The sequence below is a fragment of the Aythya ferina genome (genome assembly GCF_964211825.1).
Source record: "Aythya ferina genome assembly, chromosome: 3".
NCBI classification, from domain to species: domain Eukaryota; kingdom Metazoa; phylum Chordata; class Aves; order Anseriformes; family Anatidae; genus Aythya; species Aythya ferina.
The window spans coordinates 46,986,816-47,563,531 of NC_140298.1; the positions used below are offsets into that span (position 1 = coordinate 46,986,816).

Genomic DNA, 576,716 nt, shown 5'->3' on the forward strand with positions numbered 1-576,716 from the left:
AATTCCCATTGAAACTGTCTCACTAAAATCATTCATTCACGTGGATAGTTTGTGCTTGGCCTTTGGTTATGTCAATATAATGCAGTTTCCAGAAATCTTTACCCATTCTCAGTAGTTAATTACGACTATCTAAGCCAGTCAGGCTCAATGGGGCTGAATGAATAAATGTGTGAATGTTTGAGTGCTCCCGGTTCTGGGCTTTTAGACCTTTTCCCTATCTGAGGCAGCTTCTGTCAAGCAGTTCGGCCCTGTGCTTTCTCTGCCTCCCCCAGTCAGTAAATGGTATCTCTTGTAAAAGGAGAGTGAGGTGTGTGGTGGTGTTTTAACTCCAGAGCTCAGAGAGCAGCCCAGGCTGAACACAATGCTCTGGATACCCTGAAGGAATGGGCCCTGCTCCAGCCCCAGAGCTGTGTGAGGGTCCTCATGGGTATGGGCCCCCGGGGCCTGGTTGCTCACAGTTCATGACCGGGCCTCGCAGGCAGGACGAGCGCCGGCACTCTGCAGCAGTTATGCAGCTAGTTACGGACCGGCAGGCAGGTTTCAGCATTTATTGGTGCCCTGTGACACCTAAATTATCATAAGGTCAGAGAATTCATTGAACCCGAGCAGCACTTAAGCAATTTCAGACTCATTTTTGGCCATTCAGACCCAACAAGTTTTTCAGAGGAAGACTATTGGCTCCCAGTAAAACATTAATGCAAAGAGCACCAGAAGAAAGCAAGGCTGTTTTAATAAGCTGTCTTGCTGCTGTGGCAGGGACGGGCAGGAGATTATTCCCAGCAAGCGGCCTGCTGTGCCAGCTAAAGGAGTCCCTGGGACGCCAACAGAGGATAATCAACAAGGAGACACCCACGCCACATCTTTTTCTGCTGGCTTTCCTGTCTTTCCACCTACTGTGGATATCTTACTGATCTCAGAGCACCAAGATTCAGCAGGCACCTTCTTAATGTTTAGTACCTTGAGCGAAACATGAGGCCGTCTTGTTAATAGCCTCACTTGCCTGCTCTAACACGTCCATTGCTGCTTTTGCTATCCCGGTAGCAGTGGGATGTCAGCAGGGGAAGAAAAAAAAAAAAAGAAAAAAAAAAAAAAAAAAAAGGCAACAGCCTGATGTAGATGAGACCCAAGGAACAAAAATCAGAACCTTCTGGAAGGCAATGCTGAAACCCAGGCTGCTACAGAGATCCTCCCAGGGTGGCAGGAGAGCCTTGACCTGCTCCCTGGGAGAAGGCCAGATTCCCCCTTCTGCTTTGCCATGGGGCAGAGGGGACATGAAGGGACAGGGACGTGGGGAGGAGGGAAGAGGATGCCAGGGGGACAGGCAATGGAGGCTGCATCCCTTTCCTCTGAGTCAAGGGACAGCAGCTGTCAGTGTGAAGGTGGAGACATGTAAATGGCAGGCATGGGTTCGCTGCCTTCCCAGAGCAACAGCAGCTGAGTCAAAACAAGCACAGCCAGAAACATGGAGCCCTTAAACAACCCCCCCGCCACACTCACTCACATATATACACACATCATAATTCATGCTACTTCAAAGCAGTGATTACCACAGCTTCCTGGCTGTCTATTTCTGTTTATTTATGGTGCATTACACATTTTAATGCTATTCTCAAGCAGCAGCTCAGCTGCCACTGTTCTGTATTTGGGTGGGGAAAAAAAAAAAAAAAAAAAAAAAAAGAACAAATGGCTGTAATGTACAGCATGTTGTTCCCTGAGAAAAAAAGGACAAATGAATGCTCAGCACCTTCCAGGGAGCAGCAACTCAGAGTTATTCATAGCATGATGACCCATCCCCATTTCATTCTAGTACATCGCCAATTCACTTGAGTAGGGGGAGGGTGACATGGGATAGGGAGAGAAGGGCCAAAGCTGCTCCCCAAATGACCTTTAAGCCCGGCTGGCTTCAAATTAATCTTACATCATCGTTCGTCTTCATGATCATGTCAAGCTCTGAGCTGCTTCAAGGCAGGGGCAAGGGTTTGGTGTCAGGCTGACCAGAACCACCAAACTCATGGCTTGTCTGAAGCTGGATTCAAGCTAATGGCAAGACAGCAGCTACTAGAAACAACACCCACTTTGGGGTTGCAGTCTACTCCCTCTTCTGCCTCTCCCCATAAGGTTAGAGCATGTGGACTTGACTTTAGTAATTTATTTAAGGAAACTACACTCAGCTCAGACCAAGCTGAGCATACAAGATTTATTTCTCCTTGCCGTCAACCTTAACACCATTCCCTCTTGAAGCCTGACTTCTCATTACCATTACTCTCCTTGCAAAATGCAAGTCATTTTGTTTATGCCATGGGAAAAATACATCATCTCTTTAAGTGCATCAACAATATCAACATACAACAAATAATACTGAACAGGCAGGAAAAGCAGAACTCATTGTGCTGGCAATCCCTACTGTGAGTGACACACAGACTGCCGCTGTGTACCTCCTGCTGTACCCTGGTGTGTAGGAGTGGCACTTCTGAAAGGCTCTTTTTAGACCCCTTAATATTGCAGCCATCCTTGGGAATGCACTCCAGGCAACATGCTATCAGCTTCTGCTGTAATAAACTGCTCTTAAAATGCCTAGCTATGGTGCCCATGAAACACACTACATGTATATCCAGGGTCCTGAAGCACTCCTTTCAAAAGGCGGTTGTATAGGAGTGGGGGACGTGTGGCTATGTCCTTGGTGCTATACCAATCTACCTTGGCTCTGAACTAAGAGGGAGAGAGGGAGGGAGGGAGGAAGGGAGGAAAGAAGGGAGGATGGATGGATGGATGGATGGATGGATGGAAGGAAGGAAGGAAGGAAGGAAGGAAGGAAGGAAGGAAGGAAGGAAGGAAGGAAGGAAGGAAGGGAGGGAGGGAGGGAGGGAGGGAGGGAGGGAGGGAGGGAGGGAGGGAGGGAGGGAGGGAGGGAGGGAGGGAGGGAGGGAGGGAGGGAGGGAGGGAGGGAGGGATTTTTCAATCTTTCACCTACTATATTAACAGCCATTTTTTCCAAGAGCAACCTCGGCTGATGCCAGAGGGGCCAGCAGCTTCTTAGAGATGTCTCTGTCCACTGGAGGTAAAAACACCAATATAAAACTGCTCTTGATGGCAGCAGCCTTCAGGCACTATTGCATGAAGTTACATCTGAACCAGCAAGCCATCACTGAAGAGCTCCATACCTTATCACAAATTTTCAAGTCACCCAGTCCCTCCTGACAGCCTGTTTACAGAAGCTGTTGCAACATGAAAGGATAGTGCAAAAGAGCTAAGCCCCGTAGTCCTTATTTTTTCAAGCTATTACAGTGACATTTGTGTTCTTCATTTCACAGACTAGCTGAACTTCATTAATATGTATTTATATGGATATTTTTATGTGGATATACAGATGCAAACACAATGGCAAGGACAGACTCTAAGCCAAATGTTGATCTTATGAACAGATAAAAAAGGAAACTCTACTCATGCTGGTGAGAATGCACTGGATTTACAGTGCAAGGAGTGACAGCCAAAGTGTCTGGACAGTATAGTCTACATGGAGTTATGTTTCCTACACACAGCCCCTGCTCAATCCACATACTGCTGGAAGGGGCCAAATCCCATCCCATCACCAAACCCCATCCCATCCCCTCAAGGATTTGAAAGGCTTTCCAAAGGAAAGAAGGAGGAAAATTCTCACATGAAGGATGGGTCTGGGTGACAGCAATGAGCAGGAGAATTAAAAGAGAGATCAAATGCCAGAGAGCATGAGGGCAAAGTCACTGCGGGGATCTGGGGCAAGTGGGGTGGCACCAAACCCCGCATTTGGACTGTGGCTGGGAAGCAAAGCAGATGCCAGCCCCTCTGAGGGAGCAGTCCCCAGAGAAGGCATCTAAGAAGAGCCCTGCTGAGCCTCCCACCCACCCTCCAGGGGGCTGTAGTCAGAGGCTGTGGTTGGGGAGCTCACTCTGCTCCCAGCAGGTCTTGGTTTCACAGACTGCTTAATCCCAGACGGCATGTGCTAGCCCAAGCAGGGACCGTAACTGAACCCCCGGGAAGGGATTTGGTACTCAGAAAGAAATGCTTCTGCTCTCTGGTGGCATGTGTGACAGGGGTATTTTTAACCTCCTCTCTCAGTGCCCACAGGCAGTGGCCACAGCACCGAGGGCAATGTGGGAAGAGCTGCAAGCAAGCTGTGTGCAAGGGGCAGCCAGGTCAGTGACATGGGGCTTCAGCAACAAAATTAAAGGTCTTGGGACTGCATTTAGGTGAGAGATGATAACTCTTCAAAAGAGCTGGTAGCTCCTCTCGGCTCAGTAATATAGCCACAGCTGGCCAGTTTCAGGGCTGAGCATCAGCTGATTTTTTCTTCACTAAGAGCTTTGTGATCTGGGGCTGTAGTTCTCTTATCACCAAAAAGAATGGGGCCGACAAATCAGGGAAATATTGTTTTGATTACAGCAAATTATTTTGTGAATTTATTATTTTCCTCAACCTCAAAGGGTAATTCAGACTAAACTGTTCAACCCAAGGTCTTCATTCTCCAGGTTTTTAGTTCTCTTGTTGAACTTTGTTTCCTTTTCGTTTGTTTGGGACACTTTTAAAATAAAGTGGAAAAAAAAAAATCCACTTTGAAACAAAAGGTGAAAAAGTTTCATTTGGAAAATGTCAAAATAAATCATTTTAGCTTTTTTTTTTTTTTTTCTTTTGAAACTACGTCAGTAATTCTTTAAAGATTGTTGAAACAAGAAGTTTCAAACTTTTTAAGATTTCCCCTTGTCCCTCATTTTTTGACAGAAACATTATTTTTGGACAATTTCGTCTAAAAAAAAAAAAAAGAAAAAAAAAAAAAAAAAGGTTTCTAATCCTAAATAGATCATAAAACAAAGGAAAACAGAAAACAGAAATCACAAGATCAGCCTACTTTAGCTCAGCTAAACTGTGGTCTTTCTTGCCACATCAATGAACCCCTCAGAGCAAGGAATAGGGATTAGGTGTCCTTGAGAGACAATGTTGTTGGTTTTCTGTTTGTTTGTTTGTTTTTTGGAGAAAGAGGAAAGTTCTCAAGAAGAAACAGGGAAAATGCAGGAGGAAAATACGTGAGAATGGTCATACTGCTTTGCAGGGTGATACTGAAATGGGCAAAAAAGTGCTGGACCTAGAAATATTTCTGCCCTTTATCCCCATGACCAATTATGTGGGCTTTGCAAGCTGCCAATAGCTGTATAGGCAGTTGCACTCCTGTCATAAGAAAGATGTTTCCATTTTAGCAGATTTGTTTGCTTTTTGAGACCCTGCAGCACCTCTCAATACCAGACTTGCAGTGCTTTACTATAAACACCAAAGTAATCTTACAGTCCTGATTTGACCATCCATGTTCCCCACTCTGTTCACAAAATATTTTGCTGTTTACAGCAGAAAAAAAATTAAAAAAATAGAAAATGGTATATGAACATTATCTGTCTTGTAGCCAAGTCCTTTCAGTGACTCCCAGTGAGAAAAATTCGGGATTAGAGATAATATTTAGTTTTCTGCTATTGGGTCCTTTCTCCTCTCCCTGCTCTGTCCCCACGTAACACACACACCAACAGCGATTAAATCAATGGGAATTAATCATATCCTGTGAAAGAAAAGTGGACCTGCAGTTTGCCTTTTCTATGTGATGGAATAATACAATCAACTTCAGGAATCATTTGTGATTGCTCTTGTCACAGCCTTTTGGCCAAATTAATCACTGTTACAGGCAGGCAAATCCGGAACCGTTCCCTCAACTCCATCTTCCAGCTCAGAAAGCATATGCAATACATCCTTTGTATGTGGTGCATTTCACAAACAACACCAAGGAAAAGTCACAGCAAATTCAAATTTAAAAAAAAAAAAAACAAAAAAAACAAAAACAAAAACAAAAAAAAAAAAAAAAAAAAAAAAAAAAAAAAGTCACTATTGCAAATTCCTTGCTGACCTCAAAATCTGAGTAAGAACCTGTAAGGACTCAGGAAATTTCACAGCTTGCAGGGGGAGGGGAAAAATTCAAGAACTGCAGGAAATCATTTCCAAATTCTTCTGCACTGCAAAAATTGTACTAATCCAAAAATTCTCCCCCCTGCTGTTCCACCCAGAGGTGCTTTCTCTCATTTCAACAAGGTCTCTGGGAGAAAAGGGAAGTCAGACTTTCTTCCATCAGCCTCAGTACAGTTAGCACCCCCAGGCCCCCACCATTTCTCCTTGGTGCAGCAGCGCCTGGACAGTCCTTCCTCCCTCTCCAGTCACAGCCTGGGTATTCCTACACCCAAGTAAACACATATCAAGAACTGGCCAGGAAGAGAATCCATTTTGTCATTAAATTAACCAAAAGCCATTTTGTACGCCTTGCACACACAGTAAATTAACACACTCCTTGGCTAATTACTGCTTGCTGAGGGCTGGAGGTATGGGATGCCTGGCACCTGCAGCAGCTCCCTCTCCCCAACCACACGCCAGTAAGAATCCCATCACAACTGGGCTGGGAGTCACCACAGCGCTACCTCTGGGTCACCCCTTGGATAAGTGAACAGACTGACCTTGCTTCAGGGGTGGGTGGCCTCTTCATGAGGCTGTGCCAGCACCCCCAGCAAGGCCTTGGTAAGAACCGCTGTAGCAGTCACCTTAGCCCTGAACCTCATCTCAGCATGATTAATTAATTAACAAATTACAGTGCAGTGAAGCCAGCTACGTTTCTGCATCGAGTGGGATGTATGATCAGCTTGGAGGACTCCAGGGTTCTCAGCATCTTGGCAGATAGCCTGCTCTGGACTGCAAGAAGAACAGGTCCACGTCCGTTTGCAATTCAACCAGCATGTGGTTCTCACTCTTACAGCCATCCTGACTGTTGTGACATCTTGGCCCTGCAGTTTGGCTAACTTTGTTGGGATTCATTGTCAAAAAGAAGAGGAAGAGCAGGAACTATAAATAAATAAATAAATAAAGATCTGAAGAGCAAATGCAAAAGCTGATAACACAGAAGATGAGTTCCACTGGGATCCAAGAAATAGGTACAAGTCAGAAATTAAACCCTTTATTTAAGAAAATTAATAAAATTCATATTAAATATTAATGAACAAGGCTGGAGTCCATTGTTTCCCTGGTGAGTACTAAGCAAAATTAAATATGTCATTCTTCTCCCTTTAATCTGATTGATAGGGGTTAATTTTAAGGTTAATTTTTTTTTTTTTGCCATTTGACGTGTGTATTTCAGAAGGTTTACATAGTATAATCACAACTGGCATTTCACCATGGTGACAAGTTCCTCGCAGAGACTGCCCACAGAATTATTCTTTTCCTTTCCTCAGAGAAACTGGGGAAAAGTGTGTCCTCTGGCTACAAGGCATTAGTGCTCAGACTGCCAGGGTGCAGTTGTGCTTTGTTACCAATATACAGTGTGATCTTCAACAAGTCCTTTCGTTTTGCAAAATTTGCATTAAATTGCCTCCAGGATGTGAGCTTCTCCTCAAAAATATGTGTGTATGTGGTGTCGTCAGTTAACTCCAAACCGTGTCTTCCCAGCAGAAGAGCAGACAATGCCAAGCAAAAGGTGCATATTCGAAGAGAAGGACAAAAGGTAGACCTCATCCATAACCTCGCTAGGCACGTGTGTCAGTGCTGAACCACTCTGACAGTGATTTTTTTTCTCTATATCTAGTTAGAACTTCTCTTGCTGTGACTCTATGCAAATGGTGCAACTATCCTCTTCCTCTCAAGCTGCAACAATTCTCAGAAAGGCAGTGAAGCCCCAGGCTGTTACTCTTGTTCCTGAATAACTTCCCTAGATGAGGAGAGCACTGAACTGAAGCATCCTGTCTCTGCACGACTGGATGACCCACTGTGAGGAGGAAGCCTGGTCCTTCAGAAAGAAAGAAGCAGTCCCATCTTCTTAGATCAGTCCCATGAGTGCAGCCGAAGACCCCCCTTCCAACAAGGAGACAGGGACAGCCAGACTCTGCCCTGGTATACAACCAGCTTCCCCAGTCCCTGTGATAATCCATTGGGCTCCTTGCCTGAAAGGCTCTTGGGGAAGACAAAGCATTATTTCATTTTCAAGGAGCTTAAATATTCTGCCTGCCTATGGCCTTTATCAGCCTCAACTTTTTTGTAGCCCTGCCATCTAAAGTTATTGCTCATTCACTGTAGCTAATTCCTTTTGATGAGTTTCACAGCAAACACAGCTTCTTGAAAACTTGTTATGGATGCTGGCTTTGCACATAAGTGGAAAAAAAAATAATACATGGATGGATAGTACATCCATCTTACAATAAATTAAAAATGAGAGCTGCTTGGTGGCTGCTTTGGACATGCATAGGCATTTCTGGGTTGTGTTTGTTTTGGCTGGCAAAGCAGGAAACTGTGAGCATCCTTAAGGTTAAGAGAATGCACATGGACAACGCATGATATTTTGAAAAGTGTCTTGACCTGAACCTGTGATTAAACAAAAAGGAAATAGCATTTGGAAAACAAGTAAAGAATTACTAAAATATTCAGGGCCTTGGAAGGAGAAATCAGCTTTCACTTTCCCTGGCATTTTGCCTGTCAAATTATGAGCTTATTTGTGGTGCTAAATGCTTTGCTTGTGTCTCAGAAAGCTGCAGGAACTGCTGGCTTTTTTTTTTTTTTTTTTCTTCCATTGGAAGGGAGAAGTCGTTAATGATCCCAAAGGTTAAGAAATTGGCACTGCCAGAAGCCAGCACTCATTATTTATTTATCAGCTGAATTCATCGAGGGCCCCAGTGTGCAGGATTTCCCACCTGCCTGCCTGCCATCCCCAAAGAATGCTCTGCATTTGCCCATGTGTGCACACAGGTATCAACCTATATATAAAGAAGATCAGGTTTTCTCTCAGAGATGTGCAAGAGATATACATAGACCAAATCTATTGTATGGTTCAGCTATGGGAAGGGATCCCAAACTGAGTATCTTTGTTGGGCCTTTTCTTTGTTTGAGCTAAACCAAACTCTGAGCTGCAATATACACCCCAAAGCTTCAGAGACAGTTTATATGTCTATACATCCTAGATATGTATAGAGGTGGTGTGTCCTGGGCCACTGAGCCCCACCAAATATCCCCCTAGACTTAAGTAACTAATCCCTACATGATTGGCATGGGGGTGGAAGATTACCAGCCCAGTCCTATCTACAGAGAACTTTAGGCCTCAGAGTCTTTAATGAATGTAGTAGCCTACATTCATTACACAGTGTCATGCTGGCACAGTTTCAGAAAGAGCTGTATGAAACCCAAATTTAGGCACATCATTGTTAAGCATTTTGCTGTCTGCAGAGCCCAGGGAGGCCCTAGGGTACATGGAGCGTCTCTTTCCAGCATATCATGGCCAGACCTGATGTTCCTCTAAAAAAGAAGTTCTCTTCCATTGAGCCTATGTCACCTCTGCATTGACATGCCTAGGGCCTGGGGGAGATGGGAAGGAAGAGAAGAAACACAGAACTGTCTCCCTTTCTGCCCTGCCTTTAACATGCTGCTTCCAATGACCACTGAAGGGGTCTCACTTTAAGTGTTGATATGTGCCAGTGAGCCTGTGGAGGTGCATAGCCTCTGCCCTTCCACCCAAAATGAGGAGACCCTCTGGACCAGATCAACCTCTTATCTTTGGCCTTCAGAGACTTTATCAGAGAGCAGGTGAGTGCATCAGCTTAGAAAATCTTATCCACGGAGATCAGAAAGCATTGCTTGCTTAGGCAATTGCTTAAGCAATTAAGTGTAGTAAATTTTCCTCTACAGTGGTATCCAGAGAAATCAAGAATCAACTCTGCTCAACTTTCCATTCAAACTTCTCTTAAAGGAAGCACAGGAGAGCAAAAGAAAAAGGAAGAAATTACAAGAAACCTTGGACTAAACATTGTAACCCTTGCCCCTATCCTTCAGATTGCCCCTTGCCTTTTCTCTCTGTTTAATTTAAAATATTCATCTTTCAAGGCAAAAAGGGAACTTTAAAGGGAGGTATGGAATAAACTTGTTAAAAATACAGGTGAAATTTCACTGCTTGTTTGTGGAACTGAGTACAGAAAATCAAAAAGTGTACTGGCAGAGGAAGAAATGCATTTATTGAGGTATCACGCTGTAGCAGTGCACTGAGGCCTCTAATGAGAGCATGTTCCAGTATGCTAAGTAGTCCTTATCTACATGGGAAGATGTGTTTCCTGACACCTTCTGAAATCTAAAGACACAGCGACAAAGCACAGTGGCTTCTTTTTTACCAGCAGGAAAAGTTATGCACTGAGAAATCAAGCCTTATACTTCAAAGCTCAAAGCAGAGCAACTTTGAAGAGTGTGCGTAGTCTGACTTACCCTGGTGCCACAGAGCTGGAACCCCAATGCCCTCCTCCTTGGTGGCAGGCCAACACCTAATTAGATGCCAGCTCATGCGTCCTTTTACATGTATCACCCATACTCCATACACTGGGACTCGGAGCTTGCTACCTGAAAAGTCCCTAGCACTCAGGTCTAGCTAGATAAATAAAAATGGTATTAAGAGACTAAAATATTAACATAAAAGACTAACTGTTGTAATTTCTTCTTTGTATGATTCAAGCTAACGGTGTCTTCTGTACTCGAAGGGAGACTGCTTTGAAAGGATCAAGAACAGCTCTGTGAAAGTGGGAGGAAGGGACATTTATATAACAATAAGCTTTTCCCCCCTTAATTTTCTCAGTTGGCTGCACAGTCTTCTCCTGTCTTTTGATGAGATCTCTTAATAAAAACATTAAAAGGATGAGCTTAGGCAGCTCCATTTCCAGTAATAGGATGGGTATGAGACCAATGAGAAACTTCATTTCATAAAACCTCCCTGCTGAAATCTACCCTACCTCAGCGTTTATCAGCTTCTCTGCTTTATTGTCTAGTTAAAATGGAAATAGCTCAGCTTCAGCTCTTACTCATCAAGGCATGTGGATGACAATGTCAACTGACACCAGTTTTCATAAGCTAAAAAAGCTGCTCTGGGATAAGCAGCAGTGAGACCAATCAGATTTAGTGATTAATATTTCCTGCTTCAGAAAATATAAAGACACACATGCAGTTAAAATTAGACTTCACTGGAAAAGATGACTTGAGAGAATAGTTGGGCAAAGATCAGGCTTCTCAATGAAGGACCAATGCCTTGATTCTTAAGTGGTATTTCCCAATGCAGAAATGAAGTTTTCTGGTTGTGTTACACAGGTAGATGACAGTTAAAAAAATAAAAGAGGAGTTGCCTCCCGTTGCCCTATGTCCAAATTTATTTCCTGGGACATTAAAAAAAAAGTCTGCTCTTGGTATGTACACAGTAATCGCTGTCACCATCCTCAGCCAAAAAAACATTCCTCTCTCCTTTTGCCTTAGACATATTCTTTAGGATGCCTGCTGTGTTCCCAGTGTGGCTCTGAGAAATATCACATTCTCTTATCCTGCTTTTTTTTTTTTTAATTCACTTCACCCACCAGCAGCCTTCATTTTGCTTTGCTTGCCTGGCCACCTGGAGGAAACACTTATAGTCTTTCAAAGTGGGCTCACAGAGTTTGACTGAGGTGTTACATCAGTTCTAGACCGGTAGTGCACCACCAAAATGGAATGATCCAGCTGATGAACAGGCAAACTCCAACCACTGGGTTTGTGCCAGTGAGTTTGGTATGCTAATGTGGGGTATAATAGAGCATTGCATCAGATTCACTGTCTCGTCTGGAGTTTCATTTTATAATATTTAGTCTTCAAAGATGTAGAAAGAGAAAAGGCTTTTTCTCCTCTTTCACCATTACTTTTGTAAAAGGAAGCTGTGCTGAGAAATGCCACATGTTGAAACATCCCTTTATGGACACATACAGCTTTCTTACAGCTTTCACAACACTTGCCTTTCCTTGGCTCTTGCATGAAGAATAGAGTGAAAAGTAATGCTTGTAGCCCTTAGGATCAGATACGGTTGGTAAAGATACCCTGCAGTTTCTGGCTCATCAGAGATCTCTCAAGTCAGATGCAGAAACCCGCGGATAATCTTTACTGTCCAGTAGATAAAATGGGCCAGAGACCTTACAGTCTGATCTTACAGCTCATATTCTCTGGTTTAATGTTGTCCCCAAGTCACAAATGGGATGGAAAGCCGTCAGATCTCCTCATGCAGGAGCTTCATGGCCTGTATGATACACTTGGAGCAAATCAAGCCTGTGCTATTAATATGGAGTATCTCTCAGCTCCCTGTACCTGACAGAGGCTGCTAGGAGAAGAGCAGAACACTGAGCAGGCTATATACTGCTATGTGTTTGTTCTTCATAGTGTTTTGGATCACAAGTTAACTCTGAGGAGCTCTGGGGCTGTAGCATGCAGTTCTCAGGAGCTAACATGGTCCTTGACAGGATGATGAGGCTTTCTGAGTAAGAACCTTCTAATAAAAAAGAAACATGAGTCCAACAGGGGAGGTTTGGAAACAGAAAAAGAAACCTTTGAAGGGGGAGAGACCAAGAATAAGAGAGAGACAACCCAGGTAGCAGAAGAGGAGAAAGAATCTCCCCAAATAATGAAAACTTGAGGAGTGAGACACAGGTCTCTTCTGCCAGAACAGAAGGAAAGAGAGAGACCATGCTTTGAAATAAGAGGGGAAGAAGAAAAAAAAAAAAAAAAAAAAAAGAAAGGAAGTCACTAAAAGCAGAGGACAAAGAGCCAAAAGGGGTGGAGTAGGGCACTAAGATCAAAGGGACTGCTGTATGGAAGTTGAAAGCACAAGTAGAATATAAAAACCATGGAGATATTCCATTTCAGGTAACTCCAAAGATGAAGTTTTGGGATTTCACCACACAGGGTGAAAAATGTTTGACCTGGTTATCTAAAAATGAAAAACATCTCAATTGCTGTCTTTTTCTAGAAGAAATCCTGCCAATCAGTTTGAAACACAGGAGTGCTACTGTATTCTTTAAATCCTTTCTAATTTTAATTTATTTCATTTGCATCCTATTATGCCTTAATTAGATGGTGATTTCTCACTATCACACATTTAGGTCAGCAGATAGCCCAATGGAGTGAGAGAATGAAATCAGATGTAGTTGAGGCATACAGTTTCTTGGAGTATTTGCTGTATCCTAAGAGGGAGGAGATGACTAGAGAGAGACTGGATCATACAGACAGTTGTGGCAAAAGTATATATTAAGACACAGATTTTAAGTCCATATCACAGGTCATGCCTTTCAAAAGAGCTTAGTCTGTATTTGTGCATGTAAAAAAGGTGGTCAGATTTTTTTACATGCACCAAAACATATTTCCAGAATGAAATGAAATGTTCATTTGGGGGTGGTAAAAGTTTATGGTCAAGCCTGAAGGTCAGTGTAAATTAGAAAGCTGGATTCCTCTTCTCTCCATCACGTGCTCTTAGTCCCTCTAATTCCCCCTTAGTCCCTCCCTTCCCCCTGAAGGATTAGCAAATAAATTCATTTTATTTAAATGGGTTGTCAAAATATAATGCAGTCAGCTTCAACTCATGTGTTTCAGCTCAAGAGCAGAAACAGTCCATGCAGAGAGTTCTCTGAAAGTCACACTAGTAGCAGACCAGAGTTTTCAGTCAGCACCACTGGGGTGGTGCCTGCTACCTGTGGGTTGTGCTGTTCTGATGTCTGATTCTGCTCTCAGCTGGTTCATCTTGATTAGAGGAAAAGAGAGTATGCAGGGGGATGTATGCTTGCGCGTGTGTACAACAACACATAGCTTGTGAGCTTCCATCCTCTGAAAGCAGCTTTTCATTCTTGTCAAGACAAACCCACAGCGAAGTTCAGAAGTCACTGCTGTTAGACAGGAAAAGGGCCAGTTCAAATCTGTCACTCCATCAGAGCGTGGTATTCCCCCCTGGTAAAGGTCACTTTGAGAGAAGATATGAAAGTGATTCAATACTTGAACTTATACACAAAGCCAAGCAACTTATTTACTATGCAGTGACCCTGTGGTGACCTCATCCACAACATATGCAGCTCCCACTGGCATCGGTTGGTGTCGTGAGTACAGATCAAGAAAACAGTATTGCTGTTCTAGGGGAATACACTGAGTGCATCTGCGCTTTAGTTTTACAAATCCCATATGCACCTTTCAATCACTTTTTATAAACATTAATAAAAGTATTGAGTGGAACTTTGAAAGATGAGCTTTTATTTTCATCCAGGCATTTCTAATGCCGTTTCTCAAGGCACAGTGAGTAAGACATACACCAAAGGCATGCAAGAGTTTTTCAAGCTGTGCCGTCTTTTACCTTGAACAAGAATGTTCACAGCGATGCTCTGAAATAAATTCCAGTCCAAGTGATCATTTGCTTAAAAGTGAGGAATAAGCAATTTTTTTTTCTTTTGAAAAACATCGGAGGCCAAAGGGATCATGTAGAACTTTTCTTGCACTGAACTTGATTTTATTAGTTCTTAGGAAAGCACCTAGTTGAGAAGGTAAAGAAGAAAACTGATGATCCCCATCTTTCAAAGGCATACCATGGTTACCAGCTTTGCAGGACTACCATATGAATCACTGTTTTGTGTCACTGCTTATACACAGCTGTGCTGTCACCATGCAGAATTTTTCTGAGCACCAACATCCAAATTCAAATTAAAAGAGAAACCCAAACAAATTCATCTACTTCTCTCATGATTCACACGCTTCCTTGCCACCATCATGGATGCAATGCAGGGACAGAGAAGGAGAGCAAAAAATAAAAGCAGCAACCTCTAAATTTGAAAAGCTGAGGCTGTTTGTTTAACAGATAGAAAACATTTATAAGATCTTACTTTATTCTGAGGTTTCTAATGCAGGTTTGTTGTTGTTTTAAATTATGTTCCCCGGTTTCCCCCAAACCAAGTTTACAATTCTAGTATAAAACAGCAAATCTGTCTGCGTGATATAAAAAGCTATTTTCTCCCCCCTCTTTCCTTTTTTATTTCCCCTCCTCAATCAACAGCATTTGCCTCCGGTGCCTCAACAGTAGCTATGACTGTGTCTTAATGAAAAAAGATGTATAAAATATTACCATAACCTCAGAGGCATGAGTAAAGCCCTTATTAGGATTCGGGACCTACAGCTGGAACTGGGGCTCAGGCTGGGAGATAAAGTTAACTATTGTTAGCTCACAAGTGGCTCAGACTTCCTGGCAACTGAAGTGAATTACTCAGCCCTTTATGCAGGGTTTCAGAAACAGTTCACTGTTTCACAACAAAAAAGGCATTCAGGCAGGCATTCAGGCCGGGAGAGATGGTCTCCCTGGGCTCTAGAAAGCTAGCTTTAAGACAGTGAATGGACACTGGAGCCTCATAAGTGAATGACCACTGTGGGAAAGGGTGATGATGTCAGCCTGAATGCATTTCCAATGGTTTTGTCCCACTTTTCATTGCTTTTGCACTCTCCCTCACTCCCTTTCTCTGTCTCAGTCTGTCCCCTTCCTGTTCTTTTCAGGCCATTATTTTAAAAGTTGAGACCTCGCATCAACACCAAGGGCCCACTGCGACGTGGTTGCCATGGCGATGTTTCTCTGCACATTTGTTTGCATATAAAAAAATATTTGGGGATTGAAGGGGGGTGGGGGGGCTGAAAAGAAAATGAAAAAGTGAGAGGTGGAAGGAGAGGAGGAGTGTCAGCATCCTGCGGCTGGGAGCTGGGGCTCAGAGGCTAGTAGGGCTGGGGGGAGGAAAACGGGGGGCACCAGGAGGGGAACTGATGAAAGCAGCAGGGATTTGGGGTCCTTTGAAAAACAAATTTGTAATCCTTCACACTGCACATGTTTGAAAGGATCGGCACTTTTGAAGGCCTAGGGAAGAATCGGAATAATGTTCTTAGCTAAGCCCTCGGAAAGAACAGAGCCATGCTTTGGAAAACATACCCAATTACATAAGTTTATCAAAAGCTTTCAAAGGCTCCTCTGTCCTCAACCAAGAAGAAAAAAAAAAAAAAATAGCAGAGGGGTGAAAGAAGAAGGTTCCTCGGTGCATTGCCTGTGGTTGCAGGCATACTGCAGCTAGGCCGATGTCCCCTGGCCAGCATGGCCTGCCATCCCCGGCCTGCCTCCCCGTGCTACCAGCACAGCCTGCCATTCCTGGCCTCCCCGTGCTACCAGCACCTCCTGGAAAGTATCTTTGCAAAAACTGTCTGAACATGCACACCGCAAGGGAACGTGGAGCAAAGCACTTAACACACAATCCTTGCAAGTAAAACCAAGCCGCTTCAACACTCCTGGCCTGCAAGCCCACCTGGATCGCTTCCTACCCTCCATGAAATACTTGCTATTCATAGGGATAAATGTATGCAGGTTTGGCTAAGCTTGTCCTGAGGCAAAATTACAAGATGGCAGCGTTGTGCAGGCAGCAAGCATTACGTTATGGATTAGCCTCACCATGCTCCTGGTGTGCTGGGGTTTGGAGCTAGTGTGAACAGGATTACAGCTGCACTGGGATATTTTAGCAGCAGTCCCCCTTGGGGAGTGCCCTCCCTGTGCCTTACTGCAACCCTGTCCTGCTGAGACTATCTTTGCATCTTTGCAGGCAAAAAGGGTAGCTTCTGACAATGGATAATTAACACAAGTTTCCCATCTTGCTGTTATTAAAAAAAAAAAAAAAAGGCAATCACACAGCACATACTGGGGTAGCTTTGTTGTGCTGTAAAAGGGGCTGCTGGCTTCACCTTAACTATCTTTCTGTTGGTGCTTTCCTTCACCCCCCCAGAAAGCCAATATGCTTTTGTAGCCAGAGGCAAAAGCTATGCACAGGCAATGTGCTTTAGCGTTGCCATAAGGTAAATTCACAAAGATCAGCCCTATACCCATGTGAGGCTGACTTCAGTGAATTTTCCTCTGGTAAAACTTAAGAGCTTTGTCTTCACTGTGTTTTTATTGTGAAATAATTCTTGCATATGATAAGAGACACAGCTTTTTCTGCTTAAAAAGGAAAAGCCTGTGCCTACCTACTAAACAGGGGCTCTCTGTCTCCGGACAGGATTTAGTAGTGAGGTACCTTTCTCGTGATAGGTGTCATCTGAATAAAACCAAAGCAAATCAAAGCAAACCAAACCAAACCTTTATGCTAGAGCAAATACAAATCCTGCCTTCTCCAGAAATATTGGCACCCACTGATGAACCATCTGCAGCCAAGCCCACAGTAGGAAGTTTACTTTTTGGCCTGGTGATGAGACCAGCACAGCTACTGAACTCCAGAAGAACTTCTGAAAGTTCCTGTCATAAAGATGCTCCATTAAGGGTATTTCTAACCAGTCTTACAAGATAAAGCAAGAAGATAGTTATTTCCCCAAGGTAGTTTTTCCTTCTTTTCCTTAAAAAGACTGTCAATACAGTATCTTGTTCTGTTTGGCTTTAACTGGGCACCTACTGCCTCAGATCTTGTCCATTCAGGTAGAAATAAAGACCAAGGAAAACATACAAGGCTGTGTTTTCAGACAGCTTTAGCCTGGTCTGAGATTAAGGTGCCACCCAAGGGACACTGCCTTCTGCCTTCAGCCCTGGACACACATTGTACCCACACTATGCTTGTTGATGGTGGGACAATCTCTGATGAACTCATGCTGCTGTGAAAACCCCTCTTAGCCATTTTTTCCTTCCCTGACTAGTGCAGGCTTGTGTGAATAACGTTAATATGAACTATGCTTCAGTTCATTATAAATCAATTCACTGGCTTCAATAAACTCACCTAGTGCCAATAGGAAAGTTCCTTTACACAGACTTCAGCCAAAATAAAAACAGCAGGTCTTATAATTGATATAGGTGTTTCAGTATCATTAATCACATAAACATGTCTACTTGGAATGTATGCAATCCCTGTGTCTCTACAACTGCAGGGACTGAGGTGCTAACTCCTTGATACTGGTGCCATTTACCTAAATTGTTAATCCACTGAAGATAAATAGGTGTTAAGAAAAATACCAGAGTGCCTGCCTGAGGTGTTTTTTCTTCCCAGTTTCCCTCCGCTTAGGTCTTCTGACTTCACCATTTCATTAGTCCTCTTTATGTCCACAATAGACTTAAATGACCAATATATATTAAAAAAAAAAAAAAAAAGCAATGTTAAGAGATGAAAAAATGAAAATACTTTTCAGGCCTTCTTTATATATTGCCAAAAAAAAAAAGGGAAAAGGGCACAGTTCTCTATACCCAGTCACCCCATTCAGGCCTTAAGCAAGTCTGGTCAGTCAGACATGTACAAGCACTGCAGAGCCCCAGAGGCCCTCATGGCAGGCTCTCCTATACCAACAAGCACTGGGTGAAGCAAACACAGTCCTTGTGGAAGGACTACCATGTCTTGTCTAGAAATGGCTCTGAGGCCAAGCTGACCGGGAAAGACCCCCCCCCCCAAAAAAAAGAAATATAATAGTAATAAATAAATAAATATACATACATATATATATATATACATATACATATATAGTATATATTTCCACAAACCCCTGCAGAAAAAATATTTTGCAGTTTACACTTAGAAAACTGCATCTAAAATGCAACCCTCATGAGACTTAGAGGGGATTCAAATCATTGTGATGATAAATGCGTGACTAAATGGAAGTTAATATTTTAAAAATTTAAATTAAATTAAATTTATTTTTTTTTTGTCCTGATTCCAGATGAAAATCCACGTGTAACCATTGCAAAGACTTGCAGGACAGAAAGTCCAGATTTCTGTTAGCTCTGTTTGAAGGTTATCTGAAGGTTGGACTGTCTCGTCTGGCACCAGGCTCTTAGTAAGCATCCAGCATCACCATTTTCTTTCACTTATCACAGAAAAGCTCACACCATTAGGAAGTTCCAGTCATTTAAGATATTGCTCTAAGAAAGAAGGGATGTATCAGCTAAATTTGAAGCAGCTCAGTGGAACAGCCCCCAAAGTTTGAGTTGGATAAAAATCATAGGAAATAAACAGCTATGAAGGCAGAAGGCCAAAACAAGATTTAAAAGGCTTTTGAACTCTATCCAGACAAGATCAGGGGAAATTAAAATGATTTTCTAAGAGCTGGCTGCTGGCAGGTATATTTTAAAGTAGTCTCTCCTGAAGCCTCCCTTTCTGTGCTTCAAACTCTCACAGCTTCTCTGTGAATATGGTTAATTAGATTTTGGAAAGAAAATCTTTAGGAATATAATGTGTTCTTTCCTTACATAACATTTCTATCATCTTATATCTAATTTCCTCATGGACACTGGTAAGTTTGTTATGTCTCCCTCCCTTTCTTTGCCCTTCAAGACCTGAGGAGGTAAGCTTTCCCAGTTTTCTAGTGGGACCTGTGAAAATCTCACTCTTGCAAAAACTAGGTCTCTGTCTGCTATCCGCAGCCACCTTCATTTACAGAGGGCTTTCCTTCGGTCTCATTTGCTTCCTGGCATTGATTGTGGTGGAAAATTTGGGCTTGCTCTCTAAGCCTTTTCTCATTCCCTTTCCCTCTCTTTATTCTCTGCACAGCGCTGTAGTTGATGCTTTTTTCCTCCTCTACCCATGTTGCCATCTCTTATCCCTCCAACACTACCCCACTAGCCTTCCCCTCTAATTTTGTCTCTTTTCAACACAATTTTTCATCTGAGACTTCAGCTTCAATATTGGTGACCTTCTTGATTTGCAGCTGCATGTGTTGTTCCCTTTTGTTTTCATTGCACTCAGAGATCCTTCATAACTTCTCCCACTCCCTTTACTTCCTCTTAACCAAAGGCTAAGGACCACTTGCTTCCTCTTAGCTTGACACAGCACACAGCCAAACACTCTAATGCTTCCCCTTCCCTTAAAGCCTATCTACATTAATGGTTCACCTGCTCCTCCTGCTCTCCCCCTTGCCTTCTATTCCCTTCCTTCCACTGACAACCTTTACTCAACAAGAGCAGAAACGGTGCGTATTACCAAATGAGAGACCAAGATCCACCAGTAGCTATCATTTCCACATTAACTAGCGTGGTATTCCTCAGATATTTAATGCTGCCACAGTGACTGCTACAGTTGGGAGAGATTTTATGAGTAGTATGAGAAGATGATTCAATGTGGGAACTCACTGTGGTTAAGCAGCATATAGGGGCAATAGGGAAGGAGGAGAGGAAGGGCTATTTTCCTACCTTTGGTTTCCCAGTTTTCATTTCTACCTCCATACCTGATCTCGTCAATTCCTCTATAGAGAAAATTATCAATGTGTAGTTGGAATTTCATCTTCCTCTTTATTGATCTTCTCTTCCATCTTCCTCCCCCACAACTCTTTTCTTCCTTTTCAGCTGCTAACATTTATTGTCTGATCTCCTCTGACCATTCCACATGCCCTAAGTCTTATCTTAGAGAAAAGAAAAAAAAATCATTAATCTTCTTCTCCAACCCCCCACTGTTGCATTTACCACAGGGGAAAAAAAAATGAAAAAAAAAAAAAAAAAAAAAAGGAATTCAGTGATCTCATCATTGTCAAAGATTTCAGCCCTCTTGATCTCAAGTGACTTAAACACAGCTGAAATGATATTGTACTTTGGCTTAGGTCTCTCTTCTCTTCTTTCCCCTTTTCTTTAGAAACCACTCGCTTTTGAGACTTCGAATCTCTGAAAGTCTGCCCCAGACCACTTTCTTTCCTCCCTCTTCAAAGTATACCTGGATAATCCCATCCATATCCATTTTTATGTCATTTTTAAAAACAGACTGACATGCAGATTTTTCCTAGGATTATGACTATTGTGTTGGTGCTTAATGGTGAGTTGAACTCATTTGATAATCCACATTCAGACTGCTTGCCTGTGGTCATGCAAGAAGGATATAACATATCCATATGATCTTGTTCTCTTCCTTTTTCCCTTCAAACCATTGTTCACAGAGACACTACTGTGGATGCACAGAATTCCTTCACTAACTCCAAAATACAGTTTATGGTTCTTCGCTTTCTCCGTGCCTATTTTTTTTCCCTTTCGTATGTCTCAGCCTCTGGAAATACCTTATTCCTTGTACAAATATCTCACTACCAGGTTAAGGTCTTGCTCCTCTTTGATCTTCCCATGGCACTAGAAGTACTCTTGAAATGCTTGGCAGTTAATAGCTGATCATTGATTTAAGTGGGAAGTGAGGAACCTGAATATTTTATTGGATCTGGGCCATGGTCCCCCCTTTAGGGAGCTTTTATCCACCTAAACTCAGAGCATCTGCCTAGCATGCAAAAGGCTCTGCTTGAGAGACCTACAATACAAGTACTGACAGACAATATCAAGTCTCATATTATATGAATAGACAGGGAGAAGCCAGGTCAATTCCGCTCCCTCAAGAGTTTTTCTTCATCTTTAGAGCACAGCAAACACCAGACTTCCTCCCTTGCCCCAAGTTAAGCATCTGTAGGGCACCAGAGAGTCACAGAGTGATGCAGGCCCTCTGGCTCTGGAAATACATTAATGAGTCAGTGCCATCACCCCTCCTACGGCCCCTGCTTTGGAGGTTCTGCTTGTGCCCAGAGCAAGGTGTACAGCCTATTTCTCAGGTGTGCTGGAACTGAGTGCTAAGCTATTTGCCCTGTGTGTGTTAGAAACCATGACAACACTAAATTCTTCTGGAAACAAAGCATCTCCAGCAGTAAAAACTGCAGTTTGCAATATGGATGAGAGGTTGGAATATAAAGCTTCACTCTGCACTTTGCTGGAGAGTTCCCTGACTGCACGGCTGTACCCTAGGTTCAATCATGTTGGTAGAAAAGGAAACAACAGTTCCTCCTACCCATCCTTTCCCAATCTCAAGTTGTATCACTCTGCAGAAAGTAACTTCAATTACTTAAAACTTAAAGCTTTGCTTATAAGTATAGATCCATGGAAAGAACAAGCAAGAAGGAACATGGTTTGGTAGTCCACTGGAAGTGTGGGGAGTAAGGGGAAGAAAATTCTTGTTTCCTATGTAACATCCTAAGAAAAACATTCCAAACGGAAACACAGCTGTTCCTTTCAGTCCTTCATGAGGGCTTAGTCCTCTAAGAATGGGTCTATCGTACACTTCTAGTTGGAATAGTCAGGTTTTAAGAGCTTTACTCTCTGAGGAAGCTAGGCAATTTGCAGCACACTGGGGACCCAATGATCACCTCTCCTGTGAACACACACCATAAGCTGAGAAAAATTGCGGGAAGTGCAACTTTCTCTAATTTGCAGTTGAAGAACTAAGAACATGGAGCAGTCTCTGTGCAGGTCAAAGAGAGTACCAGTGGCCAATTTGCATTTGAAGTCCCTGCAAAATAAATGTTCCTGTGGACAAACTGTAATGGTCAAAGCTGTGCAGACAAAACCTCGTGAAGAACTAGTTAATGTATGCAAGCAACAATCTTCAGCTACTGGCTGTTTTGGTTGTTTCCCTGTTTTTGTTTTTATTTTACAGCTGGAGCCATATTCCATAAAATCACTTCTCACAACATACACCAGATTTCTAGCATCATAGGACGCTAGAAACATATGGTTAATTCTGGCAAAATATCAACAGGATTCTAGGGGTAATAATTCTGCATAAAAACAGAGAGAGTCATCCAATATCTTAATGTAATATTTATGATATTCATTATTCTGAGATTACTTTAACATTTCACCAGGTACAGTTTTCTATGTTATGCTTTCTCTTTCTTTTTCTTTCTTTAATTTCTGATTGTTATTTTGTACATTATATCACTCCTTTATTGTGTAATAGAAGCATTTTATATTTCAATTTGTACCAACATTCACCATTACTTATTTTTTATTTTTATTTATTTATTTATTTATTTTTTGCAGAAGTAATAAAAAGTTTAAACATTAAAGAATATCAGGCAAAGCCTTTCTTCTTGTTTCAGGGCTGAGAGTAGATTTTGGTAGTGGTCAATGTATTAGCAGCATCTAGAGACAGCTTTCAGTGTCATTTTCTAGTATTTGAATTGCTGTAATTCTAGGCCATGTGGAAAAGCCTCACTAAGAACCTGGGATCACCAGGAGCCAAGGTTTCAAATGTGCATGTTTCCAGTTACACACTTCAGGCCTTCCTCAGGTGCCTATCTCGCTTAGTTCAGTCCCCAGAGCATCAGAACTGCAAATGAATGCACTAAGAGCTTTTGATGATCAGCACCAATAAAATTCTGGCATCTTTTAGACTTCAAGTGTCAGCTTTGACTCTAATAGAAAATGAAGCACAGAAACAAAACCTGCTCACTCCTATGACAGCACCATATTCTTCCTCAAGGCGTCTTCCCAGACAAAGATTCAGAGGTCATAAAATGCTGTTCCATGGGGGATGGATGAGGTCTCAAAATCCCTTTACATATGCAGGGGAGAAACCACTTTACTCCGTTACCGCACTATTCCAAAAATGGAAATTCCCTCTTCATCTGAGAAAGTACAGTCATCCTTCTGTTTCTCTCCATGTCCTTTGTACTCTAGCAAAAATCATTGAGAAGTAGTGGGAGAAGTAGAGAGTAGAAAGAATTTCTCCTAGGAGGGGGACAGAAGGGTGGGAGGGAAGATAAGGTAGGTAGGAGTGACTTGTTTACCCTCTGGCATAGTAAACAGCTGCAAATTCAAGAAAAAACAAACAAAGGAATACAAAGGAATATCTCGGGGGGGGGGGGGGGGGGGGGGCGGAGAGGGGGGATTACTGATATATTACCTCAGAAAGTAAATTTTGAACTGTTTTCAATAAGCAGTACCATGAAATATGAAGTGCCTGGGACTCTCTTAGGTGTGGCAAAGGAGGTTAACCTCTATGCTGTACACTACAGCAGAAAGGAGCACTGCTTATACAGATGACTGTGAAGAATCTTGAATTTATACTCTCCAAGTCAATGTGGCCAATGGAGAAAACATTTTCAGCGTTTGGCTTACTTAAACAAAAAAATAGAAATTAAAAAAAGTGCCACCTTTTATTTATTCCTTCAGGAACACATAAAACCAGCTTCTGTTTAGAGGCAAGCCAAATACACTTAAGTAATGTATATAATCTTAAGCAAATAAATATAGCTCACCTCTCTGTTAATATAATTAACATTGCCTATTAACTAAGACAGTAATGTAATCAGGGAAAATATGAGGCAGAGTCTACTGTAAAACAGACAATAAATTGTGGAAAATAACCGCAGGTGAGAAAGAAGAAAACAAAATGCAAAAAGTGAATATAATGTTATATGTCCAAATCCACATTCTAGAGAATCAGAAAGCCTCACAGCTATTAGCGTGCAAAGCTGAAAGAAGGCAATGGCAGCAAGGTGGCAGGTGACTCTTCCATGTTGGGGTTTGTATGTTGATGCCTCAGAGCATATGCTTGCCCAAGACCTGAGGAATACATGCACTGGGAAGGGAGTGTTATATGATGAAAGACAGGTAGACCAGTGATGGTTTATTAAGGAGTGTTGGGAGAAGAAAAAATATTTAGTGGAGATGTGGAAAAGACCTCCACTTTTAATCCTTCATACTCAATGGAGCAGAGAAACACTCCCTTGGCTGGTGACAGCAAAGCACTGGCAATGTTGAGAAAGTCAAGTAGCCATTCATCATTGTGGCATGGGAGAAGTTGCATAAAGGATCTGAAAAGCCCTCCGAAGCACCCTGAACCCGGTCAGTAATTATGTCAAGCGTTTGACCCACTGAAACTACTATTAACCTCGAACAGAAACACAGTTGTACAGCCAAACATTCACAATGTTAGTCATGTTTTAAAAGCTTCCAGTAAAGATGGCACAGGCCTATGAGAGGAATTTGCACATTCCCCCTCTAATCGACAGGATTCCTTCAACTCTTTGCAATCTTGTCCCTTATTTTTTCCTGGGAACTTAATAAATGAAGTACTGTCCTCACAGATTTATTCTTTCTTATTATAGGAAATCTTGTTTGGTAAGGGTGGGATGGCCTATGCTACATATTTCCTAAATGGTTGATTTAAATTTGTATAATTACAATCATCTTGACCATAAGTCGTAGTTTGGAGTAGAAAGGAAACACTCTGTTCTCCTCTTTTTCCTTTCAGACACATCAAGGACAAAGTAGCAACTGTCATAGAAAATGCATCAGCAGTCCCAAAGGGTTTTCCAATACCCTGAAATTCCCATGTCCCCATGTTTATGCTTACCCGTCTTTAATGCTGACACACCACCACCTCCAGCATTTCTTTGTGTGTCTCCATGTTTACACTCAAGGATGCTGGCAGAATAAAGTTGTCCTTGCCCACACAGGATGTGATCCTAGCAGGCCAGGCTCCTCTCTGACTCTGAAACTGCCTAATGTCACTGAAATCGATAGAGTTATCCTCATTTGCAGCAGTGGGAGGCAGTGTCAGATCCTTTCCTTACTTGGCAGTCTGCAGCTCTGGCTCAAAGCCAGGAAGGAGAAGTCTTATCCTACAGGCAGTGAACTAGCACCCTGCTGTGGGACTAGTGAGCAGAGGGACCAGCTGGAACCCAGACAGGATGAAAAGAAATAATGAAACAGGAGGGATCCCCTCAAACACACACAAGAAAAGGTGACAACTCATTGTTGTCAATCTACTGATTTGGCCATTCTAATTCTTAAGGCCCATAATCATTGATATGCACCATTAATAAATCAAAAAGGGGCCATAAGGTTTATTACAAGATAAATTTTTGAAACCAATGCTCTATCATTCAAGAATAACTTCACTGTTTAACTGAAATCAGTAGAATTACCCTAACATAAAACAGAAGTATTCTGGTGGTGAATTTAAACTTTCAGGTACAAAACACAAAAACAGGGGTGTAACAGATGCCTCATGCACAGCTTAACAAGAGTAGACCCAGGACAGAAATAAACACAGTCCTTCTAGTTTTCTAATAAATTAACACAGGTGACTGTTTCTACTGTTTCACTTCATGTTTTGGTGTTCTCTAGCAAGATTAAACTCACTAACTCACTAAATGATTAATTAACTATGTTCCTAGAACTTTTGGAAGTAAATTCTGTTTATAACCTTTATCTGACATCAGAAACCTTTCACGTATTTCAAATGACCTTAAATAAGTTAACTGCTTTTGCTCCTTCCCCTTTGCAGACCTCAGCACTGTGCTTTTTTAGCAGCATCTTTTCATTTTCTTTATGATTCAAGCAATACTACTCACAAAAGCGTATTAGAAATTAGCCCCCTACACATATTTCAAAGAAACCAAGCTTTCTGTGTAACATCTGCCTCTCAGCTAGCCTCTCTTGGTCACCTGAATTGTGCCCTGGGTACAGACTAGTAATCAGAGACATATTTCTCCTCCAATTGTGCATTGTGATCAGAATAATCTTATCTCCAGTTCCCCACTTACCTCTTTATGACGTTTTAATTCAATCCTGACACTGCAGCCATGATGCCTTTCGGAGGAGTTGTATAGTGCAGTCGAAAGAAGACTTATGAACATGGCACTGTGGGATCAGCAGCGCAAGCACATGAGCTGTACCTTGGAAGTCAAATATAGGCTGCAGGGAAAAAATATATGTGGAAAGGGTATCACATAAGAAATCCACTTTACTATTGCCATTCCTGTAGTGCAGCCACGGTAAGTGGCCTTCTCCTAAATCTTCTTCTGATTGTGAGGTTTTGATTTAACCATCACCAACCCAGACTCTGCCTCTATCAGGGTCAGCTTCTGGATTCTTTATTGAGAGATTTCTTCTAGCATCTTTCATATAAGCTAGGCAGTACCACTAAATATCCTAAATATCTCAGGAAAAAAAAAAAAAAAAGCTCTTGGCCCACCTGACTCCTTAACTCAGTGCTTACAAAAGGCTGAATACTTTCTTCTCCTTCTCTACCACCCGCTTCCATCCTACCTTTGCAGCCATTGAGTGTGTTGCTGCGACAGGTTGGCAGCAGTGAAGGCAGATACCATGCAGGCAGAGCTAAACTAGCTTTAAACTAAATAGATCATACACCCCTAACAGGTAAAGTTGATGTAGTTCTGAGTGTGGGCTTCTGCAGCACCTCCAGCCTAAGGTAAATTTCATGAGTTGCTGCATCTTACTGTAATTGCACCTAAGCTTGGTAGTATAAATCTAGTTTATCTATGCTACCTACAGTAGGAAGGTAAATGATTGCTATATTGCACAGTAGCCACTGAAGCCCAGGCCAGTCTTCACATTTCTCTACGTGCCCTCTCTCATCACACACAACAAACCTATTGCTCAATATGTCTTCTGATCCTGAAGCATCCTCAGCACCCTACCTGCCCTGGGAGGTATGGCATTCAGATGCAATGGCAGGCAGACCCCAGCTAGAAGCTGATGAAAGATCTGGGTTCAACAACAGGATCTTCAGAATGGGGAAAGCAAGTCCTGAAATCATGGGCTGGGAATTTGGAGGAGGCCCCATACAACTTATGAAGGTTAAATTTGATTGTATCCTGTGAGAAAAGCACCAGCAGGGGAAGGACTTGGCAAAATGTCAAGCATAAGTAGAAACTTGATAAGGCTTCTTCTAGAAAATTAATCTGAAATAAGTTTGGGTTTCATTTCAGTGCTGAGAGAAGGTTAGGGTCAGTTTTTTCTTTCCTTCTGAAGTAGTGCCCTGATTCCTTCTTACATTTCTATAATAAGCTTCTATGAATTCCAATAAAATAATCACCTGCAGGATTCAGTTTTATTGCCCTAGACAAATGCATCATCTTTACTCCAATTTAGAAAAAGCATCACAGCCATGTAGTCCAGATCCTCTAAAAAGTGGAACAGACATTTAATTTAACAGCAAGGCTTTTCTCCATCAAAAGGCTAGAGATACAGGTTTTTCTTAATTACAGCATATGGCAGGGAAAAAAATAATAAACATACTTACTTCTGTAGTTTGAAAGTAGCCATCTCCTTCTGGTTATATGTACCTCAATGAAAGAATGCAATATAAATTCTGGAATTAAAAGAAATTAAAACATTGTCACCCCTCAGAGAGCTAATTTAAAGGCATACTTCCTACCCAACCCAAGAAATGGGACACAGGCTGAGATCCTCTTCACCTAAAAGGGCTCAACCTCATAGCTTCTCATTCTGAGGAATGTCACAGCCATTTTATCTTATATTAAGTTTGTGGGTAGGCCTATATTATGGATGCCACCAGATTGTTGCTCAGACATAAGGTGCCTTTTGGTCTGAAGCTGTAGTTGTGGACTCCACCATTAACACTGACATAAGCATCATATATATCATCCTCATTAACTGAGTAGAAAAAAATACCAGGGAGAAAAATAAATGGCATTTAACTTTTACCTCTGCTGAACAGCTTTTCCTTTGATTTTGAATCACACACATCAAGATAATTTTCAAGGAAGAAACACAAAGTAATCAAGGTAATGTTTGTCCTCTCATAAGGTGATCTGTGTGAAGGTCCTGACTACCTCTAGGCCTGAATGATAAGACCAGTGCCTGTGGTGCCTTTTCGCATCAGAAAAGCATAGCGTTATACCAGTGCACTAATCCAGAGGCTTCTCCACTCTGAACACAGAAATAATTCCCTAAGAGTGTCAGCACAGGCCCTACATGTTTGACAGCACCTAATAGGTCAGATCAAACACCTGATTCCCTTTAGCTCTATTATTATCTGAAGTTGGGTGGCACAGCCAACAGGTGATTGTGGAATCTCCTTCTCTGGGGATATTCAAGGCCCAACATGTGAAAGCCTATTTGTCTTGTTTAAGCCCCCAAATACAATGAAGTGTGTTTAGCCAGTGGTCATTCAGTCAAAGCACACACCTCATATACTAACAGCCTAATGCACAGGAAATGGAAGAAGACTGAACCTACAACCTCCCTTCCACTATGTGGAAACAGAACCTTACACTTCCCTACATTGATAATCTGAAGTGGTCCCAGAGCCCTGAGGACAAACCTTCAGATTTCTTCTGGAAGAAGATGAGCTGCCATCCCTTATACAGTTCCCTGATATTGCTAAATCTTCAAGTAATGCTGGCAGTGCTACTGTAGAAATTCCTGTGGAGACAGAAAAGCCCACATTGTATTGGCCACAAATAGCTAGCCTTCACTGGTAACTTTCAAGCTCTATCCATGTTTTCAGAACTGAATACAGAGGCATAACAAACATATATATCATTCACTTTAAACCTTCATGAGGATGTTCTTTTCGTAGCTCTCCTGTTCAGTATGAATTTAGTGCTTTTAATGTTGGGCATTAATTGTTTCTCAATAAGATATCATCATAAAACATGCAATTTAGTGCTTCGTTTCTTCCAATTTCCATATAGGAATCAGACTGTTCTAAATTCAAGCTTTAATCCCCTTGGCCCTTCTTGTAGCTGGTGCTATAGACTATGAAGGGTTACCGACCCATAACAAATAAATTAATAAGCTTGTGTAATTATATTTGGGTCATTTTATTTCAATCCATGAAATCAAAGGCTCTGTTCATATTAGTACAGGAATTGCTCTAACTGGCCATTGGGGCTCCCTTGATACACCATCTGCGAATGCAACAAACTGGCACATGTTGGATAGAAAGAATCTGTGTACATAGCTAGTTTACGCGATTTTTTCCATTACCTTTGCTGGGCATAGGCTTCAATATCCTATTTCTATCCAGTATTTCTGTTTATCCTATTCCTCCTGGCATCCAATACATTTTCTGGTAGAAGGACATGCTCTTTCTAACAGGTTGTCAGGTTCTTACTTGGCTCTCTTCCCAATGTAACACAACTCCCCATCTTCCCTCCCTACATCCACTGCCCTCATTTCCTTCCTTTTTTCTCTCTCTGGGCTCCATTAGACCTCATGATCAGCTTAAATTGGAGGTCTAGGGAAAGTCTGCATCTTGCATTGCTTCTGTCCCCTGAAATCTAACTGAGCTTGTAAAACATATCACTTTCAGACCTTGTAATGAGGTCACAAAAGAGAAGGCTTGTAGGACTGACTTCTAAGTTCCTTATGGTCAATACCTTGAAGTCTGTAACCCTACAACATGGAGCTACAGAGAGGGTTCTTTCTGTTCCTGCTACATGCTTGAAAGTACAAAACAGGACAGTCACTCCAGTTATTTCCCCACCTCATAGGCTCATGGAAGATTATTTTGAAAGCTAGAGACTGTTTGGACAATCTGTCAATTGTCTGACTATCTGGTATCTCTAGAGAAGACAGCTGCATACAGCTACCTTGTGAGGTAGGTCAGATGGCACTTTTGGGATGTGGATTACTCACATACCGTGACAAGGAGGAAGAGGAGCAGGTGAGGATCCTAGCTCTGCAAGTAGAACTGGGAATGTCTCCAGAATGGAAGATTAGTTCACCATACTGCTTATGAAGTATTAGCCAAAACATGGTAGAGACAAGCATCTACAGCTTCATGGACTTTGTAAGGTTAGCAGGACTACATGTGAATATGCATCAGCAACATAGCAACTTTTAGAGGGTGAATTTTTCCGTCAGTGACTATAAATGTGACATCCCTTATGCAATCTCTATGTAACAACTCTTAAAAATGGTGGCCCTTGGGTGATGGATGCACCAAAAGAAAGATCACGCTGAATGTGTCTTCTGCTTATATATTTCTCCTAGCATCTGCTGGGTGCCCTGCCAGCCTGAGGATATTGAGCTAGATGGCCCTCTAGTCTAGGAGAAGAGTTCCTATGTCCTTCTGAAGAAGGATCTATGGGGAGATAAGTTACTGTGGCAGAATAATGTCATATCTTTTCCAACTACTTTCCAGCAGAAACGCCTCAATTCTGCCCTCAGTTAGCTAGCTGGAGTTCTTACGTGCTGCAGTGCAACTTATACTTGAGTAGCAGAGGGAAGAGCTTCTGGCATTCACAATTCCATATACTTTACCTAAACTGAGGGTGTTTACTTATCTGGAATTTTGGATTTAGTTGTTTCATGCAAAGGTGATTTTTACAAGGTGTAGCCATCTTGTCTTTATAAAGTTAGCAACAATTTTGGCACTGGATGTTTTGTGTGTGAGAAAACCACTGAAATAAAATACGAACCAGAAATGAAAGTAGCTGCCAGCTTCCAGCACAGCATCCCAAAAGTTAATTGCGTGTTCATAACCATTTAAGACTTAAACCATACAGAAGGTATTGGAAGAGGAAGAATTAAAAAAAAAAAAAAATCTAGCCACTTTATTTCAAACTTTTTTCCTTAAACTTCTTTTCCCTTTGTGCCCAGCCCTTGCAAACACTGCAAGGCACGGAGGACTCCAGGTCCACTGCAGACTGGGCAGATCAGCCAACAGGGGGCAGCCAGAGGACAGGGATTAGCATCAGTGCCCTGACACCCCTTCATTTCAGAGCCCAGAAAAGCAACAGTCAGCCAGCCTACCAGGAGCCTGTTAGTTGGTCTCTGGATTGATTCATTAGACAGACACCTCCCTCTCTGGCTCATCCTTTCGTTATGACACAGGAAGATGTCAGCCTTTCATGGGACAAAAGGACATTCTTAGGAATGCAAAGGACTGAAATATCATCTCATACCCTGGAATGCTTCCAGGACACCAAGGATGTGCAGTCTCCTTAATCACAAGTCCTTTTTTGGTCCTGCTGCATTTTAAGAGACTAGTCTGACTCAAAGACGATATCAGGTTCGCTGAAAGTAGTCTGAAGGATTTGCATTTGAAAGCCATCCAGCCCAAGCTTAACCAAATGAGCCTTCCTTAAATTAAAAACAAAAAGAAGAGTTTTGCTCAACAGTTCTCTCTTTTGCTTCTCAGCTTTGCCCTTGAGAGAGTACACTGCTGTCTGCCTCCAAGATAATATTTTTGGAAGGTACATTCCTTATATTTGGGCCAGCACAACTAGCAGACAACCAAAAGGACATGTGCAAGCTATTTCAAAAGGCTGTGTTTTTGCTCTGTGGTTGTAGTCACACAAGCGCATCTCTGCTTCGCAGCACCAATCCTGTGCTTAAAGCTGGTGCAGGGAAGACCAAATGAAACCAGGCAGCTTGGCCTTGTAACTGGGCCAGTCTCTGGGTCCCAGGGAAGATTAGAATGTCATGGCATAGAGTTGTCACAGTATAATATTAGAGGCCTGACAAGTAGAGGGTTTCTCATAGGACTACTTGTGGCAGACTCTGGATCCAAACAGCTCTCACTTCCATCTCACACGTGGGATAGTTACATTTTAAATATAAATAAATGACAGATTACCCTCCTCCTCTTCCCTGTGAAACAAGAGAAGGGGTGAGGAAAGGAGTATTACCCTATGAAATCACTAGGACCTAATCTTTTCAAAACACTGCTACCAAAGTCACCGTACTCTCATTTTTCCTTTGTTGCCACAACTTTCTGCAGCCCCTTTTCACTGATTTCTTATGCTTTAATTTTAAATTCATATTTTCTGCCCCTGTTTATGAGATGCAACAATATTTTTCACACACACATAGCACCTTTTTTCCTCAGCTTTTGCTTCTAATCCCACTGTTTCTTCCTAGGCACCTTGTCTACTCACCTATTCTCTTCTAATTCTCTGTTACCAGTCACAATCTTCATATTCTTTGGTATTTTTAAGTAAAAAGACCTTTCCACATCTCTCCTGCCTTTAATTTTCTCAGACTCAATATAAAAATCTCATTCCTACCCCATAGCACTCTCCACTACTGAACTTCACGTTTCCTGACTTCTAGCTCAGTTATTTGCCAACACAAAGAGAGAGTAGGAGCCACAGGCATGTTCAGAAATATAGTAAGTAGGAAAGAAACTTTTAAGATCGTGGTATTTCAGCATGGATGAAACTTCAGTTCTGTCCCCATCATTAATTGTAAAGAAGATCTTTTCTGAATTACTATGATTATCAATTCTATAAACAAACCTTATCAAAAAGATTAAGAGATTCAGGATACATGTCCTAGTCAAAAAGCAATCAAGCCTCTTAAAAATCTATTGATGACCTAAGCACATTTGGAGGATGGTTTACTTATTCACTTCTCAAACTGCTACATGGTAGCTGAGCCATGAAGAGGCATCAGCTTCTTAGAAACACACTCTGTAAGCAAGTCCTATTACCTGCCTTAAAACTGTTCAGTCAGCCACGGAAGTCATTCCAGTTCCTTTCTATTTTCTGAGACACGGTTTGGTTTTTCATATGCTCCCTTAAATACCTGAGATTTATGTATACCTAAAGAGACAAGCTCACTAGATTCTAAAGGCATTTGTTAACAACATTAAAAAATAGAAGTGAGATAACCAATGTCCATCAACATATATGAAAGACGGAGATGCTTCTAGCCCCAGAAGAGTGAAATGCATCTTTCTTTACACATTGTTGCTCCAAGACAGAACATTTATTGTCCATCAAAGTCAATGGCTGTCCAACCACCTCAGTGGGTACTGCATTGGGCCTCAAATCAATAGCATGTTTCAGAAATTCTCATGAGAAAGAGCAGGAGCATTTGCAAAGCAGCACATGAATTAAAGCAGGCTTGATCTGCTTTAATGTGCATTCTGAGCCTGGGGCCCAGTAAGAACTTTCTGATCACATAATCTGCCTATCTAGAGGATCTGTAGATATACAATAAGATAATCTTGGTAATCAAGAGTGTAGATAATAGCATTATTATTTTATTTCCATAAATATTTGAAAAGATAGATTTTCTTTGCCAGTGCAATCTGATAGGTAAAACTCCCACACTTGTTGGAAAAGACCTGCCAGAAAGCTGTGGAAATGTAATAGCAATAAAAACAAGTATAAAACATCTCAGAAAGCAAAACATATAAAGTAGAAACATTTTGCCCACATGCATGTTTTCAAATCCTCATGTGTAATCAAAAATCACTGACAAACAACATACAGATAATAATGTTTAGTGATAAGTATCGGAAAAGCATAATTATATTCACCAAGACCTTGACCACATACTGTAGATGTGTACCAGGAACCCTTGGACTGTGGTGGGTAGGGGCAGAGGCAAAAGGAGACTAGGGCATAGCAGAGGCAGAAGAGGACAACTCCTTTTGTCCAAGAGAAGGAGTGTTGAGAATATTAGGGCATCAGGGGACAGGACAGAAAGTGTGTAGCCAGAGAAGGGCAGTCCAGGTCTGGCATGCTGGTGAGTGATCACAGCAGTTGCAGTCCTATTCTGGTATCCCTGTAGAAATGCAGTATCTGTTTAAGCCCTACTTAGCCCATTATGTCACTACTAAAGCCAAAGAAAAATGTTGACATCTCAAAGATAGGACTGAAGGATGGAGTGTTACCGATATAGTTCAACTGGTAAGAGCAGAAAGCCTGTCATCTCACGTGGTATATCAGAGCAAGAACAACTTCTGTCAATTGGGCAACCAGTTTCTCCCAGCTGTTGCTTCCCTAAAGAAATAGACCCTTCATCTTCCCTAAAGAGAAGGGAATTGCATTCAGATCCTAAGGCAACTTCAGCAAGGACAAGAGGTTATTGCTATCACAAAGGCATTGAGCTTTGGGAATAACATGTATTGACAAACATTTATCCAGTGAGTGCCAGAATAATCCTCTAAGACATCAAGGGAAATTCAGGTCACCTTCCATTCTGCAAATTTCTGGTTTATTAATGGTCTGAATATGCTTACTATTTCCATGTAAGTATAGTCTAGTGTAGCAAATTTGTTTTGCTCTTGCTTTATAGTAAAATGAAATGATACAAGGAAGGAAGGGAGAAAACTTCTGTGGCGTAACCATTTTCACAAGCTTCAGCAACCTTGGCCCACATGGCGTAGTTGCAGGTTGGGAGAGAAGAAGGGAAGAACTTCTGCATATTCAGGCACTCCAGTTTCTCTACAGTTTTAAATTGTAGATTAGTAATGAAGAATTTACCGAAAAGCAATGGGATTTATTTCAAAATTAACACTGGAAATTGGCTTCTGAAAGTTCCTGCCATCAGACTACAGCAAAACACTGTGACAAACCACAGAGCTACAGCTTGAAATTGGACTTAAAGAATCATCTACATCATATACCATCTGCAGAGCAAGAATTACTCACCAGGAGGTTTTGAGCAACAACAACAAAATAAATGTATAAGTTTCTGCCAGATGGATTGTGCCAAAAAGAGCAGGCTAACCAAGGAATATTTTTTGCTATGTGATATTTACACAATTCTTATAATTGCTGTAGTCCCCCAAGTGACTCAGTTTTGAATATCTTCTGGAAAAGCATTCAGAACACACAATATGAATCCTTACCCTTATTTCATTCACAGTGAACTCTTGTTTGTTTGTTTAGGTTATGGTTTTGGTTTGATCCACAATAAAGACAAGGAACCATTTGTAAAATTTGGATCAACTTCACTTTCCAAATTCTCACGACATTCAGTGAAAGCTTAATCCAGCACTATTGAAGTCAGTAGAATTTTTGCCAATGACTTCAGAGGGGAGTAAGAATTTAATTATGCACTACTGAGTGCTGTCAGTATTTGATTCCGGTACTTGTAAATCCAAGATATGGGCCTAAACAGATTACAGTCGGTCCCTGAGTGGCAGTACTGTGGATTAAGCCCAGTTTGAGTGTCTCTTTCTCAAAGAAGAATTTGTTTCTAGAATCTAAACCCCATGATACTTGCCTTGTGTTTCTGAATCATTCCCTTGATCTATATGAGATTAATGCCATTGCTCCTTCTTCTATAGGAGTACTTTTCAGGAATATTTTCTTTTTCCTATGGGTCTAGATCGCTGACATGACAGGAAGGAATAAAAAGTTGTTATTGTCCTTCTAGGTGCCTCCTCCAGTTCAGCTTTCAAAGCCTGGAATGCCCCCCTCATGCACCATGGGGAGGATTGCTTTTATGCTGCTTTCAGAGTTGTCTTCCTTCCCCAGGGGGTCCCTGCGAGAATTATTCAGATATGCTAGTTTTTTTTTCAGTCTTTAATTTCATTAGGAGATCAAGCCTTTCATAAATGTCAAGAGATTGTTTGTTTTCCTGTGTGTTTTTTGTTGCTCTTGATTTTTTTTTTTAATTTTTATATATATTTTCCCAAGACAGGATGTTTACATTCCCAGCTTTCACCTAGTTTTCCAGGTTATCAAGATTTCTGTCAGGCAGGATATTACCTTTTTCTGCTCCCTGCTCTCCACACAATTATCTGAAGTGCTTTGTATTTTCCCACATGGGGCCTGCTTCTGATCTCCTTCACACAGTTTTTAATCTGCTTGCTCTAATGGAGTTACTTCTGATTTAGTTCACTTTGGTAAGGATTCATGCCTTACCAAGCCTCTGCAGATCTATAGCAGGCTTTGACTCCCTAATTGTGCTGCATAATGTTTCTATCTTTCTTAAGGGCACTCCTGGCCCCAAATCCCCACTCTCAGTGGAAGTCCCAGAATCAGTCAGCCCTCACATCATGGCCTGGAACAGGGAGAAGAGCAAGAGCACTGGCTTCACAGGAACAGCATTACTTCGACACCTGAAAGGGAAATCAGCTCCCCTATGCTGGCATCAAAGGCAACAAGACACAGGGCAGAGTACCTTCCCACCAGATTTAAAGCCACCTGAGGGGAGATGAACAGCTACACATGACCATCTTTGGGTGCTAGACCTACCACTACTTTTGGCCATAGAGGATACAGCACAGGCTGTTCTCATCTGCTCCATTTTCCTGCTGATGGTGGGTTTTCCCTGCTGAAAGAATAAGAAGCCATCACACAAGTTTGGAGCTAAATCCTTTCCTACCGTTGCTTTCATCAAGTTAAGAGATTTTAATCTGTCCTTTCCACTTTGCTCATCCCATCTTGATCTTTCACTGAAAGAAAATCTCACCTGTGCAGTAGGTATGCATTGGATTACTAGGGAAAAATCAAAGCTGGTAAAGAGATTGAAGAGGTGGTACCAGAGATGGATGAGATACATGGAACAGTTTCTTCTGTATGCATCAATCTTACATCTAATTACAGTGAATCAGCACTACAGTGAGCTTAATCCATTTCATGAACATGTGGACTGAGAGTTCATTTTTTGAGCCAAGAGCATTTTATTCCCAAAAGCTAACACCCTGCAAAAGAAAATAAAGCAGATGGAAGATGCTGTGCAGGGAGTTAAATATATGTCTGCTGTATTAAAGTTCTTGGAGAAGTTTTCTGTGTTTGCGTTTTGTAGGCCTTAAATTAGAATAAACCTTGTAGTTAAATAAATTAAAAATTAAACAGGAACACACTATTATTAAAATCTGTATGCTTAATATCTCAGACAACCACTAAGGCTTCTTCTCTCTGTTGATTTACAAGATATATGGTTAGTTTTACAATCTAGGAACAGTCTCTAAAACAATATACAGATTTTACTAGTAGCATAAAATGTTCCTGATATTAGTATAATAAAATATTTTACTTGCAAATAAGCTTATAAATGTTTTTCTAAAGCAAGCAATATAATGTGGCTGTAAGTTGTAGTGCAACTTCAGCTGGAATTTCTCCACATAACCATTTCTTGTTCAATCCACCACCCAAACAATGATAATATCTTATAGATGTATTTGGCAAAATAACAGCAAATGTTTTCAAAGGACAAATAACAGGATAATCTGTTTGAATATCCATTCAGATAACATATCAGAAGAAATATAGAAGAGTTATCTTTAAAAACACCTCAGCTAAGAAACGTTGCTGAAACTTCTTAATAAGAATTTAATAATGAAGAAGTCTAGAAGGCATTTGAGATAGAGTCCAGGAACAGAAATGTCCAGAACCCTCCTGAGTAGTGTAATAGTCTTTGTAGACTTCTGCTGTCTAGGAGACAGGGGTGGAGCACTATGCATGTTTTGATTCATAGGTCCTCAACAATGGACCCCAGAGTCACCCAGGTGACCCTGGTGAACACCTTCACACAGAATAGCCAGGAGAAAGTCCAGCTTAACTGTCCCACTGTACCAAGCAAAGTAAGAACATTTTAGTGTAGCGCAAGCTTGGAATCACTATCATCCATTATTGACTTTGTAGCTAACTAATGGCTTTGCACATTATTAGCATTACTAGTATGAGTATAGCTAATGGATATTAATATGATATGAAAAAGTGCTCATTAAAACACCATAAAATGTGTTTGGTTAATAATTAGCACTTTTGAAAGCATAACTTCTTAACTAATGCATTTATTTCACATATTTATAATTGCAAAATTATATGTACTCATTTTTATAAATTAGACTTTCAAAAGAAATGTGCTCAGTATGATTCCAATATACTTTTTCATCCTTCTTTTCTTTCCATTTTGCACATTTACAGAAAGTGCAAAGGAGGAAATTTTCAGCAGCAATACAGCAAAGGAAAGCCAGCAGACGGAGTTCCTGCAAAAAGCTTCCCTGAGACAGGAAGGGGAGGATGAAACAGGGCAAAATGCCACATGAGAATGTAAAATTCCCAAGTGGATTCCAAGGTCAAGGTGCCTGATCTTGTCTGTCCCGAGTGCTCTCACTTGGAGCAACATTTGTTTCATGGGTATATTCAGGGTCTGCTGGATGAGTATTAAACAGCTATAATGAGCTTCATTGTAAGTATAGAGAGCTTCAACACAAAAGCTTTCACTTCAAAGAAAAAGTGACTCCCAGTTGCAAAACACAGTCATGGTCAAGACACAGTCTCCTGATATAGACTGTCTGCTAAAAAGTGTATCAGTTTATCATATCCTGGAGGAAAAAAAAAGAAACAAACAAACAAACAAACAAAAACATCTAACAGACAAAACCAGGAAAAATAGAGCTGAAGGAGTGCTGGAGAACTAGGAGTTGACATCACTTTAGCAAGGCCTTGACTGGGGAAAAAGGAAGAAAATGACAACAAAAAGTTCATACACTTTTACATTTAGCTTTGATTTTGACCAAACTACAAATATATTTGCATTTTTTGTTTTGTGAGTGGGACATGTAAAACTGCTGTTGCCTGCAGGAATAGTCCTGCAGGCCACAAGAAGCAGAGGTCCTGCAACACCATTTCAGTTCTCTAAGCTACATGAGCTTTTAGTGAGGGGCAGTCTGTCCAGACAGCATAAGGCCTTGCAGTCATAGCCCTTGAATTCAACTTCTTCATAAGCATGGGATTCAGCAGGACTACTTGACTTTTCTAATCCTCCATCTCTGAAACACTGTGGTTTTAGAAACCACCTCCACCCTCTACAGAGAGGGGCTGCTGCTGCACCGGCTGGGGAAGAGCACGCTCCCAGGCTGCTTCACGGCCAGCTGAGGCAGCTTATATTTGTATATCATTAGCATAGAGACCCTTAAGCAGGAGGCTTTCCCTGGTTTTTCACAGCATCCTTTAAGCAACTTTGCAGGTTCCTATGGAAAAAAATCTCCTCAGTGCCTTACTGAGTTCATCTGAAATTCCAAAACTAATGAGGCTTTTGTCTCCCTCTTAACCCAGGAACTATTGTTACCTCTAAAAATAAAAGAGATAATCTGCTAAAGAGCTAAAAATACTGAACTCTGACAGCCTTTTCACACTGATGATTGACACACTTGCACCTTTAATCTTCACAAAGAAAATGCTGAGGCAGGAGCTCCTATGCTCACCTCCCAGCAGCTCTTTCACCAGCTGCCTGCTGGTTGTTCTCCCACTGATTCAAGGGGACCAGCACCGTCTGGTTGGGTCATTAATGCTCAGAATGGGATATTCATCCGGAAGCTATAATGATCACCCAAGGGTGCTTGTGCAACACTGTTTTCAAGAAAAAAGCTCTGTATTTCTTTCAGGAAGAAAATTAGGGAGTGCTTTTGGATAGGACTGCCAAAAAGCCCAGCTATGTGCCCTCTGCCGCAGTCCCCAGGGCTCTAGAACAAACAAAAGCTCTCATATACCATGGTTGGATCTGGGGTGCAAGCTGCATGAATGGGTGAGTGCTTTGAACTGAACAGGAATATAAATTAAATGGACTTAGTTAAGAGGTCCAAAAGGTTTTCCAATTTATCATAAAGAATCCTTGCAATCTCTGTGCAGTGAGCCAAAATACCTGTTTTTCCAAAGCTTGCAGGTCAAAGCACACCGTCAAATATTTGCCTCACTTTATTGTTAGAAAAGCTGTGTTGGGCATACATGGCAAGGTTTTGACAGTGGGGAGTGTTGCTGGGGTGGCTTCTGTGAAAAGGGACCAGGTGCTGCCCCATGCTGGACACAGCCATCTCCAGTGGAACTGCTAGAGAACACAGCTGAGCCCACCATCAGTGCTGGTGGCATGTCTGTGAAAACGCATCTAAGAAATAGTAAAAACACCAGAGAAAGATGAGGAGGAGGGAATAAAAAAGAGTGAGAAATGGTGTAAGGAATGCCAAGGTCAGAGGAGGAGGTAGTGCTCCATGATGGAACAGATGTTCCTGAAAAAACTGGAGCACGTGAGAAGAGCCCACATTGGAGCAAGGGAAAAGTACAAGAGGAACAGACCAGGAGAGAAAAAAATCTAAATTTCTATTCTCTGACTGTAGCTGCTCCCCCCAACCCCCGTGCCACTCAGAGTAGGGTTAGTGGAACATTCTGGAGTGAAGGAGTGAAGCTGGGCCTGGCAGAAGTGGAGGAAAGATGTTATAATTATCTTTGCGTTTCACTACCAGAATCTATTGGCAATAAATTATTTTTTCCCAAGTCAAATCTGTTTCACTTGCAACAGTAACTTGTAAGCAATCTCCTTGTCTTTATCTCAACCTATGAGCTTTGCTATCCTATTAGCTCACCTGCACTGCTGAGGAGGGCTTGTGAATGAGCAGCTGAGTGGGAGTTCAGCTGTTTGCTGAGACAAACCCACCACAAAAGTGAAACAATCCCAATGTGTCAAGCATGCAAAGAACAAGGACTTTCTCAACCTGGAGCCTCTCAACCCAAGGAAATACTGCAAAAGGTAAGGGCTATTTCATAGAGTTCTACAGTCGAAAAAAAAAAAAAAAAAAAAAAGTGATGATTCCCCTGGGGAAATACCACTTCCAGCCTTCACTGATTACTTGTAGGAAGAGGAGGCATCTGCATGTTCACTGAAACTGCTGTCTTTCTGCTGCTCTTTTACAAATCACTGGTGATGGAAGGAGAATTAAAGATTCTCTGACAACAACACCTTATAGAAGCTCTTTTTTGGTTACTTGAGCATGGATTTGCTCAAGTATAAGTTGTGTTCTTTCTACAGAAGCAGTAAATCTGCTTCCTGATTTCATTTCAAGTATAGCACATATAGCATGCTTTCCTAGCTCTAATTATAATGGGATATATTGTTCACTTTTCATAGCTGAAGAGGCTTTTTTTTTTTTTTTTTTTTTTTTTTTTTTTTTTTATGATATGTTCTCCAAGGCTTGTGGTAGACAGAGGGATATCCTTCACCTTCTCCAACCTCTTTGACAATAAAAAGGCTGAAACAGGGTGGACAGTGAATCAAGGCAGATTTCCACCCATAAACACTCATTCCGGGGAATGACAAGAAGTGAAGAGAGAATGTTTCTCTCGTCCAAGAGATTGTTCCTGCTGTAATGCCATTTCTAACATAAAGAATTCCCCAAGCCTTTACAAGCTACTATGAATTAATCTCTAACTCATTTGTACTCTAGAATGTTTCTGTCCATTTAGGCTATCAAGGGATTTGCTACGGTTCTAATGTGTCGTTATAAAGCATTTTAAAATATTTCTATCTTGCCTTAAATTTTAACTCCATAAAGAACTTTAACTGTATGGTGTAAATTTATGAGAACCATATGAAAGATGTCAAGCTAGAGAAAAAATTCACAGACAATCCAGCAAAAAAATAATAATAAAAAAATAATAAATCATTAGAGTACAACTCACTCTTCAGTGTTCCTGTCTTTTCTCAGTATACCTCCAGGACAAATCACAGGTCGCCTCACTTCCGTCAATCTTATGCATCTGTGCACATTCTGAAGATGGTGGTCACCTCCACAAAATTCTGTGGAGGATTCATTGCTGAGGAGCCTTTCTGCTCCTCAGCACGACCTTGTGAAGTTTTGCAAGATGCAGTGGATTGGAGTTTGTGTTTAAACATCAGACCACCTTTGGAAAAGCAAGGTTGTTTCCACTGATGTAGTTCCAGCTGATGAAGTTCCGTCTTTTCAACTCACATTGAGTCAATGGCAACTCTTCTCTTAGGCTGAGCACCAGCTCTGTGACCTTTTGAAATAGAAATTAAAGTCAAGTTTTAGTTGCCCACAGTTGACAAGAGACTGTGTGGCACTAATGCATGAATTGTATCATACCAGTTATGGCCTCCCATTTAAATCATTCTGTGTGGCTGTACTCTTGCCATTCACATTTATTAACATCTCAAATGAACAAAATAAACCTGTAGATGTTCCAGTGGATAGTCAAAAGAATTTTCAGGCCACTCCCAGCATGACTATGTGACATACGTAAGGTGGAATATTTGTGACTGCTTCAGAGGTGCAGAACAGTGGTCAATAAATAATTATTTCTAAATTTTAATTTCAACATTATTCCTATTTTTATTACACTAGCAGAATTGTAATAAAGATTAAATCAGTTGTTAAAGTTTGACTTTATTAGCGTTGTATCCTGGGCTTTGTAATTAAGACAAAAATTAATTCTGGCTTGATTCTTACACCCTTTTTAACAAACCTTTGATGATTTTGGAAAACTACTTCCATTCCATAGAATGGGAGTGCATTTCCCCAAAAGTGTTATATCTCCTCTAAATAAAATGTGTGTTCTCATTCTTATGGATGAATTGTGCAAAATCCTTTGTTTCCTGAGTTGTTTCTGTAGAATTCTCTCCATTATGGGAGATTAGAGACAGGCAGAAGATCTAGAGTACCTCTACAACATGGTTGTCTAAGCAAGATTTTTCTCGATGCCCTGTTAAAGAGCTTGCAGTCTTACAGGCAAAAGTCTGTTCTCTAGTTGTGTGGTTACTAACATTTCCATAGGCCAGTCCTTTATCTCAGGGCTATTGGACGTGGATTGATGTGTGTCCTGTAGTGTCACTCTTTACAGCTCTCCTGAGGCTTCTAGGACTTTCTCTGTTGGCCTTCAGTTCTTCTTTAGAGCAATTTGCAGGCTGACATCAGAGGAATGCTCTTCTTTCTCCCTCTCTCTCCAACTAATGATTTTTAAAGCCATCCATTTCACTTTGCATTTGACATGAAGGCAAGGAAGTACATTTTAAAAATCACCTATTGGGTAAGTAATAAAAGCTTTGAGCCATTAAATTCATACACGTTTTTCCTTAGCCTTTGCCAAGTTATGTGCAATAAAACAATTTGACTGTCCTTGACCACACTTGATTGTTGACTATCAGAGTAGCATAAGATATCCCTCAGACAGTCTGATTACATTATACTGCAAGATCATATTAAATGTGTCCTACATTTTTGGCTGGGACAGCAGCTAACCATGAAGATAGCGGAACCTTTGATTGTGAGGTATTTCCTTTCTCTGTCCTATATAAGAGGGAGATCTTGTGCAAATTCTTCATAAGATCTCCTGACAGTTCACATTTATTGTTTTCCTTAGCCTGTATTTGTGTGCTGCGTAAGCTGGCAAGCCTGCCCCACTGTGACCCACACTACCAACAAAATTCACTTTAAACATCATGCTGCTGGCTGTATGAAATAGAGTGATTTTAATAGGCTTGCTCAGTGACAGAAATCCATTTCAGATCTTCTCTGGCCCAGCCCTTTTTCATTTAATCAGTCAATAGAGTGCAAAGGGCTTATATGATGCATCCTCAGAAAAGAAATGCATGCTTATACCCTGTTAGATTTTTATTTTTTTAAGATGCTTTTATAAAACTAAGCCAATCCAGATATAATGAAAAGATCTTTCATTTGACATTCATCATTCACATTCATTTGTCATTAACTCACTGATATTGAGAGCAATCACGAGCTCAAAAATTAGAGTAAAACTCACCTTACAAATATTTTCAGCAGAACTGTAACCCTGCTGTAATATCTACATTTCTGTTTAACATAATGTGACCCAAGCTACAGAACACACACACACACTCTTTCAATTTTTAAAGACAGAAAAAACAAAATCATTCTCTCCTGCTGATGAAATACCCAGCTATTCCTTGTTTTTGAGCTATGACCTTCAGGGAATCTTCATTCATAACCAGCAAAAGACACATAGTGGTATTTTCTGTGCTGACATTTGTAAAGGCTGAGCCAAGTTCACCATGGAGTTTTCTGAAGGTGTCCTCTGACAAAGGCCAACACAGTGGGAATTATGATGAAGAGGAGTTTATGAGAGCAAAAAGTAGCTCACCCCCATGTCACACACACCTCTCTCAAGTCCCATTTATAAACACACAAAAGGGACAGGGAAGTCTGAAAAGTGGGCGATATCTGCTGAAAATAGAGTGCCAAGACAGGAACAACACATACAGTTGAGACATTAGCCTGGCACATTCCTCCTCTAGCTTCTTCCCATGAAGCGTGGAGAGACTGCGGTCTCTGGCAGTCTTTCTGTTGATCTCAGTGTGGTTCACAGGGCCTCCTATCTTCATTGAAACTTCCCCATTAATAAGTCTTGCAAGCCCAGTGTTATTTTCATTTTACCAAGGAATAAATGAAAGTTGAAGTTGAAGGATTTGTTGAAGGTCATGGAGGCTTTCCTTACCAGAACTGAATTTGGGGAGTTTGTGACTCTTCATCCTCAGATAGAAGGTGAAACTGTTTCTTCATCAACATTTCTAAAATTGCTGCAACATTAAAAACAAAAAGATATCAGGAGGCATCTGTATTTTTATAGTACTTATGGTAACATCACCCACTTTAGCAATGGGTGTATTGCTAACTGCATTATATTAAAAAAATAAAAAAAAAAAAAAAATCCTTCTATGCAAAGTCTCTAAAGTCTCTTCCTTGCTTTCTTGCCTGTTGTTCAACCACCATCATGAGAATTAGTACAAATTAAAATAAATATGTTCAACAAATCCAGCAATAACAGTTGCCTGGGTATACATATTATTTCCCTGGATGTGGTCATTCGCTCATACCATAAAGTCTAATTCTGAGAATCAGCTGCAAATATAGGGAGGATTTTCTGCCCACTGACATCTGACCTTGAAGTTTTGAATTGCTGAGTAGGAGCTGAAACCTGACTGTTCATACATTACCAATGCCCAAATTATATAGAGAAGAATGGAGTTCGCAATAAGAGTGGGGTTGAGACAGGCAAATGTTAAGTGTCAAGCACTACATTGAAAGGGCATGCATCTCATAAAATAACAGTCTGTTGATGAAGCAGCAGACAACATTTTGTGTATCTGCTCTATTTTTAACGTGCACATTTTAAATAAGACTGTACCAGTTTGAACACTTTTTTTTTTTTTCCTATCAAAGACTCATTATTACCATAATTTGTTCCACAGTAAAATCAAATATTCACTAATGTTTTTCATGTCAGAATGACAGGGGGGAATACTATTTTAGCACCACAGCAAATTCCATTAAATACAAGAAGAGTTTAAAGTCTTGTTGTGCATCTCAAGCTCTCATTTTTAATTAGATCTCTTGTATCCTTATTTTCCACCGGGTGTGGGAATCCTTCCGAGCCAAACCCGTCTGGCAAAAGCACAAAACTTACTCACAGACCATGGCTTTATTAGATTAATATGGAAGTGTTACATATCATTGTGGACATAATGCAGCATCTGGAATGCTTTTCTCTCTCTTGCTCACTGTTCTTTCTCCCATTAGCATTAGTAAACAGTACTTTCTCTTTTACCTCTTCATCTAAAGAGTTGTGTATGTCCACAAACCAACTTCTCACCCTCCCCACAAAAGAGGCTGCTTTCGAACTGCAAACCCAGCACCACAGAAGTCTGCAGAAATTATTTTTAATTTTATTTTTGTTCCACTAATGACAGGGGATGAATTTATTAAAGCAGCAACACACAAGAACACCTTGATAGGATGATAGGATATCTCTTCTGATTGCAAAATAAAAAGAGGGTATTATTTTTGCCTTGTGGAAGAAGAGCAATAAGGCCAGGTATAGTAGCTATTGGAAGACTGCAGTGTTGCAGAAGCAGTGAAGGTCCTTGCTTTTAAGTAATGACTTGAATCAGCAAAGTCTTTTGTTGCAAAGGCCAAGGTACTTAGCATGGATTTACATTTGGCTATTCTACTATCAAGCACATCTTATTTTGAAATTGTGTTTTAAAGAGATATTTGAGTTTAATTAACTCTGTTGAGTAATTTCAAAACCAAACAACAAAACCAAACCAAAACAACAACAACCAAAAATATCACCCACTTTCATCACACCTTTAATTCAAGCCATCATATAAAATCCGATAAATCAGCTTGGCCTAGTGGAGAATATGGTGCTATTGATGGAGTGACTAGGTCTTGCACAACACAGTGCTAACACTTCACTGACCTCAGGATGCAAGCTAAGACAACAGCACCATGCTAACTGGAGAGTACCTGGCATGACTGCATCATCCTCACAGCATGCAGCAAGCATGCTCCTGGATGTGGAGGCTATGGACAAGCACAAGCCAAGCAAGCAGTTGTCTAGATTAGCAGGTGGCCAGAAACAGTCCTGCTTTGCCTTCACCAGAGCCCTGAAAATTCATGGTGTTGGTTCAAATAGAAAGGAAGGACAGAATACGTGCGATGACAATGACTATTGTGTTGGCTGGGCAAGAAGAATCAACATTTTTCTTCTGCTTCCTTCAGCCACTGCAGCAGCAGCACCAAACTTGCTTCAGAAAGGCTCCCTGGGTCGCTGTCCTTCCCCATTTCTCACCTTCAACCTCTCTCCTTACAACAGAAGCAGCTGGCCCAGGCCACACTCCTTATTCAGCTCCTCTCTAGGAAACCTCAAACAGCACACCACAACTATCTAGCTCAGGTCACCACCTTTCAAGCAGTAACACTTCTGTTGGGGTCAATAGTCCCTGCTTGATGAAAGCATCACATTAATTTCTCCTTTAGAGTGATCTCCCCAGGCCTGATCTGGCTGACAAAGCCACTGTCTTTCTGCATATTTTGCATAGTGGTTGGCTACTTGTTCTTATAGTTAAATAACAAAATTGCATCCAGTTTATTATTTGTTTTTTTTTGGTTTTTTTTTTTTTTTTTTTTTTTTGGCTTAAATCTTCTTGTCTTAGCTGTTGAAAATGAACCCATTCCCAAAAGTTGCTTAACTACAGCTTTCACAGTCTAAGAGGCAGTGATTTTTTTCAGATGTCTTGGCTACACATTTATCCCTTCATTTCAGCATACCATAGACACTTCTCCTCCGATTCACCTCACATTCCTGCACACAGGTTTTTAAGGCTCTGACCTAAGGAGGTTTTTTTTTTTCTGAAACTGTATCAGACACTTTAGAGTCTAGATGAATACAATCTAGACTTGTGTGTAACATGTGTGGACAGTCTTTCCAAACAAACTGGTCTTGGGTCAGCTAAAGGTTTGGGCTCACCATAAAAAGTCTTACGTGCCAAGGAAAGCAGCTCCCAGAGCAGTGTCCTGGATGGATCTCAGGATGTACAGAACTGAGACATGAGACTGCTTTAGCCAATTAGAGTTCACTGCCCTTCACAGAAAGGACACTGTCCTGTTCCTACTAGTGGACAGAGATATTCCTGCATCTAGTGGGTAGACCCACTTCGTATAGTAGTAAAAGTAGCAGAATCACAAGTCAAAGACTCATGAAGAGCCAGTATTCAGACCTCCTCTCTTGCAACCAGAGATGTGTAAAGGAGACTCATGCAGTCCTGCAGCCACTTAAGCCTCTCTGTGCTGTATATAGTTAAAAGCATATTTTATTTTTTTTCTCAATTTTATTTCATAGACTGGCTAAATGCTGTTTTGTGTAATGATAGGAGCCAGGGGTCTAGCTAAGTGTGTACAGCTATTTCAATTACATTAAAAACCTAATGCCCTCAGTCTGCTGTATGTGAACATTTAAAAATAAAAAATAAAATAAAATAAAAATAAAAAAAAGCCTTCAGCTCAACTGCTCCAAATTACAATTTATTTTGCATTATCAAGAAACATGCTGAGGATCACCTGGAAAGAATAATAATTACCTCATGGTAAGCAGTGCTCTTGGAGCTCTCTACCATGTGCTTATTTTGTCTTATTCAGTATGTATCATTTTGATTTAAAATCATTTCTAATAATTCAGTCATTGCCCTTGGCTTTCATTCTACTTAGGATATCACATAATGCTGCACATGGACTGCTTTCTTTCATTATCCCAGGCCACCCCGAGTTAGACAGCACGCATTAACACTGCACCTCCTATAGGGTAACACATCTAAGCCACAGACTGGAACACAGGGCTCAGTATGCCAGTAAGGGAGCCACATTTGCATTTATATGCTGGTGCACAGTGACGCTGGGGGAAGAGGTAAGCTGAAGCAGTCACTTGACTCAACCTCTCTAAATAAATGAAGGGGGGAAAAGACTTGATAAATGCATGATAATCAACACAACTGTACACTGAAAGAATTATGGCAGAGAGGGTAAAGAGGAAACAGACATGTCTATTTGTAAAATGCCATCCTAACAAGGAGAGAGCAAGAGTTATAAGATCACTCACCTAAATACCTCCCAGGATGTCTTCTCTGATTAAGGATTTGTGAGAGTTATTGAGTTTTGAATTAGATGCACTTTAATAAAACAGTAGAATGTTCTTATCTGATTGCACCTGTATTGATTGTGTTAAAGAGGTCTATCCTCAGATCAAGGTCAATGATTTTACATAAACTGACTAGCTAGATGGAATCGCTAGCGGTATTTAGAACTCCCATAGTTTGTCCACCCTTTCAGCATATGATACTTCACCATAAAACTTGGAGAGAGAAATCCAATATTCATTCCATATTCTCTGTCTTCTAGCAACATATTACTTTAGTTAAAATATAAAGTTATTTCCAAAAATACCATTCATGTTACTAAACTCTCTAGTAGTGGTTCTTACCAGCTAGAAAAGAAATCACATTTTTATGCATCACATTTTTAAACAGCAATGTTTCACAGACTTAAAGAAACATTGCACACTTTGAAACACTGGACTTTATATAACCATCCTTCTTAACTTGATTAAATTGGGACGTTAATCTGATTCATTGTTCCATTAGCTTCAGTAGAGCTGATCCAGCTTTCTACTGTGGTATTAAAATCTGGATGGTTTCTGAGTGATATATTCAAAGATTTCTTCAGTAGCTATACACATATATATTTAAAGCTTTGTACATACATGTGTATATATAGACATATACATGTGTTTGCATAAAGCTTTATAGTCTTTTGGCTCTTTCTGCTTGGGCCCTTGTTACCAGATCTCAGGAGCCCAGGAAGCAAAAGCTGCCAAATGATCCCCAGCTTTGTTAAGGGGTAGATAACAAGCCCTTCAGAGCTTAATGAGAGAGGGAGCTACCACAACACGTTAAAGTCCTAGCAGGCTGCTGAGGCTGGCACCAGCCTGTGTGTGTAGATGTAGGTTGGGGGATAGATCCAGCCTCATCATCAGCTGTGTGGAGAGATCAGCCTCTCGCTTTCAGAGCTGTCTGGGAATGGACCTGGCAGGATGGCCTCCTCCTTATCACTTGCTCCTGACCCCACAGAGGATAAAGCAGAGGAAGAGGTTCAACAGGCTGCTTACTGCTGATGGAGATACAGAGCACAGCAGAGCAGATACTGAAGCTGAGGGTAAAAGCCTTTGGCATGGGCCCAGTGAGCCTGCACTGTGGCTGAGAATGGAAGGAAGCAGCTATAAGCAGTCCCCTCAAAGCTCAGGCTGGAGAAATTCTTGGCTTGTGAGTTTTGCAGATGAGAAGCGATGATTTGTTACCAATAAGCAGGCTGGTGAGATGTACAGGTAAATCTATGCCTCCGCAAACGCTGCAGGAGCGTTCCTCACTTCATAGCAAGGGATGGAAACCAAGCATTAACTGCAAGTAGAGAAAGCTGCCATCACATTTGTAGGTTTGGAAAAAGGACTGGCCAGGATCCACTAACCTGGCTGCTGTCAGAGAAGCTGCTGACAGGCTGAGGTAGAGAACCTGGAGGGGACAGCTGCAGGGGAGCAATGGCTCACTGCTGGGAGAGGCCAGGGGACGCCAGTTGTGCAGGTGCTGAGCCTGCTGGAGGCCCAGATGGTGAGCGACTTCCCAAGTAATACTTCCAAATGTCACAACTGAAATGCTCGCAGGGGAGAGGGATCCCAATACCCATCAAAAGCAAGTTTTGTGCATCACAACATGAAATCTATCAGCAAGGCGAGGAAAATCTGCCACTGCAGCTCTGGATGGAAATGCATTTGGTCCATGTAAAATACAAGTCAAGAGGCTGGTAAGGAACTCCTAGTCTTCCTGGTCAAAATTCAACCCTGCCCATAGGACACAACAGGAAGCAAGTTTACACCATTTGGAGCTTTCCCTGGAAAGTCTCAATTTTTCACATCCCAGATTTCAGAGATCACCTGGCCAAGATAACACACACCCAAAGTGGGGGAAAAAAAGCAAAGCATTCACTAGTTAACTTTAAGCCAAGAAAAGTCACATTTGTCATCCACAGCAAAGAACACCAATAAGAACCCTGTCTCTTCTTCAGCTGGCATGTTTTCACAAAGGGTGGGATTTCATGTGGATGATGCATTGGCTTCCATCTGTTTGTCTTGTTGTCCTGGTGCTGCTAAGTGCTGGGGAGGAGTGAGTGTGTTCATTTGTGGGTTTTCTCCTCCCTATATTCTCACAGTGGAATAAGTGCAGGAGGGAATTAGAGGATGGTGCTTCTCAGCCAGAAGTACACCCAAATGGTTCAGATGAGATGGTGTCCACGCAATACCTGGTGACACAAGTTTCTCTGGTTTAGTTGTTATCGAATCTGCCTCAGCAACCAAATATTCTGTGTCTGCGAACAAGGAAAAGTCATGATGAATTTTGCTAAAAAACAAAGGCAGAATAAAATACTTATTTCTTATCAGTGATGAGTAGGATCCCTTTTCCTTGCAATTCCACTGAGCTACTAAGATATGAGATACCTAATCCTTTTCTTTCACACATTTGCTGATTTTTTCAGTTCTCACTAATTAACTTAATGCAAGAAGGAATCCGTAGGCTTTTGAACAGGCTCAGTGAGTTGTTTCTCTGCGGTAACAGTTACAGGGCCTAATAAGCACAGAGCTACTGACGCAATTCCAGGCAGCAACATTGCTCTTTTGCTGCTGCTCAGCAAGGATTTTTATTTTTCCTCATTTTGCAGGAATGAGCAGAGGTCTCCTTCCAGCATAGGGCTTAGCTTGCTTAGACAGGTCCATATTCTGGGGGCTGGGAGGGAGGGACAGGAACTAGGAGCAAGCGAGGCAGTGGCTTCATAGGAATGTAAGCCACCAGATCAATTCGCTAAATGAAACATAGTAAGCACGTTACTTCAAAGAGATTTGTACCTTGGCAACCACAGATTTTTCAGGCTTGAAGCGTGATGTTTGCCATTTCTCCTAGCCTCGTTTTTACTTCTACGAGCTGCAGATATGAGGTACAAAATATAAAGAGTTTCTTCACATCCCAGGAAGGAAAGGCATGCATTTGTAGGAATCCTCTATGACTTTGAGAATTCAGCCATGCTTTCTTTAAGTGAGGATACAAGGGTATTGCTAGCAGAAATCCCACAGAGGCTCAGGCAAGGTGAAACAGAGAGGCTGGAGGTAAATTCCTGGGCTACTAGCCTGTGCCACATGTCCTGTTGGAAGCCTTGCACTGCCGCTGTTACCTACTCTAGAGAGTTTTAGTTTTGCCCATTTTTACCTGTACAAGCCATGGTCATTTTCAGGGCAGTCAAACCCAGAAGTGCCAGAGCAGGGAAGCCAGAGCAGTCCCAGTGCTTCAGTCAAGAGAGTCAATGCCGAAGGATGGGAACTGAGTCTTTGCTTCGGTTCCTGTAGTGACAAAGGCAAGTTCTTCGGTGCCAACAGATACCCATGTTCATCCTTTCTCCATCCTCTACTTGGACAATTAGACACAATCAGGGCTTTTCTCTGCTAGGAACAATGTAAGAAATAGCAGAGAAACTTTCAGGATGCTGGAGCTCTAGAGATGCAAACATAAACCTGCCATTTGGGCTATGGTCCAAGGAAACTCTCCCAAAGGTATTGAACCCAGGAATCAGAGTTTGCCCGGTTGGACACAAATAAGGGGAAGGTCAGGTGCCTTTTTGCTTTGGAACTGGCAAAGCTTTGAATTTGGATCAGTTATCCTTCAGTTTCTCTTCAACCCTTCCTCACTAGTTTAACCTAAGCAGTGCCAAGCACTTGTTTTTCCACAGCCTTCCCAGTACACCTCTGGACACTAGGGCTGTGGGTGGCAAGGACACCTCAGAGAAGGGCAGAGAAGACAGGCTGAACAAATGACCACTTTTTAGAACTCAGTGAAACTCCTTCAATCTTACCAAACAGTTTGCATTACATATTTGTTTCTGTCTTCACAAGTAGCAGAGCTGGAGACAAGCTTTTTTTTTCCCTTTTTAAATGAAAGGGAAGACAAAGTTATCCCTCAGGATGTCTGTCTTCAATCAATAGAGATACAGCAGTAGGCACTGTGGCTGCAATAAGCCAGATCTAGAAATAACAAGCCAACTCAAATCAAGTATCTGTCAAGTCCCCATCATCTCCTATACTATGAATGCAAATGTCTCCAGTTTCTATAAGCACGCACTGGAAGCAATCAGCATATGTGTTAAAAAAATCTAAAGCCAAGCAAAGAAAGTTCAATGTATGCGCATAAAAGGAAACATCTCAGATCTCTCCTTGAAAAGCTTTCAGGTGTGAAAACATATGGAATATGTTCAGCTCCGAAGCATTTGGTCCCCACTCCAAAAATAAGCATCATCCGTGACATGCTCTTGATAGCCCAGCCAAGGGGGCAAATGAACACGGAGGCTGAGGAGAGGAGGTACTCCATGCACCAACAGTGTCTCGGCTGGCATCCGACACTGCCACCCATGCTGCACCTGCTGTCTGTATCCTCCAAGTGCTCATCTCCAGGCAGCTGTTAAATAGGCTGGCACCTCTTGTCAGCAGCAACTTCAATATGGGGAGGGGAAAGGGGAAGTGGGAGTTAAAAAAAAAAAAAAAAAAAAAAAAAGTCAAAACATACTAAAAGAAAGTAGAAGAAATGGGAAAGCACATCAAGCCTAAACTAGAACAACAAACGAGATAAGCCTGGGGCGGGAGAGGAGGAAATGGAAGATGAGGAAACATACAGCAGCTGTTACTGGAGCTACTCACTGCAAAAAACAAATGCTTCCAGGACTGTCAGTCTTACCTTGTGAGGTGCCCAGCCCTGCCATGACAGGATCACTTAAGCTTAGTTAACAAACCCAGACAGTGCTCTAATTTATAATGCTCATAAACAAGCATTATACATAGAGTTGTGCAGCTCACTATGCTTCTTCTTTGCTAGTACCTTTAAAATCTCCCTTTCCATCTTTAGGAGTTTGCATATATTTCCAAATAAAAAATAATAAATAATAAGAAAAAAAAACTCAAGTCATCAGATGCAGACAAGGCAGAAACCTGTTGACCCTGCAGACTGGGGCCCAGTTTCCCAGCTGTTCTCCACCTCTGCAACCCTTGGGCATAACCTTACTCAGCGAGACACCTCTTCTTCCTCTCTCCTAATTCACCCCAGGAGTGGAGAGGGAAGAGGAGGATGTGGAGGGTACTTCCAAAGGTTGACCTAAGTCTGGTAAGGTTAATTTCTTTAGTTATAAGACAGTGAGACAGGCATTATCTAAAGTACAATTTGGAACAGGATCCTAATTTGGCTAATTAAAATCCCTTCTCTGTGATTCAACCCTTATTCTTTTTCCTGTCATATTGCCTTTGGGGGGAAGACTGCAACAAGAACGCGACCCCATGCTGGAGGGAAAGCTACAGAACCACCAGCACCAGGAGCTGTTTCTGGAGCTTCTTTCAAGTTTTAACTGAGTTGTCAAGTTGTGCTGGTGGGCTCCATCCTTCAGGCTCCTGCACTGCTTTTTGCTGAGTTTTCGTCTTCCCCTGCTCCTGTTTCTCACTTCTTTTTCCCTCCTTTTCCACTTCAGCTTTGCTTCTCCTCAGGAAGCCTCCCACATCCAGCCCTCCTCAAGCCTCAGCACTGTCACGCTGGTTGCTGCTACCTCACTGTTGTCTTCAGCTGTGTGCTTGACATCTGCCCACTGCTGTGCATGGCCAGGCACAACACAAGGGCTGCAGTGCTGAAGGCAGGACCTGTCTGCTGGTTTGTTTGCTTGCACAGAGCCTGGGAAGATGGAGCCTTTTCTTGGTAGATTTTTAGGCACAACCATAGCAAATGGGATCCCCTGAGAAACCCACACAATCATCCCCTCAAAAACAAAATTGTTCCAGGCATCAGGGTCATACAGAAATGCCTGGGGAGTGCTGGGAATGAGACACAAGCATTAAACAGAACACCTTTGTGTGGCTTTGCTTTATAAATGTCCCGCACACATACATAGACACTGATTGTATTTCTGTGTGACTCTGATAAATACAAGGCAATGCTGCTTTATGTCAGCAAGAGTAAGCAAAAGTGATAACAAAAGCAACATGATAAGGAAGCTCACATCAGCAAGACGAAAACATTGTTTTTCTACTTTCTGGAGCTTGTTCACTTTAAAAGCTTGGTTTTCATTTTTCACGTGTGTTAATAATTACGAGCCAAGAAACCCAAGCCTAACACACAGTCTTTCTGCCAAGTGAGCTCCTTAAGGGTGCAAATTTAAAGTCAAGATTATGGTACTGATACAACTAGGGAGGCACTGTGAGCTCCTCTACATTTGTGGAAACAGGCTACATTGGCATAAACATCCTGGTGATAATACAACTGCATTGTACATAGTCTACATAGTGCTTTCAGTATACTATTTTCAAGCCTATATTTAAAGCAGTACAGAAACTGCATGTAGGCAAACCCTTGGGAATATGTTTTTGCTCTTCAAACAATTGTAATCAGAGGAACAATACTGACCCCATTGCAGTCGGTGGGAGTTTCACTTCACATTGTTTTCAGAGTTTCTTTCAGCTTCTGGAGAAATTTCTGTTAAGTCAACAGGCTCTCATGGTGCAAACAGATTTTCGAGGTTAAAAAAAAAAAAAAGAGAGAGAGAGAGAGAGAAATAAAGAACACCGACTGATCAAAGGCAAATCTATGACTGCATCGCCTACATACACATTAACACCTCATTAACACTACTTGTACCTACAGAAGAAATCAAGCTTGGGAACAGCTCAGGCACAAAGTAAACAAGTCCTAGGTAGAAATCCTGCTTTTTTCTTCCAAGAGTACCAGAAGTAGCAGGTCCTTGATTGCAGAAGCTTTGTTCTTTCAATTTATGAGAACAGAAATGGAAAATTTCACCATTCTGTGACAAAGAGATCCCACATGAGACCTCATAATGATCATGATAAAAACAACAGCAGCAGATCGAAGATAACAGGATTTTTTGTTGTTGTTGTTGCTGTTTTTAACATAGTACCAATTTTACAGTATGGCTAAAATATCAAAATAATTTTTTGAGAAGAACAAAGATCAAAAGCTGGAATTAAAGACACATGAAAGAATAACATAACTTTGCAAATGTTCAGTAGCCCTGAAGGTGAGATAGCATTAAAGATGGGTGATATCTAAAAACCCTTTATTAATAACACTCAGTTCCCAGGGCATTCCTATTTTAACATGATAGCACCTCACCAAAAAGCAGAGCTCCTGATTCCCTCCACCTCCCACCAGCTCAGCCTTCTTTGGAGACCTCTTTAAAACACTGGCCCAGTGGGAAACAAGGTCATTAAAAACACATGGAGGGAGACCATGCCTTGGTGGCTGGGGGAGCTGCAGCCTGGCAGGGCAGTCAGCCAGCCCCATGCTTGCACCTTGCTTGCTGTTTTACTGAGTTCTTCTCTACCTCATCATTAGCAGGCAAAGGGAGAAAATCTTTCTTAGGCCCATGCTGAATTTACACCCATTTCAATTCTCTAAAACCAATTTTGTTAAACCAGATCAGATGTTCTTATGCCGACTTAGCTAAAATCAATTCCTAATTGATTAAAGCCAACTTGAAATAAAATTGTCTAGGCTGTAATAAAGGGTGTCCGTGGCAATTTAACTGACTGGATTTAAAATAACCCCATCAATTAAGCAGCTGCAACTGCTGAGCTTTTCATGGCTGGGTTTGCTTCCTCCTCTGTGCTCAGGAAGCATTAGGTGCAGTGGGGACCTAATCCCTACCCATGTATCCAATTGATGTGCTACTGCAGTAAGGAAATAAGCAACCATAGTGAAGCTCACCATGCAGGGTATCAGGATGGAGATCCCAGGTCTACTCTCAGTTTCCTGGTCAGCCCTGTGCATTCTACAGGCATAATACACTCCTTTCATGCAGGTTAAGAGTGGAGACGGCAAATTCCTGGGGGCAGAAGCCGTCTCGTACCTTGTGCTTGGAGGCTGCTTTCATCAGGGGGATGCACTCTTGTCTGGGCCTCTGAAGTGCTGGCATTAACCAAATATCTGCCTTTTTAAAAGGATAAACACTGTACCTTTCCACCGTGGTCAATTATTTTTTATATAAGCTTGCATGTGTCCATGAGTGTGAGAGAAAATGAATCTGAAGGTTGTTTGTCTCCATTTCAGGCTTCTGTCATGTTCTAAAATCACATGCAGATGGAAGAAAAATAAATAAATCATGGCCATAAACCTGCTGATGGAAGTCAGATGCACTAGCTGGTGTGATTTTGGTTGCTAACTATACATTTGGGGACTTCTGTAGCGAGAGTCTGCAGTGCAGCAGAGCATTAGCACCCACTCGCAGAGTATAGCAGAGGGTCTGGGGAGGTTTGAAATGCTTGGATGTCACCCCAGTCCCTCCTGTATCAGCTGCAGGCCCCCTCAAGCTGGAACCCACACAAGGTTCAGAGTGCTCTCAGTTTTCAGGTGACAGCTCTAATCTGTTTCTAATCTACTCAAAACTTCTGCAGATATTTTGAAGGGTAAGGAAGGCAGCAGAAGGGTTGGGTGCTTGAAGAACTGAACATTTTCTCCCCATGAAAGGAGTACTCCAAAGGTTTTCTGCCTGGCACACTGGTCAGCAATGGGAATGAAGCTGGGTTCACTTTACCACATTTAGGGAGGTGCATCCATATAGGCTAACAGAAGTTAAACAGATCATGTCGCTCAGTCCTCTCTCTGTGTTGCTTATCATTCCTCTGCCAGCCCACAGGGAACTGAAAAATACCCAAACTGCTTAAGTGCTTATTCAGAACAGAAGTGAGCCAAAGCTGGAACTGGTTATGCAAACAATCTTGAACACTGGATTTGCTGGTAAGACAGGATACGCATCCAGGCCACCCAGTCTTTGTTTCTGCAAAACCAAAAATCAGACAGTGATTTTCTCCAAAAGAACCAGAATGTTTCTATGTCTACTTCATTTCCACATTTTGATTCCCTGCTTTACCATACAGCCCACTCAACTTCCCCTCTTCCTGCCAATCACAGCTTCACGCTTCCAACATTTAAATGATTTACATTGCATTAGCCACATAAGAAGGGTTCTCCTTTTTATTACATCCATTTGCAAATCAAAATCTTGTCCTGAAATCCATACAGAACAATGGTAAGGGACTAATGGACAATTAAAAATCTTCTAGTAAATGAAATTTCCTCCCAAAAACAAACAGTTGATTACTTTGATTTTTTTCCATCAGTAACTTCTTTAGCTACTCAATAAATTATTTTTAAATTTCTTTCCTTGAATTCCTTTTTTATGAGAAGTACTCAACTCTGATGAAATTCTGGTGAAAGTGGAATAAGTCACTACTTTCAATACGATCTTGAAGTGAGAAAAATACACTCATATATGTTGATACAAATGTATATGTGTGTGCATGCACTCTTTACACACTGAATTATCCTTATATTAGACATAGATTTGAGTCACACCTTTTGGTTTAGATACAAATTTGAATCTTCTAAAGTTTTAGAGGTGTTTGAATCTAAACTTGTTGCTCAATGCAAAATAAAATATAAATAAATAAATAAAAAGGATCCTATTCAAAATTAAGAATCCATTTAAAGTTCAAACATTTCTCACCAGTAACCTTTCCCTAAGCGGCAATGACATTTGAGCTTTGCAGATGAGACACAGTTGCATGAAAAACATAGAAACATTATGTCTCTACTAAGGTACCATCACAGAATGGCATTCAAATAAGCAACTAGAACTTCTGCCAGCATAAATCACTATATTCCCCCTGAGATTCCTACCCCATGAAAACCAATATACCATGTAAAGGGACACAACAATTTCAAACTCACATTTTTATCCTTCATTGTGAAAGGGAACAATACTAAGTCAATAAAGAAAAATGACAATACATTTGATTCACTTTCTTTAAGCATTTGATGGGATTTTTACTTCTTCCTCTGTGTAATCAATGAACCTCATTTGTGTGGGTTTTTCACACAGTAACAAAGGACTGTGTAACAAGATTGTGTCTAAATTATCAGAAATAGTGGAAAAGAAGTCAGGAATAGGAAGAAAGGAGCTTAGAAACAAGTGCTATATAAGAGATGCTTTTTATTTTGCAGTTGACCACATTCCAAGCTGAATTTTCCCTTTTCTTAACAACCTTAGTATAGATTTCTCCTAGTTGTAGTTCTGACAATTTAACATAATAAATTATGATACTAACGTGCTAGGATACAGGTGTACTTAATAGCCTATTGAAGGCAATTAAATCCTTGTGAAGGCATGCAGAACAAATTCATGAGAAAATTATGAAAACACCACCCTAATAAATAACTTTAATCCACACAAAACTTGAAGTTTAAATTTTGAGTGTGTGGAAGAGTTAGCTGTAAAGCCACAGGCAGGCTGGACAGCCCTACCAACAAAATGTCGTGTAACTGTGTTGCAGTTAAGCTGGACCAGATGATACCTGTCTCCAAACCTTTGAAGGTGGAGCAGTATCTTGTGATTTTGGAGAAAGAGCATGAATACAGTCACTGGAGGCAACATCCTTCATGTGTCCAGCCTGAGGAACAGACATCTCCCCACACACCATTACCCACAGGACAGAAACCCACCTCACAAACCTTCCTCGGGTTGTCCTCTTTAGTTGTAAGGGGTCACCATCAAGGGCTGCACCAAAATTCCTGGTTGCACCATCACCCCAGGGCAAGGATGCCATGGAAAAATGGCACAAAGGCCCTGCCCTTGCACACTGCACCTTGACTTTAATTTTAGTAAATCTGAAGCCCAAATTCTGAGTGCGTGAAGGAGTTAGGCATAAATATATACCCATTTCTTGCAAACGATACATTACTAGCACTCAAGAATGAAGATGACACCTATGCAGTCAACAGCAGAAGTTGTTGCTTTGCCAAAATTAAGCACTTATAGCATAGAGCTTGCTTAATTTAAGCATGGTGACTACCTGTGTCTAGCAACTCTAGCCAGGGCCTGGGCCTGGGTCTCAGGCAGGATGAATTCACAGAATCACAGAATTGTAGGGGTTGGAAGGGGCTTTGAAAGATCATTGGATCCAACCCCCTAATTGCTCCTCACAATCCCGCGCCACAGCACAATGGCAGCCACAATGCCTGCCTTTGCCTCTATAGCACTTGCTTTAAAGGCCAGCCTTCTGCCTTCATCAGTTTGATTTGCAGATTACCACAAAGAACTTTGTAAGTTTGCACTTGAATAATAAATACATAAATAAACTGGCATGAATAACACTCCTGGGAAATCAGCAATGAATTGCCAGGTGTATTTCTTACTCGGGGGGGGAAAAAAAAAAAAAAAAGAGAAAGAGAGAAGATGAATAACTGGGAGAGAATTATGCTCCAAACCTTCCCTGGTCATGGAGTATTGACAGAATAAGAACTGCTGAACTGTGGGCTATTTGGAAATGCATTTGTCAGTCAGTGCACAACCTCCCCTAAGTCTGAGCCTTATATTTGGTTAATGCTATTAGTGCTCAGAAAGACTATTAGGAAACTGACAGATGAAAATGATATCTGAAATTAGTATTTCTGGCTGTTCTTCCCTCCTCTGGGTTATTTCTACAAATCAGATGCTGTGAATTCTTATCTTGTTCCCAAATCGAATAACTCCAGTGAGCAGCACAGGCAGGTTTTGAAAGAGGAATCTCCAGTGGTCTGTGCCTCAGAGCTGTGGTTTATTCTCTCCCTCCTTGACTTTGAGGCAGCTTCATTAACTTGGACTTAGACTCTAGACTCAACTCCTGTTGTGGAGAGAAAAAAAAAAAACGCATGAAAGAAAACCTCAACGTGATCCAGACAGACCTTGAAAAATTAGATCCACAGAAAAAAAGAATACAGTCGGAACTTGCAAAGACATTTTATTTTATTGGCCTTGTAATTTCCTCACTAAACACGCTTTTAGCAGCCTACCCCTCTCAGAATCTTAATCATCTAACGGTCCCTCATAATGGCCCCATTCATGGCTCTGCAGAGCAAAAGCTCTGTGATATCGCAAATACAGGAACTCAGAAGATACAGCATGTTCCCGAGGAAGGGCTGCACACCCACAGATAGTTGGCAGAGGGAACTTGCTACTTGGAGAACATAAAATAATACAAATATGTGGATTTTCTTTCTTTCCTTTTCTCCTTCTTTCTTTCTTACTTCCTTTCTTTTTATTTTTTCTGAAGCAAGGAAGAAGAGATGCTGTGGCTGATCTGTGTGTAAAGAAAAAAAAGCACTCTGATATACAGTTCTGAATAAAGCTGAATATTATAGGCTCTCCATCTCTCTCCTCCACCATTTCCGACTGTTCATTGACTACTATAAATTAATATGACGTGATATATTGTATGGGCTGGAGACATTTTATGAGCTTTTGAAATCTTTTCCAACAGGAAATGTGAGGCATCACTTACTGTTCAGGCTTTTTTGGTTTTGTTTGTTTGGAAATGAACCGTAGGCTGAAAATCTTTCAGCTGGATCAGAACAAAGAATAATGAGTTGGTCAGCATCCTTGAGAACTGCACATTTTCAGTGATCCAAGTACATACTTCTGCAGATCTTTTCTATGATAACAGAAAAAAAAAGAAAATACCATTGCATCAAGAGGTAAGTAACTGCAAAGTTTTCACAAGCTACTAGCCCTGAGATTCTGTTCCCCCTGAAGCCCCCAGTGATTTATGCTTTCTAGGTACTCTTTGCAACCATTTATTTTTTTCTTAAATTCACACTCCGACTTTATCTAAACAAAAATGGAGGGGGGGGGGGGGGGAGAGAAAGAGGATATTTTTCCAAACAGAAGCTATAACATATGCAAAATACAGCCCAGAAAATTAGGTTTCTTCACTTATATTAAAAAACCCTTTCAGAAAAACCTGTAACTACTGCAATAAACAATATTAGAGTTTAATTTAAAAAATAAATAAATCACAGTTCAGAGGAAATATCAACTCCTTGGTAGGACAGTTTAATTAATACATTTGATATTCTAATAGTCCCAGTGATTTCAGGATCTGTTGTCCCCAGTCTACTTGTTTAATATTGACCCAGAGCATCTGCATAATTTTATGAAGCTCTACTGGTTTTTATTCCAGCAGGAAGCAGTGTGCTCCCTCCAGACCTATTGGGTAGCCAAACACCATAATCTGTATTCCTAGCTACAGTGGAAAAACTAGAGTAGTCCCCAGAAAATTGTAAGAATTATGTGGAAAAAATGGCAAAAGCAAACAAACAAACAAACAAAACACTTTTATCTAGGACCCCCACAAGATAAAGTTTACCTTCGGTTCACATCCAACCAGCCTAGAACTTGCTGTTGAATAAGAACCCTATTGTATCTAGCATGTGCAGGTGTGGTCCAGATCAATTTCCGTATTAGAAATATCCAAATTAAAAGGGGGGATGGGGATGGGGCAACAAGAACTATTGCAACTATTGTATAAGATACAGAGAGTACTACATACCTAAAGATTTATGGATGCATCCACACTTGAAACTATAATGTAAGGCAAGAACTTAACCAAAATGGTTTTGTGGACAGGGCTTCTTTCCAGAGTCCTGCTTTTAACTACCAGAGAGGCCACCACTGTGGCTATCTGGCAGCCTGTGCATGAGCCTCATTAGGAATCACCTTTGTGTTGGTTGTGCTCCAGGAAACTCATCATACAGGCATGTAAAGACCCACCACAACACTGGTACCTTGTAAGAAGAACAAAGGAGCCTAGGAGAAAGAAAGAGTTTATTTCTGCCCTGTGAAAAATGTCTCCTCCAGAAGAGAGCAAGCAGAGAGCTGTATGCATGCCAGACTACCCAACCACACCTGTCCTAGACTGATACGGCAGCATCACTCTCCACATTTCATGAATAATAAATGCTCATGTTAAAGGAGGGGATGGCAAGAGAGGATAGGTTGAAGGAAAGCATAAGTTAAACAGCAAGAAATGCATCTAATACTTGCATTTACCAACTGAAGCCCAGAGTTTTGCATCACTAGGCAGAAGGAACAAATTGACCTCTTCACAGAAGTGGAGCACTGAAGATGTTTAATGAATTGCTTCAGAAACAGAATCAGTTCTACACCGAACACAGGTATCGCAGGGAGGAAAGAAAAAAAAAAGAAAAAAAAAAAAAAAGGACACATAAAAGCACTGTGCAAACTGCTGACAGCACTCGCTATGTGAGAGACAATCAAGGTACTTAACGTTTTAAAACACATGCTTGGCATAATAACCAGCGCTGCAGAATCCTCATCCAGACACTGAATGAAGAGGAGCATCGCTACACTAGGATTATAAAAGATATCCTTTAAGCCTCTTGCATAAATGCATGTGTTCTGAGCTGGAGAAATGTTAACTTATATCCTTCATGCACCTAGGGGCTGTTTTCTACCTCAGAAGCTGAGGGGAGCAGAAGGGGGCATCATGCTATTGATTTTCTACCAACATGTTTAACCTTCCACTGCTGCTGTCAGCACTTCCAGTGTTAATGCCAACAGCAAGTGAACTACCTGCTGGTGTGCAGAGGGATTTTTTCAGCTGTAAGATTTGGGAAATCAGAGGTCCCTCTCTCAGACCTGGGTTAATTAATGACCATACCTGAAAGGGTGTGGATGAAGGAGAAAAAGGGGAAGGGTGTCTGCAAGTTCAGACAGAGTTTCCTACGCAACTCACAAGCAGCCACTCTGTAATTTCACTGTGCCTTTGGTTCTGAGTCACACAGTAACACTCAGCAACTGGAATATACACAGTTCTTCTAATGAATATTTCCTTTAACAAGTGCTGTGCTGTAACACAGCAGCAGTGCTCAGGCTGTGGGTGGTGGGGAAGCAGCCACTGTCCAGCTTCCAGGCCCTACAGGGGCTGCTGGAGCTGAGACAGGCATTTTGCAAGAGTCAGTAGCTGGAAAGGCTGGTAACAGCTTGTGTAGCCCTGCATTTCTAGGTCACTAGGGCAGGTTCAGAAGCACAGAGAAGTCAGCTTCATCTCTCCAGCAGTCACCTGGTGCCCACACAAAGTGAGGCAGTTGCTTCAGTCCCATTCCTCCCGAGCAGTTGCTTGTGCTCGCTGCGAACCCACACTGGCTCCTTGATCCCAGGCTCCTCAGAAAAGCCCAGCAGCAAACCGACGTATAACTTGAACTGCTCCCTGACGCCTGTGAAACCTGATTTATATCAGACAGCTGATGTGTCATCCTCACAGTAAATTACAATTGTCTTGAACTTTTGACCAACTTACCTCCACTCTGTCTACTAATGTAGCTCCGCCGAGTATAATTCACACGCTTCCCACTGTTGCAGCTGCTGTCTATAAAGGGAACCTCAGCAAGCAGGAAAACAAAGTCTCTCCTTGTCCCATACATACACAAGACCCGCACACGCACGATTCCCAGCAAAGGAGAGCAATATTCAGTCCCAAAGCAACTGCAGGGCTGCCCTGCAGTACCATGCAGACAGGCAAGGGCTGAGCACTTCCAGTAGCACCGGAGGTGCCCCAGCACCCTGCCCCAACATCCTGCTACAGTAATTGCTCCCCTCTAACGAGGCAGCAGGTACCAAGCCTTAGTACAACAGAGCTATGACGGAGTTTCCTAAAATGCACTCGATACGATTTTTGTTGTTGTTATTACCTCCTCCAACACAGTTTGGGCTTGCAATATTAAGACAGCTTGGGTTTACATACAGAGGGAATACAAATAGCTTTCCTGCAAAATAAGTGGTGAAAACACACCATTCGCCGGTGCTGTGTGGCTTGCTGGATTTATAGTCTCCCATTTGGGATGAACTGCACAATTCTCTTGCGGCATTGCCATTATGAATAATGTGGCCACTCTAAACTCACACTAATAAAACCTGAATGTATCACCACATTGTTCGGCGCTATGTATAGGAGAGACCCATCCATTAGCGAGGCGGGCACTGAAAACTCTTTGTGACAGGAGCAGCGCAGGGACAGCTTCACAGCAGCTATTCAGAGCCACTTTACAACTTCCTGAGCACAGCCGAAGCTGGGCTGTGTGCCAGCACTTTGGGAAATGGTTGGCAGAGAAGGCTCAGGCCACTGATTTGTAGATCACATGAATCCCCAGGCAAAGGAAAAGGGGTAGTGAGAGTACCTGTTAGAGGGTACTTCTAGCATGCTCACAGCCCACCTTTACCATTGGTTTCAGCCCACTCATGCCTTTTACAAGTCCCCTGGCAAAACCGGGTTACTAAGATTTGCAATCTGGACAACCATGCCATTTCTTTAGCTACGGTTTTGCTATTAGTGACCACCGTAGCCTTCATGGACCATCAGAAATGTTCAAACCTGAGTGTGGTAGGCAGCCACGCCAATAACAGCAGGACAACCCAGGGGTTCCTAAAGCACCATGCTCTGAAGAAAGTTCCTCCAGCTCCTGCAGCTGCTAACGTGGTGGGGCAGGAGTAGAAGCACAGCAGATTTTCTGCTGCCACTAGCCTAGTTACTGCAGCCAAGCATATGACTACAGAAAGCACATCTGTCTACTCAGAGCAGAGGCAAAACCAAAAGCAATGAATATCTATCAGCAATACTATCTTCTTCCAAGCCAAAAGCCTCCAGACTTCACTAATGGCTCGCACGTGCTGCTTCCTGCGTGCCCCATGACCAGGCTGGCTGGTCTCCATTTGTCCTGCTTCAAGAAACTTTAATTTTATGAATGCTTTAACCCTGGAGAGCTACCCAGGAATGTACTCACACCATGTGTTACATTTCTTCTGCATGAAGATCCTAACAAATATCTTGCAGAGTTCAACTGCCTTCCTTTACAGAAAGGCACATTTTTGCTTCTGGATTGCCCTTTCCTCCAAGCAGCAGTATTTAGCCATGCAAAACAGTCCTGAAAATTCACCCGACTGCTGTGGCACAAAGACAGCCCTGACAAGAAAGTTTAAATTGAACATTTTTCAGTGGATGACAAATCTTGGCCTGCCTGAAGCCTCTGAAAGCCCAAAATGCAATGCAAATTAAAGTTCAAGGAGCCTAGAAGGAAACTATTTTAGCTTTAGGCTTTCAACCAAGAAAAAAAAAGTTTAAAATTTTATTTAAAATAGCAGTTCAATCATTTACTTTCCCAATATTAATGAACGCCTTCTGTATGTTTCCCCAGATAAGGCTGTGATTCACGTCGCAGGCATACCCCAGAAACTCAAAAGGTCAGAAAGATGGCAACAAAGAGTTTTGTTAATATTACCTAGAATCCACTCTGTTCCTTCAGCTATTTTAGTATCAGTAAATAATTCTTTACGTTTTCTGACCTAAGCAGTTCCGTTTGAGAAGTTTCCCAGCCTGGATGTTTCTAAAATGTTACCAAATGATTAAACACAAATCCTCAAATGAAGAGAGCAGGTTTTATTAAATATCCCAGAGCAGTGCTGTCTGCCCACACTTATGCCCATGTCTGGCTGCTGGCTGATAAACGCCTTGGCTTTAAGATATTACTTATTAGCATGCCTGTATATTTCCACCTCACACAGCCACCCAAGGGTGATTGCTATCTGTTAATTGAATTCCGTGCCAGCAACTGTGTCTTTGTGTGCCTGCCATTATAATTTCGAGGATTGTGACTTCATTTCCTATTTACAAGTTGCAGTGATAAAAAAGTATTTATTTATATATAAGTAAATACAACATTTTTGTAGCTATTTGGGGGGTGGAAATCACATGTGAAATGCACAGGTGTCTCTGTTCTTTTGCATTCCTTTTTCTTTTGCGTTTTAAAGGCATTCTGATTCTCACCTGAAACAGACCGTGTGTGGGGAAGTGAAGGGAGAAGGGGGTAGAGAAACAAAGAGAGATGCTTACATTCAGAGCAGAGCAAGCTGAGGCTGTAGAAGTACTTAGGTCCTCACTTTCCCAGCACTGGACTCCATGTTGCAGGCTTATTGGAGTAACGATTTACACATAAACTGCACTTTATTCAAGCATTTCAGAGCCGTTTACCGTCACTGCCTTCATAACAATGTTTTATGGAATACTTCTGCCATTATTCTAGATGAGAAAATGCGATGTGGACATTGATTGAGTCTCCCAAGACCACACTGTGAGACTGGGGTAGGACTAGGTGAGAGAACCAGCCAACGACACTGGACCCCACCGGTGCTTGAATGAAGCCTGACATGTCTGACCCTCAGGCCTGCATCTTGGCGGCAAGAACCCATGCCTCAGCTAACTTGTGATGGCTGCCAGAAGAAAGCTGAAGCTTTTGAAAAGACATTAGACCTTCTGAATGGCAAGCACAGGAAACTCCTGAACCACCAACCACAGTTGGCTGCTGTTGCGGGGAAAGCTTGTCTATAATCCCTTTCATAAATGCACGGGGATTCACTTTATAATACCTCCTGGCTTTCTTGCCCCCGTTATGTCTGCAGGAAAGTTGTTCAAGAAGCTCAGTCCTTGAAGATCAAAAGCTGATTTCTCTATTAAGACCCACAACAAGCAGTCTGTAAGGAAGTAGATGTTAAAGAGCTTGGAGGGGGTTGTGGCCACCACAGACTAAGGGTCTATGGAAATGCAGGGTGATCTCTTTTATCCAGCCAATTAATATTTCACAAAAAAAAAAAAAAAAAAAAAAAAAAAAAAAAAAAAAAAAAAAAAAAAGCAGTCAAGCCTACAGTCAAGCAAGCCCTTGTTACAGTGTCCTGTATGGAAATGGATTTCTTCCTACCCAGGTTATGCTTCTGAGCATGCATGCTGTGAGTGCTCATGATGCCAAATGGCTGCAGTGGCAGCATCCAAGTACTGAAATGAATCAGAGCCTCCCTACCTGGATGTCAGGCACTCACAAAACAGTATTACCTGGAGCCTGTCTACATGAGAATCTCCTTCATCACTGATTTGATTTACCTTTTTCCATAGCCAGAATGTGCTGATCTACAAGTGAATTAACATAAGCACCCCAGGAAGTTATAAAGTGTTTTGTGAACTGGAAATAAAAGGTTCAGGATCAGATTCATTTTAACAGCCTGGGAAACCTTTATTCAAATGATATTACTGTAGTCCAACCAGTCCCCAGTTTAAGAACACTTCTTGTCTTTAGTCTGGCTTTTATTAAAAAGCTGGATGCATATTGCTATAAATTAGCTCAAGAAAAAAATCTTTGCTTGAATTCTTTATATTCATCACTGATTCAGCTAACACTAAAAAATTGGCTTCAGCTACCCTCCCTTTGTCTTACAAATCCTCTATAAATTGTATTATTTAGAAAATGAGATACAGTTACTGTTTTCAGGGAAAAAAAATACTTCCAAGGACAAATTGTTTGCAATATAATAGATGGACGCAAGAATGTCATTTATTATTGAGATCACTCGACCTAATCTGTAAATTTATTTTGGCTGTTTAGAATTTAGGCAAACTTTATCCACTCGAACTATTTTATTTATTTTTTTCAGATTGTGTGTCACCCTCACAATAATATTGTCCTGAATTTAAGTTCCTGGATTTTGCTTTCTTAAAATATAGGAAAGCATTGTCTGTGCAAAAGGACCCTTAAAAAACATTCTTCTAATAAACCTTCCCATAATCCAGTTGGACGATGTCAGAATTAACAGGGTTGAAACATTTCAGGATGATTCTGCAGGTGATTTGATAATATTTAAAACCTGAATATTAAAAATAAATATGTTCTGAAACCAAAGGAAAACCGCGGGTCCACAGTGAAACAACCAGCAGTGAGAATTACCTTCTTCAGAGTCTGAATTGCTTACATTTTTTTCTGTCAAAAATATCATCACAAACACAATGTTCCTATAAAACATTTCAATTCTGACAAAGCAGCATTTCCTGGTGGAAGATATTCTGGTCAAAAACCTTTCAACAAAATGTACTTCAGACTCAGGCTTTGATTATATGAGAACACAGTGCTCTTTCAAATGTCTCAAATGCAAAATTAGTCCTGCTCTGTGCATAGCTCAGGACTGAGAGGTAAATTAATGCAGGGTGTTCTCTTGCTGCAAGCTCTTGCTATTGGGATGGGAAAATCAGACACATGCTCGCTAAGCCAGGTCAGTTGCTTAGGTGACCAAATCCAGGGAAGAGTTCTCATCTGAGAAACATTGTGAATTTGGCCTTGGTCTCATCCCAAGGGTTGGCCGGAGACTGGGGCCTTGGCCAGAGGCACAGTCATGCACCCATCGCGGCTGAGGGCTCTTGGGAGACAAACGAAATCTGCTTAATTAAGGCCATGTTATAAGGCACACGTATATAACTGAGGACTGATTGTACCTTTAGATTGTACCTTAACTTGGATGTTCCGTAAATCTTAGTCCTTGGCTCTGCAATGTTAATATTTTTTGAATCTGTAATTTTTGTTGTGTAATTGTATATAGTACATAATTACTCATAATTCATTACTGCACATGCAGTACTGCAGACAATGTTTAGACATTAAATCTCAGCTCAGTGATTGAATGGAGGGTACAGTAAAAATAAATATCCATGTATTTCATAAATATTTGCATAATGAGCTATTTAAATGCAAGAGATTCTAACATATGTAAACAATTGGAAATACTGTATGTGTGTAATTCTAAAGTGGATGCAAAAAATATACACAACTCCTTCTAAAATCATATGATTTAGGAGAGAAACATAGCAATTTTTTTTTAAGGTTTTATGTATTCCAGCACTACAGACTGTAAATACCCATTGTATTAAAAACATGTTGCTCAGTACAATTAGTGAGTAAATTGTATGACTCAGACCCTTGGGTGACAAAGACAGGGGGATAAATGGGCATTAGTTACTGTCCAGTTACGGTGAAATCTTTTTGCAGTCTGCAGACTGAAGACATCCAAATGGCTACTGAACAAAGTCAGCACAATCAATCCTCATTCAAAAAATACCAGAGGAAATAAGTTTTCTGTAGTTACAATGCTCCCACAGAACCACATTGCAGAACTTCTGCAAAACTTCCTCCCAACTCAACGTGCAGCAGTGCATGCAATGGGAACTGAGAGGCAAGCTCTGCCAGAAAACACCCCTTGCTTCTTGTGGTCTTAATGCAATCTGAGGTTTGTGGACCTGTGCATCAAATGCCACCTTAGACTCTACAACTCAGTCCACAGATTAAATGGTTCAGTTTGGTTTCTGCAGAGGAAATGTAATGGTAGAGGATGAAGGGACCAATGAGACTTTCAAAGTGAAAGCTTTTCTTTGTGTTAATAACCAGCCTGAGCTAGCTGTCAAGGAGAGAAACAATGAGTATTGTACTTAGCTAGGCTGCCTACTGACTAATTACTGCCTTTGCAGAAAGCAGCTTCTGTGCTAAGGACCAAAGCAGTCAGACCATATCCACTGTCCCACCTCTGAGCTCACAACAGATTAGAGAAAATGAGCAGTGGACTGCTGCTCCCATCTCCCTCCAACTCCATGACTCAGGCGTATCAGACGGACACTGCTAACAGGATGCATCCCACCTCCCTTGGAGCACTCCACATTTCCATGCTGGAGGGTTAGGGTTGGGAACAGGGTTCTGCAATGACCAAAGGGTGTTTAACTCCCCCCAGGGCCTTTATCTGTTCTCCCAGTAGGGTCCTAGCTGACAGGGCACAAGTGGTGAAAACCAAGGTGGCCCAGGAGGAGGAGCACCCCAGCAGCACCCAGCACCCCCAGGAGGTGAACAGGAGGCTGGCATGGCCAGGAGGAGATGGACAAGGGTCTTCTGTCTTTGGTGGGACTTGATCACTTTAGAGCATGTGTTGTTGCCTCATCCTCCCCAAATCATCTATGTGACAGGCCTATATCAGAACAGTTGCCAGCAGCTTCCTGGCCAAATCATCCCGAGACCTCAGGGTGACAGGGACATCTCAGCAGCATCCCATTTCCCAGGTGACAACCTGCTGCCTCTGTCACGCTTCAGCCCACAGAAAGACTGCCTGTATCCTAAACAATGCCTCTTGTATCAACCCAGGCCCTGGATCTTTGTGCATGTCAAACTTCTGGCACCTGAGCAGTTAATAAATGTTTGAGTCACTGGGGAGCTAATTTAAGATAGCCCACAATAACTGGGTGTAGCAAATAATTGGCAGACTGAAGAAATGGAAGATAATATGAGATGCCTTTGGCTGGGTGTGGGTGTTTATGTGAAGCATAGGGAGCAGTGTTTGACTCACAGGCTAAGTTAGTTAGGCCAGATTTAAGGCAATGGAAACTTCAGTATGAATTTTGGGGAGGGAAGAAATTAATGTCATTCTCTTCTATGGGCATTTAGTTTCAATATTAAACTCAAACAGATTTTCATTAGTAACGCTCCCAGTCATCAGACAGCTCTGAATTTTTAAAGCCTCCCTTCCGAACTCCTACACTACATTTTAGACGTGTTGTGTCCAATTCATGACAAGCCCTGCATCAATTTTTTTTTTTTCTGCCCAGGCATTTCACATGGTTGGAGGCAAAAAAGGAGTCCTCTGAAATGCCACACAGGAGAAAGCCATTTGGGTTGTGGGGGAGAGTCACTCAGTGTGCAAACCACAATCACAGTCATATTTCATGTACCTTCCAACAATCAACCCACAAAGCTAACACCACTCAGAAATGCTTTTAAGAGGTTTCCTACTCACCTGTAATAAAGATAACATTTACACTGCTGCTCCTTGTTGAGCAGCTGTTCTTAAAACCAAGTGTTCTTGACTAACCTGTTTCCAAAAGAAGCTTGAGAAGTAAAAAAAAATATGCCTTCTGAAGATAGAGGAAAAAGGTCAGTCAATTAGTATTCCACCCATTTCTCAAAGTCTCATAACATAAAATACTGTTATTTAAAAATAATATTATTAAAATAATGTTTAATTAATACAGGGTAGTTTTGCACAGAAAGAAATCTCTCTTTCATTTTCTCCACCCAAAAGTGATGGTTCTGAAATTAATTTGTTCGGGTAGTGGAAAGCATCTCCAGATCTTCAGCACAGACAAATGTGTGGGGAGACAAATGTGCACTTTTGACAAAACCTATGTAACAAAAACCTCTCTCTATATTAGACACTTTTCCAGCCTTCTCTCTCACTGTCCTTACTTGTATGTCTAGTATCTGCTTCAGCCCAATGTTCTTCTAAGAATAAGAGGTTAAAGTGGACCTAGCTCATGTCTAAACATCTGGATGTGCTATGGGATGCAAATGTCCTGAGAAAGGGCAGTTGGAGCTGGACACCTAAATCCATCATACATTGCATAGGCTATCTTAAAATTCTGGATAAACAGTCTGCATTATCCCATAGCCTTCTTCCAAAGTGCTACTCCCCAGAAATACATTTGAGAAATTAAGCATGAGACCATTACTTCCCAGTGCTCTCTCCAGAAGTGAAGGGCAGAGGAGGAAGTGAGGACTTCAGCACAGGACCCATGGTGTAGGGATGGCGTACATCCACAGCCAGCATGGGCATAGGCAGACCTCCCTTGTAGCTGCATTCATGCAAGCACCATGCAGCCACTCAGACGTGCTCATGTCTCCCTCCCAGCAGACTTTCTGCTTTCATTACTAGACAATTACACTGGACAATTTCTTCTGAACAGAGGCACCTCCTGCTCCCAGACCTGCCTCTGCCTGCTGCCTCTCCCAGCCTGCCAGGGACCTAAGCCATAGCCCCTTCCTGGTGCCAAGTGCCAGGCATTGCCTTTCAGGCTCTGGCTGGGCAGAGGCAAGTAGCAAGTGGTGCAGGAAGCAGGGAGCAGCAGCTGCACCACCACAAACTAACAGAAATAAGCAGGGCTTCTGTCAAAGGTCCTCTGTGCAGCTGCATGCTTTACATACCTTGGGACAGCTGTGCTTAAGACCAATGCTAGTCTTTAATTGCAAATTGCTTTAAGCAGCTGTTTAAAAAGCAATCCACCTATCTTGACCTCCTCTTGCCATCTCAAGCAGGACTTTGGAAATTGTTAAACAAAGGCCATCTCCAAATGGAGCAATGTTCATCTCCACAGGATGAACGTGGCAAAAGGTCCGAGTTTTGGGGGGTGGGCTTCAAACATGCATGCACCCTGATATTTCTGAGAGCAAGGATAAAATAGACTAAAAGGAATCAGAAATAGAGATTTCTTGTTCAGCATGGACAGACAATCCATTTGTGGAAACTGAAGAAGGAAAGGTTGTGCATTTTGAAAAGCAGACAGTCTGGATCTGCACCAACAGCTCTTTATAATCCAGTGGTGGAAGGTCTAATTGAGGCTGTACAATTACCTCCTCTCTATATAAAATGAAATGTGCACTCCGTCAGTGGTTATAATTGGTGGAAAAAAACAAACAAACAAAAAAAAAATGGGGAGAAGGGTTGAAATACACTGCAGGATCAATTTTAGTTCTAATGGTTTTAACATTTCATCTATACGTTTAACTGGCTGAAGCGGATGGAAATAAAAATTATGTTAGCAACTGTGTCATGGGATGAGGCTTTGCTTTTGATTAAAAAAATAAAGGGAAACAACCATCACCGTTTTATAGATATCGTAATTTGTTCCACATACATTTTTTCAATAGTGAGATGTACTAAAATATTTAACTGGTAAATAAAAATGCCTATAAACTTCTAAAGACATCTTCAGAGCACCTGGACCAAGACTGAAGAATGTCCTTGCATTCTATGTCGTCTTGTAATATTTAACATAAGACTATATAAAAAGATATGCACATGCATAGAGTATCACATGCAACTATCACTTTACGCATCACTTCCACATAACAAAATATACTGAGTACTGATTTTTCAAACCTTATTATGCATTGGCCTCTTTCTGTTTCTTTTTCTTTTCTTTTTTTTTTTTTTTTTTTTTTTTTTAAACGATATCAACAATTATTTGCCTCTACATCTCTACACCAAGTTTACTTTGCTGATGTTACTAGCACACAGTGCAAACTGAAATCACAAACTGAGACACAAGTTCAAGCTCAGATACCAGTCCCAGATTTCCCCACTTTGGAGCAGTTTGGAGTTCATGTTTAAAGTACCAGAAACATAAAGCCTAATTAACACATTTTTTCATTATAAAATATGGAATATATGCACTAAGCTGGAGGCAAAAGACCATCAGCTATTACATGATATCACATAATTTGATCTCTTAAACCTCAGACATCAGTAATATTACTGATGCAAGTAACTAAATGAAACAAAAAATCTGACATGCAACATGTCTAGGGGCCTTGGTTCAATTTTAAATGTCTGAACCTTGGGTAAGAATCCAGACTTTTCCAATGAAGTTTTTACCCAGTGGATGTTTATTTTTCTCTAGTGTAATTTGATGCTGCTGTTGGTTTTGGCATTAATACATTAAAAGTTAAATTTATGTCAGCACCAACAGATCAACTATCAGCTGTTGCTATTAACTTTGACATCAAAATCATTAAGAAATTGCCATCATGTAAATTAATTATCAGAATTGTATTGGCATGAATGCATAATGATATTACTCATGCAAATAATTAAAGAAAATGCACAGTGAAAAACACATTAGAATAATGGCACAAAATGTCATTATTCTGGCTTCTTGACAACAAGGCACTATTAGTTTTCAGCACAGTGAACTTTAAGGTTAACAGAAAGAGACAGGGAAGTCCAGTGCAGAGCTAAAACTGCTCTTATTTGTGCCTGTATTTATTCAGCATACGACACCGTAGGAATGAAAACCAACATTTTTAAACTCATCGGAGAAAGCTTTTAACATCACTCTGGGAAAAATTAAAAAAAGGAACAAGAGAGCAGCAAAATGACTTATAGTGCTGTTGTCCAAAGATATATGTTCTTTTGTTGTTGCCAATTTCAAGTCTCAAAGGACCTCCAGCACAGAAAGGTTGCTGTTATTAAAATGCTGGGATCTTTCTGAGCACAGGAGAGTAATAATTAACCTGAAAGTATTTAGGTTATCTCCTTCCACCCCCTACCCAAAAGGTAATTATTACTGATCAGTGCGCAGGGAGAGAGAGCCGTGATTATGGTGCATGTGTGCGGTCTCTTAATTTAATGTGCAATGGGCTGAGGCAGCTTTTTCGTCAACAGCGAAAGACTGTCCACTCCAATAGAACAAACATTACTAACGAGTCCGTAGTGCATGCCAGCTTACTCACCAGCTGGACACATTTCTCTTAAATGTCTCTCCCCATTCCCTCCCAGGCCAACAGAAGAGGTGTTTCTCAGTCATGGTTTTCTACTTGAACCAGAAATTATACTATAGAAGTAATGCAAAAAGGCAGTCATTTAGAGGGGTCTTGCCTTCCAGCTCCCATCTCTACTAGGCTAAGGAAACCCCATGCTTCCTCCAAATCAGGAGTTTACATCCTACAAACAAAATTTGACGTTTTAAAAGTTAAAGCATGGAGGAAAGAGCCTTATGTGTCTTCCTGTAGAAAGCAACTCCTAAGGCCACTCAAAAGAAATGGAATATCTCCATGGTAAAGCAGAGGGCTGGGAAACAGAACATCTATTTCCTTGGCCCCATCCTTGTTATTCTGCATAATTTCAGGCAAGTCACTTAAATGGCTTGCTTTAAATTCTCTGCTGTTGCCAAAGTGAGAACAACAGTGCCCACCACAGAGAAGTGGCAAATACACTGCAATAAAAAAAAATAAATAATAATAATAATTATAAAAAAAATCCATAAATTACAACTAGCAAAACTACCTAGGCACACACAAATATCCTACATGCTTCTGAAAAAAAAAAATAAATAAATCTGTAAAAGATCCATTTCTGATCTAACGCCCAAATTCTGCCGCTGAGCCGCCAGCACAGGCTCCTGCATGTCTGAGGAGTCACTTCTAAACCTCAGTTCGGACCCTCCTTGTCACGGCACTTTCTAGTCTTGACAGAATGAACCTCGGCACAGAAACGGGATGTACAGGCAGGCAAGCTAAGCCTCAGTGGTGTCCAAAGGTCCGGTTACTGTTTAGATCTCCTGGCAGTTCAGAGCTTATTTTCTACAGTTTGCCAGGGGGGGTGGGGAAATGCACAGAGCAAACTGTTTTAGGGCAGTCAAGGTCTCTGGCAACAATTTAGATCGTAATTATTATCAGGGCAGTGGTAACTGTAATTTAAAAAAAAAAAAAAAAAAAAAAAGGCTTGAAAGCTATTTCTGGCTTTCTTTAAACTTTGTAACATGCCTCAGGGATGGCTAACTTTTCAGGTTTGCTGTGACTTTTTATGGTAAAATGCAGACATTTTACTTGGAACAGTTTATTTAATGATGCCCTGAGCCTCTTACTTCTGTTTAACAATCCACGCTTTGCTTCTAATCCATCAACAGATAGGTCAAACTTGTACCCATAATTTAAAGTTATGTTAATAAGATCTATGACATGTCTTGCAACATTTTATTGATAATATGTAATATATTATAAGTATCATGAGCGTCCCGAGCTGCTGTCACTCAGGGATTGTGCACATAAGGTATTACATCTCAAAAGCATGCCGCTGCAGTGAAAAAAGGACTTTAAATAAATAGGCTGGCACAATTCTGCCTTCAAAGGGACAGTCTATAAATTCACAAACAAGATTTACAGTGTAATTCAAGCCTGAATCAACACAGGACATACACTGTGTAACTGAGAAGGGGCACACCACGTGGTAGGGTGTTTATCGTGTGGGCAATATTGTAATGCAGAGGTTGTTTTGCAGGTACATCTTTTCCTTTTCTAATTACACTGATTGCCACCTCCCATTTACAATCACATACCTTCACTGAGTTTAACTGCAGTAATTGCTGCATGATAAATTTATATAAGGAAAATATTGAACGTCTGTTTAGTGCCTTATAATGTAATTTAGCGGCTGGGAAAAAAAAATAAAATGGAAACTACAGCATCATGTGACTTGATCAGCTCTGCATGGAACATGGCAAAGAAGCCTATACACTACATTCACAAGATCTCTGAGGTACAGTAGCTGCATCTGGGCTAGAAGAACATCTGTAAATACACATGCTAACGTGTAGTTTACGGCCACATCTACTTATGTTAGTTTACTAAATTCTGCAGATAATATTTTTGGCTTCTCAGCTGATTGTCAATGGTATAAAACTAATTCCTAGGAAAGGGCAGATAGTGTGTTACTTTGGGAGCAATAAAGCCCTGAAGTGATAGTCCCTGTGACATCACCCAAAGATGTAATTTGCTCCAGGAGCTGCTGCTTCTCCACCCAAAAATTCAGCAACACAATCTACTAGGAATAAAATTGTGTTTTGTTTTGTTTTTTTCCTATTAAAGAAAAAAATAGTTAAAATTACAACTAATACAGGATATCATTACCCACTTAATTCCAAACATCACTGTAGCTTTATAGGGGGTTAGGACCCAGAGCAATGTAGTGCCAGCTGGGAAAACAAGCACAGAATGAGCCCCCTCCACTGAGTTAAGCTGTGTCTGTGTTTCAGCACCCGCATGTGTTGTTGTTACATGACGGGCAGAAGTCCTGGCTCAAGTTACCCACCCTCAGAGCTGTCCCTGACTTTCAGAGGTCAAGATCATGTTACCTGTCATCTTCTACACGAGCAAAGGAAACGTGTTCTCTCCGGCTGCTTTCATCTCTGCCTACAGAGTGGTTGCTTGACAAGTAAGGCTGTATTAAGGATATGATCTGCTAACCAAAGACATGGCAAAATCAAATGTTACACTCCACAAGCTGAACTGGAGTTGCAGCTAATCAATCCTGTTCAAAACCAGAACAGAACCACACGACCAAGTGTTCAGGCAGGTGGAAGAAAAAGGAGCACAGTTACATCTGTCCCTCGGAAATATTTTCTGCAGTTTTAGCTGGTACTGGGAGATTTCTGACCGGGGTTGTTTTGGAGAGCAATCCTCCTCTCACTTCTCTAAGAGGCAATGTTATAAATTATCATCGGCTGCTAACTGAAAAGGAGGGATTATGGACAAGTGCTTGAAGAGGTGTACTACTGAGAACTGCAGCTCCTCGGCTCCATTCCCTGCTCAGCTCTGCATCTTAACACTTTGGGCAAATAACTTTAACCCTTCCACACCTTGGATGACAAACCTGTGAAGAAGTTGCTCCAGTCTGAGTGCTGGGTTTAAATATGTTATTTTTAAAGAGCTTTGAGATTCCCAGGCATGCCTGACTCTAGATGGACAGATATTTTCTGGGCCGATTCACAGACTGTGAAGTATCCAGGAAAAGAGCAATTGCTGAAGAGCCAGTGAAGCCTGGCCGTGCTGGGAGCTCCTGCCATACAGTTTGTTCTTTCAGTTCACCTCCCCAAATACACAGAAGGTGTCACACATCCTCATAGCTGTTCCTGTGCTCTTGCTCTCCCAAAACAAAACTGATCTCAGCGAGCGCATGGCTGCCTCAGGGTGACCCAGACAGGCCTGTGGCAAGGGCCAAAGCTGTTACGATTTCTCCCAAAATGTTCATTCCTGCCCCTCCTGTAAATGAGGGTAGGAGCAGTCTATAGGCCATGCAATGTAGCTCCTCGGGACTCTCAGTTTCTCTCTGTGAACAACTTTTGTGTCCAAAATTACTCTTCCTTGTCAATTCAGCTTGCAGAAGTGCTACCCTGTACTGCCTTCAACCTGTTTTTAAGAAGGCAGTCACTCCCCGTCCTGAAATGGGGGAGTGTGGCTGTGCTGCTGGGCAGAACCCCCAGCCCCATGGGCCTCCCAGCAGGCTGGGAGGGCTGGGCACAGGGCAGTGCAGTTCTCTCCATCTCAGACAGAAGGATCCTGATTTACACAATCACAGACAAAAGCACAATCAACCCTGCTCTGATTAATTGCACCGGAAATGGTAAGGAGCTATCAGTGCAGCAGCCAAGAGAGCTTAAAACTAAATATAACTCACAGAGAGGGGGAGAGAGGCTGAGTCTTTGGAAGCACTTTTGTAAGACAAAAGAGGAATCTAGCAAAAGTTTTACTCTCCTCTCCTCACTCCCCCAGCCTGCGCAGTGAAACTGGAGTTCCTGCCTTCTCTCTCTGCATAAAAAGTGCCGCTCGCCTCCCTAGGCTGAACAGCTGGGACCATCCTGCTATCACATCCCTCCTTCTCCTTGCCACGTTAAAATTAGCACCACCACAACCAGGCAGCAGTGGAGGAAATACTCACCCACCGCTTGCTGGAGTGGCGCTTGGAGCTGCTGGTGCCACAGCACCTGCCTCCGAGCCGGGCAGCTCACGATACCCGCACCTTCCACAGGGCTGCTGCTCGCCCACCTGGCCAGGCAGAAGGGGCTCTGCAGAAATAGCAGAGCCCATCTGAGCAGAGGGAGATGATTCAACGAGGTATTTCAGTCGCGTTTTTACCAAGGCAGACAGACTCTCTTGAGAAGGTATTTTTAGTGGGCTGAGCCCCACGGTGCTGATCCACAGGCACAGAAACTGCCGGTGGAGGAAATCTGTGGAGTAAAACCACCCTGAGGGTGCAACCAGATGAGATGGCAAGTGCACGTCAGAGTACACTTTCTGTGAATTTGGGGCTCCAGCAACTTTCCAGACCACTTTTTCTCCAGCAAATTTCACAAGGAGTAATCAGTGGCACAAAATGTCCGTTCAGCCCTTCCTGGATCATCCTGACAAATGCCTCACTTCTGATTTAACAGCAAGTAGAAATAGACTAAGCCAGTACTGACACTGTCCTGCACGGTATAGAATCCTAGACCGGTTTGGGTTGAAAGGGATCTTTAAGATCATCTAGTCCCAACCCCCCTGCCACAGACAGGGAAAGGTACCCAGAAATTAAATTCATTTGGGATAAATCCCAAGAAAGAGCAACACACACACACACACGCGCGCGTTATTTAACACAGGTTCATCAGGGATGCGTAAAACCTGAAATACTTTCATTAGGACTGGAAAAGAAAACACTATTAATCAGCTTCAGGCTTCTTATTACACAGCGGAAGAAAACTTCAGTAAGAAAAATTTTTAAACACACATAAACCCCCAGAATTATCCTTGGAAGAGTTAGCCATAAATATGAGGAAGTGGGAAAAAAGGCAAATGAAAGGGGTTGGGGGGTGGATTATTATTATTTTTTAATTTGCATTCAACAGGAGAAAGATTTATGCATGAGATGCAAATTGCTATGTGTTATTTACACATCTGAAGAAAAACAAATCTTGAATGTAAATGCTTAAAGGGCATATTTTTAAATATGAAAGTGGTAAAATTATTATAATGTTTATAACTCCCACACTGCTAAAAAGACATTAAATTGGGGAAAAATGAGCCCTTTTATTTAAATTACAGAGTCCTCACCAAATATTAGGGCAGAAATCAAGTATAAACATCTGTGTGTTTCCATTCTTGAGAATCTTTTAGAGCCATTTGTTCACCTTGAAGTAGGGCCTACCCAGAACCTCCCAGTGGGTTACCAACCACAGAGGGCAACCACCAGTGACAACATTTCTATTTCCACTGTGGAATACATATGTCTTTAGCATATGAAGAGACAGAAATGCCCTGACAAAAACAAATCCATTCCATAAGCAGTCTAGCTTGGGTGGTGAGATATATACAGCTTGCAGTTAATTATGGCTAAGAAAGAGCCATGCAACAAGAGAACAAACCAAACTGAAAGACTGGGAAGAAAGGATTAAGAATGAGAACAAAATGAGATGAGAGCAAGAGATGTCTCCTAGAAGATTCAGCATTGCTTAGCTGATCTGTATCCACTCAACTGTGAATTTTCCAGTTCTCTCTGAAAAATTTAACAGATCACTGTTATCCTAACGCTGCTCAGTCTTTCATGTATTCACTTCTGGAGGGTAAAAGCTATTGTTCCTGGTTTTACCAGGAGAAAAACAAGGTAAAAAGACCTGGGTTATCTAACCCCATTTGCATGCTTGACTCCTGCCAGCTTCTAAAATCTTTGATTATCTGCACCTCAAACTCATTAGAAAGCAAAGGTTCTTAGGTGTCTTAATGTCCTTACCACTTTTGGAAAAAACAACCTGCATCACTGCAGACCTGCAGGGCCCAATAGCGATGAGACTAGACTCTATAAAATAAAAAATAATAATAGAATTAACACTTCAGCTTGTTTTTGACATTGTCAGAATTGGATGTGGGGCTACTATTTTCCTTCAAATGTCCTGTGTGGGAGGACCTTAGAGTCATTTTTCTTTCCTCACAATTCTTCTCCCCAGTGACAATGCTACAACAAGACCTGAGCCACCAAAACCACAATTCTCATAACTGAGAGACGAGACTGCCTGCGGCAATTGCCTCTAGGTTCCTCAGCTCATGGCCCTGCATTCACACAGTACAAATTCAGTGAGAGTCCAGGCTGTGTCCAGGAGGAAAAGGAGCCTTATGAGCATACATTTCAGAACCAAAATCAAATATTCCACCTATAACACCGAAAAAATGGTGGAGTGCCTAGAGAGGCAGTGACAGACATTCCCTACCAATTTAATCAGACCAGGGAATTTCTAGTCTATGAGCTGTCAAAATGAAAGAAAAAACAGCCATTAGTCAAGACCACTTGTTTTTTTAAATGTTAGTTCATAAGTACATTAAAAACAAGGGAGGAGGCATCCACTTTTCCAGCCAAAGACTCAGGACAGGTTTTTGTGGTTGTGGTTTTTATGGTTATCCACATGGTTAATTCACATCAGGTTTTTGTTGATATTTTAATATTTATGTCCAGATGCCACTGTAAGCATCCAGATGTTTTTACACAGACATCAAAAATGTTTGCATAGCAATTACCAAAAGAAAGTTTGAGGCACTTTCAAATAGCTGAGAATGACAAAAGATGAAGTGGTTTCTGTTACTGGAAGATTTCATTCCCTCTCTCCCTCCCCCCTTTTTATTTTGCTTTTTGCATTACCTTATAGATCATTGGTTAGCCTATTAAGAGTGAAACCCAGTCCACCTGCTTTGACTGCCCTGTTTAGGGAGTGCACTACCTTGGAAAATTTTAGATTTTGGGTGCTAGATGATGACTATATTTAAAATAAATAAATAAATAAAGGAAATAAGGAGATATATTTGCAAGTCTCCAGAGGATTATCTATTCACATAACCTACAGATCCTTTCTGTCACCACTGACCATATGAAAGTCTAGGTAGTCCTGAGGTTTAAGCCACAAATATTCATCTGTTACTGAGAGCACAGTGAAGGAATAGGAGCTGTTATGTGACTGGTGCTCTTGGGATCATTCCTGAAGCAGTGGGGCTCTGCCTTCTCACCTGGTGTCACAGCGCAATCCCTCAGGAGATTCTGCAGACACCCTTGGGGAACAAGGCAGGCGGAGGGCAAGCTGTCTGTCCATCCTGACTTCAACTGCACAAGAACGCTGCCACAGAGATAAGAGCCTATTTCATCCCAGCAGCAGCTTCTAAGCATGGGTACACAACTAAAATGGAGCACTAGGGAATGAGCTCATTAGGGAATGAGCTAGCACATGCAAGTGTCTGCAGGGAAAAGGCTCATGGGCAGTCAGTGGGCTGGAGTGCAGATAGAGCTTCCAGGTGAGATGGAGCCAGTCTGAGAGGGAGTTAAGTGGACTTGAACTCATCACAAGTTATCAGTGCTCTGGCAATTAAGAGACTGCCTCATGCTTTCCTGTTTTTTTTGTGTGTTCTTTTGGGAAAAAATAAATAAACAAAAACAAACAAACAAACAAAAAAAAACACAACACAACTGAAAACAAACATAACTTGCCAAGAATAGAAAAAAAAAAAAAAAAGAAACAAAGCCTTTCTTAATTTTGATAATTATATGGTCAGAACAACCCAGTGAAGAAAAAAAAAAAAAAAAAAAAAAAAAGAGAGAGATTGGATAAGATTGAGAAGGTGACAGAGAGGTCATTTGCTTAGCACCAACGTTCAAAGTGACAGTCTAGCTGAGAACTCCAGTTCTTTCTGGGAAAGAAAATAGGCACTCTCGTTCTTTGCACACCCAGATTGTTTGCTACAATAAATATTTTGGCCCCATAAATAATTAGTGAGAGTTTCATCAGTGAGTTCAGTGGGGCCAAGATTTCCCTTTGGCTGAGAGAGGAGCAGCCATCCAACATGCTCCTGTGAACGCAGTTTGCCTGTAGAGCTCTGCAGAAAGAGAGCTGGACAGTAAACACAACTGCACAAGCCATATTTGTATTTAGTCAGCTACAAGTGAAATTACACTGTAATGTACTTAAGAAAGGATTTTCTACGGGGAAACAAATATTAAAGTGCGAGAGAGTTTGTCAATATTTTCTGTTAATTGACTAAGGGTTGGAAGTGTGTATCTCCACTCCGGGCAGCAGTGTCAAGTAGAGATAGCCAACTGCTTTAAGCTGGCTTGGGTGCCAGAAGAAAGATATCTGCAGCAGTGCTATTTCAAACTACCACTCAGTTAAAACTGGTTCAGTCATCTCCCTCAGTTACTCTGTAACGTGCAGTATATTCTGAAGCTATGATCTGAAGAGAAATCACAGAGAGGCAACAGCTGGGAGAACATAAAATAAATTTAAAATAACTTATCAGAAAAATAAATCAGAACTTGCCAGAGAAGTTATTTCCTAGGCACATCTCAACTCAACTTTTTAGCACAACAAATGTGTAAAAGAAGAAAAGAAGAAAAAAAAAACCATCTGATTAGCAACATGAAATTCACGTAGCCATTACTCAGCACTGTTACTGTCAAACATCTTCAAGAGTCCATAAAATCAAACACAAAGATCCTCCAAATGCAATCTGCAACCAGCAACCCCATTGAAAAGAAAACCAAAACAGACTAACATCTGAAAACTGTAGGTGAGATCTTCTGGTGCTGCAAATCATTATGGTTTCCTTTTCTCGAGTGAAACACCACTCACATATATCAGCTCAGAAAAAGCTATAGAGATTTGCACCAGACATATCCACTGTAGAAAAGGAAGCTCCTCAGCCCAGACCACGAACCCTTCTGAAAGTGGTGATTCTCAGGCAAGCCAGGTATCTTACCCAAATCTATGGCCTGCATCTTGCAAACACACCCATTCCCCTGGAAGCTGTGCTTACCGTAGCCACTGCCAATGCTGTCCATGAAACGCCATTTTATGATTCTCGGCAACAGAGCCCCATAATTATGCCCTTCACCTTTTGTTGCTTGGCATTTGCTGATGATTAGTCCAGAGTCAACAGGACAATTTTTTCCCATTGCACCAGATCATATCTAGGCACATTTTTGTCTCTGTTTATTACAATTATTTTTTTATTATTCCTTGAAACACCAGGCTTTGATCACTGTCAGGGACCGATTAATGAGAAAGATGGAATTTCCATATCCTCTGAGAATGCAATCTTTATAACTCCTTTTCAATGGTGTCATCTGCTTGTATCCTACTTTAAGGGCCTTTTTCAGTAGTGGTCAAGGGATACAGTCCTTGAAATCTGTAGTTGTCATATGGGAACGAAGACAAATATTTATGTGGTCATATATGGCTCACCTAACCACTTTTTCTCAACCTACCATGGCAAGCAGTGTTTGACAAAGGCCCAAAATGATGAACATGTGCACATGCAGAAAGCTTACAAAATCATGGGAAGGATTCATTTAGAAAAGCTCTCTTCCTTTAGTTTATCATGTTCCTGATAACAAACATTTTTTAGCAACAGAAAATAAGTATTGCTGGAGCACAACTTCACAACTGAAATGACTGGAGATGCCTTAAATAAAGGACACCGAAGACACACAGGCTCATCTGCCTTTATGAATAAGGATTACCCTGACTCTTCTTCCCCTTTGACTTTTCCACTCCTGATAGGGTGGGTGATAATAAGAGGCAGAGGTACATATGGCCTATAGTGATAAAGCTGCCTGTAGAGTCACATGAAGGGGGGGGGGGGCTGTCACATCTCTAGGTTACAGCTGAGGTCTTTTTTGATCACAAAGTCCAATGGGAAGAATCAATCCTGCCTGTTTCACAGCACTGGAGTCTCTCTTCTGTGCTGTGACCCTCAGGACGAATTCAGCTGTGTCTAGCACTTGGGGCCATGGTGCAGGAGAGGGACCACAGCACAGTCCTGTGCAAACTCCTGAGGTACAGACTGGGCCACAGCACATCAAAAGGAAAAGAACTGGAAAGGGGCTGCACAGCCTTCTGTTCCAGTTCCACATGCTTATTTTCTTATAGGTACCAAAAGACATTTAAAAACTTTAAAACAGAAAAAAAAAAAAAAAAAAAAAAAAGAAAAGGATAAAAAATATCTCTAATTGCAGACAGTGGCATAAAACCTGGGGCATGCCATCAGCCTTTTTCTACCAGGTAGTAACTTAACTGGCTGTTTTAAAAACCTGCTGCCTTGCCCTGTTAGACTCAATACATGTCACATGATTAATGTGCCCATGTCTTATTAACTGCTGTGTTACAGGAGCTGCTGTATTCTCAAACACACACGCACACACACACTTCTCATTCTGAAAACCCAGCTGAAATCACGCTTCTTTGACTGGAGGGTACTGCACCTTCTGACAAAACATCATAAAGAGTGAAGAATTACTGTTTTTCAGTGATCTAGCCCATAAATCAATCCTCTCATTTTGCTGCAAGGATGGTATGGGATTCCACAAGTGCTCCCTGAATTCATATTCAAAAGACAGGTTGTGTCCTCACAAAAAAAAAAGGGAGAGGGAGAGGGAAAGGGAGAGGGACAGGGAGAGGGAAAGACTAGGAATGGCTGAATCATTCTAGAGCCTGATTGATCTTATCTGGACCTCCCTTGCTGCAACAACAATTTGAGCCTGTAGAAAATTGCCACCTTATCTGATGGGTGGTCCTACCAACTGCTATGTTATCAGAGCCCAGCTGCACGAGGAAAACAGCATGTGGCATGACCTTGGTATGCCAGCGCCTGACCTCAGTATCTAATCAGTCAGATGTCTCACCAAGGCTGTCTCAGGATGCTGTACATGCCCCCTCTGGCACCAAGTCATTCAAAAGATGTTTGCTTCATGCTCATGTTAGCCCACCAGCACACACACAGTACATCCTAGTGCATCACCACCCTGACTGCTAGTGCTGTGACACTTGAGGCTTAAGGTGCTTTTCTGCAAAGATTTGATCAGCCTTTCTCCTAAAAGCTTGCTTTGCAAGACTGTAACCCAGACAGAAACAGTTCAGCTTCCAAATTTGGCCTCCAAATTCATTTCATTGGTTTCACATGTTTTATGCAGGCTATACAGCATGTCTGTCAGTGTAGTTAATGTACCTATAGAGCACCATAACATAGATATTGCCTCATATCCAGTAAAAGGAAGAACATGGGTGTTGCTCATACAAACAGGGTGAGGGTTTAATCCCAACTCTTATGCCTATTAGCTGTGTGACTGGGGGAAAACCACTCCACCTCTCTGCTCTGGCTGGAGGAGAGCCTGGGACTCTGCCATCCCCATCTCTCTTGCCTGCTTGATCCTTTTCAGAGGTTGAGGATGCCCAAGAAAATTCCTTTTGGAAGAGCACAGTCATTTCTGTAGCTTTGTGCTGCCTAGTTCAACAAGTGTGGTACAAATATCATGCTGAAAGAGAAGCCTAGGTTCAAACCACCTGATATCATTAGGCAAGCAAGAAAAAAGGTTGCAAGATGCAAAACCCAAAGCACAGAGAAATTAACAATCCAGGGAAGATCAGAGTGCTCTTTCGTGTCATCTCTGAAAGGAAGATGTAGATTTTCTGTTTCAATATTATGGCTTTTCATTCCTTTATATGGGTACATTTATTATACAGAATTTTTAGAGGGCTGAATTTAGAATTAGAATCAAAGGTTTTGATTCTGCTACGCAAAAAGCCTTTGATATGATTCCAATTTCCTTTTCTCTTTTTTTTTTTTTTCTTCTCTTTTTTTCCTTCTGGAAATAACTACATCTTTGTTTGTTTATTCTGTTTAACAGAAAATCTTCTGTAATTTCAGAATTTCTCAGAAAACATCAACTTAATTTCCCAGCCAGCTCTGTCCATCACTTCTGCTGCATGCAGTGACTGTTAAAAGGGGTCTTTGACATGCTCTTCACACACTGTAACCATGCACAAATTCTAGCATATCCATCCACAGGAAGTGTCAGAAAAGGATGGAAGTTCATTGCAGAAGATGACTGTCACAAGGTCTCATCTGGGAGTGAATTTATCTATGCAGTGAGTAGGGGCTATGGCAGGAGAGCCCATGCAATGGCAATTATGAGGCAAATCAATGAAGCAGTGCATTTCTTGGGCAAGTCTTTTTTTGTTGTTACTGTTCCAAAATGCCAAAACATTGAATTTCATGGTGCCTGTGACAACCCTCTTGCATTAAGAACTTGGAGACCTACATAAGCCTAGAATTTTAGTCCTTGAAGGAGTTGCAAAGTCTATTTTTAATGCTGGTTTTATTTCCCTGCCCCACACCCCTTAAGTAACAATAATCATAATAGGAAGAAGAAGAAGACAAAGAAGAGTTTGTGTATTTTTGTTCAATTTTCATTCACAAGATGCTCTGCTTCCTCCTATTGAACTGTGGCTGCTCAGAGTCAGCGGACTTGCTCTCTCCTAAAGCCAGTTCTAAACACTGTTAAAGGAAGGCAGATGCAAGGGAATCATTACTGTATTTATTTAATTTCCCAAATAAATAATATTTAACATGTGTATGTTTGGGCTCTGGCTGTCCACAGAAAGGAACCGGGTGTGACAATACTTGTAGCTTGGAATAGCAAACCTGTTGAGGAGGATTGCCTGCTGCCGACTGACCGCCTGCACACAGAGCTCACCCCTGGGCAGCATTCCTGCACTTGTGGGGACGTCGCAGCAAATTCCAATCCAAATAAAGCTGCGGAAGAGCAGATAAACAATTGCAACTCCACACACACAGATGCATATACACAAAAATGTCCCCTTATCAAGGCCAAGATAATAAACATGAGAATGCAGCCAAGTACATCTTAGTTGTGTGACAATACATAACAGATTGCCTAGCTTATTATTTGGGAGAAGAAGAACATACAATTAAATAAAACTTGTTATTAAAAGCACCCCCCTGAAAATAGATGTCAAACCCTGACTAGACAAATGTGGTATTTCAGGTGGAAAATTGAATGGACTTAATAGGAGTAATACAAACGGTTGGTCTTGGAAGAGCTTATAAACTGCAAATATTGCTCACTGCAGATGCTAACACAATGATGAATATATCAAAATATTAGTATCAAAAGATTGCTGGAATATATTTGCAATGTTGCGTAAAGCGTGAAGGGAGGTAGCTGTCCTTCCCCTGCCTTTACATTAATCTCTGGGTACTGGCTGATAGCAGGGGCCACAAGCACTATAATTAGATTTTGGAAATGTATATAGAGAGTAGGAAATGGAATAATTAAGGTAAGCTATCAGATGCCTGTCCTCATCCTTTTTAAACAAGCCAGAAATATACCCTGCACTCGTTCAGCATGCAACCTTCAAGGGGAAAGGTGTCAGACACTGTAATTGGTAGAACTTGAATGCTGCTATACTGGTGTCCCTTTTTTAAGGAAACCTATTTTCCACACCAAAATTGATCTGGCAAGGTTGTTATCTCATAATGCACACCTAGAGAGGCACTGCAAGGCCTCAGGGTAGAGAATAGCAAGGCACTTAACAGCCTTGGCTGTGCAGCCTGCAGTGCTGCGCCCTGTCTTGGGGAACTTACCGCCAAGGCACACGCTACATGGTAAAATATATGCATATGTATGTGGAGAGTTTGGCTTTTGCCTTAAAATATAGGGGTGAGGCAGTGAAAAGGTGCTAATGATACAGCATCCAGCCGAGTCTGACAGCCAAACGGGATGTGCATTTGCTTCTCCCTCTGGGGGTGTTCACAGGCAGGACAGCCTCTGCCCTCCCACCAGCCTGGCACCTCTGAAGGGCATAATGGCTTTTATTTAATTACCCTTTCCTCCTTAAGCAACTGAGAAGAGCCAGAGAACTTAAACAAATATACAAAAAAAAATATATATATATTGGTGTGGAAAATTATTTGACATCATTCTTAAATATTTAAAGGACACTGTCTGCTGGTTTGGAAATCCAGTGAATAATTTAGTACTGTTTGACAGAATATCTTTGGGTCAATTATTCAGTAAGTGGATTAATACATTCTGACTAAAACAAAGCACATTGGGTTTTGGCGGGCATATCTCGTTACATCACATATTCCATGTCACATTACATTGCAGAGAATGCCAGCACAATCAAATGGTGCAACTTGACTTAAACAATGCAATCAGAATAATTTCCAAATATTTTTCAAAAGCTTCCTGTTCTTGACTGTTTCTCTACCTGGTCTGTCTATATTTATCTGTCTAAAAAGGAAAATAACACAGCCAGAGATCTGATCAACTTCTAAAAAAAAAAATCCAGATAGAAACTGCCAGCAACTCTCGACCTCATTATAACCCTAAGTATCTTATCTATACCAAACACTTTAATTTTAGAATAGCATCTTTAAAGCCCCAGGGGAAGAGAGAGAGCATCTCTTGATGCTTGACAGCAATTCTCTAACACTGACATGGTCCAAAAGAGATATTCTTATCAAATCCTTCTGAAGAAAGCAGCTGTAATATAGGATCTCAAGGGCAATGGGGATACAATACAGGTTAAAAAAGGAAGGATCCTTGGGATTTCAAGAGATATGTAGAAGCCTTCAGAGGCAGCAGCTGTCTCACACCAGAAGGAGTTTTACAGATAAAACTCGAATGGAGGTTCCTGCTAATGTTTCAGATCACCGACAGTCACACCTCCCTCTCCTGTCCTCCTACTTTCCATTCTTCCCCAACATGCTGTTAAGAAACAGGTGGGACTTCTTTCCAAAGCCCTGGACTGTAAGAGGGTGGTAGGATGTAGGGGAGAGAAGGAAAAGGGGAGGGGGGAGCTGTTATAATTTTAGTAAAACTAATTAAAAGTAGAAAATTCTATTTAGTTGAGAATTTTCAGATTGTACTTCTACTGGAACAGGATAAAAAAAAAAGTCAATAATCTCATAACTTTACTGTGAAAGAAAATATTCCGAAACCAATTCTATGTTTATGCATTTTTTATAATTATAGCATGAATATTGCAAGACAGTGTAAAACCCAAAATCATGCTGTGGAGGACAAATACTCAATTTTATGGGAGTGATCTGAGTATAACATGATATTTACATCATTAAAGTGAAATATTTCAGCAAAAAGTTTTCCTTCACTGCAGTCAGCATTTTCTGATCAAAATCTTTTACCAGCTCAAAATTATGAAGACAGATATGCAAATTGCATCTGAAGGCCTGAGCAAAATCAGAATAAAAAGCACAAGAAAAATGAAAGACGCCTCTTCCTCTACTCTCATAACAGAGATGCTAAGGCCTTTCTTATACTGTATGAAATTACAGATCCTCTGAAATGAAGAGAGTTGCACCCTTGTACCCTTGCTGCAAGCCAGAAGAAAATTTCATTCTCCAGCCGGGTTAAACAAAATTCTCCATGCAGCACTTCTAGGATGTCTTTGTCATCCTAGGATATGCTTTGTCCAGGAGCTGCTTTAGCACAGCAAACAGCACATCTGGGAAGAAAAGGTGAGTTTTCTGAACACTTATTAAGGATGACTCAAAAGGAAATTTTGTTACTATATGTGTGAATGGGAGCAGGGATGAGGTCAGGATAAAGCCCCAGAGAACCTTGTAAGATTAATCGTGAGGAGTCCCAGGAGGCTTAGTTCAGACCAGCACAGAAAACTTCCCAAACTCACACACGGTTTTTCTAGGCTACCCAAACAGTTCCATTTCCCTTCCAGAGCTGCAGGAGGGTAAGTCATCATCATGTCTCCAACACAAGGCCTACAGTCCTGCCTGCAGTCCCGTGACTCAGAACCACCAAGGCCACAAGTACATTGGCCTGTTCCTGCTCTTCAGGACCAGAAGGAGGGTCAAATGCTACCAAATAGGGGAAAACAAACAAACAAAAAATGACTGAAAAGACTAGAAAAGACAGGATATGAAAATGGGCAGACTCTTACTTGTATCAAATTTTCTTACCTTTTTTTGTGCTTTGTGATAGGGATCACAGTACAGCCCATGGCGATACTTCACACTTGTCTTTTCAGGTATTCAAAGGTATTTTTCCCATTGTGTTGACTGGAAAGTGGAGGCAGAAGGAAAGGGATTGATGTAAGAGCTTAGTGGTTAGCAGCACCAACCTGCACAGTTGTGCACGCCAGCACTGCTGGGTTGCAGTGCCTCCACCAAACAAACTTCCACCTGCCAGAACCCCCCGAGAGCTCCTTTGCAGTAAGGTAAGAAGCAGCAAGCACTGACGAAAAGGTACAGCCCAAGTTCCCCTTTAAACTGTTCAGTAATAAATATTAATATTAAAACCCCCGTAACCACCTAAAAATGCATCACATCAAGGCCCCTATCCTTGACTTTTATGCACATAACTTTGCTCTGAGTCAGCCTCATTAAGCCTAGCTGAATAATTCGAATTCTCAAGTGTTTGGAGGGGTGAGGAATGAATAAACAAAGCAGGAAGCTCACAGATCCTCCTCACATTTTTAAAACATGTACTTTGAAAGAGATATTACAAAAAAAAAAAAAAAATATTTTAAAGACAATAATGCAATAGACTGAGATGAGAAAATCTACTCTACAAGAGCCTCCGACTTGTGTTGCCAGCCACCTCGCTTGATATGGGGCTGCTGCAGTATAGGGAAATGTAGCTGAACAAATTAGTTTGAAATTTCCTAAATTCCGTCACGTCACACTGAAAGGAGATAGCAAGCCATTTTTCACAGAGGGTTAAATATATATACACATATAAATGTATACATGTATATACATATATATATTTGGAGCCTTCTACAGGCATAGCGAGGACACAGCCAAGCACCTTGAGTTGTGCCGGTCCCAGGGCAATGCCACCAGCAGGTGTCATTGCGAGGTAGCACTGAGGGCACAGGAGTGTGTTTTGTTCCCCTTAGCCCTGATGGAAGGAAACAGGCTGGAGGTGGGAGATGAAGGGGAGAAGAGGGGACAGAGCCCAGGGGTTTTGTGCGAGGTCTGTTGTATTGTCCAGGGGTGTTTTCAGCAGGGCAAGAAGTAAACTGCATCATTAAGTGCACCAAAAGAAAACCTAAAGAATTAATCTTGATATTGCCCCAAAGTGAATGCTTGTTGATGTTTGGCCATGGGGAAAAAAAGGAGGGGGGGGGGGGAGAGGAGGGAGGCGGAGATGGAGCATTACCAAAAGAAAACAAGAGCGTGCATGTAAACATTATTCCAGGGTTTTTGAAAGCCTTGCAGGTAATGATTTGTTTGCCAGAAGCACAGGCAGCCTCCTGCCATTTCATACACAGAGCACTATCCCTTTGCAAGGACAGAAGAATCAAGGGATGAAAGACTGGAGTCAAAAATAAAAGTGGCCGGTTAGATGACTAATTCAAGATATGAAAAATGCCTGCCTTGACTAATAGCATTAGTTTAAAAACTATGGGTTTTAGACTTTATTACTTTAAAAGTGTCTGAATATCTAAGCTGGAAAGCACAGTGATGAGCCCAACTATTTCCTTTCACTGATGCAGGGAGAACTAGCAGAGACTATGCCTAACCTCTTGAACAGCAGTAGGAAATGGCCTCTCAATGCTATGAGCTTCGTGCTCTTCTGTTCCTAACCTACAGGACATCAGTTAGAAAGATATCTAGTCCTGACAAAAGGCATTTCGATTCCACAGAAAATAAATAAGGGTTTTGTTTTCCCCCTCAATGTACCTGATTTTTTATCAAGACATTGTCCTGTTAGTAAGTGTATGTTTTCTGCCTTCCTGATTCAGGAAAGTACTTGAGTGCTTTTTCAAATAAGGGGAGGATATGAAGCACACATTGAGGTTTTTTTTCACAAACAGGAATCTCATTTCTCAACAAGCCCAACACCCTTTGTGTAGATGAGGTTCAACCTAGCAGGATCTGCTGAGATCAGGGGAATCAATTCCATCTTTCACTGGTACACAGGCAGAATTGGGGCTCCATGCTTAATGAAAGCAAAACAAATGCCGCTCTCTTTGGAAGCAAAGCTACACAGGAAAAACACTTAGGAAGAAACATTCCAATAAAAAATAACTGGGAAAGATCAAAGAAGCAGTCATGGCTTAACTGACACCTGTAACTTTATCTCTTTCTCTAGTTACAGAGGAAGGAGGATTACATGAATGGGGGCATACTCCCAGCGGGAGGAAATGTGGCATTTGACAGGTGCAAGAAGCCAGTGAGTTATGGGATATGTAGAACAGAAGAACCATCTATTTTCTTACAAACTGTTCAAGGCTCAGTCTGTAGAAAATCAGAAAGAGATTATTAAGATTGAAGTGAAAGACATGGATTTTTATTTTTTTTTTTCAGGATGAGGGTAGAGAGGGAGAATATCAGTAAGGAAAAGAGCTGAGTTGGATCTGTAAATCCAAATTTGCATTCCAGTGCTATAAAAGCATGGTGGGACATTATGGCATCTCTTTAATCATGTAAATGAGCTCGAGGTTGAGTTCTACTCTTACAACCAGAAATGCCTGTAACATAACATCACGCATGTTCAGGACACCGCAGGCTGTCTAGTCTACTGGAGTCTGACTAAATAGACCAGTTTTCTTACTTGTCCTTAAATTTTATCATCTCTTCCATGGAGGAGGAAGAAACGGCCACTAATAAAAACACAGAATAGAAACAACTATACCGACAGCAACGTGAGGCTCTAACACAATACATAAATGTACAACAATACCTCATGTCTCCAAGAGCTGTGTTGAGGAGCCTTGGCCAGGCTGGGGGCTGCACTGAGTTTGCCCCTGCTCTTGGTTTCAATCTGGCTGGTCTGTACTTGTGCTTCTGTTGTTCAAGTGAGAGCTTGTGATGGTATAAGCAGAAATATTTCATTATCTCTTCTGCCGTAGGCAACTGCAGCTGAGTGCAAGTATATTCCCATTAAGTCATGTGCATTAACTGTGTGCTACTAGTAGTGAAGTAGGAAACTACTACACTATCTCCAAATCATTTTATTTCTTTCTTCCCATCCTCCCCTTACTAGGAATGGATTGAAAGGGCAGCCTTTTTGCTTTTTTCTGCTTTGAAAGGGGAAGGAAATGGCAGCTTGAAGCTGAGAGCAAGATTTCCCCACAATATATAACCATACACTGCCTCTGATGTGAAAGGAACTACGCTGATTTATACCCACAAAGACTGCGTCTCTCTAACGTACTACATATCCTATGCTAGTGCTGCACCAGGTACTCAGCTGAGGTATACAACAGCCTCATTTTCCAGTGCTCACAGTACTGTAGGGAAATGTTTTTTTAAAAAACAATAGAAGCAGACATTGTAATTCCATTGTCTTTCATTACGTGGCTCTCACAGTGAAGACAAAAGTAACACTCTCATCAATGTCAACAAGATCAGAATATGGCCCTCAGAGAATATTTCATATTGTTACATCTTTTCATGATTTCAACAAAATTTCATTCCTGGATAACAACCCCTGGTTTATGATAGGAAATAAGTGCTCTGTCACACCCCAATAATTAGAACATCACAGGCAGAATGTAAAACCAGGCAGTAAAATGACACTAAGTTTCTGGCAGAACTTGGAGCCACATATAAACCATAAACAAGATGATACGGACAAGACATAGTTGTACTCCTTCTTTTCAGGGAGTCTGATAATAGAAAGGTCAATGCCTCAGGATAAAACAAAATACTAAAGATAAGCTCATGTTGGAAAGCAGTTACATTTCCCTGCTTTATATTCAGACAGTAAAAATTTCAGCACAAGGAGCTTTGGCCATATGCCTCTCTAAGTATATCAGGAACTACTTAAAACACACTGGGAGCTGAATAAATCTCAGTGAGGTGACTATCGCTGACCATATGTGATGAAGAAGGAAGAGTCTGCTGTGAAATGTGTTTTCTTTCCATTTTTTTTTTTTTTTTTTTTTTTTTTTTTTTTTTTTTTTAGAAACAGAGATGAGCTTCTTGCTTTCAGCTTCTTGCTAAGCTAGAGACAATTTCTTAAGCAGAAAGGGGAAGGAGGAAAGGCAGGAAATATACCATGAACCACCCAGAGCAGATAAATATTCAGACCCTGAGCTGCAATGGAAACTGAGGTTTCCACCCATTGCAGCAGAAAATATGTTTCTCACATTGCACATCCATAAATCATTGTCTAGAAATAAAACTTTTAAAAAGTAAATTCAAAAACAATTTATGGCCTCCAGACAGGTTAAGTCAAAGTGATACTCATATACTCAAGCAGAGAAGTGTGTAGGTTTTATAAAAGATTAAAAATATATATTTTGCCGTGAAAATGAATTACTTGGTAATAAGATATGAAACCCATTGCAAACTGCTGATTTCAGTGTAGGTCTGAAGTGCTCAGAAGGCCAGGCAAAGTCCAGCTCTGGATTAAATGCATGTGTGGTCTCTGCCACTTTCTGGTGAGCAGGGGTCCACATCCTGAAATCACCAGTGGGTAAGCTCAGAGAGTCAAACCAAGGACCAAAGAGCCTCTGACTCACCCCTGCTCAGCACACTGCTATGACCATTCACCCATAGAGCAGCCAGGGTAAGGTTTGCTTGCTAACAGGACCCAGGAGAAAGTTTACAGCAAACGCATAATAGGAGCAACACATCAGATTGTGCTTTGGCACACGCAGCTTGCAGTGCCACCCTGCATTCCCCCATGGCAGCTCCAGTTCAGGAGTTATTACTAATATTAACTTTTTAACCTAGTTTCTTAAGGAAATGAGGCTTAGGCAATCATTTTGGCTGGCTGGTTTCCCTAATAATTTTGAACCTACTAACCAATTTCAGCCAAGTGGAATAGAGGGACAGAGCTCTCAAAGACAATAATGTTCCTACAAGTTTTGTAAAAACAGTTGTCGAGAGGGAAAAGGCAGAACAATGAAAAATTATTCCCTGCTAAGGGAAAGGTTGCAGTGTGAGGTCATCATTTATACAATCCACATGGAAAAAGTCTGCTACAAATGCTGTTGATACCAAAAGTTCAGTAGGCACTTACACTTCCAGAGACTCCAAAGTAAACTGGCCTGAAGATGCAAGCAACTGGCTTCAGGCAACCTGGCTTCATTAGTTTCAGAGCCTGCAGAAACTCTCATGTCCCATCTAAGCACAAGTGTCATGCTGACTCACACTGGAAATTCCCCATATGATACCATTCCTTGTGACATTTCCTATTGTCAGAAACTGAACTGGGTCCTGAAACTCTTCTCACAAGAAGCCAGCCACAAAGGATTTCTTTCAAACTACTGAGGCTGTGATTATTTTCCTTAATTACCGAAAGCTGGTTGTTAATTCTTCTGTTTTTCAGCCTACCTTCGGCTGTCTCTTTTTTATATCAGTCAATAGTTGCAACACATTCTAACACTGATACTATCAGCAACACCTTTGTAACATTCCCCTTGAATTCATTATCTACTTAGTGCAAGAATGATAATGACCCATATCTGCTATATCAAATGGATGGTGTGGGCCTCTGTGTATTCCTAGTGTGTGTAACCCATTGCTATGCATCCACCAGCACCTAAAACTCAGAAGAAAAATAAAAGAGCAGATCTGAAGACCTGAAGACCTGTATCTGGGTGATGCCATGATTTATCTGGTGGATTCCACTGAGCTTGCTTACATTTTTCTCTTCTGAAGAGTTAAAATCCAACACGTGAGGGCAGACTTACAACACCAGTTTAGCAGCCCCTTTTCCAGAAAAAAAGTTTCATTTAAACAACAACAACAACAAAAGAGAAACAAAACCTCATCAACATCTTGACTAGCTCCTGTTGAAAAATACTTCCCTTTGAGAAATCCAGGACATTCCTCTTTGCATTAATTGCCAGCTTATTAGTGGAATGAATGTTGCCAGTCTTTTCTCAAGCTGCTTAGAGGTGAAGAGCCTCTTTCTTTCCCTTTACCAAAAACAACAACAAAACATCCCAAGAGAGAAGAAAAGAGAAAAAGGAAAGGGAGCTGCTGAGAGCCAAGCTACTTATTCATCTTCAAACATTGGTTTCCATGGGAATAAGTTCAGTTCTTTGTGGAGGCTGAACAGCCCCATGCATACTAGGTCTAATGCCTCCAACATTACATTTGTGTGGTCAACTTTCCTTTGGCCTCCTCTCATCCCCTTCTTCCTCATCCCTGCTCAGCAACAAGACTAGTATCACAAAAATAAAGAAATCATTCAATAAATTGGCTGAATTTCATCAAAGCCCATTGAAGCCTTTCTACTGCCACCAGTGAAACTTGGATGAAGCCCTCACAGAATAAAGCACAGTGACTTCCAGTGAGCTTGTCAAAATGGTTATCCAGCCCTCGTCTGACTCAACTTTTCTATTTGGATGGTTTCTGTCTCACATTTGTCATTTACCTCTGGATTTATTTATTTTTTTATTATTATTTTTATGTCCCTTTTACAGCTCTCTAGTGTTTCTCAGTTTTGCCTGATTGTGTAGAACTTCCAAATCTGGTTATATTCCTGCTTAAAATTGAATCCTTACCTGTACACCAGGAAGGGCAGAGGCTCACCAACAATTGTGAAAATGATAACACATAGTACATCAGTATCAGATACCGAAAAATAGTATCAGTATCAGATACCGAAAAATAGATTTTGGATGAAGCTTATCTTAAATCAAGAAACATCTTCCCTACATTGAACTGCTTAGAGATTCACCTGGTTTAGTCTTTGCTTTAAATCAGGCAGGTGAACAAATCAACGTGATAGAGTTAGAGTGGTAGCTAGATGAAGACTAGATGACCTCAGGGTTTAGCAGAGAAAAACTCATGGTCTGTGTACTCTGACCTGACTATGATAATTTCCTAGTCCTCTTTTAATCCATTTTGACATATTTTTATTTTTTTTAAAAAAGGAACTGTTTATAAATCCATTACTCAGAAGCTGCCATGCAATCCATTTTCATACATTAATCCTCATCATTTTGCTGTCATGATTTTTTTCCTATTAAAGGGATAAGGTAAAAGCATGTTTTCAGAAATCACTAATAAAATATTTAGCACTTTCTATTGCTCAAGTTTCAAAACTCCTCCTTCTTAAAAGCTTCTAGGGTCCAAAGTTTTTTGAAAAAATGAACAAAAGAAAAATATATTAGAAAATCATGAAAGCCATTCACAGGCTGTCAGGACTATCCTTCTTTTATAAGGATGTTTTCTCCTTTCAGATTTGGAAATGTATTTTCTTTGCAAGACAGAGATGCTGATGGATTTTCAATTTTTAAATCTAAGATTAGGTCTAATTGCCTAATTTGCTTTACCCATCCCTTAGAAAACTTATCTGGAACTGTAGCATTTTATACAGTAACTCAGGATGTGTGGCTTGAAAGAAGCTATTGAAGTGCAGAAAAATTGATCAATCATTTGATTGTCAATTCACACATCAGTGAATGACAGCCAGAGCCATTTTAGTCTTATCGTTCCTATAAGAATGTTAGCAATTCAGGCCAATGAAGATCCATTGTGATAATGGAAGTAATAATAGGAGCTGCTGCTTAGACCAGGTGCTAGCATTCATGGTGGTACATCATCTCCCCTTATTCACAATAGGATGAAATGAGAAGGTTATTAGAGACATACGAACAATAAAGTTACCATAAAAACTACTTTCTAAGGATACAGATTTCAATGGTGCAAGCACATTTCTTTCTTTCTCTTTAATTTCAACTCCTCTGAGGCCTTTTGCCATCTTCTCACTACATTTCAGTCTAGGTCACAACAACACAACCAGCAACATGTTTTCTTAAGAGTTTATAGTTATGTGTTGCAGGAAATCAGATACACTGGATTATTTCTCCAAACAAAGAGGGAAACACAAAGCCAATGTTTGGAATTTGCCAGATCTAACCAAAACAGTTTCAGATACCTAGTGAGAAAGTAAGAGCTTTACTCAGAAGTGCTGTGGATGCCTGAGGGCCATGCACATTGAGCTAACTACAAAATTCCAGGAGATTCTCAAATTTTGAAATCTCCTTGCCCAAACTGAGCAAGCTGAAGCAATACTTTATAGGGTAGTTCAAATCCCTGCTACAAAGCCCTCCTGGCATGGAATCATATGTAGCTATGTATTCTGTAAAACAGTGAGAAAACTTAGTTTTCATAAAAACATAGTACTAAGTGATTTGACATATTTGACACGTTTAATCATAAATAAATAAAAGTACAGAGGGCAAGTAGAAAATTGAAAGGCAGGTCTCAGTTCTGTTATTCTTTGGCCTTCAGCACATAATAATCCAAAACTGAGAAGCACAAACATTTTGTAAAGAGAACTGCCATGAATCCATCAGCTTCAATTCAGCATGGACTCACTGGGAGGTAATAAGAGGGGTTAATATGGTGCACTATGATAAAGCTACCATAGGAAAAGCAATCCAGGACCCTCAGAGCACAATGTCTGATGACAAGTTGTCACTGAAGGCTGAAAGAAAGCTAGGAGACCACAGAGGACATTTATTGATAATTCGCTGCTTTGGTTATAAGGTGACATGGGAATATAGCATATATGGTTTCGCATTGTATTTGTTGTGAAAATATCCAACCCAAATTGTTGAGGTTAGAGTTTCACTTACTTTTTAGACACTTTAAATGAAAACATGAGGTGCTCAGCACAGCTGGAGTCAGAGGATGATGTGTGCATGTGGCCTGCTTCAAAGGCTGAGTTCCTCATCTCATCCTCATCAAAGGATGAGTTCCTCATCCTCAGTTCCCCCTCATTGCCACCAGTCTCACTCCCACCTGCCACCCATTCCCTCACCAGTCTTCTCCAAACTGAGGAAGGTTAGCCTTCTCAGTTAAAATAATACCTCTGTGTTAACCTGGCTGTGCTTGATGTAAATGGGCCTGAGCACGATCAGGGGAGCAGTTCATTAGAATATCTGGAAGGGATGGTAACATCCACTGAGGTTTATGAGGAGGTGGTTTGGTAACCTCCCAAAACACCACAGATGGAACAAGGAGCAGAGAAGCGTCCCTGACTTTAGACATAGGTAGCCTTTCCAAAAACAGCAAGGAGGAGTAGGATGAGGTGCTACTTGTTCCTCGACTGTCGACTTAGCAGTGCAAGGGGTGCTTCCCTGAAAGGGGAGATCTCCATGCAGCTTCTTTACCTATAGTAGTGGATGTCAACCAGCAGAAATAAGGGAGAGAAAAAAAGTATATGATCATACCTATACTTCTAAAACCTTGTGGTCAGGGTATTCCTCCAAAAGGTTGCATGCCTGGGGTCTAGTCTATGGCTGGACCAAAATTCAGGTTAAATCCTGACATTTCACCATGGCAAGTAGTCATTTTTGCAACAAATAAATAAAACTATCCACCACCACGTTTTTTCAGCCTTAATTTTTCCAGTTTCTATAAATCATTCCAGTTCCTAATATATTGTGTCAGTATATTCCAGACATAAATTGGTGAGGACAGAATCTTACACTTATTTCACAAAAGAACAAACATTATCTCAAAAGATGTAAAATACAGAAGAAACTCTGTAATTGGAAACTTCTTCTGCCTGTGCAAATTTATGTCACAGAGGAAAAGATCTGGACTCTTTCTACAATTTAGAGTTAAAATTTTAATACCTTGGGTTTTTACTTTGATGATTGTGTCTTGATTCATCATATTTTCTCTCTGTAAATAGCTTGTAAGCCAGAAATTTCTGCAAGGCTGTCAACTTTCTCAAATAAATCTTTTGCCTTTTTTTTTTTTTTTTTTAATCTTATTGATTTGTTTTCCGGAAGTATTTTCCTTTTTTTCTAATGTTTTATTTATCTACCAGTGTTCACATTTTTATCCCTAGAAACCTTTTCATTTGTTTTCTGTGTTTGTTTTTTTTCCTTGTGTGTTTGTCTGCAGAAAAAAACAACTTGCATTTCAATAGCAATACTTTATACAGCTGAACATCCCAAAGTGCTTTACATTTAATTACACACTCATAGCAAAGTGACTATATGACAAATGTGGCCTTTGGGATCTCCAGGAAGGGGAAGGCTTGCAAGTCTTTCACAATCAGACCATTGTGCACACATATGCGGCACTTTTCTTGCAAATGAGTAGCACTGCAGACTCTGTATGTGATGCACAGGAGAGAGCTGTAAGGAAATGAAAACAAGAATGGAAAAAAAAAAAAAAAAAAAGACTTTTTTTTTTTTCTGAATTAAGAAAAGGCACCAGGCAGCTTCTGGAATTTGCTGTCTTATCTGAATTCTAATGAAAAAATATAGATTACTCTTTTTTTTTTTTTTTTTTTAAACACAGCACTACAGAAGGCAACATGTAATAAAAGACATGAAAAGTTACCTTGCATTTGTTTTGTCTAGTTTACGTGCTGTTTTATTTCTAAATAAATATATAATTATGTGATATAATATATATGTTATATTGTATATATACAGTATGTTACATTAGGATAATAACATCACATAAAACATAATATAAAATTGTATATTTACAAATAAATATATGACATAAGTGTTTTTTTCTTTTGTGACAGTTTGCAGAATGGTTTGCTGCTCGTTGAATGATGAACAAGGAAGCAATCCATAAAATGTTTGCTGCAGAACAAATCAAAAGGGTATTTGGAAATCAAATCATAGTTTTAATAATAAAATTGTCTCATTTTAGCCTCATATATCTCATTTAATGAACAAAATTAATGAGGAATGTATCTAAGATGCATCATTTTTATGACTGCTGCAGAAATTTTCAATGATTGTGAAGTCAGTAGGAGGTGCCTTCGGTCATATGATAACTTCAGCAGTTATTTAAGAATTTAAACAAATTATTTTAATTTCTCATCCTGAGACATTCAACTGTCTGGCAAGTGGCAGCCAATTCATTTTAGATGTCTGCTATAGCATCTTTCATTTGCTTTAGTCAGGTTTTCTTCATAGCTGTTTTTTGAAATAACCGGACAAGAGAAAGATTTAATCTGAAGCTCTTTTGTAAATATGAGTAATAGTCATGTATTTGTTACAGACTGGTATTGTGGGATTATCTTTCTCATTTTACAGATTAGAAAATCCTGGAAAAATGGTCTGTTTAATTTTCTTAACCAAATTAATGTAGAATGTCTATGTCTATGCCTAGAATAAAATCCCAGTCCAGTGCTTTATCCATGACATTACTGTTTCTCAATGTTCTTGCAATGCTTAACGTCAAAAATGTTGCATCAGGCTAAATGAAATAAAATCTACTTTCCCCATTCCATTATGTTTAAAGGTCACATATATACTAATAACTATTCAAAACACACATACACCAAAATGCTGTAGTTACTACAGGCATCCTTAGCAGTGCTTTTTGGTTTGGTTTTCATTCTTACTTTTATACAAAGCTAAGGCAGCAGGAACACAAAATTGCTTTGAATTATAGTGAAAGTTGTTAGTTTGAAAGTAACACCAAAAGACTGTACTAGGACCTAGCATTTCTCCCCAAATATTTTGTTGAAGAAGGCTGAAAAACACAGAGTCCTTTTGCAGATGCTCCAGACTAAAAACAAACCCACATCCTCTAGCTACAGTACAATTGCAGTGGCATACAATAATGCAGTCACCATGCACAGTGAGGTGGTTGCGCCAGCAAGTCGGTTCTGCTCAGCACTCCCCAGGGCCAGTTCTGCACGTGTGCTGTGGACACTGCAACACACAAAGCCCAGAGGCTGGCTCCATGCCACAGGTGGCATCACTACACATGATGCTGTGGTGCCTGTCCCTGCAAGCCCATGGCATCCTCCACACACAACAGTACATTTGCCTGGTTCCTTGTACCAGCCGTATTATACTGGATGCTGACCATGCACAGCTCCTATATATTGTCAGACTCAAGTTTAGCTCTATTTCTCAAGAATTCTCACAAACATTTCTCCAGCCTCTGAAAGCTGAGCAAACAAAACACAAGAGGCAAAGTGTTACAAAAACAGTAAAGGCTATTTTCAAACCACAGCAAAATGCTTTTTTTAATTCACAGCTGATCTCAAGTCTGTTCTCCAATTTTAATATCATACTCTGTAGTTTTATTTTTTATTTTTTTTTAACATAACAGGCTTTTCTTCCCACAGTCAATCCTCAAGCCTCGTATGTGATACTGTATGCAACAGTTTTGCAGATGTGCTTCACTTTGGTTGATATTTCCCACCCTTGCACCAACCTGCCAAAGTTGTTTTAAGAAAGTGAAAAAGGAAGAGTTTACAAAAAATAAAAGAGGAGGGGGCTAGTCTGTATCTTACCTAACTTTAACAAGTTATATTTTCATCACAAAGTATTGTATGAAAAATCAAATATCACTTTCATTGGATAATACAGTTCTAAATAAAGCTGACATTGTAACATCCAGGCAGATGTAAGCCAAGATGCTCACAGGTGATGGGTGCTTTGGAAGTCTCTGGTTCCATTCACTGAATGACTGTTAATGCAAACACTGATGTGATTATGGGGCCCAGATTATTATTTGCCTTCAATTTTAAAGCTGAATTTAGGCTTATACTTGCATTTAATGTGAATGGTAACCCAACACTGAAGAACATTATCAAGAACATTTTGTATCTTGGGGCTCTTCTAAAACAAAACTAAGCTCCACTTTCATTCATGCCTTGTAACTACCAGCTTCCAGGGCACTAAGAGCCCAAATCCAATGCCCTAAATTTGGGAGCAAGGAATTTAGGGCAGCAGCTGGGAGCCACCTCCAAGCAGTAAAGGCCAATTGCAAACCTTTAACTCATGATTAGTAGTTAATCAGTGACTAACTGGAGATTTCCAAGCACTTTGGTCTCACCATCCAAATGAAAACACGTTCTCACTTTTTCCCTGCCACCCTTTCTTGTTGCACTTCTCCGTCTGTTTCCTCTCATAAAAGCAGATCTTCTCCTCTCCCCTATAGCTCATATACATGGATTCAACATTTCCAGCTTTTGACTAATTTGACCCCACCGTTTGCTCCTCAGATGACTGTAATTCCTTCCTTTCTTTTCAAACTCTGATTTCTGCTTCATTTCATGTCCAGTTTATAGCTCTTTTCTTCTTGCTATTTTCATCTACTGTCCAGTAATGAGCCTTATCTGTCTATTTACATCCTTGTACAAAGACACTTCAGAAGAAGTTATCCAATTTTCTTTACCCTTATACGTTTTCTGATCAAGGCACAAAACCAAAATATTGCATCTAACTGAGCAATATCTCACCAAGCTTTTACTTTTATACTGGAAGTCAATGCAGCACAAAAATTGTTCTGCTAAATGAATGCAACACACACTTTTCCTGGCATATTCTAGTATAACGAAGCTGCAACGAAGAGAAGAAAGATTATATATTCCAAATCATCTCAGCTACCCTCTTTATCATTATTATTGCCTCCATTTTCTGCTGCATTTTAGAGTATATTCTAAATGGAATATTAATATTAATTTCTTTCTTCTTCATGAGAGTTCAGATAATTTGGGATAATTAAGGGAGAGAGGATAGGAGAATCCATCGTGGGGTTATAAATCTCCAAGGAATGTGTTAGTTTTGCATTTTAGTTCTGCTGAAAAATGTAAATGCTTCAATTAGTGTAAAAATCAGAGTCTGCCTCTCTCATTAACAACGAGGCCTCTAACCTCTCACCTTGCCCGTATCAGAATCAGAGGATTCTGAAATGAGAAAGTTGGCCCATTTTTCTAAACACAGAAATTGGCCTTTAAAAAAATAATAATAAAAAAAATCAGAATTTATTTTTTTTTCTTTTCTTTAAAGATCTAATTAGCTACCAGAAAAGGCTTATCCAGAGAAGATTGTGCCTGTTACACGTGATGGGAAAGCTGGTGTGCTCATAGACAGTATTACAATAGGTTTGAAGTGAACATAATAGGGCTGGGTGTCAACAGTAGTGGAACCAATCTCCTCAATCTAAATATTCCAAGTTTCATAAAAATCTGTCAATAAGGGAGCTGAGGAAAGTTTCAGTGCTTCCCTAAACTATCCCACAGCTAACGCAGCCTGAAACCTCCTAAAGGCTGATTGAAATCGATTCATACACAGGTGGAATGCTACAGATCTCTCTTCTCAGCCTTTATAAAGGGAGATTTAGTAGGAAATTTTTTATTTATTGAGAGATTCGTATTATACCAAGTTCAATACTCCTCCAGCCCACGGTTACCCAGAAAGGCACGCTTAAACAAATGCCTGATGTATTTAGCGCATATGGGACCAAATAAATCAGGGGAAAAGAATATAGCTCCTACCATACACATCCATTCTGCACACATTCATTTCTAACCTAGGGGCTTGGGGGGCAAGGAGAAAATCACTGCCTAGGCTGATGATTACTTCTCCTCAGTGAATAAAACCCACGTGTGCAAAACAGCAATGCAAACTCACCTGCTCCCTTTGCATAAAGATGGTTCATCTGCAATGATTGAATTAATTGAAGGATTAGCCTTCTGTTACCATTTTTGACCTAAGGTTATTCTGCTAATTTTCCTCTTACCGGACGATCTTCTAAGCACTATGGCATACATAATCTCATAGTATTTCCTCAATGTAGCATATTTTCAAGGCCATCAGTCCTAGTCATAACTTCTAATCTTTAATTTCTATCATGTATTATTCAGGCTAACATTTTATAAAGTTTGAATCAGATTTTAATACATTAACTGTTTCAGACAGGGGCCCAGTTGTTCAAATGCATTCAGGATATTGGCCCATTTTGCACAGAGGAAAATTTATTTGCATAAAGGAATTAATATGGGGAAAGGCCATGTTATCACCTCATGCAACACCCTGAAACCAATCATATTTCTTGATTATTTTTCAAATCCATTCTAAGCACCGTTAACAGATCTATCTTCCCAATCCATCTGTTCTGCTTGCTTTTGATACCACCTGTACTCACTTCATGGCACCATGTCCAGCTGACACCAAGTCTGCTCCTTCAGTGAAACTAGCCTCAGTCAATCCATCTCCACATTGCCCTCTTTCCTGGTCTGTGATAAATTCCAAAACAGTTTACTTCTTCAAAGTAACTTCTTAAACCTACCTCTACCATATTGCCTTCAAAACAGCCTTCTTAATACTGGTCCAAGTACCTGAGCTGCCTCTCTTTTTTATTTTTATTTTTAAACCCTAAATTACATTCACCTCAGGCTCTCAAAATATTTTGCATCATGGTACTAAAGACCATGTAGGTTCTGGTTCAAAATTCCACAGGAAAAACACCACTAGGGCAGTGACCATAATGTACTTAGATCCAACTTCCCCTCTGAAGCAGCAAAGAGTAAAAAATCACCACAGTAGTGCTGAACTTTGAACAGTGGAAGTATGCAAAAATGAGGAAACTTCATAATAAAGAAGCTAAAAGAGAAAGCTAAGAGAATGAAATCCTTCTGAGCAGCACTACCAAAACACATCCTACTGAAAGCAGGGCTTCGATGCATCCTGTCTGTTAGGAAAAGCTTGAAAAACAATAAAAAGAAGCAGGTGTGGTGGAGCAGTGAGCTAAAGATTTGGGAAGTAAAAGAGGTTATTAGAATTGAGAAGACATCATTCAAAAAGCAGAAGCTGTATCCAAATGAAGAAAATAAAAAGGATCATAAACTCTGGCAGATTAAATGTAAAAATATAATTAGGCAGGCCAAAAAAGAGTTTGAGGAACAGTTGGCTGAAGCAATCAAAAGTAGTACTAAATTCCTGTTGCAGCACATCAGAGCAAAAAGCCTGCCAGGCAGTCTGTAGGGCGCACTGACAGCCAGGCTGAGTACTCAGAGAGGGGAAGGCTGTCGCAGAAGAGCAGAATGAATATTTGTATCATGGTGCGCTGTGGAAGAAACAGGAGATTTCTTCACTAGAAGCCTTTTCGGAAGTCATTGCTGCCAAGGGTCCATCTGAGATGTCAGTAACTGTGGAAAGGCTACTGTAAAGTTCCCGTAAGTGCTAACAAAACCTCTGGACTGGGCAGTATTTAGCCAAGAGCTCTGAGAAAACCCAAGGAGATCAGAGATGAACCACTAATGTGACCTCCCAGTTTCACTTTTTGGGTACCATTAACACTAAATGCTAGCAAATATAGTGCCAGGAAGGATTCAGAGAGCTACAGGCTTGCAAGCTGTTATCTCTAGTGCACAAATTTGTAAAAGCTACAACAAAGGACAGACTTTTTATCTAAGATGCCTGTCTAAATGCAGTCTACTTGGAAAAGCCAATGTTGGTTCTGTAAAGTGAATTTCTCCCTTGTAAAATACATTAAAGTTTTTTGAAGTTGACAAGCATGTGGGTTGGGTGAGCCAGTCAAGCAAAGTACAGCTGGATTTTCAAAGTGCTTTTGACAAAGTCTCTCATTAATGGTTTCTAAAGAAATGTAGCAGCCATGGGATAAGAGGGAAGAACCTGGCAGGGACAGGTAACTGGCTGATAGACGTGAAATAGGTCTGTCCTTGCAACAGAACAAATATCCTTCACTGTGAAATTGTGCTAGGGTCTGCTCTGAGACATGTGATGTTTAACATATTCCTGAATGACCCGGAAAGGTGGCTGACTAGGGCAGTATCAAAGTTTGCTGAGAATATGAAATTATTCAAGGCAGTACTGTGAAGGACCACAGAAGACCTTACAAGTCTAAATGACTAGAAGAGGAAGTGGCAGATGAAATTCAGTTTCAGGAAGTATAAAGTAACGTATGTGTCCAAGAACATTGTCAGCTTTACATATAACATGATGGACTCTGAGCTGACAATTGCTATTTAGGAATGAGAGCTTGAGGTTACAGCAGACAGCTCCATGGAAGCATCAGCTCAGAGCTCAGTAGCAGTCAAAAACAAACAATCAAAACCAACACACACAAAAATACAACTCAAAGGCAAACCAAAAATATAATGAGTCCGTTGATCTGCAGACCGATTTTTTTTTTTTTTTTTCTCCAGTTTGGGTTCCCTTATCTCAAAAAAGGATACATTTGAGGTGGAAAAAGCTCAGAGAAAGATCAACTATGATAAACTATGGAATAGTTTATAGAGTTCTGAAATGTTACGAATGCTGTGGAGCAAATGGATAGAGACTGTTTGCTGTCTATCCACTGCAAGAACTAAAGACTGTCAAATGAAGCTTATAGGAGCTAGATTTAAAGCAAATAAAAAGAGACAGCCCTCACACAAAGGTGGTTTGCCTGTGCAGCTCCTTGTCAAAGGAAGTTGTGCATACAAGAAAATGATGTGGGCTCAACAGGAAGTCAGACAAATTCTTGTAAGACACATCCACTTGTCTAAATGCAGTTTACAAGACACGTTACTAAATAGAGCTCAAAAAGCTTAGGAAGTTCTTTGAGCTGAAAGTAGGTAAAGGCCAGGAGAGCATTAAGGGGAAGTATTAGTCTTGTTCTGTTCTTACAGGACTCGTACTCACAGATACTGCACAAGAGAGGATCCCAGGGGTTCTTGTTCTAACTCAATTTAGCCATTTTTTCTGATGAGCAATCCTCTTCTCTATCCATGCTCACATTCAACATCTAAACTGTCTGCTTTCAGGAGCAAGAACTTCATGTTGTCCTGCATCCACTGATGCAGGTCCAGAGTCACACCATGGATATCACATCAAGGTTTACACTGACCAAGAATTCAGTCCTGGGAGCCAGTTCCGACTTTATGCACCTTCACTGCAAATTGGATGATATCTGTGACTGTCAGGCAATTTTCAATACATTTACATAGAAGCAGTTGAGATCAAGACTAAGTGACAATTCCAGGCAGAAACTAAGTGAGGTACATCAGCAGAGGCTGATTTTATCTGCAAAACAATACACATCAGGTTTATTAGAGAAAAATGGATTTTTCTTTTGTAGTTCTTCTGGCGTGATGATGCAAAGTAACACAACTAGACCTCGTATATCTGAAAAAGCACAAAGATGATTTCTCAGCAATAGTGCTTTCCCAATGAGAGAGAAACACTTCAGTGCCTACTGGTTCATATACATGCATTCATCAACACACAAAAATTGTATGTATATGGATTCCTCTTTTCCTTCTCTAACAATTCAGGTATACAAGCAAGATCAAAAGCTGCAGTCTGACTGAAATGACCACACCATTTTTTTTACGATGAATTTCCTACATAGTAGTAGTGAAGACAATTTATTTTTCATTGTTTGAATAGAAAACGGTTTCACACCTTCAAATTTCCTTGGTGTCTGAGCTCCATATGAGCACAGGATTTGATTAAGATATTTCAGCTCACCACAGCCACTCCACTAAACAGAGTTGCACCATAAGAGTTTCCAGTTTACAAAGAAAAAGAAAATAGCAGGTGTTAACACCGAAGAAGAAAATTGGGACAGAAAATTAAGGTTATTAGGGAAGCTGAGAATTATAAAAGGGCCAACAGGGAGTGATTTAAGAAATCACAGTTTAGCAGCAGAGCAAATAAACAAAGAAGCCTGTGATTGAAGTCATCAAACTAGAAAATATTCTAGCAAACTAAGAAAATGAAAGGCTTTGAGTGGAGCCTGGATACATAACCCCATGTTCTTTCCCTTTTTGCTTATGATACACAGTCAACAGCAGCACCTCACAAGGCAGAGCCATGGACGTATACACAGAAAGACAGCAATTACTTCAGATTTTTCAATTCTCAGAACTGGATCGAGGCTTTGACACAAAATACATTTCTCTGGCAACACAATGATGTGCAAGCTCTGAAGTGATATTGCAGCCTACTCATGGGCTTTTCCTTTACCTGAGGATGTAGTGACTGACAAAGTAACACAAACCAGATCCTGCACCTAGCCGCAGTCCAGCATGAAGGTTGCCATGCCCATCTGCAGAACTGGGAAAGGAAATAACTTTGCTTACACATTACAGACAGCTTACACTGCTGTCTGACACATTTGCAGACAAGGAATGTAATGACCCCCAAAAGACTGCTTTTCTCACTGCACATTTACTGCTGCAGAAGTAAGCAGTGCAGAGACACCAGGATAGGGCAGAGACACTCTCAGGATCCACTTCTTGGAAGGGAAGCTCTCCCACAGACGTGGTGTGCAAAGAACCATATCAGGTGTTCTCTGCCCATGGAGTCTGTGGCCACAGTAAAAGTGCCTGGCATTAAAAATGCTTCAAACAAAATGATAGCTAGAGTAGTTTGTATAAATGCAGTGCACAAGATGAACTCTTCCGAGTAGCATATATTACCGTCATAGGGAGTGGACAGCAGGAAGAGTCAACATCAATATTTCACAAAAAAAGCCAACCTTATATTACAACCTCTAGGATGTAAGTCAGCCCTGCTGAAGCAGAAAATAACAAAGATTTTAAGGTCAGCAAGAACCATTACAATAATCATGTAGCCAGATCTCCTGCGTAACACAGGCCATGGGATTTTATCCTGCAGTTCCTCCAGCGGTAACAATTTATTCTTCCATGCTGCAGGGAGGCTCCTTACAACTCCATTTCATATGAACACTCAAAAGGACTGAGGGGAATGGAGAGATGATAGGCAGAAAATTGTTTGTTTGCTGGTTCAAAAGGAGCAGCCAGGAATGCTGCTAATTGTTAGTGCAGGACTGCATCGCAGTGGGTATCAGGCAGTCAGGCGGAGCAGTAGAGCCAGGGAAGCAGCCACACCAGGCTGCAGCAGGACCACAGCTTTCATTCTTCACTGACATTCACGTTGCCTTGCTCTCACCCACTGAGTATTATCATCACAGAGGCTGGAGTCTGAATTTGTTTAATACTTTCTTAGCCACAGATCATTAGTAACCAATTCCACTTTCCACTAAGTCCCAATTGTTTTTATACAACGCAGGACTCCTTTCTTTCTCTCCCCTCCTCTCTTCTTTCTTCCTCCCCTTTCCAATTTTCTTGTGGTAAAACAGTCCTGCCTGAAAGCAATAAGCTCCTTTCAGAATGTAAAACTTTAATATCAGGCATTTGGAAAAAAGCTCTAAAGGCACCATTATTCCTCACTTTGGCTTCACTGGTGGCTCACTGTCCACATGCATAATGCGGAGCTTATTTCCTACAAAAGTAGCAGTCCTCAGATAGACACAACTTCAAGCTTACCAGTTGATTTTATTTATTCCTGGAGGAAGCTAGCAAACTGACAACTCTCAGGACATTTAGGAGGCCACCATTAAGTCAGTGAGCACTCAGCTAGGTATGGGAGGAATATAAATGAAGCAAGGACTTAAGTAATTGTACCCACTAGGAACAGCTATTCACGCCTTTTTTGGATATTCCTACTCCACTCTAATATCCTCCTTGCTTTCCCTACCAAAGCTTTTCTGGTTTACAAGACCACTTTCCCACCTCTGCATCTCAGTGTTCCCATGAGGCCTAGAAACAAGATTGCAGCTGTGTCACTGCTTTTCACCTTTTTACGGGACTATTTTATACAATATATAAAAAGTCAGGGATCCACTCCTGTTGCTATTATTTGCTTTCTGTGCAAGCTCCAGCAGACCATCAGCTATGGGTTGGCAGCTGGGAAAAACTGGTCTGCACCTCTGGCAGTAAGCTGCTGGCTGGGTTAGACAGCATTCCTCTCAGCCAACTGCTGGAGAATGGAAGGATGTCACCCCTGAGGTGAAAGCTGATCCTGCCCTGGGCCTGCCCCGACCAGCAGGCCATCAGCTGTTGCCTGCAGGACACACACGGGAAAATCCCCAGACAGAAACAAAGACTGGACTTGGGTCTCACAACAGGCAGCAAGGGATCAGGTTACCCAGACGGGCAGCCCCACTTCCACGATGTCCTGGAAAGAGTAAAAGGCAACAGCAGGGATCACCTGTCACTGGAGGGATAGGGCCCAGTAAGCAGATGGAGATCGGTGAGTCCTCAGGCTGTCCTTCCTGGGTGGAGGCAGGGTTCCACTATGGCCTTGTTGCTCAGACCAGCAGGTGCTTCAGGAGCAACCTCCTTCCTGAAGAAAGCCCCTGGGGTTGCCTGGGCAGGATAAGGAGACACTGCCTTCTTAGTACCAATGAGTGTCACCCAGCCCCCTGCCCTGCCAAGCCATCCCTGAGGCCACCATTGAGAGTGTTCATCATAAATTGCAGTCTCTGGGCACACCACAGCCTTTCAACAGCTGCCCCTGCATGGGGACCAGGGCTGGGGGTGCTTGGTGCTTGGTGGTAGGGCTGCCCCACTGGCTGTCAGCAAGACGGAGCCAGGGGAGGACATAAGCCCAGGGGTTTGACAGGGGAAGGGAGCACACATCCTGCCCACGTGGAGCACAAATTCTGCCCACCTGCCAGGCCACAAAGCCCCCTGCCACCCACTGTGGACCGCATCAATCCCAGCCTCCCAGCAGGTGTCTTTGTATCTCTACATCCGAGCAAGGAGGTCTCACTGAGATATTTTCTTCAGTGTTTTGCTGAGTGTTTCTCCCAAAAGAGTAACGATTTAATTGCTGTTATTATCTTCATAAAACTGTCCAGAGTGTTTTTCCAGTAGTTATTTAAAGCTTATCTAAAAGATACTGATAGCAGTGCGACGCCTGCTCAAAACTGCAGTCCTGGTATGCCTGTAGCAGAATGTGATAGAAATAATAGGTCTCTTAAATCAATCATCATCTTTCTCTAATTTATTGTATTGTTGAATTTTCAGACCCATGCATGGCATACGCAGCACATCATTACAGAAGAAATGCAGTCAGAAGATATATACACAGACAACGGCAAAACAAGTTACTGCCAGCCTTCTGTGGAGAAAAAGATACCTTGGCAAACAATAAAAATCATGCATTATGTTTTTTTAAAAAATATCCACTGATGAGAAACCTTGGTGTAAAGAGCAATCTCTCCAAAACACATCCGTAAAAAGCAGTACACACTGATGATGAAAAATAGTTTAAAAATCTCTCACTCAGTAACAGCTTCAAAAATAACAGCATGGATAAAGTGAATGTTTGGTGGAAAGAAACAACTGTATAGGATATCATTAGGTGTATAGTCTATATATATTTTTCCCATCTTAATTCAGTGTGTAGAGAAAAGCTAGAAGTACAGAAGAAGTGATGAAATGGCTGTTTAAAAAAGATGGGAGATTTTTTTCATGCAAATCCCTTGTTTCATCATATTGCCTGTGACTCACGCATCAAGGCTTAGAAATCCATAGAATATCCTGAGTTGGAAGGTTGGAAGGGACCCATAAGGATCATCAAGTCCAACTCCTGGCACCGCACAGGTCTACCCAAAAATTCAGACCATGTGACTAAGTGCACAGTCCAAACGCTTCTTAAATTCAGACAGGCTTGGTGCAGTGGGGAGCCTGTTCCAATGTGCAACCACCCTCTCCGTGAAGAACCCCTTCCTGATGTCCAGCCTAAACTTCCCCTGCCTCAGCTTTCTTCACGGTGAGGGTGACGGAGCACTGGAACAGGCTGCCTAGGGAGGTTGTGGAGTCTCCTCTGGAGATATTCAAGGCCTGTCTGGATGCCTACTTGGGCAGCCTGCTCTGAGGAACCTGCTTTGGCAGGGGGGTTGGACCCGATGATCTTTTGAGGTCCCTTCCAACCCCTACAGTTCTGTGATTAACACCATTCCAGCGGGTCCTATCACTGGTGTTTACAGAGAATAGGCCACCTGCCTCTCCACTCCCCCTTGTGAGGAAGCTGTAGACCACGATGAGGTTCCCCCCTCAGCCTCCTCTTCTCCAGGCTGAACAGGCCCGGTGACCTCAGCCACTCCTCATACGTCTTCCCCTCTAGGCCCTTCACCATCTTCTTCACCCTCCTCTGGACACTCTCCAGCAGTTTTACATCCTTTTTGTACTGGGGTGCCCAGAACTGCACACAGTACTTGAGGTGATGCCACACCAGCACGGAGTAGAGCGGGAGCAGCCAGCAGGGCAGGCAGCAGTTAAGGGCGGCAGCCATGTGCTGCAGGACGGGGTCGGGACATGGTGCGGGCAACTGAGGCTGAGCAGGATGAGTGCAGGAGACAACACCAGGAGTACCTGGCAGCCACAGGAAAGGTGAAACACCTGAGCACCAACCCCTATTTAAATGACTGGATTAATCACCTGGATCTACTAATAAAACCAATTTCTAAAACAGAACATGCTGACAGGCACAAGAGGGATGCTCTCCCAGATGTGGCAAAGGACGCTCAGAGGGACGGCAAGCTTGCCTCCAAACCCACGTGGCTGGGTGGCCACACTGCCCCACAGAAACCTTCAAGTGCATCCTGGGGAGTAGCCGTGGTATATCCAGAGCAGCCGGGGAAGAGCACAAAGCTTTCCCCAGGGCTTATCCCGGGCATGAACCCTTCTACACAGCCCAGAGGGAGGCTCCCAGCTTCTGCCTCTGGTTCCCTAAACCCAGGGAGGGACTGAGGAAACCGCAAGTGGCCGCCCCGTTCCCAGGGCACCTTCATCACTGAGTGAGGGCCTGCAGGAACATCTGGACTGCAACAAAGATAACTTCTCAGCACAAGCACCTATAAACCTTGAGCAGAGCAGAGCTTTTCAGTCTGATGGAAGCAGTCTCAGGAACAAGAGAGCTTTGGCTCATAGGCAAACCTCAGACACTGTGTCAAGCACTATCCAGGGCCCAAAGGACAGAATTAATAGCTGCCAGGCTAAGGAAACACTGATTCAGGACAAATTCAGGAAGTCCCTGCCAAACTCAGAGTGCATCTCAAAAACCAAGTGGCAAAACCCAACCACTGCAACCCCCTCAGTTGCTTGCTGTTTCTACTAATTTGCTACACTAAAAAACAGCAGTAAAACATTAAAAAATGAGTACAGCAGGGCAACCCGTAGGAAAGCCACATGGCACGCTTCTGGAGGGAAGTCTTCAGCACCACAGTAGGGCTCCCCAAGCAAAAAGATCTCCCCCAAAGCCTCCAGCAGGCCCCAGGGGACTGCAAACCTGGGGTCCATGAGGAGCTCCAGCGTGAAGCTGGGCACTGCGGTGCTGGGGCAAAGACCTTCAGTTAAAGGGGGGGCAGAGAGGAAGAACATGAAGGCAGTGCTGCCCAGACACACAGCAACGTCCCGAGCCAGAGCCACCATGGGCTGGTCTCACAGCCCCAAAGCTCAAGGGGCTGAGAGCAGGAGAGAGAGCCTGAACCTGGAGCTGCTGCAGGTATGCAGGGTGCACGCAGGATGCATCCCCAAGACCCAGATGGCTGAGGATCAGAAGAGACAACTGGAGCAGGGGCTGGCATCCAAAGGCAAGTCCTACAAATGGCCATCTATGATGCTGTCCAATAAAAAGCCAGTGAGAGAGAAGCTGCCCATCTGGAGCACTGTCAAGGAGGAAGAGAAAGCAGAGAAGCCTGAGCAGCTCCACTTGGATAAAATCAACAACCTGCTAACTGAGTGCCTGAAGCTCATCAAAGAGGGTGTCCGGTCAGAGGAGCTCTCTGCAATTCTGTCCTGTGAGCCCCAAGGAGAAAAATGCACCAAGTTCTGGACCTGCAAAGTGAAACTGCTCACCTGGAGCAGCCCCTTTGACGTGATGGAGCTGTATGAAGCCTCAGTCTGTGCCAGTGCTGCCCCACTCCAGGAGCTTGGAGAAATTGTCTGTGATATTCTGAAGACTGCAGACCAACCACCAGGAGGGGAGAAGACTGAGCAGCCTGTGCCCTGGGAGCCCATGGAAGAAGATGAAACATCTCAGAAACAGAGATGAGCAAATAATTCAGTACAGGATGGTTGTTTTCTCTTTCAAACAACTTTACTGTTCCATTTAAAGATATTATCAGCAAACAGGTCATTATCACTTTGAATTTATTGTTGTGTTCCTAGGGATTGTTTGTGAAAACAAATTTTAAATAATTAATTTACAAATAGTTCATTCAAAATGTTCAGTGAATTTAAGTTGTCAATCACTTGGCATTAAAAATAATATATATTTCTATTTTGTAATTCATTGTCCTGTTTGCACTTCATGTCTTCTCCTGCCTCCCTTCCACATGATTATTACACAGCCCCTTGTCATTTAGCTAGTTACCAGATTCCTAAGTAGCTGCATTCATTCATAACTCATAGAGGAATAAGAGGGAGGTCAGATTTATGGACTAGTAAGATTTATCTCTTTTCCTCTCACATTCTTCCCAGGCCATTTGTGTTGATGAGCACCTGCTTGCCAAGGATGCAACTTAATTTTGGTCTGACTTACTTAATTAGCCAAGTTCCCATGCTCGAGCACCAGCAGAATGTTGGGAGATGTCCTTTTGAATCTGCAACACCGTGCAGCACCACAGACCATGTAACAGTCATTTGTGAACAGCATGAACTGACCTCAGCGGTCTCCCTCCTCCACCATCTACTAGCAGTTTCCTTTAATAATCAGTTTTGTGATTGAGTTCTCTTTAACTCTGAAATCTGCTTGAGAAAAGAAGCAGTTGAACATAAGAAACTAGGCTACACAGAGCTTCTCCAAAAAAGGATGACTCTAGGCTGCAAGACTGCTATGGCTCCTTTTCCCCTTTTCTTTCTTTTTCTAAGCCAAGGAAAATCAGTTTTTCTCTTACTGCTACTACCAAGAAGGTGATGGTGTGTAGAGTGGCAATCACAGTTGACAGTAGTATTAAGGGTCACCATTTCACCCCTGCAGAAGCATCTGGAGCTGAAATGCACACTTTCCAAAGCTCTTCTTGTTGCCTGAGCCAAACCTATCCAGTTTAGCTCTAGCTTTTTTCATTAACCCCTAGCTTTTGCTGACTTGTCTCCATACCCCCCATTTAGCAATTCAATGTTTCCTATGCATCATTGAACTCTGCGAAAGAACTGATGAAGGGTGACTCAAATTCCTGAGGTGAAGTAAGTTGGATATGGTTACTCTAGTGAGAGACATTGCTGTAATATCTGGTACAGGGAAGCAAAGCAATATCACAAACATTTTTTCCTCTGTAGCCAGGAAAATGCCTGGACAACAAAACAATGAGGAACCTAGGAAAGCCTCAGATTTGTGCCAGTTAAAAGTTTTTTTTCCCCCTTGCCACTTTACCCCAGAATCACTCTTCACTCAGGGTCCCCACACTCTGTCCTTGCAAAGCAGTATCTGGTGGAAGTGAACTGGGAAGCAAATGAAGAGATTAGATTAATTGAGAGCCCACGCACCACACTCCTTTGCAAAGGAAGGCAAATGTGTGCCACAGTAACATCAGAGAAAGGGTAGAAACACCATTGGTCCCAGGCAGACACATGGCATCCCACCTTCTTGAAGAGAGACTGGGGATTTAACAGCACCTTTAGATCAAGAAAAGAGTTCTACCTACTAAGAATTACATTCATTTCCTAGTCCTAGTGCGCTGAAACAATTAGGTAATTTCCTCCTCCTCCACTACAAATTGAATCTCTCAATAGCTCAATTTTGGCAATTTCCATTGTTTTCTCAGACTTGTCTAAATTCATTTTGCTGAACCACCATGCTCTCTAAATACCAAAGCATCTCCAGCACCTGAACATTCAACTCTACTGTTACTTCTTGTGCACCAGGACATGTTTTAAGTTGACATTTTGGATTGCACAACTCCTGGCTCAGCAATTTGAAGATGTCTTCTCCCATTGCATCAGAGGGTGACCTGTTGTGGCAAAGGCTATTACTTCCTTTGAGACTATTGGGTCTGTGGTGCCTCATCAAGTTATAAAGATACCAAGGAGAGAAAAAATATCCGCTGCATGCTCTGGGCTTTGCATTTTCAGTACAATACATCTGGGGAGTCTTCATCTACATATGCAGCTCTAATGCCACATCTCCTTGGCGAACACTGCATGCATTGAATTCTACTAACATAGGATGACAGACAAGCAACAATAGGAGCTACGTTGCCTCAGTGCTTGTCTTATCCTAAAATAAAATACCGTGTGATGGACTAGCCACAGCTGCACTCTTACAAAGAGTGGTTTGTGACTTCTAAGCAAAGCAGCTGAGAAGTTTAAAAAAAAAAAAAAAAAAAAAAAACACTCAGCTTCCCCTCCCGACTCATTTCCACATACACGTTAGATCTGATGCCAAACTCTGATGACTAAAGTAGGCATATAACTAAGAGCGATCTGATTTTCAGGAGGTACAGAGCACTTGTGTTGCCCATGGATTCTGCTTTTTCAGAACTGTGTTTCTTGGCAAACACAGAAGCTCAGTTCCTCTGAAAATTGGGCACATTTGAGTAGGTGCCTTAACATTATGATTTTTAATGGCTCAATCCTTCAATTTGCTCTTCTGGAAACAGTTTAAGTGTAGACAACTAAGCACTGGGGGGAAAAATAAATAAAAAAAATCAAGCACTATATGTCCAGTTTCTGTAGCATTAACCACGTTAAGTACTACTGTGGGGCTGAGTATTGCATGAAGCAGTATGGACTGGGGTAGTGGAAGGCTCTGCAGTGACAGAACCACTCTCCTGCCAATGTCACACAGAGAATGTGCTACAACAGGCAGTAATAGCAGGGAGCACAAGGGATGACCGATCCCATTCAACTTCAATTATCCAGAAGCCCAGGAATGCTAATGAACAAACCCCCAATGGGTTTTGGATCAGCCTAAGGCAGAATGAGGGTGACACTGAACCCAAAGGGTGAATTGCAGTCATCTCCTGCCTTTTTTTCCCCATCTTGATCTGCATCTTGTCTGTGGTTAAGGTGGTTGGAACAGACGAATGCTTTCCTTCAAGGGATTTGAAGAGAGGTCTTAACTGTTTAAAGAAAGCCTAAAAAATTGTAATTCTTAAGTGGTTTTCCAAGGCTGATTGCCAAAGGTTACACAGGGCTAGGTGCAAAAGTTGTATAATCCTGTTTTTCAGATGTCGGCAGGAAAAAATATATATATATAAAATTCTCCTTTTGGCTGTCTCCAACCCTTGAGTAATCTGATGCAGCACAAATCAATAGATTCTTGAGACAGTGTTCCGTAGAAAATGTAAATCGTGACGTTATCTGATACTTGGGTTGTACAAACTCAAGCAAATTGCTGAAACTATAATCCCAGGCTGTGAATCACTGCTGTGGATCTAATCAGTACCACTCTCTTCTGTCCATCAACTCTGCTGTTTGTGAAGCAGTGGAAACGTGGATTACAAGACTTGTACTTTTCTCCAGTAACATGCCCTGATGGTAAGAAACCGTAGTGTGACCAAAGAGCTAATCAGAAACAAATCCTGTTAGCTAGCTTCTGCTTCGTGTGTGCAGGTATCCTCACCTCTCCAGTGAGAACAGGTTCAGAAGTTCGCCATCAGCACACATCCACCTCTACTTTGTAAAAAACTGTCACAAAGGAGCAGACTGCTTAGGGACTGTGATTAGAAGTAAGCTCACTAATGCAACAAATGTTTGAACAGACAACACAAATCAACAGATGCCAAATTATTTGAAGCCTGATACAGAACAAAAGGCCTGCCTCCTCAAATGAGGGCCAGGGCTGCAGAGCCCAGACAGAAACACATACCAGCTTGCCAGCCATGCAGAATGAAATCCCCCAAAGACTGGTTTCATCATAAGCAGCAGCTGACCGATAGTGATTGACTGGACGGCTGATGGGACAGCTCATTCCTCAGGTTCCTCCATTCCTCTGCCTCCCAGAGACAGCAGCAGCGGCCTCAGCCGACACAAACCACGGCTTTTGTCATGAGGGCCCATGGCATGTGCTTGTGTGATGCGAACTCACATTCATGGTGAATCAGGCTTGTTTTTTTTTTTTTTAGTGTAGTCTACCATGAGGCAGGAAGAAATTTTTGTATCAAGCTGAGAGAAACCAGTGAAGTCAAAAGCCTCGCACCCCATAATGCGCTCTGAGCAAGTCTTCAGTTCTTTAAAGAATGTGGATGGGTGTGTCCCCTTTTCAGAAGCATCCAGAAAAGTCCCAGAGAAGCGGGTGAGAGGATAAATCAATTTACGAAAAGATGCATAGAAAAGATAGGTATTTCTGAGAAAGGCACATGAGGAAAGGAGGGACTGTCAGCTGGAAAGCTCAATTCTGCATAATAGTTCTAATAAAATGAAGAGTAACCCAGAGACATCCCAGAAAACTTAAATTGTCAGTGTGCACCTGTTTTTTTAGTTTGCCTATGCACTGACTACAGCTTCATACAACCCATCCACTCCTTTCCTCAGAAGACCCACACATTTTAAATAGGTCTGTAATTATATTTCTTGGTAGCAGCAGACAGTTTTAAAAAGAATATCAGACAAGCCAAGAGAACAAACTCTTCCTGGATTATTTCCCATCCCTGTTATTTTCATTAAAAAACAAGGAGACTATTGGTGCACCGAGACTACGGCTGTTTGCACTATGTGCCTGACTCAGGAAACAAGTAGTTTGTTATTATGGTTATTTCTGGCAATTCAGGCCATTACTGCTCAGAAACATAAAGCAATTCCTATTTCACCTCAAGTACTAGTCTACAGATTCAAAATGTGTGTGCTAAGTCTTAATCTACAGGGTGTCCCACCTGACTGACTGCAAAATAAATCCGAACAGAGCACAGCAAAAAAATTACAATAAGTTGCCTGCATCACTTCAGGCCATATTCATCAAGCAATAGCTTGTGAGTGCTGCATACTGAAAACACACGGAAGCTGGATATTGTGTATTCTCCGCCACTGCCCATCACACTAAGTTCCTTAAAAAAAAAAAAAAAAAAAAAAAAAAAAAAAAAAAAAGGCCAGATCCTTGGCTGCTGTCAATTAGCAGAGTCTCAATCAAGCTGATGCTGAATTAAACAGGCTAAAGATGTGCACCCTGACTCAGGCAGAACAGTCTCTCCTCCACAGTTATAGCTGAGAAGCTCATCTTTGTTTAAACATCCAGTTTATAAATGTTTTTAAATCCACATGTTCACAAAAACTGCTTCGAAAAGTTGTGTGGGTCATTGCAGGGTATGTACATCGGTTTTGGAGAACTTTACATAAGCAGCTCCTAAAATGAGTATAATAAATGGTGTAGGAGTGGCAGGGGCCACAAGTTGTAGCCTTGCTTCTCCTCTCTCCCTCCATATGTGATCACTTAATACACCCACAAGCTGATATATACCACCCATGACTTTTTGTAGAAATAAAATGGGAAGTAGTTTCCTTAAAATCAGCATTTTTAGAATATGGGATTATCCCGTCCTACTGCCTCAGCACCACTCCTTTGTGCAGCTCTCCATTTATCATTCATGCACCCATCTTTCCCTGTTTGACACCTTACAACCTTCTTTGCTTTCAGGCCAAAGTAGCAGCTTTAAGACAACAAAGGAAGCTGTGAAGAAAAATGTAAGGTGGGACTATGTTTCTGTATTTCAGCCTAGAACTCCACATGATTTTTTGGAAACATAACAGTGAAGTTACTAACCCTATCCTTTACCACAGGATGCATGATTTCAGGTTGAAATATGGAAAGCTCCATATTAAATGAGAATTTTGCTAACCCTAGGAGCTCACCCATAAAATGGATTAACCTGTGCAGTCGAAGAGGTTTTCCAGACTACTCATTTTCACATAAGCTGGTAGCTCAGGGGGATGTTCAGGTAGTGCTCAGTGTCTTTGAACCTGACCTACAACCAGACAATGTCAGTTCAAACCCGATCATTGGCAGAAAAGAGAATAAATAAAAAAATAAATAAATAAAAATAAATACAACAAAGGAGGCAGGCATGTTGTCATGGTTTGCCTTTGTCAAAGGAGTTTGTGGTTTGACAGAAATAAAACCAGCAAAAACAGAAAGCTCAAATGGCACTGCAGCTAAATAAACTGCACGTGTGCAGGGGAAGGGAGAAAAGCTCAGAGCTGGGGAGGGACAGAGGAGGGCTGGAGAAGGGAGAAGAACTTGGACAAGACTTGGAGCTGCACAGCCATGCTCACAGATGTTCCAAATCAAGGGAATGAGTGCGTCACTCTCCTTTCTGCCCCCCTCCCATCCACAACAGGACCTGGGAAATCCTTGCCCCAAGTGCCATCTAGGGCAAGCAGTGACTTTCTTAATTCCTCATGAGAGCCAGCACTAGGGAATCCTTCCCAGCTTTCTGGGAACTTCTGCAGAACAGAGTGTGAGACTGAAAACAGACCTGGTCAGTGCTTATCATTGTCCCTAGTACTTGCATAGGCTAGGAAGGGAGGTACCATTGGCTGAGATGAATGCAGGAGTACACACCCCTTAATTCTCCTGTCCCTATGTCTTTGCAGAGGGCATTTTCATTCAGCAGAGTACATCTCACGGAGATAAACAGGCTGCTTCACACTTCTCCAAAAAATAAATAAATAATTAAAAAATACGCATTCTGCTTAAAGGTCGACAGTCCAAAATCTATGCACACAATTGCATTTCCTTGAAACCAATAGAGCAACATAAATTTGCCATCCAAATACATAAACTTGCCATCACCTGAGTGATTTACAAAATGCATCCTAAAAAAAAATATATATATAAATTAAATAGTCTCCCTGGACATTGAAAGATTGTTGCTGGGGGCATTTCTTTGGAATCGAAATATGGCTTCAGCCAAAACACAAAGGAGCTCAGTCCCACAGCGTCCATCATAGCTGCTACGCGGTGCCTGTCATCTCCTGCACAGGCAGCTTGGCAAAGACTTGAACCCCACAAAGAAAAATGAATCCCACCTAGCCTGCTCTGCCTGCCTCCCCACACAAGTTGGATGCTGGGGCCTTGTTCACCTAAGCAGACTTGGCTAATTATCAGGATTTGAGGGAGCTGGCATGTAGGAGTCATTCTTCACTCTACCTTCTGCACATGACAGGGCCTGAGAAGGACCAGTCCTGCTCCCTGCTGTGCTCAGAGTTGGTTTGAGAGCCAGCAGGAGAAACAAAGCTGAAAACCACTGGAAGTCAGGCAGCACACATTACAGACACACACCCCCCACACACTTGGTGTGGCAGGGAGTAGACAGGAGTGGGTAGCTGGGCTGGCAAGCTTGGCTGAAACTGGGACAGGGGACTTCACAGGGGCAAGCAATGCAAGGTCTACTTACAAGTACAGTTAAATAACCGTGGAAACATGCTGAACTCTAACAACTGCCTGCCTTCAATACATATATATCAGTAGGTGCCAGATGACAAGGAGTTACTGGCTCCAAAAAAACAGAGTAAGAAGACAGGAAAGGAGGTGCGCTGGAAGTCATAGCCAATTGTTGTACATGACAGGAGGTTGGAGAAGGAGGAAGATTCACTTGCCCTTGCTCACATTTAATGTGTTTTGTTGTTCTTATTTGAGGGGGGGAGGGGGATTGTTTGTTTGGTTTTTGTTATATGGCTGTTGCATTAAGATTTATAGAACCAGACCTGCTTCATGATTCCCCTTTCTCCACACCAGAAAGGACAAGACCACAGCACTTACGTCACTGTGACTAAGTACCCAACAGTGAGGAGGAAGCACAGAGTTCCCTCCCCCATCCCCTCCCCATAGCGATATTTCAGCTGCACTTGTGGCTAAAGTAGCACAGAAGAACTCACTTCCAATTAAAATATTTCTCTTTCATTAAAGGCAAAGAATCTAGATGAAGACTGCTCACACATTGTATAGTTGTTTATAGCTAAGATGACCTTCCTATCATGTTTAACTTGGGTCAATTTGAAATAGCGATCTAAAAGAGAAACTTTCCATAACCTATTGCCAGTTACTTGAATCAGTGATTTCCAAAATGTGGGCCACAGACAGCTGGTTGGTCACATGTGGCTGGCACTCCTCCCTTCTCATTGCTACTTCAGCCTGAACACCGCTAAAAATATACCAAATGATTTCTTAATATTGCTTTCTCATGTGATCACTAGCTAGTGTTGAAATGAGGATGTAAGAAAACTGACGACATGAGAGGTGGCAGAGCGGTGCTCCATGCACTGGGAGATGGTAAAGGGAGGCATGAATCACCCTGGGGAAATGCAAGGGGCAAAGCCAAACTCCTATTTCAGAAAGAAAACAGATCTGAAAACCAATGAGATATACTGGAAAACATATATAATTTCAGTTAAGGCTGTTGAGAAACTTTTTTAATATTATTTTTTTTTTTCAACATTTTCTTCTGCCTGTATATGTAGCCTCTTCTTATCCTGGGACTACATGAACTCTTTATAGCAGGGACTTTCTTTTGCTTCAAGGTTTCTCTTCTGTTCACCTGACACAGGGAGGCCTGGGCCCCAGGGTGTGCTTTCAGATAGATAGAAGTGAAGAAGTAACTTCAGGGTATGCAGCTCCACACAGGCCAATTAAGAAATGTGTGCTATCTGATTAACACACTATTTTCCCATTTGGGCACCTGAGGTTGTGCTCAGCAGCTGCAAAACAACGCTGCATTTCGCTCATATGCGAAACTGTCCAACTGCCTGCCAATGCCCCAGAAATGGTTGCATGCCCCAAACATCTGACTCCTCCTGCCCACAGGCTATGCCGAGCATGCTGTGGGTGTGATGCAATGTGGTGCAGCCGCCTGGAGAAGCATTTGGATTGACTGATCTCTAGGTCCTTCATATCATCAAAAAAATGAGAAAACAGTCCTGAAGAGTTTCCCTGACAGCAGGATTCACAGAGAGATGAGAGAGATTCAAAGGGGCGAGGTGGGAGGAGGATGTGGATCTGTTAAAATAAATTAAAAAAAAAAAAAAAAAAAAAAAAAAAGGACAAACCAGGCAGAGTTCAGCTTATGTCCCCCACGTGTCACTTACATTTGTTTCCCTTGACAAAATGTGGTGGTGGTGCTGCTTTGAAGCCCTGGAGAGCCCATTGCCTTACTGGGGCAGCTTATGTGGAGCCGAGGGCTGAAATACGTGCTGTAATACCCGGCAGATCCCTGACCGCAGATTCCAGACAGGCCAGGATCCTTGGGAAGCCTGGGCGGTGATATCACCAACTTCCACGCCAGGAGGGATCTGAGGGCCGGTTCCAAGAAGATCTCAGGCTGCAGGCAGGACAAATAAAGCCCTCACATGCTTTTCAGCCAGGCAGCTGCATGTAGTTCAGCAGGAAGCTCTTTGTACTACGTGACCAGGTCACAGGCATAAACAGAAGGGCACTGAGAGACTGCGTCGGCAGCCTGGTTCTCATGTCCATCTGTGTCATATTCATGTCACTAAAAATCAAATGCTCACAAGAGGAATTTCACATCAAATGTGCATGCTGCAACATTTGCTGTAAAGGGAACAGTAAAACATTCAGAAAAGTCATGCAGTTGCAAAAGTTTCACTGCTACTAAAACAATAGCTGAGGGGTAAGTTTTCAGCAAGAAGCAGACAGGAATTTAACCATGATGCTTACACTTATTCCCCTGAAATTTCTTTTCAAAGTCATCCAGGAGTAGAAGGCTGAACTGGTCTGTTCCTTTTAAGAGAAATAAACCAGGGTAAAAGAGCAGCAACACTTGAACAGTCAGCTGAGAAAAGTGAGGGGAAGCACACTGAGATCCTCCTGGGCCACTTCTGGACTAAACCTCCCACCATGCTGGATTTAGACATGCAATCAAATTCAACTTCTGTTGAGAAATGTGGGTTACTAAATCCCCATAAGGGGTCTGATGAAGTTGGAAAGCAAATAAAGTCACTGTAAAATGACAGCATGACAGCTATGTGTTGCAGGGAGAAAGGGGAGTAGGCTTATGGAGACCAGTGCCCGGTGTTACTATTCACTCACCTTCACAGCACAACAATGAAGGGAAGGAAACAGACTGGAAGCACACAGCTTGGAAGAATTTGTTAAATGCATTATAAAATGCTCTGGTTTAAGGCTTTTTTTTTTTTTTTTTTTTTTTTTTTTTTTTAACTCATTCAGTTTACTTCATTCAGTGTATTTCATTCTTTCAGGAATCCTCTTTCCTCTATTAATGGATGCATTGGTACAAAAAGAAAAAAGTTGACTCCAGTAACAGCGTCTTTTAAATAAATGATGGGACTCCTCTAACTTAAAACAGGACAGGAAATTGTGTTGGGTCATGTCTTTGTTCCTCTCCTGATTTTGATGACATCCCTAACAGTAGGCAGCAGCTTCCCTAGTACAGGTCAATTTTTGCAGCTGCAGGAAGAAGAGCACTAAGTCTTCCTCCCCCTCCTCATCCACCTCCAGTTGCTGTTGGAGGTTTGTACACCTTATTGAAGCTTCCCCACAAAAATGAGGGAAAAAACACGATGGCAAATTGGGCTGACTCAGTCAGTGGTGTTCTGTCTTTGAGCAAGCCCACACAGTGATTTGGCACAAAGATAGGAGAGTTTTTTTGTGGAGCATCCCTCTGGGGAGTGATCTGCAGAGAGCATTCCTACAACTCCACTTTCTTACAGGTGGAATTACAACTAATCCTTGGAATTGAATCACAGGGCTAAATGCTCACAGAAACTCTTCTTCCATGGAAAAGGGCCTAAGCAAATCAGATAGGGTAAACATCTGGTTCTAGTCTGGCTGTTGTGCTCAGGCTATGAAAACAGACCCAGCCTCACAGATAGAAAATAATGAGCTGTTGCTTGTGACTGAGGAAAGGAAGTAGTCCAGGAATCAGGAGGAGCCAAAGCATCATTGCCGGGACCTTGTGGTGGGGAAAAAGAAGGGGACAGGCTGTTTCAACAACTGACCTCCATATCCCGCTGTGGTCAGGTAACAACCAGGTTGGTTGCTTCCACAGGGAAGATAACTGCAGTGCTTTTCCTGCTTCTGTGGGAAACTGTCCTCAGAGCACAACACCCAGCTCCCTGTAAGCTATCTTGTGCTTTTCCTGGGGGTCCACAGTTTTTTGGCACATCTGTGATCTTCCTTTGTATGAAATGGCTGGTTAGATCACGGTATGAGAGCTGTCTGTTGCAGGACAGCTACAGAACCTGCCCATCATCAAGAAAGGATCTGAAATTTAGGAAGAACTTCAAGTGACCTGCAGAAGTTTACTGACTGCCTTCGTGTCAGCACCAAGATTGCAATACCAGACTAGCTGGCCTCTAGTCAAAGGTTTGGCCCCACCTATTCTATATATAGATTATTGTATCATATGCTCCCCCTTATTGCTATGCAACTGGGTGTCAGAGTGAAAACACAATTCAACATTAGACTTTGGCCCTACTGAACCAGATGTTGGGAATGTTTTTCTCCATTGCGCTTCTCTAGAAGGTGGCCGAGTTCACTAACTGATGCTCAAGCTGATTTTTCTAAAAAGGGTTTTGACCCTGATTTCTTAGGAAGAGAACTTGTTGCAACTTCTTTGAAAAAGCTTAAATAATTCGATTACAGTAGGAGCTGACTAAACCTTCCTGTATCAAAGCCAAGCATTGCCTCAAGCTGAGGAAGAGGCCCATAAACACTGCTTTTCTCATAGCCAGCTCTTTCCCTGCTTGAGAATGAGCACCAGTTCTTGCCAATGAAGCCTCAGCTCTGTGGCTTGTGCTGCGATTACCTTGAAGCCAGCAATCCGTAAGGAATTCCCAAAGGCTTTTCAAGGCTTGGAATGAGGATGCCATTTCTATACCCAGTCTAATTGTCCCTACAGTTCCTCAAATAGGTGGTTAAGATCCCACTTCCAGAAGTGTTACCTTTATTGATATTTCTGAAATTGCTGTCTACGACAGCACCTTGAAGGCACTGAAAACTGTCTTTTTTTTTTGTTGTTTTGTTTTGTTTTTTTGATGTGCCCTAAGGCAACATACTGACTGTAGTAAATTAACAGAAATATACCAGGCCACTTTTTCAGTCTTAGGGCTTTCGATCGTCCTGATGACAAATCAGGGGAAAATTTGCTCCAGGTCGGAGACTTGTTTTCCAGCCTGTCTCTCTTGCCTTATTATCTCCAGCAAGTAAAATAGAGATATAAATTCGCTCACTGAAGGGTTCTTCTTTCTCATGTTTTATGCTTTTGATCCATACAAGTACCCAGAGAAATACATTTCCAGCTATTGGTTTAGCTCAGTTTCTTGAGAAGCACAAGGGGAAATGCCACCACAACCACCTGTGAGGAAACAGGACCTGATGGTGCCATGCTACTTCCCTGCTGACATATTTTCCCCTCTCTAATTTTTATATATACACACCTATTTTAACTGTATGTACACAAATACGGAATTTGTCTGCTCGGGACTTTACATTACTTTCATTACAAAACTGTGTAAAAAAGACAGCAAATCAATTTCATAGTCAGTGCTCACGCAGCAGGAGACAATTCATACTGACATCTGATACCTGCTGGCTGCTGCTTCCAATTATGCTAGATGCCATAGAGCGGGGCTGTCGAAATAACAGTGTCGATGGTGCAATCAAACTAGTTAAGATTCTGGAAGTGTGTTGTGCTTGGTTCAGTGCATCGTCAAATTCCCACCATAAGCAAAATAGTGACACCTACTCCTTTTTTGTTAACTTCTTAACTGGCAAAGAGACACACATTAATTCAATGTAAAGTTGCATCTTTGGATATATAGCTGAATCTGCCCTGAGGCTAAATATCAAAAGATTGGAAGGAATGAGAATGAAAAGTGAAATAAACATGATAAGGATTTATAATAATACATCCTTCCTAGATCCTACTACAAGGCTGCATTACAGCCCTCAAGGCAAGACCATGCACACTGCCTGCCCAGTGTCTTGCTGTGTGTTAGAGAATGCTGCAATCATCAGATCTGATTTGGTGCCTTTCTGAAATTGTCTTGGAGCTTGTTGAGCAGGAGAAGTAGAATAATAGAGCAGGTTGCTACTGGGGCTTTAACTGGTCAGCAGAGGACCACTCTTTACACCAGGCAGAAAGCAGAGGACAAGTTTGGCTGGAGTCACAGAGTAGTACAGTCACCTAGTCTGCTCTGTTCTTATCTACCTAAAAGCTAAAAGAAGAAAAGCAGAAGACTATTGCACTGACAGAGCATGTCAGTGACTTCTTACTGACTGCCATCTTCCTAAAAAGACGGCCAACTAAAAAAATTCCACATGCTCTCACAGGGAGAAAGGACACACATTGTCCCCGCCCTTTCCACAACTGATCTTCCATGAAGAGTTCTCCTCTCTCCTGGAAGAGATGCAGCCTTTCCCTTTCTTCATTCCTTCCAGCTGACTTCAAGCTAAGGTATCCCTCAGTGACAGCCACTCCTGTGCAAGGTGGATCATCAACTACACTGACCAAGAAGTGAGAACAAGAACACAAGATAATTTAGCACCGTGCACAAAAAGATTCCACCAACGGCTCCAGTTGGCCTTAGCTTGTCAATTAGCATAGCCAGAGGCTTTCCCCAGCAGATACTTCACAGAAAATTATGAGCTACACATCACTGACAGCTACCCCTAGGATTAATTATATTCCTTGCTGTGCATAGAGGATGCTGCTTGGGCAGGGCAATGGAGCACCCCAGGCTGACCCGCACCGCACTACAATGAAGCTATACCAACTTTCTGCATATGACCGCTGCAGTCAAGTGATAAAATCACTATGCATGTGCAAATATCCAAAAACTTCATAACTGGGGTGGCAGTAAGCCTAGTTTCCAGCCTCCAGAAAAGACTGAAATATCTGTTTTGAAATGTCTTTATTTTGTAAGAAGGCATCTCACAATATGCATGATCTTCACAGTCAGTGCACAGTTACCATTTGTTCACAGACCAAGGAAGTGATTGCACATCTCGAGTGGCAGCACCTACAAACAGTATTGAAAAGGCCACTGCTCAAACGACATACAAAATGCTCAATTGAGGTGGACAGAGAAAGAAAAAAAACATAACACCAGAAGCATTATTTTCCAAAATGCATAAAATCCACTAGATTTTTAAAAGATGGTCACATTAATGCTGCTAATGTATTTACAGTAATTGTAAATGCCAATTGATGCTTTCAAATGCTTTCATCTAAGATTTCTAAATCTACTATATCTGTGCTAATCCTCAATTAATATGTTTTTAATATGCAATGGGGCATTTATTAGCAGAACAAATAACTGTCGTATTAAATCTAAATTAAATGCATAGTTGGGACTCTCATTTAAAATGTTACTCTTAAATCTTTCAGACAACAAGACCCATGGCTAAATTAATCTCAAATACTACATGTCATTGGCAATAATTTTATAATGCACCAATGCCTCAGCCTCAATTGCACTCCAGGGTACTTTAACTCAAAAATGGGAGGAGTTCAACAAAACTGCAGCCTCCTCACCCAAGCATCTCCACCTCCTTTAGAGAAAAATTCAAACACACAGATGAATGCATTGAATCTTCAAATTATATCCGGTTCTGCTCATCAACTTAGATTGGATACTGTGCCAAAACTATTTAATTAATCGTGGATGTTAACCACTGTATTAACGACATGAGACTGAGTAAATATATCTGTAGCAGAAGGTAATACATACATTCTGCAAACAATTCATTAAGATGAGATAAAGAACCATGTATTTAGTTTAAATACCTTGACTGAAAAATAAACTCACATATAGTTCAATTAATTACCCAGCTAACTACTATGGCTCCCATAACACACAATAACTTGCTCCACATTACTACATACTTGATTTTTAGACTTACTGCTAATAAAATCAGTATATATCTTAGATATAAGGAGAATTAATGAGTATCCACTAATGCACAGGAGATATTCAGCATTTACCAATATCTTATTTTAAAAACTTTTATAGGTTCTCTGTTGCTTTCCTTTCCAAATGATCTATCATACTGTCTACACAACCCCAGACTATTTCATCAGGATATTTGTAATCCAAGTGTGAATTCATCAAAAACAGTTGAGAATGTGTAGAAAATGAGATCTTTTCTTGCATGAAAACTCTGCATTAAAAACTTTTGCAAGAAACTCTAAAATGCAGACAGACCATGGTGTATTTTCTTTAACTCAAACACTTATTTACACTAAAAGAAAAAATTTATTTCTAAAACACACAGGCAACAGAGGAAATTAAACAAATTTTTATCTCGTTCAGAAGCTCCATGTAGAAGAAAACCATTTTTTTTGTGAAAAACTGTTTCCTAACCATATCCCAGTTCTGTCAACCACTTTCATTTTCCAGTCAAAATTCTTGACCATTTTTAACAGACATAAAAAAGTGTTAAGTGATTTTATAACATGTTTACATCTGGTCCTTACACTACACCAACGTTCTCCTCTAGTATCTAGACACCACCATTCATGCATTATGAAAAGAAAAAAAAAAAAAAAAAAAAAGAAGCATTTACTCCAACATGATTATGTTATGTCTAAAATTAAATTATAAAGAATAAGAGTAACTAACAATATTTGTATGTGCAGAAAAAAGCACAAGGGCTGCAGTAATAAGATCACGCAGCTAATTTCAGGCTCCAGTGCCTTACAGCTTCTGGAAGGCAGGACTTTGTCTGCAGAGGGAGTGACCAGGGAAGAAAGATCTATGATTGGGCTGACATTTTTTAAGAACAGTTTCTCTCAGCGTAGCTTGTTATTTATGTTCAGCCTTTCCTACAACTATATGTACAGGGAAGTGAAGATGAGGGAGAGGAAGCAAAGATTTTCAAAAAGTTGATCACCTGTTTTAAAACCTTGAAAGAAACACAATTGCATTTTGTTCTTCAGACAGAGTGCACTACATGATTCCTTCAGCAAGCTCAGGCATCCCTGGCTTTTATGTACATATTTTGAGGCCTCTAAAGCACCACTCTGATTAATTCTGATTAATTGTCCAAAGACTGAATCAATAATAAATGAGCTAATTGTGACCAGTTGTCCCTAAGGGACTGTCACAAGGCTGATAAAGATCAGCCAGTTGCAGGAACAGGCTATCACAGATTCTTACTCTTCCCTAAAGAACAATTTATGTTTACACTAAACCTCAAATTGCCACTGATGGATAACATGCTAAATGCACGTACCTTAATCTCTACAAGAATCATAAAATATTTAGCTGCATACTATCAGCCAAAGGACAGGCAGAGAGCCATAGAGGAGTGGTGCTTCTGCCTTTTGTTCTATACCATGTGCAAAATAGAGTATGTGAACTAGGATAAGTAGGGGGTGCTGGACCAACTTGGAAAGTTCAGCCTGCTTCAATCCAAAGAAGACAGTGTCTCCTTTTAGGAAAGAAAAAAAAAAAAAAAAAAAGTATGATAAATGTATAGGGAAAAAATAATTTTGAAATGTCATGTCCTGGTGTTCAGATCAGGGTATGATAGATGTATAGATTTTCATGTCTTGCACATTGTATTGCTAGTATAAATCATGACAACAGTGAATTAAGACATGAAAGGGAAAGAAAGAGAGAGAGAATAGGAAAAAGGAAGGTGGGCTCCTGAGGAAGGGACAGTGGCACAAATTCACTGCTGCAGGAACAAAATCACTGAAGAGAGCAAGTGCTTCTTTCAAAGGAGCTCTATGCACCTACAGCACAATTCAGTTTGGTCCATTGGCTCTTCCCATCTTAAAGCATTTCCTAAAAGCCAAACTGTCAGTATGTTCTGTGCCTCCAGGAAATATGAGAAGCATTAGTGGGAACGGCTTTTTGAAGCTTCTGATACATGTCAAGGTCACACATGCCTATATGACTGTTTGCAGTAAGGTACTGTTACTAGCCAGCATCTTATCCTTTGCGGAAATGTTACAAGTGCTCCAGAGTTTTTAATGATCTGCTTTGACTGTGCTTCTCCTTAGATGAGAAAGGGGAGAAGTAACATGAAAGAACTCTTTCAGCACTGAGAGCTGGAGGTTCAGCTCCATGGTGGAGCAGGAGCATTGCCTGCAGAATACCTGCAGAGCCCCTAGTGCATTGCCAGCCCTGGATATGCACAGAAAGATTTGGAAACCTTTCCTTGCACATTTTCCATATGCATCTGTTCTGCTTCCAGCTAAGAAACAATCATCCAGCGATAAAAGTTCAAGACTGAAGACCATTCCAACTTTACTCACAAAACTGCTGTATGACATTAAAAAGAAACAGGGGAAAGAAAAAAAAAAAAAAAAAAAGTCATGCTTTGGCCATAGGTTTTTCAACAGAAGCTTTATAACAATTGCTATACAAATATAACCAAAATTTCAGAGATCTGCACATTGTGTTCACTTTTTATGATATTTCCTAAAGTTTCGGAATGCCCATGAGAGTAAATTTTAGGCAAATATTATTTATTAGTAGTTTATAATGATTATTAGTTTATAATCAACCCTAACCGAAAGAAAAAAATACAATGTGAAAGTTTATGAGCAATGACTTCTGAGGTCAGGCACCTAGTCATATTGATGAGTTACTTACGTATCTGATCAGCCATCTTCAGTATAAATATCAAGAACTACTCAGCGATAATTCTTTATAAGAACCACCTAGGAAGTGGAGGAAGCACTGGCCAGAACACCTCACAAAGAAAAAAAAGCTCAAATCTGTAAAAGGAATTATTCATGGCCGTCTTATACAAGTTGGAAAAAACAGATACTTCACAATATACAGTCAGAGAAAACCTAGTAAATTCATAAACGCTTCAAGATCCTCAGTTGCCAGGTGCAACCACAATGCCAAATATTACTGTGATTCATTTGTTCTAATGGCACACATGCACTAAGAAGTTAAACAAGTGTTTTGTAATAAAAGTTTCCAAATGGCTATACATTCTGTATTTAACTGGCCCCTAACCAAGCATATATTCAGACTTCATGGTAATAGATTTGGTGTAAAAGGTCAGAAAGATCATAAAAGGCAAAAATATGAAGATTTACCAATGTTGTGCCAAATACTAACAGTTACACTTGTTCTTGGAGAGCAAACAGAAGCTAACATCTGACGTTGCTGTGCAAAGATCAGACATCCACTACACAGATCCCTCAATTTTTCCCTTGGAAAAGGGAGAAACTGGGATCTGTAAGACTCATTCTTTTTTTCACAATGGGCATTCTTCCAGGCTTTTCTGGAAATATACATTTTCTTTTCCTCAAGCCAATAATGTGTCATCAAGGAGACGAAATCCCCTCCTCCCAGCCTGTAGGGTCACTGGGTCCTTTTCCACAGCAAGTGCCGTTCCTACAGGTGGAAGAGCCACTGATGTCCCATATGTGGCTCTTCCAACTGACAAGCATGGAGCAAGCAGCAAGGAGTTTCCACACTGCAGATCAGAGGGAGTGATTTCCTTCAGCTTGTTTAAGGATTTGAAGACTTTTCCCCAGAGCCTAGTTATCGCAAAAAATAGCAAGAAACAAGAGATGCCACAAACACTTTGTCAACTTCAGATCTTTCTGGCTTAGAGATGTTAGAGAGAGCTGTTTCCAGCTACGTCAGGCCAGCACAGTGGATTTACTGGTAGACTAAGGAGGAACGATCTGTTCCAATTCAAATGAATCGTGTTCCACAGAAAGCTGAGTTCTGTCCCCCAGAAAATCCTACACAGAAAAGTTCTAACAGCATTAAATAATGCCTCCTAAGTCAGAGTTACCAGAACATGTCATATTTCCACAGAAGTAGAGACATGTAACAGTTTGGATTGTTGATGTGACTGGTTATTAAGAACAACCCAAAACCTCTTCAAGATGTGTTTAGAAAGCACAGAAAGATCCATCTCCAACCACAGCTTTCCGAGACACACAGCTACGGCAGCGCAGATGGAGGCTAAGTTATCTCTGTGCCCTGGTTCAAGGAATGGAGGTACAGTTTGTAATTCTGTTTTAGATCACCAACTTTCTGTACACTGAAACCCTCACAAATATCTGTTATATGTGTACTTTTTTGAGCAGTGGCTTGCATCTCTGTCTCATAATAGATTGCTCAGACAGGACTATCAGCATCAGAATCAATCTTGACTAGGAGCAACAAAACTATAAAACAAAAATAAAAATAAATCCCCAAGGCTTTAAAAAACAGAGCAGGGCAAGGGAAAACAGGAGATGAGAAGGCAATTGCTTGTACTGCAGGGCACCTATTTTTTCTAACAGAGCTGGTTCTGGGAAACCGCAGATGCCAGAGAAAGAACAACTCCCTACTTCTAGGATCTCAGCTGAGAGAGCAATCCTAGAAAGACTCCATGCCACAAAAATGTTCCTAGAAACCCAGATTGGAGACAATCCCTGGACTCTGCCCAGATTAAGAAAGCTTGAAGACATGTGGCTCCAATTTGGGGGATACACCCACAGTGGGCTGGTGCAAATCCAAAAGGCAGAGGCTGAGCAGGCTCTGAGAGTACATTATTAATAGCTGTTGCCTTGCAGCACCTGGTAATAACTGCTTTGAAGACACCAAAGACTGAACGGTGCAGAGAGCTCCTGCAGTGGAGATCTAGACCTTTTCCTTTGTATTTTACTCATAAAATAATCTAACCTCTCCTAGGAAAACATCCCCCTATCTTTGTGGTACATGTGAGAAACCACTCTAGTAAGAAAAAGCAATACTGCTGGAAAAATCCTCTCATAACAAAATATTGAAGCCTCTTTTTACTTCCTTATGCTTTCACAATTTGAATGAGTGCTAGCCGTGCTCCATGCACTGCATAGATGTTTTTCCTCCTCATGTATTTTTTGCCTGTCAAATACAAAGAACTCATCTCAACATTTCCATCAGATAGGGTGGTTTGTGATATCTTACTTGCAGTGGGTCAACAAACTTTTCATTTAAAAGGAAACAAAAACAAAATCCAGCAAACCTTATCAAATGGGAATGCATATGGATGACTTCATGCCAAAAACCTCAGATTTTCTGTTTTCTTGCCATTTTTTGGCAAATAATTTGGAAAAGAGCAGCTAATGATTTGAAACTGGCTAGGAAGAAAGAAAGAAACAAACAAACAAAAAACTGTTTCTGATGTAGTATCCAAAGAGACAAAGCAGCTAAAAACGGAAACAGGGACAGTTAGCGGATTATGGATACATCTTTTCTCACGGGCTTCCCTGGAGTGGGAACTGCACAGAATCCAGCTGTCCCAGCTTCAGCACAGCATAAAGCCGGTCAGAAATACCCTCCTCACATCCAAAATCTCTCACTTGCTGCTGAGTTGCTTACAAGGCTCATTTTAAGATCCTGTTGATTTTTAAAGCAGTGCTCAATTTAGGCTTCCGTATAACTAAATGGGGTTTTGTTTCCCTGTTGCCCTGGTCATGTTCTGTACTTGGTAGATACTGGGCTCCAGCTAATACAGAAACACGGTAGTGCTATAAATCATTAAGTGTCAGTCTTTTCAAATTATGTCCAGCAGGCCTGGAACACATTGCTCACAGAGATTCAGGAAACATCAATCCAGTAAATACCATCAAATCAAGGTTAAAAGCATATTTCAACAACATTTTTTTTTTCTAATCCTCATAATATTAACTACATTGGACTTCAATCATAATGAATCCTTTTTATTTTCAACCCAGTTTGCATCGTTATGAACATGTATGTACTGCGGTCAAAGTGAAGTTGTGCGAAGTAAAGGTAAAATTTTCCAAATAGCCTCTCACATGGAGTCATAGGAGACTACTTCTGAACTGAAAAGATTTCCAGGCATTCTCCTGGTCTGTATTGCATAAAACTCACAAGCAGTAACGTTCATGGTGCTACAAGTGAAGAATCTGATATTCACACAGGCAAAAGCTCCCTTTGTCACCACTCATTGTGAATTCACATGCACTTCTTGAGACATCATATGAGCTCATAAAAACCCACATCTATTAACTTATAGACAATAATTACTGAATCTGACCTGAACGTAGCATACAAAGTCATAGGACTGCAGATAATCAAATTAGACTTCTCTGTGAATGCAGAAGACAGATATTTCCAAAAACAAATCAAGGGTCAGGCCAATAGCACGTGGGAATGATGGAAAATGAAATTGATGGGAACCAAAGAAAAAGGCATGCCACTCCCACTCTCCCCCTTGCATGCAGATGGCTTTTCCAGACATGGGAGCTCTGCCTCTGAGAGCTACAAAAACAAAACAAAAACCAAGCAAAGCAAAACAAAAGGGGGTGGGGGTGATGAGCAAATGAGGGCACAGCTGAGTCAAAGTGATAACAGGACCAGTGAAACATGCTGTGTATGATTTCATTCCATTCTTTAAGCTAGATGAGTATTTCTTTCCGTAGGTTTTGGGTACAGAAAGCAATCATAATTGCACTTAGGGCATGGCTGCGTGGCACTAAGGCACATGGTTAGTGATGGGACTCATTAGGTCAGGCTGATCGTTGGTCTTGGTGACCTTGAAGGTCTTTTCCAACCTGGATGATGCTGTGATTCTCAAGCTGTGAGCCCTGTCTATAGGCCTGGTCCTCTGGGCAGTTTGTGGTGGCCAGTTCAGACTTTATTCTCCTCCTGGGTACCCTGAAACACAGCGTTGTTGTGACATTTCTTGTGGGGGCTTTTGAAAGAAAGCCAGACCCCAAATTCAGTGTAAACACTTCAAAATGTTGCTAGAACTATTTTTTTCCCCATTAATTGAGGAAAATTATAGTATGTTATCTATTGGTCTCAGTCCAGTAACAACATATTGAGAGCTTCTCTCTGCTGGCCCTGGAGAAAACATATCAATGATGTAAACATATTTCCCACTGAAAGTGCTAGAGATTCTGCCATGGCAATGTTAAAAATAAAATCGTTTTGAAAAAAATAAAAGGAAAAAGAGTAGCACAAAGAAAACTAAGGAAGAAGATTTATCGCCTCTGCCACACATAGGGTTTTCCAACTGAAACAGGGAAAAAGGGGAAAAAAAAAAACAACTTTCTATTTCTCAGCCACTTCTGAGAAATCATTTCCCTCCAACTGAAGCCAATCTTCTGAATCGTACCTTATCCCCTCAAGGACCCTGTGGAAATAATACACCATGGGTGCCATGCACAAGTGACTCGCCTTCGCCTGGCCCGTCCCACTCAGCTTTGCCTTTGTTATTGACAAAAAGTCATTGCAAAAAGGTCAAAATAACAAATGGCTGGAATATTAGATGAAGATACTTTCTAGTCAGGAGATCCATTTTCACTGCAACATAAACACTAACATATGCTACAACATACCCACAACAAGAAAGCTAAATGTTAGCTTCTACATAATAAAAATACAAATTTGCCAAAGGTCTGCGCGCACTTACATAAACCAACAGCACGTGAGCTGGGAGTCTCACACAAGTGCTAGAGCATATGGTGAACTGCAGTGGGAAGCAAGGCAGGCCATTAGCCCTTTAGATTAATTGTGATTATTTACATGCTTGCCTTCTATTCTTCCTCTCCCTTTTCATTCTCTGTAACACGCTCCCAGGCTGCTGAAATTAAAGCAAGTTGGTATCACTGTGCAGCACTGCCCTGTGCTGAGCTGGAAGGGGCCCTGAAGACCCAGCTCTGTGAATTCACACACCAATACATTCCCAAAGGGGCGATGAATTGGCTGCAGTGCGTTTTATGGGCCTCCTTGGTCTCCCTGCTTATCCCCAGGAGGGAAGACAAGCTCTGGTAGGTCTGGCAGGCCACCTCCACTGGATGTTGATCTCCAGCCCCCAAGCAGAAGCAGCAGCACCACTGGGGGACACGAACAAGCAGCAGCAGATGGGAGCAGCCCAAGTGCAGGTGCTGGAGCACCTGAGTGAGCCCCAGCTGTCACTGCGGGGCCCCCAGCTCTCTGCACCTTGCAGCAGGGATGTCACTGGCATCACCATGGCCAGGCTAGGGAAGGCAGACAGATTGCAGCCGAGCTGACCAAAGGGAATTTTGCTTTTCAAAGCACACCGAGAGGATATCTGCAATGCAGCTCCAGCATGCCAATGTATTTAATGAACCAGCAGCACAGTGGTTTCTGTGTCACTTGTGCTAGCAAATTCTTTCCCTTGAATTTTTTTTGTTGTTGTTGTTTTAATCGCTCCAGAGGTCTGTGTGCAGGAGAGGTGCTCCTGGTGCGTGTGGCTGAGCTGGGGTGTGTGAGCTGGCTTCGGGCTGCCACTGCAGCTTTCAAAATAAAGGAAAGGCACAACTGCGAGCAGTCCAGCAGCAGCAACCGGATCGGAGCAGCCCCAACTTGCCAGATATGGCTCAGCCTCCACCAGCTGCCCCAGGCACAAAAGGGGGCATCCAGAGCCTACCCAGCGCTGCACCGGGTGTCTCGGTGGGTAAACAAACCAACCTGGCCGAGCAGGCCCAGCTGTGCTAATGCAGGCAGCTGCTTTTCTACATCCTGCCAGGCTTTTGGAGCTTGCTTCACAACACGGGCTGGCCGCAGCACCTGTCATCACACATTAAAGCCGGGAACATTTGGAGGACGGAGTGAAACCGAAGCTGCAACCTGAGCAGTGCCGTGCTGTCCCCCTGGGGTACTGCTGAGCCGAGCCTGCTCCATGTGGGGCCAGCCAGGCTGATGCAAAACGGGCACTGGTCTTCCAGGTGTGCCCATGTGCCACCTCCATGCGATAGAGAAATGGTGCTGGGACCTCACTGCTACCACCAGCTGATCTCAGCTCCTGCTCCTTCCACCCACGCAGCCCCAAGGAGGGCATCACCTCCAGCTCAACATTAGCCTGCTCATTCAACTCCAGCTTCCTGAGTTCTTTCTTCCCCTCTTCCTCCATGCATACACTCAGAGAGATACCTATGCAGATATAGGTTTCAAAAGCCTACTGATTTAGATGGATACAGGCTTAAAATCAATTCCTGAGCCTGTGGTATAACCACACCTTTGTTTGGCTTCTAATGGAAAAGTCAGCAGTAAAATTAAAAGTGTTGTTAACTTCCAAATGGCATTTTCTGTTGTTTTATGTTTGGCATAACTGACCAAATGGGACATGTTCACTTTTAATGGTGGTTTTATTTATTTTTCCTACAGTATTTCTTTAGTACTTTTTCCTTTTATATGACATATTAATACATAATTCAGTGGTTTTATGCCTCCCTGCACAGTCTGCATGATTTCTTGTGCTATTGAACAGTACTATTTATGACCAAATGGCCAAAATGTCTTTTTTTATTAATCTTTTTTTTGGTCATGGGTTTGCTTGTTTGTTCTTTTGTTTCCTTGCTATTTTCTAAACCTGCCACAGTGCTTAACTCCCCAGCTTCCTCGCCCAGAACAGCGCACCCCAAAGGGTCAGAATTTGCAAGCGTACCGAGAAAAGTCAGGCAACTGACAGAGGTTGAAAATATAGCAGAGACGTCGACGTGCACAGAGCTGTTTTCAGTAAAAGTTCTCCTGCATTGCTGTGACACATAAGGTGACACACAAGCACAGAAGCCGTACACCCCCTTTAATTCTGGATAAAAGTTTTAGCTCTGCGTTCAATGAAAGCACCACCCCAGTATATTTGGAAGGAGCTGGGACAAGTACTTAGCACCTCCCATGTGTCCTGCTCCTTTCAGGATGTGCCTCTCCCACTGGCCTTCCTTAACACCCTGGGCACCCAAACCCTTTGCTGCTGGTCCACAGCTGCTCACTCACTGCCTAAGACCAAAGGCTCCCCAAACCCATCACCCCAGGCGCCAGTCCCCTCGACCTTGCTAGGTCACTGAAACCACAGTAATACCATGGGCTACAAGCCCAGCCTGGAGGGCAGGTAGCTGGACTCCATACAGTAGCTTCAGTGCAAAGAAAACAAGCAGTATTTGCTTTGTAAACATTTGTTTCAAGCACGTCCCACTTAGTTCTAAGTACCTAGGGTGCACTTTTTAATTGAGTAATTACTTTATCCATAGGTTAAGCACTCACTGGATCCAATCATTATCGTCACCACACAGTCAGTAAGTACATGGTGTATACCCTTAAATGCCATTTCTGGGATATTTTCCATTTGTACATCCTCCTCAGGCAGTAACAGAGGACATGGAGACCTTCATTAGCTCTTTGATGGGCTACAGACATCCTGCTTGTTAGTCTATTATCTAACTGCTTATCAGTCACATTCTCAGGCTCTCATTATTTTACTTTCACACTGCTGTAATTAGCCTCTGTATTTTTGGGGCATTTGTAGCCCTGCTTCAGCCTACACACACACTGACAGTACAGGAAGGAAGTTCGAATACTGATGCCATAAATGTAAACCTTTTAAAGGTGACCTGTACAGGACTGCTTATAAAAGAAGCTGGGAAGTTTCTTTTGGTTTGTTTTCATTTCCTTAGGGTATAGGCTGCTGCTTCTCCTCCAAGCTCTCTGAACATTGCCAGGGAACAAATCCTGCTCACCTACCTGGTGCAAATCATTTCACTGATATATGGTAGCTGCTCACAAAAGGTGAGCAGGTTTCAGAAACATTCACATAAGGAAGACACTTCCTTGTTCCATTCCTTACAGGCATCCTCTCTCTCTCTCTCTCTCTCTCTCTCATATTAAGGCATGGTCTCAAATGTTGCTCTTTGCTCCCTCAGAACATACCCTCCAACCTAGACGCAACCAGAAGAATCAAGTGGAAAAAAAAAAAATAGGATAAAATCTAGTCCACTGCCTCTTCTGAGGTCCAGGGTTTCCCTGTTGTAACCAAGCTGTTATGATAAGACATGCAATGGTGACAGCAGGAATGAACATCCGAGGAGGACTTCTTTTATTGTCAATGCACAAGGAGCTGTGGCTTTCTGATTTGAATCTGGCCACCAGAAATCCCCCTCAGTTTCTTGTGGAACAACGGCAGAACTAACAAGCAAAATATACTGCTGCTAAGGAACAGGTTCATCAGCAGCACTGGAAAGTCACAGTAAACAAGACACCCAGCAAATTAGGAGCAGCCATTTTTTCCCACAGATATTGCTCTTCTAAGGAGGCTGGATCCTTACAAGTTCTTAGCAGTCACATTTCCAGCATCTTGCATCTTCCTTTTGGCTCTACTAACTTATTTTGAAGTAATTTCTGAGTTTTCCCCATATCTCACCAGATCACAGGAATCTGTTCTCAAAGTAGCTTTCCTCCCTCAGTCCCAACCACCTGCATCTTTCCATGCAACACACCTTCCCACACTTCAGCTCACCCCACTTCATACAATTTTATGAATTGGTATTTCTCTTATTTCTCTCCTTGTGAAATTGAAGCAATCTCCAGCTCATTTCACCAGCTATGTTCCACCTTACTCAGCAATAAGCATCTGCCAGCACAGACAATAAGGTGTGGAATATAGATAAAACCATGAGATTAATTCAGTTTTACTTCTCTGTATTTCAAGAAAACAAATCATATATAGTATTTCATTTATATATTGCATCCTCCCTACCACGCTCACAGCTATCTTGCTATTGTTAATACTATCAAAGCTAGTGACTTATATCTGGGCATTCCAGCTCTACTTTACTCACATTTTAAATGCTTTTTATGAAAGCTTCATGCATATCTATAATTATGGTCTGCCTGGGAGGTCTCCATTAAAAATATTACTTCCAGGGGATTCATAACTCTGCCATAAAAATTTGCCCCAGGCTGAACACAGCTGAAAGGTATTCCTTTTCTCACACCAGTACTATGCAGGAACAGAGTATTAGCCTCAGTTTATCACCACTTCACCTTCAGTATATTGCTAGAGCATATTAGCAGCAGTGCAGGCAGCAACCCTGCAGCGGGGCACCCACTGCCTTCCCTTCTGTGACCGTGCTCTCAGACTCGCATACCTTTGCCCCAGTTTTGCTGCTGAGGCTTAAGACTTTGGAGGTGAGTCTCCACGCCTTAGAGATTGAAATGCAATGTAAAGTTTTAGCAAAGGTGATGTCAGCTCTTTTCAAGACTGACAGAAAAGAAAATGGCTTTGTTTTGCTAGTGATGGCCTCTCCCTCTTGTATCCCTTCTCCCCTAGGTGCGGAACTGCTCTGCTGAGAGCCCCAAGCAGCGCTCCCTGTTTCACCGCTGGGACCAGTTGGCTTGCCTGAAAGAAAAGAAAAGAATTACCCAGGAATAAAAGAGGTGCCTTTTGCTATTACCATGAAAATCCACACACATTTGGCCAAGTTATAAACCACAGGTGGTCACTAACTGTGTATTCCTCATTTTCTGGATGCCTGACTTGAAACCCTGGGGGCTGATTTGCAAAGTGCTGAGTGCTGGAAGCTGTAATTGAAGTCTCTAGGAGCTGTGCTTTGAACATATATTGAGCCATAAAAACACTAAGTACTCAGAAACATCAAACTGGGACCCCAAAATCAGTGGGTCCTTTGACCTTAATCTCCCTGTGACTCAGCTCCCCGTCTGTAAAATGGGAATACTGTCACCCTCTCTTCTCACAAGGGTGCTGTGAATTCAGATCTGTGAGTGTCTATAAAGCACTCAAACGCTCTGGTAAGAACATAGCTGAAACACCCAAGAACAAACCAAAAATTTTGTATTCCATACACTGTTTGGATGGTGTGAGGTAAATAAGGCCTGGGCCACACTTTGAATGATATAGCCAGATGTCTCTGAGCATCATGCAGCAGGGAAAAAAAAAAAAAAAAAAAAAACGTAACTCGTGTAATTAAAGACTGCCTTGTAATATGTTTACACGAGGGACCAGAGTTGCGGTTATGTGGGCAACTTTAGCTTTGGCATTTCCAGAGCAAGAAAAATAACATTGCTACTGAGGGATGGCGTACAGTGAATTGCTGACACTCAACACTGTGCAGGAGGTAGGTGAAAAGTGCAATGATAAATATATCTCACAAAACATGCGAGTTAAAGAACATTATTCAGGCGGCAAAGCAGAGTTAAGACATGCTGGAATGAAGGATGCCTGCAGAGCCTTTACTCACCGCCTCTGCATTAGGACACTGCTCTTAATTACATAATCATATATTTTGCCTGGGAAACCCTTGCCTCAGCACAGACCACATTTCTTCAATATTTTGTTTGTATTCTTCTGCGTACTTGCCTTGCTCTCACCCTGCTGCACATTATTCAGGCCCTGCTATGAAGACAGAACTATTAACTTCTGTGTGAGTTCCTTATGGCTCCAGCACTAATTCACAGTTAATTTACTTCCACGGTACATAGAGGCAAGTCACGGGGATATTAAATCAAAAGGAGCCACTAATTTGGGTCTCAATTTGATTTTTCAGAGGGGGTGGAAGGCTTTGCCAATCGATGTCTTGGCTATTTACTGATAGCAGACAGATCCTGAAATTCAAAGACCCGAGATGCTATTCCAGGTACTCGGGAGCAGGGAGCGAGGCACTTGCTGTGATGAACACAGAGAGCTCCATATTTACTGACACAGCACGTGACCCTCCTGCTCATTTCTGCTCTAATCCGTCCACTCACTCCATCACAGGCACCCTCTCTTCACTGAGGTACTTCCTTCCTCTGTTCCTCAGGCACATAAGCACAAGCAATTAATTTCTGCTTGGCAAGCCCAGTCCCCAGCTCTATTCCCTCTGGATTCCCCCAGACCTGCCTGATCCTGCACGTGCTGGCTCAGCCTCCTTCCCAGCAGCTCCTTCTGAGCTCCTTCCCCTCCAGCTGTATTCCTTCTCTCCTTAGGACATCTTTCTGTCACCTGAGAAATATTTACTGAGCTTATACATGCTGCCAATTTTCAAAGGCATATGATTTTGGCTATTCTTTCAAATCAGAAAAATTTAAAAGATACCCCTCTAAAATCAGAACAATTCCCCTGCCTGAAATACTGTCTTTCAGTCCTGCTTGGTGATGGTAGGACTTTGCAAGGAAAAGTCACCAGAATCTAACATGTACTCTTAACTGTAATCCCACTAAGATTTGTCTTTCTTGAGAGTGATGAACTTCACTCTACAGCAGACATCCAGCAGAGAAATTTTCAGCCCAAATCTATGTTTGGGGGATAAGCTAACAAACAAACTTCTAATAAGGAGAGCCAGACAGATCTTGCAGCCTTGCCAGTTATTTACGTGATGAAACTTTCCAAGTTCAAACTGTGCTGTAAAAAGCAGATTTTGGAACATGCTTTATTTTGGAACAAATCATAAGTATAAGAAGTATCAGAAATAGTGTATTTCACCTTGTGAACAGATCTAGATTCTTTATTGAGCTTTAATACTTTACTACTGCACAGTGTGCCTGGAGCATCCTATATATAACATGTTAAAAGGTGAAGAGAGTTGTTGCCTCTCTCACTAAGTGGCTGCAAAGAAAATAAAATTAAATAAAGAAGTTTGAAAGTAGAGTTTCATTGGTAGCTTTGGCGTAGCCAGACAACACAATCCAATCACTCTGGAAGGCAGTGCCAATGTTTTACCCCATGCCAAACTGAACATACCTGAGCATTTCTGAATGGATCTGTATGCTACAGATGCTGTAAGCTATACTGTGACTTTCCAGTTAACTAAGAAAGAAAAGAAAGCCTCATGTATTAACTCAACAATTTGTTCTCCAGATGTCATTGTGGTCAATATCCAGCTATTCTGACAGAGCACAAGTGCAATACTGGCAAAGTACTTCGGATGAGTTTGAGGGGGGGAAAAAGCATCTAGGTCATTTTATTTTTGAGATGATGGGTAATTAGAACAATACCAAATTACAGGCTTAAACTTTTCACAAGTGCCAGTAAAACTTCCTGTTCTGTTTGGGTCCATGAGGAGAAGTCAGACATCATCTCATCCCTGTCTAAGTTTCTCTCTCTTAATTTCTTCATGTTTTCTGTGGGAAAGATGACCTTCAGGTCCCAAAAGGAAATTCCATCAAAACTGAGCCTGGAGGCAGCCCTTCATGGCTTTCACACGTGGGTGGAGAGAGGCTCAGACCCAACCAGTCTCCATCTACAGCCACAAACTGGCCATAGAGACATTTGTTTGGCAGATCAAAGGAGTAAGAAATGCCTCAAACTGGGTCAGTTCCTGATACTTCCAGCCACATTACAAATATTTTATATGATTCTGGTCTTCCCTACACCAAGACTAGAAGCAGTGGCCAGGCAGCAGGGTGTCTAGCAACCCCACCCCTGGCTTTGCCTTATCTTATTTGGTGTTCAAATGGGAAGTGCAGGTGAGACCCAGCAGGCACATGGGAACCACTTGGTGCATCTGCACAATCTGAAGTGAGCTGATGTCTGATGGCAGAGAAATAAATACTTAATGGCTCGTCTGATCAGGAAGTCCAGCTTTCTGGCCTTCTTCGATTTCCTTAGTTTCTGCTCTCAATAAATTGGCTACTTATCCCCATTATTGCTGCTTACATGTTCTTATGGTTCAATTCAAACCATGTCTTATCAGTCACCTACTACTTATTCAAGTTACACAAGTCCTACTGCTCTGGGGCTTGTTAGATAAGGACAGAAAGGAAAGCAGCCTCAAGACAACTGCAATGCAAAACAAGCAAATGCTTTGATCAACCATTTCCTCGCTTTGTAGAAAATCGTTGCCCCTCTACCCTCCACCCCACGTCAGAATTTAACTTTGGAAATAAAGATTTCACAAAAGGAAAACATTTAAATAGTCAACTGTTTTGATGTTTCACATCTCCGGGAATGAGCTGTTGTTTTTGTTATACTTATTATACATGTCCGTCTTCTAATTACAGGGCAATATTATGGCTTTTACCATAAATTATAAGCAGCTATAAGTAATTTTCCTGAATTTTACAAGTGAAAATGTCACCATCCCTTCATCTCAGTCTCTGGCATGTATACACACAGAAGAAAAAAAAAAAAAGAAAAAAAAAAAGAGCATTGTTCCATCGGTCATTGGAACAAAGATGAGCTGCTATTAACATTACTTTCAGACTAAGCAGAAGTTTGTGGTATCAGATGCCTTTCCCTTTACTCCATCCCCCGCTCATACCGTGTAGAGGTGGCATCAGTCTTGCAACAAAAAAAAAAAAAAAAAAGGGCGGGGGGGGAGAGGGCAGAAAACACCACATCCTTGAGACAAATTTTACAGCACTCTGAATGATATGTGTGCTTTTTATGTTTATGAAACCACCATCTAGCGAAAAATAGCAGCCTAATATTTTGACACGAAGGTCATTTGAAAGTTTTACTGCCTGCAAGCCTGATCCATTTTGTTGACAAAAGGCTCTCTCAGGGCTCTTTAAGGTGCCCCAGCCTGCTCGACTTTGTCTAGCATTTCTATTTCCCCTCCTCACCCCCTCCCACCAGACTAATTACCAGCTCATTAAGGCTGTCCTAATGAATTATGTTACAGCATTAAGAAAGAGCTCGGAATAAATGCCCATTTAGGTCTGGGAGGAGGGACAGAGAGATTACTACTTTTGTCAACCTTGCCAGTTGAAGCTAACTTGATCTGACCACATAACACCCAGACCTCTAGCCTCCCCCCCAAAAATCATAAATATTTCAGCTGAAATGAATTTTAGATTGATATAAACATGCTCTTGGGAGGAATTGGCTTCCTAATGCCACGGAAAGAGAAATGCTCAGGAAGGTTATACCATGTGTGCCGGAGTTTATGCTCCCTGAACTGCACTGTGAAGGGCTGAGGAGTGTCAGGGAGGTGGAGGCTATTTCTGCCCTTGTTCAGCATGGTCAGACAGCAAGGCAAATGGACTTGGTGCCAGCCATTTATTAATTAAAAGCGCCTATGTCATATTTTGGATGACTTCTGACGCCAGGCAGGACAGCCTCTATTTAATGGCCCTCCTCAGCACACAGAAATCGTTGCTGTTCCTCGCCGGGAGGAGCAGCGCGGGCTCACCAAGAGCCCCCAGCTCAGCACAGGGGGCAAGGGTGCTCAGCACCCAGGCCAGGGCTGAACTCATCACACTGGTTGCTCAGACCTGAAGCTCTATGTATTGTCCCTTTTTGGAAAAGCAGTTCTTGTATTTTATTGATGTCTCATTATTCTCCTGTTAAACAGGTATATAGGGATACCTTGGTCTTTGGCTCTGGCTCTCTGGAGGGATTTTACTCTCTGGAATATGTTTGCTCTCCTCCTCAGGGGGCCTTTTGATGGAAATAGATGTACCTCACTGCAGAGCAAAAGCAAACACGATGGTGCAAAAAGTCTTTCCCTGAGACACAGAGATCCAAAAAAATATACGGCGCTATAAATTGGCCCAAATTTCCTCCAAATACACTACCCAGATTCATTTTCACTACTTGCATGTGATGTTTTCAATTACAATTGAGGCAGCAGTTTGCACACTTTTTGAAGCTGGGTCTGTAACTGGTAAGTGTATGCTAAATATACAAATTAGCTGAACTTGACACAAGGAAGAATTTATTCTATTCTCCTGGAATCATCTATTTTTTGAGAACTCTAATTACTTTCAGGTTTTGGTGAAGAATCATTAAAAGCAGATTAGTTAATACACAGTGGCCTCTGTATTATTGTTGTGGTTTTTTTCCAAGTGCTTCTTCAGAAGAAGTCTAAGATTGTATTTTCCCCACAGACAGCAGAAAATGCTCATTTTTAGGGAAATCTTTGAACTGTGCCATATTGCATTTTTAATGGATTCATTAGCACCAAGCAAGAGTAAATATACATGCAAGCCTGTGAGCTGACATTTCCATGCAGACCTCAAAACCTTTTTAGCAGCAAAGGTAATAATTTAAGCTGTCTCTTGAAATAAGAGGCCACACCAATCTAGAATTTTTGTACTTTAAAACCTGTCAATAACTGACTACTCTTTAGCAAGTGCTAAGCTGCCTCTAGGCAGCCTGCACACCTAAACGCAGCTACTTTCTGGCCAGAAACAGCCTGCAGTGCCTTTTTTTTTTTTTTTTTTAAATAAACAAACATGCACACACACATAAGATTTTAAATGTTAAAAGCTAACCCTTGCTTTATGCCTATTCATCGTCTTCTGCTCATAAGACTTAATAATTGCACTCATACATGTGTGTACAACTCTACGCGTCACACAGACATGTGCATATCTGTTGTATATATAAACAGAAAATATTAGAGACATTTTCCACATGATGAGGGAACCTAGCAGCCAAGCAGTAGATTATTCTTATCACTCTTCTACAGTAAAGCAGGAGAGAGAAGGCGAGAGCACAGAAGGCAATTTCTGCCAGAGCAGCAGATGACAGAGTTGTTGCAGGACAAACAAAAAATGAAATAAAATTCCTTTCCTCAACACGTTCCTCCCCCATCCCACATTTCTTAATTTTTATTTAACTCTGGCCTTTGTCTTTTTTTTTTTTTCCTTCCTCCTCCTTTAAAAAAAAACAAAGAAGCAGCGATTGGGAAGGGGAGGAGTGGGAGCAATCTTCCTATCCTCTCTGCCCCCTCCACGGGGTAGGTGCAGGCATGCCAGCGGTGGAGCGACAGAGGCTGCCCAGCCCCTGACAGCGAGGTGTGCGGGTGAATTGGGCGGCAGCGGTATCAGCTGGGGCCATCGGCACGTCCCGCTGCCTATCAGTGCTGTGCCTGGCAGCTGGGGAGATACATTTAGATAAAGCAGCCAGCAATCGTTGATAACAAGTCCCTCAAATGTCAGGCAGCACAAAGGGCAGCATTGATTGCTGCTGTACAGCCCGCCTTTCCTTTTCTTTGGTGCTCTATTTTTCCCCCTCTTTTTAATATAGCAAAGACTCTGGCTGGGATAATCTGCCTGCAGAAAAGGCCATTGTGCTGCTACATGCATTGTGTTATTCACTAAATAGAATTTATCAATGTTTCTCGGATTCCTTTTCCTTTCTCTTCTCTTCCCCTCCATCCCCGAGCTGCTCCCCAGCCTCCTCTCATAGGTGGGCCCTATCCAGCAAAGGACAGACAGCGAGTCCTGGATCATACATATGGACTCTTTGAAACCTATGGTATAGATTTCCTCTTCTCTCCCCCGCAGCTTTGGATGGGTGCCTGAAACCAACACGTATCTCAGCTTTCATTTACTTCTGACATGGAACAGATAGAGCTGACATTTTGGAACCATTTCATCCCCACAGTTGAGTCTGTCTGAAAATGCCAAGTATTTTGAATCTCAGGGGTTCAACACGTTCTCACATTTGAGGCACCCAGGTCTAGTCCTGGCAACATGCAAAGCTCAAAAAGCCAGTTAACCCCAAGATGCATAACCACCTTTGGCAGAGGCTGATGCCTGGCCAGGGGCAGCCCAGGTCCTGCCTGAGACAGAGCCCAGACTTCGTGATGGGAACCAGCTCCAGAAGATACGCAATGTAAAGGGAGAAACTAAGGAGGCACACAAGAGCAAGGGTCTCCTGTGCTCCAGTTGTTGATGTGTCTAGTGGTTTTCTTCAATTTTTTATCCACATTTTATTACAGAAAGTGTGGATGACGTATTGTCCATTCACACAACCCAGCAGCCCCCCCGAGCAGCAGCAATCACCAGCAGGCCCCTGGAAATTCAAGCAGTGGCACGCTGCCCAGGGCTGCCCCCTCACTAACCACAGGTCCCTTCTTCTTCACACCCAGCGGAGAAGGGGGAACCAGTCTGCAGCACAAGAAGGGGCCTCAGCACTCAGGCGCTCTCTCTGCATTCACATCAATGCTCCCCCTCTGGCTGTCTTTTAAACTGATGTGAATTTAAAGCCAAATCTTTGCTCCAGTAATGAACAGACTGTTCTCAGCTATATAAAAAAAAAAAAAAAAAAAAAAAATTACAATCCCTGACACTTTATAATCATCATTTTAATTATTGTAATTTTAGAACTCATACTTCACCAATAATAGGGCTCAAACAAAAAGTGTGGTGTCCCCAGAGAGATAAATGACAATGGGTTTTGTCTCATATGCTTGCTATAATTATGACTGTTTGATCTGATGCAGTTTTATGCTTTTATGGTTGTGGCAGTGGCGTTTTGAATGCAAACCTCCAGGCCTGGAGGACCAGGCCTGGCTCCTTACACAGAGCCATTTCTACTGCTGGAGCTCTTGCCCTGAGACACGGAGCTGGCCACAGCTGCAACTGGCCTCCCTGGGCAGCAGCTGCTCTGCAGGGAGAGCAGGATGCTCCTAGGGAGGACACTCAGTGCTGACAGCCTTATCAGCTCCCAAAAGCTATGTGTGCAGGATGAGTCCTCCGGGGAACAGATCACATGGGCCAGGAGCAATGCCTTGCTCTGTGTTTACCAGGACAAGCCAACATGACACCTGTCCTCTGTCAAACCAAAAGTCTGCCTCTCCTGATAGCTGGCCCTACGCTGACAACAGCGGCAGCAGCTGCCTCGGGATGAGCGAAGGAATTACGGCGTGGGTGGGAGTACAGGGGCAGGGATGGTGTCGTACCTCTGTGCTGCACTGTCCCACTGCCCAGCCAGAGATTGTCCTTGCAGCTCTGTTTAGGGCTGCTTAGCAGCAGTGCCTGATGGATTTTTTTTTTCCCTACCCTGGGTTTGCCCTAGCATTTTTGAAGGCAGCTTTGCAGTACAAGTATAGTAAAGTGTTTCCCTTTTTAAAAATAAACACTAGTATTTTTGATATAAAAAGGGATTGTTGACAGAAGAGGAAAAAAAAAAAAAAAAAAAAGGATTTTCTCCATGGAAATGGGGGTTGGCAGTTCCTGTGGCACAGCAATCTTTCATACTTTTTCCTTCAAGCCTGCAAGTGAAGGGGACAGGAGAGAGTTTGTCTTTTCAGAAGCAGCTCCTTTGATCAGAGTCATTCACTCTGGAGAATGGAATATTGAATTCCTTTTGCAGTCAGGCTGTGTTTAAGCGCTTTTGAGTCTGGCTGCAGTTTGTGGACTTTGTGAAACATGAGTATCCCTCCTGCGTCCCCTCTGCCTTTCTTCCCTGACATAGGGATTTTCAAAGGGCATAGCACTGCCTGACCTGAGAAACAGGGTGTTCTAAAACATCCCTGGCCATTTATATCTCACACTTCATTATGTGGGGAAAGCTGGTGGAAATACTGCAGTTCTCAGTTTGGGGGACTGTATTGTCACCCCAAGCTTGTGGGCAGAAGGTGCAGGAGGGGGAAAGTAGATGTGTGGCTCACGTTTAAACTCAGGAGTAACCTGTCACTAAAGTGAAAGGAACAGAAAAAAGTCTGTAAAACTCTTATGATTCAATTTTTGGCAACAGACAGTATTTTCAATTATCCTGAGTGTCTGTTAATGCTGATATAAGTCTGCTGTTTTTTTCCATTGCAAACCACAAATTTCAAGAGGGCATAAAACTCCACTTTGCAAATGCTTGGACTGAAGTGAAACTTGGCAGTTAAAGGTCTTATAATAATCTTTGTTTAAAACAAAGTTAATTAAATCTGGGTTTAAGAAGAGTTGACCATTTTCAAGTTACAGAATAATGCCAGCACTTAATTGCACCTCTTATCCAAAAATCCTCAAGTACCAAGGCATCACTTGAGCTGCAGAGCACATCTTCAAGGTTCATCTCCCACCCCCTTCCACATCTCTCAGAGCAGGAAAGAGCTGGTCTGGGTCTCCCTCACAAAAGCTGCTCACAGCCCTTCGTGCTCCAGCAGAGACAGCAGACCCACAGCACAGCCTGGGCACCACTAACCCCTCTGCTGCCCAGCCCAGAGCTTCCCTACAGCACCAAGAGCCACCACGTAGTCACTGTGTGCTGAACCTCTGCTCTGCACAGCTCCATTTTTGCCCAGGTGAAACCAAGCGCACAGGGTCGATGATAAATCGAGGGCAGGGAGCTTAAATGCTTCAGTTAAATTGCACAGTAAATTAGAGACAGAAAAAATCAGGAATGTAGTTCTGTTGTGAGATCCAGTCAACTTCCATATGAGGGAGGGAGATACCACTCCAGAGGCTCTCATTTTAAAATATATCTGTTCCCAAAGCTGAAAAATCTAATCAATTCATCCATACTGCGGACTAATTACTTTTGCTATTTTGTATTGCAGCGAGGACAGGGAGGGAACAAAATATACTTGGTCTGCTCAAGAGTAGCTACTCTACTACATGCAACACAGAAAAATGACTGTATTTTATCAAGGCATGAAATTGCTTTAAGAAACAGAAATAAGAAAGAACAGTTAGTGCCAAGAGTGGAAAAAATACTGCTGTGACAAGATGCTTTTTAACTGCACTTAGAACCAAGTTTTATAAGGACAGATCCATCTTCTCCCTGTTTTATAGCTGAGAAAATTTGAGGAAGCATTTTTGGCTTGTTTGAAGTCAGGGGCTTAAGAAGCATAAATTTTAGTTCAAGCTGGCCCCCACCCCATTCCCCTGTGCACACCCAGCCTTCACAGGTTAACTGCCAGTGAGGCAAACAGCCTGTTGGACTTTTTGCTCTGTAGACAAGACTACAGCCATGAGAACAGCCACAAGGATACAGCAGAGTTTTGCACATTGATGTTTACTTATCAAAGAGAAGATAAACACAAAAATTCAGGCAAGATACCAGCAGCCTCCCCCGATAGCGCAGGAATACTCAGAAGCCTCGCTCTGGGTTGCGAGCCTTTCACAAGCACACTGCCCAACAAAAGCCTTGCAAGCACCACTCAGCAAACACTGGGCTATCTAGATTTTGTGTGCCTCCTTGTTTGTGTGCTTTACTCATGATTCAGCTTCCCTCACTGACAAGGCCTCATGCACAGGCCCCTGTGCCCGAGCTCCTTTCACGACACAGGCCTAAGCAAATTTGGGTAGGGCAGCCCTTTGGGAGCAGTTGATTTCTCTTTCCAGGAATGGCATCTGCGGACATTCAAGAGGCACAAACAATAGTGCCTTGACCAGGAGCTACCTGTGAGGAACAACTACTTCAGTCAGAGCTGTATAAATAATTTCAGTTAACACTATGTAATTACATCAGTGGAAATTCTTAGGGAAAAAAAAAAAAAAAAATCAATCCTCATGTGAGCTAAAGCAGGGCAGGGCCTATTTCTTCATGTGAGTGGGGATCTGGGAGTGCCAACGATGGCTTGCACAGTGAGGAACTGGTTCCTGAGTTAGACCTCTGGGCACTACCATAATACAAGCAGAACAAGTAATCCCTGGCCTACCTCCGCACCTCAGCAGCCTATGGTGGGCACACAAAGGCGCTGGTGGGATTCAGGGACCTGGACTCATTCCTCTCTGCTACTTTTTGCAGCATCTCAAAGTTCCTGTTGTGTTTACAATTAGTAGTTTTTTTAACTTGTTCCCTTTTCAACTGTCTCCAGACATTATTGCACGGCATGGAGGAGGGCCTGCTGAAGAATGTGACTCCATTATATGAACAGGACTCTACAGGGCTACTGGCAGAAGGATGGGAGGTTCTAGAAGACACCAACCCCAAAGGCCCTTCTGATAACATGTGGCAACAGTTAGAGGGCTAAGAAGTTTGTCATGAGTTTTGGGGTGTTGTTTTTTTTTTGTTTGTTTGTTTTTGGTGGTTTTTTTTTTTTTTTTTTGTGTGTTTTTTTTTGAGTCCCTGTAGAGTCCTGCTGTCAGATCCTACCAAAAAGCACCAGCTAAAGGGATTATACAGTGAGTTACCTTCCACAAATCCACTTCCTACTTACTGATGCTGTAGGGTGCTCCCATCCAAGATCCACAACGTGAGGCCCAGCGACCTCTTCTCCCATTGCTCTCACTCTGGGAAAAACTAGGGGCATTTGGTGCATTTCTTCCCCAAAGGGGCATGGGCTTTCACGTTTTGTTTTGGCCTTGTGCCATATACAGCTAGGCAGGGGAAGCACGAGGGACACCGAGTGGAAATGAAGCTGTACATGGTTTAGTTGAAGCCCAGCAAAAGCAGTCTTTAGACAGTTACTAGAGGCAGAGCTCACCTTTCCCGTCATAGATCACTCTATGTAAAACAAGCCCTGAATGAATCCAGAACAACTCGTATAGCCCAAAGACATGGGGGAAAGTACCTGCTCTGTGTAGATATCCAAGATACTCATGTGCTGTGAGGCCACTTGCAGACTCAAAGTGTACACTCATGCTCAAAATGCCAATACAAAAGGAGAGGTGGGTATTTGGAAACATTCCATTTTGCCTTTGAGCACATAGCCATATCAGGATATAGATAACTGTGAGAAGTAGTCAAGAGCACCATTGCTTATTAGCACTTTCTGCAGAGGTATATCAAAGTATTATTTATGGTCTAAAATTATGTAGGATCTAACAAGGGACAGAGAGGAAAACGATACCTCTGCAGGTTATCACAGTTAGCAATTAGGTGAGTGGAAACGGGATTATCAAAGTTATGAAAGGCTTTATTTGTCAGCTGGAGTGGAGTGCAGAAAACGTGATAGATTGATGGGGGCAAACCATTTTTCTTCAGCTAGGAGAGCAAGGAAGTGGGGGGAAGTAGCAAAGGGAGGAAAAAAGGCAGCAAACTTGCCCACTAGGGAGACCTGGAGTCACTAGGAGGCTGAGATCTGTTTTCATTTTGATCCACATGCTTATGCAGGATTTTTTCCAGGGTGGAGAGAATGCAAATATAATTTTACTTATTTTCTAGTACTTTACACTGCTCTGGTACGTAAGGTTCCTACCACCACAGTGACTTTGCAATAACAGCTGGCTTGGGTTTTCCCCTCACAGGCTTGCTCACTCCCTCTCTACCCCTCCACCATTTGAGGAGCTGTCACCCCCTTCCTCACTGCAAGGGGAAAAATTCCTTTCCAAATGAGCAAGGGTATGACGTTCTGTTTCTGTCTCTCCTCTGCAATACAAGGGCTAGGCATTGGAAACAAGGTGCCAAGATCAATTGCATCAAGAAGAGAATGGAAAAAAAAAATAGAAAATAAATATTCAGAAATCCAAAAAAAACATAGGCAGCTTTAACAATGCCCCTCCCAAATGCAAAGAATGATACTGATACATTTTGCCTCAGTAATTATAAGTTGGTAAAAAAGGTAATGTGCTTTCATAAATGTGTATTATAAACAAAATATTTTTTTCATGTCTAATCAGGGTTGATTTAGAAAGCAGTCAGCACGCTTCTGTGTCTCCCAGCCTCTTCTTGAATCTGATACCTAATCCAAGTCTCAAATGCAGAGAGGTAGAATGCCAATGATTCAGGTAAAAATGCAAAAAGCAGTGGTAGCTCTTGCCTCTGGCATTGTAGAAGTCAAAGCACTGTAGCAGATCCTACCACCTAATGAGTAGGAAAAAGGGGAGCTCTCAACTCCGAGATACAGGCTTCCTTAAAAGATTTGGCATCAAGGCTGCAGCTCCCAGGCAAGAATCCGCTCTCAACCCCCCTCAAGCAACTGGATGAAGCCAAGCTTTGAATGTCAGGCCCTGTCATCGTAGACACAGCACAAATGCCCTGCAGTAATGCCACCACCAAGGCAGCACTCAGTTGTCAGAACACCAGCCGCACATTTCATAAGAAAACCAGTAAATATGACAGCACTTGAATATGAATCTGGAGACAAAGCAGAAACTGCAATCGATTGAGAACACACAAGTCAAGACTGAGAAAAATAACAGTTTTCAGAGGGCTTTTTAGTACAGATGCAGTAACTTGTTAAGTGTCACGAAGATGAAGGACTCAGCACAAGCTGCAGCAGGCCTTGCAAGGCTGGACTTTGAAGCAGTAGCTCAAGGACCTGCAATACAGCCAGCACAGGTTTGTGAGTGGTCCTGCCCAGACACCCTGCTCAGAGGCTTTTTGGTCACTACAGGCAAGACTCCCCTCAGTTAATTAACTATACAAAGGTAATTATGTAAATATAAGCAAGTCAACTATGGTTTTCTCTGCAGCTAGAGCAAGCTAAATTTGAGTGACAAACCATTCTGCCTATTTTACACATCCTTCTACAGAGTGCTGAGCTGCCCTCAGAACGCACCTCTTCTGGCTATAGAGGGTGCTTAGACAGCTGGCTGAGACCCGATGACTACATTTTAGATGGTAAAAAGCTATTTTAGAGGAAACTAAGACTAATTGTTGACCCTGCGTTCTGAGTGATTTCATTGAAATCCGACTCATGTACCAGTTTCTCTTATACAAACATCCAGCAGAATACAAGGAAAGCCTATAACCTTACTATAAAGTTAAATAGAGGTTCACCTTTCTGCTTTTTAGTGCTCTTCTGCATTGTTAAAGTTGGAGATTGGGCTATTATATTCTATGCAATTTTACTGCTCTGTGTGGAGCTAACCAGCTCTGCACATCAGACATCTAACATATGTTGTTTATGTAACACTTTCAGCTGTGTTGCTAGTCTCTCTGAACTGAATAGTTCCCAAAAATTTAGGATCTTGCAAATTGTTCTATCAGGAGAAAGAAATTGGCAGTGGATCCTGGTATCTCTTATAGAAATCCTGCTCCCTGTCAAGGAACACCAAGTCCCATTCACTGGGTGTCACACGACAGATCATTTCATTTGCATCTTCCTACCATCACACAACCTTAAAAAACCTCTATCCCCCTTAGCTGCAGGATTACAGCTAACTTGTGTAACACAAACTTTTCCTCCACGTATTTCTCCCCTGTCATTTTTGAGTCCAAGTGGTTCTTCTGCGCTATGGATATCTGTAGCATGGAGGACGTCCCCCATAGCCCAGGCACTAACACACATCTAGACCTCTGCCAGAAAAGCTTCATGATGCCCGAAAGGGTTCAGCCATTTCTACTGTTTCAGGGGAGGACTGCAAATGTCCCTAAACTCAAAATAGTTATCACTGTCTCATGTTGTAATCCGAGGCTGTAGTGATGGGAACTTTTTTTAGTGTGTGCACGCACGTGGTCATAGATGGGTCAAGATATACTGGGAACTCTGGATCACCGCAATGAACAAACCAGTAACTAATAATATTAGCAGGACCTTTCCACTTTGATGTCTGTTCATTCTAATACATACATCCAAAAGAGATGCCAGAGTGATGTAGAATAGTTTGGGTTTTATTCAAACCGTATACATTTGGATTCATGTTTCATTGCCCTGCTGCATGTAGAATACGTAATGAGAAAACCATGTACACCGCTATCTCCAGCTTCTTGTCAACGCTACAAAGCACTCACAGGGTTACTCATGTCATTGTTATGAAGTTATTAAAACCCTAGGGTACACAGAGGCAGCCTGCAGACTGCTTCTATTTCTGGTACTGGCTTGACATCTTGGGGAAAACACCATCCTCTAAGTGGTATGAGGCTCCCACAGAAACTATGCTGTTATCTTAAACTCACCCTCTCCTAGTAGCGAGTCCCCAGTGGCCACTTGTGGAGGTCTCACAGGTACATTTTATGTCTTGTAAGAGCCTGCCTCAGTAAAACAGGCCTTTATTCTCAGGACCGTAGCTCTGAAAGCAAAATAAAGGATGATGTCCTGGATGGAGTGAGTCCAGAAAGGCACAGGAGAGTTCTGCTGCCCCTGTCTGAATCTCTCACATTCAGCACATGCTCCTCTGGAAAGAACATCCAGAAAAGTCTCTCACACCAGCCAGAATAAGAGTGCTTCTTATCTACAAAACTGACTTGAACTTCTAAAGCAAAATTATAAATAACAAGAGAAAGTGAACTGAAGGATAAAGCAGCAAGATCCTTTCTACATTTCAAAACAGAACAGGAATCTTATTAACATTTAAATTAATTGACCATCTAGATTGTGGAATCCTTATGAACTGCTGTACTCTGGGCAGAAATGAATCTTGACCCTCATTACTGAAAGGTGCCCTGCTTATGACAGGGTACTTGGGAAGCCAGAGAAGCAGATGCTCTCTGAACCAACATCTCTTCTCTGGTTGCCTGCAGTCAGGAGGAACTAGGTGAGCCAGGTAATTTTTGCTACTTCTATTCTCCTTAATAACAATGTTAATATATTGGCAACAGCAGGAAAAAAAAAAAAAAAAAACAAAAAAAAAAACCACACCAGCACAGCAGTTAGCTGTGTCGGTCAGCACCCTGCAGCGAGCAGTTATCTGCCTATTTTGTATCTAAGGAGATAAATACTCATCCCAACCTGAACAGCCACCAAACACCTGCAGAAATGCCTCCACCAGAAGTGGGGTCACATGCATGGGGACCACCCTGCCAACAGCAGCACTTCTGCAGTCTCTGCTTGAGATCTGCAGCCTGGCTCTGCTCCTCCTTACCATGGCACAGCAGGACCAGGCTCTGCACCCCAGCATCTCTCCACCCCAGCAGAGAGAAAAAGACATGTCTCTTCCTGACTTAGGAAGAAACGACAACAGGCAAGAGACACAGTAGGGATGAGTATCTTCAGGAAGATGAAGATAGTGAGGCAGTCATGGGAAAGGTGAAGCATGGAAGAAAAACAGCAACCATGGCTTCTCAAAGCACTCAAAACTGCAAAGACCTTCAAATTTCCTGATATTTCACTCTACCTTCTCTCAAGAAGCCCCATTATCCATTCCCAACCCTTCATTCCTCTAGAAACCAAACTGTAAATGGAAATTACTTCCAGCCCATTCTCTTGGGCTGCATTATGTGGCAAATGAGCACAAAGATCCCACAATGGCTTCCAAATCCTTGTACAGAGACCCCCAAGTCTTGAACTTTATCTTCATAGAATGAGCTGTTGACCAGCAGAGACTCTTCAGAGTAATCCTCCATTAATACAGTAAAGTGGGACACTTCCAGGTACCAGCCCCACACTCTTCTAGTCTCCTGATGAGGCCTGTTGAATGGATATGGCTGTACTTCCGTGGCATGACCAACCATTTTAGCAGTCAAGTAATCTTGTATTCTAATCACATCTACAACTGAGGACTCACACAAGCACCTTTCATGTGATTACTTCCTTTCTAGTAGGTAGCTTTTAGGAAGAAGAACTGAAAACATGAAATGAATACACATCAAACCAGGAAGCAGAGGAAAAAAGCTGACAGAAGTCATGACTCCTCAGCTCAGCATGCATTCTGGCAGTGCAGGCTTTACTTACAGTGATACTTACATGCCCAAAAATTAAGAAAAATTCATTTGCCAGTGATTGTAAGGGAACGGTAATTAGTCACAGGCAATGACAACAAAACTTCTAATGGAGCAACACTAGCATTCATGTCTTAATAAAGTTTAAAAAAAAAGCCATTATCAGCAAGAATGTGCTTGCTGATCCAGACACAAAGGCTGAGTCAAGCTGAACCTAGTTATTGAAGATGACTTTCAGGTACCTCTGCTGATGCTCCTGCTGAGCATGAAGGCAGCCTCAATCTGCATTGTTCTGAGCAAGCTCTGATGAGCAGCTTGTCCATGAGAACTTGGCTGCTATTGAAAACAAAACAAAAAAAAATAAAACAAAAACAGCTTGTGTGTTACAGCATATTTAACTTACACAGGCCAGCTCAAACAGTACAAATGACTCATTTGCATAATCACACTTCAGAGTGGAATAGGCACATCGCTGCAAGGCCACTAGCTCCAATTCCTCCCCTAGTCCTCCAGTGGGACCATAGAGAACAGCTCAGCTCATTAACAACGGTGGTGGTAAGAGCCCCAGAAGTCTCAGCCTCATACATACTTGAGCAAGCACAGCACTGACATGGACATAACCACCTGAGCGTAATTTCAGTGCATCCTCAATCTCTTAAACTGTATTGACTTAATGTAAAGATATATTACCTCAGCTTTGCAGTAAAGGCACACCCTCAGCATTTATCCTCTGCTTCTTTTCCACAACATTTACTGATTTCACAGAGTATAAATCCAGGGACAAGAATGTAATCTTAACTCAAAGTAATTCATGGAAATATTGAATGCCAGCAGACAGCACCTCTCCCCCTGTCCCCCCCAAACTCCCAAAGTTCCAAAAATTCAAGTAATTCTGCGGACAATTAGTGATGAAGAACTCCAAGTTCACGTTAATTGTTTTTCATTAAAAATAGTTTTTTCTCCCTAGCATTATCTACAAAGGCTTATTGTACCAGCAAACTCATATCTGAATTCCTGTCATCATACGCTCCAGCTTTGCAGCTGAATAATACTGTAAATCTTAGATCACCACTGAATGGTCTTTTATAAGAAGAGAGTACAAAATATAAAGTAATAAAAAGTGATAGAAATTTTATTTTAAGGACTCACTATCCAATGGACAATAACCCTCTGTATTCATTCTGCTATATGACAATAACCAGAGGATTTTACCTAACCAGAATCTAAAGAAGTCAGCTCTGCCTGCCTCTCCCATGGGATGCTCTCATGCAAGCCCTGAAGTTGCAAAGTCATCCGGTAGGTGATCACAGCAATCAAAAAGTTGGATGACTATAAATGGTGTGACTTTCTTAGCCAACCAAAAACCTGAACTTCTTGTTCTAGAGGAAAGAAACAGAAATAAGAGTCAGAAAGCAAGCAGGGGGAATATAAAATAATACAGACAACACATTGGAGTCTCAATAAGGACAAAAAAGGAGCAATAAAGGATAAGAAACAACCCAGAATTGGATTACCAAGTACAGTCTTTTACTAGATTCCTGCTGTATATCCTGCTTTATATTGCATTTCACCAGAGGACAGAGTTTAGTATGAGCATGGGAAGGAGGGTTACACGTGTATGTGCGCTGGTGAGAAATATTAATGAAAGAAGTGAGAATTTAACATTTATTGAACATTAATCATTATTGAATGATTGTTTCTTCTTTCAGTCTCAGAAATTACCTGAGAAATGTTACCATTACCTGTAACATTTTTCTTTTAAAAGTGTAGAGAGTGCTTTTCCTTTCTGATGCTTTTCAGGGAGCAGGAAATAGCATAAACTCACCATTATCTAGTAGTGCTTTGAAGATGCTGAGACAGAATTGGGCAAATCCATTAGGACCTGTTTTGGTGAGAAAGGTGGGACAAGAAGTCTCCTTACTCCAAAGGCTGCCTAACTTAAAAAAAAAAAAAACAAACAGTGCAAGGGTACATGATGCCAAGGCTTAGAAGTTTCACCTCATTCTACTACAAGGAGTAGCTGTAAATTCGCTGATTCCATGTCCAGTGACATCAAGCAATTCGGGTCATTTAAATGAAATGTTAAAGGACTGGACCAAGATCCCGCTTCTTCTGCTATATGTATATCCAAGGATAGATATACATGCCATCATGCCACTTCTTCCACAACCCTGATGTCCATTGCCCTTCCTCCACCCCAAAAAAATCTGCCTGCAGCTTGAGGCCTTGGTAAGAATCATCAGCTACTCTTTTAATGAGGAATTAAGTGATTAATGGAATTAATCTATTATGCAGACTGAGCACACACCATCTCCATTTGTACATGAGGAGAGAAGTGGGAAAGCAAGCAACTTGCCTTCCAAAAGGAGAGACTTTCTGACCCTGCATTATCTATTTTCCTTTCTAGAACAGGCAGAGTAAATTAAAGCTGAACTTTGAGTTTTGTTTTTTCTCCATTTTTTTTTTTTTTAATAAAACTATTTGACTTCTACCACAAGTCCTATCAAGTTTGAGCCATAGCCCTCTCCCCTCAAAGGCTTAAGCATGAAATCACATACTGTATACAGGTTTGTTCACATTATTTAAGGGATTTTTTTCCTGAGAAATACGTTCATTGAGCTAAGCCTCTGCAGTACAACTAGTTTTCCCTTGTGTGCTCTAATAATGATTTTTACCTAGCAGCAGCTGGGAACCAATAGATCTGATGTCTTTCTGGAGATGTTCCTGTTCGTAGAAAGGTCAATCATTGAATGGGATTCATTTTTCACCTGAGACAAGAGAGATGTTGAGGTCTTATAGATCTGTATGGTGTTAAAGTTTTTGCAAGTATGAGAGAACTGGCTTTCAGTAATTACCTCTCCTTTCAGGAGGAACTGCAAGACATCTTTGAGTACACTGTATTTATTACAGTGGTAAAAAGAAAAGAGAGTGGAAAACAACAAGGCAATTAGTAGAAGCTCCTTTTTTTTTTTTTTAAAAAAAAAAAAAAAAAGCTGAATACAACAGTAGTTAAGATGTGTCTGCCATTTTTGTGGTTTGGGACATCATAATTATGAAAGAAAACATATCAACAAAGTATTTTATTGTTGCTGAAAAACAGCTGTTTCCAGTGAATCAAAACATCCATAGGAATGCAGCAGTCTCAGCCATTTACCAATGGAAGAGTAGGAGCTTGCCAGATTCAGTGCCAAATTGCCCATGCAGAACCTGGAACAGAAGATTTGGGCAAATGCTCCTGAAGCAAAACAAGATGTCTCCCATGCTCCCTGATACAGAGCCATGAGGTCCCAGCTGAGCCAGTAGTCCTTAAAGGGGAGATAGAAGTCCCAGAAGCTTTGGAATCCCATCCTGCCTATAGACCTTGTCTTGGATCTCCAAGTTTTGGAGTTGTATGCTACGCTGAAATTCTGTTTCCATTTTTTTCAGATCCAGTTTTTCCATTTTTTTTCCACAGATATTTCAAGAAGTCTGCTTCAATCCAGAACAAATCCCCTCCCCCCCCCCCCGCTTCAAATGTCCCCAAAGATGGGGAAAATGCAGGTTTCATTTTATCTGTGAAAATAATGCAGTCTTTGGATTTACTAATCTGCTATTTTGAAAGCCATCCTTAATCAGCTTGCCCTACAGGACAGTTGTTAGAGCAGAATCCTGCATCAGATTAGTCATACCCTTAGGATCCTAAAGATAGTGCTGGACAATACAAATCTAATGACAGTGGGATGTAACATGAAGGCAACAATTCTTTGTTTATTAGTGACTTCTGAAGAGTAGGATGCCAGTACCCAGGCAAGAGAGAAATCCAGCATAATGAAGGCAGCTGTTTGGTAGTTTTTCCTGAGGGAATGGTGTAAAGAGAAGAAAGTCAGAGGCATAACAAATTTCATCACAACGTTTAGGCCTTGAGCTGTAGAGCATGACTGGAAAGAGAAAGCAAACCTGATGTACTCCTTCCCACCACATACTGATGCCAAGAGAAGGAAGTGGGAAAAGAAACCACGCCAGGACTTCTCTGGCTTGCTCACTGCAAGGGAAAGATCAAATAGTTACATGGAGGGCCAGAAAAGCTATTAATCTTCTTTGCACTTTAGATTTGTCTGGCAGGAAAAAGAAAGAAAAAAAAAAAAAAAGATAAAAAAAAAAAAAAGATATGACTATAGCATGAAACTGCCAAACTAAAAATCCCAAAGCAGGAGAAAAACAGCTATTTCAAGTTATGGACAACATTTGTAAGGCTTTCCAAGAACCTAGGCCAAATAGCATGTAATCTATTATTTAGATAAAATTCAACTATTTCTGACAAATCTGAGGGCTAAAATATGATCGTTGGTCAAACCCATGTGGTATTCACTTGTGAATGGGAAGTCATGGCCAAACACCAACAAGACAAAGGTTAGCATATTAAGTAAGGATTTCCTTAAAAACAAGTATACTTCAAACACAACTCTGAGGTGTGAACTGAATGAAAGGAGGAAGCTAGCTGTAGTCCCCACCTACCCGTTCACCAGATGCTACTTAGTCCCACCCTGTACGTGATCCTGTTCTGGGCACATAGTCAAGCAGTCCCCTCTCCCAGGCATTGGGTTTGTATGCTCACCATCTGAAATGATGCAACCAGGCTAACAGAATTGCATAAATACATGTATCTGTGGTACTACAAAAATAAAAAATTGTTTGTGCTTTCCAGATTTATGGTAGATACACAAACAGCTGTGCTGCCTGTGTGATCTCTAAGGTAATAGCAGGGGAGAAAGTGGAAAACTTAAATACATAGGGTATGTATGCATATCCTGCCACAAAGTAATTAAAGCTTTAAAAGTTCATAAGCCCTTGTTAAGTTATTAGAAACTGCATTAGCAAGACAGTGACTCATTTCTTCCCATTATCCCAGCTCTTTTTTTTTTTTTTTTTTCTTTTTAGGAAAGGGCAGGGGGGAGAAATGTGGGGGAATAAAGGTGCAGATTTATGAAAAAAAATATTTTTACAAATAACTATTAGGACTATTATTACCCAGAATAACTGAAAAGCACAGTAGGTTCTCATTATTCAACCAACTGAAGAGTCACAAGATGAAGGAATTAACAATGCTAAGAGACTTCCCTCTCATTAACAGGAGAATCAAACTGTACAAGAGATAGGGAAAAAAGAGAGTGGAACGTGCTGAAGAAAGTGCTATTGAATTCAGAACTTTAAGAATCTAAGCACAGCATGTGGAAGAGCAATGGAGTATTTCCAGAGGTCAACTGAAGCACAGGTGAATTGTTTATTTTAGTAGAGTTTTTTCAATTGAATGAATATTGCTATTTTACACCTGTAAAGAAATCCCTTCTTAGCCCATGACTCAATAACACCTTGATTCACCTAGGAAGCAGCCATCACATTACAACTCCGTAGGCATCACAAAAACAGACGGCTAAAGACCACCGGGTAAATAACCAAAGAGCAACCATTACAATTAGCTCCTTGTAGGCAACACTTACAGGATTGACAAAGATTTGGGTTTCCTTATCCCATCCACCTACCCCAACATTGTTTCAAGAGCAAGATGGAGACCGTAATTGGTAGATGAATCTCTGAAAGCCACACTAACCAACAGACAAATTCTTGTTCTGACTTCCACCATATAACCATTCCTTGCTGGAACCAATTATGTTCCAATAATGTTCGTGATTACAATGGGAGGAAAGAAAAACAACTTCCAGTGAGATCTAACACAGCTTAAATTTCTTGTCAATGAGGAGAGTTAACCCTTCAACTCAGAGGTAAGATCCAGTGCTGGCAACCACTCATGCTTCAATAAAGCATCAGTATAAAAACAGGGAAGCAGTTCCTCAAAGTTTGAGGAAAGGAAAACCCCACTTTACACTTCGTTAAGAGTAAAGATAACAAAAAGAGATTAGACAGGCATTTGTCTATTCAGTCCTATATGTTATTAAATCTAGTGCAATACCTTCAAGATATTGTGGATGCAGCCTCATATTCCAATCCTACCATGTTTATCTGCATGTAAAAGAACAAAATTATTCCTGCCAAGATAACTATGTTGATGATACAGAAAGAAACTGTGCAAGAGACCTGCCTGTACTGGACCTTACATAAAACAATTTCTTGTCTTCTCAGGCAATCAGTAGGCATTTACAGGTATACAGAGAAAGCAAGGAGCATAGCAACTACACAGAACATTTATTTGGTGCCTGATAACAGCACATATAAAGGGGATTTGATAGACAGTTTTATAGTAAAGGAAGCAGCAATTCAGAAAGCATCTTCAAATGCCCTGTATAACACAAAATCGAAGTTCTCCGAAGTTTTTGTTTCTGTCCCCAGCTCAGTGATAGTGTTCTTGGAATCCAGCTTCATAAGCCAATCACAGTGATTTTAATTAGAAGTGAATGCAGCTTACAACATGCAAACATACTGTAGCAAGTACACCTAGAAGCTGATTATCATCTTTTTCAAGACTGTGCAAAAGAAAAGTCAATCTTATTTTCATTAAAAAAAAAAAAAGAGACATCAAATGAAACAATTCACACAGAATTTTTTTTCAATAAACATTCTTTTTCAACTCTGCAAGTTTCTTATATACACACACAGCATGTTAAGATGTTATTATTCCAGCTGACCACTCTTTCTGCCAGAAGTTGCCCTCTCTGTAGGGGCCTATTGACAAGTCCATGTGTCTTTGCCTTAGCCACACTTCAGACTGGCATTTTTGCTTTTGTTCCAAGTGGTTTGCACATGAACAGCTTTGGCAATGGTAAATTTTCCCCCCTTCACAGCCATGAGAAGGACAGCAAGAGCATGTAGACAGCAAAATCCATCATGCTGGTTCAGCCTAGAGGTCTAGCTAGCCCTACATACTACCTCTGATAGGCCAAGAGCAGAACAGAGAAATGAAAATAAGTGTGTAAATTTTCCTAAAGATATCTAACTCTACAACCTTTTTCATCTCAACTACTTGCCTAAACTGCTATATCAAGATCCACCCACACCTGTCAAAACCCTAAGCTCTGTGTCATATTCTGTCCTAACTTGCCCTTGGTGCCAATCCACAGACAAATTCATTGTTATTTTTCATTGTTACCCTTCACTGATAATTTTTCTTGCAATCCTAGGGTCTTACCCTGGAAAAGAACAAAGTCTACCCAGGCAGAAGGGATCACAGTAAGTCAAATGGGTATCCAGCTTCACAGCACAAGTGGAGGGAAAAGGCCAGGACAGAAGTCTGTAGGACTGTCTTCTCAAATGTAACTCATATGTACTGTGGTACACTAAGGAAATCATGTTCAGTGCCTCAGTTTTCATTCCTGTGACTCAAAGTAATTGCTACTGCTCAACGCCATGAGGGTATGTGAGGTTTAGTGCAGCAGGCATATGAAACTACAGCTTTAAAAATGGAAAGCCGTATATAAGTGCAACCTATTAGAGTATTACCAAAACTGAACTCAAACATCAAGGGAATGTTTTAGTGGGAAAGAAATGAAAATCATTTCTCTTTGTTCTCTAGATTCCAAGATATGAGCAACACTGTCAAATACCTCTAGAAAATAACATTCAGTGAAGAATCAAAGGCTCCCTTTTGTGAAGGCTGTTTCATTATAAATTCATTTTATTCTGAGTCAGAAGACTCACAAGTCTTTCCTGGATTTTGTTTGCATGCTCTTAGAATTGTTTCCCTTGTTGTCATATTCTCTCGCGCCAACACAGTAAGAATAGAAATCCTAATGCTTTGGATTAAAAACTACACAGCTTTATTAGGTCGCATAGACATTACCAGAGATTTAACCTATTAAAACCATTAGGTATTTACAATGTATGGAGCAATTATCATTTTCTAGAGCTAAAGAACAAAACAGAAAACAGTGCTAAGATGTATAAATAAGACAAAGTATAAATTGGAATTCTTCAGGGTGTTTCAGGGGAATTTTATAGTAACCAAGCTTTTTGTATCTCTCCTCCATCCTTTTGCACTTCCTGTCTCATTTTCTAGTCTTCATGTTGTGTTTCTTTCCTTACTTCTGTCTCAGACAAGATTCAATTACAGAGAATAAAGAGAATTCTTGATTGAAGCCATCAGACTAACAGGTCTCCCTGGCTCTCAGGACTGAGGTCACTCTCTGCCACAAATGCACAGGGTGGGATGAGGATGTTTGGTTTTTATTGAAAGTTAGATAAGCAATGTGGTTTTCTAGACATTAAATACACAGAGCTGCAGGTCCTTGCAGGTTTCACTAACAGTTAGACATGGTCAGCACTATTCTAGACCTTTGTGATTTGACCTGGACTAATTTACCTTCCAGTAAAACCAAAGTTCCTTAGTGCTTCCACTGTGTAACACTGTGGTACGTAAGTTGTCCTATGTTAATAACTGTTTTCTTGTCAGTGAAAAGGAAGTCAAGAGTTCTGCCTAGTAATCTCTCTAAATAGCTCCTATCTAGCTAAGCTTTGTTAAGTGTAGGGCTTGTCTACAGGATGCCAAGTAGCCAAGGTGGATTGTCATTCAAGCTTTCCTAAAAGTGCACATCTAATCAGGGCAAGGCTCAAAAGCCATAGAGAGAATTTTTCAACATGTAAAAATACGTACAGTTCCACCAAAAAGCAGAATTAATAAGCATTGTATTAAGTGAAAGAAAAACTTCACCAGAATCAGATACACACGTTCAGATAAGCACATAGACTACCTGCCATCTGTAAGGAAGGAGCTCCTTAGGTAATGGACCCCCTCAGAAATATTGGCCCCATTGCAATAAATGTCAGAACTCACATTGACTTGAACAGAGTGGCAATTTTACCTTCCCTAAATTACCAAAAATTACAAAATTGCAGTGAATATCCAAGAGAATAGACAGTCCAGAGATTCCAGCTATTTTTGTTTAGTCAAGCTATCAGTACCTCATAAAGAGACTTGTCTATGGCTTATAAATACTTCTGCTTGAGGTAAAAAGGAACACACAGTCACAGAGAGAAATGCTGTAGGTCTCTTACTAAAACATTCATGTTCCTGCAGTAATTTAAACAGTGATCAAGTGTCTTACTGTATCTGGTCATGGACATTCTACCTTTAGGTGCCTCTTGTACTGACAAATACACTGTCTTCCTCTGCTTTCTTCTTTTTTCCTTTTTTTTTTTCCCCCCTCCTTCTGGACAAATTTTAAGTTTGACTTGGCTTACGCCACTTTTCAGAAAGCTAAACTTAAAAATTTGCTACCATACAAGATCATTCTAAAAACAATATTAAAAAGATGTGCTTTTACAGCTACCTCACTTTTCAAGACAAAGAGTTATCTCACCTTACTGTATGAACCAGAGAGGTTTCTGAGGGGTGAAACCATAGGAAGAAATACAGTTCTTACATGAAACACTTAATAATGGTAGCCTCAAATGTATTATCTTTAAAAGCAGAGCTGGTAGACTGCACTAGAAAACAGGTTTGTTCTAGCCCAGAAATTCCTCTCCCCCTCGGCATAGCCCTCCGGAGCATAGATTAAACTTTCTATGAGCTGATTTAACGTAGTCTAAAATTTTTTCATTTCAGTTTAAGGAAAAAAAAGGGTGGGGGGTGTCAGATGAGGAAAAAATATCCATGTCCTAGAATTTACAGTTCACTAAAGTTTCCTTGAGCAAGGAAAACTTAGCTACCATTGATCTTACTAGCAGCTGTTGGCAGTTACAAATGGATGACAACTGTTTTTAGTTGTTGTTTTGTTTTTTTGTTTGTTTGTTTGTTTTTTTAAATGGGCATTTATCATAAGGGGAACTTTTCATTTTAAATGTGATGCCTTTTGGAATTACAAGTTACTTGGCTGGGTTTAAGGATTAATGAACACTCAGCTGTCAGGTTCAGTATGTCTATATATCATGCAGTTTACGGAGACGATGCAATCATAGCTTCCCCCCTTGAGTCTGGAGTGACCCTTTAAGGACTTAAAAGAAGTTTTAGACAGAGAATTAAATTCACAGGTGTGCCTATAAAATTAAACTGCTGCTTTTTGATAGACCCATAACTTTTCTGAGACATTGGGTTTCTAAAGAAAGATTACAGCCTGACCCAAACAAAGCAGTGGCTGTAAAAAGTGTTGAAGCTACTGCAAAACAGAAAAGACTTATTTAAAAAATAATATTTCAAGAAGATTATATCTAATTGTACACAGGAAAAGAGGTTTATGGGATGTAGCATTCTGAACCATCCACGCATGAGAAGATAAAAGCTTCCTCCTCTTGGGCATTTAAGTATTTGGTAGACTTGTTGTGATCTGACTAGTTACTTTTCATGGGTTAGTATTATCTTCTGAAATATTTAAAGCAAGGCAGCAGTAGCTGCTCAGCTGTTGGGAGTTAGCTGCTTACCTACAGCAGCATACCCAGCAGCTGAGGGACCATCAAACCTTGATGTCCTCCTGCCCTGGGGCTCACCAAGCAAGTTTGTGAGCTCCTGCACCTCAAGGTTACCCATGCTCTCAAACAGCACAAGCTGAGGCCTCAGATGCCCAGTTTAACTAGAATCAGGTAGGGAGCTTCCACCAAGTGAGTTGGGAGGATGATTACTCTGACCAAGGGGCAGTTGAGAACTGGCATAGATGGGCTCAGGATGAGGGACTTCCTCACAGCACTTTCTCTCCTACAGCAATAAATCCAGCTGCCAGCTCTGGGGACAGAAAGCAAGCCTGGTAGCAGTCTACTCCCTCCTTCAGGGAATGCTAACAATGCAACAGCCGAATAGGACACATAATCTTTACCAAGCTGTCCAAGTTCACAGACTAATTTGCCAGAGTCAACTGAAATTGGTACCAGCATTTGCTATCTCTGTCCTGGGTTGAAAATCATAGTGATGCACAAAGAACGTGCTCTGTCTGCTTCTGAATAGAAAACAACATGCTTGAATTTTAAAAGACCCCAGGAACCAGAAAATCCTAAAGAAGATTAAGTTACAACATGGTTGTATTCAGAGAAAACTGAAATAACATATGGATCAAATTCCTTCCTTCTTATCTCACTAATCACAGAAACAGCCATACAAGGTTAAAACATTGTTTGCACACTCATGACCAGCTATTGTGCCTCTATTGAAGTCCACAATGACACAGCAAAGCAGGCAAGATAGATGACAGAAGTTACTCTCCATCTCATCTTAGATGGGTTAGCTTCACTCACCAAGAGGAAACCATCCAAAGCGCTCCAGTCAATCCAAGGCAGGGGCACCAAGAGGCTCTCCAGGGCTCCTCTGTCAGCTCAGCTGCAAGTTTGACCAAAATCCGCCAAGGAACGGCAACAAATAGAAAGATCACAAGCAGGCCCAGCTGTTTCCATAGTTGATACCTTAAGTACTGCAGGTGAGAGACCTGTTGCCACCTGCTGCTGCCTATACAGAAGGTGATGGGCTATCACTTACGTTTAAGAGGGCACAGCATGGCCAGGTGGGGCTGTCCCACCATGGAGGAGGGGAGGCTAAGTAGTACGTCTATGTGAGGCATCTGTATTTCGGTATGAACAATTCTGTAGAATGCATTTTACTGGTTCACAAGCACTGGTTAAAAAATAAAAATAAAAATAAAAATGCTGCTGGCTGAAACTGCTCAACTGTTAAGAGATGCAGTGTGTGTGACAGGTCTTGGGCTGTGCATGGATAAGGCTTCATGTTCCTTGTGTGCTAATGGGAGGTTTTCTATATTATGGATTTTAGAGAGGAAAGACTGGGTGAATCCTACAGACAGGGGCAGATGTTCTTTCTTAGGACAAAAGAAAAAATAAATAAATAAAAAATAAAAAATAAAAAATAAATAATAAAAAAAACACACACACACACTTTTTGAGCTGTTAAAATCCCGCAGAAAGTCAAACAACAAACCATGAGGGCAGCTGTGGCACTTTGACACAACAGGGGTGTGGGTGGCTGTCGGCTGTTTAGGGCAGGCCCACCTCGGCCTGTCCTGCTGCCCAGTGAGCACCTCCTCTCCTCCTCCAGCAGAGCCAGTGGCCCCATATGAGCCTGCTTCTGATTACCATCACCAACAGCCCAGCCCAACTCCTGACAGCACTCCTCTTACAGGAAGGGGCCTTCCAACAGTTTCTTTATGCCATGGGATTAATATACATGGTGGGGCAGGTGTGGTGGTTTTTGGATGGTTGGGATGTTGACCTTTCACTGCTGTGTTTGCTTATCTCAGCTGCCTTTCCCCCACACACTTTGGAGGTGCCAGTGTTGTCTGAGCTTTCCTGGACAAGGTTTGTGCCAGCTTAAAATAGCTTTGTACTACCTTACAAGAATAGAGAGCTGTCATTTTAGACAGCAGATGTGTGCTAGCCATACAGCCAGACACCCACACACTGGTCTCTAAGCTGGCAAAGCTGGGATCTGGACCCCAAAGTTTGCCTCAAGGTCTTCATCTTGGGCAGAAGGCGACAGGGCAGTGCAGGCCACGATTAGGAGACATGAAGTCTTAACACACAATCACCACCCCCAAGCTACTCTCCCATTCCAGCCAGACCTCTTTACTTACAGCAACACTTTTCCAGGCCTGTGGAGGTATTTCCCCTAAAGCATGGGCTTGGGCTTGCCATGTCTTTCTCACACAGCCTTCTCATTATGTTTGGAAGGGTCTCTTTTGGCATTAGCATCAGCGCCACAGCAAGCTTCCCGTCATGGTCACAGCTCTCACCAGTACTGCTGTACAGCAAAGCAGGCACTGCTGCATCATCTGCAGCCTTATTATTTTTTTTTTTTTAAGCAACAAGGAATGGTTAGGCTTTTGTGTGTGCTGATCTAATTAAACACTGAAAATCTGGAAAAGCCATATGATGTAGGAGCTCGGATCTGGGACTGAATCCAGTGCTAGCTTTAGAGGACACAAGTCGTGAGGGATGTGTCATATTAGTAGCTTGCAGCTAATGGGCTGGCACAGCCTGGAAGCTGTGCTGGCTCATTGCCCAGGGCCAGGGAACTGCTCAGGTAACAGCCTCCAATGTCTTGGCCAGCAGACCTTGACGGTTTCTTCATCCAGAGGTAATTAGCTAAGGTTTCCACAGTGCACAGGCTTCATGCATAGGTACGGCCACCCCCCTCCCACCTCAGCTGTTTAACGTCTACCTTGGATCACAAAAATACCTGTGTCAGTGCCTTAGGTTAATGCCAATTGCAAATTTCTAAAGGATAGTGACTGTCTCTCTGCATCTAAGCACTGGAAGAAACCAGAGCAGGTGTGAGAAGAGTGTCTGACTGTCCTTTGGGCAAAAGGATGCCGAAGAATCCACTCACAAGGAAAACATCATAAGAGTGGTGAATGACAGCTTGTCTCACCAGCTTATGTCAAAACCAAATCCATCAGAAAGGCTACAACACAGTGTCAAACAGGCGTTCATTACAGTCTGACATTAGCAAGCAGGAAGCTCTGATTCCCTAACCAACTCAGGCCAGCAGGAGATAGTGAAAATGTTAAAACAGAAGGGAAAACTTGAGCAATTGCAGGAGATTCTGCCTGTTTTGCCCTTAAAAAAAAAAAAAAAAAAAAAAAAAAAAAATGTAGCTCAGGAAACTAAGAACAGCAGAGTCCCAGAGTCCTGAGAGTCTTCTGCAGCTGGCAAGAAAACAATGCTATTTCACGAAGCTGAGGTCAAAGATGTGGCCACACCAGGCTGCATTGTGCAATGGCTGACAGGCAAGGCAGCAGCAGGGCAGGCAAGGTGATAGCATGGTCTCTGGCCTTCTGGATCCCTAACTCACATGGCCAAGTACCATTTATAGTTGACCTGGCAGCTCTGCAGCCACTGCATCGAACACTGACATCAAACATCTGGATCCCACAAGAAACCATAACACCTCTATCATCACAACCCTAGAAAAACAAAATACTTTAAGTATGAAAAAGAGGCAGCTGTAAGCATAAACCTCCTTATTCTGAAACATGTTCTTGATATTTAGGTAGTTCCTATCACTTAAAGGAGACCCATTTGAATGAGACTATTCAAATGAGAAAAACAGGGAAAATTTACAAATCATAGAAGAGAGGTGGCTTATAGGAGAGAAATGCATAGCCTCTCTTGCCCTGCACAGCTTGACTACTCCGGAAGTAACACTATCTTTATTTCATTAGTTTACCTTTTATCACCTCCAGCTCAAATATTTTGTACAGGTAAGTTGGTTACAATTCTCTTGAAGATACGGTGCTAAAATTTATTGTTAATTTGTTCATTAATGTTTTTGACAGTGTGACAGCTATTCTTGATGCAGCCAGAAACATTAATGTCTTAATTTTCCCATGTCTCTGTTCTCAAAACAGTTTGCAGAACTTGCCTGCATTTTCCATTTCAGCTTCAATGAAAACAAACTGTTGCCTTGTACAGAAAATGTTTGTTGGTTCTTCCAGGAGGGAGAACCTGTAATTCACCTATAACAGGAGGTGATTTGCTGCATTTATCTTCTTAGCTGCAAGAAGCATTTGACAATAATGTGGGAAGCTTTTAAAGTTTAACTAGGGTGAAGAAGGCAAGAAAAAGCAACATGGGTCACAAGCTGCCTCACGAATTATTATGCCCACACTTTTAATGGCTCTACTCAAACAAACATAATATTCCAGGAGTAGAAAAAAAAATGCTTTTTCCAAGGTGCTCAGAACTGATAAAATCATCCAAAAATTTAACAAGAATTTCCTACATATTCTCCTTGAGACTTTCTGTCCCTACTTCTCCTCTGTTTCTATTTCTTCCACAGCTTCTGACTTGCCTACAAAGGGAAACTGCAAAAACCTCTGCATCAAAACCATAATCAACTTGCACTATCTCTTCTTAAGCTGCAGAAGCTGGCTAGGCATGTGAAAGAAGTGAAAACAAACCAAGAATCCACTGTTTTGATTTGGCTGAGGAAAATATCCCCAAAGTCCATAACAAAGTGTGGACAACTTGAAACATCCAAAGGACAATGAGATCGTCAGACTGAATATTATGGGGGAATCATTTCTAAGAGGTAGAAAACTGCACAGTACAAATAACAGAAGTTTGCTTATATATATATATATATATATCAGTTTACTGTCATAGTATTTTTTCTACTTTTTATTAATATTTTTACTTTTTATTATTATTATTTCTTACCAGGCATGAAACTGACAGATCCTACTTTGCAATTATTATTTAGGAGCTAAAGTTTTTGCTGTCAATTGATTTACTGACATTGCTTTCATATATGTTACTGGGGTAAATAAACCAAAACAAATGACTCTTTACTGCAGGAACTGAATTTCTTCCAAGCATCTACAGATTTTCTGTTCCTTGAGATTTTGGAGATGACTTCTCATTGCAAACCTAATACTGACTTTGTGGCTGATATGGATTGGATCAAACGTCATACAGTCAATCAACAGTGCTGTTATCTTTTAGAATTTCTTGCTTGTTTAAGCAGATAAATGAGAACAGACACAATTAAGTCAATACATCAGTGCTTTAGTTAAACAAACAATTAAAAGATAATCTCAGATATCTAGGATGCCCAAATAATAGGCTTGGAAAAAGATGTCGGTCTGTGGGGCCAAAATGTCTTAGGAGTTGCAAAGAACATGTCAAATCAATGGGACTTATAGATCAAATTGCTTGGTACTTTGGACAATAAATAAAGGAATGCATGAATAGCTTAAAAAAAAAGGTGGAGCCAGTAGTGCTGGACCCAAGATTATGGAAAATGTGAATCATGAAAATGAAGTCTGTTTATTTGTCTGCTTTTAAAGAACACACTCTAAATGAGGGGAAACAAAAAAGCAAGGAAGGTAAAGCTGGAAACTCTCAGCGCGCTGGGAGATGTTGCTGTGGGTGGTGTGCTTTCAAGTGCATTGAATGTTGTGCATAAACTGATTGAGACCAGATGTAGTCTGTGCTTTTGATATGGTGTTACTGATTTGTTTTGTATACCGGGTTTAAATTAAATTGTGTTATTTTCCTTGATTTAAAAATATAAGATAGCAGGCCTTCTACATGAGCCACTTCTAGCAGATTCAAAAAATAAAGGTTTTGTGTTAAACAAGAAAGACGTTGACATACCTTGTTATTCGTGCTTAATTTTTAAGGGTGATTCTATGATTCTAGGCACTTCCAACATTACTTTTATAAACTCTCACCCTTTTTTAAAAAAAAAAAAAACATATTTTGGAGACTTGTTTCTTTTAATAAGATTATGAATCTCCCTTAAGCACTGTTTAAGGTACAAGTCTCATAACAACTCAGACAGAGATGGGATTCTTGCTAATGAGTTGATATTGAGCTGACTTTATGAGCTGGCAATGTATCAACTGCTCATCATTAAATCATTCCCAAAATGAACATTAATGAACTTCACCTACTCCAACAATGCAAGGTAGCTTATACTCCTCCTGATTTCCAATTCACTGCAAAGTAACTTGAATTCAGACTACTTTGCTGACTTCATTGAATTGCTGCATAACGAGCTGCCATAAAAACAAGGAGGTTTTGCATGCACATATTGGACGTTCTCATACATATTAATTCGGTCACACAATGTATTACAGCTACTCCAGTGAACTTCTGCGTGTAAATGAACAGTCCTAATAAGCTGCTTCGAACTGCCAGTTCCTTGCAGAAATAAAATACTTCTCTTTGCAAATCAAATAAAAATGTGTTTTTGATGCTGAATTTTTGTATTTTGTTAACTTTATCCACTACAGAAGTGAAAACCAAAGTAAAACAAGTAGTTCAAATAGCCATAGCTTTGCCATTTACTTTTTGCTTCTCTGAGGTATTTAGCCAGGGTTTAAAATATCAAGGCTTCATTACCCCCAATTTCTGGAGGAGTCTGGTATCAGGTCATATTTGCAGGATTGGGAATTTTATTTGGAAAAAAAAGTAGCCATGTGGAGGGTTCATCCTTTTTTCACTGAAGAGAGGTCTGTGTAGATTAGCACAGCTTGCAGAATCATTATCCTAGAATGGTTATCCATGTCTCCAAAACTGATTTGAGGTCTCAAATGCACATTTTACTGTGAAAGATTCAGAGGTCAGTCTATTCAAAGAGAAGGTTAGGAAGAGATTTGATCATAACTATGTGCATAGAGAGAAGTACCTCAGTCTGTAACATTAAAATATTGATATACAAGCTTCAGCAGATCAAACTGTATGGCAGCAGCAAGAAACAGCTCAGTCTTTGATTCCTGCAAGCTACTGCCCAGGATCAGTTTATGATTGTAAACTGCAACAGTTCAGAAGCCATTCAGCCATCCCAGCTCTGGAGGGTAACTACATCTGGGCAGTGGGTGGGTAAGCAGGAAAGGCAATGGTTGCTCCAAGTGGCTCATCTAAGCCCAATGCTAAATGCGTATTAAAATATTTGGATAATGCAACATGAAACACAAGGGACCTGAAATTAGAAATATTCAAATGCAACATAAAATTTATGCTTTTGAGAGAGAAGAATTAACTATTTGAACAGTTTCCTGTGGGATACAGTAGATTTCTCATTATTTGATGTTTTAAAACAAAACTGGATGTCCACTGAAGTCTACACTCAAAGTGAAGCTAGGGACTTTATGCGGACATCACTGGATTGAATTCCATGACTTGTTTTATTTAGGAGGTCACCAGAGGCCTTTCTGGCCTCTAAATACAAGAACCTGAGAAGGCCTTGATAGAAGAGCTAGGTGAAATTGATACATAAACTATACATTCACTACATTTGGACAAGGGAGAGCCTCAAACCATTTCCTTGCTACGGCAGCATTTGGCCAGAAGAAGCATTGGGCTGAAAAGTCCTCTATTTGCTGGGGAGAAGCAAATAAGTATTTCAGATTTCATAAATCACTGCCTGCTTCTCCTGTCATAGAGAAGACTAAAAATGAGACTTTAGACTAAAACTAACTTGAACCATCTTTTCTCTCTGCCATGTTGAAAGCACCTTTCTTTCTTTGTGTTTCCAATGGGAAAGGAGAAGAACAGGGGTGGGAATATGATGTAGCTGAGATGTGTGCCTGCAGTGCAAGGATTTTTCTCCGTGTTACAATTCTGAGAAAATTTCTCAGTCTGCTTTTGTTGTTGTAGTTGTTTTGAATATTTAAAACATGTCAAAGGTACCTTGAGTATTATGTAAAGAAACTTTTAAAATGTGTGCGTGTGTCTGTGTTTAAAAAAAGACTGTTTCCTTAAAAAACTAATAATGTGGCATAACAGATTTAAAAGACACTGTATACTCTTAGAAGAAGCAACAGTCAACCAGATGGATTATGGAAAGAGCTAAACGTACATGCATGCCCACAGTTGCATTCACACCTGAATTTGCTTAATAACTGCAGATGACTAGGCACGCTGTAATGGTCAAATGCAGAAGCTGGTGTGCTATTCATATACCTCCATTTCCATTTAATGTGTTTCCTAATTTTAGGATACATAATTCACTTTAGATAGTTTTGCATACAACTGCATAATTAATTATAAACAGCAACAGTGCTGCTGTCCAGGACCCACATACCTAAAAAAGTTCTCAGATGTGTTTGCACTGCCCATCCACTTAACACATACATTTGTGGGTAGCTGACTGTTCTCTCCATGCTCTTTTTGTCATTACTCTGCACTGGTTTTTGGAATAGTCAGAGTCTCCAGTTCCAAAAGAATCCCGGGAACACTGTCAGGTTAAATTGACCAGCTAACATGGATAATGTAAACAAAGGAAGTGCAGATAACTCTCCTCAAAAGCCTACAATATAGTTTTTCATGAAAGAGAGGCAGGTTCACAAAGCATCTTCTGAGATGCCTTCAACTGTCTGTTTTCCAAAATATGCTCTGTAACTCTTCTGAGAATTAAACCTCTATTTTTTTTTTAAATTTGAGCACCAAAAATTTCCAGTCACCTTTGACAACCTTAGATTAAAACCACCACAAGAGAAGCAGCCTTGCCAGTTTGAAACAGGAGACATTCTTTTATTTAGCCCTGAGACTAAAAATACACCTAAATGGAAATCAGTACTCCATTTATAAAACACTCATCTACAGCCAAATTTTATTTAAATTTGCTTTTCATAGAATCTCTTAGCACCAGGGGACAGCTAATGACATTCCTCGATACATGAAGCAGTGAGGCACTGCAACAGTCTTTCTGCATCTCCATTCAGACCCTGTCTCACGTTGCTTTCGCGCTGGGTAAAACAGAGGTGGAAAACACTGAGGCCTCTGGAGGAACCCAAACATACTTAACTGGGTTTTCCATGCACTTTTAAATTTGCCCAGCTGCTAACACATACAGTTATGGCTGTCTGAATGCTGATTTGGGCATGGGCTGTAGCTGAGGAAGTGGGCAAGTAGCAGCACATTGATCCTTGGAGGCCAACACGTCCAGGCAGTATCAGTGTGACAGAAGCAGAAGACAAAGATCTAAATTGGGACACACACAGCTGCACTCACAGCTGCATTGCAGGATACAGTGGCCTTTGTGGCACTCCAGGGCACTAGCAGCAAAGGGAAGAAGGGCTACAGGACTATCAGCTCCCATCTTCTCTCCTCACACATTCTTCACATATAGAAAAACACCATAACTCTTCTAGACTTTGTGGCCAAAGCAGCTGTGTTCCTGCATCAACAAAGAGAGGGTTTTGGCTGTGTGGCAGCAATTTCTTCCTAAAGAGGATTGTTTTTCATTATCCACCCAACTGGTCTGTCTTCCTTCCAAAGATGAAATATATGAAAAAAATCCTCTCATGAAGAACATTTGCAAAATATCTTGCTTGAAAATAGCTTTGGCTATTTTCCCCTAATTTTCCACCTATGCCAGCAGGTTTAAAAACTAGGCCCTCTTTGTTGGTAGCCAGCTTTACACATCTGAAGCTGCCCTACTTATATTTCAGAATGAAATCAGCAGACATCATTGTTGTTCAGAGCTTTGAGCTGAAAGTCTCAAACAATGTACTTTTCCTTCAGACTTGGAGCATTCTCAGTTAAGAAGGAGGTGAGTGATCAGCTACATGTGACGTGGTCAGGTCCTTGCAAAGATGGTCTTCCCCTAGCAGCAGCCTGGGCAGTTAGAAGCAAGCTGAAGTACTGCCTTTAAAGGTCACTAATCACAGAATAACCTAAAAATTGGAAGGTTTAGAAGTAAATGATTCACACAAGAGGCACCTTCTCTGAGAGAAAACCATTACTTGTTTCTCACTTTGTTGGGACGTAGCCTTGGATCAATTTTTATATTTATAGACTAAAGTATTAAGTATATCTTTCTTGTCAGCCTGCAGTGGGTCGTTTAAAATAAATTTAACATTTATGGCACCTCAAATTTTGTCTTTACTGCAGTACTTCTTGTTCTCACTATAGAAGATACTACGAATACCACAGTAAAGCTCAAATATCAGAGGGCACTAAAGCGCTACTTTTTAATGGCAGTCACTAAACACAGAGCTCATAAAACTGCAGTTATCTTAGTACTAGTGGTACTCAGAAGTGAAAGACAATAAGACATTCATGTTCCAGTGATAAATCTACTGAAGTCAGTGGGATAAGAGCTGGAATTAATTCACCCCTTGGACAAAAAAAAATAAGCATGGGGGTCCTGGGTGGGAGTTCAGGACAGGGTTTTCTAATTAATCAAGGAAACCCAGAGAAGAAGTGGAGGGGCACTGTTCCTGAAGGAATCCCTGAAGGTATTGTTTGGAGTGCTGCAAAAGCTGTTCTCGGCAAACGGTTCATTAACGTTGCCTGTGGAGCCAGAGTAAGGGGTAGGAGATCAGTGAGCAGTTGCTAAGAGAACTGGTAGTCATCAGCCAACTGGCAGAAGTGGAATGGAAGAAGAGAAAAACTCGAGAAGGGGATCTGAATGTCCTTTTAACTGGCATTGAAGAGCAAAAAGCAGGCAAGAAGTTCCTTCAGAAAGCTGTAAGACTTCAAAGAAAAATGTCCCAAGACAATAACTGTAATACAGCAGTGTTTTCCAGCATAAACCCCGGCTGACCTGGTTTGTCCTCACTTTTACTAACATGTAAAACCATGAAATTGCTTACAACTGATTAGTCTCTCCAGTGCTGCTCTAGAGAGGCAAAGAAATGAAGAGGAACGGAGCTGAACTACCAGCCTCCTTCCTAGGCCTTGGCCAAGCTGACCAAATAACTACATTAAAAATATGTATAAATCACATTTCAGACAGTGCCAGAGGGAGTTCAGCTCCCATCTTGATGATTTATAAACATGTCTTCCTGAACATCAATCTTGTGTCGGCAGTGACAGTGTCCTAGCTGCCCTTCTGTGTTATAAATGATACCCAGTTTGGGAAGGGACTCCATCTTCATCAACACTCCCCATAACAATTTTTCAAATTAGGCTGTACAAACTAGCAACTAATAATCATAAGATCCTAGGATCGTACAGGTTGGAAGGATCATCAGAAGGTTTCTGGTCCAAACACCTTTTCAAAGCAAGGTCAGCTCTGCGATCAGATGAGGTTGCTCAGGGCTTTCCTCAGCCGGGTTTTGAAAACTTTCAAGGATGGAGGCTGCACAGCTTCTCTAGGCAAACTGCTCCATTGCTTGACTATATGTCATCTAAACCTTTTATTTCAATTAATGCCTGTTTTCTTTTATCTACCCTGAATGCAACACTGTGAGGAACCTAGCTCTGACTTGTTGATAACCTCCCTGTAGTTACTGGAAAATTAAAAGTAAAGAGAATGTTTATGCATACAAAGATTTATATGTCGATGTTTAATGTTTAGACAGATCAAAGAGTATGAAGTCTAAAAGATCATCAAATTTTAGGAATCATAGACTGACTACAATTTTCACAAATGCCTTGTTCTTCAACACGTGTCATTAAGAACCAGGTACAAAATGCACTCCCATCTGGCTTGTGATGCGTAATTAAGAACCTGATATAAAACTATTGTTTGCAGCAGAAAAGCCTTTGATTTCACATGTAACACATCTCATTCATATTGGAGTAAACCAAGAGTAGCCTCATTTAAAACTTGCCAAGTCATATGATTTCAGACTAGACTACCACTAAACCCAAAAGAGCATTAAATCCACCTTTCCATTAAATAATAATAATAAATAATAATAATAATAATAATAAAAAAACTTGCTTCTTCCTGAAGTTTTTTGTTTTGTTTTGTTTTCCTGGCATGCTCTACCCCTCCCTTATCCATGTTCCTCTAATCAGTCTATATGGTACCACTTTTCTGCTGGCAAAGCAGTAAGGCAGCTGTGGTGCCAATATGCCTGAAGCTTGCCTCAGGCATATCTCTGCCAATTTGAAATTTTTACCATCTTCCCAAGTTAGACTATCTTTGCAGAAGTAGGGATCCAAAAATCATAACTTATGGACTAGCACCCTTGACAGAGAGAACTGTTAAAAAGCCTGAAATCCCCAAGTGTTCCCTGCAAGAGGAATATATATATATTTGTATAATACATATATAAAAAGGCTTAAATGAAAATTGCTATATGCTTTAGTCATGAATTCACAGTCTCCCAGACAGAAATGGTTTCCATTTGTTATTCTTTTCAAACTAGCTCCCCAAGAAATATTTCAAGCAATTTTGTTCTCTAAAATCCACTTTTCATCACTTAGGGAGTCATTTAATGTCACCAGGAGGTTTGCCCAACAAAGGCATGCTAAATCAAACCATAGAGTAGCATTTAATAATCAGACCCAATTGAACATTTGCAGGACAGACCTGAGTCCAAGAACCATGAAAGGCTTTCAGCCATATAATTTGTGCTATTACAGCAGAGAAATTGATGAAAACCAAATGGGTGCTGGTGGCACACTGACATCTTGTCAGGGGCACCTTAGGCATGGTTAGATTAATCGGAGGGTTGGTTTTTGTTTGGTTTGGTTTGGTTGTTTTTGTTTTTTGTAGTCACCTTGGTTGGTTCTGGTTCTTTGTAAAAGAAACTATGGGGCACCCTCATGATTGACATCCTCATGATTGAGGGGGTAGTTTCTGATTGTTCTTATGCCTGTGAGGAAGAAGGGGACAAGGTGATTCCTGACTTGACAGGACCAGGAAAAAATAAATTGAAATCTCCATGTTGAAAGAAGGTCACAAATAGCTCCTTTCTCAGTTTCTGTGTGAGACACCACCTACCCCCAGGAGAGCAAGTGGACCACATCTACCCTCCCTAGATATGTTAGCAGCATAGAGGATGTACCATACTGGATGAGCTTCCTTCGTCTGCAAAGAAACCACAAGCATATCTCTTGCCCTACAACAATGCCCTGCACCTCTCACAGGGTGCATCCACCCCTCTTTCTTTATGGTTCCTGCAGTTACCTCTCCACTGGTTTGAGCCTGAGCCTGGAGGCAGCAGGAGGAAGGCTTTCAATCTCTACCCCACTGCCTTACATATTTCAAGTTTTCCAGCCTTGAAGTTACAGGGGAGATCCCACATGACTGTACACATAGCTAAATGCAGTTGTCTCCAGCACTTTCTCAAAGAATACATGAGGTAGAGGAACTATGGGCCGGTACTTTTCAATATTTTTATAAACGATCTGGATGTAGGAATAGAAGGTATTTTGAGCAAGTTTGCTGATGACACCAAACTTGGAGGAGTTGTGGACTCAAATGAGGGCGTAAAGGCCTTGCAGAGGGATCTGGACAGGTTGGAGAGCTGGGCGATCACCAACCGCATGAAGTTCAATAAGAGCAAGTGCCGGGTCCTGCACCTGGGACGGGGAAACCCTGGCTGCATGTACAGACTGGGCGATGAGACGCTGGAGAGCAGCCTAGAAGAGAGGGAGCTGGGGGTCGTGGTAGACAGCAAGTTGAATATGAGCCAGCAGTGTGCCCTGGCAGCCAGGAGGGCCAATCGTGTCCTGGGGTGCATCAAGCACGGCATCGCTAGTAGGTCAAGGGAGGTGATTGTCCCGCTCTACTCTGCGCTGGTGCGGCCTCACCTCGAGTACTGTGTGCAGTTCTGGGCACCACAGTATAAAAAGGACATGAAACTGTTGGAGAGTGTCCAGAGGAGGGCTACGAAGATGGTGAAAGGCCTGGAGGGGAAGACGTACGAAGAACGGCTGAAGTCACTGGGCCTGTTCAGCCTGGAGAAGAGGAGGCTGAGGGGAGACCTCATCACAGTCTACAACTTCCTCGTAAGGGGGTGTCGAGAGGCAGGAGACCTTTTCTCCATTAACACCAGTGACAGGACCCGCGGGAACGGGGTTAAGCTGAGGCAGGGGAAATTTAGGCTTGACATCAGGAGGGGGTTCTTCACAGAGAGGGTGGTTGCACACTGGAACAGGCTCCCCAGGGAAGTGGTCACTGCACCGAGCCTGTCTGAATTTAAGAAGAGATTGGACTGTGCACTTAGTCACATGGTCTGAACTTTTGGGTAGACCTGTGCGGTGTCAAGAGTTGGACTTGATGATCCTTAAGGGTCCCTTCCAACTCAGGATGGGACTTCTATGATTCTACGAACTAAGTCAAAACTGTCAGATAATGCCTGATTTACAGGGTGCTGGGGTGGGAGCATCTGCACAGAATGGCTGCAAAGAGTCTCTTGGAACCAGGGAGAATTTACTGCACTTTTTACATGAAACTTAATCACCCTGATAGACATTTTTGTAGAAGAAGCACATTTACGTCCAATCAATATGGAAAAGTCTTGAGGAATAAATAAGACATCTCACTAGCTCAAACCACTAATAACATTGAGACTTTTAGGTGTTGATAGACAAGACCTTCCTCTAGAAGTTTACTGTATAGTCACTACCCAATCTTTTACTCTCCTAAAAGTTTTCACACTGACACTAGAGGCAAGAGGATAAAACACATGCCCATACCTAAAATGCATCAAAGCACACTTCTTGCCTAAAGTAATTTAAGTCAATGGTTTAAATCAAAACTCTTGTCTACAAACAGCAGGGTTATCATTTCCATTCCAATGAGCTAAATACTACTGCAGTTACAGGCACCGTTCTTGGCAGCCTCAAAAACACTGGCCTTGCCTGCCTGGTCTCCCTTTGAACTTACCCTTTTAAAATCCTTCCTCACAGAAAACATGGTCTGGGGCAAGGAAGCTTGTGCTGCTCTTCACCTGTCCTGAGAGTCAGTTTCAGTTCAGTCAGAGCATGGGTAGCTGCCACTGAGGTGGTTTTAGCTTGGCCAGGTTGAAAAAAGCTGAAGTTTGTACACTGCAACTCCGATGCTGTTGACAGTGACCCACTGTGATGAAAGCCAGCTCAGGTAGACTGCTCGGATCGCAGTCATCCTCATGACTGCCATCACACAGGCATCTGCAAAGGCTCCTGAGGCCTTCCACATGCATTAAATTTCCTTTATACTCATTTTGGCAGGAAAATACCTTGTGTCTAGAGGGTTGCAGTTGAGAAATGTGCCCACTATCAAGATACCTCAGGTGTCTTCCAAAGGCCCATACAGTAATTTCATTTTCTGTCTTCCTGCAGTAAGAGCATCCCTGCAATGCTGGAAAACAGAATTAGGAGAACTAGAGAATTTTTCCCACAAAAATCACGAGCACAGCATTATATTGGATCCTTTGTGTGAGACTTTTCCCTGGATGGCTATGTCCTACTTTCTCCACAGGACAGCAGTGAGCACACCACGTAAATATACGACACTGAAAGAAAAAAGTCATGTTTGGTTCATCAGCCACCCGTCCGCACTGCACTAGCCCTTTCTAGTCCTTTTGTATCACTTCCTGATCTGCAATATTTATCTTATTCCTTTTTCCTCCTTCAATAAAATTGTTTTATTTGCACTTTTCATCATCTATAAGCAATTCAAGAACTATTCAGTGTTTCTGGCACCCAGAATAACAGAAAAGTCAGTAGCCTTGGCATACAAGAGTAGATATATAGTGTCTGAAGGGAATAAAACACAGATCCACATACAAAACCAGGAAATAAATTTCCTATCAGGGAGAATTTATTCCCACTTTTAATCGGGGTATACTAAATTATACAAGCTCACAGTGCCCAGCAAGTGATAAAGTGATTAGTCCATCCTCTGCTACACCTCCGCATTTAGTCCCTGTGGAACATAATTAATGGGCAGTTTACACTTCTCTCACAAAACATTAATAAACACCATAAACAAAATCTAACATAACGCTGCCCAGCACCACCTCACTTGGGCACCTCCCAGGATTCAATATTTTGCTGCAAACCACCACAATTTATTCATACTCTCTCCATGCATAAGACAACGCTTATACCCAAGCTACTAGGAAATAATTGTTCAGAATTAGAGGCATTGTATCAAATTCTTTAATAACAGACTGTACTTCAGTCATGCCATCGTTACCGTTGGCTACAAATATGGTAATTTAAAAAATAATTTTAAAAAATCAATCCAGTATGTCAGAGATTATTTGATATATATTTATAAAGTTGTTATTGTTCATCAGCTGCCAGGTAACTGCAGATATTTTTCCCTTAACGTTTGCTTCATTACTTTATTAATGAAAACTGGGCTTAACAAGTGCAGTTCATATTACAGCTCCCCAGGCTTTCTTATTTTTACTTTTCATAATTTTCAAAAATTACAAAACATCACATCTACTTTCCAGTCTCTGCCTCAGATTTCTAGAATCACAGCAGTTATTTTCAGCTATTTGAAAGTAGTTTACAAATTCATTGGCTAATTTAAAGTACATTGTAGAAAATGTATTAGGGCATCTTACCATGTAGTGCAGTTTCAAACAGTAATGATTCAGCATTGAACTTTAATAGCCAAAACCCTAAGAATCAAGTGGAGGAAGCATTACATATAATATAGCATATACTTAGATTAAATGTGAAACCTAATTTGTATTAAAGGAAGTATTAGTTACAAAAAAATTAACAATATAACTAACATTATGGAAAAAAATAATGATGTCTTAAAATATAGTACTGAAACAGTAAACATACGGTTATTCTTCCAGGTTTAGCCTTCCATTTAATTACTTTCTCACGTCGATTTCTTGGTCCCAGATTTGTATTACAAATTAAAAGTCAGGTATGCAGGCAGTCTCTTTGGGTTTACTTTGTGTTTTTTTTTTTTGTTTGTTTTGTTTTGTTTTGTTTTTGTTGTTGTGTTTTTTTTTGTTTGTTTGTTTTTTGTTTTCTTTTTAGTATGACATTAGGGATAACTATGGAGTAAAGTTAACTTTTATTTCAGCACAGAAAAATATGAATGCTGGAATTATTTGGGTTTGTATCTACCCATGAGAATCTTGTTTACCCAAGAAAATATATATCTTCAAATATAATTGGCAACTTTTGTATATATATAAAAAATGCTTATTTATTATTCTATCTACTTGGCTACTATACTCTTTGAATCTTTTTGGATCTTCCATATTTGTCAGAATTTAGGTGACTCACATTCCTATTAACCTTTAATAATCGCCATTTTTTCCTCATAGAGTAAATCATTTTCTGACTAGGTATGATTGTTAAATATCTTTCATCTCTCAGTGAGCTTTTCCTTCCTGTTTAGCAATCTGCTTACATCATGCCTTCTGTCTTGAAAAGTACTTACAAAACGGTACTGTGAGGTCCCAGGTTTACAGTCTTTTAATCTCAAATGCTCTGTGTTCACAAGGAAAAATCTTCTAATTCATGGTCCTACCTGGCCTCTGACAATGAAACTATGTCCTTTCCATTTCAATTATTGTGAGAAACGAACTGCATCCCATCAAATAAATGAAGCTTTTGTCTATGCCTGTCCACAAGTCCTGTTTTCATTGGGCTAGCATATGTGCAATTGATTTGAAATTACCAACCCCTCTTTGTAAGGAGTATTCAATACCTTACTGAAGTCTCAGCTGCTGAGGCTGTAATGCTCAACAGTGAAAAATCTAGCTTGTTAGCTCTTAGCTATACCCGATGCTTAGCTATGTAGCCTCTTCAGGGCTAACAAGAGTAAAAAGCAGTCAAGACTTATTTCTGCCATAAAGTCGAAGATCTGACTGAATGTAGACAAGTAGCAGTCACGCTGAGGAAGAAGTTACCATTATTACAAAGCCACTCTTCTGCGTAAAGCTACGCTATAAAATACGTCTATCCATCTGTCAGCCTTTAAGAGTTTGTTGAAATGGATGAGCTTGGGTTTGGCTTACATTTTGTTAAGGAAACGAACAGCAAATGTTTAAATAATACCTTTGCATGTGAAACAGAAAAGATTTACCAAAAATAACTTAAAACCAACACTCATTACGGTTCTCCCAAACACAAAACCACGTGATTTGTTATGAAATTCAGCCTATGTATTAAGCAGCTTGAAACAGGACTGTTTTTTTTTGTCTACTTTAAGTATTGTGCTGCAACTATTCATAGCAACTGAAAAGGCCACTTAGAGGAACCAGATCTAAAAATAAACAGCGATCACTTTTTAATCAGAGCCATACTTGATCTGCCATGATTCTGCAAACGGCTTCGTGACCCATTGCTCACGGCAAGGAGGAGGCAGCTCCTCCGGCAGAGCGCGCGTTTCCCTTGCAGAGGCTGGCGGGCACACAGGAACTGCCTCTCATTGTTCTGCACTGATGCCTCTTCCAGTCTTGCCTTCCGCAGAGGAAAAGCCACGGAGCGAAGTCCGTACGAGACAATTTTCAATATGAACTGGTTGAAAGCTCCAGCAGTTTAGCACAGTAAATATTTTTTTCTCCCGCTTTCCTTAGTGGCAGAAATCAATACAGTTGACTAATAGCAAGTCTCTCCTTCTCCCAAATGTTCCGCCATAGGAATTTCAGGGAACTAAAGCAACCGTCAGATCGCCGCTTCTTTGCATTTCTTCTATTTTATTTATCTTTACAAGAACTGAAGGCAGTTCATGTCACTGTTCTTTTTTTTATAAGGGATTGGCAACCTCCCTTCTTCAGCCTGCATGCCTTGGAAAAAAATGTAATCTGAAGTCATTGTAAGACCATTAGCAAATGTTTGTGTATTAGAAGAGCAACTCTCAAAAGAAATGCAGATGTGCACGTACAAAAGTAAGAGCCTTGAAAGGCCACAAGCTCCCACAAAGCTGTTCAAAGTAACTGAAAAAGGGCAAGTCTCAAAACTTACAGGTATTGACTTCTGAATCCTTCTCCTCATAAAAGTTGTAAACTAAATATAAAGTTCTGTTTTTCTTAGAAAAGAGCTTTATATATATATATTTTTTTTTCTAAACAGGCAGAGAGCCCGGCTTTAGCTGCTTGCTTTCTGAAATCCCTGTCGGAGTATGAAATGTAGGTGGTATACATTATCCTTTTTGCTAAAATGAAAATAAAAACTTCCCTGATTGGTGGCTGAAGCTAATGGGAATTGATAAATTACTTTCCATCCCAGTGGACATGAAATCTCCGAAGTTTTAGATTTCAATTGAATGAGAAATTACTTCTGCAACTCAGTCAGCAGGATCGAATATAACTGTGTTTTTTTAATCTTATCAGAGTGTGACAAAAATCAGAAAATTCATAGCTTTGCGACTGCAATATGTGAAGGCACAAGTTAGAGGCACCCTGTTTAGAGAAGCGTAATTTATGAATGCCACCTCCGCATTGTCAACGCTCGCTTAAAATTTAGGGATTCTTGGGATGCTGAGAGGCAGCTCCTCCACTCCCATTGACGGCACTGCCTCAAGGGCTGGGAGGGAACATGCAGAAAGGGTTACTCCTGGCAAGTAAGACCTGCTTTCACACCTCCCCAGCACGCCTTACTCTCAAGGGCAATGTGAGCACTCAGACTCAGCAGTTGGTTAAAATACCCTTCCGAGCACGAAGCCGTTGGCTGGAGCTGGGACTTCTCTCCTTCCTTTTTCTGTGTCTTTATTTGGCAACTTCAGCAATAAACACTTCCAAATAGCATTTTAGAGAAATGTGTTGCTGATGTACTCGCTTTACGCCAGGAGGCGGGGGGAGCATGGCTAAAGCTGGTGCACCAGTGTGCTCCCGCTTGGGCCCCAGCTTTAGCAGACAAATGAGGTCTTTCTATCAAAGGGAGAGTCCAGATCTGCACCCAGCAGAGCTGAGACAAACTGCCCTCTCCACATAGGCATGCGCCCTTCAAACAGCTCGAGCTGGCTGCTCGCAGGCTCTGCGTGGTTACACTCCATCTCCCCCAGCTATAAATAGTAGCGCCAGCCAGACGTGCCTTCGGCCAGCCAAGAGCTTGCACCCATTCCTCCCAAGCTGCAACCATCTGCACTTTCGTCACCTCTAGGCCACACGCCACAACCCTTTGCTTGGGGAAGACACCACAATACTTGCGGGCAACGTGACAGACGGCAAATCCCGGCCAGTATGGTCAGCAGCAGGCTTCAGATCTGTGCTGTGCGCTGCCTCCTCTCACCTTTGCCCTCTCCCAGCTGCGAGGTGGCGATGCTCAGCCAGGGACCTCACCATGGACCCTGTGCCCGCAGACCCCGAGGAAGCCTTTGTCCCCAGTGGCATGGCCTGGCGAGGTTTCTCCTGGAGCAAGGCTTGTGCCGGGAATGAGCTAATTTAGGACCATGGCAGAGAGTTCAGATGCTTATCCAGAGTTTAAAGAGCAGATGAACTTTTTATCCTGCAAAATTTGGCTATGTTTCACAGTCCTTATTCAGGCAAAACTACAGCTGGCTTTAATGGAAGCTTTGGCGGAGGGGAAAAACTTAACTGAAAGCTGCAAGATTTAGCTTCTCCCTGGAATTCTCATGAGATATCTGCTTGGTTTTGTTCAGACTACAGGAGCAATTTCAACACACATTCACCCTTCAGCTTCCAGTCACAACCTGGAGCCTCAAACGTTGAGCTAAGTGTCAGTGAAAAATAACTGAGAGAAACCTGAAGTGATAAAGAAAACAGAAAAAGATCTCCCGCACTGGACAAACATGACAAAAACTGATTTTATTCCTGGACTTGCAGTGGAAAACTAAAGCATGCTGTCTTATTCTTCACTAAGATAGCGTCCATATTTAAAATGTGTATGTAAGCATGACATGTGCACCACCATACGCATAGAAAGTTCTCTTCGGTTGTGGCCTATAAATGCATTTGGCCTGAAATATGTATGACCAGCAATGGCTCCTGGTGCTGTACATCCACCCAGACATGACAGAGAGGGAGTGCTGCCGCAGTGCACATGTGCTTTGTTATTTGTGAAGGCTCCGTATGAGAAAGCCAGTCATTTCCTCTCCTACAATAACAAGCTCGATAGCTATCTAATCGTGTATGGTAGGAGTGTAACTGCCTACTTCCCACTATAGCCACAAGATACCATTTTATTTCTGGCTCATCTAGCTGTTCGGTCTGTTGTGTCCCTGAGGATAATTAGTCCTGAACTCAGGGAAACTATTTATCTTACACCGGGGATATTCTATCAAATACCTCTTCACACAAAAACTCATTTAAAAGGATAAAAACCATTCCCTGAGGAACTGAATGCATTTGTAGGCTTCTAGTCATTTCCAGCAGGTGACATATCTGAAATCACAGAGCCTCCCTTTCGGTGACTAGGTGGGAGCCAATTAGCATCATTTTGAACTGTGAAAGCTGCATCACCACAGCCTCCAAGGAGCAAATCCTATTTGTTGTAAACAAATCTGATTTGCTCAGTTTCGCCTCCCCACAAACATTGCACAACAGTCGCAGAGAAAGTTGTTTTACAGGGCAAGCCCCCATTGTCACTGAAAACAGGCAGTGTTTTTTTTCTCCCCAGGAGAAGAAAAATAGATGTGACAGTTCACAGCTACCACAGGTAATGGCTGCAAACTAGACTCTCTCACCAGAATTTCTCCCCAAGGCTCCTTTAAATATTCCATGACCAGCTATGTCCAAATGTATTTCCCAAAGGATCAAAGTACATTTTTCTTCCACTTGACAGAAGTCACCGAGTTGTTGCTATCAGTTTGCCCTTGCAGTCCTTTTGCATCACCCACTTGCAGAAATAAACATTCCTCGAGATTTTTCCTGATGCAGTAACTGTCCATGCCACCAGGGCTTTATTTTGGCCAGAGATGCCTGCGGTGTTTTTGCCGGAGCACAAGCATCTTGTTTAGATCCCATGTCTTTCTTACAGAAGCTTGGTAAGTCTCTGACTGCAGCTAGAGGTCCAGTAGAAAGAAAAATCCAAATTATTAGGACTTGGTATATGAAGCAGATGAACCAATCTAGAGGTAAGTCCTGGTATGTCCTAAGGCTTAAATAGCAATGCACACATGCCCTGATTTCCCCATTCAGAGAACCAAAGTACCTCTAAAATGTTTTTAAAGTAAAGGAGTTAAAGAACCAGCACAACTACATCTGCCTGGGCCCTCTCCTGCATGCAGACGCAGCCCTCATGTACTGATGCATGTGAAATTTGAGCAAAGCCCCTTAGGGGTCCTAACTGAAGACTACCCCCCCTGAAGCGTGCACAGGAGGCACGTGCTCTTTATGAGCAACAAAAGGTGAGTCTGAAAACCTTGCAGTGTCACAGTTCAGTCTTTAGTAAGGAAAAATTCCCTGTTTAAGGACTGAATAATGGTGTGGAGCCAGGCCATGTTTTCACTAATCCATCAGGCTAACTGGCCATGATACACTGTCTGGATAATAAATGCCATTCAGTCCTCATTGCCGTGTCTTTTATTAAAAGCTATATGGGGAAGGCAGAAATAAAAATTACAAGAAACTGTGCATCAAGCTAACTCCACACACTGACACCATGGTGTACAGGGTGTGACATGCTTGCTCCTTGGGACATTGCCTTTGCTTTGCTGGGGCAATCAGGATTTCCAAACTTATGCAGCAAGTCAAGCGCAGGACCCCACATCACAGCCTGCTGAGCTGCTAAGCAGAAAATTGTAACCAGCTAGAGAACAAAATGATTTTAGTATTCGTGTTGACCTAATATGGACAGATCTGCATTCATGCTGCCTAGGTTGAGAGCCTTCTGTTTTCTTCTATCCTGAACTCCCATTAATCTCCACTGAAATTATTCTGAAATATGATTTCTTCACTGGCAAAACTGGTTAATAAGGTTCTTGCCCTCTCTTTGATCTCAGGCAATAATTCCTATTCCTCTCTGTCGCCTGTTTCTGAAGTCATGGTTTAAGGAGGTCACGCAAGAAATACAGATTTAAAAAAATAAATAAATCAAAGAAATTTGGAAAGGGATGCTTGTTTTGTTTAACCCTTACCAAACATTTATTCACCTTAGGGCAAAAGGTTGTCTCCTCCTCTAAACGCACAGCAAGGAGCACATGCTTTGTTTGAAAGGACTATCACCCTGTCACTGTGCACAAAGTCCTGCTTTTGCTTCCATCTTTAACAAGAAAAAAAAAGTCCCATTTGTATCAAGTCTTTAAGATGGGGCTAGGACATATTCTCAGCAACACATTGCTTCTGACCTACTTTCAAGAAGGCCCCACAAACAACACAATTTATGTGACTGAGGGGAGGGACAAACTGCAGGCAGAGCTGTGGAAAGGGACAAACTTTTTCAAATGGGTTTGCCCCTGGGGAAATCATAACACAAAACCGGGCTGCTAGGTACTTGAGCACCTGAGAAGATCTAGGCTTACTATTTCTGTACCTCAATTTCACCCTTTTCCAGTGTTGTAATGGGCCCTGCCTGCCTAAAAACAAATTCACAGAACTTCATTAACTGAGGCCCATGAAATGCTTTATGGATGACAAATATCACATAAAGTTGCCAAGTATACTTACACATGTGCAAAGCTATAAGCGACCAAGACACAGAGACTGAAAGATATGGCAGAAGTGTCCTGAACTTACGTTGTTGTAGGCCAAAGCGATGTAGACACCACACTCTGCAAGCCATGTCTCCATAGCAGCAAGAATAGGATTGCATTAAATGTCATATTTATCTAGACTTCATTGTGAACTTAATCACAGTGAAGGAGAAAGAGATCCACAAAGAAACAACAAAGTCTTGAACAATTATGATATATTAAATCCCTCAGCAATATTGAAACCTCTCATACTAAATTTTTTCTACATTTTATTTAATTCTCTTTATCCTCCTGGGGATCTGAGTTCAGGAAAACAAAAGGTAAAAGCATCTACCTTCTGCAGCATGCATGTGAATATAAGGAAAAATATTGTCAGATGCACTTGACAGCTGTAAAAATAACAGATTATCTTTAATCATTTCCCAGATAAGAAAAAGGTGTCAGCTATCCATGGGTCACAGGCAAGGAAGAAAGGATGTTTTCAGAAATTCCTCTGAAATGAATTTTGGCAGATACCGCTTTCATAAGTGAGGTGAATTTTTCTGTTTTCCACTGGAAATTGAGGACATGACAACGCAAAAGAATAGACCTTCTTAAAACAAAACATGTATATATAGGTATTAGCAACCTGCTGGTGAAACACACTGAAGGAAGAATAGGACTGGAGGAGCCTGGGATTGATTCTGCAGAAATGGCATATGTGTTTGGAGATTGTCAGAAGTAGGAGACACAGTCTCAGGAGTTTATTAGTGGAGACTGCCATATTTTATTTATTTTGTTTAAAAATACTCCAGAATAGTTGTCCGGGGTCCCACATCAACTAAAGCTATCCCTTTCTGGGAGACAAGTCATATATAGTTACATATGACTAGATATATATGTATACACACACACACATATATAAACACATTTTTATATAAAGCACTTAAGTACCTTATAGTACTTTAAGTACCTTAAAGACTTGTTTTTAAACTTGTCTAGTCTAGCCATAGCACTACTAAAATTTTTATACCAGTCTGTCCTAACCCAAGTACATGCTTTTTTGAAGTGCATGCAACTCTCATAAGATCACAGTAATTTAAAGTATCTTATCACATTTTCTTCTGGCTCCTTATCATTACCAGCAATGAGAACTTAGCAAAGATGAACAAGGTGAAAGCTCTGCTGATTACACACAGATAAAGATTTTGTAGCATATTTAATAATAGTTTTAAAAGAGCAAATAAATGCACTGCTATATCTTTGAGTGTGTGTGCCTAAAGCAAAGTACATTCAAGGAAAAGCTGTTGAATAGGAAAATGATGCTTTTCATATTTTGTTCTGACTTAATTAAAGCTTAAATTTCCCCTTCAATTTTCATGAGGAGAATATATTTTTAATTACTGTATGTGACCTTTTTATATTTCAGCTTGAGTATGAAACATCCAGATCAATGAAAAGTAATTTAAAGCAACCTGAACAAATACATGCTTGTCTGAAAGAGGAGGAATGTGAAACTTGCACTCAAATTTCAGCAGCTCTTGATCCTAGCATCTCACGTGGATGGTTCAGCGAGCTTAGGAGGCCTCAGGGGAGGATCTGAACTTGCACAACGAACAGGATTGTACCCTGCTCTAACCAATAGCACCGCATGTCATATACACGCTTTCTTCTGAAGGTTTTTTCCCCTGCTGTACTTCCCCTTCCCCTTTCTTAAATTAAATTAATGCTTTTCACGGGCAGCTGAAGCCTGAGGCACATGGGAAATGAGAGATTTGTGTACCACAGGACCCTATACAGGAATTTCCACCAACTTTCACGAGAATTTTCTTTCTCCCTGTCCCAATCTGTACCCACTGCAATTTAAAAATAAAAATAAAAAAAAAATAAAATATCCTATTTTTCCCCTAGTAATCAATGGTGTGGACCCAGAAGTGTTGCTGAGATAAACAGGATCACATTTACAAATAATACTAAATTAGAAGGATCTGTTGACTTCATAGAGGATAGAGAGGTCTTGCATAGAGTTCCCGATAGATTACAGTGCTGGGCAGTCACCAGTTGTGTGAAGTTCAACAAGACCAAGTGCCAAATTCCATACCTGAGACTGGACAACCCTGGATATACATACAGACTAGGGGAAGAGAGGCTGGAGCCCCATGGGAAGGGATCTGGGGCTTGGGTTGACAGTGAATTGAATGTGAGCCAGCAGCATGCCCTAGCAGCCAGAATGGCCGACCATACCCTGGGGTGCACCAGGCACGGCACTGCTAGCCAGTCCAGGGAAGGGACTGGCTCCGCTGTAGTGCAGCCTCACTTCGCATACTGTGAGCAGTTTGGGCAGCACAGTATAAGGACATAAAACTATTAGTGAATGTCCAAAGAAGGGCTACCAAGACAGTGAAGGGTCTAGAGGAGAAGTCATCTGAGCAGTGGCTGAGGTCCCCTGGTTTCTTCAGCCCAGAGCAGGGGAGGCTGAGGGGAGGCCTCATGGCGGCCTGCAGCTCCCACACGAGGGGAGCGGAGGGGCAGGCGCTGAGCTCTGTTCTCTGGGGACAGCGACAGGACCCAAGGGAACGGCATGGAGCTGGGGCAGGCTGGGTGTTAGGAAAAGGTTCTTCACCCGGAGTGTGGTTGGGCACTGGGACAGGCTTCCCAGGGCAGTGGTCACAGCACTGAGCCTGCTGCAGTGCAAGAAGTGTTTGGACAATGCTCTTACAGGGTCTGTTTTTGGGGTGGTCCTGTGTGGAGACGGGAGTTGGAATCAATGATCCTTGTGGGTCCCTCCCTACTCAGGATATTCTATGATTGTCAAGCATCTGTTCTCTTGCTTCTGTTAATCTCCAAAAGTCAATTAATAGAATCAAGAAAATACAAGAAGGTAAAACAGCTTATCAGAAGCATATCTCACCCTCCAGTCACAGCACAAACTCTTCCCTCCTTTCATTCTGCACTGAAGGAGGAATGTAACCACCTGGTTACGATTACATGACCTTAGGTAATAAAAGTCTATCATCATAAAAGTGAAAAGCAAATCTTAGATTAGTATCGTTGAAACAGATTAATTTACTGGAGAATTGTTTATTAAAAAAAAACAGTAAACCAGAAGTAGGTAAACGTTTTCCACCAAGAGTAGAAAATAAATTTTAGAATAGCAACTGCAGAAACAGCATAGAAATGTTCAAGGTAATACACAGTCAAAGCCTTGTGTTTTAAAGAATGAGCCCCTAAAAATTTCATTGAGTATCATTATCAAGAATAATGTAGTTCTCATAGCATGATGGAGCACAGGGTGGGGAAGAACATGATTACACCATGCCATACAACCTCTATTTTTCAGGCATCACAGAATTTTTCAGGGTTGACTCATTAGACATATTAACTCTTTGTAATCAATATTACATTGTAAATTTACACCTTCTCTAGAGATTTAAAATTTAGTTAGAATTTCATTTTTTTTTTAATTGCTTCTGTCTGGCATTTTCATCTCATTAGTCTTATCTAGGACTTTAATTGTGACTTTGTAATCTATAAATGATAAAGCCTGAGTCATGGAAGCCATATGGAAGCATAAAGGTTACTTAAAATAGAAAAAGAAAAGAAAAAACACTATTTCCCAAATCTTGCTAGAGGAATCTCATTAAATAGAGGGAAAAATAGGTAATCCTATATTAGAAAGTATTTCATTAGATGTTAACATGTCCGCAGATTTCTGTTGAATGATGAAATTTTGTTGAAGGAAGACATACTGCTTTTATATATGTGTCTATATATATACACATATGCACTTATATGTGCATATACATGTGACAGTATTAAGATACTTTTAATAGGTATATAAAGGAAAACAAATGTTGACATGCTGTGTTAGTTTAGACGGCTCAGGTGCCCAGCCAGTCTCTCAGCGTGCACTGCCTACCAGTGACTAATGCTGCTCATAGTCTTCAGCATCTGTATCACTTAACTATTGAAACAAAACAGGAGACAACTTCTCTAATACATGTTTTCACAAAGACACAGAATAAGGAATCTTTAATTGCTCTTTGAGTATGGAAGACCTTTCTTCAGTGACTGTTCCTCTCTGCCCCCCATCATGCTTCTTCCTGGTCCTTACAAGGCACTGACAGAACTGAACTTGGTCAGGAATGCAAAGAATAACAAGAAGGGGTTCTGGAGGTACATTGGCCACAAAAGAAAGACTAAGGAGAACAAACTGCTTCTGACAAATGAAGATGGAGAGTTCATACAACAGACATAGAGAAGGCAGTGTTACTTAACTTCTTTGTCTCAGTCTTCACTGGTGAATAGGCTCATCACGTTGCCAAACCTCTAGGCAGGGCCTGGGGAGGCAGAGTCCTTCCCACTGTGAGTAAAGAGCAAGTTCGGGACCTCCTGATACAACTTAACTACAAGTCTATGGGGCCTGATGACATGCGTCCCAGGGTCCTGAGTGAATTGGCTGATGGAGTCACCAGGCCACTCTCCATCCTATTTGAAAAATCATGGCAGTCAGGTGAAGTCCCAAGTGACTGGAAAAAGGGAAGAGTCACTCCCATTTTTGAAAAGGGTAGAAAGGAGACCCAGGGAATTACAGACCGCTGAGCCTCACCTCTGTGCCTGGCAAAACCATGGAACGGATCCAGACAAGGGTGCTGCACCTGGGTTGGGGCAATCCTGGACATGAGTACAGACTGAGAGAAGAACTCATTGAGAACAGCCCTGTGGAAAGAGACTTGAGTGTTGTTCTAGTGAATAAAAGGCATGACATGAGCCAGCAGTGTGCTCTTACAGCCCAGAAAGCCAATTGCATCCTGGGCTGCATCACAAGAAGCATGGCCAGCAGGTGGAGGGAGGTGATTGACTTCCCCCCCTCTACTCTGCTCTCATGAGGCCCCACCTGGAGTGCTGCATTCAGGTTTGGGGCTCCCAGCACAAGAAAGATATGGACCTGTTAGAGCAAGTCCAGAGGAGGGCCACAAAGGTAATCAGAGGGCTGGAGCACCTCTCCTATGAAGAAAGGCCGAGAGAGGTGTGACATTCAGCCTGGAGAAGAGAAGGCTCCAGATCTCATTGCAGCACTTCAGTACTTAAAGGGGTCTTATGAAAAAGGGTGGAGGGGAACCTTTTACTCAGGTAGATAAAGACAGGACAACGGAAAATGTACTTCAACTAAAATAGATGTCTAATTAGATTAGACATTAGGAAGAAGCGTATCTTCACTGTAAGGGTAGTGAGTGACTGGAACAGGTTGCCCAGAGAAGTTGTGGATGCCCCATTTGTGGAGGTGTTCGAGACCAGGCTGGATAGGGCCTTGGCCAGCTTCATCTGGCTTCATTGCTGCCTATGGCAGGGGGGTTGGAACTAAATGATCTTTAACATCCCTTCCAACCCAAGCCATTCTTTGATTTCTCTCCCACAAAACCCAGCTCAGTGTTGCTTGCACAGGTGGTTTTGTCAGGCCAGTTGCCAATCCAACATAAATAGCCAGATTAACAGCAACAAACAAGCAAGGTGATCTTTAGCTGGAGTAGTCCCTTGGTTTCCCTGGCTGGTACCCACAAAAAAAGTGGGGAAATTAGAAGTGCTTAACTTCGTACTGTTCTTAAAAAAAAATGTTTGTGAAATTATGTCATGACACACAGCAGAAGGGGTGTCATAACCCATGGCCGCACATAAAAGTGTGAGCAACTTTGATATCATGGCAAGTAGATGCATGAGGTCAGTGTTCACTGAAACTTTCCACTATTATCAGTTTAAAAACTTAGAATCACTAGGTTGCTATCACACATTCCCAAACCACTTGTAGTACGCAAACACCTTAACTATCTATAACAAGATCTACTGGACTGACATGAATCTAGCATGTAAAACCCATCTCACAGAGAATCTGAACCTAGTCGGATAGCATATTACCTAAAATATCCTTAATCCCCAAATAATATACCCACAGGTAAAGGCTTCACTTGCATCCTGCACCAAGGACAGAAAGATCTTTTGACTCCAAAGGAAAGACCCATGGCTGATAGGATACCACTTGTATTTTCCACACCTAGGGACAAGCTGCAATTCAGCTGAATTAAAGCCTTCTTGACAAATAACTCATGGTCCAGGCATGTGGAAATATGGTAATTGAGGTGTGCTGGAGGAGAGGAATAAATAGGGTGAAATATTTAGAATGATATGTCAATAATCCAAATTAGAATGAACCTGAAAATCCAATGTGATGGATTTAGAGAAGCTAGGATTTTTTTATTATTATTATTTTTAGCGTATAAATCTTGGTATTGGGATTCAGGTGATTGATCCTAATCCCATCACTGCTTCAGAATGAGAACATGGGCAAGTCACTTTACTAATTTTATTTTGCATTAGAGATGATAAATACTGCTCCCTTCAGCAGAAGGCTTAATGATGTTGAGAGGAAAGATACTAATATTTTTATTTACCTGTCTTATTCATTCACATAGACTGTGTTGCAATGGAAGACCAAAGGGATTTACTAAAGTTGACCTTTTGGGTCAGAGATAGCCTAGCGTGAAGGGGACAAATTATTTTAGAGGAAGTCTATTCTAGGTAGTCTCACAAGGGTGTTAGTCACACCGATGACTCAGAAAAGGTAACTCTGATTAAAGCTGTTGGCAACAAAACAATGTATGAGTAAGGCCAGTTTCTGAGCACTTTAGAACATAGCATTGCTAATAGCTTTTATTTTAAATTAAAAGCTACTACTCAGTGAAATTGGAGGCACTTGAAACAGTATCAGAAAGTCTTTTTAGCAATTACCAACCTAACAGTAATATTATGTTGCACGCATAATATCTAACATGGATTTAGCTACCTCTCCTAATAGCTGAGATAACTCTCCCAATATCAAGCTAATACAAATGACATGGTGTAACTTGACAGGCCTGAACAATTGACAGGCCCACAGATTATAACTGTCGATGAGATATTTTTAGTTCAAGGTAATACAGCTGCTGTCTCAGCCTGTTCAGTCACAAGCTGCAGAAAATCATGAAACTTGTTACCTGTATTCTCCAGGCAGCCTTGTCTAAGACCAAGTATTTCCTCCACTCTCTATTTTGGCCTGTTACCCACATGCTAGAGCACCACTGCTCCTGACTTTAAACCAAAAGTAAAGGGCAGCACACCTGTTATTGGTGTGTCTCATTAATACTCATTTCAAGAAAGACAGGTTTATCTGCTTAGCTGAAGAAAGTGTTATCAGGTGCCTTGCAAAAACCCATTTCAATCACTTTGTCCTATCTTCCTCATCTATGTCTTGCTCTCTTTAGAGAAGGAATGGGATGGGGCTGAGGAAAGAGGGCTGGAATGAACAACAAGATGGAGATCGCAAGGCAGTACTAGTACAGACTTTTTCCAGAATTACCTTTAATCCTTGACATTAGGTTGCAGGCTTTGTTCTTGTGTAGAAATGAGATCATGTCAGCTTGGTGATGTCCTGGCAATGGGAGAGTAATAACAAGGCTACACATATTCTCTCAAATTTGTCAGAAATGCCAAATGTCATTCTACTAGAAAGGTCTGCTGACATCCAGGGGCTGTGGCAGAGCAGAGAAGCACTTCCAAAGTGGCTTACTGACTTTCTGGAGAGATGCAAACTGGAGCACAACAAGGAGTACTGAGCATGGCGTACCCTCCACCGTGTGAGAGCAGTATGGAGCTGTTAGTATCGAGGCAGTGGCCAGACAGAGGTAAAAAACACTGACTGCCAGAACCAGCTCATCTCTTTTTCCTGATTTTTTTTTTTGAAAATGGAAACCAATGGCAAAGTTGTCTCATTCCTTGCAAGATTTAACTTTTGTTGCTTGCTCATTTAAAGGTGTAGTCTTTTGGGATAAATCCTTTTGATGCCTTAGTTTTATAAGCTGCAAAGTGTCAGACATCAATGGGCAGGGCAGATCCAACCAGTGCAGAAAAGAAGGAAATACAGGTTCTTGGTATTGCCAACAGCATCATTAAGATCATTTAAATGCTGTTTCAATGCATTTTTAAAGCCACTGTGCATGAAGTGAAAAATTGACAAGCATATTGAAGTTATGTTGAAGATTTAAATATGTCAGTACCCACCAATGAACTCCATTTCACAAGATATATTGGACACATGTCCAGGATGCGTGAGAACTGTGATTTTAGTGCACTTCAGACAGGCAGGCCCAGAAAAAGTGCCTGAGAACTGACTGGAGGATAATCCCTAAAAGATGTCAGCACGGCAGTCTAGAGGCATCAAACATGGTGGTCTTAACCACTGGATGAGTCTGAAAGTGGTGGAACTATTTAACTTCCTGACGCAATGAGGGGTAGAACAAGCCTGGCTCAAATGTAAGCTATAAGCTCACAGGTGAGCACATGACAAAAGAAACAAGCAATTGTAAGAAAAGCAAGTCACTGGGCATTACTTGGAAGCATGGCTTGTGGAAGAGAAGAAAGAAATCTTAGCCCAGAACACTGCCCAGCTGCAATAAAAATAAGATAGGGAGAGGTCAGGGCCTCCAATATCATTCAAGTGTTTTTAGTAATGAAGTGAATGCAGTCAGACAGATCTCTGCTATGCCTGCGTTGTCCCCAAGCTGTCAAGCTAAAGCCCAAAGGTCTCTGAGTCCAGGTGTAAGCATTGTACCTGGGTTTTAGCCCCTATCCACGCAAAGGCATAATTAATTTGTTGGTGTCGGTGTGAAATACTGCCCTTAGGTAGGAGTCGGTGGCTGGGGGTGGCTGGCTGGGCCGCTTCGCTGCATGAAGGGCCAGGCACAGAGGTGAAATAGCTCTGGTGTGTGGCTTGGGCCCACAGTGCAGTGCTGCTATGGATAAAAGCCAAATGTTGTGGGATGAACGGGCAGGCCGTGCCAGTAAGAAGTGAGAAACGGTCTGTCTCCTCCCTGCAGTTGTCCTCTCCAAAGAAACCCCGGGTCCACTTCTAGGCACTGAGCCTCAGTAAGGCTGTGTACTTAGTAAAGAAAGCTGTGAGGAGGATAGGGTGTACTGTCAGACATCTAGACATGATGGCACAGGAGAAGAAAGAGTGGCTGTTTAGTCCAGGGAACAGACAACCAAGGGAGGACAGGATAACACTTTTCTAAAAGGTAAGTGCAAAGAACAAGCAACTAAACGTTCTTCATCTCCACTGAGGGCAGGATAAGAAGTAATGAGCTCAGGCTGCAACAAGAGAGACGTAGTTTAGACATTAGAAAAACTTTCTAGTGATAAAGGGAGCTAAGCACTGGAACAGGTTATCTAGACAGGCTGCATGCTCTGTCATGGGAGGATTTTTAAGGCCGGTTTCGACAAACAAATGACACTGGAATCCTGTCTCAGAAAGGGGGGTGAGACAGCTGATATTAACAGGCCTTTTCCAGACCTGCTTTTTGCTGATTCTCTATCTTAAACATAAAACCCAGCTGTGACTCTTTGGAGCAGCTCATGTGAAGTACAGAATGGTTTAGATGTTTCCTAAATGAGTTTTCTAAAAACAAAACAAACCAAAATCTTTGTGCTGCAAGCTCTTACGGCTTTTTCTTCAGTCTCACCGTACTTGACCCATTTCTTAAAACTCTGGCTCCTGGAGTCAAGCAGATTCATGAAAGCTAAGCTTAAATAAGCAAAAAATGGTCTAAATTTATGGAGCAGGATAAAATGAAATAAAACAGATTACAAGCATGACAGAGAAGTACTTCCAGCAGTTATAAATCCACAAGAGAAGCAAAATATGTTATTTAACTTCAAAATCAAAAAGCAGTTGATTAAAAAAAAAAAAAAAGTCTTATGATTGGGACTGGCTCCATTTTTCAGGGTTCATATTTAGTGTTTAATGTTTTTAATGGTCATCTTCTACGTTAAGTTTAGGCCTGAAGTCAGCAAGAAAAGGGAATTGTGTTGCTGAATGACCGATTCAGAAACCAAAGGTCCTTCACAGTGAGAGGCATAGAGGTAGGGAGCTCCGTGTCCCCTTTCCAGCCCAAGAGAGGGGACACCCAATGAAACCAGCAGGGAATTAAAAAGAAAAAAAAAAGTGGAGTGGGTGGGGTAGGAAGAGCAAATGTGTTCCATTGTAAAAAACACAGCTAAGAAAGTGGAACTCTTGGCCTAGGATGCTTTGGCTCCTACATGTGTTCCTGGGGGTGCTCTCAGCATGCCTACATATGTTGGCCTCCAGATCAAGAACTGAGCTCAAATGGTTGATGTCTGGGAGAATATCTGGGGAAGCACTGTCCTGTGTTTCCTCATCTTTCATGGTCTACTCTCAGGCAGCTGTTATGGGTCACTGTTGGAGACAGGATACCATGGAAACCTTTCAGTCTGACCTCAGAAAGCTGCTCTCACGTTCTCCTTCTCATGTTGTGGTCCTGAAGAGCTTGAGGCACACAGGCAGGGCCTCATGAGGAAATTTTGTATCTATTCTCTGAATATCAGGCTTTTATTTCCAAGGCTGTCAATCACACCAATAAATTTGCTAAATAAAAACTTCTAAAATAAATAAAACCTACAAATAAAACTGATAGTGCAGAATTAGTTGAGTGCATGAATATAATGATACTTATCATAAAAATCTGTGCAGTGTGAGTTTTCATCTGACCCCATCATCACTCTGCAATCTTTTTCATTATCATAAATCAAAAAGCATTGTTTGCTTTAAATCGCTTGCTGCTAAAAGATGAATCACCTTTGATTTCCTGAGTTTTGCTTACGGCAAAAAGAAAAAAAAATAATAAAAGCTTTCTAAACTGCAACAGTAAAAATTCCTGGTCTTACTTTGCATATAAAAAAAAAAATAAATCAGAGAGCTCTAAAATTTAATCTAGCAAGCAATATAAAAATGGAACAGAACTGTGATTTAGGAAAAAAAATATTTCTCCATCTGTGGAGCTATTAATCTACGGTTTGGTCCAGAGAGTGCATATACAGCACTCTGTGAAGAGGGACCCCAAGCTCTAATGGCTTGAAGAAGATAGGTCCTCAAATGTTTAATCTAACTACAGGTGCATATCTAAGCTTCTCTGTAACATCTGTCCCTGTGGATAAGAAACCACTAAGCATCCTACACCGGATTGTGCAGCTACCAGCTATGTCACTTAAAGCGTATCCTGTGTGCTGATGACTGATGTGCAAATCACCCAAGGCTCCTCAAGAGGCTTGTCCACCCAGCTCTTCCTATCCGGAGAAGCAGAGCCCTCCCATCCCACAGACCTGACGTTGCACCCCGTGCCCACAAGTGCAATTAGATTCTTGCCACTTTTTCTGAAGTCAGGAAAAATCAGCCCATTTAAGAAGTCAGTTGAACAAACTGATGAGCCCAACGGGCTGGAACAGCAAAACAGATCACAACTTGGTGTAAGTCATCCCCAGGGGGGAAACACAGAAGAAATATGTTGCATGCAGTTGTATCTAGGTTTGTTCTGTGACAAAAACGCTCACAAGGAAAGAAACAAGCAAAAATAAAACAGGCTTCATTCTTTATGTCTCCCATTAGCTAGAACCCTCATGGCAATTCCCATCAATTTAACTTTTGGATGTCTGGATACTAGCCAGGGAGCACTCAGCTTCCATATGCTCGGCAAAGAGAGCAACAGCAACGATGCAATGCTGTTGTCAGGCGAGGCAGGTAAATCACTGCATATTTCTCCACAAGCCCAATTTTTCTGAAACTTGCCACCCAACTTTAGGAATTAGCAGGGTTTGGTAAGGAGCCTTGGATGTCCCACGAGCGACTCTAAATCTCTTAACCCGCCTGATGAAGCTGGTTGTGTTTGTTCATTTAGCCGTATTTGTTGACCCTCTTTTATGCCTATGAAGGGAAATGGCTTCCTGCATGGAGACTAATTGTTCTTTGTCCCTGAGAGGCAGTATAATTTGAGGGGGGCTGGAGCTGGGTGCATGTATGTTGTAATCTCAGTTCTGTTGATAACTGTCCGCAGGGAACTCAGTTCATCTCAGCCTCACCTTCCCTTCTCCATGGAAAACAGAGACCTTACACACAACTGTGGGGAAAGTGTGCAATTTATTAAATGTATGAAGCAGTAAAAGAGCAATTCATCTTGCTAACTTTAGCTGTCTGTAAGTTAGTATCTGGTCTAACTAGGCTCCCTCTACAGCCCAGGGACAGAGAGAGGTTGGATAAATCACCTCCTTTTCCTCCACCGATTGTAGAAGGAAGCCAGACATCTGGCTTTTAAATGTCTGTGTTTAGGCAAAATTAATTCCATCTTAAATGTCCAGAGTCATAGTAAAGCCCAGGAATCTTCTGCTCTTGGCATGTCCCAGCCTCCTCTATTAGAAAGCTGAAGGATGCGCTCATGGTGAGCAGGCTCCTGCATTTTTCTTTCCAGAAACTGCACACATTCAGCAGCATTCTTTTCCTTTACTTAGTCCTTGATTATTTATTTGAGACATTAGGAGAACATCATTCCCTGGCTTTGATCTACCACTGCTGCTAGGCTGCCAGCTTGCTCCCTTCTGGCAGCACACCAACACCTATGAAGTACACAGGTAGGCTTTTGTATATGAGCATCTCATCTCAGACACGAAATAAGATTATAGTGGTAACATGCCCACACATGCACACTATTAACAAATATTCCTGTCACTGTACAGGCAACCAATACAGACCCCACTCCTCACCATTTTTAACCAAAAGTTACATTTGCCTTTTGGAAGAACAGTGAGGGAGAGGGAAAGAGCATGCTGGGCTGTAGAAGCCCACTGAGTCTCTACAGGACAGAAGACCCCCAAATCCTGCACATCTACAGCTATATTGCAGAACTCCCTCAAATCTTATATATGCTGAGCAGACATCAAAGAAGAAGGGCTTGTGGTCACTACTGCCTGATATTGAATTCACATGCAAGTCACAAGGGGCTTGTACTAGGTTTTGAAGTCTGACCCATGCAGTCACAGGATTGTATGCTTTGCTTCTCTCTTGGGTGATATCTTTCCCTTACAGCTGAAAGTCCTCTGTCTATGCATCTCTTCATTGTATGGATTAACAGCCGGTACTTCAAAAACAGCTGCTGGTGAATCTGGGGTGCCTTTTGCCCTCCAAATCCCTTGGCCGAGCTAAAATTTTCTAATGTAATATGTTACTTCCATTAATGGTAATAAGCGAGCATTTCTAAAGCAATTTCCATAATCAAAGTTCTCCACTCAAGAGCTCCTCTGGAACTATCAGCTGACTTTGCAGAGAGGAAACCAAGGCAAAAGAATTATGCAAAATGCTCAAAGCCACAAAGTGAGTCAGACTCCAAGGCACAAAAAAAAAAAAAAAAAAAAAAAAAAACTCACCCTTTAGCCCTTTAGTTCTCCTATCTGTGGTTACGCCCAAAGGCAATCCCTGTCTTTCACAGCCAGGGACTAATTCGGATACCAGTTACACAAGGACAATTCCACTGACACTTTCAGAGTTAGCCCTGATTTACTGCACCATCTGTAAGATCAGCATGCGGCACAAGATACTCTTATGACTGGGAAATACTTTAGTGACAAGGAAAATATATATACATATGCCTTCCTGCTCTCTATTGCTAATCTTTAATGGCCACCTTTCTACAAACACTTTCAATCAAATTCTGACTGAATCAGGAATTTTTCAAATTTAAATAGCCTGGATAATTGGGTTGGGTGTGTTGCATCATCCTGGACAGGCAGCTCTTCAGCATGCAGCTTGATCTTGTCAAAGAACTTGTCCTTGTCTTCTGCACTTGATTGTATTCCCTGCTTTTTGGTAATACAACCATCATCCAGATTTTGCCACTCGCATTATATTTCCCCTCTTCTCAGCAGTAATAGCTGCCTACCTATTGAAAAAAAGACAAAAACAACCTGCAAACAAAACCCTGTATCCTCTGTCTACTCGTTGATTACAGGAAAGTCCCAAATTTTACCTGGAGAATTTTAATGAAGCACTGATGCCTCACTGAACCGTTGAGGCTCCTATGTTTATGCAGACATAAGGCTGAATGCATTGAGCCTGAAATAAAATGTTTACTAACACAAATAAACAGAATCGGTCTGCAACTATCACATATTTCAAATTCTTCTCCATCTTCATCCTGTCTTTTTTAAGGCATACGTGCAAAGTCATTAAGAGAAGGGCTACCTGATCCATGTTAAAAAATGTGAAACAAAACACTAAGGTGAAATTACTACAAGGGCTTGGTGAAAGATTCAGTTGCACAGGGAAGTCTGCTCACTAAGTTTCAGTTTAGACAAATTCCCTGTATCTCTGGCTGTCAAAATTTCAGAGCTATTTCTGTTTCTTCCCTACTCTGGGTGGGTACCTGACTGGGAAGATGTCCCCATCTCTGATCTTTACCATGTTACAGATTCTAATGTACATGGACAAAAAGTCCAAAGGAGAAAAAAAAAAAGAAACAAAAAAAAACTACCACCTGCTTTGTTGTAACAGGCTGTGTCCTTCCTCCCTCCTCCTCCCCCCCTGCTTTTCAGAGAACAAAGGTAGTAAAATATGAGCGATTTCACTCGTGCTTTCCCTTGAGTTTCTGAGGTAGCTTTGCAATGGAGAACAGTCTCTGTGTCCCGTTCAGGTTGCTGCCTGGGCCCCCAGCACAGGAAGACCAGATTTGATTGCTCCTCTGAGGGCTGAGCAATGACAGCTGTTGTGTTGGGGCTGCCAGTGCTGCCAATGGAGGCGGCACAGGTGCTGTCACCACAACCGAAACATCTGGGTCTGAGACCCAAAGCATCTGTGTTGTCTTCCTGGCTACCAACATCAGTATCTGAAATGTAAATTAAAAATACATACCTATGGGTATTTGTAGGTGTAACACGTGTCATTTGTTCTCATGAGCATGTATCATGTGGAACACATGAAAAAATACTAATTCTCATTTTAGATCTTATCACTAAAAGGGTGGTGCTCAAGAATATTAATTTGGATAATAATTCCAGGGCAGTTGCTCAGACTTCTCTGCTGAGAACTGGTAGTGAAAACTGGTTTCTAAAGAGTGCGATGCATTATGCTATACTAAGGATGTCTTTTTCCAGAGAAATTTCAGTTATGTTTTGCTCTGCATCTCCTGTCTCAAACATGGCTTCAGTGGAACCAGGTTGGTAAACAATGTTCTTCTCTCAGTTTATTTGGGCAGTTGATCAATTCTTGATGGCACCTGGATTTTTTTTTATTATTATTATTTTTTACTGAGTATGGAATTATCAGCTGGTGTATAACAAAAGATTATACAGTGTAGGGCTCCTTACCTTGAAAAAGGAGGTACATGATTGAAGAAAATCATGAAGGATGTCAAGAATGATTATCAAAAGTGCTTTTTAAAAACTCAGCAGGGAGTATCACTCACTATTCTTTGCAATGCAAAAGGTGGGGGTTGTCATAGAAATCATCAGGCTAGAGGGTAAAAACAAACAAAAAAAAACGTGAAAGTAAAGAAAAGTAAAAGAAAATATACTTAGGTACATTTTTTACAGAACACAAAGTTAAACCATGGAACTCATTGCCAATGGATCTTGTAAAGCACAAGGAGATTCAGGTGCTAATCATAAAAAAAAAATCATGGGAAAGAGTCAGAAATTGAGGCTAAACATGAAGGTGTGGTCTAACCTTATGTTCAAGAAATTTGTAAGTTTTCAGGTTGCTGGGAGTATATCCAGGGAGAAGGACAGGCATGGCCACCAAGTAGACATCCACTTACATCTGCTAACGATGTCTATGTCCTTGTAGAATCATCAAAACATTCAGGTTGGAAAAGACTTACAAGATAATCTAGTCCAACTTCCTCATGGCATATGGCTGGTGTGAACTGGTCAGGGCCAGAGACAGGCAGCAAAAGAGAAGAGCCGTGACTGGGTCTCATTTTAGCTCTGGGTGCATTTAATGCTCATTCAGGTAAGCAACTAGAAACCTGAACAAATGATTAATTGGCAAAAATTCCCAATTCTAAATCTACAGTCTGCTTTGGCAGCCTTGGCTAATCTCCCCACTGGGAAAACAAGAACTATAAAACTTTAATCTCAGACGTGTTTTGAGGACTAACCACATCAGGCCCCGGAAGTGTTTCTAATTCTAGCAGCGGTATCACCAACCCACTTAACACTACTCTGCCACCTCTGGCCTCTGTCTTTGGAGCAGCAACTAATAACAGTAGCTTCATAAACCACACGTGGCCACTCTTGGCCAGGATCACCATACACCCTTCTGCTTTATCACCTCACAGATATAAGAGGTGGCAAGAGAGCTATTTCCATCAGCAATGTCCTATTTTGCATGAATGGAGAAAGTCAAATGTTGTCTTGGAATTAGGAAGGGGGGGGCAGGAGGGAGACAGATGACAACCACAAATGAAATGCCCACCACACATATGAGAGGTTACTGTAGGTAGAAGAAGTATAAACTCTCTGGGGCTAATTATAAAGGAAATCTGAACCCATACCAAAGCATTATCTCTAATTGCTGCCATTAGTTGAATCAAACTCTGTCTTTGTGGGGGAGAACACTAGAAAGAATGCTAGAAAGTTCATCTCCTGCTTCCACCTCCTCTCTCTGCTGCCCACCACCCTGTCCTGGTCACATACGCAGACCGCAGGAAGTAACTGAGCTCATCTCCCAGCTTACGCAGCCCTGACAACCTACTGCATCACAGCTGCATACCTAGCAGTATCCTGTGTATATCTATGTGCTCCTCTGTGTAGACATAGTCCCTAGGCTGGTATCACAGTTTCTGCAGAGGTCTGCAGCAGAAAGCTCATTCAGTGTTTAGGGAGAGGCCAGGAACCCCCAAGTGCAAACATTTTTCCAGGAATACCAACCCCCATACACGATCCCTACTCACCAGGTCTGGTGTGAGCATCCCAGTCTTGGTTCCCCCCTTTGTTGGAGCACAGGAGAGGAAGGCAGCACCAGCTCCTTCAGGTAAATCCCTTGCAGCTGGGACACTCACTTAACAGCTACTCCACACCCACAAACACTAACTCCCATTGCCCATTCCACTCTGCCAGCCCCACCACGGGGAAAGAAAGGGAAGCCCCACGGTCCAAGAGCTTTGAAATCCCTCGTGCAGCCCTGGCACCTCTCTGGTGTGGGTACTGGGCAGAAAGGGGGGCACCAATGCATCCATCCACCAGCAGTACACACAGCACGTCCTTTTCCTTGCTGTTTTGCTTTGCGTTTTGAGATAAGACTAATTCTTACTAGAGGCCTACATATAATGCTTAGTGACAGGACATAACTGTTGTACCTGAAGGTTACTCTATATCAGTGGCTGTAAAACCAGGTCTTCTGTGTGCAACTCCACAAAAGAGAACATACAGCTGTGCAAGGCATAATAGTAAAATTTAGATTGAGACTATTTTATGGACAATGTCTTTTTTATGCTAGATGCTGTATGAAAGGAGGTGAATGTCACCTGGACAAGGACAGTCACATCAGTTAAAAAGGGAATTTTTTGATCCAAGTTTACCACATCTCCATCAGGCTTACTGCTGTCCAGGTCAATATTGTTTCTCCACTTATGAACAAGTTTCCCCTTTTACAGACATGTAATTAAAAGACTGCATTGACCTAACCAGGGCAGATAAATCAAGAAGTACGTTGTTACAATGCTCTGCCTGTCTCAAAACACTCTGGTATATCACACATGAGCTGACATTCACTTTCAACTTTAAAGTTGCTGGGACTTGATGGTAGTCACAAATATTTTTTAGCAGGATCCAGCATCCTTCAATATGCCCACCCAGAGACCTGATCTGTTAGGAAGTGAGATCTGAGCACCCTTATGCTTTTCATTCAGCACAAGACAAAGCTCTTGTCTTGTCCCTTAGGACAGTCTCAATGTGTAAAGCCAGCAAAGAGGCAAGTACATCTGACTGCATTTTCCAATTTTCATTCTTCCCTTGTCATCCCATCAGGTTTACATCAGAGCTGGCACACAGCTGAGCTCCCCACTGTCCCAGACTGTGTCATTATGCCCTTCAATGCACAAAAGTTTGGTGCATTTTCCACTCTTCAGTAAGAGGTGCAAGGGCTGGAAAAACTGGCAGCAGAACATATATGCTCCCCCTACCCCAGCAATTCCCTGTGTGACTGCATTTACTGTCTCACACGGACGCAGGATGTTAACTAAACTGACAAGGACTAGACAGCAGAGAGAGGAAGGAAGGAAAACATCTGCCTTTCCAATCCAGTGACTGCAAATAAAGTTCGTCTACTTTTAGGAGTCTCTCAAGCACAGCATACAGAGGGCTTGGAGAAGCTGGGGACTCCTGATGAAAGTGCTGTGCTGTTATTTTCAGTGCCACAGCCAGGCTGGGATTGTGTTTGGTCTTCTGAGAACAGGGAGCTGGTTACCATGTCTACTTGTGCTCTTCCTTAAGACTCTCAGAGCAACTTTACCGTAGAGAATCACTGAGCATTCACAAAGAGGGCTTTACAAAGGAGGACTGCTGCTGCCTAAAACAGTTTCCATCGCGTCCTGCACAATTCATCCAGACATAAAATCCCAAGCAGCACACATCCTATCCTTTCCAGTGCCAACCAACAGATAAAGATATTTTATTTAAACTGTAAAACCAGGTTCTTTGTTTAAAACTGTGAAAAGAAGCATGTAGCAGGGGCCTGCTGTTAGCATGACATACAGTAATGAATCAGTTAGCAAGGAGTCTGGTGGAAGGGCTGATTCACGACATGAAAAACAAGAACTGGTTCCTTTGCTGTACCTCCCTGATGTACCAGCACACCTGCCCTCTCCCAGCACCTTTTGAAGCCATTCCCGCAGAACTATTCATCCACCTCAGGCTTCAGCAGCAGGTTGAGCACATCCTCCCTTTACAGATTGCAGGGGAGCTGCACACACAAGTGACTTCAGTTGCTGGTCGGAAGTCCCCTGAAATTGAAGGACTTGTGCTCAGGAAGAATTTGTTCCATATTTCTTCCTTCTCGCTGAAGGCTGGATGTGCAAATTCATCATGTCTCCACTTGACTCCACGCTGCAGAGACACACGCTGTGACACAGGGGTATTTTGGCAGTAGAAAAGAAAAAGCTTCAAGAACACTTCACTGAGCCCTGAAACATGCCAAAACACACCAGGCGCCAAGCACAAGAACCTGCCGAGGAGAAGTGTTTCTCCGTCAGAGGAGGCTGATCTCCCTGGAGAGGGCAAGGCAGGCTGCGCTCCGAGCACTCACTCCCACCCCACTCAGCAGAGTAGGCCACAAGCATGCAGCAGAGGTCAGCCGGGGAAGAACAGCAGGATCTGCCATCCCCTGGTCCCACCACCCAGCTCTCCTCCTGCCTGGTGGCCCAGTACCAGCGCCAGGGCAGCATGCGGCCCTCGAGGCTGAGGCCCTGCAGAGCGCTGCTGGTGCCATGCGGAGCTGAGGGGCAGCCAGCAGACTCTGTGTAGGGTGGAAGAGAGAAGATCTTTGCTCCTTCTGTGTTAATGTATAGTTGTGGCAGGTTTGCTATCACACTGCCTGATCTTTATGTATGGTTTTCATTATTCCTCTGTGTCGTGTCCCATACCTGCCCTCTTCTATTCACCTAGAGGAAACACTAAAGATTTTCACTGCATGCTTTGCCTTGTCTATATGACTGGTCAGACAGCCTCCCAGACCTTGTCTTCATTTCCTTCATTGCCCTTTGCTCATTCCCCTTGTCCTGGACACAGCTTTCTTTTTTCCCAGTCTGTACACTAATGCTGGGGGTATTTTTTGCACTATTACAAGCCTTTATGTCCTGGCTTCCCAAAAACACCAATCTGGTATTAAGACCATCTTCTGCTCTTTCAAATGCAAACTCATCCTTTAGAAAAAGTGACAGACACTCTACAACATGCCAAAGCTGGGCAGTGCTTTGGGGCTTGTGGATGGGCATGGAGCATATTGGAGCTGGGCACAGCTGTGCATTGCCTGGTGCAATCCCTCCTCCCCCGAGGCTGTGGTGCAAATGGCCCCTCAGCACATTTTGTAACCAAGCTCCAGTGAGGGCGTGAAGCCACCGGGTTGGACTTCGGAGGAGGTGGCAGGAAGGAGGACAGCAGCTACAGCTCCTATGGGGAAGGCCGGGGAATAATGGAGGCCCTGATCTGGATGTGGCCCTGGGCAACCTGCTGTAGGTGGGCCTGCCTGAGCAGAGGGGTTGGACCAGGGTCCCTTCAACCTGAACCAGTTTGTGGTTCTGTGACCTGGATCGATGGGTCCAGGAGTAGCCCCCCATGCCCAGAGCCACCACCCCGCACACATGGCCTCAGGTAACTTCTGTAGGCCTGGGCACTTAAAGCAACTCTTTTACTGATGGTACTTCAAGCACTGCACCTCAAATAGTCTTTGGGCTAGAAGGGCAATTAAGATTAAGTAGGAAAGCCTTTATAGGTTAATTAAATACCAATTGCTAAAGCATAGCCTACCAGTCATTATCTGTGTTTTGATATGGACTTACTACATAATTGTTAAACTTGGTATTTAGCAGATAACTTCCTTATTAGAAAGATTAAACATCTACTTGTGAGACTTCATTTTTTAAATGTCACCATTTCAGTTTACTAGACTTCTTGCTGTGCTTAACACAAACACTGGGTATTTAAAGTAATAACAAATAAGCTGTCAGCTGGGAGCACTCAGCAGCAGGCAGGACCTGCCCCGTGACAGCCATTGCAGCTGCTGCTGGGGGGGATGTCCCAGGGAGGGTCATGGCCCCCCCAGGTCTCCCCCACCTCACTGCAAATCTGGGGGCTGATGGGGAGAAATGTCAGCATGCCTTTAAAGAAGCCGCTTCCCAGCTCCAGCAGCATCAGCTTAATTCTTCGCAACCATCTTTTTCTGCTCCCTGGCAGCATTTTGTGGAGGGTGCAATGGAGCAGGATCCACCAAATAGTGGGGCTGTATCCTTGCCACCAGCCCCATGGCTCCTGCATGCCATGAACATCAGCTGCCGTGGGATGAAATATGCACATGCACAAGAACAGAAACCATGCCCAACTGCTTTTCAACCAAGCATCTGCAAAAATTATCCAGGCAGAGGTGGTTTTTTTTCTGCCCAATTTCTGCTTTTGTAATTCTCTTGTTAACAGATCAGAAACAATTAAATGACAACCTGTGCAATGAGTGGTTTGGGTGAGGAGTGAGGAAGGGGAAAACCATGGGCAGCAGCCCACCCTGGGGTCAGAGGAGAGGATCTTGGTGGGAACATGCAATGGGATGCTTGCCAGTGCACAGGATGGGAAGCACCTGTGGTGTAGCTGACCCACCTGCAGCAGGGACAGTAAAGCAACGACACGATGGAGGACAGCTGCAGGGGTGATGCAGCAGCTGGCTTTGAGCCACAAATCCACTTTTCCCCTAGGTCTTGGCTCCAATGCTAGTATCTCTGGAAAGCAAGATTTCAAATCCACGCTGGGTCTCGTGCTGGTACACACACAGGGTGCAGTGCTGGTATCAGGGTACCACAGTCCTGGAGACTTATGGCCAAACTACATCCCCCTTCATTCAAATTTTGGTAGAACTGCTGTTATCACTTTCAGAAAAAGGGATCTCCAGTTCCTCCAGCAAGCCCTCAGGAGGAGCAGCAGGGCCCATGCTGGCCATCACGTTGGCACGTGTTGGCTTGCGCCTTCAGCCAGAACCGGCAGTGAAGAGGTTAAGCACCAGTGAGCCTAAAAGGCTGCATTTTGAGGGGTGGGTTTGGGGTAACCTGAGCTAAGGAAGCGATGTTAACAATATAAGAAGAGGAAGTGCTGGCCGTTCGTTTGTTTGTTTATTGTTTCAGCAGTTTGTACTGTGTGTCTCGTGTGCTATCTTCATCCCTCAGTCTCCCAGCCGGTTCATTATACACGGGAAGCAGCGCTTCCTGCCAGCGACCTCCTGGGTCCCCTCCCATTGTTAGCAGAGCTGACACAGAGCGCTGGAGGCAGCAGAAAGGGCTGCTCGCTTGTGCGCCTGTGAGAAACGCTCCAGAGACCTCCGTTAGTTAATAAAACAGATGGTTTTATTGGCATAGGCAAATTTCAGCACTAGTGATGCGTTTAATAGGGTTCATCCAAAGAAAATCCCAATAAAAATAAAGCGAGGAGTTTAGATCACTGGGGCCAGGGGGATAAATATAGGAGAGACAAGAGGATGATCCGTACCTCTGGCATCACCAGCAGCTCTTCTGTGTCTCCATAGCCTTTAGCAAGGAGGGTTACTCAACCTCTCCTTCTCTACTAAGACTGGTTAGTCAGAAGGAGAGAAGGTCCTTGTCTCCAACAGCCAGGCTCAGCTGGCCTAAATCTCACCACAATCCCTGTGCCAAGCAAGATCTTTAAGTTCCCTGACTTAGGGCACCTGGATGGTCTTCAAAGCCTTGGTATTCTCCCTTCACCTGGTACAGGGACTTATGTGGAAATGAGTCTGACTCTGAGAACCCTAAAACCATCAAAACCTTATTTTCTGAAGACCCAGTGCCCTCTGCACCCCCAAATTTTTCCATTCTGTGCTTCTGCAGTGATCACTCTCTAACACCTTGCAAAAGGAGTGTGCTTCCCTCAGATGCTGTAAGAACACTTCAGTATTTATTTATTTTTTAAAGAACACTTTGTACAATCCCTAAGCGAGGCCTGAAGCAACGCAAACAATAACAAAAAACAATGGCTCAAGCTGCAGAGCTGGGATCCAGATGTGCGCCTGAACTTCCCTAAAGTTTGAGGGTGTTTTGAGCCTGGTGTGGGTCAATCACTGGAAAACTGAAGATGAAGTGGGAGAAAAGGGGGGGGGGGGGAAGTAGAACATAGTTAACAAAACATATGGGGGGTACGTCGGCATCTGTGTGCTTGGTAACTCCAGTCTCTTGAAGGTGTGTCCCCAGCCTCTGAAGAGCCAGGAGCTGTCATTAGCTGGGAACAAAAGGATTTTTGTTCACTGGCATCAGTAAAGGTAAAGCAATCTGTTTTGAAGCACAGCTTTAAAGCATGTATTGCCACTTTGTTTATAAAGATCCTAGGGGAAAGTGAGCTTTGCTTTAAGTCACGTACTTTTTTTCACTTTGTCACTATATTTTTACTTCCACATGTCCTATGTAACTCCACTGAAAACACCTTAAAAATCTCCTTGGAAGTTGTGTACCATTCATGCCACTACCATGGCATCTAGAGGCCAAAATTCACTCATCTGGGGTTTTAGAGAAAAATTAAATTGCAGTTCCTGGGCTTTCTCTTCGGAGGGAGACGCCGTTTCCAGGGTAGGGCTGATGCCTTGCCTGTGGGACAGGAAGCGGCCAGAGGAGTGCTGTCATCGCTGAAAGTTTTCTTTCATGAGGAAATATTATTTACACATGCCACGTCCAAATGACAACAGCGGCGAGGAGGACTGGCAATCGATCCTGCTTTAAATAACTGTTTTCTAAGGCAGGGAGGAGCATTTTTGCGGCCATTTCCGTAACAAAATGTTCCACTCACTTCTGGCCTAGCTATGCAGCATCTTGCTTGTGCATTCCTAACAGCAGCCTTCCCTTCCCTTCCCTGCCCGCCTTTTGTCAACAAATCTGTAAGAAAAGAATTTCACCATGTCAGGAATTTTATGCTTTTGAAATAGAGCTCACACACTTGACACGACCCAGCCCCAGGACAGCGCTGAGCTGTTGCCCAGATGGGAGGTCAGTCATGATTTTTTACAGATGTTTTGGAACAAATCGTAGTGCTTAAAAGAAAATATATATTTATATCTCCAGACAGTTCAGAGCCATGATAAATAATTTAGAGAGTGATTAGACAAATCATGCGAAAGAGCTTTAAGACTGGATCTTTTGGCTCCCTGATGAGGATACATTTAAATTAAACAGCCAGTAAATAACAAGCCAAAGACTATCATGCCACTGGATAGCAAAAGTAGTTAAGGAGCTGGATTGAAATGATGAGTGGATATTGAGTGCCTGCTGTCATTTCCCTTTCCGTCTTTTGGTGATGAGGAAGAAAAAACAGTAAAGAATGAGCAGGCTCCCAGCGTTGTTCATCTCCTCTTTCCTTGTAAAGAAGCTATCAGAGATGAAGAAAAAGAAGGAAAGCAGAAATTATTCACTTCCCTCTCCTCCTTCCCCAGGAGAAAGAGGGAGTAAGACACACAGACAGGATGCAAGTCTTTGCTTTGGGGAATACAGAGCTGGTCCTGGACTGTTGGAGTAAAAACCTGCAAGAGCAGAGAAACAGCAGAGGGATACCCCCCTATAAATGATGTCTTTTGCCTTGTTTCTGTTAGCTTTCATTTTTAAATATTTTAAATAATTACAAAAAGCTGTGATACCAACTCTTCCAAATGTATTGTGGCAAATGAATTACTTAATGAGCTGATTCTTCTCCAGAGTTCCTTTGGAAATTAATTGGAAATTAATTTCTGCCGCAATTTTCAAATACTCCCCTTCCAAGTCAAGCCCGGAGGGAGAAGAGGCCACCCATCTGCCAAAAGACTAAGGGAAGTCGTGCACTAGTTTAGGTAGAGCAAACTAAAAGCTCAAAGTAACCTGGACCTAACGGATGGGAAGGCTAACCAGCAAACAGTCTGGATTCAATATCAGCTGGCAGAATTCCTACATTTCTACTCTGCACCATGAAGCAAGCCCACTGCTTAAATCAGTGCATCATTAAGGATGTTGGATTAGGCTCAACATATTAGAAGTTTCCAGCTGCCACTGCAAAGGTGAACGCACAACTGAGGCAATGCTCAATATCCTGGAAAAACTCTCTGCAACTATATAAAAGCTACCAAGTGACGTCTGACTTACAAGGGCTTATGCTTAGGACACCAGCTGCGTCCTGGTGACTACAGCTAATTTCAGGCAATGGGACAGGGGAGCAGAGTGTCTATGGAATTTGAGGCAGGATATAGATTGTAAACATTGTTTCCCCGAGATCTTGCTGTGCATTGCTCAAAATTGTTTTCAAAGGCAGCTCAAATTAACCCTCCACCCACCTCCTCCAAGGCTGGATCCAGCAATGTTTAACATAAAAATAACAAAGTCTTCTCTGACCGGAGACCAGAGCCCATGCTCCTTCTCTCCCTTTCTCTAAGATATTTCCTTAACAGTACAACTATGTTGGTGCCTTTCCCGAGCCAAAGTGTAATAACCATCCCTTTATAATGCCCATTGGCTGTGTACGCATGCCACACAGGACAGAGCCTGGTTAATTAAGAAATTCTCTCGGACTGCCTGCTATACCAGGTGAGCAGCCAGCCAATAAAGAAAAGCAATGTCCATTCAGCCCCTGCCAGCTTACATGCTCCCAACTTCGATTGCCTGTGATTGCTTTGGGGGCTAGGAAGGGAACATGTCAGATCTCTGCCAATAGCGAGCCTGAGTTATCTGTGGACAGAAAGCTGTGATTTCTCGCCTTTGGTAACAAGTGGTAACACCAGCAAGAACAGAAGCAGTCAAACTTTGTTTCCTACAACCAGTGTTTCTGGCTGAGCTCCCATGGGGGGTCTCCAGCAAAGAGCGATCTTGAAGCCTCCTTCTCACTGGAAGCAGGAGGAAGAGCTCACGCCAGAGACTCCCTCAGAGCTTGTAGGATTTGCTGTCCTCATGGGGACAGCTTGGAAGGGCCTGGCACACCTACCCACACACACAGCAATGGGATGAGCCTTGTTTCACGGGAAATCTGGTCCACATTCAGATGACCTTCTTCTTGCTGAGGTTAATTTCAAGACTGGGGGATTCAAACCATGGATTCTGGCAAGAACTACAGAGGCCAGGAAACCTCAGCACCTTTTCCTGTCTCATTAGCATATGTCCCCCCAGTGGCATTTCACTTCAGGAAATTACACCTGTTTTAGGGACAGGGAAACTGAGGCACAGCTTTTCCAAGAGACTCGTCAGAGGTTGGTCACGGCCCCAAATGAAACCACTGCAGCTGTGCTCCTGTCCCGGGACATCGGGGCAGGCTGGCTGGGCAAAGGTCTCCCTTGCAGCCATTGCAGGGACCCAGTGCATGGGGCCAGCAGCAAGAAGCCTTCTGCTTGGGTGGGCTCCCTCCCCTGCCTCCCTCCCCTGCCTCCCTCCCCTGCCCGTGTGAGCCACGCAGCACACATGATGCTGAAACAATTGCTTCTGTGGTGCTGGAGTTAGCTCTGTCTGAAAGGGTACCGCCGCGCGGAGCGAGGAGTGTCATTACGCTGCCGGCTGGGCACTGGAAGATGGATGTGTTGTTCATTTTTGTGCAGGCAGTTAACAGCACAGCTATTTGGTTACATGAATTTACAAGCTTAGCTGCTGAATAAGGGAGACCACAGGTTAACAGCAAGGGGTGAAGGTGCTTGTACAGGTGCAAGCTGAGCCCTGAACCAAGGCGATTACAGCTCACTGGGAGCTCCTGAAGCCCATTAGTGCCAGAGCAAGGAGCTGTCAAGATCCACAGATGAGCAGTTAAGTTTGCAAGCTCGGAGGTGACCGTGTGCAGGGAAGGGAATTTGCTTTGCTCTCACATAGTCTCTCCTTTTCTCTCTCCCTCACCAAACAGCCTCCTGCACATCAGCCCCAAGCCTCACCCAGCAGGGACAAGCCTCCCAGCCTGTCCTCCCCTCAAACACTGTGCTCCTACCTCCACCCCTGCAGCTCCCCAGCTCTGCAAGCAACATCCCCATAAGTGCCAGCACCACCAAGAAGCACTCTCACCAGAAAGTGATGCTGCCCCCCCAATCTGGACTGAGCCCCACAGCTGTGCAGAATCACTGCACGCTTTGGAAAGTCACAGAAAATAGTTTTCCCCAACAGGCATCTTATTTCCTCACTCTGTCCTCTCCCCCAAAATAAATAAAGGTACTTCAAGGTGTCAGACAAACAGTTGCACTTTAATTTCTCCCTTTGGCAAGCCCAGCCACTAATTCAGTCTTGTTATGGTTTTCCCACTAGGGACAAAATATATACTGAGCTTTGAAAACCTATTGTGTAGCAGCAATTGTTGCTGTAAGCCAGTGGCTGTTTTGCTTTGTTCAGCACTGTGTGCTTGTGTCTCCTGTGAGATATTGTTTTGTTAAGACCTGTTATTGATTAACAGGGAGAGGAATTGAATTCCAGATGGGAGCAGCTGAAACACTCTAAAATGCTGCATAAAAAATGCGAACATTTAAAATCATCTTAAAGACAGCTACCTCTCCTAAACCAGATCCGTATTTCCCTCGAGCTGTACCAACTGCAGCATCTCACCTAAGGGCAGTCTTGCAATTCAGCTTCAGGATAAGGGTCTTATCTTCACGCAGAGCTTTGGGGCTGATGACCTGTCATTGTGCAGTTCCAGGGGCTGATTCACCCCTGATGCATAAGTGCTGCAGCCAGGGGTGAGCATTAAGCTCCAGGGAACTCCATATGGAACAGCTCTGGGCATTTCTCCTGTCTCCTACTGCTGCCTCAGGGCCACCACAGTCCTCAGTATGGATGCAGTAATAGATGAATAGGCATAAAGTTGTCCTAGACCCCTATGGCTTCCACTTCTACCCCATACAAAGGGACTGATTTCCCTGGTTGAGCATCAAATCGTTTATCTTCATCTACAGCAGAGGATTTTTGTTGCTGTAACTGCAGAGCTCCATCAGAGTAGCAAAACAGGGGCTGCTCCATCTGAGCTGCCAGCACTGAGCTGGTTCCCAAGCCATGGGTAACCGCCCCAAAGTGTCCTGACCCCTCTTGGTGGCACCAGCTGAACTCTGAGCTGCAGCACTGGGCTTAGGGTGTTTTTGCAGTCTCCTGCTCCAGGCATTTGTCCTTGCGTTATTTAAGCCATGTTGTGTAAAAACCCACAGGAATGAGGAGATGCTGTGACACTGCTTTTCATCTGTCTGAACTAAACTTATTTCACCAACCTTTAAAGTAATTTGTGGAAGGGAACTGAGGAGAGATAGGGTTTCTAAATCCTCTTCAACCAGTTTTAGCATTTGCACTAGAATAATTGTAGGGTTGCAACATCCTTTGCGCAACCTGCTAGGGGCAGTGGATCTACCACCTGGGAAAGCTTGGTGTCATTTAATAAAAGGGTAATGCAAGACTGTGCTGTAGGAGTTAGCCAGAGAGATTTAGATAGGGAATGGTATAATTCCTCTTCTGACCATCCCATGGAAATAATAAAGATCAGAACCCATATCAGGTTCACTATAGGATTTAATAGAAAAAAGAAGCTATTATTACAGCTGACATGCAGTCTGCTGCTGACAGTCTTCAATCACAAAAAGCCCGCTTATGCCACTGTGCTGGAGGCTACTTATCAGAAGGCACAACTGCAGAGGCAGCTAGGAGGAACCAGCTCCTTCTTCCAGCCTGCTGCTGGAAGAATGGCCACAACCAACTGCACCTGAGAAGCGCAAGTAACCACAGCTTGCGCCTCCACCACTGACTACGTTACCAATTAGCATTTGCCATCAAGCATTTCAGCTCATTTTGTACATTTCCATGTCAACATGAGTGACAGTAGTAGTACATGTGAAAGGACTCAGACTTCTTGATATTCACTAAGCCCAGCAATAAAACTCCTATAGAAGAATAAGGAGCTAAAGAATTGCCCCAAAGCAGGTGGTATAGAGGATGTGCTCCTACAGGTGAGATCCTGGCACTGCTCTTGCCATGAGCAGCACCTTCCCAAGCAAGCTGTGCTCAGCCATGGAGCTCTCCCAGAGCCACCACTACTGAGAGACACAAGCTCTGTGCCCTGAGCAGCACTATTGCATGCACGGTCTTACATTCCTGTGTGAAATAGAAATGCACCTGGCAAAAATAGAACAGTGGTTACAAAATACAGGCCCACTAGTTTTAAATTGTAATTGGAGCTGTTTCTGGTAAAAGGAGTTATGTCTGCAGGGGACGCTTCTGCATTTCAGCTGGAGGAGCACCAGCAGTGATGCCCCCCGCAGTGATGCTCAGCAGTGTTTGTGGAAATGAGGGTACAGGGTGGATCAAGAGCTCCCACCGATGACAACAGCCTCCGCCCAGCATACATCCCTGGCCTGGGCCCAGGCTGCCACGTCACCATGCCCTGGACAGGGATCAAAGGGTTCAGCATGAGCACAGGAGGTCGCATGGGGAGGAGGGAGTGGCGATCTCCAGCCTCCAGCCTGCTCTTTGTTCAGTTCATCCTGAGTCTCCTGGTAATGTTTGAGATCCCATCTCACTCCAGCCAGTGCAGCCACTGCCAGCGGTTTCAGGGAGAAGAGCATTCAACCTTGACTCACATTAACTTCATCTGAATTACATTCGTGTTCTTTCCAGAAGAGCATTTGAAAGCTTTTTGTTCAAGAGAGGGTGTAGACAGGAGGAAAAAAAAAAGCGAATAAGAGACTGCATACATGGGGGAGGGAATTAGATTTAAAAGAGCCTTTTGGAGTTATTTCAATTAATCTGGGTACCAGGGACCTCTGGAGAAAGGCTCCTCTTAGAGCTACTGAAGTAGAACAGAGCATTTCAGGGTCTCACTTTCACATTAAAATAGCAGCAGCACAGCAAAAGCGCTTTTCCTCCCAGTCCATTTATCTTCACAAATGCACAGCGCTGCACTCGATGCCGTGCAGCTCTCCACATGCAGCAGCTCACCCCCGGATAGTTTAGCTGAGGCGCTGCCATGCCCTGGTGGAGGGGACGCCACTTTGAGCCCTCAGGCGCGGGAAGCAGCACGTGGGTGACAGGGTCAGTGTGTGCGGGCAGAGCTTTCCTAAGGTGGTTTCTGGATGAAGGAAGCCCATTTACCATGCTGCAGAAGCAGGTCTTGCTGTATCAGTGGCAGGAATAAGCGAATCCAAAGTAGGCAGGCTCAGCTATAAATTTCCCAGGCTTTCATCCATCTTTTATAATGCCAAGAAGATCCCTAAAAGTCATCAGACCCAGAGAAACTCACTTAAGAAGACTCTTGTCATCTCTGTCTCAGGCAGTTCAATCATTTTTGCAGGAGAAACTGATTGTGTACATTAGCCTAAGTATGTGCAGCAATATTTATTCACAAGAGAAACATGAAGCAGAGCAGTAAGAGGAGCAAGACTGGAGGGGCTGCCCAGAATTTCACAGAAGAGGTCATAGAGGTAATTCTTCAAACGTGCCTGGGCCTATCTATTTTTTTGCAAGCTAACAGAACAGGTTTCTCAAGCAGAAGCCCCTAATTGACAAGAGTATGTCCTGGAGGCTGGAGACAGATTGATGGCTGACACTGAATAAAAGCCTATTTCCTTTTGGCTCACAGGGTTTTGGCACTGTTGCTGATACCACAAATGTCTGAGCCCAGTATCAGTGAGTATGTAGCAGAGCGAATATTTGCTGGAAACAGAGCCTAAATTATTCATGGAAGGCTTTACAATCTTGAATCTGTTAATTCCTTCATGTCTCTAGTACCAAAGAAAACATCAGTGTTCCCTACTTACAGATTTTGTAAAGCAAAATTGGCCAGAAAACAGGTGAAACAAAAAATAAAATTTAAGTATCAGTTACTGTATCTCCCCTGCTAAAATTAATAGAGCTGCTGCTTGAAACAAAAGCTGAGATAGAGCTCTCAAGAAAGCATTGGACATGTTTATTAGTAGGTCATTTATAATCCTCCATTCCAGCAATATTTGCAACTTCCTCCAAATACTCAGTGCTACTATAGACACAATTCAAGGCCAGATGGGCCACAGGTTGGATCTAGTTACTTGGCAATTCCCATCAATGCATGTTTGTTTTCCAGCTGTTCCTTCCAGAAAAGGAAATCTGAGAAAAATACTTGTTGCCACTAGAAAAAAATAAAGGAAGATTTGACTCCAAATTAAAATTAAAATGCTTTACAATTACCAAATGAGCACAGATCCTGCAGCCCATGAGTTTTCAACAGGAGCTCTCAGAAATCATTAGCTGTTAGAATGAGCTTTCTCGTGGGCAGGATAAATCACCAATGGGCTCCTGGAGTTATCCTTTACCTTCTCAAAGGGTACTGTGGGAGCTTTCAGCAGGACAGTATTGGCAAATGTAAGAGAGAAATCTTAATTAGGACAGAAATACCTTCCACCTGGAAACCCTTATCTCATCTTTCTTTAGAAGGCAACGGGCTATGGGAGGAAAATATGTCCTTTGTCAAGAGCAACATCCATGGCCGAATCTTACTGCTGATTTTTACATGTTATTTCTCATTCCTCTGTTTAGAAGAGCGTCTCTAAGACCCCAAGGGGGAACTGACTGCCTGGTACAGTTAGGCCATGAAAATGCACTATATGAGATGTTACCCAGTACACAAAGTAAAACAAGGGAAGATGGAAAAATTTCTCCACTGACAAGAAATCTTGTGTGTTACTTGTGACAATGGGGAACAAACAATACTCAGCAGAAAGGTGATTTTTTTTTCAAGGTGACAGAACTGTTTTCAAGCTTGATGCCTGGTCGAAGCACATTGTGAGTGCTTGTGAGGCCTTTTTACGTGTAGCAGAACAGACCAGACCAGACAGTCTGGCAGTCTCACAAAGGTATAACGAGCAGGAATACTCTCTCTCTCTGTATACACACACACACTCTACAATCTTTCACAGCAACACGCCAAAGCAAACACCAAATTGCCTGCAATATTTCAGAGAGATGGCCAAAGCTCTCAGATACTTTCCATTCTGCCCCGTGGAACAATCCTGTGTTTTCATTAGCACAAAGGTGGAAATATGCATAGTGGAGAGAAAAGAGATTAGTTTCAGAAGGGAATATAAACAGAAACAGGTTCTGGTTTGGTCAGGATCCACTGATCCCAGCAGAATCAATGCCAAGGCTGAGCACTAGGGTGCAGGATCAGGCCCACTTCATGCAAGGCACGTTTTGTTTCCAGAAGTTAGGTGCCAGTTGCAACTCCTCAAAACCCCATACTCTTTGGTACAGACAGATTTTCTTCAAAGTGGCCAACACATTCCCACCTTTCTGCTCAGGTGCAATCTCTGGTTATAAAATAGCAGCAAGATTACAACAATCAGACAGAGGACATCAGCTGGGCTAGTCTGTCTAAGTGCAGCTGATGTAAATCAGCAGCAGTACCTGAAGAACCGCAAGGTCCCGTCCAGAATGGCTCATGAAACACCAATCATCTTGTAGGCTTAAAATGAATCTCTGTGCCCAGGAACATTGTGAGATGGGGCCATTTAACAAATGGTTAGACTGCAACCCCAAAAAGGTCAAAAGAGCACAAGTGAAGTAGAGTGCATCAGAGTTCAGTTCAGTTTCCTTGCTATTCGCATGGGGATCACGAAAACTGACTCCAAAGCTCCAGCCTGAGAAGCATGTCTTTGAAGCCTGGCACCAGCTGAAGCACTCCCTGCCATTTTTTCCAAGTACTGCACTACACTGCAGTTGCACCACAAGAGGAATCAAATTAAAACACGTAAAAACAAACAAAAATAAGATTGTTAGGAGAACCAGTTCAGGTCGAAAGCAATTTGCTGTGTAGCCACACCAGGCTTTGCTGTCACCATTGAGGAAACAATGCAGGAGTGCAAGGCTATCACTGCTGCAAGAGAAACGCTCTTCAAATTGCATCCTAAGGGAAGCAAGGCTCTTGTCAGTGGGCTGCTGTGGTGCACTTTCCACATGGGATGGGAAAACATCAGTCAGCTCATTCTGTGGTTTCGTCCATCTGATCCATTCAGCTCACTGAAACTAGTGATATTCAATCTAAGTCAAGGACTTGAGCATCTGGCTGCTGCTAGGCTCCCCCCCAGGCATGTCTTCTCCAAGATGAACAAGCCCAGGTCCCTAAGCCTCCCCTCACAGGCCAAGTGCTCCAGCTCCAACCATCTGTGAAGGACCTCAAGATATCCCAATTAAAATTTTATTTACTGGTCTAAACTCTCACTTAAGAACCTGCATTCACAAGACTCTCATACCATTATAAAGTGAAAGTCAGGATAAGTTTCCCAGAAGACTTATGACTCTCACATGAAACCACTACAAAGAAAATTTAATGGTTGTTGCAATAGGAATCTTATGCAACAAAGATAACTGCACTAGGCTCAGCCTCCAGCTCAGCCTCCTAGGGTCATGGATGGGGTTTCACATGAAGGTCATGAGAAGCTTCAAACATTTTAAAGTTTAAAAAGAGATGCTGAAATAGACAAACAAAATTTGCCTGCTAACGTAAAGGAATCTGACTTATATGTATGGGATTCATTCAGCAAAAGCAAAGCTTGCACAGCTTATCTTTGGAGGTCCCTCCACACAGCATGCACCACACTTTCACAGGGGTGAAAGCAAGGAAAACTGGGAAACAGAAGAGGGTTGGATAGCCTTCTACTCTTGCTTTCCCAAAGTTAGTTCAAGTAATTAACTCAAAATCATTTATCTCCACCAACAGCTGACAATCTGGGCTGACTAGCAAGCCCCAGGCAGCCAGAGAGATTCAGTGCAAGTCACCTTCTCCCAAAAGGAAATAAAATACAGGATAGTGATTTCAATTTAAAATTAATATAGGTAGAGAAGTGCATACTATACCCTGTTAGCATCACTCAACTTTATCTGTGCCTAATTTATTTATCACTGTGTAGTCTCCATTTACTTTTGGTATTTCTCCCTACGTGAATATTAAAGATCAGACGTGTCATTTAAGTTTCTCTTTTTATTTCCTGATTTTGAGAGATAAATCAAATATGGCACACAGAAATTTGTACTTCTCTATATTCAGTGGAGAAAGACTGCAGAAACTACTGAAAGTACTGACAATAGCCACCCATAGCAAAAGTAAAACTTTACAAATGCTATCTTCTCCAGGCTTAAGTGCTGTAACTTCTTTGTTGCATATATGGCAGGGAGAAGATTTCTTTGCTTAATAAATTTGTCTATTAATTTATTTTCATATTACTTTTTTTTTTTTGAGGGGGATGAGAAGGAGTCATATTCAGTCCATAGACTTTCCATTTTTATATCTAAAATGAAATGTAAGATAAATTTTAGACCTAACATTCCTGCAGCTCCTTAGTTTTCAGAAATCCTTCTTATATCCATGTCTTCAGAATTACATGACACACATTGCTTATAAGCTATGTCATAAGTACAGATCACTGAACACCTGAAAAAAGGAAGAAATAATCGACTCAGAAAAGCCTACTGTATGGAATTCTGGTCACTCTAGAAAGCATGCAATAACACGAGAAAGGGAACAGATACCAAGGTGACAAGGCTGGCCAGAGGAATGGGTCAGCTTCAGGAAAGGACAAACTAAATAAGCCTTGGAAAAGGAGGAGACAGCAGAGCAGGATGAGGCAGAGATTTCTACATCTATGAAGCAGAAAAGGTGAACAGCTAACAATTATTCATTGCTTTTCTTAACACAAGAGCAAAAAAAAAAAAAAAAAAAAAAAAGGTGCTAAAAGAAATCACCAGGCAGAAAGTTTAAAAACAAGAACAAAAAAGTACTATTCTACAAGGCCACATGACAGTCTTGTACAACACACCACCACAGGATGCTTTGAAGCCCAAGCCTGCCCAAAGGTTCAAGAAGTGATCAAACAAAATAATGGAAGAAAGGTTCCTTCAGGGCTGTTAGGTATAGAAAATCACACACATACCCCACTTCTGAGAACATCCTGAAAGCAAAGATTGCAAGAAGCAGAGAGGGTTATAATTTGGGCAGCACTGTTGTACGTTTACCCTGTTTCCTGTTCTCCTTCACTAAGTGCTTGCTGAAGGCCACAGTTAGACACAGGAAAGAGAAGGTACAGGGGAGCTGAAAGGCCCTGCTCTTGTGTTTTCCCTTTAGGATTAGTCCGCTTGAGCTGGCACGCTCTGTCACTTAGCCAGGCTTCAGAGGTGACAGCATCAAGCAGGCTGAGAAGAAGCACCACAACATCACAAAATGTTTCCAAGAAAAATGATCCCTCTTTCTTTCTTATGCTTGTCATATAATAGCAATAATCATGATTGCTTTGTAATATGCTTAGAGCGGCTTTGGAGATTGATTAAATGCTTCAGCTTTCCTTTAGCCTTAATCAAACCCAGCAGCTGTTTATCACTCAGAATAGTTTAGATCAATAGAGCTTATGCCTTACATATACCTTTAAAATCGTGTGCTCTATACCAGCTCCCTTGAAACTGCAAGCAGCAATTACAATAAGTGATCATCCTCTGTAGTGTTAAAAGCAAGTAGCTGTTATAAAAATGATAAAATCACCACAGCCAGTAGCATAAGGCACTTTTGAAAGGCAGCCTTCCTAGTTGCAAATTTGTCCCAAGTTCTTTGATAAAGAATGGACTGAAAAGGTTGTAGGCAAAATGTGCTCAGCCATGTGCTCATCAGCTTGAACATACAGACCACTAGACAAAGCAGGACACCTGCCCCACCATCAGTTGGCCTCTCCTCCAAGAGCCCAGCAGCAGAGGAAAATCCAAGGACAAGGTTGCAACAAATCCCAGACACAAATTAGAATACCTCAGCTTGGGTCAGTGTGGGTAATGACTTCAAATATCTATTTTATTCATTCTGTGAGATACACTTATGTCTTGTAGCTGAGTTCAGACAGCAGTTTCAGGTGTTACATCAATAAAGTTGAGACTGTATTTTGATTACATGAAAATAAGCAAAATCCCCCAGAAGACAGTATGAAAGGTTCTACTGACTTACATGAATCCAGGACTTCACTCACCGTGTTAATCATGGCGAGTTAAGTGAATGAAAGTTGAACTCCAGGCTTAAAATCATCAAATGCAATCAAATGAAACATACTGGAACAGTCCATTTCATCATTCTGCCAGACAAGACAAGACAAACTTTTGGCTGGTGCCTTGAAAAGACAAATATTTGGATAGGAAAAGAAAGAGCGGGTAAAGTCATAGCTTCTAAAATGATATGTTATGGAAAATCATTGCATCACTTTACTAGCAGTTCACAGCTACTCATTAATTTTGCAAAATTGCAGCAGCTCCTACTCTCTGAGGTCTTCTGGAGCAGCAGTTTCTTGTCTGCTCACAAGGGACAAAAAGCTATGCCCAAGAGCACCGCCACATGAAAAATAGTGTTTATGTGGAAGGTGACAAGATTTGGTTCATTCTATACACAGCTGGGACATGAGTTTGAAAGATCTGACATTAAGACTGCTTTTTCCAGCTACACACCCACAAAAATGCAGGTCATCTTCCCCAGCAAGAAAGACTGTGAAGTAGTATTAACGTCATGTTGTGTCAACAAAGATAGAGCAGACAGCAGCCAACAGGATTTAGGAGCAATTTATGTGGGCCAACCTTCAAAACCTCACCTGATCCTGGCACTCAAAGGGAGAGTGAGGAAACTGGCAAATCGCTTAAAGAAGTACTGCAGAAATGCCACATACCACATTTGCTCTGTTAGAGATTGAGGCACATTAAGGTAAAGATCATTAAAATCCAATTAAGAAGGGGGGAAGTGTGGGAGAACATTTTGGAGTGCTCAGAAGACCCCAACCTTTCAGTAGACCAGGAGGAGAAAATGGATAATATGAGATCAAAGCAGACTGCTGCTGTCATTGCCATCCAGAAGAGGAGGAACGCTGGATAATGTAGAGCTTTTCACTTTATTTTGTTTTGCTGCTTTTCTCAGACCTGTCTAGGACTTCAGCTGTTAAAAAAAAGGAGGGAGGTGAGGGAAGACAGGCTCTTCAAGTTGTTTTATGAGCCCAGCTAACGCTTCGCACGTTTCAATTTCTGCCACTGTGTGTTCCTTTACACACTGCTAACCACTTCAAAGCATCTTGCAGGGGAAAAGCTACCAGACAAAATAGTTTTGGATGCTCCTTGTTTATTATATGCAGATCAAGCAGTTCTTATTAGCTCAGTTTCAGTTCTTCCTTCATAGGTAGCAGTGCTGTGATATTATTTGCAAGCAGCCAAGGTAATTACCATCCAGCAGGGTCCAATTGTTTTCAATTAAAAGCTTGACTGAAGTCTTTAGTTTTTAATACCATTGTGACCATCTGCTTTCGCTGAAGTTCATCAGCAAAGGCACAGGCCTCGTTCTAATGCTGCTTAATTATATAGAGGAAGGTGTTTTTTTTGTGTTTTTTTTTTTTTTTTTTTTTTCTGGTCAGAGATTCATTTTTCCCTGCTAAAGAAATGGGCAGCAAAGGGGCCACGTGGCTTCACTAATAGCCTGCAGCAAGACAGAGCATCCGGGAAGATCATTACCTTCCTGGGAGATCCAGCTGTTACCGCACTGACAAGAAGATCCAGGGGACCAACAGGAGAAAGCAGTTAACCTTCGCTGCCCTGCTCTCTATTCAGTCACTTGCCTCCTTTTTCTTCCAGAGAACCTGAAGAGACCAGAAGGAAGAGCTCATCCAAAGCCACTCAGTCCAACCCTCCCCTGCTGATCGCACTTTCGGACCGTGTCGCGGGCTGGGAATGCACACAGGCTGCTCTCCTGTGCGGGCATGCGTGCACTCCCTCCTCCTTGCGCGTGTGGCTAATGTTTTGCAGTCCTGTATCATCTCAGATCTGAGGATCTCCAAATCCCTTACAGGCATTCATTAAGCCCTGCACAATCCCCAGGAGAAGTAAGTAAATATAATTTTCCAGATGGGGAAATCAGGATGGCAAGAGGTTAAGTGACTAGCCTGAGGCCAAACAATAAATAAGTGGCAGAATCAGCATGAGGATCTGCCAAGTCCCGAGTTTAACACAAGTCTCCTGAGTGTTCATCTCCAGAAAAGGAAAAACAACACCCTCACCCTCAAACCCTCAAAACACTTAACTGCAGTCCTGTGTCATACATGCCAGTGCTAATAAGAGTGGCTCTTCACATCACAGACTGTGCTGTGTAGAGGAAGGCATTTTGTAGATTCAGCGCAGGAGCCGCTGTCTCCAGGCAGGGAGGGAAGCACGCAGGTCTTGCTCCACGCCATCAAACCAGGCAGGCACACAGCTTCCTGAGGGGAGCCTGCTGCCACTTATGCTACACACAGCTCTTTCCAGGGATCAGCCCCCTGAGATGCGGGTACTTTGCCAAGTGTCAGTTAGAGAGGAAGAATACGTGGCACTACACTGTAAGGCAGCAGTCAGGGCTGGGGAGATGAACAACGCTGCTTCAGTGGCAGTCTGAAGTGCTGAAAAAAGAAGCTCCTTCCCATCTTCTTGGCCAGCCATACAGGCACACCCTTCTCGCCGGTAAATCCCACAGCGGTTCATCCCAAACTTAAATCCCTGCTCCTCACTAATTCTTGGGAAGATGAATGTTGGGTTTTACCCTCACTACCTGGGGAGTCTGTCACCTTGGTACACGTCTTCATCTGTGTGTTTGACACACGTAATGCTCCCTCCCAAAGGCCAGCCATCCTGCTCTGAGCTGCTACATCAGGCAGGAGCACTAAATCTATGTCAAGGTTCTCCTACAGCCAAGCCACAGTCTGCTATGCTGTAAAGGCATTGAAACCTTTACAGCTCCTATACAGCAAAGGCATTGAAATAAGAATCTGAGGTTTGGGAGATAATTACTCCAGAAAATGGTCTAAATGACTTCAGTATTTTGAAAGGCTTCAGGTGCTGCTGTTCAACTACATTCAGGTATTGCAAATGTAATGCAATTTGTTTCCATACAGATTTCTTTTAAAGCTGCATGTAGTATGTGGCCTAAATACATAATTACACACCGGAGTATAATGGCTCATTCAGGTTTAGTTTGTAACCACTATGCATTTTAAAAGCAAGTTGTGAAGGAGTATGCAACAAACACACAGCACACATTCCAGAAGACAGTTTTCTCACGCTTCACTCTAAAGAAGCTCCCCAAGGTCTATTCCTGCCAGAGAAACAGACAAGAAGAAGTGGGAAGAAATAAACCCTTTCTTCAAGAATTACCTTGAAAGAAGCATAATGACCATGTTCAGAAACTAGTCCAGTAAACACATTTTTGGCATGAGCATCCTGTGAATTGGATGGCCTAGCAAACTGGTAGTAAGATTTTGCAGTTTTTCTTTCTGATTGAAACTGGTCTGTACTCATAGCACGTCAGTACAGCAATTCCAAATAGTTTTTTCATCACCTATGCAAAATCACTTGGCAGTGGCCATTTAGGCAACTCTTACTGAGTTGTGTGTGCACTGCAAGAATTACAGAAAAACTTGTGTTATTTTCAAAAATGCTCCCTATGATCCCCCAAGAAGCTGGTCTCTGGTGAAAAGTCCTACGATGACAGGAACAATAACACATCAGTGCATCCAGGTGAAAGATTTAAACAGCACTAGAACTGATGGGAGTCACCTCGGATTGCTCTCAGAGTATTTCAGGCAGCCACTCTCACTTAAGCTATTAGTGAGGCGCTGCTTTATTCACTAGTCCTAGCCAAAACATTTGGATTCTTCTTTTTTTTTTTTTTTTTTTTTTGTGTCAGAGTTGCTCTGACACAAGGAGCTGCCTTTTGACAGGCATAAATAACCAGCACCGCCTTTCCTCACTTCTCCCCAGCAAGCTCCTGACCCTGTGCAGAACACCAGGCTCCTCCTTCTTAACTGGAAGCATTTAAAATTGAGGTGCTGAAATCAGGTAGCACCTGCATCAGGAAACAGGCACGTCCAAAGGGCACCAAAGACCTAAAACCTCCCCTCAGAAGTGCTTCTCTTTCCCCATCAACTACAGAGGCAATTTAGCACAAACAGGCTCCTGATTCTGACACCTCAGTTAATCGCTTAAAGGAAAATACAAATTAATCAGTTCTGCCTCTTTCAAACTGCCTATTTAGCTGTATTTAAGCAGAGGAGCTGTGGGTGTGAGAAACTCCCTGTTTTGAAGACGAAAGGGAGAGAAATGCCTTGCCTTCCTCCTTATGGCCATCATGTGTTTGATTAAGTGAGGCAAAGCAAGGTATCTGGGGAACTTCTGAGATTTGAGATTTTAAAGGCAGCAATATTTTTATAGCCTTAATCACAAGCCTGGACCCTGGTGAGCCACTGGTGTAGTCTGTGGGAATCCAATTAGGCAAGGAGGTAGGTCCAGGCAAGAAACGGGGTCTTTTGTGTGAAGGACAAACTCTAGGTCTGCTTTAGTGTCTGCCAATGGCTCTATGGCATCCTCTACAGCAATAAATAAGTTATCCCACACTGCCATGCAGGGAGGTCTTGCTGTATTTGTAGGTGGACTGCAACAAGCATGCAGAAGGCTACCCAGATTTAGAAAAGGCAGGAGGAAAAGCCTGAAGTGCATTCTGGCCAAATAGGAGACTGCATTACCAAACTTCACTTGCCAAGTACGCAGCTCATCCCAGTCACTCTCTTTTTGTGGGACTGTAGCCCATGCACCTGTACTGTGCAGAAATGTCATTTCATACCTGCATGGCAACCCCATGCACCACTGAGAAGACAAGGCCTGCATGTAGATGTCCATGACATTCAGCAATAGATTTCTCAGTGTGTTCCTGGAATCGCAAGTACATGTAAGTCAGAGGGCTGCTGACAAGGAAAGAGACGAGTCTTCGGATCGAAAGTAAAAATTTCTTCCATATCAAGTGAGATAATCCTGTTTCCACTACTATTTTTCAATCTAACGTAATTAAAGTCAAAACTCCAAATGCCAGTTTTCTGTCTCTTTGCTCTTTCAATAAGTTGAAGAAAAATACTAGAGCATTTCTATGTGAAAGTATATGAAAAATCACTCATGGCTATGGGATTTGTCCAGAAGGTCTACAGCACCTCCCTGCTGGAGCTCCAGAACAAGGAAAGATTTATTTATTTGCCTCTCTGCAAGTTTCACATCCACTGAATTCAGATGGGATCTCACTGTGTATGCATTTGAGGTCAAAGAGCTGCAATGTGAGCATCCGGATTTTACCACACATTTTCAGACCTGAGGAAAAGATTTCCAACCATAACTACATCACAATAACTCTGTTGTATCTTACAGTGCTGGTTTAATAACCTTGCAGTTAAAGTCAGAGGCAGCTGAGGCTGATGAGATGGATCAGTGCAAAAGGACCCTTCGGCCTCTCCTCCTCATAGGAGGCCAGAGGCGTGCCCCACCAGTCAGTGCTAAGGGGAAGGAAGATTGCTCTTTTAGGTCTTTCCAGATGATCTCCATGTGCTGGTTTGCTGACTTCTACCTCATCCCCCCAAGTCAGGCTCCCATAAACCCTTCTTTAGAAACGCATGTAGTGTTCAGACACATGTATGCCTCAGACTCAGCTGAGGGAGGAGGGGAAGGCTGACACTTTGAACATTTTCTTCTTCATAAAAAAAAAAAAAAAAAAAAAAAAAAACACCTTCCTTTATCCCTTCTTAAAGCACCCAGAAGCTTAAAGGCGTAGACATGGAGTCTGAGTATCAAGAATCTGAGAAAAACAATATTATCAGAGGATCACTCTGAAAAAGTGTTTCAGTGAGCTTTGTGCCATCTCCTGAATAACACCCTCAGATCTCATGTACTGTCTTATAATTACAAAAAATATAACTTGCTATAGCATGCACTATGTCAGCTTTGATTATGCCAGCCGAGAAAGACATGGGATACAGAGAGAGAATAAAGGAAGAATGATGGCTGTCTACTGGCTTATCAATTTACATCTCTCTACAGTAAATCTAAGTCCTTTGTGCTGTCAGTCACGCACTCCTATAGCAGTGATTGCTGGAATATGAAAATCACAGCTTTGAGATCCATTTGTACATTCACATATTTGTATAGCCTGTCTGGGTTTATTGCTTCAGTGGCTGCAGTGTCTCCTGTTGGCATGGGACCTGGCATTTGAAGCTCGGTGTTTTCCCCTACTACGCAGCTTGTGTGCAACAGTTCATACCAGCACTCTCTGAATCACCACCTCTCCAGTTCAAATTACTAAGGAAAACGGAAAAAACCCTCAGGAAACAGTAAAGGTAACAAATAGTCATGTGTTACATGGAATATTTCAGGCCTATAAATCCCAATAACATCTTCTGATTACGGCTAAAAATAACACACCTCCTCATCAAATATTTACTGTGACAGAAATAGCCATCTAGCCGACTTCATGCTTTTGGACACCTTAACGGTAACTGCGCATTTGCAGCTGAAATGACACACTGGAAATTAATGAAGGCAAGAAGACACGAACAAAAACCAGTCTCACTGCTGCAGGCGCCTCTGTAGCAACTGTCAGCAGCAAAGAGCAGCTTCCTGGAAATTTCGGAGGCGTGGCGTTCAGAAAACAAAATCATACTTGTTACCAGCACAGCACGTGGCTATGCTCACGCACGCAGCAGCCAGACTTCCTATGAGCTGAGCAGTAATTTAGGGCTTCGCCATCCCCTTCCCAACCTGTCTCCCAGCAGAATCCACAGCTGGGAGGGGGGTCAGTGAGATTTTTGCTATTGTAAAATACAGTGATAAAATAGCTTTTTTTTCTTCAAATTTTTGCACACTCATTGAGGACAAACGCTCCACCATGAGAAATTTCCCACAGGTGACCAGCAAAGAGAAAAAGAAGAATCGAAAACCTTCTCTGCCCTACGACCTGCCCTCAGCTCTTCCACTAACACAGTTAAGCACTGAAATCCACAGCACCGCACAACCCTCATCTAGATACTTGAGCACAATTTGCCTCTGTCAAGTTAAGGATCGCAATGCAAGGAAAACAAAAGCCACCAGAAAATAAGGCAGGATAATAAATTGCTGCTGATTTCCCAAACTTACATAAGTTGATCAGAATCTCTTAGAAAACTCTCCAAGCAATGTTTCAGTCTTAAAATTCTCTGCATTAAAAACAAAAAACTGTCATTTTCATGCACTCAGCTTTTGAGCTGCATTCCGTAAAGCAAGTACAATTCTTCCAGATCAGCAAATCTGTACAATATGGCAGTGTTTGGTTCCCACACTGAATAAAACACAGTCTGTCCTATCCAATCCATTTATTAGACTCGGCATTATTTTCTCGCTATAAACATTCCTAATAGCTTTGGACCGTTTTCATCGTGAAGTAACGAGAAGAGCACGGAATCGCTACTGTCTTTAAAATAAACACATATGTTATGCTTTGTTTTGTTTTTCCCTTACGTGTTGAGACTGAAGTTTCCTAATGCTTTGTACTCTAAGTGGCTTCTACTGCAGGAGGTTACGTCCTTCTTGCTGTCTCTTAAAATCATAACAGTCCTGTACCTGGGACAAAAGGCTATTATAAGCAAAGAAATGATAATGGAGACAGCAGAAAGCTACCATTTTCATAATTTTCCCTTATTTATTGCTGGAAAAGATGTTTGAATCCTGCAGTTTGATTTGAACCAGGAAGGATCATTATCGGAGCATCAGAAAGTTACCAACAAACCCCACCATTTTATGGCATTTGTTATTAGTAATAAATAACCCCAAACAATATTTGTTATTGTTGTAGCTCCTTAGACAGCCCTGTTAGCTCTACTTGAAGCCAGTCACCCACGTGGCAAGACCATCAGCTTCTGCATCATCTGGAGGAACAATGCTGGGGCTAATGTAAAGTCCATCAAAGCTGCTGCCTGTTCCTGACAGCAGCCAGCTGAGGATGCCCAGGAAGTAGTAAAAACAGCAAAGAAAGCCCACAGTGAGCCACAGGTACATTCCTGCATTTCCCTTCTATGTCCATTTGCTATTTGAACCTGCCTGAATTTTCATTTTAATCTGCTGCTTGCTAAAAGGGTCTCAGTGAGTCAAAAATGGAGCTCAGACCATAGGGCAGTGAATGCTGCCTTGTGCTTTAACCACCAGGTCCTAACAGCCTTGCCAAAAACCCGAAGATGTATCTATGCCCACAACACCAGAGAATCCATTAAAATGTTATTCAGCCTTTCACCTACTCCCTGTTCTTTCACCTTTGAGACACGTTTTTGCATGAGAAGTACTTGGATGACAGCCCTAGCAGCAGCCTATCACACTAGAATAATAAAGGATTAATTACCTCCATCATCAGCACTCTATTATTATTTGTAGCATCAAGCTCTTGCTCTTTTCTTGCAAGCTACAAATGCCTGGGAACACAGAAAAGAAGACACTGTACATTAATTCAACAAGTCTTCCAGCCTGCACCTGTGTTTAATTAGTTGCTCTCAAACCAGACCTGCAGAGCCAGAAGCTACAAGTGAGAGCACCGCTGACTGCTGGCCTGGCTGGGCTGCCGGCGTAATTAATTGCATTCTTACCGCAGCTCGGCTCTCTGCTCAAACAGAAGTTAATCATTTACTGGGAAAGCCTGAGCCATCCCAGCCAGGGCGCAGAGCATTTCAGTGATGGCACTCCCCTTCCCGCTTGCTTCTTGCCTCCCAAAAATGCCGTGCTGACCACCTCAGTGCTGCCAGAGGCAGGGGGTGGGAAGGTGCAGAGAGAACAAGGAGGAGAAAATCTCAACTAGAGAAGTGCTGAAAACAGCAAAGCGCCACGCAGCAGCTGTCCCAAAAACAAAAGCTTGCTCGGGCAGAGGTTTGGCAAGGTGTCAGCTAATAACCTAGCTGTGTTGGTATTTCTCTAGCCCTCAACATTGCAGTAAGCTTCAAGCGATTCATACATATTAATGACTGTAACCGTAAAGCACTTTTTTAGGGAGAGGAAAGTGTCATTATTGCTATGTAATACACGACAAACAGAGTGGCTAAGCCTGAAGTTTCCACAGAAATCAGCAGAAAAGCAAGGTCTGCTGCACCTTGGTGTGATGGCAGCATTTCAGACCAGCCCTCCTTGCTAGGAGCTCGGGGGACCACAGGCTACACCTCTGCGGGATGGCACAGAGGCAGTGCAGAAACAGGGCACAGAGCTGGTGTAACCACAGGGAGCCATGCCCATAGAGCCTATGTGGTCAAGGGGATGAGCAGGAGCCTGCGAAGGGCTGGCTGGGTTACAGCTCACAGCCCCCAGCTTCTGCACCTTCCTGCAAGGAGGGTCAGCGCCGTGCCTGAGTGGTGTCAGTGGGGCTGGAGGGAGAGGGCTGGCTGGGCTCAGCGAGCCTGGGAATAAGGAGAAGTTTCCTTTCCCTGCGTGCTGGAATATCATCCCTCTGGGATGATGTGAACTTTCTTCCATATGGATGAACTGCAGAGGGACTGTTTGCTTGTGAAAGGGAGAGAGGGACTCCTCTGACAGCCTTCAAAGTTTCTGGAATATGCCATTTAGAAATTATGGACTTTTTTTTTTTAATCTTTTTATTTCAGTTTCTGAGAGCAGCCTGGTATATCTCTTTTTAAAATTAATGGCATATACTTGATCAAAAATGCTAAAACGCTGGTTCCAGCAAATTACACAGATAATTAAGCCTAATTTCAATAATGCTCTGCAACACTACTAATAAATCTTGGGGCTCTTGCATTCCTTTAACATACACAAGCTACTTCAAGAGCACCAAATTCCACCCTCGCAGCTCCTTCTCTATTGAGCTTTGGCAACCCCGAGCTAAATTCTGCTGTCAGCTATATCCCTGCAAGTCTGGAGCAACTCCTTGTCCTGGGTGGCATAACTCAAGATTACAGCTGTGTAAATGAGCACAGAATGCAGCTTGAAATGTTGTAAATCTGACCTTCAGCTCACTTCCATGAAAGGGGAAAAGCCAGGAACTTGTTTTCACGTCCAGTAAGCCTCTTGAAAAACTACCCTGCATAAATATTATGATTTCAGTCAGGGATATATATCCGTATTAAAATGGAGTTAAAAATTCCCAGTATCTAGGTCTACCGGGAGGGTGTGAGATGCTGAGTGCTGTATTTATGGGCTACCACAAGCAACTCTTGCTTTTTAATCACAGACGTGCACTCCAGCCCCCCTGCCATGGCAGCGCATCCAGACCTTCAACTTTTTCTTAGTAGATCTCTGTCTGGCCTCAAGACACTGAGGCACTGCCCTGTCACCAGTGCTTGTGTCTTGGTCCGACCTCCACAGGCAGACCGTCTCTATTATTTTAGGAGGCTCAGAGGGTGTATGCCTTCCAGGCCACTGTTTGGAGAGCAAGAGGTTTTTGATACAGTTCTTACATGGTTGCCATTTGCAGTTGTGAGGGAGTATCTTAGTTATAGACACTTCTGAAGCATTAACTAGATTCAGGCTAGGAAAAAAAAAAAAAAAAAAACAACACCAACATGCAGCACAAGAAGTGCTCCCATACATATTGATTCTGATCAGACTATCCAAATCTCTTTGCCCTGTCCTCATATGTTTATGCAACATTCAGAAATCCGTACGAGGCTGCTAAGAATTACAAATAGCTGGCCTATACATTCAGGACTTCTATCAGCCCAAATAATAAAAGGACTGCCCTATACTACTGCACACAGCTGGACAAAGCCGGACAAAGATGTGCATATGTGTGGCAGCAATGATATTTATCAACAGAAGAAAAGCTTGCAGAGGATATGCCAGCATTTTATTTGCTTTTAGACTACATTATCAATCACTGGCATTACCCAAAATTAAAAGGCACTGCACTTATGCAAAATACTTTAAAACAAGCAGCATCTCTTGTCTTCATTTCTAACTTTTTATAGCATAATTTGATTCATTACCATAAATGAATGAAAGAACCATGAAATCTCATCAAAATGCAAAGGGAGACTGGATCCAAGTGCAAAGGCCTGCAATTCACCTGCCATTGTGGGGCTGCGTTTTTAAAAAATGGACCGAACTCCCTTTGTGCTGATTGCTATTTTAACCACTTTAAATATTTAAAAATAACATTTCTATTTTTCTTCCTGTATTAAGGAGTGAATGCACTTTCCATTTTAATTCCCAAATTGAAGAAGCAATAGAACAGCATTCAAAGAAGCAGTTTCACATGTCAGCACGTACATGTGCATGGAGATAAAAGGGGGGACCTTCACTACCACCACCACCAGAGCAACAGACCACTGGGATGGTCTGTCAGTGAAGGACCTACATCAATGATGAGAACTAGGAGGAATTTCTCTTTCCTGAACAGTGAAAACAGTTTCCATAGTAAAACCTTCCTAGTACCGGGTTTGTTCTGGAAATTCTGCGGAATCTGCAAATCCTTCTATCTGGCTATTTCTACAGATGCAGAAGAAAATTACCCACAGCTATTTAAACTACAAGCCATTAATAAAATTAACTAGACTTAATTTATATTTACTTTTTTTTTTTCCTGCTTTCCACTAGCTTATCACTTCTTCAGAGTTTGTCTTCAGCTAAATGTCACTGCAAACTGATGTGCTGGGTGCAGAATAATAAATTTCATCCAAGACCTTTTGAGTTACGGGTCATTTAATATAGTAACTGTGGGCAAGCTGGGCCCCCATTGTGCTCCCACTAATGTCAATGAGTATTTCTTGCCAGCGAGTTCAGAAGTGGAAGTGGATACCATCCCTGGCTGTGACAGATTACTCCTAATCTAAATTTGTCACACACCGCCACTGGCCATACCTCATTTTCTGGGTGCCCATCTTCAGGCGTCCAAAGATTAATTTGCAGAGTAGCCAGGTGGTGCTGGGAAGACGATCTCTGCTTTGAGCACGGAGACTCCTGCCACTCGGATGCAGTCGCTGCCCTTCATGCAAAACCTTTGGGAAGGACTCAGCCCAGCTTCCATCCTAAATGCAAGCACATAAATGCAGGTGTAAAGTGGAGAGCTTATCTGGTTATTGCTTTGTGTCTGCAGCAGAATGGCGATAGTCCAGGGAAGGAAAAAAAAAAAAAAAAAAAAAAAACATACAAAGGTGAAACAAAAACAGGGAGTTTATACCCAGCAAAGAAAAAAAGAAAAAAAAACAGTGCTGGCAGAAATCTGGGTGCAAAGTCACTCGCTCTTTGATTCTGTCAAAGATTTGTATGTTTTTGTAAATAAGCCTATCCAGTATTAAAAAAAAAAAAAAAAAAAAAAAACTCCTTTCAGTAAAAACTAACCATGATCTCTTGTATCTGGCTATCTTACCAGGTGGAAAAGATTAACATCACAAAGCACCAAACAATTTCAACAAAAACAAGGTCCTCAAGTTTCCTATAGGGACTTGCCCAGTTAGTTGACCCTCTTTTTGATTTTCCTCTCTACCAAGTTTTTCAGGAAAAAAAAAAAAAAAAAAGAATAAGAGCACTTCAATGCACCCAGTCAGCTGTGAATATGCAGAGGATGAAGATGCTCTGCTGAGAATATCACAGGGAGAAAATGACTGATCCTCTGCAGAGAGTAGGAAGCCTGAAACCCCCTACTGAATAGTGAAAGTGAAAAATAAAGAGATAAAATGAACCCAAGCCAACCACGAAGGATATTTATTCCATCAGCGAACACCATCCATCCATAGCGCAATATTTCACTTCACAATCCTGATATGTTTTAATACAGTTTTTATGAGATATATAATATATCATTCATTAGATACATGCATATATATTAGTCCTAAAAAATATGAACATTTTCCCTTGCCAGCTTTTCCATATCAGATTTTCCCATGTTTATAATGCCTTTCTCTCTGCTGCTGAGAGACAGACCTATTCAAACACACACACACACAAAAAAAAAAAATCAATTCCTGCTCGACTGTGTGGGGAAACACTGACCCTGAGTAACCATTACATGCAAGTGGTGTGGGCAGCCTGGATTTCACTCCTTTAACCTGTTCAGCTCCTGGAAGGTGAAAAACAGCTCAGTATTTTTGCAATAGGACTTTGATTTTTCAACAGACTGTCTCCTGAGGTCTTCACATCTCTATTGGAGGGCAGGAGTTGCTGGCTGAACCCAAGGAGAGCCCTAGCACACAGCATGTCAGTGAAACAGGGACTCAGGTGTGCATTTAAGCACACGAGGAGCAGGTGAAACCTTGGCCTAGATGACATCCATGGCAGTTTTGCTTTCAACATCAATGAGAACAAGATTTTATCCAGTGTGATTAATTTATGAGATTAATGTAAAGGATCAGGGCCCAGATTGTTCTTTCACCACTAAAAATGAATAATATGAAGTTTGAAGTAATGCCAGCTAACCAAATCATATATGCAAATAAAACACGTTATGAAGGGCTGCAGCAGTGCAAGTGAAAACTATTATTCACTTTCCAGGAGAAAAGAAATAGTTTTTAAATGAACCTTTAATTTAATCCATCCCTTTAGCATATTAGCTTAAGAGAAAAACTTATTACCCTTTAGGAAATATACCCATAATGGAGGCTTACCAGGTAGCTCTCACGCAAACACTCAAAATAGATGTGGACGTACACTCTATGTTTCCATAAATGTCAGCATTTATTTCTGGGAAACATTGTCCCTTGCTTTGTCTCTGTCAGTGGTATCCCCTCAGACCAATAAATCTCTGCTGGACTCCATGCCTTCTTATTACTCTCATTAGATTAGCAATCATTACAAGTGACCGCTACATAGATGCACTGGATGGAGTCCGACTGCTCCCCATGGGACACCAGCCCTCCAGGAGAGATTTCCCTCAAGAGGAGAGATTTCCCTGCTCTTAAGAGGTATGGTCTCTCCTGGGGAATCAGGGAAATGCAGGCTATGCCCCTAGTCTCCAGTCAAAGTGACCACTGAGCATTTGTTAATGAGGAGCTGTCACGTAGCCAGGAGGACCACCTTAACATCTCACGTGGCTTTGCTACACGCACCCATCCAGTTTATGTGCACTGACCACACACAATAATCATAAAGATAGAAGGTCATGATAACTTAATGTGTTTTTCTTCAGCATGCCCCTAGGAGGCATGGAAGAATCATCATGCCCATTTCTCAGGTGAGAAACAGTCTGCATGTAGCAATATGGGCCTAGAAGCAGGCCTTTAGCTACAAGTATGGCATACAGTGACCAAGAAGTGGGACCACGGGAAGAAAAGATTATGATAAAAAAAAAAAAAAGAAGGGACTCAATTCACCAGTGGACTGATGGTGATGATGGGAACATACAAACTGTCCGTTCTTTCCCCAGGAGTAAATTGTCCCTGGGTTGCACCAGGTATGAAGTCACCTTGGTTTAAGGCTCCTTTGAACCAAGACCGAGGGCTGAAGGGAAGGCAAGAGGCAGAGATGAAAACAGGACCAATTCAGCAGGATTGCAGAGAACGGCCTTTAGCTAAAGGCAACAACAAAAAGGAAACGGAACCCACTGGTCATGAACTCCAGTGCCCCTGAACGAAAGCCCATCCCTACCCCAGGACCCTGCGAAATCCAGCTGTGAAAAAGAAGCCGTGGCAACATGCAGCAGTCAGAGTCACTGACCTTTTCTTTCATTGACCACAAGCACAAAACACTCAAGGGAACCCAAGGAAAATGTATCTTATGCTGCTGGTGAAAAACAAATAATTGTTCTATGGCAAAGAAGTAACCTGGAAACAAAGGAGAGACTTTTTAGCCACTGTGGTAACTGAGCCTAAACAGCAATTTCAGTGAAATGTCTGGGAACCCTGCCTCATTGCAAGTAACAATATGCTCAGTGCTCCTGAAGCTGTTCTCAAAACATGCTCTAACAACGACGCATTTGCACTCCTTCAAATTTGTGCTGAAGACAGTTAATTCATATAGATGGAGGAGGCTTGACCTTGGAACTTGGCCTGGAAGGTATTCTTAGCCTCAGCAAGAAAAGCACTGTTCATTTTGCATAGCAAAGCCTAAGAGGGCATGAGAAACCTAGGGATACACCAGTGACCTACTTGGGTTTTCTGTTCATTTAAGGCCACCTCAAACTTCAAATTGAGTAATTTCCCCACTTCCAAAAACAAGCAATCCCAAAGCCCCATAAGGGCATGAAACCTAATGCATTTTCCAACAAGCTGCTGCACATACCAAGAAGTCAGCAATGAAGGAATGAGCTTCAGGTCAAACCTTCCCAGGACTGGTGGTGAGCAAGGCCAGGCCTTGCACAATGTGTAGCCTTCCATGGGGAAGTGTTCCCCCCACCCCAAGACCCTTTCACCTTCAGTAAAGCTCAAAGGCAGAAAGAAGAACCTGCCCCAAAAGCCAGCCAGACCGGCTCAGTCCTTCCCACAGGGTGGAGCATTTCCCACAACGTGGCTCCTGTGTCCGCAGACCACAGCTGGTTTGTCTTCTGAGCAGTGGGAGGTTGCAGTCCCCTAGGTTGCTGCTACTGGAGCTGCTGTCCTGAGAGCTGGTGTTGACATGGAAGATATCAATGGGCAGTGATCCCTCTCACCTTCCAACCTGTGTGCTGGCTTGCTCTGCTGAATAACCTGCTTCAGTCTGAACTCAAGCAACACCTGAGTCACCAAGTAGCTTCACTGCAGTTAGCTGCATCTACATGCCGCCTTAAAACCCTTCTTAAACCCACATAACTCCCCCCCCCCCCCCTCCCCCCCAAACATGACCTGTATTTTTTTTTTTCCTTCCTTGTAAGCAGTACTTTAAATGCTGGAGTGTGGCCCCTGGGTTGGGGGCCCAGCTTGTATTACAGAGAGGCTTCAGGGTAAATCCCCGTCTGGTTCCAGATGCCAGAAGGATGACCAAGCTCTTCAAAATGAAATGGGAAATAGCCACAAGGCACCCCGGGGTACTGCAGCACAGAAGTTGTCACGAGAAGCCCCAGCAGACTCCCGGGGAGTGCAGCACCATGGTTCTGGTGTGGCAGCTCTCACAGGGGCTAGCCTCTGCTACCAAGGCCCACCCTGCCCAAGGGCAGCACAGTCCTGTCTGCTGGGGACCCACCTCCTCATGGGACTGCTCCTCCTGTCTGCCAAGGCATGAGCAGTGGGTCCTACATCTGGGGTGACTCCCAGAGGACAGAGACTTGGTGCCTTAAGAGGAAAACCACCGGAGTGGGAGCTCAGCTGACCTCATGTTCATTCCAAGGAAGAGCCCTGTGGCCTGCTGAGTAGTGACACACTGGAAAATGTGGGAACCTTCTCGTCCACCTTCCCCCACCCCAGTCTAGCATGAATCATACCAGAAGGCAGAAGAAGTTGAAGCCAGTTAGCTTTTTCCCCCTCACTCACTCATCCATCCCTCTGCAGATGGGAAGCAGAGTCTCTGAAACACCCAGAGTGCTGACACTCAGGTTGTCCAGCCAGGTTGGAAGATGAAGGTCCTGATGCAGGTGGCATGAAATCTGCTCTTGTGAGAGCCTCATTTTGCAAGTGCAGAGAGCTCAAGACATGGTTTCAATTTGGCAGCTTAGAGGGGCTAAGCTGCCTACTGTTTCTTTGGCACAACAGTGAGCTGGGACATGTCCCAGCTGGGGTCAGGGATCAGTTCTCCTCAACATGAGGCTCCGGAAACAAAGCGACAGAGCCTGGAAGCTGCTTAAGGCCTCCTCCTGAAATCACTGAAAGTGTGTGGGGGAAAACAAAACAAAAAAAACAAACACCACAACTCACTGAAAATATAAGCCAGAGTATGCTTCTCAGCATTTCCATACTCAGTACAGTGCAATACACTTTCTGCAAATGCATTTTAACATCTCTGTTGATCCTGCCTTGTGCCCACTCTATCTTGTATTTAACTTTCCACAGCAGCCCATACTCAGCTCTTGGCACAATAAAACAAATAGCTTTCTTGCATTGCTTCCTTTTTATTTGTGCACATCGTTAAAATTAAACACATGATGTTGCAATGACAATGGAATTGATGGCTTAATGGGATGAATTTTAATTTAAGTAATATTTCCATTAACCTAAAAGCTTTCCCTTAAAAGTCTGCAGAATTTATTTATTGGAAAAATTCCAGCATAATTCTAGTGAAAATTCTCCTCTGAATGATATGTCAGACTTTTAAGGCTCTCTTTGGCAGGTTTTCTTTTTGCCTTTGAATGCTACTGACATAAGAATACATTTCTCACAAGTCTTCTGTGTAATGAAGGAAAAAAGAAAGAGGACTGCTGCAGAAACCATGGTAGGTACAAAATGCCACAGCCCCAGATCTGTCCCCTTGGCTGGAGAATCGCATCCCAGATTTGTTACTGGTTTATTTTAGGTTATGGAAAATGCAGAGGATTAAAGAGGCAGAAGGAAGCAGATGCCATGCAGACAGAGGCAGATAAAAGCCAATCTCCATCTGAGAGCACAGAGGCACTGCACCCAGCACAAGAATGTGTTTTGAGGCGAAGCTGAGCTGTGGCAGCTGGGGCAGGGAGATGCAGCTGCCTCAGAGCAGGCGGCATTCCCACCCCCAGAAAACAGCAAAATCCACCATGCAAACCAAATAAAAGCTGGCCCATGTTTGTGCTCACCGCCTGCAGAACAGACGGGTGGTCAGAAACCCACCACAGAAAGGGGACAGGGCAGAGCTGTCACCAAACCCAGCCCCAGAGAAGGGCTGCTTTGAGGTTTGCCCCTCTCCAGCTCCACACAAAAGGCATGGTTCTCATTTCGCCTCATCTAAGCGTGCATCCTCAAGGGGACATGCACCCATGCCTTCACATGTCTTTCTGTAAGAGACAAAACCCAGACTCTCCGTCCAGACTGCTCCTTCTGGGGAGAAGAGGAAGGACCAGTGGCATGTGATGGCTGGCATCACACTGCTTCATGCCTGCTGGAAGACACACTCAGTTTCCAGTAGTGACCACAGCGGAAAGCACACAGCAGCACTCCGGGGAGCACAGCCCCCTGCTTTGGAAACCACGGCTCAGTCCAGCCATGCTTATCCAGCCTGGAAATGGGGCAGCTGCATGGGCATGGACATGGGATTCTACAGGGGCATAAGGATGCTCCCCTCTCTCCTAAATGTCAGCAGGCTCCCTGCCAGATGTCCAGAGCAGGCATTGTGAACCCATGCAGGCAAAGACATCCTGCTCAGGCAGACCTGCTGGGTTCCCTCTTCCCATGCCATCCTCAAAATCAGCTGGCCAGGAGGCACAGATGGGGCTTTGCATGCAAGAACAGAGACACAGCAGCCCAGCACCATGTGAGTGCAACCACATCCTCCACCCTGCTGCAGCTGCTCTGAGGAACATGGACACAAGCCAGGCACACAGAGGAGCCATCCCATCTGTACAGGTGGATGTCCCCAAGTCCTTGCCTCCCTGGGCTGTGATGGGGTAGATTCACAGAAGCTCTGAATGCCAGACAGGGCCCTGCAGACCCTGAAGGCATCCGAAGTAGGGCTGGCAGGCAGCACTGCTCTCCTTCCTCCCCACTGAAGGCCACAAGTCAGGTCTGGTCCAGGACACAGCACCTCGCTCCCTTCCTTTCACCACCCACCACCAAAACACCCTTAGCTGTATCAAACAACCCTGCACTGAGCCTCAGCCCACTGCCTGCTTATCTTCATTTTGGATATTCTGTCAATAGGAGGTTAGAAATGAACCATATGAAGCCGCAACGCCCCAGCACAGCAGAAACCATTTACATTTTGGAAGCGCTTCCATCCCACAAGAGCTGGTCTCCACACATGGGTGGTACCTCAGAAATGGGCTTGCTTCTTGAGTATAGGAGGTGGACCTGCTCCAGCAGCTGGTTTCTGGCAGCCAGACTTCTCACCTTTTTCTCTGTCCCTACATGACTACCTGGCTCAGCAGTAGGAATGCAGCATCCCCAGCAATTCATTATGGGGCCAAAGAAAATCCACTTGTCTTCCTTGCTAACAGATTTCTTCTGGAAGATGACACTGATTGCATAGTTTCATGGTGCTCACACATAGGTGTGAGAGGAAGAGAATATGTTCCCTTCTAAGGTTTGTCTTTCTCCACAATCAGGGAGAGTCAACAAGTGCAGCCCTTGTGTGTGTGAGCCTGCTCAGCATCCCCCACTCCTCATCACTCAGCTGTGCCTCAAGTCCATACTGCCTCTAGCCATAGCTCCTTCTTTCTCTCTCCTCCTCCCCCACCCTGCTCCTCTTTGCATAGGCCAACGTTGTGATACATCCAAAGGAAAAGAGTAATTATACATTAATATTAATTCCTGCCTCGACGATAAAAAATGCCCCCAGTTTGCTCACCCAAAGGAGCTAAGTAAATCCACCTGCTTTCTCCTACACCCAGCATCCTAACGCTGAATACCTCTCTACTGTTTTGAGCTGGGAGACACATCACTGAGATGCAGCCATGCCAAGTACCTGATAAGGAATGCATTAAAGGAAGCTTATTCATAGTCTTTCACATAGTGGTCACAAGGCCTCTGGAGACAGATGAGGACTTTGCTTTCACGTGTCTCATTCTTCTCTTCCATGCAGCTTCCTCTTCTCTTGTCTGCTCATGCCCATTCTTAGCTTCAGCCGTGGCCTGGTGGATCGGGCTCTGGGCTGACGGGCAGCTGTTATAAGTGAGGAGCCAATTCACACTCCTGCATTTGGCCTGCTGGGAGGCTCAGCCCAGACCAATGAAGCACTCAGCAGCTTGTTTTGCCCACCTGTAACATGGAGAGCAGTTATGCTTATGTACTTTGGGAAAGACATTATTTTCACTTAACATACCTAAGAATTGCATAGTTATCATTAAACTGGAAATATAAGGTGAGACAGTATGCCCATGGAGTGCTTTGCACAACCTCCCACAGCTTCAGGAGAGCCATCTAAGATCTGCATCCTCTGGGGCTGAACTAAAAAAAGCAGCATCAAGATGGCATCTGGAGGAGCCCATTCATCTCCCTCCCAGCAGGGCATTAAGCAGATAGACTAACAGCACTTGACAGTGGGAGAGTTAATGGGTGTGTGCATTAACCTACATATGCATGTTTAAGGCAGGAGAGTTATGCAGAAATCAAATGGGTTAAATTTCCAGTCCTTCTGTTCCAGAGATCATAAAACCACCTCTAAGAGCTCAAGTTATGTCTTAAGATAGCAATAAAGCAACTTCTTGATCACTTCTTTTTACTTCAGACCCACGAGTGCGAACCTGCATGTCTGTCTGCACAGGCATGTGTCTGTGTATACCACTTGAACCCTCTTTTTTTTAAATTTCTCCCTACTACCTACATAAACATAAATCTATTAAACATGTGATAATAGAGGGGGTTTGTTTCGTTTTGTTTTGTTTTGTTTTATTTTTACTTGAAAAATTTAAAACCTACAAGTACCCCTGCTGTGTTCACTGACCCAGGCAAGAGTCAGCAGGCTGTTCACCGTGGCTTGGCATGAGCCCAGCAACAGCCACCTAATAGATTTGTGCTGTAGCACCGAAGGGTTACGGTGGAATTTTATCTCCTCAGCACAAGCAATAGACATTCCTGTTGGGCTTAGCAGCAGATGCAGAGCCTCAAAGTAAATATTTCATGCTAAACAAGAAAGCTGTGTAAACACTGAGTATAGATATATAATTGATGATGGATGCACTTGGGACTGGATCAAGTTCTCAAGCACTTGGCTTTAGACACAGCAACCAAAGGAGCTACTTCTTCCTCCAGGTCTGACCTCTGACATGTCCTCTAGGGCCTCCTTGTTCAGCTCAGATGTACCTAGGAGCACGATCTGCCCTAGAAAGCTTGAGCCACGCAGGCTGGGAAGAGGGAGAGAAAACAGGAACAAAGCCAGGCTTGGTGAGTGGAAAATCTCTCCCATAAAAGCTTGCTAGACCTTTAAGGCTCATTGTAATGGCTTTTTGTTGTTGCAGTCACAGGGATCATTTTTTAAAACAAAGAGATAACATTGGTTCATTTCTTTCATTTTGGAAAAGGGCAGTTCCTAAGCCCTTATCGTTAAGAAGTAAGAACAGTGTTACATGTTCAAACAATTTATGTCAGGATCCTGCCGTTTATTATGGGAACAGCAAGTACAACAGCAAGTCCATTATCATCCCTCCCTGCCTCTGCATGCACAGTGCAAGCAAGTGAGAAAGATTAGGGGTAAGAGCAATGGAGCCTGCAAAGTCAGTGACAAATATTCAGTACTTAAAACCCATTCTGAAGCTTCCTACACTGAAGGGAAACTTTGATTTGGTCAGTGGCCAGGCAAGGACCCACTGATCCTTCTCGGGTTTACTCAAAGTCCCAAAAATCAGCAGCCTCTTCTCATGCCCTGGCAGCTGAGGAGCAAGTGACCCAAGGCCACTGCAGCGCTCTCCGGGTGCCCCAGTGAGCGATGGTGGCAGGGAGTGGGTGGCAGAACGGACACGGATAAGTTACCCGCGTTGGAGGGAGTTTCTGGACACTTGCCCACATTAGAACCTGCCAGCTTTATCTGCCTTTTTACTTAAGAAATAAAACAAAATGAAATCGCAGAGCAGCAGCATTACATTCTGATCCTGCTTCCAAGCCCACGCTTCCTCCGACCTCCACTCCCCCTATCCTCACCTCCTGCCGGCGGCTCCTCTCTCCCTGCCTCCCCTCGCTCCTCTCCTCTTTCTGCAGATAACACATCCGTGCTGCCGCAAGCCCACTGCCGCCAACAGACCATTCCTTATCATCAAGCTCTCCTGGCTGTGCAGCATGCCATGACCTTCCCACCTCAGTGACCTGTCAGGGACTTTTTTGGGGGTGATTTCCAAGGGAAAGCACCCATAAGTGGGTTGCCGTAGCTGTTTGGCCTAATTCAGCCCCAGCACCTACGAAGCCTTCCCCTGACTTTGAATGGGAAACAGATTCATGGCCTCTGCCGACATGATTCATTTCATCTGAAATTTGAGAGCGAGCTGCTTGTAAAAGTCCGTGTAAAACAACAAAAGAAAAATGGCAGAGGGACAGGGCCGCTAGATATTGACAGTTACAGATATCTTTATCTGCCTAAAACAGAAGAGCTGCATGAGATACTCAAGCCACCTGCAGCAGCAACAGGGAAAGAAAAAAAAAATTAAAAAGGCAGAGCTGAAGGATGAATGGACCCCTAGGCTTGCAGATACCTGTCTGTACCCACACCTGAGCTGAACCAAGGCCTGCAAGTCCGTGCAGCCACCCCTAGGCAGAGCAAGCCTCTGGTGAGGGGCCAGCAAGGACACAGCTCTGAGCCTGCAGTGCTATGTGGACACCTTTGAAGAAATTAAGATGTGATAGAAAGTACCAAAGCTGTGGGAATGGCAACTTTGCTCCCTTCTGGCTCATCTGTTGGAGCCTCAGATGTTTTGGACAGTGATCAATGGGGGGGAAAAAAACAGCATTTTCCATCTGTATGTTCTGAACTGACACACTGGTATGAGCAGCTGTTTCAGCCAGGGCATCCCACTGGCATTTTCTGCCCATGAATCCATGGCTGGAGCATGATGACTCCTGCTACAGAGGCTTGGAAAATGCACCACTTTACAGAATAAAAGGTTTTGTATCAGTGAGAGAAGAATCTAAGCAATGCTCCCAGGAAACAGTGCGATTAGTATCAAAACTCTGGTGTCAGAGCACCAAGTGAAGGCTGCCAAAGAGCACAGCCAAATACACTGAAGCAGTGAGACACCGAGGAGTTGGTGGCTGCACCTCCAGAACATTTCTGGCACCCCGACATGCAGCAGGATTCAAGGCCAGACTCCTGGAGGGTCCAAAAGCCTTGGCTCTTGGGGCTGAAAGATACAAATCTCAAACTGAAGCTTTCAAAGCTTTTTGTAACAAAAGAGACAATGCAGAGGAGGACAAAAAATCCCCTTATGGGAGCAAGCAGCAAATGAAGACTTTGAACCAGAGATAAAAATGTAGACATGAGCACCTTGGGAATGGAGGTACTGTGAGATAGGAGAGCTCGGAAGAAGACACATGGTTGAACCTCCTATCCCAGATGGTCCTGCAGAGCCACATCTCAGTAGCACGGACAGTACTGGCAACCCTGCAGATAAAGAAGAGCCTAATTTTAGGCAGTGCTGAGCTCCTAGCAGGTTCCCACTGAAAATTCAGTCTGTATTTCAGTCCTCAATAAGTGCCTAAGATACTCATCTTAAACAGATACTCATCTTAGGCAGCTCTTCCAAGCACGGTGGGCCTGATAACCCCTTCTGAAGACTTTATATTGGAGGCTGTGGCTTTAATTGCATGACACAGCTTAGGAAGGGCCCCTGCTCTACCAGACAGCAGGCCCCACTGCCCCCACACAGCCCTCTTGGTCACCATCCAACGCCCCTGTATTTCTACAGGTCCAAAGCAGAGCAGAAGAGAAAAACAGCAATGCTTTTTTTTTCTGCAGACCCAGAAAATTGTGGAGGGCGGGGCACGAGGAGGGATTCACTGGTTCTGTGATGTTAAAACACTTGCAGGCCTTTTGCTTTGCTCTCATAATGTAAATCTGTCTGTATAGAACAAGTTGTTCATGAGAGGTGACCCATAGCGGTCAGGAGCCATGTTAGCTCACTCCAACTATAAGCCAGGGCAGAGAGAGCTCCTGCCCCAACAGGTATGAGTAGATGGCACCAGCCTGCTGTCATCTCAAGTGCTCACAGCTGGAAGTTTCTGACCCACCCCCTTAGGAGCTGCATCTCCAAGTCCATGTGCAGGCGTGTGCCCAGAGCCCATACTCATGCTCAACCTCTCCTAAACCTGTACTCATGGTCCCTGCACACAGCACCCTCTCCTGTCACATCTTTACTCCCCTTTACACCCTTTGCTGCCCTGACAGCACAGGAATCACTGGGACACTGCTGAGGGCAGTGGGCAGCTGTGCCCTTTCCTCCCAGGTGCTACTCACACCAAGGATGGGGAATCCCTCACTGTTCTGGTTCTTGACCAACCCAGACTTCCACTCTCTTTCTAGTTTACGGTCCCCATGGATGGCAGATCTCTGACCACAGGGACACAAACAAATCAGCTAGTTGATTGCCCTGACAGCACCGAGCAGAAAACACAGAAAACTTTGGCACTGTCCCTGTGGACAAGAATCCAGTTCTCCTTTGTCTCTTACCACATCCTGCCCCAAAATCCCTCATGCAGAACTTAATGTACATAATTCTAAATTCTGGAAAGGCAGATCAGCAAACTTCGGCAGAAATGTGTCAGAAGCATCACGAAAGCACCTCTCTAACAATTCCCTGTAATTCCCCACTTTCTGTAACTGACTCCTGTAACTGAATGGATGGAAACATCGGCAGAATTTTCTATCGCTTGTGGCTACAGAAAACAAAAGACTTAAAATTTAACCTGAGTGACTTCAGAGGGTTCAAAAACATAGAACCGGTAAAATGCATGCCAGAGGACACATTTGTGTTTTCATGAACATTATTTCAGCAAGTCACCCAATGTAAGGGATGGTGAGATCTGACTCATGATTTTGAAACATTTGGGAATGGCAGCAAAAGATATCCCATGTGTGTTTGTACCTTTCTGGCTCTTTAATAACACTCATCAAGAGGTGTGTCAGTGCTCTTGTGGATAAAGCACCTGGACAAGAGATGTACAATGGAGTTGTGGTGTGTACTATGTTTTGTAGAGCAGGATGCTGTTTCACTGACGGGCAGACCTGAACAGGCAGGTTGGTCTCCTTTTGTCCTTGTAATTTCCTGAGATTCTGTGATGTCAGACAAAGTTTATGGATAACACGAAGAAAATGTTACAATATCCAGCATATTCTTGCATCCACCACACAGCAGAGCTGTAAATATGTGAGATTTATTTCTGCAAGATTCACCTTCACCTCTCTGTTCTAGTCAGCAGCATCCTTTTGCACAGCTCAGGTCAATTTCCATACTGAGTGAGAGAGTTCACCAAATGAACAGATTATGATACAAGTTATTCTTTAAGTCACTAAAATCCCTACTTACTGTTTCTCTGTTTCCAAACAGTCATGGGACATGTAGATGGGCAAACCTGCAAAAGAAAAACAAGAAAAAACTCATGCACATGTATTATAACAGCAAGACTGTCTATAAAATGAAAGCTCCCTCCTTGCTTTTCCTAAAACAAAGCAACAAACATGTATTTGAAATCACGATCACATAAAGAAGGATTTGTATCTATTATCATAGCAAGCAGGATGCAGCACATACTACTGAAAGGTTCACAACTACTCAGCTCTACAGGGGTTTATGTCAGAAACACTGCAAAAACAAACAGGGAGCTCTACAAATCCGGGGTGGTTTGCCATGTCTCAGTCTTATTATCCAAGTTAATGATCCTGCCATGTGACAGCTGCACCCCCATGCCAGCCGGCTCTCCAGCAGTGCTGCTGAGCACCCGTGGAGCTGAGTCAGGCTCCATGGGGCTGTGGCAGGCAGCAGGGCAGGTGCCCCTGCTTGCCTGGGGAGCTCTGACTAGGGGAGAGAAGGTTTATGAAGAAGGATAAGTGTGAGGAGCACTGGGAAGGGCAGATCTTTCTTCTCAATCCTTCCTGATAGAAGCATCCCACCCCAAGTCTCCCCTGTGTCCTTTGACAGCTCTACCTGGTTTGGCTTTTCAGGGCTATAGGATGGGCAAAGCAAATGATGAGGGCATCACCCATTTTCCCATCTCCTTCCTGGCTCCTGTGCCTGATGGCCGAGTGGGAGAGTCAAGACGAGCTCACGGCCAGAGCTCAGGACCTGGGTGCAGCAGATGAGCACAGGACAAGATGTGGCTTGCCACTGCTTTCAGTGTGTGCCCATGTTGCACAAGTTCAACAAAATCACGGAAGCATAAGGCTAGTGTCGTGCCGCAATGAATCAGACCACTGACATCCAGATGAAAGTTTCAGAGCATCATGTACACATTTCTTCTGCTGTAAGGGCTGCAGCTAAGAAAGGCTGTTCTGCATGAGATTCAGAGAGGCTCAGTCCTCTCATTCTCTAAAGAATACCCAAAAGCAAAAAGCGACACCAGGATTGCACTGGTATATTGGCTGATGGGTACAAAATCTTCTGACAAGTCGTTTGCTAGGCCCTGATTGGAAAATATCTTTAATTAAAACACCACATCAGAATCCTGAACCAATTTCATCCCAGCTCCACTAAGTGCTTTGTACAAAACATTAACTCTAAAATCTCATTACACATTAGCAATCCCTGTGACAAACATAAATGATAATTTAGCTCTAATGCATTCTGGAGCAAGCCATTTTTAAGAGAGGCGCATGATATCAGCTTGCTAGGAGAAGAGCTGAATTTATCTGTCTCTTTATTTTTTAAACAAATGGCTGTAGCTGGTTCAGCAATGGGCTATACAAATCATTGTAGTGCGTAGCTTTGACGGTGCACAGCAGCTGTTTAGCCAGAACCTGGCACCCCTGCCTGGGCTGGGTTTTGAAATCCTACCAGCAGTGCCGAGTTCCCAGGTCTTTAAGCAGTCAGGGAAGGGAAAAGGCAATGGGGAAGGTGGGCATGTTTGTTGATTTTACAGGACAGCAGGGAGGAAGAATTATCTGGAGATCCCTGGTAATCTGAGTTTGCTCGAAACCACAGGCAGAGTCAGGGAGGGGGGGAAAGGCAGGGGGCTGACTGCCTACAGTCATTTCAGCTGGCTTCACAGGCAGAGAGAGCAGAAAAAAAGGCAAGGTGTACAGCGGTGTGGGGATCCCTAGCACTGGAGGAAATTCTGCCCTCCTCACCACTGCAAAACCCAGCCAGGATGTCAGAGGACACTGCAGAGGATATTTATGTTAAGTGCAAGAAATGTCTTAACAGCACTTCTAGGCTGGCAGAACTAATATCATTTGCATTGTTTATTGTCAGAAAGAGGTTGGATATCCCTTCTTTGATTAACAGCAACACCCTCAATCTCTCCCCACTCTTGAAGTGACCTTTCTAAACTCCACAAGCTTTCTGAATCCCAAGTGCACCTGGATCAATTTTTCTGTGTGTGCAAGAGGGCATACGGGCATTTAACTTTGTGAAATGGGAAAATTATGGCTATTTAATATGGGATTAGGAAGTACATACATGAAAAATATCACACGTGGATTTTAAAGCCAGGCAAACCCAAACAGCCTATCTTCCCACACATTTCCTCCAGTATCACCTGCTAGATTTGACCTTTGTCCTGAAATCCAGGGCTGGAACCAGGCTTTGTGCTGGCTGATGTGAAGTTTTCAGTGAAGGGAGGGTTCTTCCCTCCTCTGCTGTTTTCTGGCTGTACTAGATATTAGCCAGAATATTTCTGATCAAATTTTGTTTGGCGGAGGTGGGAGGAAAGACATTACCTGCGTTCATTTGACCTGAACACTGAAGCAGAAACACAGCCCTGTGGCTTTATGCACGTGGCAACATTTCCAGGGGAGAGAGGTCCAAGACAGAGCCTTGCATCTGGACAGAAAAAGACACAAATCAAATCAAAACAAAACAAAACAAACAAACAAACAAAAACACTTGACTTTGCCAATACCCTTTTCTTTCCCATAGAAATATTTGAAAATATGTATGTTCATTCCAGGAAGGAACAAGCCCCCTAAACTCAGCAGAACATGGGTGCAATCTTCACCAGCTCTGCTTTCAGCAGCAGCTGTGTTTTAACCCTACCGCACAGAACTCACGAGGTATTTACCACCGGCTGCACTGGGGATCAAGGTAGGTTAGTTCCAACTGCTTTTAAACTCCTTTCTTTGTACTCCTTTCTTTGTATGTCACAAGAAGGAAAATTACTACGTTAGACTAAAAGAACGGCTTCATTTTTCCTTCCAAATGAAGTGCCCCAGAGCTCCGCAGCAGGTGGGAAGCCTGGAAGTCTCCATGTAGAGATCCACTAAGTACAATTAGCTTTACTTACATCTCCATTCCAAAACATCTAAAAACTATCACACAGACCAGACAATAAATCTCTTCTTGCGATTCAGGAAATAATGAGAAACACCATGAGAGACTTTTGTGAAAAGGCAATGAGCCTTTCTGTAGGGAGGCCAACTGCATTCACATGGCAGGGGGGGATCTGGTTACCTCAAGCACAACAGTTCCTCAATTTTAACTGCTTGAGGGTGGCAGCTTGGATGGCAACTCTCCCTCTCTCTTAGTCTGCAGTGAAGACCAATGTCCTCAGATCATTTAGCTTCATTCATCACTCTCCAGGGAGACCTTTCCTTCCAGGATTCTGCTTTTCTGCCCTGGTCACTCAATGGACCCACCGGTTTTCTCAAAAGCTTCTCTGACTCGTATTTTCTGGTTATCTACTCTTACCTCTTCAACTGTTAGGTCTTGCAAAATTCAAAGAGGGGAGGTGACCAACATTTTACCTTCTGTAGTTATTTTTCCTTTCTCTTAGCTTTACTTAGCTTTACTTTACTTTACTTGGATTCCTCTTTTCTGAAACAGAAAGAAGATGGGCTTAAACAGGGTATTGAATTTTGCCACTTTATTATGTTGGTTTTTTCCTCCTTGCCTTGCTGCTTAGTGCTGCAAATGCATCCTCTGCTTTACATTCAGACCAGACCACTTGGAGCCTTTCTGGTGAATGTACGGATCTTCATTTCTTCACTTACAATAAAGCTTTTCTGAATTACTTGATTTCTTCTGGAGGATTTGTCTTCCAAGTCACCCTGTCACGCTTCTGGATCTCAGCATAATTTCCCTTCCTCTCTCCTCACCACGCTTGCCTCAGATACTGAATACTTAGATTGCATTCTTTAAAAAAAAATCTTATTTAGTACAATTTTCAGTAACAAGCAGTATGACATGAAGGTAACTCTGCTGCTGTCCCTGCACCAATATTAGGCGGCTGCACTGTTTCTGTCTTCTGAGTTAAGACCAGTGCATCACATTTCAAACTCTGTTAAGGCAAAAACCACTGCATGTTTCCTGTACAAGGGGTGGGAGTAATTTGGGCTAATACTGTGTGTTCCTCATCTGCAAATGGAGTTGTGTTTACATTCGTGTTCAGCAGGGAAGACCAGCATTACAGAGTCATGTCTCATTAGCAGTGTGAAAAACTGGACAATGCTGTTTAATGCTGTTTCATAATTTTACATCCTTCTGCCTCACTGCTGCTAATTTGTACCCTGACCTGGGTCCATGTAACTCCACTCATAACGTGATCCTTCTGTGGTATGTCCAACAAAGAGTCATTAAGGCCTCTGAGCACACTTGACGTGCTTCGCATCTCTGCCCACATCACCACACCTGCCCGGCCCTAACCACCCTTGTGCAAAGGTGGCAACTCAGCCAAGTTAGCTTAACAAAAAATGGGGTTCAACTTGCCCTGCTGCATAGTTCAGCTCAACCCTGCAGAAAGTCAGTCAGTACACTTCATGCCAATCACATGTTCAGAAACTACTCTCTATCCACATCAAGAGGAATTCCCTTCTCAACACCACTCCAGCAGAAAGGAGCGAGCTTTGCTCTCTGTGGAACATGCTGCATCACTCCAAACACAGTCTGATGCTTCTTCAGCTTGTTTGAGGAAAATACAGCTACCCACTGAAAAGAAAATCTATATATCCAGGCAGTAAGCATGCCAGAGCAAGGCTGAAGGCACACTAGCTCCTAGGAGGCAACAGGGTGCAAAGCAGCATCAGGAGGGGCAGCTGAAAATAAAGCAGGATGGGAAGCCTGGGGAATGGGAGGCAACGGCTGTGGTGAAGGACGAGAGCGTACGCTCTCAGACACCATGGGTCAGATACGCCTGGATGTGAACCAGTCAGATGGGAGGGTCAAACACAAATAAGCCCACATTTGTAAGCGATGAGGTAAGTCTCCACTGACAGTGCTACTGCAAGGATTGCACAAGGACTATTTCAGGCCTGCAGCTCTCTGTGCTGCTGGCTGTGGCTCACCTGCAGCCTCCTTGCAGCAGAAGGAAGGCTCCCCAGGGCACTTGCTGCCCTCTCCCAGCAAGGTCCCCAATGCCGTGTGGGTTGGCTTCCATAGACTTCTCTGGCTGTGCCCACGCCGGGGCCTGCTTCTCCACATCGCCCCTGTGGAAAACACCAGCCTTGGGATGTCTGCCCTTGGTTCTTTGGTCTTCCCTTTGGTCGCTCAGATGCAGTTCCCTGCCAGCAACAATTCTGGACGGATTTCCTGGTGGGACACCCACCAGTGCTGCTGGAAGTGGCTGGGAGGTGAGAAGCAGAAAGCAGTGGCACTGTATCTGCCCTTACACAGAGCAGTGCCCCGTTCAGGAGGGGCCTGCTGGGGCCATCTTCCAACCCTGCAGCCCCTGCGATTTCGGTAGCACCCCCTGCACAGCCTGCTGCTGGCTCTGCTGTGGAGAAGAAACTCCCCATCCCATCCCACCAGCTGTGCCCAGGCTGCTCCTATCCTAAGGAGCAGCTGCCCCAGCTCATGCAGGTGGTCAGGCTGCCCTCCTCCTTGGTGCCTGTAATCACAGTGACCCATAGCTGCATACAGAGCTGCCACCCGTGCCTGCTGGTGTCAGGGCTCCCCCAGGAAAGCCCCTTGCTGTGATGTGGACCTGGTCAGAGGTGCTGGGATAAAGGCACTGCAGGCTCTGCTGCAGGCGAGGCCTCTCAGAGCAGAAAGCAAGGCCCTACAGGAGAGGCTGGCCTGCAGGGGAGCAGCTGGGGTGGCCCAGAGGTCCTGTGGGCAAGTTCCACAGAGTCTTGCTTCAGTGTCGCCCTACACAGCACATTAAGGCAGAGCCACGACCACCCAAACAAATGCAGTGTGGCGGCATGAGCTGGGAGGATGACAAATACAAGGAGGAGGATCGGGGTGTGTAGCTGCTGCTGGTGGGATCAGAAGCAGCGCTTCTTTCACATAGGTTTTGCGTAGCATAAAGGCTCCTCTGATGTTTCGTGACCATCAAAGGCTTTGAAATTCACAGGAATTTCAAGGAAGGCAGAAGTTCATCTGAAATGAGAGAAAGATTATATTTTCCCTCCCACTGTATTTCCAGCTTCCTGAGAATTTTCCTTTGAAGGTTTCACTGCTCCCAGAAATGTCTTTATGATGTTTCTCAAGTTATTTCCCATACAGGAACATCACTGCACAGCACAAGCAAACAGTAGAGGTTCCGAAAGCAAAGTATGGGGTTAAGAAGTGAAGCTGTTGGAGAGCTTTGGCTTCTAAAAAAAAACACCAAAACACCCTGCGATGTGGTAGCACAGTTAGGAGGCAAGCATACCAGATTTTTGATTTTGGAGAGATGATTTCCAAGGGGTGAGTTTGACAGAGCAGCATCTAAATTTTTGCTGACTAGAGGAGTAATACAGGTATCTGTGCTAAGGGAGAAGTTCCAATTTTTCAAACATTTTTCTCAAGTCTCTGTGTGGGCAACTCCACCTGGGAAAGCAAGCACCAGCAGAGCTCCTGTAGCGGGGAGGAAGGGGGAGAGGTATCATGGTGAGGCATTTTGCTTTGCAGCCTGTGGAAAGGGGACTCCACGAACTGCTCTGCACTGATGTGTGGCCACCAGGGAGTAGATAAGCATGGGGCAGCCTGCAGAAACTGTGAGATGAAACTGCGAGATGAAACTGCTCTTTTCCCTTTGATAAGAGGGAGCTGGTGTTGAACCTATTACTCAGATTATGGTGGATCTGAATTCGTTTCCCCTTGAGCAGCAGCTACAGAGACAGATTGGTTGGATTAAGTTTCATTTTCCTATGTAAAATGACTTAACTGGGTAGATAAAACTTAATATATTTGTGAAGCCTCATGTGTTTCCCTGAGACTTGATCACAATAATGTCTTATGAATGCCTTGCTGATTGTTTAACGAGTTATTTTTCTCCCTCTCAGACTGTTAATAATAAATTATAAGGAATGTACTGACTGCTTGAAATGATTCCACTAATACGAGTTCAGCTGCACAACTTGCTCTGTTTTGCCTCCTGCTACCTCTGAGCACATGCTTTTTCATGAGGATTTTGGGGCAGGGCAGTTCCCCCTGTTCTCGTGAGATAGGAAACCCACAGGCCCTGAAAGGCAGTGAGTATCAGGGGTGGTCAGCCTTACAAACACATAAGGTTTCAGTGGAAACCAGCTGGCTTTGCTGTTTATCAGTTCACACAGTTGTTTATCTTCCAGACTTCTGCTCATTAAAGCAGAGTCAGGAGGGGCAGAGGAGTTTCTGAGACAGCTGAGGAGGGATGCTCTTGTTTCAAGGCTATGGGACAGATCTAGGACCTCGTTGTGTACCATGCCTGACACGGCTTTGCGCAAGGTCCAGTGTGAGTCGCCTTCATCTCACATAGACTTCGCTGGCTCAAGGCCTTGTGTCCAGCCTAACTACACAGGGAGCTTGGGCAGGTAACAAAGAAGGGAGAATGGTTCCTCCCATTTGTTTTAGATTATTTACCTGACCTAGGATGAGCTGCCGTGAGAGCTGCCCATGTGCTGCAGCTGACAAGGGAGGAAAGTTAGCCAACAAGCCCAGACCAGTACTAGGGTCAGGCTCTCCACCCATTATGGGTCTCTTTTGAAAGCTTTTAACTATAAGAGAGTTTCTGTGTGTATTTTTAATAGCTGTGAGCTGTAAGAGCCCAAAGTTCCTAACACCTGAAACTATTTTCAATACAGCCCATAATGGATGAAAGCACAGCTGGCTGTGGATGCCTCATGGATCATTTCACTTGCAGGGTTAGAAGAGCAGCCTGTGCTATAACTGTAGGCATGTAAATGGATCAAACTCTGCTTTCCCAGCTACTCAGCAGCATTATGCTTACAGGGGGAAACAGCAGAGAATTAAAAGAGAAAGAAGGCGAGCAAGGAGAGTAAATGAAGGATGGCAAGAAAGACACGAGGTGCTAGATGTCACTGGCATTTATAAACTTCCATTATTAGCCTTCACTTTCATCCTCTTCACGTCCAAATCAAAGTGCTTTCTCTTTGGGTAGAGTGCCGCGCATGCAGAGGAAGCAGCTGGCAGCACACAGAAGTGCAGCTTTCCACAAGCAGCCAGCCCAGCTCATGTCCTGCATTCAGACCAGAGGCAAACCACATTCGTAACCCCGACATGCAGGTACCACAGGTGGAGCATAAAGCCAGGCCACGATGTGCAGGACATCACACTGAAGGGAGTGGGAGGGTGGCACACGGCCTGTGAGGTGGTGGGATGAGCGCTGTCCCACCTTGCAGCCCGGGCACAGGGAGGGCTGCCCTGCCTCATGCCACCCAGAAGAATGCAAGGCCATGGGTTTCCCTGCAGGATGTCCATGCCCTCTGCCTGGTTGCCACGTAGCAGCACAGCCAGGCCTGTGTGCACAGGAGGAAGAGAGAGAGGGACCTGCAGCTGAAGTCCTGGTGGTGAGGGGTAGGTAGGGCAAGAGAGGGTTATGCAAATAAAAAACAATTCTGCAGCTTTGGAGGAAAACACCAAGTATGCAAAAGAGAAATCATGGGGAACTTCCTAAGTACTTGCACTGCGTGTTTGTGGGTTCATACATACTGCAAAAGTGTTTATTCCATTAGCAAGACTTGCTTTAAAAGTACTGTCCCAGCGTCTCCTCTGCCTACACTGTGGCACTGAGGCATACCAAGGCCGCAGGTTGACTTGGAGTCTCAAGTGAAGAAAGCAGGAGACGGGGAGGTCAATGCTTTTGGTGTTGCTCTTTAGGCTGACTCACAGCTGGGTTACAAAACCAGGTAGATGAGGATTACTCACTGTTTTTTTTCCAGCAGATCAGAGCTCAGCTTTTTCCAACACCAGAGTTGGCAATTGTCATCTTTGCAAGCTAAGGAAGGGCTGCACCTGCAGGTGGACTCATTACCACTGTTAGGACACGTACAAGTCATCCTACGTGGTGAGATACCACAATGTGAGACTCTGTGAGATACCACAGGCTGCAGGAGGGCCAGGAGAGATGTACTGGCTTTTCCGCTCTCTTTGTAGATACCTTTGTACCTTTAAAATTCGGGGTGTGGATTCCTCACATGTTGACACCCAGCTCTCAGAAATGGTACGTGCTGAATGACAACTGGGTGGCAGAGGCTGAGAAATGTTCTGCTCTGCTCCAAATATTACAAAGAGGGCACTTGGATTTCTCTAGTGCCTCTTTCTCTGCTTTAATAATACGTGCTTTAACCTTCTCTCGTCTCCTCCACCTCTCAAGTCTATATGGAACTGTCACTTTAAAAGGCACTGGTTTGGGCACTGCAGTGCTGACTTCTGCACTTGGGCAAAATTGCTCCAGAAATCAGAACCCACTGGCAGATCAATATTCAATAAACTCGTATTAAACTGTACGGTCACTATTGTCCTTGTGCCTCTCTATGTTCTTGGCAGTCACTACAAACTCTCTTAAAAATACCTACTCATGACTATACTTTCACCACACTGACTTACTAAAATAGCTCCCATATGGCAAACACTTTCATGATTGCTTCCCTCTCTCCAGCCGCATTGCTCGTACAGCAGCTGCTCCTTTGGTTGTCAGACCATCACGGCACCACACCACCAACCTCTCCTATGTCTGGCAGGGAGCTAGGAAGCATTTGCATGTTTCCACACAATGGAAACATCATTATCTTTAGTATTTTGGATGTTAGAGAATAGGTAGAGAAAGGAAAGGACATTTCTGCCAAAAATACACGCTACAGTTCTTAAAAAAACTTCATGTTTCAAGCATTAATTCAGCCTCTAATCATTAGGGAGAAGGGCAAGATAACCCTAGAAGTCATGGGCATTGCAGCTGCCAGTTGGAAGACCTTTGGGCCTGCCTGCAAGAAACCACGACAAAACCTCTGGTGGCTGGAAGTGTATCTTGTTTAAAAGAATGGCTTAAGCAAAACAAGTAGGAGAGGCAGAGAAGAGGAGAAAACGTCTGATCAGAAATTGTACTTAATCTATGGAGGAGCAGTTGATGACTTAAGAGATCCAAGAATGCTGTTTTTCAAGTCATAAGAATAACACCAAACACAGCAGATCTGCATTCGGGCCACCAAAAGAGAAACCTCGTGAAGCAAGCAGGTGGGATTGATTTCAATGCAAGGATGACGTGTTTCTCTTAAGTTATCCACTTTCTTTTCAAAAAGAATCTTGCAGCAGGCAGGGATCAAGTAATTACTCTGCCCCTGTTCACAAGATATCTCAGAATAGTAACAGACCACACACCCAGGAGATGATTAAAGGAAGTCAGAGGTCAGGAACACAGAAAAGCTTGTGATACAGAAGAGAAGATTTGCATGGCCATTAATATTTCATGACTTAGCAGCCATGTCGCTCAGAACAAGTATCTGCACAATAAAGGAGGATTGTCTGCCGTCAGGTTGCATATTTCAAGACATACCTGAGTCATAAAGGCATTATTTATGTGCCTCTACCCATGGGCGGAATGCAAAAGCCTCCTGGTTCTTGTACCTCTCTGAGGGCAACCTGGGAGCCCTGGCTGAGGGCTCAGCAGGGGTTGATGTGGGGCTCTGCCCCATGCTACACCTCACTGGGTGAGCTTCAGCCTAAAGCCAAAGCATATGAGGTATTTTTTTGACTGCAGGCATATTAGTCCCGATACAAAGGAGGAGGTGCTGCGCTACTGGTACATCTCTTCAGCCATTATCCCAACCCATGAAACAAAAGTGCTATTTATATGCAAGTGTACAGGTAGCAGTACAGGCAGAAGACTTTGTATTTGCTGCCCATTATAGGCACATCAAAGCTGGTAATTAAACCTGGAAAAGAAAGAAGAAAAAAAAATAAGAAAGAAAGAAAGAAACCATAAATTACTACTTTTCCCTCAGTGAAAAGAGCAAGATGTGTCATGGATTAAAAACAGAAGCATTTCATCCCAGTGTTTCAGCAATTATCCTTCATGAGATTTTATTCTGAGAAAACCGAGCCTGCAGTAGCAGCAAAGCAGGTCCTCTCCTCTCACAAAATCAAACAAAGCTAAGAATTTTCCCTGCCTGCACATGCTTGTATGTGGCTGGAATAAGCACAGGGAGCATGTGGTAGGGCTGACTCACCGGCACAACCAGACTCTCCTGTTGCCGCCAGCCCCTGATGTAACTTTTTCCCTGCCTTTGCGAGTGGGTTCTCCCTTCCCAAACCTGCCAGCAGCAAGGCAGCTTTGTGCAGAAGGAACTTGGGGAGCCAAAGACATGTTGCCAAGAGGTCCAAGAGGGGTCCCTCAGGAGGACAAGGCACATTCGCATTGCTCATCAGAGCTGCTGCTGCTCTAATTCTTGTAGTGTGTGTGTGTTGGGGGGAGGTGAAAAAAGAGGTGACAGAAAAGGAGGAATTGTAGAAAGGCTAAAAAATAAAAATAATAAAAAAATCACAGCACCAGAATTGCACCCCAGTGTTTTACTGACAAGATGTGTAAGTCCTTTCCCAGATAATTTAAAGCTGAAATGAGACTTAATTGTGCCAGTCCTGATGGCCCAGTCTGCGTGCATTGCAAATTACTCACATGAGCAGCCCCACTGACTCCACCTGAAGTATTCTCAGACATGCACAGTCTGGCTCACAGTGACTAGTGACAGCAAGCTGTAAGGGGAGAAGGGATGACAAGGGTGAAATTGCTCTGAGGCAACATTATTTACTACTTCCCTCTCTCCTGAAATATCAGAAGTTTAACTATTTCATTCACCGTTTTCATTTCTGTTTTAAACCAGACATTTGCCAGAGTGGCAACCATTTCTTTCAGTTTCCTGACACAGGGAAATCAAGACGACAAATCTAGAGTAGGATAAAGTCCTACTTCATTACTATGATTTATTATCACTGTGATGTACATGACAACTAACATAACACAGGTGTTTACTTCAACAAGATAAAATCTTGAAAGACAACTGAGGAACTAAATCCCCGCTTCTCACCTTCCACTGTACTGGGGCTGGCCAACAGAAAGCATTTGGTTGCCGGCTGACTTGTGGTTGAGCATGACCAAGGATAAATCAGCTAATATTGGGCTTTGTTGGGACTAGTGGCATGACTGCTTAGATGATTTTGATTTTACTTTATACCGATCATCTGCTAACGAGAGCTCTTGCTTGAGAAATCCAAAGTCTTGGTTCTCACAAATAGCATTTACCTTTTTATTTTAAAGGCAAAATTTCTTTCACTGCAAAATTGGCATCCCAAATCTAGCTGTTCACAGCTATAAGCCTGAGGCTACAAGCATTGTTGTTCTTACAATTTAAGGCACTTCAGTTTCAAAAATCATACAGTAGTCTGAGAACTGAACAGCCAGAACCTCAGGTGATTGCATAAGAAGCCTGGTGTTTTTATGCTTTTTTTTCCAAACACAACCAAGGATGAGCGATCCTAACAAAGTAAAATGCAGCATCCAGGACACAGACAAGGATTTTTTAAGAGTTACCTGATATTTAACATCACATCTCAAATGGAGATGTTGTATTTCACAAGTACCTTCTCCTACATCCAGTAACACATGCGCACCTTCGTTGAACAGGAATGCAGAACGCTGCCAGACTGCATCCTTTCCAGCCCCTTGAGTTTAGCGTGTATTTTAATAGATCTGTATTTGTAAAGGGCATCATGTATTAAACCATCACTGTGCTGTAACTGTATTGGGATACCTCTAGTTAGTCAAAAGCTCAAAACAGTGCAACCTGAGCGCACAAACATCACTGAGAGTACCCACATGCTAGAGTCTTCAGCACACTCTGTGAACACCTACAAAAACTCGGGGCAGCCACGCATTTTCCTGAAAAGCAGCAGAGAATTTAAGCAATCTTGGTATTTTGCCATCAGATGACAGTACCAATCCAACAGGTAAAATGTGATGCATTAGATACTCTTGTACTATTATCACATCTGTCTCATCTCCCACATCATACCAGCAAATTTCAACGCCCACCAATGCAATCCAGCTTTGCCTACTCTGCAGGCCCTCACAAGCACAGCGGCTATCCCCACTTTTACATTCCACTGGCTAAGAGACAAAGAAATGCTGCTGGTGCCTGTAGCTGCACCTGTGTCCTTTCGGCTCTCCTCAACCACACCGGCAGTGGGAACCTGTAGCGCAGCTCAGTCCATCCACAGAGCCTGCAGCACGGAGAAAGCAATGAACACGAATCAAGCCAAAGCAAGCGACGGCCATCTCTGGTGCTGCTGATACCCACCAAGCTGATTTGGTCTGAGAGCACGACTCGGCTGGTTGAGAAGATTGTGTGAAGTTTTTATTCTGTGGGCCTGACTAAGTAAGAAGTCAAAGTTATTTTGTTTTGCTTACATCCTTTATTTTTAAGTACATTCAAGATCGTAAGACACTCGGATACCGTGCAAGAGCGCTCGGCTCTGTTCTGCCTGAGCATTTCAGTCTTGAATGCAGTTACCCACACCTGCTGGTGCTAGGGTGTTCCTACCAACCTCATTTCACAGACAGGGAGCTGAGGTACACAGGTTCAGAACAGGAGTCACAAAGGCATATGGGTGAAACAGCGCTGAGCTTCTGCATGGAGAGCTGGGAGGGGAGTTCAAGAGTGAAGCTGAGCAAGGCCCACAGGTGCTCTACCTGTGTAGCGTGACCAGGGACATACCCAAGCAGCTCAGCCATTGAAGGGGTGACTGTGGGTGTGCTGAGTGACTGGGACTTATTGACTAGCATGTCCTGCTCTGCTCTCGAACAAACACATTGTCTGCATGTACCACCAATTTTCTTTCCACTGCTGTTAACTTGGACAAAATAAGGTAAGGTGATTGTGCTTTCTCTTATGGAATAACATAACATGACTTTGCTATTGAAAACCTAGGTAATCACACTTGCCCTACTTCAATATCTGGACAATGCTTAATTCCTGTTCCAGGCGACTATGTTTTACTGGATGTGGCTGCGAGGCTCCTGCCCAAAGTTGCACAAATCACAAGTGATGGAAGAAACATCTCAAACCCAGGTGTTCCAAGTGTTCGATTTGTGTCCTTGTCACTGAGACATTCCTCTTCCTTCTGCTTGGACTGAGTCATGCATATTGAAAAAGGCTTTCTAAAAAGTGTCACATTTTGCAAATTCTGATTTAGACCTGAAGTCTTGGTTGCAGTCTTTCTATAAGTGAACCATACCACTTGGCCATCCTAATGAAGGTAAACTTTGCCTATGAAGTGTAAGACAGCACAGGGGAGGCAGGGCAGAACCTCAGAAGAAAATAATGTGAAATTCAAATTAGGCTGAAGAAGGGAAATATTTCCAATAGAGAAAGAGATAACAGGGAGATATGGCAAATCAACTCTTCAAGGGCTGAGATAATTTCAATTTTCTTCACTTAAAATTTGAATCTATAGTCTCTGATGAACTTCTTGTCAACATAGGCTGGGCTTCTTGACAGCGCTGCTTTTCTTTACATTTGTCTTCTCCTCCTGGCTCATACGAAGTCCAAATTAACTTTATTAAATCTGTTCAGGACAGCATTCAAAGCTCTGACATGATTGTATTCTTTATCTTCTTTCAATCCACATAGGTATACATTTCCTATTTTCTCTCAGAAACAAAGCTGAACTCCACAGAAGATCTGCTTCATTCATTGCCTTTCAGGGAAAGAATCAAAATGGTCTCATCACTAAGGTTATATGGGAAACATCATCCAAGAGCATGCAAGTAATGGCCCTGTGGCCTCCTTTGCCTTGTAGTACTGGATCCACTCTATCAAATGATCCAGAGATGTACTAGAGTATTATGCATGTGAAAGTCTTCAGACTGCAATCATGTTAAAAATAAGACATGGATTTTGCCATACTAATTAACATATAATAATATCTCAGAATTGGTAAAATGTTTATACTTTTGGAGATTAACAGGTAGGCTAACAAAGAAACTATGTTCCCTGTGCCCCAATTTTACCATGTATTACTACTCAATGTCTGAGGCCAAGGCCTTAAAACATTCCTTTAAAAAAGTCTGTGCTCGAGGAAGAGGCATATTTATAACTGATTTGCAGTATCTTCTCATTTCACAATTGGAACTGTACAAGGTACAGTCTCAGTCACATGAAAACTACCTTGTCCATTGCTACAAATTATCCAGCAAGAGATCCTGGAAATCATAGCTCAAAAAGTGCACATAACTAGTAAGATAAATATTACACTAGTATTAAATTGTGCATTTCTACTGCATGCAATTACTTTGAGACTCCAAAATAGCTACACTAGTACCTTTATTACACAGCAACACATTTCCCATAATAGTTTTGCTTACTTGACCTGCCTTTTTACTGTATTAGCTTCAATTTAAAAAATACTCCTTTAAAACACTGCCCTACAAAGCAGAGACTGATTGATCTTCAAAAGACTATGAAAGCAAACCACAAGTATCACCAAGTCAAATCAATTGCTTCATTGACTGACCTATGGCAAGAGGACCTGGGACCTTCTTAGTTTCAGGTAGTAGAGGTACCACCTGTTTAAGAAAGACCACACTCATTGTACTGAAAGTCAACAGAATTCACTCAGAAAAGGTCCCAATAACAAGACCCTTCTCTGCTTAGCCTTTTGTCTTCATAAGTGATTGACAAATATATAAAATTTATTTTTATTAATTTAATTGGCATTTCGTTTAGAAAAAATTAATTTAATTTACTGATGAGCTGCTGAAATGATGCAACATTGAGAGATATGCCATTGGTATCTTTTCTTGAACCTCGCCTCTGAGTTTATTCAGTTTACTATTCAAAGGAGTCAACCTTGCTTGCTGCTGGATAGAAACACTAAAAATGGAGTGGCAGAAACACAAAAAAGCTAGTGTACTACCATACTATTTTATAACAAAGACTTTAAAAGGTATCATTTGGGGAATTACCGTTTTATCATGGTTAATTTTTAGGAGAGAGAAACTCAACATGAACTAGCTGTCAGTTGCCTAGTTTTCGACTGCAAACTTGTTAGAGATACTAGGAAAACAATTAGTTGATATTACTACTTTTACTGGTAGACCTGAATGGCAAAATGAAAGGCATCATTTCAGACACTGCGTGTTATACTCTTCAGCAATAAAACACACTCGGTATTTTGACACTGCCAGTCATTAAGTTTGTATTTTCTCAATGAAACTACAGTAGCTATAGTAAAAACATTCAGGGAAAATATAGCAGAGTTAGGCCATCAGCCACAAACATACCAAAACACCTAAGCAGACAACACTGGTAGATGAATGGTAAAGTCTGGTGGTAGAAGTACTCCAGCCATTAAATTCCACATCTGACGCGAATTCATAGACCAATAAATGCAATTGCTAGCACAAATATGGTCATAGATAGGTACTACTGACTAAATTCTCACGGTGCAAGAGACAAGGAATATCACCGTAATTCTGTTTTCTATGGATCTGGATGGAGTACGGATGGGTTTGCACAGTGTGTATGTGCTAGATAGCCAAAGGCAGCACAGAAAGTGAAGGCATGCCCACACTTCAGTAAACCAGGACTGCAGAGTACAGGCAAACTTGGGTGTGTATCCAGAGTAACAGCAAGGACATCGAGGGATGCTTTACCTCCTCGAGCAGCACACACCTCATGCTCTTACTGCAGTGAACTACCGGGATTAAAGCTAGTTCAGATCCAATTGTATGCCACCAGTATGTTGAGACTCATGATGGAAGAAATCTTTGAATGCTAATTTTGACAAATTTTTCATCCCTCCTGGAACAGTGTGGGACAGGACTTGTACCCAAATGTTAGTATTTAGCCTCCCCTGCCCTAATTCTACCAGACTCCTACAGATGTCACATTTAGCTTTACCTATTGTATGCATACTTCTAGAACACACAAAATAAACAGAGTAAGGTAGGAGGATTATTATTTTTTTAAGCAAATAGCTTTGGTAAATAAATAACATCTGGTTATATTTTGAGGTAATCACATACATATTAATGAAAATATTAAAACACAATTTCTGCTCCAGAGTTATGTTTCTCACTAGATCCATACTATCTGGGATGGCAAATTATTATTGTCATTTTCTATAGTAACCAGAATAAACTAAAAAGCTTTAGTACAAACTACTTCTTCTCTTCCTTATTAGCTCTAACACTTGCTACAGAGATGCTTACAGAACTATAACATCATCATCATCACTTGGTCATCTCCAAGAAATGAATAAAATTGATGCATCCATAAATCTATCATGCAAATGTGTATTGTGTGTTTATAGTAAGTAATGCATACTTCCTTCATTTAGTTACAGACAACACAGCATATCCATTAAGCAAATGTAAAGCAAAACAAAACAACAACAAAAAAATCCTGTTAATCAGATGATCATGAAAATTTGTCTCTTCAACAAATAACACCTCTCATAACAGTGCTAAAAGCATTAATGAAAATTGAAGTGTGAAAAATGTACATTCTTTATTCTGTTGTTTAGATACAGAATAAAATTTAACTTTTTCAGAAAATAATACTATAGCTACAGCTTTGAGAGCTGTCAATTTGCTTTTGAGGATAAAGTACATGCACTTTTTTCCAGTTATTTTATTGCACATAATGTACAGTCATAATTGGTGTTTTATTTACATGTGTTTTGGCAATGTCCATGTTTTTTTCCCCTCAGAATACATTATTTTGCACAAACAAAACCTTAAATGTTTCACACAAACTGCCATAATACAAGTAGAAGCATATATGTATATATGTATTTCTTTTTAAATTAATTATTTGAAGAGTTTCAGATCTCAGCTAATCTTTGCCTCGGGAGTCGAGATTCCTCCCAGTTAGCCTGTTGTCAGAGACGGACATCCGGACTGCTGGCATCGAGAAATGGACACTGCAAGGACCCCCCCGCTGCACCTCCCTCCCGCTCCTATGCAGAACCATACCACCTGCAATTAGTGCGCAGGCACATAGAAGGAAGAGCACCGTACTTTTGTTAACCAGTTTGATTCAACATTGATCACCATGTGTTAATGTTATGGCTTGTGTTATTAGAACAGTATTCCATTAATAGGGTTTTAGAAAAATATATCAAGTATATTAAAAACAATTTCCAGTAACAATTCTGTACTTTCCCTAGGAATGTGTTATTCAGATTTCATTCTGTACAACATGCTATTTATGATGACTGCGATTGTTACCCAGATACAAAGAATTAAATTTCATATACTCGTGAGTATGTTTCTCCCAAGTTACAGTGATATCCTAATGGGCTGCAACACGCTTCAATGCTTCCCTGCATTATCAGGGCAGAAAACTTTTTAGTGGTCCCCCTCGGAGAGTCCATCTTCGAATAAACTGTTATGTGCAGATTTATTTTTTTACATGCTTTTTAAAGATCTGTTCAAATAAAATACCAAAATCATCAGTATACACCGAGCATATGTTCATTAAAAATCTTTGAAAGATATCCCTGAAGACTCTTTATGAAGTATTTTCTAGATTGGTATCACAGGAAAAAAATATTGGATAAGTAAAATTTGTTGTAATTTAGTTCAACAGTTCACTTAAGAAATCAATAGCATTGCTGAGATTTCATTTTAAAAGGTTCTGTGGTGTTTTTGTTTACATTCTGAGCTACTTAAAAAAAAAAAAAAAAAAAAAAAAAAAAAAGGTTTATCCTAAGATTAATCCACTTTATTTGATGGACCAGCAACTCTCTACTTAACTTGAATGTATGATCTTTCAAATGTAAAGACAGTTTAACCCCAGAATAGAAACAAAGGAAAAAAACAACCTAACTCCAGTGATGTAGCAATATTGAAACCATCTTCAAATTCGGTTATAAAAATAGCCTGTGTCTTTCCTCTAAGCAGGCAAAGTATAAAATAGTTAAATTTTCAGACAGGCACTTAGGTAAACTGAGAAATGCATTTGGTGGTCAACAGCAATTAGCATAAAATTTTGATTTTTTTCCCTTTCCTTCAACTTTAAAGTACTTCAAAATTTAAGGCAATTTTCTCTACAGAATGAGATGAAAATGCACTGTGAACAATGTATGACAGTAGTTCATATCTAATAAAAATAGAAAACGCTAAAAACATTGCAGAAAAGTAGTAGTTTTAGGAGTAGAACTATTTTTCAATATAAAACGTTATTAGTTTGCCATATTTGAATAGTTTCACTTACACCAGAGAATACTTCAGAGTTTAAATGTGTGCCTCTGATGAAATATTTTAATAATATAAACTACCGGATCTGAAATGACACCTGTGCCATTACCTAATCAAAAGGTCTTGATATTACCTTTTTTTTTTTTTTTTTTTTTTTTTTCCCCACCATCTAACTGTGACTGACTTTTAGGATAACACTATATTCACGATCTGTTTATATTTCTGTACAAGTGAAACTATTCTAAATGCATTGATATTCTAGCTGTACCTAAACACTTTTGTAAAACAAGCTAAAAAGTACACACTATTCTAACACAAATGTCTTCATCATAGCTAACCTATTTTTCCTCCATAAAATAGATACATTCTATTTTAATTATTACATATAAGAACTTTTTAAGTTTTCTATCACATAGGTTTCAAGATGTGTAGTTGAAACATCATAAATTAAAGGTTCTGAACAAATGCAAAGCCTCATTGCCTCATTGTCTGATTTTTTTTACTATCTACATAAAAAAAAAAAAAGGGGTTTCACAAAAACTGCTGGTATCTGAAGAGTGATCTACATCAATGATCTCCCTTGACATTAGCTGTAACTGTCCCCTTAAGATTACAAATCCAGGTGGACTACCCAGGCTACGTAAAGGAGCCTCAGACAACCTACGTAAAGGAGCCTCAGACAACAGAAGTTTTAAGAGAGAGAAATGTTTCTGTAAAAATAATCTGCATAGAGGTACAATCAAAACAGCATCTTCGCCATTTCAATTCCCTGCATTCGTGTTGCTACAGTCATCCACAGGGACAAAGATTACATAAAGGCAGCCCTGGAATTTGAAATGGCTCTTGCTTGGTAATTTAGTGAAAGGTGTGTTTTTGTACTTTCTGCAGTCATTACGAAATGATCCAGTCTGACCTTTGGCTTACAGAAATTGTACTCCCCTGAGCTATGCAATACTGATAGACTATTGCAGAAGTACAAAAAAAATTACATAAAAAATAGCATGGCATGAAGAAAATAAGGCACTTTTGGCAAGGAAAAAAAGAATATTTTGTATTTCAATGCATGGTAATTACATCTAGATGTATTTTGTGCTTGGAAATATCCCACAATGCAACAGGTGCCAAAACCAACACATCCCAAATTGCTATGAGATTAACTGCAACCTCTGAATGGTTCAACAAAGAATCAAACTGGTTTCTGTACACCACCATGATTTACCAGTACATTGGCATCTTTGCTCTTTTGCTGTGAGCTGAGAGTAATTATTTTAGAGAAAGAAAAAGAAAGTGTGGAATTAGTAATGCAGATGCTGAAAGGCAAGTGGCAAGACTACAAGAAGAATGCCTCAAAAAAAAAAAAAAATGCTACTTTGTTCCCATATCTACTGGCACCTATTCCCCAAGGTAAAAGGCCAGGATGACCAAAGCCAACTTAATAGTAGTGTGCAGAATGTCAGCCGACAAACAACATAAAAACAAGTCACGTTGTGTTATCTGTGGTCACGTTCTTCAGGGTTAGTCCAGTAACTCAAGACTTTACATTCTTCTGTCTTTATTTGTTTACTTTAATTAAACATGTAATGGTTAATAAACAGACATAGTCCAGAGTTAGTAGGTTGGTATTATAACATTTATTAAAATAATGCTATGGGTTAATAGAAACAGCAAAGAACCAAAGAATTAAAATGCAAGCTATGTAAAAACCCAACTAAAACCCAAATATGTCTAATGTATTCATCCAGTAGCTAACTAAAAGCCCAAGAAAGACAACACTCCCAATATAATAAAGTACTGCAAAACAATTGGCAATTTTTCAGTTATCAAAATTGTGGGTTTTGCGTTTTGTATCCTTTTTTTTTTTCTCAATCAGGAAAAAAATTCTTTTGAATGTTATATAACATACATATAAAACAAGATAGAAAAATACATTATAAACTTGTAACAATGGCTGTAAATACATTATCTTACATGTTTCTCATAGGCAATAGGTTGGTTATGGTACATACATAGCATGAAACTACTAAGATAATAAAGAATAGACAAATACATGTCATCTGTACGGTTACATACAAGCGACACTCCCATCTACCCACTCTAAAAAAAATTACATAATACTGTCAGAAAGAAGTCTTAAAACTACTTATTTTAATAAAGAAAAAGTCATTAAAGAATGATAATACTGAGAACCAAGGCATTCAGAGATTTCAAAAGTCATGCTTTTTTTTTTTTTTTTAAGTTGATCCAAAATTTTGTCAACTAAGTTTTCAGAAGTTTGTTCAGAGCAAACATTACTTTCACATGTCACACATCTGTTTCATACACTTCCCCCCCATCCCCAATAAAAGACCTTTGATAAACATCTAAAAATGTCCAGGTTTTATCATAGTTGAGATGAAACTGGATCAAATACTGGTATTGTTTTAGCAAATCTCTCTTCAAATGTTCGAGTGTCGCAAGTTTATTCAACCAACCAACCAAAAAAAAATCAAAATGGCACAGCATATACTGTAAGTAAAATCAACACAACTGTATGTGTAACAGGAAGACAAAGCCAGTGGCACAATAAACAAAAAGCTAGCTGAATACGAAAGGATGAATGTCTATTGCATAGTAAATAAACTGATAATTATTTCCAGGTGAGACAAGATGTTAGATGAGGTCACCATGCAGGTGCTTAAAATGTAAGCCCTCTTAGCTTACTATTGACCTTTCATTTGGAAGCTGTGAAGATTTGCAGGAGGAGAATAAGTTGACAAGAAGGGGAGTAAAGTTATCACCTGATATTTGCCAAGTTTAGTTCTGAACCCCACACAAAGTAATACTTAATGTTTTTAGACTTAAATAATGTGCGTTCAACAGCTTCAACTCCTGTGATTGCCCAGCTACAGAAATCTCATGTGGAAGCGAGGGTTAAAAATACAGTATAGCTGGGCTTCAAACAACTAACTGATGTCCTTCTCCTGCTTATCTTACAAAGGAAAGCCGGTAGGCAGATCTAACATTAATCAAAGAGAAGCTTAAAAATAAGTAACTTGCATACTGTTTGACACTGCAGGAGCTGCTTACCAAAACTGGGGACATGCTCAGACCGTAACTGAGGACTAGCTAAGCACTTTCATTATCTGCAGAACACCAGTTTTTCTGGATGACTCTGAAGTCTGCTATGTCTGATGCATATTTATTCCAACCAAAAAAATCAAGAAAACTCATCTCCATCCCTGAACAAAAATGAAATACTTCCAGCTCTACAAACATTTCTCAGCTAATAGTCTAATTTAGAATGAGACTGTCTGTAACACAGAACCCTTTGGTTTACATTGCACAAGTACTGTATTAGCTCTGGTTTGAGAAGTAGAGTTGTGGAAATAAAAATGATGGGCTGGATTGACAAAACCTTAGCAAATAGTTTCCATAACACGTTTTTGGCAAAGTCACATCACACTAATATGGCAAAAATCAGGTAATTAATATGGTCAACTCATCATTTGTCTTTCCTCACAGCTTCTTTTCACATACTGGGCGACTGAGTGGCATGCAGTAACTTGTCTGAGGGAGAAGCTGATTATACAAGACATTTGACTAAATGACCATGAAGAAAATAAGGCACTTCCTTTTCTTTAGACTTATTCCAATACTTAAAAAATAAAAAAGAAAGACTAAAAGGCTCTTTTGGTCTTTTGTTTCTTGACAACCACCAGAAAAAATCATTTAATGAAATAAAGGGTTTCTTTGTTCTTTTTTTCTTTTTTTATAACACTTGAAAGTATAAAATGCTACATTTCCAAAAATATATTTTTTTCTGCACCAGCACCCTTGTATAGTAAAAGTATCTACTTTTTTTGTTCATTTTGTTTCAATGCACTACACTTTATCTACAATTTCGTTACATGTATACAGCAAATAGGCAAGCATGGCTTTTACATCCTTAATGAATTTTTTTCTATACAGGGAGGTTTAAAAAAAATATTTGAACAGTTTGCCCAGTAATGTGACACATAATGCATGTACCTTGTTCTCATGTAATCTTCTGAGGAGATTAAAGTATGGTTAAAATAATTTAAACTCGGATTCGCTTTCATAGTGTTGCTGTTTTGTTCTCTGCATTAACATAGTTCTGAAAATTCATTGTGATCTGTATCTCATGGCACGCTTTCTTTTAAAACATCCAATTTGGCAGGCAATAGAAAAAAGGCTGCAACTTCGGCCCTTTGAGGGCACTGGTAGTGACTAAACAGCACGTCAAATTTTGAATACTTTTTGGAATCCCTTCACCAATGACATCCCTGACCAAAGGTTCATGCATGATGCATCATCACACAGTACATTCAGAGAGAGCTCGGACTTCTTTTTTGAGAAGAAAAATATTCCTAGAAGTCTCTCACAGTAACTGCCTCTGTCATCGGTAGTTAAGGGACATCTGTCTCCATCTCGCGCGAGGCCTCCTTACCGTTCGCTTGGGGCGGGACGCTAGAGGATGATCAGTGCGGAGGGATGAATTGGACCTTATTGCTTTACTACTATTCAGTGCAGGTTCTAGAACCACTTTCACCCAGACAGGAGAACACAAAAAAGCGGAGTTGGAGGACAACAATTTCTTTGTCTGTTTTGTTAGATGGTAAGACGAACGGACAAGTGCCCCAGCTCGCTGCACTGAAGACAGGCAAGCAAAGGCGATTACCAGTTAACTGATCAGCAGGCAGGCATGGTCAGGTCATCATTGGGTGAAGAGTTCAGAGGTCAGAAGGTCATAGGTTAGTTGCCGGTGGCGGCTGGGTGGTTAGGAACAAAAAAAAAAACAAAACAAAAAAAGAAAGAAAAGATAGAGAAGAGATTAGTTCCAGCTAGTGACGGCTTAATGACAACATGAAAACTAATCACAACTAATAAAAAACAAGCATGTTTAATTCTGACATACTGATCGACACCATCTACGGAATGCCATAAAATCATGACAGCCCTCCATCATGATTTGGACACGGGAAGGAGAAGCCCGCTCCCACAAAACCGGTTAACAGGAGAAATAGAGATAAAATACGACTAACGACTAATGGTTAGTAGCAGTCGATGAAGGAAATTGGAAAACAACGAACGATGAACAGTTTTGGAACTCGGTCGGAAGAATTTGGAAACAACAGTCAGTGCACGGCATCAGTATCTGACTGCTATTAAGCATTAGTACCTCCCCAGGTGCAAGCATTAAGCAACTATTAATGATGGATGTGATTATTAATAACTGGTTGTTAAGAGAAATGGATCTGAGGGGTTCTCAACTTACAGAAACAATTTGGTTCAACAAACTAGGGGCCAAACAAGGGTTTTTTGTTCAATAAATTTTTTATTGCCTTTCATTTATTCTATTTACAAACAACATGGAATTTCTTGGCCTCATGATACAAAGCAGTACTAAACTGTAGTCTAGCAACGTAGGCATCATCATGGGAACCAGGAAACGCTAAGCCTACTACTTTAGCCAGCATCTTCCCGTTCCAAATACTACTATTTTACACATATAGGACACTTATAAAATGCACTTGCATGTAAACACTGTAAAAGTCCTGCCATTTTAAATTCTATACTTAAAAAGCTCTAAGTACATCAAAAAATAGAGAAAATATCTAATCGATACTAATAAGGCATTTTAAAACTACAAACAGCTCTCTTTATTCATTTTCAAAGCTAATACTCTGCAAATACAATAAAATCTGACATTTCATATACATTCCTGCTTTATATTTTTATATTTTAAAAGAAGCCACCTGTAAATACTATTTTCTTTTGCAAAAAACAACAAAACAAAAACAAAAAAACAAAACCCAAAAACACAAACAAATTACAGTAAAACATAAAAAAGTTCTCAAGTGGAAAGTTATCATTCCCAATGTTCTTGAGCTGTTCCTTCTTTAATCATTCTCTCACATTCTCCTTCACCAAACTTGGTCCACTTAACAGTAGTATTATTTTTTTTTTCATTTTTATTTTTTAAGACTCATTCAACAGCTTAATCATAGCTAATAAATTCTGAGGTTGATAAAGTTTTTGTACTGTTGCCATTTTGACTAAGGCAGAGGAGATGAAAGTGAGAAAGGTATTCAGTGCAAAGTCAGATTTGTGCCATTTCATAAAATGAAGTCCAGTAGGTGTAATATTCACAGATAGCATCGATTTAGCAATCTTTCTCGTGGGTTGATTTACCTTCACATAACAAAAATGGCCTATCATTTACGATACAGTTCATAAACACTAAAAAAATTACTACTGTAACATAAATGAGACCACATGCTCCCTGAATTTTTTCAGAATTAGGCTAGGTGGGATTTGTTTAAATTAAACGGCTGTTTCAAAAAATAAGCAAAAATAAAAATAAATATTCATGTGGCACAATCTCACCACTTTACAGGTATACTAGAAACAAAGACTCTTAAAGCATTTTGATACTGATTATAATTTTGATTAAATTGTATTAAAATTTATATATAAATTACGTGACAGTTGGTTTGGATAAAACATTCAAGAATATTCTCAGCATTATTATTTCTTGTGGAGCTTATAATCAAAGCAAGCTACCTTTTAAAAATACCAGTACACCTGTGATACATCCTCTGCCAAGTCTCTGGCCTTCTACAGTACACACAGGTTCGTCAACTGTGCAACACCATTTACAGTTTATTACAATTAAATCAGTCAGTCTCTCTGTTATATGCAAATTCAATTTTGTATTATTTATAAACTGGGGTTTTATTCTTAGTTAAAATGAGCTATATTTTTCAACCCTTCACCAATTCTAAATGCTTAGTTGTAAGAGAAAAACATTTACACGTTCGGGGATTCTTGCTTTAAATGCAGTGCTTATCTCTAAAAAAAGAACTACGCAAAGAATAAAAACCTACTTAAAAAGTGAATGCAGTAGTACTACAAAGTCATCTGAAAATCAATTTCGAATTGAAATAACCAACTTTAGACCCAATGAATGCAAATATAATTTTAGCAACATTTAACTATATAAAAGTTTCTGCATTGAAAAAAAAATATTTCGGTTTGCTGACATTGTTTTTTCACTTCTATAGCTATAGAAGTATATCAGTGACAGAACAACCCAATAAGTGAGATGGTAAATATTGATAGTAGATTAATTCTGCAACATGATTTTAACGCAATAAAGAATCTGTTTTACTGCTGAACGATTCTCTTCAAATCCTTTAGTAAAACTTAACCCTGTGCAGTGATAACCTAGGATTTCAGATTCAAAATAAAAAAAGTACAGTTGTGAAATTAACTTTGTGTAAGGTCCTCAGTACACACGGTTATTATTTAGATGTGACTAAAATAATATTCACCTGAAATAACAGCATGGTTCTCATGCAGAATGGTAGAGGTATGCATAACTTATTCCATGGGAGATAAGCCATCTGTATTTATTTTTTTAAATACAATGGACTTTCAATATGGTTAGAGATGAACACTATATTATCAGAAAATGGCTATATTTTAAAAGAAGGTGAAATGAAACCAATACTTTTTTTCAGTGACTTGTAAGTGGCAACCCCAGACAAAATATCTAAGCCCTTCACAATATATTTAAAATATGGTGACTCAATACTACAATGATGAAAGCAAAATAAAAAATGGTCTGTGTTTCCCCCAATCTGTTCTTTACCCAGGTGTCTACTAGGTGTCTCAGTCAAATATCTAACTAACCAATTAAGTAGTTTTTACACTGAAGCTACCGCTGAAGATCAAGAACGACCTTTAGCAAAAACGGATTTTGAAACATCAAATTAAACTATTAAAGAGAACTAAATCCTCAGCATCATTGCTCTTGTCAGAAGATGGGTTATAATCTCTCATATATTTTTATTTTTTTTTTTTTCTTTTTGTCAGCATGGGACCTTATTCTGATTATGCCCTGTTGCCCATTGAGGAGTTTTCAAGAAGTGAGAATGAGCCGATGGGCTGTAAATAGTGTGAGGTTCAAGAAGAAGCGATCTTCTGGAAAACTTTAGTAGTGTCTTGTTATCACAGCTTTACATTTTTTGTAAAGCAATGATTCGTACATATGAAAGATAAAAGTGTTACATAAACATAACAAGTATCCAGGAGGGCCCTTTTCACTGTATTGACTGAAATCTGTGTCGTTCCTTGTAGTCAATTTATTGGAAGTTGCAAGAAGTGAAGTGTAGTCAGTGTTAGATGTCAGATCTGTCACCTGCATTTGGCTTTTGAGTATTACAACATCATGTAAGCCTGCACAGCACTGATTTTGATGAGAGCAGAATAATAATACTTGGCATGTAACGCTTTGTGTCCTCAAAGCCCTGTACAAACAAGAACCCCCACAACACCCCTGTGAGGTAGGGAAGTATTATTATCCTTATTTTACAGATGGGAAAACAACACAGAGATTAAATGACTTGCTGAAACCCAAACTGAGTCAGCATCAGGGATGGGATAAGAATTCAGGAGTGCCTGTGCTCAGCCCACACTGCTTCCTAGCCAATGTCAATAAACCGAAAATATCACTTTTCTCAATAAGCTTAAATACTTCATTCAGGGGTCCAAAGGCATTGTGTTTGAGGAACAGGAGAAAAATGAAGATTTACTTTCCATTCAACAGTTAAAGAGAGATGCCCAAATATTGGATGTCATCTCACCAACAGGACTTCAAAAGTTGTTTCTCCTTCAGGTTACACATTTTAGCAGCAAAAGGCAAATACCAGGAAACAGATTTTGGTAAAAACAAAAACAAAAACAAAAACAAAACAAAACACCCTCCACTCCTCCACCCTTATTAATTCGAACTGAAACAACTTTTGAAGTATTATCTTCACAGCCCTTACCTTTCTGAATTCAGTCAGGTATCTGAGAACATGCATCCTCCTCATAATATACAGTACAGTGGCTCAAAAGTTTATTGGAAAATAGGAATCTAAATCTTCAGATTTCTCCAGACACAGACAGGAGGCATTTATTCCTTTACTTCTTTCTCATTAAGCAACCACCCATTCATTTTATTTTGCAACACCAATCTGATATTTCCACACCAATTAAAAGAACAAATGGGGGGGGGGGGGGGGGGGGGCTGGCACAAAGTAATCATTGCAGCACTGAATTGATAGTGTTTCCTGATGCAGACGGATCTTTAAATAGTTTTAAAAAGGGAATCTGTTATAACATTTATATTAAATATATGACAAGGTTTACATATTTAATTGAGCTAGGAAAGCCAGGTTTACAACATTTTTTAAAAAACCACAAGCATTCCCAAAGCTCTAAAATATTAACTATTCAGTTTTTTGAGGAAAAAATAATGAATGGGTCAAAACATGGTATTTGGTTAACCAGCTGTGGTGTTGCAAATCTCATGTACACTCAAAGCACTTCTTACGAACGAGAACTGCAGAACTAAACTAACCTCGGTCTGCGGTCACAATCCTTTGGTAAGGATGGACACGCATATCGTGCCTTCGAACTTTAGTAGCCACCGCACCTAGTTAAATTGCAATTACCAAGACAAAGTTAGAAAACATTCAAAGAAAACATTAACAGCAGGTTTATCAAAATGGATTTAAATGATCATTAACTACAAAAGTTCATTTTAAGAAAAGCAACAAGTTAAGGCACAGTAGTTTCAAATCTTAACCTTAAGAAGTTTATCTGTGCAGATTAATATTGCATTTATTTTAAACATCCTGGCCTTAACCTGTTTAATCCATTCATTTACAATCCCAAAATTACAGTATTTCATGAAATCTATTAGACCCAAGCACATTTAAGCTTTACTAGTCACATATTCACTGAAGTGCCTTTCTTGCAGCAGGACTATTTTAAATAATGCCATCTTTTAATACTGACAATTATTTGCTAACCTTAAGATCACTTCCAGTTCTACCACAAAAAGAAAAGTTTTAAAGCAATTCTTCAAGCCTACAGATTGTGATTTTAAACTTTAAGTCAATAAGTATGAACTGCAATGAATTAGGTGATTAGTAAAGCAAACACTATATAGAACACTTAGCAGTCAGTATACTACTATACACTCATAAATTACAGCTACTCTGTAATAATAGGGGCTAATCCAAATTAATAGCACTATTTTATTTTAAATCTATGTGCAAAAAAAGTGCAAGTAAGTCACTGACTGCTAGGCCAAGCTTTTTTCAAGGCTGCTGAAACTAAGCATTTGTTAAAATTCAGATCTGATGAAGGATCAGTTTAAGACCGTTCTTGAATTCTTAGCCTTTCGTTGGGAAAGCCATACCTAAAGATAAAAGGAAGGGAATTAAAAGTTAGTCACCAACTAAAATTTGCTCCCAACATCAATATCCCCCAAAATACTAATAGGGACACATTTCTCTGTCATTTTTAACAGAACTATTTTAAGACATCTTAGAAGTCCACAAGAAAATGGACAAAATCTAGTGTATTATTCATGAGTGTGAGTGTACTCTGAGGTAGAACTCAACCAAAACCTCATTTAATTCAATGCAATTGCTCAGATTATAGAGCAGATGTATTTAGTCATTGATTCTGTGCTACATAAACAGGGGTGTGGTGATTTTTTCCCCCTCTTTTCCCTTTTTTTAGTTAAGTTTATTTAGAGAGATCTATTTTAGCTTCAGCTACCCTTTCAGGAGTAATTTTCCCCTCCTCCCTTTTTTATATAGAATTCTGTGAGAAATCAATGAAATTTCTCTGCATCATATTAATTTATTACAACGGAATGATGTATTTCTTTATTTGATATTAACCAAATTCAAGAGAGGCGACTGCCACTAACTAACCAGCAACTGATAGCTACTGTGACGATGATGCCTGTAACTGCAACATTACTGCAGGAGATACTGCAAGTGCCAGTAAGGACTCACAGATTGGGGGTGGGGGAGCCGGGGAGAGCATGTACATGCTTGTGGGAAATAAAAGAACGATGACATTATCATATGGTCCCTGGATGTTGGCTATGGGATAATGGAAAACAACTAGAAGTTGCTCAAAGACAGACCTGCTACATACTTCAGCCCTACTAAAATTTTGTTAGTGGCTCACTAATTCTGACAGGTAGAAGTCTGAAGTACATTTTCTTTTTTACTGTATAATGCACACATACAGAAAACACAACTATTCATTGTTTAAGTGAAACACTGATTTTCTGCAATACTTTCAACAAAATATTGACTTTGAACCTTATTGTCCAGTGTTCATTAGAGATGTTTAGAATCTGCGTAAATCAATAACTGCCACTGAACGAACTAAGATCAAAGTACTATAAAATCAACATCATGCAGCACCAAGGTCATATGCAGTTCAGAACAAACTAAAGAGAAAAGATTATTTATATTCTGCAGAGCGTAGGGAAAGAAGAAACTATTGGAACTGCTTGTTCCATATTGACCAGTTAACTGAATTGTCACGGCTGCTTTATCATCCTCTCCTTCATACAGCAAGCCAATGGCCTGAAATGTTAGGAATGATGGACATTTCAATCCCACGCATATAAAATAAGCCATCAGTAGTGTTGCTGATTGTACCATCCTTTGCTCAGAACTTAAAGTTTCCTTTATATATTTATTCTCTGATATTATTTTCTGCTTACAAAATCATTAACAGCTTTCCAACACTGAGGAGAGCTTGATCAGATGTGTTCTAAATGTAGAAGCAAAAACCTAAGCAAACTGAAAAAAACACCCTTCAATTCTCTCCAGTTTGGCTACTAAAAAGATACAGCAAGGATAGGAAGTTCTCTCTTCCAAAGATTACTGGAAATTAATTTATGCTGAAGACAACACAAGCAAGTCTGGTATTTTACTGGAGAACAAATTACATACAATAGATGTCAATGTCCGTTTTTTTTTTTTTCTTGGCTATGTATCCACCATCTAGTGTCACACAAACATTACGATTTTGTTTTCAATAATCTTACTAATACACTAAACACGTTTCACAATGCAAAACATGTTAAAATGTTTGAGTTACACCATTGGAATAATTTTCCTAGGCAATTTTGGTGTCTCTGAGGTAGGAATATAGCTTCCTTTTTTTTTTTTTTTTTTTTTTTTTTTTCCTTTGAGACCCATGACCTCTATATGCAAATATCATGAAAGCATATGCAATGTATTCTCCAGTCATGTGCAGATAAGAGTCTTACCTAATACACCACTAGGTTCAATAGGATACTCAAGGATTGATGTAGCTGGTGCCAGCGTGTAGGGGTATTCGTACGGGGTGTAAATTAAACCAGCTTCGGGTCCTGGTGGCACTATTGCAGCGGTGGGATGAGGAGTTCCGTTTGGCATGACAGCGGTTTGTATTTGTCTGATCAAAGGCATTATGGTAGGGCCAGCTGGCGTAGGAGTACGCAGGGCAGCTGGTGGGAGAACAGGCGCAGGCCCAGTAATGATCCTTGGAGCCTGGGCTGTTGCTGCAAGAGAAAAGGCAAGGGCTGCTACAGTAAGCAAAGAAATTCAGAGGAAAGTATGGAGATAGCAGTACAAAACGTGGAAAGAATGGGAAAAAAGGGGAAAAGTAGGAAAGAAGAAAAATAAAAGGAAATCATTAGTACATGCGCTGATCACACAGTGCCAAAGCACACCATTCAAATGCAAACAGCTTTCCATTTTCCAGTGTGATTAAGTATGAACATGCAAAATAAAAAAGCCATTGTAAAACAGTGAGGTAGATTTCTCAAACAGGTTACACAGCACAAAAGCTCCATTTAGACCACATTTCTTCATTTATGCTATAAAGACTGCATGAGACTTGAGATGCATGCAGGAGATACAAGGAAAATACTGTCATAATCAAATACAGAGTACAAAATGTAGTGCAACTATAGAGTCCACAGATACTCAGTTATGCAGAGCTACTGTATGAGTTCTACAGTTTTGTATCTCTTATATTGTATTTAAACATATATACAATTCCAGTTTCCAGGATCAGTGAAATTAAAGAGGATCTGGAAAAACAATGCATCTCCATTCCTACTGTAGCATGAATAACATACTCAAAATGTCTTCCACATCAATTTTCCCCAAATATAACATGTTCTTTGTTACAGAAGATTACTACGGTCTTGCTTTTTTGTTTTGTCTTGCACAGTGCTTGCATGTTTAATTATTTGAAGCCTGTCGGCATACAATAGGAACAATTTCTTAAACACTTACACAGATCAGCTGGTAAGAGTCAACGTTAAACTGTTCTATTCTATTGGTTAGGACAAAGATTTATATGCACTACTGCTGATATACACTGATTTAATTAACTTACAGGTGGTCTGGGAAGAGAAATGCATGGGAAAGATTTTCGTATTTGAGAGGGTGAGTTTTGTGGATTTATTTCAAAAGTGCTCAGGCAATGCAGAATTAAAAAAACACCAAAATTTTTGTTTCTGTTTTTACACTAAAATAAACCACTATGGATTCCACATCCTCTGTTTTCAGTAAAGTCAAAAACATAAACTATGAAAATGTCTTACTACCAAAATGTGAATATTAATGTGGAAATCTCTAGTCAGAGAATGAAAAAAATCCATCATCCCACTTATACTGTTAAAATAGACCAATGGGAATAGATCAGACAAAGAAATCGCTCAAATTAATATAAAGATTTCCATGCAACAGTTTGCATCAATTTATTCTGAAAGCTATTTCACTCATAAATTTGCAATAGATTGGGGCTTCAAATAGGTTTAAAACTGAGCTAGCTCTAGATATTATAACGTTCATTAGGGGTGAAGATTTACCACCACCATTGTGGTGGTAAAAGCCCTCGCTTACGTATCTTTTTGAATCAGAAAAATTACACTGGTGTAAGCACTCTCAAATTGGCCTAATCACATTCCAACCTTTAAACATATTCAATGCTGAAATGGAGCCTGTGTGGGGAAACAAATTTGCAAATATCAGTAGGCCCTTAGTGAAAAGACTGATTTATCCGTGCTTACATTTGACATCTGTATCATAGCTACAGCAAAAGTTTACTTTGGAACAGTATCAGAAACTACACTTGCAGAAGCAGAAATTAGATTTTAATATAGAAAAATAGTTTGTATCACACATAGCAGGTATATGCTGTCTTTAGTAGGTGTATATAATTAATTTTCAAGTGTAAATCTGCACATACTTGCGTTTGCAAAAGCATCTCACACAAATCTAATGGAAGAAATTGTAAAAATGGCTCATAACATCACTGATCCCTGTGAACTCAGCAGTGAAATCAGATGATGAATTCTTGGAAAAAACATAACACTAGGGGAACACATGCAAGGCAAGATGAAAGGAAGGAATATAATACAGAAAAATGTATTCACAGTATCCTGAACATCTGTAACACTTTCAAACTGAATCTTTAAAAGTATAATTGAAAAGGAGTACACTGCCCTTTATATTTATTAAGGAAAAAAATTAATTGTAAAATAGAAAAATCTGGCTTAAGAGTTGAATTTTGTTTGAACTATATATTTGTAAATATTTCAGCCCAGACATGTTGTTCTTAAAGAAAAACAACAACAAAAACCAGCAACAACAGCAAAACACAAAACATCAAAAAACTTGCAAAACTTATCTACAGAAGATCATCTGCAATGGCTACCTACTGTTTTCCTACACAGTTGTTATTGTCCATTTACCTGAAAGTAGCTTTAAGAATCAAAACCTGCAAATACTAATGTTGCACTGACCCTCAAGATTATAACATGCTTACGTGATTTGATGTTGGCATCTCTGTAGGTGCCATTCAGAATTGCAAGCTCCATCAGCTGCATCTTTTTAAGGCTGTCTTCTCCTTCTGCCTGTAAATAAAAAGATGGAAAGAAAGTAAGGATTATTAGTTGTCAGGATTATTAATTTACTAGTGCATAAGATCTAAGGGACGTAGAATAAGCTACAAGTTTTAACCAAGGAAAGTACCTGCTTACCCATTACTGACAAAACCATTATGTTTTGTTAACTTTTCTTTAAAATTAAGTACAAGTTGTTCGTTTCCTATCATTAACTGGTACTGATACATATCTTACAGGGTTTTAGAAAAGTCTCATACCATAAACTGAAAAAAAAAAAGTGAAATAAAATAAAAAACTGGGTTAATTTTAAGTCGATGCTTGACAGAAATTATTTAGGGAAAAAATTCTCAAGCTTTAGTAAAAAAAAAAATTACATACTATTAAACTGGTATTAAAAAAAAATAATCCACTATTGGACCAGAGGAAGAATAGAAACCCAAAGTTTTATGTAAACTTTGATTTACAGTTCCACTGTTAGTGAAACTAACTATTCCTGGAAAAATAAAAATCTTTGAGCAGCTTTTCAAATACCAACCAAAGCTATATTACAGAATTAATGATTTTGGAACATGTAGATGTTGTCTGATGAGGATATAACTACTGTTTATACAGTATATATTTTCCTTAATTTTTTGTTTCAATATAGATATCTTGGCTGAAGTTATCAATTCCTTTGGTGTCCTGCAATTTGCATAAATATGCAGTATTCAGTTAAAAAAAAAAAAAAAAAAAGGCAAAAAACCACCACCACCACAGAAAAAAAAAACACTTTTTCTGTTACTAACAAAAATATAATTATTACAGTTCTGAAAACCAGACATTTTCTGATCTGTTTTTCCAGAAATACTATCATTTGTTTAGTCTACCTCCTATCAATCAGAAAACAAGATAATGACATAGGAAATCGAGGAGAGGCAGTTATATACTTTAATGTTGAGTTACCACCTTGCTTCTCACATTGTCTACCATTGCTGAGAAGTCTCTTGGCAAAAAGGATGCAGCTGAAGCGTGAGCTGCATTTCTTAAACTGGTTTCTTAATTTTTTAGTTTTTATTTTAACTGATCTTGTCTATTCACATATTTCCTGTATATTTGGAACAGGACTTTTACATGTAATGACAACCTGGATCATGAGATACTGAAAACCTAACAAAGATTTCAGAGATAGTTGTTCACCTGTCTTAAACAACAACTCCAGCAGATGGTTTGAATTAGGAATTTCAAAAGGACTAGTGATTATGAAAAATACAATTAAAAAGCCACAAAGAATAGTGATTGCCACCAACAACTAAAAGAAGCCTACTAAATAACTTTGTGTCCATTACAGCACTGCAATACTGAAACGTCTCCCGAATAAGTTACGAGTTGATAGGAATATCCACATGCAGTGGTTCCAAAGCGAACAGAAACATTTTCAAACTAGTTTAAAGCAAAATATTGTTATACATACTTCACTGCCAAAATATCGATGAAGTAACTTACTAAATTGCAAAACAAAAAAAAAAGAGTAAGTCTTAAAATTGCATTTAAGCAAATAAACTACTAGTCAACACAGTAAGATGGGTCAAGACTTCAAGACTAAATCACTTCCAGATGCCAGAAATGAAAGTCCTAACTGTAATACTGAGGATTTACCTAAACAGATTAAAAACTAACAATTGACATTGTTGTTAAACATACAGAATATACTCGAAGAGTTAGACATTATTTTCTTTGTCTATTAAATACTGTATGACAGACCAAACTAACCCGAATAGTGAAAAAGTTAATGCACATTCAATTAGCATTTTAACTACAAATTAACTGTGCAGTTAAATACTGTTCTGTCCAGATACCTCAGATTCCACAATCATTAAAATTAGACTCTCTGGAATACAAAATGTACTGATTATAGCATGCTTAATATGACAGTCTCAGAACAGAGTTGGAATTTATATGCAAAGGATTTATTTATTCATTTTAAAGAATTTCTTATTCCACTGCATCATCACTGGTAAATTATCTATACTGTGTTGTCAACTATGATGCAATAAAAGCAATTCCAAATCTATTTTTCTATCCAGAACTTAAAGACTTTTGTCATTCTGGATATAACTTCATTTCTCCTAATTTATTTTAGCAATAAAGATTTTTAATACATTGATTCCACTTTTCCCCTCCACCCCTAATGGTTACTAATGGTTATTCTTTGCTATTGGCTTTTTGCTTGTGTTTATTTATTTAACAGAAAGCATGTAACCATAAAAAAAAAGCCCTCCTCTCAATGTCACCTGCATCTCCCATATAGTTCCATCAGTGTTACTAAAATTGCATACTTCCTCCAAATAAGAGTTCGGGTGATTGATCTGAGACACTATTAATGAGTCTCAGTAAATGCTGAATCTTACATTCCACTTGCTAGGATAATTTTAGTAACTCTGTTATCCCAGATTTTAGACCATGGTAAATGTTTTCCAAATGTAATTATTTATAGGAAAAACTTTAAGATAGAAAACATTTTTTTCCCTTCTGGCATCCCCGAAGGAAAGAGTTACAGCAATTTAAAAGCAATAAAAGACAAAGTAATCATTCTTATAATTCCTATTTTGGATGTTTAATTTTCCTATAGGTCACTATGCTTTCTATGAGAAAACATGTGGCAATTATTTAGATTTTACAAAGTATGTTTACAAAAACAATAGCGGTCCTAAGAGTACAAAAAAGACTGAGCCCTTAACTTTAATTTTGGCGATTTAATTCTCTGGAGTACTGCTCAGCAGTTGATAAAATTTTTATTCTTTTAAACGGACTCCAAAGCATAGCTTTAAACATTTCTTTTAAGACGGTATCAGTGATAGTTCAGAGAGTCAAGATGTGGACTTGCACTGCCAGACATTAGCGCTGCCTTTCAACTTCTGGCATTTGTTTTTTCCAAACACCTATCGCAGCAAGCAAGCAAACCAACACAAACACACGAACACCCCCACCGCTCAAAAACTTGTTCCTCGCTGACCACAGGGCATCTTGCCGGCTCCTCCCAGAAGATGGCACTGTTTGTTGCTCGATGCCACCACCTCCAGCCATGGTGCTCAGCACCCTGCCGGCCCCGCTCCTCCTCCTGCAGCCCCTCGCACCCTGAGGCCGCCGCCTCCCCTCAGGGCGCTGGCCACAGAGGTGTTAGGAGCCCTTCAGATACCTCGGCATGGCCTTCGACATCTCGTTAGGAGCCCTTCAGATACCAGGGCATGGCCTTCGACCTCTCGCACCAAGCTCTCTACTTGAACGTCATCCACCCATAGTCAAAAACTCAAGTTTCCATGAGATGGGATAGCGAAACGGGCCCGCGTTTCCCTGTGGCCTATCCTCTCTTCACTGCTGGCAGATGATCAAATGAGGCCCGTCGATGCAATCCATCTTAGCTGCAGGCATTTCTGCAGGCTCTCGCTGTTACAGCAAAGAGAGGTTGCAGCTGGGATACAAAGGCAATCTCTAAAGGGACAGTACATTACCTGTACAATAGCTACAACAAAGCTCAGCCATTTGTACCAAAAGGAAGCTACTTTGAGCAAACATCAATAAGGTCACTTAAAGCCAGATTTGCATTACTAAGTTGAAGCTCAAGTGATTGACTCAATCCTCTCATCCTCTTAAATCTTCAGTGCTTTCCCTCGATTTCTCATGTGCAATATAACATGCTGATTAAGAAAAAAAAAATGCTATCTTGAAACCTAATTCTTTAAATGCAAGCACTTGCAGCTGCTCTCTGAATACGCACACTGAAGAGATGCAGTAAATCCTAACAAAGCCAACTACGTGCAGACAAGGGTGGCTGCCGCCCTGTCAACACCGGGCCAGCTCAGCTCGCCTCTCCTCACAGCAGCTTGGCCCTACTTGTGCCAGCAGTAAAAAGACCAAACGCCTGTGAGCACCGTCATTTTGAGCACCTGGTTTCCTAATCTTTATCAGAGTAGGACTAATGGTCACAAGGTTTAAAATGCTAGTAACTACTAGTGTCACCTACACCAAGCCTCTCTGATGTACTTGTAATATTTACCTGGTATTAAAACCAATGGAGATATTTTTTTTTATTGACACTGTTTACAATTACCCTGTTGCTTTTTTCATTCTTACAAAAATTCACAATGAAATATTAAAAACCATCATGACTTTGCTCCGTTCTAGAAACACAAAGGGGTACTGTCACCTTACTGAGGTGAAAAAGGGACAGGTATACAGACATCTACATCTGAAAGGGGGTTTGAGGCCCATGCTGGAGATCCCACGAGAATCTGTGGAACACTTCCCAAAACATAAGAATCCCAAACAAAATATGCAACGCTCACTATATTGATGCCCACCTACAGCAACAATTCTCCTACATTGGGTAACGCTGGCTGTTTAGAAGAAAATTGAGGAGCATCATTATGTAATAAAACGCTGTCACTAAGAGCTTGTTTCACATCATGAAACAGAGTCGGGAGAGAACACTATTGCCTTCATGACTTCATTTTATTTTCAATGTCCAAGCTTTAGTTCAACCCTATTGAACCTCTGGTATCTCAAGATCCTCAGGGAAATTCTTTTGTTTAACTTGTACTTCTGAAATCATTATATTTTAGGCACTTAAATCCCTCAGATTCTCATATGCATACAGTGTGTGCTTCAGAGTACCATACATTTTAACTTTTTATTCATACACCAAACACACAGATATTGATAGGGAGGCCCAGACAGACGAGCATGCAGTGCATTCCCTGCACTGTATTTCAGCAGTATATTCCAATACACTGCTGAGCAGAGATCCACAAGGGGCACGCTGCAGAGTACCCACACTGAGCCACATGAAGCTCCTTCGGTGCCTGCCGCTGAATTAATTCACCAACCAAACAATCCACTCAGTGATAGCAGAGATTCCTCATCCTGATAGAGCTGCTTGAGCCTCACGGTTCTTACCAGCTAAGTCTCAAAACGTATCCTGATTCTCATTACTAATGCTGGCAGGGAAAGCTCTGAGTCTTTCTGTATAAAGGACACGTGCACTTTCCCCTTAAAATGTGCATTCTTCTCTTAAAGTAACTATGTTGGAAAATACAACAAATATTTTTTCCTACATTCATAGAAATATGCTTATTTAGGTGATGTTAGTGACTTTTGTGGACAGTCTGGCTTCCAAATGTCACACATTTTGGAAGATGCTTCTGCATGCTGCAGAAGTGCATGCCTGCACTTCAGCTGGATTCTCAACTGACCTGAGCTCAGCCCTAGTAAAGGTGCAGCCAGTGCTGGCTTTGGTTAAGGCTGCAGGCCTTAATCAGTTGTTTCAGGGCCATCCGTTCAGGATCAGACAAGGAGCAGCAGGTAGAAAGTGATGGTGAAACAAAGTGATGCGTAAATCAACTGCAGATGCAAAGACAAGAAATCAGTCCATCTTCCCCAGCCAACTGTGGTGGGTGCCTGTCCCGCCAGGCTGATGGAAAGAATAACCAAGCAGCCCCAGCAAGGCAAGAGCACCAAAGAGCAGCATTCACCTTTCAAGTACCTCAGCAACTTCTCGCACAGACTATACCTTCCCTGCCTGCCCCATACCACCTCTGGTTAAGCAGAAATACTCGGTGGTGGTTCGGCACCTTTCTTGCCACCCACAAAGAGGGAGCAGCTATGTCTTCCAGCTGATACCTTTTGTCCAAGTCCCCGTGCTTCTCGCCACATCACTTCATGTTAAGAGGTTTGCCAACAGCACAGTATATTTTTACGTACACAGTTAAGGAGTTAAATAATTTTATACACACTCTAATTATAATGGCAGAGAACTTGGCAGCTTTGAAAAGACACTATAATAACGAACAAGAATACATATATAAAACCCTTCCTCAAATAGAAAAGTCACTTGGACTTGGCACATACAGTAAACATCTTTTCTCCCACCATACCTCTGGAAAGACACATACATTAAATATGAAGACTTGTATTAACCTGTGTATCTGTATCAGACAAATGACCTGCAACTCATTAATTTAATATAAATTTTGGTAGCACCACAAGTAGTTTTCTGTCACTGATCGTGCCTCTCACAGCGCGGGAGCCCCGCAGGGGTCTGTCACCCTGCCTTCCCACATCCCCAGCTGCTGGGGCAGGGTAGCAGCTGCAGCTTCCTCGCCAGCGCTCCGACACTCACTTTGACTCAACGCGCTGTGGAATGCTTTTATCTAGCTGACAAAGAAAAATGTTCCACTGCAATTCACTTGTAGATCAGTAAGTATTCCAAACATACCATGCGCCAGTCAAACAGCCTTTACACATGAATGTCTCCATTCAGGGACAAAAACCTTCCATTCATAATTGATAAACAAAAAAACTCACAAACAATATACTACAAATTCCTAGACATACACGTATTAGAACAAAAAACAGATATCAGGCATCAATATATTACAAAATATGTTATAAAAGACCACAGGGAAATGCATCGGAAACCCTGAAGGTAAACACACTGAATTTACTGTTTGGAAGGGTTTTGTGGTTTTGGTTTTTTTTTGTGTTTTTTTTTTTTTTTTTTTCCCCAGTATCTATGGTGTCAAAAGACCAATGTACCTACTGTGATGAAATCCTAGTCAAGATGAAAAGTAACCACATATAAAACACAAAATAAAAGGGCTTTTTAAAAGAATATGAATTTGAGTGCCTAAACTGCCCATCAATTACTTCTGTAAAACACCAGATTTCCCTTTTGTAAAGGCTAACTTTTACTTCTGGCAAGCTACTCTGTTACTCAGAGTTAAGGAATAAACATCCTGTAATCCCTTCCCCTCAAGAAACTTGACAAAGGCTTTTAAGTTTCCCATGTCTAGAACATAAATATGAATAGTTAGAAGCTGTTGGTAAAAATTTGCCATTTAGACTTTCTCATCCCTGTTTGTATACTTCTGATGGTGATGGAGCAGAGGCCTACAACATCACTTTGTTGGTACTAAGGAGAATTTGCCAGAGCATTATTCTGGCATCATGCAGCAGCTACTGTTTTATCAGAGGAGGCTACTCCACATACTTTGAGACAAAGTAAAATAAATCACTACTTCAAGACCACCCATATTTCTTAGAACCCTGTATGCCATTAATGATGCTGTGGCATTGAATAGGTGGCACGCTGTAGCTCAGTTATTTCTCTATTTCCTTTTCAACACTGATACACACTGCTGTGTCTATAAGGACAGGCAAAGATAAATTAGCATCATTATTTCTTCTGGGCAACACAGCCTGCTTATCTTCTTCAAAGCAAGCTCTCAGTTCAAATGATATGCAAAGAAGACTGTGCTGTTTCACTTGACAAATTCATTGGTCATAATGTTAAAGATACACTAGGGGGAAAAGGCAGCGTATCTTTTTACACTTCCCATCACCTTATCTGACATATCCATGTTTAATCATGATACTTGGCTTACCAGTTATATTTTCGAGAGTCCTTATGCCCCCCTCCCCCACTTTCCATTTCTGCAACAAGAAAATACAGATAAGGTGCTGAAAAATCAGCATGAAGCACATTTTATAAGCCAGACTGAAATACAGTATCACTGAAACCTAGGGGCTTTTTTCACCAAGTATCTCCCAGGTACTACTTGTTAGTGTATTGAAAAAATTTACCTGAAGCATTCTGCTTGACCTTAACGAATTTTTATGCCTGTCTCAACATTTCTCAAAGACAGACATAGCAGGATGATATTTATATCAGAGTCTGGGGGTTTCAAGGACATAACCTCCCTTGGATTAATTATACTGAATGCCCAACAGTAATTTAAGTCTAAAATTTGCTTTTTGTTTGGCTCTTTTTTATGAATTGTCTTTTCCTCAAACCCCAGCCTTTTAAGCATTAATAAAAATCAGCGACAAGAACCTACATACACCACATAGAACAGCAATTCACAAAGCTCCAGGACAGAAACACCTTTCATGATATATATACACCAACCCGCCCCAAATCCTAGAAGAAAATAACATTTATACAGTACTCTCTACAATGTTTCCAAAAAGACAGAATTGTACTGAAATACATTAATATTTATTTATTAATATATGTATTAAGATTCAAATGAAAGAGCAATCAATAATGTGAACTACAGCATTAGATCTATTTTTAGCAATGTGAAAGCCCATTTAAAAAACTTACAGAGCTCAACACTATTTTTGGTATTTCTAATTTTGGACACCCAAAAGGTCCTCCTCAATGGTTAGTTTAATTCTGAAAAGAAGGAGCTAAACTATATGCACACTGAATGAAATGCTACCAGGCAAGCCTCTGGTATAAATTTTCCACACAGGACTCTACCAGCAACATCTTAAGTAGCTCAAACATCGCAGGAATCAGAACAGAGCAGGAATCAAACACAACCTGTATCATGCAGGTCTTTATTCCAGCTATAGCTTTTGAAACAGACTGAACCGTGCCAAAACACTTGGGATGTTGCGTTGATGCATTCCACTGACACTGGGACAAATGTTTCAACCCACCCTGTATATTAAGTATATGATAAAAATAATTTCACCAACTTATGCTTCGCAACTACCTACAATCAAGGTGGCTGTTCTAATAGGTATAGATGAGAGGCAATTGCTAGAAAAATAAAATGGGAATAATTAAAATATGCTTATTTAAATCTAGCCTGATCTGTCACATTTATTTTTCCTTTGTTATCCCAGGAGTTTTCTATTCAAGGTTTGAGATTGTAAACTGAACAGCTCTAAGTTTCCCATAAGTAGAGCAAAGACACTGAATTCAAATATCATCTCCTCCACCCTCAAAAAGAGCCCATTATTTCAAAACTAGTATTTTGTTGCAAACTGTAGACTCAAATGCCAGCTAATTCTTTCCAGCTATGCTAATGTTTTAGTACATAAACAAAGCCTTCCATTCTCAAAACGGTACTGAAATATGACCCCATGTTTTCATATGTTAAACATGTCCATTATGTTTTTAATCTGTTCCCACACAGAAATGAAAAAAGAAAGCAAGAAAAATGACATCTCATTTCAGATCAGATTTACTAATCTAGGAATAAAGTGACAAGTTCTCTCCCTTTACAGCAACAAAAGAAAAGTAACTGCTGGTGACAACAGTGAAAAGATTGCTGCTGTGAGTTAGGGTACATCTTTCGAGTGTACCTTCTCTTACGTGTTTCATTAAGCACAGTATTCAGGGTTGCATGCTATCACATGGAAATTCAAGCTGTGGTAGTAACTTTTAAGACATTTTTATCTTCAGCTTGAGGTGTCCTAAAAAGGTAATACTGATCAATTAAAATAAACTCATCTTTTAGGATACAGAGTAAAAGCATGAATGTTTAGGCTTATCCAGTTTTAAGACACAGGGAGTAGTAGCCATCCCCAGTAGCTTCTTAGACTACCACACTGCTATAGTCACATTTTCAACAAGAATCATGATGACTAAGTGTGATGAGGAAACCAACTTAAATTGCTTCTGCATTTCACCTCCCCTCCCTTTTGTAATAGGTCTACATTTTTTGGTTTCCAAAGGAACAGGATGTGCGATGGCACGGTTCTGTTGACACTTGTTTTCTCTCTCTCGGGTGGAGTAGTCTAATGACAAATGACTATAATGAAGAACCCTGTATAAAGCTACCATTTATATATACGTATATCTAAGACGCACAAAAATACAACTGACTTAAGTCTTAAATTTCAAGATGCCCTGAGGAAACAAAGTTGAAGGGACCTATGCACTCAGTATATATTCTTAAAGTAATTCCCAACAGCTGCTAAAATGTGAATGAGTACTAAAAGTTCACAATTGCTTCCAGCTGCTTAGCAGCATAGGTGCAACCACAGATCTGTTGACTCTGAGGCATGCATGTCTTACATGGATTTTACTGCTATTCTAGTATAAATGTTACTCTAAAAATCGAAGTTAATTTTTCCATAAGCACCACAGACACCTGTCCTACTTTCCTCACACTCCGAGAGCTGATGAGGCCCATGACCAGGCGACAGGACTGTTCCAGCTGGCTGGGCTTCCCTCGCTTATGGCTGGCTAAAACCTGCTTTCACACAGCTTAAAAATATAGAGAAGTGAAAAAAAGACTGGTGTGCACTCTCTTTAGGGGACAAATATGTCAATCACATGACCTTCCGTTTGAAGGCTCAAGCTGCTCGAGGCGGTGTGTTGCTAGGGAGAAGGCTTTCTTTGCTATTTATTGAGCTTTCTTTCCAGCTTTGAGACTAGCCAATGATGACTTTCCAGAGACAGCAGTGAGAGCTCAGCACTGCCTGGCCGAGGCCGTCAACAAAGGGCCTTTGAGGAGCGCTTCCTCCTGAGCGCGTGATGTGACATGACATGACATGACCGCACGCCCGTGCGACTGAGGGACCTCCTTCCTGTTCCCCTACAGCACAGCAACCCACAGTGATCCCGGGATCGCTGACTGACCGCCCCTTTGTGCCCAGGTCCTCTGGCACTGCGGCACCTCAGTGCACCAGCCAGCAAAGCGCCCGTCAGCGAGCAGCCGGGGAGGGCAGCGGGGAACCCAGGTAACCCCCAGCGCCTGCTCACGCTGTGGCCAGAGCCAAGGCGAGGCCCGAAAGTTTCTATCAGTTTGTACAGTTGTTTTAATGTTATTGCTACCTACGTTTAGCATTTTAAAAGCCTTTTAAGGCAAAGTCCCATACTTCTGAAGCATTCATCTTACAGAAAAATATGTACGGATTTTAGTTCTTCATTAATTCCATTAATCTTGGGCATCAGCACTTAATAGCTTCACTTACAAAAGATTAGTGTATTCATAGTAAATCATGAAAAATCATGTCATATATTTCAGTTTCCTGTAACTATTCCACAGAAGTGATTATCATTTTACTTCTATTAAGAAAAGCACGTTTCCAGTGTACTTCGTTTAGATTAATTAAAACATATGCAAGTCTTGTTTTAATTGTTATTTAATTACTCTTGGAGCTGGAGTAGGATGCATTGATTGTGTTAACGGAAGTAAAACCAGCCTCTTGCTTCAAGACATTCACCTTTTGGCTTTGTGTCTTTATTGCTTTAAAAGGGCCGTATTTTGTGTCTGGATTTGGACAGATAAGAACTACCTATTTTTCACGATGAAACAGCTCAAATGCTCAACTTCACAGACAAAACTTTATTCTAAAATTTATAAATCCTTTCAATTAAAATTTGGAGACATTAACAATTTTCATTATAAAGTATTACTAGAACTTTAAAATATATATATATATTAAAAACAGCCTAATCAATTACAGGTAAAACACCTTTCCATTATTTTCCAATTTACACACACACAAAAAAAATGTATCTTGGCTATTTATGTATAGGATAGTTAGAAAAGCTTTCCTAAAACGGGTTTTCTTATTAAACAGCAGTTTCCATAAAAAGTGCTTTCCGGAGACTGAGGTAACAGCCCTCCTGCCCCCAACTTCCAAATGCCTTGTACAAATATCAGGCTCTACCACTTGTGTGCATGGGACATGCCAGAACAGTATCTGCTGCAAGCAGAAAGACACACATTTCACATACAGAAAAGAGACTACAGTATAACAAATAGAGTTTTCTATCCAGAAGAGACTTGGGATCATGAGCTGAGTATCAATGACTCACCAAAACACATGACTCCTTAAATGATTGGAAAGTCCCCAGACAAATTACTGAACAGAACATTTTCACCTTTTTCCAAATACACTATGTTACCAGAATACAGCAGAGCAGGTGCAGAGATGGGTGGAGACCTCAGTCTGCTTACCTCTCAGAAAAGATCAGACAAAGCTCACCCTGCCACTAGCAAACCTGCAGGGCAATCAGGAATATCAGGCCAGCACAGGCCTCAAGAAACCATCCAAACGTTTCTTATGCGGCAAGAAGCTCCCACAGTACATCTGACAATCCTGGGAAGGTTCTCAAGACCGAGATGACTAAACAACAGGCTTATGGAGATTCCCTGGAGGCTAGCTGAAGGGTGAGAAATGGGATGCTTGTGGAGAAAAGGGGAAAGAATACAGATGTGATTGTTCTAGTCTTATTAAAACACAGGAAAAAAAAGTGGAGAATACTAATGTAATAAAGTAGACAGGAGTATCTGAAGTACCAGAATCATCACAGTGATATACAAAAAGCAAGCAAGAGAAAAACATGTAAGAATACAGCCTGAAATAAACGAACAGAACGAAACCAAAACAAAGTTAAGCACCAGCCACTAGATAACTTGGCTGGCCACAGGAACCTTGCTGGACTGGATGCTGACACCTGAAGAGGCAACTGCACTTCCCCTCTGCACTCCCAGCTGCTGCAGCACCCCGCTGGCTCCCTGGGCTGCTCAGCTCACCCAGCTGGCAGCAAGTGGTCTCCTGGCCCTCCTCCTGCACACAAAGGGGTAACTCTGGACGCAGTGCTTGGGAGAGCAGGATCAGCTTTGGCATTGAGAGCAGGATCAGCCCTGGCACTGAGAGAAGGGAAAAACGGAAGAACAGGTACAACTACTTTATCCTTCTCTGACTTTTAAATTCAACGTCATTGCATTTTTATCCAGTGAGTAGATGCTACCTGCGTATCCTGCCTTTGTCTCTTAGCCAAGCACTTTGCAGGCTATGCTAGTTTCTCAGTATCATCCTCTATAAAGTAATTCCAGAGGAGTCTGTGCACCAAGGTCTTCTCTGGAGAATGCCCCCTTCCCCATGGCATTATCTCCTCTATGGGCTGAAATTAATTGCTGTAAATATCACTTCTCTTCTTCCTGAAGTTGAATTTGAAGAAAGGTTTTCTGTAATGTAGGCACTAAGTATCAAGAAGCACAACATATATAAAAATAACTGCTCAGGGAGTCTCACCTTCCAAAAATGTAAAATACTGAAATACATTAAAATAAGGAATCAACTAACTAGTATCTGTTTTCTCAAACACAATTTAATGAACCTACATGATAAAACAATTAAGTTCTTTAAGTCCAATTTTCTGTCTTAGAATGAGAGAAGTATCTATCAGACCTATCTTACATAATTAATTTCCCCATCCTTCTCCGCTACTCTACACACTAATTTAAAAACCTGCCTCCTCAGCAGAAACACAGACACAACATATAAGTAACCATTTAGCCGGACTCACACTAAAAATTTGATCAAATTTCAGTGCAAGTTAAAGTTTATACTGGAACAGAAATAATCAAGTCTTTATTACATCAAAATTTCATTTAACAGTTTTCCTTTTCTGATTTTAAAACAGCTGAGTACCTGAACTGTGGCTGAAACACTCTGCAGTCACCAAGCCACCCTGGATCAGTGCTGTCACCCCATGCTCAGGGAATTGTTTGTGATAAATTACCCTACGATATTTTTAAGGGGGAGCTCCTCTATAGCTTTCCAACTAACCTTAAATGCCAAATGCATATTGTACCAACTTTGTGGAGAACAGGCAAAATCCTACTATTAAAATATGAAATCCAACCTAATAACGCCAAGCTGTTCAAAGGTAACTTTTCTTCCCACACACTCCATTCCAGTGCCTGCACATCACCTCCTCCAAACTGAATTTTCAGTTTCTTCTCAGAGAGATCCCTAGATCTTCATCACATAAGTCAAAACTCTACCATTTTCCCACTTCTAGAGATCATCCTTGATTGTTTTTCACTTTTCTCCAAAAATCTGTTTTAATATTGTTCAGACTCCAGTTCTCTAAACGCTTCTTGTTCTAATACAATCATTATGAGAATGCAACTCTTTCATATCCGAAATAAATCGTACAATGAAACTGTCTTTCAGAGACTGCAGAATTAACATTTCATATTCCAGTAGACAAGGTGCACACCCAGAAGTAAAAGCAGCTTAAAATGCATTCTCTACAACAGGATAAATCACCTGAGCCCTTCTTAATCTCCTGAACTGTGGAATCTCATGAATATTGCAAAATAATACCCAAATTCACATATTCTCTAACTTTATGGATTATATACTTATACACAGTACTTTGCATTAAAATCCTCCTTCCATGTGTGTAAAAGTGATTTACAGAAATAGAAAATTATATGAAAAACGGAAGATGAGCAATTAAAGCTTTCAGTTACAAGATGCAAACAAAAATCAGCTATCAACCTAAAAAGAAGTGCATGTTTTTGGACACTACGAATAAATGAAGAATATTCATTTTCTCATCACCAATGGGAAGAGAGTAAAGTACTATTCCTTAAGTCAAAGAAAACACGGATAGCAAAGGGCCAAAATAACTGAAAAGCTAGGGCAATTCTGAAATGATTCAAATAAAAATGAATTGATTTTTGTTTCTGAAATGCATAAAATTAAGCTGCACGGTTGAGTTCAGTAAGCTGAGAACGGAATGGGTATTGATCATATGGAAAACTTATGGAGAATTATTTAATTTGAAACAAGTTCAGACAAGTTTACCTAAAATACAACATGTGATGCTAGAACACAAAAAAATAAAAAACTATCTTAAGACTTTCCTAGGCTATAAACTTCTGTGTGATTTGGCTGAGGCTTTATATTGCTGTCGAAGGAGTCAAATGGTTCAAAAGAGGCAAAAAAACAAAAACCCTCTCAACCGGCACTTCTGGTGTACGTTCAGCCAAAACAACTTGTGGTGGTCACAACCCTACTCTTTTCTCTCTTTTGCCATCCTGTATCCAACACTTTATCCATGCCTGAGCCATGTCAACTGGCTAATCTGGAAAGACTTTTTTTGGGAGATGAGGTGAGGTGGGGGGTATGAATAGTTTTCTGTCAGATTACCATGCTGAAAGAGCTCCTTGCAGGCGCAACTGAGCATCAGCATCAGGAAGGAGAAAGTGGGGGGTGCTGAGGCTTCCCCCGAGTGGACCCGTCCACTGACTCAGCTCCATGCAGAATTAGCCTTAGTCTTGGACTGGGGACCCTACAAGAGTCAATTAATTTATTGATATTGTTTTCATCTTTCTGTATTATATTCTTCTCTGGTATTCATCTTGAGTGAGAGGTGTTGATTTCCATCAGCCCAGAATTGCATGTATTACAATACATTCAGTTTCCAGGCTTTTGCACACAATGTTAATTTTTGCACAACACCACGTAAATGCTACTCTGCTCTGGAGTTCAGATGTCAGCAGCACGCACACATAGCTTCAACTCCCGAAAGTTTACAAGATAGTGAGTAAGTAAAAAAGAACTGCACAAAGAAACAAGCTGCGGGAATCTAAAGATTTGAGGTCAATGTGGCAATGCCAAAATTAAATGAAAAATGGATAAAAATACTTTAAAAATTGCATCAGAAAAGGGGGGAGCATGCCTTGAGAAGAAACAGCTGCTACCCTACCAAATGTAGCAGAATGCACATTTCTTTGATTCCTTGGATTCCTGGACCAGCAGGAGCCAAGAACCCCATGAATGTAAGAAACTAAACACAGGGAATGAGTGCTTTTCACACTTTTCCACTTTTTCCCACCTTTGGTATCTAGTTCCTGGATAGCCCTGTCTGCTCTGGTGCACAAAATATCGTGGGTTACTTCTCTACTGTTTAGCAAAATAAAATCAGGTCATAGAAAAGCCTGACAAGTGTTATTTTGTTACATCCATCCACAAAATAAGTAACTGAAGTCTGCAGTTGGGTTCAGCAGCGAAGCAGAAAGAGGATTTTGCTTCTATATTTTGAACAGGATGACCGCATTCATGAAAACAGTCCACAGTTGGAATCACAAATTCAGACCTCAGCAGGTCCAAAGTCAGTTTTGCCTAAGACAACATACTAATTTGAGTCCTATACAGTGTTTTTTTTTTTTTTTTTTTTGGTTGTTTTTTGTTTGTTTGTTTGTTTTTTTAAATGCTGTTCTTTTAGATGATAAAACCAAGGGGTTTCTCTCTGCACTGCTAAAAATTTGTCTTCTATTAGGTAACCTGACCATTGCATATCCTCATCCAGAATGAATGAAGACATTTCTGAGGTAAGTGATCGGTACTTTTCATGTTATCAAAACCCTTCTTTAAACAAAAATAATAATAATAAAAAAAAGATTTTATGCAACATTTCTACTTTTTCCTCATTTTCTACTCAGGAAATATTATAGGAGCTCTTAGCAAAACTAAGGTAGCACTATGAAGCCCAGATTTGAGCTACAAATAATCATCAAATGTCCCTATCCCAACATCTAAATTGGGAAGAAGGAGGCAAAAAAAAAAAAAAAGGGAAGCCAGTTTAAGCTGCTGCTGTGATCCCACTGTCAGTTAGGTCCACCTTAGCTGTGCAAGTCTACCAGTACCAGAGGGCATGAGAGGAAGAAGGCACAAGACTCAAACAGCTATGGACCAAGAAAGCCCACCAAGCCTATGGAAACGAAATTGAGAAACACAAGAAAAATCACAGAGTATGAACTTTGAAAACTCTAGTACAGAGAAACACCAATGAGCCCTGTGAACTTTTCTGACTGATTTCTTTAACAGCACCAGTTTGCAGAGCTGCTGTACAGTATTTGTACTATGTACTTAAGTGATGCTGTGAGTTCAACCCATCATCCTGTGAACTGTTCTCTGTAGCACCACATTTCCTTCACTAACTTCAAAAATATGCTGACGTCCTCTCATAGGTTAGTATCTCTCTCATGATACAGAGTGTAACTATTCATAGTTTTAGTTTCAAAAGGCACTTCACAAACACTTTGGTAGTGTCATTAGATTTTGCTGCTCCTCATCTAAGAATGGTGAGGTGAAGTCTGAGAAACCAGTCTGCTGGAAGTTGAAAGGATGTACAGTTTAGAAGACAAAATTAATATAAGAAAGCTATACTTTTAAAAGTGACTTTAAACAAACAGCTAAAATTCTGAGTATCAGTAATAGTAAATGCTACTCTTGTCTTCATCTAATTTCTTTGGAGATAGTTCTGAAGTTTCACAGAAACAGTTCCCTGAGGCTACCAAGCAGCATTTCAGCTGCATCATTAGTAAAAGTTTAGGAATTTGTTAGAACTTAGCAGCTGTTCAGCTACTGAATCATCAGCACAAATTTACTATTTTCCTTTGCTAATTTACAGGATTCCTACTAGTGATGTAAGATCCTATCAAGGAGTTCTAAGCATATTTTTACTGCTTTAAACAAAAGCCTAAATTACTGCCATTACAGCACTACTGCTGTCTTTTTAATTAGTTCATCCACAATATCTTAACACTGATGAGTTAAGATTTGAGATACATACTAAAAAGGATCATAAGGAAACATTTAAGCCTAATTCTATATGCCCAACGTAAAAGCTATTTTTGAGAAAAACATTGCACGCTATCCCAAGGATGTCATATCCTAGAATATACATTTTCAAGTCTAATATCCAAGAATTCACGACTGTATAAGGTTCCCTATTTCATTCTGTGAGTTAGCAAATCTACACGGCCAGGAGAACATTAATACGTGCTTTGAAACAAATAGCGCAAAACCCTGGTCATCAGTTCTTACTACTACAGCTGACTTCTTGAGCACAACTGAAGGTTAAGCAAGCATAAGTGATGCTCATCAGTTGAGGCATTTGTGAAAGCAGCAAGTCCATCTTCTCACATTTCAATAGCATTGGTGCTGACAAAGAAGTCAGCAGGTCAAAGCCCAACTCCCTTCAGAGAGAATGCAAGCCTGAGCTGGGAAAACATTTACATGTGACCTGAAAAAAAACAGTCTGAAGGGCCACAGCACCATATTTGTTTTCAAAAGAAACCTTCACTGCCCTCCTCCCCTTCCAGAAGCAGATTTGACAAGTGTTGTAATAAATATTACATGCACAGAGGAAAGTTGAAATCAATAGCAGGTTAATGTTTATTGAAACAATACAGAGAACCATTTTTAATAGCATTACTTGAAAATAGATCTAATCTAGCAAAGGAAATTCAATTTATGTTTCGAGCAATCAGATTTTATTTTTTTACTCCAGGGATTTGTTGCAAACTCTGTCTCTGAAAATGTGCTTACTGTACTGTATTTAGCAGAAACAGTTTAGCCTTAATAAGCTGATAGTCTGCACAGGAGCATGGATCAACTTATTCTCATTAAGAATGTAAGCAGCTTTCTAACAGCCTTCTTTGCTGTTCAGCCTATGCCACAGAAAGCAGGGATCTCTCCTCTAAAACCCGTAATTTATGAGTTTATTCAAACCCGCCAAATTGCTTTAAGTAAACGCCTCTTATATTTGAAAATTCCCATGGCAACTCATTTGGTTTGGCAGGAAGGCAGACCCAAATTCAATCCTTTTATCCTCCAGCTAAACCATTACAATGGTAATTCTGCTCTGACACTCTGAAGAGACTGCTAATTACTGTACTCTGGTCCCCAGACAGATTTCCCATTCAGATTAAAATGGCTGTGCAGCACGGAGAAGAGGAGCAACACCTTTGTGTACAGGAAGGGATGGATGTACGCTCGCACTACGGCTTTCTACAAGAGAGGTTCTGCCACTGCAAGGACAAAGCATTTTCTACTCAACCAAGTCTTGCAGAACAAAAAATAAGGAAGGCAAAACCAAAGAGCAGAACAGCAGAGACGACAGTCCAACCACCAATGTCGGCATTTTGACTATTGAAGATACATAGCCACCTCTCAAATGAAATCAAGTTATCTTCTGTTGCTGCTATTATATACTGCATATAATCGTCTAAGCTACAGATCAAGGAACTATGTAAAGTGCTACTGAATACCGTACGTTGTATCATTATACGGACTGTGCAAGTACCCACTAACTCAATGTCACTGCAATGTCTCAATTCTTAAAAAGCCACCCCTGTCCTTATACAGCGTTAGTTTTTGAGTTCTTTTTTGTGTGTGTGATAATGCTCTTTTTCCCCCCACTGTCACTTTTAATCAAGAAAGTGAGAAGGAAACTAATGACTGCTCCCTTGCTCTTCTGCCCCAGCTGTTCCCACTTCCATGGAAATGCAAACACAAGTTCAATGCTAAACAGAATAAACATTTACTGTCTCTGAGCCAGTACTGGAAAAGCCTAAACCCTGGCCTGATTTCTGTCTTTTAAAAAGAACAAGGATGGTGGTCCCTCTGTCCTCCCGTGAAGTTTATTTGCTAAGTACTATGAAGAAGTCGAAGGTAACTTTTGGGGGTTTGAAAAGGAATGGGGAAGCACGGCTTCTACAAGTGTCTATGGTGACTGGAAAAATCAGCCAAGAGGAACAAATCCAGGAGATGAATCAAAAGACCAGCACCCTCCCTACAGAGGCTACCGGCAACTTGCAACTCATTTGAAGAAATGCTCTTGGAAAAAAACCTCCTATTATGTTAGCATCTTTTCAAGTGATCGTAAAAACAAGCACTAAATCTTCAGGCAAAAATTGTGCATGCTTTCCCATATGTGACTTCCCTTCCTAAACGTGGCAAACTACCACAGCAGCTTAGCACGAATGCTGGGAACAAGAAGTTACCCAAAAGAAAGGTAGGAGGTGAGCGTGAATGCAATACATTGGTGGTTACCAACCCAAGAACCCTCAAATATTTTTTTTCCAGTGCAGGCAATGACCCCTTCACCATGAGTTCTAGAACATGAAAATGGATCGGTGTATTTTATTCTACTTTCAAGTCTTCCACGGGTCCTTTATAGGTAACCTATCATTCCCACTGTTATGTGATCAGTTCCTAAAACACTGTTTGAACTATCTACCCTAGTTAGCTAGGGATAGACTCTATTAGTGACTCTTTACTTGGTTTTGGTTTTGATCAGCCTGCATTTCAGGTTCCAATAATATTTTTTTCAGCTCCAGTGAAACAGCCAGGTAGCATAAGGTGAGATACTTCAATACTGCTAGACCATTTTGGCATTGAATTTGAGGATTTCTCTGAAGACAACATCCATGCCAGTGAACTTCATTTCAGAACATGTGTGGCTGGTTTGTACAAGGTTGTTCATCAACAAAAGAAGTCACGGGAATGACTATGATTAACCAAGTGCTCATTTTAAAGAATCATACACTAAATCATATATAGCCGTGGCTGCAAAATTACCAGATAACCCTTTTAAGGAAGGTAAATACTGTCCTGAAAATGGGTTTTCTGCAAATGGTGGTTTTAAGAAAGCCCCTAGACTTTCATATGAGAACCAGGCTGAGACATTTTTAGGCTATAGATACTAAATACTGACAGTGCTTCAGCAGGTTCTCAGTTCCATGTAACAGCTAGGGCTGGGAATGCATTGGCTACAAACCCAACCTCCTTCCTCCTCAATACTAGATTTAATGACTGAACTACCTTGAATTAATTTTCTTCACTTCCTTTCAGTTGTGTAACCTTAAGATTAGAGAAATTCTATTTCTAAACCTATATATAGATTCTACTTCCTCTCATGTTTGTAACCTACAGAAGAAACCCATTTATTGATAAGCCTTTGTTAAACTTCTGTAAAGCTACATATGGAAGTGACTACTTCACTTTTACCAAAAAAGAGGCTGAAGCTATTGTCATAATTTTGCTATATTGCCATAATTTAGCTAAATTGCTGTAATTTTGCTAGAAAATTTCTACAAGGTCCAGAGACACAAAAACCAATGCTCCAACCACATACTCTACAGATCTACAGATTAAGTAAGGATAGAAACTCGTTCATCGTAACACATGTAAGCTGCAGATTTAAGCTGCTCTTACGATGCAGCTGAAACGCACACACAGCATAAGAAACATTTGGATGTTTATTTGGATTTTTACTTATATTTGAATGAAGACAAGTAACTTAGGAAGAGAGTATAGACTGCTTCCAAAGCATAAAAATACTATTTTATTTTAAGTCCAAAATTGCTTCCACAGAATATAAGCAAAATAGTAGTGTAAAATAAACCATTTTAAAATTATTGTTCTCTAAAGCTTCAAATTATAACAGATAAAGAACATCGTACTGGCTAGGAAGATGACAAGATGCACTGGTACAACACTGACCTAAAGCCTCTGAAGTAAACAATCATGCATCGCTCCATCACTTTATTTAAAACACAGCAGAAATATTCATAATGAGGCACACTGCTGTGCCTTTCACATGGTATAGCAAACCCAGCCCAATCCATTATCAGGGTATTACAATCAGTTGGTTCATTTAGAAATCAAACTGGTACAGTTAGGTGACCACTCTATTAGGAGATTTTTATCCCTTTTCCTGAACACTAATTATCTACTACACTTAAGCGATTTATTTCAATGTTGTGTCATTTTTTTCAATGTACACTTGACTTTCTCATTGGCTTCACTTACATGCTTATGAAGCTAAGCATTTAATTGACATTTCTACAAAACAGGTGTTGAAAACCACCGTTGGTAAGTTTTAAAACTTAAAAAGTTGATCTTGACCTGAATAGCTTTTGTTTCCAGCCGTAGTCCATACACTTTATTTTTCTCCTTATAAATTCAATTAAAATTATGTATGAATGTGTATACATGAACAACATTTCAAATTGTGAGGAGTAAAGCACCATCTTAACTTCTTATGGCTTCTGCAGGCTTCTCACTGAGGTGGCCAATCTATCATGCAAGATACCAGCATTTGCTCTCAAGTATGACTGCCTCTTGCAATGCTCCTCACTAGAAATAGGTTTCAGACTTGTAATATGCATATAAAACTCCTACTAAGCTTTGTCTATTCAATGCTGACTATTTTTGTATTTATCTCATTCCATTCAACTATTGCAGTTGAAAAAAATGTTTTGTCAGCTTCCATTCAGAGACCTCCATTTCTTGCTATGAGCGAAGAACATTGTTTCTGTTTCTTTTTTTTTTTTTTTTAAATCAAAGTGGTTTGACATTTTCACATCAGTAAGTATTGTTGTAGTGAAATGAAATATTTTCATACCACAACTACTGTATTAACTTTTAAATTCTCAGGATGCATGCATATATTTTTATTTTAAAAAAAAATATGTTGCAATTTTGGAATGATGAGCTGAAATGAACTTTACATGCTGTTATAGAAGTATTCAATTTAGCTCTGAATGTGTAATTTCAATAGATAGCCTAATATGGCCAACATATTCTGGGCTGTATTACAGTAAAATGTATTGTTATGATCAGGTCTTTTACAACAGGAACATTTTTGTGAGAAGCTTAAGAAAATGCAGAAGCTCTAGATCAGAACTATGTGAAAAGAGCAGCCGACCTGCCCCAATTAGAGAAGTCTACAACTTCTACAAACAGTAAAGCAAATAATAAGCCTTGTACTGTTCCATCTGACCTGCAGATGCATAATTTGCTTTAGTTTTCATGATGAGAGTAGATTATTCATTCGCTAAAAAAGTTCAAGTCAATTTTATTATCATTTGCACCTTTAGTTTTAACCCTCCTGAAAGCTTTTATTTCAACAATTTAAGACTTACATGGATAACCTAGAGAAAAGTGTAACTCCAAAAACAACTTACAGTGTATGAAATATAATTAAGCATTGTAAGTAAGAAAGATCTTCAAATGGGGTGTTCAAGACAGTTTGTCTTTTTTAGTTTGAACCTATTTACACTCACGTGCATGTAAGGTTTCTTGCAGCTTCTTCACTACCTACTTACAAATACTGATTTCCTAGGGCAGAAACGCCTGTTACAAAGAAAGCCTTTTTGAAAGCAATTTTGTGATTCACAGGACAGTGCACTGACCTAGATCTCCATTGTATTACAAAATATTAAATCGCGTACAAAATTTTACTATATGACAGTAGAAATTATAGAAAGACCCCTTGGTCTATTCCCTACCACAATCTTCTTTTTGCATACAGTACAACGCATTTGATCTCAAACTCTTGCCATATATACAAAGATTTCATATGGATTGGTAAGAATTTTTATGAAATCAAGAGCTTTGTTACATAGATGTAACAGTACTGGTAAAGGTCAAGCAGTCATTTCTGGGAAAAGTTCTCCATGGAACCATCACTGTGAAAACATTTGGTAGAGACGTTGCTCAAGAATCTGAATCTACTGACATTAAATGTAAACTATTTTGGAAGGTTCTCCAACCCTAATACCACTGACCATCAATGGCTCTTTTTAGCTTCTAAACGTCTGTTGAGAAACTAACAGGATAGTCATAACAACAGGTTCAGACAGATTGTATGGATATTAAAAAGGATCTTCCACTATCTAATTACACCTGATGTGAAACGATCACTGCTGTGCTTCCCAGCATATATTGCTGCAGACACCTATGAATGCCCCCAGCTCCTGGACATACGGACTGTACTCATTTGCTATCTACAGACCTGTATCATTTGATCTTGAGTTAGTTTCACCTATCAAAAGCAAAAATTATCCTCTGACCAAATAGCATCCCTTTACAAGCATTGTCCAGGATTTGCAACAGATGTGAAAACCCGCAATGTTGTCTTCTCCTTCATCAATCACTCCAAATCTGGCACCTGAGATCATCTAAGATCATCTAAGCACACAAGTGCCAAGAGACCTGGGTCTCTGAGTCACAACAGCTGCTAGTATTACTAAAAGATTCCATTTATGTTCAGTGTTAATCTGACCTGAGAAAGAAGTAGCATAGCCACCAGCGATTAGATCTGTGAATTCTGCGTGTTATTTTTCTAATTTTTGTTCTGAAATTTAGTGGAGATATCATCCCTAAACCAAGATCAACCATTTATTATCCTTACTAATACAACATATTTGAAAATAAACTGAAGCTTTGGAAATACTTCTGTAAATACGTAAGAAAGAAAAAAAAAAGAGCAGAAAACATACCATTTCCAACAATACACAAGAAAAAATAATTTGATAAAGCCATAAATACTTCTCGTTAACCACTGTGTTCCAAGCAACGTGACCTTCCAGGAACAGTTCATCTAAGCTTTCACTTTCCGGGACAGTTTACCAGTCCCAAGTTTAAGTTAAAGTAAGCTACTAATGACTCAGTCCAACATGACTTAAGCTATTTAAGATAGCTCCAATCTCGTATATCATGGCCAACTATGTTTCTTCTGACACAGGCTCCAGAACATTCTCATATTAAAACCTTAGCCTATAAGCAACGCATTAAAGAAAATCTCATTAGTGCTCTACTGCATGCTCAAGCATTTCAGTACTGTTTAAAAAGAGACACTCAAGCTTCCTATTGAACCAGAAGTGGAAAACCCTGGCCATTTTTCCAAAGCTTAGAGTTTTCTGTGTTCTGACGTCAAAATAGCATAATGAAGAGAAGCTTGATGACTATAAATCATCACTCAGCATTAAACCACAGATGTCTGTATGACAAGCTTTATTTTTGTATAATTAGAGATTTCAAAACTAACACTAGCAATACAGCATGCTTTAAATAGCCTGAAAATGGAAGTGCTTACTGGTTACTTTACTGTTACTTCACACAAAAATCTTTCCTCCAGAAATCACTGCCAAGAAGACTTGTGCATACAGTTATCTGACCTCTTTAATACATTCTGGTTAATATTTAGTATAAAATATGTTAGAAGTACAGGGTGACAAATTTTTTGCTCTTTATACTATGTCTCCTCAAGAACAATCCTGTAACTAGTATTTCTTCCACTTAGGTACAAGGCTGCAATTTCAAAACAGAAAACCAACTGAACAAAAAAAATAGAACCTTTGGTACCCAAAATCAATACAATTCTACTGCAGTTAAGGTATACATACAAAGTTGGGAAAAAAAAAAAAAAAAAAAAAAACAACAACCAACCCTCACAGAAAGTTTTCTGACAAGGAAAAAGTACAGTTATTTTGAACAGGTTTCAAGGTCAACCATATGAAGTAAAAGAGGAATCTAAAAGACCAACTAACTAGAAAAGAAGGTAAGGAAAATAATGCATGGTTAGTTCGTTGCAATTTTCTTGTCACCTTTCCCAATGCAGGCAGACAGAACGGAATCACGGCTTCAGAAGACACTCCTTGAACATGGGGATAAATACTTCATCAAGATTTTAGATAAAGAATAGCATAGTTCAGATGGAAGGGACCTGCAGAGATCATCTAATCCAACTGCCCAACCACGTTGGGGCTAACCAAAAGTTAAAGCTCATGATTAAGGGCACTGTCCAAACATGTCTTGAACACTGATGGGCACGGGGCATCAACCACCTCACCAGGAAGCCTGTTGCAGTGCTTGAACACCGTCACGGGAAATAAATTTTTCCTTTTAACTAGTCTGTATCTCTGGCACAGCTCTGTATTGTTCCCACATGTCCTGTCATAAGTGACCAGGGAGAAAAGATGGGTGCCTTCCTCTGCCCATACCCTCCTCAGGAAGTTGCAGAGAGCAACAAGGTCGCCTCTCAGCCATCTCTTCTTCAGACTGGACAATCCAGGCGTCCTCAGCCCCTCCTCATATGATGTGCCCTCCAGCTTTGTTGTCCTCTGGACACTTTCAAGGACAATGACAACCTCTTTATATCACGAAGCCCAGAACTGCATGCAATATTCAAGGTGAGGCTGCACCAACAATGAAAAAATGTAGTGGGAAAATAACCTCTCTTGACTGTCTGGCTCTGCTGTGTTTAATGCATCCCCAAAATGCATTTTGCCCTTTTGGCTGCAGGGCACACTGCTGGCTCATGTTGAGCCTGCTGTCAAGCAGCACCCCTGGATCTCCCAAGCTTTAACAAGTTTTTATATGAAGATCCCAGCTTACAAATTCTATTCCAGGGTCATCAAAAGAAAAAAAAAAAAGAACAAAGAAATGAAAGGGGAAAAAAAAAAAAAAAAAGACAGAGGAAGCACAGGAAGAATACTCATAAATAAAGTCAACAAGGAGAAAAAAAATGGGATGAAGAATAAAAAAAAGTTACAGATACCACAAAATAAATTACCGGTATACATCAATGTCATCTTTCTGTCCACAATGTCTACCAAAACCAAATAGATTAAGCACATTTTATGGAATATCAGAATAACCATGCAGAAGCTAATTAGCATCCCCAATCTATGCATAATTCTGCTTTGGCAGAGCATGTGTCTACTTATTTTTATACAACAACTTTTTCACTTCTCTTTGGGAAGGCAATTTAATAAATTTACCAGAGCCTTTTTCAGAAACACCACTCTATTGTTTCTTTACAGTTACACACTGCAACAACTTTAAAAAACATGAATACAGAGGAGGGTGGCACACATCTCCAATGAATATTTTGAAAGAGAAGGAGAAGATGAAAAAGATAGGGTATTCAACATAAGATGTAGGTAGGCACAATTATTTTCCTGGGTTCTATAAACTATTAAAGATACCTGGGAAAAGTTTTAAAGTAACAACTGCATTAAGATGCTTAGAAATAATTGTTGGAGAAGCTTCTTTCTACTATTACTATAAGAAAAGCCTAGGGAAGACAAGAATCAGTCTGTATTGCTACCCATGAGCTAATTAAACTAGATATATTTGTGTGTGTGTATATATATACACATTTATGTTGGGGACTACATGTCCAAATCTGTAAAAAAATATACAATAAAATGTGCCTGCACGGGTCATCATAAATAAACTTGCGCTTACCTTTAATTATTTTCCATCTTCTTAAAAATGGAGTGCAAACTTGTAATTGTAATATAAAAAACAGGTTTTATATCCCCTTTCAGAAATTATTCTAATGAATAACATTAGTTTCTTCTTAGTACTGTGAAGATCACTTGAGAGGAGTGGAGGAATTTAAGAGGAGTTTAACAGTTTAAACAAGATTTAATGTAATTAAGTTGCAAATGTCCTAAATTTCTTGCAGTAAATATGGTCTCAAATAATTATTTCCATCAACAGACATTCTTCTGTTGATAATAAACTACTGGTCTAGAGAGTTTTAACCACTGTATATAATGACGGAGACAGCTACTTCACGCTTGCATCTGGCCGGAACAACTTCTTTAATAGTCAATACTAGCCAAAGCTCAAAAACTTCATACTGCAGTAACACATCAAGTAGAATACATGAACACTTCATACGTGAAATATTTTAAGAGATTCTTGTCCTCACTTAAAAAACTCAGACTTGTACAACAGTAAAAACTTTCAGTGGAGTAAGAATGTTAAAGTGCATTCCAGAATTTATGTAAGGTCTGCTCAATTAAATCTCTTATTAACGATGTTAAGCTATTGAAATTACCAGTATGGGACTTTCCTCTTCTGTAGGATTTCTTGTTTTGTTTTCCTCTGTTCTATTCTGTTACACCACATTTCTGATTATCTTATCTGCAGGTGGACACACTTGGTCACAGTTCTGCAGAAGTTCAGATATATTTAAAGGTGGTCTACTGCAAGCCCTTTTTCCCTGGCTGTGTGTTCCCATTCTATCACTTCTGTCAGTGCTAAAACAGAACTGACCCCACAGCAAGTCAGCTAATCCAAGGTTAAGCTGTCCAGCAAATGGAGGCACTAGGCGGTCAGATGAAGGGCAGCGCTTTCTGATGTAAAACAGGAAGCAGGAACAGCAAATCATTAAGGAATGGCAGGACTGCAGCAGCCCTTGGTTCAAACTGTCATGGAAAAACTAGGTCTGCTTCATACTACTAAAAATAATACGCTATCACCTCTCCTCCACATCAGAAAGCCTACCACATGTTATTTAGCCATCACTCTCAAGAAGTTCAGCTGCTTCATTACCTTACGCACAGAGCTGCTTATTTACATGATGTGCACTGTAAGAGACTCGCTACTGAACTGACAAAACAGATGTAATGCAGGAATTTCCCAAATACTTTTAAAGACAGCAGTGTCCTTTCTATGCCACTATATCACTTACTCATCTCATAACTTTAATTGGAAAAGAAACAAACAACGTATTGCACAGCGTGACTGATGTTTCAACAGGGAGACTATAGAAGGCAGCACTACATCCTCACTTGTGAAAGCGAAAATATAAAACCAGCATACCACGCAGGAGTGAGTTAGAAAGAGCTATTCAGCGAAGTCAAACTTGCATGCAGAATTTATTGTGTTTTTTCAGATGACTAAGACAAATGAAATCTTCCTAATATCATTCAAAATTTAAGCTTTTGCTCATTTTAGCTACAGGACAATAATGTAAAGCATTACTACAATATATTCCTCCCCTCCTGTCCTTTTTTCCCCCCCTCCATTTTACTAACGCATGATCAGAATTCTTTCTGTTGTATCTGGTTTTCACTACAACATTAGCTTTTGCTGTGCAGAGTTCAGCACACAAGGACATCAGGTTAAAAATGAAGACATCCTACAGTTTATTGTAGGAAGTTGAAAACAAACCACAACTAGAATTGACAACAATACTTATAAGGGAGGTATTAGAAATCTGCTTTTTTTCCCCGCCTTTATTAGTTATTAAAGATCCCCACTTTATCATACTTGAAGACAGTCTTTGGGAAGGAAATGCTTTTAACTTAGCCATCTGAAAGCAACAACACATTCTGCCAGTACTGTTGTCCCTTGTTTTTTTCCTCTCCTGTTATATAAATAAAATGAGTTTTATATATTTAGGAGTGACTAAAAATAGAAACATCAAAGGAACATCTCTAGTAATAAGGAGTAAACAAGGAGGACCGCCAGTACTTACATACCAAGCATGACTACAAAGGATGTTCCGATTTGGTAAAAAAAAAAAAAAAAAAAAAGTGCAGTATACAACACATTAAACCAGATGAAACACTGTAATGTCACTTTCTGCTGCTGCTTTGATAACAAGTACAGCTAACATTTGGAAGAAGTAAGTCTATACGTAAAATCCTTTTATGTCGGAGCCAGACTACTGAGGAGAAGACTCACTTCAGCAAAAACAAGCCATTCAGTGTAACCATGAAAGGCTTGTCCTGTGTTTCTCTTATGTTTCTTCACAAGGTAAAGCAATAGCCATCGAAGAAGAGACTATTCCATTTAACACAGATATTTTTGTTTAGCCACTGAGTCACCAATGTTTACTTTAGCTCTGTCTGCATTAAAACTTCATACAGCGCTTTGCTGGTATTTTTGCTGGCATACTACATTTCAAGACACTGAACGTAAGGAAGACTAGCATGCTCCCAAAGTCCATGATGCTTACTGGGAATAGTTCTTTACTTGATTTTTTTATTCAATTACTTTTTCAACAAAGCAGAGAGATGGCTAAAACTATCTTCGAGGTGAAGATCAAACCCGTCTTCCCCAGACTTCCTTCCTCTATTTCCTTTACTCTTAATTCTTTTGCCTTCTATTATACAGAAAATAACACTGTTCACAGAACAAGGGATTACTACCTGTTTTAATCTTTTCACTTAAGATTTATTTTTAAGGTTTTTCCCCGTCCTGTCCTTCACCGCAGCTTAGGTGACAGGCATCATCAGCATGAGCTTCTCCTGTTCTCCACGATACAGAATTCGGTTGTAACTTTGTGAGGCCATTTTTATTGCAGCAAAATTAAAATGAAGCATAAGTTCTTACACTGTTAAGTTGCTTATTTTCCTCTGAAAGCAGCTGCTATTTCATATAGTACTGCCCTGGTTAACATGTCTTCTAAGAACTCTGTTTGCTGCTCCTACTCTCACTGTTTTGGCAGTACCTCGTACTTAACCTTACCAGCCCCTCAGGCCAAAATAAATTCACCCAATAGTAAAACCTTAACTCCAGAAGATTCAATCAATCACTCTCAGCAACTGCTTCGGCCTCCTGGGCAATTTTCAGGTACTTCCACAGCTGCTCTCATTCTGATTTTTTACTACTCTATTATTTGTTAAGCATAGCTATTTTTTCTCTGTCATCTATGAAAATGTTTAGAGGACAGAGTGTATGCTTTAATTCCCTTATTTCCCAGTTTCACTAATTCATATTTATTTACCTTTCAGAACAGCTTGCTGGAAATAAACTACGGTCATGTCAGCAAATATGACATGGTTAAAGGGCAGTAACAATAATTAAATCCAATCCTCTTCAGTCCAGTTTGGTGCTTCTGCTTCCACATTTGAGGCTTTGCAGCTCTGCAAACTTTTTCTTGAAATTTGACCTGAAGACTAACAAAATTAATTTCTAACTTCAGCTCCTCTGTATGGTAAGAATTATTCAAGCTTCCCTCAATTAATTAATTTGGAATTCTTCATGAATTTACACAGTCAACATTTGTGTGGCAATAGTGTTCTGGTAACTGCTTTATTTTGCATCATTTCCCTACTCCATTTTTAATTTCCTCAGCTACAGCACAAACACTTAGTACTGCATAGGATGAAATGCTGAATATAAATAATGATACCTCTCCCCATACCATACAGCTAAATATAAAAGATACTCAAGACTGAAAAAATCTGAAATCACTATTACAGGCAAGAACGATATGCACTAACAAAAGAATAGAGTCTTCTACTGAAACATTCCTTCCCATTACAATCTTCAAATACTGTTACTGGAGTGGCAAATGATATATTCAGGCTGACAGGGAGCATTCACAAACTATTTTGCAGTTGGCTTCAGACAAGTTGGAGACAGCAACTAAGTAAAACAACAGCTGCCCCTATCAGGAAAGAGCAATACAAAGGCTTTGAAACATACTGATCCCAGATCAAATTAGAATAGATGAGTAGAAGCTGGGTGTATGATCTCTCCCTCAAAAAGGAAGAATGTGGAGTCAATGGTAAAAGGGGTAAAAACCACTTGCATGAAATTTTATGCCTGCTATAGATGCATCTACAGAAGAAACAGTACAAAAGGTATATTACTAATGAGACCTGGACATCTGCATAATAAAAGGCTTATCCAGGAAACACATTCAGCTATAAGAGTTTTTTCAACACTTCTTAGAACATGTATTTCTAAAGTATAGGACCTTAGCCCTACCACCCAGTATCCAAAATAGTAATTCCAAACCTTTAATAATTACCCAAGTTACTCTGATAAACTATAACATATATTAAGTCCCCTTCCATACACACTGCACTTTCTTTTATTTTCTGCAACGTACAAACCAGAATATCTTTTGTCTTTCCTTTGAAAGAGCTGCCCATCTTTACTGAACTCTTGCAAATAACAAATAAACTCTCAAAGCGGAGAGGAGAGATCAATAACCTGTAGGAATCACGTCAGAGAGAGCATAAGGACAGTACAGTTCAATGTGATCCCAGAAGCCTACTGAATGCTTTATTCTTCCTGTTTTTCTTTGGAGAAAAACATGAAAGAAGCAGCACCATAAGATCTTGCAGGTGTAGATAATGACCAATATTTCACTGAACTATGGGAAGAGGAAAAGAATTAGCTTTATAGAATTTGAAGTACAGCCAAAACGAGTTTTCTTTTCAAAGAACTGCAAAATTATTAAATATTAAAAACAAACAAAAAACAAAACAAGCACCATTTTGGACCTTCTCCTCAGGGAGAAAAATGGCTTGTTTAGCTTGTCTGCTTCAAGCCAAGTGAAAAGGGAAATTAATAAATTCACAATCACAAGGAAAAATACCACTAGGGATCCAGATTTGTAAGATAAGAAGAAACCGTCCTTACTAGTGAAATAGCCCCTGTTCTCTCAAGTACCTTCAGGCATCTATTTTTAGAAATATACCTATTTGTGCACAGTTGGTATAAAATATCATTAAGTTTTTTAGTAACCTCAGTATGAAAAGAACCAATTGTGCCAAGAAATTCCTCTCATTCCCATCTTTACCACATACTTGCTTTTTTGAAGTATATTTTGGAAAATGAAATCATTGTCACTACACGGCAAGAATAAGATAGAATTTAATCTCCTACATAATCTCAAATTTTAGTTAAGTTGGATGGAAATAAACAGATACACACCGATCGTTTTATCAATTTAAATCCTCTCACTTTTTTTTGGAAAACAGAATAGTTGCAGATATTCTATTATGTGAAAATAACTTTCCAATTTTCCATTTATGCTTCTTAGAGTAACTTTGGAATCTTCCAACAGACAGAACTTCCCCCACCTTACAATTAACTAGAATTCCCTTTTTTAAATTAAAATGCCTGTGTTTGCCCTGATTACTTAAAGGTTTCTCGTTTCTTTCATGGAAAGATTAAAAGATGAGAACTTTAAACTAAAACAGAAGTTTTCAACCCTCAAACTGTCTGAGCCTGGAATTTGATCATACAGCTATGACACTTACTAGTTACTTATAAGTTATGACACTTACTGAATAGGCACAACAGGTAGTGGCAAAAAACAAGTTTGCCTATGTATCACTCCATTTGTACATACTACATATTCCTGTTTCAATTAAACATACTTTTCAGAACTGAATCAGACCTTCAATCTCTGTAGTTGGGATAAGAACCACTCAAATATCTTATGCCCAAACAAAATATATAAAGAAATTAATGAACACATTCCTGTCAAAGCATTTTCCAACAGATACTACGTTTGGACAATAGTTAGCACCAATTTGTTTTTTTCCTAAAGGGAAAAAAAACATTTCTTTAGAAAGATAATTTTAAAAATTCTGCAAGAAGTACTACAGAATTCCCCCAACTGACTAAGACACTAAATAGGGGAGAGCATTTTCAAGACGAAGAGCTGGTTGACTCTACCACAACATATACCAGTTCCAGAAACCAAGTGCAACACAAACACTCAGAGTTTACACATTAGTACTTCATACACACTTTTTTTTTGTGATCTACCGGATCATTTTTAACATAACCCTTCAGTCATATATTTGGCAATAAAAGGTACCCAGTAGAAGACTCAAATTTTGACAAAATTAATTCTGTATCAAAGGGAAGATTTTTTTTAAAAACTTTACACACTGCATACTAGTTAAAGAATGATCTTAGGAGTTTTAGTTTTGCCAATGTAAAGTCTTTTTCTTGTTACTCTTTCTAACCTGATTATGAAGTCAGTCCTAACACGCTCTAGATCTCTTATGTAAATGGATAAATTCTTAATGTCTTTCTCTAGTTGTCTTTTGCTTTCAGAAATTGAAATCATGCAAAGATGTACATTGTATCTATTTCATACTTCCTATTTAACATCCTACTATATTTTGTTAAATCAAAAAATTAAGACTTTCCCTTGATCTTTGGTAACTTCTACATGTATTCTGAATATTTTTTCTTACACAGTTTGTGTCACCACAAGCTTCCTCACAGCCAGCCTTTATTAATTTATTAACAAAACACCCAAAGTCACTAGGTTGTTTGAACACCAACTACTACTTTCCTTCACAAGATAAACTCATTTTTTTCTCATAAGGACAAGATTTCGTCCAGTGAAAAAGATGCAATTTATTTTTATGATGCTAAAATGACACAAAAGTGGTGGAAAAAACAGTACAAGATGGAGTTTACTTCCATGGAACATACTACACTGCCATGCTGAGTCACTTCGCTTTGAGTGAGAATACAGAGCACATCTAAGAGAAGGGCTCGCGCAGGGTAATTCCGGTCCCTGCAAAAGTTAAAACCTTTTAAGGCTTTGAACTATTTAAAAAAAAAAAAAAAAAAAAAAAAAAAGTTCAAGTCATCTAGCTGGGCACAAGGCAGTTTGTATTATCAGGGAATAAGGAATACAACACATTTTCTAATTCTACTATATTTATTTCTCCCCAGTATAAGTGATGGCAAAGTTTTTTTAAATCTGCATTTCTGAAGGGTTTTGGTCTTTTTGGAAAGTGCTTAATACAATGACCTGAGAAAACATGCCTTCTTTTCTGAAAGTATCAGAATCTTAAATGAACATAAAACCATGTCCAATTTCCCAAGCTTTAAAGCAGAACATCCTTGTATACTGAAAGAAGGTAAAAAAAGCTAATGTTTGTAGCAGTTCAGCACTGCTTTTTAAAGGCAGTGAGAACTTCCTGTATATATATCTGAAACAGGAATAAAATTAACCAAAAAGAATTACTCTATTCTGAGGAATAATTCAATCAGGGATGAAACATTTAAAGATCATTACATTATTAACAACTAATTCCTGAACTTCCCTTTAGGATGCTACTCTGCAGTAGTATTAATTATTTTTCATAAGCAACTCCTGAAAATGTACATCAAAGACTTGCATACAAATACTTACTGCGGGTATCAGTAACTTTTTTACTTCTTCAACAGCCCTCTTCAGTTTTATTTCTGCTCTGTTTTGAGCATCCTCCACAGTGATAAGTACATGTAAATCTTCGTTCAGGTGTTCCCAGTTGGGCTTGCCTCGGTTTTGTTCTTCCTAAAAAAATAAAACACGCAGAGTATGAGCACTACTACATCCTGTATAAAACAATCACATAAACAGTAGATAAACTCAGTTCTGTGAATAGTATCAACTGTATTTTCAGCAAAAGATGGGAAAAGTCTTCTGGATACTGTGGAGACAGTTTTATTTCACATCATTATTTAACAAGAGCTCAAGTTTAAGAGTATCTTTTAGAAAATGTTTGGGGGGAATTTTGTTTCTTTTCTTTAAGGATAACTACAAAACAAGTAGGCTTTCTTAGACTACCTTTCCCAACCAAAGAAGTAAGAACACAAAGTACTACAGAAATATGGTTGCTACCAATATTCTTTGGAACATTCTGCAGGTTAAACAGATAGAACACACTTGTGGTTAGGCAACCTAATGTTTTCAAAAAGTTAAACAGATGTGATACACAGAAAGCCCAGCTGAATCTCTCCAAAGGATGTGAAGAGTATGATTCTTCAGTGGCAAGAACTGCTTTTCAATACTCATGCAGAAAAGGTTCAAAAACATTGAACAGAACATCGAAAAGGAAATACACATACTGGATGAAGGGCAGAGACAAGGAGGAGATGGAAAGGCTGCTTTAATAGTGTCCACAGAAGACCGCAAAACAAGACAGTCACTATTACACAGGTCCTCTGTAACATCAACGGCATTAACAATCCCAAAGATAAATCTTAGCAGCAATTTTAGAGGAAGAGAGAGCATGCTAAACAATTTTTTTTTTAATAAATACTTTGAACTGCAGATATCAATATAATTTACATATACAACTATCCATTCTTTCAGAAAGAATTAATGCAACCCAGTAGAAACTTTCCAACTCCATTTTTATTAAACAGGTAATAGAGATAACTAAATTTAAATACAACAATATTTAAAATGTAATAAAATGTGTAAAGACTTTGGGGGGAAAAAAAAACAACCAATACTATAGTAAAAAGATCAAGGTTTATTACGGCAACATCTGAATCCAAATAAATGCCCCCCTAAATAAACGGATTTATTTAAAACCACTGAATTAAAGTTAAAATACCATGAATTAAAACAAAAAAAAGTCTTCTGCTTGTAATACAAATAAATATTTGTGGCTTAACCACAATTCACATCTAAAAAAAATTAAAACCAGTGACGTTAATTGTAAACATTTCCTTTCATTAAAATTCCTCCAGGAAATCAGAAAGATTTAATACCAGCAAATACATGAAGTACTTTATATTAATAAATACCTGAAGGAGCACTGTTCTTTAGAATGTTCTATCTTTAATGCATCTGCTTTAAGTCTGAAATGTTTTGTGGAATAGACAAGAATAAAAATGGAAAATCATGAGAGGAGTATGGAAAATTTATGTAAAAAATCAGTAGTTTGGAGGAAATTTCTTTTCATTATTCTCCCTGTAACACGTGTACATATACACAAGTTCCCTTTATCAGCCACTGTGATTTTTTTATTTTAAGAACTCTCTTTTTGATTATCTTAGAAATGTTATCCCAAGTAACTTTATAAACAATGGTAGCTATAAAATCTCTGAATTTCAGAAGCTGAAAAATGAATAAGAGAAAAATAACCCTCATTTATAAAACAGATCCTGACACAAAGTGCAGGTGAGTTATAAGTTCCTTGCTGTAATTTAATTTCTGAAGGAACTATCTACCGCTAGGCATTCACAGCTTATTTCACTCAGTCATGAACAAAACTCCACTATTACTATTTAAACTATTCATTTAAAAAATAAAAAATCTGAAGCAGAAGTGAGTTATTTTATTTTAAAATTGTGACAAGCTATATTCATATGAGGTAGTGAAAAGTATTTTGTTAAATTAAGATTAATTAGATAAGGTTCCTAAACCAGCAGAAGGCACAGCAAAGAACATAGCACAGCAAAGAACATTCTGCTCTCTTCTTGCACGAACAGCTAGTGAGCTGACACAAAGAATGGAAAAGGTACAGGTGTACTAACATAACAAATTCATGATAACCTGCACAACCGTAACAACTCCCAATAATATTAGAGCAAGACGGACAAGTGACAAGGAGAATTATCCCCACATAAAACAGCCAGTTTTTTTCCTAAAAAAAGAGAGGATAACTAAATGCAGTTTTAGCTACCTATGGCGTGACCAATGCAATACTTGTAGACAATGGGCCAAGAAAGGGGCCTGCTGCGCTCCAATGATTTCTTTTACAATGAAAATAACACAATGCAAAGTCTCACTACCTTTCAACAAAGAAAAATAAAGCATTGTTCCAGTGCATGTATGCCTGACTTATAACTTTTAGAATAAACAAAAAATACTTCAATATATAATAGGAAGTAGACTGCCTCTCTGTGATTCGGTATTGGAGAATTTCAGACTAACAATGGCTCAAGTATTGATGCTGTACTTCAAATTATTCCATTGTAGCATAAGTAGTTTTCTGTCGTCGTAGTGTTGGGTTTGTTTAGTTTTTAAGAAGTTGTTATGTAACATAATACACAGATTATACTGTAGGTCATGTATTCGCAAGACTTGCACACCCCATGATTTATTCTTAGGTGTAACACACTGTTTTAGGTCAATAATCACGTGCACTGTCAAGGTCAGACCTCACAACACAGTCACACAACTACCAGCAGGATGACAACTGAACACGTGCATGACTATTACTGCTCCTTCAAAAGTGTTCTAATACACTAATGGGCGCCTTGCTGCTGGGGAGAGTACCGTTTCTGAAGTTAACTGGTGAGACGGAAGGAAAGTTTAAGGAGAATGGAAGTCTGTAGGATGTATTTTGAAAAAACAATTAGTCAAAAAAAAAAAAAAAGGAACAGTCAGGAACAGGCTTCTAATTTCTTCTGTCTCAATACGCTTGGGCTCAGAGTCCTTCTACTGCTCCAACTGTGTTCCACAAGTTGCTTCCTAGTGGGTTAATTGTTCTGCAAATGTCTGTCATTTGCTTTGTTAGGAGCCTAGTGGAAAGTTGCACAAATGGTTTGGGGGTTTCCTTGTATGTTTCCTTTAAAAACAAACAAACAACACCACTGGAAATTCAGATATACACTAAGTCATTAATTCCAACAGGAAATCAGATCCAAAATGCATTGCAAGGCTAGGCTCGTAGGAGGAGAGAGAACTTGCAGTTAAGAGGTGCAACTTTTTATGCTACCTTATTCTCCTTTTAAACCCTGAAGAGATGTTGGGAAAATATATTTTCTCTCAAGTAAAACAATTACTTAAATTAAACTAGTTGCCTTTATGCAATTAGTCTTAAAAACATCTTTTCCCAGTCCTGTAAAAGGCTGAACTCAGGTCAACTGAGTATTATCTGGAATTCTGCTTGGAAAGTGTTCATCTTAGGACTCAAAATATGGTCTGAGACTTTAAGGGTTATTTTGAGTTTGGTTCTGAAATTGTTTTTTGGGAAAAAGTGATGCAACAGCAATCAGGAGGAAATGACTAGGAGTTGCTCACTGTGAAACTTTGTAGAAAGTGTCATGATTTTGGTTAAGATGTTTGATTTTCTTCACAGAGGAACAAAACAAAGCTGTGTGCTGTGTTTTTGAAGAAAATGGCGGTGATAACCCCCCGTTGTTTCAGCTGTTGCAGAGCCGTGCTCACACAGAGCCCAGGACCCTTCTACTCCTGGCATGGCCCTGCCAGTGAGAGGCTGGGGGTGCACCAGGAGCTGGGGGGGACACAGCCAGGACAGCCTGGGCAGAGGAATGTCCCAAGTTATGAAGCACCGTGCTCAGCTGGAGCAAAGGAGGAGGAAGGGAGAACATTGGGAGTGATGGCGTCTGTCCCCTGAGGAGCCGCTCGGCGTGCTGAGCCCTGCTGGCCTGGGAGCAGCCAAACCCCTTCCTGCCGATGGGAAGCAGCGAGGGGATCCCTTGCTTGGAGTTGCTTGTGTACCCCAGATACTGCTTCACCTGGTGAACTGCCCTCCTCTCAACCCATGAGTTATTGCTCTTTTACCTTTCCAATTCTCTCCCCCATCTCTTCTGGGGACAATGACCATGGGCTGGGCAGTGCTGAGCTGCCTGACGAGGCTAAACCACAACAGAAAGAAATTGGAAATGGTGGCTACCTTGAATTGAATTGCAGCTGAGACAAACCCAATAACTTGAAGCATCAGAATGGCTGAGGTCAGAAGGGATGCCTGGCAATCACCCGGTCCAACACCCTGCTCAGGGCAGGGTCAACTAGAGCATGTTGCTAAGGGCCATATTTTGAGTGTCTCCAAGGTTGGAGACTCCACAGCCACTCCAGACAACCTGTTCCAATGTCTGACTTCTAGTCATAGTTTAAAAAAAAAAAAAAAAAAAGCCTTTTTTTTTTTTCTCATGTTTAAATAGAACTTCTCTGTATTTCAGTCTGTGCCCATTGCCTCTCATCCTTCAGCAGCACTACAAAGTGATTCAGCCACATTGCCAGCTCTGTCCAGAGTTAAAAACCATAAGGAGTAATAGGAATTGCCTTGAGAGTTACTTTGGGCCAAAACACATTCGTTAGCACAGCAGGACGGGAACATACATTGAAGAAAGAAATAGCACCAAGGAAACCAGAAAAACTGAATAAAAGACTGAGGGAAAATAAATTCAATTACATATATTCAAAACTGCATAATGTACACAAGAAGTAATTTACAGCATGAAGTTCTGCTGCATCCCTGAAATTGTTTATGTAAGAATTATACAGGAAAAATGGAGATAGAAAAGATGCAGGAAATTAGAGAATAAAATGATTTATGCCACAAGCTTGGGGAACAACAGTATTAGAAGAGCTTAATTACAACCAAACTATCTTGTCTGCTAAATTAAAGAACATTAAGAGTAATATAACTGGCAGATGAAATTTCACTGTGTTCCTTGTCTGGCAGAAATTTCAGTATCCTTAAATATGGCCTAATTCTGTAAACAGATTTTGTTTTCCTTCTGTTGCCTGTGAGTATACACTCATTATCCTCAGGGTACCTGTACACAATAATGGACTTAAAGAAACTGTTCAATATTTAACTTAATAGTAAGGTCACTGGGTCAAGTAGTTAAAAAGATTTTCTTTCTACAAGTTGTTGAAATTTCATTCCACAAAAATCATAAAAGAGAAAAGGTTAGAGGTTTTGTTCTGGGGGAGCGGAGGAGGATTTTGTTGTTGTTATGCTTTGATTTTTGTTGTTGTTGTTGTTAAGGAGATAAAAAGCAAGCAGAGGATGCACCTGATTTGCATCTAAACAGCCAAGCTTTAATATTAAAAACGAAGTCCTTCTCCCTGTTGATTTCCATCCTGTTTTCCATAAACCTCACCTTTACAATAGTAATTCCAAGTGCCTTATTCCTCCTGGATCCCAATACTTCAAGGCCATTTATACTTGTATCTTCATATCCCATCCCAAAGCTTCCTTCTTAGTACCTCTGCTATTGATTTGACCAAAAAAAGAAGCGACCACAGATAACTAGCTAACTGTAAACTAAGCAAAACAGATGACTGAAAACTTGTCATATCCCATCCCTCAACCAGGGTTATTAATTTAGGCCTCTCCTCTACCTACGCAATAGTTTTCACAGAACTTGAAACCCAAAAGAAAGAAGTGTCTGTCAAGCCTGGCTGAAATTGTTCAAGAGATTCAAAATGGTGAAAGGGCAAAATATGAGAAAGAAGGCCCCAAATCACAGAATATTTTCATTAAGCACATTTTAAAAACTCAAACTGTTTCTCACAACAAATGCCTAAAGTATGGCCCATCAACTAAAAAGAAGTTGACTAATTAAAAAAAAAAACCCTAATGAAATAGAATCCTGTCATTTCCAGCTGTTAAAATGACATTAAAGAAAACTGAAAAACTGAAAACAAATACTTTTCCAATATCTGTGGATCTATAAACAGGCAGGGATATATTAAACAACAACGAAAGAATGCAATGTGATCAAAACAAACAAGCAAAAAGTTTTCCACAAGGATTACTTTTCTTTCATTTTAGAAAGCTATGGTCCATAGCATTAAAAAAGTACTACTCCCATCCTGTGCAGTTTTTCCAATATAATTCACACAAATTCCAGCACTGTTGGTCATTAGAAAATCCAAACACAGCTCAGTAGCAGAGGCTTTTTAAATAAATAAAGCCACTAGCACAGGGGAATGTTGAGAATGTACCTCAGTATCCTCACTTCTCCTGAAGCAACAGATTATTGGATGGTAAAAACACAATTTAATTACAACAAGCTGCTCTCCCTACTGACTTACAAAAAAGAATATGGAAAAACTAAAGCACAACTGAACAATGTTTGCATGCAATGTCAAATTGAACGCTAAAATTAAAAGGCATCAGAATAGCGTTATTCCTTTAAACCATGCAAGGTTTAATTCAGTGACATTCTCAGAAGTTTAATTACAATTATTCTAAGATGTAAGAGTCAGTCCAATCACTCAACCGCTTCTCACAGTTGAACAGAGGTAGTAAGATGTAGAGAGAAGTTTAGCTATCTAGTACAATTAATTACCACACCATATTTTGACTAATAAATTATGCAATGGGTACATTACAACTGACAGTTAGTTCTAGAGGAAGGTTTTTGTTCCATAATGAAAACTTTCACAAATACATGTTTTAAAAATAACTGGAAAAACAGAAAAAGAAACCGTGTGAACGTACAAAAATGTTCACATGTTGATTGAAAGCAATTTTAAAACAGAAGTTAAATTAACATAAAAGGGACAAATCAGTAAGCTCATTCATTGTGAGAGAATTCTAGTCTTGCTCTAGTTTTCGTATTTTTAAGAGTTAATATGCATTATAGCCATGCAACGTTAGGTTTAAATTAATGAGTCATTCAGCAGAGTAACACTGCTCAACCACTCTGTACCGATTATGCGTTATTTAATGAGCTTTTGTCAACACAGTCAAACTGGTAAAACCAAGCCAGAGCAATCTAAGAAGAATTTTTTCCCTAACCTACTCATTAGTCCCAACCCTTCGGGGCCACAAGACTTGTTGTTCTTATGTTGTCCAACACTGTAATATTTTTTTCTGCCAACCTCATATACAGCACTTCATTTTTGGAGCTTTTTTTAAAGAGATCATTAAAAATGAACATTCAGAAGACAGATGGTTTTTATAACATTATGCAAGAAATAAATACGTAGAAGTAAATAAGAATAAATACTTAGAAGCATCAGATATGAAAGTCACTCCATGTCAGCTGATAAGTATTCATGAGAGCTCTAGCCCATGCAAAACAAAAATCATTTATATCATCTACTGTTGCCTTACGTCCTTCTGTGATCAACCTAACATCTTCAAAAGGTTCACTCCCCTTACCAGGGGGTTTCTCTTGCTCCCTCCACTGGGGCTGGCCCCAGCACCATGCCAAAGAGTCAAGCCAACATGCTCCCAGTCCCCCCCCCCCATTTTCTGATGGACAAGTAAGTTGAGTAAGATCATTAGGAACTAGGCTACTGAGTGTCAACAGCAGGTCAGTGCTATAATTCAGGGAGGTGGAGAATGAGGGAGCGTATTTTGAACAGTTAAAGTGTGACTTAAAGACGAGCTCACCATTCTGATGAATCTATTCCATGTGAAAGCTCATTACTTGTAAGCCCATGTAATACTCTTACCTTTATTATCTGACATGAAGCAACTTGTTCATATACATAAAAGCAAGGTATTATATGCTAGCATGTAATAATAATTATATGTACAAACATGGAGGTCCACCTAATAGCCTTTCTCTTTCTCCTCTGATTTTGTCAGTAAATCTGAGTAAATCTTGATAGGACTGGTGAACAAAAAATACCCTGAAAAAAAAAAAAAAAAACAACAAAAAACAACACCCCACTCCAAACCTGTATAAAGATGTGTACTTGTATGATATACTCCTGACATTAATATTTCAGTCAAGTTGTTACTTTAGAAGATGCCTGCATATGAAATCAGCACTTAGGTTTTCATCAGATGAAACTCCAAGCCAGCCCTGCAGAAAACCAGTTGAAAATGATGCACTAATTACAGTATCTGTTTGAACAACAGAAGTAATTTTTATAACATGAAGCATCGGAACACACTGATTGTCCTAACCCCTGCTGATAAACTGCTTTAATTGTGCAGTTACAGTCAGGCAAATTAACATAGACTTTTGCTCCTACTGAGTTTCTAATGATGGCAGTTCAAAAGCAGAAAGCTGCTGAAAAACATAATGTAACAAAAGAAATACTGAAGGAGGAACACCTGGCCAAGGAGAACAGTAACTTACTTCATGTCTAAAAATTCTGATGTAAGCTCTCTCAGAAAGAAGCAAAAGATTATTTGCTTAAATGAATGCAGTCACATACTCACTGTTAACTTGAATGGCAGACAAGTTAGTATTATTATGTCTTTTTAATTATCCATCATTCTTCTACAGTAGGCCCCCTTCAAGACAATTCTGGATTAAAAAGCGGGTATCTTCCATCTCATTAAACTAGCCAGTATCTGTCAAACACTGTTAAAGGCCATTACCTAAAAATATTCTAAGTACTTTAAAAATATCACAATGTCATGAAACAACCTAATATTTAAATGCATAGACTAGGATTCTGTCCTAGGTCTCTCTGAGCCTTGACACAGACGTGGTGCTCAACAAAATTCAAACCAAGTGCATTCCCCAAGTTCAGATCTGCTCTGCAATCAAACTGGTTCCTACATGCACAAAATACCACACTCGATCTTTTTAAAGCTGTGGCTTCATGACACAACTGAGCTGCTCCAGTAATGACTGTCTGCCGACCAGAGAGGAAGCCTTGATGACCAAGCCAGCACTCTCCAACCACTGCTGCTCTGCATCTTTCTAGCTGTACAAGAACTGCGTGAGCTAGCAGAAAACTTCGTGCTCCAAAGGGTAATCTGCTGTGAAACAGGCAACAAGTGCACTCTTCAGTATATTCTTCCTCCCTGTTTGTCTCAAAAGTTGTGGTGCTGTGAAAAACAATGGCAAGGATCTGTGGAATGAGCTGTACTGTCAAGTGCAACAGAAACTCTTGATAGAACTGGAGCCTGTTACGATTTTAGGATGATTAATTATTAACATTAACTTAGGATACAATTTTGCATGACAGCTTAGCCAATCTAAAATCAAGACACCAATGAAAAAAAAGAAGCATGAGCCTTTTCCCTTTATTTCACAGATATGAAACTACCTCCTCCAACCATTCACTTATCTTAAGGTGCTGAAATGATGGTGAGTGTCAGGCCATAATGATACAGCCATTATAATCCAGGAAAAAGGAACAGAGGGGTCCCCTTACAATTGACTTTATTTTCTTTTCCTTATGTTTGCCCAAGTTTTGTTTTTTTTCCTAGCCACTGTGAGACTGGTCACTTCCCTAGACCATCGAACCATGCAGCCTCATCAAAATGGGCACTTACCAACAATAGAGAGGGTAGGTGTATGAAACAAACCCACATACATGTTACACACAGAATCAGTGTCAAAACAGCAAACTCCAAAAACAGTGTTACAACTGGCACTTTGCATAGAAGATCTGTCTATGCCTTTGTATCCTAACTTCGACACCTCCCACATCTCTTGCAAGCAGGGTAGCAAACTGGTGAAGTAGCATACCAGTTTTATAAGCTACAGCTATCTGAAGCTGAAACACTCTTGGTTCCTTACACAGATACTATCAAGAACATATAATTCATATAAAAGTTGGAGAAAATTGCAATGGATCTGAGGATTCTACATGGAAGCTGTAGCTAATTTTATACATTTAAGTAGCAGAGTTAGTGACTCACGCAGTCCTGTCATTACAGAGGAGTCACTTGGTTCTTCACAGCTTTACAGTCTTGTTTATAGGCCTCAAAGAACACACATTATCACCCCAACAGCAGTTTAAAATTCAAAGGAGTATAGTAAACATGCAAAGTTTTTCTAATCAGTTAGGGTTAATATAGAGTGATACTCTTGGGTTTCCTTTACATACACAAGTCGTATGTAAAGAACCATTTCCTCAGCAAACAACCCAACTGGATTCAACCCAACTGAATTATTGTAAGACAACACTGCAAACACCACCAAGCCCAACTTACCCAGAAGGGACTTATGACCATAATCTTCTAGAAATATGGAATCTCCATGCCTCTCCTTATTCTGATTTTTAAGACATTGCAGCTTTCAACCTAATGTGAAATAAAGCTGATGGACAGCAACAGGCTAGTAGCAATTTTTAATAGTGCTCTTTGCACTTTTGTCTCCTCTGTACTGAAAAGATGAAAAAATATAGTTTCAGCTCCTTTACCCAAATTATTTATGACCTCTCACGTCAAGCTTTTCATCCAATTTCTCCCCCCAATGGCAGACCATTTTATGTATGAGGAAAACAAGGGCAAACCCTTTCCACTTCAAAAGTGAATTAAATAACCAAATAAAAAATTTTTCTTTCAACAATAATTAATTTGGGTAAGTAACGTACGTTTGCAATGTTCAATATTCAGTGATTTGGTTTTCCTTCATAAGTCATTGTGATCTGAATTCCAAAACAAGGTATCTGCCTTCAGGACTTCAAGGCACCAGCAAGTAATCCATTTTCACAGAAACATTCTCTAGCTTTTAGAGCTCAAATTTTATTTTTCTCCATAAACTGAGCTCTGTTGCATTAATAGAATTTTTGGTTTTAGGTTTTGCCCTGATTTCAAACTACTATGTTTTCTTACTTTCATCAAAAACAATAAGAGCTACATATGGAAGCAGCGATTTTAAGAATGGGCACAATTAACATTATCTTGAAATTGTGCTGAATTATTTTACATTGATTTCTCTTTTTGGGGATGAAAGTAAGAAGTTTGGAATGTATGCATATCCTCGGGGATATGGGACAATTTAGTGAGAATTTAGCATGCAAAATGCATACAGCATAAACACAGTGTTTGCGTATGTGTGTTGAAGAGAGGAATGCAATTTTTAATACTGATATTTAAAATCACCATGAAGTAGCAAACTTAACCTAGTCAGGAGCGTTTTATTCTACCAATAATTGACAGGATGTTAAAAAAAAAAAAAAAAAAAAAAAAAAGACAACATATCAAAAAATATTCTAGTTATGAAGCAGTTATTCCCCTCTACATCCCAATAAGTTATTTTTTAAAGTATTATCAACATATAATAATAAATATGTTTTTAAAGTATATTAAGATTCTTACAAATCACAGTTTTTACTTAATCATTCCTCTAGTTGTATTACATTTTGATCGACAGCTGTATTTCTGCTCAGGAAGAAGACTAGCACACCAAGGCACACCCTTGCTGTGGTGGATTTTCTGATTGGGACTATTGTTCCGTTTCTATCTTCATTTTTAAACATATCGTTTGGAGTACTATCATCACTATGTTCCTGAAAAGGCTCATTAGAAGTCCTGTACAATATAAATAAGTAAACAGTAAACTTTGATTTAGGTAGATTCAAGCATCAAACTACCACCCTAACAAAAATTTCTGCTTAACTATAATTTACGTCTCTATTCTACCAGAAAACTTACCAAGGTGCCTAGAACTCTGCTAAAGTGCATACTAGAAAGCAAAATTGGACTGCCATTTACAGCTACTGAATCTTCAATGGTGCAATCAACGTAGCACTACTCACCAGCCCCAGTAAAAGCAAATATATATATATATATACACACGAAACAAATGATATTTTTGTATTCAATGGAGAACATGATCAGCTCTTACATTGTCAGTATAATTTTACATTTTCAACATACGCCTTCCTCTTCTGAAGTACTATCGCGTACTTTCATTAAAAATAACTACCGCAGATTATTGTGGCATCTGTCTTTACTGAACTTCAACCATTTTTTTCTCTCTAATCCTTGTTTTATTTCCTCTCTGTCTTGCTTAGCTTTGATTGCTGATTTGCATAGCAAATCTGGTCAATGCATGAGTACTCCCCTCCTCAATAATTTGAGCTCAGTGCTAAATTGATCAGTTTCTCCATTAAGCTCATCCTCACACAAACACCCTAGAGCTCCAGCTCTTTCGTGACAGCTCCACACAGAAACAATGTTGATCAAACCATGAAGGTCAAGAAATGACAGAACAGTACTTTGCTTTTCTTCAGGTGCTACTCCTGAATAGTCAAAGCAAGAATTCCACCAACTTTTCACTCGTTCATGTCAAAAGGCTAAGAAACAGATGAAGCAACATTATTTTATGTATTTTTTAAAAGAATTAGAAATGACTGATTTTCTTCTACTTCAAACTGAATTTACAGCACTGTAAAAGAAGGAGAAAGAAATATGAAAAGAAAAAATGTATTAGCAAATTGACCTTTTGAAGCTATGACAATAAATAGAGCTGCTTACAACCCATGTTTTAATGCTAACATGCCTACATCTCTGCTTCCATAATCTCAATTTGTCTGTCACTTCCAGAGTCCAGTGACTCAGCCTCTGCTTGAAAATCCAACCCTAAATCTAACCCATTTGTCTCTTTGGCTTCCACTGGTTCCTCAAAGATAAGACATAAAAGACACTAATTGAAAAACACTGAAAAATCTCATTCATCTCCTAATACCTACTTGTATCGCTAATATCAGTAGGGATTCCTCTGCATAAACCTTGGTGAAGGGCTTAAGGGATTATACTGTGAAGACAATGTTATAAAATGACATGACAGTCATGTCAAACCCTCATTTACTTGAGTAACAAAATAATTATGCACTTCTAGAAAAGAGAACTACTCCTACCCACATTCTCATGCTGTTAACATTTTACAATAATACCTGATTGCTAAACCTCCTTAAAAACTTTCCAGGAACTTCTTAACTTTTAGCAAGAAAAGTAAGATTTTGCTCACTCCAGATCTTCGCACAAAGGTATACAAGGATGTTGCTACAGAACATTTTTAACAGAAATTCAGACTGGGCATGTTAATTTAACCTCAGTGTGCCATGAAAATTGAAAGTACCACCTCTTAACCCTCAATATAATAGAAAAGTTTGAGATATGGTTACAAAATTGCACTGAACTACTTTCAGAACAGCCAAAATTTTTTAAAAAAATCAGAAGGAAAACTTTTCTCTTGACCTCTGTTGACGACCATAAGAAAGTTACCTTACCTTTAAAATCAGAAGACTTATAATGAACAACTTTATACCAACACGTTGCTTGCTTTACTAATTTTAGGAGCCAAAAGAAAAGAGCTAGATACTAGTTTCCAACAGCTTTCTGAGCCATAAAGAAACTGTTCATACTCTGAAGTTTTTTTTTAAAAAAAATGCAAAAATATGAAACAAACATTCCTTAATGAAAAATGGGGTACCAGTTTTGATATGATTACATCTATCATTTTTCTTATTTCTACTCTTGGGATGAATCTGCCCTGAAGAATTCCTCAAAGATGTGTAATGGAGCAGGTGGCTGAATCACTCCTGCTTCCAGCAGGGATGGCAAGAAGATTCTCAAGCATCTAGGCAGCTGAATTGTATCCTGACAATTAGATTCAAATCACCTCTTATGCCAACAAGGAAATGTGGTGCTAACCATACGCCAAACACTTTCATAAGATGTTCCTTAAATAAATATTGCAAACTTCAGATGCAGTGTCTGTGCTTATGAACTTGAACACTGATATTTTGTAGTGAAGCTGAGAAAAACTTTTCTAAATCACAACTTGTAACTATTTTTTTTATTATTATTTTTGTTGTTTTCTTCTGTGGAAGGTTTCTTCCCTCTTCTTTGCACTAGGCAAAAGCTCTAAGCCCTTCCAGGGCCAGTTCAACACAGCAGCAAACTACCGCTGTCAGATTAAGTTTCTGCCTGCTTAGCAAGTTGAACTGGCTCAGTGACACATCCCAGAAGCAGCAGACAGAGCACAAAGGAGGGCACAGGAATATCCCCTTGTGGGAAGCTGCCAGCTGTCAGTCACACCTTCAAGCAGAGGCACAGCCTGCCTGCAGCAGGAGGCAGCAAGCCACTCGCAACAGGCAGAAGGATGAGGGAGCCCCATGCTCTCCCAGGCATAATACTCTCTAGATGTGCTGGGTTCAAGTATTGCTCAATGTTAAAAGCTATTTTGCATATGTTTCTACTTACGTGCCAAGTAATCTGAAAACTCAGTTTCCATTCACCTCATCTTAATCATCCAAAGCAATCAAAATTTTCATTGACAATTACTGAATCTCAGTTGCTCACCTGAGAAATTAACATCCTATTTATTTAAAAACTAAAACCATTCATGGTATAGTGATGAACTTCAAAAAAAAAAAAAAAAGTTCATTTGCACAAAAAGATCGTAATAAGCAATCTTAATTCTACCATCTTTTAATTTGTTTTTACAATCCCAACATTTCTTTTAAAACGTACACAGAGAACATCAGCTGGGTTTCACTATCCCCGTTTCCATACCCATCATGCAGCAGCGTTAATACTACCCTATTATGTAAGACTTTAAAAAAAAAAAAAAAAAAAACTTTTATAATCACTTAGGAGTGCTTTGTACTAACAGAATGATAATAATTAACATGCCACTCAGTTATTCATGCTCTCTCATTTCTTCACACAGTGATTTCTTCTGCAGTACTAAGTTCTGGAATTTTCACATTTAAAGAAACATCACGAGAATGCCTTGCATTTTGGACTAGACAGGGGTGAGACCAGAAGTGATGCTCAGAGTTAATTCTGCACTCAGCTGTCCTCATGAAACGATTGCAGACAGGCTTTATCTTAATGACAAGATACTGCTGAGCAGATTACTGGCTGTGATTCTCATCCTACTGCTTAAATAGTGGTTTGCTTTGAGGAAAGCCTGACTTTTTCTTCAGGAAAATGGGACTTCTGGAGAAAAACAATCAAATTGGTTGACTGACGTTACAAACTCATTTTCCATAGAATACTGCTGTTAAACAGACACTATGTTACATCCTGAATATGTTCTGTTAATAAGTGTATTGTGCTGTCCAAACAGGGCAGGAGGTTCCTTACAGTTAAAGTCAACTAAAGAGCTAAATTTCAGAGTCACTTTAACCCATTTATATACTAATTGATTTGCTCTGCATCTAAAAACACACCCAATAATTAAAATGTTCTCAACAAAATTACTTTCACATTTAAGCTGTTTTTCTGAGTTCCTTGTTGTTTTTTAAGGAATGGGCTATGTGAGCTTTGTATCGTCTGCTTTAGACTTGTATTACAGTAATGCTGTTAAGCAGTGGATAAATACTGCATAATGCTGTTGTCCATAATTTATTGTACTTTTCATCAAGAGGGACCCACAGTCAGTTCAGTTTTGCGGTGCTAAGTGGAACAAAGCACAAAGCATTTTATATAACATTTCTAAATGCTATATAAAAAGGTACTGTTCAGAAAAAGTTTAACATACTTAATATTAACTCTAAACTTGCATTTTATCATTTTTTTGCAATTTTTTTAAATCAGGAAGTTTATTCTAGAAGTAAAATAATTTAATCTTAGTGATTATACAAGTCTGTATTTAAATAACTTTGGTTCTCAGTTTACTCTCTCCTCCTGAGATAGTTCCATTCTTTTCATTAACAAATAAACAAATTTATTTGTAAACAAATAACCAGGTCAAGAAAAAAGCAAAAAAAAATAATAAAATACTAATGCAAAGGAAATAAATCACAGCTAATTGCTATTAGAACAATGAAATCTCAATGTGACAAAGAAAACAGAAGACTCCCCAAATTTGTCACCGAGTACAGGATTAACTGTAAGTATTAACTTAATGAATTAAAGTTGATTCCTCAAAATAAAATAGAACTACTAGATCAAATGATCTCAACACACAAACACAGGAACTGGAGGGAGACAAGAACCACACAGAACACCATTACAGTACGAAGCCATAAAAATAAAGGCAAATCCTTGACGAGTTAACCAAGTGCAAAGGCACTTAAAGTGAATAATTTCAATAGATTCCAGAGCATCAACAGAAACAGGCACTAATTTATTACAAAAATAAAGTAATTGCTTCTACTCTTCTGAAGTTAAGTTTCAAATGCATCTTCTATTTTGTCAGAATATCCATTATACATGCTTACCTGCCCCCAAAGAAAAATAAGCCCAAAAGTTTAATAATTTAAATTAATATACTACTGAATGACAAAAGCCTGTAGTAAGCCAAAGGCCAGGAAGAAAAGGACATTATGTACATGTTTTTTTGTGTTCTACAAAGGTTTCATCCATCTTAGAAAATAACACAGTATAGCATATGAACTGAGCACAAACATAACCACACACTCTGCTCTCATCCTAGAGAGTTAGAAGAAAGGTGGCTTCCCTCATTCTAAACATTTCCTCAACATCAGGAAGGCACAAGCACAATCTCTTTGATCAAAATGCAATTCAGCAACAGACAACACAATCAGATTTTCTGCCAACCAACAGGTGCTGACCTCCTACTTACTAACCACACAGCCACATCCTTTTCCCCTTCTCTCCTTCTTCAAACTGGCACAGGTATTAATTTGACCACACTTTTGGGTCAATACAGCTTATTAAGAAGCAAAAACTACTACTAATCATTATTAATCATTATTATTTCAGTCAATTTAGGAAGCTACAATAGCTAACCACGGTGCTGGCTAAGCACTGAAGCAATGCAAGGAAGACTTGACTATCCACACTCAGTGGCAGCAAGCTGTCAAACCAGATTAGCTCTCCCACTGAACCACACTCCCAGATTAACAGAACAGATCTAGCTTTTCCTGTCCTCACTGTAGCCCTGTAACATGCAACAGCACATTTCCCCCCCTCACTGCTAAAGATAAATTGAGTAAAACTGCCCCAGATAGACATAATCCCCTATTGTTATGAAACCGTGCAAATTTTGTATTTTTGTTGATGAGTAAAGAAGAGTAAAGTCCAAGAAATAACTAGATTCCTAAATTTAAAGGTTCTTTACAAAGCATCCAAAGAAGTGAGCTAAAAATGAACAGTGTCAGCATGCTCCTTTGTCATTAATATCTTCCATGAGACAATTGTATGCTGCCGAGAAATTCAAAACATCCTTAAGTATTAGCTGTTACACTTTGATCTTTGCACTGAATTATGACTGAAGAGTTCAGACACATCACAAATGAACTACTTCTAAATAGGAAAAAGATGCTGAGAACATTGAAAAACTCCAGCCCTTCCTCCCCTAATACAGCACTGATATTTCAGAGAACTAAAACCCAAATGTACAACTCCACAACTTTGCCTCCCAGCTCTCTGTAAGCATCCATCTAGTATGATTCATGGTCAGAAAGTCCTGTTGTGTTTCAAACGTCTGCATATTAAGTAACAAAACTGAACCCAGCAAAACATTTATTAGTGGTGGACAGAACACACTTCAAGCCTGTATGTTCCATGTTTGGTGTGTCCAGAAACTGATTTGGGTACCCCAGAACATTGATTATCTAAAGATATTAACAACAACAGCTACACAACATACCAAGATGCCAGTCACCCAACTCAACTAATTCAAAAGCAATCTGAATTTGAAGACTTCACCTAGAAGTATGCAGTTTCTCAATAGTTTAAGCTATTTTAAGTCAGTGCTGCTGGTCTGACCTTGACACACCCAAGTGCTTGTGATCCAGTTCATGTCACTCAAAAACAACAGGAAAAGTTCCCAGCTTTAGTATTCTGCTGGTTTAGCACCAAAGCATCTCATTATAGTCATTTACATCACCAGTAACTGTCAAAAGGGAGAAAATATTCCTAACCAGGGCTGCATGAACAGCACTGGACAGAAAGCATTGACTTAAATAATTGTTGTAAGAGCAGTACTAGGACTGCAGCCTGACATACTTGAAGGAGTCAGATTTTCTGATGAGCACTAGCACTCAGAGGCTGACTGTTTTTTAATATGTCAGCAATACAGCTGCATAGTTCCTTCCTGAACCTCCAATACAACTTTCAGAAAACAACAGAATACCTGCTTTAAGAGCAGGAGCAATACCTTCAGGAGACACTCAACATAAGGTCTCAGAAATGTCCCCAGCATGGAAATAATTACAGGTTTAGACCAAGTGCATAAGAGGTTGTTGAATTTCTTTAAGTGAGAATTCTGAAGAGCTGATTTGAACGCCAGCAGTTGGAGGTAGCAATATTAGTCACTGATTATTTTTTTTTCCTTTAAAGAAGAAAATCACTATGAGGAAAATTAGCGAAGGGTTTTTTCTTTGGAACCTATTATCATAAAAAGACTTAGTAATACCAACTGGTGTGTTTTTACACCAGCTAGGTATTTCATAGTATGCAACTGAAGTGAAATCTGTCAATAAGCAATAAAAGGTTAAATCTATTTTTCCTCTCACCAAGAATACAAAGCAAATTCATCATCTGGTGAAGGGAGGGTTGAGGTTCTTTATCAACCAGGGTCTCCTCACGTTGTAGTTGACTTGCACATACTTAGTGGAATGTTTACAGTAAGTAAAACATTTACTTGCCTCTACCTCCATAACTGCTGGATCATGGTTGTCTCTGCTCTTAAAGGAGACCTGAAAAGCAAAAAAAAATTGGGCATGTGCCCTATTTTGCTTCTTTACGATGTTTAATAGAGGCATGAAGGGCTGGGATTAGCGTTTTTATTTTATCCTGTGATGGATACATTTTATTCCTTCTTGTTTACACTTGAGACTGATATCCCAAGAAACCACAATAAGCTGTAAGACAACCTAGTTAAGTGAAAACAATGCAACATTCAACAGAAGTTAAGTCTCAAAAAAAAACCAAACTTCAGTCTTCCCCCTTCCCGCCCCTCCCAGTCCCTTGAAATCCTACTTCATCTGAGCAACCAGTAACTCTGAAAAGGGTCTGTGTTAAATACTCCTGCACAGACACCACTGGTGATTTGCACACCATTTTTATAAACTAACATCAGTTATGCTATTAAAAAATAAGTTACTCCCCCTACAAATTCAATTGAGATACAGCTTAAATTTATAAGATAAAAAGCAATCAGGGAAAAAAAAAGTTCAAGTCATTTTCAGAGCCTCTTCATGTTGTGAACAGCAAAATAAGCAAAAACACAATTTTTAGAAGTGCTTTGCAGAGACAGAAAAAAAACAAAGAATGAAAAAAACAAATCATGAGCCAGCTAGCCACTAAAGGTAGCCCAACATGTCTACCTCATCCACTATTAGTATGTCTGTAACATACAGTCTGTACATATGCTACAATATAGCTACCATAAAAGCTGCAACCATTTTTCTAAAAAAAAAAAAATAATAGTGAATTTCACCTGATAGCAAGATACTAATTTGTAAAATAGTGATTGTTATTATTATTCATGCCAGATGCAAATAAGCAAGAAGGATAACATATTCTAATACCTGTTGCTGTTGAGACAGCCATCATAGCTAAAGGTGAGAATGCAGGGAGAAGGGATTGGAGCAAGTTGAGGGACAAGCCTTCTTTGCTGTGAGCTTTGTCTACATTAACATGTATGATGTGTTACCATATTGCAGAAAGGTACAGGTGTCAATACTTTTTAAAACAGATGCATCCTAACTTTTCTTAAAAGCAGCTTTTCTTAGAAATGAAAATTTACATGGTTGTAGGTACTTTTACATGTTTTATTCATTGAAAAAAGAGGATCACATAAGGAGAGACAACACCACTGATTCCATTCAAAAACCAGTTTTAGCCCCTTCCATTCCTTCCATTCACTCCTCAGCTACATAATTTCAATGTTTGAGAGGGGAAAAGGCATGAAATCCAATTTTTATTTTAAATAGTGAAGTTAATAACATTGTTTATGAAAAACATGTAATCATAAAGAAGGATGCCTAAATATATGAAACATAATACATCTAAGTACATTAAAATACATACTTAAAATCCAGCTATAAATTATGCTGTCTTTAACTTATTTCAGTTTGATAAACTACCCTCAACCAATGTTGGGTAGTAGTCAATGTCTGAAGCTAAATCAAATCCGTGAACTTGCTAAAGCTCCTCATCTTGATGTACATGGAATGTGATCTTGCTGAACTGCTTTAGAATTAGTCAGCCTCATCATCTTTCTCTGACAAAAGAGTATTTTATTTTGATATACTCAGATTAGAGCACCTGGTGACAGAAGCTACAGTTCTATAAACACTGCTTTCAGGAACAGCACTGATGCACAAGATTTGCTAAGATAGCATGAGTTCCAAACCAGAGCTGGCCAAAGACCTGGGTGTCTTTACCCTAGGTCTGTTCCCCAACTTAGCTCTGTGTAATAGAAACAAAAATTATAATTCTCCAGCTGCAACAAGCTGCAAGTCCCAACTGAAACAGTACAAGCATTGAATGAAATCTCTGCAGCGGAGAATTCAATATTTGTTTGTTTCTGTTTTTATTTTAACAGAAAGATGAACTATAAGCGAGGATGGAATTAAAAAAAAATCCACCTAAATTATAAATACTTTCTAATAATTTATTTTCTGTTAAGCTGAAAGTGAGAAAATCAAGTTTGCCTCATATGAGTAGCTTAGAGCTTTACAAAGTGTAAGATTCCAGAATACACAAGATTCTTTTCTCAAGACTCAGAAGAAAAATATCCACAAAATTATACAATATCCACAAAATTATATTGTTTCCACCTCTCCATTGAACAAGAATCCTCTTCATCTAAATCCTAATTTATTGGGTGATTTAATGGGGAAATAAACTAGAAGTTGAAGTAAAATGTAGTCACTCATGTATCTCATGTCATGGAACCTGAGGCTGAAGTTTACCTCTTCGAGTAATCTCATTACTTCACAATTAGCTCTCAATTACAAGAGCAGTCCTAACTCTGCTACTTCCCCTGTGCTGAGCCACTGCTTAAACAACTGCTCAGGGAGGCAATTCAGAAACCAGTGAACTCAGTTGCCTCTCAAGAATGTACATGAAACAGCAGGAACAAGAATCTTAAGACTTTGAATGGGAACTGACCATCAAATCAATTCCAATGCCATACCACTCATGGAAGAACTTCAGTAATTTGTGATAGCAAGAATATTGTTTCCTTGAGGACTAATAATATGAATAGCTCAGGAATTACTCTGCTTAAGAGTGTGTAACCCTCTTCAGTGTATCATTCGACAAAATTTAAGTAAAGATCATTTGAATTCAATTCTGATTCAAGGACATATGTGAGTATTTCAACATCTACTATGCAACCAACTTTAAAAAATACATATATTGTATTCTTTTTAAGATTACCAAACAAACCAGTGACGTCAAAATATCCAACCTTTTAAAGTAATGTTTTTAATACCCCTTTTACTGTGCAACAGCTCCTACCCATGCAGCTATTTATCGCAATAACCCCCTTAAGCAACTACTGCACACAACGCATTAAACACAGAGGACCGAAAAAAATGAAAAGCTACAGGAGCTATAAGGCTACTCCCGATCGATAAAACGTCCCCAGAGCCAACTGATCCAGATGGAAGTCTCTCTAAGATCAGTTTCAATGCTCTACCTATATAGTTTTTCTCCACAGTAATCTAAAAGAAATTTCTCTTCTGCTATAACTTAGAAACAATACCTATACCACATACTCAAACTCTTGCTACAAAACCATACAGTCTCATACAGAAAAGAGCCTTTACTAAGAACATTTGGAGAAATCAGGGAAAAAAGCAGACATTTTTCCCGTTAATAGAGTATGTTTTAACCATTTAATAAACTACAGTAGCAATCCACGAGAGTCAAAACAAAGTTTTAAGTACAATTCATGTGTTCAGCCACACGCATGTATTTCCTCCCTGTCCCACCCCCAATCCCTACCCTGCATGTAGGGCTAAGGTATCTTACTTTTGTAAACAGATCATCATCCTTCTCTTCATGTGGATGAAGAAGTCTGAAATGGCAATAAAATTTTAGCCACTAAACTGAGCATAGACAATATACAACCACTTAATACACCAGCATTCAAGCTCCAGGAAGAAATGGATATAATGCAGATATAATGTATGCCACGTAACAAGCAGGCACAGCATGTTTTCTACAAAGAAGTTGAAAGTGATGTACAGGATAAGATACACAGATAAATCAACAGATGAACAAAGAACCCACAAAAAAAGCTGTCGTCTTTGAGACATCTCAAAGCAAGATGAGAAATGTTTTATGAAATGGTCAAAGTGCAGTATCATGTCCCGTAAATATAAAATTGGATCATGTTTCTAATTTGGCAATGAAGGAAGAATCAAATCAGTTAAGCCACAGAACTATTGTCATGTTATTCGAATAGCTGAAAACCAACCCTGGATTACTGTCATATATACACACAGAACCTTACTGTGTAAAGTAAGTGTGGATTTGCAAACTGGCTGGAAAGGCTAAGAATGCTTTCCTAACTCTTGCCAGCATGAACGAACCTTGGAGGTGAGCATGAACTTACAGGGTCAATCAATGCTGCTTGTTGAAGAATCACAAACGTCAGCCAGGCATGACTTAATTTTAACAAGCCTTGAAGAAAAAGACAGAGAAAGACTGTGTGTGTAAAAATACTGTCTAGATCTCTGTATCTCTTCAACAGCCATCCTAATATCCAAATTGCAGTTATGAGAGCACAGGAAATCCACCGGCTAGAAGAGTTGTGGCATCAATTCAAAGTATTCAGATATGCAAATAATAATTCATTGAAACAGAAAAGTGCAGAACAGCAAATACACTAGTATATTTTGATCTTTTCAAGTTGTTACATTGTAAAGTATAATTTATTGGTAAATTTGTTAAGTGATTACTTGTTAAATCATTATTTTTCTCTGCCTTTTCCTGTGAAATGTGATTTCAGTTTTATAGTACTGAAGACTTCAGGCTGCATCTCTACGTGTGTCGACAGACGGTAAGAGAACACAAGTAGCTCATCTCACAGAGATTAATCATTAGCTGTGAAATTAAGTTTTTATCTGGGCACTTATATATATATATATAAAATATAAGCTGTTTTAACAACTTTCTCTAGCATAATACAACATGTAGAACAACTTACATATTAGAGTTCTAAAACACTTCCCATTTTAGATGGGAGATGGTATCTTCAGAGTTAATAATTGAAACAACAAACTAACTCTTGAATCTGATAAATGATCAGTACTTAAAAATTTTACTACACACAGATTCAAAAACACAGGCATGAAAACAGTTTTTCCCAATATACATACATATAAGACAAAGGAACACAATTTTAACACCTTTTCCTCAAACTAAGAAATGAAGTTTGCACTGTATATATTCCCTGGGAATCCTAAGAGCAGCTGAAGTAACACTGAGTAAGCACATGTGAAAGTCCAGGCACAGAAATTAACTGATACACAACTCTGTGTAAGCTTATTTGTATGATTCAAGTACTTCCCTTAGGGAATAAGGGGATAAGCATTTCTGTGGTATGTAGACATAACCACACAGTCCCCTTCACTAAGACATCCCAGGATACCGTAAATTTTGGAAGCTCTGTATGTCCTAACGTTCATCCCCACCTCCAAGTAATTACATACTCTCACCACTAGAACTACTGTGTCTTCTGACATGAAGACAGAGTGAAGAGACTGGAATTCAAAGAATTGGTAAAATATCTATTTTGATATTTATGAAAATGACTTTTCTCACTTGTGGAAAGCAAGGAACTGTTTATTATTACACAAAATGTATTTGTAAAAATTGCATATAATCAGCATTTACGGTGGAAAATATGCCTTCTGCTACCACTGTCACTATTTTGTGGAAACAACACATCGTTCTCACCTGATCTCTCAGGTCTGATAAAACTTGCTGCAGAATTTCATTTCTGATGGCTATTAGACTAGGCTTCCTTTTTGTCTTTAAAATCCATGAAGATTAATTTGTTGCACAGCTGAGTATACCTTAATTTTTTTCTTAAAACAATCAAAAAACCTCCAAAAAACGTGTTAAGCCTACCTAAATTAAGAAGTTTTTCTGAACTAAATTCTTAAGGCCAGTAACCAGATGTGTAACAAAAGCCCAGTACTCTAATTGTTAAGGTTTGTCTTTGAATGTTGTCCTTATATTCAGGCAATAGCTGCTATAGAGGGCCTCATCCAGAATGATCAAAGCAAGACAACTTCATATACTAATATTCTACTCAATTAAAATTTTGGGTTCTCTGAGAGTACATGGAGTCACACCATACTGGAGCTCCAAAATTTTAGGTTGATTCTCACCAATAAACTCTTTTAATTTTAGCGTATCTGAGTATATGCATAAAGGGTGGGAAACTCTACAAAGCAAAGTGTAGGAAAAAAAATGAACCTAACTGTAGAATTTTTATACATTTCAGAAGTATACGCTTCCTTCATGTATAGGAAGACTAAAAGTCTCGGTGATTTATAAAAAACAATTGATAAATTAATTATTTGTTCTTCAAATAATTCAAATTGTTCTATTTGACTACTGAAATTTTATTCAGTACCTATTACAGTTATCACGCTTTTATACCTAATCTGAACTACAACTACAATTTTTTCCAATTTCAAAGTCTTTGACTAGAAAGAATCATTAGGATGATCTAATCTGGCCTCCAATACATCATAGGCCATTACTTTTCAACAGAAAAAGAACCACTCTGACAGTAATCACTGCAAATTGGTTTAGAGCATTGCCAAGGTCATCATAACTTGACTCAGTTAATACATGTAATTAAAGTTTGTTTCTAGATGGATTCTTCACATTTTCTTGAAGGTAATTCCAAATCACCCAAAAGCCTATCTTAAAAAATCCTTAGGCTTGAGGATGTGTAATCCTTACACTTTAATTGTAATTTTTTTTTTTTTATTTCTATAAGTTTTGAATTTTTACCCCTAAAGAAAAACATTCTTGTCTTGAGTGTTGAAATGGTTAAGAAAAGAGAAGGAGAACATTAAAATCATCACTATGTTACAATGTTACATAGTTGTGCCCAGAAAATCCTCAGCACAGAGAATACCTCAAATACAAGATGCATACGAGTACATTGTTAAGTACCTAAAAGGTTCATGTACAAATGTGAGAGACACTCCAACCGTAAATAAATAATTGTTCACATTTTCAGTGTTTTAGTCATTGATTTTACATAGGCAGAATCCAAGCCTGTAGGAAACTATGATTCATTGGTACATTTGCAATAAAAACAAGTTTTATGACATGTTTTCTGCAGCACTGTTTTCATCAAGAAAGAAAAGGTATGTTTAGTAGTTTTATTTTGCAAACAACATGTACCATCAATTCATGTTACAGTGGCAGGAGGAGACAAGAGGTCTGAATTTTCCTCATGTTGCACATAAATTCTGTGACCAGGATGCTTAACAAACAGTATTATTCTAGAGGGCTACTCGAAGAGGAAGCCACTTCACAGCTTTTAGATTTTTCATGTCCTGAAACTTCTTAAGAAGAAATTTTAGTTTCTTCAAAGGTTACAGAGATTTTGCTACTCAAACACAAATTTTTATCCAAGTTAAAATGAAATTCCGGAATATTGGATCGGGTGGGTACAGAAAATTATTTGTTCAATTTAGATGGCATTTTTCAAATGGAAAAAGAGTTAGTAGACTTCAAAATGAGAATTTCAATTCAGTCGTAGAAGCCTAGTGTCTGTTTCAGTTAATTCTAAGTTTAAAATTCATTGACAGCCTTCTTTGTCCAATAATGGAAACATAATCCACCAAGTTTGCATAAACAAAATTATTAGGATCCCAAAGAGAAGCAGTGTGTATAATGGACTTAAAAACTGACAGAGAAACAGCACTCTATGACAATTAGATATACAGAAATTCCTCTCAAAAAAGACTACAAATCCTAAAAAGAATGGGAAAGCACACTCAGGCAAAAAGGGTCTAGGAATGGCAATCACTGAAGTAAAAAAAATTTCTTTACTTTCCCCCATTTTAAAACTACAAATAATTGCAACACAGTAATTTTCCTCTCTGCAAAAAGAGATGGATATAGAGATTATAAAATAATACAGTAGATTAATGCCTATTCAAAACTGAATATAGCAACATTACTTTGAAACTCTGTAGATCGACATAGGAAATTGCACTAAAACACATGAAATACTTCCCCCCAAAAAATAAAATTCGAATGTATAATCTTAACTGCAATATAAGGAAAATGCACAGAAAATGTTGGCAAATTATTTTCAAGTGACCGAAGACAATGAAATGTAATCTGAACAATTTAAACAGAAAGATCAGATAGGCCTATTATTTTCTTTACAGCAAAGAAAAACTACAGTGTCCATTTAAGATGATTCATTCCAGAAGAACATACTCCTCAACTTTATCTGAAGTTAGGACTCGATACTACACACAAGAAGTTTAAGGAACTTTAAAGAAACTAGCTGTGATATTAGAAAGACTATCTGTGACTGGACAGTGTGGGTTGCAACACTCACCTAAAAAGTGAAACTACCTTTCAACAAGCATATCTGATCATGGGAAGCTATCTAATCACTGCAGAACCTAATCCTACATGGATGAGCTCACTCAGTCATATTGCTGCACTGCAACACTAAGAAATAATTCCACTAATCTAAATGCATCTCAAATTCACATTCTGCTTTTTTTTTTTTTTTTTTTTTACAGTGCAAAAAGCGGAAATTGGAAAAACAGTTAATGAAATGGTCAGAGATCATTCCACTTCAAATGTCAAGATTATAAAACACCTTATCATATTTTTCTTTAAGGCTTATCACCCTTTACTTAGTATGAAAGTGGAGTTGGGTAGAGAAGGAAAGTCTACATTTATTGACCTTATGAATTACCTGAAGAAAGTTAAATTCCATAGTCATGTGAAAAAATTTGCTGTTAATTAAATGCAATTAAATAATTCCATGGATTTCATGACTTAATACAGCTAGAAACAAGCATTTCCTTCAAAAGAAAAGCAGACTACTATAAAAACATGCTATTTCTGAGATATCATCTAAGCAAAGCCATCTACTGTTTTCTTTTTGTAAACCATGATAAAATCCCCCAATTAAAACCTCTTTTGTTACCCTCCCCCAACTGACTTCTCAGTGCAGTCTGGCCATCAGATTACTGAATTCCAGTAACAAATAGAAGTTAGCTTTCTCCCCTTCAACCAGTGATTCTGTTTGGATTTTCAAGGAAACGCGAAAAACTTTCAAGTTTCACATACTTTAAACAGCTTTTTATAAGGTGGTGGTGTACCTGTAAATCATTTGTTGCCATTTAATTCTAAGTCTGTATCTGGGTCTACGTATCAGTACTGCTAACATTAAGTATGTCTTCTCAACAAGCTTGGTTGCCTGCAATAATTGGGCACAACTAATGAATCTGATTTATTGCAAGTTACCTTGATTCACCTAACAGTTCAAGCTCTGAAGTTCCAGTTAAATTATCATGTATTTCCATAGTCATATTCACCGAGATCTTAAAAAAAAAAAATTAGTGTACACACTTTGAAGCTGTTACAGTAATTACTCCTTTTTACTTACTGTTTCACATTTTTGGCCAATTAGTCTAGCATCAGACATTCAGCCACTGATAAATTTTCCTTCCAGAACAGATCGGTTCAAGTTTGTTTCCTTATTTATTTATTTTAAGAACATAGACATTTCCAAACTTCTTAAGTATGGCAACCAAGTTGCTCCTTAAATATTTATTTTATTCATCCAGAGTAATTAAGTGTTACTGTCAGAATTCTATAAATCAACAGCCATAAGAACAGGTATTTTGAACATTTTCAATTTTACTGTATTCTTCACAGAGCATTACTACCAGAAGAAAACAAAGACGCACAAAGATTACAAGTCTCTTCTAGCTTAACACCCTTGCCTTGTTCTTCTTTTTTTTTTATTATTTCTATTTCCATATGGAAAAAAAATACTGCTAATGAGAGAATTGTATCTAAGACTGAAGGGTTCCCATCCAAAATACTGCATTCGGTTTTGTCACATACTTAAGAAATCTAAGAGAAAAACACTAAGTTGCTACAAAACCATGCAAAAATCTGATCTGAGAATTATTATTTTATATATATATATATATATATATATATATATAATACACCAAATATTAACAGAAGCTGAGAAAACCAGTTATATCAGAAAACATGTTCTAAACACCTGGAATAGAAAAACTCAGACAAACTTAAAAACTTAAAAAGCACTCTCTGCCTTTTTGTGAGCAATAATGTTTCAAAAAACATGAAGGACGTAGGCATTTGTGAAATAAGGACCCATGACAACAGATCTTCACAAAGATGAATGACATGGAACATGATAGAGAAAGCATCTTCCAAAGGTATCTTCCAACTCAGGACATCAAAGTTGTTTGTTTTAAAATTTGAACTATAGCCAGGATTAATGAATTGGGACATTTAAGAGTCAGAAAGAATCAAGACACTTTGTTTTCCTTTATAGTTGCTAGATTCATGGCAGGGGAAAAAAAAACAACACGAAACAAAAACAATAAATCGAAAAAAAATCCACAAAACAAAGCAGCCTCCAAACAGCTGAAAAAAATCCTGTTAATTTTTTTCACCTCACGTCTTCCCCACCAGATAAACGAGGGCATTATCAGTGTTTAATACAAGTTTTAATTGAGTACTGTCACTGGTGGGAAGAAAAGTGCGGAACCACTACTTTCCATATCAAACAAAGCAGGTAATTAACAGCTATTCTGGCACAATCCCTTATCACCAAAATACACAACACTGTTAAGTTCTCTCAATGCCAATGCTTTGCTGCAACAAAGGAAAGCTGATGTTTCAGGGTCACATTCACTCTTTTAATACACAGGCATAAATTTACTGCTCAGTCAGACACCTATAATTAAACACAAGAAGAATATAATTCTAATATTCAGACAGGCTTGCATATGAGTGGGATATTTCCCCCTGTAAAGATGATTGCCTTTCATTTTTTGGTTTCAAGTAGCTACAGTTCACTTAGTTTTGATTACATAGCAATTAGATATGCAAATACAAGAGATCTAAAAAAACGCTTTTTCAAATGTCAGATTGTAAGCAATCAAGCTTATTCTTTTCTCCTGTACACACAAGCTATTCATTAAATAGCTATTGTCTTAAAAACATTCCGACAGATTACATTTATCAGGGTTTTAGAGACAAACATGGGAGTGCACAATACCCAGAATACAGCCCATCAGGGAATGAAAAAGATATTACAATTAATTTAATATATACATGATAGTGGTTAACTAGTAACTAAATACAGCATTCTTTGCATATTTTCCCAGTATCGTTATGATCAATACCTAAGCACCCTGTATCTTGAAATTTTAAAAATCAGTTTGTATAATTAATTATACTGTAGGTAATATATTTCAGAGCCCAAAATACAGAATTGTTGAATATTTTTAACATTTTCTCAACGCATTGAAAATACCTTCATACTAAGACCTTCATACTTTTCATACCATGAAACCACCCAGGTAGCAATGTTTTGGTGAGATTTTGGCCTCTCTTATTTCTGGGTTCACGGATGCATTCTGTGTGGAGTGCAGACTCTTACAATTTCATACATCTGGATCACAAAAATTAACTTGCTTTTTGCAAAACCTTTCACAGAGCCTTTAGAAGTGTCAATCTATTGGTTAAAGGTTAAGATAGTGGAAAACAGAGTCTAGCAGCACCTCTTTAGAACAAAGACTAGCAGAACTACTGCAGCATTCTGAGAAATTGTTACCTACAACTATGGTTTGCCATCGACAGTTGGAAATGCTTGCTCTTGCAAAACTCTAAAGCAGCAAGAACAGAATGGGATGGGGAAGGGAAGGAGAGGTAGCTTGGTTAATTGTTTCTTAAAACAAGCAAAAATCATCTCCAAGCTTTTTTTTTTTTTCCTCTCTAAACAAGCCTGTGTTTCCGGTGACTCAGCTGTGAGGAAATGCAGACTAACAAAGGAAGCTGAAACACTCATCTTCCCAAAGGCTTAGTTTTAAGATAACCTAAGTAAATAAAATACCTTCCTAGTTGATTTGATTGGCAACTTCCCTTCAAGAGGTGTCTCACAGGAGCATAGATCCATTTTCAAGGTCAGGAGATTAGCAAAAGTTACAAGAGATGCCTAACTCAGAAGCCTCTTGAAAAACCTGGGAAAAAACATCATCACAAACTCCGCAGCCCAGCACAGGTACAGTGCTGTAGGCCCTGAAGTGTTCCAGAAACTCAGAGTTGTCCATGCAACATTTACATCCCTTCTGTTGCTTCTTCCCTAAGGGTCACTATAAACAACTGAGCAGCAAATGTGACCTGAATACTTGAACTCCTATTCACTACAGCCTGACAAAGAATTGCACCGCTGACAGGGGAACCCAAATATTCCCTCCCAGCAATGCCCCTGCAAACACTCCTACAACTCTTACGTGGTTCTCCATGCAAGATGCTGGAAAAACCCTGTATCTGCTACTGTGAAAGGCTACAGAAACTATTCTATGGACAAAATCTAATAGTATCACTGGGTAAATAACACACAAAAGCCAGGACAGTTTAGTTCACAATTACATTCCCTATTTTAATTCCTTGAGAAATGAAAAGGGATTTTATTAATTCCTGTAGAGATACCAATTAATCTTAACCTCTAATTTTTACCTATTCCTCACAGCACTTGTATTAATTACCTAGAGAAACCTCTTTTCAAGTTGGAGGGTAACATCAGTATCTACTCTCCAACCCCTTCACATACTTCACATCTCTTCAGAAGTTCTTACATCCAGAGCTCATGTCACAGTAACATCAAGACAAGTAAATAGCATGAATTCACACAATCACAGAATTGTCTAGGTTGGAAGAAACCTCCAAGATCTAGTCCAGCCTCTGACCTAACACTAAGAAGTCCTGTGCTAAACAATATCACTAAACTCTACATCTAAACGTCTTTAAAAGACCTCCAGGTGACTTGACTGCTTCCCTGAGCAGCCTGTTCCAATGCCCAACAACCCTTGTGGTAAAGAGGTTCTTCCTCATATCCAACTTAAACCTCCCTTGGCACAACTTTAGCCCATTCCTCATCATCCTGTCACCAGGCACGTGGGAGAACAGACCAACCCCCACCTCGCTACAGCCTCCTTTAAGGTACCTGTAGAGTGTGATAAGGTCACCCCTGAGCCTCCTCTTCTCCAGACTGAACCCCAGCTCCCTCAGCCGCTCCTCATAAGACTTGTTCTCCAGACCACTCAATCATCATCTTAACTATTGGGACCTATGTATTTTGAATTCTTTTTGTTGGATTTTTTTTCTTCATTTTCAAATGCTCTTCTGCATTTTAAACATTTTTATCTGTTCATTAGTGTCATGAGAAGTCTGCCATGAATTTCTTATGCCTCATCTCATCTTTCTTGCTCAAATTGCTCAATTCCCTTATTTGCAACACAAGCTTAACTCCAGTGCTTATATCATGCTGTACCTTAATGCAATTATATGTTCCTAGAAACCAAAATTCAGTCTAGTGCACTTTCACAGCATATCCTGTTTTCAAAGAATAAATGAAACACCATGGAAATTAACCCTCCTTTTATTATAATGATTAATAAAGCATAAGACCAGTCAGAAGGAGGTCAGCAGGGACCAAGGCTGAAAAAGACAATCACAGAATATCTCCACAGAGAACTAAGAACTTCAAGTAAAAGCAGGGAAAGTTAAAACTCAAAAAAAAAAAAAAAAAAAAAAAAAAAAGAGAAGTTTATGAAAAAAGACAAAAAAAAATTATTGATGTAGTTCAAAACAAAAGGAACAGAAGCAGTAAGAGACATCCTTTTGAACCTACAAAGACTCGAGAAGGAAAATCTCCTGCAGCTCTTGCTATTAAAATATAGCTGCTCCATAAATTACTTAGATTTCCATCTACATTGCTGTGCATGTATGTTCATTCTCCAGGGATATCAGTTCTTCATACAAGAAAATATCACTTTCCATAAACTGGGTAGCAAATTTATTTTATTTTTGTACCAATTAGGCACCTCTTTCCCATAACGACTCCATCTACTCTCATCAAGTTTTCTATGTGACTCTGTAACATGTTCTAGTGAAACCAAGAAGTTGATATTCCCTGTTTTCTCATAGCTGGAGGCTTCCTGTTACTGGAGCTGCCAACTATACTGTTAGGCACATAAAACCTATTGACAACTGCCTGAATCAAGTCACTGTTTTGCAGATTCTACTTTCAACGATTGAAAATAGCCTGTTTTCTTAATTTTAGCTACTGAGGTTAGAGGACAAGATCTTGGTTGTCTTGCAGGCATACAGTACTGAATTGACTTATGACCCAAATTACATTCAAGAATTACTCATGGTAATGAATCAAGCAAGCATGAATACTGTTCATTGTGTCTGTTCCATAACTAGTTTATGGCACTTAATAATTAAATCAGACAATTTACACTGAATGTCAGACTCAATTAATTAAGTTAAATGGTTTTCAAGCAAGTTCAGTACTAGCCATTCTTTAGTTTTGTTGTATTCTGCTTCTGCAAGAGTTACAAGTCTTCTTTAAAGAGGATAACAGATTCGTGTACTCGGCCTTAAACCAAGTTTAAGTGAGTAAGTTCTCATCCACGCAGGTAGCCAACACTGAGTCCTTATGATTTTTAATCACATTTGTATTTTTAAGATACATGCATGGTGTGCATGCAATTCAGTGGGTACTACACCCATCAAAACATTCCCCATTTGCCCACCAAAGCAAAGTGGAAAATGTGCAGAAATTAGCAGACAAAATTTGCTAACTACTCTCAGTGAAGTCTAATAAAAACATGCAACTGTCCATCAACAGAACTAAAACACTTTTCAGATAGAGGGGAAAGACCACCCATAAAATCATGCAGCTATAGATGGAGAAACTGTTCAGTAAGGACACACTCCCTTTACACAACAATTACCACCTGCCCAGGTACCTGAACTTCATTCATATCCTTCCTAAACTTTACTGTAGAGCATGTTTAGAAAAGGGGTAACCCGTGATTAATAACATCTGTTTTAACCCAAGTCTAGTCAAGACAAAGGCTAACACAGTATTAGCAGATGTGTGAAGCTTGTTTTTAGATGGTTACAACTTTCAATAGCAAATCAACCAGGCATTTTAGGAATTACAATTGGTAGTTGTTATCACAGTCAATGATTTTTGAAGTTGGAAAGGAATTCAATGCATCTTGTCCCACTGAAACTCTACAGATTGCTTCCCTCTCTCTACCTGGAACACAAAGTAGCAGAAAGTCAAATATCTCTATCTTCTAAATGTTCAATTAGTAATTCAAGTGTTTAGTTTCAGCAATAGCGGTATCTTATTTTGTGCTCGCTCTTTTGCTATCTCAATAAAATTGCTATATCTCACCCTGAGGAGCCATATCCAGGACAGTAAACAACCACCTGTGTTCTAAGCCTGCCTGCAGCCCAGAAGAAAATACTGAGGACCAAGAGCTGTCAAGAACTAATACACACTCGGGAAATATACAGGCATGATTTTTAATTCCCAGAATCAACAGGTTCTGCCTGCATACCTCTTCTTGGAGGACTAGGGAATTCACCCAAGCCTTAAACTAGGTGCAGTTTCTCCCAGATAGAAAATCAAGCACAGTTTAATGATACTCAGGAAAAAAGAAAAAAATGGAAAAAAAAACACACTCAAAACGTAAGTCTAAATACAAATCATTTCTGGTAAGCAAGATTATAATGTCACAACATAAATTCTTAAGCAAGTTAAAAAAGCAAGCCAAACATACTAAATGCAATATCACCCACTGAAGTACAGCCCAATAGGTTACAGTTATAACCTAACAAGTCAATCCAAGTAAGGAAAAAGTTCAGTGTGCTAAAATGCTGCAAAGCAACTTCTTCATGATGATCAGTGGATTTATCACAGAGCTAACTTCATTTTAGTTTGTTTGTTTGTTTGTTTGTTTGTTTGTTTTTTTAGGTAACACTCAACACTGTTATCCCTAGAAGAAAAAATTCATGTTTTATGAACTCGTGTGATTCTACACGTAAGAATGTTCGTGCTCTGTTAAAATGGTCTCATCTAGTTCTCTGATCTTTTTTGTCGTTGTTGAAAAAGTGTTTGGTCAGTAAATGCACTTTGTTCTGTGAAAGGAGAAACTACATGTCTCTCCTTGTACCAAAAAATACATAATGAATCAATTATCAGCCACGTTGTACAGCGAACAAGAAAAGCAGCAATATTTTTTAATGCAATTGTGTAACTAAAACAGCAAAACACATGGGAGTTATAAATACTTCTACTTCACATCTCAAATAAAGCTTACACCTTTGCAAATGTCTACTGATTTAGCATGTGTCCTTCCAAATCAAACATCTTTGCCTTGTGTTTTTTTTTTTAATTATTTAATTATATTTTTTTTTATTAAAAAAGTCAACTACTTGCTATATGTAATATAATCACACACCAAAAACACTCAGTGCTAACTTCTGTATGCTGACTGGATTTATTTTTTTTTTTAAGAAAATAGTGTTGCAACTAAAGCCCAACATACATATAAGATGGTCCAATATCATTTAACAAATCTGACTGAAACCTAGTCAGATTATGTAGCAAAACTAAAAGGTTGGGGGTCAGTGTTTTTTTAAAAAATACACGCATACATACATATGTACACATACAAATACATAAATATGTGTAATATTTTTTATATATATATATACACACACACACAATATATATACACATGCATATAAAAGGATCAACTTATCTTTTGGCCATGGTTAACTAACTAATGTTACTGACATTCATGCTATTGACCAACCTGCAAAACTTAAGAATAATTTGAAAAGAAGTTATGTCACCAATGAAAAAGAATACGGCTAACCCTGTCAAAATAGTTTTATCATACCGCAAGATTAATAGAAAACATCAGGTTACAGTAAATTTTCATTAAGCCATTCACCTATTTCAGTTAGAGTAAAAACATATATAGATGTTTGCAGATAATTTTCTTAATACCTCAAAACAACTCAGTATAAATTGTACTCCAAACCTTTCACAATTTCTACTCAAATGCATGATATCAACAGCTGTGGGCTATAGCCTAGTCAACTTGTTATAACACAATTAACACTCACAGTGCTTCCTACCTAACAAAAGCTTAGCAATAATTTTACAGACAGTTTCTACCATGGCACAGATGAAGATGAGTCAATTGCTGTTTGAAGATGCAGAATTCTGATCTATAAAATAGAGGATTCTTTATACACAGATGTTCAGGCAACAGTTCAAGGTTCCTCTGATAAATCTTGTTTCCCATTACACATCATTCTGCTTTTTTCCAGTTTCGAGATAAACTAAGATCTCTTGTCTCTTCATCATAATGTTTTTGTTCACAAGGAACAGAGAAAAACAAATGAGAGTGACACAAATGAGAGTGACGTATAATAGGAGCTGGTTTCTGCTGGAGTAGCTTTTATCATGCTTCTTCAACACTGTTAAGTCAGTTATTTCTTTATCTAATTATTTCAATAACCAGACTATTTACCAGTTTAACAGAACAAAATGACATATCAATTTCCACAAATTCCACAGGAAAACATGCATCTGAATAGCGTTAAAATAGGCTCAAAGCTACAATTTCACATTAAGCATACTGCAGAAATACATCCAGTATATACTGGATATATTAAGCAGCCAATAAAAAGCAAAAGTATGTATGACATAAACCTATCTGAAAGATGCATTGCATCGGATACCTATCAGTGATATTTCCTGAAAAACTAATATTGCTTTGCAATATTTCTTAGGGCCCTCAGGCACCTGAATTTCTGTCCTTCAAAATAAAAATCATTCTGTTCTTGAAAGTAAGAGCATTTCTCAGACTGTTAAGTAAAAAGACTTATGCACCAAATTGCCTCAAATAAGAAGCATTTGTCGAGCCTTATAGAAAACTTAAAGAAAACATTCTATTCTTGTAAAACTCACATTCCCATAAGTAAACTAATTGTGCCTACACTGTATTCTTCACTACTGTCAATGCAAACTGAACATTTTTACTGAAAGTAAAGAGGTATGCAAGCAAGACTGCCAATAAAGATGATGCACTGTAAAGAAAATCTGGAGTACATTTAAGTCTTACAGAGTTTTGGAGTCAGCCATCAGCTGGGGGCAATTCAAAAAGTAATGTCTGTTACCTTCAAACCAGGCTTTCCTTTTGCATTTTCTGAGGGGTGGTTTCTACTAGCCACCTTTCCACATTCAATTATCTTATGTAATTAAGTCAGTAACTTGCTAAAAGGATTATTTTTTTTCTTACAATGACTTTTTTTTTAAACACTATCAGTTAGTAGTGTACACTCTTACCTCTACACAGATGGTCACCACTTCCAGACTACCATGGATATGATTCAAGACACATATGTTGTGTGGGTGGAAAAGGGAAAAAGGCCATGCTTCAGCAATTCTTAATAAAAATAATAATTAAAAAAATCCAGCTTTACAACACTTTCCTGCATTGAAAGTAAGTGGCTACAAATGCAATAAAGGTTCTAAAATTGGAATAGAAAAACCTATTTTCTGAAGCACTCACTATTGAAAAAAATACTAACTTACAAGCAACCAAAATTATTTCATTGTGAAACATAAGTTGTAATGAAATCTCTCAAAAGGCAAAGTGGTATCAACAACTACACGCCTTCTTAAACAAGTTTGGTTTCTATGCTTGAGTATTCTTCTCCAGCACAGAGCAACACAAGTTTTCATAGAGCTTAATATAGCAGATTCTTCCCTGTATATTAAAATGGCAGTTTTCACAGAATCACAGAATTTCTAGGTTGGAAGAGACCTCAAGATCATCAAGTCCAACCTCTGACCTAACGCTAGCAGTCCCCACTAAACCATATCCCTAAGCTCTACATCTAAACGTCTTTTAAAGACTTCCAGGGATGGTGACTCCACGACTTCCCTGGGCAGCCTGTTCCAATGTCTAACAACCCTTTCATTTTTGATATGCTAAATAGCTAAGTTCAGCTATTTATATATATTTATATAGCTGAATATAACCTTTTTATATATATATTTTTTATATATATAATGTATACACACATATGTATTTTTAAAGTTAGTTTAAGAATAAAAGGTCAATTTTCACACAGGTCAAAAATGAAATATGAAGAGAGCCTCCCAAAGTTGGATAAATTAGGATAACTATGCAGGTATGCATACTGATGAGAAATTGGGTTTCTTCAGAGGAAATTTTACTGTAGGTGATACTAGATGCTGAAGTTATCAGTTAATTGTTTCTAAGGTGATACCTTCAAAACTGCATTCTGGATGCCATGTCTTTTTCTATTAACAAGAAGCAAATAAGGTTTCCTACTTATACACAGTAGATTCATGAACATGTTGTGTGAGCAAAATCTCCAACTTAACTGAGCAGTCTGCTTGTACAATAACTTTTAGTGTAGAGCCACAAAAGTTGACAGTGATGACAACTGAATGTAGCCATCAGTTTGGTACTCTGCTATTGACAAGCTGCAGCTTTCATGTGCAACAGAAGTTAACAAAGCACGATCTACAAAATTCAATATGCTAGACTGCCAGTTGACACTGCCTTAGTCGGAGAGTTTCTTGTAACCAGACATCAGTTAATTTTAACAAAGAATACCCTCAACAGCAAGTACCTAGGAGGGAGGATTCAGTTCAAAATGCAAGCATGACCTTCAGAAATCCCACTGAAATGGTCAGAAAATATTTATTTAAATACGAGGACACTAATTTTAGTCTCATATACGGGCTTGTTTTTCACTTTTATCACATGCTAACATGACCAACCCTGTGAAGCACTTAATTCCATTTTATTTCTTTTTATTCCTAGTGAATTTTATTTTTATTACTTAGTATAGGTTAGTACCCAAAAAGCATCTTTTCAGCTAGTTAGAGTGTTTGGGGTTTTGTTTGTATTTTTTAAGTGCTGCTTCAAACTATGACTGTGATTTCTTAACATGGATATATGAAATCATCAAACAGCAGCAGCATGCTTGTGTGTAGATTTCAGAGGCAAGAGGACTGAATCACTCAATTTATTCCCAGAAGACAAGAATAATGATTGCTGGTCAGCCTTTCATCCCGAAACACTGAACAACTACAGTTTGCCACAATATGTTAACTACATTTCATTTCAACAAAAATGCCAGCACCATCACTTTATTTGTACACATAAGGCTTTTCACAGAAGTTGAGCATCCTATAACTAGGGTAGCACTAACAGACTTTATTTAAGATGTCATACTCTAAGTATTTATTATTTAATGTTAGTAACTTCATTTTATAACCTAAACTGATCTTAAGACATTTGATTGGAAATCAAAGTATAGTTGATGGTATTTCAGAGACTGACAAGCATGAAATACTTCAATTCTATAGGGCATGTAAACGTAGTAAAATGTCCTCATTACAGGAAAGGTAATTTTTTCTGCTTTAATCTTTTCCTTGCACTTTTGTATGGACGCTAAAGGTAATTTCTAATTTATATTTAGCCTTACCATAATAATAATAAAAAAAGCTTGTGAGTCCCAAGAAATTGACATATTATTGTGACAACACTTGCACCTGTCAAAGGTGACCTGCCAAAGGTCAAGATTGGTAATAACCAAGAGCTTGTCTTTCCTGAAACCTTACATAATTTCTGCTTGCAAGGTGAACAGAGATATGGGAACAAATACACTGTAGGTCAAGAACAACAAATCGGTTCATGAAACAATCTTACTACAGAAGAAAGAACAAGGGATTTAAAGCTGTTGCAATGGATGAAAAGCAATGTGCTCTTCAAAACTGGAACTGCATAGCTGTCTTCTGCCTTCTGAGGGCAGACCTCATCACGGTCTACAACTTCCTTTTGAGGGGGAGGAGAGAGGTAGGAGCTTCTCTCTTCCCCCTGGTGACCAGCAATAGGACCCGAGGGAACAGCTTGAAGCTGTAACAGGGGAGGGTCAGGCTGGATGTTAAGAAAAGGTTCTTCACCCAGAGGGTGGTTGGGCACTGAACAGGCTCCCCAGGGAAGTAGTCAAAGCACTGAGCCTGAAGGAGTTCAAGAAGCATTTGGACAATGCTCTCAGACACAGGGTCTGATTTCAAGTGGTCCTGTGTGGAGCCAGGAGCTGGAGTGTGTGATCCTTCTGGGTCCCTTCTAACTCAAATATTCTATGATTCTTTGAAACAACCAACTGTAAATAAATAATTCTTGTATCATAACAAGATGTTTCTTGCTAAAGAAAAAACAAATATGCCCTCATACTATGTTCTGGAGGAGATCTTTGACTAAACCTTTCAAGAAACAGTGAAAACAACGTAGTCAACCAAGACTGTCACAACCCAGAAGCCTGTGACTGTAAGGCTTCGTATCCCCATCTATGTGAGGTAATGGCAGCCAGAGTGATAAGAGAGCACAGAGCGATAAGAGAGCACAGAGCTGACTCCCAACGTGTGTGTCAGTGTCTGTTTTATGGAATGAGGGTATGATCAGTGAGAGCATTAAAATCAGTGTTTTGCTTATCCATCAACAAAAATACTTCCCATGTATTAAGCAGTATTCTTTGGTGTTAAAATTACTATTTTTCTCCACTACTAGTGTGAAAATCGGTGTTTTTCCTCACTAGTGAGAGGTGTATTTGGACTAAGCAAGCAAAATTCCTTGGTCTTAATAAAGTTACACATTCATTAGCTTTTGATGAATGTACACAACCCCTCTCCCCTCCCCAATAATCTCCTTCATGTGCCTCCAGGCTTTAATCATAATATTCTCAGTAATTAAACTTCTGATTTTATATTTGTTTAAAGCTGCCTAGAGTGATGTTCTGATTATCAGCTGAGCCTTGGATACAAATGATTTGAGGATTTCCCTTGCTTTCTGAGGGAAATCTGTCAGCAAGTTTCAAGATCTGATGAAGTGATTTGGCCATGTGATGAAGATTTCTAATTCATTACTTCTGCTCACAAGCTCATACAGTAGGATAAAATTTTCTACAGAGCAAATCAGGATGGCTTTTTTTCCAGCACTGGTTACCACTGTCTTTTCCTATTTTTCTCTTGGTTTCTGCAGCCACTAGCAAGATATGAATAGAGAATCAGATGTATAGTAATGAATTCCTTGCAATATCCAATAAGGCCTTTATTATAACTAGCACTGGGAAATCAGATTTGTAGATATGAAATACATATAGGAAATATAAATACAAATTAACCTTTATCTTTAGTTTCCTACAAATCCCAAAACAACTCAGTCAAAAACTGGAAAAATCCTGATCAGTTTTTTGTTTTTTTAAACACTGAGCCTAGATAAGCCCCTTGAGAAAATAAGGGAAGTGCAGTTAGCAATCAAAGGTATTAACTACCAAAGAATTTGGTCATCTCATGCTGCAAGTCTAAGGAGTTCACCTGTACACATAATTCATGAGGAAGAGAGGCAAGAACCAATAGCAAGAGGAGTACTTACTTGCCAGACCAGTAAGTATCACTGTTTCTTTCTTTATCCTGTTTGTGATCATGTCTTGAATTCCAGTTTTTTATTTTTAGAAGAATAACCTTATTCGCAAACAAGATGCTTCACAAACTGCATCATCAATGATTAAGAAACAATTCCTATTGCAGCAACAACAGTAGGTCACACGACATAGCAACAAAGTCCACTGTCTGAAAACGACGAACTACTAATACCAGTCACCTCAGGACAGCAACACAGTCATAAAGATCTGAAATGGGTGACATGAAAATTGATTTTGACGAACAAACTTTTTGGTACTTACTATTGTTTGGTATTCAACCAATATTATACTATCTGGTATTCAAATACTTTGCATTATTTAATATTCAACACTAACTGCAATATTATCTCATGTAATTATCAATGGTATCAAAGTATGCTGTGCTCCAAAAATATCAGACAAGGGACAAGTTACTGAAGGTAATGGGTTCCTGTTTTTTCCTGTCCACTTTGTAAATAATTACCATAAGACACTGCCCCTTACATCTCATGAATGATTCATCAATCTGAAGTGGCTTAGCACATACCATACTATGTAATGGCTTATGGACATTAAAACACTGACTTCATCAGTTCATGGTTTTTCATGTGTATGAACTTCTAGCTGACCTGCCGAGTTCTACATAACTAGTCCTTGTTGAAGACTAGAACAGCTTTCGTTTTCTTATCAATCTTAAAAACAAACAAACAAACAAACATGTAAGAAGTAACTCATACTCAGAAGGTCCCGATTCCTCTAAAGCTTTTTCTCAAAAAAAAAAAAAAAAAAATCTAAGCAGCTCACACAACCTGTTCTATTCGGCACAGAAATTAAACACTATACATATATATCTATATATACACACACACACACACACATATATATATATATATACGTGGAAAGGGTAGGGGAAATCAGTGCAAAAATACCACTTCCTCAAACAGTAAAACTGCCCAAGCTATCTAGGGAAATGACTCCCTGCAGAGAAGGATAGGTTGGATAGGTTCGAAGCCCAGAGGTAGGAGTGAGATCATGGACACTGAACATAACTTCAGGAGATGGCCCTGGGCAACCAGTTCTAGGCAACACTGCTTGAGGAGGGACGTTGGACAAGATCTCAATAGCCTAGGACACAAACAAATGGTCTCAAGTTGCACCAGGGAAGGCTTAGATTCGATATTATGGAGAACTTCTTCAAGGAAAGGGTCAAGCATTGGAACGGACTGGGCTGCACAGGGAAGCGGTTGGTTCCCATCCCTTGTGGTATTTAAGAGATTAACAGGCATTGCACTAGGTGTCATGGTTTATGATTGGACTCAGTATGCCAGATGGATGATCTTTAAGGTCTTCTCTAACCGAGATGATTCTACAGTTCTTTATCAGAATATCATTGTTTAATATCCATCTTAAATATACATATGCTTGCTAGTAACAGCGAGGCATTAGACCATTAAAGTTTGGAGCCTCAATTTATCATTGCAAGCTTTCTGAAGAACAGATGCCTAAATGTTTTAGCTTGCAACATTTATAAGCATAAATGAACCTGAAACAGCTCTTTTTATTAAGAAATACATACATTCCTGATAAACTGGGGTAGTTTATAGACTTAAAATTTTCACTCCTACCACAAAGAAGGGGTATCAGTAACACATTCATTTATGGGCAGAAGTTAAGAACTGTACTATTGATAAATACATGATGCCTTTTAAAAAATACATATAAATAGGAAAAAAAAGAATGAATTATTAAGTACACGCTTTTTTGGATTACGTATCAGCATTTCTCTTTTAAGGTTGACAGCTTAGTGATTCACCCAGTCATAACTGTATTTTATTATCTTCCATATTTTGAAGATCTACTTCTTATATTCAGAAGTCTTAACTTCTAATTAATCTCCAAGCTAAAATGCAGCAACATTTAATACTCTTTTTCAAATAGTCTTCTCTTATGAAAACTAAGTGCAGTTTGCAAACTGTAAAGAGTAATGTTTTTACTGAATCTCTTGCCCCAGGATACATGTACAGATAGATACATTTACAGTGTAACTGAATATGTAAAGAATTGGCTACTATTAATAGTCACAAACAAAGTTATGGAAATAAGATTGTTCATATATAGGCAACCATATGCTTTGCTTCAAAATACAGTATCTACACCCATGCAATTTGGTATGTAAGCTGAAGCATGCTGAAATTTTAATACCGTAGAAATTTTAATGTCTCATACCGCCCTCCACTTCTAGGAAATCATAGTTCAAAATCCTTTACAAAAATAGAAATCCTGCTTATCCATTTACAGTTTTAAACCCCATAATAATAGGTCCAATTTTGTACATTAAATCTTCCCCCCAACCAAGAAGTAGAAGGAATTAAAGATGAGAACCAGAATGTTTAAATAAACAAACCCTCTTTGACTACTTCATAAATCTACCATCACTTAAGATATCATCACCCTCTTACTTCTACAGAACCTGAACAACTAAAGATCAGAACAGATCTTTGCTCAAAAGCTGTCAATCTAAGTACTCGAAATAGCTATAGGTGGAATAACAGAAAGGAAGATAAGAGTATTACAACAGCTTATGAAAACAAGAGGCAACAAATTAAGTTTGAAAACAACACGATCATACGCTTTGGGAAGTCTAAGATTTTTAACTCAGTATTTTAATTGGTTCTATTTTAATTGGTATGTGCTACACATGTATCAGTAGAATGTATTACGTGACTAACCAGATAAGGAAAAAAAAGATTGTCTAAAGAAAGGATCAAAATAAATAATACTTATTGGAACAAAGAGCATTACAAAGTGTACATTACAAAACTGAAGTGGTAATGCTAATGCAGCTTCAGCAGTAATAACCAGAGAGGGGAAAAAAGCTAGAAAATAAGACTGCAGAAGGATATAACTTCCAGGAATTAACATCACAACAACTTAACATTCAGGATGACCCTATCCTGAAAAGTATATGCTTCCTACTCACATGGGCAGAACATACATATTACAGGTCAGGGCAAGAAACAGCCCTAATTATATCCCAACTCCACTTGAGTAAAAAACAAAATTCAGAAGCACAGTGCTTCTTGGTTCACTTCAACAATATTCACTGCCAGAAATACATTTAATGTATTTTCTGATCTCTACTACTTGCACTAATCACTCCTTTGGTATTTCAGTAAAGAAATGTTCTTAACGACACCTGTAATATTAGCGGCCCTTCCTTGGAAAAATACATTTAACCTGAATTTTTACCTTTATGTTGCGAAACACCTGACACAATTAGAAGTTCGTTATTACTGAAGAATATTTTATAATTGCTAGTTAGGCTCCCAATTGCACCATTATGGAGCACGCATATTTAACTTCTTTAAGGTAGGTTGTGTTAATCACTAAGTCTGTAAAAAGAAATAACTAGATGAAGCATACAGTAAAAACACAACAAAGGAGAATAAAAAAGACACGACCTTATCCCACGTTGGGAAAGAAAACGACACAGCTGAAACTACACTACCTTTCAAGAGCTTACCTTCTTTTTGTCCCTCATTGAGCCCTTCCCTCGGACCATTATCTTGCATCCTGTTTCTGCCTCAAGCTGTTTAGCTGTTAGTCCTCTGGGCCCAAGGATTCTTCCAACAAAGTTAAACTGGAAAAAAAAACACGACAGTATTTTTCTATAAAACATATAAAACAAAATTGACAAAACTAATTTAAAGGTTTATTCTGCCTCTAAATCTTCATCTTCTTTAAAATCAATTTAGAACACCGCAATTTCTGGTTGCATGACCAGACACACGTACAACTTTCATGTGGTAGGACTGATGTTGTGCCAGGTGTAGGTGCAGCCTCATAATGGCACCACAGTGCCTTCAAGAAGGGCCTCTAGCCTCTACGTCTACTCTTCATTTGCTCCCTGCCTACAGCTAAGGACCATCCAGAAAGCATTTTTTTTTTTTTTTTTTTTTTCCTTTCCCTATTTTTCTAGTGAGGTCTACCTGGCCAGCATGCTGCCAGTTGGCCACTCATCACCTACAGAAACACTTTGTAAAACAAACAAAAAACCAAACATTTCATAACAGTGCCTTCAGCAAAACAAGCAATCAAAAAAAACAAAACAAAACAAAAAAAAACCACTGAAAAACAACATACTTAAGTTGTTTTGTTTGAATATATAACTTCAGGTTTTGTGTAGAACATTGAGAAATACATCAAATTCAGTATTTCCAACAAGGTTAATACATACATATGTGTATATACACTGTGTCAGAAGTCCATGCAGTAAGCTGTATACTTTACTCAGTTGTGCATACATATGAAGTTTTCCACATTTAGAAGGCTAACATCCATATAATGAGACAAACCCCTGCCTATACTTAGCATAGTAATACTGGCATTTAGCCATTACTAATGTGTAACACTATTTCACAGTTATTTTCCAGGTTCTTTTCCTTTCATCATTTTCTATCACAGACTCTGGAAATAATGAAATTTAAAATAAAATAAAAAAAGCACTAAGCAAAAGCAGCATTAAGAACACACGTCAAGACTCTGTGACAACTGCAGTGAGAAGATGTAGCACCAGGCTCAAGAGATACACAAACACAGACATTTCAGACCGAAGATTTAATTCAAGCACAGATATTAAAATAACAGAAACTAAACAGTAAGGACAGGAGTCTGATTATTTTAGAATCTTGCAAACAAAGCTGTTCAAAGGAATTATGAAAAAGATAGCTTTCATTTCCTCAGCTAATTAAAGTGGTTTTTAGTACTATAACTCAACATATTTGAAATCCTTATAAAACTACAAAGATCAAAAATAATTTTGGAGTGAACAGAAGTTATGAACACAAGCAAATTAAAGTTCTCCAACAAAAATATTCCTGTTTCACTGTGGCTAAACTGTTCAGAGAGAAGATATACTCCCAAAATAATTTAGTATTCCAAGCTCAAAACACAAAGAAATATCATGAAGTCTGTATCAACTGCAGAAAAAAGAGCTAAAGATTAAGAGTACTTGTGAACGCATACACAAACCGTGAACCATGGGAAATGAAGGTACATTCACTACAACTGGACAAGCAATGAGCCAGCTACAAGTGACGAAGTTGAGCCCTGAATTTTTACATTTCATGCTTCATGTATAAACAGCACCTAGCTTACTTTCTCCACTTTCTGCACACTAGCTAGACATGTATCCTATTCCATAGAAAAAGCAAAAATATCATCGCAAACCTGCCCTTAAAGCACTTTTTTTTTTTTTTTTTTTTACTCTCTATCTCCCAAGAGAGTCAGCAGCCTCTAACATTTTATTAACTTCCAACTGTTATATTGATTGGATCATGATTAAAAGAATAATCAAATTATAAATCAGATAATTTTAATAAAAAAGAATGATCATAAGTAAGAAAACAGATTTTTTTAATTTTTATTTTTATTTTATTATTCTCAAGCTTGCAACTTTGTTTGTATCATGAGGACACCCTTTAGAATCGTGGATTCTAGCTGAGGAGTTGCTGACTTAAACCACAAAGCTTTCTGTTCAGCGTTAAGCCAGTTTCTTCTCCGGCTACTCCCAGAACATTCTCTTCTTACAAGGAGCCTTTGTAAATTGTTCCAAGTAGCTCAACCCTGTCGTTTCTTTCCAGACTATGTATTAGCACCTTGAACCTTTTTGGATAGGTAAGGTTTCTGAAACTGTTCTCATTACCTCTCTTGGACACTGATTTTTCCACTTCTTAAAGCAGGATGCCTGGACAAGGCAATACTTCAACTGAGCCCTCAACAAAGTTACTCAAACTTCAAAGCTGAGACCTACTCAAAGTTACTCAACAAACCACATCCCTATTAACACATCCCCAGCTTCTCAATCCCTTCCCCACACCCAAATTTCAGTTCTTATACTTAGTTCAATGTTTGTTGATGCCAGATACCATTCTTCATTACCTTCACCTTGCCAGCTTTCCCCAGTTTTGTATTCATATGCAACGTACATGCTCCCCTCCAACACCACATCATTCTACATTTGCCCAATGAACACAACATCGTTAACATTAGGCATGCTAATTATGAGGCAGTTTTTAAATTTAATTTTATCTTCAAAAGTATCTGGTATGATTTTCTTGTTTTCTAAGTGTACTTTCTATTCCACCACCAAATTATTCCCAAATATATCAGAGATCTGAGCTGAGGGAAACCACACCAGGACTCCACTCGAGGTGGCATCTTGGTTGATTCTGTAGTCACAAGTAATCATAGTTCAAGCAAGTTGTTATTTTACCAAGTAATTCCCAAGCTTTCTGTCCCAATGGATCCTGTCAGCATTCAGTTTCCCAGACTGCCATCTCAAAGCTCTAGCTGAGAACTCCGCAGGGGAAAACAAAAAACAAAAACAAAAAAACACATGACTCTCTTCTGAAGGGACTGGGTAAGGGGGTAAGAGAGTCCAGCAGACCACAGTTCAGGAAACAGCGCAGACTAAGCCTTTTTGTTGGACTATGTCTGAAGTTTTACCAGAACCCAGCTGTCTGAGCACCCACTGCTTCTCTTACCCGCCTGTTGTGGTTTAACCCAGCAGGCAGCTCAGTGCCACACAGCTGCTTGCTCACTGTGCCCACCCACCATCCCCCCAGGAGCTGAATGGGGGAAGAGAACTGGAGGGAAAAAAAGAAAAAAAGGCAAAACTAATGGGATTGAGATAAAAACAGTTTAACACGACAGAAAAGAAAATGAATATAGTAATGATAAAAGAATGTATAAAGGAAGTGATGCACAAAGCAATTGCTCACCACCCACTGACGGATGCCTAGCACATCCCCAGGGACAACCCCACCCTACCCTGTATTTACCAGCCAACCCTCTCAGAACAGTGCCCCATGGTGTGGGACATCCCTCTGGCCAGGCCAGGCTGTCCTGGCCGTGTCCCCTCCAGCCCCTGGTGCACCCCCAGCCTCCTCGCTGGCCGGGCAGTGCCAGGATCAGAGTCCTGGGCTCTGTGTGAGCACGGCTCCTCAACAGTTGTAACACTGGGGTGTTATTGTCACTTTTTTCATCAAGAACCCAAAACACAGCATCGTAACACTTACTAGGAAGAAAATGAACTCTACTCCACCCCAGCTAAAACCAGGACACTGCCAAGTCTAATGGTTCATCAAACTGGATTACTGGAAACAGATACGTCTGACAAATTTAAAGACCCTTATAAAATCACATTTGAAGTCAAGATTTCTCTTTTTTCCTTTGTCCTATGATCTCACCCAACTGCACTCTTTTTCATCACATTTCCATATAAACACCACAGCTGTGTTTAAGAACCCTTTTTTCTATCACTGTATGTCATTAAAGTTAGAAATACTTCTCCATGGTATCTCCTGCTTTACTTTGAATGTGTACAGCTCATGCATGTATGAATGAGAGATTATGTTAAAAAGTGAAGCAGAAATGACCCACGCTAAGATTAACTGCTTCTTCATCAACAGTACACAATCAAATGTGCTGTTCTCCTTCATGAAGTTATTCTGTTTTCAACAAACAATGGATTTCTATCCTGAACTTATTTTTATGATTTATCGCTTTTACTCACAATATTTTATAATCATTTGTGTGTTTTTTTTTTGTTTTCAAAAGAAGAGCTGAACTAAATTTTATTTTTTTATCATGTTCTCAAATCTTCCTATAGAAACTACAGCAGTAGAACTCAAACAAGAAACTCCAGGAGAAACTTGTTTTGTGGCATGCATAAACACAAAAGCATCCTGTGTGTTACCTACAGGCATATTTAAGCAGAACCAACCATGCTACAAGAAGAGTCACTGTGCTGCTCTAAATCCTAAGGTTTGCACCTAACTCTGAGACCTTAACAGCAACTGTGCAGCAGCTGACACTCCTAAGAGCTGACCGAACTCCTATCTGGTGCCCTGCCTAACCAGTCGACTGCATCAGAAAACCTCTCATAAAAATGCGTTGTATTCCCTATGCATAGAGTAATTATTGCCCAAGCAGACCAAGTGCTTTTACAGTCCTCATATGCCTCACATGCCCCTACACCCTGAACAAAAGGGAAACAAGAACAAACTATGCTAAGACTCGAAGCTGCTGATTAACAAAAGGTTGCACAGAAGCATGTCCAATTTTTACAGTGTAGGAGAAATACAATGTTTAAGAAACTTTCCATGAAAGTTAAAACCAGAAGAACTTGAGGGAATCCAGCAGCACTGTATTTCGGAGTGTTACTGTGCCCTGTGTATTTTGTGCTTTCCCTTGACACCTGAGAGTAAGGTTTGGGAAGATATAATTCATCTGATGAAAAAAAAAAACAAAAAACACAAAAACAAAAACATTGCCTTTATTGCTGGAGAAGAATTTGAAAAAAAACGTTTTGATTAAAATATCCAAATCTAGAAAGAGAGAGCGCATAAGCACATGCATTTGGTTAAACAATTATTTCGCTCAATTAAAAACTAATTTATTCTACAATCTTATTAGCAAGTGTTCCAATGATTTACTATACATTGCAATTGCAGAGCTAGTTACTTGTAACTGGAAAAAAGCCAAAATAAGCTACTCTTGAAGTCTATTTCAATTTTAACCAAATTGAGAAATGCCTTAGAAAGCTTATTTGTTCCACAGATGTAATGCATATTTGAGTGTGAACATTTTATACACACCCTAAGCATATTTTAAGTAAAATCTCAGTAGTTCTTCATGATAACAAAGATGCTATATGTTGACTTTAACATAGAATACTTGAAGTTATAGCTTAATTCTTCTTGAGTAGTTATTTTCATGTATGGTTTTACTGAAGAAAAGCAGATTACACATTTAATTGAAACATATTTATATGCAAATTTGTCTCTATTGAAGTATTTCCACTTTAAAAAGTAGCTCTGTGCTGACAAAACCTGTCATAAGTGGGAGAGAAAGTCTTTTCATCAGTCAGAAGATGATGCTCTAAATCCACTGACAGCTTGCACTGACCTACCAAAATCAGCATGTTTGGATTGTATTTTTTCCAATTGTTTTCTTTTTCAAGAAATGCTCTTTCATGACACTGATGACATAGCTATTTCTGCATTAATCGAAGACAGCTTAAACTGCTTTAATTTGATTTTCAGATAGTCTTAAAAAAATTACTTGGATGTTTTAAAAAAAAACTAATCAGCCACAGAATTTGAAAGGAGAAAAAAATGGTTTGAAGTACTAGAAAAGTATACTATGTTAAATCTGAAATAATTAAATTTTAAACTTTGAGTTATTTATTAAACACCAAAACTATATGAAACAAAACATCTAGCCTAACTTGTAACTTTGAAATTTCTCAGAAAATTGTAAAACATTTTATAGGACAGTAGAAATAACTTACATGTGCAATTTATCTCACACAATGTGCTTTCTAGTTATAACATTTTTCCAGTGTTTTTTCAGTTAACAAATCAGTTTAGTTTCATTTAAAATAAAAACTGTGGTGATGTATATTTTGAATATTTATACACAGTTTGAAGAGAATATATACACCTATAAAATTACATCTTTATTTAAAATGACAATGAATAAATTCAGACAGACTGTCAGTTCACATATATGTCTCTCCCCCTTCTTTTTTTCTTTCACTCGAAATATTCTACTGAAATACTTAAATACTTCAAGCTATGGACACTGTCTCATCCCATACACGTCATACCACTACATTTTTGATACGTGGTGATCAAGGAAATTGAAAGTTTTTTCTCATGCACAGAAAGCCTCAGACACATTTCATGTCTTACTAAGTATTTCTAGTGATTTAACACCACGCTTATCACTAAAGAAAACAGCTACACAACTCTGTGTTCCAAAGAAAGCAGTAACAAGAACTAGTACCATATTAAAAACAAGTGCATCATGTACACAGCTTACTCACTGACCACTCTGTTGATTAACTGAAAACAAAGACTGAAGAGTTTACATATACAGCCATGCCACTGGCTCACATTTGAGAAAGCAAGTAGAAGTATGTTTGAAGAATATTTTTGAAATTACAAAATCTTTCATTAATTGCATTAGCATGTATTTTGAGGATTAAATATGCTCCAGTGGAATTTCGCAAGTGTTCTGCATAGTTAAAAGAACCAGACTGTCTGATGAGATTTTACAGGGAGAGGAGGCTGACAAAGCAGATGGTATTAACATTGACAATACAGTGAACATAAGTAATAGCAGTAACATATAGAATTTAATTTTTACATACAAACTAACTTCAGGTAGTTGTTAGAATGCTGGTGAAAACAGTGAAGTTTCCTGAAATCTCTTCCGGAAACACCTACTGGTAATAGAAGATGGCCTCTGCAAACAATGAAACATTACCTTCATCCCTTTATAAAGCAATTTTTCTAAGCAATAACGAAGTAAATGCCAGAGTACATATGTAGTGAATACCAGTATGACATGTTTAATCTGCTTATGTCAGATATATCCACTTGTATCTGCTTGGTGTATCTGACATAAGCCATTCCAGTACTATCATCAAAGCTAAATGTGAACTCATCTTGTTATAGGCAAGACAAAATAAATAAATATTGCGAGAGTAAGCCAAGCTTAGTCAAGTTCAAAAGTTTCTGTAAATTACACATTTGTTAATGCAAAATTAAGCATATGAAGGTAATTGTGATATATCACTAAAATACAATAATTTTGAAGAAGGAGAACGTTAACATTCTGCGATTTGAGGTCTGTTTTATATTACAAAAAGCATCAGTAACCAGAGCCTTTTCTCTCTTGGACATCAGTAGCACAGGCTTTCATGTTTTAAGGATGTATTATTATAATGAACATTTTGTTTTGGTTGATCTTAAAAAAAGACTCATTTATTACTGCTTCTCACTAGTGAAGTTCTGATGAAAACTGTAACAGGTGTCAGAATAATCAAGACCTTTTAGAGATTTTAAATGCTAAGAAAAATCAGGGTTTTCTTTTTAATATGTAGATTTTCTTTTTTACTCAAAAAAAGTAATTATACTAGTAAAAAAAAAAAAAAAATCACAAGGACAACATTCACCAAAGGGTAATCCCAAGCCTCTCAGGGCTAACGCAGCTATGAAGTTCTCTAAGCTTGTATCTCTATGCCTGAAACATAGTATAATTTAACAAACTAAAAACTGATTGAAATTATATTCTGGAATCTAGATCAAAGTAAGACAAAATGAATAGCATACAATGCAATTTTAGATAGAAAACTGAGGTTGTTTTAATTGGGTGACAAACGTCAACAAGTATATTACTTGCTATGATAAAAACAAAATTCTTTTTTACAAATTAGTGTAACACAATTAAAACCTCAAGACAGCACAACAACATTAAGGAGTGTAACCATCTTAAAATAAAAATATCAGTGTATTCCGTTTGAAGATGCCACAACTCAATAAGGTTAGTTTTATTGCTAGAATTGACCTGTCAATTACCAGATTATTTACATTAATTTCTAACCCAGCATATTAATAGCCGCTGTTGACCATTCAAAAAAGGCTCAGAACCTTTTTCTGATCACTGCAGCTGTAATCTAGACAAACCAGATTATCCCTGTGATTTCAACAAAATACAGTTTTTACTCAGCAGAAGGCATCTTAAATGCTTTAAATGCTTCACCAAAAAAAAAAAAAAAAAAAAGCAAAAAAAATGCCTTTAAAAGTATAGCTGGGATTTAGAATGAATTACTAAATCCTACAAATCCACATTGTTCACCTCTAGTAACCTCTGTGCTGAAGGCTTCAAGAGCTTATTTAACTGACAAACAGCTTTACAACCCCCCATGTAAATACAATGGATCGTTCGTTTAAAAAAAAAAAAAAAAATCAGGTCAGAGTTTAATAATGGCAATTCCTCTATTAAAGGAATAAATAAATAAATGTTTTTAAAAAGAATCACACAACACTGAAGGATGCAACTTTTTTCTCCACATTCTTAACTTTCGTTTGTAGGGAACCTCTGAATAAGTTATCAAGTATCTAGATTAGACACTTCCATTCATTCTTTGTTCAAAGGTTATTATACTAGTCAGAAATACACCAAAACACCACTTAATTTTTAACGCACAAATTCTAATGCACGTGACAGGGGAACCAAACCAGTAGCTAATCCTAGTTAACTGCCTGTGTTATAACTAGGTTGGATGGCCAACACAGTTTCCTTTGTTACCTGTTTGGAGCTTGGTATCTGTCAGGACATGTTATTGAAATGCTGCCATAAGAATTCAGAACACAAGTATGTAAGTAAAAATCTTCAAATCGGTACAACATTTATTTTGGTATCTAATGTAATTTTCATTCCCACTTTAAATCACAAAATAGAAAACATTTTTAAGTTCATCTGGCCAGCAGATATCCTCCTGGTTTTGTAAAGCAACATGTACAAGATCCCGAAGTGCGTGCATGTGTGTGTATGTTTATAAATATATAAACACACATATATAAAAGATGTTAACAGAAAGAAATTAAACTCAATTGCACTTTTTTGCTAGATTAGGAGCTAATATCATTTGTTCAAGAATTAGAATGACTTTCATATTAGCAAAATATCTAACCACATAAAAAATAAATTCCTAACTTAGTAAATTTAAAAGAATTACCCCCATCTAACTGACATTTAATTCAGTTTTCTAAGAACTAATCCAACACATTCATGCTAAGAAACTTATTAAGTGATTGCTATGGTTTTATTCTGTCCTAGGTTTACATGCATATTTATTTATTTATTTTTTTTTGGTAGCAAAATTATATCTGCATCATACATTGTTGGCACTAGGTAACACACCATACAGCAGAAAGCTAGGAGACGAACCATTTTTGTTAGCCAAAAACGAAGAACTCTATTTTTGTGGAAAGGAATGTTATACTGCTGCCATGAAGACCTTCCATTATTTTGTCAACAATTCAAAAGTTCTAAAACACTGCAGAAGTTATACTGCTTAAGCTGCTTTAAACAGAAGCAGCAGAGGTCAGATAAATGGACTGGGAAGTTTGGGAGAATTAATTAAAGAATAATTCTTAAATTGCAGACCTGTAACTCAAACAACACGAAGTACATGCTTCTCGTTTTGCTGTGCAAAATGAAATGATCACAAAGAAAAAAGCTACTGCTATAAACAACCAATGCTTGGATTAGATAAATAGAAGGAATAAAGGTAATTTCATTAAATTAGTGAAAAATTTGCTTTTTACACAAAAATATCAGCACAGATATATGTCAAATATGTCAAAACTTTCAATGCAAAACTGAGATCCAGAAGGGCCGCTGCGCTAATTCAGAAGGCAATCAGCACTTCAAGAATGGTATCACATACTAATGCAAGAGAAGATTTTCAGATGACTACATAGCTCCATATCCACAAATCTCCCTGCATAGGGATATAGAAAAAAGTAAATCTGACTAAACACAGTACATCAAATTCCCTGAGCAAAGAAGCTCAAATCTCTCTAATCTCTTTTACGCAAAGCCTGAAAACCCTATCTGGTACACCATCAAGCTATGGATAGTCAAGCTGAACTTTCACATAGCTATTTTAGTACTCCCTGAAGAAAATGCAAGAAAAGACCACCTCAAATTGGTAGAAAACTACTCTGGTGGTACTATCATAACAACAAGAAGATGCTCCTACCATAAGGAAAAATAGCTCAACATTAAGACAAATGACAGTCATCTGTCACAGCTGCAGCTGTCTGAAAGCTGCCACGACGCCTGTAGTGGCTACAACACCATCTCCAACAAGCTATAAGGGGATGCACCAGCTCCTAAGGGGATGAGATTTGCGATTTCCTGACCACTTCCTGTCCTGATGGACTACACGGCTGGACAAGGAGCCTGTCCATACTGAAGAATAAAACAAAAAGATGGCTAGTAAAGCCCACCCCACAGAAGCAGAGCAATGCTTCACTCTGTTCAGCCTGCGTCTTCATAGAATGGCCGAGGTTGGCAGGGACCTCTGAAGATCACCTAGTCCAACCCCCCCCTGCAGGGCAGGATCACCTAGAGCATATTGCACAGGATGGCATCCAGGTGGGTTTCAATTATCTCCAGAGAAGGAGACTCCACAACCTCTTTGGGCAGCCTGTACCAGTGCTCTGTCACCCTCACAGTGAAGAAGTGCCCCCTCATATTTAGCTGGAACCTCCTGGGCTTCAGCTTGTGCCCATTGCCTCTTGTCCTCTTGCAGGGCACAACTGAAAATAGACTGGCTCCGTCCTCTCAACACCCTCTCCTGATATATGTTAATGAGGTCTTCCCTTAGTCTCCTCTTTTCAGACCAAACAGGCCCAGTTCTCTCATCCTGTCCTCTAATCATCTTTGGGCAGAGGCCTGGCCTGCTCCCTGTCAGTGGTCCCACCCAGCAGAGGGCTGCCTCCAGGCTGCCCACCAACACTAGGACACATCTGATCAGAAAGGGGATGCAGAGGCCTGCACATTAGTGCTTGAGCTGCTGAAGAGCCAAAAATGAGGTTTTGCTCGTCACTTCTTTGGGCCAGCTGTGCTGATAGCTGTAAGCCAGGAGAAATGACCTAGTTTGGGTTCAAGAACTGAACAAGTCCTCAACAAAAAAAACAGTGGAAAAGTGAGCAAAAACCAGCAGAAACAGATTCCTCGCGGGATTAATCTTCTAATTCTAACTTCAGTGTCAGCCACCTCCAGCTTACATTCTGACTTTTACTATATGTAGAAGTAGTAGATGCACTTAGAGTTTCATATCTTTTATGCAATTAAGTGTTGAAATTTTCCAAATGTTAGCTTTCATTTCGAAAATACGTCAAAGAAACACATTATGATACCTTTCTACATCACTAATAAGGGGAGGGGACGGAAATTAAGATACAAGAAGTCTACACCATTGGAGAGCACTCATCTTTATATCATTTACAAAAAGAAACAGTTTTTCCAATTTAGATATTAATCTGCAAGATATCAAGTATCTAAATGTTTCCACAGAGACCCATTAAGGAGCAAGGAAGCATCAGACGAATGTTACAGTACCATCTCCTAACAGACTGCCTAAATCCAAGTATTAATTTCTTTTTGCACTCGATGAACCATGGAACGCTGAAAAGTTTTTAGATTCATTCCATAACATTATTTATATTAAAATAATAATTTATATTTTATGTAACTAATAAAAGCACTCTCAAAGTTTGTCCTTCCAAACTCTTTAACCTTCTCTGTCACTAGGGCTGACTGATAAGCCACCAGCTGTTTTTTTCTTCCTAGTGCTACAATGCATTCTCTTCCTTTTTAAGTCTAGTATACCCAAGCAGCAAACAGCAGGACTTAAGCCAGCTGCTAGAATGTCACAAACCTATATATTTAGCTCCCATCTCATTCATTGACATCCCTCAGTGTCAACCACTTAATGTCCCTTTTGCTCCAGTCCACTGACATTCCTCGCTGAGCTGACAACACTGCTGGCTGGATCAGCAGCTAGGAGTACAAGAACATACAACAACAAAGCAGAGACCTTATCAGTTATCAGAGACAAAAGCCATGCCACGTCAAACATACTCAAGGTGAAAAGAATTTTATTTTTAACTCCTAATCTCAATTCGACTGTTTATAAATTGTGCAATTGTTTATATAAATACAGTATTTATAGAAACAGCAATTTATTATTTTAACATGTGCAATTATTATTAGTCTATCATCACCTAATAGGACAGAAACCCTTCCATGCTTGTATATTAGTTCGCACTATATGCTGCATTTCTGCTTTCTCAATGCTTCCATACATACTAATACAAACTGTGCATTAACATCACATTTGCTTTCCATTTAACATTGTCTTAAATGTTAACCCTTTTCTTCATGCCACAAGCTTTTTAGAAGGAGAACACCTTAACAGTGTAGTTTCAATTTCATTTCAAGCAAGTATAAAATAATATTCCTCAAAATGAATTTTATGCTACATGTTCTGTTCATGTAAAAACACTAATCTAATTATTGTCATATTTTGGAAATAATTGGATTTTAAATTGCTTAGAATTATCAACATAAGTGAGAAAGCTGTAAAGATAGACAAATTAACAATTTCATGGTTTTAAAATAGAAATCTCTGTTATCATTAGAAGCCCATTTGCAGTGATTTAAAGGCCCACAGTACAGTTTGGTAGTTCCCTCCTTTAAGTGGTCATAAAAACCTTTAAGCAGTAATTGAAAGATTGTTAACAGAAACTCTTTCAGGAAACCAGATCCCGTGAACAATCTAATAGTAGGCATACTTAAGCAAGATAGTGAATAATCTGTTTCATCCTATTCACTAAAATGAGGTTTTGAGAACAGAGAGAAGACACCACTTTCAATAACACCAGAAGATGAGTAAAAATTGTTCAATTCCATGCTCTGCTTGGGAATTGTGACACATTTATCCAGAGAATTAACAAGTTGTGCTGTGTATAAATCAGTCTCCAAAACCTAATTGTAGGTTCCAGCAGTGCCCTCTTAGCCTCACAGTTTACATCATTAAACTCATATTCCAGTAACAAAGGATCCTCAGGATATACAGTCCAACAGCTAATTTCCATAATAATACCTTTTAATTAGATGTGACTACATGTGACATTACCCAAGGCACTTAAGTTGGCAGTTTTGGTGTACACTGCTTCCTATTCTCAGTAATTATAAGTGAGAAAGATGTTTAAATTGGAGCACCAATGCAGACATAATACAGTTGTTACAAATACTTTGCAGAAATAGAAATTCTTATACTTAAGGGTCACCACTTTTCCCTCCCCCCCTTTTTTTTTAAATTATGAAAGAAATAAAATCACTTTTTATTCCCCAGAAAGGAAGAGCTGACCAAGCAGAAACAGGTTGTGAAGTTATACTTAAGTCATTGCTAAGGACAGGTGCTCAGTAACCACTTCATGTTATCTTATTAGTTACTTGCATTTTAGATGTAAAGCTTTAAATCAACTTCAGGCAACACATAACATGTTAAATTATTCAATGTTTTAAAATTCTAATTTTCAAAAATAATTTTATTAGTCACCTTGAAAGATGAAAGGAATCACAAAAATTACATGCTTCCTAATCAGAAGACCTTAACACTTTATTATATAAATAGTAACTACTATATTTTTCTTAAAGATAGCCCACTTTCTAGCAATCAAATTTTTTAAAAAGAGGTTGAACACCACACCAAGCAGAAGAGCAACCAAGCCCATGATTTAAAGTATTGTTTTGCTGAGAAACTTAGGCATTACTAATGACAGCTGATTTGAGTTTCCATATTCAACCTAGATATCTGAAAAAAATGCATTTTATAACATGGAATTGTTTGCATTAGAAGGGACCTTAAAGATCATCTAATTCCAACCCCCCTGCCAGCCACTTCCTGAAGTGAGTGACAAATTAAAGTATTTAACCTTCCTGAACATAAACATGATTTCCATTCATGTGACTAATTATAATTACCTAATTTAGCTGACTAAATTGTAATTTATAATCACAGCCAATATGAGATAATTTTTGCTTTACTCTTTTACTTTTATACACCTTACAGTACTGGTAACACATCTGCAATCTGGTTTGTAGAAGTAAAGCTCTAATTTATATGAACTCACAGTAGGGAAAGAAAAAAAAAAAAAATCAGTGTTCTTACATAGCTTGTGACAGATTAACTACTGAAGTACCTATTTATATCTTTAATTATATTGAAAAGGCTCCAGGTATTTCAACAATCGTAACTACAAAAACTCCCAATGTAAATAGAGAATGGTAATGCTTAGCTACACAAGCTTGGTACATCAGCACTATTACATTCCAAGTACATAGTTTGCACTGCATTAGATCTATTGGAGGTTGCTATACCAAACTAGGTCTAAAATTTCGTGCCATGAAAATACAACACAAGGTAATTTCAAATTATCTAATCAAGATAACTATAAAAGCAAGCCCGCTCTCAGAAATTAAAACCAAAGAATAGTAAAGCTGTATAGTTAGTAGCCTTTGGGATACTGCTACGGACTTCAACTTACTTACTTCAACTTTAACCAATGGTAAAAGGAAAAAGTCTCATAGCTTTTGATATGTTTGCTCTTTTCCAATTTGTACTCAAAAAACTCTCCCAGGACCCACAACCGTTTTCAAAACCCATGCCAAGAGCTGCAGAAGGTCAGGAAAGCAGAACATCTCTCAAATTATAGGCATCTGACTATTTCTTTCAGCTCACCTTCTTTCCTCAAAATGGCATCTGCTAAAAGATGTTGTATTACTAAACATCAACTCTTTGCTTCATGTGTAAGAAGGGAATACATAGACAAAGGAGCGGAAAAGGGCCCGTAACACATTAAAAAGGCCAATCAATCAGGAGCATTTAAAGGCGCAAGTCTCACCACATCTACACCACAGAATTGCCTACTTCAGCCAGCATCAAGCAGTACAGAGCAGCAGGTAAGGCTGGCATTAGTTACAACAGCACCTCTGCATATTGTAGTATTGCAACCATTATCCCAGACATTTGCTGCTACTGAAATAGCAGTACATCAGCAACTGTTACATTTGGGATTCATTTTTAACTAGCTTTTGCCTTTTACCCAGGAGCTTTTAAAAGTAGAGAGACAAAGGGATATTCTGTGACGATGCCCATCAGTCAAAGGAGACTGATGCTGCACATGTTCATGGCAAGAGGAACTACCTCATTTACCACAGGAGAAAAAGGGACAAGCAAGACTTACCATAAAGCTCTGAGATGCATTTCAGGTTCACACACTAATTTAACTGCCTGCAATAGTGTGCATCTCTGTACTGTAAGTTGCCTTGCACACCTATTCATGCTACAAAGCCAGATTTACAGGTCTCCCTTATTCGATCTGTGCATCCACCGTTTTCCTGAAAAAAATTGAAATCCTCCAGAAAGACTCACAAGCCACTGATTACAACCTTCCAGGTTTCAAGTACAACCACTTACAGTCATGGAAATAAGGAAAAAAAAATTAAAAAAAAATCTTATTTTGGCCTATCTTCAAAAATCTCAGATCAAAGCCCAAGAAACACTACTAGAGTATTTGTGTTGGGTGACAGTTTTTTGCTTTCCTTTTAATACAAGTGATGTAATCAAATCCTGTCAAATGATTTCCAACTACAAAATTCAAACCAAATATGTTAAACTACATGACCCAGAAGTTTAATATGCTGATTTGAGTTAAGATATTAATTATCATCAGTATTCATTAAATGAAGACTGATTTGTTGTTTCTACTAATCATGATACTAAATTTGCTACACTAAGAGCCATTTCACGCGGCATTCACTTTCGCAGGTCATCTGCAATTTGGGGATGGGGGGGGGGAGAGATAACACGACTGAGAAACTGCTACATATTTAAGACTATTTTCAGTCAACTCTACTGATCGTCTTTCCGGAGGAAGCGGTCCCTCTACCACTAACAACAAGGTAACACAAGGTAAAAAGGGTCCTTTGATACTACAGGTCATAATGCTCACACTCAGGACAAACTTGAATTTTCAGGTCAGTAAGTTTTGACTGTTTAAAAACCAAATACCTAAAATATACTGATTAAGTACGTGTCAGCACCCTACAGAAATAAAAGCCACTGGATAAAAAACAAAATATACAAAAAAGGCTGTCAACCAACCCCATCAACTTTAACCCAAATGCTGAGTGATGACCAAAGACAACTGGATGGACATCCAGCCTTCCTGGCTGGACAGGGGGCGTAATACTTTGTAAGTAAGAGACAATTAAAATGAATGTAAGCACAGTGTAAAAAGGAATTTGGTGCCATCAAACAGCATTATTTTTCTTAAATACTGCATATGGAAGAAAAATAACAGACACTTTTAAAGTAAGTTCAGGAAGTTTCAGAAGGAAATTGGAGCTTTCACAGAATTAGACTGTTATACTGTTTGGGGGGGGGCGGAATGACTTGACAAAACATAAAAGGTTAGTGTACACCAATGTTATGTCAAAGTAATTGAAACAAAGTCCAACTACTGGCTTTAAAAACAGAAGAAACTAAATGAATTGAGTAGATACATACACCAAGAGATGAATACCTACTAGCCAAACAAACTGTCTCCCATGCAGGAATATCTACTGAGGTAGCATTTGATTTTTATTGTAAAGCCAAATGTTCAAAACTAACCCAGGTAAACAACAGCTCCTAGGATCCTAGGATAAAAAACAAAACAGGGAAGAAGAAAGCAAAGATCTAAATAGAAAGCTTACTCCTCAAGCTGGAATTTGTGTACAATCTTCCACCCAGTAAGAACCATGGAGAGAGGCCAACTGACCAACACTGATGAGATGCAAATACAGAAAAACACAATTATGACAAATTATGTATTGAATTCGAGTAAGAATGAATGCTCTAAATGTAACTTTACACTAAGAATTTTCCTTGACTAGTAAAATACACTTTTAAAAGTACTACCTCATAAAAAAAAAAAGAAAGAAAATAGTTCATGACCTTATTTAAATGACTTCTAAATTAATATGCACCCAAAAGGCTTGTGGATTTATTCTAGGAATAAGCAACAGAATTGAGTGCATCTACTAGAGATTCTGCTGCCTAAAGAGTAAATCCACATATGTACTTTAAACACAGCTCTACCTTGTTCTTTAAAATTTGTTTTTAGCTCCTCTGAGTGTATTTCCATGTTTACTGCATTCCCCAATCCTAGTTAAAGCACACAAGATATCAATTCACAAAATAACTACCAACAAGCTCTGCAGGTGTACACAAGCGTACCTGACATTCACAAGAGCAAGCAAAAACACCATTCTGAAGCACTTCCTCCTCTCTGTATAAAACCTCTCTCTACTCTGATAACATCTGAAAGAACAGATGGAACAAAACCCAATGAAAAACACTATCAATATTGCACAAATCTCCATGGCGCCATAATCCACCTTTCATTATGGTCTGAACTGTCTGAAGTATTTGCACACAATTCGTGTTTTTAGTCTTGTGAGTGATACTAAATAAAAAATGTAGAAGTACTGAGGGAAAACAGTTCAGAAATAGGAACCGTATACAAACTAACAAAAGTTAAAAGCTGAAACAGATGACCAAATGAAGCAAAGCACCCAAATATTTTTGCAGTCCATGAAATAAAAATATTTATGCACATGAAGCACAGAACTCTAGAACATTCAAACAAAAGAGGGTATTAAGATGACAGCTCTGATCAAATAAATTGCCCATTGAAAGCCTAACTCCACAGAGACAATTACAATTGAGAGACCAGCCATAATGAAAGGCACTGCGCAAGCTAAAACAAGCACGACAGAAGTTGACGGCAAGGTCTTAAGTTGTTCTTCAAAAAGTTCAGTTCAAAACATCCCTTGCAACCATCATAGTTAACCGATTTGAATGAGATGGATTTATTTTTAACTAAATAACTATTTTGACTCAAGTCTAATTTTAGGCACTTAATCCACTGATAAAACAGTTGGTATGTAGGTACTGCCTGGAGTCACCTTCTAGCCTACCATCCTTTAGTATGTCATTGCCCCTCCTTCCATCCACAGTATACAGAAGGTACCCAATTTCTACTGCTAGCTGTGTCAGATTAGAGGACTCCTACCTTTGTCAGCTGGACCTGGGTAATGACTAAACGAGAAAAACAATCCACTACTTCCTAGCATAAGTGGCATATACATGCTGGACACAACTACAAGTTCAATCCTATGATGTTAATATGAAGAAGTTGCTAATACAAGCATCACTGTGACAAGAATGCACCAAACCTAAATATATTCAGTTTTATTACCGGTACTGGATGCAACTTGTTTCTTCTCCCAGGTTTCTAAATTTACTTTAAAAAATGTTAATTACAACACTGTCCCTAACCAAAGCAGGTGCTGTTAAGTTTTCATTTGTCTTACAGTCCCCTCCGCATCTTCCATTTCTTTTATGTAGCAGAACATCTGCAAATAGTTAATAAAATCTGAAATACTAAAATAGTAATAAGCATATTAACAGATAAATCACTGTGTAATAATTTGTCAATCGTTCTCTTAATGTTCTCATAGTTAAAAGGGAAAGAAAACTCTCAGAAGGATGACACATGGACTAAGTTCATTGGTAGTGGTGAGTTGAGCCTGGAGTATTACCATCAGAAACTACAGAAGAAAGGTGGTTTTTTTTTTTCCCTTTATTTTTAAATCTTGTCTATATTCTTGAGCACCTCCAGTTGTGCAAGGGGAGGTTCAGGTTGGAAATGAGGAGACATTTCTTCTAAGAAAGAGCAGTCAAGCACTGGGACAGGTTGCCCAGGGAGGTGGTGGAGTCACCGTCCCTGGGGGTGTTTAAGGAAGGTTGGACCTGGTGCTTCGGGACATGGTTTAATGGGTGACATTGGTAGTAGGGAGATGGTTGGACCCGATGATCTTGGAGGTCTTTTCCAACCTTAATGCTTCTATGAGTCTATGATTCTATCAAGTATGTACAAAGACTTAGAAGAAAATTACCTTTCAATGGGGGAGATCAAATTGTCAGTAATGGAAACATATCCAATAAAATGTTAGGTATAGAGGGAGAAAAACCTTCATACAAATAAATACTAAGGCAGATCTCATTTTTGCTGTTATCTAAACAAAGGGGACCTTCTCTCACTGAATCTATTACGTATCGCTTGCAACTAGAGACCACAAAACCTCATAAACATGAGAAGTTCCGACTCAAAAATAACTTTTAACCCCCTTGCTATTTGTAAAGGAATATTGTTCCAAATATCTCATTCGGACTGGAAATCAGCAATCAAATTATTTTAGTTTCTTCAAATACATATGGTAGTTTTATCAGTAGTTGACCTTTTGCTAAATCTTCCTCAAGCCCTGCTGGTTACTCTATAGATTAAATTTATTTAGAAAGAACAGTTATATTCCCTCTTTCTTTCCTATTGCAAGGGTAAATGAGGCCAGCTTTTTTAGCCTCCTTCCCTATTTATCATTAGGGAATGAAGAGCTTAAGTAAAAGAATCAGAACAATAAATAAAGAGGATGTTATCATTTTCCTAATCCATTATTAGGGATGCTATTAAACTCTGATATTACCAAATTGAAAAAGGATTTAAATGTTTTGTCAGTAAGTTCCCCATAGTAAAATGAATCCCTGTGTTCATGATTCTGTTGTACTAATTAAACAGTTTTAACTAAAATGGTCAGAAAGTACGCACAAGCTGTTTATCACTGCTGGCCTTTGAGCTTCAGTATACTCAAAGGACATGCTACTTCAGATGCGATAATTACTGAGTTCTTACATTTATACTGAAGAGGCACAGAAGAGTTCCAACAGAGAATTTCACATTAATCAGAGCTAACAGGGCATTTATTAATAATAAAGCCATGATTGTAATAGAAAAAAACATTTATTCAGTCCAATATTTGTGGGTACTAATTCCAAAAACTGTTTAAATTGATATCAGGCAAAGTTTAGTCTCAGCTCTTTAGGGAAATTCAAGAAAAGGAATCATTTATCTGAAGCATAAGAAATGCTAAAGACAGTATTAACTATTTACCCACAAACAAAATGGAAGCACAACAGTGGTTATGCTAAGAGCTTGATAATTTCCTTAACATTTTTCTTCTTTAAAGTTCTGACGGAATATATTTTCCCATGAATTAGAAATGCCTTCAAACTATAACAAAGAGTTAAATTAAGATACAAACATTTAATTGTAGCTAGAACGCATTTCTAACTGAAGGACAAATTATGGACAACTAACAGAATCTAATCTTCCAGGTGCATTGTACACAATTCCTCATACATTTCTGGAGCATGCAAATGGTTCAGAAAAGCTATGTAGCTCAAATCTCAATTTGAGAAAAAAAATCTAAAAATTCCATAAAGATCAAACACTTGCCAAGGATGCAAGAAAAAACAATATATACAAAATAATATATTCAGCTTCATTATTGTGGCATGCACTGAAAATAACAAGCCTCACATCAGATCACCCCAGTTACGCAACTTACCAGGCTGTTATTATATCACAGAAAACTCCTCCTCATTAACATGACATACAAAAGAAAATTAGCTATTTTTAGTAAGGTTTTTGCATGCCCTTCAAGCATTAGTACAGAAGTAAAAATGCAGAGGCATTTTAAAAATGCTGGTTGTTTCAGACTACCAAGTTTGGAAGGTTTAATTTTGCGTCAACTATGGTCTTAGACTGAAAGCTAGTTAAAAATACTCAAAAATTCGTTTTTTTGAGTGTGTATTAAGAGACTATAGAGGATCATATACCTATTTTAGCTACATAACTCAAGTTTATGTAATGCTTCCTCTGCATACGTACTGAAACAGCTGAACAGCATCAAAGTGATAGAGGCTATGAAAATTCGCTGTTTCATCTTTTACACATATATAGTTGAATGTTTATACATACAAAATGCATACAAGATATGCACGTTTGTTTAAACTGATGACAGACCACTACTTTCATGCAACATGGTTAATTTAGGATTGTGTGTACAAAATTACACTACAGCACTTATTCAGTATCCACTACAGACAACTAAACTAGATGCTTAAAACAAGTTAAAAATATTTACCAGAATAGAGTTTTATTAGAGTACCACAAGAGTTTACTGATGTCTATTTTTGCCTCTGTTTAAAAAAAAAATTAAATCACTCAATTACATCAGAAACCAGTTTCTCTTTACCCTTCAAATAACCTTTAGGGTTATCCATCTTTATGTCTTGATAAGGTATAAAAGATCATCAGTTCCAAGAGAATGATGGCAACAGAAAAAAATTAACTGGATTTAATCGGACAAACTCACTGATAGTCTGCACAGCATGTCTTTCCTGTATCCAATCACAACTAAAGCATTTGCTAGATATGAGTAAAGTGTAAAGTGACACTGTGCTATTACAATTGTCATCAGTGAAATTATCTTTACAAGTGAATTTCACATTCTTTAAGACAAGTTGCAATGATCATACTCCAGACCTTCTGGACATTACTGACCTGAATGCAAAGAAGGATATTTCATTTCTAACTTGCACAAAGGATGTTAGAAAGGGGTTAACAACTGTTCTTGTACATATGGGCATATCCTAGTTGACTAACTAATTTTTGAGGCTGCTTAGATCTCATTTTGAGTAGCCAGGAACAAATATGGACAACAGGTAGATAGTCAGGAAAAAATGCTGGGCCTGACTCCCCACTCAAGTCTAAATTGCTGAGTACCACGATACTCAAAACCTACAAAAAAAAAAAAAAAAAAAAGCACATTCTACTCCTAAAAAGTGGAAGTGATAGGTTAATAATCCCTAATGACACCTAGCATGGCTGGGGAGAGTTTTACTCATTGATGCCACCATGTGTGAAATAAGCAGTGCTTCAACGAACAAAGAATTTCTTTCTTCAAGCACAGGATTGTCCAAAGGGTCAAATTAACCTTGAGAGGTCTGTCTTCATAACCCAAAACTTACTATTCTTTTCCTGGTTTAAAGACAGAAACAAGCTCAAAAACATCAGAATATTTAAGCTAGTTTGAATATTTTTAGAGTAACAAGCCAAAAGTAGCAACAAAAGTTGCACATTTTCTACTAAATATTTCACACTATCTCACAAGAACCAACCATCTTTTTACTGCATGCCACATGTATATAGAGCACTCTCTGACTTCTTAATTTGCAAGAATTTAATGAAATACTGACAACTTCAAGGACTTTCTTCACAAAAGAATTCTTGCACACAGAATCAAGAAATCCTACACCCAAAGTTAGACAAGTGTTTTGACAGTAACTACTAACTCACTTTTCCCTGCTTATTTACGTTATATTTGGTAATTAACTGTCAGCCAAGCGTTGAGCTACTGCACCCTTGATTTCTGGAATAAATGCTTAATTATAGTTACAGAAAATAAAACCCCATTCTCTTCCTTCTACCCCATGATCCCAGTACAGAAGGCATCAAGTTCTGTAAAAACTGCAACTGATAACTAAGGTAGTTATTCACAAAGGATGAATTGTGAAGTTATTTAACAAAAAGATTTCAACAACTAAGCTATGTTTTAAAAAGCCAAAAAGTAATACAACACATTACAAAAGTAATACAAGACATATACAGTTATTTAAGCAAAAAGCTGGTCAGATTATTTTACAGAACAATCACATTACACAGTTCCTCTCAAGAATTCCAAGGAGTTCCAAAAGAAATGGTGTCTTTAGCATGGGTGGGGATATGCACGTACACATATGTATACATTTAATATTGAGGAATAAAAAAAAGGGAAGGGAAGAGAGACTTTGCACTGACAATGCAAATTCTTTGAACATTTTTCCTAGTATGTGTATTTGATCTCAAAGGCAACAGAACAACTTGGAGAAGACTAAAAAGGGAAAGGAGGCATTTATCTGAACGTTAGTTCTGAGTAGTGACCTGCATTTAATTTTCTCAGTGAACTATGGCATGAGGTTTTACTTAAAGACTTGTAACATTCTAAGCAGCATTAAAATAATAATGGCCAATTTGGAGAGCTGAATCCAATAATCATACAAAGAAAGCCAAGAAATATGCAAGTGTTACCTGCATTCTTTGCTGTTCTGCTCTTTCCTTGGCTTTATTCAATTTCAATGTGCAAATGATTCATTTGAACCCTGCATTCCTCTATGATGGAGGAGTAACATAATTTCTTATCTTGTCCGTGATCAGTGGAAACGGTTGGGGTACGTTTTGATGGGACTATTTTTCCAAACTCTTTTAAGAAATCATTCAGACAGGAGAATTCCAAATACTTCTTTCTAGAACAAAACCATTCTCCCTCAAAACCATACAGGTACAAAAGAGCACTTGGACCCACTGGAGACTGTAACAGCTGAATGTAGGCAAGCCGTTTCACTTGGGGGGAGGGGGAGGGAGCACTGGGGAAAACAAATAAACTTCTATATGCAATAGAGCTGGCTACACAGGTATGGAACAAATGGTAAGCACCATCTCTAGAAGACTTCTTATGGGTCTCTAGGCACTGCTACTACTGACTTTTAGAGATATACCAGGAGCAACGTACACTGTCCCAAAAGCTACTTTCCTCATAAAACTCACTACAGTGTGTCTCACAACTGACTGTACTGAACAAACAAGATAATTCAGACCTTAAATATATTGAATTATAACCCAGATAATCTTCAACCACTCACCTTTTTCTTTACTATGTACCAAGCCACCAAGCATTACATATACAGCTTCTCTAAGAGGTACCTTGTCAAAAGCAATACAGGGTGATCCAAGGGTGGCATCACAGGAAATTTACACAGAGACCACAAGGATCAAAATATAAATTTAGGGACTAAAAAGATATACTTACATCTGGATATTCTTTTACAGGCACATATAGTTTCTCTTGTAACTGTACAATAGGTCCCACAGCATCTGGTAATTCTGCACTTCTCTTCTCCGTACTACCATTTAATGTGTCGTTATACATGTCTTTCCGTACTCTGCTAATTTCTGTGGGGGGAAAAACGTATATTATGTATTAAATACAGTAACAGTTTATAATCTAGCATGACAATCTTAAGATATGGGAAAAATTAAAATGACAGTTTATTCTTTTTTAATGAGCATGACTGTAACAAAAACTTTTTTTTTTTTGCAGCCGCCATCTTAAGTGTTTTATCCATGTCTGTAAATTTGCTGCCTACTCATCCCTGTTTATGAAATTCAGCTATTCAAGTAAAAGTCAACTGCAGCTCCTGAAAACTCACAAAATTGTTCACGATTTTAAAAGTGTATAAAAATAGTAATTTGTATATTTGTTATTTTAAGGCCTCTGGTAAGAAAAAAGGGGGCGTGTTGGGTTGGGAGGAGAAGGAGGGCAGGAATGGTCAGAGAAAAAATGGGGCGGAGGGCAGAGAAAAAATCCTCACCCAACACTAAAAAAAATAATAATAAATGCAAAAATGCAGCTATACAGTAATACTTGCTAGCTCATCCATAGCAGCTGGAAACGCAACAGCGCACATGAGCAACGAGGCATCCACCAGCTCAAGGAAGCAGTCACTGAGCACACAACTTGACAACAAACTAGCAAGTAGTCCTACTGGCTGCCCTTGGTATGATGATGAAGAAGTCGAGAAGTATGGTATCAGAGAGCTGGGCCTATATAAGCAAACAGATAAGGACATAAAAAAAAATCCTCTTTCTTCATTACAAAATAATTAAAAACTCCTCAGTGTCACTAGGGAATGTCAGAAGCGGATTTCTAAGTACTGTCTCTACCAATTGCACCTGCATTACATACGCCTACAGATGTTGTGAAATACAGTAGACCAAATATAAACAAGATTGTTAAAATAGATAATTTAGCTCAAACACTGGTTAATTTCACTGAATTTTAATTTCAGAATAGACAAAGTCTTCCCTTATTTAACCAAGTATATTTTACAACTTCGTATTTCATTTCTAGAGCTGTTAAAACTAGATTTTAAATCACCACTATAAAAGTAAAACAAAATAGTTCGTAACTAAACTACAACTAGTATAAAAATCCTCAATTGGTTTATTCCAGCATTACTGAAGGACTACTTTGCAGTGATGCACCACACAAGTTCCAAACCAAAAGCTAACATCTAAACAGGCATTGCTCCAAAAGCAGTAAAATTAAGACATGAAAGCGGGGGTTGTAAAGTAAAACCAGACATCAATAATTCCATTCTTTTAGTCAGAATTATTACAACTGCTCACAAAATGTTCGGAATTAAAATAAAACTGAGAAAGAAAGAGAGAAATTTTGTTTTAATCTGATCACAGGAAGCCACAGAAACGAGAAGTCACTTTAAACTCTAGCAGCAAACAAAAGATTAAAGGAATTTCTGTTTCATAATCAAGTTTTTCTGCCAAGTGATTTATAGCTGAGATTCTACCACTTCAGGAGCCAGGAGAGGGGGGAGGGGGGCCTGAGAAATGACAAATGGATTTCTCATATGCCGCAGACCTAGTTCTCAACCAAATTATTCTGAATTAATTTTAACACACGTACTCGGCATATTCAAGAACAAGTTGTTTCTCCACTGGAAACTGACATACTCAATCATGTACACTGTATAATGATTTGGTGGTTAACACCTGTTTAGAATGGAGAACACAAATTTCATCATCACATAATCATAGCTCAAGGAAAAATCCACAGCTTCTTCTGCATTGACAATTTTGGCAACAGGCGCAAAATCTTCAGAACTCCAAGCAGTATTTATACTGGCTGCAGTATATAAAGAAGTTCTTTAGCACATCTCTTTGAACAAATATTATTATCTTTTGGCAAACTTGGTTTCCTTTCCATTCTCTTCAGATTTTCCATTAACTTATACTACACTGGAACAGGCTAGGCTGTCTGCCTAAGTTTTGAAGCGTAAGAAGCAACATGGTTGTTTTTATTTATATTTGGCAGCTATGTAGTAGTTGCACTGAATATTGGTTGATGAGAAGTTTAACGTGAGCCAGCAATGTGTGCCTGCAGCCCAAAAAGCCAACCATACCCTGGGCTACATCAAAAGACGTGTGGCCAGCAGGGTGAGGGAGGTGATTGTCCCCATCTGCTCAGCTCTCTTGAAATCCCACCTGGAGCCTTGTATTCAGCTCTGGGGCCACCAGCACAAGAAAGACATGGATATATTAGAACAAGTCCAGAAGAGGGCCACGAAGATGACCAAGGCTGGAATACCTCCCCGATGAAGAGGGGCTAAGGGTGTTGGGGTTGTTCAGCCTGGAGAAGAGAAGCCCCCAGAGAGATCTTACTGTAGCCTTCCAGTACCTAAAGGGGGCCTAGAGGAAAGCTGGGGAGGGACTCTTTGTCATGGAGTGTAGGGATAGGACAAGGGAGAATGGCTTTAATCTGTAAGAAGGCAGGTTTAGATTAGGTATTAAGAGGAAATTCTTCACTCAGAGGGTGGTGAGGCACTAGCACAGGCTGCCCAGAGAAGCTGTGGATGCCCCATCCCTGAAGGTGCTCAAGGCCAGGCTGGTGTGGTGGGAGGTGTCCCTACCCATGGCAGGGGGTGGAACTGGGTGGCCTTCAAGGTCCCTTCCAACCCAAACCATTCTGTGATTTCACTTTAAATTAAGAACTAACATTGGATATTCTTGTCTGCACAGGAAGAACATGTATTTTAATCTTTCCCTTGCAAATTACAGCTGTGGCAGATGAGATCCAGCCATTCAGAACACACCCAGGCAGTCTGCCAAACTCTGGCTTTTGTGAAAGAAACCCAACCCATCTATCATGCTTCGTGTTACATATAGCTAATACGCCTATCAACGCAGGGTCTTCAACTCCACTACAGGACCAGGCACCTGAAGTTTTCTTGTCTTTGCATAGCTAGGGTTGTCTTCTCCCCCAGCATTCAAGCCATTGCAAATACTAACAAACATCAGGACAGGGATAGCTGCAGTCAGCTGCATCAGTTCAGCATTGTCACCATAGGCTGTGGTTTCCTCTCCTTGACATTTTATCTTCACTCTTGCCTCAGACACTTTTATTAAGATTTCAGAAAGATATTCAGGAGCAATAGGTAAAATAACAAATGTTTTCCACTTTTTCTTCAACTGCTGATCAGGTCTCTGAACTGCCCTTTTGTGAAGCTGTTGTCTGGTAGCTTCCTTTCACTTCTCTGCTATTTGAAAGAACTGAAGGGCTACTGCTTAAATTATAAGCTCATGCTCACCCGTTCTCTCATTCTGCTGATTTCCTTCGCATCATTGGTTTTTAACTATTAACAAAATGCAATCTATTTTCCATCTAACGTGTTAGTCCAGCCTATCGCAAGCACTCTCACAAATACTGAACTCTGGAGGTTATTTAGCTGCTCCACATTGCACGTGGGTTCGTCTAAACTCACACATCTTCAAGACTTCCCCCCCTTTATGACTAACAGCAGATCTATCATCTACCTGCTTCTACCTTATCGAACCTCTTATCCTAACAGCCTTCATGCCCATACTCAAAGTATAGAATTTTGATTATACAATCTTTCTTTTTCTTCATTAAACCAAATGCAAGCTTTACATAGACTTTTGACTCTCTTGCAACTTTGCCAGTCACTGTAAGCAGTTCTACTGCCAGCTTTGCTTTACTCCTGTATTTTCAGCACCTCCAACAAGAGCCTGTTGTAAGCACAGGAAGGTTCCAGAACACTTATCGGCGGCATGTCAGAAGCGCTACAAGCTCCCCTTTTGCCTCTAGCTAGTATCAGTTTCACTCTGTTCTGAAATACTTAAAAATCTGAGAACAGGAAGACTGCACAAGTAGGAAGGTCACTTCCACACAGCACTACTTCTCTCTTTTTTTTTTTTTTTTTTTTTTTAAATCAGTTCAACAACAAATCAAAGAAAAAACTCAAGTAAAGGAACTCAAGTAAACAGCTTTTTATTTAGATTTATTTCACGTCACTTCTTACACACTACCAAACAGGTGTCTCAGCTTCTCAAAAGTTTCTTCGGCACGTGTCTCGTGGCATCACACTTTACACATTTACATGCAAGGCTTTGGCTTCTCCACGTTTACAATTCTTTACAAATTCTTGCACCAGAGTACCTCACAGGGAGCCAACTGATTCAAAAATAAGGCAGGCTTTATTTTCAAAGTCAACATCTAAGCACAATTCTAACTACTTTATCTCTATCTTAACACCGTAGTGGTAATTATGTTCTATAACACTCTAGGGATTTAAGTGAGTTAGTAAGGAGAGATACTTAATTATAACAGCAGATACGGCTAAAAAAAAGCATACAGCAGCTTCACCATACCTCCAAAAACCATAAGCTCTACAAATGCACAACTACACCTCCCTTTGAAAAGATTTAAGTACCCATCTCTTCTGCAAGCAAGACCTCTGATGGAGAATTGCAAAATCCATGTTATTAACCTTTAACAAGTCTTTTTTGTACTTTTAAAGTGACTTAAGTTCAGCAGTAAATGACAGATTTGCCTTGCTCACAGCAGGACAGTAGAGGAATAGGCTCAGAAAAAGACAAACTGGTTTCAATATAATTACCTTGCTCCACTTTAATGTGGCATGACATAGTCACCTATGGTGGCAACGACACGTTTTGACCCAGAAAAAACATTTTTTCCCTATGTCCCTTAAAACTACAAGTAATCTTTTCTTTCCCTCATTTAGTGATAGCATTTTTCACTCTCTAATACCTAAGACGTGACCCAAGGCACGACCCACTGTTTAAACCAACTCTATTTGTCTGCAGATGCATACTTGTTGGACTTCATGATACTTAATGACAAACGTTTCTTCCTGCTCTTGAGTACAGGAAGGACTGTGTACAGTTGAATGTTTGTCACCACATTAAGAGCCACCGAAAAGTTACTGCTTCTCAGCTGTCAATGAACATACCCTTTGAGTAAAAGGGACTACACGGGTGCTTAAGACTGTTGTACTGCAAAGGAAAATTGGTTAATTTCAACCACTTAGCAAGCAGATTCCCAGAGAAAAATACTGAAAAGGTTCAACTTCTTCTCACATCCTTTTCTGAGTTGCAAACCACCCTTACCTGCAGTGCCTACAGCCATGGAATTTTCCATTATGAGGACTTCTGAATTATAAAGCTTTATCTTTTGGGAAAAAAATCAGACCTACGCACTGTTTTTAAACAAATTCCTCACTGCAGTTTAAACTAGAATTTGAAGAACTGAAACAAATATTCTGAGGTTAATTTGCTCAGTTTAACTACTGACATTTAGACAACTGAATCAACGCAGCTCTCAGGCTACGATCCTTTTCGAAGTCTAACACAACACAAGCCTTCATTGCACACAGAATTTAACATTTCTGTCACAGAAGAGCCACTTCTGTCATTCTCAATTTTTACAATGCACAGCAAATGGGAGTGGAACAGTCAACAGAAAAAAAATCCAGAAGTAATCAAATATTTGTCATCTTATGACTCAAATCACCATGCTTTCTTGAGGAAGCAGAGTTCCACAAACTTGAAGATTCTCAATCATCAGCTGGTTTCACAAAAAAAAAAAAAAAAAAAAGATATGAGCAAATTTAAAGAAGTTAAATGTTTAAAAAGAAGAGTGAGGAAAAAAAGCTATGTTTATATGGCTAAAAACATGTACGGTTCTTGGGTCTTAGTGATGCATAGATCCAAGTTTCAGGTTTGTATCTGCTCACAGAAATCAAGTTATGCCTGACATATCAATGCCACCAAACTTTGAAGCATGGCATAATTTTATGTCGTTAGACAGGAAAAGATCGTTCTTACAGACCATGACACTAAGAACAAGTGCAAACAATGCTTTCAGTATTTCCACAATAATTTTTGTGAAAGATTAAAAATTCTGAAAGCTGCTAGAGAGTATTTCAACAGTTCCCCTCAAATTCATGTGCTGATCTGCATTCACTGAGCTGGGAGGGCAGGCTGGGAAAACAACTGATTCACATTCCTTCCTACTAAAACTTACTTTATTTTTTAATGTGAAATACAGGTGTGTGCAAAAGTTATTTTTGTAAAGTCTTTTTACTGCGTAACTCCTGCTAGATCATCAACTCAGGTATTTAAAACAATATATTTGTTTAAAATTTGTTTATAAATTTTTTCTTGTTTAAAAAATGTGCATTTTTTGTTGTTGTTTTAATACATGCAGGTATTTAAATAATACATTTTTTTCAATTATTTTTCAATCAGGTCAACAAAAGCGTTACAAACATTCAGACTTACAGATTAGCTTTTGGAAATACCTAAATTCAGTGAATTTGGATCCAGGGTTTATCATGACAGACAACCCATTCCATAATGTTCCATTAAAGCTCTACCCATAAAGTAGATGCAACTAGATGCCTTTATTTTTGAAACCTATCAACTTCCAACTAGCCTTCTGTAATATATTGCTTACTTCAAGCAGTATCCAATAATATTGCAAACAAAGCACCTGAAATAACTTAGCTAAAACAGAGGAAAAAAAGCAAAAAGTATATACCTATCATATTCTGCTCTCATTGAAAATTTTCTAAAGACAGATGGACTTGAAAGTGTTCTGATGGTGCAAACTACAAAATAACACACGTGGTAATGTTCTCCACTCCCTTGTTGACACAGCACATAGCAAATTTTAGTACAACTTACCGTGCAAAATAAGAACTAGAGCCCAAAAAAAAAGTGACACTCGCATTTGCGCACTAAGTTCACCAGCACCTCATCTCAGAAGAAATGAAGAACAACCTGTAAATTCTGGCATCGCCACTGAGAACATGGCATAGGACATTCAAGCAGCAGGCTCACACACACACACTTACATTTCAGATTTCAACTCATCCTTTAATGCCTTGTGAAAACTTTAATTTCTTCTCTTTTGTTCCTCTGAGCTCAATCTAGCAGTACTTTTCTGATGATTAAACTGTCACTCCAACAGTAAGTGGTCAGCACTTTCAACAATTTGTCAGTAGCTCAGCATCAAAATTCACTCATTTCTTTTGCTAGAAGATCCTGCAAAACTCTCTGTTTTGGGCAGCTGTAAGTTTCATCAAACTGATTTCAAAAGCAAATAGAGCATGCTCATCTTTTCTCTTTGTATAAATGTCAAAAGAAAGCTTTTAAGTGCTTTATTATTGGTGTAAAACAACTCGTGTTTTCTAATCTAGCAGTTTTAATACGCTTACTTGGCAAAGAAATAGTTGTTTTTATTCATCACAATTTTAACAGTCTTCACTGTTAGCGCTACTGCTGTTTGCTGCTACTGCTGATGCAGCAGGAATAGCAGCGCTAGCAAAGAACCAAGTAATTTTTAATGTTGTGCCACAGGGACCTGCACCCAACATGCATCATCAGTACAGAGACTAAAATGTTGGCACAGGCATTTACTCTATTCACCCATTTATCAGAGAAATGCCTGAGCATTAGGCAAACAAGATTCTTGCCTTTCCTTCAGAAACTAATACAGAGGAAAACCCAAGATTTAGAGAAACATGATCAAGAAGCACTGAAGCGGAGAAAACAGATGCTTTGCAGAAAACAGGCCACTTCTGACAAACATTCATACATCAGCATTTTTGTTTCGGAGCATGTTTGAACACTGACATAAACTAGAAAATTAAGAACAGTCTTACGCACCTGTTGCCGCTTCCTAAAATTTGCATTTATGTTATTTGATACAATACAAACTTTAGAAAATTAAAAAGACCAAATTTAGTCTCCTCCTTCTCTTGGTAAACTCTAAAAGCTATATATGTGAGGTGAAGTCCTTTGTCTCCTCACTTATCACTACTGTGCTCCAAAAAGTATCTTTAACAACATCAAAATCAAAGTCCCTAACTGGAGAGTTAAATGAGCCTTTTGGCCGTCTGCTTGCCATCTTCAGCTAACATCATCTATCAGCTGATGCATACTACCCACCCACCCAACGAGTACCTCTGCAGAACTGAAAGATTCTCAAAGTGAATCGTTAGCTGGCAGAGAGAAAACAGCACCTCTACAATAAACTTCTGAGTCAGAGAAATTCAGTGTTTCAAAAGTCAGCATTAAAAATCAGGAAAATGAATCCAGAATACTCATCTTTTTAAGTGTCAGCACTATTAGACCAAGCTTGCACAGTACCTCAGAGTACGTGAGCATAGACCATCCTGCCTGTTAGGAAGTTTCCTAACATGGGTCAGATTAGCAGTGTCACCTTCCAAAATTTTTCCACAGGTGAAGTCCATCAGCACAGCACAACCTTTGAAGTGGATCTAGATGATCACATTAATATGAGGCTTAATTATTACAGAACTGGTTCCTTTTACAGCAAGTTGCCCAAATAGTTAATTACAAGTAGCGTGGTTATGCATACACCACACTGCCACATTTATTCTGGTTTCCCCCTGCCCCTCCCAGCCATTAGCTGGAATCAAACGTTCACTAACCACAATTATTAACAACTCAGATGCCTTTGATGCAGGAGAATCAGCAGTAACACAATCTACTGATCATGAACAGAAGAAAGGAGCCACCCATTCCATGAGATTTAAATAAAAGTGTTATTTGTTGCCATTTGAAAGAAAAAAATCAGCTAAGAATATCAGCTCAAATGGACACTTCCATGTTTTTAGTTCACCAGACAGGTATTTTCTAGACAACAAAAAATCTTTACCCTGGCTTAATGTTTTTGAAATCGCTCTGTGAACAATGCAGACTGAAAGGTCTACAACAGAGCTGCTCTTCCCAGAGACTGTCTAACAGAGGATACAGTGCCCATGAAAGACTGTTCCACATCACCTACATTCAAACCCTCCCATTCATGAAGTCAACTGCTGACCAATTTCTACAGGTATCTTCAGCAAATGAAATAAATTGTATTTATCTTGAGCGACTACAGAATGGAATGGGATGCTCTCCAGATAAAGTAAGACCTGCACTCACTCAGAAAGCATACTGAGCACTTCAGAAAACAAAAGCTTAATCCTCATCGTAACCCGCGCTGTCAGCACAGAAATCCCGCACACTAACCTAATCCCATGAGTATGTGCAAGGAGTACCCAAAAGGCAAGATGCTATTTCACAACCTTTAAAGCTAAACAAACTAATTTAAATGAATTCCTGCTTTAGACCCTTAAAAATAATCAGTTTTGAATTCCGTGGAGAAGAACTAGGATCCTGATCTCTGATTTCTGAGTTACTTAAATGCCAGTTTTGTTTGTGCTTGAACTGAGAGGAAGTCAGGCAATGAAAGCTACTAACAACAACTATTGGAAAGCACCATTACACTCCTTCCTGCTTTCCAAAGTGCATCCTGACGCTGACCGTTTTTTCAGACAAAAACAGAAAGGCCATGTAGGTTATTCTGTCAATCTTTGGCAACCAACCACAACCACTTTCCACAACAACTACACAAAAATACTCCAATTGCTAATGCATTCTTTGTCTTTTGTATGAATGGGGTGAGTGTTTTTTTCTTTTTTTTTTTTTTTCTCATCACCCAAAACCAATCAACTCTTCTAACACTGTAAAGTCACAGGAATCTTCTTGTTTCACCAACTGTTTTATTAAAGCCAAAACTTCCTACATCCTCCACATACAAAAAGCAATCTGAGCAAACATAAAACACTGTCATTAATATAAAGAATCCAAGAGTTGCTGGAAAATGAAGACGTAAAACCTATGTTAATTTTTCACAGAACTTTGTCTTCTCCTTGTCATAAAAAGCAACGTTCTACAATATATGCACACAGCGACCACCTCATACATCAAGAGTTACCTACCCGGTCCATAATTCTTTATCAATAGAGTAAAAAAGGATAGTCAGTATTAGCTAATTAGTCGTGAAGAATTAATTACAATTATGCATTCTTTATAAAAGTTACACTATACTGCCATTAAGATGCTGATGAAGAGCTTTTATCACCATGGATTTTGCAACTAAGTTTTTGTACCTGTGATAACTAGAAACTGAGACCCATAGTTACTAAATGAGGAACCGACTTAATACTGCAATATATGAAACACCAAGAAGTGAGAAAGCAAATGTTTAATGAGCAAATGACTCAGTTATAAAGTGAACATCTCCAATTCTAACCTGCTACCGCATCAAAACAAAGCTTTCCCAGTATTTACAAAAGCAACGTCTCTGCATATGCAAAGCGTTATTTCCTAAGAGGCTGCTGACCTGATGGCTTCCATCACTTCCACTGGAATCTACCCCATTTGCACAGGCCAGACCAGTTCCTCATTCTTTCTTTTTTTTTTTTTTTTTTTTTTTTAAAGCTGGTCATGTACAGCAGTAATACATTCTCAATTTTTAAACACGCTGCTCCCTATCACATGGTTTTGCCTTGCACTGCCCTATGCTGACATGAAAACGTGGCTCTTAATCACAAGATAAAAAGAAAGGTAAAAATTCTGGTTGACAAGTGCTAACACTGACATCAACAAGTTAGTCATCTACCACATTAAATACATTAACTATTGCACTGCTGATATTAGAGACATTATCAAGATACATGATGTAACTTCAAACAAACTTTTGAGAATTGGAAGACTTCCCAGAGTTAGGCAGTACATAAACAAAAATCTCCACTTAATCACAGGGAACACTTTATTAACTCAATACATAAGCAACAATGCAACTTAAGTAATTTGATGCCTCAACTGACCAACCTAAAGCTCTAAATCAAGTATTTCCCATTTGTGGTAGAAGATCATATACGCCCAACATATCTTGTACTATTTATTAAGTTACAAAGCTTAATTTGCAGACATCAACTCTGAGTATAGCAGCAGCCAAGTATTCTTTTGTGACAAACTGAATGGTTCTCGAAAAACTTGATGGGTAAGTCTAAGTTGTTATAAATTTGGCTTTAGTGGGTAGAAAAGACTTCAAAGCAGACTGCCATCAAATCAAGTTATAAACCTTGAACAAACAGAACATCCACGAATTTTGTTTAAACTTAGATTTCAAAACAGGTGACGTGGATGAGGTAACAAAACTTGTTAGCAAAATCTGAATGGAAGAGGTCAAAGATAAATGTTGGAAAGAGAGCAAAAACTGAAAACCAAATTGGAATTACAACAAGCAAACGTTCATGCAGGAAAAGGCTCCAAAGTTTAGTTCAAGAATATTCCAGTCAGAGACATTAGTCTCTGCCAAATTTCAGATACTGTTGAAAAATTTGAAGTATCAGAGCAAAAGTCTAAAGCATAATAGAAATTTACCAAAGTTAGTTTGTTAGTCTAGCACTGTCTGTACGAGAGAGTACTAAAGAAAACAGAGCAGTGCTGATTTGAGTTTCATATGCAACACTGCATGGAATTTAGCTAAATTGCTGGAAAGGCTCTTCAAGGCACAACCTAAAATAAAGTGACAACAGCTGTGCTAAAAGTAGAACTACATAAAAGGAGGTTGACCAAAGCTGAAAGAATAATGTCATAAAGGATGAACTAAAAATGAATTAGTGAAAGTGGAATCTCACTCTGAGTAACAATACCATTGTGCAGAAAAAACACAAGGTCCTCCCCCCCAGTAAAGAACATTGTTTGAAACTGACAGGAGGAAAATATCAATCAATCACAAACCAGCCAGGAGACAGCAGCAGAACAGAAAGCACCACTGATGTAGCTCCGTGTGGTGTTTTCAAGTAGAATTGAAGAATTACATGAACAACTCTATTAAAATGCTCTATACAATTCTGGTACAAAACAATACGGAAGATACGGAAGGGTATTTGTGTAAAAATACAAGGAAAAAATAAGGAGGCTGGCTTGAAAAAAAATGAACAGGGGAGGATTGCTCATTGCCATACACTGATAAACTGTCGCCAGTGTGAGTTTAAAGAGCAACATCTGCTATAAAATTACACAGATTTGAACTGTCCACGGGTTGAGTTTATCAATGAAAAAATACTCTGAATGTGATTCCGGAACAACCCACTGTTATGAGTAACAGCATGGGGGAAAAATACACTGAAAATGGTCACGTTCTGGTTTAGCAGTATATGATGAACAGCTTGGGAAAGGAATTCCTTGCACGGTCTTTAGATTACACCAAAACAGACAGGTTGCACACCAAGAAGAAAATAATTCTGCATCAAACTGTTTTGACCTACTCTTATCATATGTAAGCTTACGTTACCGAACACCTTTTTATTTTAAACACCGGTGTTAAAATGCATTCATTAAAAGCACTATATATGCTAATAGGTAAAGTTTTACCTTACTGCAAATTATAGTTAATTATACAAGCAGAACAGAAGTATATGAGAAGTATAACAAGTGAAAAGTGTTAGTATTGTTATGGCAGGACTAAATACTAACCAAGATACTGAAAGAATGAAAAAATGCTTGTATTTATGCTAGGTAGTATATAAAGAAACTAGTACTACTAAGAAAAGTCTCCGAGTTCCCCTATTACAACTGTTGAACAACTTCAATTTCACATTGAAGTGATTAAGATAACCAGTCAGCTTTGAAATGCTGCTCATTTTTCATCAAACTAAGGTGGGGAGGGGGGGGGGAGGGGGGGAGAAGTGTGCTTGTGTTCACTGCAAATGCATACACCTGAATAATCTCCTACAAGACAAATATACCTATGTAAACACGGCTCTCCAGGGAACTGAAACCTGGCAACAAGCTAACTAAATCTTACATGAACCGAGGCCTAACTTCAAGGTTAAAAAAACAAATAAAAATAGGCCAATGTTTGCAATTGTCATTTTTACTAAACCTGAGTACTTTTCCAGACTCAAACATGAGTTAAAACGAAGAGACATATGAGTATACTAATCTTACTGTTATCCATCCTTTTGTCCTGTGCATTAGTTCAGCCATCTGACTCGACACAATACCAGCAGGCAGGAAATCAGCAAGGCAACTAACTTTTTCTAACCGTGCACAGCCAGCAAACCTTTGATGAAGAGAATCAACTACCACTAAAGCATCAACCTACAACAAAGTGGAAAACACAAAAATTGCTACTGAAGTTTCTCTTACTGCACTGAAACTTACTAGTATTCGCTCTATAAAAATATTATAAAAATATTTTTATTCCACATAGCAAATGGAATGTTCAACACAAACCACAGTTGGGTATATCAAAACATACCCCATCTTTTAAAATTTGATTCAAAAAAAAGTGAAACTCGACTACAAGGGAAACCTCCATTAAGAGCAGCATTTTTTAATACTATGACAAGTTCCCATACCATAGGTACAGAGAGATTCACAATCTTTCTGCTCCTTTTTTGTGATCAACAGATGCTCCTCGCTTTTGAAAAACTCCATTACCTGCTCTATTATTATTAGCTGGATTCTCCGTTCAATACACTGAACCACGCTCACTGCCTTCAATCATAAAAGAGCTTTCATTAATAATGAGGCTACACATGGCTTGACTACTCTGTGAACAGTAATAAGCATTTGGTTAGTGATATTACTTTTAATTCCATATTACTATTCAGAATAAAGTAGACTAGACTGCACCTACTGAGAATCCTTTTTTTCTGCCTTATGTACAGTACCTGATTGGCATGCAACACCAGGCCCGCATTAGGCAGATGAGCAAACTGAAATCCAGCCTTAGTAGATAAGACAGCCCCAATCCAAGCCCCCCTCTGTACTTTGGCCAGTACAGGTCAGAACTACCCTGATGATATTTCCATGAAGTGCACCACGTCACAGCTGCATCGTGTCCTTTGCCACAAGATTCTAGGTGGTGCAGTCACGTGCAGCTACGTAGGCTGTCACAACAGCAATCAGCTAAAACAGAGCTGAACAAAACCCACAATCTTTCCTCGAAGGCATTAATTGCATTCTCTCCGGAAAAAGTGAAGAATATTTCTTGACAATTGACCATTGACCTTTTAGAGTAATTTATCTATCCTGAAACCTATGACAATATTCTCATATAATCCTGATTCAAAAAAAAAAAAAAAAAAAAATGCCATCAGTTTATTGAAATCATTCTTCAGAATTCAAAACCACAATTGTTAATGTTAACCAGGGAAAATTATTTTAATTACCAGATATTTAAGCCCTGCCTTAAGACATACATCAGTAAGATACAGTCTTCAAGAATAAGCACAATTCTTCTTTCCATATCAATAAACATACACTACCTTGGTCTATAGTTTGCCTCTTAAGTTAATATTCCCTTGTATCCCCAAGAGGTATTTTCTGAAGAATATGAAAGGATCACTTTTCTGGGAAGCAGACCTTTATCAACAATCTCATGAAGTACCATAAAAAAATTAAGAAGAATGCTTGCAAATTATTATTATTTTTTTCCATTAATATACTCAAGACAAATAATACACATCCCAAGCTTGACAATTTGTTAAAAAGTTCAGCGTACGTTTACTTCTGAAGTTGAAAACTGCAAATGCTTACAGCATGCTTTGGTATGCTTTACCTAAAAAAGCCATATATGACAACAAAGCAATTAAGGGTACGAGAGCATGTTCAACATGCATTCAGACCCTTTATGAAATAAAATTTTTCTACATGAAGAATTTTGTTGTTTTGGCTGGTTTTTGTTTTTACAGAAAGTTTACTTTGAGACAGCAAGCTCTTGCACAATATGCACACACAGCATAACAAACACTTGGTTAAGCAATGCATTTTGGATAACTGACAAGTTTTCAGGTAATTGTGACTATTATTCATGAAGCAAAAGCATGATCATTCTTCTTTTTCCTTACTCACTTGATTTCCTTAATAACCCCTTAATAATCTCATCATTGTTCTACAAGTCACTTGTAAGAGTCGCACAAATCCAATAGCATGGTGGTAGGATACCACTTCTTTCACAAAAAGAGGTCTCGTCCTTACTCTCAACTACTTTTGTTTGCTTTTCTCCAGAGAACCACTCTCTGATCCCAGTATCAGAAACATTACTCCTCATGTGAGGTAAAAAAGAGCATGCCTGGAAGACCTCATGTGTGCATCTTAGAGATCAGTTTTACTACTGCAAAACAACTGTGCTCCTATCTGGCAACTCGCTAAATTCAACCAGTCAGCTAGCTAGCATCTTTAGATTCAAAGGCTTCTGCCACATGGAATAAGGTATTAACTGACAGGAGCAGAAGATACTGTCCAGCAGCAGAAAAGGAATGAGACAATTTGCCTCTGGGTTTCACAGATATTTCCTGACAGCAAAGACATTGCAAGACTCCAAAACTTTGGGTTTACTCCAGGATCTGGAATGCAGTTTCCTCTCAGACATATACTGTTGCCTGTTTATCTCCTCTCTAACCCCCTCCTACCCTCTAAACATCTTATTTTTCCACATTCAAGTCTCTTCTTTCCTCATTCCTTCACTTTTCCAGGAAGTTCTTGTTCCCACCCAACTTTCCCTTACACCTCCACCAGGCTCTTTGTAGAACAGCATCTTCCTGACTTTTTCTGTAAAACAAAAATCAGAAGATGGCCTTAAAGCAGGCATTTCAGAAGAAAACAAAGCAACTGCACCTAACAAGTGAGACTGCTCTCTTGAGTCCATTCCCCAGATGCAGAGGAATTGACAGCCTTCTCAGGTGAGTCAAGCACGTGCAACCATGACGCGACAGCTCACTGCTAGAAACTGGATGGAGGTGCTGCATGCCTTCAACAGGACAGACTTCTTGGACGTTTCAGTGCCCAGACACACTTACATGAACCAATCTGTTTCATTCAACTCCAGGCAGATTTCTAAAACAAAATTATTAAAGCACTTATATTAACCTATTAGACCAAATTAAAAAAAAAAGTTACTTGCATTTTTTGTTTTAAAATACTGAGACTTTTCCCTTTTTCATCCTTTAATTTTTTGTTACTGTTTTAATTGAAGCTTTCTTCTGTATAGTTCAGCCTAAGCCACACACTTGGCATGAGAAGTTTTTAGGGAACTCCGCAAAGTTGGATACAACACACAAGGTCATTTCATGAGATATATTATGCAATCTTAATCATAAGTCGCATCAAGAGCTACTTAAAAGCATGTATAGTAAGACTTCTGCCATACTGCTTAGCTTACTGTACAGTACATTCCCAGCCCCCACAACATTTAGTTTAGAAAAAGCAACCTAAACAGGTAGATGAGGGAAAAAGGCTATGACAGTGTGGCATATTTCAGAGGTCACACTGCAGCTTTGACTGAAGTTACCCAATTCACGTGCTCGTAAGAAACATACCAGCGTTTTTTCCAGATTACTGAAATAAGATTTCAATTTGCACATTAAAAATAGTACAGTCACTGGTATCATACAGAAGTACTTTTCTTTTTCAGTGTGACAGTATTCAGTACCAAATACTACACTGAAAGATAGTATCACATTTGCTAGCTTTCTCATAAAAGTCGTCACAACCTGAACTTTGTTTCATGGTTTGTCTCATGCAATTCAGAGAAATAAACTAAGAAGAAAGCTGCCACCACCACGCTAGGATGCAGCCAACTCTTAGTATGGGCATCAAAATGGAACCAAGATGAGGCCTCAAATATGCACCAACTTACACTACCAATTCCAGCTTTAATTGTCCAAAACAGTGCTCTGCCTGCACAGACGAACCACTGCACATTAAACCACAGTCATGTACAACTACTAATAGCATATAGCCGAGACTACATTACCAGAAGTGAAATAAAATTTTAACACCTACTATGTTGAATGGAAATAGGCAAGTTTAATTTTCTTACCCCATTTAATATTCAAGACTTGTTTTTATAAGCTTTGAGTACAAAAGCAGTCAAGATCTGAAATAGCCTTTCAGGTTTATATTCTCTGCTAGTCTCCCTCTCTTCCCCTTTAACTCTTCTTTTTCATCACCTGTTCCCACGTACTGGCTGCAGGGAGAAACAATTCTCTTTTGAAATCATCTTTGAAGGATAAAGAAAAAAGCATAGGCAAATAGTCAATCCCATCCTGCCACTAGACCTGCAGAGCATCTGATAAGAGCTTGACTGCTTTCAATTACACCAGGGGGGAAGGAGAAGAAAAAAATACACAGAAAAACTCCAGAGAACTGATGAGTAGAAGAGAGGGTTTGGGGTCCTCTCTCCATTACTGATATTCTAAAAAACTCATTAACCAGACCAGCACACCATAAGATGTTCTTGAAAGTCCCAACAAGCACTCTAGGTCAAACTTACAGAGCTCCATACCGCGCAGCAAGGAACTAGAAATACAACCAGTAACACAAGTTATAATTACCATTCAAAAAAGCCTGGATGCATGATGAATACATTTGAGCCTGCCAGGAAATGCTTACGTAAATTCTCTTAAGCTTTCCTCATTAATGTCATGAGTACTGAATGAAAAGAACTAAGCTGGCATATTTTTTTGAGCTTTGAAAGTCAACCTTTGCCAGGGCTCCTCTAAAAAAAATTTTAAAAATCCAAATAAAACCACAGTGAACTGAAAAGTTCTTCAATTGTAGCTGTGTACCCTGAATAGGAACACCAGACTGGAAGGTCTGCACCCCATCTATGTAAGTGGCTGGGATGACCTCCAACTCCTCAAGGAGAAAATTCAAGAAAGCATTTTTGGGAACCACCTCTGTTTCCCACGATGTATCCCTTTTAGGTCAGTCATGAAATGATAGAGAAGCATGGAGATATTGCTCATTACATGATAAAAGAGGAAAAAACTCTTCAGTTATCTGGACACCTCTTGAGAACTTCCAATACCAGGAAGAGATCCTAAATACATGTTCAGTTGCTGCCAGTATAGAAGCACATTCTGCGGCAAGATCAACAGAGCCCAATGTGATCAAGCAATAGATTTCTAATATTTACTAAGACTTTAGAAAATTATTTCATGATTGTGAATCATATAGATTGCGTTTGAGAAACTTGATAACATTTCTTTTTTTTGTTTTCCTGGATGTTAATAAACTGAGTTTCACCTACTTACAGTAGCAGCAATCAGTATAAGTTGGAAGTAAACTGTTTCCCATCTCCTTCCCTCAATCTTCCATTCTTGCAAGAAAAATAACCAAAAGGCAAATCTAATTCCACAGATTCACACACAGCCACTTCAATGTTTTAGTTCATTCCCTGACTTAAGTAAACAATACTAAATAAACAAGCTCTTCTTTCTGAAAGAATTTACTGCTAACACAGCTTTCATGTTTGGTTAAGAACATAAAAGAAGTTTAAGACTTTTTAATGTTCTGTTGAGCTGTTTAAAAAAATGCATTTTTTTTTCTTACTTTAAGTTCTTCATTTCTCAGAATAGAATACTTCTTAAAAACTAACATTTTGGTACAGAAACTGATTCTCAGATCAATTCCTAAACTAGAGAACGATTAGAGGCCCTATTTCAAAGTATATGTATTTACTGCAGACAAACTGAAAACGGAGCTTTACAAATTCAGTCAACAGAGCAGAACAGAAGCTGAACTATGAACGAAAGGTTAAGGTTGCAGTGAACAATGCTTTGGAAAGTTATGAAATGTTAGAATAGATTGTGACTCTTTGGGAGCACTGGAACCCAGAATGCAGCAGACTAAATTCAATGCTACATGCAAAGTAAATTGCATGAAACAAATGATGAGCTCTCAGACATTATATTAAGGTTGAACAGTACCAACTCAGAAAAAAACAGTGCACATCATTCTGAGCAGCGTAGCAGGCATTAAAAAATTGGTGAATTTTTAAGAAAAGTCCAGAAGAAATCAGAAGCTGGGACTACCAAAAGAGCATTACTCCAAAAAGTCAGCATTGCCATACCCATTCTCCTTTCTTTGAAGGAGCACGCTGCTGCTGAAAAAATGCAGGCATCACCATCATTCTCCCTACTCACAGCTACGTAGCTGCGTAACATCGCACCAGCTCTGTGTTAGGGAGCCAATTCAGCTCACTAATCGAGCAGAGGACTATTCCTGTGTTTTCTCTGTTTACTTGATTCACTTTCTTTCACATTAATGAGCTGAAACAGGCCATGGAAGAATCCACTGAATGCCAGAATTAGCAGGAAGGAAATAATGGGGACAACTTCCCCAACAAGAGCCTCCTTTTGGCATCACCAGGCTACTACACCAAAACTGTAACTTCTCATCAAGGCTTTCCAGTCATTTTTACCCAGCAAACAAGTCCTATGGTTATTTTTTAGTAAACAGATTGTTCAATCTCTCTTTCTGGTAACATACACATTCTGGTTTCAACTCTAAAATCGTATTCAGTTTTCCCCAATGGAATGGGCACCTTTGAATGCTTGCAAGTCGGAAGACAAGAAAAAGCATAGGACCCCAAATAAAATCTACCAGCTAACTCTGAATATCTGTAAACATCAGAAGTTATTTACCAGGAGGGAAGTAAGAATTCTGAGGAAATCTTGGTCCCACTTCCGATAATTCCTCAAAATCAAGGAATTCATTAGAATCTCCTGCTGTCTCGGAAGATTAGCTCGACTTCATATAAATTCTGTAGAGGAGTTACGGGTTATAAATCCTATTGCCTATTTCTCAAGCAGTTTAGGCCATGATTTTCCTGGGACATCAGATTTCAAAATAAAAATAATCCAAAATGGTGAAACACATTTAAGGACTTGTCAACCATTCATTTTATCTTGCCTTAAGTCTCTACTTGAAGCAGAGGAATATGGACAAACCAGTCATTAACTTCAGAAATGGTGAAGGGCAGACATCTGACAACCATCAGTAATTAGGCTGAACTGCCTTCCCCACACAATTGTTCAATAATCCTAATGCCTACTAGTAATAAAGGGTACTACCTCTTAGAAAGCTTTCAATTTAAAAACAAAACAAACAAACAAACAAAAAAAATACTATGTCTACCAGGATTGCTGTTTTTTGATTTTGTTGATTTTCTAGAGGGCAGAACAAAGTTAGATTGGGGACGAGAAAGGAGAAGACCCTGTATAACAGAACTCAGGCAACGTTTTACTTTTAGGAATATGGGAAAACTTTGTGGGGGTTGGTGAAGGCTTTCTGGACTACTTATTCACAACTGAGGATTACCACTTTGTCAGCATATTTAGGGAACATATAACCAAGAGAATCATTCAGACCATGCTTCTGATCTTTCTGATTTCAATTAAGAGGAGAAACTGAATTAATGAAATCTTTGAAAATACATTTACCAGATTCTTCCAAATTCCACACCTGAGGTTTTAATGTTAAATGTTCCTATTCTCTTCACCATAAAGACTGAAAAACTCCAAAGCTATTAATTCTTAATTCTGCTTGAAAGATGGTCACTTCTCAAAGCACTCAAAAGAGCTGTTCAAAAGCACTGCAGTGAAAAGGCTCAGGTGCTCAAAGTACCTATTTCTAAATGAATCTATTTGCAGTTCCTTCTCTGTACCGATGATATCTACATCATCTTTCATTAAGTTCCCCAATCAAAAAAGTCAAAACATTCCTTAATATAGTACTTTCCATAAATAGGAATTTTATTTGTAAATTCAGTTCCAAATTACCATATACGAAGAACATCAACACTGAGTACTACTAAAAACTAAAGAGCAATTAGGAGTTGCTGAATTGTGTCAGTATCAACAACTTCAAAAAATGCTGTCCCTCTACCACAAATTATGCTTCATCATATTACAGGAAGCATCCTACTTCCACAGCTACTACTGGGACGACTTCAAGACCAGTTAAATCACTCATGACATTGCTTCTCACATCAGTGTAATGCTGCAAACAGCCTTCAGATACATGCATATGCTTTTTTTTTTTTTTTTTTTTAAATCTCAAATGACACTAGAGCTAAATCTGATATACATGTATATGGCGAAGTTGGTAAGTTCCGTTCATTATTCATATTAGGTCCTACTTTATAACAGGAGCAAGTTTCAAGAAAATAAGGGAATAGGTTTTTCCAAAAGCCTTAACATGTAAAGTTTAAGCAACAAGGTCATTCTTTTAACAAACTGTATCTAGTTCTTAAATAAAGGAAGACTGAAGCATCATCCATCTGAACTAAACAGGCCAAGCAAAATACCCTGCAATTCCTATGTTCTCCTCAATGTCGAAATGGGTGGATAAATTTAAAGCCTGCTCTCTCAGGAGTTGCTTTATAGGCAATTTTCTCCCAGTATCAAGGTCTGCAATTTCCATTTGGCTGCCAGTTTGCGATTAAATTCATCACCTTTATTATAAAAATGTGCTGCACTCCACGGCCTGCTGCACAAGAATCGTAAGGAAGACATTTTTCACTGCTAACAGCAGCATCGTTCTGAGGCAGCCATCACATCCATTCAGACATTAGCGTCTCCAACGCAATGCAAGGACCTATCACTCACATGAAAAAGCTCTAACCACGGGTATACCTCAAAGAAAGTTCTTCACAGGTGGTACCTTTAGTTCAACTTTTTCAATAAAACCACCATTACATCCTATTATAAGTGTTTTTAGAAGTCAGTAGTTTACAAACAAATATCTTGGCATTAAACTTGTCTACTTCCATCAATCAAAATATTTCTGAAAGCAAAATCAGTCCCTCATACTGACTACACCTTCACAGACATCTTGCATTCCTTTTTTAAAAAATAAGACACCAGAAATTTTGAGACAACTTCATGAATTTTATTGAACACGCTACACAACTCTTCTAACGTACATTTTCTTTTCATATTAAGGGGCTCTTTCCCTATGACTCTTTTTTTGATTTAAAATTTCTACTGATGTTTCCCCATGCAAATTCATATACTTTTTCTTCACAGTTTTTGGGCAGGCCTAGAAAGCAGTCAAAGAAAATACTGAATCTTGCTCTCTCTTCTGACTGGAGCAATAGGAGCTAATGCAATTCAAACCAACTACACAATGTGTTTTAATGTCCTTTTTCCCCAAAGAATTAAAACAAACGCCCTGTCTTCATTTCGCTTCTTTTCATACAATGCTGCTACCTGAGGTAAATAGCACAAATTATACAAGTTGTACTTAAAAGCAAAAATCTACTACCGGAAACACAGACTGGGAACTCTGTTATTTCGAAGCAGCAAAATGATAGCTATCAACATGAATATGAGCTAAAAGCCACATGCCAAATCTTTATGAAGCGTGGCAGTTAAATTCTTATTGCTTTGTGCTTCATGGGATGCAAAACTTTAAATTACACTAAAGCGATGAAGACAATATGAAGTCAGAAGAAAAATTTAATCTCTTAGTATTCTTGTAAAAAAAGGACAAGAATGTAATTATAGCATGTCAAATAATTAACTGTACCAGGCAAACTGAGAGGTAATCAACTTGTATTAAGAGGTGAGCAGACTGTAAGCACTACGCACAGTATGACTTAATTTCCCATGTTAGCTTATTTAACTACTACCCAGCTGTACAACCAATGCTGCATCTCAAAAGACGCGTTTCTCTCACACTGCTTTTCAAAAATTTTTTGCTATCAGAAAAGCAACTTGTACCTAGTAAAAACTACTGCATCTCAGCAGCCAGCCTCTCCTGTGATGTCATCTCAACTCACTTCACTCAGCGACCGCGTAAGCGAAGGTATCAATACTGGAAATACTGATGCTGCTCTGGTCAATTCTAACACGCCTTTTTGAGACATAACTGCTACACCATAAATCTCTGGTCTTAAGAGCTTAAAAAAATGAAGGCACATATCAGAAATTATTAAATCTTGCATGATCAAGATGTTGTACACCAAATCAATGGCACTCCCATTTCATTTCATGTGACACATTTAGACTTCAATGACTAACAATACTGACGTATTACATGGCATTAGCATCAGTGCAGGTTAGAGAAATAACCTGAGAAACTATTCCATAAATGTGAATTCCAAAAACCAAAGTTAACCAAAGGCTCTTTAGCCTATAAGAGTATAAAATTAAATTCAAATTTCAAGGAGAACTGCTAAACATTTGTTAATATTGTAGAATAATATTGGAAAGTTTCTCTTGGTAGAAAAAAAGGCATCTTGTCACACTAATTAATTGCTTTCTACTGCAATGCAGCACAAAAAGCTGATTTCAACTTAACTTTATTGAATACAATAGCTTGGTATTTGCTAGCTGAAGTCCTGATTACTTCACAGCCCAGCGCATTTAACAATTGGCACACCAACTTCCGGGACCTCTGGATGAAATTATCAGCTAGATAAGATAATGCAACATCAGTGTTTACCTCTTGCCACTACAGCAAAAGCTGAGATTGAAGCTTTTCTAACGGTAACTATGAGGAGTGAACAATTACTGCTTTGTCAGTATATACAGAATTAACCAAAATACGGTGTATTACAAGAGAAATTTAAATTTAAAAGGTGGCGTTTCTAAGCTGCATGAAATTATTCTTCATTCAATACCAGAACATTTCAGCAGAAGTACAGCCCACCAACACCAGAGTAAGAACAGCGAATATTGCTGCATTAAAACCTGCTGGATACGTGGGGTCTGCAGAGGACTCCCCCTCCCCTTCCCCCCGGAAGCTTTACAGCTATACCAATCCCCTGTACACTTTTTAATTATACCAGAAATAAAACGACCCCTAATCCTACTAGATCTCATCCCCACAGACAACGTTCACAGCAGAGTAACCTCCCCGGTGCTGATGGAGGGATGCCGCCTCCCTACTGCAGGAGGAGGGGGAGGACAGCGCGAGTACATGCGCAGCCTAGGAACAGGCAGAGAGCATTAACACAAAACTAATATTTATTTTACCCGTCTGGTAGCCAAGATCTCTACCACCTACAGAATTAAAATGCTGACGGTACTCTTAAAGAGAAAACTACCACATAAAAACTTAAGTGACAAATTCCGGTTAGGTTAAGAACAGCCTCTTTTAGGAACAAACAAACAAGTGGGAAGAGTGCAAACCACCATACAAGTTAAGCATTCAGTAATTAAACCAAATGCTAGCTGTAAATCACATGTAATTTTCCAAACATGATTTTATAACCTTCAAATGCAACGCAGATCTGAATTACAGTAGTTCCAATTATTTCCTAGATCCACCAGAAAGAACCTTATGAATTAAGACTACACACTCAGTGTCGATTTAAAGAATGGATTAATTATGTAGGCAAGATCCATACATGGACCAACACATATTAAACATAATGCAAGAGGTATTTGACAACTCCTTTATGTTTTGTTCCAGCTGATTAATCACTAGAGCCAAACAGCAAGTCTTGTCAGCTTGCAGAACTCTCCCATCAGGGGAAAAGAAGTTTGGAAGAAAAGTCTCCTGAAATATTTACAGCTACAAGTACCTGAACATCTGGAATTTCCTTTAATATCCCTGTTTACGAATGACATCAGTGTGACTATTTTAATGGAATTATAATTGAAAGCTACAGATGCCCTTAAATACAGCCTCGTACTGGAAGTACTCTATAATACCAGACCAAACAGAATTTGGTACTCTACGTCTCCTATACCCACTCCTGGCAAGTAACACCTGCAAAAACATGCATTTTCAAGTTCCATTACCACAAACCAGACTCTATCTCACTACAGGTTTGAAAATATAACTAGATTCTCCACATATCATCCACAGCAACCTACTCCCATTCTGTAAATACGTAATAGCAGTAAGTCCTAAGAAAGAATAAATGCAGATAGGCAAAAAAAGCTCCACTGTACATAATGGTGAATGCCAGTTGCTTTCATGACCTCCTTAGAGTTTCTTGTTTCATAATTTTACTTCTGCCCACAAACAAGGACAATTGCTATAATGAAAATTCCTTTAAGTCAGTGGTCTTCAACCTTTTCCATTTACAGACCAACAAAAAGTTCCGAGATGAGGTGAAGGCTCAGTGCAGCCAATTTAAATCTCCTAACAACAGACTTCCTTCTTCTTTGTTATCTTCCACAACTCTTTCTATGCAGTGGGTCTGCAAGCCATAGATTGAAAAAACACCATCCTGGTAACTCACGTTGCTTTTCACATAGCTCCATTCACTTCGCAAAAGAAAAAGATGCTGTCTACTTCAGAGGAAACGTGATCCTGGAGGTCTCATATCAAACAGTATTTTCATGCAACAGCAGGATATAAACCTTTAAGAGTTAGGTCTAGAGAAAAAAAACTTTTGATGTTACCTTTCGTGTAGGAGACTGCAGAGTTTCGCAGATGATACTATAATATGAAATATATCTGCTTTGTAATTCTTTGCTATGTCAGAAAAGGTTAGGTACAGGAGTGAGAAGAGTAGCTTGGCGTGAAAAAACAAGAGGAAAAATACCACAGATTATGTTGGAAAAACCATCAGTACTCATAAAGGAACCTTGAATAGGTTGTAAAAACATTAACTTCACTCAAAAATACCTCCATTTTTACTATCCTATGCAAGGGCTCTGCCAGACAGATGACCTGCAACAAGCTGCTGCCTCACACTGCTGCTGGAGAATCTCAGGAAAACTAACTGGAAACTGACTGACTGGTCTAGCTCCATTCCTGACAGTAAACAAACTAGAAGTAAACTATGGAGAGAGCTCACTAAATTGACTTAATAAAGTTAATGAAGTCATTAATGTTCAACCTGCAGTATTTTAAACTACTTAATGTCAAAACACTGCCAGGAGACACAGCACTTCAATGGCTTATGCATAAGAAACACATCTTATGTGTTGGGGTTTTGTTTTCTAAAGAAAAAAAAAGATAAAAGCTACAAGACAAGACATTTTAAAAGATCAGTTCCCCCACCCCTATACGAGATCTCCAAATACCTGAACTATTGAAGAACCACATGACAAGCGACTTCAGATGCTTGTCACTACGACAGCCACTGATACCTTTATATCTCAGAGCTATCTTACTTTCCTAAATCTTGACAGCAAAACAGAACATAATCTCGTAATATTTGAAGGCTAACTTAAACTGTTACTCTCTTCTTGCAAACTGGGAACGTTTTCTGAGCAAGACGACATTTCAGTTCAAAACACCACTACAAGAAGGTATTTTGATGTCTGTTTCTTTCACATAATGACTTCACAGTTTCAACATCAATGTATAATACATTTTTTGTAGCTACTTACACGGTGACATGCTTAAAAATTGTACTATGTCATTAATGCTATTTTTCTGTGATACCAGTGCTGATAGGTGCATAGTATTTGGATCCTTATTTATGGCACCATGTTGCACCAATTTGCTTAACAGCCTGGAAATTATCCTTGTTTCATTGCTAGCTATATTCACTCCTTCACCTTCCAAATAATAAAAAGAAAAACAAACAAAAAAACCTGTTAGTAACAGTTCACGTTGCCTTTCAGCTACATGCATTGTGTACCATGAGGAAATACTAATCCCTCTAAATATGCTAGGAAAAAAGTCTTTACATGTTAGCAATTTATCAGCATTTTGCCTCAGTATATAGAATTTAATAACAGCATGCAATAAATGTTTGAAGAAATACAGAAGTTAACAGAGCATCTTCCTATTTATTCTGGAGCACAGTTATGAACAAACACTTGAAGATTTCAGCAGCAACACTGCTTTACCCAGACGAGAAAAACGTACCACAGATCTAGTTTGATCTGTACAGCAATTTATACTCCAACACTATCACTATACCATACCATTATGGCTACTGTACATACTGACTGAAATGCTTGTCTTCACTGATTTCTGTACTGAATTCTGAAGACTGAGAAACCCTGTACATATAAAACAACCTACAGTAACTACTCAGAAGAAAATCCATATGAACAGCCCCTCACAAACTAAAGAACTTAGGCATTATTACTTGAAACAGTTCTCTACATATCAAGTGTTCAACAACTTGATACAAGTCATAAAAAACAATTCTAGCACAAACCACACTGAATAGAATTAGAGACTGTGCACATGAGGAAAACTACTTAGTTTTGCTACCGCATTGATACGAACAAAAAAAGTTAGTTGTGTTTCTCACTTAACCTCCTCAGATTCACAACTATTCCCTTTATCCTGCAAAAAAGTAATGACATTTTAAAATGAAAGTAACCGGAGTTGTAAGAGTTGTAAGAAAGCTGAGTGCAAAACTTCAAGCAAAATTAAGTTCAAAATAAACCAAGTTTACTTCAAATTTAATTACTGATTTTTTTTTTTTTGGTTGCCAAATAACATTGCTGTGATTGCAAACATCAAGGGAAGTTCAGAAGTCTGTCTTGAAAACAATTCATTTATCAGTCCCAAAGATTGATGTAAATGTTTTTCATCAAGTATAATCCAGTTGTCCATCTGCCATTTTAAGGCGTCAAATTTAGCAACCGTCTTGAGCTGTACAAGGGACGGTTTCTTTTCCACTTGGCCAAGCAAGGGAGCGCCGCTCCTCCTCGCTCAATTATCCAGCACACACCTAAACACCAACTGCCACCCCTCAAAACGCCAGCAGTAGCTGCGGTGGCTATCTACCGCGGCATCCATTTCTCCCCAATTCATCATCGTCAGCTTTCTTGCTGACACTCTTCTGAGCTGCCTCGCTGATGAATTGCTCTGCTATTCATCCCATGTTAATCTGAGGCTGACGCAAGAGTAGCTTTTTGAAGACACTTAACAGTATTAAAACTCGGCACTACCAAGCGCCCTCGGTGTGCATTAAACCTCCCATTTGGAACCAACAAGTTTCCTCATGAATAGCTAAGAATAAAACAGAGTCACTAAATCAACAGGCACTAGGTTTATGTACCCCGTTACCTATAGACAGGGCTTCCTTGGAAGCTACCCGCAATTTTTTAAAAACTGAAAGTTCTTTGATCTGTATGGATTTTAACCGCAGTAAAGCCTCTATTAAGTTGATATATGGAGGATTTTTTCCCTCCAGCTCCTCAAATGATCATCAAGTGTTTCCTAAATGTCACAGGTCTCTAAAAAAAAAAAAAAAAAAAAGTTCTTTGCATTCCATAAGCTTAATAGGCCTATTTCAAGAAAGCCAGTTGTCCATTTCTCAGTTTCTTCCACGGCAGGTTTGCATTTTAGATGTTTTTTTTTCCAGATATTTTTTCCCCCAAGAGGATTATGTTAGCCTTGTCATAAAAAGAAAAAATCATTCACAGAGAACGAACGTGAGAACACCGTGAATTCCAAAACCCAAGATTCAAGTCTGCGTAAACACATTATCACAACAGCTAAATACACTTCTCTCTAAAAGCAGCAGCAGTCGCTAATTTTATAGCTATGAGACACTGAAATATCATTCTTGCTCTCTGGATGTTTTACTATATATAGAATCGGTCGGTCTTCTTGATGCAACCTTGGTCAGAATTCATTTCTAAGACCTACAATATCATCTGTGCCCTGATTTTGCTTGACTAATGAATAGGCTTGAACAGAAAGTTGTCAGAGCTATGTGAAAAGTGGGAACAAAAAGAATCCACATAAAGAGTCTCATTCACTCCAGGCTGATTCAGAGGCAGTATCAGATTTCCATAAAAGCTTGAAGTAATTTAAAGAAATAGCAATTGCCTTGTAAACTCACTGGATATGAGCCTCTGTGACTATATTTATCTTTATGATATGATACTTAAGCAATTAAATAACTGCCAGCAACTTGCCTCCACCATCACCTCGCACGCGCCGTTCCCTCCCTGCAGACAGCCTTCAGAGCAGGAACACCGTCCTTTGAACAGGACAGCTGGGCCTACGGCAGCATTTGGGCTTAAACTCACAAACCAACTACCACAGACTCTCGTCACATCGCATTTATGCAGTTAGTTTGGAAGCTGGTTGCAGGGAGAGGAAGAGAAGGCGACGGTTTGAGAGTTTCCTGAAAGAAGGTTGATGTTCATTTTTGATGTATGGGTGCAGCTCATCCTTCAAAATGAGACTAACTGAAGGTAACTGAAAGCAGTACACGTAGATGAGCACCACTGCTGAAAAGCAAACAGCACAGGGTCACAGAAGTTTTCTTTGTGTCCTCCTCCTTCCCTCCTTTCCTGCAACAAAACCAGAGGTATTCCACAGCAAACAGAAGTGGATTTGGCTTGTTTGACACCTAAACATTGAAAATTACTCATTAACTTTTAACATAATTATACACAGGTTATTAGATTATACTGCATTAAGAATATTAATTGATCTGCTACCGCTTCGAAGTCTGATAAATAAATGGAAGCATTCAGTGACATCAGCTGAATGGTTTAGTGGAGTTGCCAATTAAACACATAAACCAGAACATAAAGTTTTTAGTAACACCTGTGCTGGATGAATCTGACACTTACTTTTTAAGATTTTAGGCATATCCTGTCTCCTAGGCACTAATGTAGAAAATTCACCCTAATCAGGAAAGGACATTTCCACCAAGCAGAAGTTAGCGATTTCTAAAGCAGTTCTTTAATCTGAATTAAGCAATCAAAACAATAACGTTTGTTATTTCAATCGTCGAAGGATTTAAACAATTCAGCAAAGTCTGGCTTCCATCTAGTGTCAGCTAGCCTGAAAATAGTCATCTCCTTAAAACTCTGAATGGACCAGATACACAATCGGTTGACGTCCAATTAGGACTTTCTGACTTTAAAGTAAATGTTTAAACAAACGTACTTCTCTCCCCAAGCCTCTGCTCTCTATCTTCAGCCCTGAGCCACCCCAGCCATTGTGCCAACGCAACTATTCTGAGATCCCATATGGTGAGCTCAATCATAGCTCCAATCCCTCGGAAAAGCTAGCCAGCAACGTAGGAAAACAAACTCAAAAAGCCCTGACCAGTCCAGGGTAACAACTGACCTTTTAAGCCAGGCACCAATCCACCAGATAAGGGTGCACAATGCTGTGTTATCTTCCCCTGCCTCCCCTCCCATGTCAGCCGCCCTCCTGAAGCGTTACCCCTCAAAACCATCTCAGCGCAACTTCCCAGAGAAGCAACAAGGCTTTAATGTTCGTCAGGTTCGATTTTCTCCTTTTCGAATCCAGTCTTAAATAAAGTGTTAACATTTCCAAAGCTATATACCATTACAAGCATTAACTGTTCCCCTGTTAATACCCCCCAATGTCTGTCAGGCGTTACACAAATCACTTCACGGCTTATTCCCTTTCCAAACTGCTATCTTGAGGATGCTTCCAGCCCATGCACTTCCTGCAGCACCGCAATGAAGTTACAAAGTATTGAAGCACTTCTGGGTACACCCTTGTGCTGGAAACACATAACCTCTTATCTAATCCCCTGCTGCAGGGAGTAAAAATAGGTGCAGCTGCAAAGCAGTCAGGAGTATTTGGGAAGGTGAATCATCACAAAAATCAGTTCTCGAATGAAAAGTATTTGAAGTAGTTATCAATTGTTGCTCGGTGTTTTAAAATTTGAGAATTAAAAAACCCACTCCCACACCTGCTTGCATAACCATGCTGATTGCCAGCACGAAGAGGTGCCCGTGAAACCGGCAGCACGCCTGTCAGTGCTCGGCCATGCAACTGCCTGGACAGAAGAGCTGTAACGTGCACCAGCTCCTTGCTCTCCTTGGACAAGTTTCTACTGGAAACACGAGTAATACAGTCAAGGGGCAAGCTCTGCTAACGAAGCTGGGTATTATTTCTCAAGGCCGTCCTGGTGGCTTTGCCCGTTCAAGTATCGATTGTTTCAAAAATCTAAGTTCTGCTACTGAAAAACTAACTCTGCTTGTATTAATATTTTCCAAGAAAACCAGCCAAAAAAATCCACGCAATCCCTAAAATTATTTTAACTGCCCTGCACATGGTGTCTCTGGGTATTTTCTCAAGTCAAAAGCAGAGAAAATAACATTGCTTCACTTTCAGCCACACCACTCTGCCTGGTCAGAGCAAAGGGATCTGATTCAGCCTACAGACATTACAGCTGTCTGTTTCGAAACCCAAGGAGCAGCTCCAGTGTGCCTCGCAGACCGAGATCCTGCTACAAAACCGCAGACATGTCTTGTACGGCGCTTCTACCGCCTGACCTAACCCATCCCATTAGGCACATCCACGCTAAAAACACCGGCACCTTTACTGCTGTGACCAGCACCGTGTCACTGAAGTTGCAAGAAAATGTCAAAACCAGAAGAAAGTTTTCTTAATGTGCATTTTGATTAAAATCAACACAGAAAAATCCAGGCAACCTGCACGAGAAGTTGCAACTGGGGTTTTAATATTGCTGAGGGCCAGCAGGCGAGGGCATTTCGTTACCTCACCATGTCCCACACCCACAAGTCACCAGGCTGCGGCCCTGCTGTGGGGCCGGGGTGTCCCAGCAGCAGGGGCTGGGCACCCCAACAGCACCCATGGGTGCACGGCTGGGAGCTGCCACACACCTCCCTAAAGGACAGCGCTTGAAGGTTACAGGCACTGGTTACAGACAACGCCAGGGACTCACTTTCTAGCAAATTCTACAGAGCTCGGAGAGTTTCAGGCAGCATCCCATTCCTGATGTGTCATTATTTAGTGTACTCGGGGGAGGAAAGTTTCAATTTAAGGAGGACTGAAAGAGCCAAGCTGGTAAAAAGGAGTTACTGAGCTAGGGAAGGAGCTCTTCCTTTCATACCTGGCCTCCCCTCCACGCACACAGCATTCACCGAACGCCAGCTACATTTTTCTGGCTTGTGCGTTTCTCTTCTGACGCACATGAACCTAATTTTCATAATTAAGACATTCCAACTGCTTTTTTAAAGTGCATTTCAGTTGTATTCTTGCACTTTGCTGTAACATTAACCAACACATTTTCACTTTTTCTTTATGAGGTACGAAACAGACGTGTACCAGTCCCTAACCTAACCTGCACTCATCAGTTGTTTCTAACTGTGACAAGAGGAAGGCTTTTAATTACACAAGTTACTCTGGAAAATATCACCTACTATTTCAGATGAGGAAAGTACCAACTCAATTCCAACCTTAAGGAATGAGTAACAACAAACAAAAATGATGAAAAGAATTCATACAGGTTTCTCCTGTTTTAAAGGCAAAATAATCAGCAGCTCCTGAGCAGTACTCTAAGTCTACTGAGTTTCTCTTTAAAAATAGCAATAATGCTTCTTTAATAATCTAGTAAGCAATGGTGAACAAACTGCTTGCAAAACACAAGCTTTAAAACAATTGCTTTTTTAAACTTCAAATTTTTATCAGTCAAAACAACATCCATCTTTTTAAGAAAAGTTGCACACCAGGTGACTGCAATTGTGTAAATGCTACAGATGCATCTCCAAAAATAACTTCAAAAAACTGTACTGAGGGGGACTGGGGGGGACAATAAGGGGGAATAAAAGCTCTTAACATTTTTCCCAAGGAAAATTTATTTTTTTAGCTAAGTGTAATGCAAGCTTTGGTTTTGACATTGTAAGAGGCTGTCACAGAATGACAACAAAAAGCAAAAAAAAAAAAAAAAAAGAACAAAAAAACAACACGCCTTAGAACAACTCTTCTGAAGCTTTGGAAAAACAAGTTCTGGAAGTTTTATAAGCATGTTATGAGACGATCATAAATTTGAAAGTAAGATTTAAAGATGACTAAAGAACCAGATTCAAAAACCAATGTTGATAAGCAGCACAAAAAACAATACTTATCTCGTCTCATTCTTTTTTAGTACAACATTAACATTACGATTAAAAGTTTAGAAACCAGCCTGAGACTCTGGGCAAAAGCCTATTGTAAGGTTTCTATACCAACAATGCTCATCTCTTAACTTTGTGTTAAAGGTATGGTTTGTATGGAAGTAGTGTTTCTTTCCTTTTTTATTGAACAATTTGATACAAAGGAAAAAAAGTCATGCTAATGTACCCAGTGCCCCTTCTTCAAACCTGAAGCGTCAGCAAAACCCTAGCTAAACACAGGCTGCATTTACATAATCACAAACAATACGGTCATGCACAAAAGTAACTAGATAACTTCCAGGGGAGAACTTATTTCCAACAGTCAAAGCCAGTTCTTCAGTCCTTACTCACGCAGACATTTTAGGTAAGACAACAAGGCTGACACGAAATCGCTGGGCTGTGAGAGCCCACATGTATTTTTCTCAGCAAGCAGAGCACCGAGAACTGAGAGCAGCATCCAAGAAAAAGTTATCCTCCTTAACCCCTACCTGGATGTTTTGTTGGAACTGGTATTTGAGAACAGGCTGCCTATCTGCTATTAAATCAGGTCCACCCCCAAGAGCTAGATGCACGGCTTAACTCGCGTTCAAAGGAAGGCAACTTTTGAGTCGCCTTCAGTGCGGGTCTGACAGGAGCGCAGAAGTTTTTGAGCTGCCATTTAAAGAGCCTTTATCAGGAATTCATTCTTTCTATGTCAAAGAATGATTTTGAATCTGTGATTTTTATGATTTTGAATCTGTGGCCCTGGCTTTTTTTTTTTTAAACGATCTGCGTCTGTCCCAACCAAGTACAACATTCTGACCACCCATAGGTTCAAGAAAACCAGGCACTTAAACATGAGAACTACACTACTTAGGTGTCATATCGTAATTTAGGCATATTTGTTCAAAGTCTGCTGAAAGAATAAAGCCAAAGTAACACACTAATTACAATAGGTCAGAATGCAATTAGAGTTCAAAACATCTAATTTATTTTTAAAAAATCAGTGTAAGAAAAAATGATACGATGGATTCGTTTTCCACAGTGGGGACCACTAATCTGTATCAGTAGACAAAAAAAATTGTAAGGTAGAATCATTAAAGGTAGTATCTAAGAAGCTGAAGCACAAAAAAATCATGTCACACTTGATGGTGCAAACAATTACAGGAAATACAGCCTATTCCACATGCAGGAAAAGCCCTCTCTTCCCACAGGTTTGCACTAGTCTGATAAAAACAATCCAGCTTCCTAGTTATTATGATGTGCACTTTAAACATCCTTGTTAATCCACAAAAGCCTTATTTACACATAAGAAGTTGAAAGCACACATACGCAAAAATATCTGTAACCTAAACAGATCTGTGACTTTCATATTTTATTCTCAAGTAGTTCATTAAAAGTTTCCTCCGTGTACCTCTCACATTTAAGCCGATCTTCAAAACAAATGCTGTAAGGCAGAGACCATCTACTAAATTAAGCACGACGATTTTCAAAGATCAAACATTAGGATAGAGTTCAGAAAGGAAAACGTGTTTTGGGTAACACAGAGAGCACGGGAACCGGACAAGAATGAGATACGCTTTCTGAGGTCTAACCAGATTAGATGGAAAGTTCTTCTTTAAATTGCCGGGTCAGTTTCTATTCCTTGTTGCGTACAATTACAAGAAGTAATCAATGCAGAAGCCCATTTGATTTTTGTTTTTAATGAGGGCATGTAAGATAAGTAAATGAATAAATTCTAAAACTTCTCATTCCTGTAGAGAAACTACATTTGCCTGAATGCCTGGGGTTGTGACATTATTTCTTCAGTTAGACCAGTAGAAAATGGGATGCCAAGGCTCGCAGTCTGACAGTTATCTAGAAGTGTTACACTTCTCAAGCACAAGCTGAATCTCCAGGAAGATGGCTATACAGTGAGTGAAAAATAAAGGAAGACACCCAAAGGCACAAGACGTTGAACAAGAAGCAGTAAAAACCAGACCGGGGGCGAGGGGAACGCGAGCACTAACTTTCTACACACATGCAACCAACGCACACAGACACCTGCCCCTAATACTGTGTGTTCTCATGAGCTCCATGATGAAAATATTAAATGTCACACTTCCACGTCAGTGCTCTGAGCCACGCTGGGGAACTCTCCTGGAGAATGTCAAGGCGGCATCGAGCTGAGGCTCCCCAACGCGGTGCCCCCCGGCAGCCAGGGTAGGTGTCTCGCAGAACAACAGCTGCTCGGACCCCTCGGTTGTTCATCCCTATCGACTATCCCACCTACATAACACGACCTGCATGCATCTGAGCGATACAAGCCCGTGCCAACAGAGAAATCCGCGCAAACCCACGGATATTTGTCGTTCCCTGCTGCCAGGCGAGTTCATTGCTCTGCTCCAGCTCGCGGCGGTGAGCGGGGGCCTCGTGTCTCAGAAAAAAATACCTGCCGCCCCCTAGCGCCCAAACCTCGCAGGCCTGGAGCAATTCAACAGATTTGCATGAAACATTTTTTTTTTTTTTCTCAGCATTCCAAAAAGTTTTCTGCCTCCACAATGCTTCCACCCCACTGCCAACGTAAACAGGAAAAGCAAAGAAGCTTAAAGGGATAGCAGAATTCTTCCTGAGACTATTTAGGAACAGAGTTTTTTGGTTTCTTTTTCGAGAAGAGTGTGAAGAGCAGCTTCAACACAACCCTTAAACAACTTTTTCAGGAGTCTCCACAGCCCTCATTTTGGGATTCTAACACTTCACGGAACAGGCTTCCAGAGCTTTCGGTATTAAAAAAAGAATAATCTCAACAGATGCAAGGATTACAGACATTCCTCTTTCAGTGTCCTTTTTGTATGGGAAATGTTTTTCTCTCTTTTGTTCTGTGACAGAAAAAAAAAAAAAGTTTCGGGCCTCCTCTGGTCAAATATACAAAGCTGAAGAGATTGAGGAGATCAAAAATCCAACGTCAAGTCCCTGAAATATTTGTTTGGGGGGGGAAAAAAAAAAAAAAAAAAAAAAAGGTCTTCTCAGTCAACTTTCATCTTGATATTTACTATAATCCTAATTACTCTGCAGAGGTCACTTTCTATGGAGCCCAAGAACACAATTCCTAAGTCGTTTTACTTTTCACATCCATATTTGCTCAGCTATAGATTCACACCTACCAAAATTCTCAAAAAAAAAAAAAAAAGATTCTCACAAAAGGAAAAACAATCTCCCATTGTATCACTTCCCGGAGTCCGTTTTTCATAATTCTTCACCGCTTGGTCGCTTGGTTTGTTTTTTGTACTCCTCTATCACTTATTTCAGAAGGCAGCATTTTCTCGATATGCTATTTTTTTTTTTGTTGTACTACAGCCACTATCTCTCTTTTACAGTCTTGGGAGAGGGCGGGGAGTCGCTCTACCAAATATAACCAGCTCTTCCATCTTCCGAGGTCAACAACTTCCCAAACTTCTTTTTACCGAGGAGGAGGAATATGTCTGCGGACGGGTGCCCTGACTCGAGATCTCAGATTCAGCCCTTCGCGCTGAGGACCTGGAGGAGTTGGGGCCGCACAAACACTTTCTGGCTTTGGTGTATTTTTTGCAAGGCTACCAGAGGTGGTTAAACACGTCTAACTCTCCAGAAAGCCTCACGTTTAAGGTGGGCAGAAAGGGGAAGGCTTCTAACAAAAAAAAGAAAGAGGCAAACTTGGGCTAAGTGCGCCCAAAGGCAGAGCCGTATTTCGCCACGGCAGGTCTGCCGGGAGGCCCTGCGGGACACGGGGCGAGCCCGCACGGCCCCCACCCCCCGGCCCCACAGCGCAGGGGCCTGGCCGGGGCCCGAGAGGCAGCGGCCGTCCCACGGAGCAGCCGGCCGGGGGAAGCTCCCGTACCCAGGGGGGGGATCCGATCCGCCGGCGGCCAGAGCCCAACTACAACTACTGCTCGGGGGGGTGGCGCTGGGGACGGGCCGGGGGGGAAGGGAAGGAAAGAGAAGGGGGCCTGGGAGCCTTCCTCCTCCTCCTCCTCCTCCTCCTCCCCCCCCCCCGTGCATTCCTCAGCGCCTCTCCTCGCTCCCTCCCTCCCCTCCACGCGGCGGGCAGCCTTCCCCGGGCGGGAGGCCGGAGAGAAAAAAAAATATATAAAAAAAATAGAAATTAAAAAAAAAAAATCATCATCATCATAATAATAAATAAAAGGTGTTTTCGTCAAGGCACAGCCGCGGGCGGGCAGCGCCGCACTTCCCCTTTGTGCCGGGCTGGCAGCGAGCGGGGCGGCGGCGGGGGGCGCGGGGCGGCGGGGCCGGGCTTTACCTTCGTCCAGCAGCCGCTCGAGGTGGTTGAAGATCCCGCAGAAGTTGGGCAGGCTGCTCATCAGCTTCTTGTCGTTCATCAGCTGCATCAGGTAATCGGGGCTCGGCTTGGGCTTCTCCTTGGTTTCCATTTCCCCAACCATATTCCACGGCGCAGGGCGGGCGCCCGCAGCAGCTCCGCCGAGCGAGGCGGCGGCAGCGGCGGCGGCACCGGCACGGGGCGCCCGGCGGGGAGCGGGCGGGCCGGCAGCGAGCGCGGGGGAGGGGAGGGAGGGAGGGAGGGAGGGAGGGAGGGGAGGGGAGGGGGCGGGCAGGGGAGCTCCCGCGAGGAAGGAGGAGGAGGAGGAGGAGGAGGACGGCTCGGCGCCGGGGGCCGAGGCTCAGCCGCCGCCGCGAGGGGAGAGCCGAGAGAAAAAGAGGAAACTCGCAGGAGGGCAGCCCGCCGCCGGCTAAGCGCTGCTCCCCGGCCGCGGGGCCCCGCCGCCGCCCGCCGCCGCCTCCTCCCGCTGCTGCCGCCGCTCCGTGCGCCCTCGGCCGGCGCGGCCCGGGCTGCGTCCCCCCTCCGCCTCTTCCTCCTCCTCCTCCTCCTCCTCCTCCTCCTGCTGCTGCTGCCGCTGCTGCCGCTCCGCCCGGCTCCGCTCCTCGGCGCTGCCCCCCGGCTCCGCGGCGGGGGAGGGCGGGCGGAGGGAGGGAGGGGACGAGCGGGGCGGGCTGCCGCGGCCGCCGCTTCCCAGGAGCAGCCGCCGGGGTCTCTCCGCTGCTGCTGCCGCCGCCGCCGGGCGAGTCCTCTTGGTCGTCGTCCTCCTCCTCCCCGCCCTCCCGCCGCCGCCGCCGCCTGTGGCTGGTGCGCGTCAGCCCCGCCGCCGCCTCCTCACTTCTCCCCAGTTCGCTCCCGAGTTCGCCTCAGTTCAGGCTGCGCTGGCAGCGGCGGCAGCGGGCGGGGAGCGGAGCGGAGCGGAGGGGGGCGGGGCCACCGGGGGGGTGGGCGTGGCCACCGCGGGGAGCGGGGGGGTGGGCGTGGCCGCGGCGGCCGTTAGGCGGCGGCAGCGCCGCTTGGCGGAGCCAGCCGTTGGGCTGCCGGGGCGGGAGCTGGGCTCCCCCTCGCGGCCACGCCCCCTTTCGGGGCCGCGCGCCCGCGCGCGCCCCTCTCCTAAACAAAGTCTCCGCGCGGCGGGGCGCGCTCCGCGGGGTCACGTGCGCGGCGCCCGGAGGGGAGGGGGGGGGTGGGGAGAGCCCCCGGCAGGCGCGCGTGCGCTCGGCGCTGTGTGTGTGGGGGGGGGAGGAGGGAAAAAAAAGCAGTGGGTGCGCCGCGCATGCGCCGCCGCCCTGTAACCCTTAAAGCGGCCGCGCGGCGCCAGCGGGAGCGGCGCGGGGCTCAGGTACCGCGGGGTGGGGGGGGAGGCGGCCGTTTAACGGACACCGCGCGCGGGCGGTGCGGCCGTTGGGCCGCTGCTCGGGCTGTGGGGGTGAAGCCGTCCTCGGGGCGCTGGGATGGGATGGGGAGGCGGTGCCCGGAGGCGTTGGGGGCTCTCAGGCAGGCAGGGTGCGAGGCTGTGCCGGGTGCCGTCGAGCTCCGCTGGTCAGCGCGGAGCGTGGGGCACGAAGCGGCTGCAGTGCCTCGGATGGTTGCGTTCCTCCCGCTGCCGGCTGGATCCCTCTCGTAAACTCTTTATTTGGACGAGATAACGTGTTTAATTTCAGGGTTTGGTTTACGTAAGTAAAATTTAATGGTTTATGTGAGATAAGTCGTGTTTGCTGCATCCATCGCCTTTTTTTAAAACTACTCGGAAAAAGAATCAAAAAGCATACCAATGTTACAAACATGTTTATTTTTACATTATTTTTTTTTTTTTACCATAGATTGTTATTCCCTCAATATAGCATGCCCAAAGCACGCTGCAGCATGGCTACAGATGATGAAGCAATGCCATTTCTATTTAATAACGATATTATATTTCCTCAATTCCTTTTCTTGTTTTAAAATGGTGATACACAAAAGCACACCTTCCATGCCTACCAAAACCATCATCTTTTTTTGTCATCAATCAGTCTGGAAGTTGTTGCATTTTTTGTAGCCTTTTATCGGCTTATTTTTGACCAGTGACTGAAAGCTCTTCTTAAACACGGAGAAAACATGTTACTGAGTCCTTCAATTTGATTAAGGACATCAGTCAGACAGCAGGCTTTCGTCTTAAAATTAGATGAACTTAGATAATGTCAGAATAATTGTTCTGGACTGCCAATTCTCACAGTAAAAATAGCATATGGAGACTTTTTTCAGCAGATTTGGTGCAGCTGTTCCCATACTGCTTCATTATAGCCTCCTGCACATAAAGTGCTTCCACTGCTTGGATACGAGCAGATAAAGCAAGCACACGATATAAGGTAAGAAAATACCAGCACAAGTCACTGTGCAGTAACTACCAATTGACCTACCAGCTAATGAGAACAGTGTAGCTTATGGTAAGCTATTTTGCATTTATGTACTGGAGAATAGGATGTTGGACACCAGCAGCACTGGCAATATTGCATTCATGCGTTGCAGTGCAGGATTCAAGCTCTGTTTTGCCATGTGTTAATCTGAATTGTTTACCTAGCCTGGAGATTACAAAAATTGAGGTAAAACGACGTGTTGAGGCTGCCTGTGTAATTAAGCATAAGCTACCTAGGAAAAAATCTCATCCTTCATTTTTCCACGGATACTTCAAGTCTGAACTTAAAGCACTGGAAAGATGCCACTGGAAAAGCTGAATGCTGTGACAACATGTAGATAAATCACTGTTAGCTTTAAATAAATAAAAAAAAAATCACAAAGACTTCTTTCTTCATCAAGTACATCGTAAAATCAACAAAAAACCTACCTAAAAAAACCCTCTGCATGCCTGGTGTTCTTCTCTCTTCCTTCACCTTCCCACGCTTCCATGTCCCAGGAAAGGGGGCCTTAAGAGCGCATGGGAGATGAAAGCTGAATTGTTCCTGGCTAAGGAGCTGTGAGAAGGTGTAGCTCCCATCAAGACTGGCAACAGGAAGTAGAAATTCCCTTGCACTGCATTGAACTTTGGAGTTTTCCCATGGAGGAAAAGACAGGGGAGGGGATTTTGTTGTTGTTTTGGTTTGTTTATTTCAAGGTAAACGGGTCCTGTGGCCACAGATGGTTCTTGTGGTAACTACCTAACACCTTAACTTTGGTCTGAACACCAGCAGAAGTCCTTATCTCTAACTCCTGTGTCTGTATCTAGGTAGCCCTTCTTGTATCTCATAACGTAGTATTCTCCAACAGTTGTTTTTTTTTTTTTTTTAAGGTGAAGTTTTATTGCATTAATCTAATCTTGAAATAAGACAAAACATGATAATGCCAGCAGCAGGCTCTGTACATGGCAGTTAAGGCCTTGCGCTGATCATAAAAAGCAAATTCAATTACTGCTATAATGTTCATATCTGATAGCAGCTGGGGAAAGAGGAGACCTGAAGGCTGATGGCTACTGAGAAACATTCTTTTAGTTAAAGCATTCACAATTGCTTCCAGCATTTCTGTTGACTTACTCATAGGCGCATGCACCTGGATGTCACCAGCCTTCTGAAACCGCCTACAACAGGAGGGTAACAGTGTGCCATACCACCCTTCTTTAGGGAAAGAAGAGACTATTCACTTACCCATTTACAGTCACCTGAGGAAAAATACTGCTTCAGGACTGTTTGTGATTCACGTGTGGTGGACAAGACTGTAGTTGCTGTAACTGTGATGCAGCAGACGTGGCCACTAGATAAACACCTGAAATTAATTAATCTCTAGAAGGTGTTAACACATGAACATGGCATGGTCTAGATTCAGACCAAAAACTTCCAAGAGCATCAACAGTATTTGAATTCTGTGATGCCTGATAACTCCTTAAAACCTGTTTCCTTTGACATTAAGCCAAACTGACAGCTAACTTTCCAACAGAAATCATAGTAGAGCTTCAAAGCAATAAGTAGAAGGCATAGTATTCATAGTCAAATAAAAAAAAAAAAAGGAAAGTATTTAAAGAAAAAAGGTTGTTCCAATGACCACCTCAGGTTCTTTAAATACTAATGCTAAGTCTTACCTGTATACTCTGTCTGCCAGGTGTATCCTGTCTGTATAATTGGATGCTTCATTCCAGCTTGAATGTTTTCCTGACACAGCAGTGAGTTGAAAAGATGTCTTGTCTTTAAATCCTAGGATAGACTTCAGCCATTAAACATCATCAGATCAGAACACAGGCACTTCTGTTTCTGATTGCTGTGCACAACCTCAGAAGAGATAATGCCTAATTTTTGTTCACTATCGACATTGACTGATTGCTGAAGAAGTAGAAGATGGGGGTTTTAAGCATACCTTAGGTTGGAAGGAATTTGTTTTGTTTTCTAGGTGTAAGGCAGCACAACAGCTCTGTGAGAAGGGTGAGTCAACTCTTCACCCATCTCTCCTCTTGGAACTGGCCAACAAAAAGGTATTTTCCACCTTTGAGCTAAATCTGGTCAGGTTTTTTTGGTAAGGTATATTCCATGTGCCTTGAGTTACTGTTCTTCATGCAGGTAGGCTGGATGGGCCTCAATCCTGTTTCATAAAGTATTCAGTATTTTGTTTAAGTCTTAGTGAAGGCATGGGTATCTCTGTCTTGGGCTTCACCCTAAGTATCAAATAGTCATGGTTATGTGTGGAAAAGATATAAATCATCATATTGTAGGATGTATTGCATCAGTGTTCCATAGATTAATTACCATAGATCATCTATTATATTTTTCTTTAAGTAGATAACTTCCATTGATCTGTAATGCCTGTACATGCTGTTTCTTTATGTACCGCTATGTGGACTTTTCTTCTGAAAAGGCAGCATTCTAGTGATGAGCAAAGGTATCTGTTGTACTCAGGGCAGGTGGTAGCTCTGCTAGGCACCCAGGAAATCTCCCTGCATTGAAACCAGGGTTTAGAGGGGTTTCATTTCGCCCTCTTCAGTATGAGATGAAAATGGTGTCTCATAGGCCACTCTTAGTGTAACGTAGCTGAAAAAGGCAGAAAGCAGTGAGAAAACAGGAAGGAAGGAAAAGCAATCTCAGAAAACATAGAAAGGAAAAAAATGGCCAGCAATTAGATAGATAAAACTAAATTGAGATATTATAAATAAAATTTACCTACTTTGTCGTAGTGCTTTGTCTCTTGCTCATACTGTTACTTAAATTCAAAAGCCAGCAAGGAAAAAGACATTTTCTTCACAGAATATATTTGAATCATGCACAGCCAGAAGATAAGTTTTACCTCTAAGCTCATAAACTTCCCTACATCTTGTAATTTACAACTGCTTGTACTGTTGTGCATTTTGCTCTTGGATCATGGGTAATCACTACTCTTACTAGTTCACTAAAAAGAGTCAAAACCTCTTGAGCGCAGCGTACACACTTCTAATGGTTCCAAGTCCCATGGTCCTATAGGTTCAGATAGCGTGTTTTCCATTTGTACAGTCACAAAATTACTACCCTAGCTAAACAGCCCCAGGTTTGTATAGCTGAGAACTGCAGCTGGCCTCTGGCCTGTCCCCACCGGAGAACTCGGGTACGGACACACTGGGGCCGTCAGCCACTGCCACAGAGGTGGGAGTGGCACTGAGCACATGCTGCCTGAGCCTGTGGAGGCACTGAATTGACCACTGCTAAATGTGCATCATCCGAGTCAACGTGTGCTGTGAAAGAGACTACGATATGAGGATATCCAGAAATTAAGAATATTAAGAGATATCAGCCATTGTTTACTTCAGATGTACCTGTTTGTCTTCTACCATCTGATTTACACTCTCTACCTTCAACCTATCCAGGATAGCATTCTGCATTTTAATCAAGTGATGCGGTCAACTACTACAGTTAGTGCCATCAGCAGCTTTTTTTATTTGCTACATGTAACTAAAAATACAATGCTGAAAGACATATTTCTGCACAAGATATATATAGTCAAACATATTTTTATTTTCCACTGTAATGAGAAATATTTCCACATTCACTATAGAATTAAAAAAAATTGTGCAGATGTATTTTGACAACAACAGTAGCGAGGAGCTGTCAACTAAAGAAAGTGAGAAGTCTTTCTCAGGTGCACCATTTTTGGTAAAATACCATAGTATATCGGGTTTTGTTGAATATAAATGAAATGCTTTCAGCCTTAACTTTGTAAATAGATTTAAATTATCCATTCATCTCAATTACTACTAAAAGCAAGTAGAGCTTAAAATGCAATTGATACATTAAGTTAATTTTTCCTTTTAACATGTCTGAAATATGAATGTATATGTGTATTGACTTACACTGAAGGATTGCCGGCGATATGTTGCTTATACTTCTTAATGTTCAGTACATGAAGAGCAGCAGTGCTTACCCAAGGAGCTTATACTTAACTGGACAAAACACATCCACATGAAGTATAATAAAATGTTGCATTTTCAAACCTTCTGGTAACAAACAAGAATCATTTGTAGTGGCTTAGCCATCTAATAACATATAATCAATTAATCTGACAGATCCGGAATCTTACATATGACTAAATCTTTTTTCAACTCAATCCTTTATATATTCCAAATCTTTATTTTTCTTAAGTTCTTTGTTATATCTAATGGTGGCAAAAATGAGAGAAGCATCTGGAGTTATAAAGCAGTGCAGAAGGAAGGGGACTGAGCATTATGAACCTGAGAAGCGTCTGGAGATGAGAGACTTGTTCAGCAGCGTTCCTCCAAAGCAAAGGACAGGGCGCAGTGGTCATCAATCTCCCGCACAAAGACCACTTTGCTTCCATGCTACGGTATATTCAGAAGTGTGTTGTCTGCTTTATCTGCTCATGGGTATTAGTGCCTTTTCTCTAGAAGGAAACAGCAGAGATGGTGTTCAGTCTCACAACATTTTGTATGGTCTTTTTACACTGTTGGAAGTCTAAACTGTGTTTTGTTTGCAGATGGCATTCTCTCCCATTTGTTCCTCGTAGCCATTTTCTTTCTCCTGAGCATGGGAGGTCTCTCCTGGAATACAGTAGCTAGCAGTAGTTACGGCATACCCCATTTCACTGTTTTCTACTCTTCGAAGCTGCGAAACACACTACAGTAAAGTACTTTGAGATGCAAGGATGAATGCCTGCTATAGCAGTGCCACTGTGACTTGGGGAGGATTTGGCATCTCCTCACAGAAACAGGAGGCATCCTAAGGCTTGTGCTATCTTTGTTGGCAGCTGTAGATTGGTGTGTTGTAAATCCTTATTTGACTGTCACTGGAGCCCATTTGGAACTACAGTCACTTACATGCAATTGTATGATCTTACTTAGCTAATACTAAGCTAATACTAATAATCTCATCGTTATTAGAGTTTATTGCTGAATTATAGTAATTCTTTGTTAGGAGAGTATAAACACTATCAAGGGTAGGATTCACTTGCCTTCTGGTATCCTGTTTTGTACCTGCTCAAATCTCCATGTCACTTTTCTCTCAGAGTTCCTGCATCACATCAGCCCACTCTGTCTGGATGTCTCTGACACCTTCAAGGGCATCTGGAACAGCTGCTGCAAGCTCTTGTATAGACATCTGAATCTCACTGTAAGCAGGCAGAAACGTTTTTCTATTAACAACTTTTCCTCTTCAAATAGTCTGAGCAGAAGCTTGAGTTCAGGATTTTTACAAGAACTAAATTACTCCTAAATACAGTCGTTCCCTACCTCTGGCTTTTAGAAGTGTATTAGTATTTCACATTCAGAAAATTCATTGTGTAGGACAGACCACAGAGTAAGGGGGTGAGGAAGTAAGCTGAAAAATTAATGGTGTAGGGGCAAAGTAGATGCTACACAAAGTTGAGTAATTGTCCAAATTTAGACATAGTGGTCTGATTAAAGAAACAACAGTAATTGAAGATAAATTCAATATGTTTGGAAACTACATTTTACCATTCTAACCATCTCTCAGATTCTTATATTTTTATTATTTTTAGTTTGAAAGGTTTTGTGTTTGCTCTCTGATTATAACTGAAGTACAAGGAAATATAACACATTTCCTGTGTATATTCAGATGACTTGAGCAGATCTAGTTCACATGTAGATATTCGTGTTCAACTAGAACATGAGAAATTTCCATGTACATACATTACAACTTTTCTTGTAACTTAGAAAAGTTAAGGCCACTTTCTCTAATATGCAGTTGCAAGTTACAGAATTCATTGCATAATTTGTAAATAAGGTGATCACCGAAGTGTTAACATTATCTTTTATGCTATTGTATTGGTTAAAATATATTTGAAAGTTTCACAGGCAGCTTTCTTCACCTTTGGGGTGTTTAGGTAATCTGTTAGACTAGGAAATAAAGGTTATTACAGTTACTGTGGTGACTACAGGATTTTGTTTTCACAGAACAGATAATTCTCTCAGTTTTTTAGCCCTCCCTTCTGCATCCTGATCATGCAAAGGTAGGTATCCCAGAGAACATACTCCACTATCCAGTTTGTGTAACAATACTGTTTTATGTATTAACAAATATTTGGTCTTGCATAACAATATGCTTAAAAGACAACAGGTTGTGTCAGGGACTATAAAGAAAACAATGCTCAAGGCAAGGCAGGAAAAAGTTCTCTTGAGTTTTCATAATTTTCTTTTGATTAAAGAAAGTCAGCATGAAACCAGGTGTTAGGTGATCTAAAATAGGCAGCCTTTCTTGTACCCACCCTAGCAAGGTCTGGAAAGTCCCTGTTACTTGGGAAGCTTGCAGACCACTTGCTTCTCTTTTAGAGAAGAAGAGGAGGCACTACTGGACTTAAAGGATTTCCCCATCTCCAGAAATTTTCTACTTGCTTTATGTGGCCAAATTTCATGCCAGAAAAAAGGTTTTAGCAAGCCAATTCAAATGCATACATCTCCACTTCAGTTTTCCTCCCATGGAGTCTATTTATAGTCATCCATCTGATTTTAATTAGAGGTGTAGCTGATCTTTTGTCCCCTTTTGAAGTTTGTACACACCTGTCTTACAGGTTAGTGAAGTCACTCATCCCTGTGGCTACAGACAGACCTTGGTACCACTGGAGATGCTTGTCAGAGTAAGTAGAGCTCTGTGTCAGATTGACCACAGGTGATTAGTAAGGGAGTCATGGTAGTATTCGCTCAGGCTCGTACCTGAGATGTTACGTCAATATGCTCACAATTTTGTTTCAGTATTAGAGTTCTGGGGAGGTCTGTTAAAACCCTCTCAAAAAAAAAAAAAGTAAACTGGGAAATTTAATTAGGAGACTGAAATACAAAGATTAATTTGATAACTAGTTATTGCACATACAAAATAGTAGATAGTAATGTTGTAAGGTAAGTGAACTGTACCAATATTATGAGTAAAATAACCAGTTTTGCATATAGTATTGATGTCTCTTGTTTTATGTTCAGACACTAGATGTAAAAGCTGATGAAAGAGTTACTTATATTATTTCATACTTTTTCCTCACAAGAGCCAAGAAACTGCTGTCATTTGGCTGTTCATGATCAAGAATTTTGTTACGCGTGAAATCATTATTCATGTCTTCTTACAGACTTTAGTTATCCTTGCTTCATTTTAGCTGAAAATGACATCTATGCACAACAGTTGCAGGTCATCAATGATCATATGTAGTAAGTGGTAATCTTTCAAAATCAATTTGATCTCAGTTCATGAAATAATTTTTAAATGCATTACATATTCCCTCATTTTTGAAACTTAAAATTCTAAAATAATTACTGAATTCCCTGTGTGGCGTTGGACTAAGGGATTTGAAGAGGTGCCTTCCAACCTAGACACTTGGGTCACTGTACAATTACAAAAAGTTTTTTTTTTTTTTTTTTAAACATCTGTAATATTGAACTTTCTGGTGGTGTGTTAGTGCAATTTCATATATAAATGTACACAACATTAAGTCCAAATTGTACAGTTGTGTAGCTCTATATGAAAATATAATATGCCTTAAACTAGAATGTGATCTCATTGCTTGTCATTAATTGTCAGCTTACCTAAAATTGCTTTCCATATGACCTACCTGTCCCTTTACTTAAAAAGGGGAAGTTCCTATGTCAGTGTGGACCACAAACAAGTAGAGAAGTGTTTGGAGAGATTTCTCCAGCTTCTTCTGAAACATGAAGTATTTTGCTTCTCCTCTGAAAAAATTACACGATAGAACAAAATTAGGAAGAAGGCTCTCACATCCTCTGCAACACTGCCTCAGCAAAGCCAGCCTGTTGGGCCATGCGCAGAAAACAGCCAAGCAGTAAGACTGAGATTGTATTGACAAGAACAAGATGAATGGCCCCCTGGAGACTACGGGGTTTGTATGCTAGTTTCCACCACCTTTTCATCCTTTTGTACCCCCTTTCAGTTCATATGCAGATTAACTCAAACCCAGTCCTCACTAAATACTCTTTCTCACTTTAGTTTTGGAAAGTAGATGGAGGATCTAAATATTTATGAGGCTTTTTTCCTCTGGTTTATGATGCACTCTTGTTGAATGTTGAGGAATTACGTTAATGAATGCATGCCTGCACACACAGACACAGAAACCAGGCAAAAGGAAAAAAACACACAAAGCGTTGTCAGCCCTAATGTCGGCACTTACTAAACAGTTCCCATGAAAAAAAAAAAAAAAAAAGCAAAGAGATTTAAAATCTGTTGCCAGGAGAAAAATAAATTGTACAGCTGAGCACAAAAGAAAAGAACAAAGTTTCATCTTTGCTTTCCTCAGCTGCAAATGTAACTCATTTCAACTGAGAATAAATTTGAAATAAAACATTTTAATTGAAAAATGAACGCTTGTCAAAAAAAAATCTTAACTGGATTTGTGTTTCCAGTAATGAAAAAGCAAAGCTTCAGTGCTGTACAGAGTTTCCTTTAATGTCTATCATGAGCAATAAACATGCATTTTGTTTGTATGATACAAGATGCAGATAAGTAATCAGGGTTACAAGTTAAATGACTAAATGAAGCTTTCTGCAATGACTTTGATGATTTTAGTTGATTTATTTAGGAGGAGGTTTAGATATTGTGAGACTTGGGGGTGGGCTGGAAACTACACTAGATATTTTTAAATTAAATATAGGGTATACTGAGGCTATAGCAAGATACACTAGAATATGATTTTATTTTTAACATAGCTGAAAATTGTAAATTAAACTTTTTTTTTTGTATAGATGAAAGAATATATTGCATTAAAATGCGAGAACTGAAATAGACATAATTCTTTTAATGCCACACTGTCAAGAATCTTATTTTCAACCCTTAATCATCTCTACCCTTCTGTTAGCCCCTTCTTCCCCCTCTGATGCATGCTTAGCTGTGGTAAACAAGGCCCTGCTGTAGAAGTGAGACAGCAATTCTACAATTTCCTTTCACAATCACGAACCAGAACATGAGGATTTTAAAATGTGCTTTTGTGCTATCATTTAAAAACTTACTGAAGCGACTGCAGAATGTTAACTCTTAGCTCTAAGTGCAACAGTAGTTCACTGTCTAGTCTGGTTTTGATTTTTATAATAAGCCTATCTAAATTTGATAAAACATTGCCCTAATAAATATAATCATGTTTTTATTGTACTTTGGTTTTGGGTTGTTCAATTTCATATGTAATTAAATCCAATAAAGCATCTACATTCCATTTATTCTGAAGTTATTATTTATGTGAACTTCAAATATTAACTTCACTATTTTCATTGCCTTTGCCTGTGATATCCAAGCATTGAGTGAAACAAAAATTTTGCACAGGAAAATGAAGAATTTGCAAAGGTAACTTAAGCCCAAACTAGACATTGTACACACTCATCCATCAGCTGAATGCCAGTCCAGCACCTTGATGTTAAAGACAAGCCTCTCAGGAGATTATTTAGAAAGAGATGCCTGAGGAGCCATAGAGTCTTGTCTAGACCAACAGGACTTGAGGCCTACGTATTAGCTAGTTCACATTCTTTATGTGGAAGACAGGACAGAAACTAGGTACCTGTTTTCTTCCTCTGAAATTCATTTGCGTCCACAGATTTCTGACTAAGAGTAACCTTTGCTTTCAGAAGATGAAAGTGCACAAAAGCAATCACACAAATAGCACAGTAACGCTTTCTGTGAATTCTTAAGGGCAAGACCTTCTGTCTTGTGACATTTTCCTTCAAGGATAAACAAGGACGGAGTGCATTCCTCACTTCCCTGAATCAGAAGAATCCTACAATGGATTCAGAATTTAGGTCCCAACACAAAATCCTATTTCTTAAGAAAAAAAGTAGGTCATTGAGTTGGTTGTTTCTAAGGACCAAACACAGTGCTGTCAGGATTGCCAGACTGGTTAAGATTTAGAGCAGTAGAAATTCCCCCTGAATTGTTTGCTAGGTGAAGAATTAACTTCACACCTCTGCGTGTTTTTCATTGTCCAAGGAATTTCAATCAAATTCTGAAATCACAATATTCTTAAGAATGAACAAAAGTGTGGGAAATTGCAGGTAAGCTCTCTCAACATTCATCCTGCACGACAAACACTAAAAATGAGCAATCTTCCTTTTTTCTTAAGGCTGACTCTGAAGTGTTGCCACATTTTATCTGAAGGCAGCGGGGTGCAGCCATGTGTTTTCAAGAAAGTACTTTCTGGAGTCTGCTGAATCTTTAGGCTGGGATTTTTCCAAATGGATTCCTGCATAAATTTACCTTTTTTCTTTCCCAAAAGATATTTCCTACAGCTGAATCACAGCACTTAAAAGGGAATCTGGCACTCCACCTAAACTGTGAGAAGTCTAGCTGTTTCCATACCAATGTAACAGAATCATCCCACGGATTGGAAGGTATTACCTCCATGGATGGCACGCAACTGAACAGGAGTTTTCTTTTTTGATTTTGATATACATCCTTAGAGTATTCATCCTTGGTGCCTAAACAAAGGATTTAGGTATATAAGGTGAGATTTGGGAGATCTTTTTTTGTATTCAGATGCTTAAATTTCTGCTGATGATGGATGGACCTGAAGCTCCTTGCAGACATAATGCCTACAAAGTGCTGAAGCCATGACTAGCAAAGTGTTTAGAAACTTAGCATAAGATGTACTAAGACATGTTTTGCTAAAGACATTTTCTCTGAACGTTAAAAAGAGATGGGTGGATTTGTTCATCATCTTTGATATTATCAGCATAGCAGGTCTGCAAGTTTTCTCAAGTTACCATAGATGTGTGCTTTCCCCCCCTCATCTTCAAGTAGTACATAATCAGTGTTTCCAGATTCATAGCTCATGCTCACAGGCATGGTTGTTAGCACACGCTGCAAATCTAATTTCTAGGAATGTTATTCGGACACCTAACCTTCACGAGTTAATTGATGAAGGAATCTGAGCCCACCTGCAGCCATGAAGATGCATTAGTTTTGGTACAGAGCTCCTCTAATGAGTGAGTGTTGTAACATCAAGGCTGCAGGATGCTGGTGGAATAACACAGATCAATCCTCCCTTTTACACAAATCAACTCCAGATTTCTTCACAAGTCCTCAAGAGCTGTTTCTCTTCTGGTCAAGCAGCTTCCAATATCAACAGTGCCTGCTTAGCAAAGCTACTGTGAATTTGGGAGAGTTTTCCTCTCCAAGCACAACATTTTTCTTACCTCATTTTCTCCTATTTCTCCATGTAAAGGGGGCAGGGCAGAAGACCAGACTTCTGTTTGATTACTATTTTCTTTACCTGTTATTTTTGTCTTGCAGAATCTGCAAGCTTTATGAATACAAAATGATTATTTGAAAGGTGAAAGAAAGTGCAGGCAAAACATGGAGGTTTATGTGAAGAAAAATGCAAAACCAACTAGTATGGGGACTGTACTGTTATTTCAATAATACGTATTCCCTATATCAAAACATAATAATTTACCACCATTCTATTTCTGCTATTTTTATGCAATTACCATGGATATTTTGTTGGTCAGGGATATTCTATGGTAATTTTTGAGAATTCTTGTTTTAAAAACTATTGAATATCAGGAATTAGACTTATGAAGGAAGCTTACATAAACCTCAAGCATCATTCCTTCCTAAAGATCATGTAGTGTTTCTAAACCATGTGAACTGAATTTGTTTGCATAAATGTATTTCCACCAAATGTCAATGCTCATAAGTGGAGTACTAATTACATGATCTAATTTGAGAGCTTTTAACAAGTATTTCTGATTCAGTTATCTTTTGCTTTCTGTAATTTGTCTTCTTTGGCTTTTACAAAATATTAAAACCATCCTCAAAGCTGAAAACAGAAGAAAGAGCTTAATATTTTGTGATGTTTACGTGAAGAAAATAAAGAGGGTTGCTTGTTTTGTGCTGTTTTGTTTTTTAAACATTTAGTTGTTTTACCAGGGTGATTTTAAGAATGTCATAAAAGAGGGAAATGATCCAGAAAAGGCACTGCAATGAGACAAAAGGTATCTGTACTCAATGGCAACTTCTGATACAGACTTTCTGGCTGCATCTATTCTAAGAAATGAAACAAAAAGGAGCAGGAACCAAGTGCAAAAGCAAGGCCAGCCACCCTGGGCTAGCCATGTTCACTCTGTTGGGCTTTCATCCAACATGCTGTGGGCATACAGTGCCTAGCAAGCCTTTGGGGAAGCATTGGTTGGCCTGGGAGGAAACCTGTCCGAAGGGCTGCTCCAACACTTGAGCAGCACCGACACCTGGACGCACTCCCTGGCACTGCTTAATTTCTTAGCACAAATGTAATCCTGCGCCAATTTCAGCAAGTGTGGAATTGTTCTATCCCGAAGTCCCCCATTAGCGAGGAATAACTGTTTTTCCTTTCCTCCTCTTCTTATCTGCCATGTCTACTTGGATTATATGATGTCACTGGTAAAAATCATCCTTTATGTGAACTATTGCAGTGTCAGGATTCTGCATTAAGGTTATTACACAGTGTACTAATTAGAAAGTAGCAAAAAGACTGCCAAAATTTAGAAAAGCCTAATGAAAGAGAAGAAACTCTTCAGCCCCCCACACAGTGACACAAATATATAGCATATTTACACATTCACATTAATATACAGTAGTGTACTAAAATATACTGTGCAAAAGAGTTCTGCAATACTGTGTTATCTTAATGCTGTCAGCAGAATGACAAGCTATTACACAGCTATTTGACAGAAATGTTATAGTTCATTAGAAAAACTTGTTCTTGCATCATAAATTACTGTTCTAAAAATCTGGACGTGCTTCCACATAGGCATATAGGGCACGTCACTCAAAACTGACACTGTTTTGTAATGAAAATACTAGTAGCTAGTCTCCTTCTGTCACTCTTAAGTTATCTTTTAAGACCGGGTTGCATACTGCATCATTTAAATTATAGCATGGAAAAAATGTTTATGAAGGACAAAGCTAGTCACCAAGCTGAGGAACAGCACAAGAAAAGCAGAACCCAAGCACAGGACAGGTACTTTAATGACTGCACACTTGAGATTGAATTTCCTTCTAACAGCAGTAACTGTACAAAGTAAGAAAGACAGTAACAAAAATGGTAAAGGACAACAAGAAAGACTCTCACAGAGAGAGAGCCTGCACACCGATAACATCAAAAAGCAAGGTTGTAAATTAGAAGCTTTAAACCAGGAATTCAGAAGCCTATAAATCCTTTTTCTTTCCTTCTAGTAATTATTGTTCCACATAAAATTGGGTGAGAGACCCAAGAAATAGCCGAAGTAACTGCCTATCGCACTTCAGAACTGAAGTCTACAAATACCCCAGACTTCCTATGGGTTTACCACTGCCTCCATCCTAAGCATCCATTTAGTACCAGCTGACAACATTTTCAGGAACAAATGAATTGAATAAAAAACAGTTTGTGTCAGAATTCCTTCAAGCGATGGCAAATTATGCAACTCTGCAAACTGAAAGTGTATATCTTCCCTTGGTCCAGTGAAAATTAAAAAAAAAAAAAGCCAAATACTTATTAAGGCCCTTCAGACCTGATTAAAGTCAAATTGCAGGAAACGTTTACTTTAATATAAAATACGCACAGTAACACAACCTTAATTAGACACACACATCTCTCAAGATATCAATAAATGTTTCCTTTTTGATACGTCTGATTTAATAGACTGTAATAACAGGGGAATGCTTCTGAAACATAATTTAGGGAAGTGGGAGAAATAAACAAGCACAAATGTTTAAGCCTCAACAACAATTAGCAGACCATTCTTTTCAAAGAAATAACTGAATTTCAAGTTTGTTTAGCTTCAGCCAAACAGAATAAAGGCTTAGTTTTTAGAATAATTGGTTTTGAAACTTGAGAAGCAGCTTCTGGGTGTTGGTACATTAGTTTACAGAAGGCTACACAAGCAGCAAAATGTGTTAGATGCTTTAGGTCTCACCAGTGAGTTAGAAAATAGATTTGAAGATGGGCCTCAACATCTGAAGGGTTGTTTTTTTGTTGTTGTTGTTTTTGATCTACCTTTGCATGAAGCAGAAACCGAGAGGTCAAAAATGGGATCCTTTATCTCACAGAGCTCTCTGTAATAGCATGGTGCTCTGCTTAACTGTGAGCACTCTCGGCTGTGTTGCCACCTTATGAAACCATGAAACAAACAATACACAGCGTACGTTCTTAGAAATCTCAAGTAAGGCTCCTGCACTTGTTCACAGAAGTACTTGCACTCCCTTTTTGGCTATTGACACCACCAAAAAACAACCCACCACTTCCGCAGTTTGCTTGAAACTGACAAAAACAAATTTCCAGTGTCTCTTCCCAGACAGGTCTCTATTCTAATTTAGACACAGAGCTTTTGATTTGTGTGCTGAACAATGGCTTGCTGATTATATTTTGGAAGCAATGACAAGGAAAAACTATCACAAACAAAGAGCTGGTAGATGAGAGGACTCAATATGTCCTCAGACACAGGAAGGCCTAGCAGGGAGGGTTTGTGTCTAGAGCCAGCAATGGGTGTGAAATAAAGCAGCAACCTGATCCTTAAAGCTCAACTCCTGTGATAATTGCTCAGTGAACAAGCCCCAGGGTGTCGAACAAGATCTCTTTCCCCCGAGATCACGTTCTTGCCAACCAGGAACAGGAGAACGTGTAGTCCTGCAAGCTCAACCTGTGCCAGCACTTACCTGGATCTGTACCCTTCCTGTTCCACTTTGTCCATTTTCCTGAGCATTGGTGGGCTCTGATTTTTCCTGTGTGGAAGTGAAAAGCCTCAGTTATTCTCCTATCACAGGATGTGAAGCAAATCACTACAGTTGTCCAGTTTCTTGTAAGTCAGAAGCAAGAACATGAGTGTGAAGCCAGCAGTGGGTTTACACCACATTTGGTTCATAAAACCAGGTAACACTATTTTCTGTACTAGAGGGAAGAGTCAAGCCCACCTGACATCAGCGGGCATTTTGATTAACTGATGCAAGGATTTTCTCCCTCATTTTCCAGAAGAACAATTAAGATACATTTTAGGTTTCTTTACAATACATAACTTTTAATTCCAATGTCAGTATTTGAAAGGCTTCAAAATTGTCTCATATAAATGGTGGCTGACAAGCATTTTATTTGTAGTAATTTTTCTGTTGCATCATATATTTAAACATGGTGAGATAAGAGTCCACGATAAACAGCAATAGGCATCACAGAACTGGAAACACAAGAAAACCTCACAATGTCATTAGCTGCAAATAAACAGTCTCAAGCTCAGCATTTTGTATTTCTTCATGACATGGCTAGCTGTTTAAAGAAACAAAATCAAAAGCACAAAATCACTTCAAAAAGCACATACACGTGCATATACAAACTGGGACACTCAATCTTACTATGAAAGAAGAAAATTGAGATGTTTGTATATTGCTGCATTACTGACTAAGCCGCACAGAAACCAACACACAGCAAAACTTCTGCTACAGCACAAGCAGTGGCACTCCCCAGGCTGTCTCTGTACATGTAGTAGGGGAGGTTGAATGCCACATTACATCCTACTGGGAAACACCTCTGAAATAACTTGGATGCAGTGCTGGACTGCACGCACATTTCGCTTCAGTCTACTAGGACACAGGAGTGGTCAATGCACAGTGGTCAATGCCTTTGGTGACGGTAGGCAGACAAAAAGAGGAGCTGCAGCTTAGGTACTGCTCACTGCTGGTCTCTCCTTCAAAAATATTGGAGGAAGAAAAAGGCACCACTGGTTGGTGCTTTTATTTCTCAAAGCTAAATGAAAAATAACATGAACAGAGAACATAACCCAGGATCAGAATGCAGAGGTTTCTCCTCCTTCCCACCAGACTAGTGAGCTCTTCCAAAATTTGAAAAACACTGAGGTTTTACCACCTTTCAGAGAAAGTCTCAGTCTCAGCAGATGGGAAGTAGGCCTTTTTTTCCTGCTGCCAGAAAACACAACTATTCATCAGAAGCTGTGACGCATCTAAGAAAAAGGAGAGTGAATTGCAAAGAGCAGACAGAAAGAAAGCAGCAAGCTGCTCCAGGGGCTCCAAAGCACCTGCAGGAGAAAGCTCTCCCTGAAACAAGGAGGCAGATGAGCATCTGCGCATATCAGGGCAGGAGCTCAAGGGAGGAGGAAGGCATTTAGTATACAGCTCTAAGGGAGCCCCAGACTCAGAAGCAGCAAAAATGTAGTATGGGAGTAGAGAAATTTAAAGAACTCAAACAAGTAACAAACTGAACCCAAGAGGAATTCGGGGGGTGGTGGCGAAGGATGCTAAGCGTGAATGGGACAGAGTGGCTACAGCAAGCATGCGATAAACAGAATGCCAGGGGCATGACAGCATGTACTGGGGAAAAGAAAGTTTGTAACTTCAGATATTTTAAGAATGCATTCATTCACTGAAAACAGCGCAAAGCTCACGATGTCCAGGGCTTCAGGGAACCATTTGTCCCTGAAAAAGTTAACTCACTTTTTCCCTAAAAGTTACTTTTTTTTTTTTTTTGGTGTTAGGCCATACGCTGGTACACACCCCAAGTCTTTTCTCTGTGTTGCCCCCACTGTGCTGACTGTACCAGGCCAGCAGCTTTCCAGCTGAACACTTCTTTTGTACTGCCACTTACTAGCAAGCTCTTAAATAAACTCTATTGAATGCCGTATATAGGTCAGGATATAGTATTCAAAGAAGCAGCAGCCCTCTATTCCCTGCTACTCCTCTGTATCTTACGTTGGGCAGACAATCTGGTGTATCTCACCTTCCCTGCTCTCTCACCAACAAGGAACACTTTCCCTCTCTCCTCTAATGCTATGTTCCTCCCCCTGTCCTACAGCACACATCTCAATCTTCAAGTTCTCTTTTTTCCATGCCTTCATCCTCCCCTCACCCACCACCTTCCCACAGCCAGGCTCATCTCCAGAGCAGGTACACCTCACCCTCAGCTTTCCACCCTCCTTCTTCACAGCTCACCTCCTCAACCCCCTCTTGCCCCTGGCCTCCAGGTGATCCCTATAAAGCCTCTCAGACTGTGATGTCCTCCTTACTCCTTTCACCTGTTACTCAGCTGCACACGTCATTCAAGCAATCAAATCTACTCAATTTGTTGGTCTGCTCTGTCTCCTTTAATTTATCTCAGAGCTCCTGGCTTTCCAAGCTTCCTGCATATTTTCTTTCTTCCCAAATTACCCAGACATCTCCTTTTGAGCCGCACCCCCTAAGCTGTGCTGCTCTAACCAGCCTCTTTTATCCACATCTCCTTGTCTCACAGTAATATCCACCTTTTTCTCCTGGCTGATGCTCTTGTAATGCGTATTTTGACCTGAGCAACGTCACAGTATTTCCATTGCCGTGGCTCTCCATTTTGCAGTGTTGTGCAGACACATGAATACAGAGGTTTCAATTAGCGTGTAAGCTTGCCAGGGCAAGAATCATTCTTGCCTGAACTATAAAGGACCTTTTAAGCACATCGCAATAAATGCAGAGATTTTGACACCGTCTTATTTCCAGAGGCCTTGTTTTGTGTTAACTAGAGCTCAGTGCTTCCTCTCCTCCCCTCTTTTTTTCCCGTTCCTCGGATCCGTTCAGACGTTGTGGCACATGTATGACTTCACCAGAGCCCTTCTGCAAGTCTGCAAAATTGCATCAGGCCCAAAGAAATGTAGAAGTTTCTAGGGTGCATCACAGACCAGAAGACCAAATAACGTAAGACGTGTCAATCACCTACGAAACAGCTCCTAACACCGTGCATCTCATCCCACTGTTAGTAAGGTCTGTATCTTTGCTCTGCTGAGTACGGAGAGAAAAACATTTCAGTGAAACATCTGCAGAGGTGTAGTTTGTATAATCAAATTACACAGTGTTGTAAAATGGAAGCATAATTTTAAAAGCTTTATTTTTTTTTCCCAAGGTTTTTCCTTTTACATGTAAAGGATCAATTTCTTCTGATAATACATTTGCAGAAAGTTGATTGCTCTCCAGTTACTGCAGCCCCCTCTGTGCATCAAATGGGATTCTGATACCATATTCAGTTCTTCTGTTTTTCCAATTGCATTGCTCACATATCCCTTTAAGTTTTGCTCCCAATTACGTACATACTGCCCCATAAGAACAGATGGAGTTTATGCACAACTGGCTTTTTTTTTCCCTCAATAGCCAATCAAACCAAGCATTCAGACAAGAGAGAAAATTGCTGAAATTCTCAATTATTTCGGTAGGTTTAAATATTTTATGTTACCATTCGTTGATCATGCAACACCCATGGTCACAAGCAGCTGTTGGCTGCATATGGGAGTCAGACAAACTCCTTTCTTACACTACTGCACAAAAGCAGGCATAAGCACAGAACAAAGTCAGCCCAAGGAGCACCAGGGCAGCCTTGTGTGCAGGATGAGCTCCCTGCCCCCTCCCAGCAGGGCAGAAGGAGTCTGTAGTAGAGGACGTCCTGTACCATGCACCCCCAGTGCTCAGGGACAGATAGGACAAAACCAAGATTTCCCAGCTGGGCATAAACAAAGGGGAGCTGTGGCCGAAATTCAGCTCTGGCAACTTACAGGAAGATTGCGAGCGGTTCCTAATAAGCAGAAGTCTCCCTGGCAGTTGTGTCATACGTGTATGCAGATAATCCAGCCATTTGGAAAAACTGCAGAACAGGTACATTTAAGGCTCCTGAAACTCATGGATTTATTCCTAATCATCAGAAGACATGCTTATACACTGCACAGCTTCATTATTATGGCTCCGCTTTTCAGATTTCTGCCTTAAATCTCAGCTGCTTGTTTCAGTCCATCCAGCTCTATAAATGCTGGAAAAGATGAATAAATCCTACCTTATACTCTTCGCCGTTCCTGACTATCAAAAATTCAAACCTAACCATAACAAATGCAACACTTACTTAATTGCAAGCTTTCCTAAGGAGCACTGCTCAGTCCTTCTGAACATGCCAGGAATCCCAGAAAACAACTTTAACAAATTTAGGAAATTTTTAAAAATTACTCTTTCTAGCTCATTTGTTGCCTTTTTTCTACCCTTATGAAGTACTGAGCTGTAAGAAGGAGGGCTCCCAGGGAGCACTCAGGAATTCATGTCACTGCTGAGTCTGAATTACAGATATCACTATGCTGGGCTATTTTATTTTTCCCAGGCTCAGAATTACCAATTTTTTAGGTAGGTTGCTTTTCTTAAAGGTGGAAAAGAGGAACATAGTAAAGAAATAATAGCAGAGTCAACAAAGTATCTATCTATCACTGGGAAAAGAAAAGGGAAAACAAAACAAAACAAAACAAAAAACAGCAGACAGCAGTGAATTTCAATCAGAAAAGAAGTTGGGTTGACTCATCTTGACTCTTCCTGGATTTTCTCTTCTTAGCTGAGATCAAGTTCCTCCAGTTCAAAACTCTGCAGGTTTCCTTTCCTATTCCACTTTCTCTCACACATTCATCTCTCTTCTCCTGTCTACCTTCTTTGTCTCAGCTCAGTCCCAGCTTTGAACTTTCTTTCAAGGTATCACAACTTAAAAAAAAAAAAAAAAGAAAAAAGAAGAAAAAAAAAGGTTTTCTTCTATGAATCTCAAGCCATCTAAGCGAGTAACACAATACAGTTCAACTACTATCGATTGGTTTTCAACCAGTACTTAACCCAGAGCTCACTATTTCTGATTCAGACCTGAAATCCAAAAACATTTTTTCAAAAACACCAATCCGTCAAGGAAAAGAGATTTACTACCTCTCTCTTGAAAGAAGCCACTCCTTTGTGAATGCTACTACCAGTGTTCTCTTGGTCCAGGTTTTGTGTATTGCTGTCCTGTGTTGTATATTGTTTTTCTCTGACTTACCTTGTAAATTACTCAAAACCACCACCTTCCCTATGTAAAGGATTTTGCCAAGGACATTCTACAAATAATACTGTAGGGGAACAGCTTAGTCATTTCTTTGCTAAAGTTCAGCACAGCATTTTACTTATTCATTTCATAATAGTGACTTGTTTAGGACTGGACTGATCCAAAAGCCACATTCTTCAAAGTTCATATCTAGATTTTAGGGGAAAAAAAAAAAAAAAAAAAAAAAAAGTTCAAGGCAAACTCCAATCTCTGGATGTGGATTTTTTTTTTTTTTTTTTTTTTTTTTTGCAATAACCTTTGACACATTGTAGTTCATGCATCGTAATATGTGAAAATTAATGGTTCAGTTTCTAGCCAATTTATTTCCAGTTTTTATCTGGCTTTGTTTTATACTTTCACAACCCAGTGGTTCTGTTGACACTGCAAGACAGGAGTCAGTCCCATTCAGAATGTCATGTTTAGATGCTGCAATACATTGCAGAATACAGACAGACAGAAATAGAAAATGGCAAAGCATGTACAAAAGTTATCTCATAAACTCCGTCAGGGCATTCTGGGCTTTTCTTGAGCTGGGCAATATTTTATTCAAACTCTTGAAGAGTACACATCAATATTTTTTGTTTTACATAATTAAGAGTCTGCTTAAAATCATGTTTGTCCTCCAGTACAAACATGCCACAGCAGATATATATCCTATATTTAATCCATTATAATAAATTAGGAGGGAAGGGGAGAAAAGAAATATTCCAGAAAATCAGGAAATTGCCGATCTTCAACTTCTTGACTTCAAGAACTGTTGGTCTTTTACAAACCAAAGTAAAAGAAAAAAAAAAAAAAGCTTCTGTACCTTTGTATCTGGAATCTGCTGGGTGCTAATTTGACATGGCAATGAGATGAAAGTTGGATTCATGCTAGTTTCAACATTAGAGGATTGGAATGCAGCCTGCTTAGCATAGAAGTCAAACAATTCACTGGCAATAGATTGCTTTCCACTTCTAGATCTGCTAAATAAATAGAAAACTAATTAACAGTGTAGTATGGCAGATGTAGCAGGTTTGAATTTCATTAGAGCACTGGCCAAGAACTGAAAGAATCAAGAAGTCATTATACATCCCAGAGTCTAATGAATCTTTCATGCTGTCTTTTCCATGGGACAGATAAAGTACTAATTATGTGCCCTCTGTGTATGAATTTCCTGATATATTTCCACTTAAAATAAGAATGAAAGTGTGAGTGCCTGAAATTATTGCAAGTATTCTTTTCATTTTCCATAAAATTGCTTTGGTTCTGAAACAGCAGGACTGTGTTTCTTTGCCTTGTGCATTTCTGTTCAGCTATTTAAAGCTTTATTAAATATGGTTTTCATGGGGCATTTTTATGTTTCATTATCTATTTCTTTCCCTCTGATGAATAGTGATAACAGGTTGTATCACATACTTTCCTGTAGTAGTTAAGCACAGAGATCACACAAAGGAATATTTATACTCACATTCTGAAAGAAAAATAAATAAATAAATAAATAAAAGTCATTTAAGGTATTTATTTTTACACCTTTTCCACCCTTTTCCACCCTAAACACACATTAAACTGAGCTTCCTATATCCAGAATTGCATAACCAGATTTGACAGTATTAACTAACAATAAAAGGAGTGTTTTGCCCCATAAGAATCAATAAGATAATTATGTTACTTAGGAAATGGTAGTCATATGATTTTGCTTTCAGTGCATAATGAACAACATTAAGTTCTGTGCAACAAAAAGGTTTTACAAAACAACCCAAGCCACAGAACCTGTCTGAAATTCGTCCAGGAAAGCTCAGTTGAAGTCCTGCAGCAACTACCTAATGTCACTACCTCTTGTGTGAATGTCTATATGCTTGCAAACACACACACATTTAATCAAGGAGTACATAAATTCTTAAACCATATACTCCCAGAAGGCGATTTTGGCTGGTGTGCAGGAAATACCAGGATCATTTTTGTATTTTCATATTGGGACCTTGGAACATTTTTGTCACACTCCACATAGCTTCGTTCCTAAGCAAAGAAGAATTAAATGTCTTTCAAGTGGCCATTATCAAGCTAAGTGCTGTACATAAATATGCATGAGAGGTCATTATTGCCAAGAGATGATGCTTAAAAGGTTCGAGTGTCTTTTCCTAAGATTCTTCTACTTGCTCTGTAACAGCGGAGCAAGTACTTCAAATGTGCAGCTCCATCTCCAGAAAATAATTTCTATCTTTTGGCTTTCACCTCTTCTATTTTGCTGTGGAGACTCGCGTTAGCTCCCAGGTATCCCAAGCCATGGCCTGCTAAGACCATCCACTGGAAAGCATCCTTGTAAGCAGCAGGACTGCCTTAGGGATTACGTGTACCAGATCCTTCTCAGTCCTTGGGAAATGGTCAACACCACTGCAGCAGCATAGCTGCCTTAGTCACGATTAGCTTTTTGAGAATGACTTGAATGTGCTATGCTATGAGCAAGACATTTGAAGTAAAAGAGCAATTGTGGGTGTGATAGCAGGGCAGAGGAATGCAAACACACACTCCCAGTGGCTATGGATCGCATTCTTCTCTGACAAAGGAAAGACCCTCAAAAAGTCACGAAATGAGTGTATTTAGACTACAAGCCTATAGCCTGCTGGTTGTTTTCCAGCAAAGCTAAGCAGTTACATCTCCCAGTGATTACTGTGGGAGCTGCATACAGTCAGCAGCTCCCTCCAAAATTGGGGTAAGGACCTAACCAGCACTGCTTTCAGTGCTTCTATCATACACAGGATACCTATGGCATTAACAGCTACACTTCTTAGGTGCCCAATTTACTGTGTGTTTCTTCATTTTTTCCCCTCAGTTCTTCCAGTGAGGGTTTTAGTTCCCACATGTGCATGTTAGCTTCATGTAATGTCATTCTCCCAACTGCATGAACCTTTCCAAAAGGCTTATCAAACCTAACACTTCCTTTTTTTTTTTTTTTTAATTTCCTTTCTAAAAACATGTGAGTAGAAGGATGAAACACGCCTTCTCAGTCCTTACTCAGCTGCAACAGGAAAGCTCTCTCTCCTTGACACAGTGCCACCCGGGGACGGCGGCGAGGCGGTCCCTGGCTGATGATGCTCCTTTTCCGCCGGCCAGTTAGTCACATCCTCTGTCACAGCTGGGTAACTGTGAGGAGAAAACGGGTCCTTCACTCCTGACCATAAAGCTAATTTGTTCCTGTGCCCGCCCCCCTCCCCAGTTTCTGCCATGATTAAAATGAAACCCTGTAATTATTTTATGTTTCGTTTTTTTTGCTTATGATTTCAATCAGTATTAGTAACGTGGTCTGTGCCCCTTCAGCATCGCTAATTCCAGAGCCATGGTTCAACGTGGGAGCATATTGGTTCTTACTCTCTGGTTAATGCATCCATTTCTTGAGTTATTGTCCCTGCATTGATCTCTATTGATTCAGTTAACAGAGATGTTATCCTCGTTCCCATTTCTGAGAGAGCGATGTGCTTGCATTATGGGACCTTTAATGGCAAGGTTATCTCTAGCGCCATAGCCTTCATCTGTAACGTGTTTTACCGATTATTTTTTATGACTAATCCTCAGATCCTCAGCACAGAGGCTGCTCAAGAGATGGCACAATCTGTGTGTCTGACACTTTGGCATTTTGCACTTAGCTAATGAACACACCCAAGCAGCAAGGGTCACTGCTGGCTTGGGCCTGCCTACTCCTCAGCAGTAAGGAAAGGCGTCGTCAAACCAGTAAATCTATCCAGGGCATGGAAGGAACAACACCCAAAAGCATGTGTATTAACCCAGCAAAATTAAAGCTGAAGCAAAGACTTGTTAAGAAGTGTCTGGAGGAACAGCTGGCAGGAATTTCCCTCTGCCTTGCAGCCAGCTGTTCAGTGGGACCAGCGGAGGTGGTGTGCTCAGACAAAAAGCTGCTCGGACACAGAGGAAATGACATGGCCGTCAGGAGGTTCACTTCCCCCGCACACAGGCAGTCTGGTTTCCAAAAAAAAAACTTTGCTAAAGAAAATGTTGCAAATGCAGCAAAAGCAGCAACCGATTTTTTTTTTTTTTTCCTGTGCTAGCTCAGCAAAAGAAAAGGGGGAAAAAAAGGTGGGGGGGGATTTGTTTTTCCTCCCTCCTCAGCTAGTGTCACCTGCATTGGTGCAACGAGAGCGTGGTGTTGGCCTGGCAGGCAGTGCCTGCCCGCTGCAGCAGTGGCCAGACCTCAGCAGCCGCGGCTCAGTCGCCAGACGGAGCTGGGACCAGCCTGGGAGCTTGTGTCTGTGCTCTCACTGCGCTTTAGGGAAACGAAATTCTGACTCCCAAAAATAAAAAGTAAAAAGGAGAAATGAATCTGGCCAGCTTTACAATGATTTAGTTTTCTGCTGGTCTGTGGGATGTTTCAAACACCAGCTCAGCTGCCCTTTGAAAAGAAAACAGGAGCTGGGGTGAAATGGTGCTTCAGCAGGCTGGGTTTGCCTGACGGGTACCAGTTGGACACAAACACCTCCAAGAGCCTCAAAATCGAATGCAATCCCTGTATTTGTAAGCTTCTTCTTTCCTCGACACCTTCCAGCCCTAGACTAACAATTAATTTTAAAACATTATGCCCCTAATCCCATCACCATTGTGTACAGTCACCAGATCACCAGACGAGACAGATCCTCGCGGGAAAACCCCTGTCCCTGCATTGTCAGTAATGAAGGGAAATTATTTCATGCCTCACAATGCCCTTGAGGGAAGTCACACCAATTAACATAGCTGGTCTTTTCTTATTACATGATTTAAATTAATGAGGGGGAAAAAAAAAAAAAAAAAAAAAAAAGGAAAAAAGAAAAAGGAAATGGTATGGAGTGGTATTTTGCAATGCGTTTTGATCAATAAATTGAGATTCATTTTAATATATTAGCAGATCCCAGCCCCTCAGAGATAAAAATAGTCTCAACAAGGAATGCAGGCTCTTTTTGTCCACGTAAGTCCATCAAGACTGAACCCTATTTCAAAATAAGGTATGTATAACATTTAAAGGTAGGACTGGCCTTCTGTTTACACCTGACATGTTACTTCCAGATTTCACTGTGGCTAAAGGTCTCCTAGAAGAGAAGTCCACGTCTGCAGATGGAAGCACAAGGCCACGAATGTAAATGGCTAGAGTGCAAAGAAAAGTTTAACACTTGCGTGTTAGCGTAACAAGTGTTAATGTTGCAGCTCTAACATACCTTTATTTCTCCCTATCTACATACAAACATGCAAAAGTAATTGCTTTGATGAGAGGTAAATGCCAGCAGCAGTTAGATTAGAAGTTAAGATCCCTTATTGACCTTATTCGAGGACAATAGTAAATATTTTGACACATTTTGGGGTCTAGATTCATGAAAACATGCATGAGGATTACTGACATGACAGCTGACATCTCCTGGTTTACTTTTTGCACCTTGGCCTACAAGTCATTTTCAGCAAAAGTTCAACAAAACCAATTGGAAATACACAGGGACACTGATACACCAAGATTCATTCATTAAGGGAAGAATTTCTTCCTAGGCAAAGCAAGCTATTCACAGCAGCACGCTGTAACCATCTAACTTCAGTGTGCAGCGGGGGTCACGAGGCTGCTCCCATAGACACCAAAGCATCCAGTGGTCAGCACAGGGTGCTGGGGCATCAAGCCATCCCTTCCCATTGGCACCATGGCTGCAGAAAACATCATTGTTACCTCCTTCTGGTAAATGGGGTCCTAAAGATGGTTCTTGAGACCCTCACCGCTAACTGTTCCCCATTACCTCCTTTTCTGAGTGTTCTCGCTGCCATTTCCCCATTAGCCAAATCTGTATCTACCTCACAGTTCCCCTTTTAAGCCCCGGGTCCTCCAACATCACCAATCATTTGCATTTTCTAACCAGGAAAACTAAGCATGTTCTTTATCTAGGATATAATTACCTTTTATCTGAGAAAGAGATCAGTTGAATTGACATAATTGACTTCAGTGAGCTCACATGTACATTCCCTTCCAATTTCTCCGAGCACCTGAGCAGCAGGAGTGGCACCTGGGCCAGGCGGGATGGTCTCGCCAGGCCACAGCCTCCTCAGCTCTCATCCTCCCCGTGGACCAATTACGGCAGATACAAATTAGGATATCTTTCCTCGGGAGGAGTCCAAAAAGCCTAATCCGAGAAGGCATTACACAGGAGAGCTGCGGGCTGAAATACCTGCAGGAAGAGAGTGATGTTTGGACTCAATTTTCCCCCATCTCAGCAGCACGCTCTAATTGCCCTCATAATGGGTGGTGGTGAGAAGCCTTCCGAAGGGAGTGCTACAGCCAGCTCCACTCTCACTGCCCAGGACACCACATAGGATCAGGCACGGAGCCTGTCATGTCACCAGGTACCAGGTCCCTCGGAGGGGCTGGGCCAGAGCCAGGCCCTCTTCTCAGCTCTCCTCGTAGGCTGACCACCTACGAGCATGAAGGGAGCTTTGCGCCCCGTTCCTGGGTAGCTGTGCCTCCTTGTGCATTGTAAATGCGTGCGTTAAGGCTGTGAACTCCATCAAAGTATGTAAGAACGAGATGTTGTGATGTTCACACCTACTTCTTTCACTCTCTGAACCTTAAAATAGGGGCACAAATAGGAACTCAGCATTACCTCCTCAGGTATTTTTCTAATGTTGACTTGCCCCAGTTACCTCCATAAGGCACCTTCACCTTCACTTGTTTTTTCCCAGCTTCGCATTTTTTCAGGTTAAATTTCATACACCGGTGCAAATACCCTCCCTTTCCAAAAGCCTTCCTCCTCTTTGCTGTCGGTTGTACTTCTTTCTTTGATGTCCTCGCTTCCCTGTGCTCCTTCTTCCCAGTGACAGCTGTGCACTGCTAGGAGAGCTCACTACAGCAGCACGTCACTCCGTTACCCATCCCTATCCGAAACAATCTCCCTGTGTTTTTTTTTTTTTATCACCACCTGGCTTCTGTAATCAAGCCAGGCATTTACAGACTCGATCCCATACCTCTCATTTTACACAGTAATGTCTCATCATGCACTGAATCTCTGTACTTTTGAAATCTGAGAATGCTGAAATTGTTTTTTTTTTTTATTTTATTTTATTTTATTTTATTTTTTAATGAAGTAAAACAATTGGTTTCCAATGATAACTGTCTTTCTGGTAAGGCTAATCAGCTGTCTCATGTGCTCTGCAGAGCTCACAGACACTTCTTTGCCATTATTCCCCTTGAGCAGCTCAGGATGCAGTGATGCCTCCTCTTAATTTCCCAAGTACCTCTTACATAGCCAGCTGAAGTTTCCCTGCTGATTTCATTCCTTTGGCATCTATTTTTAGAAATGAATTTGGGGGTTGAGCAACCCTCTTCTTGAATAATTCTTTATTTTTTATTTTGGTGTGTTTAGCCAAATGCTTGATTCCCAGGTAGCCTTTACAGCTAATGCTTGTTTATTTACTACGACAGACATTCCACCTCTCCCTGCTGAACACTGAGGCATGGGCAGTAACTCACTTCCCCAGCAATAGCCCCTTTTAGTCAAGGTAGCCTCCTCTTGCTCAGGAAGGTGCTGGCTGTCTCCCTGAGTGACCTTTGGCTTCCTATACACCTATACACCAAATTTATAAAATCTTTTATTGTGTTCACATCTTTTCCCATCTTCTTTTCCTCACTCATTTTTTGGATCATTTTCTTGCATTCTTCTTTCACAACAGGCTCTTGTACCAATTCCTGCAGTGCTGACCCTGCTGATTTATAGGTCTCATATTCTTCTCTCTTTATTGCTCTTCGTATTTCCCTGGTCATCCACAGTGGTCATTTCTAGTCCAAATAGATTTATTTCTCAATGGTATACAGATTTCTTGAACTCTGTGGACTATACCTTAGAGTATTTCCCCTCCTTGCTGTCTTTTACTATGTTAAGCACACATCTGCCTCCCTCTGTGTTTTCTGTGAGTTAAAATTTTTCCATTTCCAGTTCTGGTGAGTCTCAAGCTCCTGATTTGAGAACATATTAAATTTTGGACTGCATTTTCATACCCTACTCTGTTATCCCTTCTGCATGATGCATCGCCTATCTGGGCAGATGCCAAGTGCCACAGTGCAAGCCCACAGCTTTAGTTATATATTCGTAATCTTTGCTGTAGTTCCCATGTAGCATGTGAGTGTTTCCTAGACATGAATGAGCTTGTTTTTGCACTACCCTGTGAGCAAATAAAGTGTTATTATTTGCATTTTATGGAGAGGGAAACCAAGGGAGGAAAGTAAGATCTGCATTTGTAAAGTCACTTAAGTGCCTAGCTGCAATTCAGCTAAAAACAAAAAATGTTTTCTGGTTCTTTGTTTGTTTTAAATTCATTCCTTTTTTATTTTTTCTTTTTTTTTTTTTCTTTTTTTTTTTTTTTTTTTTCCCCCTTTCTTCTTCTCAGAAGCCTGGCTGCTTTCTTCTAAGAAGCTTCCCATTTCCTGGCCCCCTTGTCCGACATGTGGATCCTCCATCCAACAGCACCATTTGCTCACTCCTCATTCCCACATAATTTCCTTCCATCCTCCCCTTTGCTCTTGCACAGAGGCTTAATTTATATGTACTTAATTAAGGTGGCTGACGGCTGGGCCAGCCTGCAGCCAGCATCACCCCCTGCAAGGCAGCCTCTGGACTGGCAGCAGGTGTTTTCCACCCTTCTTGTTTTTTCACATCACCCAAAGGATGGTGGACACGGACATGGACATGACCTGTTTGCTTTGTAGTGGTTTACAGTATTTAATTCCTCAGTGGCTGGAATTTGCTTCCTACACAGAAGCTAAAACTGAGAAGATGAACTCCCTACAGCCACAGTCCCCAAGTGGATGTTGGGGGCAACTGCTCTTGTAAGCCCTGAAGTCCCCAGCTCCCTGCTTCATTGCCAGCTAATCCTGGAAGAAGATGAGCAGATCCTAGTACTCCCACTGCTCCAAGCCCACAGAGACATTTCTGGCCAGAGGCAGACACAAGACCCCTGCTGGTGCTGAGATGTTTGGTTACAACACCAAGGCCCCCCCATGCCAGCACCCTCACTCTCCTGCCCAGTCCCTGGGCATGGATGCTCTCCACAAGAACAACCCCAAAGGGAAGCCCTCAAAAGCCACTTCTGCAGGTGCCATCCATGGGTGACCAAAACCCCTACATCAGGGACAGCCTGATCCTGATGGCTTTCTCTTCCAGAGCTCCATGAGGGGTTTATTTGACAACGAAGACGTGCGATAAGGGCACTCCAGACTGAATTTCTCACAATCTTGGCTGTTAAAGCTTTTCTACACCTTATGATTTTGGCATGCATTTGACCATGAACCTGGAAACCATGACGTGCAGTCCCTTTTTAGTTAGAGAAGCTCAGTCCCAATAGCAAATGGAATCCAGAAGTTTACCCCATCCTAATAATGGAACATCCTACGTGCATGGCTGATGCACTGTGTCCATCCCCAACCCCAGCCACGTCTCCCAGTTCAGCAGGAATCTCCTCGGGCTGTGGGATTTTTCCTGACATCTCTCAGGCTTACTGGCACTAGTGACGTAGGGGTGTCACCTACAGATGCTCCTGGGGCTGCGCAGAAATACGGCTGTGCTCAGGGTAAGGGAGGCCCAGGACACAGGAGAGACAGCAATGCTTAGTCCAAAGACAGAGGGACACAGGTAAAGGGGCAGAAACAGGGAGAGCAGCAGCAAGGCAGCCTGTGGTGGTGCCACTGCCCTGCCTTCAGCTGCATCCCCAGCTGGCTGCAGATGACCCTGTGTTATCAGGCATTCTGCAGTCAGGCGGTGCCGGGCAGTTTATGGCACCGGAGGGTTTGCTCTTACACTACGATGCTAACATTTTGAACAGTCAGGGACTCGCCACAATAAAATAAAGCTGAGCACTCCAGTCCTGCTTAACAAGCCAGCTAATGCACTACTGAAATCAATGGCACATTTGAACACTAAGAGTTGCCCTGGAGGTTTTTAAAGCATCCTGCCTGTGTTTTTCGTTTTGGGAGCGCAAGTGCTCCTTCCAGGAGGTCACCGTCTGTGGGAAAGGCAGCTGGCCCAAAGTGCAAAGGAAAGGCCATAAATTGTTTGGTTACACATGCCAGAAAACAGCTGCCAGTGAGTCGCTTCATCCTTCCCTGCCTCAGTTTCTTCAGCTTACAGCCAGCCAGCCAGAAAACCAGGACTGGTCATCTGCAGTGCTCGAGCCCTCTGTGACTCCTGGGTGAATGGAAATGCAGTATTAAAGGTTACAGAGAATTATTCTAAAGTGGGCTCAAGGGATGTTTGTTTACACAATGCAAAACGATAGCTATAACATACATCATCAATGTTTAAGCAAGAGCATCTGTCACAACCTAGATGCGGACTTCTAAGAGAGGAAAGAAAGAGAAAACGGAAAATGCACAATCACAGACAGAAAAGGACAATGGAGAAATAATGACAAATCAAATATAGCAACTTTTCTCTCTCTCAAATGACATTTCCCATCAGCTAGCTTATGTCAAAGGGAAAAAAAAAAAAAATCTCCTGTGACTTTTATCTATTAGATTTTGCTCTGAATGCCTGCCACGCTCTGGAGCTGTGGCTGCAGGAAGGCCCAGCTCTGCCACTCTCAGCTAATAGGTTTGATTGTTCTCTCTGAAATTATACTCACAGATACTGACCTGCAAGTCAGCCTGACACTCAGCCTTGCAGCGGGAAGGAAGGCCCCCAAGCAGGGAGGCACGTGAGTGACTGGTGCAGCCTGGCTGCCTGTAGCTGAGCTCCGCTGCTGCATCTCCACTTGCAGAAGTTAAGTTGTCGACGGTGAGATAAGTCATTGCAATCCACAAAGTGCTGGTGTTTAGTACACAGTATTTATATTTTATGAATGTTAACAAGCAAGAAGCCCTGCACAACTGAGCAGTTACGAGCTCAGAAGGCTTTGTGAGATATTTTCTCTAAGGGCTCATTAATGTGGTCTTTTAATGGAGTACTTGCATATCTGAATCTTTAACTGTAGCTATAAATAGGGTTTATAAGCACTTGACAGTGTGTGGCAAAGCTGTGTTAGCAGTGCTTGCTTTTTGGTTTTTTGCAAGTTGCACTGGCAAAGGATATTTAAGATGTGGAATTTAAATGTTTGCTAAAATGCAAACACATATACATCCTAATGATGCTGCACTCTGAATACCGTTTTCACTGGGTGTAGTGCATTTGGCACATTCCCTCAATTAACCGAGCATCACAACACCACAACAAAACAGCTAGCATTCCCATGCTATTCAAGGGAAAATTAGGGCATAAGGAGGTCAAGCTACAGCCCAAATGTTCCACAGCAAGTCAATAGCAGAGCAGGGGTGGGAACCAACAAGCTCTAATTACCTGCCCTAATCATTAAACCGTAGAGACACAGTCTGCTTGTATTTTCCCTGGTGCTGAAGCAGTCATGTCCAGTGTGTAAACCTTCTCACTTTGCACTGAGCAGTGCAGCTGATGGCTGGATTTTCCCTTCAACCCCAGGTTCCCCTCACCCTGTGAGATGTCCACGCTGTGCTGACCAGGCGGCTTTTTTCCCCCTCTTGATGATCTGTGGCAACATTTTCAGCTCACCAGCCAACAGGACGCAACCTTAAATAAACTTTTGCCAGCCCCAGCAAGGAACCAGCAGCTTCATGTACTACATAGGAGTGCTGTTTAATGAAATAGTAAAAGCTGCAGGAGGAGCACAGCCTTTCATAAATCACCGTATTGTACCATCCACCAGATTGCAGTTTCTATGTGCTGCAGAACATGTGACAGCTCTCTCATTGCCTGCCCCTGGGGGTACCCACGGACACCCCAGCAGCGCTTTGGTGCCCCGTGAAGACATCACTGCACGTCAAGAGTGACAAATCTGACGGGCTCATTGACCAGACGCCAGTGACTTGCAGCTACTACCACAGCCTAAGGAGTCTGTGAGGTGTAAATAGACCTTTCTTGAGTCTTCTTCTTTTTTTTTTTTTTTTTTTTTTTTTTTTTTAAGGGACCTCTGAATTATTTCATTTTTTCCCTGTTTAAAGGCACCCTGGAAGGTTCGATGGCCTCAGGAGAGAAACACAGAGACGCATGGCAACCTTCCTCTGACTTTCCACTGTACTTTGCCTACACAGTAGATGGATTGGCATACCTCTCCAGCAACACAACGGGGACTGTGGCCCAGGTGTGTCCTATAGGCTATCTGCCTATATATAGCACATCTGCCCAGCCAGATGTACGTGCATTTGCTGGAGCAGGGGTCCTGAGCACATTGACAAGGCCCCTTTAAGATGACTGCAGGGAATGTGTTGTCCTCTCTGGCTGATATCTATTATAGGTCATTATTTGGATTTTACGCTAGTAATTCTGAGTGCTTCCATTTTTGGTTCGTCTCTGATGTGACTGCAATCGAGTTTTCCGCATGCATACATCCTGAATTTATTTTAACTGTGCTCAATGTTTGGAAGGTAAGTGAGGATGCTATTAGCTACCAGTCTGTGTCTATGAATGATCACTTATTACTTTCTCAGTGGTTTGGTTCAGACGTGTGAAAGAATATGTTAGCCTGTAATGAGACTATCATGGGCTGAGTCGTTTGAGGGAGCCTGTTGTCAAATGGTTACTTTTATCTAGAAGGGGAAAGAAAAAATCAACCAGAATAATTTATAGCTTTAAAATGCTGATTTTTTTGTGAGCATGTATTAGATGTTTTAACACCATTAAACTATTGTAAACCAAAACATGATTAAATATTTAAGCAGTATTTTCTCTTTCCTATGCAAGAATAAGTATCTATTTGTCTTGTATCATGATTTTTATGCACTTAATGTTTTTCAGCACTGTGCTGTCCTAGAGCACGAGCGCAGGCTCGCTGTCTCCTGGAGGAGCAGCTCCGAGCAGATCCCCTGAGCAGGAGATCTTGCAGCCACATCCCCCTGTTAGAGCAGAAAAAGCACAGGAAGAGTTTTGCCTCCCTCCTGGACCCACCTACCACAGGCATAAGCACTTTCCTTTGCTCCTTTATTAATTTGCATTTTCCTCCCACTTCCCCACCACCAACCTCCCTTGCCTTGACCCTCTCCCCATTGCAGCTCTTCTCCCACTGTACACTGCTGGTCTCTTCCTTCTTCTCCCAGAACATTTCCTCCTTTTCTCACTAGCTTTTTTTCACCTTCCTCTTACAGAGCACAACCTCTCTGTCCTTCTGCCCTTTGATGTCGAGTGCTTCCTCCTGCACTCGCGTATCGCCTCTGCAGCTCTTACCTGCAGACCTCCATTTCGGAGGCACTCAGCTCCACGTTTCCTGCTCCGTCTTGGTGCTTCCAAGAAGGTGCTGGTGCGAGCTGAGCACCACAGGGATAAGAGGAGGAGACTGCCCATGGCTGGGTGGCCGCATCCAAGTGGCACGTGCCAGGAGAGCACTTTGTTCCTCTGGCCTCTCAACATCCTGGCAGAAGACTGCTCACTGAGAAATAACTTGCTGGGAGATCTTAGCCCAGCTGTGGGTCAGCTCAGCTCTGTCCCCTTGGAACAGATCCTGGGAGCCAGCCCAGGCCCGTGCCTTGACGCTGTTTCATTTCCTAACACAGTGGCAGCCCTTGCCTGGTTTGTGGCCTGCAGGGCATGGGGCAAGCCAGCGGCAGGAGAGCACGGAGCCTGCAAGCAGGGACCAACCCTGCTCCCAGCCCAGCAGCAAAGCCTGAGAACGTGCAGTTTCAGGTCCTTGTATGGGATTTCTGATCCAGGTTTTCAGCTGCTGTTCTTCTTCAAGAGAAGCCGCTCTTCCACCGGGGCACAGTCAGACACAGGGGCTGCTGGGGCTCCTCACCCTGCTCCTGGGCAACTGGCGCATCCCCTCACTGAGGCCCCCTGCTAATGCTCCTGCTGCTACAGATGTGAGTTTACAGCTGGTCTAATGGGCAAGGTATTTTCAGCTGTAATTTATCTTTTTTTTTTTTTTTTTTTTTTTTTTTTTTTTTTTTTTTTCCCTTCTCATTTCTTGTATTTGATTTGGACTGTACAGGGGAAAAAGAGTAATGCATAAAAATACGGTTTAATGTTCCCCTTTAAAATTCAAGTTAAAGGGTTATTACCTATTTCTGTACCAGCAGCTCCTACCATAAGCTTTGCTTTTCCTCCCCCCTGCTAATTTAGTTCCGTTACCAAATCCCACGTTCACCTGTGACCCTGAGCAGGTATTATTTCCTGTGTCAGCAGCCCCAACCCCTTATTACCCCTGCATATATGTGTCTATGGCAGTGTTTGTTTCTTCATTTTTTTTTTTTTCTTCCCACTTTTATTGGGATCTTACTGGAGTAAGTGCAGTAAAGTTCACAGTAAAAATGAAATGTTGCTCACAGCAAATTTCATGATTCTTATATTGGGTAGCAGCAGCAGTTTTGTATAAATTCCTAAATAAACAGATCATATCACTGATTTTTAACCTTGGCTGGTCTTTAAAGCTAAGTGTATACTACTTCTGTATCACATCACCAAGTGATGTAAGATATGGAGCTCTCCAGCCTCCTGACATTTTCTGTAGAAAGTCAGTTAGATACAAAAAGGCAAGTGAAGAACCAGGGTGGGAGATATCCTGGGACATACTCATTCAAGTAAAATGGATTAGAACACCACCACACAGCACTGAGATGAAGATATAGCTAAAACGCAAATATGGTCCATCTAAAGCACTGCTAGAGGTAGAAAAATAAATCACCCAGGGGTAAAAAAAGAAAAAATGCCACAAGAATGTATGTGTAAGACATAGCCAGGGGCCAGTTCCTGCTCTCCTTTTTCATATGAGCAGTGCCTTTGACTTCACTGAGCCCAGCAGCCACATCTGGCTGTGCCTGAGCTGAACCGAAACCAGAGCAGTCACGCGGTGCCGCTTCCTCGTTTCGCTCTCGTGGGGAGCAGGCGCTGAGGAGGAGGCTGGGCACCGGGGAAACATCAGCAGCCACTAGGGTGAGAGGCTGGGATTTATCCTCTTTGCTCACACACATCTTACGTGGGGCCCCAGTTTGCCCAGCCAGAAGCAGGAGCAGCAACACAGGGCTGCAGCTGGCCGACCCCGTGCTGCCCACTGTGCTCCACCTCATCCACCGAGGAGCGAAGGGTCTGAGAGAACAGCATGGAGCTGCATTAAGGGAGGTTTGGGCTGGGGGTTGGGAAAAGGTTCTTCACCCAGAGGGTGGTCAGGCACTGGGACAGGCTCCCCAGGGCAGTGGTCACAGCACTGAGCCTGCTGGAGTTCAACAAGCATTTGGACAATGCTCTCAGACACAGGGTCTGGTGTTTGAGGGCTCCTGTGTGGAGTGAGGAGGTGGACCAAATGATCCTTGTGGGTCCCTTCCAGCTGGGGATATTTGATAAAGGACCAAGTGGGCTGTTGCAGGGTGTGGAAGCGAGTGGTCACAGCTCTTCCCCAGCCCTTTTCCAGGCAAGCGGTGTCCTGGCAGGCCCTGTACTCCCATGGCTGGACCAGGCACCTCCAGCCCTGGCCCGTGCCCCATCCGTGCTGCCAGGCCTTCCCGTACACGCAGCTCAGGGTGAGGGCCATGGCAGCACGGGAGGGTGGGAGGGAGACAGACATCATGGGATGTCACAGGCAAAGCAAATGAAACTGCACCACGTAACACAAGGAAAACATGGAAATTTTCACGAGAAACTTGAAACCAAGAACTAGAAATTAAAAACTACTGTTTGTACAAGTGCCTGCTATTGATCACATCGTACAGAGCAGCCGTGAGCGAGGGTTGTGGGGAAACAAAGCATACGCTCAGCACACCATCCATCTCTACTCCCCAGATATAATTATAACAGTATGGGAGACATGAGAAGGCAGTGCACCACCACGCTCTGCAAATAAAAAGCTGGAAATACTTGTGGGTGCGAAAGGAAACTGGTAAGCAGAGGCAATGCAAACATCTTCTTGGGGAGCTGAAAAATGCTCGAGGAATAAAAGCTTAAAAAAAAAAAAAAAAAGAAAGAAAACAACAGAGAACAGAGGAGTACTATTTTTCTTTCTTTAAGGAGAAAAACAACCATTAAAGTATGTATGAAGGAACACTGCAGGGTTTGCAACTGCCCAATTTTCCTACAGCACGTGGCACCAAATTGTCTTATAATTAAAAGCTGCTATAGTACAGACCACAAAAAAACAATCATGTACTATGCCAGTGGCAAAATTATTGATAGAAAAGGGTCCTACTGAGTTTATTTTGGTCCTGTTACTGTCATCACTGACTTTAAGTAGCAGGATCCACCCCTTAAGGAAAGCCAGAGCATAGTAAGACAGAGGTTTGTTGTTTGTTTTGTTTTTTATTTACACATAGCGTTGTAGGATTTAAAAGCAGAGAGTCAGAATTTAGTAGCTTAAATTTATTTTCTGTGATGAAGATTTGTTTTTTCCTTCTACTGATAAGGGAGAAACCTTATTAATGAGACCTCAGTGGTAGTTACACTGTTACTGCTGCACTGGAAGAGATGTACACATTTTTTTCCCAAGGAGGGTTTAACTGCTTTGTAGACCCATAAAGATATTTCACAGAGAAAGCTTTATTCAATTGGAGCTCTTAAACCTCCTTTGTGAAATGTTGTGGTATTTCGTGAGATATGTGGCCTTTGCTACGCACGTGATGCTGGTAGGTTTCTAGGCATGCAAGTTCAAGAGCTTTATTTTCCAGATATTTTTCAATCAATTAAGCTTGATGGTAATGCTGTATGCACTGTAGAAAGGAAGAAAAATAAAAATAGCGGCTGACTGTCTCCGTCTCCTGCAGAACTAGCCTGATTTGCTGCTGTTGTCTTTGCCTTGCTGCCGGCAGCGTGGCTCCGATGCTGGTTTTGGTGGTTTGCAGGTTTGTGGCCCTGGAATGTTTCTGTTGGGTTTTTGGCTTCCTCAGAAACATTCCTGTGATGTGGGGGATTCCTATCAAAACGATCATCACCCTCACAGCACCAATTGCTTCCCTGCTTTTGCATACAGCCTCCTGCTGAGCTACAGAAAACACGGCTCTGTGTCTACAGGGTTCTTCATGGAGTTTTTTTCCTCAATGTTGCATTTCTGCACACTTGTACAGCCAGCCCCTATGGGGGAGCAAACAAAAGGCCTTTTAGAGGCAATCTTTCAGAATGCTCCTATTGTGCCCTTAATTGCATCAAAGTACACGTGGGCTCAGCTGTATGCGGACATAGTTTTAGCTGTAGGTTGATTTTAAGCAAGCCACACATTTTATACCAAAGCAATGCATAAAAGCAAGCACAAGAAAAAAGCTTTAATTTAGTCACATTACTCCAGTAAGTAAGAATGCATAGCAAGCAATAATTGGATGCAAGAAGTTTAGAGCAGATGTTCCCTTTACTTTGATTCTTGAGGCAGTGTAGTTGCAATTTCTTTCTTTGTAGCAGACATAAATGATTCAGTGTTAATAAAAAAAGTTTCAGGCATAGAGTTCTTCCAGAGCACAACCAAGGAATAAAACGCACACTGCAAAATGGGGTGCTGAGCAAGGAGGCACTCTCCTCCCCCACACCAAGAACATTTTGAAAGAGATCGGGGTTTTATCCTCTATATTTATCCTGCTTTATTATTACAGTAACTGATTTATAACACCTAGCAGAAAGTGTTTCTTGTTATTTTGCCCCCGCTCAGGAGGAATTCAGTTGTTTTCCAGAGGGGAGTGGAAACACAGCATGCTGTTAGTGCCGACGGCAGTCACCAGCCTGCCCAGCAAGGTGCTGGCGCTGCCCTCATGGGCACATGGCAATTTCCCAGCTATGATGGTTGCCACATCCAGCCAACCAAAACGGGAGGCTGCAGCAGGCAGGTTTGGGCAGGGGAGGGATCAAGGAGAAGGCAACTGTAGAAAAGGGGCTCCCCCCAATAGCAGCTGCCTTGGTGTCTTCTTCCGCACCTTGAAAATCCCATGGGGGAGGCCCCAGGCTACCACTTTGCAGCACTGGGGTCCCCACATGGCCCTTCACATCAACAGAAAACCCCACAACATCTCAGCCTCACAAAATTCCCAGGATGGACAAATGGTGGCCCAGAGAAGACAGGTTTAGGCTGCGCAGCTACAGGGCCACAAGAAGCTGGAGAAACACAGCCTTACATCCCATGCACCAGAGAAGAGCTCCCTGCCATTTGCTTTCTCTCCTGCCCCCACCCTCACAGCAGCACAGCTATTTTTCTCCCAGTGCACTGCAGCATTACACAAGGGGAGAAAGGAGGAAGATTTATTGCAGAAATGTTTTGCCTCAGCTACCACCAAGGGAGTGCTCTGGGATGAAGCAGATGCAACTTCCCCAAAATTCACATTTTCCCAAAATGTAAACTGTAAAGGAAAAGCTTTTGCTGGAATAACCATTCCCCGATGGCTCCATCATCAGCTGCCCCTCTGCCCGCTCCGCTCACACAGCTTCTCTATCAGCACCCCAGGGACACAGGAGGAGCAGGAAGCGTGAGCTCTCACAAATGAAGTAATGTCACTAATGCACAAAATAGAGATGGCAAGATGCAAGGAGACCACTCACCACTTCCAGATCTGGAGCTAGGCAAGTAGCGTTGCTTTTAGGCAATTGTTCCATTGGGAAGGGCTTAGAAATTACACCCAGAAAACAGAAATTGGAAGCTGATAGAGCTGGATGGACCGCACATTTCAAGCCAGGCCACTCCCAATTAACGCAACAGTGTGCAACAGGAGGTGGTTGCTCTATGGGACATGAGTTTCTTCTGGCCCTTACCCAGGGGGGCTCAGCATCCAACACTATGTTGTACACTTCGGGACAGGGTGTTTTATAGTTACTTCATGGAGTTTTGGATGATTTTTGAGGAAGTTGACCATGTTTGTTTTTGATCTCTGCACCTATATATGAAGGCAATATGATTTTATGCAGGGACAGTGAGGTCCCACAGAGGGGACAGAGCTACACTGTTTATGGATGCTAGTAGTGGCAATGCTCACAACTGTACATGGGCACACTGTATGCCACAAGCACCAGTACATTTACCTACACCCACATTAAATACCGTGCATCAGTTCACCTCTACCAAGTTGTGTAGAGGTGACAGCCACAAGACAGCCACAGAGGTGGAAGAGGTGCAGAAATGAGGCCCCAAACCAGTGCATTCCCACCATGCCACAGAGCAGGCGGAGGCCAGAGGCAGCAGGTTGGCTTGCTCCTGCTTCTCTTCTGCCCTCCAGCCTTCGCAGAGCACAAGCTCTGGTTCCCATTTCGCCCCACACCCTGGCCAGCCAGGCCAGGGGACACCACAGTGGCAGCACCTCTCAGGCTCCTGCAGACATGGGCCAGGGCAGCCGGCAGGGCACACTCCCAAGAACCTCCTTGGCCACGGGCACACCACAATGTGCACCCTCCCCTGGGGCAGTGCCAGCTCTTCTGTAGCTTCTGGCCCATGTGGATGGCTGTTCGCAGTCCCTCCTCGCAGAGCCAGGCCTGCTCACACTGCAGCTGGGTGGCCAAGGCCCAGCGCTCCTGCCCTTGGGAGGGGGATGCTCACAGCAGGGACCCCCAGGCCTGTGCAGGCCATGTTTGCTGGGCAAGAGCAAGCACAGCCGGGGTTTGCCTGGCACAGATGCTCCCATCCCCTTCCCTTGTGTGCCAGAAGGATCGTGGGGCCGGGGCAGGGAACGTCTCGTCCTGCCAGGGCATGAGCTGTCCTCCCCCGGTCTCCAGGAGGCACAAAGAGACCTCAAGCAGTCTCAGGCAGACAGGCTTTGTACTGAGTTCTTGCAAGCATCACCGCTTTTATTTAAAGCAGAAAACACAGGATGTTACAGATGAGTGGAGAAATGCCGACCGCCCCGCTGCCTGCAGAGCCCCTCAGACTGGAGAATGTTTTTCTGGAAGTCGGAGGGTCTCCAGACAGGATTAGGAAAGCACACAGTGTCTGCTTCAGCTTTCTTTTCTTCTTTTGGGCCCAGCTTGGCCGCAGCTATGCCTCACCCCCGCGAGGAGCCCCCACAAGGCGAGTGGCGGCGAGTGGCCAGGCTTTGATGCCCTGCCACCAGCGTGGGCTTGGCCAGTCCCCAGCAGCCCAGCGCAGCCCTGGCAGTGCCAGAGGCAGGGCACTGGAGCCCCCAAATCCTGCACAGCTTCAGGCAGTCAAGCTGCAGCCACCAGCAACTTGGACCACTACTGCTTCATAGCACCCACAAGATGCCAGGCTTCTCAAATATATGACACCTGATAAAGAGTTCCCTTACACTGCTTTTGGGAAGAGTCTTCCCCCTCCACCCCCATCCTCTCCCCCTTTTTATCCCTGTGTTGAGGATTAGCAAAGAGAACAGCGCAGCTAGATTATTTATTTATTTATTTTATTTAAATGTAAGCATGTGCTTTTTATTCTTCCAACTAAAGAACCACCAGCCAGCCTAAAGCACCTAATGTGTTTATCAAGATAAACTGAATCCACCTCAGACACCAGCTTCAGAAAATCAACCAACAACTTATTTATCTGTCTACAGGGTCCTTTCCCAATGTCACTTACCTTGTGGTGGCCAGAGAGGTAAAAAGTAACAGGAGACCTCATATTAAGACACAGACCACTTCTGGTCTACATAGCTTTAATGGACCTACACTTAATTTATACTCCCTAAAAAACCTGGCCCAGGGTGCCTTTTAATTGATTACAATTAGAAACTCATGATTGGCTGCCCATAGTATCGGTGACCACAATGACATGGTCTGGAGGAAAGAGAGGCAGTTACTATTTTGAAACTACAATTCCATTTTTTGAGCACAGCAAAATAGCTCGGCAGTGTATTGAATGACATAATATTACTCATATGCTTAAGCACCTGGGTCCTTGATCTTGTGCTTTATAAAGTGCTCTGAGCTGTGCTGTAATTGCCTATAAATATGCTGCTGATCATGCTTAAAGGGACACTGGCAAGGTTGGCAGGCCTACAGTTTGACTTCGTAAGATGACATCCTAAAATAGTTTTATTTTCAGTCTTCCTAAATTACTGGACTGCACTTTCTATCAAGCTTCTTTTTATCAGTCCAGCTCCTATGATTAATGACGTTACCCTCTTGAGCATGCAAGTAAAAACACTTAGCTGTAAAACTTTTCCCTTGATGTGAATGGGGCTGACCTCTCTTGCCCTTACAGTTTGCAGTAAGGTCACCCCGTGTTGAAGCAACCTCTTGCGAAAGACATCTTCAAACAGAGAACAGGGCTGTGGGGATCAGGTCTGGGCAAGCCTGGAGCTGCACAAGGTGTCCGTTTTCCAGTGTCTAGCCTGTGTTTGTCAGTCATTAGTTTTGTCCTAGCCAAGCTGAAGGGGAGGAGATGCAAAAATTGCAACAAAGAGCCAGGGAATGGAGTTCAAAGTTGGTGATGTGGCTTCAGCTTCAACAGCTCCTCAGCAGTGCTGCAGTGATGCAAAGGGTGGTGGGATGGGGAAGCTGCAGGGATGAGAGCCCTGTCCCCTGCTGTCACCTCTGCGAGTGGCTCTGTGGTGGGAGCCCAGTGGGGTGGAAGCTGCAGCTGGCCACTGAGAGGCTTTTTGATCACGGGCACAAGTGTGGGGCTGGGCTTTCTCTTCAGGACAGAACATAAATAGCTAAGAAATGAAAGGTGACCTGAGATTTTTCATTTTGTGAGGGACCTGATTTGTTTCAGAGCTGACTAACTCAGCTCCCTTCATGCAGCAGTCCTCCAGCACGTTGCGGACTCATGGTGGAAACGTGCATGTCCCCATAGCCAAACCCACCATTGCCATTAACGTGGGACCAGGGGACAGTGCCCAGGGCAGGCCGGGGGCTGCTGTTTAAGCAGCGGGAGAAACTGTAGGTGAAGGCTGTGTTGCTGTGCCAGGGTGGATGTGTAGAAGGGCATTTTTGGAAGAGAAGATGCGCTCAGCCTCCCTGCTATATCCTGCTAGACTCTGCTCTGTGAGTTTCGAAGACGAAGCTGTTGATTTTCCCAAGACACAGGCCTGCAGCCAGGCTTCACATTCCTTTCTGCCAGGGAGGTGAAAGATTTACAGACACCCTGGATGCGAGGCAGCGCATTTGCTGTGCTTGTCCATCACAGGTATGCGTTAGTCACAGGACAGACGCTGCCTGAACTCTAGGGACTGGAGAGAAACCCTGGCAGTGTGTAACAGAAAATTCAGCAGTAACTGAAAAACAAACAGAAAAGGAAGGTCTCTGGAGCCTGGGAAGCAGGCGCACCTGCAGCAGTCATGCTTGAAACTATGGCTGGGGAGCACTGCTGGCCAGTGGCATCCCTTGGTGCAGCAACTCCTCTTCCTCCTAACTTGTTCTTCAGTCACAGGAAAGAGAAGAAAGTAAAAGAAAAATGTCTCAGGCTGAAGATCCTAAGGAGCAGATACAGGCAAGGCTAATGCCAGCCTAATGTCAGACCCAGCACGGTGTTTCAGGGGTCAGGAAGGCACACCCACACCTAGGGAACAGGGAACAGGGCAGCGCAGGAGCTGTGCCTCTCGCACAGGCTGTCCTTGTCATGTGCGCACGCGGAGGCAGGAGAGCACTCGGAGGAAGCTTTATGCTTCTAACAAAAAGAGTGTATTTTGAGTCCTACTAATTACAGAGAAATACTTGAAAGTGCAACTTGGATATATTTTAAGAGCTTCCAGAAACCAGAATAAACACAAAATGAGCCCGAAGTCTGTACTTTTTAAAACCTCGGGCTTTTTAGACAAAGTTCATATCTCCTGATTTGTTTTGAGCTGACCTGATAATTTTAAATGGTTGTCCTTGAGAACTGTAAAACTTGCTTTATTTTTTTCTAGGCTTATTCCACAGAAATGCTTACAAAGCAATAAAGCCAATCATAAAGCTACGATTATGTCAATTCCGTGTTGTGAGTAAGCAGGGAGAAACTAGCTGAGAAGGAATTCTAGGGGATTACTGTAACCATAGTTATACTGTTTATACTTACATATACTATAGTAATAACAGAAATGTGACAGCAACTGTTCAGCTACAGAAAATATCCAGCACCCTTTAAAATACATGTATATATTATATTTACCTAGATTAATAGGGACTTTAGGAACTGACATATTATGTACACTCTGTCTTCTGTCTGATTTATTCAAGTTCTGTCTGATCATGTTTTTTTTTTTTTCCCATCAAAACTGTGGTCATGCCTGATGTTCACTGACAAGAACCCAAGGTCCAGAGCAAGGTAAACACCTGGAAGCTTAGACCATGAGCGTGTAAGGGACATTAATTAATTTTCTGACAGTGGTTTATAATGGACCACATAAATTTTCCCACTATAATTGGTATATACATTCAACAGTTTTATTGTATGTCGGTGCACATTATTCGGCACAGCTGCTAGAGAGACATTGCTGAACTGGTGTTTCTCTTCCATGACAAACACCTATTAAGCAGTCAGCATAAACTCTTCTTGTTACAGCCTCTGACATCACCCTCAGGGCAAGCGGACACAGAACAGCAATTGCTGAATTGCGTATGAAAATTATAGTTTTATTGTCTATACAACTGAAGGTTTAACTCTGATTCCTGCTCGAGTCAGCTCTGTTATAAAGAAGCAATTCTTTCACGGAACAAACAAGCACAGTACACCATTGTAATCAAAGGAACAGGCACTATTTATGTATTGGAAAGACTTGTTCACAATAGTGCTAACACTCTAATGCCCCAGAAGCCACTATTTTAGCAGCTGTAGAGAAAAAAAGCATGACTAACAAGATGCCACACAGAGTCAGACACAGTTTTTTTAGAACACAAATGGAATCATCCCATTTGATACAGATCAGTTTAATATGCACGACTGGTAAGTAGGGATCATGTATTTAATGTTTATATAAGCAGTTTCTCCACCGCAGCGTTCAAAGGCTTCCAGTGTCTCTTGAATCAGATCTCCGATATTTTCACGCTTCTGCTGGCTGTAGTCTATCCCATCGCCTGAATTAACTGATTAATAAAACAAAAAGAAAAATAATTATATTAAATTTGCTGGTACGCTTTGAAATAATGACATAGAAGATTGGAATTGCTCCTCAGTCACCGTCCCTCTATTAGAAATTTTGCTCTGTGACACAAAACAGCTGAATTTGAAAACAGGATGTTTTTGTTTTTTCTGTAAGGCTCTGTCAGGCTCCCCGTTCATATGCCTTCAAAAGCTGCTCATGTATGCGTTGCTTTAGTATCTAAGTAAAAATCCAAAGAAAACACATGCTATTATAAGATATGGATAGACTCTCTGTTACACAGTTAATCTCTTAATACCATTACTACTTTATTTCATAACATTGCTTATTTAGGACAAAATTCTACTGCCAGATGCATAAATGCTTATCTACAAAATGTGACTTAAGCTAGACTTGCTATGCTTTGAAATCTTCAATAGGTATTGCTTTGGGATTGTTCAATGTTAGACATCATATTCACAGGCTTATGTAGTTTCTGGTTGAGGGGATGTCATTTGGCCTAAAAGAGATGTTTGGAGTATAACATGGCACTCATTCAATTTCTGCTCCCTGAAAAATGTGTAAAATTAAGCCAGTGTCAAAAGGACAAATTATTGCTGCCCCTACACGCTGTAACATTCGCTCCTGCTTTCTCTAACATAGATTAGCAAGGGTGGCACACACTCACACACACAGAGCGTAATCATTCAAAACAAATCACAGTGTAAATAACTGTGAGAACACAAAATACACAAGTAGGAAATAAATCCACCTGCAACGATGCCAAGACATTTAAAAGAGGAAAATATGTTCAATTTTGTTTAAAAACAGTATACTGAAAACTGCCTTAATATGGATATATTTTAAGACATATCAAAAATAATTTGGTAAGAGCATATTGTATGCTGACCAGGTGCAGTGCATTGGCCAGGCGGAGCGGCTGTCGCACCGCCGTGGGGAGTCCACATGCAGTCAGTCAATGGTCTTGCTCCAGGCTGTGGTGGCAATGTGCCCATGTCACACATTTAACATCTCAGATAACGCTGCTTACTTATTACAGCCTCAGCCAGCCGGCTAAGGACATGTTTGTCATGACAACGCAACCAACTTTTTGTGTAGTGCCTGCCTTTCACATCAGAAATGCGGTGCCCACAAGGGGTGAGGGCAGGTTTTGCTCCCAGTGCTGCCTCCACAACACAAGTCCTGTGGGGTATAAACATAGAGTTGCACTCCACCCTTACGTCCTTTCCTTGATCTAAGCCCAAAGATCTGAATTTTAAGCCTGTGACCCTTTACCACTAAACCTGAAAAACCATGCTGATGAAGGAAAAGACAAACACTGAGGTAAAAATTGCCTTTTTCCTGAATATCCATGTTATATATTTGATTGCATTCCAAGTCGATTATGTATGTATCTTATTTTTTTTTTTTTTGAATGTTTACACAAACGCAGATGTGACATAAAAGAACTGGGCTTCAGAGTAGAAAGACATTAAATACTTTGTGATGATTACTCCTAAAGACACAGACAGTTTCCTATAAATTAACTATTTATTTCATGTGTGTGAGAAGCCAGGGTTGTGATATCAACATTGACTACAATGAATTGATTGTAATGTTAGAAATAATAGATTCTGAGAGTGCATAGAAAACAAGAGCTCTTAAATAAAATAGCTTATGGCTTTGGATTAGCTTATACAAAATATATTATGCAAAAAGTAAAGCACATTAAAATTGAGTGCAATTTAGACTAGACATGGTTTGCTCTTGCAGAAAACACCTGAGATCAACTGTGCCTCCTCACCTGTGTTGCATGTGTACTGCCAACACTCCCCAAAACACCTGGAGGTGTTTCTGATTTCACCAGTTTGAGCAAAGGAAACTCTGAACTTTGACCCAAGTCTTGGCAAATACGTAAAGGAATTTTACTGACTTTCCAACCATTTGTCTATTATCTGTAATTTTAAGCCTACACACATGCTCTGTTAATGAGCTTACACAGCTTTCATCATTCTTTCAAAGAAGAAGTAAAAAAATCTACTCTCTGGAAGTAATGGTGATACAATGCATAATGGAGAACTAAGCAAGTTTGGAGGCCAACAAGATGCGGTGATAATGCTGGTAGCAAAGGCATCTTCCAGAATCCCGTGTTGTAGTCTTTTTTATTAGAGCATAGTCTGTACAATAAATTATACCTTAGAAGCTTGATTAAAAGGTGCCCACAAGAATGAGGCCATGGTAAAGGAAATAGTCTGCAAGGGAAGACAATGTGTGATGTACAGACCTTCATTAACATCTTTTTCCTACAGACCATCTGTGCTACATGAAGGTTTGTATCCTCAAGACAGCCATAATTCACATTAAGGTCATGACACAAGTTACAACCAACAATACCAGAAAGGCTGTGTCAGCACTGAGGTCACCTGGTAAGTACCAAAATAGCTATCCCATGCAGTTAGAGGAATTAAAAAATCTTTCAGACAAAAAGATAATGATTAACCCAACAGGACAACATCCACTGAACGGATGAGTCAGAATGATCTGCTCAATGCACCTAAGGGTAAATATCTAGTCATAATAATGATGATTAGTTGGAAAAAATAGCTACTGAAGTGTAGCGATCTCGGCATGCCCTTCTCTGATTTGACTTCAATTCCAAGTTAGTTTGCATGAGGAGCCAACTTTGTCAGCCACAAAAATGTTGCATATGTAAAGTGTGAACGTGGATCTGATTCAAGCTCTTTATGAAGTTGTCCTTTGTGAGGGAGAATAAATCAACATGAAAATGCGAGAAAGCACATTTGTCATATCTTGGTCTCAAAGTGAAATGTCTGGCAAATTCATCATGCATCAAGAACTCTTTTCAGAGCAAATGTTGTTATTGCATTTAGAAGAAACTCACTGAAGCAGTGCTTGCAGATCTAGAGGATTACAATCAAGAAAATATCTTGTTTTCCCTTTCTGGATCAAAACGTTATTTCCCAGTCTCCTAAAGCCTGCACCAAGGGCTCCATGGCCCTGGAAAGCGAGGTGGAAGGCTCTGCACCTGTCAAGACAGGCGCTGGCTGATGAAACCAGCCAGCACACCAAGGCGAGCAGCGGCACTCCCTGCTCTGCCATAAGCACTCATGATGCCAGCCGCTGTAGCTGAGGAAACCCTGCTCAGACCTGCAGGGACTGAACTCAGCATTTGGCAGGGAACGGAGGAGGATTTGAGTTGTGCTATAAAACGTGGTTTGCATTTGAGTCTAGACATGCTTCTATTTGTGATTCAGGACATTAAAGAAAATCTAGTGTTATATGTATTGCATTTCATTTTTAAAAATTTACTATGGTAATACTACAAATTTAAAATTGTATTGCATTAAAGAAGGATAGGCAAGTTTTTCTCAAAGCATTAAGAGCTTCACAGGGCAGTTTTTAAGTCCTAGGGTGGACAAGAAAAGTAAATCAACTGTTAAAGCTCAGGCAGACCTATTCCTACCTCTAGACATTTGTTAGCACCTGAAAGTGGCCTAGACATTCTTTCAGATTATTAGATTTCACTTTGAGGCAGGCCAGATCTCAAATGGGGTTTCTCCCAGATAAGTCAAAGTACCTTTCTGTAAGTCACAGATTGTGCTCCTGATGGTGGCTCTGTTTCATGGAAAGCACAGATTCAAGCTGGAGTTTTCATTTATATACACCTATTGTATAGACATATTGAATACACCTATTGGTGTAGGAACGTTGTAGATCTTGGGATATTGGAATTTCCCCGGATGCTAAATATCTGAGGAATGCTTAGTGTTGGAGCACAGAAACATACTTAAAAGAGATTTCTGAAGACACTGGGAAGAAAGCCCCATGTCCCCAGGTTAAACTTTTTTTTTTTTTTTTTTTTTGGTAATCAAATTGTAATTCAAAGGCCATTCCTTTATTCTGTAAAAAGTTATAAACGCATATATAACCACATAGAGATTTATTTTTTTCTTGGAGCAAGAGGGTTTATCTAACAACAAGAGGCAGAAATTTTTAAACTACTATTAGTTAACAAACAATAGAGAGATGGATATGTTTGGTTGGCTGCTGTTTTGTTGTTGTTTCTTTCTTTCTTTCCTTCTTTCTTTCTTGGATATAAATCCCTAAACCTACTTGGAAAGATAGGCATCATCTCTCCCTGTTTGAATATTGAGAAACAGACATACTGAAAGGTAAAGTGATTTGCTCCAAGTCATGGAAAATATTAGACACAAATCATGCATTTGCACTTTTTGTTATAGATGATGAATGTACTACTAATGGTGAAATTTAACTATGGCAAAAACCACTTTTGAACTGCTACCTCAGTTCATCGTAGTCAAACCAACAGGCCATTTCATCAATTAAAATGATTACATTAATCCAACATGCTAACCACTAACTGCATAAGACTTTTTATTCAAAAAACAACAATGAAGGTATTGCAGTGTGCAGATGTATTACTCAGTATGGAATCATATTTCTACAAAAAAGCCTATCATAGAACAACATACAGTTAAGCAGTACAAACTAACATTAAAATATTTTGTGCCAAATTTCAGGACTTCATCCCTTCCAGGAGTTGGCATCAAAACATAAATGAAAGCTCACTGACATAATATACTGATTGGCATGTATGTGTGTCAGGGTTCACATCTCATAACTTCGCTGCTCAGGTAGAGTTCAGAGCTTAATAAATTTCTCAAAGTCCTCTTGTTAGGATTAGTTTCATTGCCATAAAAGATGTTGGCTTCCTGACCGGAGCGGAAAGTGAAAGCCCCTGATGAGTCAATGCAGCAGGAGGCAGGACTCCTTTGCACCACTCCTGCCACTCTGACTCATAGTTCTGCTTTGAAATTGCCAGCTCCAGGAAGGATGGGGTAGCTTGGTCTCCTTGCTCATTTAATTGCAAGTCTGTGAAAAGTTACAGGATGCTGAGAAATGGAGGGTCACTGGCTAAGAAACAGAGGGTTCATTTTACTCAAGTAAAGGACGAGGCACACGGAGATTACGACTTTGAGTCATTACCAACACAGACATAAAATTCTGTCTTCCATTCCTGAAGGCTCACAGCAACATGGACACCAATTTTAGATGTTTCTTAGGACGTGTCTAGATTATGTGCACACAGAAGCACAAACTGGCCTCACAAAGGCTCCAAATCTCAAAAACTGGAAAGAAGAGACAATAGAGTAATTTAGGTTGGAATAAACCTTGGAATCATCTGGTCCAAATGCCCTGCTCAGAGTCAGCACCATTTTCAAAGTTAGATCAGGTTGCTCAGGGTCAAATACCTGAAGTTGCTCAGTGCACAGTAATCCCAGAACCAGAAATGGTGCAGAGGTCCTTGAGCTGGCAGGGCTCTTCACCAGCCATTTAATATGTGATGAAGGGAAGTGTTCTTTAAATATTAAAACATATTTGGTGAAGATGGATTTTCTGAAGTTGCTTCACGGGGAGAATTGTTGTCTGTTTTGATACAAAGCAAAACCAAGCTTTTGGCATAGAAACAGACACTATCCTGCTTATATAACATTGTTTTTGGAAGCTTAATCATATACAGAAGAAAGAAGCACAGATTTGAATGAAAAACTAATAAAAATTTGTTAACACTCTTGATACTATGAAAATATCATTTGAAAAAGCAACAACAACACAACAAAAACATGTATCTTTCAAAACACATTAAAACATTAAAGCTGGAAGTAATAATAAACTTTAAGGAGGGCAAACCTTTGAATATGCACAAACGTTTTTTTTTTTTTTTTTTTTTTTTGACATTATCAGCATTTAGAGTTCTTTGTCTCTTGCTTTACTTGGCTCCTCATTCTATTTTTCATCACTAGTGCTGAATGTTTATCACTTCTCAGTGCTACAATACTGAAAGATTGCAGAAGAAAATTTCAATCCAAGGAGAAATCATGAACGCTTGGAATTAAGAATACTAATATAGAGAACTTTCTGCTCATCATAAGTTTTATAAAACAAAACCAAAAAACAACCAACAAAACACTTTATACATTTGATATAAATTTGCTGGGTATTGTCTGTCTAAATAAGATGCTTACAAGATTTTTAAAATTCTCATTAGAGGCATTGCATTTTAACATAAAATATAGATTCTTTCTACTGTTATCTTCCGTATGCAGCTAGCTTTTAGCTTATTTCATAAATTAGCATTTATTTTAGAATGCAAGTGTTATTACTGTAAATACTATTCAGAAAGTCAACAATTCAGTAAGTGGAGGAAGCACTCAGATTGGAAAGGAAACATTTGACTGACTTACAATATTTTACTAATGATGCAAGCCTACTGTAGATAGCTGTAACTACTTGTAAATTGCTGCAGTAAAAAAAAACAAAAAACAAAAAAACAAAAAACAAACACACACACACACAAAAAAAAAAAAAAAAAAAAAAAAAACACCATCAAAACCAATAAAAAAAGAATCCACCGAAAAACAACAACTGAAAATGAGCCAAGACAGCAGCTGTTATCACAGTTTTCCATTTCCAGGAAATGTTAGCAACATTAGATGTAATCCATTCTAAATCCAGATTTTTATTTTTTTTTTTTTAAGTTGAACTACAAAATGTAGAAATCACAGATGATATTAGCAAATACTTTTGACGAATGAGGTAAAAAAAGAAGAAAAGATTATTGTACATTTTTCCTCACTAAGCATTTAAACTTCTCCAATTAATTTTGACTTTGAAGTTTGCCTATGTTTGTGCTAGTGATCAATATCAAACAAAGTAGTGTTAAATAATCTTAGATAAACAGCATGCACAACGGGGGAACTGAAACTGGAGTCTGAGATCTCTGTGGCCTTGGTACACTGTTTACCGTTGCAAAATTAGGCCACAAATCATGCTTAAAGTGCAACCAGAGTTGCACCACTTATGTGAATCTGATGTTCTTCCAATCATTTTGGACATATGTAAACTAGTACAAAGTAAATATTTTTTAATGGAAAACACGTTTGGAGAGCAAAATTTGCATAGCTTTCCTGCTCTGATGTGAAATACATTTGCTTGCCACTCTAGCTCCTCATCCAACTATGGCACAATTAATACAAAAGAAATTAAAACTATGGAAACTAAGTGTGTTTATGTGTGTGTTTGTGTGTAATAAACATATATATATATATTAATTAAAAGTGACAAAGCTGAAAGTCCCCAAATGCTTTCATTTTAAAATGTATTGGCTATAACAGCCAATTTTTATCGAGTTCATTCATACTTAAAATCATGGTGCTTGACAACCTGTCCTCCTTCCCCTCTTCTTCCCCTCTTGGAATATTTTTATGTAGCCAAAATTATTTTGAGGGAAAGTATTCTTATTTTTTCTTTACAACAAAAAGCTCAGTAGTAATTTGTTACTCTGTGCTAATAAATCAATATTTTTGAGTATCTGTAACATATTAATGGAATTTGCTGTATCTAAACATGCTACTCAAAACTGATATCATTTCAGGACCTCAATTGGTATAGCTGGCCCGTCAAAAATTTAGTTGTCAACTAAATGACCTCGATGACAGCTTTTGTAACCTTGTAATTGAATGGTGAGCCCTTTATTGCCACTGGAAAGCAACCATATAAAAATGGGTCACTATATTAAAAATTTCCCATCAGAATTATGGGAGCAAGTTGCTAGATATGCCTGAAGTTGCCAGTTTTGTAGTTTTCCTCTTCTCTAGTTAAGTGAAATAAGCAAGAACCCAAAGTCTATTGAGGATGTCTAAGCAGTGATTTGAGAAGGGACAAGGAGATGTAAGCTATGAATGACTGTGCAGATGTGTGAAGATTTCTTTCATTGCTGTGGGACAAAGGCAGAATTTATTCAGTTTAAAGGACAGATAGCTCTGCAACTGGAAAGTAGTGATCTGTCCTGAAACCAGACAGAGAAAGTAATATCACATTAACAGTAATCTGGTGACTGTTTCTTTCTGTGGTTTTCCAATTGGATCAATGCATATGACAAATAAAAAATAATGACCATCCCAAGACATGAATTTGCATATTTTAATGAACAACAGAAGGACATAAAATAAATTCTTATGAAAAACTAGTTGACAGCTATTTCTTTTTTATTAAGAAAAGCTTACATTTGAATTTATAAAGCTTTTCAAACAAACAGAAAAAAAAGTAATTTTTTGATACAACTACATTTTTTTTTTTTTTTTTTATTCCTTGCCTATAAGAATGCAAAGAACGCAAGGTAGATAAAAGAGAAGGAAGATCCTGTCCCCTAGATGTGGTGTTTCTGCAGGTTCACAGCTTTTGACCCGTGAAAGCTGAAGCTTTTAGAAAGCAATACTGGAACTGCATATACATCATATACAGACTGATTTTTAATTCTCTCAAAAAATTGTCTTATGTTTTTAAAAATTTTCAATGCATTAACTGTGAAGAAAGATAAGTGAAGAGGGAGAACTATTTCATTAATGACTCTAACTGGAAAGCACTTGCCCTTCTTTACTTTACACGTGTAACCTTTTGTTGCCTGACCTGTAATTTAAAAGGGTGCCAGGTATGAAGAAAGCAAGAGGTCCAGCAGCATCCAGCACAATGAGCTGAATGCCTGAGATCTTCTTACATCATGGACAGATTTATAAGAAAAGCCATAATGCTTGGAGACATGAAGTGACATGCAAAAACAGCAAGTATCTAAAATCATAGGAAACTTACTCCTGTTGTACAGCAGTTCAGTCTTGTAAAGTGATGCTTAAGGAGACTGTATCCTGATATGCCAAGACACTTCTGTATCCTGGGGCACACAGTTAGGTGAGGACACACTACCACTATCATGGGCCTACAGCTGAACAGAAAGAAAACAGCAAACAGCTGTTCCAAACAATCTTTGCATCTTGTTGTGTCTTTTTGAATTATAAAATAGTAATCTGAAGAAGAGCAACTTGAGGAATGTGGGGTATGAAAGCTCTCCTGTATAGCTTGCTGCATTCTTCCCATCTTGTTCTGAGAAAAGCTTCTTTAGAAAATGTTATTTTAAATATTGGCACTTAGATATCTGCCTTCAAAGAACTCTTCAGCACTTTTTACTGATGTTAAATGACATCATTATCATTTGTTAATTTCTCTGGATCATATATTCCTCTAAACACGTGTTCTGAGATAAATCAATGACAGGAAGGTTGTTTGCTGGCATGCTGTGAAACTACATAACCTGTCTTGATAATTGCTAAAAGGCAACTATCACAGGTACAACTACTTATTGTCCAGCTTGCTATCAAAACGGCAGGGACTTGAATAGTGAAGCATGCTGATACTGTGAGTTCCCGAACTGCCTGACATTTTCATTCATCCAAGAACCACTTTGCTCAATTTCAAGAAACTGAAGGAGCTGAACTGCAACAGCAGTTAACAGGAAAAAATGCCATTGATAACATCAATGGGTTTCTAGGAAGACAGAAGTTACTTACACATGTTTTATCCAGTAACCTGTCCCACTAGTAAGACCACCTACTAAGATTTGAGACAGATGCACTCTTGTAATAGACAGAAAGAAGTTTTTTTTTTGCCCTTATGCAAATTCTGTAAGATTACTCCCTTTACTATCAGTATGGAATCTACTTACTACACCATTTATGTAGTAGGTAGCAGAGTTTCCAGATTGTGTTTTTTAAAATGTAATCCTATTTTTTCCACAATGTAATTGCAGTGTAAAGTTATTAAAATACAAGCATTTTTATGATGCCTAAATAAAATTGTTCATAATAAAGAAAAAACTGCAAATAGCAGGTGTGTATAAAAACAATAAGATGGGAAATAGCTAGTGTTATTTTTTGAGATAAAATTATTATTCATATATATGACAATATTTTAAGAGGATTTTTAAAATATATAAGTATATGCATTTCTTTTACTAAGTTTTATTATTCTTGTTCATTATTTTAAGAAAATTGTGTTATTCCAATAAAACTTGTTAATGCAGAACCTTTTCCCCTTTCCATACAGTGTTTTTCTGAAAAAATAAAATGCAATTGTAAATCCTACCTACAGGAGAAAGAATTAAGACTGTTTTTCTGATTTACAGTGTCCATGATAAAAATTTACTGCTGACATGTATGAGTATATGAAAAAAAATATAATCTTCTATTTCTTACATTGCTTACACGTAAATAATTACAATTATCCATAAGCACATAATCTCTTAAGCCTATACTTGATTTACCACATTTACTGAAATAGACCTTGAAACTTGTCTATTCTGGGACTAGGCATGGAAGTAAAAATGGCTTTTCTGCGTGCAAACAGGATACATGACATGCTCAGCAAGGAAAGTTCCACCTCTCTTCACACTAGTAATACCTTTCCCATATCCGTATGGGTGCCTTTGTGTACAAAACATCCAGCTGCTAACAATGAAGCACTTCTAGCTCAGTTTGTGACACATTTTATAATACATTCACTTCACTACAGAAGCAGTGAATCTGACCGACAATAAGGATTGATAAAAAAATCTTTGGTGCTCAGCTGAATTAGTATTTTGCTCTCTAAACTGCTGGAAAAATCTAACATCTATAAGCTGATGGAGGTGTACTAGTCACAGTAAGTTCATCTCCCTTGCATTGGTTATTTGAGGGTTTACCCTGACATCTTGCTGTGCCAGAGCCTTACAGCCACAGATCACATATTTTGTAATTTGTTAATATCCAGCTAATCCTGACATAACAAGTAAAATACGACCACTTACATTCTCCAATATGTAGGTAAAGCATGCTACATTTTGCAATTGCAATCTTATTATTATTATTTTTTTTTAACGCATCATTCACTCATCTGACAGCCCTTCTATCCCTGGTCCCAGACAAGCCTACATCTGTTCAGATTCAAAAGGAAAACAGCTCAGATACACACAAACACATGTCAGGACAGGGAGGAAGAGACAAACGAAGAAGTCAGTGATACGGCTGAATGCTCTTGGTCAACTCAGGCTAGCCTAGAGGATTCTAACAGCCAAGAAAACAGGTAAATAGCACTGCAGAGCACAATATGCTCTTATTGAGTATTTGCCAGCTTGCATTCTCATGTATTCCGATGAAGAACAAAAGCAAAAAGCTGTCAAGAAAAATCTTCCCTGGTTACTGAAATATGCTGTTTTGCACATGGATAATCTGAGAGTAGCACTCACATTATAACTAGCTTTAATGAAATGGCCATTGCTATGAAAGAAAGTCATGAGGTTTTTTGTTTTGTTTTAAGTAAATTTGGGACATGTTGAAAAGATAGCCTGGAATACAGCTTGACTAAGTGAGAGATACTTCATGAATAATATTATCTCACAGTTTTCCTGGAATGCTTATTGCTTTGTGGATAGGGTCATCCTTCAGAGGAAATAGAGAAGTAACATCTCACAAAATTCCTTTATCACTTTTCTCCAGCAGGTCACAGATGGCTGTTCCACATCCTACACTGCCTAATGCTAATGGTTGCAGTGAGTATAAAGGTCTGTGATGCAACTCTGCAGCTGCAGTGCTGAATTGGTACCCATGGAAGCTCTGGCTCAGGAATAACAGAAAATGCTGCTTCAGAAAAGTATTACCGAGCGTTTCTGGATAACAGCATCTAATGCAGAATGGTGACTTTTGAAGGAAAATATGGAATGTTATTTTAAGGGAAAGGAATAACCTATACTAGTCTATAAATTAATGTCAGCAACATTCTTGAGGAGTCATGAAGAAATTTCATCACTGAATGGTGATATCTGGAATGTGCTTCCTGAATTATTTGTCCTAGCACAGACAAAGTTTATCGGGAACTTGACTGATAAGTAAAATAGACAATTCGTGCCCCAAGGACAAGAATGTGAACATGGGAGGAGTACAAGACAAAGAAAAACAAAGGCTGAAAAAGGAGGAAAGGAAGCCAAGAACATTCATTTGGCTAATTAATTTTCTTAAGCATGCTCCAGAAAGGTTCCAATTTATATGAATAAGTACATTATGGATTAGCATAGTTATTCCATAGTGTAAGCTATTCCACAGTGCAATTTCATGTATATACTGATGATTACCAATCAGTATGTTATATCCAAGCCTGTTGATTTTCAACTGTAATTTAGTAGCAAGACAAGGTGAAAAGTTATATAGGCTTATCTGCACTTCTGTAGCAGGGATCCAATATCTTTGCTTTACAGTTCTGAGCAAGAATCTCACCTACTTATATGTATATTTGGGAAATGATTAGAAGTGAAGGCCAATCTTATTAATATAAGAATAGGGATCCTACAGAATGTGTGCTATCAACATAAGTATTCTCTGTTTTAAGATGGAGGAGGTGGACCAAAGCTGTTGATTAGTATATGAGAAGAGTGGTACCAGTAACCTGCAAGTGCTTAAGTACCTCTCTTTTTCTATTGTCTTCCTTACTTTTAATTACATGGATCAAAAATAGAATCATCCAGACATCTCTTGCTGGTTTGGTAATATCCTCATTATAGAGAAGCATAAGCTTTCCTCTCTGCTTAATATCAAAAAAGGCTGAAGAGTCAATAAGTCATTTTAGGCTTATTTGTTATCAGATCTAGCGCCTCAGCCATCTGCCTCAACAGCTCCCCAAACTGCTGATAGTTGTCTAGCAGTGAGACTATAACTACTGCGTCCAAATCCTCAGGAGTTGTTCAGAAAGGAAAGCTGGTATCAGTCTATTCACATACCTTCACCATTGTAATATATCCATATCTAGCAGCTCAGATGGGCATAAACAGGAGTTATGATTCTAGCTCTGTAGGGGAAGTGGTACTATAAGATAAGAACTCGGTTTTACAGGATAGGAACAATAATAGCACTCATAATTTTCAGCTAACTGACTTGATTTCACATACCCATTGAAGACAACTGTGAGAACAGCCAGGCAGAATTAGAAACATAGTGAGGGAGACAACATCATGGTATAAATTTCTTATAAACAGAATTGAAATTTCAGACCAAATCAAGTCTTTTGCAACACTTAGAATCTGTCACGTGAGCTCTGCAGGAGAATCCATAGGCTTGCACTAGACTTATCTGCATGAGGCAGGTGCTACATTCCCAAAAGAGTTCCCAAGTGAGTAAAAGGCTGAGCGTGGAGTCTCCCAGAGGCAGCCAGTGGGAAATGGCAAGTAGAACCAACTGTCTAAAATCGTGCTTTTCCCTCAAGACGTAGGATTTTGCATCCATCCTGGAGCTACAGCTCAGAACTTTTCCTTAAGATATCTAATCTTCTTGATAGATATCCATTGCTTTTCCTTTTGGGTGACACTGACTACTTTCTTTAAAAGCAAGTTGTGTAGTGATACCTGTTTTCCACAAATGTGTGTTTGTTCAGAGTTACGCCCTTTTAGAATAATAATATAAGTTTTCTACATGTTCTACCAGCTGAAAGGTAGTATCAGCTAAGGCCCGTTCTGTTGCCTTGTATGTGCTGTGTGTATAAAACTGGTACATTAGCAAAAACCCAAGCACGTTTACTGCAATCCTTGCCTCACTGTCAATCTTTACACTTGCAATATGTAACAACTGAGTTGTGCCAATCTTTCTCTCACTATGGGCATGCTGTTGGATCTCTCCCCTCTACCCAGATGCTTACTTTGTTAGAAATTCTACCACTTCTCCAGTCTGACTGAAACAAGACAATAGGTTAGAATATTACAGGAGTTGAGGAGGGCAAAGAGTTACAGCAAAGATATATTGTGGCCCCATAACCCTTGTATTCTTAGGAAGGCAGGTAAAGAAAAATGGGTGAGGGCAGTAATGGCTGCCTTAATTTTTATTTTATGAACATGTAGTGGTGAAGGACCCCTCCAGGAAGCTGGAAACACATACTGCATTGTTCACCTCCCGTGGTTTCAAATCTGAACCTTTCACAATCCAGGAGATTTCACCTAATTATCAAACTAGTTACTCAGAGAGAGTCTCTTTTGACCTTTACGCATATGAGTTAGCAATAAAGAAGCTGTAAGACAGACCTTTTGTTAGATCATGAACTCGTGCCAACGTTTTCGAACAGAGACTCCCAAAGTTTAGCACCTGAATCCAATTTTAGGCAGCTACCTGAGCAGGCTGATCCTGAGCCCTTACCAGTTCCCATATGAAGGCTGCAGTGAAACAGAACATCTGTACATGAGGCTAGTTACTTAAATACAGATTTACATGAATACAGCTACAGTGCCAAGTTTTAAGTGTTTTGACTTGAACTAACTTCCTAACAGATGGTTATTCTGCATCTATCTTCATTTATTTATGGCTGTTTATGTTTGCACAGAAGTAATAACTGATCTAAAAGTGATACAAGCTTATTCCTTTTCTTTTTATAAATTTATATTGCAATAACACTTAAAGATATGATTATAATGTGCAATCTAAAGAAATTACATAAGTATGTTCTCTCTGTATCATACTCATAGAAGAGTATATATTTAATATATTTAAGAAATATTTAAGAAAAAAATGCTACAACTATAATGCAAAGTGAACAAAGATAAATTAGCATCATCTAATTTGTAACATTGCTCAAGCTTAAGCTATATATTAAAAACAACAAAAAGAAAAACAAGAACAACAACAACAAAACAGACAAAAACAATCTTTAAAAAAAACTCTGAAAAAAAAAATAAAGAGAAAATACATAAGTATATATATCAGAAGCTTCAGAAAATGAATTCAACAAAATTCATCCAACATTTCTCAGTAACATAAATCCAATGTGATATAAAATGGTGTCACGAGTAGATATGTGTCCGATTCAGGAAACCATCATGTAAGTGTATGAGTGATTACAAAATCAGGAGTAAAGTGTGCTTATTTATATCAAAACATTTCATAACTAAAGAAGAAGCAAGCAACCCAGGCATCTACAAAGTATTAAGAAATAAAGGGCCTGATACTGCTTTCAGCTCTATTCATACCTCACCATGTAAATCGATGAGTTTCAGAACTATAAATGAGCAAGTTAGCATCTGTCTGTTCACCACACTGATCACTTAGCTTATTGCAATACGAAAAGTACTAACCACATTTTTATCTCTCAGTTTTTTTTCACAGTACCCAAAGTGCAAGAAAATCACAGCCATTCATTATTCTTCTAACTGCAAAAGGCATATGTGACCATCAGACTTTGGCAATGAATACCATGAGAAAGAAAACTTTTCAGCTTTGAAACTGAAAAGTTATATGTAAGTTATAATATCCAAGGAAAACAAACTTTGCAGTGTTCATTTCCTTACGTTATCGCAACATGCATTTTTAATGCATGGCTTTAACTACAACCACCTGAAGAAGATTCAGAAGATCTTTACCATTGCCACCACTTAGTATACACCTATATGTGCACTGAAACACCACTTCATTTGCACTGAGAGATCAGACCTAGAAGGAAAGACAAGGAAATGTCCCACTGAATAAATTTCCCACTGAACAATAATGATTGTTTGTTTCCGTAAGCCAAATAATTTTTTCAGGAAAGATTAACTCAAAAAATTATTGATGTAGAACAATTTTCATCGCATCAGCTGCAGAATTCCACTGGGGAAAACAGAAAGGAGAAACCCTCAGGCCACATTTTGTATGACCTAATTCTTTCAAGGGTACGTTTCTGCAAATTTTTAGGAAGTGACAATGCAAATGAACTATAGTTCCCACTGTGATATTTTCATGGAATCTCTGCATGACCTCCAAACAGCATACTTTGCACCAAGACAAGTACATAGCTGTGTTGTATAGTTTAATTACTTTGGGATGTAAGTGAGCAGAAAAACAATGATCACACATTCAGCAGAAGCTACACTTCTATAAATTTCTGGTATTCTAGTAGTGAGATTCTCAATTTCCAGTCTATACACTGCTACCAGTTAATGATTAGTCTACTACTGTTTTGGTGAAATTGCACTCCAGTCAAGGGAAATGAAGTAAAAAAAAAAAAAGAGGAATAAAACAAACAAAAATTGTTTAATTAGTTTAATTAGAGCATCAGCCGGACTCAGCTGTGATGAGGTCATCTTTCTATTAAATTCAATGCACTGAATTCACTAAGAGCAAGATCAAACTCTATGATTTTATTTTCATGGGTGAAGTTTAATAGAAATGTGGATTAACTTTTTCATCACATTGTTAAATTGTTTTATATTAACATAAACCAGAATACAAACATTCTTCTCTCTGAGAGTATTTCTAGTCCATTTACTTTCAGTAGGTGTAGTGCCATGCACTTTATTTTGAGGGAAACTATGTTTCTGTAAGAAAGAAAAATAGTCACTCTTTTGACTTTATCAGCATTTCATTCTAATAGCTTTCAATGTCAGACAACAGTTTCTTACTTATAAGATTTTAAATCATGCTGGCTTGTTTCTAAATGAGTAATTGCAGTTCATATGAGTGTGCAACTTACGTTTTTAATTTAACAACTGAAGAGCACATTTTAGCTATAGTTGATAAAAACACGATAATTAAGAATGATGCTTTAAGAATGTCACAGGATTTTATCTCAAATATATGTGCATAACCTGATATTAAGCTCTGTATTTCTCCTGTAGAACATTTAACTATCATTATATTTCATGTTTGACTCCCCTCACTACCCCTTCTCACTCCCTCTACCCTCAGTTATTAATGGGCATTCACAACAGCTTTACTAGCTATATATATTGCAATGTTTCTGGGTTCCTGACAAATGAGCTCACACTTGGTACAAAAAGCATTGATAAAACCTGAGTGCCCATAAACATATATTCCACTGAAATATTACGTATGAAGCTTTTCATCCCTACACCTATTATTTAATAAAGAAAGGTCAAAAATAATTTAGAAAAGGCAGAATAGCATTTTAAATGAAAAAGGTCAGATGCAGATAATACACATTTTTCACTTTAAATTGTACACAAAGTTTATTTGCAGACCTTTGAAGTGGATGGGAAACTTGAGTGTTTACTCAGCTGGAACTTTAGGTATTTCATATATAAGGCATATGTTCCTGTAAACAGTCTAAATTGACTACTACAAGCATAGTGGGATGTTGTATGCACATCTCTAATGTTCCATAAAACAGATCAAAAATGTAATCTGGGCATCAATTGTTTAATGCTTCACAGTGACTATTCACCAGTAGGTACATTGATAAAATTTTGTATTTAATTTTCTAAGAGAACCATAACCTCTTATTCTTTAATCAGTCCATGAATACAAGGAAATATATAGGGAATACATATACTGTCTCTATATTTTTTTCCTTTTAATTCTGGATTTCCTCAAAAATTATTTTCATAATCATCCTTAACGTACACTTCTATAGTCAGGAATATTTTCATTGAAGAAAAACTGTTAAAGTCCACGATCTCGGCTGTCAATAGTTCCATCATGCCATTTCTTCATCTCTAATGTGTGTAACATTCTCAGCTTTCATGTTTCCCAGTGTCTCACAGAAATCAGCTCTTAGGACAGAGCAGTTGTGCAAATTCAGATTTCATCAAGATAGAAAATGATACAAGTGAGAAGAGAATATTCTGTTGAATTTTGCTAAAGCTATCACTTTACTCTACCCAGCCTATCACTTTACTCTGACATATTCTCATGCTAACCAGACCATCAAAGAAAACCATTTGTATTACTTGGCATTGTAGAGTGACTGAATAGCTTAAAATTTTGTAAAAGGCCTTTTTCCACCTGAGTGACTAGAAGGCTGTATCCAAGCCTTCTGTATAATGATTAGGCCCTGGCTTGCTCATTGAAAACTGTTGGAATGAATTACTGAAATTCATATTACTTTGATACAAGTACAACAAACTTTGATTATTGGTATCCTTTAAAATTGGTAAGCCAAAGGTGTGGTCTCCATCCTAAATGTCAAAATCCTTTAAGAAATGTTTTACCCACATCTTTCAGAGTATATTTCTCCATGAGGAGACTGTCATCCTCAGTTGCTCTCTTTTGCATTAATCATGATCTATCAATCTGAAAAACAAAGCTCATGGGAGCAGAATATAGGGTAATTCAATAAACAGAACAAAAGATTTCAGATTCCCTGTCAGAGGATATTAGATTGACCACAGCTCTCTGAGCTTTCTGAACAAAGCTGAAAATTCACTTCAAATTAGTATCCTCATAGCCACTATACAAAGCAGCTATGAAGAAGAAAATAGGACATGGATCAGGGTGGAAAAGGTGAGAGGTTAAGTGTAAATTAGATTGCTGAGTTATTGTGATTCTAATTAGTTTTTTGAAACTACTCAAATCCTATGATAGGTAACATTAAAATATTTATATGAGAAGGTGAGAAATACTTTGCTCTGCAGAAGTATTTAATGCTGGGAAATGTTTTAACAGAAAACAATATCGCATTTTTAAAAAATTTTACATTTAAATAATTATGTTAAGTAATAAATGTTTTGTGGCTGTTATTATAATCACAATTGATTGTTTAGTTGCAATAGTTTCTAGAAAGGAAAATGGTTTAAAAGTTAAGAAAATGTACTATTTAAAATGTGTGTGTATAGTACCTTGCATTTGTAATAAGATATGGATCATAACTGTGTAATTGACTGGCATTCAATTAAAAAGCTTGAAATTAGAGATGGCTGTGTATTGAACTGTTGCATTTTAGTGCACTTCTGCTGGCAATTCAACAGATCACTCTTGAACTGTATCATCAAGGGTGTAGAATTGTAAGTTGAAGAGCAGAATCTCTAATCAACATGCTTATCTGTCCTTCAGAGCTGTTATCTTGGGCAATGCACATTTTGTCTCCATCTTTTGAACTAAGCAGAGCATTAGAAAATATTAGAACAAAATTAGAAAAAAAAAGGAAAAAACACTTTTTTTTTTTTTTTTTTTCCAGAAAGTTGAATTACAACCAGCATAAGATAACTTATTTGGACTGATAAGCATTTAATATGAGCTGAAGATGTGGTCAATTCTATTTCTGTTAATTAAAAGAAAGGAAGAGGGGTTTTTTTTGTTGTTGTTGTTTTTTTTTTTTTTTTTTTTTTTTCAAAGATTAATTAATTCATTATTTTCTGAAACAAAAACAAAAATCATGTTACCATCTTAAAAGCATCTAGCAAAGCATATTTGGAATATTTGGGTCCCTTAAAAATAATTTATGATGTGGCATTAAAAGTTCAATAGATGTTTATTGACCTAGCAGGAAATATATGTTATTTGAATCTTAAAATTGCTTGCACATAGTGTGCAGTTTGGTTTCAGGAAGAAGAATAAGAGTTATGATTTTTAAGATTGCGGGGAAAACAAACAAACAAAAAATCAACTTCTTAAGCCTCTAGGTCTTGACCTGAACAAGTGTTGTGGGAAAGAGCCCACTATTCGATATTATGAGCCTTCAGTGCTGGGGATCATTCTGTGGAGCCGTTTCATTAGACCTGATTCACCACAGCCCATGTGAACAAGGAAATGGAAAGGCTGTAGTCTTCAGGGATGTCTATAAATAATAAAAAGATGAATCCACTTTTGTTCAGGAAACTGAAGTAAATGACTAAGGAAGAGATGTTTCCTAGTCCTGTATCTAAGGTCAAATTCACTTCATGAATATATGTATGTCTCCTGTTCTAATTAATGTAGGTGCCAATAGGTCTGCAAACAGTATCTAAGATAAGGCAGCTACTATTCTGAGCAACAATAACAAGAGCATAATGTAATGCTAAATATCTGGTAAATTGACCTCAGTGGCATTTATAAATTTGGATCTAAATACAAAATGCAGCTTTTTGAATGTTAAATCACCATTAGTGATTTAGATACTCCACCTATATGTTATCATCATCCTTTTGCATAATTTTAACAGAATTTACTAGTTATACTATATCTTACCGATTACAATACAAAAATAACCTGTGGTTTATTTTTCAGAGAAATATGTATTTTCTTAGCAAAGAAGAATGACTGTTCCAAATTATTCTACTGTTCAGAAAATGTTATCAACTATGGCATGTACTTTAAATGTTCCTGAAGGATTGGATGATATTTTTTAATATGCTTCCCATCATCGATTTATATTGAACAATTAAACTTGTTAAACACTTTGTCTCTCTGTGAGTGAGGAAATGAAAAGCACCCTGTCATCATGCTTGTTAGATGTAATTGAATTTAGCACGTGTGCTAGAAATGAAAACTTTCTTTTTCTAAATTTGTAGATCATAAGTTACATTAACTAGAGCCTAACTGCCACATAACATTTGGATTTTGTACCACTACATCTTAATAACTTCTACTTCCAATTTCACAATTATAGCATATCCTCCAACATTTGAATATATTATTGTAATGAATGCTCATTTAAACATATTACTTCATATCTTCCATATTTCTGAATCTCAAGATTGATTAGAATATCTATTTGAACAAATAGAAAGTTTTGTTGGCCCCAAACAACCAACCAAATAAAAACATAGAAAAGATGAAAAAACATAAACCCATGTATAAGACAGTGAACAGCTGCCTACCTCACTTCTAAAACAGGCTCCAATAAAGCCCCAAATCTCTCTGTGATGCTTTCTGATAAATACATTGACTATCATTCTAATGCTTCACTTACAAATAGGACAATATTTGTAATGTAATCTTCCTTTAGAGGAGAACATCTCTTCCAGATGTGTAGTTAATAGTTAGTATACTCTAATACTTATGTCAATGTTTTCTTACTTTACGGCTTGCTAGTTACAGCAATTTAGGATTTTTTTTCCATTTATATGGCTACTAGCATGTACATAAGCTGTTCAGTGAGCTACATGACATTGGAAATATAGTTCACCATGTGCTTTCAAATCACAAACTTGTAATCAACATTTAATATAACAAAAGTGTGCCTGAATATAGGGCATGGAGTCAGTCATTTAGGATTTTTGGAGGCTTTAATATTTAGAATCTAATTAGCTGGGCTGTAAATCTTGATCATCGCACTTATTAACTCTTACAGTCTGTGGTAATATTAATAACAGGATTCTTCCAATTCTGTAATGCTTCTGTTGGCAATCACATAAAAATAAACAAGGTTCTCAACAAACAAACAAACTCCTCCAAACAAGAAGTCAAATAAGGTACAGGATCTTCTCTAAAATCAGTCATCCCAAGAAAAGAATAATCTTTAAGCATTCTTCTCTTTCCACACAAGCTCTGGAGGTTAATAAAGCACATAATATTGAGTCAGTAGCAAGATTGCTCAACTAACCCTGAAGTTTTCCGAAAGACACAAGATAAAGATCATCTAAGCTTATTCTGCAACCACAGTCACCCACATGATAGAATCAGTGGCCTGTACAAAAGCTAAATCAGCTTCTGGATGAAGGAAGATCACGTTTCAACAATATTTTCAGGTAACATTTAGACCTAAATTGGTACAAAGACAAAGAGGAGAAATACAGGGACCATGGCAAGCTGACACACTAACTAGCTTTGCACCTTGCAGCAGATGAGAGTTAGAAGTCAAAGCAGAAATGAAATGTTTTTCTGATCTCATTCTTGTCCATTTGTTCACTACAAAAAAAAAAATCACCATTTAATTTTCCTTTATTAATTGTTATTGAGCAGCTGTATTCAGATACTCTGGAACTATACTAAAAGTGCATAAGGTGTGAAAACTGCAAAATCCTTGTAGAAAGGTGAGGTTTCATGATTCTTTTATGTTTATCCTTTTTCTGTGGTAAATGGTTTTATTTTTTTAAGAACTGAAATCACATACAAAACAAGAAATTTAAATAATAAAGGCAAACAAACAGTTCCTCCTTCCCCTCAAATAACAGTAAAATGAATGAGTATAAAGAAGACTGGAAGGAAACGGTGTGTAACAGGTCTGAAAGTTTTCAGAGAGAGAATATTATATACATTTAAGAGAAAACAAACAAAGAAACACAGATTTCATTTAAACACAACTGATTTAAATGTCAGCTAATTGAGATTATTATATAATGACATTTCTTGAAATCTCTTCTTTAGCTGTTTGCAGTGCCCTTCTGTCACTATCAACTTCACTCTCACTTTGTTTCTTGCAGGAAACCAGTAAACCCAGGTTTATGCATTTAGACTCATGGATATGGGATGATAGGAACAACCTTTTTAATGTCTTATTTTGATGTCTGATTTGCAGATTGCAAATGCATTAGTTTCTGACAACAATGATTCAGTTTTGAGAATTAATCTTGTCCATAGGAAGAACCTGAATTGTACAAGGCACAAATTTGTAGTCTAGAAAAAAATAAATCACTCCCTGAGGCTTCTTCCCATAAAAAGGCTAAACAAATGTAAAACAAGGTAGGTAAAACAAGCGGTTAATTTCTGGGGACAACATAAATTCTATGTTTTCCCCTTAGGGTATACTTGCACATAGTTTATCATTCAATTCCTGCTGTCTTTCTGTTCAGGACAGAAATAACAGAGCAAAATGCAAAGAATTTGGTCAGTCCAGAATATTAGTGTGTCATAAGAAAGGCTCCTCTGTTGGCTTTTCTGATCCATTCTCAATCTGCTAATCTCTCTGGAACTTTAATTGAATTCCTTCCTACTTTTCTGTCACTGCTGGAAAATCTGCTACCAAAACCTCAGGAATATGGTACCACATTGAAAATAAAATGTACATGGTTTTAATACCCTTCTTCATTCAGGATCATGCATGGTAGTTTTTGTATGCTTATTTTCTGTCATATACAAATACACATGATTATTCATAGTGGAGTCTGAAATGGTGAATGGCATGAAATGGAATGAAATTATATGAATAAGATGAGGTTCGTTCTGTATGGCAATTTCTTCCACAGGCAGCAACGCTGCGCTCAGTTATCACACATGGGTAACGTGCCACATTCTTCTCATGCCACAGCATTGCATTCCTTACTGGCCTGGATTGTAATCTGATTTGCAATCTGACTAGGTCACAACGAACATGACTTGAAGGATAGCTCAGCAGTAAAGTTACATGATCCTTGCTGAGGAATAAAACCTCTGGGAGATATCTGGTTAGGATAATTGATTATGCAAGAATCTTTTGGATCAACTATGTCACCAGTCTCCTGACTAACAGAAACATAAGCATTAAAGGTTACTTATTGTCTTATTTTCTTCTTTTGCTATGAGGTGTCTGAAACATTTTTATATTACCTGGAAGATCCACATTAACATAATTAAAAAACCTTAGAAACTACTGTAGCTCCAAATCTTGGATTCATCCCCGATTTAAACAAGGGAAATGCAAATCTAAGCAGTCCTTCCCATTCTTTGAAGAAATTCAGATTCAGATTCTGCTTATTGCTCATGCTTGGAGATACATAGGGAAATGAGAAAGATATTTTTGCATTAGCAGAGTTAAATTAAATCTAAACTTAAAATTTAAACATCAAATTGTTTCTTGAATTGAAAAGAAGTATTAAAGATGATCATAAAACCAACAATAAGTTAGAAAACACTTTGGTGCTTCTGTCTGGTACTAGAAAGTTTTGCTTCTTGGAAGATATTCTTTTAAACAGATTTATGTTTTTACTAGTAAGGAGAGACCCAAGTCTGACTTCACATACTTTACAAAACAAGTGATTCTACTGAGTTAGATGTAACATAATCTACAAATAATTATTTAGGTAATTACATATGTTAATTTTGTACAAATCAGTACTTTAACCTAAGGCTAATAAATCACAGAATTTCATTTAAACCAAAAGAACATAAAGTTGAAAAGTATCAGTTTTTCAATAATGAAGTTTGCACACACAGTGATGTGTGAATCAATTTTCATAGTCCTTCAATGTTCTTCTGACAAGTGAAAATATGATTTAAAATTCACAATAAACTTCACACAAAACTTACATGAAAACTAAGGAACAGAAAAGAGGAATTTATCTCACAGTCCTTTTGAGTCCTCACTTTTGTGTTCACAACTTAGAGATTTTCATATGGACTTCTGCAAAAGTTCAGAAATCTCTAGCTGATTTTGGAAACCCAGGCACAGATATTCTATGTAGAGTTAGATTGTGTCTACATTTTAAATATTCATAGCATCTTCAGCACATTACTCTATGAAATGATTCATTACTTTTCTGATACTGAGTCAAGGGAACAGGTTGTTTCACATTTAGAGAATATGTTCTGTAAATAAAGGAAATGTAAGGAAAGCTGAACATACAAAATAAACATAGTACTTAAAATTCTGGTGTAAAAATTACAGTTTGGAGTCCTTTATAAGAATTATTTCTGGGGGATGCTTGATTTGTAATTAAAGTTCAGAAAGTCTCTACGATCACAATCTTCCTATTTTATGGCTTCCTTAAACATCTTAGACTAATAAAAATTTTAAAAATGATTTTTTTTTTTTTAATTCCATACCATACAGAGTATGAAAATGGTGTTTTGATATGAATATATAGCATTTTTGAATCTTTACTTGATACAGTGGAATGATGCCAATTTAGTATCAATGGAAACATGTCAGTTGACATAAGATTAGGCCCACATTAATGAAGAATCACTTAGTAGTTATAAAAGAATATTATGATCAAAATGCTACTTATGGCTGAACAATGTTGTGGTAAAACAGAAATAGTAGAAGGATTTTTTGAATAAATGATACCTTTTCTAGAGGCTATTTTTCATATATTAAATAAATAAACAGAAATTTAATAAAAATTGACTGTTCAGAAAATTTTGCATATAAACAAACTTGAAAGTTTCTGTTATTGAATCTTATTTTTATTTCAATCAAAAATGGAAAACTAGAAAAAGTTAGAAAAGTATCAGTGACTATGCAACAGCTTCCCTCAGAAGATATTCTTAAGGCAGAAAAATGCTGGGTTTTGTGTGTGTGTGTGTGTAAGTTTAATGCTGAGTGCATTTCTAAGCTCTGGTTTTCAAACATCTGTATATACATACATACATACATATATATATATGTATAAAACTGTATACAGTGAGTCCAGCTGAAAAGCAATGAACTATTCACAAAGGTAAGCTTATGTTCACAAGTGCTTGGAGACTGAAGGAGTTACTTTAGATCATGGTCATACAGTAATTATTAAAGGAATGAAGATATTAAAATATCATTATTAAAATTTTAATATAGTATGTTGCATGGACCAAAATAGATGTGCTATAAATGATGCAAAGCAGATAAATCCTACCTGAAAGTTTTCCTATTTTTGAGAGAGAAAAAAAAAAAAAAAGATATTATCTCTTCCTTGTGAGTAGGCTGTTACAAGAAAAATAGGGAAAGCTAAATCTGAGGTGACATACTATAATCTACAAGTTCCTGAACCATGGCAGAACATATTACTGCCATTTTTTTCTTTTCTTTAGAAATCATAATGGAAGAGGAAAAAGGCTTTAGCCTTACCTTCAAAGATACCTTTAACATTTTGCTTTCTGTTTTATTTTCATTTCTGTACTGTCAGAAATGCCAGTGGATTTCCTTCTCCTGTCTGTTAAGCTCCCTTAGAAATATCTCTTTGTAAAATACTAGCATATAATTTTCCCCCGCAACATTCACACACACACAAAAATTTATGTTTTATTCTAGAGCTTCAGCTTCAGTATTAAGTGTTGATTTACTTAATAGTAAGCATGTGTTGAAGGTTTTCTTCTGTCATAGTTAAAGAATACATTTGTAGGGTAGAGATTTCTAAATAAAACAAAAACAAAACTATAATCAGACACAGTTGTTGACACTGATCTTAGGAACTCTTGAGATGTCTACAGGTCACAGATAACAGAGAATGATACTCATTTTGAGCTAGATATATCTGTATACTCAGTTTTGGGGGAAGAATATTTAAAACTCACCGAGATCTGAATTCCACCATGAGATCTCACAGAAGTGAAGTGGAAGGTTTCAAAATGTGCAGAGAGAGATTAAGTGTGAATTCTGATTTTATTTTTATTTATTTAGTTATTTATTTGTACTTTAGATAACAGTTTGTATGCATGCTGCTTAATTTCTGGCCAAGTTGGAGCCTGCTGAATTGTTAGACAAACATAATGACAGGATTACCAGGAGACATAATATCATTGCACAAAGCCCTACTGTATAATAATGTAAGCAAAACCATTTTAAGTCAATATAATTTAAGTAAAGTTAAAAAAAAAAAAAAAAAAAAAAAAGACAAAACCCTCACATGAGAAGAATAGTAAAATTTTATAAAATTGGAATATAAAATGGAAAAAAAAATTTGGAGATTTCAGGTCAAACCCATCCCTAGAATAAACAGATGTAATTTCAAACATTTCAACATCTACTGCCTGAAATTGCCTCTTCTGTCTTCCACTAGCTCCTAAGTAATCCATGCCAACACTCTCAATTTTCTTCTACCACGTAGTCTTTTTCTGCAGTTTTCTCAGGTTTCTGAATCATTTTCTGAAACCTAGAATCTCTTCTTGAAGCTACCAAAGCTAAATTCTCCTCTGAATTACATGTATAATAACTTTTAGCATTTTCACTTATCAGAATTTGACTTGCACCTTGCTGAAGCTGGCAATCACAAAGACTAACAGCAGCCCTTAGCTTTCTCAGCCTGCTTTAGAGCACATGGAGAGATTAGCTTCCTCCTGAGGTGAATCAAACTACCTAAAACTAGGTTCTTGTTTGGGACTGACTTCTAGAGAAACTTTTTTCTCACAGATAGTAGAGATTAATTCTATAGAAATAACCCTCCTAAGCCTAACAGGTAACATTTTGACACTGAATCCTCTTCCTCTCCCTTCCCCTTTTGAAATCATCTCCTATTATGGGTGCATTTTAATTTCAAGTTAGGCAAAATTTTTGTTCTTCTGTACATGAACAGTGCTAAAATATGTAAGATTTTCTTGTACTTAAATGTTCTATATTTTGAGGCCCTAGATTTGTGTGAACATGTGCTGTTTTACTTCCACGGGTTCCAGACACATTTCCTCCTGCCACCTCTCTACTCATCTCAGATGTCTGTAGGCTGACTCAGCTCACGAACCTAGCAGAAACATTAACCATTCTTTTTTGTTGCTAGATTCATTTTCTACCAAAATTCTAAATTGAATCATCTCTCTTAGGGGCAAGCTGAATGAAGTAGCAGGACCCCATAGCCAGGAGGGAAGGGGAGATAGAGACTGCCTTTTTCAGGAGTAGCAAAATCAGAAGATCTAGAATCAGATGATCTATTCCAGCTGCTGGAATAGACTCTGTGACTTTGGCTAAGAAATTACCGTGTGAAATTACCAACCTTGGAGACTCGTCATTGCTCCATCGATTCTCTCAGATACTCTAGATTTCCTTTGATCACTCCATGCATAAGTTTAGTAAGATAATAAAAAAATTTCCTGGGAGAAACTTGATCTGAAATATTTTGATAGTTAGGCAAATAAAATTTATGTGCTGAAAGACAGTAGTGATTCAGCTAGAACATCACAAACTCTGTGACAGACAGCACCTATAGCCACCAACATAATGAGAGGTTGTTAAAAGCAAAATGCTGTTTTACAGCACTGATTGAATCACTGGTAGCATCAGCTTCAACCTGTTCTTTCCTTCCCTCCCTCCCAGTCATCTAGGTACTGGCACCAAGGTTGACCTCAGGCTATGAGAATTAATAAGAATAGTCCCTGATGCAGGACAATACTCCTTCTGTTCATACCAAAAGCTAGCCCATACTATTACTGGATCTTAAAAAAATATTAGTACAAAAAATAAGTGTATCTGTGGTATGAATACAACATGCAAAGCTGCTGCTGTGTCACTTTGCCCTGAGGACATTTATTGGTTCATACGTATAGAAGTGGCTATAGTCTCTCTTGTACCTTCCCCAAAATCTGCCTTCATTAACTTAATGGGTGTTCTGGTAATGAAATTAATGCAAGTGAGCAATGCATGGTATTCCTGAATGCACATGCTTTACAGGCTTCCTTGTTTCAAGACACTACAAGAGCAATAGTCTGTTATGAATTGAAAGAATGGGGTATACAACAGAAGCAAAGAATATGTACATTTAATTGCTGTGGGTAAAAAGCTACAGTAAAACAAGACTTTATAGAAGAATAAACAGGTTTGCCTTTTAATCATTCTTGTCAAACACATTCTATTCTGAGAACTTTCGTCATAGCCTCTTGTTTTCCTTGAGTTCCCCCCACCCCCGAGTTTCTATTCAGGAAACCTGCAGTTTGCTTAAGACAGGATTAACACATAAATTTCATCTATAGTCAAAGAACAGACATGTATTGTACTCTAATGTCTAACTGCATTCAAAAAAATCCTTTATGAATTCTAAAACCGATGTATTCTCTATTGGAAATATCTTAATACAAATTACTAAAACATGAACTTTTTTTTCTCCATCGAATGTGTGGACAGAAGAAATAAAGTGTCATATTTACATGTTCACAAATAAAGTGAATAGAAGTAAGTCACAGAGTACAGAAGTATTTATTAAATATAAAGACATTAAGCAATTAGACTATCAATTAATAACTAACAAACTATTATAAACTTCCTTACAAAGCCAACAGTATATTCCCCAGCCCCTTTTAAATAATTGACTATAAGCTGTTTTAGAAGTCAATGCATTTAAGATATGTTTGGTAATGTCAATAAGTGGGTATTCTCCTGCCTTGTTCTACTGCTGTTTTAATTCACCGCAATTGTGCTGTGTTTCATTAGCTTCCATTTTATTATATAAGAAGGTGAAATTTATCATGAGCACACATTAAATTGCGTGACTTCAGCTTCCTGTGATGGACAAAGTAATGATTAAAAAATGTGTCTGCAACCTTATGGCCAGTTGAAAGGATGCCATTAATATTTCAAACATAATGGTCTTGGGCAATATATTAGTGTGATGGGGGTAGAGTCAGTCATTTATTCCCTGTGGTAGAAATTACATATGGGGAAGGAAAGAAAGTGTCATATGATTGGCATTTGTAAGTCTAACTTGTTTCAGTTAAACCAACTGATTTTACTTCTCTTTCAAGAGAAAAAAAAAAAAAAAAAAAAGTAGTTTTTTTTGGCTAAAGTGAAATTTATTGATCTAAGCAAGAAGCCCGGACCCTGAGTCCTCTATGTGAATTCATAAGGACTGAATTTGCCATAAAGAAGGGTATGGCTATAAGACCAAAAATAAGTTATTGTAACAGTACTTCACTTTCCATTTTAATCTGCCTTTCACAAATAAATAAATAAATAAATAAATAATGTAATGAATAAAATAAAATTGGAGTTTATTAATATGTGTAGCTTTACATCCAATCTTTGATGCTGACACCAGTCAAATTCATATAATATTTCCAAGACAGCAAAGGAGAGTTATTAATAAAAGATCTATGATGCACTGTCACACAGATAATGAAAATAAAAATATTAGTGTAAAAGTTCTTATTTGAGATTTCCACATGAGAACTCTACATCAGGGTCTCTCTATACAGTCTCTCATGAACTTCACATTGGAATTCTGTACATGAAAGAACAGAAAGTTGTCTGAGCTACCGTTTACTCAAAACATCTGAAAGAATAAGTCTGTACAGTATATTCACTGAATAAACAGCAATTTCAGCACACAAGTTAGTATTAACTTTGAAGTTCACATTTCTCTGCAGTAGAGTCAAGAGGAGAATATAGCAGAGGGTTCACCTTCGTAAGTTAAATGTATGAACAATGAACCAAAATAAAAAACAAAGTGCATTTGACAGAAGAGTAGAGCAATATAAAACATAAATGTTTTGAGCTGTTAAAAATACAGCAGGCATATTATTTTTTTGAAAGTACATGTTCACCTCCAGAAGAAAATGAATTGAACTGATTAGGAATGCTTAATCAAAACACCAAACAAACAATGCACCACCCCCACCATATCCCCAGTTAATTTACTGTAATCATTTTACTGTCTTCTTCCACAAAAGTCATGCATACACTTAACAAGAGCTCACATATCATATCTTATTTAAGAGCATTACAGAAACTAATTAATACTAACAATTACATTGGTTTTGAAATGGATTTAGATTTCATTAGAAATTGGTCTTTTCAGAGGCTAATGGAGCAGGGAAAGCAGCAATCACAATGGTAGGTCCTCATTCTCATAAACTATTACATATATGTGGAAAATAAAAAAGTGTTCATTGTTTATAAACATGTAAGAAAACAGATTTAACATATTGTACTTCTACTATATTTTAAAAACAACAACAAGAAAGGAAATAGAGTGAAAAACTTGTGAAAGAGACACACAGGCAGTAAAAATGAGAGTGGATACACCATATAAAACAAAATTTTAGAAAGGGAGGAAGCAAGACCAGTAAAACCAATCTCATTGTTCCAAAACTTCATAACATGGTTTGGTTTTCTTCTTACAGACTAACAGAATTGCAACAAAGCAGCCTCGTATCTTTACCTTCTGTCTTTAGAACCTTCTGTCTTTAGAACAATCCTTTGTGGTTAGGAGATCAGTTCTGGTCTCTTTGATAGAAATTGCCCCTTCTTGAATCCAACTCAAAACACAGCTACTGTCATCTTCCTAGCCTGGAGCTTTGATATAAATAATCAAACCCTCTGAACACTTTTCTGGCTTAACGTTTTCCATTGTTTCAGAGTTCTGGTTCCATGCCTAATACTCGCTCTTCTTCTCACCCCCTCACCTACTCTAATTTCCATACTGTTTACCCTGTCAGACTTGAACATGTTTTATCTAGTGTTCTTTACAACCACCTTAGTATCTAATTGAACATACCATCAAAGTTCTTAGAAAGAGCAGACCCAGGAGAGACAGAGGAGGAGTACTCAAAATTCTCTCTAGTATGAACTGGAGAAAATGTCTTATCAACACCTGTAGCTGTTGTGGCTGCTCAGCTTCACTATAGCAGCTGCTAAGCTAAATGTAGAAAGTACTGATTTGTGTCAGCTGTCTTTAACTACCTGCGAAACTCTGAGCCAAAGAATTTTGTCTAAAAGATAATTCATTCTGAGTCCAGTAGGGTGCTCCTGCAAGGAGCAGCAGCTAAAAATTTTCTAAATGACCTAGTGGGATGCGAAGCCATCTTCACACTTCCCAGTTTTCCTTCATATGAGACAACTTCTTTGTATGCATCTGAGAGACAGAAAAGGGATTTTCTTACTTCCATTAAAGCTGGAAAGGAGAGAGTTTGTGTGAACCTCGAGCTGCAGTCACAGAGGAGATCACCAGTTTCTTCACTGGAAACTAAATTGCTGTAATTTTTATATTGTTACCTTCTATGTCCATCTGTAGTCGTATCTTCTCACTCCATGAATATACTGTAGGAATACTGGAGGAAATTAGTAGGGAGCAGCACAGAAGATCTCAAACCCAGAGAAGTGAACCCTACCGTTTTCATAAAAGAAGGGTGCTCCTCTTTCCCCATCTGCAGTCAGTGCTCAAAAAGCTCTGTGAATGGCTCTATAATCGCATACAAGTTCTGGGAGAATTTTGCAATGCACAAAATAAATAAATAAATAAATAAATGCTCAAATATGTGAAAGTCATGGGCTTAAACATAAAAATTTCTACAGATTCACACTTCCTTTGGGACAAAGGGGAAAAAACTATGGAGAGGAATGTAGAACTGACAGCAATTTCTTTCCTAATATAGGTAAACATAACCTCCTTAGTAAACGGAGACTCAGAGAAATGTCAAATGGAGAAGTTAGTTTTAATGTTTCTTAAATTCAAGCAGCATTTCAGAGTGTTGAGAAGCAGTCTGACTAAATGCTTTAAAATAGTTAACCAAAGCTCAGATGCTGGTTTCTCAAAGAGTTATATTGTGTTCTTTTGAAAAATGGCTTTCATTTTAGCTGTTCATTTTTGGATCAAATGATTGCATCAAAAATGGGGATTAGTTTGGGTTCAGCTGGGGTGCAGGGCAGAGCAAAGTTTGCATATGCTAGTTACATAGCTATCAGGAGGGCAGAAGGCTATTTTAAGCTCTTTAGCTATCAACCAATTCTACTTACTCAGCTTTAAATTTTAGTACTTATGGTTTAGTTTATGCTGATGATGACCTTTACAGTCAAAGAAATCAGATGACAATGGTTGTTAAATGTGCAAGCATTTACACAATATCTGAATCAGTGAAAATATTTATATTAGAACAACAGCAGAAAAACTGCAAATGAGACCTATTAATCATAATGCTTTCATCCTAGGTGGTCAAAACACTTAAAGAGTAGTTAGTTACTATAAATGCTAACATATATCACAGATAAACAGAAGATTTACCCAAGTAATGCAAAAATCTATTTTTTTTTTTGAATACCCATACAGTTTAGGTTTGCTTATTTTCAGGACTGACCTGACAGGAAATAATGTGTCACTAGTTTCATTTTATGGACAAGAAACCAGAGCTCAGGAAGCTTTGGTGTAGCGAAGTTAAAAACTGTTCAGGACTAACCCTAACTACACGCATACAGAAACCACTTACATTAAATATACTGACAGACATTTGAGGAGGAAATAGGATTTACATTGAGACAATTGTTGCGCCAGTTGTGAGAGGCAGTTTGTCATGTTTAAAAAGAGAACACAGAGATATTCAACAATGTACTACAAGGAAATTGGATGCTGACACAACAGAACTTTAAAAATAAAGTAGCATTTCCTCAGTAGACAGTGGTTAAATTTCTCCCAGCAAGGCAACCATAAATTCAAGAAGACTAAAAATATGCAAACCAAGTAATTTCATTGCTCTAATAGTTCCATTTTAAGGGTAGCATTTTCCCCTGTTAGATTATCTCTTTCCCTTTCCTATGGTAAACCAGTGCAGGCTGTCAATTAGGTTAATAAATAATCTCATCCCAGAACTTCTGCTATTCAGTCAAGCTAATGACTTCATTGCAGGCAGCCTAAACCTCAAGTGGTTGTTGCCTTCTAAAATCCTGGCAAAGGCTTCAGGAGTTCCTGATTATATAAAATAAAAATTTAACACACTGCTTACCAGAGATCAGTTGGGGTTGTAAACACTGCAGTATATATGACAGTGTAGCAAATTACTACTATGCTTTCTGTTTGCTTTTTTTCCATTCATAGTATTACAGTATTACTGTAAAACCCTGAATTCACACTGAAAGCCTCCAATAAATTAGCTTTTCCAAGACCAAAACAGAAACATTAACACAGATTATTAAAATACTGTATTTAATAGAATAGAGTGTTAGTTTGAATGATCAATATACTGATCATAACTGATCATAACTGATCTTGTATATCATAACTGATATACAAAATGGAATAAAGATCTTATTACTATAGAGGAAAGTATTTTGTTACTGCTTACAAGTTTTTCATGAGTATTACTGGGCAGATACGTCTTTGTTTATGCTGAGAATGAAATAAATAAATTTCACACATGCAAGCACATAAAAACAGACCTTAACCCCTTTAAACAGCAGGTAAGCAAAGAGTCTTACAAAAGGTATATATTTTTAATCAGAAAAAAAAATAACAAACCTGCTTAGTTTGCTAGCTTTTGCTATTAAATGTGAAAAACTTTTTATATAAAAGGCATTATAAATATTGCTCATGCAAAGTCTCAATACCATTACACTCATTCTAGCGATTCTGTGTGTGGTGTAAACACAAGTTTACATCAAATTTATATTGATTACTGCTATTGATTCTATCACTTCTCACTAACTTGTACATGTTATAGCTAATGTCTTTGATTTAGGTGAAGCGCACTTGTTCTGCTCAGTGTTCCTCCTTTAACATCTCATATTTCTAATTTCTTCACCTTAAGAATCAGCTTGTCTGAGCTGAACATGGTAGATTGTTAAACAGTGGCTGAAGTAAAAACATAATCTGTACAAACGTTCTTAAAATGGAAAAAAAAAAAGGAAAAAGAAGTATACTCCAGTATAATAGTATTTATGTGAAACAGACAACAGATGTTTACTGAACTATCATCTAGTTTGTACTATATAGTAATGAGTACTATATAGTACTCATTTCAGCTGCAATTTACAATTTATGACTGAGTTCCCTTTAAATGTTAGTTCGGGTCTGAAGTCATTTGAATATCAAAAGACACAGTTCCCTGTAATGTTTGGACAACTCATTGTTTTCGAGGAGTAAATGAAAAAATATTTCAACATGAAAACCTGACATCTAATGACATATTGGCAACAGATTATAAATTTTAAAAGTTCCAGTTTAGACATATTTTTTAGATATACCTTATTAACTAAATCTTTTGAGACTGAATACTATTTCATCAGCAATAATTATTTTTTATGCTTATCATTTTTAACTGCAGGAAAATGCAGCCTTACCTTTTTAAGAGTAATGATAAAATACAGCCTTAACTGATTTGGACTGAACAAAAATTTCACAACCAAGGAGAGAGAATTAGAACCAGAAGGTCATGAATAAATGCCACTATGATTGTACCTTCTAGTTCCCTCACAGCATTTCCCCTAATATATTGGAAATACTTTCACAGAGGTGCTCACTGAGTTGCTAAGCACAATTCCGATTTGTAAACATTCGCATACGGTAATTTGCATTAGTTCCACATAATGTACATCAGCATTAATTAATAGAGTGGATAGCATCTGTACATCTGTTAGCTATTAGTTTTTATTCAAATTCATTAGATCTTTATCATTTACCTGAGCAGGAAAAGAAGACCTTGGCTCATGTCATTTGTAGAATAGGACAGCCTGGAATATTAAATTCTTTTGTGTACGTCCAGCTAATTATATGAACAATGATCTCAAAATTTTTGCTGCAGGACTTTGAAATTGCTCTGTTTTTGTGAATTAAAACATGTATATATATATATATATATATATATATATATATATATATAATGTATTTAGGCCTAATTTGTGCAAATGCTGTGGAACTATGGTAAAAGCCTTTAGATTCAGTTTAATTTAGCATGTGCTCAGGACCTGTCTTATGTAACTATTTTTCTCTGATTAGTATAATATGTCATAACTTTAAATTTAACTGATATGGTTCCTTCTGGTTCAACATCACACCAGTTATGTATCCATCTCTGAGGTAATGAAATTTGGATAGGGTGTAAAGACTTTCTCCTGATTTGAAAACATGCTGGAAAAAGTGATATTTTAAAAATAGCACAAAAAATTACACTCTCTATTGCCCTGTACATTGCATACATCAATTTCAACATACTACTCCATGCTCCAGAGTTGATGGGTACCACTGACAAATAATTTCACTGTTCATACCAGCTGTGAGGGAATCATAGGCACTTTTCAATTTATCTCAGTATTATTTTGGGATGAATACTACTTATCTTCGTGGAAAGACTGAGTCATGTTGGAATCCCACTGACTTGAAAGGTGTCCCTATACTGTGCTCTCTTAGACTGGAGAAATTTCAGGATTGGCACTTCATATCTTATTAAAACAAGTAGTGATTTTGGGAAGAGGTTTTCAACAACAACAACAACAAAAAGGATATAATTAGTGGACCAAAAAATGAATGATTAGTCATTCTTGGGACTTCAGAGCTCATTTTATGCTTGTACTGATTATCTAGTAAGGAGCCACACAACTTTGGTATATCTCTTGGCTAAAGACATGAAAGAGAGATCCAGGTGGCCTAATACCACAATATTCTGAAGTGATACAGAATGATAAAGAAATAGCTTATACTTTTATCAGTTTCAAAAAATGAGCAGATACTGATGCAAACATGACTTTCTATAAAAGTGATGCTACCTATGACTTATGTACTTGGGCAAGCTTTACTCCACAGCCACGCCAGGCTAAGCAGTTGGTGGTATGTAGTAGCCACATGCAAACAAATGGTGCAATTTAATTCATAATGAATAATTTCTTGAAGGCACAGGAACTTTTTCAGGACTATATATTCTCTATAAATTGGGTTATATCTCATCACTTTATCACTGGCCCCTCTGGGAGGGATTTTGCAGCTTATTATGGAAACTTTATGAAAATTACCTGAGAGTCATTGCAATTGCACATTATCAACAAAATTCAAAAAATGCAATGAATTATCTCCTTGTTCAACTTTTTATGTTTGTAAGCTATATGAACAAAATAATAAGTCTATGCTACAAAGTTCATAGAATCATCAAATATCCCATGTTGGAAGAGACCCACAAGGATCACCAAGTCCACCTCCCGTCTCCACACAAGACCATGCAAAAATCAGACTATATGTCTGAGAGCATTGTCCAAATGCTTCTTGAACTCCAGCAGGCTTGGTGCCGTGACCACTGCCTTGGGGAGCCTGTCCCAGTGCCTGAGCACCCTCTGGGTGCAGAACCTTTCCCTAACCCCCAGCCTGACCATCCCCTGTCCCAGCTCCATGCCGTTCCCTCAGGTCCTGTCGCAGTCCCCAGAGAGCAGAGCTCAGCGCCTGCCCCTCCGCTCCCCTTGTGAGGGAGCTGCAGACCGCCATGAGGCCTCCCTTCAGCCAGCTCTGCTCTGGGCTGAACAAACCAAGGGGCCTCAGCTGCTTCTCTTAGGTTTTGCCCTCTAGACCCTTCACCATATTTGTAGCCCTCATTTGGGCAGTCTATAATAGTCTCATGTCTTTATACTGTGGTGCCCAAAACTGCACACAATACTCAAGATGAGGCCACACCATCACAGAGTAGAGTGGGACAATCCCTTCCCTCGTCTGGCTAGCAATGACATGCCTGGTGTACCCCAGGCTATGGTTGGTCCTTTTGGCTGCCAGGGCACACTGTTGACTCATGTTCAACTTGCTGTCAACCTGAACCCCCAGATCCCTTTCTGTGGGTCTGCTCTCCAGCCTCTTGTTCCCCAGTCTGTATGAACATCCCAGGTGCAGGATCTGGCACTTGCTCTTGTTAAATTTAATGTGGTTGGTGATTGCCCAGCCCTCTAACTTGCCAAGAAGAACAAAAAGAAAAGGGCATGGAAGGTTGACCATGACAACATAGTGATAGAGAAAATACGTTCTCTTTCTGAAAAGGAAAAACGGTGTTCAGGACTGGGAAGTAATGAACTGAACTTCAATAGTTCATATGCCAGCTCATACTTCAGTGATTTTCCCGATAGTGATGCAGCCTCAACGTTTTAGGGACTCAAAGGCTAGCTGGCAGTAAAGATGAGACACAGTCCATTTCAGACAGATCTTGGTTGATATTATACATTGGATACTATACATTGCAAAAGTCTCTCTGACTACTGAGCTATTGTCAGTCCTGAAGTCTGTGCTTTTTTTTAAACTCTGCAGTGGCTTTCACAGGAAAGTGCAGGTTAATGCTTATGCCTTGTGGCAAAATCCTATTCAGTCCTTCATAGTTTAGAGGTCTGATCATTGTTCTTGGACTTCCTGTGATTCATTTTCATACTTTGGTTTTAATGTGGTATTGCAACTGCACTTTGAGTTACAATCAGGTTTAGCTATGTCTTTATCATGTCTAGAAAGTAGCTCTGTGGTAATATCCTAACTGCAGGGCTTCTGGAATCTTTTACTCCTCTGAAAGGACAAATAAATTTAGGAGTTCTGTATAGGTCAGCTGAGAAGATAATATAGCATAATATAGGACTAGAATAAACTCACAGTTACAATGACTCTAGGCACAAGTAAGAGTAAACATGCCAAGCCTTGCTGCCAACTTTAAAAAAGGAGGGTGACATTCAGTCAGCTTCATCCCCAGTAAATCCAGACCACTCATAAAGAGAGGAAACACACCATAGCACACTAATAAGTCTCTTGCTATGGATAAGAAGTAGTATGACAGAAAGAGCCAAGATTTGACAGATTTATAGATAAGACTGTAATCCTTGGAAAAAAACATATGAGGGGACTAAAGTCTTAATAGTGTAAGTAGTGCTACTTCTTATTTTACTGGAGCTTCAGTTATAAATCAGGATCTCCACTGTGTCAAAGAGTACAGTATGGTACTCTTATATACTCTTAGACAGATATGGTAGTGTACAGAAAATAAAAGGCTAACTATTCACCACTGATTTACATAATGTAAATATGAAAATAATTTCTGATAGCAGAGATTATGCTGATTCCTATCACTATGTTACTTTAGGTTGAATTTCTATTATTTTTTACGTAGATCAAAGCCAGTTTTTGCAAATTCTCATCACTATACAATTTCTTTCAGCTTTGGATCTTAATTTCATTCCTCATCTTAAGTTCTGTTGATACAGTCTGGTCACAATGGAAGTGCTGAATTGTAAAATTAAGTTTATTCTAAACTATTACAATATCCTTCAAAGCTTTCCCAGAGTCTACTGGATCATTTGTTTTTTGTTCCATTTGCTATTATTTTTAATTTTTTTGCATTATTGAAAGTCAGGTGCACAGAATCACAGAATCACAGAATTTTCTAGGTTGGAAGAGACCTCAAGGTCATCGAGTCCAACCTCCAACCTAACGCTAACAGCCCTCCACTAAACCATATCCCTAAGCTCTACATCTAAACGTCTTTTGAAGACTTCCAAGGATGGTGACTCCACCACTTCCCTGGGCAGCCTGTTCCAGTGCCTCACAACCCTTTCAGTGAAGAAGTTCTTCCTAACATCTAGCCTAAAACTCCCCTGGCTCAACTTAAACCCATTCCCCCTCGTCCTGTCACCAGGCACGTGGGAGAACAGGCCAACCCCCACCTCGCTACAGCCTCCCTTGAGGTACCTAAAAAGAGCGATAAGGTCGCCCCTGAGCCTCCTCTTCTCCAGGCTGAACAAGCCCAGCTCCCTCAGCCGCTCCTCGTAGGACTTGTTCTCCAGGCCCCTCACCAGCTTCGTCGCCCTTCTCTGCACCCGCTCAAGCACCTCGATGTCCTTCTTGTAGCGAGGGGCCCAAAACTGAACACAGTACTCGAGGTGCGGCCTCACCAGAGCTGAGTACAGGGGGACGATCACCTCCCTAGCCCTGCTGGTCACGCTGTTCCTAATACAAGCCAGGATGCCGTTGGCCTTCTTGGCCACCTGAGCACACTGCTGGCTCATATTCAGCCGACTGTCCACCATCACTCCCAGGTCCTTCTCTGCCTGGCAGCTTTCCAACCATTCCTCTCCCAGCCTGTAGCTCTGCTTGGGGTTATTGTGCCCCAGGTGCAGGACCCGGCACTTGGCCTTGTTAAACTTCATGCAGTTGACCTCAGCCCATCGGTGCAGCCTATCCAGATCCTCCTGCAGAGCTTTCCTACCCTCAAGCAGATCGACACACGCACCTAACTTGGTGTCATCTGCGAACTTACTGAGGGTGCACTCAATGCCCTCGTCCAGATCATCGATGAAGATATTAAAGAGGACCGGCCCCAGCACCGAGCCCTGGGGGACGCCACTAGTGACTGGCCTCCAACTGGACTTGGCTCCATTCACCACGACTCTTTGGGCCCGGCTATCCAGCCAGTTTCTAACCCAACGAAGCGTGCGCCAGTCCAAGCCAAGAGCAGCCAGTTTCTTGAGGAGAATGCTGTGGGAGACGGTGTCAAAAGCCTTGCTGAAGTCAAGGTAGACCACATCCACAGCCTTTCCCTCATCCACCCAGCGCGTCACTCTGTCATAGAAGGAGATCAGGTTCGTCAGGCATGACCTGCCTTTCATAAAGCCATGCTGACTGGGCCTGATCGCCTGCTTCCCCTTCAAGTGCTGCATGATGACTCTCAGGAGGATCTGCTCCATGAGCTTTCCTGGCACTGAGGTCAAACTGACAGGCCTGTAGTTTCCTGGGTCTGCCCTCCGGCCCTTCTTGTAGATGGGCGTCACGTTTGCTAGCCGCCAGTCGATTGGGACCTCCCCCGATAGCCAGGACTGTTGATAAATGATGGACAGTGGCTTGGCCAGCTCCTCTGCCAGTTCCCTCAGTACCCTTGGGTGGATCCCATCTGGCCCCATCGACTTGTGCACATCTAAGTGCCGTAATAGGTCACCAACCAGTTCTTCATGGATAATGAGGGCCACATCCTGCTCCCCATCCCCTTCCACCAGCTCAGGGTACTGGGAAAGTGGTAGTAGTGGTAGAGTTTTGCAGTAGCAAAACTCTTTGATGCCAATAGGTGCTAAGCTCCTACTGATGTCAGCAGGAGATACCCAGGATCAGCGCTCCTCAGGTTTCACTGCACAGTCTTTATTGGGTTGAAAAATATAGCCAAAGACTGTGGGAGGAGGAACCCTCAGCAAATATCAGTTGTCTTAACTGCTATTACAGTGACAGCCTTTAGAAATTACAGAGCTACCTTCTCTAAAGATCAAAATGAAAACTGTGGTTTTGTTATAAGCTGCATGAAGTTCAATTAAAATCTATCATGGTATAAAAACTAACTGCTACTACCAGCCTCCAGTATTAATGGAAATTAGCTGCATAGCATAGCATAGCATAGCATAGCATAGAACTGAACAGAACAGAACAGAACAGAATAGTTCAGTTGGAAGGGACCTTCAAAGATAATCTGACCACTTTAGGGCTAACCAAAAGTTAAAGCTCATGATTAAGTGCACTGTCCAAACATGTCTTGAACACTGATGGGCATGGGGCATAAACCACCTCACCAGGAAGCCTGTTGCAGTGCTTGAACACCCTCACGGAAAATTAATTTTTCCTTATAACGAGTCTGTATCTCTGGCACAGCTGTGTGTTGTTCCCATGCATCCTGTCATCAGTGACCAGTGAGAAGAGACGGGTGCTTTCCTTTGCCCTTCCCCTCCTCAGGAAGTTGCAGAGAGCAACAAGGTCACCTCTCAGCCATCTCTTCTTCAGACTGGACAACCCAGGTTTCCTCAGCCTCTCCTCATAAGACATGCCCTCCAGCCCTTTTACCAGCTTTGTTGCCCTCCTCTGGATACTTTCAAGGACCTTAACAACCTTTAAATAATGTGGAGACTAGAACATCATGTAATATTTAAGGTGATGCCACACCAATGCTAAATATAGTGGAAGAATCACCTCTTTTACAGGCTGGCGCTCCTGTGTTTAATGCATCCCCAAAAATGTGGTTTGTCCTCCATCAATCAACAGAGAAATTCTATCAAAATATAACATAAAAGATGTGTGAACACTACCTTCTACAGGCATTTAAAATATTTTTTTTCGTCTTATTGATCATCTGGAGCTAAAAAGAAAAGTAAATATAAAATCCATTTGCCTTTAAAAAAGACAATGAACAAATGTTTACAATGAGGTATGATGTTCTAGGATCCTGTACAATGATGCTCAGGTTCTTGAGATTTGACTGACCACCACAGCATGAAGTGTTACTAAAAATGTTTTCCTCTCCATTCACAGGCATAGGCTTAAAAACATTCTCCCTTCCTGGGGATTTTCTAGTAAAAAAAGAAATTCTCATTTAAATATTAAAACATACTTGCTGCTATGTTCCCTGCTAATACAATTTATAATAATAGATAATTTAAAGATCATATTGGGTTGTTGAATGGGAAAACTTCCCCTTTTAGTACCTAAATAAGCAATTTCATACAAAAAATATAATAATAGGAGCAAGGAAGGGGCTGTTCATTTGTTCAAATGTCCCCACTGAGGAGATTTGAAAATGGTTCTTTTCTGTATTTTAGTTTATCGCATCTAGTTTTAGAAGTCCTAAGTGACTCATATCTCTTCCCCCAAGAGATTTTTCTGCAAATTGCAATATCAGAACATCAGGGAGTATTCCCTAATTTCAGTCTAATGCATCCTTTTTTAAAATTTCATCCTTTTACTCATGATTGTAATCCCCTGGTATCAATCTACATTTTTATTTTTCCTTGATGCATATAGAATTCAAATATTTGTAAGTCCTGCCTTTTCAAAAGAATCCACATAAACTTTCTTCATATATCAGTTCCTCCAGCTTTTAAGATTTGTTATTGCTGTCTTTAAATGTCCTGTGTTCAGGAAAAATAAAAATAAAAATAAAAATCAGGTAACCTGAATTTCAGAGCCATCCCACAAATAGTTACACCAGATCCATACATCAGGGACCACGACTTTCCTAGCTTTTCAGAAGTTTTGTCTACACAAGTTAAATTAGCAATTTTTGTGCTCTACAGTACATTGGAAATTTATTTATTGTCCACAGTCACTCCAGCTTGTTTTCATCGTTACTGGGTTTTAGACTATTCCCCACTGTTGCTAACTGCAGAAAGGCACCTGGATAGAAATAAAAACATGTAAAACTGCAACAACTTTCCTTCTGTTATCAAGTCTGAGGAGTGCTACTAGAGCTGAAAAATTATTAGTACTAATGTGGGACAGTTTGTGAACAGAGTACCAAAAGATATGCAATTCCATAGCTGCTTCTATTGGCCAGTGTTTTACTAAGTCTCAGCTACAGTTTTTGCTGCCTGTCCCAAGATGTGTGCAGAGGCATAACAGCAGATAAGCCAACTGCTCTTTCTCTGAAATTTCACCTTTTTATTACTGTCATGGTACAGTGGCTGCTGGCAGTGCAGCAAAACAAAATTTGCACTCTGTGCTGGTTGGGGTAACTTGGCCTGATATGCACTGTGAACCTTAATTGAAAATGAATATCTTACGTCCTGAATTTCACGTCATGTAACACCCAGCATTGAATAAATGGTGTCTTCAGAGTGACTGGTCACAAGGGACTACCTTTATGACTAAGGATTACCAATGTAAAAAAAGATTATTGGCTTAGGTCTATTGTACTTGTGTCAGAGTTAGTCATTCAAAGCCTAAATATGTAAAGAACAAAATGCAGAGGCAGAAATGGAGATACAGAATCACATATCCAGAGAACTAGCTCTGCATCTGATCAACTATGTACTCTACAGGGCTGTGTAGAACATGGTATTTAGCTATGAAAAGAAATCAAATTGAACAATGCAGCTGTGTTTTTTGCTTTTTGAGACATGGGCTTCCTTCCAGTAAAATATCAAGATGTTAATTTAAGTGTGATGAATCTTTAAAAATGGCAACATAAAATAGTCAATGGTACACACTGAAGGGGCGTATCTTCAGCAGCAGGAGACAATGCCAAGAAACTTTATGAGAAGCACAGATCAAAGATAGGAAGAGACATTAGAACAGATAAAGGAAACCTATAAAAATATTTTCAAAATAGTTGCTAAATACTGGACTTAGGAAAGCTATAGATGCTGAATGGACTCCTTAATTATGAATAATAGAATAAAACTACTTAAAAGCTACCAATTAGACTTCAAATACTAACTGCAACTTTCAGTTCCTGACACTGTAATAATTTCATTAGCTGAATAGGGTGATGAAGGCAGGCTAGTTTCTGGTTTTGACAGTGCATTTGACTTAAGAACTCTATTTTCGTGATCATACAAAACAAGTACAAATATTTGTACTGAATCTACTGAACAGATTCAGATGAAACATTCTGGTACAGCGTTAACAGCCAGGTGAAAGTGATGCCTCCTTTTTTCAAACTAGCTCAGTAGCTAGGGCACCCTTTCCCACAACATAGAAAGCAACTTTCCATTCTCAATAAACGGTCAGTGAATCATCTCCAAATTAACACAGACTGCCTTTGAGTTATTTTTGAGGAGGAGAAGCTCAGAATACAGTATTTAAGTCATCTGCCTGGATCTGCTACTAACTTACCAGTGAAGAGATTGCAGAATAGACTGAAAGCAGCACACCCTTCAGGTAACATGTAAGGTTAGATCACCTTCCTTTTCTACAAAACATGCAGGCTCAGACTAAAAGAGAACCGCAGCCAAGTTCTCATGACGTAATGAGCAGCAACTGTTAGAAAACAGTTTGGAAATGATATCAATTCCTTGCATCTCCCTGTCTGGCAAGGATGCTTAGAAGAAGTCCATAGCTTCCATTACTTTTGTTTCATTTGTACTACTGTACAATGAAATAAACCATGTAAAACTGCTCAAACCAGTAATACCTAATTCATTCTCAAATAATTGTTCTTCCATTTTTTGATTTATTTATTGAGTCAAAAGTGAATCTTTTGTATTTCTACTGAAGTCATTACTAAAGTAATGCTGTAGCTGTGTTGGGTGTAGGCATTCACCATTTATTTGCCAATTTGTACAAAAATTCCTAGTAAAACTAAACACTAATCTCATTGGGATTTTAGCATATCTTTGAAAGCAGCATTTTAAATGTACTCAGTTGTTCTCCAGAACAATAGTATTTCCTCTCTGAAAATCAGAAGCCAGGAATCATAGCTGAACAGTTATTCACTGCACCAAAAAGACCATATCTGATGGCCATTATCCCGAAAGTGCTGTTTTGTTTAAGTGAATGGATCCTATGTCTTCAACTTAAGCTTGTTTACAATTTTTTGGAAAACACTCTTTAAAAACTCATTTTCATGAGCTATTATATGCTCAGATGGGAGTTTATTACTAGGATAACATATTTTCAACCAATTTCATTCAAAATTATAGATTTTATTTATTTATTTTTTTAATCTGGGGAAGAGAAGGACTATTGCCCTCTGCAGAGGAAGCTTCTAATCTAGTATAGAAAATGCCCACAAAGGTACCTCTCATGAATATAGCTATCCAAGTCAAATGACTTCAATTTCTTCCTATACTGAAAAAAAGGACTTGCGAGACTGTATAATAAAGAATCTTTACAGAAATATAATCTATTCATATGTGGAAAAAAAAAATCATGCACACAAGGAACAAATCCTGAAGTTCTCCCTCAGTACACGAAACTTAAACCAAGAGCTGTTAGCTATAATCCCAGCCTTTGCTTTGATCTGAGTTCCCTCATGTCCTCAAGAGCTGGCACTAGGAATGCTGTTGGAATGGATAGCTGGTTTCAGGGACAGAGGGCAGGCAATGGTAAAGGACTTCCCATTTTGGAAGCAGCCCATATCTATGCTAGACATTAGCTACTGTGACACTGCAAGTCTATTGATAAAATCTACACAACTAGCCCATAAAATCCTTCTGGAACCGACCTGATCACTCCTGGGTACGGCACAGAGTCATTGCCTCTGTACAAGAAGAAACATGGGACGCTATAGGATTTCTGAAGGAAGAAACAGAATGAAAGCATGACTCTGTGAAACAGATAAAGGAGAACTATAGTACTTTACAGTGATATTAAAACTGCAAGTGACAGGGATGAAGAATTCAAACTGAGGCTAATGTTTTTCAAATCTTTTTTTGGTGCTCTGACAAAAGATACTGTAAAACCAGGTTATCCCATAATACTGAAACTTTTGAGAATAGCAGAAGCTGTAATTTAAGAGGTCTGCTTTACTGAAGGAGTAAAAGAGAAAGGTATTTGTGAAAATCTCTTTTTGCTATTAAGATATATTTTAGATTTTTAAAAAATATCATTTTCTGACAAAGACAATGGAAAGGGCAACCTTCTGGATAAACAAGGCCTAGGTTGACCACTTTTCAAAATATGATACACAAAAAAAGCCTTAAGAAATTATGATTAAAATTATGACTTTTTTTTTTTTTTTTTTTTTTTTTTCTCCCCAGAAACAGGATGCTCTGTTCTTATGGCAGAATTTCACCTGAGGAACTCAAATGCAGAAATACAAACTAAGATATTATAAAGCAGAAGCCTTCACTACTGCAGAGCTAATTTGGTAAAACACTTTTTTTTTTTTTTGCTTAAATTGCACAGACATTCATGTGCTGACCCTGCAACCACATCCACATGAACATGAATGTGCAAGTTTGCACAGTAAATATTGTAACTGTCCCCAGTGAAATATGCTTGAATACAAGGTTAGCTCCATATGTAACCATGTAAGGGTAGGGATTTTATGGAAAGTCATTTGCAATGTCTGCAGTGGCAAGACCAACCAAAAAACCAAACAAATAAACCAAACAAAACAACCAACCAAACAAACAAAAAACCAATACCTAATTATGTGTACACTGGTCAGTGGAATCCAATTGAGAGAGCCCCAAGTTAGCACCCAGAGATTCAGCTATATTCATCTTGCAATCAACATTACTGCTCTGCTTCTCCCTGCATTGTGATGCTCTCCCAGTTTGCCTGGTCCTGACTAAGGCACCTCAGTGTGCCCGCAGTGAAGACACTTCCCATTATTCATCAGAAGAAAGTGTGCAACTCTGGGGCCAGCTGTTGTGATGCTGGTATTGATTGTGGAGACTATGACTGGCAAACACTAATCTGTAGGTGTCTGAGTTACCCTGTCATTCCTATCTGCACAAACAATTTCTGTTCAGCTTATAAAGAAAGAGGCTGATAACATTATGCTGAGATTATGTGAAGATAGACATTTCTATTGAGATAAATATAAGAAGGCTATTTTAGTCTGAATCAGTGTTACTAAATTGCTGAATATGCTCTTTTAAAATATTTAATTATCTTTTGTTCAACTGAACGAACACAAGCTTTTTTCTTTTCTTTTTCATTATGAAACAGGGGACTATAACAAATGGCAGAATTTTATATTTATTTATTTGGTGTGTCTAGTACATTTGTTTTTCATATAACTATAAAAATAAAGTGAAAAATAATGACAAAAATGTCACAGTATATAAGCTATGTTCACTTTAACTGTTGGCTATCTTGACAGCTTAAATTCCTTGGGTCAAATTTACTTCAGAATGAGTGGAAACAATTCCCTTTGAAAATCAGTAGGTATTAAGCACTCCTTCTTTAGGTATAAATTTACTCTTCTTATCAAAACACTTTTGTCAATGAAGAATACACAATGTTCTACTTACATGCCAAATAAGCCTCACTTAAATAAATTCAGTTTTATGTTACATGAGCAGAACAAAATCTGACACTAACATGGGAAAATACTGAGGTTAAAAAAACAACAACTCTAATGTAAAATGATAAAGCCAATACACTGACATTCCCATAATCAAAAGCATGTAATAAGACATTTTGTGAGATCAATCAAAGCTTGAGAGGTGATTTTTGCAAACCTGTTTTGGAACATTTTTGCAGTCAGTAAAGAGAATATGTTAAAATGTACACTGAATCTTCATGCCTAGCCCAGAACTATGAAGTATTGAAACAAATAATGTTCTGCATTTTGTTGTAAACATGCATATTTTATTTCTCTGAGTACCAAAAAGAAAATAATTTATCACAACAATAATCAACTGAGGAAAAAGTTGTGTTTTCTCCAGTGACATAAAAATACATATGCCACAAAAAAGTATTATTAGGAATAATCAGTGTCTGGTAAGAAGGAAATTAAAATAGTATGGAAACAATAAGGAGATGGCAGTGAAAGGCAGAGACTCTCTTGCTTTAGAGACAGACTGTGGATTGGCTCCTGAAAGCCTGAGTTAATATTTGCTAACCCTAAGCACATTCAACAGCTTCAGATTTTCTTCTTTTAGTGGGGCCACTGCTCCTTTTGTGTGAAGATAGAGCAAAGCTGTGAATAATGCCTAAGAGCAAAACTAAACCAGAAATAAATGACTTTTTTTAATGTGAGACCTTCAACCTCAATTCCAGTTCCCCAGAGGCCAGCTTTGAGTCCTTGTCACATAATGCTCTCACAGATTTCAACTGGGGATAAAGATGGTTCTGTACAGAAACGATGAAGAAACTGCTACTGAGAAAGGTGAGCTTACAAGTCTCTTTTGACAGTGGTGAAGAGAAGTTAGAGCAATGTCATTCAGAACAACCAATTTAAATAAATGGACTGCAGTTACTAGAGATAGCAAAGGCAAACTACACAGCTCTTCAGTGAGTCAATGAAGGCTACTGCTTAGCTAAAGTGCTCAAAATTAATTAATTTTGGGTGTGATGCAAGATGTGCTGAACTGTTCAGAATGTATTTGTTTCAAATACAGAGTACTGAGCCCTTTAGAAGAATTGTTCTGATCCAGTCAGAAAAAAAGGGGAGGGGGGGCAACAACAACAACAAAAAAAAGAATAATCCACATGCAATAGATAATAAAGAAGAGCTATTTTACATGGATAAATTATGGTTCCTCTCTGCATTTTAAGGGAATTAGGGGGCAAAGGAAAAAAACACTAGACTTCTTATTTTCTTAGTGACTGATGAAAGTAGTGCAAGTGTTAAGGTTGCCAAGAGTTAAGGAGGAATGTCCCAGGAAAGGAATGAAATTAACCACTTCTCTGATATGGACTGAATATTTGAGCAGAATTTTGACTAACATTTTATTCCTCTTCTGAAGTAAGATTTCCACTTCTTTTAATGAGCTTTTTTTTTGTTTTTTGTTTTTGTAATTGAAACTTGTTTAACGTCCATTGTGATATTCCATAGAAACACACTTTGCATAAGTTTATAATATACATAGTCATTTTTCAAGTGTTTTATACTTAACACTGCACTACTTTCTTGCATGCCCACACCCCCTCAAAAGTTAGAACTCAGTTTTTCTATTTCATAGCTAAATATGAATTTGAAAATGTAAATTTATTGATATAGTATATATTTTATCGGTTTATTATGTCAGCTTACATCTTTGTATCTATGTTGTTCTTTGTACATCTCAGCATTCATACTTTTAAGAGACCATCTCATGGTGACTTTGAAAATGCAGTGCCTCACTGTTTCCACTCTGACTGCAAACATTAAGTTGTTTTGCCTTTTCACAGAATCACAGAATTTCTAGGTTGGAAGAGACCTCAAGATCATCGAGTCCAACCTCTGACCTAACACTAACAGTCCCCACTAAACCATATCCCTAAGCTCTACATCTAAACGTCTTTTAAAGACTTCCAGGGATGGTTTGGTCATGAAAGAGTCAACAAAGCTGTGATAGGTTTGGTTAATGACACATGAATACAGCATGTAAAAAGAAATAAAAAATACTGGGGATATTATGTCTTATTAGAGAAGTTATGAGATATTTTGCTGGTTTACCTTCCATTATGGAAGATAACTGAATGGATGGAGCTTTCATAATTTATCAAGATTTAGAGTAGATCTTTCTCAGCAAAACACAAACACATCCTTGCACACCACTCATCTGCCAAAACTACATACAAATGGAATGTAACGTATAAAGGTATAATTATTTGTTTAACTCTTTACAGAAAGATTTGTATTTTACAAGCTTGTAGCAGTCTTATGTATATTAATAGTGTCTACGGCTGATCTGTCACTTTTCCATGAAAAAATATTTTTCTACTGCTTTAAAATACATTAATATCATTTAAAGTTACAGAAATTTATTTGCTAGAATCTAACAGAAATCTAATCTCCTTATGAATTACTTTATTAAAGGCTTCATATTTAATTATTTACTACTTGCATTAAATTCACCAAGACTATTTTTATAAGTGAAGGATATCAGAAGAATTTATACAATATTTATCCCACTGCCTTATCAAGTAAATTAACTTGCAAAGTGCTTGTGTATGGATTAGGTAAGACTCATGTTTCTATTAACAGCACAAAAACGAGCGTTCCCTTCTTATTTTTTTTTCTCCTCAATCAACAAACAAAAACACAAAAAGAATCTTACATCAACTAATATTGATTGTTGGTATATACTTTAAATCCTCTCATGAAAAAATATACCTCTTTAAACTAGAAAGGTAACATTTCTCTCTTTTCTCATCCTCTTGCAGCACAAAACACTAAAATATGTTAATTCAAGTGCTTTGAAATTAACTTTATCAATGAAATAAGAATAAAACAATACCTTCCCATAAGTTTAAAAGTAATTTTGGAAATATTGGATTTGTTCCTCAAAAATTTGAGATTCATGGCACAATAAGGAATATTATTGTAGAGAAGTCTTTTGCCTTTGTACATATTTATCTCTGTAGAGCTTTACAGGAAGCACCTACACAGTGCAACATAACATTAAATATAGCATAGCATATAAGATTTTATTATATTGTGTTAATGTCTTTGTTATCATATTTATTTATTTGGCATACTAATATTTTATATGAAATAACATTCAGTAGCTTCTTGCCTCAATTTTAAAATAATTTTATTTTTTCCCTCATCAGGATAAGGAAGAAATTTCTACAGGACAGTTCCTTTCTACAGGAATCCAGAAAATCTTTCACTGTATGTATACAAGTTCAAATTCACATTCAGCTGTACATGACAAAACAGATTTTAGACTAAAAAAATCAATCTCATAACTACAGAATAAATTCAAGTTATATCTGGATTTTCAGTAAACAGTAGATTCAAGACAATGATAGTTCTAGAGAAAAGTTAGGTTGCTAACACAAGTTAAAACAGTTTGTCGGAAATTCCTACTGCCTTTTAAATTGTGCTCATATTTAAAGCCATGATGTCAGGAAAAAATGCAGGAGGCAAAGGAAAAATTGTTGTAAGAACATTCATCAAAAAAAAAAAAAGTTACTCCCATATGTCATTACAAAGCTAGCAGCTGTGCTGATGAAATCACAATTCCTTTTGGTGACATCCATATGGAATGCAGAGCTTTGACATTCCCCTTCAGTAAAAGCCACGGTCTGATTTTTTACACCTAGCTGCATTAGGCAATTGTCAATTCTACTTGCTGTTTTATTCCAAAGTAAAAATGTTGTGGGGTGCATATCTACATGAAATCCAGAATTACATTTGGTATGAAATATGTTACAGTGGGCTTTGTTTCTGATACAAATAAAATTCTCTGTATCACAAAAAACATAGAATATAGAATCACAGAGGGATTAAAGTTGGAAGGGACTTGAGGTTTCTTGTCCCCCTTCCTGATGAGGGCCAGCTGTGAGATTAGACCAGACTGCTCAGGTCTTTATCCAGTTGGGTCTTGAAAACCTCCGAGAAAGTAGACTGCACAGTCTCTTTGGGCAATTTGCTCCAGTGCTTGGCTGTCCAAAGGATGGATTCATATAAGTTTATAACAAAATTTAGGTGTCTCAAATTTTCTCAAATTGACTTACATTTTTGCTACTCTATCTGGAATGTTTTAATTTTTATTTCTATACTCCCCACGGCGTTTTGTTTGTTGTTTTGAAGGAAAAGTCATGACAACTTTGGGAGTATCTTGAGAAGGGAGTCCTGCTTGTTTTATACTTCTCATGGATCTTGTGATCTCTTAAGGGATCTTTTAAGAATTCCACTTGCTGATTCTTCAAGTCTGAAAATGGCCTTTTTGCATTGCACAAAAAATAAATTTGAAATTATGAAGCTCCTTTTTGCACAGAAAATGTGATAGAGAAAATTCTTATAGTCAAGGTGAAAAAATAAATTACTACACAAGTCATACTAGACAGCCACGATCATTGTTTCTGATTTAATTAATCTATAGATTAGCATATGACAAAGTCAGTGGAAACAAAACGTGGAAATAAAGTCAGAGGTGATGCTTCCACCCTATGAATGCCTACAGCATTTTGAAATACTAAGAAAAATCAGGGAAAAAAATAATGAGGGAAGTGGGAAAAACAGGAAATACTAAGGAAAAGCTACAGACAATTTTAATACAGGGTTTATATATGGGACGTCACGTATATCAAAATAGAATCACATATGGACCAGGTTGCTGCACAGGTTTTCAAATTTTGTGCCTATCTACACTAGCTATTTCTTACTGCCATTTATATGGAAACAAGGTGAGTACATGCCCTTTTTATTTAAGCTGTATAGTTTATGTGATATCATAAAATGGTACAGTGAACAAATAGATATTAAAGTAGAAGAAATAAATGGCAACAGACTGTACCTATTACGTAGCCTACCAGCTTTCCTTAATTGCCCAACTGCCATCGCAAAAGAAGTAAGACTGCTAGAATTTCCATTTTAAATTACATTAGGCTAATGAAGGCAACTGGAAGCACCTGTCAGTAGTAACAAATACTAATGTACCAACAGTAAAGACAATAGGATTTTTAAAAGTATATTATTCTTCACATTCTCTGTTTTATGATATATGCAAGTCACCTCAGCAAGGATTGAGATTGCCACGGCTGTAGGTGTGCTAATAGGTTATAACTGTCCTGAACATCCTCACCTGGGACCTCCACCCACACCTCTGCCCAGGGGCATGGGGGCCCATTTAAGCTCAGGATGGGGCTATGCTGTTGTGCTGTATGGAGCCTTGTTGTTGGGTAGCCCCCAAGCTTGGCTTGCTGCTGCTAAGAGACCTTGTTGGCAGTTCTGCCTGCTATGTTTAGATCCTTGTGAGGCTGAGCTCCACTGGTAAGAATTACAGGTCTGTGCTGGGTTGCTGCTTGGCTGCTGGCTTGTCCCACTTGTGGAGCTGCATTGCTCTTGCTGCTCCTTGGCAGAGATGAAGGTCTAAAATCTCTAAGTATCACTGGCAGAGCCTTCTAGGCTGCAGGTGGGAAGGGTGGAGAAGCTGGCACTCCAGGGAAGTGTGCAAATAGGCTGGAGCCTTATAGCTCTTATTCTAAGCAGCAATGTCAGCTGTAGCATGACTTGAAATATAGTGTTCTCACTGAATTCTGGAATAAAAGATAATTGCTCAGAGCATCTCCTGACACCTACTTTTTTTTTGTGGGTGTGTGTGTGAAAACTGAAATGTTTGAGGCTTTTAATTACTAGTAAAAGCAGTATTCAGTAGTGTAAAATAAATACAAAACAAACAAACAAAAAAAAAAAACAAACAAACTAGGAAGTATCCACTTGCAGAATACCTGGACAGTTAAGTGTTTGTCAAACCCCAGTTCCACTTACTTTAAAACACTCAGCAAGGTTTGAATTCCATGATGAGAGCATTTGAGCCTTGACTACTTAGCTCCTTCATAAGATCTGCTACTGTTGCTCTGTCAATGTCACATAGTGGTGGGAAGCTTAGTGCAGAGAGGTTACAAGAACTTTTGTCATGTATCTCCTCTGGCTTTGGTCTTGGGAGACTGAGACAACATAGCAGCAGGAATGCCAAGAGCCAGCATATGCAAGCATTCCTTTCATCGTTAACATTGTTGGACCAGCACTGTGTGATAGTAGTGAATGTTAAGAGACTATAAGTATGTCAAGAATTCACAGAGCAGACAGACTTGAAGCTGTCTTAGGATTTGGACATTTGTTATTGGGAAGGCTTGAAAATTAAAGCAACAGCTGATTTTATACAGAAGAACTAAGCATTAGCAGTCAAAATTTATTTCATACCTTGCTTCAGAGTACCTACTGATTGAATGGCAAAAATGGCTCTCTTCATAAAAGCAGAAATAAAATCAACTTTTTTTTTTTTTGGTAATAGTAGCATAGTTCTACTGGTTAAGAATATTTATGTAAATATAAATCTTCTGCATTTATGCTTAGGCTTGTTGCTTTGTCAATAACACCTGCCTCTTCCTAGTACTTCGTATACATGTATATGGCAGTAATGACTTAGTACCCTAAAGCAGAGATGCCATCTTGTAGAGAGAATGGGTACACCATTTTGGCTAAGACTCTGTCTCAGTCTTCCACAGAGATGGCCTCCTGCAAGATGCTTACTTGGCTGTACTGCTCCCTCAACAAGGTTGCGCAGAAATAGCTTACTGGTTTGTGTAATAGATGCAATAAGCCTGTCAGCTACTGGAAATCAGGACACTTGCCATGCATTTTGATACATGCATACCATGTCTAACTATTATGTAGGATGCATGTTACACTTAAAATTCAAATCTATTTCTAAATGAAAATATTCAAGCTACCTGTGATGTAGTTTTACCCATTCGTTCACTTTATAAATACAATTGTAGGATTTTAGTCTTACACCATTTGATTCCCTTTTTTTCGATATGGTGCAAATCATTTCACTGAATGGATTTCATTCAGGGAACTGAATGGATTCCCTGATGACTGTGTTTTAGAAGCCTTTATTGACTGTTTTATATAGTGAAGAAAACAACGCACAATCAGTGTTAAATCATGATATAAAAACACCTATAAAATTGACTGCTGTGTTTTTCAAATGACATTTAAATCCTGATTTATTTCCATGAATGAAACCCATCTGGGATTCAGGCTGAGACAGGTGTGTAGTTACAACTGTAGTTATTTAACTACACAAACTTGCACCTACGCTTGCCCAATGAAGTCCCAGTTTCAGAGCCCAAATGTTGCTTGGCAGCCACAAAAATTGACAATTTTTACCCTGCCTGTTAGATATCAGGGCTAACATAAGGAGAGATGTATGGAAGCTTAAAAGCTAATATATGTTCTCACACCATTATTTCACTCATACTGTAAGAAAAAAAGTGAAGTAGGAAAAAAAGCTGGCATTGAAAATGGGAAGTAATACTTATTTATAGCAATGTGTATGTTATAAATGTCTCCTAAAGCCTTAATATTGATGGTCCAAATGAATTAAAAATTTTCCATTTGTATCTACAGTAGCAGTAACATGTGCCTTCTTAGGTGCTGTGAAAGAATGAATTTACAAACAAGAAATCCTCTTACCAATAACATGATATCTGTAGTAACAGTGTTAATTTACAGGCAGAAAATCCATTTTAAGTGGAATTAAAACTGAGAGTATATTTCTCTAATATAAGCATCAAAAACATTTTTGGAGATGTAGCAATTGTCTTAAGTACTAAGATCACAGGAAGTTTAAAGATGAGGTCATATATATGGAAAACCCTGATGCTTTGAGCAATAAAGTGTTTAATGTAGCTGAAGTAATGTTTTCTTTATAGTGATGGTATGTACTCAGTACAGGCCCATCATTGGTTCATTATTATCAGATGGAATGGTATTTTGTAGTTCTTAAAATTGAACAATCTAGATGTTAATTACCAATATTTCTTCCATGGTATATTTATTTTTTTCTAAATTATCGTGACAAATCCTGAATTTGTTTCTGTGCAAATAATTTCATTTCAGGTAGTCCAGGCTTGTTCTAAAGCAATGGAATACCTATGCTATTAAAAACATTGCCCCCATTAGCATGTTTAATACTACTGAATTTTTCAAGATGCTTTTCACCTCTTTATTCTGTCTATTGTAAAATGATCTGGCTTAAAGTAAAGATTGTTTGCTTAGTATGAGCCACAGACTTCTGGTAAGTTATTAGTGCCTATAAGATATGAAGATAATCATTAGCAAGCCACAAACAGTGACTTTCTATCTTAGAGAAAGACAGAAAAAGTCAAAGATTAAGAGGACAAAGAAAAAGAAAAACTAAAAGGATGAGCATTTATACTGGCAAGACATAGCATGTTACTTTATTGAAATTCCATGTTTTTTCCTGCAAGAACTGTATATGGTTCAGTTTTTAGAACTTAATTTCACAAAAATAAGAACTGCATCTTGTTCTTACTTTTTTGGCTTGAGAAATCTACACTGGTGAATGGCAGTTTCTGCTGAGCCCAGGTTCATATCAGTGGATCTTGCATAATACACATGCAATGCAGTTCTTTGGTACCAGACACTGAGGTGCTGTTATGAAAGCATGCATGAATTCACAAACATTTGATACATGAACACAGTTCAGCTTGTGGTCTTGCCATCTGTAGTTCAAGGTTAATACCTTTTTATATTGAAGCTCACAATGCAACTGAGCGTCAATTAGCTGTAATGATATCATAGATAGGACATTCACATGAGAAATAATTGAAAACTGTGGCTTTACTTACATAGAGACTGTCTTCAAATTTAGTCAGTCCAGGGTTTTAAAAAACAAACCTCACTGTTGAGCAGAATGTCACAAAAAGTTTTAATGAGACTTTTTTGCTGTGTTCTTGCCCTCACTATTATTCTCCCCCACAGTCCACTGTACTATTCTGTGTCTTCTGCACTCTATCTGTATTCTGTGCAGTAGACTGAGACTGTTCAGACTGCTTCTTGTCCCCATTTAAATCAATAACAAAACTCCACTTTGAAGCTTGGGATGTTTTCCTAGTTTTAACATTTTTTTTTTTTTTTAGCCCTTCTAGTTATAAAACTATTATAAGGTCTACTGAAACAGCAAAATAATCTTTTAGTATGGTAATGAACAGTGATGCCTAGTTTTTAAATGTGAGGAATTCCGCAAGAGACCCCAGTTACCATACAACATATTTTCTTAATAGAAAGCAGCCTCTGAGACTGTCTATGGCAAGGCCAATTGATTTAACCTCAGAGATCAGACACACTCTTTAAAGCTTTTCCTCTTCAGTGTACCTAAGAAGAGCTACTTGAAAGGATGAGCGAGTTCTGGTCTCATCTCTATGAACTATTATGGCTAAAATCTGGGTTTATGGAAAACAAGTATAACATTATGTTCCTAGCTGCAGTAGCACAGCATTAGTTACCTGTTCTTTTGATGTCATTATGTGAAAGCTCTTAAGTTATAGAAGTAACTGTAAACAACAATGTCCAAAGATAGCTGGATTTTTAAAAATAAATACAATGCATCTATAGTTCTTTTTCTTTCAAATGAGCACAAACATATAGGCCTACTGTTAAACCTATTGGCAAATACCTACTTAATCAGTTGTTAAGGAGAGTTCTGCCATACAGTCACTTTTCTGACAACCCACAAATAATTGCTTAGGTAACAATTTTCCAAAAAATTTGATAAGAGCTTTTGTACACTATTACAAAAAGCAACAATTTCCCCTACTGTAGCAAACAGTAACCTGACAAAAATGGAGTTAGCAAAAATGAGGATTGCTGCCATAGAACTTTTTTTTTTTTTTTTCCCAAGGCACTAATGAAGTCAGAATGTAATCTTCAACCATGCAATAAAATGCTCTAACATTTATGAATACACCTAAAGAAACTGAAGCAGAGCTTTATCTGATAATCAGAAACTGTACACATTGTTTCATTCTGCTTCTGCATTGAAACTGATAGGGATTGATGTAGATGGCCATTAAACAAAATATCAGGAGAGGAGAACGTGAGTTATTTCACCTATCTGACCTTTGCCAAACAAGTTAGAATTATTCATTTGAAGGTAAGCCTTCAACTGTTTGCACAGCAATACATTTTCAGGAAAAAGGGGCAGGGGAACAACTTGCCAGAATACAAGCCAAATAAGCATATATGTTTCCATTCATATCTTGAATTTTTGTATGTGTGCTTGAGCTAGCAAGTAGTGGGTAGTCTAGCAGAGTCGGTAAGCTGGAGCTAATGGTTTGTGATGCTGTGACAGCCATGGGCTTTATAAAGCTGCAGATGTCTTCACCTGTACAAAGCTTGACAAAGTGTTTTAACAAAACAGACCCTCAGAACTCAGAGATTCTCCATCTCCACAAACTTGTTTCAGTAAGTCCAGAAAAAAAAGGAAAAAGTGGTGGGCCTACCTATAAAAGGCATGAAAAAAATATGTTTTTGAAACAGAATGGGGTAATAGAGACAATGTACATGAAATTAGTTTAAAGGCAGAAATTTGGTTAGTAAATCATAAAGAAGCTTTAATAAATAAGGAATGTGGTTTATTGTGTCTGACAAACCAGAAAGAGAAATGCAGCCTATCCCTTAGTCCCACATTTTAAACTATGCATCTTATGATTACAGCCATAAACAACGGATGCAGTGTCTGTACATCGGAAAACAAATAATAGTTCACTTTTTTAGGAACTATCTGTAGGAAGAACATACAATTTAGTCAACGAGGGAGCTGGAATAACCTCTTGTGTGTCCCAATGACTATACTTTAGTATTTAGCAGAAGGAATGCTTTTGTTCTTTGTGTGCTTTTTCTATTCTATCTTATCTTTTTTTTTTTTTTTTTTTTTTTTCTTAAGTGTGGAATGCTTCTGTTCTTGCACCTGGTCATACAAACAGTACCCCACTATTTTTACTCTTACCCATGGCACTCTTTTTCAGGCAGCTTCAATTGCTGTGTTCTCTGACCAAGAAGACAAGCTTCTGACCTCTGCCACTAATGCCAATAGGCAATCAGACTACATATAATGCTGCAAGTAACGATTTACTCTACTGCCTATAATCAAAAATTGTACAGCAGTCCCATCCTGAAATTCAGCCCACTGACTTTATAATAAGTATGAGATGGCTACTGAATTAATGTGGGAACTTGTATTATGTTTTTTTTTTTTTTTTTTTTTTCTTTCCGAAAACCTCAACCTATTAGCAGAACAGCCAACGTATGTAAAAATATTAGATGGCTTTTGAACACTTCTGAAATTTTCACTGGTTAACTAAAGAAAAGATTTCCTTAGAGTAAGTTCCATCATCATCACAAATACTTTTCCTGCTTTACAGAAGATAAACATTTTGAAAGAAGGAAAAGATGGAATAATCACAGAATCACAGAATCACAGAATTTTCTAGGTTGGAAGAGACCTCAAGGTCATCGAGTCCAACCTCCAACCTAACGCTAACAGCCCTCCACTAAACCATATCCCTAAGCTCTACATCTAAACGTCTTTTGAAGACTTCCAGGGATGGTGACTCCACCACTTCCCTGGGCAGCCTGTTCCAATGCCTCACAACCCTTTCAGTAAAGAAGTTCTTCCTAACATCTAACCTAAAACTCCCCTGGCTCAACTTAAGCCCATTCCCCCTCGTCCTGTCACCAGGCACGTGGGAGAACAGGCCAACCCCCACCTCGCTACAGCCTCCCTTGAGGTACCTAAAAAGAGCGATAAGGTCACCCCTGAGCCTCCTCTTCTCCAGGCTGAACAAGCCCAGCTCCCTCAGCCGCTCCTCGTAGGACTTGTTCTCCAGGCCCCTCACCAGCTTCGTCGCCCTTCTCTGCACCCGCTCAAGCACCTCCATGTCCTTCTTGTAGCGAGGGGCCCAAAACTGAACACAGTACTCGAGGTGCGGCCTCACCAGAGCTGAGTACAGGGGGACGATCACCTCCCTAGCCCTGCTGGTCACGCTGTTCCTAATACAAGCCAGGATGCCGTTGGCCTTCTTGGCCACCTGAGCACACTGCTGGCTCATATTCAGCCGACTGTCCACCATCACTCCCAGGTCCTTCTCTGCCTGGCAGCTTTCCAACCATTCCTCTCCCAGCCTGTAGCTCTGCTTGGGGTTATTGCGCCCCAGGTGCAGGACCCGGCACTTGGCCTTGTTAAACTTCATGCAGTTGACCTCAGCCCATCGGTCCAGCCTATCCAGATCCTCCTGCAGAGCTTTCCTACCCTCAAGCAGATCGACACATGCACCTAACTTGGTGTCATCTGCGAACTTACTGAGGGTGCACTCGATGCCCTCGTCCAGATCATCGATGAAGATATTAAAGAGGACCGGCCCCAGCACCGAGCCCTGGGGGACGCCACTAGTGACTGGCCTCCAACTGGACTTGGCTCCATTCACCACGACTCTTTGGGCCCGGCTATCCAGCCAGTTTCTAACCCAACGAAGCGTGCGCCAGTCCAAGCCAAGAGCAGCCAGTTTCTTGAGGAGAATGCTGTGGGAGACGGTGTCAAAAGCCTTGCTGAAGTCAAGGTAGACCACATCCACAGCCTTTCCCTCATCCACCCAGCGCGTCACTCTGTCATAGAAGGAGATCAGGTTCGTCAGGCATGACCTGCCTTTCATAAAGCCATGCTGACTGGGCCTGATCGCCTGCTTCCCCTTCAAGTGCTGCATGATGACTCTCAGGAGGATCTGCTCCATGAGCTTTCCTGGCACTGAGGTCAAACTGACAGGCCTGTAGTTTCCTGGGTCTGCCCTCCGGCCCTTCTTGTAGATGGGCGTCACGTTTGCTAGCCGCCAGTCGATTGGGACCTCCCCCGATAGCCAGGACTGTTGATAAATGATGGACAGCGGCTTGGCCAGCTCCTCTGCCAGTTCCCTCAGTACCCTTGGGTGGATCCCATCTGGCCCCATCGACTTGTGCACATCTAAGTGCCGTAGTAGGTCACCAACCAGTTCTTCATGGATAATGAGGGCCACATCCTGCTCCCCATCCCCTTCCACCAGCTCAGGGTACTGAGTATCCAGAGAACATCCGGTATTGCCGCTAAAGACTGAGGCAAAGAAGGCATTGAGCACCTCCGCCTTTTCCTCATCTCTTGTAACTAAGTTTCCCCCCGCATCCAGTAAAGGATGGAGATTCTCCTTAGTCCTCCTTTTTGTGTTGATGTATTTATAGAAACGTTTTTTGTTATCTTTAACGGCAGTAGCCAGATTGAGCTCCAGATGAGCTTTGGCCTTCCTAATTTTGTCCCTGCACAGCCTCGCTACTTCTTTAAAGTCCTCCTTAGTGGCCTGCCCACTTTTCCAAAGCTTATAAACCCTCTTTTTCCTCCTAAGATCAAGCCACAATTCTCTGTTGAGCCAGGCTGGTCTTCTTCCCCGCCAGCTCGTCTTTGGGCACGTGGGAACAGACCGTTCCTGCGCCATTAAGACTTCCCTCTTGAAGAGCGCCCAGCCTTCCTGGACCCCTCTGCCCTTCAGAACCGCCTCCCAAGGGACTCCACCAACCAGTGTCCTGAGCAGCTCAAAGTCAGCCCTCCGAAAGTCCAATACAGCGGTTTTACTGGTCCCCTTCCTGGCCTCGCCAAGAATAGTGAACTCCACCATTGCGTGGTCACTCTGCCCTAGACAGCTCCCGACGATCACGTCCTCCACCAGTCCTTCTCTGTTTGTGAAGAGAAGGTCTAGCGGGGCACCTCCCCTGGTAGGTTCACTAACCAGCTGCGTCAGGAAGCTATCTTCCACGCTCTCCAGAAACCTCCTAGACTGCTTTCTCAGGGCTGTGTTGTGCTTCCAGGATATGTCAGGGAAGTTGAAGTCCCCCACGAGTACAAGAGCTGATGATTTTGCAACCTCTGTCAGCTGCCTGTAGAATTCCTCATCCGTCTCCTCATCCTGGTTCGGCGGTCTATAGCAGACCCCGACCAGGACACTAGCCTTGTTGTCCCTGCCGATCCTAACCCAAAGGGACTCGACCTTGTCATTCCCAACCTCGAGTTCTACAACCTCGAAAGACTCTCTAATATAGAGAGCCACACCACCACCCCTTCTATGCTGCCTGTCCCTTCTATAGAGCTTATAGCCAGGCATTGCAGCACTCCAGTCATGAGACTGGTCCCACCACGTCTCCGTGATGGCAACCAAGTCGTAGCCTGCCTGCCGCACGATGGCTTCCAGCTCCTCCTGTTTGTTACCCATGCTGCGTGCATTGGTGTAGATGCACTTCAGCTGGGCCATTGCCTTATCCTCCGGCCTTGCCATTGTTCCCCCTGGCACAGTCCCAACAATCCTAGCCTCAGCCCCATCCCCCTTCCTACCTAGTTTAAAGCCCTCTCAATGAGCCCTGCCAGTTCCTGGCCCAGGATCCTTTTTCCCCTAAAAGATAGGGACCCGTCTGCGGCCATCAGGCCAGGTGCTGAGTAAAGTGCCCCATGATCAAAAAACCCAAGATTTCTGCGTTGGCACCAGCCCCGGAGCCACGTGTTTAACAGGTGGGCTTTCCGTGTCCTCTCTGAACTCCTCCCTGCCACCATAGGGATGGACGAAAACACCACCTGCACTCCCGCTCCATCCACTAACCGACCCAGCCCCCTAACTTGTGTGAAGAACTTGTGTGTCTAGGGCCCGAATGTCTTTATGTATTCTGACAATTCCTATTCAGTTTACAGACAGGTTCAGAGGTGAAAACAATTGCTCAGTACTGAAAAGCTGGAAAAAATAACATTTCCAAATTAAAATGTTAGTCAAACTGAGTATTGATGTTGACATTGATTAAGCCACCAGCCTTAAAGAAAATTTTCAGATCTTCAAGTTTTGTGAAAGTACTGGTATTCCAGCATGATCAACCCCATGGGGTATGTTTGTTCCTCTCTGCCTGAATACACTGTTATGCCTAAGTAAACTATTATGTTTCAACATCCTCTTCATATACCATCAAGTTAAGGTTGTTATAGACATCTTATGCTTCCCAGTTTCAAAACTGGACTTCACTAAGGGGAAAAGAAGTACAGGGAGGAACAAATTGGAATGATGTTTGATGGGAAGTTGTTTTTTGTTGATAAAGGCCTAAGAATACACTCTCATAAGGATCCCTTTTTTGTGTTTCCAGAATCCTGTTGTGCTCCTGCCTAAACATAAGTACCTAGTGGCCTAATGTTCTTCTGTTATTGAAACGTAACAGCACTGAAAGTGTGATGTAATCTCTGAAGGCTGGAAAAACAAAGGAAAGACACTTTTTTTTAGATTGTTTTCTCATTCTGCTATACTGGAAAACACCAGAATGATGTTGCTAAGTATCTTGATCCAGTAGACCAAGATTTTGTCTTATCTCTAATATATCTAAACATTACATCTACCTAATTGTTCTAAAGAAATATGTATTTTTCAAGGTAACTACACTATTATTCTGATGTTGCACTACTTGGGATATTTATTTCTCTTCAAAGTATAGTAGACAAAAATTATTTATGAACCACAGTCTGTGCTATGTTTCTTGCTGTTTTTGCCTCGACCTCAGTAGTACTTAGTAGTCAGGTATCAACTAATTTCACTGTGATCTCTGGTTATTCAGGCCTCCAGAAAATTACATTTCATGTCATTTGTATTGAGGACATACACAGAATTTCTGGATGTTGATGCACAGGTAACAACTTTGCAGGGCAAAATGTAGAACTTCTGATTTTCAGATGTTCATCTGGTGGCAAGATTTAGCTCTGGAAGTAAGCACTTCACATTACAAGGTATAATTACTAAGCTGCCAACCTATCTACGTATTAGAATGACAATTAGTGTGCTACCTTTTGTGCTAGTTGTGTTTAGCACTCAAAGGAATATAGGGTCTATGCTGACCACACAAATACTAAGATGTGAGTTAGACTCTCCATTCAGTTCCATTTAGTGTTTTTGATACTACAACAATTACATAGAGGAAAAATAAAACTTCCTTGCAGAAATCTTAATATACAGTGTCGCAGTATGAAAAATAGAAGAGAATAATATTCTAAAACTATCATTAAGAACTTGAAATTAACAATAAGAATTGAAATTAACAATTGAAAAGAAACTCTGGCTCAGTATAACAGCATACTAAATAATCACTTCTTCAAACATCCAAGTGATCAACTTTTATTCTTCTGTAATCTTCTTTATTTGTTCCTGTTCCCTACAAGACAACCCACGTTTTACACGTAACACAATGTCTGTTTATGGATTTACATTGCATTAAGAAAAAGGAAGTAATTATCTACTGTCATATGCCCCATCAAAATTAGTCAGTTTATTTGGTTGGTTTTAGCTATACAACAGCTAAAATATATATACAGCTATACAGAAAAATAGGAAATCAATTGAATTGCTAATATGCTTTGATCTAATATGTGTTTTGATTAAACTGGGGTAACATACTGTAATTCAATCCACAGATTTCATTTAAAAAAAAAACCACCTTTCTAAACTGTGGCTTCCATTTGAGATGCTGGGGTATAAATCCTTTAAGTAGGGAAGACCAAAATCAACTGTAATTCAGTTTTCAGATAAAACAAATACTTACATTTTTGTCTGAAAAGATTAACATATTCATTTTTCCTGCCATTTATCTTAAACATTGTCATTCTGTTTATCTTACTAGACATTCTGTCATTGTAAATAACTGTAAGACTTTCAGACTTCTAGCACTACAAAAGAGATGTTTCTGCAGTAAATTGCAAACACCACCTAAAAGCACAGGATGTACTATTTCAGGCTACTATGAAATAAAATTACTCCATATTGTACCTGTTGCTTTTAGGAGAAATTTAGGGTGGTAGATGTAATAACAACAGAATAATTTAGTGGTTGGAGTACATAATAGATGTATTCTTGGCACTGTCAGTTAGGTGGGTATATTCATCTCAGACTCAATTCCTTCATACAACTCTTGAAGTAGGTCAATATTACCTTTTAAAAACAGTTAGAGATCATCCACTGAAATACCGCAATAACTTCAGATGATTATATTACATTCATCGCAAGTTCACAGTAAGAAGTGATAAAACAGCTCTGATATCCATTATTAAGAAAAAAAAAAAAAAAAAAAAAGCTATAAAGGCTGCAAATAACAAATATTAATGCTATCATCTTCTGAACTAAAGTTTGGCCAAACGGTTGAGCTGGACAGTTTATTATGAACTTCTAGATGTATGTACAGTTGCTCTTGAGCCTCATGGGAGGTCAAGCATATTTAGAGACACAGGGTGCTCTCCGTAGTATAGGTGAGCCTTGTTTTCTTACTTGTTTTCTTCCAGAGAAGAAAAAAAACACAACACAGTTCTCCTCCTTCAAACCCTCACATGCACAACTCCCAGACAGCTGTTTTCTTTACTTCCATTTTTCATACTGAACAGAGCTATTTCATTGCTTTCTTCTCCTTCCTCTGTTCTTATGTGTTCTTCCACCTGCTTATGGTAGAATTAAACTTTAGACTGTGAGGTCTTTTGGGCAGCGAGTGTATCTTTCTAACGTTTGCCCTGTAGGGCCAAAGGAGTCTATGGATCTCAAACCCTACAATGGAGAGCATTTATCTTCCTGGCTTGGGTATGGGATTTCCTTTCCACCAGGCTTGAAAGAACCTGCAGGAAGGACTCAACCTGAACAAAATCAAATCAGCAGCCTCTAGTCACTGATTACATCAGATTATTTGCTATTGTTTTGATTGACTCTCCTTGGCCTCTTCTGATCTACTGTTTATTCCAGTCTTTTTTTTTTGTTTCATCTCACATTCTCTTATATGGATTTTTCCTTTTTTTTTTTTTTTTTTTTTTCTTTGAATTAAATATTATGTGAAAATACTTAAATTCAAAGTAAAGCTTTGTACCTTTGGCTTCATGGGCAATGTATTTCTCCACTGGAAAGATGCTAGTACTTACTTATGGAGTATCAAAAAGTGCAGTGAGAGAAAGAGTATTTGTATTGATTTTGTCATGCTAGAAAAAAATGTTGAAAAATTGCCAGAGGTACAGCAAAGAATCCCAAGGCATGAAGGCCTAAGAAAACACCATACAATATGAAACTTCAGGAGTTCAACATGTTTTATCTGTTTAGAAATAAAACTGAAAAGTATGCATTACAGTGCATAAATATCTTTGTGGGAAGGAAATATAATCTACTAAGGAGCTCTTTGATCTTATAAAGAGGGATGTCACTAGAACAAGATGCTGAGCACCAAATTCAAATTGCAAACTCACGCAATTTCAACAGTAAGAACATCTGATCTCTACAGCCAAGCAGACTTCAAATATGGCATGGATGCCTTTGTTGAAGCAAAAATTCAGCCAACATTTGAGCTTTCTCACTTTCAATAAGAAATGCGTTTTATTCAAACACAAGTTAGCCTACAAGAGAGTTGATGGTTTGCTTATCTCTTTGGCTTTGAAATCTCTGAATCTTATCATATTCAGCAACTCACTGTCATCAGTTCTACCAAACTTGCCTGTATGATCTTCTCCTGATTGCACAGTTAGTAACAGAAGAGTCTTTTGAAACACTGAATTAAAATATCAGTAGCTCTTCTGAAATCTCAAAACCTGTTTCCAAATTTGTGGCATAGTAGAAAGATTATCTACTTTATATTGCTTAGTAACTATAGAACTTACAAAGACTTATTAGTTTATAAAGTTTGTTGCTTTTTAAGGTTTTGGGGTCTAGGACTATTCAACTGTTAGCAAAGTGATCTTTTATTTCACCTCATATGCAAAAATACAAATTTTGTTGTGCAATTCAACAAAACTGAGAGCTATTGATCAAGATGTTTTCTGGCTGTTTGGTGCATCTCTCCCACATCAAACAAACAACAAAACCAACCAACCAAAAATCAGTCTACAGCTGTACTAATTTACAACCAGGGCTGAAGCATAGGCCAAACACTGCTCGAGTACTGCCCATACTGTTTAATTGTTAGCATGCACCCAGGCACAAATCCTGAGCCACTAGACAACCAGATCTGGATACTTTATCTGCTAATATGGATATAAGCATAGAATTTAAGGCTATAAGTTAATTCTTCCCCCTAAGAACTGGATTAAAAAGTCTACTGGATCTATCTAGTCCTACCTTAAAGACTATTGTGAAGTCTTTAACATGATACGTAAATTGTTCAAGGACATAACAACTACACTTGCAACCAGAGCTTAATGCAAAGCTTAAAGCTAACACCTTTTATCTTTGGAAACAGTAGTATTTTTCTGTTGGCAAAATTAAGATCTATTAAGAGTTGCTATATATATATTTTAAAGTTTTGGTCATGAGTAGCTATCTTTGTCAGATGATTAAGTTTTCATTCAACTACTTGCATAGTATACAAATGACTGAACTGAAGCCTCTAAGCTTCAAGTTTGAGAGCATCTTTTCTCATCCTAGAACACTCCAAAATCTTTCCAATACTTCACATTCTTCTTGAAGTGTGAATATCAGATTTGAGCACAGCACAGTCACAACAGTTTATAGTGGTATGTGCACAGACATCATCTATTTCTACTTGATAGTCTTCTTGTAAACATTGTATTATCTCATTTAACTGTAACACTGTACTACGAATTCCTGTTCAGGCAGTTATCTTCAATGACCTTGTGTTCTTTACAAGTCACTGTTTTCAAAGACAATCTCTGTTATGTAGTAAGTACAAAGTGTATACTTGGTTTCTGGGTTTACTATTTTGCACCTAGCTACCTTAAAACAAATATATTTCCCTATGATCTGTTGATTAGGGTAATTTTGACTAACATTACCAGACAATGTAATCACCAAAGGTTTTATAACACTACTTGTATCATCAGTCTAAACATTGACTAAAATCTAGTAAGGAATTGATTCCCTGAGAGATCCTTCTGTTTGTATCTTGCCACACATATCTGCATTTTGACATATAACAGTGACCAGTCCTTAATACATCTAGTATATGTCTGATTTATTCCACATACTGTGCTTTTAACCTAAATGCCATATATTGCTAAAACAAATTAATTGAAAGATCCATATATAATATGTTAATATGCCTCATTAAATAGCCTGTTCACAAAGGAAATGCTGTGGATATTTAACACCAGCTTAGCAGTTTTAAATTAATTGGGACAGTTTCACTTTCCTGTTTATTTCATTTCATATTTGTCAAAATAATATCCCCATGGAATTAGATATTATACATAGTAATTAGCATTACTGTGGATATGCTAGTTGTAAATTCATAGTTACAGCTGTATTGTAGATGTGCTTAAAATTAATTCTGTTGATTTTGATTTTTTATGTTATATGTATTCTGTCCACACTCAAAGTCAATTATTATTAGACTGAATATTTGTGAATGTTTTCTGCAATTCAGATGAAAGATTCATAATTAGATGTGTTTTTAAATGTCTGAATAATATAACAGTGACATCATGTTTCTTTGGGTTTCTCTAGTTTTAAACTCTTAAAAATAAATGCATTACTTTCAATATATGTAAGCATTGACTTAAAATCTCTAGGATAGGCTGTGTGTTTAATTAATGGTGTAAGGTATTTCTACACTTTTTATCTGTATTTTTCTCCTCATTTTAAAACATGTGAGAAGACTTACAGATTTACACATCCTGCATTTGCAGCCAAAGCCCATGCTATACCTTTATTCCCACTAGCTTCACATGTTCCAGTCCCCTTTGCTACTTCTCTTGCTCACTTGCCCTTAGTCTGGTCCCCAGTTCTTAAAGGTGTCGTATGCTAGGAGATGTATAGAGAGTGATACATATACACACCTGTATACATATCACAATAAGCATTCTTCTGTAAATTTGGATTTCTTACTTGAACTTATACATGCTAATATAAGAATGACTTTTGTGTTAAAAGTTAATGATAGCTAAGTTGGTGAACAGACCATAGCTCAGGATGCTCTGTTTTTTTTTAATGCTTGTGTTTAGGAATTGATAGAAGCAGCCTCAGCCACATATTAACACATCTTCTGTAGTCGTAGCAATCATAAAATAAACTAGAATGTAAATTTGGTCATTGATTCTTCCTTTTGCCTAATGTTTGCAGTAAAATTCATAGGATGGAGAGATGATCCTACTCTCTAGTGGCTGAAGTTCAATAAAAATGTAATAAAACATTGTTATAGCAAACTTTTCACAGTGAAATTTCTCGTAAAGTCTCATTTTATTCAATATGTTCTAATACAGCCAAGGCAATGTTGGAGAGAATTAAGCTCTCATAGTATTAAAGGATTGTAAGAGTACACCATATTTGTTACATTTTAATTTAAATGAAGACATCATCTTCTATTTTGTACTGATTTAAGCATATACACTTGAAACATATCATCCTTAAATCAATAATGAACAGCATGTGATCACCTACACTTGTATTCTGATAAATTCATTTGCATTGTGTGTGTGTAATGGAAATTAAGAGAATGTGTTGTGACATACTGAGCTGATGGAATGATGTTTTTATTTGATAGCGCACCATTCCTTTCAGTGCAAGATTTTGATAATTTTCTTGAGTGGCCAGGGAGCCCTGAAGGTATATCAGCTAACACGAAGTTTTAAACCTGTAATTCAGCAGGTAGAACTGGTTTTCCAGCTCTGGGAGCCAAATCAAAACATCTCAGTTTCTCTAATAGCTTTTCAAAGTAGTTTCTTGATAGTAGTAGAATACTGTTGTCCAAGTCTTGCGTTTGCAACATTTTTTAACACAGAACACAGCTCTGCAATAGGTAAGCAAATTTAAGCTCCAAAAATATTTATTGTCCTCTATAATGTCATAAATTTTCACATACATATACTCTTCAGTTGCCTGTCATGTAAACAAGTGTTAGAAAATCCTTTATAGAAGGCAGTAAATCCATTCTCTACCCACATTTTGTTCACGTGAAAATGTGGAGTTTTTTCCCCAAACATTCTTCTTTCAATAACAAAAAATAAATAACTAAAGACAATAAAATAATTGCAGAAGGCCAGATCCTAACAATAGCAAATGTCAACCGTATGCCTCACATACAAGATTTGGCAAAGAGACTTGTAGAGAGAAAACTGAGTTTCAACGAAGTAAACAGCAAACTCCCTGCTAGGCTCAATAGTCAGGAGTTTGTATTGAATATTTAAAGGTAAAGGTAATGAGCATTATATGATTTAAGCTCAAATGGGACAAGCTGATTTTCTGAGGGAATAAAAGGAACAGACTTGCCCAAAAAGCTGCAACAGAAAATGATATTTTTTATTAATTTTGTTACGCTGTCAAGTACAGTTTTCCATAGAATCCCATTTATACTTTTGCTATATGGTTTCTGAAAATCTACCAAACTGGTATCTGCTAAAAATCTCTGCACTAAGGTAAGCCTGAAGAGGACATGTTCAGAATCTTGCAAATGAGATGACTAATATGTATGAAACCATTGGACTCAGTATCCTGAGGCATGAGCAAACTGTCACCACTGACTGGTGACTCAGAAGTGCAAATGCTTCCTTCAATCTAAAAAACATTAATGTGGGAGAAACACAGATGTTAGTAAAGAATACAGGACTGACTCTGTAAGGCTGAAGATTAATTTCTCTTCCTAAGACTAATCAGCAGTACGGGAAAAAAAAAAAAAAAAGACATAAATGGTTCTGATTAAGTATATTTATGTTTGCTACTATGTTTGCTATTCCTGTTGTATATGATTTGTATTACTGTAAACAATCTTTTCTGTGCTGTTATAGACCTAAGAGTAGAACCAAACTCCTATCCAATAGCTGTCTGGATATGGACAGTACTTACCTAGAGACCGAAGCAATGAAATTCTTTTACCACTAGAAACGAGTTTAACTAAATGTATACTTTTTGTATCTAGCCTACAGTATTTTCATCTGTTTTTATCTGTAACCTATCATCAATTTTTCATCAGAGAGATTTATTTACTCCAACATTAATAAAGCATGTTTGATCTTCAGGGGCTCTTAGTTCAAGTGCTAAATAAAGTAATACAAGATAATTGTGTAAATCTATTTCAGATTAAAATACATATATTGGCCAATATTTCTGTTCTTTTGATATATGATGTGCATTTTCAATTTTCATCACTTATACCAAGCTTACTGTTTATTTGTATTCTTGTTCAAAGAAAATTGCTGACTGAGATCTACCAGGAGTTTATCTTGTTGCTACTGATTTTATCTTCTGATTGCCTTTTTCACAATTAGTATTGTGTATTTTAATATTAAATCCATCTGGAATATGCTCTATTCTATTGAACAATCTGCCAGCAACAAAGAACATTCACACAGCATTGTCACCACCTGGAATGTGGTAGGCTGATAGTTCCGCTAATAGCAGGACACAGAAGGATGCAGAAGAAACACGACTTATTTTTTTATGAAATGAGTTAAGTATAAAGAATCAAAAGGAGATTTTAAGGCTATTGCTGAGGGGCAGATTGGCTAAATAGAAGAACTGTTTACACAGAAGCTGTGTTGCAAAACAGCATGCACAGAAGTGTTTCTTGGGAAGAAGAAACATTTAACGGTCATCATTAAATGTGATGACAACAATCTTTATGAAACAGTGATTGTGAAAGCTCCTCTGAAACTTCAAGCCAGATGTAAATTAGCAAATCATACAACAAACACATTTTCAAAAATTTCAGAGGGTATTATAGTCTGAAGTGAACCTGCAATTGGAGTTTGAGTATCAGTATCAGAAAATATCCCCTTTCTCCAATACTACCAACTATTTAACAAGAGATTTATGCCTTTACAATGCCTTTAACATTTTTTTACAGTTTTATACAACTCTTACAGTAAAAAAGTAATTTTGTCAACTCATCAGCTCATTCTACCAGATGAAATTGTTCATAAAATATTTCAAAATATTCTTTTTGAGAAATTCACACATATAGTATACTGTGTAGGTATTTGCTGAAAGTCCAGCACTGAGATTAAATTACAGAGCTACTAAGGACACTGAATTTCTAGATTGATTTAACTAAAAAGAAAATTAAGGAAACTAATATTTTCTTTATAAATTTAATTACAGTGGAAATTGGCAATAATTAATGTATTCTGCTTTTTTTTTCTCAGAAGACTGAATACTTCTTAATATCCAGGATTTTGCTTCCCAAATATTTCAGAGTTGAATGTCCTCTAAGGAGGCATTGGCAATTAGCACTGATAATTAACATTTTGGAACAGGAGATAAGTGCTTAATCCCATAACAAGAAAATAGTATTTCTTAACAATCAAAATGCATGTTTTTCCTATGCTACACGGTAGCTTTTTGACTCTTTACTATGACTTTGTGGAAATCGTTGCATCATTACTTACATTATACAACATGTGTTACACAAGAAAAGTATTAAGACTAAAATAATAGTGCTTAAGCAAAAATAATATCTAATTAATAAAAGTATTGTACAATAAATGAGGTAGGTCAGAAAAGAATCTCCAGCAACTAAGGGGATAGTCTTCCAGGATGATAGGACTCTCTACATGTAGGACGACAAAATCAAATTCTGTTAAGGAGACTCATCCTCTGTCCCCTGCAGCATTAGCTTACAGTGAGGATGGGCCTTTTTGAGATAGGGAGCTTCAAACTACTTCTTAGCAGGTCTTTTGTCACAAGTGTAAAAGCTCTAATTGGATGAAATAGAGAATGAAGACCATTTTGATATGCAATTTTTGTTGTTGTTACAAAACCATTTCTTAAATGCTAACAAATTAAGAAAAAAAATACAGACATTAGCAATTATTGTAATTTCATTGGTAATAACTGCACGTAACAAGTCTCAAATACACACTAGCCTTGTTTGAAAGAGTGACTTGAAAGATGCAATTTACACAACATGTGCAAACTGAAACAATATATTCTTTGATTCTGCAGATCACTTATGGAGGGCTGGTATACAATGATTATCAGTTATATGCAACTAGAAGCTAAGACTTCTTACAGTTACCAAATGCTTTACATACAGTCCCTGGGATTGTGTGTATTATAGTATTTTCCTGAAATTAAATTTTCTTATTTTTAAAAACAAACATTTAAAAATTTATAACAGTCTCTTTTAGAAACATTAATATTTCACTTAAGTACTGCTAACCTGTGTTATTCAGCATTTACCACATAAAAAAAATTTAATCATTACTGTATGTAAACAAAGCTTTGTACTAACATTTTATTTATATAAAGCTATGAATGACAGCATAACGAACAAGCTCCATCTCCCAAAGATAAAACAATGCTCGAGGTGCAGATGAAAGTGAACCAAGTATTGATGGCTGTCTGTTTTTGTAGATCACTCTATTTAGGTGCTTATTGCTATAAGCTGACAGCGTGGAACTCAAAAAGGAATATTCCACATTGAAATGCATTGTAAATGCATCCCCAACCAGCACAGATGGCATAAAATGCTTAGTGTTGTTTTCAGATGACATGTCATGCTGTGGGAAGATATGGCTGGAATAAATACATTTTATTTTGCTTTCTGACATTTTTCCATACGATTTAATTATTCAGAAAATAGTCTAAAAGAGACCTTCAGTACAAGTGGGATGTATTATATGTTCATAAGTGAATTCAATACTTTGTCAAATATGTTTTAGAAAATAAATTTGCATACAATGTAAATAATAAAGCATTTGGTTGTACTTCATTTAGATTATGCACTTTGCCCAAGGGAGCAGGTGATTTTGAGTTTACTTTCCCTTTATGTATATATTCTGAATAGTTTACATTAGCAATTATTCAGACATCAGCATATAAATTCACAAAATAATTCTTTCATTTCCAGAAAAATAAAAGATTGATTCTAATATTTTTTCACTATGTCTTTTAATGGTAAAAGAAAGAAACAAATGAAAGTTAAATGCAGAAGTAGAAAGGAAAAAAGGACAGATTCTGTGTCAGCTCTGTGCAGATGCAGAAGAATCAAGTACAATAACCTTTTACATGCATTAGTCAAGAAATGGCACTGCACAGATAGGTTTTTTTCCTATTGCAGAACAAAGAGCCTGAGTTCATGCATCACTGAATGTGAGGCATCAGCTTCCCATCAGGGACTGGCTCTTGGGGAGCCCACAGGCAAAACAATGCAAACTGTAATTAGAATACTTTTCTCTCCCATTCTGGGAATAAACAATCTTTTCGTTGTTCATGTTTACACAAATAACAAAATGTTCAGCTGCGTTGTAGTAACTCTATATGATACAGTAGCAGTGTTGTTATAAATAATATATATGCCAATGTAATTTAGGTTTTCTAATAAATGTAGAAATTCTTTAAATATTTTCAACCTCCTGAATCGCTTAAGCATGTTTTTTCTGCATAGTATATGACTCAGATTCTGTAAGGTCTTTTCTGCTTAAATATTTTCAATTGAATGATAGTAAGTACAATCTAAAAAGTATTTAACTTTCTATATATTTTTTTTCAAAGCTTTTGAACTTTACACTAGCTAATATCTGAATGAGTAGTACAAAATAAATAAACCTCATTATGTGCCCTTGAGTACACAGTTTTTCTCAACTTTATTTGGTCTAATAAAAAATAGCAGTAGAATTTTTTATTCCCTGCAATTATAATTACTTTATGGTCACAGACATCTCTTCATTCTATGCTAAACCTCTGCAGCTGTTTTTCTTTCTTAACGGCCCTATCTACCTCTAAACTCATTTTTTACTCTAAGAGACAAAACACATGGGAAAATTTAATATCTAGTATCGTTGCATAGACTATTTATAAATGGATGCTTTACTTCAGAAGTGAAAATCAAAGCTATTAATACTTTATTACTACTTTTGATTATGCCTCTAACATACTGTCGAGAGCATACCTTCACTAACAGAGGATGGGCTGGGAGATGTAATACACTTTTTCTGATTTTTATGATTACCTTTATGTTATTGTATTTGGAATGCATGCTATCATAATATTAAAAAGTAATATCATGTTGACTAACACCATCTCATGTTAGATGACTAAAATAAACCCAAACAAATAGCAATTAAATGACATGGGCAGAATGGTGTTAAAGAAATATGAATTCACTACTAGGATTTTAAGTGGGTAAGAAGCGTACCCTTTCCACAGAGTAAGCAAAGGAAGACAATAAAGAGTGGGCTGTTGCAACCATGATGATGAAAGTTTAAATAAAGTTCTAGACAAAGGGAATTTTTGTTTGTCCAGACCAAGTGACCAAATTTTACAGCCAGAATGGGGAAAAATGCAAAAATTTGCATGTGGCTTGATGAGGTGTACCAGAAGAGAAATAGAAGAAAATTACTGCCTTGTAGAACTGAGTAACACAGAAGATAGTGACTTACTTAACCTGGATGTTTACAAATACAAGCATAAGAGGAGGTCTTATCCATAAATCTTTTAAAGTGAAAGAAAACATGCTATTTTTTTTTTCTTTTTCTTTTAACGTATTGTTTCACAGCTATAAAATATTTGGCTAGAGGAATACATTTGGTCCAAAACATTTGACATCAGAGCAAAACCAATGAAAATACCTTAATGAGGCTTGACAACTAAAATAAAACTTTTGTTTTGTGATATTATTATGTAAGTTATGACAAATGTAGTGCAAAGGTGATCCTTCTCACCCTTGTGAGGTCAATAAAGGGCAAGCAATTCTTGCCAGTGCTTACTTTTGTATTACTGTGGTCCCTTAAAGAGCCACTAATTTTCCAGTATCTCAAAGACAGATTGATTTGGGTTGTGTTTATCATCATTTGAAATGATGGAGTTCACTGTGCTCTTAAAATCTATACCGCATATGACAAAGTAAAATAATGATTCATATAAAGGCAAAAAATTTAGTAAGCTTGGTTACCTTCAGGTTACCTGCATGAGAAACCGTCCAATATTCAATTGCTATTAGTTTATTTTCTAATAAAATTATTATCTGGACTTTAGAATACACCTGACAAAATAGCTCATATCATCAAAAGGGCACAGAATGAAGTCTATTGTTAGAACAAAATGAGTCAGCCTTGAATGAATTGTTACTCTTTGTTACCATATATCCTTACAACAAATACTATAATAATAAAGGCAGAGGTATCTTTGGTAGAACTTCCTGAAAAAAATCTGACTTTGTCAGAGTTCTGAGAACTTTTGAATCCATTAACCCCTGCTTTGGCTGTTTTAGATGATAAGTAGCCTCAGAACACGAAAAAACAAACAAACAAACAAACAAAACAAAACAAACAAACAAACAAAAAAACTGGACTTTCTCAGCCCTAATATTTATACTTACTTTGTTTTACAAGCAAAATAAAACCTGTAGATTTCATGTGGTTAAAGCAGGAGTACAAAATTTCATAGAAAGACTCTGTCTTTCTGCCCAAAGTTGATAGACTTCAGGGACCTAAAATCACATGTCTAAGCCTATGTTTCAGTATCTAAAAATGTAACTTAATTGTCTAAGACTGGAACCAACTCCAGGAGAAAATGAGGCCTGTGGCTTACTTTCTGAGGTTCTTTTAGTCAATTCAAGGCTTGAAAGCAAGCCAGATAGATAGATGTGGGAGAAATGGTACACATTTGTTTGTACACAACTGTGAAATTCATACAGAAGCCCAGGCAAGTTATTGTGACCATATGCAAAGATGTTTATCTGGCTCCTGAAATAGCCCATAGGAAGTTGAGCATAAATCTGGCTTCAAGCCTCCCTGATGCACAGATTAAAATCTCAACCTGGCATGACCAGTGAGAGTTCCATAGTTTTTAATATGTAGATTTTTAACATAGCAGCAAAAAGAAAGTATATATATATATTCCATGCACATAGCCATATGAATAATAATACATGCATGAGTAAGTTTAGACAATGTTGTAAAGTAGAACAAAAATTAGATTATGTAAAACTTTAAATTGCTTTAAAGCTGCAAGAAAAAATGCTTTCAATTTCCAAAAACTATACAAAAAATACAAATCACCTTCCATTTAATGTTTTCTTCAAAAAAACACATCTAGCTACTCCTAAAAAAAAAAAAAAAGTCACTACAATAAAAAATGGGAAAACTATTGTTTCTATTGTAGACATTTTAAGCATGATTAAGGTAAAAAATGAAACTAAGGCCTAGGCCATTCAAAAATTTGGAAAGAGGTGGTGGCAGCTTCTCTTGTAACTAGTGAAAGGGTAGAGAATCACTCAGGATACTGAAATATTCATGTTTTTCTCTCAGATTGAAAAGACTTATATCTGCATTTCCTACTTCCCAGTGAAACTTCTCTGATCATCATATTACACATTAGTCTGTGTTTTATGCATTAGTTTGTCTTTTCTCAGCCAGTCCTGTTAAATCTGTTCTGCTTTGCATGGGATATTTAAATGTTCACTGACATATATAAAATATGGGGCATTCATTCCTAAATAAAAAATACAGGATTGAAACTCAATTCTTTGTATATATTTAAGTATATTGTACTTAGCGGAATAACATCTAGAGGAAAAACACACACACACAAAACAAAACATTCAGGGAAGATATACAAAACACTAAAGTCAAGATCTACTTTCTAGTTACAGATAGAAACTCAAACCCACACCTGCCAGGTTTTAGTAAATGTTTTAATAAATACACTTTGGGGTGAAAGAGGATCAGTTTTTTACCAATTTTGTAATTAAGTCATTGTTTATCAATTCTTTTCTTTTCTACTAACACTATTGAGCAAACTAAAGTTTGTAAATCGCTTACAAGTGACAAAAGCACTGTTTTTTGTTGTTGTTGTTGTTGTTTGTTTTTAAGATGTTTCCAGTCTGTGAGCAACATTTCTTCATAAGATTAACAGAATTTAACAATATATTCATACTGTCTTTTATGCTCTAGGCTCAATTCCTTTCTCCCTAGACTAAATGGAAGTCACTGATTTTAGTAGATAAAAAATACTGATTTCAGCTTGTATTAAAAATTTACAGCATTTAGTATGTAACCATCTGTTTATATTATATTGCTTCAAACAGCGTTATTTATTCACCTTAGATTTTGTGCATTACAAAGCACTTGAGGTATTTTGCAAATCAGCATAAAACCTACATAAACCTCAAAAGATTTTTGTTTCGTTTTTAATTCCAGATGTGGAAAAGACAATTATTTCAATTTAGATATTTGTTGATATTTGTTTGCATACAAAACTCACACTGTAACTCTCAGGAGGAAAGACTACCTGAAAATAGAAACTAATAATAACAACAAGAATTATTTTTTAACAATTATTTTAATAATTTATTAATAATCAAATTAGTATTACTAATGTTATTCTAGTTATAACAGTTGTTATAAAGCAGCTGAATCAAATTGCTAAGAATGAAAAGCACTATCTTTTCCTAACTAATGCAATGGGAAAGAATATATGATTTATAATTCTAGCATACTTTGAATTAGTGGACTCAGTCTCAAAGGACCACCAAAGAATTTCAAAACTTTAGTTCTTAAAGTACAAAAACTAAATGATAAAGTGTAGTAGCCAGCCAGCCAATGGCTTCATGTGCTTATTAAACTCCAGCACACAGTGGGTTACAGTATTGAATCAAGATTTATTTCTTATTCAAGTTCTTGGAATCTTCTGTTTTCTTATGGAGTAAATAAAGCTCCAGTCTTTAACATGTTGTCCAATACAGAGAAAACTGCATGCATTTTTTTTTCTTGAAAAAAGTGCAGGATCAATCATTTCACTATTGAATCTGTGGTTCTTTGCAGTCTGGCAAAAAAAAAGATTATTTTCTCTTTTTAAACAATCATTGATTTGGAGAATGGCTCAGATTACACTCAGATAACATGTATATATAGTCTAATAGCACACGTAGACCTTCAGTTAAGAAGAGATGAACCACCAGTTGTATGCATAGTCCTTTGATTCTGTTGTGATGACTAAGTTAGCCACTTTAGTTAATTAAAAGGCAAAACCAATTGCCCATTTTATGGGCTGATCTAACTCTCATTAAAGTCCTTCCTTATTAAGAACTGGATCAGACTGATATTTGTTCTCCAATGCTGAGTTTGGAAGGATATTAAGATCTAAGTTTAAGAAAATCTTAAGGCTCTAAGAGATGCAGAGCAAAGCCATGAGAACATTGACTGAAGAAATCTAGTAAAATCAAGTACTAAAGAGTACAGTTTATAATGTAGCCATTTTTTTTTCTGGTTGTTAATCTCTAAAGTAGCCTTATGCCTTCTCTCTCTTGTCCTGTAAAGGAAGTCCACAAAGTCCACTAACATTGCAGTTACAAACAGCAGAAAATAATTCTCTGGACTGCAGTGCCACCCTGAGCAGGCACCAAGAGAAAGAATGGAAAAGGGTCAATAAAATAGTCTACTGGTAACAGAAATGTGTGCTTTAAATACATTGCCTTCTCTATAGATGTAGGCTCTGAAGAGTTCCTTGTGCAGTTAATTTTCTGGTTTGTGGAATCCATAAAGGCTCAGTTAAGTTAAAAGAGCTTTGGGTAATTAGTGGAGAGGAAGAAACAGTCCAGTTATCCTCCCACCAAAAAAGAGATAATTTTCTATGATAATCCATAAATGTACTTTTCCACCATGAATGTACTTCCTCTAATAATCCATAGAAGTAAATGTTTAAGAAAAACTCCATTTGCAACTTTTAAGAAGTTGAAGTTTTGTCTAGTTATTGCTCCCAGCTTACAAATGGAAATTCAGTTATTTGGATTTGAGCAATATAAAATAACCAGACTTTGCTTTTTTAAGGAGGCACTTTCAGGTTACATATTCTATAAATTGTTACAATGCACACTGATAAGGTACAACAGTGTACATTCTGGCAAGATTATTGCTTCAAAGTCTACAAATTTCTGTACTATTGCCAGCTTTTATATGTGCTGATATTTTGTGTATGAACTAGTGTACACAAATACATTGTTTATTACTTAGAAGTCTTTTTTTTTTTTTTTAGTTTTCTTTCTCCAAATTACTATGATAGAGTTAAAATAAATTTCTAATCACACTTAAGTGCCAATAAATAGTCTCTTTCTTAAGTGGAAATAAGATTTAATCCTTAATTTTTTTTAAAATCAAAAATGTTGCAAATGGTCCACCAACTCTCGTCTACATCAGCACTAGCTTACTTCCATGAAGTACATGGCTATAGGTATACTGTGGCATGTCTCATTTGAAATCTTGCCTTTGCATTCTAATCAGAGAGAAACAGGGTCCAATTCCCAATTTCAAAAATAAACACATTAAAGAAAATTAGCTTAGGCATCATTACAGTGTACATACCTGGGTGTCTACATTTTTTTTAATGGACACTTTCTAAACAGCATTTAAGTACAAACCATAATTTCTCTGTGTGGCTAATTTGACCACACATATTGCAAACTGTTTTCATTTTCCTTTATTGTCCTCTAATGATCTCATCAAGAGTATATAATTAGTGCAGTTAACTGTATAACACAGGCTCTGCCCTAAAGCAGCCAAGCATAGCTCTTGACTAGCCCCCTCTCCCACTGGAACCTGGTGTTGGTAATGGACCATGATCAGTAGGAAGTATATCAAGGAATATACTCTTTTTTAAATAGCTTGTGATCTCTGGCTTGAAGCAACAGTTCTGGGGCTATCACCATCTGTACTGAAACACACATGAAAGTTGTTCTGTATCTCTTTAATGAAGCTACCAAGGTCAATTAATAATGGCTTTGGGTGCCTGAAAGACACTGTAAGACTGAGCAGCTGGATTCTGTGGCAATTTCTCCTTATGAATCAAACTTTTAATATCTCTTCACTGGGCAATCTTAGAATTACCTGCTAAAATCCACATCTAATGGTAGATATGAGTTTCTAAAGATACGATTTATCAAACTAAGAAAACAATACATACATGTACATAAGAAGTGCACAAACACAGAAATATAAATATCATAAAAAAGTCAGCTAGACTCAAGGTGTGCCATGGAGGACTTTGGACTTGAAAGGTATCATTCTTTCTTTCCAATGCCATTCGCGTAAGCATTTAAAATCTCAAATAAATATAAAAACTGTGCAGAAAAAAATAAATCCTTTACTTAAGGCTAAAGTACAATTATCATTTATCTTTCATTGCTACTGCAGCAGATGTTTAAATTTCGCACACAACAATTAAAAGTTTTGGCAAAAGAAAAATTAACAATAGTTTAAGAATATAGAAATACTAATAATCTTAGGATTTGCTTGCAAGTGTTTAGATTTGTTTGTAAATAAACAAATATAAGCATATAAAAGATAAAGATTATTAAATATATTTTTGCTCAATTCATTTATTTTGATATGCTGCATAAACATTTGCAAGTGAAGTAGTAGATATATAAAGCAAAATCAACAGATGTACAAATGAGAAACAAAGTTTTTTACACAGCAGTAGAGAATTGTCACATTCTTTCTCAGATGACATTGCAAGTAGCACTAGATTTTAAACAACAACTCAAAGATTAATGAATTAAAAAAAAAAAAAAAAAAAAAAAACACTAAACTGAAATTAATGTATTATTTTACTCTGAAACAAAGTTGCTATTTAAATAGCCGAGCCAAAGAGGTCCTGAAACTAAAAGTTTCAGTAAGTGGAATTCTATAATGTTCACGAAACTACAGTGCTTATTGAAACAGCATGATGAGAAATGATTTTTCAAGCTTTAATGAAGGTTTATAAAATGCCCCAGGTTTTTTATGTCCTTTGAAGTTTAAAGCAGAAAATCTGAATTTTGTAATGTTTTCCTGTCAGAAGGAAGGTGAAAAAGTCCACACTGAACTGTAATTTCAGTATATAGCTGCAAGTCCTCAGGATTGATAGAGCATAAATACTGACAAAAACAAAGTGAAAGTGTAGAAAACATTGAAGTTAAACTAAATTAATATACTTCCAGGTCAAACATACCTACGTTAAATCCAACTAGAGAAAAAATGAAACTTCATTCTTCATTGTTACCAATCTGTTCTTTTCTTGAGAGCACAGTAACCTATTAGAAATGTTTAAAAAAAAATCTGAAAAAAGATAGACATGAAATGAAATTCCTACTTTTGAAAAAGGAGACTCTGCTATTGAAAAGAAGCTTTTCTTCACTGCAACTTAAATGTCATTATTTATCCAATATAGTAGTTTCTTCAATATGCTTACTGAAGTGCTAAGCACTGCATCTCTATTACTAAAGGTATGACAAATTTTAAAAGAGTTCCCAACTTCTGCCTGTACTTGAGACTTTGTCAACCCACAACAGACACTCAAAAATGTGGAAGAGATGGGGGTACTCTTATGTAGAAAGAAGAGCAAAGAACTAATCCAGTTGTAAAAGACGCAAAGCCATCGAAGGACTTTTTTTTTTTTTTTTACAAGAATTCACAAAATTCTACTTTTGTTCACATTAAAAAACACACCCAGTCTTATTGTGGAAGACACACAGTTATATACTAATGATATAATTATCATATAGCAGCAGCGAAATGGGATTTCTGCTCAATAAAGTACAGTAGAAAAGGTAAAATCTGTTCATTACATAAAAATGTAAGTAATAAAGATCAAAAGAGTGTTGTATACTCACAACCACTTTCAAATGTGAAGATAATTTCATGTAAAAAGAAATAGTAGAATATAATTTGTGTTCAGGTAAATGAATCTATGGCATAGTGACCATCACCGCAGCTGGAAACATGGGCTGCTGCATTTAAATATTTCCACTTCTGTTAGCATTAAATTCTGCTCTTGCTAAGATTTTGAACAGGCCTTTACTTTATGAAATGGCCTGGCTTCCCCAGGCAATTTGTTTCCTTGGGATCAATAACTGTAAAAAGTACTGACTCAGTGTGAATGACAGTATGAAAACCAGACCCATGGCCTCTAAATGGCTCTTTTACATAAACAACGTATCACATGCTAGTCTAACTACACAAAATAATGAAACAAAGGGGACCTTTTTCTCACAATGTTGGTGAACAATTGCATTGTACAAAACATGTTAAATATTAAGCATAGAAGAGTAAATGTGTGCAGAATAATGCACTATGTATCTCTGATGGCACAGAAGAACTCATGTGAGCAGAACAAATTTATTTCTCTCTGCAGTAATGAGGACTATTTATGTTAGATGAAAAGAAAAAATATATAAATGTAAACATAGAGCATGGTAAATTAACTGACCACTGTTCTTCGAAATTATCTATTACAAAACAAAAACAAAACAAAACAAAAAAACACATTTGATATCAATTGTTTTTTACAGCAGTATCCAGCTTTGTGGTTGAACTACAGTAGTCTTTACTATTAAAAAAAAATATACCCCAAAAAAAGAATGTCCCTGAGTTGATCATTTCTTCCACTTTATTTGCCAGGCAGAGAAGCAAAACCTACAATTTAACATGCAGCTTTTAAAATCATATTTGCTAAGTCTGAACTTCTCTTTCTAATTAATGCAAACACATAAACAGAACAAATCAGTGAAGAATCTGCATATATTCCAGCCATCTAACAAACATTTTTAACTGCAATAAAGTATGCAGACAGTTTAAAGATAGGATGACATTGGAGGACCATTTCTTGTTTAAAGACTCAGACTGACAGAGAATTTTGATTTCTTTTACCAGTCTTTAGTACTGTGGGATTTGCAAAGTAACAGAAAAACTACCTGGGTTACAAGCCCCAGAGAAACCCTATGAGTGCCAGGAATCTCTAGTAGTAAAAAGGTAGGAGAAATAACACAGTAATCTTCAGTGCCAATTTCTACCTACACTTCCATATCCTCTCCTATTCTACCATACCCTAGTACATCTGGTTTTGGTAGAAGGCAGCTGCAGAATTGTTTCATTTGTAGGGAAGGGACAAAGCAAGGATGTGGTATTCTGGAACTCCACTCCCTACTGAAAGTTGATGCCAATCCCTCAGGGACATAACTTCAGTGGTATGATAGCTGTTTTAGCATATTGTGCTGCCATGTCACCGTGGACTAGGTAGCTGCAATAAGCTGCCTGTCACTGCTAAATTCACAGAAAAAGGATTGAATTATTCACTCAGTAGTGTATTAATACTTGCAAAGCATGAAACCATCTCAGAATCATTTCCTACTTCATTAAAACAAATTAAACATATCCTGGAAGTAACAGAAGTTCAGCTACTGAAGGAATAAATTGTTGGACTATGTATATTCTCCCGGGGACATATGGCAAAGATGTATTGCATAGCACTTGGCACTATCTTCTGGGCCCTAGGTGACATCCCTCTGACTCGCAGAAAAACATAGTTGTAGTTTCAGTATTCTCTTCAGTTCAAAATATCTGAAATAGTGGGATGGCTCTAATGTGGCCCTTCAGAGTAGCACTTAAATAGCATGAAAACTGGGAATGGAAGAAGCATGGGGTTGAGCACCAAACATGCTGGAATGATACTTAAATCTTTGTGGGAAGGGGGTACCCAAGTCACCAATGTTCTATCCATACTATCTTCAAGAGAAATGATCCAATGTGTGCTTTATAAACAGAAAAAATGTGGCAAAACACAAAAAAAAGTGCCTCAGTTGTGCTGTTTGGCACAGACCAAGTCCATGCCAGACCATGCTGAAAGTTAAGTGGCACAGATGATCAAGGATCCAATGCTTTATCTCAATACCTATCTTTGTTTTATTTATCAGTAAGGTTATTTTACCTTATAATAACATACCTTATTGACTAATACCTTATTTACTCCCACGAAGCCTGAGACTAAATGCAGCAGAAAAGAGAAAAAAAAAAGTCATGACTTGATTTTTAGTGTAGAAGCTAAGCAATTAAAAACAAGTCACTAATGGGTAACACTGCCTAACATCATGCAGTGTATGAAGAATATCTGTTAATTTTTTATGATATAGTAAGAAGACTTCTACATTTTCAAAGGTCAAAAATTAAGTTTCCATTTTTATGAGCAAAGGAGACTGAAGAACATGGCTTTATGAAGGTAACGGAGAAGATATCAAAGTGTCAGAACAGGAAAAAGGAGACTGTCAAGATTCTCTCAACTATCAGCACTTCAGATCTGTAAATCAGTATCCCAGGAAATACAGTTCCAGAATCCCTGAAATATTACTTAAATTCACTTTTATTTATCTGTCAAATAATTTATATCATTAAACCTTGCCTTGCTTTCTAAAAAAAATCCTGCCCTAAATACAGGTGTTTAATTTATCTGTCTTTGGGAATAATAACGCCTCTTTTACAGAACTGTACAATAGCTTTCATAAGCACATGCGATAATGGTGGTAATAGCACCCCAAATCTTTCTTCGTAGTTTGTATCAGATTAAAAGCATTTTTGTTCTAATTCCTTAATCTGAATTCATCAGACCTTTAACTATTTACTCATTCCCAGGCTGTTATATCATGGACCTTCGTGTGGATTCTGACTCTGTGTGCTTATTGGTGTGGTGCACCGGGCACAAGTCTACAGACAACAGTTCTAATACCAAGATTTTACAATTATATATGTACTTTTTTCAGAGGAGAGGAATTAAAGTGTGTCTACTTTTTTTGTGATTATTTTTTATCACTAATAACATTATGAAAAATATTCTGTAGGAAAACACAAAATCATCCTTGCAAAAAACAAACAAACAAACAAACAACAAAAACACCTAAGAGATGATGGGATAGATGTGATATTCAGTTTATATTTCAGATCAACTCTATTCTAGTCAAACTTTTCATTTAGGGTACTATAGATAAAATAATATGCAGTATATTGTGTTGATAGGTTTTGCTGTGTCTGTATTGAAATATATTGAAATATTCATACAATAAATTCATACAATAATAAGATATGTTGTGGAACAGAGGCAAGACGTAGATGAGGGTATTTCTGTCCTGCTAGCTTTGCATATAACTTAACATGGACATTTAGATATCTTACATTACAGAGCCATCATGATGTCAGAAACACAGCTTTTTACATTTTGAGTAATTAATCCTACTTGCGTTAAAGAAATTTAATCTGTACTAAAAGTAATCTATTCTTAATCTTGTCTTCTATTAAAAGTGTCACTTGAAGATAGTCCTGGAGAGATATATTTTTAAAAACTGTTAAATATTAGTAAACTACTGATCACATATAAAACTTACATACCGTGTTTGTGGAATACATGAAATGCTTATGCGAACTGATGGAGCTAAAATATGTATTTAGTAATGAAAAAAATAATATATTCAATAAGTAATAATATTTGAGACAATTCAAGAACAGATACAGCTAGAGTACGTAAGAGCAAAATAAAAATAAACTTTAGCTATAAACAATAAATACCTTAAACTAATATGTTAATTGATCACTTACACCAATTTTGTAAATGATCAAACAGTATCTATTCAGGACGAAGAAGTAAAAATCCACAGAAGCTAGAGTTCACTTCTAACTAAGAACACTGAAGTGAGTTCATGTATTGCGGGTTTATGAAGTAAACAAAAAACAAAATTAATGTCCAAAGTTTTATGATTTTTGTTAAATAAAATCTGACCAAAAAAGTACATTACTTTTCATCTCATGACATTAAGAAAGTAATATTGTGCATATGTATCATATATTACTCCTTAAAGTTACTTTTATCTAAAAAGTGGGCACATTTTGTACATCAATTGGGACTGTACTTTTGCATTATTTGTTTTGATAGTTTTGTTAATTATAGTACACAAAAAATCTTTGCTCCCCTTAAGAAGTAATATGAAGAGCTAAGTAGAGACAGACCACAGCTGCCAAATATGCTTTTTCACTTGAAAGGAATATGACTTCAAAAAATAGAAAAATTCTCATGGGATTCAGTGATGCCAACTTTTTAACTTGAGAGTTTAACACTCCTGCAATTTCACAGTACTCAACTCTGAGTAAGCTCTCCAGAGCTTAGTATCTGCCCAGTGACTGTAGATTGGAGCCCTTAGACTATATTATTCACATTCATTATATACATATACCCAGAGATATCCCAAAGATCTAGACCATGACTAGAGTGCGTAAGTCCCCAAAAAGAAGAATGAAAATTCTGAAACTATTCAGTTGTTTCAGAGGGCAAAATCTAAAACAAACAGACAACCCATATTTTGTATCTGTCTTGGAATTAAGAATAATTTTATAATGTAAATATATAAAGATTCTTTTGTTGTTGTTCATTTAATTATTTTCCAAATAGAAAATCCTTTGGGAACAAGAAAAAGGCTCAGAATACTCTTCTTATATGAACACATACACTGTGAGACATATTTCAGTTGCAATATGCCTATATTATAAATTCTGTTCAAGTTATATGACATTTTGAAATCTAGTTATCAAAGGTTTTTGTTTGTTTGTTTGTTTTTCCGTAAGTCCTACATCAAATTATTATTCTCCAGTTAGCCTCCATGAACAAGTATCTGCTCCTATCTTGAGTTTCATGGGTTTCTTTGGGATCCCATACAGGAAATGCTGACTCTTCAGTACCTGCTAATTTCAGCCAGAGAAGTAAGTATACTTTCTACAGGATAGTTAAGCAGTTCTGTAGAAGAGGACCATGTAGATTTAGATTTATTCTGTGCTCCTTACCTCTTTGTTTCCATCCCTAAATTCAGTGGTTTTTGATTCCTTGTCTAGACTCCATTAAAAAGTTTATGTACCAAGAAATCAGTTTTCAAGAAGATAGGAAAGGATCTCAAAAGAACCTTGAATTTCTAAAATTGCAGAAATAACTTGATAAAGATCTTCATTATATATCTACCTTCATTACAAAATAAAATAAATATATTTTATGGTTCTATCCTTCTATGCAATGTTCCAGATGGCAGATTCTCAGGTTTTCTGCTCATAGACAAGTATGCATATGCCAGTCACTTCTGATAATTTAAATTTACTTTATGTCTCTCTCTTTCTTGTGGGGTCTGTGACATAGTGATCAATAGTTTCCCTATAACAAATATTTCTTCACACAAATTCAAGGAACATTAGAAAAAGTATTTCAAAGCAACGAAATCTGCATTCATATCTAGCTTCATCAAAGTGTTTGTATTACTAGCAGGTGGTTAAGTAAGGTGTGGGGGAGTTCATTTTACAGGAAAAGAACACAACCAATTTAAAATCTTTCAAGAACAGATTCTGGGGCCATCAAGCATGTCTTCTATGCCTCAGGGAAACTGTCTTTTCATAATGTCTGCTGTAACTATTTGTGCTGCTGCTCATTTAGCACACCATACTCTTTTTATTACAGAGCCTGCAATTCAATGTATCCTTTTGTTTTATATTGATTTTACTTAGTATGTAATCCTGGACATCTGTGAGGATTTACCTGTTATGACCAGTGCACTGTTTGGCCTTGATTTGCAACTGACAGCTTTGTGGTAATACAGGGATCTAGAGACAGTCTGTTTTTCTCTGAAATCTAGCACACTGGCAGTTTATTCACCAAAGCCAACTTTGCTTTGCAACTAGTAAGGCTAATCTCTCCAGGCTTTCTCTGCAGTCAGTGTAGACAGATAGGTTTCTCCAAAGATGAAACTTAGTTTCACATATCCAGATGAATTTTTGAATACCTTCTATCTCTATTCAGGAAAAGGATTTATAAACTACATTTTAAAGTACATCTCAGCATCTAACATTGCACTTTTATATTTGCCAGTAAAGCTTTTAGTCAGTATAGGGTTCTTGTTAATCCAAAATAAAGCCACCTAAAGATATTCAAATATGTTTGCATATAACTTGGTTCTTTTCATTACTCTAGTGCTCACTCACAAAAGAAAACAAGGCTGAAAATTACCTGTATCAAATCTGAACAGATATGGAAGGACACCTTGCAAGAAAATGACAAGAGGAGATGGAAATTTCTGAGTGCTAAATTGACAGCAAAGGGACAAGTCACAAAACAAGCACAACAGTAGGCGAAAACCCATCCCCCGTTGAAACTACAGAAATCTCAACTACTTTTCAGGAACAGTCTCTACAATGAAAAGGTTGAGTACATTTTTTTTTCTCAGTTTCAAAACAGATTTCTACCACTTTCTTGCATAAAACTTCCCTCAATTGGAAGTTTAGCTCTATTAAACATGTAGTTTAAGACTCTGTTATACTGCCCTGTGGTATAACCAATGTGCAGAAAAGAATTTATTGTTTGTAAGGACACTTGGTCATTCACCATTCAAATTGGTTAAAGTCTGTAATACAAAGGGAAAAATATACATTACATAACCATAAAGTGAGACAATAAAATATAAAAACCTCATTAATCCTTAAAACAGGCCTGATACATTTTGCATGAACTTGGATGTAAATTAAATGAATAAATAAAAAGATGTTAGCTTCAAAGCTAAAACTCAAACATTAACTTTGGTCATATGTTAAAGTAACAAACTGGATAAACCATTCCTCAGTTACTGGTATTATTTCTTATAACAAACATTGCCACGATAGTCAGATGGCATAGAAATTTCTAATTTGATCTAGGTAGTAAGTATCCAGGACAGAAAGCTCTACTAATTCTCTCATCCTGTGATGCAAAGACCACTGATCTTCTATAATTACCTATATTTATGTATAATTAAATGATAAATACATATATATATATAATGCACAGATTTTTATACATGCAACCTAATTAACATACAAAATAGGAAGAAATTAAAGACCTACATAAGATTTCAAACACTAGCCTAAATGCAGTTGATGGAAAGTTGCTGAGACAAACACACGTAAGATGAGTTGCGGACTTCTTCAAAAAGGTTAAATGACTCTTGGATTTCTTTCAAGTAAGATTTCTTTCCAACACCTTAAAAAGACTGAGAAACATCAATCTAGTAAGAATCCTCATGCATTAGTTGTATTGACAACTAATACTTTTAAATAGAATTGTAAAATATTTTTATCATGGAGGTTTTGACCCCAAAATTCTGCCGAAGTTTCCCACAAAAAAAAATATATTTTCAGTGAAAAATTATTGGCAAATGTTTTGTTATTTGAAGTTTCACCTGTGTAAAAGGAAAACGATATGGAAATTCAGTACAGTGGCTCATTTATGTTATAGTGTAGGTTATTCAAACACATTTAATTTTGTTTATGCCATTCATGAGGAACCCATTCACTAAGTAGTGACCAAGTATCAGCCCTGGATGAGGAGTACAGTGGAGAATATAATGTAGTAATAGTGGAGAATAAGAGCAGGAGGCATCAAAAATAAACTTGAACTGCAGCAGAAACTGCAGACAAATCTCTTCTGGTGCCAACTGACAATTTATTTTGTTTGGTTTTCAGCCCAAGACCAGAAAGTTTGCTGTGTTCTATTTGAGAAATAGGAAGTCTACACTTCTTGTAAAAAAAACTGTGTATTTGATAACTTCAGAAGTTTTGGTAAGATTCCTCCTTACCAGACTTTAGCTTCATAGGGTGGAGCAGATAGATAAGCATTATTCAATTATTAAAGAAACTTTCATATCTTTTCTAATAAGGAGAAGATCATGTCCTCGGTGTGGCCACTTTCCCGTTAAATCCCCCTACTTGGCTTGAACTTATTTATCTTTTGTGGGGAGAATAAATTTTAAATTTATTCCAAATGATTTTCAGGTGGCCCTTTGTGAATATGTTCTGATAAATACCAAATACAATGTGGCCTAAAAATTTCATAAGCCACTGTCCAACAAATTGTAGTAAAGAAAGGTTGTTAAATAGTAAAAAGATATTTAGATATATACTGCAGAGAGAAAATGAATACCAAAACTGTCAGTAAAATGTATAGCATCAGCACAACAATGAAAACCACTTTGCAGTAAAAAGAAATTGGGGTTTTCCACATTTATCCTAGGTTGTGAAGAATTGTACAAAATATTTGTGTTAAGTTATAAACAGTAAGTAAACAGTTGTTTAGAAGCTGTATGGAAATACATAAAGTCAAGCAAGAAGAAATGAAGTTGAATGTTAACTTTCGCATTTCTTACCTTTTCCTGAGTGCTTATTTTCACTTTCAAAGAGAAGATAATAGGGAACATAGTTTGGTATAAAAATGCTAAATCCTAACATAAAAACAGCATTGTTTCCTAAACATAACTTCTAGTTGAAGCATGAATTTCTGGATGAGATGCAGACACCAGCATTCAAATACTCTGATCATAAATGTCTAATGTAGTTCATCTAATTCTCAAATTGGAAAAATCAAAAAGCTACTACTCAGCTAGAACAGTCCTGCAAAAGAAACTGAGATTGTCATGTGCTAATTGCATCAGCATGTTGGACAGCCAGAGGATATTATAACAAGAATACAAGTTTCTGTTGGTGTGCCTAAAAAGGAGAATGATGGATGTGCAATATAGAAAAAAAGAATCAATAGTTCACAGTTATAGGCCTCAGAAAATCAGCTTTGTTGCCTAGAGTGTTCAAAATCTAAGAAAAAAGCAATGTCTTGAAATGAGATGAAATGATATAATAGAATAATAACTGAAGGACCTGAAGCACTTTAATCACCTGAGTATTGCGGTAGTTTAATCACAGTGCAATATTTAAGCACCTACTTGTATCATACCATTACATGGGGCTTTAATCTGTTTTCCTTGAGGGGAAGAGAAAGATGCCACAAGGAAAACTCTCATCCAGACAGGGAGTTCCCTCTCCCTCCAAAGCTCCTCTCTTTCTATTACCTGCTTCTAGATATGATATAAAAACATAAAGCCAGGTACAGAGCCAATTTCTGTGATTTTGGCAACTTCAAACTGACTTCCACAGAAATATTCTTCTCAGAAAAGAAACCCTAATTGAGCACACAAATTAAAAATATCTGCAATAAATAAACAAAATCCACTTAGAATTGTTAAATGATCACATATTTCAGATGTATATTTAAAATAAGAAATATTACCTTAATGAATGTGACAAATTGAAACCATATGTCCCCTCAAACTTAAGCACATTTGTTTACAAACATACATGAAAAGAGAAGAATTATGCAGAAAAATATTTTCTCAGAACTAACATGTACTATGAAAGTGTAGTGCCAGTCTGATTGAAGAGATCATCTCTCAGTCTCACTATATGTAATCTAACTATGTGAAAAATGTAGAAACAAATTACCAAGAAGGAAGAAATAAATCCTAACTGGAGGGGTAGCGGACAAATTTTTAGCACTCTAGCTTCCTTGTAAGGGGCAGATCCAAAGAAAGCCTTAATATCTAGACAACAAATACAGGTGTCTCTACCCTTTGCAAACCAAATCAGAAGTCTCAGAAGGGTGACGAAGAAGTCCTTGAGGGAGCTGTTTACAGCAAATTGATTGAAAATAAGAAGCGCAGACACAGGTCTGAAATTCTACTCCTCCAAAGATTATGGGCTTTAATCATAATTGCAGAATGACAGGTGCACTTCTGATCTACCTGGGACAGCTGAGAACCTATAGAGCTGTAATCCTGCCACGTGGACACGGGCTGAACTAGCTGATCTGTGGGAAATAGTCTTTTACATGAATAGATGCTAATCTGCAACATCCTTCATGCTTTAGCTTGCTTGGGTTCATCAAAGGATCCAGAAATCATCCCCAAAGAAGAAACTGTAGATGAAGCAAGTATGTGCCTAGACTTTACGCAGTCAAAGAGCAGTAGAGAACTGAGCAGTAGAGTTCCAGTTCTGCTCACACATCTGTACATGCTTTTTATTGTTGGAAAAAAAAGATAACAAAACAACAACCCTCTCCCTGTCTCTCCCCCAGCAATAAATCTACAATCAAAATACCTGAAAATGATAGTTCTTCCTGTGTTTTAGATAGAGCTTAATATCACAGGTATGCATTAACTTTGCTCAAAGCATGCCAATGAGATGGTATTCTCTGGCAATTTAAACACCTCCCTGTCTCATTTTGAGATCAGGTACTTACACGCTATCTTAGAATCATAGAATGGCTTGGGTTGGAAGGGACTGTAAAGTTCATCTAGTTTCAATGTCCCTGCCATGGGCCAGGACACCTTAATCACTAGATCAGGCTTCTCAAAGCCCCATCCAACCTGGCCTGATTAAGACGGGCATTTTCATGCAGAAAAGGCAGACTTACAGATGCCATTGAAATGCTATATAAATCTGGTTCTGAACATCTAAATCTTCCTCTAGACTTCCAAAGGTAATTATTTCCCACAGGAACAGAAATCACACAAAAGTGTTAAAGCAAAGCATTACATTAACTCCTAATTTTGTGAAAATGGTATTTCACTGACATATGTAGTCACACGCCTGGAACTTTGTAAAAGTTCTGAAAAGAAAATGTTGATTGAGGCCTACAAGCCCTTTGAGGTTATATCCATTTTGCAGATGTAAACACTAAGGCATGGGAAGAATTTGACCTTTTCATTATTTGACTTGCCCACAAATTTCCTGTGAATTCAGAAGTCCTAACTCTCACCTCTGTCTATTCACCCAATAGACAGCCTTCCTTTCCTTGGGTCAACATACTAAAAAAATTAAAACTGGTTAAAGGAAAAAGTAAAAAATGGATGATATGTATATCCTTCAACATGGGGAGCTTTTAATTTTTCTTTTATCAAGAATTCAAGATGCTGAATTAATTAGCTATTAAAACATTAAAAGTAAGTGCTAAATGTTAATAACACCAATTTAATCACTGCTGAGTCAGTTTTATTTTACACAGACTGATGCAGTATTTTCAGCTAAGAAATTAGATAGTAATTAGAAATTACCCAGTAATTATGATCTAAGTCTTATAATTCTCTAAATGTGTTATAATGTACCTGACAGGGTTTTGATTATACATGAAAAGTTCATTGTATCATCAGCTAAAAATCACTTGCTCTCTATTGGACGATATTAAAGCATCAAAGGGACTAATACAGGTGGGCCTTGGTAACTTCTATTCAGCACTTCAGAATTCCAGTGGTTTTCCTGTCACTCAGTATGCAGGACTGGTGACTGAGACAAGTAGGGATTGGACAGTGTGCAAGAAAATATATGAGACAACAGCTGTTAACAGTTGAATATTAATTCTCTGTTATTCCATATTTAATTACTCTATTAAATATTGTTTTGGGAGAATTTCACTTCCAAGACAAGGTTATTGACCAAAAAAAAAATGCATTTTTGAAAAAATAACTTTTAAAAGACCATCAGCTGATCTCATAGAAGAAAAATGTTTCTAGGTTCTTAAAAACATTCAAGGGCATTTGTTAAATAAATATTATTAGATCTGTAATTCATAGAAAGCCTGTTAAAATAATATTATTAATTACACTTAATGACAGTAATGACAAAAATACATTTTGCTTCTTACCAGAATGGTATTAATTTTTTGAGTGCAATCAATTCGTCTTTATCTGCTTAATAAAGGGCTGGCACAAGAGACTCCATTTTGGAGAACACCACAATATTTTTCAGTAAATGTTGATGAAAACATTCTGAATCCTCTTGTGCTGAAAGTGTATTTTGAAAAACTACAAATATAGCAAAAATAATTTCTTCATTCAGATCTATGTTGCCATGCTGGTCTTCCTTTAAAGTGTATACCCTTGAAGCCATTTCAGAATCTTTGCTTTTAAATTTAAGAAATCTTGAGTTGCCTGAGAATAATCTGAAAGCTCAAAGTTCAGAAAACAAATGAAGAGAACCTCAAATATTGCTTTGGAAAAGATGATGCTTTAGCCACTTACTTATTTATTTATTTATTCCTCCTTTCGAATCTGAAACGTGATTATGTAGTTGGTAAACTATAAAGTATTTTAGAACAAGATTGACATTCTTTGTGAAAGCACTTGTGGAGTTCCCAGAGGAGGGAGCAGACAGTTGAAATGTTCTGGGCAAGAGATTTTCTTTAGAGCATATTCAATCACATTAAAATATAATTGCTGCTTCTCAGTAATAACCACGAACCACTCTGAGGAGCATCACTGCCTCTGGAATACACAAGCACTTCTGAAACACTCCAGCTCCAATATAGGGGACACTGGTACCTGTAGGAACAGTTTCTTCCTTCTGCAATTAAATACTTCTGCTTCTTCCTGTAGAGTCTGTGAAGTACTACTGTATTTTGAAAAAAGAGTTCTCCAAATTATGTGAAGTACCTCTCAGACAAGACAATGTTCTTTCCTAAGTGAAGTTCAGGTGTTGCAAGCAGCATAATTCTGTTTTGTGGCTTAACACTTCATTGAATGCTGCAATTCAGCTACATTGGGTATTCTCAGCCATATCTCTCAAATTTTATTTTAAAGTACTGGCTAGATAGGTAAAGACTGACAGAAGCTTATATTAGCTTTAAATTACTGATAGTGCAGAACGTTTTTACTGCAGACAAAAGAAACTTGGTCTTCAGTCTGCCCGGTTACCGCTGTTTGTCTTATGGTGACTGAAACAAGTCATAGAAGAAATTACCATTCTGGAGAGATACCTTCAGTGCAGTGCCACCCCATACTTCTCTATCTGAGGCATTTAAATAATAACAATATTTTGTTTTCATCATTCTACATTATTCTAGCTGCAATTTTCATAAAAGCTGCTCTTGATCACTAGTGAATAATATAAACTGATGACATAGAAATATATCTGTGCACATGAACTGATGTAGTACAGCTGTTAAGATCACTTAGATTTGACAGCGTAAAATAGTTGTTAAACTAAATCAATGAAATTTTGATTCACCAGTCAGGTAAATTAAATGAGAACTTTGCTGTTTATGACTGTCTAATATTTTTAATAAATAGGTTTCTGTTTCAGAAAATATTCTGAACATAACCTAACAGCATACTTCAGGCACTGAAGACTACTTTTTTGTTCCTTTTTTTTTTTTTTTTTTTTTTTTTACTTTTTCTGCCTGCTGTCACAAAAGAACAAACTTATTCTATTTGTTCTTAAATTGTATTCACCTCAAACACCTCACAGCCTTATAAAAAGTGGCTTAGAAAATAAGACACCCAAAAGAAAATATTTTTGAAGTAAAAAGAAGGCATATTTTCATTTGATTCTATAAATATTTTTCTTTCCCTCTTTGCAGTATTAAGATGAGTTTCATAACAGTACATTTAACTTATAAATTTAAATGAAAGCTTAAGTGGCATTACAGGGTTCATAATAGACCCACCAGGCATTACCATGACTCTTTTGTTTCTCACATTACATATTAGTAGTATATATGCACAATAGTCTATATGTTGGAGAGCTTGCTCAGAAGGTGCTAGTCTCTTCTCAGTCTGCAGAGATTAGACAAATAGCTTCTGTGTCTCAGGATTATTCCCTAATCACTGGGATGAAGACACGTCCCTTCTGCTTGCTCTCCTGCTCTTTCAGAGAACAAAGTTTTAACAGAAAGTTTCACTGCTTTTTCAGAGTATGCTATGGCCAGTTGGTGATGGTGCTCTCACTTCCTCCACAAATAGACACCAGCAAGACAAATGCACCACCACCACTGGCAGAACTTCTCTCTTTTAGGTCTTATTGTTCTGCCACAGAGCATTTGAGAACTCAAGTGGAATGTCCCATGTGAGTCAGGGGTTTAAGCTCCAGCGAGGGCACAAATTCAGACATACCAAACATGTTTTGTGCACCAAAAAGCCCCTTGCTCATTACACAGACTCTTCTGAATATCACTGAGATTTCTCCCCTGGCTTTCAAAAAGATAAGGTACCTACCTTCAAAGACTTTGATCTTTCCCCTGGCATTTGTAATTTAGGTCACACTGATTTATTTTTACCTGTATCTTATGACTCAGAAGGGTAAACATGTTTTAGATGTTTTCATTAATTACAATTCAATTCATTTCAACTCAATACTTGTTTTGGTTTTTGTTTTGTTTTGTTTTTCAATTTACAAAAAATTCTTAATAGTAAATTCACCCGTACACAAGAAGTAAGACTGGATGGAAAATGGTAGAATTTGTCCATATCCAATGAATACACTCTTTCACTTAGAACACATTTAGAACACAGGCCTGGCAATCTCTTATCTGTAGCCCCAAAAACTTTAATAAAATGTATTTGTCATACTTCAATTTGTTGATCAACAGCAATTCCATTTACACTGTATGTTATCACAGAAATTGCAGAAAATTCAGAAAAAAATATTCTTTGATTATGAAATTACAAGAGAAATGCACTTTGCTAAAAGGCATTATAAAGAAGAAATCAATAGATACTGTGCAGTGTTGACTAAAAATATTGTAATAAATATTTCTAGTATGGATGCTAAAAAATTTAATGAAATACCTAGATTATCTCCTGTTCCAAAAAGTCAATTGTCCTCTACTGTTTTTGCCGGAATTATACAGTTATCAAGACAACATAATCATTATGAAGACACTCATTTTTAGAGACAAGCATGTCTGGGGGACATAGTAAGATATGAAAAGACATCGATATCAGAACTTGCTAATTTGCAAAAGGGACTATGTGTATAATATAATGGCAGAATGATTTTGAGGCAGCAGATGGGAAAAGAAAAAAGTGGAAATGTCAAAAGTACAAGAAAAAAGTGAAGTAATATATGAAAAATTCTGTGTTTATGAGAATAATAAACATTTTGTATATAATTTACAAGAGTTTATTAATAACTCTGCAAAAAGGAACATTTAAGAAGCAGTTGGCCAGTAGGCTGTATAGGAGCAAAGAGATCTAATCTTTAAGCACCAAAGGCTTCAAAACCAGAAAAGAGGATTTACATAGTTCATAGCATCCCTGGCTAATCCAGTAAAAATCTGCAGTGGGAATCACAGTCAGCTACACCAACTGGCTGCCTAGAGGGAGAGTCATCAAGGCTACTTCCTTTTTTTATCACAGAATGCCCTTAGAAGGCAATGGCAACTAAGCAATACTGTTGCTGACTGTGAAACTGTAGCCTCAGTGTTGGGAAACAGATGGGAAGTTGGAAAGAATTACTTAGAGTAAACTGGGACAGGACTGACAGCTTCTCAAACTATCGTTATATTCTAAGCTCAGGTAACACTTGGAACTCTGAACTGATTCACCAGTTTAGTTGGCTGAAGAACAACACAAGAGATAAACATCTGTCAAGTTGAAGTTAAGACTACATTTTGTATTTGTTTTATTAAATGCTTGTTTCTGATCTCCAAAATTTAAGATTTTACCAATACAAGCTCTTGGAGTTTATTTTTTTTCCCCCACTTTTTATTTGTAAGCCTGTCTAATATTGTGGAGTGAATCATGATTCCGACACATCAAAGGCATTTACTGTGAATAAAATTTCTGAGGTACCATTCAGAACATGTTTAAACTTACTGGGATTTGCATATTTTCTGCAAATCTGCTAAGGGCCAGTATAAGAAGACCATAAGAATAGATGCTTTAGATAACAGCAAATGCCTCTCTACTTATCATGCAAAAGTGCTCAAAATATGTTTTATTTTGATCACAATACAATCAAAACTCAGGACATGTTTTGAACATATATAAATACTTTTGTTAACTATGTACCTAGCACACATGAGATCCCCGTATTATTAATCTAAAATCACTCAAAAAAAAAGTCTAGCTGTATTTATGGGCTACTTCAGGCTGAAATTTGGAAAAAGTATGTACTGTGTATTCATTAATCAATGACAGTCCTTTTTTTGGTCTTGTTTTGTGCAGGATATTGAAATTGGATCTGTAATGGACGAATCTTCTAATTCACAAGGAGTCCTACTGAAACTGCTTAAGCTCAGCCTCAGATTTTATTCATAACCTTTCATCCCATCAGTTCTTGAAAGCCACAGTTGTCATCTGAACCACATTGCATTTATGGAATTCCACACTTTATTGCAAGTTTCTCACTAACTACAACAGTCACAGACATTTATGTATTTAAAGGGAACTAAAACCTAAATCTTATTTGATTCTGCAAGTCAGTCTTTGGACAGGCATTTTTCAATCCAAGGTATTAAAAGAGTGAGTGAAAGATAGTACATTCAGTAGCAGCACAAACAGTAAGCAGTCCTGTAGATAACTATTAAAATGCCATGAATTTCATGAAAAACCTGTCATTACTGCTTTTGCAAGACTGTGAGGAATTAAGCTCTTTTGACCTATTGGGCTGCATGTGAACAACATATATTTTAAAGTCAATAACTTGGTAGATAATTGAACAGATAATACAGATAGATTTACTACAGAAAAATATTTTAAAGAGTAGCTTGGAGAAAGCAAGATGCAGCATGTTGATTTTACCTGGTGACTATGGTGTAAATGCATTCAAAATATATGGTACTCACAGTGCTCTCAGTACCATAGTTATAAGAGTGAGACAGGCAAGAGAGATTTGCACTACAAAGAATATAGCATACTCAAGTGTAGATACAAAGTACTTCCAAATTTCTCTATAGTAAAACCTGCTAAGTGATCAATAACTTCAGACTTCACTACTTTGCTAGACATCATGTGACCTGAAAGTTTTCCACAAAAAGGAGTTCTCTTGACCCTCAGATTAATTAGTTTGATTGTTACTTTTATTCTTTCCTAAGCCTGCTGGGGGTGGTGAATTTCTTGTGAAGACAGAACTGAACAAAATGACTGAACCAAACTAAAATGTTGGAGGGAGCAAAAAACCTTTGTAATTTATTAATGTATTCAAAAGACTTTTACAAAACTTTACAATTTAATTATTGAAGATTACAGAAGTGCTTCAGTGCTTCTGTACTGTGTTAAATAAACTGTACGTGCAAGGAGTAATAAATGAAATTGTTAATTTCAGTGCATCCTTAGGGAATAGTAAAGGGGGGTACATTATTTAGAGCTCCAAATGGATTTGAGTTTATACACTGTAATAAATCTTAACTACATTGTTAATTAACCCTGCCTCGAGCCCTTTTTTACCTTAAGGGTTGAAAGACACAGTGTCTGTAAGGATAACTCACCATTCATATTCTTAAAGATGTTTAGGACTGGGAGGATTTGCCGATAATAGGGCACCAAGGCCTCTCCCACCATGTCAGCTGACACCACCAGGTGCTGGAGGACTTTCAGCGTGACGCAGAGGACCTGTCGATTACGAAGGCTCAGTGCATCTGTGATGTAGGAAGAACAACAGGCAGAAAGCAGAATTAATTTTTAAAATATAGAGGGAGGGGGAGGAGTACTTTAATGGACAAATTTAATTAAACCATACTCTGCTGGGGATTGTAAGTAGGCCTTTATTAGCCCAGCTTTGAAAGATCCCAAAGATGGATTGCAGTCCTGATGTTATAAAACACTGCCTTGTCTGATTGTTATTTGTTCCCACAATTTGTGCTGACTCTTCAGTAACCCAAAGAATGCAGCCCATTATTCCCTTATGCTGCCTGTGTAATACTGGCGTGGTCCAAACAAATAAAAAATAAATGTTCAATAAGTACCATTTGGGGCCAATGAAACTGTACAACTGCAAGACAACCTGCAAAGGTTGACAACAGATACATTCTACTACAACAATTAGCCTGTTTGTATGTTTGTACCCATTTATTTCATGACCTTTTTATTCATTCAACTAACAATTACTACTATTCTGAGAATCAGTACAATGAAGCAAATGTTTACAGGAAGAAAACACACAAAAAAAACCTTGTAGGCTTTTTTAAAGACAAACATTTGAAAAAAAAAAAAAAAGAAAAAAAAAAAGAAAAGATTTTGTCTTGCCCACTTAGATTTTTCTCTTAGCTTTCAGTGTCAGTCTTTTAATCTTAAGACACTAAGACATTTCATAAATACTTTTTGTTTCTCTTCACTTATGAGTTTACTAAAAGCAAGTACTTCGCCCTCTCTTTTGTAATTAAAAATGAGTTCTCCTTGAGTAATATACATATACACTTTTTATTTTCCCAAATCCCTCTAGTTATAAAACCTCCTCTGAAACTATGCAGCTGGAAATAGTTGTCAAATTTGATGTGCTATTATATTGGTCTAATTTTTCAGTGTTCTGCCCACTTATATAGATGTTTGTATAATTGTAGTGGGGAAAAAAAATTGTGAAAGATAATCTCATTCAATACTACATGTTTATAGCCACAGAAGTATATAAACATGTGAATCAATGTAAAAAAAGTATAAGCAACTGGGAAACAAATATAGTAAAGAATACACTGAAATTGTAAGAGGATTTACTTACTATTAACTTTTTCAAGAACTGCCTGTTCACATTCAAGTAATGGGATTCAGTACTTCTGGCACTAAATATTAGCAGTGCACTGGAATACTGTTCCATACAGAATCAGGTAGTATTCTCATGCAAGTGTAATGTCAGTTTTCCCATCTCTTTAAGAAAAGACATGTCTCACCCCCTTCTGCTCTTTATCTTATGCCTGCTAAGTGTTATAAGCTAGAGCTCCAAAGCAAGGGCAAAGCAGACTGGCCGTATGAATGTGTAGAAACAACCTTTGAAAATCAGCTAGTAAGTAACCTCTCTTCATGCCTCTTCGTGTGCTTCTGAAGAACATAATAAAATCACTGTTAGACTGAGTTAGGGAGCCCAAGGTCTAACAGTACTGTAGGGCATCATAGGCATTTCCAAGTTAAAGAATTGCTGTTAAATGAAAATATACACCAAGTTCCATAATTTCTTATTTGCCAGTCCCTACTGCAGTCAACAGGCTACATATAATTTCATGTTGTTTCTGAGCATACCAATGTGTGGACAGAAAGTCCATCAATATATTTACACTGAGTCCCAGCAAAGGTAGGCTATTCCAAATTTTGCTTTGATGGGCATGTGTTTTAAGGTTGTTTTAGCAAAGAGGGACACCCAGATACATTCTAAAGATTAGATCCAACTCCCAGACAAATAAATATTCCCTCACAGAAGAACAGGCATTTTTCATTTTCTTAAAGGAGTGACTGGAAAAGGAAACTCTGGGGTTACAGCATATGTTTATTCATGACTTAACTGTCATACCCAGAAATAGTAACTAACTGAACTAATAAGAAAATTATCATTAATACTTATACTTTTCAGTACAATAATAATTGTAAAACTCAAGAGACATAAAATCTAACAATTACAGAAATCTGAAATTCTTAATTCTTAACCAACAAATCAACTGTACCTAATTCCATGAATCGCTCTTCCTGTCTGTAGAAGCTAACCTAGGGGATGAGGGCTCTTATTTTTAGGCAGGCAGGAGGTGCCATCTAAGTGGAAATGGTTGTCCAACCACTCCCAGGAAGAGTGTTATCTTTAAAACCTTTATCTGCAGATGGTGGCTCCCAAAGGTTATTAGTTTCCTGTTTTCAGAGTTCTGTCTTGTGTGAAGACAGTTGTGCTTTGAGTGGAAGCCAGGATTATCCTGGTAAAAATCAATTCCTTAATAAAGTCAAGAGTATGAAAGCGTCTCATGGCTGAAAAGGAGTCCCGATGATTACAGCAAACCAAACACATACTGAATCCAAAAGAACATTTTCACATAACCTATTCTTCCCTAAATTAGAGTTGTGCTATAGGGGTGCTTACTGGTACTTTAAATAGCAATACTGGCACTTCTTTCATCTGTATTCTAGAAAATCAGTTTGATACTTGTCCCACCTCCCTCAGTACAGTGTTATCCCATCCCTCCTGTGACAAAAAACAATAAAAAAGCAGAATTTGGATCAAGATTTTGAGTGCCAAAGTGATGGATATGGTAGAATCAAACAGACTGCAGAATTTAGCCTGAAGCCCTTCAAATTGCATAAATCTGCAGTATGTGTTAGGAAAACACTTATAATGATCAAAAGTAAGATCAAATTGACTGCAGAACTGTTATTATCAAATATTTGGACCATGGCATACATAACAGTCAACCAGCTCCTGGCTTCATTATATTAGACACTGTATAAACATTTAATTAGAGACAGTCCCTGCCCCAAGGATACATCAATTTCAAACATATGCTTATATTTAAAAATCTGGTAATTATTTTCTGTGTACTACCATCACTGCAGACCATTCTCCCTCATGAATAAAAGGATGAACGTTTTAATCCTGTAGAAGAAATAAGTACATTTCAACATTTTGAATAATGTCAGTGATATCTAGAGGTTACCAAAAATGTATGAAAGTGCATTCCCTACTGAAGAATACAGCAGGACATTTTAAAACTCTTAGTCTGGGACAGCCACCTATCCCTACAGAAGAAAACATGCATAACATCCAAGGCATTCCAGTCTGGAACCACACTAGGGTATCACCTTTTGAACTAGAAGTCTGCTGCAAGACATGGATCTTGACAATTACAGCAAAGCAAACGACCTGTTTGTTTCTCAGTTAAAGACACTTTTCCATTCCTTAAAGGGTTTTTAGAGGATTTCCCTCTGTCAGTGGTATATATTTCCTTTCTGGTCATACAGCCCATATTTTGTGAATTATAGAATTCTTGAAAGCAGCAACTTTGAAACAACAAACAAAACAATAAACTGATTCTTCTACTTGGTAATTACAATGTTTTCTTATTTAATGGTATGTCAGCTTGACAATTTTACTTGTGATGAAGCTATACGCTTTTCCAGCAGAACCTCCAGATTGAGTAATCGGTTAATGCAAAAATATAATGAAGTGTGTACTCAATAAATTTGTACTGCTACATTTTTTCCAGATATTCACTGAAGTTTTCCATATCTTTTTCTTAATTAAAAGATAATTTATAAATGTTAATAAGTTAAATTTAAAAAATGTAAAAGCTGGTCTAAAATGGTGTAAAAGCTCAGTATCTGAGTCAACTCCGTGCTTCTACCATTCAAAGCAACAGTAATAGGTAATTATAAAATTTGGAAGTATATTTGAAACCACACATTTTGGGGAGGGAGGTTTTTCACAGTGCTGTTAACTAAAGCTTGCTAGCAATGAGCCAATATATATAATACCAATTCATTGATAGCTTCAGTGATTTTTTTTTTTCTTTAAATTTCATTGGCAATCTATGCAAATTAATTTTTTTCTTTTGCTAAAGAGTTAAGACCTCTTATATGCTACTTGCTTGTTTATGCATTTAGATAGAAGCAGTTCATATACGCAGCAATAGAATAGACTTTCTAAAAATTTAAGTCTTTTTCTTGAGTAGTACTTCTAACATCTTAAAGAAAAAGACCTAGAAGCTATATAAGTAGATATTTCTTATTTTATTTTTTACTTTTCTTTGGCAGTTTGGAGCATCCTATCTTGGTCTCAATGTTGCCTCCAATAGAAGCCACAGTTGTCATCTTTGGGATTGATACATTTTATAAGCCAGAAAACACGCATTTCTCCCAATATACAGTGGATCTTTTCCATAAGACAATGTATTTTCACTGAAGAGGTCAGATCAGAACATTCTTCTTCAGACAGAACATAGAAAGCTTAGACTGTACTTAATCAAATCAGAATCCTTCAAACTTCCATCACTTCCTAAAAATTAAAAATTAAATTGTGGTAGTTCCATTTAAAGTTATACTGTTAATTTAATTCTGTTTAATTGGAACAGACCTTTAATTATTTTCAACCCTTTTTCCAAAAACAACCATGAATCTATGTTTAGAAATGCACTAACAGTTTCCATTCTCTACGTAGGTCTTAAAACCAAAGATTAAAACCAATTTAGTTTGCATTCATATATTTCCCCCAGTTGGCAAATGAGGCACCTGCTTTAGAAAATTCTTTACTTGAAGCAGAACAAGATACATAGAGCAGGACTCCTGCAGAGGTACAAGCACTGAGTAAAGGGGCTTCTATTGTTGTGGCCTGCTTAATCTTATTGGTCAAGGTTTCTTTACTTAATTTCACAGAATCAGGTTTACAGAATGACTAATATGAATTGTTCACAAAATGCAATTGATTAAAGCTTCTATTTAAGAGAATTTTGTCCAAAACACTCAAAATGCATAATACCCTGAAATGATTTATTATGCTGATTTTACAGAATAGTAACTAAGGCTGTTACAAAGTGTCTCAATCAAGTCAGTGAAAACCAGAATAACAATCTTGTGCTCTTTTTTGAAGTCAGGTAAGATACTGATCCAATTTAAAATATTGCTGTACATACATTTCTTCCAGTAAAACAGAAGTATTAGTGTGTTGCAGCGAGGTGATGGGAAGGAGGAATATGGGGCAAAGCATGAAAACCTTAGGCTAATTCTGCTATCAAAGACTTTGTCCGTAAAAGTAAAGCCTAAGGCACACAAAAGGCCAAGATCCAGAACTGAATCATTGATATTTGTAAGAAATATGATCTAGTAGAACACAACTCAGTGGTTTTTTACAGCTTTAGTTGTGCTTGTAACTGATCAGCAACTGCAAAACTTTAATTCTACTAACATTTGCAGGCTCTGTTAAATTAAAAAGCATAAAGAATACAGTAAGAGTAGAGACTCATAAAGCTTCTCAGTGGTAATGCCAGTTTACAGTGTTCCCCTCTATCCCTTGATGTATTCCACCCCCTGTGCTGTCTCAGGATACAAAACTGCACTGAGTACCCTCTCAATGAAACCAGCTTTGTTATCAGTGAAATGTGATACAATTTTTAAAAAGGATTTTGGGAAAGATCTGTAGAACAGAAGACCAGTAATATTGGCATCTGTACTGCAGAAATCAACAGAAAGTGTTCTAACTATATTGTAGATCCTTGAATAAGAATGTAGACAAGAAAAGCCAAACAATACAGTTTTCTGAGACATTCAAAAAATATTTGATAAGGCCTGTCATTGATGAATTTTGCCATATTTTTCATATAAATCATATAAATATCCTAGAGATAGGAAATGAGGGTAACAATAAATGGCCACAGAGGATGAATCTGTGCTGAAGTTTGCACCTTCCAGCTACATCACAGGTGATTTGGAAGAGATGGTCACTAATGAGTGACAAAGCTTTCTGATGATAATGAAGTTATTCCAGATGTCAAAGGGCTGCAGAAGGACTTATAGTACTGAATGTCCGGGTGATAAAATGGCAGGTGAAATTCAGTCTTAATAAATATGATGTTCCAGGAGAGAACTAACTCTAACTTAAAAAGTGAAAGAAGCTAATTGCAAAGTTCACTTTCCAAACATTGATGACATTTATTTCTACTGAATGAGAAACAGAGTTTCTCCTCAAAGACAGTAGTAAAGACGAGTAACAAGGAATCCAGTTTGTGTGATTTGAAATCACCTGAGGTGAACAGTTTTGACTTTCAGAATATAACATAAACCTAATTACAATCACTTGTAGTGAATGACAGAGACTACAGGAGAGAAACATGGAAAAAAACTCAGAAAGAAAAGCTTCCATGTTCTTTAGGACAGAGATTGCTCTTTTTGGACTAAATCAGAAATGCTGGTCTGCACTGTGTAGGAACAATACTTCCATAGAAACAATACTTCTAAGTAACATTTCATGTGCAAAGACGTGAGCTTTATTGGCTTCTAGGCTTAAACACAGACTTTGTTAGGATTCACAGCACAGAAGAGAAAAGATTCTGACAATTGGTGATCCAAGATTCCTAATTGTCTAATTTCACATGATTTTCTTCATTGGCAAAAATTTATCGATGTTCCTACTAACCAATCATCTCTACTTATTTATTCCAACTTCTGTGTTATTGTCTACTGTTCCTTCATTTTTGATAGTGCAACTATAAACTAGAACACTGAAATCATCCAAGTTGAAAAGTAACTTCACTCTGAAAAACAATTACATTAGCAATAGTCTATTGCAAGGAACTGGAGTGGGAGGTGGAACAATTGGTCACTTTATGTGAAGGGGTTGGAAGCTCTTACAACTATGTGCCAACAAAGAAAAAGTAAATGCTTGCTGCTGATGAAGAGAAATGGGTACCTCTGAAAGGAAACCAGGTGCTTCCACACACTGTTTTGGATGTCCCTTATGCTGTTCACAGAAATACAAGACTGGTACAAGGGGTAGCAACTTCAGTGTGTGTTTTTGCCTGTGTGTCTCATGTCAAACCTGGTGAATTCTGCAGTCAGGAACCTCAGAGATCCAGAAACCTAATGATAGCAAACGAAAGGAATTATGGCCTTTCTGATCTGGCATCTGTCATGGCAGATGTAATATTAAAAGAAATTTGTCTCCAAAAAAAGGGGTCAAAAATAATTTTACATTCTCCTTATGACTGTACAGAATATAGAACTGGATTATTTAATTGGTAAGCAAATAGTGTTCTTTTTTTTTCTCTCACCCCCACACCCTTTTTTTCTGGCTATTCTTGGCTGTCTATAGTTTAGGCCACAAGTCAGTTTTAAGATAAATCAATGCATTATTGAAAGACTTAGTGGGGGCCACTTTCTGTGCCCTAAAAATAAGGAAACAAAACAAGTCTTACAGGCAGTTCTGCTTGCCACTCCAGAGATATGTACCTGTGTTTTATTTTGCCTTCTGCCAGAGATGCAGTTTTTGACGTGGGGCAAAATTAGCCTCCTTCTTTGTCTCCTTCCTACGAAAAGCACAGTACGGATCTTCTTGGCAAGGGAGAAGATACTGCGTGTTATGCATCAG

At 39.7% G+C, this 576,716-nt stretch overlaps 3 protein-coding genes and 6 long non-coding RNA genes across 25 annotated transcripts in view; 4 read left to right on the plus strand and 5 right to left on the minus strand.

Moving 5' to 3' along the window:
• Positions 1-40,434: 40,434 nt before the first annotated feature.
• LOC311433666 lies at positions 40,435-42,464 on the plus strand. Its single transcript, XR_014690886.1, has 2 exons — positions 40,435-40,630; positions 41,586-42,464. It is a non-coding gene; the product is annotated as an uncharacterized lncRNA (long non-coding RNA).
• LOC311433663 lies at positions 41,660-257,723 on the minus strand. Its single transcript, XR_014690883.1, has 15 exons — positions 257,344-257,723; positions 254,785-254,887; positions 252,437-252,482; positions 250,399-250,515; positions 246,895-247,187; positions 239,323-239,489; positions 229,168-229,292; positions 227,655-227,756; positions 90,173-90,271; positions 60,667-60,816; positions 56,057-60,009; positions 54,740-54,824; positions 48,310-52,791; positions 44,368-44,449; positions 41,660-42,917 (listed from the first exon to the last, which is right to left on the minus strand). It is a non-coding gene; the product is annotated as an uncharacterized lncRNA (long non-coding RNA).
• Positions 170,510-174,515, plus strand: LOC311434856. Its single transcript, XR_014691775.1, has 3 exons — positions 170,510-170,608; positions 172,593-172,631; positions 173,210-174,515. It is a non-coding gene; the product is annotated as an uncharacterized lncRNA (long non-coding RNA).
• Positions 257,724-265,646: 7,923 nt separating the features above from the next.
• LOC311433665 lies at positions 265,647-272,092 on the minus strand. The gene is made up of 2 exons (XR_014690885.1): positions 267,767-272,092; positions 265,647-266,950 (listed from the first exon to the last, which is right to left on the minus strand). It is a non-coding gene; the product is annotated as an uncharacterized lncRNA (long non-coding RNA).
• A 977-nt stretch (positions 272,093-273,069) lies between these two features.
• On the minus strand, positions 273,070-425,603 carry QKI (QKI, KH domain containing RNA binding). 9 transcript variants are annotated; one of them, XR_014690878.1, is made up of 9 exons: positions 424,682-425,599; positions 387,909-388,051; positions 364,144-364,260; positions 338,657-338,707; positions 320,096-320,239; positions 286,149-286,236; positions 283,597-283,893; positions 280,867-281,712; positions 273,070-276,226 (listed from the first exon to the last, which is right to left on the minus strand). XR_014690878.1 is itself a non-coding variant. In XM_084512998.1 (9 exons), exons 1-9 carry the CDS (start codon positions 424,821-424,823, stop codon positions 276,210-276,212), a joined length of 1,071 nt encoding a protein of 356 aa, XP_084369124.1. In that variant the 5' UTR covers positions 424,824-425,603; the 3' UTR covers positions 273,070-276,209. The 9 variants fall into 9 exon arrangements, 8 of the variants coding, with proteins under 8 accessions (XP_084369124.1, XP_084369125.1, XP_084369123.1 ...); XM_084512998.1 differs by having other exon boundaries at positions 280,867-280,941; positions 283,597-283,890; positions 424,682-425,603; XM_084512999.1 differs by having other exon boundaries at positions 280,867-280,941; positions 283,597-283,869; positions 424,682-425,601.
• Positions 425,604-430,639: 5,036 nt separating this feature from the next.
• Positions 430,640-460,705, minus strand: LOC311433667 (uncharacterized protein). Of its 8 annotated transcripts, none has more exons than XR_014690887.1 (5): positions 460,165-460,685; positions 441,769-441,834; positions 434,711-434,828; positions 432,132-432,265; positions 430,640-431,542 (listed from the first exon to the last, which is right to left on the minus strand). XR_014690887.1 is itself a non-coding variant. In XM_084513005.1 (4 exons), the coding sequence occupies exons 1-3, from the start codon at positions 460,345-460,347 to the stop codon at positions 434,745-434,747; spliced, it is 333 nt and encodes a 110-aa protein (XP_084369131.1). In that variant the 5' UTR covers positions 460,348-460,685; the 3' UTR covers positions 430,640-432,265; positions 434,711-434,744. The 8 variants fall into 8 exon arrangements, 2 of the variants coding, with proteins under 2 accessions (XP_084369131.1, XP_084369132.1); XR_014690888.1 differs by having other exon boundaries at positions 432,110-432,265; XR_014690889.1 differs by lacking the exon at positions 460,165-460,685 and adding an exon at positions 444,129-444,151 and having other exon boundaries at positions 430,640-432,265.
• LOC311433668 lies at positions 432,261-436,322 on the plus strand. Its single transcript, XR_014690893.1, has 2 exons — positions 432,261-434,309; positions 434,731-436,322. It is a non-coding gene; the product is annotated as an uncharacterized lncRNA (long non-coding RNA).
• A 9,661-nt stretch (positions 460,706-470,366) lies between the features above and the next one.
• Positions 470,367-576,716, minus strand: part of PACRG (parkin coregulated) — a 221,237-nt gene continuing 114,887 nt past the window's right edge. For both annotated transcript variants that reach the window (XM_084514662.1, XM_084514661.1), the window contains 2 exons: positions 569,161-569,310; positions 470,367-470,841 (listed from right to left, as the gene is read on the minus strand). In XM_084514662.1, the coding sequence (XP_084370788.1) occupies positions 470,681-470,841; positions 569,161-569,310 (311 nt within the window). In that variant the 3' untranslated portion in view covers positions 470,367-470,680. The remainder of the gene's footprint in view (positions 470,842-569,160; positions 569,311-576,716) is intronic.
• LOC311434477 lies at positions 517,996-569,096 on the plus strand. Its single transcript, XR_014691520.1, has 4 exons — positions 517,996-518,245; positions 520,618-520,678; positions 558,073-558,301; positions 567,899-569,096. It is a non-coding gene; the product is annotated as an uncharacterized lncRNA (long non-coding RNA).

Excerpts from the sequence above, each read along its gene's own strand:
- QKI (XM_084512997.1), bottom strand. The coding sequence starts at position 424,823 with ATGGTTGGGGAAATGGAAACCAAGGAGAAGCCCAAGCCGAGCCCCGAT. Across the intron at positions 388,052-424,681 it reads CGAGCGGCTGCTGGACGAAG|AAATTAGCAGAGTACGGAAA; the intron begins GTAAAGCCCGGC and ends TTCCCCCCACAG. Across the intron at positions 283,894-286,148 it reads AGATGCCAACATCAAATCAC|CAGCCCTTGCCTTTTCTCTT; the intron begins GTAAGCATGTTA and ends TGCTTACTGTAG.
- LOC311433667 (XM_084513006.1), bottom strand. The coding sequence starts at position 460,347 with ATGTTGAGAGGCCAGAGGAACAAAGTGCTCTCCTGGCACGTGCCACTT. Across the intron at positions 441,835-460,164 it reads TCCGAAATGGAGGTCTGCAG|GAAAAATCAGAGCCCACCAA; the intron begins GTAAGAGCTGCA and ends ACTTCCACACAG. Across the intron at positions 434,829-441,768 it reads CAGGAAGGGTACAGATCCAG|AGGAGAAGCAAAATACTTCA; the intron begins GTAAGTGCTGGC and ends TAATTTTTTCAG.